The 422577-nt window shown below is 37.0% G+C and overlaps 2 protein-coding genes, 2 long non-coding RNA genes and 1 pseudogene across 11 annotated transcripts in view; 2 read left to right on the top strand and 3 right to left on the bottom strand.

The window, feature by feature from the left end:
• Positions 1–142610: 142610 nt before the first annotated feature.
• ADGB (androglobin) lies at positions 142611–377961 on the bottom strand. Of its 6 annotated transcripts, none has more exons than XM_021937748.2 (37): positions 376399–377956; positions 336250–336274; positions 334742–334904; positions 325262–325354; positions 316615–316686; positions 313861–314070; positions 306442–306581; positions 303871–303957; positions 298452–298699; positions 288195–288323; positions 278488–278582; positions 272989–273163; positions 271498–271588; positions 262756–262885; positions 247694–247727; positions 246341–246527; positions 245790–245853; positions 241114–241216; positions 238243–238384; positions 236388–236502; positions 233785–233952; positions 229322–229457; positions 228573–228710; positions 225999–226092; positions 222015–222149; positions 221336–221489; positions 214282–214469; positions 207675–207859; positions 196370–196569; positions 191408–191519; positions 176516–176688; positions 173955–174131; positions 173086–173188; positions 170419–170637; positions 147735–147831; positions 146990–147173; positions 142611–143056 (listed from the first exon to the last, which is right to left on the bottom strand). In XM_021937748.2, exons 1-37 carry the CDS (start codon positions 376727–376729, stop codon positions 142871–142873), a joined length of 5283 nt encoding a protein of 1760 aa, XP_021793440.2. In that variant the 5' UTR covers positions 376730–377956; the 3' UTR covers positions 142611–142870. The 6 variants fall into 6 exon arrangements, 5 of the variants coding, with proteins under 5 accessions (XP_021793440.2, XP_021793439.2, XP_021793441.2 ...); XM_021937747.2 differs by having other exon boundaries at positions 170419–170640; positions 376399–377954; XM_021937749.2 differs by lacking the exon at positions 316615–316686 and having other exon boundaries at positions 170419–170640; positions 376399–377954.
• LOC110743149 lies at positions 159641–174044 on the top strand. Of its 3 annotated transcripts, none has more exons than XR_002521728.2 (5): positions 159641–160326; positions 165559–165758; positions 169084–169206; positions 173104–173246; positions 173902–174044. It is a non-coding gene; the product is annotated as an uncharacterized LOC110743149 (long non-coding RNA). The 3 variants fall into 3 exon arrangements; XR_004184393.1 differs by lacking the exon at positions 159641–160326 and adding an exon at positions 164691–164848; XR_002521726.2 differs by lacking the exon at positions 165559–165758 and having other exon boundaries at positions 159705–160326.
• Positions 176676–225373, top strand: LOC103883968. Its single transcript, XR_002521730.2, has 3 exons — positions 176676–179701; positions 214337–214424; positions 224604–225373. It is a non-coding gene; the product is annotated as an uncharacterized LOC103883968 (long non-coding RNA).
• Positions 330255–330412, bottom strand: LOC116275504 (annotated as a pseudogene).
• Positions 377962–422213: 44252 nt separating the features above from the next.
• The window catches only part of RAB32 (RAB32, member RAS oncogene family), a 15480-nt gene continuing 15116 nt past the window's right edge, over positions 422214–422577 (bottom strand). Inside the window, exon 3 of the mRNA XM_003898075.5 lies at positions 422214–422577. This exon is cut by the window's right edge and continues 541 nt beyond it. The gene's annotated coding sequence lies outside the window, so the exon portion shown is untranslated.

A 422577-nucleotide genomic window follows, 5' to 3' on the forward strand; every position in this document is an offset into this window, starting at 1 on the left:
TGAGATGGGTAAATGAGAGATAAGTTTACTTATAGGGAATTTCTTTCTAGAATGTGATCATGTAGCACATGTTTGAAAGATAAGAGAGGGAGTTTTCATGGGGTTGCGTAAGATGAAGGTGAATTGTTCTCAGAATCATACCAAATGACAAGGTAGTAGTCAGGATAATGGGCCCCTACAGATGTTCACATCCTAATCCCTGGAACCTGTGAATATATTATGTTACATTGCAAATGACATTTTGCAGATGTTATTAAATTCAATATCATGAGATGGAGAGGTTATCCTGGATTATCTGGATGAGCCCAGTGTAATTATAAGGATCTTTATAAAAAGAAGAGGGAGGCAGGCCGGTTAGTGTTAGACTGTTGGAGCATAAGACTCAACTGGCCATTGCCGAGTTTGAAGATTGGTGTGAGGCTACAACGCAAGGAATGCAGGCAGCCTATAGAAGCTAAAAAAGGCAATGTATCCTGGCTGACACTTTGATTTTAGCTGAGTGAGACTCATGTCAGACTTCTGACCATCGGAACTGTCAGATAATAAATGTGTATTGTTTTAAGCCATCAAATTTGTATTTTTTTTTTTTACAGCAGGATTGGAACTAATACAGAAAATAATAAGTAACTCATACCATCACCTCTGTCTTAGTCTGTTCAGTGTTGCTGTAAAGAAATACCTGAGGCTAGATAATCTATCAAGAAAAGAAGTTTATTTGACTCATGGCTGTGCAGGCTGTATGAGAAGCATAGCAGGCTGTATGAGAAGCATAGCACTTTACAAGTGGCATCTGCTTCTGTAGAGGGCCTCAGGCTGCTTCCACATATGGCAGAAGATGAAGCGGGGCCAGTGTATGCACAGATCACATGATGAGAGAGGAAGCACCTCCACCTCTGAATGGGAGGTACCAGACTCTTAACAATCAGCTCTTTCAGAAACTACTAAAGTAAGAACTCACCCCTGGGGGAGGACATCAATCTATTCTTGAGGGATCTGCTCCCATGACCCAGTTATCTCCCCTTGAGTCCCATTTCCATCACTGAGGATCAATTTCAGCATGAGGTTTGGGAGACAAACATGTAAACTATAGCAACCACTATGAAGATGATCTGGTTGAGTTATTAAGTTACATTAAGGGATTTTTTAACTAAATGATTACTACATACCAAGCATCGTGCTTTTGCATTGGTGATACATCAGCAAATGACATATGAACATTTCTTTATTCTCAAAATAGTATTGAGTTCCTACCATTTGCAAGGTTACTGTTCCAGGGGAAACTTGGGTAAGATAAGATAAGAAAGATGAGCTTCCTGCCCTTACTTAGTTTATGCTCTTGTATAGGAGAAAACAAATAATAAGCAAGTGAATGAATAAGATAGTTACATGTTGTGTTTAGTGCTGTAGAAAAAATTACACAAGGCTAGGTGATAGAGGTTAATTGAAGGAAATCTCCCTTAGGTCAGTGGCATAGGGAAAGCCTCTATGAGAAGAAGAAGTGAAGGGCAAGAAGGAGGCAGCCCTAATAAGCTCGGATGTGGAATGTCCCAGACTTAAGGGAAAGAAAGGAAAGGCAAAAGCCTAGAGATGGGCGTGAACTTAGGGAATGAGAAGAATTGAAGGTCAGTGTGAAAGGAGAGTAGTGTGCATCATGGAGAGACTGGTAAAAGATCACTCGGGGCCATACTAAGGAATCTGGCCTACAAAGAATAAAAACTATTCTAAGAGAAATGAGAAGGCAATGGAGGCAATGAAGCAGAGTGGCATGATGCAATGGATGTTACCCTGTATTGGGTGACCTTGAAATAATTTAAAGTGCTTTTATGGTATTATTTGAACTTTGAACCTAAAGTGAATTTAGATATCATTAGCTCCATTCTTTTTTTGTTAATTGAAACTGGTGCCCACATTGTTTGATTCACTTGTGTGGGACACAAATCTCTTTGGTATGTGTCCCTAGTTGCTACTGTTTTTATTGTGCCGCCTACCCATCACGTGAGCTTGGTTTCACTAATTTTTCTTTAATATTGGTTCTTCTCTCTTTTTTCCCCCTTTTAAATCAGATCATTTGGGAACCAAGATCTGCTTTATAGGGACTAAAGAAGTTCGCAGCTACTGGAACTGGACTCAAATTAGAAAGAGCCCATGAGACATAGAATCCCTACTGTGCTCTTTGTGAACTTTTACTCATGAATGGCTTACTGTAGTTCATTCATATTGTTTTATGAAGTAAGTTATTTCTAGTAACAAGCTGCATAACCTTTTGATTTTTTTCTTTTTATTTGACAAAGTGAGAAAAGGATAGCACTGAAAATTGGAGGGTTGGCTGTTGCTAGGCACCAAACTGACATTCAGGAAGTGGAAATGAAACCCAAGAAGATTTAAAAAATAAACAAGTGTTTTAATCTTTAACTGCAACTCCAATGATTCAAATTAAGTTATCTGATTACTAGTATTTCCCAAACAGACTTTTAACAAGAGAAATGGGATGCTATTTTTGAACTATCAGTACTCTGTTGTATTTGTTAGTACAGTTATTTTTGCTCCTAGTATGTTTGTCAGAGTCACTGAAATTTATAATTTTTAGGTTTAGTGGTTAGAGGAGTAGACAGTAGTTTGCAAGACAAAGTCAAATTTATGTCATTTAAATTTCAATAGAGTTGGCTTGAATATTTCCCTAAAGAGACCTTTGAAATATAGGTAAAATTGAATAAACAATTGACTCATTCCATGATCATTGGTGTTTTTGTCTACCTCCATAAAGAGCTTCATACCTTTGACCTCTGAAATAATTGATTGAGATCCTGAGAGCTATCACCAATTGCATTTCCTTTCCTCCAAAACATTCTCTTTGCATTCATGGCTGTTCTGAAAGAAAGGCATGGCCTCTCTCCTAAGCTCTGTGGAGCCTTAGTAATCTCTGTGATAGATGATGCCAGCTTTGTGTACTGATGTATTTATAGTCATAATACCAATAATAAATGACGTAGGCCTAACTCTACCAAGAGGAGCAAAAACTGGACACTGTAACTTTGCAGAATTAGCAACATGGGCCCGGTACACATGGCAGCACTGTGTAGTGGTTGGAAGTGCAGCCTTCAAAGTCAACTGCTTGGATTGGAATCTTGTCTTCTGTTTACAAGCTGTGTGACCTTAGGTAAGTCACTTATCTTCTCTGTACCTATGTCTTCACCTTTAAGAGGGGAGAGTAACAATAGCTAGCTTATTGTTATTAAGATGCTTAAATGAGATGATATCTTTAAGGCTCTTAGAAAAATGCCTGACATGATAATTAATAAATGATTTGATAAATCAAGTAACATACAGAGACGTACATGTGAGTAATCTCTCACCAGATCATAGTATTTTCTTCCACTTTTCTCTCCTATTTTCTTAAACTACACCTAGAAAAAGGAGTGATTTAAATGTTTCCAAAAAGGCAGTCTTTATGAATAGATAAATACATACATCATTCCAATTTATAGAAAACCAGTCCTTGCTTTGCACGTTTGCATGAATTTAAGTTGCCACAGTTTGTTAAGATGGTCCTCCAACAACGTAGCTCCAATGACAGTTACCGTGGTATATTAACTGGATAATTACATAAAGTACAAACTTCCTGTTAGCTCTTCTGTCCACACCCACTGTACAAATGACAGATGTGCATCATGATCACTGACCAATCATGTTGCTTCTTTCAAAACTTGTCAGCAATTGATCACTAAAAATCTGTTTTCAGATCACATACAGATAGCATAGTGTGTAGCTGTGTTGCTGTTTACACAAATGGATAATCAACAGAGTAAACTGACCAACAAAAGTGAAAGTGTATCAAAGAAACAAAATTTGGGAGTGTATTGAATGAACATAAATGTAGCTAAGAAGAAATAGCTGTTACTGGACCCCATTTGAGACATTCTAGATCTGTAGTCAGAGGGCCTTAATGAAGGTGAATTTATCTCCATAAATGAAGAAAGAGGTCGTGGCAAAAAGAATAAAGCTGTTATAGATGACATGACATTTTTACATTAAAAGAACTCTCAGAGGTATTTCATGACATTGAGAGCACAAAGGATGACATGTTTGAAGTTGATCAAAACTTTGAAAGCAGAGTAATTCCCCCAAGCAGGAACAATGCTCCCTCTGTATCTTAAGTTACACATTGATGAGAAAGAGAAGGCAAACACTGTTCAAATGACTTTTGATGAAAGTACGAAGAAATAATTTCAACTCACTGGGACTCTAATATATTAATATAAAAATACTTCCAAATCAACATAGGTCAATAATATCAAATGATCTATCAAAGTAATATCAAAATGTAATGTCAATATGTTTCTGTTGTACTAAAAAATTAGTTTTACTATTTGTTGCATTTTCTATACATTTATAAACTATGGTAAGAGTTTTTTAATTTTTGAGAAAAAAATTTAAAGGTCATGGAATGGTTGTAGCTTTTTAAAAATAGATTATTAAGATCTCTTTGTATGGTTTCAGCTTGCAGGATCATTATAATGGCCCTGCACAACCATGAAAAGTGAGGACTACTTGTACTATTTTACAGGCAATGCTAACCCAATGGGAGGAGTGGAAAAGATCATCTGAGGAAAATAGCTGTGCTGGTTGGGGAAGTGACTGGCTGGTTCAAGGCTGTGCTGCCTTGAAAACAGTAAAGGTTTCACTTGAACAAATAGTAAATTTTCCTGTCCTTGAGATGTTTTTGATGCCACTTTTAATCACTAAATGGTGTCAGAAAACATCATTCATTTGGATTGCCCAAAATCAGAGATTCTCCACATAGATCAATTTACCTCAAGTCAGCATTCTCATTTCCTGATCCTATATTTTTCATGGGAAGAAGTAGAAAGTGTCTTTCTTTTTCCTTCATCAGTTCCAGAAAGCATATTATTAGACATAAATTATATACTCAATATGAATGTGTAAAATCTCATGGTAAAGGGCACTGAATGCCAATGTTCCTCTGAACGAACACAGAGAATATTACTGTCATTTTATCCAACTTTAGAAGGAACACACAAATTCCTGGGCAAGATGGCCAAACAGGAACAGCTCCAGTCTGAGGCTCCCAGCGAGACCAACACAAAAGGGAAGTGATTTCTGCATTTCCAACTGAGGTACCCAATTCATCTTATTGTGACTGGTTAGACACTGGGTGCAGCCCACAGAGGGCGAGCCAAAGCAGGTTGGGGTATCGCCTCACCCAGGAAGTGCAAAGTGTCAGGAAATTCCCTCCCATAGCCAAGGAAGCTGAGGGACTGTGCCATGAGGGATGGTGCTATCCAGCTCAGATACTATGCTTTTCCCACAGTCTTCACTACCCACATACTAGGGGATTCCCTCAGATGCCTGCACCACAAGGGCCCTGGGTTTCAAGCACAAAAGTGGGTGGTCATTTGGGCAGACACTGAGTTAGCTGCAGTTTTTGTTTTGTTATTGTTGTTCTCATACCCCACTGGCACCTGGAACACCAGCAAGACAGAAGAGTTCACTCCCCTGGAAAGGGGGTTGAAGTCAGGGAGCCAAGTGATCTTGCTCAGCCAATCCCACCCCCACAGAAACAAGCAAGCTAAGATCCACTGGCTTGAAATTCTTGCTGCCAGCACAGCCGTCTGAAGTCAACCTGGGATGCTCAAGTTTGGTGAGGGGAGGGGTGTCTGCCATTACTGAGGCTTGAGTAGGTGGTTTTCCCCTCACAGTGTAAAAAAAGCCACCAGGAAGTTCAGACTTGGTGTAGCCCACTGCAGGGCCACAAACCGCTGTAGCTAGACTGCCTGTCTAGATTCCTCCTCTTTGGGCAGGGCATCTCTGAAAGAAAGGCAGCAGCCCCAGTCAGGGGCTTATAGATGAAACTCCCATCTCCCTGGGACAGAACCCCTGGGGGAAAGGGCAGCTGTGGGTTCAGCTTCAGCAGACTTAAATGTTTCTGCCTGCCAGCTCTGAAGAAAGCAGCAGATCTCCAAGCACAGCGCTCGAGCTCTGCTAAGGAACAGAGTGCCTCCTCAAGTGGATCCCTGTGTATTTTGACTGGGAGACACCTCCCAGTATGGGTTGATAGACACCTCATATACATGAGGGCTCTGGCTGGCATCTAGCCCCTCTGGGATGAAGCTTCCAGAGGAAGGAGCAGGCAGCAATCTTTACTGTTCCGTAGACTCTGCTAGTGATACCCAGGCAAACAGAGTCTGGAGTGGACCCCCAGCAAACTCCAGCAGACCTGCAGAAGAGGGGCCTGACTGTTAGAAGGAAAATTAACAAACAGAAAGTAATAGCATCAATATCAACAAAAAGGACTACCATGCAAAAACTCCATCTGAAGGTCACCAACAGCACAGACCAAAGGTAGATAAATCCACAAAGATGAGGAAAAACCAGCACAAAAAGGCTGAAAATTCAAAAACCAGAATGCCTCTTTTCCTCCAAAGGATCACAACTCCTTGCCAGCAAGGGAACAAAATTGGATGGAGAATGAGTTAAGCGAACTGATAAATGTAGGCTTCAGAGGTGGATAATAACAAACTCCTCCTAGCTAAAGGAGCATGTTCTAACCCAATGCAAGGAAGCTAAGAACCTTGATAAAAGGTTAGAGGAATTGCTAACTAGAATAACCAGTTTAGAGAAGAACACAAATAACCTGATGGAGCTGAAAAACACAGCATGAGAACTTTGTGAAACATACACAAGTATCAATAGCCGAATCAATCAAGCAGAATAAGCGATATCAGAGATTGACGATCAACTTAATGAAATAAAGCATGAAGACAAGATTAGAGAAAAAAGAATGAAAAGGAATAAACATAGCCTCCAAGAAATGTGGAACTGTATGAAAAGACCAAACCTACATTTAATTGGTGTACCAGAAAGTGATGGGGAAAATGGAGTCAAGTTGGAAAACACACTTCAGAATGTTACACAGGAGAACTTCCTCAACCTAGCAAGACAGGTCAGCATTCAAGTTTAGGAAATTCAGAGAACACCACAAAAATATTCCTTGAGAAGAGCAACCTCAAGACACATAATCATCAGATTCACCAAGGTTGAAATGAAGGAAAAAATGTTAAGGGCAGCCAGAGAGAAAGGTTGGGTTACCCACAAAGGGAAGCCCATCAGACTAACAGCAGATCTCCCTGCAGAAACTCTATAAGCCAGAAGAGAGTGGGGGCCAATATTAAACATTCTTAAAAGAATTTTCAACCCAGAATTTCATATCCAGCCAAACTATACTTCATAAGTGAAGGAGACATAAAATCCTTTACAGACAAGCAAATGCTGAGGGATTTTGTCACCACCAGGCCTGCTTCACAAGAGCTCCTGAAGGAAGCACTAAACATGGAAAGGAACAACAGGTGCCAGCCACTGCAAAAAAAATACCAACTTATAAAGACCATCGACACTATGAAGAAACTGCATCAACTAATGGGCAAAATAACCTGTTAGTATCATAATGACAGAATCAAATTCACACATAACAATATTAACTTTAAATGTGAATGGGCTATATTTCCCAATTAAAAGGCACAGACTAGCAAATTGGATAGAGTCAAGACCTATTGGTGTGCTGTATTCAGGAGACCCATCTCATGTGTGAAGACACACATAGGCTCAAAATAAAGGGATGGAGGAAGATTTACCAAGCACATGGAAATCAAAAAAAGCAGGGGTGGCAATCCTAGTTACTGATAAAACAGACTTTAAACCATGAAAGATCAAAAAAGACAAAGAAGGTCATGACATAATGGTAAAAGGATCAATGCAACAAGAACAGCTAACTGTCCTAAATGTATCTGCACCCAATATAGGAGCACCCAGATTCATAAAGCAAGTCCTTAGAGACCTACAGAGAGACTTAGACTCCCACACAATAATAGTGGGGGACTTTACACCCCACTGTCAATATTAGATCAATGAGACAGAAAATTTACAAGGATATTCAGGACTTGAACTCAGCTCTGGACCAAGTGGACCTAATAGATATCTACAGAACTCTCCACCCTGAATCAAGAGATGATACATTCTTCTCAGCACCACATAATACTTATTCTAAAATCACCCACATAATTGGAAGTAAAACACTCCTCAGCAAGTGCAAAAGAATGGAAATCATAACAAACAGTCTCTCAGACCACAGTGCAATCAAATTAGAACTCAGGATTAAAAAACTCACTCAAAACTGCACAACTACATGGAAACTGAACAACCTGCTCCTGAATAACTACTGGGTAAATAAATAAAGAAATTAAGGCAGAAATAAATAAGTTCTTGGAAACCAATGAGAACACAGAAACAATGTACCAGAATCTCTGGGACATAGCTAAAGCAGTGATTAGAGAGAAATTTATAGCACTAAATGCCCACAGGAGAAAGCAGGAAAGATCTAAAATTGATACCCTAACGTCACAAGTAAAAGAACTAGAGAAGCAAGAACAAACAAATTCAAAAGCTAGCAAAAGACAAGAAATAGCTATCAGAGCAGGACTGAAGGAGATAGAGACACAAAAAAACCTTCAAAAAATCAGTGAATCCAGGAGCTGATTTTTTTAAAGATTAACAAAATAGACTGCTAGCCAGACTAATAAAGAAGAAAAGAGAGAAGAATCAAATAGACACAATAACAAATGATAAAGGGGATGTCACTGCTGATCCCACATAAATACAAACTACTACCAGAGAATATTATAAACACCTCTATGCAAATAAACTAGAAAATCTAGAAGAAATGGGTAAATTCCACATACACCTTCCCAAGACTAAACCAGGAAGATGTCAAATCCTTGAATAGACCAATAACAAGTTCTCAAATTGAGGCAGTAATTAATAGCCTACCAACCGAAAAAAGCCCAAGACCAGACAGATTCACAGCCAAATTTCTACCAGAGGTACAAAGAGGAGCTGGTACCATTCCTTCTGAAATTATTCCAACCAATAGAACTCCTCCGTAATTCATTTTATGAGGCCAGCATCATCCTGATACCAAAATCTGGCAGAAACACAACAAAAAAAGAAAATTTCAGGACAGTATCCCTGATGAACATCAATGTGAAAATCCTCAGTAAAATACTGGCAAACCAAATCCAGGAGCACATCAAAAAGCTTTTCCGCCATGATCAAGTCAGCTTCATCCCTGGGATGCAAGGCTGGTTCAACATATGCAAATGAATAAATGTAATCCATCACATAAACAGAACCAGTGACAACATATGCAAATGAATAAATGTAATCCATCACATAAACAGAACCAGTGACAAAAACCACATGGTTATCTCAATAGATGCAGAAAAGGTCTTTGATAAAATTCCACACCCTTTCATGCTAGAAACACTCAATAAACTAGGTGTTGATGGAACATATCTCAAAATCATAAGAGCTATTGATGACAGACCCACAGCCAATATCATACTGAATGGGCAAAAGGATTTTCCCTTTGAAAATCAGCACAAGACAAGGATGCCCTCACTCACCACTTCTATTCAACATAGTAGTGGACTTTCTGACCAGGGCAATCAGGCAAGAGAAAGAAATAAAGGGTATTCCCATAGGAAGATAGTAAGTCAAATTATCTCTGTTTGCAGATGACATGATTGTATATTTAGAAAACCCCATCATCTCAGCCCCCAAACTCCTTAAGCTGATAAGCAACTTCAGCAAAGTGTCAGGATACAAAATCAATGTGTAAAAATCACAAGCATTCCTATGCACCAATAATGGAAAAACAGCCAAGTCATGAGCAAACTCCCATTCACAATTGCTAAAAAGAGAATAAAATACCTAGGAATACAACTTATAAGGAATGTGAAGAACCTCTTCAAGAACTACAAACCACTTCTCAAGGAAATAAGAGAGGACACAAACAAGTGGAAAAACATTCCATGCTCATGTGAAAATGGCCATACTGCCCAAAGTAAATTATAGATGCAATACTATTTCCATCAAGCTACCATTGACTTTCTTCACAGAATTAGAAAAAACTACCTTAAATTTCAAATGGAACCAAAAAAGAACCCATATAGCCAAGACAATTCTAAGCCAAAAGAACAAAGCTGGAGGCATTACACTACCTGACTTCAAACTATACTGCAAGGCTACAGTAACCAAAACAGCATGGTACTGGTACCAAAACAGATATATAGACCAATGGAACAGAACAGAGGCCTCAGAAATAACACCACACATCTACAACCATCTGATCTTTGACAACCTGACAAAAACAAGCAGTGGGGAAAGGATTCCCTATTTATATAAATAAATGGTATTGGGAAAACTGGATAGCCATATGCAGAAAACTGAAGCTAGGCCCCTTCCTTACACCTTATAAAAAATTAACTCAAGATGGATTAAAGACTTAAATGTAAGACAAAAACCATAAAAACCCTAGAAGAAAACTTAAGCAATATCATTCAGGACATAGGCATGGGCAGACTTCATGACTAAAACACCAGTAGCAATTGCTACAAAAGCCAAAATTGACAAATGGGATCTAATTAAACTAAAAATCTTCTTCACAACAAAAGAAACTATCATCAGAGTGAACTGGCAACCTACAGAATGGGAGAAAAGTTTTGCGATGTATCCATCTGACAGAGGACTAATAACCAGAATCTACAAGAAACTTAAATTTATAAGAAAAAAGAAACCATCAGAAAGTGGGCAAAGGATATAAACAGACATTTATTGTGACCAACAAACATATTTTAAAAAGCTTGTCACTGGTCATTAGAGAAATGCAAATCAAAACCACGAGATACCATGTCACGCTAGTTACAATGGTGATTATTAAAAAGTCAGGAAACGGCCGGGTGCGATGGCTCAAGCCTGTAATCCCAGCACTTTGGGAGGCCGAGACGGGCGAATCACGAGGTCAGGAGATCGAGACCATCCTGGCTAACGCGGTGAAACCCCGTCTCTACTAAAAAAATACAAAAAAACTAGCCCAGCAAGGTGGCGGGTGCCTGTAGTCCCAGCTACTCGGGAGGCTGAGGCAGGAGAAGGGCGTAAACCTGGGAGGCGGAGCTTACAGTGACCTGAGATCCGGCCACTGCACTCCAGCCTGGGTGACAGAGCGAGATTCAGTCTCAAAAATAAAATAAAATAAAATAAAATAAAATAAAATAAAATAAAATAAAATAAAAATAAAAATAAAAAGTCAGGAAACAACAGATGCTAGAGAGGATGTGGAAAACAGGAATGCTTTTACACTGTTGGTGGGAGTGTAAATTAGTTCAAGCATTGTGGAAGACAGTGTGGTGATTCCTCAAGGATCTACATCCAGAAATGCCATTTGACCCAGCAATCCCATTACTGGGTATATATTAAAAGAATTATCAATCATTCTACTATAAAGACACATGCACACATATGTTTATTGCAGCACTATTCAAATAGCAAAAACTTGGAACCAACCCAAATGTCCATCAGTGTTAGACTGGATAAAGAAAATGTGGCACATATACACCATAGAGTACTATGAGGTCATAAAAAAAATGAGTTCATGTCCTTTGCAGAGACATGGATGAAGCTGGAAGCCATCATTCTAGCAAACTAACATAGGAACAGAAAACCAAACACCACATGTTCTCATTCATAAATGGGAGTTGATCAATAAGAATACATGGGCTTAGGGAGGGGAACATCACACACTGGGGCTTGTTGTGGGGTGAGGAGGCAAGGGAAGGGATAGCATTAGGAGAAATAACTAATGTAGATGACTAGTTGATGGGTGTAGCAAACCACCATAGCATGTGTGTACCTATGTAACAAATCTGCACGTTCTGCACATGTATCCCAGAACTTGAAGTATAATTTAAAAAAAAGAAGGAACACACAATTTAGGGTTGTCAAAGTAAGTGTCAATATTATTTCTATATTTATATTCTCAATGTTTTTACATTGAAAGTAGACCTAAATAGTTTTGTCATCTGTTTCTCACCCATTTCTAATATTTAAATAAATTTTAATTGAAAACATGTAAAAAGTTTCATCACATTGGAATGATTGGTCATTTGGGAAAAGATGATATTAACTCTGCTGTGATAAAACTGAGCTAAGACTGAGTTTTAATCCTTTGAAAATTATCTGTAAAGTCCCAGATAAAAGTTATCTTAAGAGAATATTATGCAAAGATAAAACTATCTTTCATAAATGGAACTTCTCACTAGAAGTTTAAGAGTTCAGAAAGCCAAGGCTCTGCTTTAATAACTTTTTAAAAGTTTCTTGATTTATCCATTGTAGCCTTATTGACATAAATTCAGTGGATAACTACTTGGGTTTTGGTGACTGGTCTAAGTATAAAAGATTAGGAGGAAAGAGCACTCATTCCAGAAATCTCTAATCAAAGAATGACTTCTGCTACATCTCTTGGAATGGTGCTACTGCTTCTGTATCCTCCCTTAAGAGGGAGAGAAAGAGATAGTACTAGAATCATAAGAAGGTCTTTTATGATTATTCTTCAATCTGCATATGTTCAAAACAAAATTCTAAAGAATTAGAACATTTGATAGGGCCTGGGGCTTCACAGCTCTGGTTATTGGCTCCTGTTGCCCAACTTTCTCTTTTCCTGATTTCTTTCCCTTGGGAAGATTCTCAAAATTAGTTTCAGCTGTACTTTGGCTTTGTGCTACTTTTAAGTCAGTTAAATATTACTAGAAAACATAAAAACACACAGGAAACAGCTGTAATTGCAAATTGTTCATGTTTATAAAATGTTCATTTCTACTCGGAGGAAGAGAGATGGAATGAAGTGTATATCATCACTTTAATAGGCAAAGTCAATAGGTAGATATTATGTCCTGTTAATGGTTGTGGGGGAAAACCTTCTGTTGTTTGCTTCTGGGAGTGTAATTAGGTATGTATGTCTGTATAGAGGCATGTAAACTAGTATAAACATCGATTTGACAATATCCATCAAAAATAAAAATGGGGACTTTCTATCATTAATTAATTCTACTTGATCTTATCTAACATCTTGAACATGTATGAAATAGTGTATGTATAAAAACATTCACTGCAAAATCATTTGTAATATCATGATGCAAAAATACCATGAATTGGTTGTGAAAAATAAAATTTCTAAGATGTCAATAAAGTGAATTTTCGATACTAAATAACTGTAACACAGATCTCCATGTTCAGGGGTTACCAGGGAAATGTTATGGAAATGGTTTTATGACTCTTGGACCCATCAGCCCAGATAAAGAATGATCAGGAAGGGTTAGAGATTGGAGAGAGGATCTGTAAGGGTTATTATGGTTATTTCTGAGAGGGAGAAGCAGAGAGATAACAGCACTTGAGGTTGACTGTTGCTGGAGAGGATCACTCAGAAATGTGTTCCTTGAAGTTGAGTGTTTCTGAGAACTTGATGCTGGGTCATGCTCAAGAAATCTCAAGTGCCCGTGACAGCCCATAAGGTATGTGCATTGACATCAGTGGCACTACATTTGTCAGAGCAAGCAAGGCATGGTTATTGGCTATCTGTGCATAGGTTATGAGTAACCTATGCTCAGATAACCAATGTAACAGTAACCTATGTACAGATAGACATAGGCTTCCTGTGCACATATATAACCTACTGGATACTGGGTATAGTAGACAAGATCACAACCTCCCAAAGATATCCATATCCTGATTCCTGGAGCCTGTGAATATAAGTTACATGGCAAAGGAAATTAAAGTTGCAGATAGAATTAAAGTTGGTAACCAGCCAACTTTGAGGTGGAGAGATTATCCTTGGCCCCATGTAATCACAAGGGTCCTTGTAAGTGAAATGAGGCAAGAGAGTTAGTGTCAGAAAGATGCAGCATGAGAAAGACTCAATTGGCCATTGTTGGTTTTAAAGATGGAAGGAGACATGAACCAAGGAATGCAGCCAGACTCTGGACTCTAGAAAAGTCAAGGTCATAAATTCTCTGCCAGAGCCCTCAGAAGCAACACAGCCCTGCAGACACCTTGATTTTAGCCCAGTGATACCCATGCCAGACTTCTGACTTCTAGAACTGTAAGATAATCCATTTGTGTTGTTTCAAGCCACTGAGTTTGTGGTATATTGTTAGAGCAGCAAGGAAATTAATACGGGAGTTCTGCATAGCCCCTAGACTAGGAAACATGATAGCATGGAAGGTGGACAAGGAAGGAGTCAGAAGCTGTTGCCTGTAGCTGTGCCCAGAATTCACAGCTGCCTCGGACAAAGGAAATGCAAGAGACAGTTTTCCACCAATGGTTCTCTGGGGAACTCAGGGAAGCATTCATCAAAAGAAAGAGTCTGCTTTAATCCTTCTGCAAGAATCAGTGAGGAAGAGTATCCCTGCCCCAGTGGGAAAGGAGCAGCTAGAAACACCCACCATAACCTCTGCCTCAATGCAGCCAGGCAGCCATCAAAATCATGCGTTGGTATGAGAGCCTAATCTCTGAATGCAGATGCGAGCATTCAAATAATACCTTGGACTGGGCATTCTAATTTCTTTGTTGACACTTAAGTGATCATAGGCATATAAATCAAGTCATGTGCTCTGTTCAAGTCTTACACAGGGCAGAAGATGATTATACTCACGGCATAAGTATCAAAGGATCAAAGACATCTCATGAATTGTGTGTAACATATCGATTACCCACACAATATAACACTAGGATAATGGTTACATAATGTTTGGCAGATTATGTATACTGGTGTGAACTGTCCCCAAGATTCATCAATAAGTGAAAAAAGCAAGATATATATATATATATATATACACACACACACACACACAGACACACACACACAGACACACACACACACACAGAGGACTACTATTTACATAAAACAATTACACTTGGATATGAATAGAATATCTCTGGAAAGATACGTAAGTAATGTGGGAATGGTTGCCCCTGCCAAGGAAAAAAGGAACTAGGTGACTAGGAGCAGTGGTGAGGGGGGAAATGTAAAATTCATTGAACATTCTTTTATTTATATATTGCCTGTGTAACATTCGTTAAAATACCAACAAAGAAGATAAAAATATTCTTTAAAAAATAGAACAAAACTTAGAGTGGGAATAAAAGAATAATTCCAGAACTGGAGATAAAGTTACTAGTTGAAAGATGAAAGGAAGGAAACAGTACAGAGAAGAGGGCCCCTCCCCAGTGGTTATGAGGGTTACTGTTTACCAAGTGGAAAGCGAGTTAGAGTTTCAAAGGCAAGCTGGGAGGGAGGGAGGGGATGAAGTGCCCAGTAGGAGAGCCTTTTCTCCCAGGCATGACACTCACTGAAACCCTCAAAAAGTGAGGTTATACATATAGCCAGTACATATGTAGCAGAGCCTCATTATTTCAGGATTCACAAAATTGCTTACGCACTGAATTTTGTAACCCCCAAATCAATACTCTGGTAGTTTTGTGATCCTTTTTGGGCATATGCAGGGTGATGAAAAATTTGAGTCACACAATGCATGCATCTTCCCGGCTTATATGGAACAAGTTGACTCTCTGCTCTCTGCTTTCTTGTTTCATTTCTCACAGTGTAAATAAGGATTCTTTCTCTTCATGGTATGTTCACTGGTACCTTTTTGCATGTTTGTATTTTTTGTTGGCGATTTTGCTGTTCAAATGGCCCCCAAGCATAGTGGTGAAGTGCTGTCTAGCATTCCTCAGTGCAAGAAAGCTGTGGTGTGTCTCCCAGAGAGTTTAGGCTTGAGTTATTGTGCTATTGACTGTTAGATCAATGTTAATGAATCAGTAATCTATATTAAATAAGGTGTCTTTACAGAAATGTACATAAAACAAGGTTATATATTGATCACTTGATAAAATGTCACTAGAGGCTCACGTGAAACTAACTCTGTATTTCCCCTAGGAGCAATAATTCAGTATTTGCTAATTCAGCGATCGATGTAACTTTCTAGAATATAACTACTGTAAGTAAGACTCAACTGTAACTGTGTGTGTGTGTATTCTTGTGAAAGTGTTAGGTTACCACAAATCTGAAATATTATACAATCTTCTAATTGTGTCGTAGAATTCTAGGGTCAAATATACCCAAGAAAAGTCAAAGAGGTGCTATTTGGCTATAGGGAAAATGCTTCTTTTATGAGGAACAGGAGTTTCCTGTAGAGAAGAACATATCCTAATGTAGCAAAGACACTAGGTCCAAGAGTATGCTGAAAACAACGGGTCTCTGTCAGAAGGCATGGGATATGCCTTGGTGTACTACTCAGATGATCAAAACCCTCAACTACAGAAATTTGTGTTAGAACTTGGAAAGGAGGAGAAAGTAACACTCCCACACAGCTGATCCTGGGTGAAAGGCTTTCCTCTGCTTCAGCAAAGTGACTGTTCTGTGTCAAGGAGATATAGCAGGGAAGCAGCAGGTGACATCAGAGTGGGCAGGAGCCAGAGAGACATGGAACCCTGGGTGGTGTGCCCACAACAGGGGAGTGGAGGTTTGGGGTGGGCAATCTGGGACTGTGACAACATAGATGGGAGCAGCAGAATGGAAAGCAGGATGCTAAAGCTTCAACAATAGTGTTCCTGGCCACTACAAAGGAGCACTATTGCCCACCAAGAAATGAAGGAATTCATTCATCCATACATTCAGAAGCACAAGTGTAAGGCCCATCAGGGCTTCCTTAATGAGTCTGGGGAAAGTTGGAGTGGATGGAAGACAGGTTATAGCTCTCTGAAATTCTATTGAAAGTGACTGGGTCAGAAAAATACTTTTTTCTTTTTTTCTTTTTTCTTTATTTTTTGAGACAGAGTCTTGCTCTTGTTGCTCAGACTGGAGTGCAATGGTGTGATCTTGGCTCACTGCAACTTCCACCTCCTGTGTTCAAGTGATTTTCCTGCCTCAGCCTCCCGAGTAGCTAGGATTACAGGCATCCATCACCATACCTGGTTAATTTTTGTATTGTTAGTAGAAACAGAGTTTCGCCATGTTGGCCAGACTGGTCTCGAACTCCTGACCTCAGTTGCTCCACCTGCCTTGGCCTCCCAAAGTGCTGGGATTACAGGCATAAGCCACCATCCCTGGCTGCTTTTTTTCTTAAAGTAATAACTTTGAGCATTCTTCAGCTATTATTTAGTGTGATCTCGAAAAGTATGGATTAAATTACATGAAAACCAACTCACATTTTAGAACTCCAACTGATTTTCTACTTCTGTCTTTTCTATCAAAAGAAATGATTTTCACTTTAGGAAAAGTAGGGTCACTGTGGTTACGAAAAACGTCAAATACCAGCATAAGTAAGGATGTGATTATAGTGTATTTCTCTTATAATGAAGAAGTTGCTAATACAATTGTAGAACCATTATAAATTATCTGAAAAATATGGAAAGTAGAGGAGGTCTATAAGATATTTTTTCTATGTTTTCTAAACAGAAAAGGTCATTATGGGATTATAAATATGATTTCAATGCTTAATATACTTCCAAAAAGGAATATGAGAAGTTTTTAATCACAAATAGCTAACAGGATTTTATCAAGAACATGTAATACTATTTAGATACTCTTGAGTCTCTAAATTTCATCATGAGTGAAATGGAGAAATATGACTTTGATGATGGTAATATGGCAGCAGCCGTCAAGCAAAGTATATGACCCTGTCCTTTTCAACTTTATTAATAACTTGAATGAAGACAAAGATGGCCAGTTTATCCAATTTCTGAATGATAATAGACATAGGATTCTGAAAGGTGAAAATTCTCAACAGGGTGAAATGGTGAATAAAATATTAATGAAATGCAATTCAATAGAAATGAGTATAAACAACCATATCTATGTTTAAAACATTAAATGCAAAATACAGATTTTAGACATTTTAACTTAATGAAAATTAGTATAAGGTTTTAGTTGGCCAGCACAACATACTGGATGTGAATGATGAAAGGCTTCTAAAATCTTCTTTTGCATAAATGAAAGTTTAGTGCCCAGAACGAAGAATGTAAAAGCCCATTTTTCTCTGAACAGAGCAGACCATATTGAAACCTTGTATTCAGTTTTATCAGGTTTTACCAAAGACATGGACAGAGTGGGACATAATTATTGATGAATGACCAGAATTGGAGCAATTGATTAAACTGAATAATATAAAACTTCGGTTGTATACAATAGCTGTACTCAAATATTTGAGAGATGGTCATGAGGAAGAAGTGTTAGGTTTGTTCTCTAGATTTTCAATGACAAAAAGTGCAACATGGTGGTAAATAGATTGCTGGAACCTGAGGGGTGAGAGAGGAGGCTGGAGGGTGGGACGGACCCAAGGCATGAATGGGCAAGCCATGTTAAGGAGGGTGGACAACAAAAAACCAGAAGGGCTGTGAGCAGCACAGCAGCAGGGACACACTTGAATTTTGGGAGGATCTATTGGGCTGAGCGGGGACAGGAGAGTCTACCATCCAAAGATGTTGTAAAGAGGATGCTCCCAGTGGGTGGAGGTCTGGTTGGGGTAACCTTCAAAACTGTGGATTTTAACTACAAATATGCAACTTTGGAGAAAAAATACTGCTCACTTGCTCTTTCAGTTCCTCTTATAATTAACAGAAAGTCAAGATTTACATTTTCTTGAGAACATTTCAAAATTCTAATCTGGAGATAGCTCACACAGAAATAAAGTGAATAATAAAAGGGAACACTATTATAAATTATAAACTGGAATTTAATTAGCAGGGAAAGCTAAGCATAAAACAATTCAGAATTCATTTTGTGTGAGATAGGCTTTAGTTTCTGAAGCTCTAGAAAATAACCTTACTTATACATGGAGAAAACTTGTAATTGAGACATTGTTACCACCACACCATAATCATCAACAAAAACACAAACTCCAAAACCTCCATGAATGCTGCCAATACGGTATAATTTTTTTTCTTTCAAATATATGACAATAGTCCGGGTGCGGTGGCTCACGCCTGTAATCCCAGCACTTTGGGAGGCCAAGGCGGACGGATCACGAGGTCAGGAGATCGAGACCATCCTGGCTAACATGGTGAAACCCCGTCTCTACTAAATATACAAAAAATTAGCCAGGCGAGGTGGTGGGCGCCTGTAGTCCTAGCTACTTGGGAGGCTGAGGCAGGAGAATCGCTTGAACCTGGGAAGTGGAGCTTGCAGTGAGTTGAGATCGGGCCACCTCACTCCAGCCTGGGTGACAGAATGAGACTCCATCTCAAAATAACAAAACAAACAAACAAACAAACAAACATATATATATATATAAAAGACAATAAAAATGGAAGAGATCGTGGATTCAGAATAACCAAGCTTGTGTTTTGGTAAAGGATGGGTCTGTTTATTACTTGCTGTGAGGACGACTAAGTAGCAAATGTAAGTAGGGTCTACACTTCGTTTCTTAACTGGAGTCAACTTAGTGGCTTGAACTAATTTCATTTTATTTATTAGCTTTATTAGTGCTATCAGTGAATGCCTTCATGTGTGATTTTTTTTCTAAGCTTTTCATTTTATAGCAAGAACCTGTGGTTAACCCATATTTTTATGTTCCCTTCTTTGTGCACACAAAATAAACTACTGAGCTAACAGACTGGAGATATATGATGGCTAGATTACCAGAAGCCCTAATTGAATAGAGGCATGGCTAAACATGGGTACTTTTCCACCAGTTTGAGTATATTTCAAATTTTGATTCTGCTATTTACAAAGCGATATGTTGTGGTGTGAATTACAAGTCTTTCTGTGTGACTTTCTTTCCGGTGAACTACCTCATAGAATTGTTGAAAGGGTAAATTAAGTTGAAATTAGTAGTCTTACACTGCCCCTGGTGTCTGGTAGATAGTCAAATTATGTTAGCTGTTCCTCTTAGTCCGGGCTCTGGCTCTACTAGTTATTATGCAGATGAAGATTGTCAACTTCCTTGGGATTCAATTTCTTCCTTTCTAAAATGAAGACATTAGACTAACTATTGGCAAATGATCCTTCCAGGTCTCCTTAGTCAATATAGTCATTATTCCTTTTAGTATCTTCATCTGTTAGTTATATGTTGACTGTCCATAGTGCATAAGGAATTATGCCTTGGATTAATAGTTTAAATAGGTATTTTATTGACCTTCAAGAGTTTACAAAGTATCAAGGAGATAAGAGAGAAATATAACCCGGATATAGGCTCGATGGGACAATTTTTGTGCATTCTACTCTGTGTATAAGGTTTAGAGTGGGCAAGAGAGCAGGAAATAAAGGAGAGGGGCACTGGGGCAGAGGTAATACAGAGAAAAGGCATGAAGGTAGGAAAGAACAACATTTGTTTAGGAATGGGGCATATATCAGTTTAAGATGGTGGAGGGTTCCTACAGTAGGAATAGAAGACCTGGTTGGAAAGGGAAGTTGGGCTACGTTAGAGGGCATACTGAATGCCTGCCAGAGAAGTGTGGATCATTCCCTAAATAAAAGGAAGCTGCTGATGATTTCAGAGCAGTGTCATACTCCTGGTATGAGGAGAGGGAAGGGAGTGCTGGATAAAGGAGAGTGAGAAGATCCTAGATAACAGTTAACCACAATTCACCCTTGACCTAGGGATTGTCATCCTTCCTGAGAACTTCCTTGGTATTCACCAACTCCTTGGATCTCTACTCAATACGGTTCCTGTGCACACCCTGTCTCCTACCCTCTGATGTTACAGCTGAGTAGGTCCTTTCCAAGAACATTCTACCATTCTATTTCCTTTAATGATGCTAGAAAGAATTGGGAAGACTGACTGCCTGTAACTTCGTTGCTGCAGCTCTCTCTCCTTTGGTCACATACATTAGGGAAACTTCACCTCTCTAAGACTTGTTCCTTATCCAACCACCTACATTTACGCTTAGGTGCTAATATGAATCCATCTGGACTCTTTTTCCTACCTGGGGCTTTTGCTTTAAACCTTTTCTGTTCTTCTGTCCTGGAGTACTCTACTGGGCAATGTAGGAACCCCAAGATCCTGTCTCCTTTCCTTTAAAGCCTTATTATGTATAGCCCAGTCTTGAGTATCCCTCTTTGCTTTGTCCTCTCTGGTCTTCCTGACCCTAGTCAGATCTCCAGAGCTGAAGACATATGGTAACAAAAGGAACACCTTGCTCCAAGGCAAAGAGCATGCAGGGGAAGGAACAAAGCTTTGCTAATTCTCCCAATTCTTCCTCCTCTAAGTTTCCACTAGCTAGCCTTAAACAAGGGTTTGCTGGGGCATTGCTGAAGGAGGCTTTTGTAGATCCTTGATGGAACTCTCCTATCTGTATTTCCTAAGGTGGTTAGGGTGAAAAAGGCAGGGTGAATGGAGCAAATGATACTCTAGAAAGAGCATGAACTTCAGAATCATACCTGTCTGGATTCAGATTCTAGGTCTTCCACTTACTGGTGGCAGATCCTTCTCTAGACTTCTGTTTTCTCAATTGTAAGTGGGCATAACATCAGGTAGATTTGTTTTGAAAATACAATTAAAAGATATAAGCAAAAAAAACTACCACATAGGAACTCATTAAATGCTATGTCTCCCAGCACCTCCTGTAGCGAGACTCTTCTCTCCCGTTTTTGATGACATTTAGTGCCTTCTGGTTGACTTGTTATCTACTCAAACTTGTCACAGAAAAGAATCTGTTATCAGTTATTTTGACGATTCCATTATGCTACCTCATTTTGAAATATATTATCTTTAGTAGTAAAATAAAATGTTTTGCTACTTATTTAAAATACTTCAATCATTTTGTCATTTGAACGCTCCAGAAATCAAAACATTGCAATAGCCACCTACTGTAACCCCTTTTCTGCCTGACAATCTTTTGTCCATTCCTTAGGAGCCACCTCCTCAGATATGTCTCTTCTGACCTTTCTCCCTACCCTGGTGAAGTCGATCAGGGTTTTTCCAGACCTTCTCTGAACTGTGCACACATCTTTATGAGAACACATGCTTCATTATAGTGTAATGAGGTGATGTGTCTACCTACATCCCCAGAGTGAGAACTCTGTGGGATGTCCGTTGACCATTGACTTTTTCTCTTGGACTCATTATTCCCTCTTCCTACTCAGTTTAAGCATTCCGTGTTCTCACAGCATCCCCTTTACTTCCGAGGGCACCTTTATACCAGCACACATGCAGCCCTAACCTTCTAGAAGGTTTTCTATGCTTTTGATCAATCTACATTCATTCCCTTAAAAATATTTCTATCCCATGACCCAATTCTAATAGCCAAGCTATGTAACTAGTAACTAGTTAATCCAATGAAACAATTCATGCTAAAATGTTATCAGGCAGTGGTTTGAAGTGTATGTTGTATGTACTACTGATACATGCTGATATTTGCCTTAAAATGTAACTATTGAAATATATATCAGACATTGCACCTGGCTAACGAATATCTTTTGGAGCAGAAAAATATCCTTTCTCTCTTAAAAATCATGATACATTATAGGGCTAGCTCTGGAGCCAAATTGCCTCATATAATTACATTGGTGCAAAAGTAATTGTATTTCTTGCCATTGAAAGTGATGGCAAGGACCGGGAGCAGTGGCTCACGCCTGTAATCCCAGCACTTTGGGAGGCTGAGGCAGGCGGATCACAAGTCAGGAGATCAAGGCCATCCTGACTAACACAGTGAAACCCCATCTCTACTAAAAATATAAAAAATTAGCCAGATGTGGTGGTGTGTGACTGTAGTCCCAGCTGCTGGGGAGACTGTGGCAGGAGAATGGCGTGAACCCGGGAGGTGCAGCTTGCAGTGAGCCGAGAATGCACCAATGCACTCCAGTCTGGGCAACAGAGCAAGACTCTGTCTCAAAGAAAGTAATGGCAAAACCCGCAATTACTTTTGCACCAACCTGATAAATGCCTGTCACTTTCTAGTTATATCAACTTGGGCAAGTTATTTAACTTTTGTGTCTCTTATATAACACAAGTTTCCTCATAATAATGGATATCCATTATTATGAAGATAATAACAGTAGATGACAACAGAAGGTTGTTGTCAATTATCCTGAGGATTATCCTGAGGATTAATTGATTTAATACATGTAATGTGGTAAGAAAGGACCCGCCTTGTAATTGGCCCTGTATAATTATAAAGCCTACTCTTTTCCTTGTACATCAGCCACCTGATGATAGAGTCATAATCTGATATAGTGAGATATTTCACTTAAGAAAATATAAACCAATGTTTTCACATTTGGTGTAAACCCACAATTTCATGACCATGTGTGACAGAGAACTTGAAAGGGAATACGTGTTTGTGTGTGTTGCATTTGAAAGAGCACTGAATTAGGAGTTAGATGTTTCATGTTCATTCCACCACTTACCAGCTGTGCAAACGTGAGGTCTTGGCATTCTAGCTGATCTCTAGAAAAATAGCACATTACCTGCCTCCCTAATTCACGGAATGTTAGAGTCAAATGGGTTAAAAAACAATCCCTTGGTAAATTGTAAGGTGCATGCAAATAGGAGTCCTACCATTAGACTGTGAGCTTTTTCAGCGAAGGGACAGCTCTTGTTACAGTGTCTGTCAGACAGTAAGTGCTTATTGTGTACAAATGACTTCCTAAGGAGAGTATTTTTGCATTAAATATTGCTAGTATGATATTTTAAACCTTTAAAAACTATTATACAATAAAACAATATTTTATAACTTCACAATCTTATGGAGCTGTAAGACTTGAGAAATGTGAGGGATTTTATGCATTCTTTCGTTTCCATGAATTTTGAAAATTGTTTTCAAGCCTGTGAAGTGTTTGAAGGGGAGCTTTGACTTACAATATTACGTTAGTAATTTGCTGGAGTTACATGAGTGCTGGTCCCTGTTCCCCTTGTGGAGGGCTCTGGATCTCACTCACTTCAAACCACTGCAGTGCCCAAGGGAGAGCAAAACTCAGCACATGCTGGTTGAACAAATGAATGAAGGGGTGAGTGAATATTTTCTATATTCACCCAAAAGAACAGTATTTAAAGTATTCATAATTTTCCCGCGACACTATTCATATTTTAATGGTTTTTTGTTTGTTTTGATTTTTTGCTTGGAGTAGAGTAGCATGGAAACAGTGTCTTTCTTTACAATGATTGTCATGAAAATTATCATATATCAATTGCCCTGTTAACAAATTCACAATGTTAATTTCATTGCTGTGGTTTATTTACTGCTGTGAAATCACAGCATATCATATTCTTGTCTGTCTTAGTCCCCTGACAATGTTCACTAGAGAAATGTAGAGGATTGGGTGCTACCTCAGACATATGTGCACATAGACCTTAGCTAACTGAGGAGAGAAAAATATGCATTAGTCAAGTTTCAGTTTGAAAGCAAAAGAATAAAACTATAGATGACATAAAATATATCTGATTTAATCAGCATTGATCATTTTTAAATTTGGTAGATCAGTTCATCTTCCTAAAGTCAATAGAAAATATAATATATGTACAATGTATATAGATAATTGCTTCCCATTATAAACTTACTTGAACTTAGTGTCGTGTTAAAAATTGTGGCAGAGAGCTACATGGATCTTACCTAAAAGAGATTTCATGCACAGACATTTGGGACTAAATTTAAGTATCATTTTGGATCTGATAAAATAAAAACTTTGGCCAAATTGAATTTAAAAGAGTTTAATTGATTAATGAATGATTCACGAATCAGGCAGCCCCCAGAATTACAGCAGATTCAGATATTCCAGGGATGCCTCGTGGTCAGAACAAATTTATGGACAAAAAAAAAAAAAAAAGTGACATACAGGAATCAGAAGTGAGGTACAGAAAGAGCGAGCCTGGTTATAGCTCAGGGATTGCCTTATTTGAATGCAGTTTGAACATTACACAGTTTATGAGTGGTTGAAGCAGGACCGCTGGGATTGACCAACACTCAGCTATTTTTACAAGTGCATACTACTAAGTTAGGTTTTTAATTTTGTCTATTAAGCTAGGTTACAGTTCATCCACAATGACTCAACTATAGAAGTACAGAGTCCTTTTCAGACCATATTTAGTTTGCTCTGACAACTCTCCCCTTTTGGTAATTTTCTCAATATTGAGAGATTGACCAAAACTTTAGATATTGATGTTACTATCACTATCGTAAATGTACTTATATGGTTTTGAAACCCACTGGGAAACAGTGAAACAGTGAGTTTTACAAGGAGGGAATAAGGACTGAATAGAGGGTACCTCCTTATGCTGGAACATTCTGTTAACAGGAGAAAAACAAAACCTGGTCTGTTCATGCTAGCATCTATGTGTTTTCCTAAAGGTTTAGCTTGACTATGTCGCATTTAGCATGAGTGACTCTATTTTAGTTTGGTTTGTTGGGGCCTAATGCATTAGCTCAGTGCAAAATAATGGCCTCCCATAATTTTGTTTAAAAAAAATCCCATTTTTTGGCCAGGTTCTCACTTAGGTGAGAGTATGACTAAAACTTATGATGTCAGTGCCACTCTCAGTTACGATCATCTTGGGTTTCCAGTCTCAGCATGTCATTCATGGGCTACAGTGTCCTCATGGTCCGCATTTCTTTCAGCTTTTGTCATTCCTGTTGAAGAGAGACCATTTGACATTCTAGAGATGGCTGCATGCAAACATTTAAAAACTTTGAGAAGGCTTTATTCTCAGGGAGGCTTTATTCTCAGGGAGGCTATTATTATGACTATTGGGAGGATAATACCAAGAGTTTGGAATATGCTCCATACCCAGGGTCCCCATAATCCCAACCATCAAAAATTAAGTAGATAAAAGAATAAGCTAGATGAAGAGTCTACTCGCTTGACTAAGTGTCTTTTCATTAATCCTCTATAACTGAATTTTTATAATCTACATTTGATGTATTTCTCCACAGGCCACAAGTGTCAGCAGTTGCACAAGTAATTTTATCTTTAGTGAATTCTATTTTTTAGCATAACTTTTACAAGAGAATTTAAAGTCTGTTGTGTAACAATATCCTTGAAAGTAGAATTTGCTGTAGAGCCTATTATGATAGAGACATTTCTAATTATTGCCTCTTTTATTGTAAAACATGGAAAAATGATGTGCTTCTAGGAGAGTGAAGGCCTCCTGGCAATGTTGTCTTTAATCCATGATGTGGTTAAGAGGAGTTTTGACTGAGTCTGAGGGAATATATGTACCACTAAAGTTTCTCACCTATGTTGGGCCTTCATCTTTTATCTATTAAAGGTTATTCATGTATAAGGCTGGCTGCAAAATCCTTCACAAATAAAAGGATACCTTATAAGTGCACATAATAGATCCCCTTTTCATTTGTATTGTTCATAGAGGCATAAACAAGGAAAAATATTCAAAGATAAGAATCTCGTGATAGTAGAAGTCTTGTTCCGTGATCTTGGGAAAAGCTATTCACATCAAGGACGCCATCTTCTTCTGGGGAGAAACTTTCCTTGTTAGTTTTACCTGAAGGGTTCCAATGGGTATACAGTTCCAGGAGTGTGGAGGGACCCTTCTCCATTGTGAGATTATGAACCCAAGGTTCCAGGCTTCAAAATTTGCTGTAGTGTGGATGGCAAAGACAGTCTTTCTCTGATGTTCTCAGAAGATCCAATCTTCAGGTTTTAGATTGTGAAGGGATTGTCCTCAATGAACCATAAAAAGCTTTCTTTACCTGGTGGAAATACACTGTAGCACAATAATCTACTGTTATAAGATCAGCCCTCTTACATGGGAAAGCTTTTATACAACCAGAATCCCAGCACTTTGGGAGGCTGAGGTGGGTGGAGCACTTGAGGGTCAGGAGTTTGAAACCAGCCTAGCCAACATGGTGAAACCCCCTCTCTACCAAAAATACAAAAAATTAGCTAGGAGTGGCATGTGCCTGTAATCCCACCTACTTAGGAGGCTGAGGCAGGAGAATTGCTAGAACCCAATGAGCTGCACTTCAGCCTAGGCAACAGAGCAAGACTCTGTCAGATAAAAAAAAAAAAAGCATCGAACGTGACAGTTGAGTGAAATCCCTTTATAAATGTTTAAATGGCCCATCAGGCAGCCAAATATACCTGATGCTTTGATTGTCTTCCCAGGAATATGGTACCAAACATTGGTTTTAAACTATTTCCACAATTTATAAGTCACCACATCAATATGTTCAATTTGTATTATTTTATCTTTCTTTTTCCATGATGAATTAAGGAATGCAGAACAAAAGCTTACAGACTCAGGAAGGACAAGGCGGCTAGCCTGATTCTTCATGAATCCATGCTTAGAATTGGACTTATGTCCTCTTGAATACCAGCTGTTTCTCCAATTTACATGCATAGCACTGATAACTAATAGGTTATCATAGGTAATCTGACTTAGACCATGGAGTTCATTCAAACTGTATATTTAAACAATTTTAGTGCTGGCTGATTTAGAGTGACAATCTAGAGCTTGATTTTGAAAGGTTTGTTAAATATTAATGGTTTAAAACATTGGATATTACAAAATAGTATCTTAGGTTACCATAGGATATTACAAAATAGTATCTTAGCCAAAATGATAACTCAAAAATTTTTAAAGTAAAAAACATTATTCTGATAGAGAGGAGACTCAGGTTTCCAAACAAGACCCAATGAAAATAGCATGAGGGCCAACTGACTCTGTCTCGTTTCTTTCCTTTCCTCCCCTTTTTCTTTTTTAGTTTACTGAAAAGGTAAACAAAAACCTTTCATTATCTTTATCTTTTAATAGTACATAAAAATTATTTTTAAAAGAGAAAACCAAATTTTATGTTTCCATTAGTATTTTTTAATGTTAAAGCTAGTTTTAAATAACATTTTACAAATCTATTCAGTTTTAATTAGTTTGACCATAGCTAAGATTTCTATAAACCTTTTATAACCCTTTACAATTTTTTTCTCAGAGAATAACGTTCTAAGAAAACTCTCTTATGCTGTTATTCCAATATCCAATTTATGGAAAAAACTGAATAATGCCATTTTATTTAGCCAATATGTTCATTCATAGAATCTCTTACAATTAATTTTTATAAACCTTCCACAACATGTTCAAACCTTTAGTTTTATTTAATTTAAAAGAATCCTTTAACCCTTTAACCTAGGCAAACATTTATATTCCCATACCTTCTTAAAATCTCTTACAAAAAACACATTTCATTCTCCTTACATACCTTGTATATAAACCTGTTTTTTCAGTAGTCTCAATTACATATTACAATATTAACTCTTAGTGACTTTTACTTTTGGTGAACACCTTTGTAAGTAAGAGATTTTAATTATGTACCAGGTGTGGAGCCTAGGACCCAGAGAGAAATGCAAATAACGTCTGACTCTTTCTAGCATCCAACTCCACGTGTCCCAGACTTACCTAGCTGTAAAGTAGGCAAGGCTGTACAGTTAAGAGTCATAGTGGCATTTTCATTTAGGAGGCCTATCACCGTTAAATTGTATAACATTTCTGGCATAAATTCCTTTTCATAAATTATTTCATGACTTACACTGACTGTTTGCAACATGTTTAGACTTTTTGACTTGCCCTAAACATCCCTCTTTTTAAACAACCAGTCATTTTACTTTAGGACAAGAATTTACCATACAACACTCTTTCTTATATAAAATCTCTTTTCTTTATAACCTTCTTTTCAAAGCCAGGGGACATGGCTAATTCCATATATCCCCAGGCCTTATTTATAATTTAATGTCTCCAAAATAAATTGAACAATTTTCAAAAGTCAAAGCAGTTTATGACCTTAAAGCATTTAGCAAACCTAACATTTGACCTGCATAATTTAGACAAAATGTCTTTATTTTATCAATAATCTTTGAAGCTGTTTTTATTTCCTAAAGATTACTAAAGTTACATGAACTAAAAGGCATTACAGTTTTTTTTGCCTTCAAAATATTTAAGTGCTTATTTGTGTTTAAGCAAATTAATTAGAGCTCTTTTATATAAACACTATATACAATGCATTTATAATTATGCAGCTTGATAGAAGATTACTACAATAGATGCATGATTTTTTCACTCGCAAGTTTTTAAGTTTCTTACTTGGTTATTGGCTTTACAGTGGAATCCTTGGAAGAATGGAGCCAGGAAAGGGGTTTCTGGTGCCTCTCATTTTTCCCAAGGAGTCCAGGTTGTTAGAACTTGAACATTCACTTTTAATTAAGCCGACTTTTAACTATAGCACTCTTTAATAGAATCCTTTTAAAATTTCCTATTGCCCGATTTTAGCCAGGTCAAATGGCTGAAATTTCCAGCTTTTAAAGTTTACCAAAGGTAACCTCCCAGGTACTCAGAGAGAAAAATGTAAGATAGTCCATGGAGGAGAAGACACTAAATAAGTTCATGTAGATATTAAGCCAGAAAGGACTTATTTCCTAAGCAGGAAATCGAACCTGGAAGAAAAACTTAAGGTAGTTCATGGAGAAGAAGACACTAAATAAGTTCATGCAGTTATTAAACCAGAAAGGACTTATTTCCTAAACAGGGGATTGAACCTGGATCGCTAGAATGAAAGGTCAAAACCTTAGCTATTGAGCAACAGCATAAGGCAGCCTTTATCACCTTTCCCAGAAGGCATCTAGAGTAGTTGATTTTGAGCTTGCAAAGGCTTTTAACTACTCAAGATAATTTTAGGAACTAACTATGACATAAACCCTAAAATTCCTATTCCCTGGAAGGCAGAGACCAAGAGAAAGTACTGCTACATTGCTACAGGGTCAAGCTCCCAAAGACATAAAACAAGATGGAGAGAAACAGTGATTTTTACCATTCATTTGACCGTTTGCACAGAGAGAGAGAAGCCAGGAATTGGATTGGTAAGAAACACCCTTTTTCCAGCATGCCAGGCTTCTAGGTTCCCTTTCCCTGAGTGGCCCTAGTGACCTAGCTTGCCACACCATCGTGCTGGGGGCCAAGCCACATCAAAAAGGAAAATTCTCTTTTTTCGTTCTGGGCAGAGCAAAATACGTGTGATAAAACATAGACATTAGCCACTCTGCTTAGCAAACAATATCAAACTGGCAAGGCTTAAATTTGCCCTCAAATGGGCCCCATCATTTTTAATCCAACATCTGACTAGGAGTTTCAATTCCTAGTCTCTGGGCAAAATGGTTGCCCTGAGTAATAGAAAACATAGGAAAGGAAAAGAAGAAAAAGGAAAGTATTGTCTGTGGCAGGGTACAGAAAGTGAAGAGCTCAGGGAGACCAGAGCAAGACCCATTCATTTTAACAACACTGAAAAGTTCAGGAGGCCACTTGTTAGTAGCGAAGGGATCTTTTTCAGCAGTTCCATCAGCTTTCAAGTTTCCCCTTTTTTGGTGGGGGGAGGAAAAAGCTTCCCATGTCCCACAATCCTGTACATGCCTAATCCTGTCACCCACCGCCATCAGAAAAGAGTGCAAGGCAGATTATTCCAAAGAAAATAGCAGCTGACATCCCACAGTGCCAAACCCGTTCTTAGCCAGAAGGGCTCTTTACTGAGAACCCTCCTTTTTAAACATAATTTGGTGCAGTGTTGTTCATTCAGAACGTTCCACTGTAAATTATCTTTAGTAAGATTTTGCCATTTCTGTAAGACTTTGCTGCCTCCTAGGCCTAATGTATAAGCCAGAAGGAACTCAGTTTTTCAGAAATTAAGGATCCCATTTTTATCTAAAATATTGACTTTACACTCAGGTTCTCTTGAATTACTTAGTCAATGATTTTTCCTACCTATGCATGCAAGAAAAATGAAACAAAGGGTTAAACACAAAAATCCCTGTGAATATTCAAAAACCAAATTTTATAACCCCTGCAACATTACTGCTTACTACCAGTTCCTTTCTAACCCAGTCAGATGTAAGAGGCCTCTCTAACTGGATCCAAGCCAGTTAATTCCCAGATCATATCTGTTCCTGGACCTAGTTCAGTTTCTGTCACAACTCCAAACACAGTTTAGATCAGAAATTTTCTCATAGAAACTTGGAGAGTTCAACACACAAATCCGTGGAGCTCCAAAATCCGAGAGTTTACCCATGATCCCCAGCCACTCTGAGAGATCAATGGGCACAAGTGGCAGATCCTACTTCTGACACTATCTGATAAAAGAAAAACTTCAGATGAATTAAATTTAAAGGAGTTTAATTGAGCAATGAATTATTCATGAATCAGGCAGCCCCAAGAATCACAGCAGATTCACAGACACTCCAGGGGTGCCTCAAGGTCAGAACAAATTTATAGACAAAAAAAGTAAAGCGACATATAGGAATCAGAAGTGAGGTACAGAAACAGTGAGATTGGTTACAGCTCAACATTTGCCTTATTTGAACACAGCTTGAACATTCAGCAGTCTATGAGTAGTTGAAGTATGGACATTGGGATTGGCCAACACTCAGCTATTGTTACAGGTGTATACTACTAATTTAGGTTTTTAATTTTGTCTGTTAAGCTAGTTTACAGTTAATCCACAAGGACTCAACTATAGAATTACAGAGTCCTTCTCAGGTCATATTTCGTTTGCTTTAACAGATCAAGAACACAGCATAAATTGAGGTAATATTTATTTTCTCACATGGGTAAGGTACTACTGATAAAATTTCACCCCATATGAGGTTCATTTGGGGCTTAGAAATGACAGCCTGCAGTAGCCTGTTCATTTTAAATCTTGATACTTAGAGAATGTGAATGTGATTAGTTTTGGGGCTGATGTCCTTTGAATCTACCCTGAGCCTTTCTCTGAGTACTGCATTCTCCTTTCCATTCCCAAGGAACAGCAGGCCACTGCAGGATTGTCCTGTCTTGTTTGTCCTAAACTTTCTTCTCTATAATCCAAATAGCTTTTATCAGATCAAGATTCCAAAATTTCTGTTTGACTGTGTCACTCCCATACTCAAAATCTTTTCTTGACTCTCCAACTGCTTCCAGAATAAACATCCAAACCCCTTTCCTTGGAATGCAAGGTGTTGTATGGTTATGACATTATCTATTTTTGAAGCCTAAACCTAGCCTTGAAAGTCTCTGAAATGAATCCAGTGAGATGGTCCAATTGTACCCACTTCCCCAAGCACATACACATTTTTACTTCATATTATTCCACATCATTCCTCCAAAATAGAATGAATGTATATCTGCCTAGTGAAACCCTTTACCTATAAGTTAACTCTCAGATTCTTCATAGCTCTCTTCTTGAACATAATATTCAGAAAAATATCTTTCCTCTTACAACTCTGTGAATCTTTGTTGGAATGATTTTTATTATTTTGTAATTATTGAGCAGTGTTCCCCATGCCTCTATTTTATTAAAAAATTATGTGTAATGGAATTATTTCACCTTTAAACATTTGATACAATATTGTGAAGTTATACAAACCTATTTTTGAGTTTGTGTGTCGGCGGAAGATTTTAAATCAAGGTTGAATTTCTTTAATAAACACAAGGCTATTTCAGTTTTGGCAATTTGTGTTTTTGAAGGAATTTTCCCACTTCATCTAAAGTAATGGATTTATTGGTCTAAATCTGTTAGTGTGTTTCTCTTTAAAGTCTATTTTCTACCTTTAAGTTCACTGATCATTTTTTCCGAGGCATCTAATCTGCTTGTAAGCTGATCCAGTGAATTTTTAATTTCAAATATTGCATTTTTCAGCTCTAGGCATACAATTTGGTTCTTTTTTAAGGTTTAATTTTCTTATTTCATTCATGGTTTCCTTTAAATCCTTGAACATATTTATAATAGCTTAAATACCTATTTTAATAGTTAAAAACCTATCTTGTTGATTCATTCTCTCATAATAACTGGGTCTATTTCTTTTTTTTTTTTTTTCTTGAGATGGAATCTCTTGCCCAGGTTGGAGTGCAGTGGCACAATCTCGGCTCACTACAGCCTCTGCCTCCCGGGCTCAAGGAATTCTCCTGCTTTAGCCTCCTGAGAAGCTGGGATTACAGGTGCCTGCCTTCACACCCAACTAATTTTTGTATTTTTAGCAGAGATGGAGTTTCACCATGTTGGCCAGGCTGGTCTCAAACTCCTGACCTCAAGTGATCTGCCTGCCTTGGCCTCCCAAAGTGCTGGGATTATAGGCATAAGCCACTGTGCCTGACCTATCTGGGTTTATTTTTACTGGCTGATTTTTCTTGTAATTATAGGTTATGATTTCCCACTTATTTTCATGTGAAATATATTTTTATTGGATGCTGGACGTGTTTGATGTTTCATTGGTGACTGTCTGGGATTTATTGTCTTCTTTTAAAGAGTATTAAGTTTATTTTGGTCAGAAAGCAACTTACTTGGGAATCAGCTTGATCTTTTCAGTGTTTGTTTTTAAGTTTAGTTAGGGCTGTTCTAGAGTATCTTTTATTGTTTTGTTAGGTTACGCCTTTTCCTAAGTCATGGCTATTCTCTAATTTCTACTGAATATCAGAGTGTACATCAAGTTCTCTTCACTCTGGTTGGTTGGAGCGTGAATGCAATCCAGCTCGGTGCAAGCTCCATTGGTTGTTGAATTTATAGTTCCTTGGCAGTTACCTCAGTCGTTAAGTGTCCCTCATCACGGACAGCTTTATTCCACCACTCAAGGTTAGCCCTGTGAAGATTTCTGGAGCGCTTGCTCTGTGTACTCCCTTCTCTCCATTTCTGTTCTGCTCTTCCAAATACCTTACCGTCTCCGAGCTCTAATGAGTGAGATATTTATGCTTTGCCTGTCTCTCTCAGAAAGCTTGGGGGATCACAGGGCTCATCTTTCTTTATTTCTCTTCTTCAGAGATCACTGCCTTGTGCTGCCTATTTTCCAGTGTCTGAAAACATTATTTTACATATTTTGTCTAGCTTTCTAGCTGTATACAACAGGAGCGTTAGTTCAGTATCAATTATTCCACGAAGGCCAAAAGTGGGGGCTCATATCCCCAAAATACAATTACTTTAATCAGAATTTTTTTTAACTGGAAAGAATTTTCTTCTAGAAAATATAATTTCTAAATCAATTTTCTATGTAGCATATGCAAATACTTTCTCATTCTAAAACAAACTTATTCTATTGAATAAGTTATTTCTATGTAATTTTTAGAATTGATGACATGATCATTGATAAGATTGGTGCATATTAAATTTTACTGGTCATAGCCTCTGCAATTTACCATGCTAATTTGCTCTGGCAGTTTACCAATGACATAATTATGGCCAAAGACGATGTTATCATTCAGTCCTTATCTTATTTAATTTTGAAATTGTTTTTTTTTTTTTTTTTCTCATCCCTTCTGAATCATGACTCTCTCCTGGTAGTCCTCCTTCCTGTTTAAAATTCTCCTTTGCTAATTTCTCTTCTTCTAATGATAACTTAGGTGTTTACGTTCTCCAGGAGTCTACTATTGAGACTTATTTTTTTTTCTTACAACCTGTCTCCAGGCAAGCTTATTACTCTCTGGCTTTCAACAGTCACATATGCTGATGACTTGTAAATCTGACAAATATTTTTACCCCGCTCAGGCCTCTCCCGAACTCAAGACTTATCTGTCTCAACTGTCTACTATTGAGATGCATCTCAGATGCTTCGCATGTCCTAAGCCGACACCATCTTCCACAAACCTACTTTTCCTTCTGCATTCCTCGTTTTCAGAAATTCACCAAGCTGTTCATGACACAAAACCAGGAGCCACACTGGACTTGTGTCTTTTTTTTTTCTTTCAGTTCTATTGTCTAATCATCACTAAGTCCTGAAAATTACATCACTAAGTTCTTAAACTCCACCTCTCTAGTCAGGCCCTCTTCATCTCTCATCTTGTTCTGCCGATGGTCTTGTAACGCGTGTTTGTCTACAGTTTCATACCCTCCCACAACACCCTTCACATTGCTGCCGTTGTGAGTTTCTGAGGAAGTTTGATAATAAGCGACCCTCATCTGTTCAAAATGATCAGTTTTCCCATTTGCCTATGGATAAAGGACGAAATCCATCCTCCAAAACCCATGTTCCAGAGTGTAGCAAAGAAAGCCATCCGAATCCTGCCTCCGATCTATATTAGCTGCGACCCTCTTCCTATGCTGCAGGGAAACAAGGGCAATCACCATGAATGACAAGTTGCTGACATTTTCTTAACATTTCTTTAATTTTTTTGCTTCTTACTACACTCTCACTCTCAACAAATATGCATAGTACAGGCACACAGTGGGTGTGTTGGGTGAACAAATGAGTGAATAAACACTGCAGTAGAATTACTGTGAACATTCAGAATAGGCAGTGGAAAGCTTTTATGGTTCATTTTATATGAATATGAACGTTCTCACATTCTTAAATTTTGCTTATATTTTAATAATAGTTATACATCTTTACTCTCAATCTGGCCCAATAAACTCATTTTGACAATTGAAACAAACCTAGAATATTTTCATTTACTATAAACATTATTTTGCGCATCTAGTTAGTTTTAGACCAGAATAAGAATCATTGATCATATATTGCTCCTTTGGCTCTTTATTTTATATATATTATATATAAAATATATACATTTCATTTTGCATTGCTAGCTTATTTACAGTTCTTAGGATCATTTTAGAATTCTTGCTTTTCATTATTTTATTTTTTGAAATTTTATTTTTTTTTAACAGAGTAACAAGTAAATTTGAATTTACTCAGTGAATCATTATTGTGAATTTCATAGTGATGCCTGAATTTAGTAGGCTTAGTGTCTTCAAGTGTCTATGTGTCTATGTCTTAAAATTATTGTTAATAGCTTTAGGGTTATAAGTAGCTTTTGGTTACATGGATGAATTATAAAATGGTAAAGCTTGGGCTTTGGGTGAACCCATCACCCAAATAGTTGGGCACATGTACCCAACAGGTGGTTTTTCATCCCTAACTTCCCTCCCACCTTCCTCCCTTCTGAGTTTCCAGTGTCCATTATACCACGCTGTATGCCTTTGCATATCCACAGCTTAGCTTCCACTTCTAAGTGAGAACATGGCAGTATTTGTTTTTCCATTCCTAAATTACTTTACTTATGTTAATGGTCTCCAGTTCTATCCAACTTGCTGAAAAATACATAATTTCATTATTTTTATGGCTGAGTAGTATTCCATGGTAATATATACACCAGATATTCTTTATTCACTCATATTTTGATGGACACTTAGGTTGATTTTATATATTGGCAATTGTGAATTGTGCTGTGATAAATATAAAGGTGCAGGTGTCCTTTTGATATAATGACTTATTTTCTTTTGAGTAGATACCCAGTGGTGGGATTGCTGGATCAAATGGTAGATCTACTTTTAGTTCCTTGAGAAATCTCCAAACTGTTTTCCATAGAAATTGTACTAATTTACATTCCTACCAGCAGCATATAAGCATTTGCTTTTCAGTACATGTGTGCCAACATCTATTGTTTTTTGACTTCTTAACAATGGCCATTCTGGCGCAGGTAAGTTGGTATTGCACTATGGTTTTAATCTGCATTTCTCTGATGATTAAAACTGAATAAAATGCAAAATCTGCGCTGATGGTGTGAACACTTGGTTACAGTAAGCAAACTGATATTATGTACCTTCATTCTGTACAATTTGGCAGAGAATTTGATCAGAGGTTTTAGAAGAACATTTTAAACATAACTTTCTCTTCCCCATCTTCCTTTTGTCTTCATTTATTTATAGTTATATTTTTACTTTCTCAGAAATGCTTTTAGAATAAATATCTGCAATTCTCAACATGGAGTTTAAGACCTGCATTTCAGAAGCTGAAGCATATGCTAGGAGGAAAAGCTGGCTTATATATCAAATAATTTTTTTAAAATTAAAAGCTTCCCTCCTACTTGTCCTCAGATTAAATGTAAAGAAAAATCTTAAAGAGGAAAATATACAGAGATGTATAGGGAATAGATAATATCAAGGAATATGAGTATTCATCATCAGAAAACAGGTAAAAGGAAACATTGCAATACATGGGTCAACTGCTCAGTTCTTGCTAGGTACATATTGGCTATTCTAAGATCAAATGTGAAAAGAAATGTACTCTCACGGGTTAGTTTGAGCCATCTGGAGAATCACTGATGTGCCCTTAGCACACCGGTAAATTATAATTCCAGCCGGTTCTATAAATAAAAAAGGAGTTGGAGAACAAGGGTGGAAGATAAAGAGACAGGGAAACGCTCACTTCCATTTAGTTACATAAGAAGAATATTTGAGCATTTGGTTCTAGTCTGCAGTTGTGTGAAGGATTGGAAAATGAATGAAGAGGTTTTGGCATGGGGATCATTCCACCACATTAGCTTAACTCTAAATTTAATATGAAATGACTGTTGCTAAGATATGACACTCATTAATACCGTCTGCAGGATGAAATTGGTAAAATTGTAAGAGGAAATTTTAGGGCAAATGTAGTGAACTTGGACAGAAGGCAGGAAAAGAGAACAGAGTATCGGGCCCCTTCCTTCTAAACTGCTGATTTTTTTTTCAAAGGCACACACGCAATAACAGCAGGGCACTTCCTGAAATGAACAAAAAGACAACTTTGTATGACAGGGTAGGTTACCCCTGGATGAACAATGAAATTCTATGCTAAAAATGAACAAAATTCATGATGCTAAATCAGATTTTTCGCAGCAGTGTTTTGTTTCTCAGACAGGCCTTCATGTTACCAATCACCATGTTCCTGCAGGTGGGATAATATTTTCAAAACACTCACTTTAAGAAAAATCACAAAATAAGAAAATATGAAAGTGAGGCTATAACTTTGACAAGAATCACCTTGACAAGAACCTGTGTCTGACCACACATGACCCTCCCTGGCTTCATCTTTTAAAGCAGATTCGCTGTTCAGATGTCTCAGTGGGACAGAGCCTCCAACATAAAGAATAACTGTCACACTATCTTGTTAATCATACATCCAGTGATTTATCATGATAATTATGGTCATTGTAAATCCTTTGCTATTGGGAGGAAATGAGAAAAGAAGAAAAATGAAGAGGAGACTACAAAACTAGCAGAATTTAGTACAGTCCTGGAGACATGTAAACGTTTGTAACTATAGTTAGTGGGGAGAACAAAATCTATAACTTTGTAACAGAAATAATTCATATTAATTGAATCTAGTAAGCAACTGGATTAAGTGCTTTGCATATATTGTTGCCTTTAATAAAGGTAGATATTGTTATATAGGCTTTAGGGATGAAGTAACAGGTTCAGAGAAGCAACCGAGCCAAGAGATATTAGTCAAATTCCATAAGCAAGTATTTATAATAAACAATTATATTAAATACACTTCAGCATGATTATAAAATCAAAGATAAAATTCTGAGGTCTAGCAAAACTAATGCTTTTATTAATATAGTATTTCACAGTTTCTGAAACAGTTTTTAAAAACTGATTTATATTAAAATATTTCATAATTACTGGAACATTTTTACAAACCTTAGATCATTTGATAATATTCTAGTGAGATGATGGGCAGAGCCATTATTTTCTCTGCTCTACAGATGAAGTAACTGGAACTCAGAGACATCAGATGATTTTTCTGCGGTTCCAAAACTTGCAAACCGAGATTTGGATGCAGGCCTTAGGTTCTCAATCTCACAGGCCTTCCAGTTTTTCTGCTGTCCTGGGTGGCACAGTAATCTAGTAGTGGCTACTAGTACAGATTCACTTGAAGATTTAAGTTTTACTATGAATTCTTTCAAATAGTATGAAGGTATTTAGAGTATACAGGGCCCATTCAGTATGTTTATGTTTTCTAGGTCTTAACCAATCCATTTTTCTTCAAAGCCTAAATTTCTGCCTACATAATATGATAAGTTACAGTAACCAAAATTATTCATAATTATAACTAATTGCTGACATCTAGAAAGTGTCACCTGAAAGGCATGAGTGCTTTATCTCCAACATAGAGTCATTCAAGGGCAAACTAACAATGACTCTGGTTATTTTTGAATGCCCTCAGAAGAGTTCAGGGCATCCTTATTCTGAAGGATGTTTCTCCGACATAGGTAAATGGCTAACTCAACAACAGAGTAGATTCTACCTTAGCTGGTAAAATGCAACTGCTTGGAATATTGTAGGCACTCAGCAGTGCCTGGATGTTGACAGCATTGATGAATAGATGATAAAGCATCCTGATCCATTGAAATCACTTCCTGTAATGTTCTTAGAGGTTTTTCTTTTCTGATGAAGAAATTTACTATAGTTTAAATCTGATCAGAAGTCAGTACATTAATGAAACTGTGTGTATGCATATGTACAGAGTTAAGTCAGTTAAGTAAATGGAAGATGTCAATCATTCATATTTTTGTAAGAATATTGGTTACATGTAAAATTGTGGGAGGCAGAAGTTGAAAATGAACGATCAAAATATGACAACCTAAATAATGTGAGAAAAATTATCCAGAAATTCCTTTACTTAAAATAGGATAATAAGCCAAAAAAAAAAAAGCCAAGTGTGGTGGTACACACCTGTAATCCCAGTTACTCGGGTGGCTGAGGCAGGAGAATCGCTTGAACCTGGGACATGGAGGTTGCAGTGAGCCGAGATTGTGCCACTGCACTCCAGCCTGGGCAGCAGAGCAAGATTCCGTCTCAGAAAAAAGAAAGAAAGAAAGAAACAGAAACATTCATTGGTGTGAAAATACACAAAACGAGGTTACAACATTGTTGTTGTTGTTGTTCCCCAACCCAATATTTTTATGAGTCAGACACATTCTGCTGATAACGTTAACTAACACATGTGAAGGCGATTGGGGAGGGGAGGGGAATGGGAGATGTGCTTGAACAGGTCGCTCAGGTAATCCTGATGTGCTTCTCTTCCCTGACTCCTCCCGTTGAGAGTTTCTTGTCTATATTTCACTGCACTCAAAAGTATAGATACACTAATGGAAAATTTTGTCTGTGATAACCTGTTATAATTTTATAACACATAAAGACGTTAGTTAATTGACATCCACTTGAAATACAGATGTGCATAAATTATACTCGCATCTTTATTAGTTGGAAATGATGTAAATAACATACAGGATTAAAGCCTACCTGGAACTGAATCCCAGTCTTGAGGAAGTAACAGAACTTCCTTGGTTCTCGGTGTCTAGAACAATGGGAATAGTTCCGTATCTCATATAATTCTTAAGGACATTCAGTGAGAAAACAGATAAAGAGTTCCTGGTATTATATCTGGTAGATAGTACTTGCTCAATAAAATGTTCAATAGAATACTTGCTCTTTTCCTCATCTTGGTCAGTCATCCACAGTTAAACTTGAGTAACTCTGATTGAGCAGGCTGTTTTATTTGTTAAATTTTTGCAGTTGGTTTTCCTTTTGAAATCTAGACTGAGACTGTGGGTTCCTGAACAGAGCAGGACCACAGCTCTTGTGTGGTACTCTGACAGGAATTAGAGTCTTTTGGGAACAACACATTCACTGAAGGTGGACACAGATGGTCACAGGTGAACATTGTGGAGGGCAAGGTCAGAGAGGTCAGTGCTTCCAGGACAGAGCTAGGGGCCTATCCTGTGCTTTCTTACTGCCATCTCTTCCACATGTTTCTAATCTTCACCTTTATTATCTTTTTCTTTTCACGTATTCTGACAAAAATGCTCTCAATCCATGGTAATTTTCTTGGCCTTTTTTTTTTTTTTTTTTTTTTTTTTTGCATGTGAGAAATGTGCTGCTCTTCTGACCATTTTGGTGCTAATCATTGATTGCTGCTCACCCACTTGAGATGGGGGTAAATACTTGCAATGGACTGAATTAGCTCTTTCTGTTTATTGTTGGGGAAGAACAGATAATTTCATTCCTTTGCTATCTCAGTCATTTACTAAAGGAAATATATGTTAAGGTCGACTTTTCAGAATTTTGTTCGATATGGTTACTTTGAGTCAAATACTAGTTTTTCAGTGGAACTGCTTCTTGGTTCTTCATTGGAACCCACATCTACTCTTCCATCTTCAAATAACAGGACAATGGAAATTTGTTCCTGTTGCTTTCTTCATCCTCAGAATTCATCTGTTGTGCTGGGTCATCCAATTTTCTATTCTTCCCTTCCTCAAAAGAAGTGGTGTAATCCAATGGATGTCTAACTTAACACACCAAGGCAGAGAAAAATGGGTTCTAGTTTATTCCTTGGTTGTTGGGAGGTGGAGGAGTTTGACTTGCTCTATGACTCTCTTTTCTCATCTGTGTAATTTGGATAGTCATTCTAACATAACGTCCTCCATTTCAACTTCCTGCCTGGACACTTTCCCTGGAGATTGAATGCAAGAGCCATTCTCACTGGGATGCCACAGCTCTGGAGACTTCTCATAGATGGTGTTTGGAACACTCCAGGCTTGCAGATGGGCCTTTAGACACTGCCTGTAGTACTGCTTAGTGACAGCTCTACAGACATAAAGAGATTGCAGTGGCTGCTCCCTCCTGGCTCCATCATTCAACAGAGCTCCACAGGTAATCTGATGACCATAATTGTAACAATAAGGCTCTATGGCTTAGAGTCTTGACTCTGGAGCACTTCAAAAGATAGAGTCGGAATTTAGTTGTTTGGGCTCAAATAAAATTTGACTTTCCCGAGTACTGAAAATAAAATAAAATGTTTATTCCTAGTATTTTTATTATAAAGTGGTAAAAACTGTCTCAAGATGGTTCTAGGTGCTGAAGTGATCAAGGAAGTAACTAGTTATAAGCAGATTATGAAAACCTAAACCTATGATAGCCAACCTTTGATTCTGTGTATCTCAAAGTGACCTCTCTGTCAGGACATTAATTTGAATCTTACTCTGGTGTGATGAAAAAAGAAATTCTCATTTTCATTTTGCTTTGTAAGGAATTTCTTTACCCTTTCCTATGCTTATCAGCATATCGTTTTCAAAATCAGCTTAGCAGACCAACTGTGACCTTTCCAATTGAAACGAAACATCTTCCTTTTTATCAACCAAAGGTTGTGGCTTTTGGCAAGAAATTACCCAGACGGATTTATTAATTTTAGCCTCTTAACAGAGACTCACTCAGACTCACCTAACTGATGAGTTCCCAGATAATAAAGAAAAAGACCATCTTCGAATAAAAATAACAACTCAGAATCTGAACTGAATTTGCCTGGAGAATTTTCATTGGTTCATACCAGATGACTCACTTTACAGTAAATTCCAAGTCTGTGGCCAGAAAATGTGTGAGTCTGAGTCAGATAGACAAGAACCTTAATAAAACAGGAGCCAACGGCCCTGGCATTCCTCTCAGCAGTGCCATGAAAACACAGGCACTAATAAACTGCTTTGTGAATTGTCTTTCTGGGAATATCTATATGTTGCCGAAGGCTTGTTCTTCCTGCAGAAGCCTCTGTGCTTTCCTGTGAGAGGGCCGGGAAGCAGGACTTGCTGTGCTCTTGTTCTTTAATCACTCGTGAGGCAACACAGGGTAATATGATTGTATCATCTAGCCAGCTGACAAGAAGAGATTAAAAATTATTTCAACAGCACTACATTAAAACTCCAAAGTAGTCTAGGGCACTGCGATGACCTCCATCGAACCCTTGCTATATGACTCAGAAGCAAGATGCAGCCAAGTTGGGGCCAAGATGGATTTTGAGAAAAAGCAAATTCTGACTTTTCTGCCTCACTGGATTCAGCATCTCCTGCTTACCCAGAGCTGTCTGACACAGCACGAGAAACTAGCGGAGTCTCATAAAGTGTGTTACTTAAAAAGCTTAGAGGACATTGATTTTAAACGAGAAGAATTACTGCTCATGTGGTTTAAAATCCTGGTGGTCACTGTGGGTCTCCTCTGAATACCAAATCTCCTTGTCGAGCACTTGCTGGGTGCCTTCTCGACAAAAATGGAAACCCGAGTCAAAAGGGTCGCCTTGAAGTCTCTTTCCTTCTTTGTCCCTTCCACGTGGCAGAGCGTATTTTTGTAGTTTGAGATCAAGTCTGCCAACTTGCATTAGCATATCATCTGCCTGGTTACCAAGAAAATGTGCCTGAAGAAGAAAAACAGGAGCGTGTTCACGGTCATTAGGCTCACATCATGAGCATGAATCAGCAGTTTGGAATTTGCAAGGCTAGGGCTGCAGTAGGCTGGGGAGCCAACAGAGCCAGCAGAGTGGGCAGGAAAACTCCAGGCTGCCTGACTACCCCTTGCCGCCTCCTCAAGTGCAGATCTTCCACCTCTGGCTAAGGAAAAGGCCAACAGACCCATGATGCAAGGATGTCCTAATTCCTGCATGTCTGCATTTTCCTGACTTCTTTAACAAATGTTGACCAACTGTAAAGGCAAAAAATGCCTTTGATAGTAGTTATATATGAATCTTTGTATTTGAAAGAAACAGAAATTGATGTAAAAAAATTAATTTACTCTGATTTGCTTTGGACATTTTCTATCATTGGTGTTTGAAAGCAATACTAGTATGCAGATACTAGTATGGCTGATTTATGCCATGCACAATAGATATACATGAGATGAAAGATAATTTTAAACTCCTGTAGTGCTAGCAGTAATGTAGATAATTGACAATCTGTCTTGTTTGCTCCTACAGCTCCTGTGCATAAAACAATGCCTACCTTGCAATAAACACTCAGGAAATGTTTAATAAATGACGTCTGTCTTTTTGTCTTCCCTACATCCTTGTGTTACAGAATTTCTCTGTGTGTTTGTTCCACAAAATGTCTAAGTGAAGTCATAGCTACATTTTTAAAACACCATGTTGCTTTGCATATACCTTTTCATTATCTTACCGAGTTCTCACAAAATACCCTTTAAATCTTCATTTATCAGATGAGAAAACTAAGGCACGGGCAGGTCAAGTGACTTACCCAGAGTGAGGGGAGTTACTTGACGGTAGAGGCAGGACTTTAACCCAGATATCCTGGCTTTTCAGGGCTTTCACACTCTCCCACAATGAACAAGGTTATCAGTCAGAAACTCTCTCCTAGTTATTGTGACTTTGGGTGAAGACTTTGGGCTACAGTGTTGCATCTCGCAGGAAGTCTGTGATCAGGGGCAATTGATCATTTGACCCTGTTATCAGTTATGAACCCTGCAGAAAGCTTTGTTTTATCAGACTGCGTTCTAAAGAAGCAGAAGATTTACAGCAGTTGCCTTCAGAAGCAGCACTTCCAGGAGACAGGGAGGGCTAGAGCAAAGACAGGGTGGTGTTTAAGATTGGGCACCAGGAATGTGTAGATGCAGAACCCCCAGGTGTTCACAAGAAGGGCAGCCAGGAAGGGACATGGGCAATGCTTGGGCCAGACCACACTTCCTTCTCTGTTCTGCTTGTGTCATCTTCTCTTCCTAATCTGTGTGGGTTGCCATCATTCCATGGCTCTCCCAGGTGATTTCTCTAGTGCCCATGACTTAATGCTGATAGGATTAATTTTAATGGCGCTACACAAAGTCAGAATGCTCTTTTAATAATATACTATTGATTTTCTCCATGCATTGGGTGTAAGCTTATTTCTGCATGGGGTTCTGTGGAGAAATAGGAGTTTACATTTATATTCAAATCTGGCGGCCATACGACAGGCCTCCTCTAAGGATGAGCACAGACCACTGAAGTACACCACTATGAATCTGTATAATGAAAACTGCCTTTGCTACTTTCCTTTTTCATTTCAGAAAAAAGAAATATATTTTGTATACATCAATGAAATTATTAGAATATCTTCTGATACAGAGCACAGCTCTCTTGAGAAACCAGACCTCTTATGGGCGAAGAGATAAATAAAACATTAGGAAGCTAAATCATATGTATCTTTATCTTGGCTCTTAGCAGCAAGGCAACTTTATAAAATGTGATTATAAATTATTGAAAATTCTCTTAAAGACAGAAAACTATAAATAAAAGTCATCCAAAAGAAAAACATTGCCGTGATTTATGTGCATTCTTTAAATGATTCATCAAGAGAAAATTAGAAATATTTGTTTATATGCTTGTTTGATTATGAGATGTTTTGGTCAAAAATAATTTAATAGGGAATCTGTTTTTACTCGAGTCCAAATTGAAATTTCAGAAATGGGCTACCCCTATGCAGAATTCATCATCATAAATATTAAGGATTTGGGGACTAACTATGAAGGCACCCTGTTATCGAAACTTACTTGTGAGCACATATGTGTGGCTGGGTGTGCCGGGTGGGGCAGCAACATGAGGTCGGATTGTGTCCTTGCTCTTCTCATCCTTTAGAGCTCTTCTCCCTCAGGGTACTCCAGCTAAGAAAGTATGGACACTTCCCCTAGTTTAGAATGCACTTCAGATGGATTCTATCTGGATGTGAAGTCATGTGATGTGAACTAATGGCTAGATTTCTACTGAGGAAGCTTGGGGTCCTTGTCTATAAGGTAAAACTATCAATATTATCAACCTCTTATGGTTAGTGAGGATAGAATGGCATCATGACTGTGAACATCTTTTATGAAGTAGAATGCTGGGCTGAGGTCAGCTGTCTTTTCTGTCTAGAGGATAAAGAGATCCTCCTGGCTTGGCAGACTACTCTGCTCTGATGGAAGTCCTATCCTGGTCCAAACATGAAAGAATTCCCAACATCAAGATTGACTGAAACATATTCAATGGGTATGTGTGATCTTCACATATATATCTATTGGAAGTATAACAAAATTCTCCCATTTGTGTGGTGGTGAATGTAAAATTGGTGTAGTGGTGAATGTAAAATCAGAATGTAAAATCAGAAAATCAGAACCTGGACTACTCTCCACTGTCCTCCACAAATTAGCTCTGTAAACTTGGGTAAGTCACTATACCTTTAGGCCTTATTTATATTATTTGTAAAAACATGGGATTTGGATTAGGACACACGACAAGTGTTAAAATTATGATACTAAAAGAAATGTAATAAGTAGATCTTTTAAAACGGTAGCTCCTTTAATATAGTTTAAGCTTTGATAAGAATCAGGGGAAAATAGTTCAACTCAGCTTCAACTTCTCAAAAATCATGATTTCCACATAAGAAAGATGACCCTCCAGGGGAGAGGGGGAATCAGAGAGGGACATGGTACCTTGCTCTGCAAGCTGCAGGAGGGCACACATTTTGTCTGAGAAGACACATGGTTTTAGTCAAACAAGACTCTACACCTGTGAGGAACTTACTGTGGTGAAGGTAACATGCTCTATCCCTGAGAATCAACTTGAAAAAAAAGGATCCCTGAGAATCCTTGAAAAGGAACAGAACCCCTAATCAGGAAACGCTGCATATAATTTAAACATTAGAAATGAAAGTGTGTGCTAAGAATGAAACAGCAATAATGATATGGGCCTTTTTTCTTACCATTCTGTTGCCTGAATTCAACATCTTCCTTTGGAAGTGCATCTTGTCTCCCTTAGCTGAACAGGTGTCTAGAGTCAGGGATGGGAAGCAGTAGGCAGAGGTGCGTGGACACACAGTGACATGGAGATGCAGGAGGAGCAGTTTATTAACAAACACTCCAGTTACAAGACAGGCTTGGAGACAAAGTCTTTGAGACAAAGACTTAAAGTCTCAAGGAGCTCTGGTAGTATTCATCTTGTACAGGGAAGCAGCTGTCCACACAGAACTCCATACCCATTTTGCCTTCACTCCTTGCATAATAGGAAAATATATAGTATTTTATTAGGAGCTAGTAATATTTTCCCCTTTTGTTTTGGCTTTTCAGTGGAGGGAGGAATAGTAGAGAGCAGGAAAGAAAATGCAGTAACTCAATTAGGAAGAAGGTATAGGTGCTAGAAATAGTCTTCGTGGAAAGAACATCATATTGAGAGTAAGAGGGTAAATTTTGTTGGAAGGGAAATGAGGAACAAATCGATACAAGGTAAAGTAGTTGCCAAATCATAGGAAAGAGTAGAGACAGAAACATTTTTTAGACTTGTCAAAACAACTCATTATTGTACGGCCTATGCCAAGGTCTTTAGAGTCGGTACATTTATTTATGTTTGCTCCTTAGACCACTGTAACTATTTAGTTTCTCTCCCAGCAGACAGGCATTGCTGACTTGATATTCTGGATTCTGTATCGGCCATCACACTTGGCCATTTAAATGCTTTACTTGGACCATGGCCCTGGCACACATTTATCTCCAAGTTCATACTAAACCCTTTATTGTAGTGGTTTAATGGGCATTTAGTAGATTGAAACGAGCCTGAGAAATAACCACTTAACAACTCGTTACTATTGGATGGCTTCAGAATCTACTCACTGGTGCCTCCAACAGTTGTATGTGTTGCCCAAGGATGTCCGGAGAGGTGAACGGACAGCCAACCACTTCTTTCACCAGATCACACCGTGATATGACACAAAATATCACCATGACTTGGAAATCCCATCTTTTTAATTTCTATCTCTGGTTATTCCATGAAAGGAAAATGTTTAACAATATCTTCAGAATGTAGAGCTTTAGAGCTCTGTTTCCTGCGGAGTAACTTAATTAAGCACAAGTAATTTCAGACTATGCACAGGAGGGCACGAGTAGTAACTGGTTACCATTTGATGGTAGGATGCATAGTTTAGCTCCCTCAGGACAATCTAGTGACTATATGAGACACTAAAGAAATCATAGAGGCCCACCTTTGATTTTACAGTCGGAAGAACTATGGTCAGAGTGGCTGCTGCTTGTTCGAGGTCACACATTAACTATGCAGAGGCAGAATTAAAACTGATGTCTACTGACTCTGAGGACTGTGATCTTTCTTCCTCACAGTGCTGTCTGCTACAAATTTCTAAAATATAATGGTACATAATGTGCAGATTTTAAGTGGGCATCCTTTCCTCTAAGTAACTGGCTTTTCGATTTGTTCTGTTCAAACTTGGTTCAAACATTTATTTTTCTAGCATTGACTTTGAGATTCTTCCAAATACTTGGAGACACCATGCACAAAGACACTGTATGCAGTGCACTTAATGTCAAACGCACTTGCTGCCAGAATGAACAAGAGTAAAAGGAGAATTGCTCTCAAAGACCGACATAGGAACCAGTCTCCAACTTGCTGTACTTCAGAAGTACACTGCAGATAATTGGATGATATTCCTCTATACAAGTGTAAATGGGTAAGGCACTTCATCATCAGACTGCCTTGTGATTTAGCAAGTCTGCATCCAAAGATATCTCTAAATGCACATAAATGACTCAGGCTTTGTAAGCCGGAGAGAATGACAGGACAGCAAGCGATCAGTCAATGTCTCAGAGAGTTGGTGCCAAGAAGATGGAAGTAAAAATTGAGAGGAGCAACCTATAGCCAGGTCTGGATGTAGAACGTTGGTAAGGAAATAAACACTAAAAGTTCAGCATACACATGTCCACGAAGAAGCCATCTTGACAGAAATGGTATCATAAAGGGTAAATGAGAAAAGTCCCTTCTCTCTATTTGTTCTTGGTGTTACTACATTTTTATTATAGATTATCCCGAGGGAGCTGAACTATGTATCCTAACATCAAATGGTAACCAGTTACTACTCACGTCCTCTTGTGCATAGACTGAAATTACTTGTGCGTAATTGAACTACTCTGCAGGAAACAGAATCCTCCAAATATCCTCAGCTTCCTAAAAGAGATTGCTATAAAAAAATCATAAAGTTAGTGCTCAGAATCTCAAATTTGATAAAGAGGTTTGTAGTTTTACACTATTCATATGGCACATTTTATTTTCCCTTATGTATTAGGCTTCCAGTCCCTGGGACCCTAAGACCTTCCAAGAAAATACTACCTGAATTTTTTCTTTCTGTTATCAGACTATTTCCCATAGGCCTTAGCTACATAGCTGACTGACGTTGCATTTACAAATAATATACAGGCAACGCTCTATTTGTGATGTAAGTATGATTGGCTTTTAGCTATATTTCAAAGATGAACATTGAGTAATATTTTCCCCAGGGAGCCCCAGCAGTGAAATACCCCAACAACATTGATGTTTTTCGCAACCTGACCCAGATATCTGGTTACCCTTCAAATGACTGGGAGATTGTTCTCTGATTGCCTGGTTACACTTAATACACTCAGGATATACCTCTTTGGCCCCAAAAGAAAGGAAGTCCAGTGTCTGTAATTCCAGTGCAGCCGAAGACAACAGGATTCACATCCAATGACTGGCTACAGCGCTTAGCACTACTGAATTCCGACAAAAGTGTTGTCCCTTCTCCAGACAGATAAAAATGGACTTTGCTTTCTCAAAGACTCATGAGTATCCAAAAAATTCTACTTTCCCTTCTCATATGTAAACCTCAGAATCTTCCTTGAAGAGGTGAGAGACTCGAACACTTCACTCTCTTCTTTGGTTAAGGATTCTTCCCTTTCAGGAGGCTGACGGTTGGCTATAATATTTGCTTATGTTTCATCCTTTCTCTTTGAGTCTGAGTCTCTCTGTGGAGGTCCAATTGTCTAGGGGTGAAAAGAACCCATTCTAGCTCCAGTCATTGAATGAGAACATTAGTCCTTATAAAAACAACTATATTAGGGAATATTACTGGTTTCTACAGGGAAAGTAGATTTTCTGCTAGAATAGAAATGTGAATACTTCCTCTACTTTAAAGTACCGAAAATGTTCTATTTCACCTTTCACAATGCCAAAGTCACCTCTGTATCACTCAAAAGTATGTGTTGATTGGCCAGGCATTGGTGGCCCACGCCGGTAATCCCAGCACTTTGGGAGGCTGAGGTGGGCAGATCATGAGGTCAGGAGATTGAGACCATCCTGGCTAACATGATGAAACCTCATCTCTGCTGAAAATACAAAAAATTAGCTGGGCGTGGTGGCACACGCCTGTAGTCTCAGCTACTTGGGAGGCTGAGGCAGGAGAATCACTTGAACCCGGGAGGTGGAAGTTGCAGTGAGCCGAGATTGTGCCATTGCACTCCAGCCTGGGTGACAGAGCAAGACTCTGTCTCAAAAGAAAAAAAAAAAAGTATGTGTTGATAAATAAAAATTAAACTTTAAAAAACACATTGTTTTCCCATCACTTTTATTGTCTGATTGAGGATAATTACCTCATATTTGTCTCATTCAGTTCATCTTTCAACATGGGATTCTAGCTATAGAAGTTGTCATGAAACCAACCAAAGTTATCAACAGAACCCTGGCTTTAGAAGATGCTGCCTTGGGTTAACAAAGAGGAGAAAAATAACCTGTGTTTAAGTGTTTAATTCTGTCTTCATAATGTATTTATTTCAAAGATTTTTAAGTGGAAATATAGGACTTTGTAAAATAAGTTTTTAAAAATATCCTTAATTGTTCATGGCCAGAGGAGATGAAATTGCCAGAATAAGGATGACATGGAACACTCAGGGGTAGAATAGGAAGGATGTAAATGTGAAGATACCAAGAGATGGCATCCTTGTTTCTCCATCAGTGCCTGTCATCACCAAGCTACCTTAAATAATCACATAATCTAAGGAAAATGAGTGGGCTTAGTATGCAAATGCAACTTAAAGACAATCCCCAGCTTTTCTTCCAGCATATTGCAGTCCCTGAGCCCATAGCGTAATAGAAATTCTGGAAGCTAGCATCTTCTAATCCAATAGAGCTCAATGGTAATAACAAAAACCTCTAAAAAAGTCCTGTCTCAAGCTCAGAATAAGTTGTAACCTCATCTCTTTTTCTGTGTTGTATCTGAGTAGCGGTGTTGAATTCAAGCAATTAAAAAGTGGAAAATATTTGTAATATTCATGTATCAATAACACTGGTTAAACACTTATATATATAAAATGCACTTATATGAAGTGCATAATTTAGCACTTACTATAGGCCAGATTCTTAACTTTGTGCATTGTCTCACTTGTTTCTCAAAGCAGTGCTGTGTGAAGTAGATACAATTCTTTTACCCATATTAATAGTTGAGAAAACAATCTCATAGAGCAGAAATGACTTGCTGCAAGTTATACCATGAGTGACAGAGCTGAGAGGTTAGCACAGTCTCTCTGACAGGAACACCGTAGCTTATAGCCACCAAGCAACATTGCCAAAACAGTAAGGAGGTATTTGAGTTTTGAGAGTCTGCGCACATACGCAGTTGATGGCTGTTCAGAAACTAAATATGAAAATAGCTTGGCTTGTGCAGGCCAGAAAATTGTTTATTCTATTTCCTAGGATGTAGGCTGGTGGCAGAAAGTAGACCCTGGAGAACAGGAGCACTTGGTTTCAAATAAGATACCTGCATTAAATATTCAGCTTTCCTGCAGCTTTATGTGAGTACAGTACCAGAGGAATGGGCAAACTGGCAGTGGAAGGCTTGGTATAAACAAATCTCTGCACTGGCCCCATTGAAGGCCTGATACTTCATCAACTGATGAGACCCAAAAGGGGTACCAGGAACATACAGTTTCTCCAGGGCCATTGCTGCAGTCTCCCTGGTTAGATCGTGGTGCCATTCAGGCCTCCAGGTTGATAGGAATTGATGTGGATTAGTTTCACAAAGCTACTTCTCTTTAGCCCCAGTCAAATGCAGCTGTCCAGGTAAACCTAATGCCAGCAATGATCAGATAGGCACCTTTGTGGTTGCTTGGATAATAGGTATGTTTATTTCCTCTGTGATGTCTGGGCAAGTGCCAAGTTTCAGGCCTCTGGCTAAGGAAGCAGAGGGAGTAAATGGGAAATTACCAGAGGGCTGGCTCTAGCTGAACATTTTTTCCAGCAGCTATTTGATCATTCCAAACATAAAGAGGACAAGGAAGAGCCAAATTCATTTTGCAACTGGAGTCCTCTGGGTGTTCAGTCTCTTTGTAATATACTGTTAATGTGATTAAAATGGAGGCATTTAGACTTAAATGGTTGTTGGAATAAATTAGGGACATCAAAATTGGCAGAGTTTAGATTTTGAAGAACTCCATTCTGTCAGCTCTCCATGGAAGTTAATCACTCCAATATTAAGCTGTTTTTTTCATGATGTGAAATTTGGCAGTGGACAAAATCAACAGGGTCACAGCTTCAAAGAGGAATCCACTACATTTTTGCAGAAAAATGTGCCTAAGAATGCCTCTTTTAAAAGACCTAAGAGGAAGCAGCTATTAATCAGATGGTGTAGAAGAGGTTTGTGTGTGCATACATGTAATTACGTATACACAGTATCTGAGAGCCAGTCAGTGAAACCGATTTTTTAATGCAATCTGCTGTCTTCACTTTTCCCTTGGTTGGTCTTCAAAAATAAAAATAAGCAAAAATTCAAATAGCAAAAACATCTCTCAATGTACATGTGACACAGATACACACATACATGTATATAAACACATATACACAGACAGGTAGCATATGAAGAATAAGATGGTGAGAGATGTGTATGTATTTATATGCACACATGCACATGTGCACACTGACATTTTGGTTGCCTGGGTAGCAAGCAGAAACAGAAAGCTGCTCAGAGTAGAGCTAGCCACTTCTTGAAGATCTGACATGTCTCAGACAGTCGTGGGTAGCTCAGAACAAAGTCTTTGAAGAAAGCAAATTTGAATGTTTATGATAGTATTTATACCTCAGACTTTTTTTTTTTTTTTTTTTTCAATCCTCAGACTCCTTAAGTCCATGGGGAAAGGGCTGCAAAATAGGAGGCTGGCTTTTTGGCCTATGAATTAATGACAGTTTCTGGATCAGCTATTTCCCAGAGAACAAATCTCTCAACACACACACACACACACACACACACACACACACACACACACACACACAGAGACACATACACGTATACAGAAATATACACATGCACTCAACATTATCAGTTGTTCTGTATATGTGTGTCTACCACATTGTTAATGGTTTTCATTTTCAGTGTTTTGAAGATTTTCCTGAAGGTTATCCAAATAGTAGCTTTACAAAAAAATACATAAAAGGCCACGTTTAAATTGTCTTTTGAATGATGCCTTTGCTAGTCATGAAAATAAGCTCTTTCTCATATGCCTGAGTCAGTACTAAAAAAGAACCCGGCACTAGCCCTAATGAAAATCCAGTCTGGGGACTAGGAGAAATGGAATATACTGTGCCTTTTCTCTGAAATCATGACTCCATCCTCAAGAAGGCTATAGCAAACAATATTTAGGGGTAGAAAGTGTCCCATGTAAAATATCCACTGGGAAGAGAACTTTGACTTACAATACTCCTGCATATGCTAGAGAAGAAAACAAAGCCTTTATTTCCTATGGTGTTTCAATCTTGGGCTTTTTGTGTGATCAGGTAAAAGGCAGTGTGGGCTACAGGTCTGGGGACCAGTTCTCTGTTTTAGGCGCTGATTCTACATAGTTTGTGGCCTTGGACAAATCATTAACCCCTATTCAGAACTCACCTGTAAAATTAGGATGAACATGTCAACCTCCTCCCCATTGTGGTTGAGAAGAACAAAGAAGATTCTTAGACATCACCTGTTCGAAACTAACAAAGGACTTTATGAATATGAGCTATGGGGATTTACATAGAGGGAAACTAATGCATGCAAGTAGGAAGTGCAGCGCTTCCTTCTTGAGAGGAAGAGGCCTCAAGAGGAAGGCACCCCTGCAAAGGCAGGAGGGACTGGCTGCTATTGTCTAACCCATGTTGAGTGAGTGAGTCCTCTAAGGGCCTTTTTCATCTCCGTCTTCCAAGTGCTCACTTGTTTTGAATGCCTACGTGGTCAATTTGAGTTGAATTTCCAGCCTGCTAGTGTGTGTTGATGTTGTTGCTGAGAAACTTGCATTTCCCCTATAGATGAGTTGATATACCTTTCTATAGAGTCTGAGTTCCTGAACTTTCTTCCACTTTAGTGCTAATGTAATAAAAGTGCAATTGTTGCATAATGATCCAAAGCCCTAATTGATTCTCCAGTTACTGTAATTGTGTCTCTGACCTCCAAATCCACACTGAAGTCTGTTTTTGGTGGAGCATTCTAACCAGAGCACAAGCCTGGAATGCATGGTGGGAGAACCTCAAGAAAAGGAGATCTTGTTTTAATTAAAATTAGACCTTACTAACAAAAGAAAAGAGTTATTCTCAGGCCTTGGATGCTAACAGGAGCAAGATTCCTCCTGAGGGGAGTGAACCTCAATGTTTTTTTAAAAATGTTACCAGCTTTTCAAATAAGTAGGCCGCTCAGTCCCTTAACAACCTAGATAGATAGCCTTTCTATAAATAGCTCATCCTATTACATTCCTGTTTATTCTCTGTTTATATGGTTACTGGCTTTATTCTTGCCTATTGTGGGTAGATGCCCAGGCTCCAAGGCAACTTTGTATTTTTGTCTTTTGGCAAAGCAGAGCAAGGGGTGGGAGTGAAGAAGATGAAGATGGCGACTCTCCCCCTACACCTACCAACACAGCAACCTACATACTGTCTGTCCCAATGTCCCCAAGGGCTCCAAGTAAATGATAATTTTGTCAAAAATGCAATTGAATGATTAAAAGAATATGAATGATCTAGGTAAATTGTAAAGCCTAAGATATACATACACATGTATATGCATGTGTATGTATATATACACATTTACATTGATATACTATGCACACATGTGCATATGTATATGCATGTAGGTATATTCATACTCTTAAATATGAATGCATTGAAACTTTAAATAAAAAGGGAGGAAGACAATGAGTGCCATCTCGTGGAGAGGAGACCTACCAGTAAATTTTCCAAATTGTCAGTACTTCAGACATTTTTTAAATGACTACCCAATATTCCTCGGAGTAAATATTTTCTTCCTGCCTTTCTAGATTTTTCGTGTAAATAACAATAAGTGTCCTCTACATGAATGCTGTCTTGTTCCTTTGTGCCAGGACATGCTTTAAGGAATGAACTGCGTTCATGGGAGTGGGTGTTTCGGTGAATCAGAAAATGAATTCATTACTGACCCCAGCTCTGGCAAAGGTCTCAAAAGTTGTTACAAATTTATAAGAAATATGACAACAGACTCAACGACTCACTGTGTTTTAAGGCTGTGACCAGTTGATGCCATTGCAGCTGCTACTCCCGACAATGTCATTCCATCACATTGTTCACACTCTGACTGTCCACGCACAAAAGCTCAGTTGAATCCAAGGCATGTGTTTTTACTTCAATTCAATAAATTGGCATCCCAATCTACTAGCCTATCTACGCATACAGTCCTAGAGGCTGTAGTAATGCACTATTGGCTCAGTTGCCTGAGGTGCACACATGGACAAATGCCTGCTCATACTCTGTTATGTGTAGATACGGACAAGAAGGAGAATTTACTTCTTCCTAGTGCAAACATCATCAAGGATAGAGGTTCATATCCCAGGGGGTGGTGAGAGTCTGTGGGAAAACTGAGTCCTGCTAAATGTTACATGGACACAATTCATTAATAGAAGCTCATTACTCAGCATAGGGGTAGGAGGTGTGTTAATAGCTATTACACAAATAGGATTGGAAAAGGTAATAATGTCTGAGTTTCTGAAACTGAGTAAGAAAGGGCATTACTAGTACAAGTAGCTTACATGTATCCTTGCATGTATTCATTCACCAAATATTAGGTTGGTACAAAAGTAATCATGGTTACTTTTAATGGTGAAAACCACGATTACTTTTCCACCAACTTAATATTATGGAGTGCTTATGTGGTACCCACACTAGGGATAATGCAAGAGATCAAACTGGCAAGAATGGATAAAACTCCCTGCTCTCGAAGGACTTACGTTCTAGTAGGGAAATCCAATAAATAAATATACTATTTGTTGTAGGATGACAATAATTAAGGAGAAAAATAAATAGGTAGTGGGGAGAGGCTCTTGGTTAGAGAGAATGTTGTAATTTTAGATAAGGTGGCAAGGGAAGGCCTCACAGAGAAAGGGAAACTGGAGTCAAGCCTTGGAGGAGGTAAGAGAGCAAGCTTTGGAAATATGTTGGGCAGAAGCACTTCAGGCAGAAGGATCAGTGAAGCAAAGAGCCTGTGGCAGGCCTATGCCTGGCATGTCAAGAAGCAGCAATCCGTGCACCAGGCACTGGGACAGGTTCTTCTTCACATTTAGTCTCATTATAACCTCTTCACCACAGTGAGGGAGAATCTGATTAAAATCCCATTTTATAGAGAAGAAAATCACTTTAACCAAATGTTCACAAGCGCATATAACAAGCACACCAGGGGACTGAACAATGTGCCCAACCTGGTCAGTGGTGAAGTTAACTTGGCCCCTGGCCTTGATATTTTTGTACACTAAGCCTTGTAGCTGAGGGACTGAGCAAATGGATCGCTCAGAGGTTGGAGTATGAGGAGGTGTAGTGGGCTCAGGAGGAAAGGATGTTGTTAGGGGCAGATATGGACGTACCTAGAATTTTTAGAATTATTTTATAAAGAACAGTTGGTGTTTTCCCTACAGACTATGTTCTTTTCATAAGTCCAGATATAGAATTTCAGTGTGGAATCTCTTTTGATTTACCATATTTTAATAAATTAGGCTTTATAATTTTCTCTCCTATTTTCAAAAGCTAAGGAATATAGTTTCTGAAGTTAATGCATCAACTACTTGAAAATCATTAAGTTGTGCTAAAGAATCTGATTGCACCTATCGCTATTTCACATCTATTCATTCACCAAAGATTAGGTTGGTGCAACTCATGTCAAAGTCTAGAAATCACATTTTGTGTTCTCTGTTTTAAAAACTGATAGAAGTTGACCAGGCATGGTGGCTCATGCCTGTAATTCCAGCACTTTGAGAGTCTGAGGTGGGTGGATCACCTGAGGTCAGGAGTTCAAGACCAGCCTGACCAACATGGTGAAACCCCATCTCTACTAAAAATACAAAAAATTAGCTGGATGTTGTGGGTGGGGTGGGGGTGGGGGGTGCCTGTAATCCCAGCTACATGGGAGGCTGAGGCAGGAGAATCGCCTGAACCTGGGAGGCAATGGTTGCTGTGAGCTGAGATTACACCACTGCACTCCAGCCTGGGCAACAAAGACTGAGACTCTGTCTCCCCCCCAAAAAACAAAGAAAGTGATGTTAAATGTGTCCTGTTTTTTTCTCATTGGCTCCATTCTCACTCTCTCTCTCTTCTTTTTTTTTTTTTTTTTTTGTGATGGAGTTTCACTCTTGTTGCCCAGGCTGGAGTGCATTGGTGTGATCTGGGCTCACTGAAACCTATGCCTCCCAGGTTCAAGTGATTTTCCTGCCTCAGCCTCCTGAGTAGCTGGGATTACAGGTGCCCACCACCACGCCCAGCTAATTTTTGTATTTTTAGTAGAGATCGGATTTCACCATGTTGGTCAGGCTAGTCTTGAACTCCTGACCTCAGGTTATCCACCCGCCACAGCCTCCCAAAGTGCTAGGATTATAGGCACTGCACCTGGCCCCTTCTATCTCTTATAAACGAAGCCATTATTAGTTAAAGAATCACTACTCATTTAAAGGGCTATTCAGAATTTCAGCATGAAAGATCTCTCATGAGCATAGTTATAGCCAAATGGTTTCTATGAAGAGGTGGTGATCAAAGGGAAGATGTTTGACAGGTGTGGGATGGGTGGGGAAGGGCCCATGATGATACAGGGAAAATGACGGGTGACAAGGAAGGGGCAAGGGACGGGGAAGATGAGCTGTCACAGAGCTAGGAGCTCCAAAAAGGCTATTGTCGGTCTAAGCACCAAGTTGAAGTAGCTTCTTCTCCCTACCCTCCTAGATGGCATGCCTTCCTGGCCCGCTCCCTGGGATCTGCTTTCCTCAGATCCTTTCGTTTCTACCTTCCTCAAAATGTTCAGATAAGAAATAACACCAGTCATAGCTACCATTACTTCTGTATGTGTGATACTTCAATACTTCCTATTGTTTGAGATATAAAAATCCTACATTCAACACACATGAAAGAGATGCAGAGAGATGAAGACATTTGTCCAATGTCACATACACAACTACAAAATAGCAGAGCTGGAAATTAAACCCAAATCTGATAGACACTGAACCCATCTTTTGTATACACTGTGTGACCACTTCGTGCCTGGGGATGAACTGTCCTAGAACTGTTTGCATTTTAATCATGAGCAATGCTCAAAAGGTAATGGAATGGGTTCCAAGGTTAAACTTCCAGACACTGGAGAAGGTGGGAATAAAACACTATTGGGTTTTAGGAATGTTCCCAGTGTTTGTCCCTGAGACAAGTCCCTGAGGTAGTGTCTTGTCAGTTCAGCTGGCATTTATGAAGCATCTACATCCACCACGCTTGATGCCTGGCTCTGGAAGTTACACGGTTGTTATAAGCAATGCTTCTCTTCTCTTTCCCTTGATAACCTACCCCCTCTTCTGGAAAGTTCAAGTTGTGGAACAATGTGCCCAGGATCTAGTTCTTTTCTTTTTCATTAAGGATAATTCTCTTACAACATTAGCAAAATCATATGACATCAGTTACTAGGAGTGTTTAAATTTTTTCATATCCACACCTTCGGCTATAATTTTTGAATCTAGATTTCATCTGTTTATCCGTTGAAAACAGGAAGCATTTGGGAGATGGTTTGTAGTATGCCTCATATGTAGCTTTTACTAAAATAAAGGATATTGGAGAGAGTCTAAGGTTTATCACCAAATTACACCAGTAGAAGCCTGCAAAGAGTCACCAAAAAAAATCATATTTTAAATCTGGCAAACTGAGTCTATTTTCCATGAACGCACATTCAGCTTATTGAAGGCAATTTTCTTGTCCTACAAGTTTTTAATTATTTTTAATCCTAGTGTGAAATGCTGAACTTCTTCATCTGCTCCGTGGGTGAGTGAGGTGATTTTTAGGATCCTCACCTTTTCTGTCTCTCTCTCCCACAAAGTAGTCTGTGGACATCATTTTTCTTATCATGTGGTGTCCAGGGTTAAAGATTTTATCTCAGATAGGGGCTCATGAGGCCGGAGTTCATGGTGCCTTCCTTTATCTGAAACCCACTTTTCATGCTGTCTTAGATAGGGTCCACTTGTTTATCAATTCTCTCCCAGAACTGGTTTATATTGAGCTCATTCGCTCAAGGTCTTTTCCTCACAAATTCTTTTAAAGCCAGTTCTCTGTCCTTAAAATCAACCAAATTTAATGTAAAAGGCATACATTTAAAAATGTTCAAAAGGAGACTTTTCTATTTATGCCGATGGCATGTCATCTTGTTAGTATCAGTATACCTTCCTGGCCTTTCTAGATGTTTCTGAATCTTGATGGGAGTGGAAGGAGGTGACAGTGCTGCTGAAACAAAACAAGTCATGTGAAGAGAATGGTTGAAATTAAATGACAGGTCCATAGGGGTCGTTTCTACTATCCTGTCTATTTTTATATAGGCTTGACATTTTCCAAAATAAAAAGTAAAGAAAGAAATACCTAAGCATTATCTTCTTGCGTATACTTAGCCTTAGTCATCTCATCTCACAGTTTGGCAGAAAATTTACCCAGTGTTTTCCTTAGATCAAAATACATGATTTCGAAAACATTCCTCTCAGTTAACTGGTAAATTTATCAGAATTCCTCACGTTGGAATTAAGCATTAACAAATTAAATGAATAAGAACATTTTGAATTTATCAGGATATCGATTAGTTTTGTTTCCAATCTTGGCTGTACCTGTGTTACATGTAAAATTGTTGCCTTGTATTTTTAATCCCTGACACAGTATCAAAATTGGCCATTTATATATATTTTGGGACCTTAGCAATTAGTAGAGCTGAATCAAAGGTTAGACAGCCTTTGGCATCAATCTGTGAAGGGAACTAAATGTCACTGATTACAAATACATCAATGGGAATATAACAAGTATAAGAAATCATATTTACCAGAATTCCTCTAGGGAAAAGTGGTTGGAAGAATTAGTTTGATAAGACACTACAAACAAGACTTCCCGGACTCGGGCTCAGGTGACTGTGAGGAATGTCCTACCTGATTCTGAGGATGGTGGGTCTGGAAAGGGTAGGCATATTTTGCAGAGTGTTAGGCACATCTGAGATCCTTACTAAATTGCTCAGAACAGTTCAGCACAGCCAAGAGCAGCTCTTCTTTTCTGCCACACCCTCCAGAACATACAACCTCTCTCCTTAATGCATGCTGAGAAAATATTTTTAAAACGTTAGTTTGAAGAGACAACAAATTATTAACATGCTGTCTTGTTTAGGTGAGCCCTAGGTTTTAAGACTTAATTTGCAAGAATTAAAATTATAACCAGAATATTGAAAAGTAAAGAAATACTTCCACTAAAAAGATCTAACTCTAAGATGATTTTGCCCCATTTTGCCTCAAGAATTACACTGTTCCATGACCAGGCTCAGACTGTCTTAACCATTCACTAATCAAATGAAAGCATGCATGTGTAAAATAAGTGAAATACCAAGGACAATTGACTGAGCCATAGCTCAGGAACTCCCTGACACCCCCGAAGACAAACTATCCCTTGGAAGACTTTACCAGCCCTGTATAGCCAGAGCTGCTACAAGGGCTATTTCCAACATTTCACATAAGCACTGCAGACACAGGTGCTGCAGATATAAAGAACATCAAATTCAGCCAACCAGCTTCAGGTTAAGAGAAGGGCAAATGTAGTCAGAACAGTGCTTAGAAATGTTTAATGACCTTTTTTTTTTTTTTTTTTTTTTTTTTTCCGGTACCTTGAAGAAGACAGAAATGTGAAAGGCATGGCCTTGATAGACCTCTACATCTTTCTCATCAGGCTGTGGAAATTAGAGTCTCCTCTTGTTAAATAGGAAAGGTTAGCATTTAATAGTTAATGAAGCCAAGGAGAATCTGAACAGATAAGACCTGAATCTGTACCGGCTGCATTTGGAGAATCCCAAATCCTCTTATCTTTTCAAAGAAACTCTGCTGTTTGCAAGATATTGTTTTAAGCAGAGAGGCGACAGGAACTGCAGCAGATGCAAGAACTACTCCTTTTTGAAGGCACGCTTAAACAGAATCTATGAAGACGTGCTGCTTTGCACTTCCATGGGGCACTGTGACAACACACTGTTTTTCCCCCAGATTCAAAACACAAATACCCTGGAAGCTGCCCTTTAAAATATTTACAGCATTATGGACACCTTGTGAGCTTCCTACTTTTCTTTACTTCTTGCATGGCTCTTTGATGTATTTTCTTTCACATGCAATTTGCTTACAGTACTCATGTGAGGAAATGTTCTGAGTTGAGTGAACCTCAGGAGGGAAGAGGGGAGCTAAACTTTCTCTTACAATGGAACTCAACATGCCTTTGGGCTAAAGGTTATTCGAGGTCAGACCATATATAAGGTAGGTATCTTGCCCCAGTCCAACTTTCTTTTCTCCTCTTTATGTCTCTTCTCCTCAGATAAATCTAACACCACCTCCCCAATTCCCTTCACAGTACCATCAATACAGGTCATAAATAATTCCTTTCATAGGAGCCTTTTTATTTTTATTATTATTATTATTATTTTGAGACAGAGTTTCACTCTTGTTGCCCAGGCTGGAGTGCAATGGCATGATCTCGGCTCACAGCAACCTCCGCCTCCCGGGTTCAAGTGACTCTTTCTCCTGACTCAGCCTCCCAAGTAGCTGGGATTATAGGCATGCACCACCATGCCTGGCTAATTTTGTATTTTTAGCAGAAACAGGGTTTCTCCATGTTGGTCGGGCTGGTCTCGAACTTCTGACTTCAGGTGTTCCACCTGCCTCTGCCTCCCGAAGTGCTGGGATTACAGGTGTGAGCCACCGTGCCCGGCCCCTTTCACAGGAGTTTTATCCATTGCTCCCGGACAACATTCCTTCCCCATTCACTTTCATTCACTTCCCCATGAAACCAATGCCTCCTGTCCCTCCAACTTTGGTGACAGTCCAAAAATAGGTTCTTCCTCCTCTGTCCTCTTCCATCCTTTCTTTGCAAACACTTCTTTGCTTTTTCTCCTATTGCCCAACTTTTCACTCCCTCACTCAGAACACGTTTCTTCTATGCCCTTTCCTATCCTATAAGTCTCCTATGCTCTCAGCTGCCTCACTGAACATTCCTTCCACATTCTTGCTTTAGCTGATGGTTCTCTCACTCTGACAACATTGTTTCCCCCACGTGGAGGTGGCCCAATTCCTCAGCTCCAGTAATTTAGCTCAGCACACTTTTCATCCTCAAAGGTGCTTCCAGGTCACGAGTCCTCCTCACGGAAGCAAAAATCCTTTCTCTTTTGAGGCTTGGGATAGCTCACTAAACCACCATCTCTCCATGTCTCACTCCCTTACCAGATTCCTAGATCTCCTCCTCATGCTTTGGAAACAACAAGCCTGTGTAGCCTTATTCTCCTCCCGACACCTCATCTCTTCATCTCTAACCTGGTCCACTTTTCTGTTCACATGGATCACCCATGCAACATCCTGGCTGCTTGAATTTATGATCTTCTTGGCCCCAATAACCTTGACCTTTCCCTGCTTCAGCTCATTCTCATGGTCCTGCCCTCACCAAGGCCCTTCTCTGATTACAGGGTCCTGCATTCTTAGCTTTTTCAGTCTATCAAGTCCACAGATTGCATTCATCCACCTTGTCACAAAGTTCAGTCCCTCCACTAGTCCTCCAACTCTCTGTACATCAAACTCCTCCTTCTTCTTTCTTATGGGGTTAGATCCCATGATACCTATGGTAGGTACCTCAAGCACTTCAGTCATTTTCTTTCAGTGTTCTTGCCTGCCTGTCTTCTCATTTCACCTGTCCAGCTAATCCCCAATCAATGTAGCTGTAGAGCTTCTCTGCTTCTACCTCTCACAACTGATGATTCTGGTGAATAGTAAACAACCCAGTGTATTTATGCCATTCAGATTCTGTGGTCTCCAATCCCAGTCTTGTCTTTTCAGTGTTGTCCTAAATGCGTATTCCCTTTTCTCTGATTCCATGAAAGGTCATCCCTACTTCTCACAGAGCGTTTTGAAGGTCTAGTATGAGTTCAGATCAGGTTGTTGTCTAGTGTCGAGGGCCTGGGAATCACTCTAGGTCTTTAAGCTGACTTTTATACATCTGCTATAATCTATTATGGACTGATTTGTGGTTTTATATATTCGATTGATTTGTAATTACATGTTTCTCATTTTCAATTTCACAGTGACCTCTTCTCTGTAGTTCTCATCTACTGCTTATTTTATAATGTATCAGAAATTATGTGAGCCATTGTGCATGTGCTATGATGGAACTTATCAATTAGTGTTAATATTCATATTCTTACATATCAACAAATAGTTCTACAATCCCACTTTGGTCACTTCAATGGTCTTTGACTTCTTACTGAATTTTCTGCTCTTTTTCTTTGTCTACTTTAAGTTTCCTTGAAGCCCCTGTTCCATCCTTGCAGATCTTGTTTGGTCCAATCGGCCTCAACTTTATCCTAAGGAAACACAGACTTAGTTTTAATTCTTGCTTGAGATCCCACTCATGGGATATGTGATCTTAAGTGACTTCCTTCTCTTTCTGAGTATATCTCAAAGTTAGATACTGTAGCTTCTTCAGTGTGAAGTGGAATAGTTATTACTGCAGTCAGAAATGTTGATTAAAGTCTTCTGACTCTAGAGTAAAATTTAACTTGAAAGGAATTTAAAAATTGTATTGTTAGAACCAAATTATGACTCGCATTCATTTTATAAGAATAAATCATAAAATCTACTTTCTGTGTAATTTGATATATTCCTTTCATTTGAAACATAAAAATTAAAGTGAATTAATAGTGCTATTTAAGAAGAATTCTTGCACTCCAACTCCTTGGCTAGAGTTGAGGTTTTTCTCATTTGCTAAACAAACTACACCCCATTCTTTTAAATACATGGAATAAAATACATATCACTGAATTATAAAAGAAACTCATACGTATCTTCACCATTATTAATTAACTTAATGGCAAGATTGATACTTCTTTTTAAGCTAATGGGCTTCAGTTTGCTTGTAGTAATTCAGAAATGATAATAGTTCCTGGGCTAACCATCTTAGTCTTGTCCCTCCACAAGGAGTAGACATCATTATCCCCATTTTGATGAGTGAACTGAGAGAACATGAGAAACCAAACATCACAATAAGTCGTTGGGCTGAGATTTTAAAACAGGCTGAATACTGAGCAGTTCCACTCACAGGAAGTAGTTTAAAAACTTCCAAATGCGATTGCCAACATTTTTCAGATACTATGTTCCACCCTCTCTGCCTCCTGAGTCCTACTTATCCTTCAGATCCCACTGAAGCGACAGATCCTTCAGGCTGCATCGCTTTCCCACCTGATGAATGACTTTTGGGGGTTGGGATGGGTTGGTATTTAGCAAAGCAGACACAGGGGCTTGGGCAATCTGCCTGCGGTGTGTAGAATGGGCTGCCTGGAGATGCATGTAGGCTACAAACACTAGGGAAGCTCCAAACCAGACCCACCTCACGAAGGGTGGAAGGAACTGACCAACAAGCCAGATGGGATGATAAACAGGAAGGCTGGGTCATTCTACCAGAAAAGAGGATGTTAGGCTGACTCATAAGCATGAGACCGCTAACTTGAAAGCATACTTTTGCTTAAAGTTTAGGAAGAGAAATACCATTCCGTCAAAATTTATTTTGTTTTGTAACATAAGAAAAAAACCCCAAATTCCAAGAAACATGTGTTAGTTTAATCTAGTGGTTTAGAGGTATGTCAGAATGCAATCAGAGTGCTAACATTTCTCATTTAATTGTAACATGTAATCCTTATATTAATGAGGCAGTTTTAAAACAATATTGGGGATCTTAAATTAGAACTCACAGTCACTCCTAGAAGGGGCTGTAACATCATCATCTCCCTCCAAACGCTCCTACATCAAATCCCTCATCTTGCTGCTAGAGTTATTTTTTAAAACACAGGTCAGCTTGAGTAACATTCCTCCTCAAAAACTTACACTGGCTTCACACTCCTTGGGAGTAGATTTCTAGCACAGTGTTCTAAATTCTCCATGATGGAGCACCTTTCTCACTGTCCTGGTTCATCACCCAGAGCTTCTCTGAATCAACACTTACCTTCCCTGCCAAAGCTTGGCTCAGGCTGTTCCTGAAATTTGTTCACCTTTCTTCATCTCTCTGTATGTTAAGACCCTTTTGTCCTCGGTCTGACACATTCCCTCCATGAATCCCCTACTAATAGTCCAACGCCACCAACTCTGTCCCTCCGGGGAACTCCCAGGCTCTGTCATACTCATACACCTGCAACTTGCAGCTGCAACTTACTGCAACTCCAGAGTTTCTCATTTGGTAGTTCTGGGCCGAGTCCCAAGAATGTACATTTCCAGCAGTTTCCAGGTATTGCTGATGCTACTGGTCAGAGAACCCCTGCCCTATATCGTCTAGCAAAATGCCTTAAACATAGCAGGTCCAACAAATACTGGATAATCGGGTAGGTCAAAGAGCCAGACATTTTGACTGAAAATTTAGAAGGTGTTTTATTAAGACTTTCAGCAGTGTGTTGAAGAACATAAATATGATGATTTTCATTTTAGAATAGGAAAGAAAATAGAATTTATATAATCTCTGAAAGTTGACAAATTTATGCTTAAGTATTGTCCAAGCTGTTCTAATCTGTATGGAACCCTTAAAACGGGTCAGAGGGCCCATGGTGAGTGAAGATCAAGCTATAGGGAATTGGAAGGAAAGGAAATTGAAAATTTTCCTCAAGGGATCATGTCAGTCAAAGTAGTTATTATTTAACCAACAAGGAACTGGAAACTCAGAAAAGCCACATAGCAAGGACCTGAGCTCCATCTGGGTCTGCAGTCCCCCACACTCAGTGCACCATCTGGTACCACTCTTGACTCCTCAGAAGCAGTAGCATCTCATGCGGAACTAAATAACACAGACTGTGCAAATATTAGGTTCACACCCAGGGCAACAACCCCCCAAATCCCAATTTATTTTGAATGAGTTGTAATGAGTAGGTGGCAAATTTATGACACCAAGCATGTGCTGTTCTGTCACTTGGTATTCCCCAGGCGGCATTCATTTCATGCCTCCTAAGCCATGACACGGAATGCTGGCCTTCTGTTTTTGTCTGGTCAAGACCTAGAGCTCTGTGAGAACACTTTAAAACAAAAACAAAAACAAAACAAAACAAAACAAAACAAAAACATTTACATGGCCCTTTTCTGCTCTTTGGGGAAATGGGAGAGATTAGAGCTGCTGCCACCCAGAGGGTGGAATAAGTCAATGGAATGGATGAGTTAGCAGGGAATGAGTCTATACCTACATGTAGGAAGCGAGGTTTTCTTGAATGTCTAAATGCTATTTATCTGCTTTCAGAGATAAACAAATAGATCTAAGCCTTTTCTGTGACAGTCAAATAGGTTATTCCTGAGCTCAGACGACCCTCCAGTACAGACTCAGTGCAGTGTACTGTGTGACCTAGGAACATCAGCATCGCCGGGGACCTTGGTAGAGTTGCAAGTTCTCAGGCTCTACACCAACCCACCGAGCCAGAAATTCTGGCGGTGGGGCCCAGTAACCTGTATTTTAACAAGTCCTCCAGGTGACTCTGGTGCAGACTGAAGTTTAAGAATTGCTGCTAGTATTTAGTTATCAAGAAACAGGCAATTCTAAAAACTTCGAGTCTCTTTTCAATGACTGTCACTGAATCATAAGCAATTAGTGCCAAATTCTGTAGTTATGCTAATGTGTTTCTTGACATCAAGGTCTTAATTTTTGAAGAGGTTTCAGAAGAATGCAAAAAATTGGTGCTTTTTTTTCTTTTGTTTTTTGTTATTTTTAATTTTTTTTGTATTGAATGTATATTTGAGGACAAATATTTATGTCATAGTATGGAAAAAGACCCTGCCACCGATGTTTACAGTTGAAAGGTCACCTGAAGTATCATCAGACCTAATCCTTTTGTAGAGTTGAAGAAAGAGGCTAAAAGGTTGTCATGACTCCCTGGGATCCCAGCACCTTGCCTACCACGTGGTAGCCCAGTTTCACTGGGATTATGGATGAGAAAGGAAGGCATAAATAACAGCAAGTAAGAAAAAATAAACAGTCTCTTTCATTTACTTTGGCCGTCAATTACCATACCTCTGTAAGACAATACCTAGGTAAACTACTTCCGTATTGTAATTCAGAATGTCCCTCTTTGGGTCTCTGTAAGATTACAATTTTTATTCAAGTTTATAAATGTATTGAGGTTATAAACTATACTTTGAGACTCTGATGACATTTAAGAATCTTATTTCTGAAATATTTTCTTCACCTAATACAGATATGTGTGTGTGCATGCACACATACACTCACACGTACATACTCGATGTGATTCTGCTTCCAATTGTAGAATTATCTGCCTTGGACTCTGTCCATGAACCCTCAGAGGTCCCATGGAGTTGAGATTAAGAATTTCTGTTTTAAGAATAGTCATTTACCATTAAGGAAGAAGAAGCATCTTTCCAAGATTATCCTTTCCATCTAGAGATTTTCTTTGGGAAAGTTTTTTCTCCTCCATGAATGAAATGTAAGTAATAGTCAAGCTTTGTTTTCCTTGCCCCCAGTTTAGCCCTGCATTTGCAAATGCCTAGCAGTGGTGTCCAAGGGGTAGATCCTCCAGTTTCCTCTCCATAGACCTTCTGTGTCCTTCTCCACAAGGACGCCTACCCTGCCACACTGCACTGGCATTGTGAATATTATTGGAGTAGGGAAGGAACCTCTAGAGCCAACTTTAATATGCTGCATTGTACCAGAGATGAGCAGAACACACAACTCACTGCTGCCTGCTGGCCATACAGATGCAGCAGAAATTTTATGCACATTTGGAAAGCTTGCTTATTTCAGGATTTTGTTCAGAAGTGAGTCACTGGAGCCTCTCTTTCTCACTTGCTTTCTCCTTTGTGACTGTCTCTCAGAATGATAAAATTCCCAACTAGCAGCCTCAACATGAAGAAGCTCATCCAGTGAAAATGCCAAGGGACAATCACGGCAGAGTTACAGGTTCCACAATAAATAAAGGACTGAAGAAGCCCAAAGGGAGGGTTTGGAGATGAGCATAAAGTAGGCTCTGGGGTGATGAGAGCTGAGGGAGCCACAGTCTGGAGAGACCAGGAAAACAGTTACAGTGCCTAAAATCTGTTATGTCCACAGACACAATGCTGTTAGGAGGTCCCTGGTAAAAATGCGATGATGTGGCCTGGGTGTAGGAACTCTAGAATCCAGTCACATAGATTAGTCGATGGGTCACATAAATTAGACATCAAAATTTAAATGATTCATCATGGATACAGATATTTGCAGTGGGGTGTGTCAGGGTGGTGAAGTGGGGGCTAGCCGACCAGAAGGCTGAGCTGAGAGAAGCATACCAGGTGGGCCACACTGGTGGCTGGGGTAAATGGCAGCTGCGGGAGGACTTAAGAGGTCTAATGAGTAGTTAGAGCTCCATAAATCAGATTTTAAAGTTTATTTTTTAATATTCCCAATTTTTTGAAATCTGATTCAAGAAGAAAGGGTCATTACTAGCTGGATTGGAAAAAAAAAAAAAACAACTGATTTTGTTTGAAACCCTTTTGTAGAATACTCACAACGACCCTGGCAGGCCATGAGTGACTATGTAAACAGGAAGCCTAAATAAACAGTTCAGAGTTTAAAATATTAAAATTATCTTAAAATCCTATTTAAGGCTAGTAGACCATTTTCCGAAAGGACTATCTTTCAAATTGAACCAATATGTAGTACAATGTCACAGGTTTCATGGTCTTAAGCTTTAATACATATGTTTGGAGTAAGAAAGTACTGTATGGTCAGTGTGTTCATTCTTCATGACAATTCTACATGCACCATTTTAATCTTCATTATTCTTTATAGACATTAGCTAATTTATTCAGTAGGCCCTAGAGTGTGCATTGTTATTTCTGCTATTGGGCAGGCAAAGGAATTAATGCACAAGGTGAAGGGCCTTGATTCTCCTGGGTCCCATTTCTGAACACTGATGCAGCTGAAATATTGAAGACACAATGACAACTTTCTGTTGACTGTAAGCCACAGAAAGATAAAATATTTGCCAGTTTGATTGGAAACTGTTGTCACTTACCCTGCGAGTCACTTACTCTGCAAGGCTTAAATGAAGCAGAGATTTCCAAGCAATTAAGAACCCATAAGCATTTCCACTTTAATACTGCAATTATAATGTCAGACTCTTTGCTACCTGCAATAGCACCAAGGAGTGCCTCAGGTCCTTCTCTCTGGGGGAGGAGGCAGCTTTGCTTTTCTTAGAGTTCTGTGTTCTCTTTCTGCAGCAGTTATAATGGGACCTTCTCAAAGTGAGCATTTGCTCAATCAGGCAGGTTTACAATGCTCTCTCTCCCAGGCAAACAATTTTTAGTTATTCTTTCCCTGATCTTTGCGAATTTCTTTTGGTCAAATGTATTCATTGCTGGGGAGAATCACTGGCTAGCTTCTTAATGTCCTAGGTCCAGAAAAACTCCACTACCCATTTTTTTGGCAATCATTTTGACATTATTACTTGGGTCTGTCAGAGGCGTTCAAACCATAGCAACTCCATTTTGAATGGGGGCTGGGTAAAATAAGGCTGAGACCTACAGGGCTGCATTCCTAGGAAGTTAGGTATTACAAGTCACAGAATGAGATACGAGGTCAGCACAAAATACAGGTCACAAAGACCTTCCGATAAAACAGGTTGTGGTAAAGAAACTGGCCAAAATCCACTAAAACCAACATGGCGACAAAAGTGAAACTGACCTCTGGTCGTCCTCACTGCTCATTATATTGTAATTATAATGCATTTGCATGCTAAAAGACACTCCCACCAGCACCATGACAGTTTACAGATGCCATGGCAATGTCAGGAAGTTACCTATATGGTCTAAAAAGGGGAGGAATCCTCAATTGTGGGGATAGTCCACCCCTTTCCTGGGAAACTTATGAATAATCTGCCCCATGTTTAGCATATAATCAAGAAATAACCATAAAAATAGGCAACCAGCAGCCCTTGGGGCTGCTCTTCCTATAGTGTAGCCATTCTTTTATTCCTTTACTTTCTTAATAAACTTGCTTTCACTTTATGAACTCACCCAGAATTCTTTCTTACATGAGACTCAAGAACCCTCTCTTGGGATCCGGATCAAGACCTTTTTCTGGTAACAGTCCCCCTAAAAGTAGTACTGATGAAATTAACCAGAAATTAATTTTGGAGGATCTGATTTAACTCTTGATCCCTTTTGGGTCTAAATATTTCTTTTGGCATTTTCCTGTAGGCTGTGCAGATTTGCATGGTTCCACTAATTATTATGTAAATTTGGAAATTTGGGCAAATTGTTTTGTCTCTAAGTATTAGTTTCCTCATCTATAAAATGGGGGTGATCCAAGTGAAATGCTTTAGTAATGCCTCATTCATAACAAAGTTGTAAGCAATCACTCATTATTTCATAGGAATCACAGTTTGATAATTAAATGTATTAAAAGAAGTTGTATCTTTTCATCAGGCTAATGAATTCCTTTGAGATTTTTTGGAAAAATATTTAAAATTTCTTTTAGTTTCTACTTTTACAAAGAAAGTAAAGAAAATATAACCTTTATTAAGAACAAAAAATAGCTTGTCCAAGGTTTCCTAGAACCATTTGAATTTTGTTACTAACAGCAAACCAGTATATCTCCAGCTTTGTGCTACATCTGTCTATTCTTTTTCTGAAATTCCTCTTTGAAAAACCACCAACATTTCTCTATGTCTTTCCTGCAATTTTTCGGTCATCCCTCTGGCTCAACTGGGACTTTGTCACCACTCTTTTTCTGCCATTTGCTTATTGTCCACATAATTTCTGAAAGATAGAGATAGGCAAAAAATGGAATACGTCTGTCCACAAGAGATTTTCACAATGAAGAGAAGTAGAGGGACATGGAGGGGAGAGATGATTCATTTTGATCCTGGCAGAAAACAGAAGATCCTCACAAGAACAGCACTTACATTTCTTTTGTTTCTCCTTGGCTCTTCTTACCCTCTGAGGAACAGTCATTGCTGGAGTTGTTTCTCTTGAGACAGTGTCAACAGAGAGGCTGAGCAGTAGAGAAACTTTTATTAACCCTGGCACCAGCCTGTTCACAGGGCAGGGAACTCTTTCACAGCCAGAAAGCAGTCAGTGTTGAAGAAAATAGCCATATGAGAATTAGCAGGGAGGAGAGGTGAGCAGGAGGTATGGACAGGCTGCAGGTAGCAATGATGAGGTCATCTTGGTGTAGCATCTTTCAGGTTTGTGCAGCCAAAACCAGGGACCTTATCCCTTTTCTGGAGTTTTGCTCTTTTGTGACAAGGGGATAGAGTAGTGTGACAAGGACCCAGTTTTTAGCTGAACAAAGGAGAAAGTCCTACAACAGTAGCCTACTGGAACATCTTCCATGCTTTCTTACATTTTGAAACAGAATATAGAGATTGGCATTGTGGTTCTCAATTTCAAAGCAGTGAAAGGTTGTGTGTGAAATGAAATGGATAGTCTGATGTCCAAGGTCCAGACAGTATAAAAGAGAAAGCTGAAGTAAGTGGCTGCTTTGGGAAAGTTGGTTGTTAGGAGAACAGCTCCTGTTAGGGCAACATTTTGGCAACATCACTTGAATAAAATGGATCTAATATTTAACACCCACAAACATTACGTTAGATGAGCATACAAATTTTAAGACATGCATAGATATTGCCCAAAGTTCTGCTATTTTTTCTGAATTATAGTCTTTGTGATAAAGAAAAAAATCTGCTCAAAAAATAACCAATCTTATAAACCATTTTAAAAATATTTATAATATCAAGGCAGCTATTACAAATTCTTCTATTTTTTAAAATGACTCTATTTTCTCTTATGTTAAATCAGGTTTTGGTCTGGTTTGGGAGTGTTTGTTATCCCTCTCTTCTTACAAGAACCTATATTGATTCTTACCATGGTAGAAAATAATTCATTTAGTTTGATACTGCTTCCCAAATATCTATCTTTACTCTTAAGTATCTCTATGAAAAGTTGCCCTTTCTCTTATTCTCTTTAGACATGCAAAGGTCACTTTTTCTATTAAAAGGAATAACTCCACATATAGTCCCAAACTAATGACTGTAAATCTCAAATGCAACACTTCCATCATCCTTACTGAGACGGTCAGCCTTTCATCACCCGTGATGAGCAATTCCAGTTAATGTTTTACCTCCATGAAAACTCAAAGGCAGATAAACCTAGCTCTGAACTTATTGTAGGGTCTTAGGCAAACTCATTGATTTTTCTGGGTCTGATCTAATATGTTATATAAGAATTTCCTCCCCAGTCCTCCTCAGAAGGGCTTGGAAGGAACTGGAAACTAAAGGCCTCACCAAACCTTTACCATGTATAATTTTAGAACATTGGCTGAGTCTGGAAGACACATAGGAAGGCACAGCTGAGTTATGTGTAAGGGCTGGGGAGTGTTGAATTTATTGCTATAAAAATATACACAGAAGTTAATCTTTTTGTTCATAAAAGCATGAATATGGAGGAGCCGGGATGAGTGAGTCTGGAAACATGGGGCAAGACGCATGACTTTTAACAACAAAAATGGCTAACACTCAATTCTAAATTTTTGGTGAAGAGGCACCGTAAGGTTTTTCTTTCCTTTAACATCACTGCAAGCCTTCAGTGAAGTCTGCTGCCCACATAGAGGCTCTTTTATGTATAGAAAAATCAAAGAAAAACCCCAAGCTAAGCATCTGGGTTAGTGCAGAACAGGAAACACTCATTCATCAGGGCCAGGAAGGTGGAGCCATGAGGATCTATGAAAATGTAATCCTGGAGATGTTACAGAAATCTTAAGAAAGCCAATGGATTCTCTCTGGGTTTGTTATAGGAATGAGGGCCCATCTTACCATGAGCTTAACAGGGCAGTATTGTCTCTCATCTCTCCTTAGTTCAGCTAAAGATGAGGTCCTTGCTCACCACCACAAAAAATTAGTCTCGCAGACAATTTGAAGGGTGAGATTAATGGAATTTATTTGGCAAGAAGGAGAAAAAGGGGGAAATAAGGCCTCTCTACAGAGTGAGAATCCTTCTAGTATAGATTTCCTGCCTTGCAGCTTGAATTCCAAGTTCCATTCAGGAAGAGGAGGGGCCAGGCTCCTCCCCATTACAAAAGGCAGGAACTTCTGTGGCTCCACCCCAGTATGCACCCCTCCCAGTGCACAGGTCAGTTGGAGGCTCTGCCAGGGAGCCCTTCCCACCTGACTGTCCCAGCATGATCCCAAATGGCAGCTGATGATCAGTCTGAGACCCTGACCAGTTTTGAAGCTAGACTCAGCCATGCTCTAGCTAATTAATATGGGCAAGGTACAAATTGGAGCCTAAGTTTCCTTATCAGCAAAATAGGAATAATATTTTTGTAACTGCCAATGTAATAATTGATTCAGGGTCACCAATGGATGTCAAAATAGTTAGGTAAAATGTTGTTGAAGAAAGGAATAATCTCAAAGTAACACTCCCCATATTACTTTCGAATTATAAGAGAAAATATGTCCTTCCAATTGAGAGATTAGGCAGATACTACCTTATCTGAGTGATCAAACTTAAACATCAATAATGAGACTGATGATGGTACACAGATTTTTGGGGAAGAGCATCCTTGTTTCTAAGAGATAGATACTGAAGTATTTATAGGTGATGTATCATGATGTTTAAAACTTACTTTAAAATATACTATCTATTTTTATATAGAGAGAAAGCCAAGAAGCAGCATAGTAATAATGAGTGAATATAGGTGAAGAGTATGTAAATTTTTATTGCATTATTATTTCAATTTTTAAGTAAAATATCTAGCATCACATCAGTCGAAAGTCTGTGTTAGTTGCATGTTGATTACCTCTTCCTCTTCCTTCATTTTTCCTGTGCTAGACTTTTTCACTTTTCCTCTATCATGATAAGCACTCATTAATGGTTATTTAAATATACCTTGGGTATAGTTACATTGCCCTCAAAAAGAGTAGACTCTGAAAAAAACAAAGCACCAAAAGGGCAGAGTGTTATAGAAATGCCAGGAGAGGCAATAATTGGCAGCTCTGTGAGGTTGTCCTGTTCTCCAAGGAGCATCCCATAGTGTGACATATTAGATATTTTGTAGAATTAAGAGGAAGAAATTAGTAGCTTGGAGAAAACAATGCCTAGAATATTAATTTCTTAATAAATATGGTCATAGAACAGACATTTATTTCAGAGTGCTGATTTAGTAATGAAAAACCATGATTTTCTTTTCTTAGAACATTTGCCCCCAAGGTAATAGGTTTTAATGCCTGTGGAAATGATGAGCATTTATTTGGAAGTTGCCCCAGGGGTCTGAATTATGTGCACAGCTGATAATATACCATGGAAAGATATTTCTGCCAAAGCTGCTGGTCAGTTTCACTGGTGGCCAGTGCCTATCAATTTTTAGGATAAACACTCTAGGGTTCTGGGATATTTTTTCTCTTGCTGTGCCTACTTCACATCTTTAAAGGTGAAATGGAAATAGAGAAAAGATGAAGGAATGTGCTTCCCTTTGGCTGTCTCTGGGGGTCATGATTCTCCAAAATTCTGCTACTCTCTTTGTGACCTTGTAAAATGAGGCTTTTTATAATTCTATCATTAATCCTCAAAGCTCTCCCGGTAGAGGTCAGTGAGTGGTAAATTAGTTATCTTCACAGCTTGTAAGGCAAGAAAACAGAAGCACTCACTGGGAAATTGTTTTCTAAAATCATGTATCAAAAACTGAGTTTATCAATCAATTTTTCATTCCATGTGTACAAAGCATTATGTGGCATATAGAAAGATGTGGGGAAGAAAAGAGTTTAGGACACAGTTTCTTCTAAGTAAATGATAAAAATAATATAAGGTAGTGTGTGTGTGTGCATGTGCATGTAAAATTGCCATACAAATTGTAAACTTCTGCCCAAATATAAGCTGTTCTTATTAATGTGTTCGTCCAAGTTCTCCTCCTCCTCCTCCTCCTCCTCCTCTATGTTTATAACTGTGGAGTTCTAAGGGATTGAGAAGGAAGAAAAATGATTTACTGTTTGGAAAAACTCATTGTAGGTAAATCTTGAGTGAAAGTCATTATGCTGAAGATTTTAATTGATACAGGCCAGGATCAGGGCACATGTGTTCAGATGGAAAATGTAGTATGTGTGATAAGACAGAAAGGATAACAAAACTTCCTGATTGCATCAGAATGGTAAATTAATAGGAGATAGGGCAGTTGGGTCTGAACAAAGGTGGGAGGATAGGAAATCCAGTAGCTGGAAAGCAATAAGGCCCATGGTCTTGGATTTTAGTTGTATTTAAGAAGCAATGAAGAGTAACTGTAGGATCCTAAGAAAGGAAATAACATGACAAAGTGATGCTTTCAAGTGTTTTGAATAGATTGTGAGCAACTGAAACCAGAAGAGGAAGGAGGCTTTTAAGATAGAGCAGAATCAGGGAAATAAAGACCTTGCCTTGGTTGTGATGTTAAGAGAAAGACAATGGCTATTTTGGGAGCATTCCACTGGGTCATGTGCCTGAGAAGGAAAGCTTTGCTAGGTGTTCACCATGTGGGAACCAAAGAAGGCTAAAATGACCTAAAATCAGAGAAGATTCCCACTGGGGAAAGAATGTGAGAGAGGAAACACTACTTGGAAAGAAAGACAGTTCTATTACAGCCTGAAGGGTGTTAGGTGAGACTGGAAATCAGATTAGTATTAAAAGCTGGTGTTCTTGTAAGCACTTGTCACTCTCAGTCACCTTTGGAAAACAACTGATCACTGATGTCTACTCTCCAGTTTTTCTCCTTCTTCCCAGACTTGTGGAAACATCTCTTCTCCATCTCCGAGCTGCGGGGGCTCTGGGTGCCTGTTTGTGGCCTGCCATTATGGGTTGGAAGGGAATCGGTGCCACAGTAGTGGCAGTGATTGTCAGCTTGCTGAGGCATGTATTTTAGGTATTGCTGCTGTTATTTCTTTGTTGTTGTTTTATTTTAGAGAATTTCAAATAACAAGTCAATCAAAAAATTTATCGTTGATGTAATCCCTGCATTGCTAGCTCTTGAGCTTTCCTTACAAAGAAAAAATTGCATTCCTTGCAACGTTCTCCCTCAACCCAAATATACTGTGTGGCACAGTCAAATGCATTTTTATATGGAGGAGGAGAACAGGGTTGCTGTACCTGCCTGGAACTGCTGTCCTTCCATGGGGATCCTACTTTCCACCAAAGGTTTACCCACCCATAGTTTACCCTCTCTGCTGCTCAGTGTCTTAGAAAGAAAAAACTATTCTAGTCTTTTTTTTTTTTAAATACGCAAATGAGCAGGATACTTGAACAGAACTCTTTTGCCATCAGATCATATATTAATCATGAAAATGACTGTTACATAAGTTGGTAAGGACCAGAGCTGGAAGAACAATCTGTGTATTGTACAGAACTCACTGTGCTTATATAGAATCTTCAGGAAGAAAAGATGTCAAGGGCTGTGTCCCCAAACCTTTAACCTCCCCATCTCATATGTGAACCCCTGGGACTGCTGGCTTCTTGTGGATGCAAATAAGAAAGACTCAAGATGCAATGGGGCTGGATAAGGGGCCATGTCCTATGTGGCATTCTATCAAGTTATCTCTGCTTCCCTTTGCTGTCACATGGCTGTTCTCAGACCAAACTGAGGGCCGGGTTGCTTATTCTCCTGGCCCAATAACAAGATGCAGATGAACAGGGAAGAAGGGAGTTTATTTCTACAACTTGGTACAGGGAGAACGCCTGGAAATTATTACCAGACCAACACAAAATTACAAAGATTTCCAGAGTCTTATATACCTTCTAAGCTTTATGTCTACATGTAAGTATGCGTTCATTTATAGACATAAGTGATTAACTTCTTCTTTAACTAAAATCTGAGTCCTGAAGACCTTCCTCTGGAGTCTCAGTCAGTTTCCTTAATCTAAATGGGTCCAAGTGCTGGGATGATTACCCTTATCTTGTCTTGGGCTAAATCATGGAGGTTTGGGGAGTTTCTTCAGAGCCCCAATAAACTTGTTTGTCCTGAATCGGTCCTTTTAAGAATTCCTGCGTTATCTTGTCATGCCCAGGAGAGGCCTGGGCAAAACTCTTGGTGGGCTTTTGTTACATTCCAGCCTTTGTAGAAGGGTACTGGCTCTTTCCACTTTTAATATTTAACTTACCCACTCAATCAGTGCTGAGAGAGTTGTTATGAAGGCCTGTATTAGTGAGACCTGGACTGCCACATGACCAGTCCTCAAATTCCAAAGGTAGTTGGTATAAATAATTTGCCTAACTGCTCTCACCTCGTCTGGGCAGAGACTGTCATGACTGGACAGCATAACCTTAGTCTTAATTAGTTTGGGTTCCTTCTGGATCATTTATCTCCCTGTCCCCACCCCACTCCCCATCCCCACCAAAAAAATGGCTGGGCTGGGGATTCTTTCTTTAGGAGAGGCTGTGGGCTAGACAGCTTTAGCGAGGAGAGGTCTCTAAGTTTGGCAGCCCTATGACCTACATATCCCAAACACCTCCATCCCAACCAATACATGTACTCACTGCACCCCAAACCCATTTTTGTGTTTTGCTGCTGCTTTTATTCTCTGGTGTATGCCTTTTCCACCATTGGTAGTGTTTCTTCCCTCACTTTAATTGCCCCAATCCTACCTACCCTTAAAACACAATTGAAACTGTCCAAGAAGTCTTTCATCCTTATCTCAGGGGGAAGTGAATGCTATCTGATTATGCTCTCACATGGCATTGTAATTCATGTATCATTTATTTAGCATCACTCTTTACTGCTTTCTATTACCTATGCACATGTCTACTTCTCATCTCCTCAACTGCATTACATACGATTTGAGGCTAAAGAATAGGTACTTAATAAAGGCCTATTAATTGAGAGTCAATTCTAAAATCTTGGGGAGCTCAGTGGGGTCTTGGTTATCTCTTGTAAATCAATGCTGTAAACAGCTTCCCCATTCTCTTGTGGTATTAGAGTTATGGAAGTGTACTAAGGGGAAGGAAAACAGCATATCCAAGAAAGAGACCAATCTCAGAGGAGGCGCTGACAAGGAGATACAGTAACCTTGATTACTTAATTTTAGAGTAGCAAGCATTTCAGATTCCCAGAATCTAACCTATCCCAAGTAACACCACCAAAAGACAATGGAGCCAGATTGGTGGATTATCAGAACTTTTTTCCATTAAGATTATTCCACCCTGCCAACAAATATAGAAGAGAAGATTCATGAACTGGAACATAAATTTAGAATCTAGAGGGAAGCCAAAGGCTGTGATAGTTTGACCTTTAGCACACAGTCTATTTCAGACTAAATTTTATTATGGAGGCACATTCCATAATATGCTTGTAGTAAGAAATAGAATCTAATAAGAGCTGACAGCAGCTCCTAGCCTCAGCAAAACTAATACAGTGTGAGTAAGCACCTGGTTTTGTGGGAATCTGAAAGCAAAATACATTGGTACCATAAGAGGACAGTGTGCCCAGGGTAGCCCAGGGAGTGGCTGTTGCACACCCGTAGTTACATGGATTTGATCAGTAAAGGTCAAAGTTAAATAACTCACTGCCTTAACAGCTAAATAAATGCTGTTTGTGCAGCTTGTCAACAAAAACTCAAAGAAGAGAAGTAGCTAAAATATTGTATATTGACTTAAATCAGAGAAAATACAAGAGAAAGAAATGATTTACAAAATTAGTTCTTTGAATTAAGATGATTGACATTAAGATATTCTACTCTGTTTCTAAGGCTCCCAAATAAAGAAACAATTTTTAGGATTATGAAACATGTTTGCTAAAAAACAGAAAGTACAATTCTGTGGTTTATCTTTCAGTATTACATTTGATTTGTAAAGAAGATAGAAGTCTTAAGTCACTATACAATGGAAAGATAAAAAAGTTTAAAAAGATACAATGACTTTTCCATAGTTAACAAGCAGCCAGCATGGGTCCGAATTTTGGAATTGAGTCCTAAATTCCTATAAAGATGGAGAAAATAATTACTAATAAAGGCTTACTACTGCCTTTTATATGGTAAGTGCTTTACTCGTGGTGTTGAATTGACTGTACACAGGAAATTGTTTTATGTTTTTTCATTCTTTTTCTAGAATTTTTTCTTTTTTGAATTATTTAATTATTTTTTTTTAGTCTAGATAACATCTGCACATGTTATAAATGGAAAAGTTTTCCTATTTTTATCCCTATATTAGCCACTTTTGTTGGTTTCTTATGTATCCCTTTCGGGTTATTCTATGCACCGATAAACATACATGTGTAAATAGAATTATATTTTGCACATTATTCTGAATGTGGTTTTATAATTAAGCTTGTACCATATGAACTTTCACATATTTATCTGCCTTACCATTCTTAAATACTGAGTATATTATTGTACATATTTATAAGTTAAAGACATAGATTTAAGAGCCTTCTGCTGGAACACATTAGGGCTTTTCTTTGTATTACCAGAAGTGCTTCAATCTTTGCTCAAACACATTTTGCATGAGTGTGAGTACATCAATAGAATCAATTCCTAAAAAGGAAACTTGGTGGGTTAATGGTAGGGTGCATCTGTAATTTTGATGGATATGGCCAATCGCTCTCTGTAGAGCTTCTGCCAGCTTATATTCCAGCAACAGGGGATAGGAGTAACAGTTTTTCCAAACCCTGATCAATAAACATGTTAACTTTTAAAAAAGTCATTGCCATTTTTATCCATGTGTAATGTTATCTCAATGTTTTACTTTTTCTCTCTTTTACTTTGAATGAGAATGAACATTTTATCATGTTTAAGGGTCACTGATATTTGTTTCATCGAACAGCCAGAATCAGTTTTCAAAGTATCTCTTTTTATTTTAAATTTAGTGAGTAATTAAATTAATTAAAAATTTTAAACAATGCTTTAAAATATACTAATAATTTCTATCTTAGTGACAGTTGACACATTAACATTTGACCTCCTGTAGTTTCCTTTGAGCCTCCTCATTTTTATCTAAAAGTGGAGGAATGCGTGTGTGTGTGTGTGTGCACGTGCACATGTGTGTGTGTGAAGTGGACTATCACCAACGTGGCTTTTATTCAGCATATCACTTACATGATTCCTTTGGCAAGCTTATGTATCTGTCCTTGTTAGTGTCATTAAATGTCCAAATATTCTTGAGTACATTTTGGGCACATTTGCCAATAAATGACTAGATTGACATCAATGAGGGAAAATGAATAAAGAATAAAGGTGAGGCTTATTCATTTTTTCCTTTGAAAAGAATTATTAAAAATTTTCCCTTGTGATGAACACATTCTGCGTTTTGCAAATTCTTTCCGTGACTTAAATTTGCGGTCAAACCTAGCTTCCCTATTTCATTTTAGAAATTCTTCTCTATTCACAGGATTGGGGGTGAGATAAGCTATCTAAATCATTTAGGGGGCTCTGAGGTCAGCAGAGAAAGCCTCATGCCAAAGGAGATGACTTTTACCGGAAAAAAGGACTTACTTTATCTTTGAATACACAAATAAAGTCTGCACTATCAATAAAAATGCCATATGGAAGACCTTCTGAAATGATTGATGCCATCCCTCATGTCTGTTAAAAACCTCCCTGGGCTTGCACAGGCCACATTTCTCTAACCTTATTTCCATGAAAACTCCAGGGGAGAGTGACAGCCTCTATCTGGCAAACTTAGCTGTGTCACATGACTCAACAGGGCAGATCAGAGTTGGACAAAGCAACTGTGCTGGTCTCTGTTGTCAATTTTATTGACAGAAAAATGAGTCATTAACAAAGGGCATCTGAAATTATAGACCTAATTTAGTTCCTATGTATTAACCAGCAATTCAATAAAGCCAAAGAGCAGTTTTCATGCATCTGAAATAGCTGAGTGTTACGGGTTTAAATATCTGCTTAGTTTAGTCCCCCCAAAAATCAGAGATCTGCTGATTTATCCCCCCTTCTCCAAAACATACTGTCTGCAGGCATGGAAAGTATTCAGGCTCTGCAAGATGGTGAAAGCATTTCACTACCTTCTTATCACTGCCTCTCTCTTTAGGTACACTTTTGGGAGAAAAAATAATATTTCTTCTCATTTGTGTTCCAATTTGAGGATTTGGTTTTATGCTTTAAAATGTTCCATTACAGTCTTTCATTTTTTAAAACTTTGGTACTACTGTAGGAAAAGATTTGCTTACGAGAGCCATTCATTTGACTAATCGTATCTCTTCACTGCCATCGCAAACATCATTGGTAAAATTATGATTGAATGTGGAAGTAACTAGGGGAAATTTGACAGAGGTTTATTAAAAACCAAAATGCCCGTAAATTAGAAAGTATGCTGAATATACCTTTGTTTTCAAAGACTGCATCTTAGTAAACTTTTTAGACGTGACAGCTAAAATCAAATTGAGAAAATTCAGAGAATGTTCTGTGACTCTTCCAAAAGTATTCCCTTATACAAATATATTTTTAAAAAATAAGGAGCCACTCAAATAATTAGGAATTATTCTTTCTGTTTATACTGCACATTCCAAGACAGTAACAGAGCAATATTTTCCTCCATAGTTAGTGTCTTTACAGACAGAATATGACAAACAAATTTTATGGTCTGATAGCTGTCTGGAAATGAAATATTTCATAAAAATGAAATATTTATAGTTTTTAAGCCAATAATCATATAGAAAATTGTAAATAATAATCATATAGAAAATATAATAGGAAAAATATAGCATTAAAAATAGCAACAAATATGACAAATATGTAGGAATTACCTGAAAAGAAGTATTTACCTGTATGGAGGAAACTACTAAACTTCATTGAGAGGCACATGGATGATTTGAATAAGTGCATTCCAAGTGGAAAAACAAAAATATTCTGTTGATGTCAATATTCTGTTGATGTTAAAGTGATGTTTACGTTTAATGCAATCTCTAATCTTCAAACATTTGAATTTTTGAGAAATTTTCTAAAATTTATCTGAAAGAATAAACTGGTAGGAATTAAAGTTTTTGAGCAAAAGTAAGATGACACTTGCATTATCAAAGATAAGAACATGTTAAAAATCTATAAAACATGAAACAGTGTGGTATTAGTGTCAGGATGGACATTCGGATCAATGAAACAGGGTAGAAATACTAGGAAAATACCCATGTATAGAAGTTTTAATTACATGAATAAAATTACATTTCAAATAAGTGGGGGAAGCAATAAAAGTGTTCAATAACTTAGATGGTTGGTTACTTATATTTCAAAAGGTCACGTCTTCACTTGCCTCATACCGCAGGTGCCACAGCACAGTGGCTTGCTGGGACTTGGTTACAGATGAGCTAGGATGTGATCATCTCAGTTGCCCAGGTGACTGATAAACCCTGGCTGTGAACAGCCTCGTTTGTTTACCCCAGAGTGCCATGAAAACGTGTATTTTTCTATGTGCACTGTGACGCAAAATATGCTAGGGAGTAGTCTTTTACTATACACTAAAATTAATTAGAAATTGATTTAAAAATTAAATGCAAATAAAACAATAAGAAAACTTTGAGAAAATAGGAACAACTATCTTGGGTCCAGGAAGGCTTTGGGAAAATAAAATGAAAAATAGAAATTATAAAGGTAAACAAAAGAGATTTGGTGAGCTAAAATGAGTGTTTCTGAACCTCAATAACACAAGATTCTCAGAACTAAAGGACAAGTCACAAACTGGGGAAAATGTGTCAGGCAAAGTGTCAAATGAGTGGAAGGATTCTACAAATCAACAGGGAAAAGTAGATACCTACATATTTTGAAAAGGGAAAGGCAATGAACAGGCAATTAATACAGATGATTTTTTAAACTATCTTATGAAAAATGTTAAAGATCATTAATAACAAATACATGAAAATTAAAACAGTGAGATTCTCTTACCATGTATCAAATTGATAGAGCTAAAATGATTCATAATTCCCCAGGTTGGCTGGAGTGAGATACTGAGAACTTTCTTTTTTAAATTTTTTGTGAGGTGGAGTCTTGCTCTGTTGCCCAGACTGGAGTGCAGTGGCAGGATCTCTGCTCACTGCAACCACCACCTCGCAGGTTCAAGTGATTCTCCTGTCTCAGCCTCCCAAGTATCTAGGCACATGCCACCATGCCCGGCTAACTTTTATACTTTTAGTAGAGATAATAGAGATGGGATTTCATCATGTTGACCAGGCTGGTCTCCAATTCCGGACCTCATGCTGGGATTACAGGTGTGAGATACCACACTTGGCCATTGAGAACTTTCATATGGTGCTGAGTAAATTAAACTTGTAAAGGAAAATTTGAAAACAGATGTTCCTAGGCCTTATATTCCTGTATAAAGCAGTTGTAGGGATGTATTCTAAGTAAATAAAGATGGGGCCAAAGTTCAACATAAAAGGATGCTCCTTTCAGCATAACCTATAAAAGGGACAATTCAAAGGAATCTAAATGTGATTATAAAAGTTCTTACGTATCTACTACAGCATCAGATCTAGTCACTGAAAGTGATACAGAAAATACTTATATACTGATAAGAGACAATATTCACAATATAGAGCCAAATAATAAAATGCAAGTTGTGAGAGTACAATACTATTTCTTTAAAACAGTGTACAAATAAACCAAAAACCAACAAACAAAAATAGTAGAAGGGCACATAGCAAAATATAAATGATGATTATGCATTAGTGCTGGATCATAGGTAACCCTTGCTTCTTTTGTAGTTTTTCTGTTTTAAAAATTATCTGCACTGAACATACATTCCTTTTGTAACTATTTTTAAAAGATGCTATTAAAATACAAAAATAAAAAATTACAGTTTATTCCATTTCAACTATGCTTATACAAGCATGATTGAAACTTCTGCCTCATATCAGGGCTAACGTCAGAAAATTCAGTCTTCTGATTATTGATTTGCTGCAATCATAAATGATTGCTAAGTTTTAGAAGATGACAAGACAAAATAGGATCAAAATATTCAGAGGGACTGGTACATTAGCCAAGACTTCACAATTCTAGCCTTGCCATCAACTGAAATGGCAAAACATGAATAAGAAACACCTTGTACATGGCTGATAAATACTTGATAATTTTTGATAAACTTTGATAATTTAAAAAATTTCCACTCCACTTATATTACTGAACACATTACATAATTTATTCTGAAAAAAGAAAAAAGTTAAAACTATCATTAATGTTTACGTTATGAAAATTTTTATCTCTTCAATGCTATATACTTTAATCTCATATGTTAGTAAAGGATTTGTGTTCAAGATTATAAATAAAAGAGGCATCCTTAATCTAACCTGTCTTCGTGGCATTCTCTGAAGTGGGATGTGGCCTTAAGTGTTCATAGCTTTGGAACTTTAACAAAATGTAATGATCCGCTCTGAGGTATTTATTTTTATCAGATGTAGAGTATGGAAATCTGACATTTTCATGAGCATAATTACAATGACAATGCATATTCTTATCTGAAGTTTTAAAATGTGGAGGCAAATAATTAGGTTTAAAGAAGAGGAGAGAGAGAGTGTGCTAGGGAGTGCACACTGTGTCTTAAATACTTAGGAGTATTCAAATATGCCTTATAACCTAATGGAATCATTGGATTAAAACTGATCCAGGATGATGTGCAATTTGTGATATCTTCTTATTCATTCTGGGAAAAGTCTGATGAGTTGCCTTTTATTTTGGAGAGCCCCCTCACTCTCCACCTGAGGTGTGGCTGCACTTGCACCTAGAATGCACACGTGGAAGGCCCTCTTGACAAAAGTCCAGGAAGCGCCTTAATGGATCATGGTTAGTGTTCCACAGCGTGAGTCACTGGCGTTTCGAAGCAGCATCAATTTGGCCATAATATGTTTCCATGGTTTCCACAGTTATCACTGTCTGCCTGGATAATGAGTACCGATAAAATATGACCTGACTGGATTATAGCAGGGGAAGAATCTGAAGAACACTCTTTTTATAGTTTCTTTTCTTATAAACCACTTGACTGACTCCCTTTCTAAGGCTATCCTAGAATTTACTGTACTGTGCAGTATGAGGTAATTGGCTTTCAGGATTTCGGGAGGATTCTGTGCTGCAATCAGATCAATATTGTGTGCTTTGCCTGTGTTCTCAGAAGAAAGGAGTATCTGTCTTGGAACTAGAGTAAGGGGGAGAAAACCCAGAAAACAATAACTGATTGAGAGTGGCGTAAACAAGAAAATGCCCATTGCTGCCAATGTCCATAAAATGCATAAAATATACAAAAATTTGCATCTGTTATGGATTATAACAGATGAAGCTGTTAAGTAATAGTAAAAAAAAATATATTGTAATACAAGTAATCTACATTGGAGAGACTTGGAGGGTAGACACACTGCATTCAACCCTCAGCTGCTCAGGGCAAGGGTAGGTGATAGAAGGAGAAGGGGCAGCTTTTCCTGCTGCAATAGTTTAAGAGTCACTCAGTCGGCAGGGTGCAGTGGCTCACACCTGTAATCCTGGCACTTTGGGAAGCCAAGCTGGCTGGATAACTTGAGGTCAGGAGTTTGAGACCAGCCTGACCAAGAGAGTGAAACCCCATCTCTACCCAAAATACAAAAATTAGCTGGGCAAGGTGGTGCGTGCCTGTAATCCCAGCTACTCAGGAGACTGAAGCAGGAGAATTGCTTGAATCTGGGAGGCAGTGGTTGCAGTGAGCCGAGATTGTGCCACTGTGCTCCAGCCTGGGCAACAGAGTGAGACTCCGTCTCAAAAAAAGAGTTACTCAGTCACATATTGGGCCATGTAAGTGGCTCAACAACTACTTATGTTTTCTGTGCCGCTTACATGGCCTTGTCATCGATAGGAATTCCTATTCTGAGCTTCCCTTTCACAAAAAGGGAAATTCCCCATGATTGGAAGAAGGGGCTTGTTCCCTGCAACACCTACCCAGGTGCCACCTCCTCCAATGCATCCCCCTCCAATGCATCCCCCTCCAATGCATCCCCCTCCAATGTATCCCCCTCCAATGCACGTCCCACTCCAATGCATCCCCCTCCAATGCACCCCCCTCTCATTCTCTGCTCTCCTGCACCTGGCTTGACTAGCTGCTGCCCCTTGGCTTCTCTTGTTGGGAAGGGGTTTTACCAATGGGTTTTTTGGTGCCTGTCCTGGCAGGTGAAGTGACATAATTTTGTTGTCATGAAGCACAGCGAAACCTCAAGCACTGAGAAGGGCAGAACAGCAAGCCCAGCCCCTGATCCTCCAAGGGGCAGTACAGCTTGGCGGCAGACACCCTTACTGCTTGAATTTTTACTGCTGATGAGGCCTGAGTCATGCATAGAAAGTCCCTGACAAAAAGCCACAGGGATGGGTTTTTTCTGAGTATTGGGAAAGCCTCTCTAGCAACCACTGATGACAATTGTTGGGAGCCAAGTTTATTATTTTTTTTCAAAGAGAGAGAGAGAGGGAGGCAGAGAGAGAAAAGAGAAAAGAAAAGAGGAGAGACGAGAAGAGAGAGAAAAGATATCAAGATTTAAGAACTGAGCAGAGAGTGTGATGGCTCACACCTATAATCCCAGCACTCTGGGAGGCTGAAGCAGGAGGATTGCTTGAGCCCAGGAGTTTGAGACCAGCCTGGATAACATAGTGAGGCCACATCTCCACAAATTCAAAAGTAGCTGGGCATGTTGGCACACACCTGTGGTCCCAGCTACTTGGGAGGTTGAGGTGGAAGGATCACTTGAGCCTAGGAGGTTCAGTGCAGTGAGCCATGATCATGCAACTGAACTCCAGCCTGGTCAACAGAGTCATACCCCATCTCAAAAACAAAACAAAACTCAACAGAGGTTGCACAGTGACTATGAAAACTCCTGGCTATTTGTATTCAGAAATCCTAGAGAACAAAGGTGGAGAGTCCCAGAATAGGGAAGCCATCTTGATCTGAAATTTTCCAAACGTGTTTTTCTAGGTAGAGAGCTCTGGTGATGGCCAAATTTTTTTATCACTTGCTAGTTGTGAACCTTGAGCAACTTACTTGGCACCTTTCAATTACAGTTTCTCATCTGTAAAATGCAAATAATAATGATTCCTACCACACAGTAGTGAAGCTTAAACAAGATAACACATCTGATATGTGGCATAAGATAGAAACTCAATAAATGTCATTTATCAGTACTATGATTTCAGGGAAACAGAATATTTTCTAATTACTATACATGTTCTTGCTGTTATATGGATAGGCTGCTTTTATTCAGAAAGAAATAACCTTCATGAAGTGCTTTTATTTCTCTAGGGGCCATTAAAATGTCTAATCCTATTATCAAGACTTTTGCTTTCAGCCTAACAGACCACTCAGAAATGGAAAGGACTCTCGGGCAGATAGGCTATGGATTTAATGACATCAGGTACATAATGAAGCCCACTTTGGGCAGATCGGAAAATACCCTCTGCCCTGTCTAAACCACATGGCAAGTTCAAATCAAGCAAGCTACACAGCCAAGAAATAATTTCTGGGCTCTCGGGTCTGTTTTCATTAAGTCTTTATCAATAATGTATTGAGTATTTATTGAGTTCCATATGGGAAATGTTACATGCTAGTTGCTTTGGGACTGTATAAACATATACAGTGTGCTGATCCCCAGGGGCATAGGTATAATAAGAAAAATAATACATGAGAAAATAGCCACAATAAAAGTAAATGTGAAAACTGCTACAAGAGTTATGTGAACACAGGAGCTCAAACGCTTTTACTTTTTTCCACAAAAGATGTGTGGATTTTTGCTGAATAATTATGCATTGAAGATAAAGGACCTCAAGGAGGAGCCGATGGCATAAACAAAAGTGTAAAGATGCTAAAAGTAATTTCAGTAATAATAAAAATAACAGACTTACATTTTATACTATGTGCTGGGTAAAATATGTATGCATCAGATCAAATTGGCAAAGCATAGATAAGTGCTAGGTAAAATATATGCATACAGTATATATGCAAATATAAATATATATTTATATCAACTAGATGCTAGAGAATGTGTTGTAAGGTAGGCAAGGGATTAAGCCACAAAGTAAGCTGTGGTAAAGAAAAAAGGATCTCAAAGTCTTCTGTGATGTCAGAACTCCCTACCAGGAATGAAGAGTTTTCTGGAATGGGGGTGACCTTCTGGCTGTGGCACCTGGTGACTGGTCTGGAATTAAGTACTTCACAACCATCTTCTGAGGGATGTAGTGAATGCACTGTTATGTCCACTTTGCAGGTGATCAGAATGAGGCACAGGAGTTGGGAGTGATGAAACCGGGGTGTTTAGTCCATTTCAGAGCTGGAATGAGTATACAAATCGTGCTTGGCTGACTTCCAGTGCTGTTCCATTCTCATATCCAGGTTCTTACCCTGTGGCTCTGCAATACCTCATGTGGTTGATTTTAGAATGAAACAGACAAAACTTTTATGTCCAAAGATCACTGCAACAGATTACAATAAGTGAACTGCATGTAAATTGCAGAAATGATAGCGGTTGAGATTGTCTAATATTTACTTGCAGGGAGTGATAGAGATTGCTTTAAAGGACTCGGAAGAATCCAAGAATCTGAGTGTTCATAATTAATCAGACGTATAATTCCAAAAGTGGGAGAAGATTTGAAACCATTTTATTTCTTTATTTTACTAGTGAGGAAACCAAAACTCAAAGAGATTAGATGAATTGCCAAAGCCACACAGACAGTGAGTGGGGCAGGCCCATGTCTCTTTACCCTTGGGCCAATGGGGGCTACAGGCCTGGGCAATTGGTCTTCTAGAAGAAGCATTCAAAGTCGCAACAGATGAGATGGGAACTAGACAGGTGTGTGCAGAGGGGAAGCTGGTTCTATAAACGAACTCCAGAACATTTGCTAGAATAGGGATACAAATATAAAATCATAAGGCATCCTACCTCCCCTCTAAGATACTCCCTTTAATTTTACAAAATTCCTCTCACAATGAGGAAGTAGAAAATGGTAAGTAGCCTTCAGTGTGCTTGATTTTTCAACCTGGTGTGATAGAGACATCAACAAATTTTATAAGATTTAAATGGGATTGATTGGATTAAGTTCTCTACTAAGAAAAATTGGGTGTTGTGTGTCATATGTTAAAATTTGGCTTCAGGAAGAATGAGATTATGTGCTTTACAGGAACATGGATGGAACTGAAGGCCATAGTCCTTAGCAAACTGATGCAGGAACAGAAAACTAAATACTGCATGTTCTCACTTCTAAGTGGGAGCTAAATGGTGAGAACACAGGGACACAAAGAGGGGAACAACAGACACTGGGGCCTATGTGAGGATGGGGGATGGGTGGAGGGAGAAGATCAGAAAAAAATAACTGTTGTGTACTGGGTTTAGTATGTGGGTGACAACATAATCTGTACAATAAACCTCTGTGACACAGTTTACCTATATAACAAACCTGCATATGTACCCCTGAACCTAAAATAAAATTTAAAAAATAAATAAAATTTGGTTTTAGAAAGTAAGGTTATGGCTCAGGAACACCCGAGAATATGATAGTAAAAGTTCATACTTGTAAAACTTAGGGAATAAAAAGGATTCCGAGGCTAAAGAAAATCTTTAAAAACTTCTGATCTATTAAACTGTTAAGTTAGAAAATTCCTAGTCTATTCTTAATGGAGAAAATAAAGAATTTTTCTCAGGTCACAACATAGGAACAGAGACTAGAGCAAAGACATGATCCAGAGATATTTCCACCCTTCACTGTAAGAAATGTGTGCAAAGCAAAAGAATGCCAGGTGTCACTGGGCATTGAGTGGAGCAGGATCCTTTCCAAGTGTGCTGTCTTCTATGATGAGGTTTTCCGGAGTGGGGATTCTTGACTCTGCATAGGGTGATCCAAAAGCTTGGTGATACCTAGGTAGGTTGAAGAGACACTTAACTGTTCTGGGAAAAGAGTAGACCGGGACCTTCTGCTACTTGAAGGCTTCCCTCTCTGTGCCCGGAAAAAAAAAAAAAAATTGGTGTGGAATCCTTGGGGCTTCCAGGAAGCAAGGAACTGAGGACTGAACTTTGTGTTTGAAGTTAGGATAGTTTATATCTGGATGACTTAAAGATCTCTTGGCAAGAATGGAAACCAAGTCTCCCAAGGAGAAACCTACAAGAAGGAATGGGGTCAATTGCCCTGGTGACTTTGGTGCAACCAAAAGCCTTTGAGTGTTAGCCAGGGAGGGCTGGTTCAGATTCTGCAGATCCAGTTTCTAGCAGTAGAGCCTGGTGTCAGCATCAGTAACTAGTACATTGACCAGATTTTCAAGTTTTTTCTCTCTCCAACCGGCTGTCTAGTGTTCTTGTACAGAATGAACCCTTTGGAATGAATAAGTCCATAGTGTTCTTGGACAAGGCAGTAAGAAGGAACCTGAATGAGGTTATACTGGATATTTTTCTAAAAACCGAACTGTGGGAACTGAAAAATTAATTGAGAGGGGAGGCATACAAGAGAAAGAGATGTGATTTTATTTAAACTACAAGCTGAAAAACGTGACCCATCCTGGCTGCCTATGAATATCATTAGTTCGATTAATCTGTGGATTTATTGTGAGATTCTCTAATTCAATATTTGGAGGTGCTCGTGGACTTGAAATGTGTTGGTCAATGCTGCGTTGAAATGGGCAGTCTGGGAAGAATACTATGGGAGAAATACGAGGATCTCTGGGACTCTCTAGAGAGCAGCCTCTGGAGGGGAATTCTTGCTCCTTTTCCACAGATATTGGCATATTTTAGAGGAGACTGTTTTCAAACAAAAATGGCAGAAAGGACCCCTTTGTAACATGAGCATTTCTTTCGTGCAGATAAGCCTGCCTGTGACCTAGGAGTTAACAGCTGCCTTTATGACGGTTTTCCCTGGACTTCACAAATGACACCCCTTTAGAGTGGTTCAGTTTGAGTGTTAACAGACACCTATGTGTGAGTAGCACGTATCCACAAATATCATGTTGTCCAGTTAGAAGATAAATATATAGAAGGTAATTAAGGTCACAGGGGAAATGTAATAAAAGTCCAATCATTTTGGCAAGTATGTTACATCTAAACGTGCATTTGCTTTTTCTGCTCTATGGTTTAGGCCCCATGAAGATGATTTGGGGTGTCGTCTCTTCCTTGGCTAATTTATGTGCCCAGAGAATATGCGTCTACTCTGACCTCACCTGCTAACTTGCAAAGTGGCTTTTCTATTCCCAGAAGTTCAGTGCTGTGTGCAGAATGGCCTTTGTGACTTAGAGGTGGATAAACAAGTTGGTTTTCTTCACTCCCATGTTAAGCCTCTGCTCAGCACTTTCTAGAGACTCTGCCTAAAAGTCTAAGATAACTAAAGATGTAACTGATAGGTTTTCTCTGTTCTTTCTTAAATAATCACCTTTTTGGTGGCTGTGTTTTTTCATAACTTAGAACCACTCAGTAAGTTAAGTGAGTGTGTGGGGGTAAATGAAATCTCATTCATGGAAATGAACTTGAAACATTGAAATATTAAATCGATGATACATGTAGCTAGACAAAAACACTCTGCAGACCAACTAAAGTTTTGAGCTTCTCATTGAATAGATCCATTTCATTTTAACTGTGCTTTTCATGTCAGCAATGCAACTTACTCCAAATGCCTGAATGATCCTTCCTCCTGGGTGTGTTGCAAACTGTATCAAGTTTCTGATACCCAGACCAGAATACTCAAGAATCTCCAAACACAGTTCTTTTATGCTCTCCATGACCTGTGCTATGTCATTTCATTTAATACATATATTTATATTCAGAAAATGTAGCTATATATGCTGTGACTCCTTAGAAGACCTGAAGACCTGATGACCCCTACAACCTAAACAGGCACTAAACACTGCTATGTTGTAGCGTGCAGGATCTGCAGTGACAGACAAGTCCCAGGTTATCTTTTGTGACCAAGGTCACATACATTTTGACCTTTGACCCATATATTGGCTATGCCTCATGCCAAATTTGGGGCTCTGAAGGTCAGCTCCATCCCCTGGTTAGCCTCAGGACCATATCACAGGATGATGAAGCCAAGACATACGTCAGGACCACCAGTTCTCATACTGTTGGCTCTGCACACTCATGCTACACCATTTAAATAAAACACAGAAATTCATCCCCTCTTCCCAGGAGTTGAACTTCTGCAGCTGGCAGAGTCTCCCTGCATGTTTTCTGGGAAGAGCTCATGGACATAAGAATTCATTCTGTGGAGCATAACCAGGCTTTTAGCCTCCGTCCCACACACAGCTATACATGCTGTGGTAGGGGAGAGGCCAAGGACGTTGTCTGGAAAGATGTAGGGCCAAGCACAGAGTCCCCGGGCTGCATCCTGGACCCACGCTAATCATTCCACCCCCAGGTAATTGTGGGATAATGTGTTCCCTTCTTCATAGGCAAAGCAGGTTATGGAAATTATTTTGTAAAAAGTACCTGGGAGTGTTGCCAAGCTCATTTTTGGTTCATTATACCATCTATTATTAATACATTATCACATAATGATTGTATGGTCTGATCTTTCCCTCATGCACACTATGGTGGTTTTTCTCTGCTCGTGTGTGTGTAGACAGTGTAACTGGATCATGGTTCATGCTGAGCTTAAAATTTGATCTTCTGAATAGCAGCAGAAAGACTCTTTCTGGTGAATGCAGGTCTTCTGAGCACTTATCGACTGACTGTGTCATTAGACACCCCTTTCAGAAGGTACAAAAAAAGAAAAAGAAAATTACTATTGTGAAATGAAGTCTGAGCAACTGGGAAGAAATGCCAAGATGAAATGAAATGCTAAAGGTAAATGAATGGGAAGAACCTGGGGAGATGGTAACCACGTTAATCATAGCAAACTGGGATGAAAAGACAGAGAATAACACAATATAGAGACTTTTTTTAATTGTTAGAGGAAAAGATAGGTCCAATAGCATGAGTAGAGGCTTTGAAAAGTAAAGATAGCTCAAAAGGGACGAAATTCTCAAAGCATTCTAATTGTACAATCCTAGCTCACCTTCATAAGAGGACAGTTTAAGAAATGGGCAGCAGGAAGGGGCTTGCTGTCTATTTTTAGAAAGATTTTGGCCAAAAAAAGGAAGTGTCAGTGCAAAAACAAGAGTCAGTTTTTACAGACACATGAGGGGTAGTGTTTTCCAAAAAGATCGAAAGGTGACACAATTTTATTCACTTTTGTAACTCTAGCACCCACTATAAGGGCTAGGTCCCCCAAATGTCTTCCGTCGATTCTGTTGTTTGGAGAATTTGCTCCCAGGTTCGTATGAGAAGGTATAGCTGACATTATATGGTATCTGGGATTTGCTTCGAAACAATCCAGGGAGGAGAAAGACGGGGTGAGGGTAATGATGAAATAAGATTGACCACAATTTGATATATTTACACTGGGTGATAAATACTAGGGCATTCATTACTATATTATATCTACTCTTGTATGTTTGAAATGTTCCGAAATAAAAATAAAAATAAAACCAGATCTCTCAATTTAAAATAAAATGTTGTAGTTTGCCAAAAAAAAAAAAAAAAATTCCACTTGAAATATACCAATGCAGATCTTTAAAAAAGAAACTCACAGGAACAGAAACAGTGAAACCCTTAGGAAAAGGCTAATTGAATTGAAACACAAGTGACACATTTGATTTGCAGTGGAGCGAAGGGGCAAATCTGAGACTCTGGAAAGTTATTCCGGTGCTCTATTTTATGGCTGACTTTCAGTCAAAGGGCATGGGTGTCAGAGGGAGCTCAGTGTTTTCTGGGTTGCTACATGAGAACCAATCAACCAAAGTTATACAACGGTATATGTTTACTGAAAATAAAAACACTTTTTCTTCCATTGGAGCTATGGAACTGTACAACAGGCTGTTCTCAAGGTTTTAGACAGACCAGGTGTGAATGAATACACTAGTAGAAGCTTGACGGCCACCTGACAGGGATGCTGCAAAGAGAATTTCTGTATCACTGGGAGGCTGAACTAAATGACCTTGAAACTCCCTTCCCACTGGATGATCCCCTAATTCTGCAATGAGGTGATCCTTCCTGTTTAGGCACATAACTCGTAACTCTTGCAGGAGGCATGCCATTTGTCACACATCATGAGTACTTGATTTGAAAGAAAAAGAAAACTTGATTTTCAAGTAAAAACTAATATAGTCCTTCACCAGCTAAAACTTAAAGACTCAAATTATTAATGCTAAATAACTAGTTTTAGTAAATTGGGCTTTAATCCATGTGAATCGAATTCCTAGAAAGTGTAAGGTGTTTGGATAGTAAAGGAGGCCAGGGCCTTTGCAAGTGCTGAGTGCTTGGATGGGTTTGGTGCCTCAAGCCTCTCTCCTCCCTTTCCTGGGAGCTGCCCATGATGTGCTGCTCTTGAATTGTTCTTCTGGCATGGAGAACAGCTGCAAAGGTTTGGATACTCACCTTGCAGAGCCATTTTTTAACTTAAAGCAACATGTCACCAATCCCAGTGATTTTTCCTTAAGCTTTATTTCTAACTGCAGTACAAAGATTTATTTTTCTAAAAAAAAAAAAAAAAGAAAAGAAAAAAAAGAAAAAGAATTATTATGTCAGCAAACAAATGGGCTGTGGGTTGAGGTGAGCATTCTGAAATGACACAGTATAACCAGTGCAGCTATTCTGGTGATTCCAGAGGGAAACTAAGCCCAGTTTGGTCTATATCAGGGTAGTATCTCATGGCCTCAGACTGAAGGTGCCCACTCTTCAGGACCTTAGTTAGCCTTGCTATAAATGATTGGGAAGGATATCGTGCTAGCCCTCCAAAGATCTGGAAGGGACTCCATTCTGTCCCATGATATTATTACCCTTTCTCTGTTTCTTCTCCAGTTGTCAGTGACATGAATCTTTGCTCCCTTCTTCGTGGAATATTTCTGATCTAATAGCCCCTACATTTCAAAAGATGGATATAAACATTACATGAGTATTACAGGAAAGCTGGATTGCTCTGCAGTGAGTGAAATATGGAAAGGCCTTTCCCACCAAGCAATAGGCCAAATTGTAACTAAGATGTATTTGAAATAGAATGGTTCATAGATCAGAGATGATGCTGCCTTTTTTAAAGCGTGAAAATGTTCCTTCTGCAGAATAAGACTCAAAAGAGGAACATGAATAATTTGATATTTATTTATTATGTTATGATCTGCTTTAATAATTACATATATGAATAGTGTGTGTGTGTATATATATATGTATAGATGATACAGCAATATGATTCTTTAAAAGGCTACATATTTAATATGCTTTCACCCTTAGCTCAGAGCAAAGCTGGTTTGTTCCTGCAGACAAATCATCCCCAGCTCTGGAGTTCTATAGAGTTGACTTTAAATAGTCACTTGGTCTCAGATTTTGCTGGATTTCCAGTGTGATACATGAAAGGATGTTGCACTTGTTACTCAACTACATCTCCTCTTTTCCATTTCAGGCCATACATTTCCATTAATTAATGCACACTGTCGTTAGCTCAGTCTTCCCTCTTCTTTAATCATTTCAGCACCTGATTCACAATTTTACTTCCCATACCACCTCGGACAACATCCTTGTACTGGTCAAGTTTTAGTTTTCTGGCACCTTACCATTTAACACGTAACACCCTGTGTTTGTAAACATATTTTTATCTCCCTGCACATCGAAGTACAACTTGGCATTTCCCATGCAGAAACCATAATGACACACTGCAAATAACTCAAGCTTCACACATATTTGCTCTGACCCAATGTGTGGCAGGGCAATTTTAATCCTAGATTCACCATCCTTACCATTCCCATCACCTTTAATCCTCTCTAGAGTCCAGCATCTACCAAAGCTGTGCTAGTGAAATGTAATCAGGCTGAGAAGAAAATGCACTTTTATTTTAGGAAAATTCATGAGAAATTGGCAGGAAGTTAACCTGAGTGCGACACGTCTGCTCATCCCTTTGTCTCTCCCACAGAGGCCAGGTCACTATGAGGGTTCTGCTGTTCTTGCCAGCCTTCAAGCAATCAACGGCTCCTGTCCAGCAGTGGCTCAAACTCCTGGCCATTCACCCCAGAGACAGAAGCCAGTGGAGGAAGCAGTGATTGTTATTTACTTTTCTTGGCAGGTGGTGACCAGATGGGTATAAATGGGCTGTGGAAAAAGAGAATTCATGGCCAAAAATGGTGGTGCTCTCTGTCCAAAAACTAAGGCCCTATGACCGTGAATGAAGCTGGAGGACAGGTAGGAACAGGTAATGGAAGTTATTTCCAAATCTCTATTCCCTTTTAGACTTTGAATGTTTTGAGTGTTTCATTAAATAGTGTTACAAGTCCACTAAGATTCCACATAAACGTTTAGCCAGCCAACAGTTAAGTCTGTACCTCCCAAGGCAAGTGATGAATGTTGAGATTATAATTGTGAATGGTACAATCTCAAGGTCTAGATGAAGTACAACGTTGAACCGAAAAGGACTGAAAAAGCAAAAGAAGACATTTCCAGAAGAAAGTGCCAAAGTAGGGCTCCAGGCCAATTTGTTGAAGGCCAATTTGTTAAAATTAACTTGATGAATGATCAATTTACTGACTCATTGAGGGTTTTTGCTTATGTTTTAGTTTAATTCTTACCCCTGCTTCTGAACATGACCCTGCCCCTGCAACAAAATAGTCGGGGCCAACTTCAGAGACAGGGACAGGGAAAGTATAGGGTGAAGATGAAAAGAAAACCTTCTAAATATCCTTACAATTTCACAAATTAGAAATTTGACAAATTGTTTTTCAGTCAATTGACTTACTTCCCCAAAGCACAGCTATCTTCTAATTGTCCCTGATTTCTAGCACAGGTTCCTGCTGCTTTCACATGCAGTTAAAATAAGGAGGGATGACATTCCCAAGAGCACACACATATGCACACCACAAGGTGACATGTGCACACCTGTATCCACAACGCCCTTCCTGGGTTTCTGTCCAAGGTAAAGAAAGCCTTCTCAAAAGTCATCCCCTTCCTTCATGCTACAATCTTGCCTTATGTTAGGCTACCTTGGGAAAAAAACATCACCAGAATTCTGGTGCTCAGACTTTCAGAGCATGGTAGGTCTTTTAGTCATCATAACTGAGTAATCAAATTGAAGACTAATCCAACTTGGATCTCCTCTCTAATTTTCTTGGCTATAAATCTATTCAGGCTGCTGTTAAAAAAACAAAAGCAAAAACAAAAAAACATACATTGGGTGGCTTATAAACAACAGAAAGTTATTTCTCACGGATCTGGAGACTAGGAAGTTTAAAAGGAAGGTACTGGCAGAATTGATGTCAGGTGAGGGCTCACTTCCTGGTTCATAGACAGCTGTCTTCTCACTGTGTCCTCAGCCAGTAGCTGGCAAGGGAGCACTGGGGGGCCTCTTTTAGAAGGGCACTAATCCCATGCATGGGGGCTCTACTCTTGTGATCTAATTACTTCCCAGCCTTACCTCCTGATACCATCACATTGAAGATTAGATTTCAGCATATGGATTTTCGGAGAACACAAACAGTCCACTGCTGGTTGGGAGTGCCTATAAAATCATCCGTCTATGCAAGGGACATTGTTTCATCAAGTCTTAAATATTTTCAATGCTACACTCTGCTGCTACAGTTCCCTGGTTTCTTTAGCTGTTACTTGTATTCTTTGTTGCTTGTATCAAAATTGGAGACGTTTGAAAAGATCCTTAAAGGAGTCTGAAAAATTCAAGAGAAAAAGACACAGGAATACAAATTAGAACAACAGTAAAATACTATTTGCAACCTATAACATTGTCAAAGCACATGAAAAGGAACTCTATTGGTATTGGCTCCTAACCATTGGTGAAAACGCAAATTGGCTCAGTGCTTCTGGAATAACATTTGCAAATACATGCTGAGTAGCTTTAAATATCCATTGATCTTCAATTTTTCTTCTAGGGATTTTTCCCAAGGAAATAGAAATGTATGTAAAAGTTATCCTGGCCGGGCGCGGTGGCTCAAGCCTGTAATCCCAGCACTTTGGGAGGCCGAGACGGGCGGATCACGAGGTCAGGAGATCGAGACCATGCTGGCTAACACGGTGAAACCCCGTTTCTACTAAAAAATACAAAAAATTAGCCGGGCGAGGTGGCGGGCGCCTGTAGTCCCAGCTACTGGGGAGGCTGAGGCAGGAGAATGGCGTAAACCCGGGAGGCGGAGCTTGCAGTGAGCTGAGATCCGGCCACTGCACTCCAGCCTGGGCGACAGAGTGAGACTCTGTCTCAAAAAAAAAAAAAAAAAAAGTTATCCTAGTGATGTTTACAATAGAAAAATAGAAAAAATAGTGAAAATAGCTTTAATATCCATCCTTATTAAATTAACTGAATATATTTTGTTACATTTATATGACATATAATAAATACCATGCAAATATTTAAAATTATCAAAATATTTTAAGTAAAGAAAACAATAGATTGTTAATCTATGTATAATACTATAACACTTTCTAGTATAGCATATAGCATGTTAGAAAAAGATCCTTACTTGATATACTAAATTAAATGATAACAATTATTGCTTGGCTAAGAGATTGTAAATGTTTATGCTTTTTCTTCTAGATCTATATTTTCCAGATTTTTGAGTAAATATGTCTTCAGTGAAGGGAGCCTCGTTTTGAATTCTTATAATTCTTTTAAAAATAATTTCATAATTTTTCTTGTATAATTTTGTTATACAAAATTAAGAAAGCAAAGGGATTAAAAAAGCAGCCTTATTTTCCTACCAGAAAGAATCCCATTGTACTTTTTCTCTCCCTGTTAAGCACACATCTTCTCTAGAATACAGAAATATTCTAGAGATCACTGATGCATTTGAGGGAAATTGAAAACAAAACAAAACACAACAAACAGAAGCCTTAAACAGTAAAATAACAGCAAACTGAAACTGATTTAAGACAATCAAATAACATCGTTTCCTGTTCATTCTCTAAACACAAGCTTTCTCTCGCTTTGATAGGGACAATGAATCTGGGAAGGGATTGGTGTCCTCTCCTCTTCCCTCCTTTCCTCCCTTTCTCCCTGGCTCCCTTTTAAAAGCAAGTTGCACTGAGCACAGCAGGGAGGTCTGATGGGAGGCACTGGTGGGGCTCCCTGCTGCAGGATGAGAGGATGAAACGCACAGCAGGGGAACAGACACCATGAGCATCAAACCCGTAGCACTGGGAAGGCATAGAGGGGCTGTTAAGGAAAGGGTGCCTATGATGATTATTATTATTTAGTCTTAAAAAACAACACCAAAAATCAGGGCAACCCCTTTTGGAAAACAAATAGGAACACTGAACCAGTGTCACTGGGTTCACAGGCAGCTGCCAGCGCACGCAGCGGCAAGTCAACCAGAAACTCAACTAAGCAGTTTCCAGGATTTCATGGGAAGGATGACGATTCCTGAGAGTCTGTGCTCCCCTCTAGGGAAATGGGCCACTTGGGCCCCAGATGTGCGGGTCTTTTCCGGACTCAGGCCTGCGTCAGCATCCCTGGCCCCGGAGCCTGCCCCCTCATCATTGCATAAGAGCCTGTGCGGCCTCGCAGCTGGCGCGCTTGTCATCGGCGCCCCCTGCTGGACACACACAGAAATGGCGCCTTCGCAGCCATCTCCTTGCCCCAGGCTGCCTCCACTTTTAGGACGTTATTTTCTCCCTGTGCCACCGTGAGAGGGAAATTTTCTACAGAGAAGGAAAAGAAAGGAACCTTACCATCGGAGCACAAAGCATACCCTGGAGCCCCAGCCAATATATGATTTCCATGGAAGGAAGGGCTGATTCTCAGCAGTTTGTTCACACGGGCTCCAGTCTCGCACCTGCAGGACGGAGAGGCCAGGCCTCAGTCTGACCAAGCAGAGAAGGGACCAGATAGGATTTCTCAGTGCGTGGAGGAATGTGAAGGGGCAGGACTTGCAGTCTTCTCATGCTTTTAACTCTACATCCTGTCACAGAAGCAGAAAGACCCGGAGAAGGCCGGGATGTCCTAAATTTCCTTCTCTTCTACTTACTAATTAAACATCCCAGCAAACTGCCTGTCACATCTCTAGAATTGCATCGGCCTCTCTTGAAGTGTAAGCTGTTACCCTCACCTTGCCATACAAATTTTAGAGATATTCAGACCTGCCTCAAAATCTTCTCTGCCCAAGCGTTAGGACTCCTGAACTGGGGTGGGCAGCAGCCTCACAGTTTCTCAAACCACCATGCATGCTCCCTAGACAAAGGTGGAACCATTCTTGTTCAGCTGAGAGAAAGTTAGTCATGCTACCGTCTTCTCTTTGCTCAGTTTGAGTCAGATGTGCCACATCTCTCGCCTGAGCAGCGGCTAAGTTTGTGGTCAATGAGGATGAGCAGAGATGGAAGGGCTGTTAGTCCTGTGCAGGCCAAGGGATCAGGCCTGTTGGGAGGCTCGCGTAAGAGCAGTCCCTCTGAAGTGTTCAGGAAAGCCATGACTTTAAACCTCATCTTCTCATGGTTCTCAATCTCAGCTGCACTTTTGAATCACCCAAGGAGCTTTTAAAAATCATTGATGCTGGCTGGGCGTGGTGGCTCACGCTTGTAATCCCAGCACTTTGGGAGGTCGAAGCGAGTGGATCACCTGGGGTCAGGAGTTTGAGACCAGCCTGGCCAACGTGGTGAAACGCCGTCTCTACTAAAAATACAAAAATTAGCCGAGAGTGGTGGCAGGCGCCTGTAATCCCAGTTACTCAGGAGACTGAGGCAAGAGAATCACTTCGACCTGGGTGGCGGAAGTTGCAGTGAGCCGAGATCACACCATTGCACTCCAGCCTGGGGAACAAGAGCGAGCCTTGTCTCAAAAATAAATAAATGAATGAATGAATGAATGAATAAATAAATAAATAAATAAATAAATAAAATTAAATAAAAATCACCGATGCTCAGGCACTGCGCCAGATTCATTCATTTGGAATCTCTGGAGATGGGGCCAGGGCACTGCATCTGTTTTTTGTTTTTTTTTTTAAGATTCTCAGATGACTAAAATCATCAGCCAAGATTGAGAACCACTGCCTGCATCTCTGTCTCCCCAGCTTGTAGGGTGTGACCTTAAACAAAGTAGGAGTTCATTAATGTTCGATGAACGCATGAGTGAGTGAATAGATAAATGAGTGAATGAAGACTGGGAAGGGCAAAAACAGATGAATAATCATTTATGACAAATATGGAAAAAATTGTGATAAATTAATTAATTACTAAGTAAAAGTGAGCCACACAATAATAGCAGTCACCAAACTAGAGGTGGACCACTCAGTGGATAGGCTGAAGGGGATGGGCCAGTATCTAACATTGATAGGAAAAGGCCTCAAAGGGACCTGTGTTTATTGTTGGAATTGGTCTGGTAAAATTCTCCCTTTGGAAGGCAGCAGGACAGGGAGGAGGCAGACAGTGAGGAAGTAGTTGAACTCATGTAACTGACTAAGAAGAGGATGGCAGTGTTGCCTGTGTTTCAGGGAGTCAGGCCCACAGAGGCCCCTGCTGTGCACACAGAGCATATGGAACTCAGAGTGCCCTGGGGTGACCGAAGCAGAGACCAAGATGCCATGTACTTGGAGAAGGTAGGACACAAACCCACCGAAGAGGCTCAGGAACAAGAATACATATGTGAGAAGTCTAGACAAGTCCAGTCTCTCGCCCGAACTAGAAGATGAACCCTTTGAGACCAGAAATAATATCTTTCTCAGACTTTTTCTGAAAAGTTTCTATTTCTCCAAGTATACGGGAAGGGACTGGCTTCTAAAATAAGTGTAAGCAAGAAGGGAACCAACAGAAAAATTAAGGACAGTGTATTAGTCAGGGTTCTCTAGAGGGACAGGAATAATAGGATAGATGTATATATGAAAGGGAGTTTATTAAGGAGTATTGACTCACATGATCACAAGGTGAAGTCCCACAATAGGCCATCTGCAAGCTGAGGAGCAAGGAAGCCAGTCCAAGTCCCCAAACCTCAAAAGTAGGGAAGCTGACAGTACAGCCTTCAGTCTGTGGCTGAAGGCCTGAGAGCCCCTGGCAAACCACTGGTATAAGTCCAACAGTCCAAAAGCTGAAGAACCTGGAGTCTGATGTTCGAGGGCAGAAAGCATCCAGCATGGAAGAAAGATGAAGGCCGGAAGACTCGGTAAGTCAAGTCCTTCCATGTTCCTCTGTCTACTTTTATCCTAACTGCACTGGCAGCTCATTTGACAGTGCCCACCCAGATTGAGGGTGGGTCAGCCTCTCCCAGTGCACTGACTCAAATGTTAATTTCTTTTGGCAACACCCTTACAGACACACCCAGGAACTTTGCATCCTTCAGTCCAATCAAGTTGACACTCAAATATTAACCATCACAGACAGAATGCAAATTCAATGAGTTTGCAAATTGGTATAAGATTCATACAGTGAGAGGCGGCAACCATCTGGGCCAGGATATGGCTGAAGCCAAGTGGTTAAGTCATGCCCAGAAGAAAAATCAGTCACAGGGTAGGACTAGGTTGGCTCTCAAGGAATTGTATCTCCAGGGTTTCAGCTCATCAATTTTCACAAACAACTAATATGGTTTCTTTCTTTATTGTTAGAGTCTCCATATTCAAAATAGAATTAGTAACAGAGTTTCTCTCCAAAGCTGGCACAAAGAAATGTATCTTATTGCCCACTACACAAAGGTTTGCTTTATAATTCTAAAGATTCAAATCTCTCCCTAGCTAATATTTCAAATGCAGCTGGTTTGCTTACTGCTTTGGAGTTGTCAGCTAAAAGCCAAAGTTCTGGGAGAGTTATTTTTCTACCCTGGGGGAGGCAGGAGACTTCTGGTGATACTCACACATGTCCTTTAATTTGCCAAAAATTACTAGCTTGATTCAGCCTAATTATTACATAATTCCTCCATTGTTATAATACAAATTATGAATGCTCATATGACGCGAAGCATCTTCCTTCCCCTAGCATTGGCCTAACCAGGCCCAAGAGACCCAGGGGATGTTGAAAGCACAGTTAGCTTTCTCCCTACTTCCTGGTTACACATCTTTCCTAACTTGCTGGTTACTTTTTAAAAATTCCCCTTGAATTAGGTCCAGAGTGACAGATGAATCTAGAGAAAGAGTGAAGGGTTAGAGGCTGGTACACATGTCATCCAGTACTGGTGCCCTCTAGCCAGCTAGATGGTCAAAGCTCTCCTGTGGGATGTTAGTTGTGAATCTTTGGTGGTCCTTGACCAGCAGCTCCCTGGAAGTGGGAAAGGTGTATTGCCTGTCATCTGGCAGTTGGGTGTGACGCCCAGCTCAGCCATTGGACTCACAGTACTCCACCCATCTCTTAGCAGCTGCTGTGAACTACATGTCTATGTTCCCCCAGAAACATATATGGAAGCCTAAGTCTCCCCAGTATGATGGTATTTGCAGGTAGGGCTTTTGGGAAGGAATTAGATCATGAAGGTAGAGTCCTCGTGAATGGGATTAGTGCCCTTATAAAAGAGATGGATGAATGAATCACTGAAGAAAATGTGCATGCTCCCTCTCTCTCTCTCTCTCTCTCTCTAATATGTTAAGTAAAAGATACAGAAAGACAAAAACTCTATGGTGTTGTTCATACATTGAATCTAAAAAAGTCAAACTCACAGAAACACAAAGCAGAAGGTGGTTGCCAGAAATGCTGGGGGTCTGAAGGAAATGGGGAGATGTCTGTTAATGACTACAAATTTTTTCAGTTATAAGATGAATAAGTTCTAGAGGCCTAATATATACCATGGTGACTATAGTTAAGGTAAAATTGAAATTTTCTAGGAGAGTAGATCTTAAGTATTTTCATCACAGATTTTAAAAAGGTAACCAAGAGAGGTGATGGACATGTTAATTCACTTCATTGTGACAATCACTTGGTGATGTGGTTTGGATCTGTGTCCCCACCAAATCTCATGTCGAATTGTAGTCCCCAGTGTTGGAGGTGTAGCCTGATGGGAGGTAATTGGATCATGGGGGCAGATTCTCATGAATGATTTAGCACCATCCCCTTGGTGCTGTTCTTGTGGTGATGTATTAGTTCGTTCTCATGCTGCTAATAAAGACATTTCAGAGACTGGGTAATGTATAAAGGAAAGAGGTTTAATGGACCCACAGTTCCACATGGCTGGGGAGGTCTCACAATGATGGCAGAAGATGATGAGGGAAGAGCAAAGTCATGTCTTATATGGCAGTAGGCCAGAGAGCTTGTCCTGGGGAACTTTCATTTATAAAACCATCTGATCTTATGAGATTTATTCCTCATCATGAGAATAGTATGGGGGAAACTGCCCCCATGATTCAATTAGTCTACCCAGCCCCACTCTTGACATGTGGGGATTATTACAATTCAAGGTGATATTTGGGTGGAGACACAGCCAAACCATATCAGACGTGAGTGAGTTCTCATGAGATCTGGTTGTTTAAAAGTGTGCAGCACTTCCCACCCCCATCTCTCTCTTGTTCCTGCTCCTACCATGTGAGGTGCCTTGCTCCCCCTTTGCCTTCCATCATGACTGGAAGTTTTCTGAGGCTTCCCCAGCAGCAAAAGCCGCCATGCTTCCTGTACAGCCTGCAGAATCATGAGTCAATTAAACTTCTTTTTTAATGTAAATTACCCAGTCTCAGTTATTTCTTTATAGCAATGAGAGAATGGACTAATACACTTGGCAATGTACATGTATATCATCACATTACAGTGTTTGCCAATGATAACTCAGTAAAGCTGAAAAAAATAAAATGTGAATGAAGTCAAATAAATAGAGAGGTAAAAGAAGTAGACACAAGAGAGTGTGTGTCTCCTTGCTGTCCCTCTCTGCTCTCCACTGTGTGAGGATGCAATGAAAAGATGGCCATCTGAAAACCAGAAAGCAGGTCCTCACCAGACGTCCGATCTGCTGGCACCTCTATCATCTTGATTTCTCAGCATCTAGAACTGGGAGAAATAAATTTCTGTGGTTCAAGCCACACAGTCTGTGTGGTATTTTGTTACAGCCACCCAAGCTGACTAAGACAGGGTCATATTGTGGCTCCAGGCATTTCCCATGAGTGAGTCTTTTTTCCAGATTATGTCAAGTCAACTCCTCACTGTGTTCACACTTCTGAAAATCTCAGTCCTTTTCCCTGTTGAGGTGAGAAGAACCTTGCTCTTTAATGCCTCTCATTCTGCTATGTGGGGCTTGTGCACGTGACCTCTCGCCTTTTGACTTTTCAGATATCTCTCATAATTTAGTCCATATGTTCTCCATATACCAGAACATACAGGCCAGACTCTCTCAAGAGTTTCCTTCAAACCCCTCTCACCTGGGCTTAAGCAGCGGGGTGGGGGCAAATGCACTCATCCCTTTCCCTGTGTTGTGAGGATTCAGACAACACAAAAACTAACTTCAGATACGTTCTCCAGACCTTTCTACCTTATTTCTCATACAAGTTGCAAATGAGGTCTAGCACCTCACTTTAGAATATCAAGGGTGCTTGGCACCTACTGTAATTTAAAAATATTTCTATAATTCTTTTATACTCCTCCCTTTAAGAAGTAGAGTCTAATTCCCTTAACTTTGAGTATAGACTGGTCTTGGTAAATTGCTTTTAGCAAACAGAATATAAAGGAAATGATGTATGAGACTTCTAAAATTAGCTGGTAAAAGGCCTTTTGACTTCTTGGTTGCTCTCTTTTTCTATTTTAGATCATTTGTTCCAGGAGAAGCCAGATGCCATGTCTTGAGGACAGTCAACCCTCTGGGAAGGTTCCTATGGTAAGGAACCAAGGCTCCTAGAAATAGCTTCTAAGTGAGCCACCTTGAGAATGGATTGTCCAGCCCCAGTCAAAGTTTCAGAGACGACTGTAGCCCCTGCCAATGTCTTCACCACAACCTCATGAGATCCCAAGCTACAACCACTCAGTTAAGTTATTCCAAAATTCCTGACTCACAGAAATTGAGATACAGGAGAGGTCACAGTTAAGATCTTGATGTACTATCTTCACCCATAATATAGGAGCTTCACCTTTTGAGAAGCACCAGGGAGAGCTAGCTGCCTGTGCCTGGTGGAAGCTGCCCATGTCCCACTGATACCCCACAGTACTTCCTGTTCTGCTCAGTACTCCTGCTTCTTTCTGCAAACGACTGTGATTCTCCACCTGGGAGCTTCCTCTGGCCACAGGAACCTGCTCACCTGAATGGGACACCCCAGCAGTGCTGATGAGTTACAGCTTCCAGGAGCAGCTCTCCTCCAGCAAAGGAAAGGGTTGGCAGAAAAGTACTTCAGCTGCCTTTGCTAGTGTGTGGGACAATGTTAAGACATGCTCCACACAGTAATGCAGGGGTCCCAGCAAGATGGAGCCCCAATTGTCCACAGTAGTAACTTGCCAGTAGATGCCTTCATTGACTTTCTTCCCTACTGTGCCTTTCTTCCCACTCTCCTGCCAGTGCTTCCTGGAATCATCTCCCTCATCAATCATTTGTTCCAAAATTCTGTCTGAGTCTGTTTCTGAGGAAACCCAACCTGAGTCATCATCCCTCTTCCCCCCGTCACACTTTCTTCACTGGGGGAGGATGGATTGAATTGACTGGCAAATTTTGGAGGAGTTTGCATTGGAGTGCATGACTCAGCTGAGGTTGGGCTGTGTTTTTTCAGAGAGAAGTACATTCAGATTCAATGTGTATCCTGTCTTCAGGAAGCCCCATGCTCTGTTCATCTTAGCATGATTACTAAGCTACACTGTGCCCTTTCAAGGGGAAGGCCTGAGATTTGCAGTTGGCAAGCTCAGTGGGAGTTGGATGTTTTATGTAACCTGATTGTGGATATAGATCAATCCATGCTTTTCAATTCAGTCCTCTCTCTAATAAACTGCTCTTATGAGCCCCGTTTATCTAATTCTTATCTATTTTCTTAAGTTGTTTTAGCGTTCAGTAAAGAACAGCATTTTTTTAAATTTGTGATCTAAAACTTCAAGTACATGTAAAACATAGGAGGAACAAAAACTCTAATATATAAGCCATTTCAAATGACCTACAAGATTCATTGTAGAACCTTATGCCTATCAGCAGGTTTTTGTTTGTAAAAGGAAGACTCAATAATCTTCAGTAAAGGATCATCTTAACTGTCTCAGGTAACCAAGGCCTATGAAAAACTGAAAGGGGAAAATCATTAACATGACAAGAAACAAGTGTGTAAGTCATGCACATTTGCATCTAACGTTGTTAGCATAACTCTGGTTCATAGTTCTGGAATGATGTCAGGATTTTTAGCTTCATGAAATGAAACATTTCTTTTCTTGGTGTGATTTTTTTTTTTTTTTTCCCCGCACAGAGAAAAGTCCTTAGTCACAAGTTTCTGAGTATTTTTTAGTCAAGATGGTGTTTAGCATTTACTTTTTAGCTGCATTAAGCTAAATTCTACTGCACTCCCACACATCCCCACTACCATTTCCTCCCGATCACCAAGTAATTAGAAATGATAGATAAATGGATAAGAAGTTTTTTAAAATAAAAAGAATGTTGCCCACTCAAAATTTATATTTTCTTTGAAAGAAATGGAACAGAAATGCACAGTAGAAACTACAGTGGAATCTGTGGACATATTGGCTTAGAGGAACAGAAGTAAGCATTTGAGTTCTGTGGCGTGATGGAGACCAAACACACCCTGCAGAAAGTAGAGAATATAAGCTAAAGTCATTGAGCCAAGTTGGAGGCTAGGGTGGAATTCTTCCTCCTATAAAAGATGCCTTCACCCGACATCAGGCAGAGACAGGAGCCTGCTCACTGTCAAGGGCTATGACTTGTGGAAGCTATAAGGTATGGAGGAAAAATGTGGTACAGCCAGTACCTAGGATAAGCCACTTGCCCCCTCTAAGCACAGACCTCTGATCTCTCTGATACAATTTCTGGATAGGAATACTATGCTGACAGGATAAGACCTGGGGCCAGTTAGAAGGAAACTGTAAAACTGTCATGCCACACAGGGAAGAGTGAAGGCAGAAAGAGGGGGAAAGTATTTACATTCAAGGTAAGCCTGCAAACGAAAGTTCTACTGCTATTAAGGAAAAATATTGCTAAGAAAGGCATCCAACAAAATCAACATGGAAACCCAACCATTTATTGTCAATGAGATACAAGTAATAGAACACTCTGAATAATACTAAAACATAATTGTGGGCCAGGCACAGTGGTTCACGCCTGTAATCCCAACACTTTGGGAGGCCGAGGCAAGCAGATCACCTGAGGTCAGGAGTTCAAGATCACCCTGGCCAATCTTGTGAAACCCTGTCTCTACTAAAAATATAAAAATTAGCTGGGCGTGGTGGTGCATGCCTGTAATCCTAGCTACTCAGGAGGTTGAGACAGGAGAATCACTTGAACTTGGGAGGCAGAGGTTGCAGTGAGCCGAGATTGCACCGCTGCACTCCAGTCTGGGCAACAGAGCGAGACTCTGTCTCAAGTAATAACAATACTATTAATAATTGTGTTTAATATATAAACATTGTTTTAAGAACTTTACATGTATCATATCATTTGATAAAAGCAATAACACCATAAAGTAGCTACTATTACCTTCATCTCACAAATGGGGATACAGGGCAGAGAAGTTAGGGAACTAACTCTGGGGCTCACAACTTGTCACTGTGAGTGCAGAAATAACATATGCAACAAGATCAAGAAGTTATAAACAAGAACAAGAAATAATTAAATTAAAATATGAAATTGTGAAATTAATAGAAAGACAATAATAATAATAGGTGCATATAGAAAAGAACTAATTGTAAGTCGTAAATATTTTGAAACGATGGTCAAGAAAATATCCTCAAGGGAGGATAAACTTCAACTAGACATAACTGAAGAACAATTTGGTGAAGTAGTAATGAGTAATTTACTTAGAACTTGGCATGGAAAGATAAATCAAATATATATGAAGCAGATGTTAACAATCACGGTGAATAGAAAAAGGGGCTCCAACGTGTATCTCAGAAATTCAGACACTAGACACTTGAGAGAATGCCTAAGAAATCACTATTTGAAGAGGTATCAGCTGAGAAATTTCCAGAAGCAAACAGAGATCTAATTTCTTAGATTAAAAGCACATACTGAGTGCTGATCAGGATAAACAGAAATGCTCTCTCACACCTATACATATTGGAATGAAACTGCAGAACAAGGATGAAGGTAATATCTTAAAAGCAGCCAGAGAGAGAAAAAAATCATGTTATATACAAAACAATCAAGATTAGACTGACATCAGGCGTCTTATCAGCAAAAATGGATGGCAAAAGTCAGTGAAGTAATATCCTCAAAAGGCCATAGGAATTCAACCGTCTCCCCAGAGTTCCCTTTGTGGTCAAACTCTCCTTCAAGGGTGATAAAAGGTCTGAGAAAGCCTGCAGCTGTGGACTCTCACTGAAATCATTAGTGAAGGGTGTACTTATTAAATAGTAATATAAGAAAAACGTCAGCCCAGAGGAAATGAGTAGAATTCCAGACAATGCAGTGAGCAGGGAAATTATTTAAACAAATCAGGAGAAGCTGAGCTGTATGTATTCATGAGCCTTGCTAGTCTGTTAAAATACTGATATATAACAGTCTTCAATTATACATCCCTGCAGTTTTTTCTGAGAGATGAAAGTCGGTTATTTTGGTTAAAATTTACAATAAAGACTGTATTAGGAGCAATAGTGACAGAGAAATACAAGTGTGGTTATGCTACTGTTTTTAAGGAAAAAGAGAATAGTTTTATACTAGAGTAGTGCCAATTTGTCCTAGAATGTGAAAGAGCTTAGTGAAGGAAAATCTTGGAAAACAAATTTTACTTGCCTTGTTGTATAATACCTAAGTCAAAAAGAAGTCATAATATAGTTTAAAAATTTGGCAAACTAAAATTTTGGATGAACTAAATCTAATGAAATCTCTGCGTATCAGCATTCCTACAACATACATCTAAGTGAAAAAAATGATTTTGTAGGATATATAATAAGGACACCATATATATTTAGTTTTAAAACTATGGTGGAAGGGGATTGAAAATAAATAAATAAAACTATGGTAAACATGGGTAAAGTTCATATAATCATCACTTAACTCAAAAATATATTAATACCATCATCTCTAATTTCTACTCTTATTCCCTGAGAAACTCTAATTTCTAAATGTAACTACTATTCTAATTTCTAACACTATGGTTTTGTTTTCAAATTTTATATTAATGAAATCATCCAATATGCATTCTGTGGTTTCTTCATTTTGTTCAGCATTAAATTCATGATATTAATGTTTTTGGTTTGGATTCAATTATCCTTGGAAGAAAGTGCTATCTAACTATCTGTCTGTCTGTCGATCAATCAACTGTTTATTTTGAAGTCATATTTTATTAAATTAGCCAGGATACATGAAGCCTATCTTAATAACAAAGGTTAATAAAACACCTGGAAGATCTCAGTGAATAAACACAAGTTGTTTATTTCCCATTTATACAAAATCCTTGTAGGTCAGCTGAATCTTCATAGTTATTGGCCTCCAAATGTGATTTGGAGAGCCACACTGCTTGGATCTCACAGTTCTGACATTTCAATATGTGGCCTCCACATTTGCTCCCAATGGAGAAGCAAAGTGATATGGTTTGGCTGTGTCGCCACTGAAATCTCATCTTGAATTGTAGTTCTCATAATCCCCACGTGTTGTGGGAGGGGATAATTGAACCAGTGGAGATAATTGAATCATAGGGGAGGTTTCCCTCATGTTGTTTTCATGATGGTGAGTTAGTTCTCATGAAATTTGATGGTTTCATAAGGAGCTTCCCTGTTCCCTGGGCACTTATTCTTCTCCTTTCTGCTGCCATGTGAAGAAGGACATGTTTGCTTTCCCTTTTACCATGACTGTAACTTTCTGGAGGCCTCCTAGCCATGCTGACTTGTGAGAGGTTTGAATCTCTTTCCTTTATAAATTACCCAGTCTTGCGTATGTCTGTATTAGCAGCATGAGAATGGACAAATATAGTAAATTGGCACCAGTATAGTGGGGTGCGGCTGTAAAGGTATCCTAAAATATGGAGGTGATTTGGGAACTGGGTAACAGGCAGAGGTTGGAACAGTTCGGAGGGCTCAGAGGAAGATAGGAAAATGTAGCAAAGTTTGGAACTTCTTAGAGACTTGTTGAATGACTGACCAAAATGCTGATAGTCGTATGGACAATAAAGTCCAGGCTGAAGTGGTCTTGGATGGAGATGAGGAACTTGTTGAAAACTGAAGTAAAGGTGACTCTTGTTATGCTTTAGCAAAGAGACTGACGGCATTTTGCCTCTGCCCTAGAGATCTATGGAACTTTGAACTGAGAGAGATGATTTAGGGTATCTGGCAGAAGAAATTTCTAAGCAGCAAGGCATTTAAGAGGAAGCAGAGGATAAAAGTTTGAAAAATTTGCAGGCTGACAATGCAGTAGTAAAGAAAAACCCATTTTCTGAGGAGAAATTCAAGCCAGCAGCAGAAATTTGCATAAGTAACATGAGGCCAAATGCTAATTGCCAGGACAATGGGGAAAATGTCTCCAGGGCATGCCAGAGACCTTCATGGCAGCCCTTTCGTTTACAGGCCAAAAGTCCTAGGAGGGAAAAATGGTTTCCTGGGTCAGGCCCAGGGCCCCCCTGCTATGTGCAGCCTGGGGACTTGGTGCCCTGCATCCCAGACGCTCCAGCTGTGGCTAAAATTGGACAAAGTACAGCTTGTGATGTGGCTTCAGAGGGTGCAGCCCCCAAGCCTTGGTGGCTTACATGTGATGTTGGGCCTGTGGCTGCACAGAAGTCAAGAATTAAGGTTTGGAAGCCTCCACCTAGATTTCTGAGGGTGTATGGAAACACTTGCATGTCTAGGTAGACATGTGCTGCAGGGGTTGGAGTCCCCACACAGAGTCCCCACTGGGGTACTGCCTGGTAGAGCTGTGAGAAGAGGGTCACTATCTTCCAGACCCCAGAATGGTAGATCAATTGACAGCTTACACTGTGCACCTAGAAAAGCCATAGACACTCAATGCCAGGTTGAAAAGGAAGCCAGGATGAGGGGCCATACCCTATAAAACCACAGAAGTGGAGCGGCCCATGGCTGTGGGAGCCCACCTCTTGCATCAGTGTGCCCTGGATGTAAGACACGGAGTTAAAGGAAATCATTTTGGAACCTCAAGGTTTAATGACTGCCCTATTGGATTTCAGACTTGCATGGGGCCTGTAGCCCCTTTGTTTTGGCCAATTTCTCCCATTTGGAATTTTGGTATTTACCCAATGCCTGTACCTTCACTGTAACTAGGAAGTAACTATCTTGCTTTTGATTTTACAGGCTCATAGGCGGAAGGGACTTGCCTTGCCGCTGATGAGACTTTGAACTTGGACTTTTGAGTCAATGCTGGAATGAGTTAAGATTTTGGGGGACTGTGGGAAGGGCATGATTGTGTTTTGAATTGTGAGGATATGAGATTTGGGAGTGGCTAGGGGCAGTGTCCCCACCGAAATCTCATCTTGAATTGTAGTTCCTATAATCCCCATGTTTCATGGGGTGGACCCAGTGGAGATAATTGAATCATGGGAACACTTTTCCCCATGCTGTTATTGTGATTGTGAGTTCTCACGAGATCTGATGGTTTTGTAAAGGGCTTCCCTCTTTGATGGGCACTCGTTTTTCTCCTTCCTGCCACCATGTGAAGAAGGACGTGCTTGCTTCTCCTTCTGCCATGATTGTTAAGTTTCCTGAGGCCTCCCCAGCCATGCTGAACTGTGAGTCAATTGAACTTCTTTCCTTTATAAATTACCTAGTCTTGGATATGTCTTTATTAGCGGTGTGAGACAGGACTAATACACAAAGGATTTGAAATCACAAAGGAGCTGTTTTCTGCTCCATCACGGAAGTCTCACATGCATCACATCTATTCGCATCCATTTGCCACAACTAGCCAAAAAGCCCTTTTTTTAATCTGCCTAGAGATCAGGAAGTATTATCTCTGGATGCCTAGGCAGGACAGGTGAATCAGATATTGGTGGGTACTAGTGTTTTCTATGATACAGACCTTAATAAAAATAAGTTTCAGATAAATCTAACTATACATTAGAATACTGTAACCACAGTAGAAGAAAATATTGGCTACTTTTTGTGATAAACTAATGATGGTAAGTGCACCCTATTTAAGCAAGAAAAGAAACTGATCTGCCATAAAGAGAACAATGACATATTTAACTACAAAATATGTTACAAAATATTAATATCCCTAAAGGACAAATAAGTTCCAATAAATGGATAACAAAAAAAAATAAGCCTGTAGAAAAATGAAGAAAATATATTTGCAGAATATTTATACAGGTGGTAATGAAATTGACAATGATGTTTATCCTCAGCAGTAAACAGTAAAACGTTTCACCCACCAGGACTATAGGAATTTTTCAAATGGGTAATTTTCAGAACCAGCAAAGTTATAGAAAAGTAGATATCAGTTGCACATACTATTGGAGGAAATGTAAAATATAATTACCTTGTGGAAAGTAATCTGATGTAATATATTAAAACTTTATCCATGTATGTCCTATAATTCAGCAATTCCATGTTGAGGAATCCATACAAAGAAATACTTACACACATACAGAAGGAGCTGAGTTTAAGAGAGCACATTTTTCAGTGGGGTGTGGTGTCTCATGCCTGTAATCGCAGCACATTGGGAGGCCGAGGTTGGCGGATCACCCGAGGTCAGGAGTTTGAGACCAGCCTGGCCAACATGGTGAAATCCTGTCTCTACTAAAAATACAAAAAGCTGGTGTAGTGGCGGGAGCCTCCAGCTACTCAGGAGGCTGAGGCAGGAGAATCACTTGAACCTGGGAGGTAGAGGTTGCAGTGAGCCGAGATCACATTACACCATTGCACTCCAGCCTGGGTGACAAGAGTGAAACTCCATCTCAAAAAAAAGAAAGCACACATTTCAACATCGCCTGCAATGGTATAAAATCATGCTAATTTAAAGATCCATTAATAAGGATTGGTTAAACAGTTTATAGTTTATTCACTGTATGTAATTCTATAAGCTACCAAAATCACAGACTTACCATAAAATGATTTTTCAGTTAGTAATTTTTCACCATAACTTTTTTGGGTAATTTATACTACTTTTTGGATGACTCTTCTTGTTTATGCTGAAAACATACAAAATAAATATAATCTAAAAAATATTTTTTGTTTTAGACAAGAACACAGTTAGAAATTTTCTCAACGCAGTTTCTATGCAGAGAAGAGATGTGGGACAGATTTGAATTGCCATCATATTTGTATGAACCCAAGACATTTTCCAAGACCAAGAGGGATAAAGATATAGCAATTTATATGACCCTGGCATTTTATGTACATGCACTAGTTCCAAGTGTTTTAACCTACTCTTCTGTGCCTTAAACTTTCTGTGTTGGAACTTTAAGTATGAATTGAATTAAAGATAATCCCAAGCCCCCAAGTGTCTCAAACAGTAAAAAAGTAAATGTTATAGAAAAAAAAGCAGGAAAAACTTTAAGCATGAAGTAAAAGAGGGTTGTGATAAAAGAGGACTGAAGAGGGAAAAGGAATGAAAGATTCTGCCATCCTTCATGGCAGCCCACTCCCCTTGGTATGAGATACTGCCCCCTGGCTGAAAGTTGACTGCTGCACTCCCTCCGCCTTCTATACATGACTCCTTGTGCCTTTCCTTCACCACACAACTCACACTCTCTTCCTTCCTAGTGAGTCCACTAAGCCTTCATTGCATTATTACATTTATTTCATTTATGAAAAACTGACTTTATTTTCCTCCAAATTGTATTTTATTGTTTATATGAGCTTGGTTTTATTGTCATTCTATTTTTCTCCATGAAAATAGTTTTGATGTTGGGTCGAAAGGAATTATATTTTTTCCCACTAAAATTGATACAAATATTGTTTTCAATTGAATGATTTTACACAGTGGCACAGTTTCAGGTATGTTGCTAAGCAGGAAAGTTGTTAAGCAAAGCACGAATGTATTAAGGAGATGCATGCAGAATGACATGCAAGGTGATCTATGATTGCTGAGTGAGAAGGAGCAAGTTGCTGAGTATTATATAAGTATGATCTCACTTTTGTAAAAAAAAAAAAAAAAAAAAAAAAAAAAGGCCTGGGCTGATCTGAAATGACCCTATTAATATTGATTATGTCCAGGTTTGTGTTGCATACTTGTCACTCATTACAGGATCTTGAGACACAATGCAAAGGATCATATCCCAGCTATGTAACTTGTTAACTATAAGACTTTGAGCAACATAACACCTTACTCCTTAAAATTGCTTAAAAAAAATCTGCACATGAGGAATATTCTACTTCACAGGGTCATTGTGATAATTAAATGTAGTAATCAATGACAGTAGTGCCAGATACAGTAGATAGCCTATACTTTGCAGCTATTATTTCTATCTATCATCTCTCTATTAATATATATCATCTATCTTTAATTTATCATCTATCTTGTTCAGGTTTTAAAAATGAACATGTATTAACTTTGTAAAAAGTTAAGGCTATAAGACGTGCTGAGCTTTTGCAATAGATTTTCCTGTACTATATATGACTGCCAGTGGGAGAATTTGAATAAATGTGTAAATTTGACTAAATCTGAATAAATGTTCATTTGACGGGACCATAGATTTGGGGGTCTAGCACTAGCTCTGTTTCTACACTCCTGCTGCTGCCTGGCAGAGATGCCTCTCTCGTTTTGGACTCCAAGGTAAAGTAAGCCTTTTCATTTTGTGCATCATAATTTAAAATGACAAACGGAATCTATTTTTTTGTCCATCTAAGGCATATATTGCTACCATTTATTAATTCTTGTTTCCTTCTCATGTTGCTCTTTGTTGTCATTTTTAAGGGAAGAAGAGACTGGATCACGGGAATGCTTTAATGTGGAAACCCTGAATTCATTCCACACATCTGCCTTCCGGGGACACAGGTAAATGAGGCTGAGTAGTGAAGTGGGAAGTTCCTGAAAATGTGACAGCAAGCCTCTGTCCACTGCCAGATTGAAGACAGGGAAGCGCTCATCGGTAAATTAATGGGTGTTAAAGGGAAGCAAAATAACACCAAGATAGACTTAGAAGAACTACCCAGTGGCAACACTCATTGGTAGAGTGCAGTCTAATTAAGTCTTGATAGAGTGCAGTCTAATTAAGTATTCAAAGAGGACAGAGTGAACAGACCTTCCTTCCTGGAGATATAAGCAGGTGTATGTCTTCTAGCAATTGTGAGGAGGAGATGGATAGAAGGTGAAAAGTAAAAGGAAGAATATGGGAGAACTAAGGATAGGATATTGAATCCCTGCAGATTTATACAAACAACTTTTATTTTCTGTTTTGCTAATGAAAAAATTTACGCAATGAAATTTAATTTCGCTGGGAATTGAAGTAAATTAATTTGCCACATCAAACTTTTTTCCTCCTTGGGTTTCTTTGGTTTTAAGTCTTTACAGATTATGATTATTCTGGGTGCTCCATTACTCAGCCTTGCATCTGAGGCCTGGGAATCATTTCACACCTCAACAGATCTTTAAATGTAGCATCAAGCGATTTCATAATTAACTTGTCTTCACTCTGTCTTAACACACAAAATTCCAGCCAAATTAAAGTATAACAGATGGGAAAAGTCACTTGGAAAGGAATGCTAATTAAGTAGTTTTCATTTCTCTTTGAAAGCCAGGATTAATATACTGATTTCAAATAATTGAGGATGTGTTTCAAATGCTTGGTATGTGGGTTGAGAATTCAAGGAGCAGAAAGTGCTTCTTTTGAGCCTTTAAGGAAAATCTCACCTTTCCAATCGTTTATCATCCTCATGGTTTATCATCACCGTCCTAAGCTCTTGTTTGTGCCTTGAACGTCTCATTGTGAGAGCAGCGGAGACTCCTGACATCAACCTCGTGCTTGCTATAATTCAATTCATACCAAGGGATAAAGCAAGCAAAACATAGATGGTCAGGGTAAATCTCAATAGAGCCCAAGCCCCTCAGGGGCAGAGCCAGTCAGCATTCTGCTGTAGTATGATGTCGCAACCAGGATATTGACATTGATACAATCCATCGATGATACTCAGATTTTCATAGTTTTACTTGAACTCATTAGTGTGAGTTCATTTAGTTCAATACAATTTTATCATCCATGTAGGTTTGTGTATCCACCACCACAGTCAATATACTGTGTACTTCCAACATGACGAGGGTACCTTGTGTGGACCTTTATGACTAAACCACACACCTTCTTCCAAACCCTGGCAACCACTAATCTGTCCTCCATTTCTAAAATTTTGTCATTTCAACAATGTTATATAAATTGGGTGATACAGTCTGTAACCCTTTGTAATTGACTTTTTTCACTCAAAATAATTCCTAGATTTATCCAACTTGTGGCATGTATCAATAGTTCATCCCATTTCATTGCTGAGTACTATTCCATGTTGTGTGTATGTGTCTATGTGTCCATCTCCATCCATCCATCCATCCATCCATCCATCCATCCATCCATCCATCCATCCACACTCATATGTACACTACAGTTTGTTTAGTCATCTAACTATGGAAATACATTTGAACTGATTCTTATTTTTGGCAATTACAAATAAAGCAACTATGTACATTCTTGTAAATGTTTTTGTGGGAACATAAGTTTTTATTTCTCTGGGATAAGTACCGAAATGTTCAATTACCGGGTCATATGGTAGTTGCAGGCTTAGTTTTTTTTAAGGAACTACCAAATTATTTTCCAGAGTGGTTTTACCATTTCTTTTTACCACCATCAAAACACGAATGATTCAACTTCTTTGTGTCCTCACAGCATTTGGTATTGTCGCTGTATTTTATTTTAGACTTTCTGGTAGGTACGTAGTGATATCACATTGTGATTTAAATGTACATTTCCCTAGTTGCTAATGATGATGACCATCTTTTTTGGGCTTACCATCCCATATCTTCTTCAGTAACGTCTGTTCATGTCATTTGCCAGTTTTCTGATTGTATTGATTGTTGTTGAGTTTTGAGAATTCTTTGTGTATTCTAGATACTAGTCCTTTGTCAGATATGTAGTTTGCAAATATTTTCTCCTAGTGCAGCTTGACTTTTCATCCTCTGCACATGTTTCACAGAGCAAATTTTTAATTATGATGATGCCCAATTCATCGATATTTTTCCTTTTATGAATTGTGATTTTTGGTATCAATCTAAGAATTATGTCTAATCCAAATAGTGTATTCTATGTTTTTTTCTAAAAGTTTTGTAGTTTTATAAGTTCAGTCTATGATCCGTTTTGAATTAAATATTGTCTAAATTTTGAGATTTATATTGAGGTTATTTTTTCTTTTTAATTTTTCCCATGGATGTTCACTTTTTCTGGAACCATTTACTGAAAGGCTAGTTTTCCTCCATTGAAATGGCTTTGTATCTTTGTTAAAAATTAATTGGGCATATTTGTGTGGGTATATTTCTGGATTTACTATTCTGTTCCATGATCCATTGTCTATCATTCTGCCAATAGCCCACTGTTTTGATTGTAATAGCTAGATGGTAAGTCTTAATGTTGGGTAGAGTATTTCCTCCTACTTTATTGTCCTTTATCAGTATTGCTTTAGATATTCTAGGGTTTGTGCCTTCTCACATAAATTTTAGAATAAGCTGGTGTATATCTATAAAAAAACTTAGGTGAAGTTTTAATAGTGATTATCTTAAAACTCTAGATTAGACTGGGAAGAATTGACATATTTTCTGAGTCCTCTGGTTTATAAACAGTGTGCCTTTTCATTTTGTTGGATCTTCTTTAATTTCTTTTATCATCAATTTATAAATTTCAGCATACAGGTCCTGTACATAATTTGCTAAAGGTATATCTAAGTATTTTTTTTTCTGTGGAATAGGATTAGTGAGAGCCAACATCAGTATTGTGTTCGTTATCTTGTATGGATTTCTAGTATGTTCACTGTTAGTATATGTGAAATGTCAGCTATAGGATTTTTGCATGTTACATCTTAGTCATCTTGTACCTTTTCTCAACTCATGCATTAGTTCTAGAAGGTTTGCTTGGTAGATTTCTTGAGATCTCCTACATTAGTTATCATGTCATCTTCAAATAAAGATCTTTCTTTCTTTCTTTCTCTCTCTCTATTCTGTTGATATGGTGGATTACATTGATTTTCAAATGATGAATCAGCCTTGATACCTGGAATAATTCCCATTTCATCATGGGGCTTAATTTTTAATATACATTGTTGTGTTTTGTTTGCTACTATTTTGTAGAGGACTTTTATGTCTAAGTTCATGAGAGATATTGGTCTTTAGTTTTCCTTGGTTATACTGGCTATGTCTGGTTTTGATATCATCAACGATTTCAGACCAAATGATTTGAGAAGCATTCCCTCGTCTCTATTATCTGGAGGAGATCATGTAAAATTGTTGGTTATCCTTTATTAAATATTTGGAAGATTTCATCAGTGAAACCATCTGGGCCTGGAGACCTCTTTCTTAGCAGCTTTTAAATTATAAGTTATATTTCATGTATCATCATAGGGCTATTTAGATAGTCAGTTTAATCTTGGTTGAGTTTGGTAGTTGCGGTCGTCAAGGAATCAGTTCATTTATTCTAAGTTTTAAAATAAGTGAACATAAAAATATTTTTAATATTATCTTTTTCTTTTTTTCTTTGATGATTCCAGGATCTACTTTATTCCTGATATCGGTGATTGTGTCTCGCTCTTATTTTTGTCAGTCTGGCTAGAGATTTATCAACTTATTTTTTGAAGACCAATCTTATTATTTAATTGATTTTCTTTATTATTTTTCTATTTTTAACTTTATTGATTTTTTTCTCTTATATTTATTATTTTTATTTAGTTTGTTCAGGGTTTTGTTCTTCTTATAAGCTCTCTGTATTTTTTTTTCCAGTGGAGATGTCCTCTTTGACCTATATATTATTTAATTATTTTGAAGTGTGTTTAATTTTCATGTATTTACTTTTCTGATTTTCTTTCTGTTACTGATTTATATAGTGTGACTCCATTATTGTTAGAGAACAGTCTTATAATTTCAAGTTTTTAAAATTTGTCAAGGTTTATTTTATAACCCAGAATATAATTTATCTTGGTGAATTTTCATGGGCACTCAAAAAAAATTTTGTATTCTGCTGTTGATAGGTGCAGTGTTCTACATAGGTTGTATATTTCTAATCTAAGATTCCATATCCAAAATGCTCTGTAATCCAAAACTTTTTGAGCACCAACATAATGCTCAGAAGAAATACTCATTGAAATATTTTAAATTTCAGTTTTTTTTTTTTAAATTAGAGATGCTCAATCAGTAAGTATAATGCACATATTTTAAAAATCCAGAAATATCAAAATCTGAAACAGATCTTGTCCCAAGCATTTTGGATAAAAGGTACTCAACCTGTATGTGTCACTTAGACCCTATTGATAGACAGTGTTGTTAGGATATCCTATGTCCTTGCCAATTTTCTTCCTAATTGTTCTGTCAGTTTCTGGGGGAGGTTATGGAAATCTAGTATGTTTGTGCTTATTTCTCCTTTCAGTTCTATCAATTTTTGTTTCATATGTGTTGAAACTCCGTTAGTTGGTACATATGCATTTAGGCTTGATATGTCTTCCTAGTGGGTTAATTCCTTTATTATTATGTAATATCGCTCTTTGTCTCTAGTAATTTTCTTTGCTATATTAATATAGCTATTCATGCTTTTAAAATGTTAATATTTGCATGATTTTGCCCACTTTTACCTTTCTACCCATGTTGCTAAATTTAAAATAAGTTTCTTGTAATCACTACAATTGAACTGTGCCTTTCTATCCACTTTGCCAATGTATCTGTTTTGATTGGTCTATGAGATAATTTACATTTAGTAATTATTGATACGTAAGCACTTAAGTCTGCTATTTTATTATTTGCTTACTACTGGTTTTTTTGGTTTTGTTTCTGTGTTTCTTTTGTCTTACTTTCCTGTGAGATACTTGAAGAGCTATTTTTAAGATGTTATCTTGATTTTATTTTTAGAGTTTTTGAGTGTATATCTTTGTATAATTTGTTGTGGTTGCTCTAGGTGTATATACATATATAATATAGATAGTATACATACACATACATAACATATATACTATATATTTTTTTATATATATTCTCTATCTTTCTCTCTCTCTCTCTCTCTATATATATATATAATATATATATATATAAAACATCCTACTGGTATCAACATTTTGCCACTTCGAGTGAGGTACAGAAGCCTCACTTCCATTTGAGTTCCTTTACCTTTCCAAACTTTAAATATTATCATCTTGGATACAAGACGCTGTGATAAATTTTAATTTCAATCAGTTTATAAAGTTCATGAGAAAAATGCGCTGCTATTCCTTCTTCCTTCCTGATGCTGCAAGATTACTTCTTTTATCCTTTTCTTCCTTCCTGAGCATTTCCTTTAACCACCATATCTCTGATAATGCTTTTAGTTTTCCTTCATGTGAGAATGTTTTTATTTTCCTTCCATTTATGAAGTTTCGCCAGAATTCTGGGTTGACATTTTTTTTTTTCTTTTAGCATTTGAAAATATTGTGCCACTTTCTGGCTTCTGTGGTTTCAGATGAGAAATCTATCATCCTTTAAGTGAGTGTTCCCATACAGATAATATATCATTTCTCTCTGGCTAGTTTCAAGACATTTTCCTCATTTTTACTATTCAAAACTTTAATTAGGTATTTTGACATAGGTTTCTTTGAGTTTATCCTGTTTGGGATTCACTCAGCTTCTTGGATCCATAGGTTTGTGTCTTGTGTCAGCCATTATTTCTTCAAACATTCTTTCAGCCTCACTTTTTCTCCTTTTCTTCTGGGACTCTGCTGACATGAGTGATAGATTTTTTTGTTATCATCTTATAGGTCCTGAGGCTTTGACATTTTAAAGAATCTGTTTTCTTCCTATTGTTCACAATGGTTCTTGTTATAAGAGTGAATTTGATTATTCTGCTTCAAATTCATTGATTCTATACTTTGTCATCTCCACTCTACCAATGAGTCCTTCCATCAGATTATTTCTTTTATTGTATTTTCAGTTCTATAATTTCCATTTGTCTCTTTTTAGTAACTCCTATTTTTTTCTGATATTTTCTACTTATAATTTGTTTCAAGAGAATTTATAATTGATATCTGAAGCATTTTTATGACAATGACTATAAAATCTTTGTGAGACAATTTCAACATCTGATTTATCTCAGTGTTGATATCAACTCTTTTTCTCATTCAAGTTGTGATTTTCTAGTTCTTATTATGAAAGGTTATTTTAAATTTCATTCTGGACTTTCTCCCCTATTTTGTCAGGAAACACTGAGTCTTATTTTAATCTTTTATTTTAGAAGATTGTCTCACTGCTTAGTTTTAGCATACAGGTCTTTGCTTATTTTTGTAGGTTGTGGTTATAATGGCATTTTGATTGTCAGAGATTTTGTGGTATTATTTTCATCCACCTGGTTTATCTAGTGCTTCTGGAGTTCACATTGGTTTCTACTGGTGCCGCCTACGGGACAAAATAGGGTTTCTTCAGGCCAACTGCTGGGTGTCTCTGAATGGGAATGGGGCATGGTGGGATTCCCCTACCAGTGCCTTCTGCCTTCTCTATTATCTCTGGCCAGGGGAGAAGACTCTCCTGCTGCAGGGACAAAAAGACTTCCTATATAGAGCTACTTGCTATAAACTGAGTTCTTCATTTCCCTGCAAGTATCTGTATCTGTAGGTGGGAGAGGAATCTTGAGTTCATGGGGACAAAGAGGCTTCCTTGACCAGGCACTAGCCATAGCTGGGTTCCTTCTACCAGCTCTGTTGACTTGCTCAGTACCTCTCAGTGGAAAAAGGGAGTCTCAGGACAGGCAGGGAAGGTTAATGTTTCCCTTAGCTGCCTGTTTATAGCAAGGCTCTCAATTGATCACCATTACCAGTGTGGCATCTGTTTACCTGATGTTGTCAGAAGGACTCCCATTCTAAGCAGGAGAAGACAAAACCTACCTTGGCTTCCTTCATTTGCTATTTTGCTGGTCAGAAAACAATAGGTCTGGGTGGCATTTGTCTGTTGGGTGGGTGGCAGGGGGAAGGCAAGCCTCCCTGCTGCTGTGCTGTTCATCCAATCATGAGGTCTAAAATCAGCTCACCTTCTTACCACTTTCCAGAGTTCTGCTTTGGTTTTCTGCTGCATCATGTCCAGAATTTATAATTGTGATTTGTGGGGAGGCTAAAAAATCAGATTGGAAGTCAGAGTCTATCAAACAGACTTTTGGAAAAGCAAATAGTTTAGTATAAACCAAAAATAAAATTCTAAGCCCCCCAACCAATTGAATAGACTCCCCTTGGCCAAAGGAATGCAAAAGAAACCTGAAAAAAACTAATTCAGGCTATGACAGGAAAAGGGGGGCAGTTGGACATGCCTGTTATAATCTCTCCACTTGGAGTTTAGGCACAACAGGCCAGCATTAACAATAAAATATAGATCATAAGACTAACAAAGCAGACTGTTTGTAGCAATAAGATACCAAAGTCTGACCAGACTGGTACAGCATCACAGGACAGATAGGAGATCCTATCCTATCTTTGAAGCAATTCAAAGTATTTTACCCCCAAATATATTTTCTTTTACATGTTTTGATATGGCTCTGCAAAGTCATCTCTTGTAAGGAAAATTGTAGAGAATCTTCTTCCCTTTCTAGGTCTTTTTCTAATCCAGGAGAGATTTAACTGAGAATCTAACACCTTTTATGGTCTAAGAAAAGACATTTACCATCGATTTTCTCTGAAGCCTACTACCTGAGGCTTCATCAACATAACAAAACCCTGGCTTCCACCACTCCCTTATCTTAATTCAGGCATTTGTTTCTACTGACTTCAACTCCTTAGGCAAAACTTCACTCTTTCAAACAATTGCCAATCAGAAAATCTTTGAATCCACCAACGACTTGTAAGCTCCTTCACCCTTTAGATGTCCCAATGATCCACTTTCCAAGCTGAACCAATATATACCTTTCATGAACTGACATATGTATTTGCATGTAACTTCTGTTAGCACTGTAAACCTACCACCTCTGTAATTCAACCAGTTGAGGCACATGTTCTCCAGACCTCTTGAAGCTGGGCTGTGGGCCATGGTCACTCTTATTTGACTCAAAATAAACCTTTTCAAATATTTTAGACTTTGGCTTTTTTCATCAAGATAAGAAACTTGTTATTTAAATATAAAAGGTGAACTGGTATATCAAGAGCCACACTTGACCCTTTATGCAAGATTGAACAGAAATTTTACTTGGAAAATGTGTGTTATATCCCCAATTAATCAATGTTCTTGTATTTTATTAAAATGTTTTTTTCTTTTTTCCCTTTATCAAAAACAGAGTCTGGGCTAAATTCCAATTTGAAATAAATATACTGAACTTCCAAATTCTCTTGGCAGTGTAAATCACATGCAGATTTCTTCATGTTCTGTCTTTAACTTGTGGAACAGAACATTTGCGTATGTTGAGATAGATGCTGAGTTCTACCAAAAGCTGCCTGGAGAGAAAACACCTTTCAATTAATTATTCCACCAGATTTATAAGAATACCAAAGCCTGCGAGGTTGTGTATTTGAGTAAGCACTCTATTTTTCTCCCTGATTGAAACACGCTTATTTTTCTTGCCATAGTTTTTGGATCTGTTTAACACTTTTGTAAACATAAAGAGGTTTGTTTGCTAAACAAACAAACAAAAATTCATGTTGACATTCACAAATGCAACGTTTGGGTGGTGTACTAATTCAAGCCAATGAATCTTTACTCACCTCAGTTCTCTTACCTCCCACATGACAGTCCTACTGCAGAAGGAGAGAGTCTCCACCTTTACTTCTCAATTGAAACTTTCCAGCTAAATACCTGTGGAGGACAAAGCAACTCTATTTTGGATGCTGATCTTTCATGTTGCTTTTTGTTTAATGACATTCCTGGGAAGGCCTTTAAGATTTCCAGTTTATCTATTATTCCTTATATAAGGGCGCGTACTTACCTAAATGTACTGCCCTTACGTCAAAACAACCTTGATGTTATTGTACTTCAATTGTCCTACATGTCCGTTCTGAATCACATGTTCTTTCTCTATGGCAAATAAACTCTGAGGCTGGTGGGTAATGTTGCAGGAATCCACTATCTTGTCTTGCTTCCATCTGAGACACAGACCTGGTTTCTGTTTGTAAATCCTTATTAAATGTTTTCTTCTGAGAAACTGGATATGTCAGTCTCTTTCTTCAGCTTCTCAGCTTCCTTGGACTTGGAGGTAGGTTTTCATAGACCTGCTCACTATAGAACATCTCTTTGCTCTTATTCCCTTCTTAAAACCTGCTGGACTAGAGCTCTGACATGATAAATTGTTTTGTATTTAAATATCATCCTATTTTTGTTCACAATATGAAATTTTGAAGCATAGGACTGGAAAGTATTCAAAATTCCCAAGATAACCAACTCAGTCTTTTCAAGGAGGACAAATTTAAACCAAAGAATTTACATTATATTTCAGGACCTTCAGAGAAATAAATTTCATATCTTTTGTAGATATGTAAACCAAAATGTATCTGAGACAGATCTCACTTTATTTAGAAGTTTATTTTGCCAAAGTTAAGGATGTGCCCATGACATAGACTCAGGAGGTGCTGAGAACATGTGCCCAAGGGTTGGGCTACAGCTTGGTTTTATATGTTTTAGGAAGACACAAGACATCAATCAATACATGTAAAATGTATGTTGGTTTAGTCTGAAAAGGTGGAAGGACTCAAAGAGGGACTGGTTGGCAGGCTTTCAGGTCATGGGTGAATTCAAAGATTTCCTGATTGGCCATTGGTTGAAAAGGTTTCTCTAAAAACCTGGAATCAATAGAAGGGAGTGTCTGGGTTATGATAAGAAATTGTGGAGATGGAGGCTTTTATTATGTAGATGAAGTCTCCAGGTATCCGGCCTCAGGGAGAATTGATTGCAAATATTTCATATCAGACTTAAAAAGGTGCCAGACTCTTAGTTAATTCTTTTCTGGAAAAAGACCTGGAAAGGGAAGAAGATTCACTACAGAATTTAGATTTTCCCCACAAGAGGCAGCTTTGCAGGGCCATTTCAAAATATACCAAAGAAATACATTTTGGGGTAAAATACTTTGATTTCTTTTAGGGCCTGCTATCTGTCATGTTGGCATCTTATTGCTATGCAGAGTTGACTTTGTAAGTCTTAAGGTCTCTGTTTTAATGTTAATGCTAGTCAGCTGTGCCTGAATTCCAGTGGGAGGAAAGTATAATGAGGTTTGTCTGATCCCCACATCCCCTCATGGCCTGAACTAGCTTTTCAGGTTAACTTAAGAATGCCCCTGCATGAGAGGAGGGTTCCATTTAATTGGTTGGGGAGCTTAGAATTTTATTTTTGGTTTATAGATACATTCTAATATCAAATAGCTTTAATTATTTCCAAGTGGATTTCTCCAAGTAATTAAGCCATCCTTCAAAAAAATTTTTTTCACTAGATGAAAATCTTTTATTATTGTACTTCCTTATGCAATTTGAAAACTAAAACTAAATTTCCAGAACAGTAGTATTTTATGGTTACATATTCTTTAAGAACATGATGAGGGCTGGGCACTGTGGCTCATACCTGTAATCCCAGCACTTTGAGAGACCAAGGTGTGGAGACCACTTGACCCCAGCGTGAGACCAGCCTGGGCAACATGGTGAAATCCTGTCTCTACACAAAACACAAAAATTAGCCAGGAGTGGTGGAGCACACCTGTGGTCCCAGCTACTTGGGAGGGCAAGGTGAGAGGATCACTTGAGCCTGGGAGGTTGTGGTTGCAGTGAGCTGAGATCATACCACTGCACTCCAGCCTGGGTGACAGAGTGAGGCACTGTCCCCCAACCCCTCATAAAAAATAACCTGATGAAAGCTATGAATTTCTATAAAAGAAAATACATACAATTGTGGGAGGTTTAGGTGCCACCTGAATCTCATCCCAGGTTAAGAACCCCTGCTCTGGAGTATAGATGTTTTTTCTCAGAACTCTTGAGGTGTTTCTTTAAGTTTCAAAATCTCTAATATGGACCATTTCAGGAAGTGGAATCCAAAGTTGGATTTGAGTGTGTCAGTTTTGATTCTTTGGTTTTATATAAAAGAAACAAACTCCGGTTAAACTTAAGAAAAAAAGCCATTGAAAATATATTTGAGTAAATCATAGGTTTGGAAAAAAGAAAACAAACAAACAAACAAACAAAAACACCCAAACCAGAAAGGATAGAAGTGATACTAATTTAATGGACAGTCTCCTTGAGATGCTGCTTATGACTCAGCTTTGGCTCTTTTGTTGCTCTTACAGAACAAAACTGGGGTCCACTTGCCAGGTGCAGTAAAACCAGATATCCACACAGAGGTTTTTGCAGAGACAGAAAGGAAGCCATTATTATTTGCAGGTACCAAGCAAGTAAGACCAGGCAGCTAATGCTCAAATTTTGACTTCCTTGATGGTTTGGTGGTAACGGTTTTTAAAGGCAGGGGAAAATTTCAGGAAAGTAGAAGCCACAGACCAAATCATAAATCAATATATGGAGGTTGCACATTGGTTTTGGCCTAAAAGGGTGGGATATGTTGAAGGGGGGCTTATAGGTGGTAGGTACATTTGAAAACTTTCTGACTTATAATTGTTAAGGGAGAGAGAAGCTTTGTTTAAAAATTTGGGGTCAGCAGAAAAAAAAAGTGTTAACTGGCGTGGGGGTGTGACTCCCTCCAAACTCCTCAGGAAGAAATTTAGAACAAAGTACAGTGGTCAGAGTTTAGTGTCCAATATTCCTTATCTAGGGTTTATGTGCCAGTGAATCTGTTTATGGGATCTCGGTGGGAGACTGGTTTTCTGAAAGACAACTGTGGGACATTTGTTAAAATGCTATATTTAGTTTCTATAGGAAACCAAACATCTCTGGACTCAAACCTCCTTGGCTGTTGTTTGAGGCTATTATTGCCGTTTTGCTAATCAGGCTACTTACTTACTTCTCAGGGTTAACTAGGTACCTGGAACTTCCCTTGAAGGAATTCAAGATTTTCCTTCTTTTCTATGCTGGCGTGGCCTGCAGGCCCCTAAAATGGGACTCTCTACTCCGTCTCATTTCTGCTACTAAAAAACAGTGGAAGGGATGTGAAGTAGAAGGCAACAACAACTAAAAAAGTCTGTTAAAATAGTCACAGGCTTCTGAGAAGGTGACAATGGAAACCATCACTTTCTGTTATTTTAACTGTCTTTGATATTTTTATTGTGGCCACAAGGATTCTCCTTCCTCTTATTACTTTATGTCTACATACAACAGACTCATATGAATTCTGAGAAACCAGGTTGGTCAGCCTCCAAGGACATATTTTCAAACAGCCACTTCCAATGTAACTAGTGAGTATAACAGACAAGAAGATATTCTCAGAAGGTGGATATGGGGGCATGGAGATCAACCGAATGGAGAGGAGTTATTAGAATACAGAATCAGACCTGATAAAGGACCTGTCACCACCTCTCAATGGGGCCTTCACAATGTCTACCCTGAGGGATTTCAGAACTGCTAAGTGCTGTCTCCCATTCTTCCCCTTTCTGAATGAAAGTGTTGTTTATTCCTAGGTCCAACATTCTATGTTAGATACGTGTAGGGGAAGCAGGTAAAAAACGAAGAGACACAATTCTGGCCAAAGGAACATCTCACTGTAATGGCATGACTATGAGTTTCCAGATCAGTGACTCCCTGTTTGCCTTAGTAGTGTATAAATTAGAATCTTATTTGGAAAATAAAGCTGTTTCTACTAGAATATGATCCATGACTTCTGTAAACATTGTAAAATATCATTGTTGACAACCTGCCATCTGGTGTTATCACGGTCTCTTAAGAATGTGAATCTTTTTCTAAAGCCCTGTAAACTGTGTTTTTCAATATCTTCACTTAAAGACTAATATGATGGATTTTTGAAAATGACCATAAGTTTTGATATAGCCCCTTTTAAACAACAGTCTAATAGTTAAAACAATGCAAATACGTAATATATTCATCCACATCCTATTAAAAGCCTATTTTGTGAGGTTTTGGGCTAGATTCTATGGGTGAGTAAAAATAACCTAATGATGGCTGGGTGCAGTGGCTCACACCTTTAATCCCAGAACTTTGGGAGGCCGAGGCGGGTGGATCACAAGGTCAGGAGATCGAGACCATCCTGGCTAACACAGTGAAACCCCGTCTCCAATAAAATACAAAAAATTAGCCGGGTGTGGTGGCGGGTGCCTGTAGTCCCAGCTACTCAGGAGGCTGAAGCAGGAGAATGGCATGAACCCGGGAGGCAGAGCTTGCAGTGAGCCAAGATCGCGCCACTGCACTCCAGCCTGGGTGACAGCGAGACTCCGTCTCAAAAAAAAAAAAGAAAAAAGAAAAAACCTATCAATTATCATATAGTTATTTCTTACACTCGAGATTATAGCCCATTAAAATGAAATCTTATACAAAGTATTATAAAAATGGTCTTTAGTGTGACAATCTAGTTAAACAATAATCACACAACTGAAAAAATAAAACCAATCAGCCAATATTGTGGCACCCATAGTACTGAAGACTAAAGGCTACTGAAATCTCCAAATGACTTATGAGCAGCTCATTAGGAATGTGAACTTCTTTCAAGAAAGTGTGTATCATATCTGCAAATTACAAATTCAGCCCTTTGAATTTTCCCACGTTTTCTTCATCTTTGTCTTTATGGAACCAGAAATAACTAATGAGGTGACTTAAATGTTGATACATGAAAAAGGAAAAGTAAACATAAAGAATCTGTATGATTCATTAATTGGAAATTAGTCTTTACATTCTAGTTGACTATTCTAAGAACTGTTTTCATGGTAGCTAATGTTAATAATTTAATGGCTTTAGATGATGTGCTAAAGAAATGATGATTCTTAAAAAGCTTTAATATTATTTTCCAAAGGTGGTTTTGCACACATAATATTATAAAATACGCAAACTTTGGACCCATGCTACACCAGAAGTAACTGAGCTAAAAATTAGCTAAATTAATACAGAAATATACAAATACTTCAGAGTTCCTTTAGAATAAATTCATAGCAACCATTTTGTATTATTAATGTAATGGTTATTGATCAGGTTGTATCTAATATGGTTTTCACATTTGCACAAGTCTAAACTTTCTGGTGAAAATAGCAAGTTTTTCCAAGCTCTTTCAAATGTTATAGTGATGTTAACAAAGTTAGCCCATTTTCACCATAAGCCATAGTCATGACTTAAATTATTTATTTATTTAAATATTAACTGATTAGTCTTTATTATGTGACATATTTAGAGTGTTTCCACAAAGTCAAACATTTTTTTATGAGGTTTCTTTGTATCTATCTGAATGTATCAATCACCTACAATGGAATGAAAGATGCCCAGATGCTATCTGAATTGATGATTCTGAAATCAACAGCTTGATTAACAGTGACAATAAAGAGTATCATTATGTTATATACCAGATGGAAAAGGTATTTGCAAATTAGATAAGTGAATTTTCCTAATTAGCAAAATAAATTAAAAATGCTTGGTTTATTTGAATTTAGAATTGTTTAAAGTCATGAAAATATACATATGCATAGTAGGGTTGTTTGTTACATAAGTTCACTTCAAAAATAAATCATACATGTGGTAATGCTGCCATCTGTGCCTGACCAAAAAAGTAAAAAACAAGGATGTTTAGCTTAAAGTTCTAAGCACATTCAATAGGTAATGAAGCTATTCCATAAAAACACATCTGTGGTTGGAAACTATTTTATGTAAATTAAAATGACTAAAATCTGTTTTATAATTGATTAGACTAAATACTTTATGACAATTTGAAACAAAGTTTCTTCATAATGTTACTTTCAGAGATATTCTATGAAGGTTACTGAAAGCTGTTATTAATATGGTATAAATAAACCCACCCAGGGTAGGGCCCAAACCAGGGGATGGAGGTGGTAAGATGCATGTGAAACTGCCTTTGCAAAATTATAACAGTAAGAGAAATCTAACACAACTGACTCTACCTTGCTTCTAAGCTCAAGCTACCTGCCTTTTCTCATTCCTGTATGTAGGCCAAGCCAACTACGGGAGGAATTCAGTTTATAGTTTAAAGCAAGGATGATACTAGTTCGGTCCCTGAAAGTGGCTATATCAGACAATGAAAGATCACAAGGTTACAATTATGTTGGGGGCTTGAATTCTGCTAAGATATAGGCATAGTTAAACAGTAGCTGGTCATTGTTCCCTAGCTTGCTTTTTTATAATTGCTTACTGCTCAGGAGTCTTGTACCCAATGCTCACACATTTCATAACTTCACCAATTGCTCTTACAGGAAACTTGTGAAACTTGAGACTGGTCTTTGAAATATTTTTCAGACTTTGCATTCTGGTAGACCACCTGATGCCACCCAGACCCATGACCCATACCAAAGAACTTGATTCAACTGATTCTGTGACTCCCACCCATGAAGTGACTCAGGACATGAAGACGGTTTTGACACCCCTATAATTTCATCCCTGACCAAATAAATCAGCAGTTCCCATTCCTTAGCCCCCACAAACACCAAATCTTCCTTAAAAACCCTCACCTCCAAATTCATGGGGAGGCAGATTTGAGAGATATTGCCCATCCTTCCCACTCAGCTGCCCTGCAATTATTAAATTTCTTTCTTTGCTGCAACACCTACTGTCTCAGTGTATTGGTGTTTTCCATGCAATGGGCAAGAAGAACCTCACTGGGCTGTAATATGTGTTTTGTTTTTCTGAGAAAAGTTCTATTATTATGTGGTTTCTTTTGCCAATTCTCCCTTTATTTCCCTGCTTTTCAAAGGGCAATGAATGCAAGGTTTTGTTTCGAATGAGACAGGAACAGAATATCAGTTAACAGATCAGAGTTTACACACTTATTTTTTGTGTGTGCAAACAAACTAAATATAATGAGGGGCTCTAGGACTAGAATTCAGTGTTTTGTTTGAAAACTTGATGCCTAGAATCCAGCCAGTTAAAAGTTTATTAAAGCTATCAGCAGTTTTTAGATTCATTTAAATGAAGACAGTTACATTTCCAAAAACACTTTAGTGGGCACTTTGATTGTGGAAAAGGGGAAGCTACAATCTTTTTTTTAGTGGAGTTGTTGGATGCAATGAGGAGTTAAATTACTCCATATAATGGTGCTTCTTTATCACCATAATTGTGCCTCAGGTATTATTTCTATCATCTCAAAGGCAGGCCTATGTCTGCAGAACAAGAACACTGTTTCCTCTGCCCTTATACCAGCCCAGAGAAGGGACAGCTTGATCTTAAAGTACTTGAATGGCTGAAAAAAGGTAGATGGTAGGAGACTAAAGAAAAAGAAACCAAATGGGGGGCCAGATATTTTGCCAAAGACAATGGCCTGTGGATTGTAGGAACTGTACATGCTTTATAGATGTACCCTGGTTTACTCAATATGATCACACACATGTATATTGGCAATGTATTCCAATAGTCATTTATTAACTGTGATCCATAGACATTACTATCTCAGCTTCTCAGCACTCTACTATTCTACATGGGAATAATGTTCTCCATGGAGACAGTGCCTCTTCTAGGGAATATTTAGGAAATACATGGGGACATTTTTGGTTGTCCCAATAATAAGAGAGACCTGCTATTTAGTGGTTGAAGACCAAGAATATTAGCCATCCTGTCATTTTTGAGTGAGTCACATGCAACAGAGAATTGTTTTACCTTCTATTTGATTTGAATGGCCCACCATTCATATGGTTGAAAAGTAAGTTAGTGATCAAATAATCTAATTCTGTGAGACATATAAAGTTGAAGTATTTTTTTGTACAATTTTAATGTTCATTGAATATTTCAGAAATAAAATCATTGCATTGTTGGGGCTCAGAAAATGATACCCCATAATATGGCACCTTAACATGCTGAAGTGAAGAAGCCACAAGATCTGAGCTTCACTCTCCCACTACGAAATACAAACCCCCCAACCTGCACTCATCTCTCAATCCTGTGTCTCCAATTAAATGTTAGTTAATTAATTAAATATTAAGTATTTAATTAGAATATTATTCCATTAACATTTAAATGTAATCTTATGTTTAATATACAGATTGATGTGTTTTGTCAGTTAACTACTTTTTGATGACTTTACAGCTTCATGATTGTCTCCTAAACTACTATAATCTGCTATTGAACTTAATTATTGAGTTATTAAATCCGGTAATATTTTATGTTTTAACTTTTCCATTGATCATTTTATCATGTAAACTTTTTATTGAAATATACATAAACACAGATATGTAAATAAATTTTAAGTTTACTGATCCATAAATATTTACAAAGAAGGACAGTTGCTTACACCTGTAACCCCAGCACTTTGGGAGGCTGAGGTGGGCAGATCACTTGAGGTCAGGAGTTTGAGACCAGCCTGAGCAACATGGTGAAATCTTGTCTCTACTAAAAGTACAAAAATTAGCTGGGTGTGGTGGTGAGCACCTGTAATTTCAGCTACTTGGGAGGCTGAGGCATGAGAATCACTTGAACCTGGGAGACAGAAGTTGCAGTGAGTCGAGATCACGCCATTGCACTCCAGCCTAGGAGACAGAGTAAGACTTCATCTCAAAAAATTAATTTTTTTTTTTACAAAGTAAACTACCTGTGTTACAGTCATTCATATCAATATTGAGATTATTATCAGCATCTAGAACGGCCTGTAATGATAATTCCTGATACCATTTACTCCTTAAATTTAACCATTATTATGATTTTTAACACCACAGATCAGCTTTCCTAGGTGTTGAAACATAAATGCATAAAATATTTATTAAAATCATCCATGGTATGGAGCATAGCAGTGGTTCCTTTATTCTGATTATTGCATAGTATTTAATCATATAAAAACACCATGATTTGTTGATGTGCTTATTGTACTATGAATGGAAATTTGAGTTTTCCCCAATTTTGGACTATTATAAATTGTGCTGCTATGAATATTCTTGTACACGTCTTTGCTGGAGCTGCAATAGTCATTTTGTGATGGTGAAGGAAAGGCAATATTACTACAGAGATATTTGTTCTAGATTTTGAGATGCTTTTTATTAAGTTAGATAAATATCCTTCTATTTAATTGAGCAAAGGTAAATGACTCCTTTTTCTCTTTTTGCCCAGGCTGGAGTACAATGACGTGGTCTTGGCTCACCACAACCTCTGCCTCCCAGGTTCAAGCAATTCTCCTGCCTCAGTCTCCTGAGTAGCTGGGATTACAGGCATGCGCCACCATGCCCATCTAATTTTGTATTTTTAGTAGAGACGGGGTTTCTTCATGTTGGTCAGGCTGGTCTCGAACTGTCGACCGACCACCTTGGCATCCCAAAGTGCTGAGATTACAGGCATGAGCCACCGCACCTGGATGTAACTGACCTTTTTATTACTTTTAGCTTAATATATTTTTAAATGATAGCACAGCTGAAAGCATAAAGATTATTCAAATACAAAAAAAAAAAGAAAAAATATTGTTGAATTCTACAACATACCTCTCAGAACTAGACAAATGAAGTGGATTAAAACTAAAAATAGGGAGTAATTAAATAATGAATATATTTGACTAAAATAAACTGGAAAAACATTATATATAATTTTCCATAAAACCACATCGAGGGTTAAATTTTGGAAATGAGAAGGCTTTTCTAAAATTAAAATTTGCATTGTTTTCAAGCAATTCTTTTTACACATATCTATGCAAAGTTTATGATCATCCTACACATTTATGTAATTTAAACCTCTACTTACATAGGAAGTCTTAATAAATTTTTTAGAAGTAAAGATTCTAGGGACCATGTAGTCTGATTATAAGCAAATAAAATTAGAAATAAGTAACACACTTCTAGTGGCAGGATAATGATGTATCATATTTTTGCTTTTCCTCAAAACTCCTCCTGAAAACTATAAATCCAATTGTGATGGCACAGGAAGTACACACACACACCACACAAAAAACAAAACTCAGATAAATTGCTAGCAAAATTAGATGACAAGAAATTCCCATGAACAAGAGTGGTACTGAGAGCGGCAGGAGGCAGCCAAATGCCTAGGCAGATGGGGCGGGTCCCTGGTGAAACCCTACCTCGAAGCCAAAGACAGTTTAAATCCTGAAAGCCAAGCTACAGGTTAAATCCTCGGACCTGACTGAGAATTTGTCTTCCCGTTCAGCACGCTTTCCCCACCCTTCACCTATTTTACATATACCTACCCTTTCCTAATTGGTTTTCTACACTGTCATGCCGACCTTTGAGTGATGTCTTCGCTTTAACCTTTTTTGCATACTCACAAACCAATCAGCACGCACTCCCCATTCTAGGTCCATAAGAGGCCCCAGAGCCAGCAACAGGGGAGGGATTTTCCTGCCTTTAGGTAGGGGAAATACCCCTATATCCCCTCTCCGCTAAAAGCCGTTTCATCGTTCCATAAAATTCTTTTCCACCATCCTCACCCTTCAATGCACAGTGAATCTTCATTCTTCTTGGGCGCAGTATAAGAGCTTGGGAACCCCCGAACACAAGTGCAAGCTGTAACACAGGTGAGCAGGGGCACAGTAGCATCGCAGAGAGCGGCCCCGGTAGGGCTTTGCTGGCTGGGGGTCCCTGGCTTGCAAAGTGACGGAGAAAAAAAAAATTCTGCATCTGTAGTTGTGGCCCAAATACAGACAATCAGCAGGATTGTCTCAGCATTTAGATCTGTATGATTGGCACTGGTAAAAACACAAAATCCACCAACGGACCCTAAAATCCATGAAATTCCACTTGAAACTCTCAGAAATAGCCAGAAGAACATGCCTTAATGTAAGAGAACACCGTTTGAAGAAGTAAGCAAACTGAGAAATGCTGGAGAAAGGGGAGAAAGAATGTTGAGACCAAAGGGTCAGGGATTCAGATTATTGCAGGAGAAAAAATATCTAAAGATTCGTAGAAAAATTCTGGAAGGAACACAGTAAAATATCAGGTCTTCTAAAAAAAAAAAAAAAAAAAAAAAAGAAATTATATACTCATTAAATCATCCTTAATTTCTTAATTTGAGTGTGCCATATCTTCCTGTCAGGACATTACCCACATCCCCTTTTCCTGCCTTTCAGATCCAATAAGAACAAACCGAACTTTCCTTACCCAATAGTGCAATACAGTGGAGCTATTCTGCAGAAACTGATAAATGAATATTTCAATTCTCCAGATACAAACCTTTTAAAACTCAAAGACCATAGTTCTACATCGAAGGGGTCACCCAAGAAGAACCCGGTAATTTTTTTTAAGGAACTGCACCATCCAATCTTAAAGTGGGAAGCAAAACAGAATGTGTGAGTCACAGCACGGCATCAGAGAAGGTCAGCCCATGAAGGAGTAGCCAACAGACTAGGCCATAAAGTAAATACTCAGAAACAGTGAACATGGAACAATTTCAGAGCGGGATCCCGGAAAGTTATTACTTATCCTTATTAGGTTCTTTCATGGAGACCAGGAGAAGACCCTTCATCTTTCAATATGGCCATGTCATGAACATTTGTGTTATAAGTGAGCTGAGTAATTAGAAGACACCCTCCCAAATCACTGAACTTTGTATTGGTTACCACATTCTCTCCTAATTGATCAGAGGAATTTTAGCAGACTTGATTTTAGTGATGAGTTGGTGGGGCACAGTGTGGGAAATTGATTTAATGATCTTATGTATACATCTGTCTAAATAGGGAGTACGAATCTTAGAAAACAATCTTAAGGACCTCTTCATCATTATCACACAAGTATATTTGTGAGAGTGTTTACAATCCCTTATTAAGGAATTTGGTGCAGAGTGTGTGCCATCCTTTGACATTAGCCACCTTGGATAAAAGAGAAGAGAGTGATCATTTTGCAGTATGACTACAAAAGCATCACTGGTTGCAATCATCATAGTGATTATAAAACCACCCTATTGCTAGAAAAATTGGTTTCTACATTCTTCAGTGTAGAATATGCCCGAATATTATCATGTACAAATTTACAAATAATATGAGCCTAACTTACATGTCTGATAGACTGTAATAGTCTAGTACTTCATCAGTTCAACATGGGACTTTCAGGACCATGCCAAATTATAAGAAACACGAAGACATGAAAATGTGTTTTCCCACGGCAAACATTGACAAGATTGTTAAATATTTCTTGCAGGTTTACAGGTCAGTGATACAGTGACTGTGACAACTGAATACAAAACACCTGTATTCCTGTAAATGTTCTCCCTGATAAGATAGACAAAATGTTATAAAAAACTCTTATGTTATTTTTATTGAGAAAAACATTCCAGTATTGTCTTTACTCCATTTAACAAACTTCAAAATCTTTTTCCAATTTTCTTTTTCTTTTGTCACAGAAAATGTGATCATATTAAATTGTGCACCTTTTTGAGTGAATAGAAGGTATTCATACATACAAGCTACAAGGGGTTTCTGAAAAATGTCGAGCTAATTGTTGTTAAGCCAAACAAAAACATTTCCTTCCACTGTGGTTTACTTGATACATCAAGCAAAAATATTGGGAAGTAAGATAAAGTGATGTCAGTGAGAGTGATAATGGAAGATCTGTGACACTGTGTGATGATTTTTCTCTTCATTCGTGATCATTAGCCACACCAACTGTTAATGTCTGTGGAGTCCAGTTTGAGAGCAAGTTTATTTTACAGAGGATGACACTAAACAAGTCACTGTAAGTTAAAGGGTTACAATCTAAGGACCGTGTCACATAAATCTTTGTTTTCCTCAAAGTACTTAATCATTTCCATGTTCAATAAACATGACAAATAAATTCTTACTTGGACAAAAAAAAAAAAAAAGATGAGAACTCTATCTTGAAAACCAAGGTCCACAGAAATCTAGGAAAAGAGGCTTAGAGGCAAAAAATCCCAAATCTGTCATAAAGCAGGATTTTCTCTGAGAGACAGAGAAATGGGTAATCAGGCCATATTTTGATGATTACAACTGTAAAGGAAAATGAAAATCTCAGGTCCCCCAAACTCATTATGCCAAAGGGAAAGATAAGCCTGGAGAGCCTGGAGGCTGAGTTATGCAACACTGCCATCCTTTTCCCAAATGAAGAGCTGTTCTTCACAACCTTGTGTCAAAGCATTGTACATTTGTCAGACCCCATAAAAAGGCAAAAAGCTTCACTGTCCAAGTTGTTCCTAGATAAGTTCTTTGCTGGCCTGGAAACCTTTACACAATGTGTACGTTCCCATAAAACAAGGGCATGTCAATTAAAACTTTAGATCTGCAATCCAAGTTTAGCACCGTTAGATTTCACACTGACAATGTCGATAACAAGTTTGTCTTCCCAGGTGCAGAATATACAAGAAGAGATCAATCATTCCTCCACCTAACCTGAGATGTCTGCATGGTTGATTCTTCCTTTACTACCTTTCTCTTGGAATGTTCACCTTATCTGATAGAAAATGGGCATTTAATGGGCACTGATAAAAATCTCACAAAAATGTAACCATTTGCCTCACTACCTACCTGTCTCTTTGTACATGCCTTCCCCCCGCTTTAAAGAAATGTATAAATATTGAACTTCCTGAAAACCCCGTCAGAGAGCACAAGCAAAGATGTTTCTGTGACTCACGTTTTTTTCTGGGCACCTCCTCAAGCTCTAGCTTAACAAATCTCCATTGATGAAACTCTTGCCTCAGTCTCTCATTGTGGGGCATCCTCCATCCACAAAGCTGGGAGAGTTCCCTTAGATTCTTTGTCATTTACAGGAACCTGCTTCTAATAGTTTGTAAAACTCAATATCTTTTAAATAATGGGGAAAAATCTGTTATTAAAGATAATGAGATGAAATGAAACAAATAATACTCAGGCAGAAAATGAAAACATCCCAGAGAAGTGTGCTTTGATCAGAAGAAAAACGCAACATAATGATTCAAAAGAAGCTACAAAAAAACTATCAGAGCTTTGGAAAAAGAGCAAAAATCAGAAATAGAAAAGGCTTAAAGAGTAATAGTTTAAAAAGCACAGCAGGCTGGGTGTGGTGGCTCACACCTGTAATCCCAGCACTTTGGGAGGCCATGGCCCGTGGATCACAAGGTCAGAAGTTCGAGACCAGCCTGACCAACATGGTGAAACCCTGTCTCTACTAAAAAAAAAAAAAAAAAAAAATTAGCTAAGCATGGTGGCACACACCTGTAATCCCATCTACTCAGGAGGCTGAGGCAGGAAAATCGCTTGAACCTGGGAGGTGGAGGTTGCAGTGAGCTGAGATTGTACCCATTGCACTCCAGCCTGGGTGACAGAGGGAGACTCTGTCTCAAAAAAAAAAAAAAAAAAAAAACCGCAAGAAAAGTAAAGAAGAAGAAAGCAAGTGAAAACTATCAAATAATAGCAAAAAAGATCTGAAAGTAATTGATCAAAGATACATCATTTAAATTGTAATGACAAATTATGCTTGCAGATGAATTTTTATCTAACTTAAGGAGAATATATAATATAAATATTACTACTTGAATATCCTGAATATATGCATACACACACACATACACAGACACACATATATGTATATATAAAATTCATAAATTTATATAGGAATAAATTATGGTATATTTATACCATGGAATATTACAAAGCAATTAAAAAGAATAAATTATCAGTGACTTGAAGAGATTCTGTGTTGTTTGGTGAGAAAAAGCAAGATATAGCATATTATGCACTTAAAAAATGCCATTTTGTAAAACAAACCAGGATATAATATAAAATATTGATGTGTGAACATACGAGATGAATGAAAAGTATGGAAACATCCCAAACAGGTCGTTTCTATGTATGTATTTTGGGAGCTGGGGATCATAGGGTTGTGAAGCTGAGAGTAGGCAAAGGATAATGTAAAAATTCACATTTGCATTTATTAAATTAAGTAACATTACATATACAAGTGGGCAGATGTATAAAATAAATTAACTTTTCATGTAAACCTTAAAAAATTTTTTGAAAAATATACATTGCATATTTTCAAAGTATACCACATGATGATTTGATATATGAATACACTAATGATTAAAATAATCAGTGTAATTACTACTATTGATACTGATGGCACCATCCATTCTGTACCTGAGATACCCAGAATTTGTCAGCTTATAACTAAATGTTTGTACTCTTTGACCAACATCTCCCCATTTCTCCCACCCCCAAGTCTCTGGTAACCACTGTCCTACACTCTGCTTCTATGAGTTCAACTTTTAAAATTCCACATGTAAGTGAGATTATGCATTATTTGTCTTTCTGTTTCTGGCATATTTCACTTAGCATAATGCCCTACAGTTTCATCTATGTTGCTGCAAATGGCAGGATTTCCTTCTGTTTTATGGTTAAATTACATTCCAGTATATATATTATATATATATTTATATATATTATATATATTAATATATTTATACATATATTATATATATTTATATATTAATATATTTATACATATATTATATATTTATATATATATATACACACACATACTACATTTTCTTCATTCATTCATTGATGGACACTTGGGCTGTTTCCATATCACTATTGTAAATAATGCTGCCATGAACAGAGGGTTGCAGACCTCTCATAAACATACTGATTTCATTTCCTTTAATATATACCCAGGAGTGGGATTGCTGGATCATATAATAGCTCTAGTTTTATTTTTTGAGAAATTTCCATACTGTTTTCTGTAATGGCTACTCCAATTTACATTCTCACCAACAGTGTGTACAGGGTTCCCTTTCTCCACACCCTCCCCAACGCGTATCTCTTGTCTTTATGATAAAAGCCGTCTTAATAGGTGTGAGGTGATACCTCATTATTGTTTTGATTTGCATTTCTCTGATGATTAGTGATGCTGAGTACCTTCGCATACACCTGTTGGTCATTCATGTGTCTTCTTTGGATAGGTGTTTGTTCAAGTCCTTTACCCATTTTTAAAACCAGGTTATTTGTTTTTTTGCTATTGAGTTATATGAGTTTTTTAAAAACATATTTTAAATATTAACCCCTTATGAGATTTATGGTTTACAAGTATTTTCTCCCATTCTATAGATTGTCTTTTCATTTTGTTGCTTCATTTGTTGTGCAGTAGATCTTATTTTTATGTAGTCCTACTTATGTTTGCTTTTGTTGCCTGTGCTTTTGGTGTCATATCCAAAAGAAATTACCAAGACCAATGTCAAGGAGATTTTTCTGTATGCAATCTTCTAAGAGTTTTATGAGTTCCAATCTTACATTTACATCTTTAATCCATTTACAGTTAATTTTTTTATATATAGCGTAGGACAATGGTCCTATTTTATTCTTTTGCATGTGGATATTTAGCTTTCCCAACATCATTTTTGAAAAGATTTTCTTTCATCATGTGTATTTTTGGCATCCTTGTCAAAAATTAGTTGACCACATATGGGAGTATTAAATATTTTTAAGCCGGGCATGGTGGTTTATGCCTGTAATTCCCGCATTTTGTGAAACAAGCCCACATGGGTGGATCTCTTGAGCTCAGGAGTTTGAGAACAGCCTGGGAAACATGGCGAAACCCTGTCTCTACAAAAAATACAAAAATTGGCTGGGTGCCATGGCTCCAGCCTGTAATCCCAGCATTTTGGGAGGCTGAGGTGGGTGGATCACCTGAGGTCAGGAGTTCAAGACCAGCCTGGCCAACATGATGAAACCCTTGTCTCCACTAAAAATACAAAATTAGCTGGGCATGGCAGCCGCACCACTATTTCCAGCTATTTAGGAGACTGAGGCAAGAGAATCACTTGAACTCTGGAGGCGGAGGTTGCAGTGAGCCAAAATGGTGCCATTGCAGTCCAGCCTGGGCAACAAGAGTGAAACTCCATCTCAAAAAATAAAATAAATAAATAAAAAATTAACCCGGCATAGTGACACGCACCTGTAGTCCCAGCTACTTGTGAGGCTGAGGTAGGAGGATGACTTGAGTCCAGGAGGTGGAGGTTGCACTGAGCTGAGCTTGTGCCACTGCACCCCAGCCTGGAGAGCAGAGCCATACCATGTCTCAATAAATAAATATTTTTAATAACAAGGATTAACATAAGAAAGGATAAGTAAAATCACCTGCCAAAGTGAAACCGCTTTGGTTAAAAAATACTATGAGAGTTTTTAGATAGTCATGAATTAGAAATGTGCTTTTGGAGAAAGTCAATTTCCTGCTATGTGCCTCAGTTAATCCACTCATGGCATTGTTCTAACACTAGGGTATGACAACTTCATCTGTGTCTTACAAAAAACACGACACTAGTGAGCATGATATGGGATGTTTGAGATCACCCTCTCTCTACACCCGGGTTACTATGATGCATTGCTAGGATCCAGAGTCCTAATACTTGGCTGAGCCAGGGTAGTGCTTGGTCAATGAGGGAAGTTTCTTGAAGTTCAGTTTTTAAAAACGGCATAATTCGGCTGGGCGCAGTGGCTTACACCTGTATTCCCAGCACTTTGAGAGGCTGAGGTGGGCAGATCACCTGAGGTTAGGAGTTCGTGACCAGCCTGGCCAACATGGTGAAACCCCATCTGTACTAAAAATACAAAAATTAGCAGGGCGTGGTGGCAGCTGCCTGTAATCACAGCTACTCAGGAAGCTGAGGCAGGAGAATCTCTTGAACCCAGGAGGCAGAGGTTGCAGTGAGCTGAGATCACTCCACTGCCCTCCAGCCTGGGCAACAGAGTGAGACTCAGTCTCAAAAAAAAAAAAAAAAAAAAAAAAAGCATAATTCTGAAGCATAGTTATTAGTATTTTTAAACTTTTAAAGTTTGAGACTAAATTTCTTCTAAGAACAAAAGCCACTTTTCTCATTGTTGAAATTTTAAAAGATAATCCTGTTGATTAATTTACGATCTTGTTTCACTTCTAATTAAAAATGCAGGCAGTTTAGAGTGTCAAACAAATATTTTATTACATTTTAAATATTTGGAAGCTATTTTATTGAAATTAGAGCATTTTAAACTCGAATGGCTTCAAATACTAGCTTTCTGAGGAAAACTAACAAGTTATCATGAAAATATTTCTAAGAAAGAACAATTTCTATTTTCAGTTGACCCAGAATCTTGTTTTATCAGCAGTCAGTTATAGATTATTACAAATAGATTTTTTTCTCTTCAGAAGCGGGGTAGTATTGGACATCCCCTGGTTACTTTTTCTTTCCTTTCTTTTTTTTCTGTTTGTCAGGAGCTGGGGTCTTCTTTTCTGTCTCCAGCTTCATGGCAGCTTCCTGAGCAGCCAGAGCTTCCAGCTTTAGGCGCTCGGCTTCCAGCAATTTATTTCTATACTCTTCCCGGATGTCGAAAATCTTCTGTCGGGCTTCATCTAAGGAGTCCTGTTCCAAAGCAAAACCCCAAACAAATAAGTTCCACGGGTAAAGGTTTATGTTCCCAGAAAGAAAAAATGAAATTCCTTTACCCTGTCCTTATGCCCATACATTCATAGGCAAAACGATTGAAGATGAAAATTAGTGTATGGTCTCAAAAGCTTATCAATACACAAAACATAGCAACAAAGGGTTCATGAGATTTTAACACAGTATGGCAAATAAAAACATTTGTAGAAAACATAGTCAAAGGTAAAGAAAACATACATATTTTGCCAAAGGTATTCTCTGTTTAAATTATTTCAGATACAATCTATATGAGATTTTAATAAGCCCACTATCTCTTGCAAAGTAACTGTGCTCAAGAAATTACTAGTTTCCCACATGTATGCTATCCCTGACAAAATATATCTGAGCTGTACTTGATGAAGCTCCAAATAATATGGCCAAATCCATTGGTTACTTTGTTCTTATCAGCTTGACTTTCATTCTCACCACTTTAGCAAAACTGTATTCATCAAGGATACCAAGGCCTTATATGAAGCTAAATTCAAGATCATTTATTTTTCTTATTCTTGCTTAACCACACGCTCTCCTCCTGGATCAACTGACTTCACTTAGCTCTTAAATTGTCTTCTGTCTCACCAGCTGCTCCTGTTCAGTCACCTTTGCTGATTTCTCCTTTTCTCTTTCATCTCTTAAGAGGGAAGTGGCCATATTAATTGCTTACTGTTTCAAGAATAATATAATCAAAGAAGAAGGATTAAAGCACAAATGCTAGCCTGAAAAGACTCTTCCAGAAATGACTGCTTTGTCTTCATCCTTGAATTTATCAAGACATTTTCCATGTTTTTTGCAACCAGCTTAATTTTATTGAGATGTTGGAAAAGCTGAATGTCAGAATCAGTCTTCCTGAAGTTTTTGCAAAAAATAGTACTGTATCTACCATAATAAAACTGGGTTGACTAAACCAGTTGCACAAGTACAAGATGATAGTAGTGACATATTAAAGAGAGAGAGAAAGAGACAGAGGAAGAGAATGAGCAGGAGAGAGGGACATTTTCAGGAGCATGTGTAAATAAGTTTAATATACATCAGTAATCCCTTGAGGAATGAGTGTAAAATATATTCATTCTCCTATCTGATAAGAAATATGTTATTGATCATGTTTCTCTTAAAATGGCTTCAATCAAAACTAGGGCTCTCTCTGTGCCTCACACATAAATGAATGGGTGTGAACTCGAAGCTGTCTGAGTTAGTACTTTTTCCCCATTTCCTCTCCATCTGCAGCATTTTTCTTGGTTATTACACACAAAAACCACAAACAGGAATCCTGAAATTCCCTTTTGTTTTCTAATCTAATCTAAATTATTTCCTGCAAGATAAATTAAACTTACACAGTTTTAATATCCATTCACTGATTTACTGATTCATTAATTAAACAAACTTCTGCAAAGTAGACATTCCTCTGAAGTTCTGGGGACAACAACAGTGAATCTAAACAGAGTATTTGTTCACATATAGTCTATATTCTAGCAGAGAACAATCAAAAATGAAAGCATAGTATTTATATCTACATTTTCATACACCCCTAAATAAATGCACATGCAGGGTAAATGCTTTAAAGAAAAATAAGGCTAGGCACAATCACACAAATTTTGAGGGTACTAATTTTGAAAGAGCAGCTGGTGAAGATCTCTCTAATAAGTTACCCTAGAGGAGAGAACTCATAAAAGGAAAATGTAAACCATTTTACACTTTGGGGAAAGAATATTCCAGGAAGAGGCCCAGAGGCCCAGAGGCCCAGAGGTCAAAGGCCCGGAGGTGGGAACATGCCTTGCTGTTAGTGGAAAGGCAAAGTCAACTTGGGAAAAGGTTGATAAAAAGAACAGAGAGGAAAGCTCTGGAAGTCATAATCAAGATTTTGGCTTTTTTCTTAACAAAACGTAAAGCCATTAGGGAAGTGAAACGATTCTACCTTCATTTTAAATATGCATTATGATAACCATTAGTGTAATTCACAAAATATTGCTGGTTGCTGGTTATCTTCCAGGTACCTGGTAGCATTGCCCTCCCTCTTTATTAGTTTGCTGGGGCTGCTGTAACAAAGAACCACAAACTGTGTTTAAACAACAGAAATGCATTGCCTCACAGTGCTTGATGCTACAAGTTTGATATCAAGGTCTCATCAAATTAGGTTCCTTCTTTGAAGCTGTATGTGACTATGTGACTTGATCTGATCAGTGAAATATGCGTGCAAATGAATGTGCCATTTCTGGGTAGAAATAGTCACAGCCAATGTGCAATTCCCCATGTTCTCTTCTCCTGTTGTAATAATCATGGTAGAAGTGTCTCTATGGAAGCTCCTTCAGCCTGGGGATCTTAATAAGTAAAAGAATGCTCTATTGAACCACACTGGACACATAGCTAGAATGAGAAATGCTGTTTTACTGTTTTTAGCCAGAGTTAGCGAACTTAAGCCTGTAAAGTAAATCTGGCTTATTGCGTGTTTTTCTAAGTAAAGTTTTATTTATTTTGCCATTATCCTATTTATTTAGGTATTATCTGTGATTTTGTGTAAAAATTGGTAATGTTAAGTAGATGCAACATAAATATTTACTGTTTGGCCCTTTACAGAAAATGAGTTTACCAAACACTATGTTAGGCCACTGTGATATTGGGGGTTTTGTTACCACAGGATAAGCCTAGTTTGTCGTGATTGGTACAATTGTTTTGGTGGCAAAGCAGAGACCACATTGCGGAGGGGCAAAGATGGAAGCAGTTAGATCAGTAACTGGGCTGTAGCAATCCTCTGAATAAGAAAGAATGACAGGTTAGGCTAGGATGGTGGGAACAGAGATAGTAAGAAATCATCAAATTCTCGATATATTTTCAACGTAGAGTTGAGAGGTTCCGACAACTGATTGCACGTGAGGAGTGAGAGAAGTCAAAGATGTCTCCATAGTCTCTGCTTGAGCAACTGAAAGAATGTAATTAGTATTGACCGAGATGGAGAATCTTGGTGGGGTGACATGTTTGCGCTGAGATGGGTAGGAGGGCAAGCATTCTTGAATTTGGATCTAGAAAGGTTCTGTTTGAGGTGCCTATTGGACTAACAAGAAGAGATGTCAAATGGGAGCATTCCTCACATGAGCCATTACTGGAAATGACAGTCTCACTGTAGCTAAAATATTTAGAATGTCCTATAGGCTTTAGTGACTTTGGGAATGTGTAGGGGTATGTGCGTGTGTGTTGCAGGGAGGAGGGAGAAAAAACGATTCTCATTCTCCATAGTGGGAAGTTATCCATATACATTTATTGAATTTCCCCTTTTCTAGTATGATATTCCCACTTTCAATAAAGTTGCCACTCTAACTAACGGACATCTATTCTTCTGCCGGGGTGAAGGGTTGACAATAATCTGGATGCAAAAAGTTGAAGTAGTGATCTGCAATTCCTAAATAACCTTAAGCTGAACAAACCCAACTATTTTCATTTTCCTCCTACTTCACTTTTACTTCCTAACATATCTGGTGCCACCAACTGCTGAGCCTTTGAGGGATTCTGTAGGAATTCTGAGGAGCTAATGGGCTTGTTAAGACTTTTCCCACTGCCAGTTTAGGATTCGTGTGTCTCAAGCCAGTTAATGTGATTTTAATCCAGTTATTTTCCAATTTGAACAAATAATTTTGTTGTTGTCTTCTCTCCTTTTCTTCCCATCGTTGAGCATAGATTCCCAACACTGCATTTTAGGGGGATTTTAGGGAGGGAGTGAGGCGAGATGTATAGAATCAAATTTGTGATGTTTTCCTAGAAGTTGTGAATCATAAAAACCTACGTTTTCAAGACATTTCTGTACAAATATTATTTAATTGTATAATTTTTTTTAATGTTATGAAAGAATTTGCCAACTATAATCTATGTATGTGCTCTTAGACTCACCCGCATTTCCTTATACATATCCAGGACTTCTTCTTTTAACTTCAACTGCTCTTCTTGGTCAATGTTTCGAATGCTAAGGACTCTGCTCCTGTACTGTCGAAACTGATGAATTTCTTCTGCCTTTTGCATTGCCTGCTGCTGATTCAATTCATCTGTTTGCAGCAGAGGATCTGTATCTGTTTTCCTTGATACAAAATATCATCAAAAGATACAAATTTCATTTGGGAACTCTGGAATAAGCTTCACTTTAGACGGCAAACAATTTTAAATCATATCAACAGTGTGGTGGTCTGAGTCAAATTAAACATTAGGGATAGAAAAAAATAAATGGTTATTTTCTGGATATGCTATGGTCCATTTATTGACTCACTGATATTTTAGGAAGATATTTTGGAGAATATCAGTAAATTTGGATTCACCACTTGATGAGGTGATTGTGAAACTTGTGTTCAAAACTATGAGAATATCTTGTAGGTTTTCCTTTTGAATTTATGCAGCTAAGTAATTTTGACAATGTTTCCAAACTTATAAATATGCTTAATATATTTATATTACTCCTATCATGTAGTTATTAAAAATTGAATCTAATTAAATAATGGCAGCAGGTGTGATAGACATTTTCTGTAGCTCATCTCACCTTAATCAGGCCTCAAATTAAATCTTTACAGAAAACATTTAAATATTTTAATAATTGATTTAACAAAACACACAGTTGTCTGCATCAATCATGTTTATGAAAACTTACCGAACATATTGACTTAAATCCATAAATTCTAGTGCTTTTCGAATAAGTCGTGGAGATGTTTCCAAAATTGTTGGAGATCGTGTACGAGGTCCTGTTTCTTTAAAACACACACACACACACACATAACAAAAAACCTAGGCTTTAAAAAAAAATCAGTAATGACTAACTAAATGACAATATCTCATTTTAATTGAAAATAATATTTTCTATTGTAAAACAACCATTGATTGGACTTGTCTTATTTAATACAATGTTAATAATATATAACTATATGCTTATATTTTGTTTATCCTCTAGCCGGTGTTACTATGCTTTTAGTTAAATAAAGATGACAAAAATGAAAAATTAACAAAATGCTATTCTAATCACAGTTAAATGGAGGAGGATTAGTCTCCATTAATAAGAACAAGTCTTATATTAAGTTACAAAATTTCATTATTAACAAGTTAAATGGCCTAGTATTTAATGAGATTGGGCTTTGCCTGAATGCTACGCTAAGTACTACCGGGCTTGGGATATAAATAGATTTTTTACATATTTATACTGAAATACTGAAAATAGTATTTTACCTTCAGTAAACTTACAGTCCAGTGGAGTAGGCAATATATAAAAGATAAACACTGAAAATCAAATTAGCAGCAGCTTTTTAATCCACAGACCAGTAGTGAGCCCACAAGAACAGATTTAAGAGACTTGAGTCTAGCATATTAACTTTTCAGCATTTCCAGACCACTGACGATTTTTAAAAATAACTACTGATGTGTGATTTACATACATAAAATTCAACCATTTTAAGGTTATAATTCAATACTTCTTAGTAAATTTACCAAGTTGTGTGACCATCAACAAAATCCAGTTTTAAAACATTTTCATCATTCAAATAAGATCTCTCTTTTGTCCTATAATAGTCCCTTTGTGTTCTCACCACAAACTCCGGGCAATCATTAATCTATGTATGTCTCTACAGATTTGTCTTTCCCGGACATTTTATGTAAGTAGGAGTGGATTACTGGGTCATATGGTAAAATTCTTTAACTTTTAAAGAAAGTGTCAAACCATGGTGTTTTGATCATTATTTTTAACTTTATGACCAATTTTGAAATTACATAGTAAAAATCTGCCCGCTTGGTTCATTTAAAAAAGAAAAGAGTTTATTTTTAAGAGCAGTTTTAGGGCCGGGCGCGGTGGCTCACGCCTGTAATCCCAACACTTTGGGCGGCCAAGACAGGTGGATCACGAGGTCAGGTGTTCAAGACCAGCCCGACCAAGATGGTGAAACCTCGTCTCTACTAAAAATACAAAAATTAGCTGGGCACAGTGGCAGCCACCTGTAATCCCAGCTACTCGGGAGGCTGAAGCAGGAGAATCGCTTGAACCCGGGTGGCAGAGATTGCAGTGAGCCAAGATCTTGCCATTGCACTCCAGCCTGGGTGACAGAGTGAGACTCTGTCTCAGAAAACAACAACAACAACAACAACAAAAGAAACAGTTTTACGTTTCACAGTAAAATTGACAGGAAGTACATACAGAGATATCCCACATCCCCCTTCCTCCCATGCACACATAGCCTCCCCCATTATTAACATCCCTTACCAGAGTGGTACATCTATTACACAATCACACCATGTGCAAACAAATACAGTCTTCCTTCCTTCCTTCCTTTCTTCCTTCTTTCTTTCCTTCCTTCCTTCCTTCTTTCCTTCCTTCCTTCCTTCCTTCCTTCCTTCCTTCCTTCCTTCCTTCCTTCCTTCCTTCCTTCCTTCCTTCCTTCCTCTTTCCCTCTCTCTCTTTCTTTTCTTTTTTCTTTCCCTCCCTCCCTCTCTCTCTTTCTTTTCCTTCCTTCCTTTTTTTTTTTTCTTTTCAGAGTGTCACTCTGTCACCAGACTGGAGTGCAGTGGCGCGACCTCGGCTCACGGAAACTTCCGCCTCCCTGGTTCAAGCGATTCTCCTGCCTCAGCCTCCCGAGTAGCTAGGATTACAGGCACGTGCCACCACACCCAGCTAATTTTTGTATTTTTAGTAGAGATGGGGTTTCACCACGTTGGCCAGGAGTTTTCTTTTTTTCTTCCCAATTATTATATCTATTTAGTTCATTTCCTTGTCTTATTGTATTTTCTAGGAGTTCTTGTACATGTTGAAAAAGAGTGGTAACAGAGGACATCTTTGGCTTGCTCCTGATCTTAGTGGGAAAGCTTCTAATTCCTCACCATTAATGTTAGCCATAGGTTTTTTTGTAGAAAGTCTTTATCAAGTTGAGTGAGTTCCTCTCCCACTTGGATCTTTTTTTTTTTCAAAATTATTTTGCCATTCTGGTTTTTTGTTGTTGTTGTTGTTTTGCATTTTCATATACGTTTTGGGATTAGCATATCAAATTCTGTAAAGTGTCTACTATGATTTTGATAGAGATTATACTGAATCTACATACCAATTTGAGGGGTATTACTATCTGAACATTAGGTCTTATAGTCCAAAGCATAAATGATCTCTTTATTTAGATAATTTAAAATTTCCTTTGGTGATGTTTTGTAGTCTTCAATACATAAATTCTACACTTGGTTAAATTTATTTCCGTGTATTTATTATTGATGCTGTTGTGAATAACACTTTCTTCTCAATTTCAATTTTGATTGTTCATCAATAGTACATAGAAATAAAATTGATTTATGTTTACTAATCTTTCATCATGTGACCCTGCCAAACTCACTTATTCATTGTTTTTCTTTTTCTGATTTCTTAGAATTTTAGCATATAGGAGAGTGTTGTCTGAGAATAGAGTTTTACTTTTTTGTTTCTAAGATTGACGTGTTTTATTTCTCTTTCTTGATTGAACTAGCAAGAACCTCCATTAAAATGTTGAATGTCAGTGGTTACAGTAGACATCCTGCCTTGTTCTTGACCTTAGGCTGAAATTATTCAGTGGTTCACCATTAAGTATGATGGTTACTATAGGTTTTTCATAATTATCCTTTATCAGTCTGAGGAAATCCCCCTGTATTACCAGTTTATTGTGAGTTTTCTTTGTTCCTTCTACCACTGTTTGTGCATTATTGTTATATATGCTTGTACATTATAAGCCCAACAATATAGTTTTATAAAAATTATTTGTTAAATAAGTAAAAAAAATGGAAAATCTATTTACGTTGTCTTCTAAAATTTACCTACATAATTACCTTTCTTTGTGGCTATGAGTTCCCTTTGGATGTCACCTTCTTTCAGCCTGAAGGACTTCCTTTAGTATTTGTTTTAAGGCAGATCATCTGGAAACAAATTATCAAGCAAGCACAAACAAGTGCTTGTTTATTGTGAATGTGTTTAAATTTGCCTTAATTTTGATGAATTTTCTTTATTTCCTTTGTTTTCTGTCTCATTAAAATTTTTTTATTCCTTCTTCTTTCTTTAGGCCTACTTTATTACTTTCTATCCAACTTGTTTTTTTTTTTTTTCCACTGCTGAATCTCCAACTATTTACTTATTTATTATCAATAGGTTTATTGGGAACAGGTAATGCTTGCTTATATGGATAAATTGTTTAGTGGTGATTTCTGAGATTTTGGTGCACCCATCACCTGAGCTGTGTACACTGTACCCTATGTGTACTCTTTTAGCCCTCACCTTCCCCTCACCCTTCCCCCAGTCCCCAGAGTCCATTGTGTCATTCTTATGCCTTTGTGTTCTCATAGCTTAGCTCCCACTTACAAGTGAGAACATAAAATCTTTCATTTTTCATTCCTGGGTTAGTTCACTTTGAATAATGGTCTCCAACTGCATCCAGGTTGCTTTGAATGCCATTATTTCATTTCCTTTTATGGCTGAGTAGTATTCCATGGTGTGTGCATATATGCATATATACATATATATGTGTATGTGTGTGTGTGTGTGTATACACCACACTTTACTTGTTGGTTGATGGGTTGTTTGATTGATGGGTTGGTTGATGGGCTGGTTCTGTATTTTGCAATTGCAAATTGTGCTGCCATAAACATGTGTGGGCAAGTGTCTTTTTCATATAGTGACTTCTTTTCCTTTGGGTAGATAGCCAGTAGTGGTACTGCTGGATCAAATGGTAGTTCTACTTTTAGTTCTTTAAGGAATCTCCACATTGTTTTCCATGGTGGTTGTACTAGTTTACATTCCCACCAGCAGTATAAAAGTGCTTCGATTTCAACATGTCCACATCCAGATCTATTATTTTTTGTTTTTTTGATTGTGGCCATTCTTGCAGGAATCAGGTAGTATCACATTGTGGTTTTGATTTGCATTTCCCTGATAATTAGTGATGTTGAGCATTTTTTCATGTTTGTTGGCCATCTGTGTATCTTATTTTGAGAATTGTCTATTCATGTTCTTAGCCCACTTTTTGATGGGGTTGTTATTTTTTCTTGCTGATTTGTTTGAGTTCCTTGTAGATTTTGGATATTAGTCTTTTGTTGAATGCATAGCTTGGGAAGAATTTCTCCCACTCTGTGGGTTGTCTGTTTACTCTGCTGATTATTTCTTTTGTTGTACAGAAGGTTTTTAGTTTAATTAAGTCCCATCTATTTATCTTTGTTTTTGTTGCATTTGCTTTTGGGTTCTTGGTCATGAAATCTTTGCCTAAGGGCTTTTTCTGATGTTATCTTCTGGAGTGTTTATGGTTTCTGGTCTTAGATTTAAGTCTTTGATCCATCTTGAGTTGATTTTTGTATAAAATGAGAGATGAGAGATGAGGATACAATTTCATTCTTCTACATATGGCTTGCCAATTATCCCAGCACCATTTGTTGAATAGCGTGTCCTTTCTGCACTTTCTGTTTTGTTTGCTTTTTGAAGATCAGATAGCTGTAAGTAATTGACTTTATTTCTGGGTTCTCTATTCCGTTTCATTGTCTGTTTTTATGAAAGTACCTTGCTGTTTTGGTAATTATAGCCTTGCAGTATAGTTTGAAGTTGGGCAATATGATGCCTCTAGATTTTTTCTTTTTGCTTAGTCTTGCTTTGGCTATGCAGATTGGTCATGTTTTCACTATGTAGGCTCTTTTTTGGCTCCAAATGAATTTTAGGATTCTTTTTTCTAGTTCTGTAAAGAATGATGATGGTATTTTGATGGGAATTGCATTGAATTTGTAGATTGCATTTGGCAGTATGATCATTTTGACAATATTGATTCTACTCATCCATGAGCATGGGATGTGTTTTCATTTGTTTGTGTCATGTATGATTTATTCCAGCAGTGTTTTATAGTTTTCTTTGTAGAGCTCTTTCACCTCCTTGGTTAGGTAAATCCCGAAGTGTTTTTTTTTTTTTTTCTTTGCAGCTATTATGAAAGGGATTGAGTCTTGATTTGTTTCTCAGTTTGGTTGCTACTGGTGTATAACAGTGCTGCTTATTTATGTACATTGATTTTGCATCCTGAAACTTTACTGAATTCATTTTTCAGATCCAGGAACTTTTTGGATGAGTCTTTAGGGTTTTCTCAATATACGATCATGTCATCAGCAAACAGGGACAGTTTGACTTTCATGGTGCATATGTACCACATTTTCTTTATCCTGTCTGTCACTGATGGGCGTTTAGGTTGCTTCCATATCTTTGTGAGTAGTGCTGCAGCAAACATTCACATGCATGTGTCTTTATGGTAGAATGATTTATATTCCTCTGGGTATATACCCAGTAATGGGATTGCTAGATCAAATGGTTGAACTAATTTACACTCCCACCAACAATGTATAAATGTTCCTTTTTCTCCACAGCCTGACCAGCATCTGTTATTTTTGGACTTTTTAATAATAGCCATTCTGGCTGGTGTGAGATAGTATCTCATTGTGGTTGTAATATATATTTTTCCAATGATCAGTGACATTGAGCTTTTCTTCATTTGCTTATTGGCTGCATGTATGACTTCTTTAGAAAAACGTCTGTTCATGTCCTTTGCCAACTTTTTAATGGGATTGTTTTTCTCGTGTAAATTTGTTTAAGTTCCTTATAGAGGCTGAATATTACAACCTGTCAGATGGAGAGTTGCAAAAATTTTCTCCCTTTCTGTAGGTTGTTTGTTTACTCTGTTGATAGTTTCTTTTACTGTGCAGAAGCTATTAAGTTTAATAAGATACTACTTGTTAATTTTTGCTTTTGTTGCAATTGCTTTTAGGTGTCTTTGTCATGAAATTTTTGCCTGTTCCCATGTGCAATTGATTTAATACACTATAGTTACTCTGCATTCTGATTCTCCAAGGGATTATTGTGGCTTTTCTTTGTTTAGTTGTTTATTTACTTAGTAATTTGCTTGTAGAGTCTTATTTCCCCTGCAATTTTCAGATAATGATGTTTCTAATGATTTTCTTTAATTTTTAATTTTTATTTTTAATCCTAGCTTCCTTGGAGTCACCAATCGGTCAGAATAGTGGTTATCCAATATTTTCTCGAAGATTTCTCTTAAACACCTTGATTTAGTATAGCGTCCACTCTTGACAAGGAGATCTTTATGTATTTTAGAGTACACATTCAAAGTTCTGGCAGCGTACAAAGCTGTCCCCACTTTCACTGGTTTAAAGTCTCATACTGAAACAAGGACAAGAAGATAATATGGACCCTCTGTAGTCTCTCCTGAGTGTGCACACATTCCCAACATGTATGTAGCCATTCAGGTGCCCCAAAATATTAGAGGCTTATCAAAGCCCACGATGGCTCTTACATTACTCAGATCTCTCTGTCTTATTTTTGGCTGATCTGTTGCTCCTTGGCCAGTATTACAGTCTCAGGCAGCTGTGATGTTGGCTATTCCCAGTTGTTTGCCACCAAGTTCCCCATTGCTTTCAACAATGTCAATGGGCATGGGGACTTTCCATGAAGCCTCAAATCAGATAAGCCCCCATCTAGCATTGATATCAAGACTGCTGGTCCTCATGGTTGCTGTGCTATAAACCTTGGAACTGATGAGAGAACTCCATGTTAATATGCCACAGATCCCCACTGTTCCTACCAAGTTTGGTAGAGAAACTAATACACCCCCAAAGATGCCTACATCCTAATCCCTGGAACCTGTGACTGTGTAACTTTATATGACAAAACCTTTGCAGATGTGATTAAGGATCTTAAAATGGAAAAAAAATATTCTGGATTATTCAGGTGGGCACAATATAATCACAAGAGCCCTTATAGGGAAAAGATGGAGATAGCAGAAGAGTCAAAGAAGGAGAAAAGACAATGGGCATGGAAGAAGGGGCAAGAGAGAGAGGGAGACAGAGAGAGTTGAAGATGCTGTCCTGCTGCCCTTGAATATGAGAATCAAGCCACAGCCAAGAAGTCAGGTGGCCCTAGAAGGTGGAAAAGGAAATGGATTTTTCCCTGTAGCCTGTAAGAGGAATGCAGGCCTGCCAACACATTAATTTTAACATTAGTGCCTTTCAGAAATACAAGATAAAAAAATTTGTATTACTTTAAATCATGAAATTTGTGGTTATTTGTTACAAAATCAATAGGAAATGAATAAAATTAGATTTTTTTTTGTCATTGTTCTTAGTTTTAGTAATTATTTTTTATTTAGCTTTATGCCCTCAGTTCATTTTTAGGTTTCTAAAACATTTTAGTATATATTTTTTTCTAGTTTATTTTTGCTTCCTTCTTTTTTTGGGAGAAGTTGTGTCAAGTCCTCACTCTCCAATTCCACAGGTCCCAGCCCCCTTTCCTTAACTATTTAATTTTGTATGTAAATGTGGTTGTAATAGGCTACAGTAATATGGAAAATTGATTAATTTATAATTTGTTAGAAGTTATAACTCATTCAGAAATGTAATTTACTACAAACTTTTAAAAATATAAAAAACTATAATATCCAAATTATTTTTTCATTTTTTTCAAAAATATATAAAATCATGATAAACTTGTGAGAAAATAATAATATAAATCCCAACACTGATCTATTAGTAAAATATAGAAAAAATTCATGTTTTCCATTTTATAACGTGAAATAAAACATCCCCCAAGTATTAACATTTTAATAATATGACTCTTTTAGAAACCAGTGGGCCATAACTTCTTTTTTCATCATGGTTTTATGAGATCTTGGATTTCTAAAATTCATTTGCCTTTCTTGTGAATTTACTTATGTTGGGTGTATTTTTGTCATTTCAAACTTGGATTGTTTCTGTAAGTCACCAGTTCTGCTGACTCTGACTGAAAAGAAAATATTTCCTGATTAGATGTTTGTTTTTTCTTATATCTTTCCATAGTATTTATATTTAAATAGGGAAAGAGGGAAGGAGGCAGATAAGGTTCACTTGGATACCCATCTACAAAGCTATGCTATTTCAGAATAGGTTGTGAGCCTAGTACGATGTCCTTGGGCCTCTAGAATAATATGCTCAATGTGAGTTGTGTGTGTGTGTGTGTACCATCTTCCATCTGCAAATTGGTCCTTTGTGGGATGAATTCTGAAAGTGAGAATGAGTTTTAAATATTTTATAGCAATTACACATTGCTGGGTCATTTTTATTGTATTTTACAAATGTTTCCATTTGCAACAGAGTGATAGAAAAAAACTTCATTGTGATAGTAGGAGAGTCAAAAGACATGGTGAATAATATTTGACTGGTCCTGAGGTCAGGGAAAAATATTTGAGAATAAGGACCAATATTACCTCCAACCTCTGGAAGAGGTGGATTCCAAGGCACCGAGAGGTAAAAGGGAAAGCTAACAAAATCACTGGATTCTTGATGACAACTTGTAGTTGGGGAGCAAAGCTTAGAAGTGAGATCTGTAATGGTATTGTTTATATGCCTTTTACAAGGGAAGTTGTTCTACATGATTCAACACATGAAAACAAGAAGCTGAAAAATAAGACAACTTTTGAGGAGTTATGAATATCTATAACAATGTAGGAGCCAAACCACAGAAATCTCTCAAAAGATCTATAATCTATAATCTTTCACGAGTGATGCTTCTCCAGGAGTAAGTACCAAGAGGTGACCTACCAACAACAGGCACATGTATGCCCACACATAGAGATCCTGAAAAGAGCTCAGCATCTGAACCTTGGTTCCAAAACCGGATTACTCTACAACCATAGCTCCTGGGGTACATGGCAGTGTTTCAGTGCTGGAATCCTACAATGGCACACCTCATCTTGGAGGGAGGGGAAGTCAGTTTTCCTTGATGGTGGGAGGTGAAGCCAGCTGGACTTCCTGGGCCAAGTGTGGACTTGGAGAACTTTTCTGTCTTACAAGAGGATTGTAAAACTCACCAATCAGCACTCTGTAGCTAGGATTGTAAAACACATCAATCAGTGCTCTGTAGCTAGCAAGGGGATTGTAAAATGCACCACTCAGCATTCTGTAAAAATGTACCAATCAGTGCTCTGTAGCTAGCAAGAGAATTGTAAAATGCGCCAATCAGCACTCTGTAGAATGCACCAATCAGCTCTCTGTAAAATGCACCAGTCAGCACTCTTTAAAATGTACCAATCAGTGCTCTGTAAAATGCATCAATCATCAGGAGTCTAAAAGTAGTTAATTGTGGGGAAGATTGAAAAAAGGACACTGTGATAGGACAGAAATGGAACATGGGAGGGAACAAATAAGGGAATAAAAGCTGGCCACCCCAGCCAGCAGTGGCAACCTGCTTGGGTCCCCTTCCATGCTATGGAAGCTTTTTCTTTCACTCTTCACAATAAACCTGCTACTACTCACTCTCTGGGTCCATGCCATCTTTAAGAGTTGTAACACTCACTGTGAAGGTCCACAGCTTCATTCTTGAAGTCAGCAAGATCACAAACCCACCAGAAGGAACAAACTCAGATATCATGGGGGCTCGTCTGGGATATCGCCATGCAGTGAGTACCACCGGACCCCCTTCACTTGCTATTCTGTCCTATTTTTCCTTAGAATTCGGGGACTAAACACTGGGCACCTGTTGGCCAGTTAAAAGTGACTAGTGCAGCTGCCGGACTAAAGACATGGGTGTCAGGCTTTCAGGGAAAGGGCTCTCTAACAACCCCCAACTCTTTGGAGTCAGGAGCATTGGTTTACCTGGAACAAGCGTCCACTTTTCCTGCACTTACGGGCTGAGCCAAGGGACAACAGAGAGGAAAGCCGTTCAGCTCCGGGGTCCCAAGAAAAAGTTGGTTGAGCCTGCAGCCAAGAGCAGAACTCTCAAAGTTACATCACCCAAGCCAGACTCACCCATCTATCCTATCTATCCTGGCCCTTGCCTCCTGGGTCCTAGTGCCTGTCAGACAAACTTCCTCCCACTTCTCTTATCTGAGGTTAGTCCTGATTCTAAAAACCACTCCCTGTCCTAGGTGCTCTTCTAGTTTCTCCTCTAAGGATGATTTTTTAATATAAATTTCAGGACTCTGCTCCCTTCTTTAGGCACTTGGCCTCACCAATCAGAAAGACATAATTTTTGCCCAAAGTCTGTCAGGGAGAGGCTCTCTGGAATTTTAGGATCCCTCCTTGGACTACCAGGCCTAACAAAGGCTATTCCTGAAGCTAGGGCATGAGGAGTCTCAGAAATTATATCCTTCCTATTTATGTGATGAGAAGTGAGGAAAAAAGGTGTCACTCTTTCAACCCTGTAGATCCCTTCCCTCCCTCAGGGTATGGCCCTCCACTCCATTTTGAGGCATATCATCTTTATAGGACAAGGATAAGGTCCCAATACTAACATGAAAAAATGCTTAGGACTCTAACTACCAGGTTTTTGAGAATGTGTCATTAAGGGTCACTAAATCCAATTTTTCTCGGACCTCTTTGGGGTCTAAGAGGAAAGGTAAGGGTGCATGTTTCTGAGAATGCGTCAGTAAGGGCTGCTAAATCCAACCTTCCTCGGTCCTTTTTGTGGTCTAGGAGGAAAACTAGTGTTTCTGCTGCTGCTTTGGTGAGCGCAACTATTCCGAACAGCAGGGACCAGGTATTGTTGCAGGTTCTTGGGCAGGGAAACAAGCGAACAATAAAAATGCGGGCAGTTTTTCTTTCAGATGGAAAACACTCAGGCATCAACCAATTCACCCTTGAAATGCATCTTAAGACATTGGGACCAATTTGACCTGCAAACCCTGAAAAATAAGCAGCTTTGCTTTTTTCTGCACTACGGCCTGGCCCCAATATTCTCTCTCTGATGGGGAAAAATGTCCACCTGAGGGAAGTATAAATTATAATACTATTCTGCAGCTTGACCTTTTCTGCAAGAGGGAAGGCAAATGGAGTGAAATACCTTTTGTCCAAGCTTTCTTTTCATTGAAGGATAATCCACAACTATGCATAGCTTGCAATTTACATTCCACAGGAGGACCTTTCAGCCTACCTCCGTATCCTAGCCTCCCTACAGCTCCCCTTCCTGTTAATGATAAGCCTCCTTTAATCTCCCCCACCCAGAAGGAAATAAGCAAAGAAATCTCCAAGGGACCACTAAACCCCTGGGCTAACGGTTATGTCCCTTCAAGCTGTAGGGGGAGTGGAATTTGCCCCAACGCGGGTACATGTCCCCTTCTCCTTCTCTGATTTAAAGCAGATCAAGGTAGACCTGAAGAAGTTTTCAAATAATCCTGATAGGTATATAGATGTCCTACAGGGTCTAGGGAAAACCTTCAACCTCACTTGGAGAGATGTCATGCTATTGTTAGATCAAACCCTGGCCTTTAATGAAAAGAATGTGGCTTTAGCTGCAGCCTGAGAGTTTGAAGATACCTGGTATCTTAGTCACGTAAATGATAGAATGATAGCCGAAGAAAGGGACAAATTGCCTACTGGTCAGCAAGCCATCCCCAGTAGGGATCCCCACTGGGACCTTGACTCAGATCATGGGGACTGGAGTCACAAACATCTGTTGACCTGTGTTCTAGAAGGACTAAGGAGAATTAGGAAAAAGTCCATGAATTATTCAATGATGTCCACCATAACTCAGGGAAAGGAAGAAAATCTTTCCGCCTTCCTCGAGTGGGCCTTAAGAAAATATACTCCCCTCTCACCCAACTCCCTCGAGGGACAATTGATCCTAAAAGATAAGTTTATTACCCAATCAGCCACAGATATCACGAGAAAGCTCCAAAAGTGAGCCCTGGGCCCTGAACAAAATCTGGAGGCATTATTAAACCTGGCAACCTTGGTGTTCTGTAATAAGGACCAAGAGAAACAGGCCAAAAGGAAAGGCAAGATCAGAGAAAGGCCGTAGCCTTAGTCATGGCCCTCAGACAAACAAACATTGGTGGTTCAGAGAGAACAGAAAATGGAGCAGGCCAATCACCTGGTAGGGTTTGTTATCTGTGTGGTTTGCAAGGACACTTTAAGAAAGATTGTCCAGTGAGAAACAAGCTGCCCCCTTGCCCATGTCCACTATGCCAAAGCAATCACTGGAAGGCACACTGCCCCAGAGAACAAAGATTCTCTGGTCCAGAATCCCCCAACCCGATGACCCAACAATAGGACTGAGGGTGCCCAAGGCAAGCACCAGCTCATGTCATCACCCTCACTGAGCCCCAGGTAAGTTTAACCATTGAGGGCCAGGAAATTGACTTCCTCCTGGATACTGGCGTGGACTTCTCAGTGTTAATCTCCTTTCCTGGATGGCTGTGCTCAAGGTCCATTACCATCCAAGGAATCCCGGGACAGTCCATAACCAGGTATTTCTCCCACCTCTTCAGTTGTAATTGGGAGACTTTGCTCTTTTAACATGCCTTTCTTGTTATGCCTTAAAGTCTCACATCCTTCTTAGGGAGGGACATATTAGCCAGAGCTGGAGCTATTATCTATGTGAATATGGTGAACAAGTTACCCATTTGTTGTCCCCTACTTGAAGAGGGAATCAACTCTGAAGTCTGGGCATTGGAAGGACAATTTGGAAGGGCAAAAAATGTCTGCCCAGTCCAAATCAGGCTAAAAGACCCCACCAATTTTCCTTATCAAATGTAATATCCCTTATGGCCTGAAACTCATAAAGGTTTACAGAATATTGTTAGACATTTAAAAGCTCAAGCCTTAGTAAGGAAATGCGGCAGTCCCTGCAACACCCCAATTCTAGGAGTACAAAAAACAAATGGTCATTGGAGACTAGTGCAAGATCTTAGACTCATCAATGAGGCAGTAATTCCTCTATATCCAGTTGTACCCAATCCCTATACCTTTTTCTCTGAAATACCAGAGGAAGCAGAATGGTTCACTGTTTTGGACCTCATGGGTGCCTTCTTCTGCATTCCCCTGCACTCTGACTCCCAGTTTCTCTTTGCCTTTGAGGATCCCACAGACCACACATCCCAACTCACGTGTATGGTCTTGCTCCAAGAATTTAGGGATATCCCTCATCTGTTTGGTCAGGCACTGGCCCAAGATCTAGGCCACTTTTCAAGTCCAGGCTCTTTGGTCCTTCAGTACGTGGATAATTTACTTTTGGCTACCAGTTCGGAAGCCTTATGCCAGCAGGCTACTTGAGATCTCTTGAACTTTCCAGCTAACAAAGAGTACAAGGTGTCTAAATCGAAGTCCCAGCTCTGCCTACAACCAGTCAAATATCTAGGCCTAATCTTATCCAGAGGAACCACGGCCCTCAGCAAAGAACAAATACAGCCTATCCTGGCTTGTCCTCACCCTAAGACATTAAAACAGTTGCAGGAGTTCCTTGGGATCACTGGCTTTTGCCGACTATGGATCCCTGGATACAGCAAGATGGCCAGGCTGCTCTATACTCTAATCAAGGAGACCTAGAGGGCAAATACTCATCTAGTAGAATGGGAACCAGAGGCAGAAGCAGCCTTCAAAACCTTAAAGCAGGCCCTAGTACAAGCTCCAGCCTTAAGTCTTTCCACAGGACAAAACTTCTTTTTACATGTCACAGAGAGAGAGGGAATAGCTCTGGGAGTTCTTACTCAGATTCATGGGACAACCCCACAACAGTGGCATACCTAAGTAAGGAAACTGATACAGTAGCAAAAGGCTAGCCTCACTCTTTATGGGTAGTTGCGACAGTGGCCATCTTAGTATCAGAGGCTATCAAAATAATACAAGGAAAGGATCTCACTGTCTGGACTACTCATGATGTAAATGGCACATTAGGTGCCAAAGGAAATTTATGGTTATCAGAAAACCACCTGCTTAGACACTGGGTGCTACTCTTTGAGGGATCGGTGCTTCACATACACATGTGTGCAGTCCTCAACCCTGTTACTTTTCTCCCAGAGGATGGTGAACCAATTGAGCATGACTGCCAACAAATTGTAGCCCAGATGTATGCCGCCCAAGAGGATCTCTTAGAAGTCTCCTTAGCTAATCCTGACCTTAACTTACATACTGGTGGAAGTTGATTTGTGGAGAATGGGATATGCCATTGGTTATGCCACAGTTAGTGATGTAACAGCTCTTGAAATTAAACTTCTTCCCCCAGGGACCAGCACCCAGTTAGCAGAACTAGTGGTGCTTACCCAAGCCTTAGAACTGAAATAAATGTGTATACAGATATCAAGTATGCTTATCTAATCCTACATGCCCATGCTGCAATATGGAAAGAAAGGGAGTTCCTAACCTCTGGGAGAACCCCCATTAAATACCACAAGGAAATCATGAAGTTATTGCACATAGTGCAAAAACCCAAGGAGATGGCAGTCTTACATTTCCAAAGCCATCAAAAAGGTGAAGGAGAAAAGGCAGAAGGAAACCGTCGGGCAGACACTGAGGCCAAAATTGTTTCCAGGTGGAATCTCCCATTAGAAATACCTATGGAAGGACCCTTGGCATGGAACAACCCTCTCCAAGAGATTAAGCCCCAGTATTCCCTGATTAAAACAGAATGGGGACTTTCATGGCGGCATAGTGTTCTCCCCTTGGGGTGGTTAATGACAGAAGAGGAAAAGGTACTCATATCTGAAGCCAGCCAGTGGAAAATACTTAAGGTCCTCCACCAAACCTTTCATATGGGTATTGAGAACACTCATCAAATGACCAAATCCCTATTTACAGGGCCAAATCTCCTCCAGACCATCCAACAAGTAGTCAAAGCCTGTGAGGTGTGCCAAAGGAATAATCCCTTGGTACATCATGAGGCCACTCTGGGGGAAGAAAGAATAGGTCACTATCCCAGGGAGGACTGGCAGTTAGACTTCACCCATATGCCTAAGTCAAGGGGATTTCAATACTTGTTGGTCTGTGCTGATACCTTTATAAATTGGATAGAAGCCTTCCCCTGCAAGACAGAGAAGTCTCAGGAAGTGGTTAAAGTCCTAATTCATGAAATAATTCCTAGATTTGGGCTTCCCTAAAGCTTACAAAGTGGCAATCTGGCTTTTAAAGCCACAGTAACTCAGGGTATTTCCAGGGCGCTAGGGATACATTACCTTCACTGTGTCTAGAGGCCACAATCCTCAGGGAAGGTTGAGAAGGCAAATTAAACACTCAAGGGGCACTTAAGGAAACTAACACAAGAAACTCATCTCCCATGGCCTACTCTCTTGCCCATGGCCTTGTTGGGAATCCAAAATTCTCCTCACAAAATGGAGCTCAGTCCATATGAAATGCTGTATGGATGACCTTTTCTCACAAATGACCTCTTACTTGATCAGGAAATGGCCAACTTGGTCAAGGATATAACTTCTCTGGCAAAATATCAACAAAACCCTAAAAACCTACCTGAAGGATGTCAAAGAGACAAGGGAACAGAGTTGTTCCAACTGGGAGATCTAGTGTTGGTCAAGTCCCTCTCCTCTACCTCCCCATCCATGGATTCCTTGTGGGAAGGACCATATTTGGTAATCCTCTCTACCCCCACTGCATTTAAGGTGGCAGGAGGGGAAACTTGGATTCACCACACCAGAGTTAAACTTTGGACACCCCCTGACGAACCTGCGGGACCGTCAGTTCAGGAGTCCCAAGATCAGCCAGACCAGCTTTGATACACCTGCAAACTGTTGGAGGACTCGCGTCACCTATTCTGGAAGGAAACGTCACAGACTAAAAAGGCTCCTACAGCTGATCCTGAGGAAAAACCTTTTCCTACTTAAAAAAGATAAATGAAAACCTGTATAATCTTTAACACCTCTCCTTGCCCCTTTAATGGCATTCTTTTACTGTTTCTTCACATTATTAAGCAGTATACTAACCATACTCTATGCAGTAGGACTATATACTGTAGCTTCTGCCAGGACAGAAATCCTAATCACGTCAACCTTTTTTTCTATCCTCCTTCCTTCTGACAGCAATTTACTCCTACCTTTAACTCAGACTGGATAAAATGATCTCATCTTCCAGGGCACTCTCTTTACCTTCCTACTTACTCTTTGCCTATGTATCCCTCCTGCTTCCTTGGATACCCCACATAGTCGCCCCTCCCCTTCTACTAGGTCCTAATTACCTCTACAAGACTCTCAACTTAGCCCACTCTCTGTTAAACCAGTCCAATCCTTCCTAGCCAAATGACTGTTGGCTTTGTATCTCTCTATCAGCCACTGCTTACATTGCCACTCCCGTTCCCGCAAAAAAACCCTGCGTCTTTACTAACTTAACCTGCCACCCCAATTATGAAGGAAAAGACCCTTTCCAACTTCTAAATATGCAATCATTAGCTGACTTCCCCATCTCTGATAGGACCAAGAATACCCTAACAGGATGCGCAATCCAGCTTTTACGCTCTTACATTTCTAACCTCACCTACTACATGAGCAATGAAAAGCCCATACATGGCCCTGTGACTACGAATACCATCTTAACTTTCCAAGCCCCTTTATGCATACAACACAACCTGTTATCAGGTCTGCCCATGGGGCATCTACTATCCCATCAGTGTAATTACACCTACAACTTCAAGCTCCAACTGATCATAGTAACTTCCAGCTCACCCAAAGAGCTCCATTCAGATGGCTTGTCCGCTTCTCAAGGCCTCCAAAAATAATCACCTCCTTCCTACTTAACAAACAGTCTGGGTTTTGTAATGGCAAACATACTCCCTGTATGAACATTCACCCCTGGACCCACTGCAGCGGCACCCCCACCACTAATGAATGCCTTCTCATCCCCTCTTTCAATCACTCTCTTGAATAGTTCCTAATAGATACAAAATGGTTTTTTCTCCAATGGGAAAACAGAACACAGAGAGCCACTCAGTTTGCTCCCAACACCCCTTTCCAGTCACTCACCGGAGTTGCCTTGGCAAGTACTCTACAGGTATGGGAAAATGAAAACAACAAACTCACACACCTTTTTAATGTACACAACCAGTTCTGTCTACCAAGCCAAGGCATATTCTTCTTATGTGGAACTTCAACCTATATCTGCCTCCCTACCAACTGGACAGGCACCTGTACCTTAGTCTTCCTAAGTCCCAACATTGACATTGCCCCAGTAAATCAGACCCTATCAGTGCCCCTCAAAGCTCAAGTCTGTCAGTGCAGGGTCATACAATGAATACCCCTACTTATAGGGTTAGGAATGGCCACTGCTTCAGGAACCAGAATAGCCAGTCTATCTACTTCATTATCCTACTATCACACACTCTCAAAGAATTTCTCAGGCAGTTTTCAAGAAATAATGAAATCCATGCTTACTCTACCATCCCAAATAGACTCTTTGGCAGCAGTGACTCTCCAAAACCGCTGAGGCCTAGACCTCCTGGCTGCTGAGAAAAGAGGACTTTGCATGTTCTTAGGGGAGGAGTGTTGCTTTTACACTAACCAGTCAGGGATAGTATGAAACGCTGCCTGGCATTTACAGGAAAAGGCTTCTGAAATCAGACAACATCTTTCAAACTCTTATACGAGCTTCTGGAGTTGGGCGACATGGCTTCTCCCCTTTCTAGTTCCTGCGACAGCCATCTTGCTATTACTCACCTTCAGGCCCTGTATTTTTAACCTCCTTGTCAAATTTGTTTCCTCCAGGATCAAGGCCATCAAACTACAGATGGTTTTACAAATGGAACCCCAAATAAGCTCAACTCACAACTTCTACTGAGGACCCCTGGACCTTTGACTGGCCTAGAGAGCTCCCCTCTGGAGGACACTACAACTGCAGGGCCCCTTCTTTGTCCTCATACAGCAGGAAGTAGCTAGAGCAGTCATCACCCAATTCACAAAAGCAGGTGGGGTGTCCTGTTTAGAGGGGGGATTGAGAGGTGAAGCCAGCTGGACTTCCTAGGTCAAATGGGGACTTGGAGAGCTTTTCTGTCATAGAAGAGTATTGTAAAATGCACCAATCGGCACGCTGTAAAAATGTAGCAATCAGTGCTCCGTAGCTAGCAAGAAGATTGTAAAATGCACCAATCAGTGCTTTGTAAAATGCCCCAATCAGCACTCTGTAGAATGCACCAATCAGCACTCTGTAAAATGCACCAATCATCAGGAGTCTAAAAGTAGCCAATTGCAGGGAGGATTGAAAAAAGGGCACTCTGACAGGGCAGAAAGGGAACATGGGAGGGGACAAATAAGGGAATAAAAGTTGGCCACCCCAGCCAGCAGCAGAAACCCACTTGGGTTCCCTTCCATGCTGGGGAAGCTTTGTTCTTTTGCTCTTCACAATAAACCTTACTACCACTCACTCTTTGGGTCCATGACATCTTTAAGAGCTGTAACACTCACTGCGAAGGTCCGTGGCTTCATTCTTGAAGTCAGGGAGACCACGAACCCACTGGAAGGAACCAACTCTGGACACAGTGGCATGCAAACATTAAAATGATAATAAATGTTTTCAAGTGTTTGAGAAATGTCTTGCAGACATTTTGTGCTTGGAGATAGGCTGCTTGGTCTAGCTCCTCCTTTCCTGCTGACTTTTATCTTTCCTCTCTGTTCTTATTTCTCCTCTCTGTGCAAAAGTATACCTGTTCACAACTACGTAGACTTTATTGCACATGTCCAAAGACTCTGATGGCCAAAGGTGTGAATAAATTAGGAGCAGATGAGCTGAAACTGGGGCATGAACTTCCATGCCTTACAATACTGGTCTGGGACTCTGGGTAAAAAAAAAAAAGTCCATGCTGTGACTGCCCCTGGGCTGGTGCAAACTGATGAATCATGATTACAGTCAATTTTCTTAATTTAAAAATTACCTTATTAGTTTCAGAGCACAGTGTAGACTGCGTGAGTGGAGGTTGGTGCAGCCTTGGAAAAAATATTGATGAAAGAAATTGAAAGTGACATAAATAAATAGAAAAACATCCTGTGTTCATAGACTGGAAGAATTAATGTTAAAATGTTCATACCACTCAATGCATTCCACATATTCAATGCAATCCCTACCAAAAATCTAATGTCGTTCTCCAGAGAAGTAGACAAAAACATTCCTAAAATTTGTATGGAACCCCCAAAGGCCTCATATAGTCAAAGCCATCTGGACCAAAAATAACAAAGAGGGAGGCATCACCAGACTTCAAAATACATTACAACGCTATACTAATCAAAACAACATGGTGCTGGCATAAAAACAGACACATCAACAGATGGAATAGAGGCTGAGTGTGGTGGCTCACGCCTGTCATCCTAGCACGTTGGAAGGCCAAGGTGGGAGGATAGCTTGAGCCCAGGATGTTGAGGCTGCAATGAGCTGTTACTGTGCCACTGAACTCCAGTTTGGGGGACTGAGCAAGGCACTGTCTCAAAATAAAAACTAAACTGAAAACAAATGGAACAGAACACACAATGGGAAACGGAGATCTCTTCAACAAATGGTGTTTGGAAAACCTGATATTCACATGCAAAAGAAGTAAAATGGACCTTTATGCAAGAATCAACTCAGGCCAGGGTGACTCATGCCTGTAAACCCAGAACTTTAGGAGGCTGAGGCTGGAGAATTCCTTGAGCCCAGGAATTTGAGATTAGCCTGGGCAACATAGTGAGACCTCATCTCTATAAAAAATAAAATATTCACCAGAAATAGTGGCATGTGCTTATAGTCTCAGCTACTCAGGAGGCTGAGGTGGGCAGATCAATTGAGCCTGGGAGGTTGAGGCTGCAGTGAGCCGTGATTGAGCCACTGTACTCCAACCTCTCTAAAAATAAAACAAAAACCAAAAAAGATCAATTCAAAATAGATTAAAAACTTAAACATAAGTCCAGAAACTATAAAACTACTAGAAGAAAAACAGGAGAAACAGCCCATGATATTAGTGTGGGCAATATTTTCTTTGAATATGATCCTAAGAACACAGAAACAAAAGTAAAAATAGACAAGTGGGGCTGTACCAAACTAAAAACCTTTGCTGTACAAATGAAACAATGAAAAGTGATGAGTCAACCCATGGGTTGAGTTAAAATATTCAGAAATCATGCATTGGATAAGAGGCTAATATTCAATATATACAAGGAACTTAAGCTACTCAATAATAAGAAAGCAAATAACTAGATTAAAAAATGGGTAAAGAACCTGAATAGATATTACTCAAAAGAAGAGATACAAATGACCAACACATATATAAAAAGATGATCAACATCTCCAGTCATCAGAAAAATGCACATTAAAACCACAATGAGATACTACCTCATACCTGTTACATTGGCTGTTATAAAAAAGATGAGAGATAACAAGCATTGGTGAGAGTGTGGATAAAAGGGAACTCAGGTACACTTTGGTGGTACTGGGAATAATTACAAGCCATTTGAAAAACCAGTATGGAGATTATTTGAAAAACTAAAAGTAGAATTACCGCATGATCCAGCAATCCTGCTTGTGGGTATATATCCAAAGGAATTAATACAAGTATGTGAAAGAGGTGTCTGTACTTGTATGTTCATTACATTATTCACAACAGCCAACATAGGGAAATGACCAAAGTACCCATCAATAGATGAATGGATTTTTCAAAATGTGGTATGTAGACACAATGGAATACTATTTAGTCTTTAACAAACAGAAAATTCTGTCATTTGCAACATTATGGACAAACCTGGAGGACAAGATGCTAAGTAAAAAAGCCAGCCTCAGAGAGACAAATATGGCATGGTCTCATTTATATGTGGAATCTAAAATGTTGAACATACAGATATTAGGATGGTGGTTACCAGAGGCTGGGGGGTCATAGTGTAGTGGACAAGGAAAGGGAAAATGTTTGTCAAAGGGTACAGTTAGTTTCAGTTAGCTAGCAGGAATAGGTTCTGGTGTTCTATTGCACAGCTTGGTGAACACAGTTAACAGTGTATTGGATGTTTCAAAATAGCTAACAGAGTGGATATTAAATGATCTCACCACAAGGAAATAATAAGTATTTTAGGTAATGAATACATTTATTAGCTTGATTTGATCATTCCATAACCTATACATGTATCAAAACATCCCATTGTACCCCATAAATATATATAATTATTTGCTAATTAAAAATAAAATTTCAAAAAGGATTACTTTGTTAGCACATAAGTAAGCAATTTGATATCAGAATTTAAGTTGCATTGTTTTAGCTACATTTTTCTATTTTATAGATGTTTAAATTAACTAAGGATGGGGAAAAGTTTGTGTTCAGTTAGAGATCACAATAGATGGAGACCAAAGAGCTGGGTTTAAATCCAAGTTCTACCCAAACTGCATCAGTTTCCTGCTCTCGGGTGAGTCATTTTTCCAATCCTGTCATTTTAGAAGTGGAGAGAGCAATATATGCTTTCTCTAATTTACGTAATCTCAAGTGAGATAAGAGATGGAAAGATTACTCTACAAATTAAATATTAATATTAAATGGAATGTGTTCTAATAAGTTTTACTGCTACCATCATGTGAGCTATTACGTATTGAATGGGCATATACTTTCAATATATTGCTTAAAAAATATCAGAATCTCCTGTTAGTATAGTAAAAGATTCCTTTGAATTTTGGAATTTTCCTCTTAGTATGGAAATCACTTAAGGACATGCTTTAGCTTTAAACACTTCTTAATTTTAAAATTCTCAGAATGGTTTAGCAATTTTGAGAAAAGAACCATTGTTGGCTTTTCTGAGAATACTTCTTATTAAGACTTCCTTCTTTGCTGCCTGGGTTCAAAACACGTAGAAAAATAGAGAGTAAGATTATACTATTGATCCAGGTTTAACCGGAGGATGTGGCTTGATATGAGAGACAAATGGGCCATGATCACCTGAAGCTGACTGACTGTTCCAGCACAGTCTAGGTAGTGCTCACACCTGAAGGAAGAGCCTCATTTATTCTCTCCAAATGCATTAACAGGACATTTTGTTCCCTTTAAGACAGGAGGAGTTGAGGAGTTGCTTAGGAATTCATGGAAACTAGGAGTGTGGAAAGGCATTTTCCTTTGATCAGGGATTTAGTTCAGTTTAGTGAACAGATATGAATCCACATAGAAATGAATCAAGTCAGGGTGACTTGTACACCACTGAAAATTGCTCATTTTCAACATTTAAAAAACTACATTCTTAAAATTTGTTATTAAAGGTAAAAAGGAAATCTATCATGTAGCATGCTACAGATAACACAAAAAAATCTGTGTTTAATGACAAGTGTATGTGTAAATGTTGGCATTTTATTTTTAGCATTTGTAGACACAGAAAGCCTATACACAGAAAAAAATATACCTGCAAATTTGTGTGTGGAGGGGGGCTTTTGCCAGCTTTTATCTTTTGGTTAATATTTTGTAATCAGGTCCTTGAGCAAATTCCCAACTGTTAAGTAAAATGAAAATCTACAAATTGAAAAGATATATTTTCTACTTTTATAGCCCTAGCCATCACTTATGTTTAAGTTAAAATCCTTTCCACAATTTTTATTTGAAAATACATGTTTATCTTACCAATGAGAGCAATACTTACTAATGTTTTCCTTCCGTGTGCTCTGCTCGCGCTCTTCCTTCCCCGGTGAAGATGCTCCTCCACTTTCGCTACTCGTGGATTTTGCCACATCCCTCAAGCTCTTGGTCAATTGCCACTTCTTCCACGCCACACTCCCTGATCCTGTTTGTGTCATCTCCTTGCTCTCTGAGCCTGCAGAATTCTTTGAGTTTGGCTCTTTTACACCACTTGCAGCTGTTTCTACTACAACAAGACATGTGCATTACTGAAAAAGCTTGCATTCCATGAAATCATATGCAAAGAGTAACAGGGCTTGATGATGGGAGCACAGATTTAGAGCAGATGACTCAAAAGCTCTATAACTTCTAACCAGAGCACTAGCAAAACTGTCACCCTAGAAGACTGACCCAGGCAGAAAGTGTGTCTGGAAACTGCCTCCATGTATTAAAATGTCATATAATAGAGGCTTTTAGAAGTTGGGACAACATAAACGGAAATGGGATATTTGAATTATTGGGGCTGCTGTGAAGGTGGGCCCTGCAGGAAGTACAACTAGCCCTATGCTCACAATGGTTCATAATGGATAGACCTTTATTTAAAATTGTCTTAAAATAGAGCTGAACAGAGCTCTTTCTTGTGACGTCGTAAAGCTAGGAAATTTTTTCTTGATACTCTGAGTCTATTCAGTGTTACAGATCCCTAGCCTAGGAAAAACTATGTAAAACCTACCACAATTTCCACATTATATATAGACATTGTTTTCCTATTTGTCAGTTGCGGGTGACCAAATTCATGTTATGTTTTGCATTGAATGAAAGGTGGTGATAGGAAAGTACTTAAGGGCATGAAGAAATGTTGAAATAAAAGGTAGATATGCAGTAGTCAAAGGTCGATTTCTTAAAAATATTATTAAAGTTGATGTATCCCTAGAGCAAGACTTGAGGAGATTGAGGAGGGAAAAAAAAGAGGTAAAAAGGAAACTTATTCCAGTAAGTTGAACTTACATAACATCGACAAATTTCTTATAAAATGTAGCTTACTATTCCAGGCACAGTAAGAAATAAAATAACTAAATAGTGAGACATACAGGGTACATAAGAGTCTAAATTGAAATTCAAGAATAGGCAAAATTATTTAATGGTGATGGGGGTCGAACTAGTTGTTACCTTGAGGGAGAAAATGACTTGGAAACAAATGAGCAGGACTTTCAGTATGTGGTAAGTCTAATCTTGATCTAAACAGTGGCTACTGAGTATTCACATGCAAAAATTAATCAAGCCATACAGTTACAATTGGTGGCTTTTATTGTATGTGTGTTCTATGACAGGGTCAGGCTCTCTGAGCCCTGTTCTCAAGTAGTCCTTGTCCTTGGCCTGGTGACCCCAGTTTTAGCAAAAAATCCTGCTAAGTCAGTTTATCCAGAATGCTTCCACCCTTGATACCTGATCAAGTTCCTCTTTCCTGACCCTTGACGTCTAACCAAGTTCCTCTTAGTAATTTACCAACTACTCCCTCACCTGTACCGTTGGTTTTAAATCCCCACTTGTTCCTGTTGTATCTACAGTTAAATTCAACCTTTCTCCCCTACTTCAGTAGTCTGGAATAAAGTCTTTTGGTCATTTTTAATGTATTCAGTGTAATATTTTATACACATACATTAAAACAAAATTTAAAAAGTAATAAATCTATAGCCTAAAGGACAAGAACTGAATCCTATTCACCTTTGTTTTCCTAGCATTACATTAGACTCTAGTAGAGGAGTGAGTACTTGAGGAGTTAGAAATATTTCAAATCCCAACTTCATCACTTTTGAGATGGATGACTTAGGAAGGATAAGGTAGCTCTCTGAGCTTTGGTCTCTTTATCTCTAAGATGACAAGAGTAAGTAATACATACCTCATAGTTGCTATAGGTTAAAGTGAGCTAATATATGTAAAATGCTTTGCCTATCCCAGGATAACAGAATTAGGATGGTATTTGCTATTCACACTGTTCATATGAAAAGTTAAGAGATACTATTTTTATAACAATTATTGAATTACATTCCTGAATATACACAAATGGAAAAGCATGATTTGGGATGTGAAGGCCTTCTGCCTCCATGGACACCTCAGTGTGGCGATAATGCAATCGGTCAAGTGGCTGTGAGAAGACATTGGTATTATGAAGGGCCTGTCTGCAGGCCAATTCTGTCTCTGGCTCTGAACTTAGAATATTACTGATGGTCTCTGGTGCCTGTGTGCTTATTGATAAATTGGAATAATATTATAATATATGCTTAAATGGGTTGATGTATGACTTCTTTTTGTTATTGTTTATTATTATTATTATTAGAAATGTGCCAGATTTATAGTAATAAACCTACCTTCAAGTTTTATACTGCTACTTTCTAAATAGGTTGCATCATTCTTTCTGGTTTTATCATTTGTTAAGTGGAGAAAACCACATCTCCTTGCACAGTGTGTGTGATGGGACAGATGTAGGACTTAAATGGGAAAATGTGTGAAAGTGATTTGAAAATTGAAGCACTGTTCATATAGTTATCTGAAATTGTGCAACTTTGTATGATCCTCAAGGAATGAGGTTCTGAAATGTCTCCTTTTTACCAAGCACAACCCACTGATAATTTTTTAAGAAGTGTCAGTCACAGCACTGTGCTCTGAGGCAGCTGGGGCAGGATCCACTGACCTTCTTCCTTTGGTTTAGTTTGGCTTTCAGATATAGGTGGACTCTCAGCATCAGATGTTTTCTTAATGAACCCGCTAAGGTAATGCAGACGAGCCTGAGAAGCCTAAAGAACAAACATGAGCAGCTTTTTAAAAGCTCTTCAAAAGCAACAACCAGTACAGGTAATACATATTAATGGTATTCAATCGAAAACGAAACAGGAAAATGTGAATTAAATAGGGCATTCTAAATGAAGCAGGCCAGCTCTTCTTCATTATCAGATAAACTCAAATTCTGAATCATCCATGATTTTGACAGTTATTTTTGAGAATAGATGAAGAAGCAGCCCTAAAAAGAATACGTTTCTGGGCGTACTATCTTAGATGCAGCGGTTCCTGAATCTTTTTCATCTGCCCCAATAACCCTGAATTGTGACACCAAGCCCTTACATGGTAAGTGTCACTATGGCAATCACTTTTACAGGAGATAGATCAGAGACTAGGTGTGTATATTCCACAAGGGGGCAGCGCATGGTTTTTAATCCATCTAAGGCTGTGCAAAGTGTAGTAAATCACATATTAAACATTTGAATGCTTTCTTACTTGGGGGTGTTAAGAGCAGACATGCAGATAGCCAGGGCTGTGTGAAAGAATGAGGTAACCCATAGTGTGGGCCTATAATTGGTACCACAATGTGCTTTGTTTTTGCAAGTCCTTTGGGTAATCAGGAGGGTAACATTTTACAATGTGGTTATTCAATATCTGTCTGATAAAATTTCAGATACCATTACCAAAGGACAGGCTACATGGTTTTTATCAGCATGACTATTTTTTTCAGAGCATGCCTAAGGAAGAAAAGTAAAAGATGACAGCTTTTCGAAGTCAGATGACCTTGATTGCTCTTCCTGGCTCAGCTGTCTCCCATGCCTGTTTCATGGCTCGGATTTCATCTGCCCGTTCTGTATCCTTTTTCACTTCAAATAATTCTGATTCACTGTGTTCAGTGACCAACCTCAAAATCCAGTAGGGCTTATTTGGGTCTTCTTGTTGAGGGTGAACAGTGGATATCTGATAAAATAAAATAAAAACCTGTGGGTTGCATGCTTTCCTCCTTTCAAGAGGGTCTATATTTTACCTTATGATACATAATTTCACTATTAGGTATTTACTGGAGATAAATGAAAACATATATTCACAAAAGACTTGTACAAAAATGTTCATTGCAGTCTTATTCATAATACACACAAAAAGCCAACATATATGTCTATCAATCAAGGAATGGATAAACAAATTGTAATATAGTCATATAATTGGGTTCTGCTTAATATTAAAAAGTAATAAACTACTGATATACACCACAGACAGATATTATACTTTGATAAAGAAGTTAAGCACAAAAGGGTACATCATCTTGTATGTCATTTGTATAAAATTCCAGAGCAATTTAGGCAAGACTAATCTATGGTGACTGAAAGATCAGTTGTTACCAAGAGATGAGGTGTGAGAATTAGAAAATGGAATGCAAAGAAGTTTGAGATAATTCCCGAGCTTATGGAAATAATCTATAATTTATATCTTGATAGGGGCATGGATTACATGGTGAATACATTGATCAAAACTCACTGAATGTTACAACTGTGATTAGTGCATTTCATGTATGCAAATTTTACTTAAAAGCTGTACACATTAAATTATAAATTGTAACTGTGTTCACTCATAGCATCTCTTCACAAAAATGAGAGCAGGATAGTTGATCATTTCCAGGTCTGTATATACTTGCTATATATTCATTATGAAAATTAACAACATTTTAATGTCTCATGGGATCACCTGCATGGAATGGACCTTAGGCTGGGAACAGAGGCTTGAAACTAATGTGGTTACATAGAACTTTACATAAGGTTGAGACTATGTCAATTATCACTGATAAATAATGCAGTTGGGAAGAGTGGATTGATATAACCACTGAATACAGTTTCCACCTGCAGTTTGATTTCAGTGTTACCAAAATGACCTTGTTTTCTACAATATTTCCCTAATATTCTGGTGAGAACTGACTTTCACAATCGGAAATTATTTTATTTCCTCCTTTTAACACAGGCTACATTAGCTTTTATTATTTTTTAAATTTCTTAATAGATAAATTTATCAGAGACTTTTCTGGGATCAAGATTTGATTAGGAAAGGGAGCACTGTGAAGGTACTAAGGGAGGTCTTCTTATAGGAATCTATGGATTGGGTTAATCTTATTTACTTCAGGACAGACTTCAGCTAAGAAATAAAATCTTTGAAATCTTTAGGAACCATTCCTGGAGTCTGAAGCAACAAGTCATCATCTCTTCTTATTTGCTAATTTTCTTTTATTGTCTATTTTCCTAATGGTATTGACATCTTACTTAGCTAGTCCTGCTGGAAACCTGAGAGATATACTTTATTCCTTCTTGTTCTTTAACACCCACTTTGGATTAATAACTGCACACCACTTTCTGTTTTCTAGATAGTTCTTGATCTGTCCCATCTTTCCTTTCTTTTTTCCTGTTCCTGACACACTTTGCACTCTTTTGCTTAGATTACTGAAGTATTTTCTTGAATTCTTCCTCTGCAGTCTTTTCTCCTTTAAGTCCACACCCTTAAAAGCCACGAGGGTATCTGAAATGTAAATCTGATCATGTTAATGTGTTTCTTAAGTACCTCAAGTTCCAGTCCTGCTTAACCTAGGCATAAATGGTGGGAAGATTTTGTACTCCTAAGTATTTTGTTTAGAGTGCACTGTTTTTAGATAACTTGAAAATCTTCAGGCCTGTGCTTGCACTCCTCAAGTTTGCCATCCACATCCTCTTCCTTACTCCTAATCATTGGAATTTTCTAACTGGCCCTGAAGGAGTTTAGACTCATAACCTCTGGACTGTATAGAAAGTCCCAGCCTTCCAATGAAGCTTTAATGCCCTTTTCCAGCTGACCCTTACTGACCCCTCCAGCCTCATCTCTCATACTTCAATGCTTCAAAAAACCAGATTGAGTTTTCGCCTCATCATGTCTTTACTTATTAACTCGGTTCAGAACTCAGTTCCTTCTGGAAGGGGCTGTATTAGAACCTATCCTTTCTACGACTGCACATACAATATTCAACATTATAATTCTGAGTTTACCTTCAGTCTCCTCCATTATTAGACTGTGAATTCTTTTAGGGTTGGTACTGAATCATATTTATCTTAGAAATCCAAGTGCCATGAAGGCTGTTCTACATACTAAAGTGATGGTTTTTGATACTGAACTAGAAAAGGGAGCTTGGGGAAGGTGTCCAAGGAATGTCCTCAAGGTATCTAGATGGTTTCTGGAATCAGGGAGAAAGGATGTTTCACATTTTTGTCCTCAGATGAGATAGGCAAATAAGAATCCAATGAACCTAAAATCATTAAGTAACTCAAATAAAAAAAAAATTCCACACCCACCTGAGGCTCAAAGCGAGGTGCTTGTTTTTCTTTGGCTGTCTTTTCTTTCTCAGAAGACTTTTCTTTGCCTTTCCTTGTTATTTTGGAAGTTACTGAAGATTTTTGTCCCTCACTAATAGTGTGGGAGTCTGGGCTTCCTAAGGTAATTAACTCCTCATGTCTTTCACCATAAGCTAGAGAGACATAAAAATAAAAAATGATGAGTCATAATATAACAATAAAATAGTTTCACAGGGCACAAGGAAATCAACTCAGGGAAACATGGTTAAGCTAATAGATTTGTATTTTTTTAAACACACAGATTTTTATAAAAGTCTGACTCCTTTTCATAAAATCTACATATAATTCATATACAGTACACTCACCATTGATGTGGATGAACCCGTGGGCTTTGGTACATTTATAAGACTGTGTAACCATCACCACTATACAATTTATTTCCAATATGGATGCCATTTATTTCATTTATTGCATAACTGTGTTAGCTAGTACTTGTAATACAATATGGAATTCATTTACCTCTGCTCTAATCTTTATTATTCCCTTACCTCTGATTGGTTTAGACACAGTTATCTTTTCTTTTTCTAGTTTTCTAGTTTTTTAAGATGGAAGATAAGCTGCTGATTTGTGATCTTACGTCTTTGCAATACAAGCATTTGTAGCTATATATTTCTCTCAACACTACTTTTACTGCATTCTCTGGTGTTTTTAAAAATTCGTTTCTAAGAATTTCTTAATTTCTCTTGTGATTTCTTCTCTGATCCATTGGTTAAGAGAGTATGATGTCTAATTTTCACATATTTGTGAAATTTTCCAATTTATTTCTTATTGCTTTCTACTTCCTTTCGATTGTGACCAGAAAATATATTTGTATGATTTCTATAGTTTTACTTTTACTTAGACTTGATTTATTGATTTATATATGGTCTATATTGCAGAATGTTCCATGTGCTCTTGAAAAGAATGTGTATTCTGCTGTTGTTGAGTGGAGTATTCTATAGGTATCTGTTAGGTCAAATTAGTTTACAGAGTTCTTCAAGCCTTCTATTTCCTTGCTAATTTTCTGTTTAGTTTGTCTACTTATTATTAAAATTGCAGTATTAAAGTTTCCAACTATTATTATTGAATTGTCTATTTCTTCTTTCAGTTCTGTCAGTTTTTGCTTCATGTAAATATTTTGAATTCTGTTGTTAGGTTTATGTATGTTTATAATTGCTATATTGCTTGATGAAGTACTCTTTTACTATTTTAAAGTACCCTTTTTTGTCTCTATTATCATTTTTCATTTTAGACCCTATTTTGTCTGGTATTAGTACAGCCACTCCAAGTCTCTTCTGGCTATTCTTTTTATGGTATTGTTTTTTCCATATTTTTGCTCTCAAACTATTTGCATTTTTGAAACTGAAGCATGTTGTTTACAGAGAGCATATAATTAGGTCATGTGTTTGTTGGCCATTCAGCCATTCTCTGCCTTTTAACTTGAGAGTTTATTTAACCTACATTTAAAATAATTATTAATAAGATAGGATTTATGTCTGTCTTTTTATTATTTCTTATACACTACATCTTGTCTTTTTTTATTTCTCAATTCCTCCACTACTGTTTACTGCTGTACCATTTTAATTCCCTTGTTTTTTGTTTGTTTGTATAGATTTGGGGGTTAGTTTCTTAGTGGTTGCTTGGGGATTATAATTAAAATCTTAATTTATAATAATCTAGTTTGAATTCATACCAATTTAATTTCAATAGTGTACAAAAACTTTGTTCACATATTTTTGTCTCCCTTTATGTTGTTATTACAAATTTCATCTTTACACGTATTGAGCCATCAACACAGACTTATGATCATTGCTTTAAGCTGTTGTCTTTTAAATCAGATAGGAGAATACAAAAAGTTATAAGGAAAAAAATACATTTACATCGACTTTCACATTTATCTATGTAGTTTTACTGGTGCACTTTATTTCTTCATGTAGATTCAAGTTACTGCCTAGTGTCTTTTTTTTTTTTTTTTTAGCTGGAAGACCTTCCTCTAGTACTTTTGTAGGGCAGGTTTGTTTTCTAAACAAATTGAAAAATATTTTCAGTTGTTTTCCTGGGATATCTTAATTTCTCCTTTATTTTTGAAGGACAGCTTTTCCGGATAGAAAATTCTTGGTTGATAATTTTATTTGCAGTTCTTTGAATATGTCTTCTCACTGGCTTCTAGTCTCCCTAGATGTTGATGTAAAAATTTGCTGTTAATATTATTGAGAATCCCTTGTATGTGATGAGCCACTTTTCCCCTTCTGCTTTTGAGATTCCTTGTCTTTCTCTTTAGAGAGTTTAATTATGAGGTGTCTAGTTCTGGGTCTCTTTGAATTTGTCCCATTTGGAGTTTGTTTAACTTCTTGAATGTGCCAATTAATGTTTCCCATCAAATCTGGACATTTTCAGCCATTATTAGTTCAAATAGACTTTCTGCTGCTTTCTCTTTTTCTTCTCCTTCTGGAGTTCCCATTATGTATATGCTAGTGTGTGTGATGGTGTCCCACAAGTCTCTGAAGATCTCTTCCTTTTTCTTCATTCTATATCCTCAGACTGCATAATCTCAGACTATCTACCATTTTGTGGAGAAAGCTCTGCACAATCAGTAGTTTTCATTCAGCTTTGTAAGTGCAGTCTTCCAGGAAATTATCAAACAAGTCAAATAATGATAAGTCTTTGGGAATAAGACCTTGAAATAAATCCAACTCCATTTTACTTTTTCTGGCATCTGCCAATATGTGCCAGGAATATTGGCTGTTTTTTTTTTTTTTTTTTCCCCAAAGCTACTGGTGAGCTGAGGAATGGGACAAGTTAAAATGTCATAAAGTTTCCTACTCTTACAGAAATCCAGCTGTTTTTTTCCTTGAACAAACAATCCTCAGTTGTTGCAGACTTTTGTAAGCTTCCAGAGTTCTGAAAAAGTTGACTGTCATAATTTTTTTGCCAGGTTTTTCATTGCTTTTATGGAGTTACTAATTTTTGGAGTTGTTACCCTGCCATTTTCACTGACATTCTCCAGGATTTATTTTCTATCCAAACCTTCTGAGGATCTGTGCATGCTGTTTTTCTGAGATAGGGTCCTGGAACAGTGGAAAAATTCATAGAGCCTGGAGGCCTTGTCACAAGTGCATGGAATTACAGAGCACTCCGTGGAGGAAGGTGAGATTACATTCTAAGCAGTTCGGCTCTTGTCTGTGATGGGTAGGAAAAATATTGACTGATTCAAAAGTGAGTAAAAAGTTAACAGAAAGAGAATAAGGTTATCTAAATGAGAGGAAGGATAAGGTTTAAAATTAGAGATTTAGAAACAACCTCAGGAGAAGAAGAAAAAAAGAAATAAAAACAAAGATTTTTATAAAAAGCATATAGTAAAATCAACTTTTCTCAGAAACCCAAGATAGAAAGTAGGAGAGGCTACAGAGAACACTTTTTATCCGACATTCTTTTACATCTTTTGTCAGCCATAAACTTGGGGGTGGCAGAAACACTGCCTTCACAGAAAAGCAAACTCAGTGCTGCTGCTTTTCAGTCTCCTCAGATCCTAACCCAAATATGAGGTAACCAGTCTTCAACCACCCTCACTGGCCACAGCTACCACCTCAGCTTCTGGTCCCAAGAAAATCCAGGTCCTAGAGCTCTCAATGCCAATAGAGTGCGGGATTAACAGAATTTTAGAGCTCTCTTTGTGGCCCGTTTTAGATAAGACAATCTCATAAAAACTGAGCTAGAATAACTCATTATTTTCACTTTGTGCTGCCAGACAAGTCTGTATCTAATAATGCTGTGTTTGTTGTCACAAAATATTGCTGCTAATGCTTTGCTTATTGTAACACAACAATTCACAATGTTGGTGAGTGTAGAAATCATACAGATAACCTGTCAAATGCACATCTTGAGGTCCACCCCTCAGAGATTCCAACACTGCAGTCCGGTGAGGGGCACAGAAATCTACAGTTTAAAATTTACCTCACGTGATTCTGATACAAGTGGCCCGTAGGTTGTACTTTGAGAAACACTGCTTTAAGAAGTCTGTACATTTTTCCCTTTTGTCAGAGAAGTGCTACAAAGGGATGGGCTGAAGGGAAGAATGCCAATGACAGGGTTCAAAGAAGCTGAAGGTATCCTTACAAGAACACTTCTCAAACTTTAGCCTGTGTCAGAATCACTTGAAGGGCTTACCATAGAACAGATTTCTGGGCACCAACACGAAAGTTTCTGATTTGCTAGGTCTATGATAGGGCCTCAAAATGTACATTTTTCACAAGTTTCCAGATGGTGCTGAGGCAGCTGATCTAAGGATCACACTTTGAGAACCACTGGTTTACTTTTAGAAGAGTATAATTACCTTTCCCCAACATGAAGGACATGAGCCTTATGCTTTATTAACCTTTTCTAACAATTTAATATGGAAGTGGTGAGGGGAAAATATTTAAATAATGTATTTATTTATTATTTAAATAATATTTATTCAATCTTTACTGTGTTTCTTTCTAAGTCTCAAGCGTCCCAGCAGGGTATATTCAGAGAAGTTATATAATTTACTCAAGTCTCCCAGCTGATAAGAGTTGAATGTGTATTCAAATGCAAGTTCAAAGAACCTGTCAGTCCCTTTCAAACTGGAGTCTCCTAAGTCACCCCATGAGCAGTGTAAAATAGTAATTGTAAATAGCCCATATTTATACATTGCTTGGTGCCCAGTTATTAGCTACTTTCAAATTGGGGGACAGACCACCCTACCAGACTGCAAAGGGACTGTGAGAACTCTATAAGAGTGGAAACTTGCCCTTCTGCCGACAATCCCAGCTGCTGAGAAGTCTTGCTGTGGGGAAAATCCTTTGGTCCAATAGTCAAATGACCTGGAGGTGAATTCTGGTTCAGCTGCTAAATAGGTTAACTTTTGTAGGTTTATTCCATCCTTTGAGTCTAAGTTTCCTTCTCTGTGTAATGGAGATACTAGCACCATACCCAGAGAGCTTAAAATAATCAATATAGAGCATTTAAAATAGGATCATATCTGGTATCATACACCCACTGGGTTTTTTAAATGCTTAACAAATGTCAGTTGAAATTGAATCTCAAGCTGCCCCTTGAAGCATTTCTGGGGCTTTCTTGTCTTACTACACATAATTTTTAGTGTTTGAGTAATACATTTGGGTGTATTTGATTCCACCAAAGTTAACATATATAATATTCAATTTTACATACACAAAGTATCTACTAAAGTGTCAGGCACACAGCAGGCATGTGCCATCCTTCTTCTTTACATTCTTAATATATAGAATAAAATAATTTCCAAAATTTTAATGACATTATTTAGGGTTACCTTTTCTCACATAAATTTTAAGTTCTTTGAAAGCCAGAACATCATTATATGCCTCATTTTAAATTCCTAATTTCATCTAGTATAATGTTGAACTAATAATATATACTCATTATCAGATTGTTTAACTTTAGTACATAAAGCTTTACAGGAAATATGTATGTGTTGGGAGTACATATAGCAGTAAGATGCAAGAAAAAACCATTCTACTAATCCAAGAATTATGAAACATGTTACTTCACATTACATATTTATGTAATCAGAAGACCTCTAGAGGAAATGACCATTGGAATAAATTAGTATACCCGTGGAAGAGAGGAAGTGCTCAGGGAGTACTTGTTGATGAAATAAACTCTAAAGGCCATTAACATTATGCCTTTAGGTCTCCTCTTACAGTATCCTGCATATATCCAGAACACAGTAGACAGAAATCTTCAGTGGATAACAAAACATATAAAAGTTGTAAAAATTCGGTTTTGTTTTTATGATTAAAAGTGAGTGCTTAGGTTTATATCTCAGAAATAAAATCTGGTTGGAATTTGAAAATTTACATATTTCTAAGCTAGAATACCTGTTTAGAACAAAGTATACATTTATCTAGTACAGTCATACTTGATAAATATAAATAGAAAAGTCTCTTTATATATATAAATAATATACATATAACATGTATTTAATAATGTTTGGTTTCCTCAAAGACCTTGAATTCACTGCACCATGCATTCATTGTGCCAAATTAATAACAGTACAATATTAATTACAGCTAAAGGAATAGTGTCATAATACTGCTAATAAAATTGAATGAGACTTGAAACCAAATATTTTTGAGAATGACAAGTTTATATTTGTTTTTGCAAATAGATTACAACTTCAAAGACCCAGGCCAGCAACACAAAAATGTAACATATTGGCAAAAGGAATATAAAATCACAACACCATTAGTTATACATGAAGGCAGGTGACATCACTAAGTACTATCTGCTCAAGGTTCTCTAGCCTTCTATTTTCTTAAGTGACCATGAACCATCTCAGTAAGCAATTTTTACCAAAACTTAGGTATTAAAATATACTAAAGGTGGCACTGTTGCCGCATGTTAACCAGAGACCAAGCTTTCTAAACATTTATAATAGAAATATCCTAAGTTGTACATAGCTATATTTCAGGTCTTATTCTTTCTTATCATGAGTTACAAAAACATGAAATTTTGAAAAAAAATATATATATTGTATTTTTCATATAAATTAAATGTTGAGTTTAAATAAGTAAGTGGGGCAACATTGACTTCAGGATGAATATCAGATTTAACTTAGGTCATCAGTGTACTAATAAAAAACAACAACAGAAAACTCTTAGCCAATTTCTTCTTGATACAGAGTTTTATATTTTAAAAGTAAGCTGGCTGAGCATAGTGGCTCATGCCTATAATCCCAGCAATTTGGTGAGGCCGGGGCGACTGGATTGCTTGAGACCAAGAATTTGAGATCAGCCTGGCCAACATGGTGAAACCCCATCTCTACTAAAAATACAAAAATTAGCCAGGCATGGTGGTGCACGTCTGTAATCCCAGCTACTTGGGAGCGTGAGGCATAAGAATCCCTTCAGCCCAGGAGGAGGAGGTTGCAAAAAAACCAAAGTAAGCTAAGTGGATAAATTAAAGACATTAGTAACTGAATTTTTCTATGTATGTAATTTTTCTATGTATGCAGTAACTGATGTGTGAAATATATCATACACTTCAAATTAGAGCAGGTAGATTTTGAGTTGTATATATAATTGATACATAGCAGCTGAAATATTGACATGCTTTAATCAAATTGACTAAATATTTATAAACATGACATTAAAGATTTAATTATTCTGAATTTGAAAGCTGCTTGACTTTCAAGAAGATTGCCTGACAAAATATTCTTTCAAATAGAAAATTTTCCTACTTCATTTTAAATACAATTTAACTCTGAATTTCTTTGCTGCTTTTCAGTAACAAACATACTATGTAATCCAAAGTGTAATTTGATTTTAGCAGCTGGTCATTCACACATAAAATTTTCAAATGTGATATCAGGAAATAAAATGTAATTATTTCTGAAGACTTATTTTTTCTTTGGAATACATAATAATGATAATAGCATTTTGTTGAGTGTTCATTCATATTATTAATTTTGCACCATTATCCAATTCTACAGATTTACATTTTTCTATTTCATGAATTAAACTACTATGTTCATTTCAGATATTAATGTTTTTATCTAGTTTGCCACTAGAATGTTAATAGTTACCCATTAATGTATGGAAAAACATAATATGGGTCATATATATCTGATAGATGTCTTTATATTACTTTTGTGCTCACTAAAGTAATATAGATAAAGACATCTCTCAGAGACATCATAAAGATATGAAACCAGTACTATTGTATACTGTTATTTTTCTCCATTCAAAGCCCTAGATGGAATTTAATTTCCATTAGATTCTTAGCTGTACCAGCCACTAACTGTGTGACTGGGGGCAAGTTTCTTAAACTGTTTGTACCCCAGTTCCCTCATCTGTAAAATGACAATGCTGTAGTAATAACACCTACTGCATAAGTTTATTGGGAAGATTAATTGGGTCAATAGATGTAAAGCCCTTCTTGGACATAAATGTTAGCAGTTCCTACCAGTACCATCAGTATCACCACTACCACCAGTACTATTATGACAATACAACTTGTTAGAGTATCTAAAGAGCTTACATAATACAGTGGAAGATTCTGGGCTTTGGAGTAAATCAGACTTATGTTAGAACTTTCACTCTGCTCCTTGCTAGCTATGCAAACTTAGGCAAATTATTCATAGCATCTAAGGCTCATTTCTTCATCTGTAAAACTGGGATGGTAATAACTACTTCCAAGAGATTTTGTGAGAATTGAGAAGAATGAATGAAAACTACTAAGTAGAGTAAGATGGACATAATAGCACTCAAACAATTATAATAGAATAATTAAACTTCTAGATCTCTCCAGAATTTTCTTATTTATAAAATTTAAAAGTACCATATTTTTCCTGATTAAAATTGTATGTGCTCATTTAAAACTTCCCATTTACCTATTTTTCATTAAAGCTTGTTTTTAGATATTAAAATACAAGTGATAAAGTAAAATTACAAATAATTTCAACACCCAGAACTAACTACTTTAATGCATTGGTATGTATGATCTTTATTTTTCTCTGTGTGTATGCCTTTTCTTCTTCTACCCACTTATGTATTTTTAAAGAGAGGTGGTAATTTAGGGTCACTAATGTCTAACATTATGAAGTCTTAATATTAATAATTATGAATTTCTGTAATCTAAAGTGAGAGGAAACATTTCTGAATCCTCCCCACCATTCCTGATGTAGAAGGAAATGGGAATGGCCTTGAATAGTGAGCTACGTGCAGATAGCTCTCCTTGTTGCTCTGTCCCTCGTGCTGTGTTCTCTGGCAGGAATCAGTCCCTCTTTAGGCATACGTGATGCCCAGTAAGTGCTCACTTCCTCCACACATTCCAAGGTGCCATTTCTTTTATTTTCCTAAATATCCCAAATTTACAAAATTTTACATAACACACTCAACATATAAGTACTGAAGCCAAATTTCTAATTATCACAGAAGATATACACAGATATTTAAATTATGTATATATATGTTTTATATGTAATAAATACATTTAGTCAAATATATTATATTTCATAGGATATAATAAATATAATATATTATATTTATTTATTATATAATATATTATATAATAAATATAAATATATATATAATAAATATATATATATTTATTATATATATATAATATAACAAATAAATATATATAATAAATATATTATATTTATTTATTATATAATATATTATATTTATTATATATTGTATAATTACATATTAATATAGAAAAAACATAATACTGCCTTCTATCAGAGACACGAGTAAAGATATGAAAGCAGTACTACTGCATATTATTATTTTCCCCATTCAAATGCCCTTGATGGAATTTAATTTCCATTAGAATTCCTAGCTGTGCCAACAACCAGCTGTGTGATATATATATATAATAAATATAATATATATATTTAACTAAATTTAAGAGTATTTAGAGATATTTTTCTTTTGCACCATATTAGACATCAATTTACTTTAGAGAATTGGAAGAAAGCAATTCTAGTCAATAACATTGTACTATATGATGCTATTGTTCCCTGAAAAGCTTAAAACTTTTTCACAAATACCTCCTCCTTATGATTGCACATTTTTATAAATCTCGTTTAAACATTATTCAGAAACAAGTTTTCTTTGTGAGCAAGATCTTCAATTGAACTCAGCAAGGTTGTTCTGTATTTTTCCTTTTATGATTTATGATGAGATTATTTGTTTTCTGTCATATGGATCTAGGTTTATAATTTATAATTACTCTAAACAACAGTAGCATGACTATTTTGAGCTTATTGAGACAGGTGTAACACACTATTATAATATAGAAATCAGAATTATAAAGAGTTACAGGCAACTCATGAAAAAGCCCACACTGTTCAAAACAAAAGCAAAACAAATCAAAACTGACTGTCATTCTCTGATCCATTGAAATTCTTAATTCTCAGAAATGTAATGTAAAATCTACCAGTCCTATAAATTATCCTTGAAGAACAAAGTGGAAATGAGAAGAGCTTTGGTGAACAGACAAGCACACACAAAACTGTGCTGTTTCTTTATTCTTTCATTTCTATAATTGTGAATATTTTATTTGCACTTAACTCTTTAGCATAAAATATTTAATTCCACTGGTATTAGGTATATACTCTATCTACTTCTTTGCAGCAGGGGAACACAAAATTACCACATGATTTGTACCATCCATTATTTCAAACAGGTTTCTGTTAATTGATAGAGAAAAAGGAGAGAGAGAATTTGGTGGGGGCCGGGGCCAGGGGCAGGGGCACAGTATGAGCTAACAGATTTTGCTTTGAACCACAGGGGAAGTAGGGATAAGGTAATGGTTACTTTAAGTGAGAACAAAAGTGGCAACCTGACGGGAAAAAACATATAGAGAAAGAGAACACGGTAACATGCAAAGAGAAATAAACATAAACAACTGATAGATTTTTTTTTTTTCCATTTATTTTCCATTAGAACTTGGTGGGTGTGGGTGGTCAGTTGCAAAATAATCAAAGGGCTCAAATTCAGAGCAGTAGATAATCCATAACACGGGGTTAGGCAACGTTAGGTGGGTCCAGGAAACCTTCACAGCTGAAGATCCAGAGAAGGGAATTGGGCCGGAAACACAGCCTCAGGGAGCAAGCTGCAAGGAAGTGATTGCCACAGCCAACTGCCTGTGCAACCACAACAAGGGAATCAACGGGCGTTTTCGGGCGTATTCAGCTTGAGATGTGGCCTGCAAGGAATTTTCAGCTTCCATATGACATTTACTCACAGAATAATTTTGTTCTCTTCTAGTAGGCAAGAATATGAGATCGAAGCCGTGTCTGCTATTTCAGACATTCCCAGTGTGCTAGGCTGTGGGACTGTTGGCTTTAGGAGGGGAGGTTGAAGTAGAATGGGCAGATGTTTTGGCAAAATTCATATTCCATGACTATCCAGGGATTGTGCGAAAGTGTTTTTATGTGTAACACTATGGAGCAGTAGCACAGCCACTTGTTCTAAAAACAATGTTCAAACCACCCCAGCGTCTGCTTTGGAGTTATCCACATAACACACATGAACAGCAAAGAGGCGGCCACTCTGTGGCGCCTGTGCTACCACTTTCTCTTCCTGTGTCTATGTGGAACATTGATAAAAGATCACAAAACTTTCTCGTTGAGCCTGAACACAGCCTCAGAATCTTGCCCACATAGCAGGCCAGGATGCCATTAGGATTTACACATACCTGAGGTCGCTGATGTGGCATGTTCATGCATTCATTCAATAAACACTTATTGACATCTCCCGCTGGTGCTAGAGATGCAATGATGAGATCAAGGAAGAACACATCCCTGCTCAATGAGAGAGCAACCTCAGAGGAGGCCACACAATGTGATGCTGTTTGTGATGCGTTGCTATGGAAGCAAACTCAATACATTTGAGTGGAAATGGGAACTCTTGGTATCATATATTTTTATAGCTTTTCTTTGAATTTTAAGACACATAATAGAATCTATACCTTCTAATAAAGTAAGCCTAGCAATAACAGTTTTCTCTTAACTTCTATACACACAAACTTCTTTAAGCTCTTTCTTGATCAGGTCCAGGAAGATAATAGAAGCAAGCAAACACCTGAACAGAGTTGTTGGCAATTAATAAATAGGGTAATAATAATAGGAGTAGCTTATGTGTATCCTTTCATTTACTCATTCAGCTAATATTGTGGGGTGCTTACTGTGCGTATGGGATCTAACTAGGGATAATGCAAGGGACGAAACAGGCAAAAATGGACAAAACTCAGTCTTCAGGGGCTTGCATTCCAATACAGGAATATAAATGATAGATAAAAATTACTGCTTCTTAGAGGACGAAAAGGACTAAGAGTTTATGTCTTATCCTAAGTGTGTTGTATGTACACTAGAAATTCTGAATGATGACAAAGCCTGCTTTGGTGGTGGCTACCCTCAAGTGTTTGAACTCAGGTTAATGGGGCCCAGGAAGAAATGGAGGCTTTTACATTTTATGTTATGCCCTTTTGTATTGCATGGGTTTATTTTATTTTAAAAATAACATGCATATATTATTTTTATGGTAAGGCAATCAAGCATAAATTTGAAAAAGAACATAAATAGAAAATACACATTCTTTCAGATTCAATTATTAGATTGCCCAATGGGCTATAAAGCTTACAGATACAGGCTGTTGGAGATTGCCTTTTGATTCTCTTTTTTGAAAGCAATAAGTTTCCTGGCCAGGAATATTGAGAGTAGTTTATATTTTGAAAAAATAAGTCAGAGTACTCTTTCACTAGAAAAATTATTCTTGGCTGTATGAATGTCTTCTTTTGAGAAGTGTCTGTTCATATCCTTTGCCCACTTTTTGATGGGGTTGTTTGTTTTTTTCTTGTAAATTTGATTGAGTTCTTTGTAGGTTCTGGATATTAGCCCTTTGTCAGTGAGTAGATTGCAAAAATGTTCTCCCATTCTGTAGGTTGCCTGTTCACTCTGGTGTTAGTTTCTTTTGCTGTGCAGAAGCTCTTTAGTTTAATTAGATCCCATTTGTCAAATTGTGTTTTGTTGCCATTGCTTTTAGTGTTTTAGACATGAAGTCCTTGTCCATGCGTATGTCCTTAATGGTATTACCTAGGTTTTCTTCTAGGGTTTTTATGGTTTTAGGTCTAACATTTAAGTCTCTAATCCATCTTGAATTAATTTGTGTATAAGGAGTAAGGAAAGGATCCAGTTTCAGCTTTCTACTTATGGCTAGCCAATTTTCCCAGCATAATTTATTAAATAGGGAATCCTTTCCCCATTTCTTATTTTTGTCAGGTTTGTCAAAGATCAGATGGTTGTAGATGTGTGGTATTATTTCTGAGGGCTCTGTTCTGTTCCATTGGTCTATATGTCTGTTTTGGTACCAGTACCATGCTGTTTTGGTTACTGTAGCCTTGTAGTATAGTTTGAAGTCAGGTAGCGTGATGCCTCCAGCTTTGTTCTTTTGACTTAGGATTGTCTTGGCAATGCGGGGTCCTTTTGATTCCATATGAACTTTAAAGCAGTTTTTTCCAATTCTGTGAAGAAAGTCATTGGTAGCTTAATGGGGATGGCATTGAATCTATAAATTACCTTGGGCAGTATGGCCATTTTCACAATATTGATTCTTCCTATCCATGAACATGGTATGTTCTTCCATTTGTTTGTGTCCTCTTTTATTTCACTGAGCAGTGGTTTGTAGTTCTCCTTGAAGAGGTCCTTCACATCCATTGTAAGTTGGATTCTTAGGTATTTTATTCTCTTTGAAGCTATTGTGAATGGGAGTTCATTCATGATTTGGCTCTCTGTTTGTCTGTTACTGGTGTATAAGAATGCTTGTGATTTTTGCACATTGATTTTCTATGCTGAGACTTTGCTGAAGTTGCTTATGAGCTTAAGGAGATTTTGGGCTGAGACGATGGGGTTTTCTAAATATACAATCATGTCATCTGCAAACAGGGACAATTTGACTTCTTCTTTTCCTAACTGAATACCTTTATTTCTTTCTCTTGCCTGATTTCCCTAGACAGAACTTCCAACACTATGTTGAATAGGAGTAGTGAGTGAGGGCATCCCTGTCTTGTGCCAGTTTTCAAAGAGAATGCTCCCAGTTTTTGCCCATTCAGTATGATATTGGCTGTGAGTTTGTCATAAATATACAGCCAACAGACACAAGAAAAAAATGCTCATCATCACTGGCCATCAGAGAAATGCAAATCAAAACCACAATGAGATACCATCTCACACCAGTTAGAATGGCAATCATTAAAAAATCAGGAAACAACAGGTGCTGGAGAGGATGTGGAGAAATAGGAACACTTTTACACTGTTGGTGGGATTGTAAACTGGTTCAACCATTGTGGAAGACAGTATGGCGATTTCTCAAGGATCTAGGACTAGAAATACCATATGACCCAGCCATCCCATTACTGGGTATATATCCAAAGGATTATAAGTCATGCTGCTATAAAGACCCATGCACACGTATGTTTATTGCGGCACTATTCACAATAGCAAAGACTTGGAATCAACCCAAATGTCCATCAGTGACAGACTGGATGAAGAAAATGTGACACATATACACCATGGAATACTATGCAGCCATAAAAAAGGATGAGTTTGTGTCCTTTGTAGGGACATGGACGCAGCTGGAAACCATCATTCTCAGCAAACTATCGCAAGAACAGAAAACCAAATACTGCATGTTCTCACTCATAGGTGGGAATTGAACAATGAGATCACTTGGACACAGGAAGGGGAACATCACACACTGGGTCCTATTATGGGGATGGGGTCGGGGGAGGGATAGCATTAGGAGATATACCTAATGTAAATGACGAGTTAATGGCTGCAGCACACCAACATGGCACATGTATACATATGTAACAAACCTGCACGTTGTGCACATGTACCCTAGAACTTAAAGTATAATAAAAAAAAAGAAAGAAAAATTATTCTTCTGTAATTGAAGAATTTGTGAAATATTTTAAAGCTTGTATGTAATGCTATATATTCTCAACAAATATAGGCAAATATAATTTTATAAATAGAAAAATTTCTTATACATTTTTGAAATGTTCAAAAGTGTAATCAATTAGTAATTTTTATTAACTAGACAAAATGTGCTTGCATTACATCTAACTAATCATATATTTTCCTTATAAAACAGGAGGTAAAAATATTGAAACATATAATCAATTAACACAACAGGAAATGTCACAGGATATAGAGTACAAATTATAATGTGTAATAAAACATAAAATGATGTTTTCATGACTAATCAATTTATTATTAAATATTTAAATATCAACTTATTATTCAAATGCAAAGTGCATGTTTAAACATTTAGGGTTACATACCTTTGGTATTATTTTTCTTTAAGTCTTTCAGTGCTTGAACAAATGTCAGCTGGCTTTCAGTGAGAGGCCAACTATTATACAACACCGAACACTGTATAATATACTTGTAATTCTGTGAAATAAAATGCAAAGTTTAAAAATGATAAGAACACACATGGTATGTGCCTAATGTCATTTATTATGCTAGGTATATGATAAATGCAGAATTTTCCAGATCAGACAGCCATAATTTAGTTAAATAATGCTGGATGTTCTCCAAAACTCTGTAACACTACACTTTATAAAAGTTTAATAACCTCACATTCCCACCAACACCTGCCACTACCCAACTTTATAATTTTTGCGAGTGCAGTGGGTATGAAATCTCACTGCTATTGTATTTTGGATTTTTAAGATTACTATAGAATTTGAGTATTTTTTCAAAGCTCTTGGCCTTTAGGGTTTTCTCTTCTTTGTGATCATGGCACAAAAAGTAGTCTCCTACATTATTATTATTTTTATGGATTAAAATTTTATAGTTAAATGTTCACTATATCTGGAATTCAACTTTATGTATGATGTTAGCTAGTGATCTGGTTTTATTTGTCTCCATGGAGATGTAATTTTCCTAGCACAACCTTCTCAATAGTCTATCTTTTCTTCATTGGTTTATGGTGTTGCCTCTATTCTATATGCAATTTTCATAAAAATATGAATCTGTTTCTATCTTACTTTCTCTTATTGCTCCATTTACCTATGTATGCATTAATACTGTTTTTACTGCTATATCTTTTTGTCTTTGGAAACACTAAGACACACTTTGCTCTTTTTTTCCCAAGTTTCCTTAGCTATTTGTGAATTATTATTCATTCCTATGAATTTTAAGTATCTTTAGAAAATTTCGGAAAAATACAGTGGGAATTTTTATTAGGATTGCACTGAATTTAAAGACAGATTGAGGATAACATATCTTTATACTGTTACGCCATCTCACTGAAAAGCATGAAATGCTTCTCTATTTATTCAAGCCATCTCTGTCCTTCAGTTGGTTGGACTACTTTCTGTATCCTTTATTCAAGTGTTAAGCTTTTCTATGTGGAAAACTGACATAATTTTGGTTAATTTCTGGGTATTCTGTGATTTTGTTGCTATTATTAAAGGCATCATATTCTGATGTCTAATGCATAGTGCCGGTGTAGAGGGAAGCTACCGATTTTTGTAAGTTGTAGTAGCAGCACAGTATCATGATTAAGGGCATGACCTCATGAGCTAGAGCTGTCTAGGCTGAAGACCTGCTGTAGCACAAACCAGCTGTTTGGCTTTGAGCAAGTCACTTAAGCTTCCTGTCCTCCAGGTTCCTTGACTGTGAAATACAGATAATAAGAATATTTACTTCAAGAGACTGAGGTGGGCCGGTCACCTGAGGTCAGGAGTTCAAGACCAGCCTGGCCAACATGGTAGAGAAACCGTTTGTCTAAAACAAAACAAAACAAAACAAAACAAAAAAAGATTAGCCAGGCATGGGGGCACATCCCTGTAATCCCAGCTACTCCGGAGGCTGAGACAGGAGAATCGCTTGAATCCAGGAGGTGGAGGTTGCAGTGAGCTGAGACTGCACCACTGCACTCCAGCCTGGACTATAGAGTGAGACTCTGTCTCAAAAAAAAAAAAAAAAAAAAAAAAAGGAAGAAAAGAGTTGATAAGGAGATTTAAAGATCTATGTGTGAAGCACATAGTATCAGGTGCATAGTAAGTAATAAGTAAGTCAATACATTATTAGTTATTACTATTAATGTCTTTGGCAATTTTGCTAAGTTTGTTTATTCTGTTGTTTTTTCTTGGGCATGTGATTATATTATCTGTGAATAATTCAATGATTATTTAGAATAATCTTTTAATTATTTTGTTCTTTGTATCATTGGTCTGGCTTTCCATGATCAAAATATTTCAGTATTAAATACTAACAATGATAGAAAGCATTCTTTTCTGACTCCAATTTTAATAGGAACACACTGACACTTCCCACATTAGTATAATGGTTTTATATATGAGATTTGGCCATTAAGTGTAAAAGTTTTGGCATATAACATTTTTGATGAAGAAGTTCTCTCCTATGCCTAGTTTGCTAAGAGCACATTTTAGAAATCCATAAATAGGTGTTAAACTTTGTCAGATGTTTCAGGATTATACGATCATTCTCATCTGGTCTATTACCGTAGTGACTAATACTGATAGATTTTCTAATGATAAAAGATTTCTGAATTTCTGAGAAGAATTCTGTCTGATTGTTTAATACACTGCTAGAATTGGATATCTATTATGTTATTTGTAATTTATCACCTATGTTTATAAATAAATTTTACATTAATTTCTTAAAAAGGATTGGAAAGCTATATTGTTTGTTTTCTGTAACAAATTACTTTTTAAAAGTCTGTTGGACCTATCCTGTAAAGCCAAAAGGGCCCATGGTGTTTTGGAAAGGGAAGACTTAGAGGACTTTGAATTATCATTTCAATTTAATTATTCTTTACTGTTTTATTCAGATTTTCTGTTTTCTTGTGAATCAACTCTGCAATTTCTCCTCTCCCCCACCCTCAGGAAGTCATGTGTTACCCCCTCACCCCCAGGTTTAATTTAATTTAATTTAATTTAATTTAATTTTAGACAGAGTCTTGCTCTGTTGCCTAGACTGGAGTGCAGTGGTACAATCTCGGCTCACTGCAACCTCTGCCTCCCAGGTTCAAGCTATTCTCATGCCTCAGTCTCGGGAGTAGCTGGGACTATAGGCATCTGCCACCACGCCTGGCTAATTTTTTGTATTTTTAATAAAGAAAAGGTTTCTCTACCATGTTGAACAGGCTGGTCTCAAACTCCTAGTCGCAAGTGGTCTACCAGCCTCAGCCTCCTAAAGTGCTGGAATTATAGGTGTGAGCCACTGCGCCTGCCACCCCCCTCACCCCTACCACCCTGTAGGTTTTAAATTTGCTAGCACAGAGCTGTTTCTAATACTCTTATTTTTTTAACCCATTGTCTGTTGTTACACCTCCACCCTATTTTTTGTTCTGTATTTGATTAATTTAGATCTTCTCTCTCTTTTTCTCTTTTTCTTATTTGGTTTTACTAGAAGTATGTATATTTTATTAATCTTTAAAAGTAGCTTGGGTTTTATTAATCTTTGTTTTTTATTCCACATTTCATTGATTTCTGCTCTCATCATTATTGAAATCCTTTCTTCTTTTATCTTTGAGTTACTTTTTTGTTCCTTTTTTGAATTTTGATTTCAATAGCTCAGCTCATTTGTTTTTAATCATCCCTGCTTCCTAATGAATTAATCTAAAAGCTGCATTGTATTTTTACTACTAAAAATAGTAGTAGTAAACAAATGCTATTTTAGATGTTGTTTACAAATTTTAATTGTTATTGAATCTTGTGTATTTCATAATTTATTTTCTAATATTCTTTTAAACTAAAGAATTATTTAGTATATTTAGTATATTTTATTTAGGTTTATCATTTGTAAGATTTAAAACTCCTTGTTAATTATTAGTTTCTATTTTATTGCGTTATGTTCAGATAACATACTATACGATAGGGATAGTTTGGATTTTATTGAGGCTTCCATTTATTGTCTATTACAGGATATTTAAAAAAAAATCTCGTGTGCGCTAAAAAAGTATAGTCTTTGCTTATTGGGTAAAGTGTTCCATATAGATATCTAAATGATTAAGCTTATATTTAGATTCTTTTTCAAATTCTCACAATTACATTTACTTATTTTGTTTTTCAGCTTGAACTGTCAGTTTCCATGAGGCATGGGTTAAAATCTTCAATTATTCAAAATTTACTTTTTATCTCTGTAGTTCTAATAGTTATTGCTTTTTATTTATTGTGTCTAGATAATTAGGCGCCTATATATTAGTTATGGCCACATCTACTTCATTTATTCTACCTTTTTTAAAATAATGTTTCTATATGTATTGAGATATTAAAACTATCATCAGGCCAGGCATGGTGGCTCACGCCTGTAATCCCAGCTCTTTGGGAGGCTACGACAGGTGCATCATGAGGTCAGGCGTTCAAGGCTAGCCTGGCCAACACCGTGAAATCCTGTCTCTACCAAAAATACAAAAAATTAGTCAGATGTGGAGGCAGGTACCTGTAATCTCAGTTACTTAGGGAGCTGAGGCAGGAGAATCGCTTGAACCCAGGAGGCAGAGGTTGCAGTGAGCTGAGATCACGCCATTGCACTCCAACCTGGGCAATAGTGCGAGACTCCATCTCAACAAACAAACAAACAACAACAACAAAAAAAACAACTATAATCACAGCCCTCTCTTGGTTCATATTTGTATGTTTTTCTATCATTCTATCATGAAACTTTCTGCAGCATTTTGTTTAAAATTGTCACTTTTGAACTACTTATAGTTAGATCTTGTTTTTATATAACTTTAAAATTTTAGCATTTTAGTTGATTAATTTGATCTATTTGGATTTATTGTAATTTCTGTGATATTATCATTTATTTCTGGCATTTTATTTTCTTTTTTATTCCTTTAATTTAATTTAAATTTATTTTACTTTTTGGTTTCCAATGGCTAGGTCATGCCTTTGTCTGCTGTTTTATAAATACATTAATTGTCCTTTTTCCCTTTAATTGTAAGCACACACAAATTAAGTTTTATTAATATATTACCTTTAATATGTGACATTTATTAATATGTGACCTTCAAAGCTATATAGCCTCTTATAACCCAACTATAATATTAGATAATTACAGGTACATTATAGAGTTCATGTACAGATTACATTTGCCATGTATTTAAAGATCTTGGCACAGAGAAACTGTTCAAGTCTCTCTTATTCTCCAATTCTGGCTATACATTGGGAGCACCACACATTATACACTGTTTTTGGGGAAAATATTGTTTTGTTTTATGTTAGGATTTTAGGAACAGTCCAACTGAACAATTGTTTTTAATATACCTGCGGTAGTGTGCTGGAACTGTCTTCTGTAGTGGGTGTACTGGTAGTTTCCTCCTCCAAAAGAGGTAGACCAATGTCTTGTATTGCACTTACAGCTCTACCCTTGGGGGATTTCTGAATTCCTTGAGCAGCTTTCTTCTTAACATACACTTCTTGGTCTTTCTTGGATGCAGAATGAAATGAAAGAATGTGCTTGCTAGCTGAATAGGAGAAATACTAAGTTAAAGTTAAAATATGTGATATACATAGTTATTACTAACTAAATTAGTTAGATTCCTTTATAAAACACTCAAAGGAATAGGCCAATTATTTTTGTTTTAATGAGATAAAAAACAGTATGACTGCTTTATTGATCTTAAAGAAATCTACTATAATAGTATGTGACACGCACAGAACAATGTATATTCTAAGTAACCACTTATTTATAAAAGTACATATAGCAGTTCAACAATTTCTCATTTATTTTGTACCACCTGAATGACCCTAAGCTAATGCCACACACTCTGATTTTCTCTGTGTTTAATGCCACATATATATGTTATCACACTTATAAAAGATTTTCTCTTCAATTTTCAATTTTAAATTATTTTCTAATTAACAGATAATATAAGTACTGCTGATAGATTTAAAAATGGAAATGTGTTGAACATTATTAATTAAGTCATCAAACATGTAGTTAAAAAGCATAAATGACTGACCCAGGGATATTCTAATTCCAGCCATGACATTGGGATTATTCTCCTACCACGAAAAATGATAAAAATGGACAAAATGTATAAAGCAACTGTTTTTAGCCACTGGAAAATATACAGCCCAGGATTGTGATCCTTGAGACAAGGGAAACATACAAAGTGACCTCTTGATTTCCAGAGATTTTTGCCTGCAAGTAGCTTCCCAACTGTATACAGGGAGGTACAGCCCAAAGTAGTGAACAACAGTGTTGCTAGGTTTAGGAAACAAAGTTGGGTGAGTGGGGCTCCTGCGACAACTAAAATTTGAGGTAGGATACCAGAAGGGAGTATATGAGCAGTAAAGGAGCTCAGAAATAGACATGGGGTCCACTTGAGTCTTTAGCTGAATTCTAAACTTCATTTGTACAAACACTGAACAATACCAGGCAGACAATAACTACTGGGGGGTTGTGAGCTTAATGAAGATTCTGTTAGTTGCACAGTGTTGAGAGACATTGAAATTCTGACTTGTCAAAATGCAGGGAATTCAATGAATATGCAGAGCATTCACTTGAGACCCAAGAAAGGCCAAGCTTTTTAAGAGTAGAGCTACCCTAACACTAGAGTCACGGCAACTCTAGTACTGACTTAATAAACTCAGGACCAGGATCAAGCTGCCAATACATTAACTGCCCACCAGAACAAGATTCAACACTCTTTCAATTAAAAGAGCATAATCTAGACTCTTAGCAGTGTAACACGCACAATATACAGCACACAATCAATATGATATATGAAGAAGCAGAAAATGTGACCATAACTTGAGAAAATGGTCAATAGAAATAGACACAAAGCTGATAAAAATGTTGGACTCATCAAGCAAGGACTTTTAAAAAGCTATTTAAAATGTGCTTAAGGATTTATGGAAAAAGATGAACACACTGAGTGAACAAATGGTGAGTATCACAGAAAAATGAAATATATGAAGAATCAAAATGAAATTCCAGATCTGACTATATCTTAAATAAAAAATATCTGGATAGATTTAAACAACATATCGTCAAATTCAGAAGAAAAGATTAGTAAACTTGAATACAAGCAATAGAAATGATTGAAATAGAATCACAGAGTGAAAAAAACGTGAAAAGAGGATAAGTGATTCATGGTATGATATTGTGGGAGGTGAAATAGTGACCCCCCAAAAAAGGTATGTCCACCCAATAACTTAGAATGTGACCTTATTTGACATAAGGGTGTTTGCAGTTCTAATTAAGAAAAAGATCCTAAGAAGACATCAACCTGGATTAGGATAAACCCTAAATCCAATGATGGGTATCCTTAAAGGAGACAGGAAAATGGTAAAACACAGAGACATACAAATAAGAGGGTTATGTGAAGATGTTGGCAGAGATAGTCAGAGTTAATTTGTCTCAAGACAAGGAAAATCAAGATCCACCAAAAGCTAGAAGAAAGGAGGAAAGATTCTCTCCTAGAGCTTTCAACAGCAGTGTGACCTAGATAACATGTTGATTTCAGACTTCTGCCTTCCAGAACTGTAAGGGAATGAATGTTCATTGTATTAAGCCATCCGCTTTGTGTAATTTGCCGTAGCAGTCCTGGAGAATGAATACAGATATCAAATTGCATAAAGTATGTATTTTTAGTCCTAGGTAGAGCACCACTAAAAATAGAACATTTAAATGTGAAAATAGTAAAGTATATGCACAATCTGCTGACTCACAGTATAAAAGTTGCTGACAGAAATTGAAGACTAAATTGAGGGATGTACTGTGTTCATGGACCAGAAAGCTAGTTTTGTTAAGAAGTTAGTGCTTCCCAAGTTCAATGCAATCCAATTCCAATTAAAAGCTACAATTTTGAAGAAAATGCAGTGTTGGAGGAAGAGTAGTCATTTAGATCAGTTGATCCTGAGTTCCAAAGGAGACCCATACACACATGGTTAAGTGACTTTTGACTAAAATGTCAAGATAATTCATTGGAGAAAATATCATCTTTCCATTACACAGTGCCAGAAAAACTGGATATCTACATGGGAATAAAAATAATTTTGACTGCCTACCTTAAACCATACATAAATATTATTTCAAGATGCATCATGAAAGTAAACATGCATGCTAAGATTATAAAACTTTTAGAATAAAACATGAAAGAAAATATTCATGATCCTAGATTAGGTAAAGATTTCTTAGATAAAATACAAATAGCACTAAGTTTTTTTAACAACTCCATTTTTATAAAAATTAAAAGCTTTTGCTCTTCTAAAGTTGCTGTAAAGGAAGTGAAAAGACAAAGCTTAGACTAAAAGATCATATTGGCAAAGCATACATTTGATGAAGAACTTGTATCCAGAACATACAGAATATATGAACAGGTTAATAATAATAAAGACACCTCATTAAAAATGTGGGTGTGTAATGTGTGAATAAATCCTGCAATCAATAAGTTATACACATGGTCAGTAAGCACACATAAGATGCTCAACGTCATTAGTCAGAAGGGAAATGCAAATTAAACTACAAAGAAATAGTACAATATATACACTAGAATGATGGATTAAAAACATTGACAACAATAAATGTGAGAAAAAATGTGAGAAACCAGAACTTCTATACCTTGTTGGGAACGTAACATGATACAATCCATTTGATAAACTGTTTACCATTTTAAAATAAATGTATACATATGTCAAACTGTGACATATTAATTCAACTCCTGAATATTGATCCAAGCGAAATGAAAACATGAGTCCAAAAAAGGATTTATACAAGCATTTCCTTACCAGCTTGAGTCACCATATTGAAAAACTCTAATAAACCCGTATGCCCAAAAGGAGAATGGGTAGACAAAGTGTGGTATCTCCATACAACGGAGTTAGTACTCAGAAACATAGCTAGAAATAGAACAGTGTTATATGCAATAACATGGATATAACTTAAAAAAATTATGCTGAGCAAAAGAAACCAGTGTCAAAAGATAAATACTATATGGTTCCAATTTTATGAAGTTCTAAAACAGGCAAAGCTAGTCTTGTGATGGAAATGTGACCAGTGATTGCCTCTTTGAGGGTGAGGAAATTGAATGAAAATGGCCTGAAGTATCTTCTGGGTAACAGAAATATTTTATATGTTGTTAGGGGTGTGGATCACACTAAAGTATGTACTTATCAAAACATTGATTTATAGTTTTTGCTGTATATAAATTATACTTTAATAAAAAATTAAAAATACATGACACAAAGGTCCTGTCCTTTACTTCCTTCCATCGATCTGTTAGTCATTAATTCATAAGTCATTTTTTACAAAAAAATTAGAAACACATAGGAAAAAGGGCACATTTCCCTAATGTATGAGACTCTACAAATCAACTAGAAAAAAGTAGCTAACTTCAATAAAATAATGAGAAAGCACTTAAAAATTTGCAAAGAAGGTAATACAAAGAGAGGAAATATAACACATAAAAACACGTTCAAACCTCACTAAAGAGAAATGAAACATAAATTAATACTTTTAGCATTCAAATGACAAAAGTCAAGAAATATAACTCTGTCAATCAGGGGAGTATGGATAAAGGAGGATAAATTTACACAAACTCAGTAGAGGGCAACTAGACAATGTATGAGAAAATAACAATGCATGTACCCATTCATTGACCTAGTAGTTCGACTTCTAAACATTTGTTTAGTATATATGCATGTACACATTCAGAAAATTAGATACACAGGTTATTTGTGAAAAGTCATCCTTGAATTTTAAAGATTGGGCATATCACAGATCACTCTCTGTAGGAGCCTTATATAACCATATGAAATAAAATACAGCATTATTCCTAGTCTATAGGGCTTCCCCAAATACTCAATTATCTAGAATGTAAATTTTATGAAAAATTATAAATTTCCCAAATTACAAATTTTAAAATTACAAATTTTACAAAACATTCAAAATTACAAATTTTGTATTAACTTTATAGCATAAGTGTTAATATAAGATTTTCTTCTTGAAGAATTATAAGAAATACAGATATTCTGTAAATTCCTATGATATGATACAAAACCTAAAGAAGTCTGTATTAAGTTTTGTGACTGGCTCACTTTGAACTTCTGCATCCTTGCAATGAAGTTTACTTCTCCTTTAGCACATGGTAAGAGTGTTTGTGTACAGAATACTTATCAAGGTAGTGTGTCATATCCTGTAAAAACACACACACACACATTTTTTGCATGTATTAATATTTTTGGTGGGTGTACTCCAGAAAAGGATATGTAAATGGATTTGTTTCCAAGAGAAGCCACTGAAAAATGTTTATTTTTAAATTCAGTGTCTGCTTATATCACTCATAAACACAAATTAATAGCATCAATTTTAAAACAACACCCTGTTTGAAGTCTAAATGAAGAAATTATCTAATGCACAATAATAGTTCTATCAATCTGTATGGAGAAACCTTTCAATCTTTTCTGTGAAACATAGAAGAGGTCATGAAAAAATGCAAATAGCCTTTCCTTGCATGCAAATTCGTTATTGTAACAATGTCAGTTTTCCTTAAATTAAGGTATCTATATATTCAAAGCAGCCAGAAGAAAAACAATGATTTCTGTGTGTTTTGAGAAAACTTGAAAAATTGTATTAAAGTTCATCTGGAAATACTAATGGTAAAATAGAAATATGTGTAAAATAAGAGCCATTATAGATGTTGGCTCTACTTTTGGATCAATTTCTGATCTCTGAACCAATTACCCTTCTGCTCAATTTTTCTGTATCTTTCTTGGCCAGAGGTAAACCTATAAAAATTGGTTTTAAACACTTATGTATGCTTCTCTTATAAATGGTAAATTTTGAATGAAACAATGATTAAACTAGATGACAAATTATAAACAGTGTTACCTGCAAGAATTTGAATCTAAACATTTCAGAGAAAATTGGTGGTGGTAATTAGCTAATTAAAAAAAAAGCATGAGGTCACAAATAGCATAGGAGAGCTGCACATATGTGCCCACTAAGGTTTTGGAATTGAGTTCCCTCTATGAACTAAACTATAATACCAGTGTAAAATGTACCCAAGTAAAGAAAATAGCCATTTAAAAGAGTCATAAACAACATTCCGACTGACAAAACATTATCTGATTAATGGTCTTAACACATCTAAAGAAAAAACTAGAAACGGAGTGTGGGCAAGTTTGAATGAGAAACCACAAAGGAGTGCTGAACCTAAGTGCTGAAAACAACCCAGGAGATATTCAGGGGTGAAGGACAAGTGATGGCAGAAAAGATGACATGCTCAAAAGAACTGAAAGAGTACTACAGCTTTGCCCAAGCTCAACCCTACTAATACAGTACGTGCAATTCCCACTTCCCTGTGACTTAAACACTGCACTTGTGCCCTAATTATATCATCCCAGTGTGATATTTCTTTAATTCTCTTCCAAGTCTCATTGGAAAGGCATATCCCTCGGTTATGACAACAATTCACACGTTGTTTCCATGGTTAATAGGACAGGATGAAGACAGCCCTCTTTTAAAGTCTTCTATTTTTCTTTCCAAATAAAAAGCATTCTAAGGATTCTTACTCATTTAAAAGTATTTAAAACATTAACATTTAAATTTAAAGTAAAAATAAATTTAAATTTTAAAAGTTTTAAATTTAAATAATTTAAAATTATTCTAAGGATCGGAACAGAAGGATCCTTACTTCTTTGTGCATCTTGCTGTCCAAATAAGCTTCGATTTACTATTCATGGAAGGCTGGAGTTAAACTCCCTGCTAAGACCATTTGGGGTATTGTACAGTAACTAGTAATTAAAAGAACAACAGGAACAAAAGACTTTTCTACAAATGGATATCATATAATATGCGATTTTTAAAAGAGAGATAGAGTATGTTCAAAGATCCATGCAGAATTAAACAGTTAAGGAACAGAGATAAATTCAATCTATATAAGCATTTAATAAATATATTATTAACATATTTGTTCACTATACGTATTAATTAGAGTATGTATAAAAAATTCCCACTAAAATAATTGCAAACCGAATCTATTTTAAAAAAAGAATAACACACCACAATCAACTAGGACTTATTCTAAAATAGCAAATATTATTGAATATTGAAAATATTTATATAATTTATTATAACTATAAATCAAATTGGGAAGTCCAAATTGTAAAAAACATTTGATAAAGGTAAGTATGTTTTACAAGTTAAATTTTGTAAATGATGCAACATATAATACAAAGAGTTTTATTTAACAAATTCCCTCAATCATATTTGTTGATGAATTATGGGTAAATCATTACAGGCATTCAAAACAAATCTAGGAACAGTGGCTCACACCTGTAATCCCAGCACTTGGGGAAGCTGATGCAGGTGGATCAGTTGAGGTCAGGAGTTTGAGACCAGCATGGCCAACATAATGAAATCCTGTCTCTACTAAAATACAAAAATTAGCTGGGTGTGGTGTCACGCACCTGTAATCCCAGCCACTTGGGAGGCTAAGGCATGAGAATCACTTGAATCCAGGAGGTGGAGGTTGCAGTGATCTGAAATCACTACAGCCTGGGCGAAAGAGTGAGACTTCATCTCAAAAAAAAAAAAAAAAAATCAAAAATCTAGGAACAAATAATGATGAACATGTTGATGTCGAGTGGGCAGGACTATTTATTGGGGACATTTAGAAGGGAAATATTGTGGTACAGTGGGAGGACGGAAGTTATGTTTAGTGAGCACAATTACATTGAGTTATGCAATAAAATCAGAAGAAACTTGAAAGTCAGACTAGAAATGTGGAAAGAATGAAATAGGGACAAAATAATCAGAGGTATGTGTATATAATATTTGACATTCTATAAATCATAATAATGAGATAATTAAAAAGCACACGGAGACTTCAAAGGAGTGTGAAAATCTTGATTAAAGTCACAGCCCGAACTATATTCCTTGTCTCCTTGGAGATGGGATTCTTACCCTATGTTAGTGATCAAAACCAAAAACTGATTTAGGAAACAATACTCAGAAGTAGAGCGACATGCGGCAAGGTCTATCTTGCAGAAAGCTCTGGGGAGAATGATAGGAAGGATTTGTTTTATAGACTGAGTGCCTCCAGTCAAGTTAGTGTAAATCATAAAACCTTCAGTGGTACCCTTCGTCCCACTAGCTAGGAGCAGTTCCTGGATAGAACACTGGACTGGGAAAAGACAGAGACTCACACTATTGAAGCCTGTGTAAGATGATGGGATATCAAAGCATTTGCAGTGACCTGTTGCTCAGCTCATACTCCCTAACTTGCCAGTAGTTGTTAAGGAGAGAGGGACAGGGAGTCAAAAGTCAGTGTTACCACTCAAATCTGTATTGCTCTGGAATGCCCACTTATATAACTAAAAAATAAAAATAAAAATAAAAATAAAATACAGATATTAGATAGAAAAGGGATATAAAGATTTTTACATATAGAAAAATGACAGTTATTTCTAGTAAGTTGATTGTACGTTTAATTAAAATAAACACTATTGGGAAAAAGAGTTCAGGAAGGGTGCTGATTATGAAATAGCTTAGGAAAAGTTCAACTAGAAGATGTAATCAATTAAAAAATACAATGTGATGAAAGAATTCAAAAAAAGCATATGCATCAAAATAAATGTAAATGGACTGCATTCCCCCATTTTAGTGACAAGAATCTTGCATTTTATATTAGTCTGCCCTCACACTGCTAAAAATAACTGCCCAACTAGGTAATTTATAAAAGAATGAGGTTTAATTGACACACAGTTCCGCATTCCTGAAGAGACCTCAGAGAACTCACAATCACGGCAGAAGGGGAAGGGGAAGCAAACACATCATTTTTCATATGGTGACAGGAGACAGAAGTACAGAGCAAAGGGGGAAAAAATCCCTCACAAAACCACCAGATTTTGCAATAACTCACTTACTATCACGAAAATACCACGGTCTAATCACCTCCCACGAGGTCCCTCTCCCAACATGCAGAGATTACAATTTGGATTATAAATCAAGATGAGATTTGGGCAGGGCACAAAGCCAGTCCATATATCATTGTGTAGAAAAAATATCCATTTACAGGAGAAAGACTGACAGCAAAAACATGTAGAGGATAGAAAACTAAACAAATGAACAGCATCAACAGGCAAATAATAACAAAAGGAAGAATAACAAAAGGAAGAATAACAAAAGGAAGAATCAGTGATAAGAAATCTTGTTAAAGTTAAGAGAAGGTTGCTTTATGTTTATTTTAAAAATACAATACATAAAAATTACAAAGCAAATATGAAACTTATATAACTAGCAACATGGCATATAAATATGTAAAACTAAATATATTAGAGTTAGAGATGTTATCACACTTTAAAAATAAAAATAGAAGATCTTAATACATATCACTAACAAATTTACACACCAATTAGGTAAAATATAAATGACAATCTTGACATTTTAAATATCATAATTAGCAAGTTTGACTTTTATGAAAGTGTATGTGTGCATTTAGACATCAAACGACCTCCAAAATAGAGTTCTTTGTAAACCTCAGTGGGACAGTAATCAAACTTGATTTGAATCAGGAAACAGGAAAAACACCAATCAAATCCTCAAAGTAGAAAATATATCTACACTTTGTAACTCCACAGAATTCAATTCGAAATTAACAGAAATAGGCTAAATAAAACAATTTTATTACTTAGGAATTCTAAAAATATTATAAACACTAAGGTTAAAGAAAAGGTCAAAAATAAATCATAGCTCATGACTAACATAACACTACATATAAAATTTTATAGCATTCTAAGTTATAAAGTATAATAAAATATATGTAGCCAGAGTTAGAAAAATGAATAGCATTAAGTATATTTATTTAAAAACAAGATTTAAAGTATGAACTAAATTGAAACTAGCAAAGCTAGAGGAAAAGACATTTGACTAAATTTTAAAAGTAGAGAAAGGGTTTTAAAAGATAAATATAAATATTAATGAAGTAGATTATAAATCTAAAAGAGCCATTGAGGTTTGAATAATAATAAATTCAATTCTTTCCAAGAGAAGACCAATAGTACAGAGTAAATTTTAAAAAGTCTGATTAAGAATAACTTACAAATAAATAAAAAAGAATATATTTATACAAACCTATTGAGAAGATATTTAAAAATTTTAAATCTTGTATGCAAATTTATGCAGATAAATTGGAAAAACTAAATGAATCTCTACTTTCACTAAAAATATAGTCTATAAAAACGAAAGGCAGTTAAAAAATAATCTTGGAAATTATTTTCTTAAATAGTAAAAAGAAAAAACAAGTCTCTCCCCCAGAAACATCAGATTTAGAAAGTTTTAAGGACAAAGCTAATAACTTTTTTTTTAAAGAAATGAATCCTGGACAATTTAAAAGACTCCAAAATAGAAAAACTAAAAAGCTCTCAAATTAATTTCAAGAATTCATTATAATTTCAGCTTGAGAACTGGAAAAGAATAATGTACGGGTGCACCCACAGAGAGGAAAAAATTCTCATAGAGATACAAAGTGATGATTATGATGCAGCAAACTGAGTAAAATTATATATTCTAAACATAGGAGTATATGAAATCATCATTGGCCAAATAGGTTTTATTGTAAGAATGCAAGAGTGATTCAAAATTAAAACTCAACTTATTAAACTCAAAGGAGTAAAATTTGATGATTTCTATAAACAACAACAAAAAATAACGAATAATGTTCCAAACTCATTCAATATTAAAATTTCTCGTTTCATAAAGTCTAATTATTAGAAGCCACTAACAAAGATGATAAATGTCACAAGTGTTCCTACTTAAGAAAAGGAAATACATCATCATCACTTATTTAACCTTGGTTTGGAGGTCGCAGCCAAGGCCACAAAAAGGAAAAAAGTTACGATTTAAGAAAGAAGAAATATCAATGGGCAAAATAGATAAGAACCCAGTTTTGCTTAAAATTGAAACGCAAAAATGGAGAATAAAGGCATAAAAGCCAAAATATTTACAATTTTGGCAAAAAAGCTAAAATACTAACTTTTTTTTTTTTTTTTTTTTTTTCCCTGGGTAGCATGATTGTAAGGCATTTCTTGTTCCCTTCTTTGTAATTTTCTATTTTTCCAAATATTCTACATTGGTAATGTGTGACTTTTACAGAATCAAGTTGCTAACATAACTAAGTAATACACCTCAGAGTAGCACTGCTAACCATTATTTCCAAAATTATTTTATTTATTTAATAACTCATTGAGAATAGTATATTGAAAGTAATAACTTTAGTTTTTGTTAATTTTAGTATGTGGAATATTTTCTGAAAATAATGAATTAGGAATTTTAAAAAGTAAAAATATTCTTTCAAAATAATAAAAATTTGACTTCTTAATAAGAAGGCTCATGTAATAGGAAAGTAAATTTTCTCCAAGGTGAAAAGGCTTTAAAATAAGCCTATATTGATTTTCAGAGCCTAATTTGACATGCAAATGTTATACTTGTAATACTTTACTGTACTATCAAGTTTCACAATTTAAGTGGTTACTTGCTACTTTATTTTCATTTTTAAAGTGTCATGAAAATATAAATATCCATTTATGAATCTAACTATCCTGCTCATAAAGGCACACTTACACTGGGAGCTCAAGCCTTTCTCACTCTTCAAGAAGTTAAATGCTGGGATTATAGCTTGGCCTTTTCCAACAGAGCTCACCATAGTTTCTTCATTTTCTAGGACCTGCAGCTTGATAAATGCATCTGGCTTGGATGTGCGTACCTGTATTGTAGCAGGTTGTGGTGTTAGAACTTTAACTGAATATCTGTAAAGAAAAAAAAGTTAACATTATAAGCAAGTATGTTGGTCTTTCTCTCAAGTCAGTAAGTGAGATAGTTTGGATATATGTCCCTGCCCAAATCTCCTGTCAAATTGTGATCCTCACTGTTGGAGGCAGGGCCTGGTGAGAGGTAACTGGATCTTGCAGACAGGTTTCTCACGAATAGTTTAGCACCATCTACTTGGTGCCGTTCACATGACATGAGTGAGTTGTCATGAGATCTGGTTGTTTAAACATGTGTATCCCCCTCTCCCTTTCTCTCTCTCTTACTCCTGCTCTGGCCATGTGATGTGCCTGATCCCCCTTCCCCTTCTGCCATGATTGGAAGCTTCCTGAGGCCCCCCTAGAAGCTAAGCAGATGCCAGCTTTATGCTTTCTGCACAGCCTGCAGAACTGTGAGCCAATTAAACTTCTTTTCTTCAGAAATTACCCAGTCTCAGGTATTTCTTTATAGCAATGCAAGAACAGACCAATACAGTAAGGAAAACTGTCTAATTTTCGGATATGATAACCTAAAAGTAAAACTACTTTGTAAAGTTCACTAACATCCTGAAAATACTGGAGTTACAGACTTTGGCAAGGGATCCCAATATAGTACTGTAAAACAAAAGGAAATAGAACTTCTATTATCATCAAATCCTAGATTTAAAACATATAACTTTTTGTTTAGATGTAATAAGCAGTCACTTACAAAACTTGATAGCCCTACAGAGGATATAAACAGACACTTCTCAAAAAATGACGTACATGTGGCCAAAAAACACATAAAAGATTGCTCAACATCACTGATCATTAGAGAAATGTGAATCAAAACCACAATGAGATACCCTCTCATGCCAGTCAGAATGATGATTATTAAAGTCAGGAAATGATAGATGCCGGTGAGGTTGTGGAGAAATGGAAACTCTTTTACACTGTTGGTGAGAATGTAAATTAGTTCAATCACTGTGGAAGACGGTGTGGTGATTCCTCAAAGATTTAGAACCAGAAATACCATTTGACCTAGCAATCCCATTACTGGGTATATACCCAGGTAAATATAAGTTATTCTATTATAAAGATACATGCACGCATATGTTCACTGCAGCACTATTCACAATAGCAAAGACATGGAATTAACCCAAATGCCATCAATGATAGATTGGATAAAAAAATGTGGTACATATGCACCATGAAATGCTATGCAGCCATACAAAGGAACAAGATCATGTCCTTTGCAGGGACATAGACGAAGCTGGAAGCCATTATCCTCAGCAAACTAATGCAGGAACAGAAAACCAAACACTGCATATTTTCACTTATAAGTGGGAGCTGAACAATGAGAACACATGGACACAGGGAGGGGAACAACACTTACTAGGGCCTGTTGGGGGAGGTTGAGGGTGGGAGAGCATCAGGGAAAAGAGCTAATGCATGCTGAGCTTAATACCTAGGTGTTGGGTTGACAGGTGCAGCAAACCACCATGGCACATGTTTACCTATGTAACAAACCTGCATATCTTGCACAGGTACACCGGAACTTAATAAAAATAAATAAACAAATATAAAACTTGATAGCCCTAAAAGCCACCAAACCTCTTAATAGATCTGCAAACTACTGCCACGTCTACCCTCTCTATTATACAAAAAGCACTCCTGGCAGAAGCATTTGGAGCTTCACTGATAATAGCATTTTCTGTGATTCACAAAAATACAGAGAAATTAAAATAGTAGCCACAGCCTCCACCTTCACCCCTCATCAATCGTTTGGAAACCTCTTGCAAAAAGACTGGAAACATGCAGTCTAATTCATTCTTTCCAACTCCCCTTTTAATGCAATTAAAGAGTTGGCTTTTTGTTCTCATTTTAGGTGATTCCTCACAAATGCTCAGGATTCGATCAACTTTTAATTTCTCTAGAAATTTGCTTTTTTGAGTATCATGTCTCTCATATATATGATGATACTAAAAGACGACACGTTTTTCTCTATATATATATGAAAAAGGTCGCACAGGCTGGAGTGCAGTGGTGCAATCATGGCTCACTGCACCTCGAACTCCTGGGCTTAAATGATATATCCGCCTCAGACTCCAATATAGCTGGGACTACAGGTATGCACCACCATGCTCAGCTAAATTTTTATTTTTTGTAGAGACAGGATCTATGTTACCCAGGCTGTTCTTGAACTCCTGGGCTCAAGCAATCCTCCTTCCTCAGCCTTGTAAAGTACTGGGATTACGGGCATGAGCTACTACGCCTGGCCCCTCTCCTGTATCTTAAAAAGACCCCACTCTTTATTCCTCCTTGAAATTAGCTTGTGTATAAGTACAGTTCTCTCCTATCTTTAAGACAGATTAAAACAAAGCAAAAACACAAACCAACGCAACTTTCAGCCCACCTTGCAGTCCAGCCTCTACTGCATTGCCAACTTCCCAGCGCAGCACCTAAGGAGAGTTGTCTGCCTCCACTCTTCTCATCTTACCATCTTCCACGTGCTTACTCCATCACCAACACCGGTGCTATGGTTTGGCTCTGTGTCCCCACCCAAATCTCATGTTGAATTAGGATAATCAGTGTTGGAGGAGTAGCCTGGTGGAAGGTGATTGGATCATGGGTACGGAAATCCCCCTGTCCTCATGATAGTGAGTGAGTTCTCATGAGATCTGGGTGTTTGAAAGTGTACAGCTCTCTCTTTCTCTCTCTCTCTCTCTCTCTCTCTCTCTCTCTCTCTCTCCTGCTTTGCCATGTGAAGATCGTTCCTGCTTCCTTTTTGTCTTCTGCCATGATTGTAAGATTCCTGAGGCTTCCCCAGCCATGCCTCCTGTACGTACTGTAGAACTGTGAATCAATTAAACCTCTTTTCTCCGTAAATTACCGAGTCTCAGGTATGTCTTTATAGCAGTGTGAGAATGGACTAACACACCAGGTGCTAAACCTACTCTTGCCAAGGTTTCAAGGGGTTTGTCACCATCCTATAGAAACTTTGGTTCTCTTCTTCTTTTACCTCTCAGGAGAACTTGACAGTGTTCTCTGGACCCGGATTTCCTCCTCCTTTAAAAACTCTTCTCCTACGAGCACAGCAGCTTTTATACTTTCCCTCCTATTTGGGGGCTGCTTTGCTTCCATTGACAGACATTCCCACAAACATCAGAGAGTCTTCATGTTCTGTCCTGGGTCTGATTCTCATTTTACAAACTTTCCTGGGCACTTTCAGGAACAGTAACAGAATCATGACTCCCAAATCAATGTCTACGGTGGAACTACCTATGCAGTATCACTTGGCTATTTCACTTGACCACCACATTTAAAAACTAAAAAGGAATCAGTTGTCTTCCTATGGCCCACCTTGCAAATGAGCTTCTCCCCTCTAAGTAAATGACATCATCCACACATTTCCCAAGTCAAACTCTAGAACTCCAGCAAGGCTGTCAATTTTACCTCAATATCTGAAAATCCTTTTTCTTCTCTCCAGATTCCCTGTCACTGCCTGTAATGGGTTGAATTGTGTCCCCTCCTACCACCAAAGATCTGTTGGAGTTCTAACCCCCAGTGCTTCACAATGTCACCTAGTTGGAGATCGGGTCTTTTGCAGAGAATCAAGTTAAAATTAAGTCATTAGAGTGGGCTCTACTCCAGTATGATTGGTGTCCTCATTAAAAAAGGGGAAATTTAGGACTGAGCACTGTGGCTCATGTCTGTAAACCCAGCACTTTTGGGAGACCAAGGCAGGAGGATTGCTTGAGGCCAAGAGTTTGAGACCAGCCTGGTCAACATAGCAAGACTCTGTCTCTACAAAAAATTTAAAAAATAATTAACTGGGCATGGTGGCATATGCCCATAGTACCAGCTATGATGAGGTGAGAGGATTGCCTGAGGCAGGAGTTAGAGTTTTCAGTGAGCCATGATTGTACCACTGAACTCCAGCTGGGCAACAAAGCAAGACTGTCTGTAAAAAAAAGAGGGAAATTTGGAAACAGAGGCATACAGGGGGAAAACACCACGTGAAGGTGATGGCAGAGATAGATGTGGTGCTTCTAAAAGCTAAGGATAACCAAAGATTACCAGCAAACCACAAGAAGCCAGGAGAAAGTCATGAAACAGGTTGTCTCCCACAGCCTCAGTTGTAACCAGTCCTGCTGACAATTTGATCTCACATTTCTGTTAATAGTTTCCACAGTTCTGCAACAATGCATGTCTATTGCTGAAGCCACCCACCCAGCGTGTGGACTTTTGTTACAGCAGAGTCCTCGCAGGTCAATATGCTGCCCTACTTCAGACGGCCATAATCTCACTCCTGGGTTATTGCAAAGCTTTTACCTGGTTTCCCCCTCTCCGGTTATGCTCCCCTTTCATTCATTCAACACACTGCTGCCTTGAGTGAAGTTTTTTTTTTTTTTTCATATTCCATGTCTTTTATGATTAAATATAATTTAAAAATAATAAAGTTCTAACATCTTTTCTGTTATATAATTAACGGGCTGGGAGAAGTTGCTCACATCTGTAATTCCAGGACTTTGGGAGGCCGAGGCAGGTAGATCACTTGAGGCCAGGAATTTGAGACTAGCCTGGACAACATGGTAAGACCCAATCTCTACAAAAAATACAAAAATTAACAAGGCTTGGTGGAATGCACCTGTAATCCCAGCTACTTGGGAGGCTGAGGCATGAGAATAACTTGAACCTGGGAGGCAGAAGTTGCAATGAGCCAAGATCATGCCGCTGTACTATGGCCTGGGTGACAGAGTGAGACTCTGTCTCAAAAAAACTATATATATATATATAAAATGTACTTTTTAAAATTCATGCTATGCAGACATAATTTTTAACACAAATCTGATAATGTAATCTTTCTTAAAATCCTTTAAAGAGTCCCCTTGTTCCTAATGTAAAAATCCATACTTCTTGTCCAGTGAGGCTCTTCTCAGAAAGCCTTTGCTAACGTTCTGGTCTTACTTCTTACTACAGCACGCTGAAACCCAACTCTGCAAACAAAAAACAATGTCTTGAGTTTCCAGAAAAGGCTGTATATTTATGAACTTTCATTTGTGCTACCTAAGCAGCTCCCTGTTCACCTTCCTCACCACTCAGCTTGATGACTTTAACACAGCTTCTGGGACTCATTTAGGTAGTAGGTTAAATGTCACTTTTTAGTCTATTAGTGGCCCTGCCATGTGATATGATGGTTTCCTATCATAGTAGTTAAAATATTTTATCACAATTGCTTTTTTTAGTTATTGGTATGTTTCTTTCCTTCTTGAGAATGCACATATTTTCCAAATTTTCTGTGCAGAGAAGTGTATATTAAAATGAGAAGATAAGTATTCCAACAACATGTTGAATAACAACACGTTGTTAATGGAGGCCAATTATGTATCAGACACTGTATTAGGTCCTATATTGAAAATAAATGATTCTTGCCTTCAATCAATGTTGATTCTCATAGTGGCCAACGTGAAGTTAACTAGATAGAATTTGATGTGTCACAGTCTCAGAGAGAACAAAGGACTATAGGAACATGACCAGAGCTAACTAATTATATTTGAAGGTTTAAGCACAAAGAATTTTACTACTGAAAATTATAATTAAAAGTGATGAATTTTTTTTTTAAGTGGAGAGGTGGTGACAGGACACATGAGACAAGAGGAAGGGCTTGAGCAAAATAAAATTTCTGGGCATATATACCAAGAGGTGGTCATTAGTTCTGTCAGGAGAGTGCACTGTGTTAGGCATCTGTTCAAGAATGCTAAAAACATGCTATGTGCTTCGGAGTTGATCTGTAGCCAATGGAACGTTATCAAAGGTTTTAAAGCAGGCAAATCACATGTTTAAATATATGTGGTTGAAAGGCAATTACTGTGGTAGTAAAGGATGAGTATGTGAATGGATCTGGAGAGAGAGAAAAAACTGATTAAATGCAGAAAAGGGAATAAAATAGAGTCATGGATTCCAGAAACAAAACAATTCTATAGACCGAAGGTAATAAGGGCTGAAAGTAGTGCAGGGACATTGAAGACTGATTAACGAAAGACAGTGGAATCTATGATTAGGCTATTTAAGGAGAACACTGCACACAGGTGAGCATGAAAAGAAGACTGAGTTGGCTGATAAAGAAACCCCCACAAAATACTAGCCAGAGATGGAGCAGAAGAGGAAGAAAGTAGTAAGAGGAAGCCATGTCATGAAGAATCTTTAATCAAAGTCAAGTAGAATGAAGACTAAGGAAATCTCATTACTATTATATGTAGTCATACAGGCTTAATCTTACATAACACCCACATAATTACATTACACTCAATTAATTGTTTCCAAAAAGAATATAAAATTTGAAGTTCAAAACCGACTCAGGATTTTACTGCAGAATTTATTTTTATCCTAAAATATTAATATTTTTTTAGAAATGCCTTTCCCCTTCTGTCATATACTTGTACCTGAATAAAATTTTCTTATCATTGGGTATGTAGTAATCTCGGATTTCCTTTATAGCAAAGGTATTGCATGGAGAGTCTCGAGACAGGCATGGCAGTGGAGCAGAAGAACCAATGAGACGCAGTTTCCAACGTGAGGCTGTTACGTACGTATCACCTGTAAATGCTTCTGCCACAAAAGTATATCCCTTCTATAAGAAAGATAAATTACACAGAAACGAATTACGTTATTATTCTCTCAAACGTATAATATCTAATAGTACTAAATGTCTTATTATTATGATATTATCTATAGGTCCCAAGATCTCTTAATAAATATAGAATCACTAGGATTATGTTTGGAATTTCTCCTAGAAAGCACTATCCTACAAAGTTTTCAGGAAAACAATAAACTGATATTTTCCTTTGTGTGGTTCCTTAACTATAAAATAAAGTGCTTAACCACAATAGATGATTACTATGTCCTCTTCTAATGCCTCCCACAGCAAATTCTTATCATTGCACCATCCCAGAGTAGCCCAAAAGCTTCTTACTTGATTTTCCTGTCTCCCAGATCCATCTTTCTGGAATACTGAAGTAAGAAAGGCAGAAGAGTTCAAATAAATGTATTCTGTTGATATGACACGTAAAACTATAAAATTAATAGCTGATTTGCTTCCACAGAACCCTGATGTGTGATTGAGGATGAGTTCTTTAGATAGCAGAAAAGGGGAAGCTCAAGAGCCTGGGAATGGCTTACTTTATGATGGGGAAGAGCTTAGTTTAACATAATTGGATAGCTAGCTAAGAAGTCAGTGAATCAAAAGCATGATATCATAACAGATGTAAATGTTCAAAGTAATTCTGAGATTATAATTCCAGATGCCCCTAATAAAGAATAAAAAGATAGATTTGTCTTCCCGCTGTACTCTGTCCACAGATAGCTCTCTGGTAGGTTTAGATTCCAGAAGTAAAAATTCTATCTATCTATCTATCTATCTATCTATCTATCTATCTATCTATCCACATATATAAGCCAGAATGAATTTTTAAAAAGTTTCATATGCATCTAGAAATATTAGCTGGAATTTCAATCCCCATAATGAGATGAGAATTGCAACACCAATAAGGACTTTATGACATTATGTTTGGGGCAAGTAAAAAAAAAAGTATAATAAAGCATTTTTACTTGCAAAGTGTAATGCACATATGTGTTGATATTTTTATCATTATTTGAGTTTATTGTACTAATGAATTAAAGAGGCAAAACCAAATTATTTTGTTTTTGCTTCCACTCAGAATAATTACAAAGGAAAAAGTTATTAAATGGTGGGATAGATATTGGTAAGTGAAAATCCAAAGCTAAATCAGTGATAGAATTACAAGACAGAACTTGGCTATGCTAAATGGATTCAGTAGTAAAAGAGTTATATAATTGAGTACTGAGTATTGAGGGATCCTATAGACTAGTATTCTGAATTACAGTGTATGGTCTTGAGTATTTATGAAAAAAAATAAAGTAAACAATTCTGATTTTTCAAACTTAAGAAGAATATATACTCTGCAAACCACAGACTAGTAAGTTTAATAATAGTGCTTATCAAAGTTCTGCTGTAGCTCATTTAAAAAGGATGTCTCATGTGAACCTCAAAGATAAAATCTATTCTTAAAAGCAACATGAGTTTATTGGGAACGAAAACTTATTTACTTTTTTCATAAGATTAGAAGACACAACATCAGGTAAAGGTTGCAGACATGGGGTTTATGAATTTCATGCAGGCATATGTCAAGGCCTCTGGTGAATTTCATATGAGCCAGGATGCCTCTTGAAGAGCCTGCTGGGCAGAATTAGCCACAAAATTTCCATCTGAGATTGCTAGTTATATAACTGCTCAACAGCGTTTTAGACATTATCTAATCAGCCAAAGATGTTCTCTCTTGAGGTGTCTCCTGAGTCCACCATATCAATATGCCTTGTAGGTACCAAAAGACAGACACATTCACAGGGTACAAAACAATGGAGCAATGATCCTCTTTACATTTTGTGGGTCAGAATTACTTTCAGAGGCAGCATTCAGTTCTGGGAACCACATTTTAGCAGAGACAAAGGTTGTTTGGATAAATGTTCAAAGATCAAGAATTATGAAGAGAGGAAAACTGCAGCACAAAAGGGACCACTTTTCACACAGCTTGATATTCTCCTCCACAATTTCTCCACTTTTAACTTTTTTTCTTTTTGGAGATGGAGTTTCGCTCTTGTCACCCAGGCTGGAGAGCAGTGGCATGATCACGGCTCACTGCAATCTCTGTCTTCTGGGTTCAAGTGATTCTCCTGCCTCAGCCTCCCTAGTAGCTAGGACTACAGGCACACGCCACCACACTTGGCTAATTTTTGTATTATTAGTAGAGATGGGGTTTTGCCATGTTTTCCAGGCTGGTCTCGAACTCCTGATCTCAGGTGATCCACCCGCTTTGGCCTACCAAAGTGCTGGGATTATGGGCATGAGCCACTGCGCCCAGCCTTAACTTTCTTTCTAAACAGAGCTGGCTAGAGTGAGAGGGTAGAAGAGATAAAATATGAGATAGGAAGATGTTTGCTGCAATCTCAATTTACAACTTAAAAATAAGACTTAAGTGGAGCTAGAATGTTCTTCTGATCGTTGACTCAAAATGTATCACTTAGAACTTCTGAAAAATTCAAGCTTAATCAAGAAAGGGAGGTCTACAGTGGAGTTTCTAAGACAAAAACCAAACCCACCCCAACCCAAAGAAGTATGCTAGATGTAAATAACAATCAGATTCGTACTTGGCTCAACCAAATATTCTTTAAAGATCTCTTCCAAAATGAAGTATTCAAGACTAGCATTAGTCTATTTATCGAGTAATACAGAATTCATAGATAGAATTTGATGACATCTATAACCTTGATAGAGTCTCCCTTTAAATTAAATCATCTTCTTTCTCTTAATCTTTGTGACTTTTGAATTCTAATCACAAATTAAATAAATTGTTTCTATTCAAAAGGAAGTCTAGCTCAAACTTCAAAAACATTCAAAAAATAATCCACTGGTGCTTGGACAAATTTGTTCGTGAAGAACTAGCTCTATAGTTTGGTTTAACCCAAGGCGTTCTGCTGCAGAAAGGTCAGGTTTAGAGGAGGGGTGTCCAATCTTTTGGCTTCCCTGGGCCACAATGGAAGAATTGTTTTGGGCCATGCACAAAATACACTAACACTAACGATAGCTGAGGAGCTTAAAGAAAAAGAATCACAAAAATATCTCATAGTGTTTTAAGAAAGTTTACGAATTTGTGTTGGGATATATTTAAAGTCATCCTGGGCAACATGCAGCCTATGGGCCGTGGGTTAGACGAGCTTGGTTTAGAGATATCATTTGTTAGGACATGGGGAAGAATAAATATAGTATAAAAGGAAATTGTGTGGGTCAAATAAAATTTGTAAATACATGTTTGATGTACAGAAATTGAATTTTATTAACAAAATATTCTGTTTTTAAGTGATATGTAAATGCCCTTTCAAGGTAATTGACAAGAATAATAAGTAAAAATAATATATTGATGCATTGACTTTAATCAAGTGAGTTTTTAAAAATTATGTTCAGGTGTATAATTCCAAACATAGATAACTGTATACAAAAATATTGATGTTTATCAGATTTGCTTATAAAATGTAAATGTTAAACTTGCCAAATTTAATACAAAATAAAAGTAATTTAAGCCCAAGTTACAATTTGATAATATCTTCAAATTTAATAAAATCTGATTGCAATGTAAAAAAATCTATCTTATTAAAAATTATAGAAAAACATGCTAAGGTTTTAATGAAACACATAGAACTTTTAAATTATAATAAAATTATTAAAAAATTTTCAAAACCACAGATTATATATGTATATAATATACACATATACACACACACATATGTATCAATGGGGTTAAGTAGTTTCATCAAAAATTTAATTGCCCTTATTTTTAAAATGTTTCCTAAAATCTCTAAGACAGCATGAAAGAGCTATTAGGATTTGCATGGAGTTAATACATTTTTAAATTTATCCTTCTTTTAAACGAAAGCAGTATTCATGAGATAAGTATATTCTAATTTACACAAAATAATGTATAGAATCATAGGCTGAAATGAATCTCAGAAGTCAAGTACAGACATAACTCAAAAATAAAAATGAAGAGGTTCAAAAACATAAAGCTACAGAATGGAAGATCAGAGCTAAAACCGTCCTCTTCATATCCAGCTAGGTATACATTATTATTTGTTGTGATTTTCTCTTAGAGGAAATGATTGAAAAGACAAATATGAGATTTATTTTATTTATTATTTTTTTTTTGGGGGGAGAGTGTGTGATTTATTTTTTTTCATTATTATACTTCTAGGGTACATGTGCACAATGCGCAGGTTTGTTACATGTGTATACATGTGCCATGTTGGTGTGCTGCACCCATCAACTCATCATCTACATTAGGTATATCTCCTAATGCTATCCCTCCCCTCTGTCCCCACCCCATGACAGGCCCTGGTGTGTGATGTTCCTCTTCCTGTGTCCAAGTGTTCTCATTGTTCAATTCCCACCTATGAGTGAGAACATGCAGTGTTTGGTTTTCTGTTCTTGTGATAGTTTGCTGAGAATGATGGTTTCCAGCTGCATCCATGTCCCTACAAAGGACATGAACTCATCCTTTTTCATGGCTGCATAGTATTCCATGGTGTATATGTGTCACATTTTCTTCATCCAGTCTGTCATTGATGGACATTGGGTTGGTTCCAAGTCTTTGCTATTGTGAATAGGGCCGCAATACATATACGCGTGCATGTGTCTTTATAGCAGCATGGTTTATAATCCTTTGGGTATATACCCAGTAATGGGATGGCTGGGTCAAATGGTATTTCTAGTTCTAGATCCTTGAAGATTCGCCACACTGTCTTCCACAATGGTTGAACTAGTTTACAGTCCCACCGACAGTGTAAAAGTGTTCCTATTTCTCCACATCCTCTCCAGCACCTGTTGTTTCCTGACTTTTTAATAATAAGAGCTATTTCTGACAAACTCACAGCCAATATCATACTGAATGGGCAAAAACTGGAAAAATTCCCTTTGAAAACTGGCACAAGACAGGGATACCCTCTCTCACCACTCTTATTCAACATAGAGTTGGAAGTTCTGGCCAGGGCAATCAGGCAGGAGAAATAAAGGGTATTCAATTAGGAAAAGAGGAAGTCCAATTGTCCCTGTTTGCAGATGACATGATTGTATCTTTAGAAAACCCCATCATCTCAGCCCAAAATCTCCTTAAGTTGATAAGTAACTTCAGCAAAGTCTCAGGATACAAAATCAATGTGCAAAAATCACAAGCATTCTTATACACCAATAACAGACAAATAGAGAGCCAAATCATGAGTGAACTCCCATTCACAATACCTTCAAAGAGAATAAAATACCTAGGAATCCAACTTACAAGGGATGTGAGGGACCTCTTCAAGGAGAACTACAAACCACTGCTCAATGAAATAAAAGAGGACACAAACAAATGGCAGAACATTCCATGCTCATGGATAGGAAGAACGAATATTGTGAAAATGGCCATATTGCCCAAGGTAATTTATAGATTCAGTGCCATCCCCATTAAGCTACCAATGAGTTTCTTCACAGAATTGGAAAAAACTACTTTAAAGTTCATATGAAACCAAAACAGAGCCCACAGACAATCCTAAGCCAAAAGAACAAAGCTGGAGGCATCACACTACCTGACTTCAAACTATACTACAAGGCTACAGTACCCAAAACAGCATGGTACTGGTACCAAAACAGAAATACAGACCAATGGAACAGAACAGAGCCCTCAGAAATAATACCACACATCTACAACCATCTGATCTTTGACAAACCTGACAAAAACAATAAATGGGGAAAGGATTCCCTATTTAATAAATGGTGCTGGGAAAACTGACTAGCCACATGTAGAAAGCTGAAACTGGATCCCTTCCTTACTCCTTATACAAAAATTAATTCAAGATGGATTAGAGACTTAAATGTCAGACCTAAAACCATAAAAACCCTAGAAGAAAACCTAGGCAATACCATTCAGGACATAGGCATGGGCAAGGACTTCATGTCTAAAACATCAAAAGCAATGACAACAAAAGCCAAAATTGACAAACGGGATCTAATTAAACTAAAGGGCTTCTGCACAGCAAAAGAAACTACCATCAGAGTGAACACGCAACCAACAGAATGGGAGAACATTTTTGCAATCTACTCATCTGGCAAAGGGCTAATATCTAGAACCTACAAAGAACTCAAACAAATTTTCAAGAAAAAAACAACCCCATCAAAAAGTGGGCAAAGGATATGAACAGATGCTTCTCAAAAGAAGACATTTATGCAGCCAACAGACACATGAAAAAATCTTCATCATCACTAGCCATCAGAGAAATGCAAATCAAAACCACAATGGGATACCATCTCACACTAGTTAGAATGGCAAATATGAAATTTAAATGAACAGAGAAGCAATGTGGTTTGAATGAAGGTCACAGATCAGGGTCTATCATTCAGCCACAGAAAGGTCCCCAAGTACCTCTGGCTGGTGAAGGAATTTATGCAGCCCTCAAAATGAGGTGGTGATGGTTGGTGGCTATGTGACCACAATTTTCTGAAATATACAGGAGTAGAATAAAAACCCAGTGGGAAACAAAGACAATCATCTGATTTGGTTTTGGGATAAGGCTAAAGGAGCTCTTTAGAGTCATTTCTATTTTAAGCATTTATATGCTTCTTAAATTTCAATAATTAGAATTTCCAGTGCTTTCTTTTTGCCATGTTTTCTTTGGGGAGAAGAAGAAAGAGGATTGAGAGGTGAAGAATGCTTTAGCATTTACATTAAATGCCTCCTACTGTTAAATATATGGGACTTCTATAGTGAAAGATCAGGGCCTTATTTGCCTGTTAAGTAGATTAAAAACAACTCTGCCCTCCCTTCAGGACCCTCTACAAGCTGATGACTTTTCACTGCTATTCTATCATATGTGGAGAATACAGTTTATACCTACCTTATTCTTGGTATAAAGATAAGGCACCACTTTTTGGAACACCTTGGGCACTTGCTCCATTGTGTCATTATTAACAACGTGTAGGATACAGATTGGAAGTGTAGTATATACTTTGGGAACCAAAATCATATCTTGAGGAACCAAAAATGTTTCTCTGTAATTACAAAAGCATGAACTTTCCCTTGACATGAATGTTAAAGGAAGTTTGAAATTTGCATCAATGCCAAGAAATTTTTTTTAAAACTCCAAAGTTCCAAATAACTAAAAGGCACACATATTATTTTCTTTTAAAAATTACTATTCATATGCTATTTTGTCAAGTAAATGCAAACTTTATTAAAAAATTCAATTTTATAAGTAATTTGTGACTTTTACCAGATATGCTATTGCTTAGAAATTGAAGGATCTTTTTCTATTCTAAAAGCATATTAATTTGTTATATTATTTTTATCACAAACCTAAAAGTTTCTAAGAATTAGTAAACATTCTTCATATTTTGATGAATATATAAAAATTTTATATAATATCTCATTTAAAATGCGAAGTGTGGAAGAATTTTAACAAACTTATGAAAGCAACCCAGAAGCTAATACCTTTACTACTATCATAAATAAATATTCATAAATATAGATACTGCAAGTCATTTAGAGACATATTTGTCATTCTATAATAACCTTACCTGAATACTATAAACCAAGAATTTGGTGGCTGCTCTTGATAAGTCACAGTATAATCCGCCAAAGCAATCTTAGTTTCTTCATCTTGATAGCACGGATAAGATTCCAAAGACTTGCACTTGCTTTTAAACATTAGTCTAGAAATATAAAAATAAATTAAGTATCAATGGCAAAAGCCACTTTAAAGATAAACTCTATTTACAAAAAGAAATAAAAATAGTGTAAGATATTGCAAGTCATTGTTTGCTAGATTGAGATCTTGATCAAAGGGGTTCTGTGTAGTCCCTGATACATGGTGCCAAAGGATGGGGACCCATTTTAGGTCACTCACAAAAGATATCTGTCAAAGGTGCCCAAGGTTGTCTGAGGCTCTTAAAGGAGAACATGATCCATGATTGAGGGAGTAAAGTTTATAGCTGGGAAACCAGAACCAAAGTTGAAGCTATAAGGATAGAAAAACTAGAAGCAAGCAAACCAGCAACAAAACTGGCTGAGAGTCACTGAAGGGCCTGGAATTAAAGTAGAGAATGCAGACTGAAATGGAGTTAAAGTGAGAAATATGTTTGGAAAAATAGATTTAAAAAATCTGAGGCCATGCACAAGTGGAGAGTGCTGGCTTTCCTCCTGCATGATTTCTGAGGGTATAAGGGAGTAGAGCATTCACTTCTAAACTAATTATGGAGCTGAGATTTCTCCACGTTTCCCCCCTAGAAGACTGTGACATATTCCAGAACATAATGGGAATGATGATGTGATGGATTTTCCGGGTCTTATCCTTCCCATTCTGCCAGAAACCGGATGTGCCCTTAGTAGCACTGGGAATACAAGGCCCTATATACAATGTCTCAGGTATTGGCTGGGATGGAAGTCTTATAGCCACAGCAAATGGTTCTCTTTTAGAGGTCTAGACAGAGCCAGAGGTGTTCCTGTCTTTCAGAAGGCAGAAGTTTTCATTGATTGTCAGTGGAAAGCAAAGACATGGTGGTCCTCATGGAAGACAAAACTCACATACTCCATTTCATCATTGGTTTTTGTTAGGTTTTTGTTGATCATAGGCTTTTGGTAGGAGGAAACTAACAGGATTATACTTGGAAGGGGTTTAAAAGACCTTTTAAAATGGTGACAATGACAAATAATAGGGTAACCATATATCTGGTTTGCCTGGGATAGCTGTGGTTTATACTTACAGTACTGGACTAATTACTAACAGTTCTCCATCTTTTCTTGTTAATGTCCTAGTTTGGATGATCAGTGGTATGATAATTCTAACTAGGAGCTATAAAGTGCAGATCTGTCAATGCAGGACACTCCTGTAACTCACACAGGGCTGGCCTAATCTATACAAGGATGTTGGCTCAACCAACATAGGAATTAAGCCGGTCACAGTGGGAATTGACTGGAACGGGACCTACACCATTCTAAAATGACGGTGATTTCTGGTCTTCCCAGATGTCACTGCTCCTGTGAAACATTCTACCCTTTTAATGAATGTAAGGCTTTCAAAATCCTGATGAACTATACAGAATATTTTGAATGACCTAGGGTGAAGTACTTGACTGAGTTGGAAGAGTTAGTCTTAATTAAGAATTAGTTTCAATTTAGTCAGATTTTTATCTGATACGATGCCCTCATAGGGGAGTTTGTTTTTTAGACATCATTTGCAAGAAAATTGGGTGCAAGATCTGACCCACGTATTTTCTTATGATAGGCCTCAGAATGCAGAAATAACTTGTACAAGAGGGTCTGTTCTCTCTGTGTGTGTCCACACAATTGGATTGGATTGTTAAGATGAAATGGGATTCGGCCTCGCATGGTGGCTCAGCCTGTAATCCCAGCACTTTGGGAGGCTGAGGCGGGTGGATCACGAGGTCAGGAGATCAAGACCATCCTGACTAACACGGTGAAACCATGTCTCTATTAAAAATACAAAAAATTAGCCGGGCCTGGTGGCAGGAGCCTGTAGTCCCGGCTACTCGGGAGGCTGAGGCAGGAGAATGGTGTGAACCCGGGAGGCGGAGTTCTCATTGAGCCCAGATTGTGCCACTGCACTCCAGCCTGGGCGACAGAGCGAGACTCCGTCTAAAAAAAAAAAAAAGATGAAATGGAATTCAAATGGGATTAAATCTTAAGACTAAATCATAAGTTGGTAAACTTAATCTTCCCCGTTGACTTGGGGAAAGTTCTTCCCCTTCAGAGTTGCAATTGAAAGGTTAGGCTTCAGAACCTCAAACTTCCACATGTAGTAGTAATGACAATACCAATGTTCACAATGGCTACTTTTCTGTAATGATTCAATCTGTGGCATTGTGCTAAGTCTACCTGTCTACTTTAATTTATTTTTACAGATTTATGAGGGAATAGTATTAGACAGTAGATATTATTATCCCTATGCTACATATAAAAATTAAGTTTAGAGAGGATAAGAATCTTATCTTAGATAACAATAATTAATACAGCTGGGGTTAGCTTCAGGTCTTGTGTCAAATTATGTGCTCTTAACCATAGAATTAATGCCTGCTAGGATAAGGTAGCTTTGGATGCCACTGGCATTTGAGTTTAAATAACAGACTTTTTGGTTTTATCTGTCCAAGAAATGCATATGTAGAACTCAAAGCATTGAAAGAGCATGGCTTCTGTATCATATCAGAACTCAAAGCATTGAAAGAGCATGGCCTCTGTAAGCTGAGATTCCGTGAAATGGTCTTGACTGTAGTGGAAAGATCACATGGAGAAGAACAACAACCTCCTGAAGGTATTATGCTAGTGTTTCAAATACACCTCTCTGTTGTACTGATCCTATTCCCTAATAGGGGCGCTCACTTTTTAGCACATCGTTTTCATGAAAATTAGGTGTAAGATCTGACCTACAGATCTCCTCCTGGTAGCCCCAAAATACAAAAGCAGGTTGGAAAAGAGGGTTTGTGCTCCTTATGTGCATTCAAACAATTAAAACTTTAGGCAAAAGTGTAACCCTTTTAGGAAATGGGTTCTGGAGTAAAGATTAATCAAGTAATCTGCATGGGGTCTGCAGAGTCTCCTGAAAATGCAAATTGATGTCTTTTATCAGTTTAGGAAGGTTCTCACCTGTTATCTTTGTACTTTCTGTCACTCCAATTACTTACACACTAAGCTTTCTGAGAATGCCCCACAAGTCCCTTACGCTATTTTCCACTCATTTTCTCTTAGCTTCACTTGGGATACTTTTTATTGATATATTACCCAGTTCACTAAACTCTTCTTCTACTATGCCTAATCTGTGGTTAAATTCATTAATGAGTTCCTAATTTTGGTTATTAAAATGTTCATTGATGTACTTTCCATTTGTCTGTGTTTTATTAATTAAATGCTCAAACTTTTAGTCTATTTTCTCTTTTTTATTATTTATTTTCTTGCTCATTTTCACAACAGTCATGTTTAGATGTTTTTTTCTTCTGTCACCTCTGAAATCTAAATAACCAGAGGGTATGGTTCCACATATTTTCCATAATGTACAGTGTGTATATATATAGTGGGGGAGGTGGGTGGGTGTGTAATTTTTTTCTGTTTTGTTCAGGTTAGCTTGACTGTTGGACATGAGTTATGGCTAGAATGCAGTTTTTCTAAGGTTCAATCTACCGAGGCCTTGCCCCTGTTTAGAAAGTGTTGCCCTCCAAGGATTTCATCTGACTATTTGTTAACTGGGATCCCATCCCTTACCAGGTCCTAAACTTTAATTTTTGTCTTCTCAGCACCGTAAGTTTTAAGGAAATTTTGTTCTGCTCCTAGAGGTTTTCTGCTTAGAATTTTAGTTCCGTGCAATTAAAACATAAACAAAAAGTAACAAGTACCATAGAAATGTTTCAGAGAAAATATTGTGGAAGGTCCAAAGTAATGGTGTGGTTCCAGCTGCAGTGACTGGGGAGCACTCAACAAACATGGTAGTATTCAAACTGGACTTTGACAAAAGGACAATATACTGCAATAAAAATATCATTTGACTGCTTTACCTTAAGAGAGAAACCGCATACTGTTCTAAATTCATTTCCAATATAGCCCAAACTTTTTGAAGAGTATCTGCAACACTGATATTTTCTTTTGTGTCTAAAAATAATAATAAATAATAACAATGTTAAGCTTTAAGATGCCTGAAAGATCATCTTGTTCAAAGTCTTCATCTTCACAAATGAAGTTGAAACTCACAAGTAAGGTGGTATTCAAAGTCATAGGCTTCATTAGCAGAAAAATTAGGTTTAAAATATGAGCTACAAACTTCTAGTCAAGAGCTCTGCTCATTGTATTATGCTGTTTCCCTTCATCTTTAAAGTCTTAAAATATTGCTTGACCTAATTTAAGGTAGTCATCAAAGGGTTTACATGCGGCAATCTCTGTCACACTAAAACTTTTTTTGTAACAGGTCTTATCTCAGAAAAAGTAATCCATCCAATTTTTCTAAAGAACAATGGCTAATAGGATTTTACTAGAGCTCTATCTACTGCATTATCTGCAAATGGTTTAAAAGTAGATAATTTGCCAAGAAAATGTGAATCCATATTAAGAGCCTCAAATTTACTGTATCAGAAACTAACATTATTTTTCTAATTATCCTATCTTAATATCTTCATGGTATTTACCAGCATCTAAAATTGATATCTTCATATATGTACTTGTCTATTATATGCTTACTCTCACTAGAATACAAAATTCATCAGACTAGAAATTTTGTCTGTTTTATTGACTGCTATAAGGCCAAAATATGTAACATTGCTGTGCAATCAAGAGTTATTCAATAAATATATGTTGAGTGAAAAAAATGCAAACACTATTTAGAAAAACATTTTGAATAGTTGAACACAAAACTCTATGAAGTACATTACTGAATTGCCCATATTTTCAGTCTCTAAAAAGGGAAGTAAAATCATTATATGAAAAATTTTACAACATATATGTACAATAAAAGCGTATTGTACCATATGCATGGTTTGAATGCATTTCCCAAACTTTATGTGTTAGAAACTTAATTCCCAAAGTAGCAGTATTGAGAAGTGGAATCTTCAAGAGGCGATTAGCTCATGAGGGCTATGCCCTTATGAATGAATTAATGTAATTATTGAAAGAGTGGGTTAGTTATCTCATAAGTGGCTTCCTGATAAAAGGATGAGTTCTGACTCTCTCAATCCCTCCTTTATCTCCCTCTTTCTCTCTCTCTTTCTTTCACGAACGTGCTCTCTCACCCTGCCACCTTCCTCATGGGATAAAGACTCTGTCCAGATGCAAAGCCCTTGATTTTGGATTTTCCAGCCTTCAGAACTGTAAGAAATAAATCTCTGTTCTTTATAAGTAATCTGGTCTTTGGTATTCCATTATAGCAGCACAAAATAAACCAAGACATCCTATACTGAGTTTGATGAATGCATATGTTTTGTAATGGGAGGAAAATAAAACATCAAATTAGACAACTGTCATTAAACTATGTAATTTAGGGTTTTTAAACCATTGTGTATCTGATGTTTTTATGGCTTAAACATTATCATTAAATGTTTTAAATAGATCCTTTTTTTTTTTTTTTACAAGAAAATGTTTCAATAGATGTAAAGAATTCTATTGGAGGTAAGGCTTCTCCTATCAAAATGTCAGCAAAAACTACAGAATGAAAAGAACTGAATATATGTGTTTTGTTTTTTGTTTTTTGTTTTGTTGAGACAAGATCTCACCCTGTCACCCAGGCTAGAATGCAGTGGTGTGATCTCAGCTCAGGCTCAATGCAACCACCACCTCCTGGGCTCAAGTAATCCTCCCACCTCTGCCTCCCAAGTAGCTGGGATTATAGGGAAATGTCACCATGCCTAGCTAATTTTTATATTTTTTGTAGAGACATGGTTTCCCCGTGTTGCCCAGGCTGGTCTTGAACTCCAGAGCTCAAGCGATCTGCCCACCTCAGTCTCCAAAAATGCTTGAATATAAGTTTTGCATCTGCCATGTTTTATTTTAAGCTGACAAAATAGACCTTCTGGCAAAACTATTTGATTTCATATACATAGATGTATCTGATTTAATAAATTTAAGAATACAGTTAAAATGCATTTTATGCCTTCTAGATGTATGTCACTGTGGACCTACATGGTGGCTTCTTTATTATGCATTAGTTTATTCATTCACTTAATTATTCATTCATTTGAAAAATCATCTGGAAATGTGAAAATATCATGACTTAGCTGAGGCTGACTGAGGTAGCATAGTGCTAGGTAGTTGGGATATATACAGAAAAAGATCAGTTTCCTGTTTTAAAAGAATTTGCAATAGATTGGGAAAACAAAGCTGATCATTCTTTCATTTTTTCACTCATTCTTTCAGCAAGTATTTATTGTGTGCTTATGATGCACCAGGCACTGTGCCAATCCTGGGAACAAGACACTCAGTGTATTGGACATACTTCCTGATTTCAAATAATTTCATTATTTAGAGGACTCAAATTAATTAGCTGAACCATAAAGTGGGGTGACTCTAAAATACTTTTATTAACACACATAAATACTTGTTCTTATACAAACAAGTTCATTTTATAAATGTTTGAACATACATACCTGGTATTCTGGCTTTCATAAGTAATCTAACATAAGTTCCTCTCCACATGGCTTGAATTTTAATTGCTGCTGCTACTTCCTCAGGAGAATACTCTTTATCACATGTAGGCATAGAATATTTAACGTCCAGCCATTCCACTGGAAAGGGAAAAACAAACTTTGGACTGGAAGTTATATTTAATCCCTTCCCCAAGTTTCAATGCCTTTAGCTGTTAAAGCCCTCCAACGTATAAAATTCTACATTCCAAGAGTTAGCATCATATTTAATATTGCCGGATCTAGGTGGTTCTTCTTAGAATGTAAGTATTCTGCAGGAGGGAAAACACACAAAATACGGACATCTTAGTGAACTACTATTGATTTCTGTGTGAATATAGCCGGAGATTTCTCTCAAAAATAAAAGACATGTCAAAATGATGGGAAGAAGAGGAAAGTAGAGTTACTTGGGTCAGAGGATCTTGCCAGAATTCTTCAAATCAAATCATATAGATTAGTGACTTCCACATTTTTAAGGTTAGGAGTAAATAAAACAGGGAAATTCTAGGCTCCCCTGGAAGTATATGTGGTGGGGATTAGGAGTAGGGATCCCCAGCAGGTCCTTGGAGCCCCTTGAGCTTTTAGAGCATTGCTTGAACTCCATGACAGTCCACGCAGATCTATTCCACTTACTCCACAAACACATTTCTCAAATTATTTACCTTACTTAAAACTAGGAATTCCTTGATTAAATATATACAGTTAATGGGTACCTAAAGAAACCTCTTCCAAGGAGGAATTGAGTAACTCCAAGTCCAAAACCATAGCCCGGAATGCAAATTTGAAGTTTGGAGGAGGTTTTGTTATTTGAGCTTTTTTCATTAAACGCCATAAGGAAAGATGAAAAACCTGAAACAGATAAAGTACATTAATTTTTTTATAGCAAGAAAATAATCATTTCTCAGATATACACACAACCGAACAGAAGATTCTTTGAAGTCTCATTCACCCAGTAAGATACCAAAATTATCATTTGATTATTTCTAATTTAATAAAATGTAATCACTACAACAATGTTTATAATATAGACTCAATTAAAATACAGCATTAAACTGGTAGAGGAGGTAAAGAATAAGGTAAAAAAAAAAAAAAAAAGCATTATCCTTGTGCTTAAGCAAGTTAAATAGCTTATTTTATTGATTCTAAGATGCCATCCATTGTAAGACATATTATTATTTTGTATGCTATTTAAAATGAAAATATATTTCTTAGAGTTTTTTAAATCACATAGTAGTGGTACTAATCTCATATTGAAAAAACTCTTTTAGACTTAGACAAAGTTTTTTCATCATATGTCACATAGTTGTGTAACTATCAAAGTATAAAATGGAGTTTTTTTTTTTTTTTTTTTTTTTAACCAAAATAGCTTCCTTCTGCATAAGTGATTCATTCACCAAGACCCCTTACATATTAAATCAGGGCCAGCTACATTGGGCCCATGCAGAGTCATGTTGGTAGCATGAAATGGTGAGCCAATCACATGGGCTCTCTTTCATCCAGGCTCAGTCATCTAACCTATCAGCAGTAGAAACTGACTCTGGTCTTTGATATGGTATCGTCCCCCGAGAAGTCTGGCCAGTTACTTGGTGGCAAGTTGCTTTCAGTGGACTAGACGTTCACTAGGTGGGTCACTGATTCCTTACAAGAATTGACTCCTGCCTCAGCTATGAGTTTGCTTTCTGTGTCCTTGGTACCTCGGCCAGCATCATTATCCAAGAGGTTATAGAAAATCTGGTTTGCAAACATGGGATTCAGCTAACATACCCGTGGACCAAGAGTTGCATTATAGAGTAAGGATTTAACCACTGGGAATAGTCTGGAACATGTTGGTCCTAACATATACCATACATAGAATTGATAAAATTCCTGGTAGATTGAAATGATACATAGAAGGCTCAGTTAAAAACCCAGCCTGGAGATGACACTTGAAGTACGTACATATGGAACCAAAAACCAATATCTGGTACTGTATCTGCATAGTTAAAACACACAGGCCTGAGATTCAAAAGTTGCAAGTAAGATTGGCCTCCCTCTCCATCATCTGACATGACCCATTTGCAGAATCCGTGCCCGATTCCCCCACAATAACGGGTTTGCTAGATTACAGAACACATTTCTTGAAGGAAGGAAACAAGGGATAATCCCACCAAGGAATACGGTATTATTTACGACAAACCTAAACTATGACATATGTGTGGTTGCTTTAGGCCTCTCATCTTGGTGGATAAGCAGAAAAAAAGGAGTTAATGTAACAGGATAGGAGGAGAATTCACATTGATTATCATGAGTACTAGGGTTTCTGCTACATTAAGGGAGCAGGGAGAATTTAGTCTGAAACTTGCTGGGACATTTCTTGATGCTTCCATAGTGAATGAGTAATTGCAGCAACCATGGCCTGGCTACAGTAAGGTAGCCAAGATCCTTCACCCATCACGGTGGAGAATCTGGATCACCCACCTGGTGAGCCACTAGAAGAACTGGCTGCAAAAGAAGGCAATCTAGAATGGGTGACAGAGGAGAGAGGTGTTGAATACTGATTGTGGCCTCATGGCCAGTGGTAGCTGTAGAGACTACAGCCTTTTTTGTCATATGGTGATTTAATTATTTATTTGTTTAATTTTAAACCTTGTGACCAGCTACCAACTTGAAGAATGGATGACAGAGTTTACTTAAGGGTGGGGGCACTATCAGACTTGTTCTACAGGTGAATTATGGTAAATATTTCTTGTTTATTACTCTCATAGGTGAGAAGTTCTCAACTGGAGTTGATCTGCCTCTCAGGCAGCATTGCCAAATTAAATACATTACACTGTAAGGGCAAGTACAAATCAAACAATAAGAGACTTAATCACTCCCTATGAAAAAGAAGGAGAGAGGTTGCATTCAGGACACTTGTAATGATAAGTTCTCTCTCTCTCTTCCTGTCTCTCTCTCTCTTCCTTTCTCTCTCACTCTCTCTCTTTCTTTCTCTCGGAAATGTATGTAAATCTTATTTATTTATTTATTTATTTTTGAGATGGAATTTCACTCCTGTTGCCCAGGCTGGAGTGCAATGGCGTGATCTCGGCTTGCTGCAACCTCTGCCTCCCAGGTTCAAGCGATTCTCCTGCTTCAGCCTCCCAAGTAGCTGCGATTACAGGTGCCCACCACCACATGTGGCTAATTTTTCTATTTTTAGTAGAGATGGAATTTCACCATGCTGGCCAGTAAATCTTTCTAAAAAGCTAAGTAAGCCGCTTGCCCATTTAACAGCCCAGGAATGTTTTTCTCCAGGACCTGAGAACCATTTCTTTGAAATGTTAATCATCATGGAAGATAGCACCAGTATTTCCCAGTTTCTTTGGGAGAGTAGGAGACTAGCATTGGTAGGTACCTTGCTAATACGAAGGTGTTACAAGTATTTTTCTTTTCATAAAGCTAATTACCTAACACAGATGGTCACCTCTATACCAAGTGAATTTGGGATGAACTATGTTGTGTGGCAAGAGGTACTATGGAGTCCTTTTCATTGAGGACTACATATTGTTTATCTTGACAGTTTGTGTGAAATGGGCTGTATCTGCTTGGGGTAAGATTTTTTTTGTTGTTGTTTTTTGCCTTTGTAATCTCTTAGCAGATTGCCTATGATGTGCATCATCTTCTGGCTTAAACTTTATTCAATGATAAATTGTTTTCCTTCTCTTCTGCCTTGTGAACAGGTCATCTAGGTTGGAAGATTTTATTTCTAATTATATTTCCTCAAGAACCCCAAACACCCAGTCAACTTTGAATAATGGATAAAATAAATTTTATATAAGTAATTTTATAAGTATACTGGGACAGTAGTATACTTCTGTCCTAAATATTGCACATATGGTTTGTTTGCACACAAAATACAGTTTAACTGGGTGTCCTGTATTTGTATTTGCTAAATCTGACAATGCCATCCCTCCCTGCAGGGGCATCTGGCAATGTCTGAAGTCTTTTTCAGTTGTCACAACTGGAATCTACTGGTGTTTAAACGGTGGGGACCAGAAATGCTATTAAACATCGTACAGGGCATTACAAATGAACTGCAGAAATGCAAAGAATCATAAGAATCTACTATGTAAAATGATATGCCAACAAGTTGGTTAACCCAGAAGAAAAGGACAAATTCCTTGACACATAGAGGCAATATTAAATTAGTAATAACAAGTATCCCATGTTGGCCAGGCACAATGCTCATGCCGCTAACCCCAGAACTTTGGGAGGCTAAGCCAGGAGGATTGCTTGAAGTCAGGAGTTGAAGACCAGCACAGGCAATATAGTGAGACCCCATCTCTTAAATTTTTGTTTGTTTTTAATAGCCAGGTGTGGTGGTGCATGCCTGTAGTCCTAGCCACTTGGGAGGGTAAGACAGGAGGATCGCTTGAGCCCAGGAGTTCAAGGCTGCAATGAGCTATGATCATGCTTCTGCAAGCCAGCCTGGTTGACAGAGCAAGACCTCATCTCTTGAAAAAAGAGAAAGTCTCCCATCAAATAAAAGTGCATGACCTGATGGCTTTACTGTTGAATTTTACAAAACAAAGAAGAACTAATACAAATCCTTCTAAATCTCTTCCAAAAAAAATTGAAGGAGAGAGAATAATTATTTGGTCCAAAATATTAATAGTGTGAGGGTTAAAAAGCCAGACATAAGCCCACCTGGTTTTAGTGCAACTGCAGTGGACAGGTCCGTATGTGCCTTGTGAAGGGGATACCAGAAAGTCTCTTTGCTTCACCCCCTCAAGGCTGCCCGTGAAGCCAGAATGCTACTCAGCCTGGCAGAGTCACACGTTGTAAGTGTGAGGAAGTCAAAGCCCTCAAGGGCAACCACCTAACATTGGGGAAAAGAGTTGGTGGAGAAAAACCACATCTTGCCATCCTTGAGTGGGAACTTTTAAAGGGATGTCCCACATAATTCCTCAGGACACCCTGCACGGCTGATTCCCAGTAACCACAGCAGTAATTGTCATGTCCTTTAACCGATTTCTTTCTCTTTCTCATTTCATTCTTTTTACTCCCTCATTTCTGCTTTCTGAAATCACCTCCCAAATATATTATTTTCATCCAAAGTATTTTCTCTGGCTCTGATTTGGGAGGTCACCTAATGGAAGACATACCATTTCAAAAAGAAAGTTTCCTCTTCTGAACATCGTATTCCAAAGAAGCTTACCCTGAAGTGCTGTGCAGTTAGTTCTTTATCATGGAAGGGAACAGGGTAGTGAGCTGTTTGCAGATCCTTCAAAGCTGCAGAGAGTTTACCCTTATCTTTGAAATTAGCAATCACATTTCCAATAGCTTTCATAATCAAGAGAGACTGTTCTGTAAATCGGCAGCTCTCCTGTGAAGACAAAGCACGGCAGCCACCCTCACTCATCCTTAAGTGTTATTTAGTTTATACAGATTAATTTCTGTTAAAATGTGAAACCTCTGCTATATGGCTGATTCAATAATTCTTTATAGAGGATTTGACATCAAGGCAGTTTACTAAATTCTGCAGTCTCAGAGATAAAAAACAAGGAATGCAATTCTTACCTGAGTGGGAACCCTGTAGGAGGAATATTCACCTCATATTGGGGATCACGGAAAATTTCCGCACCGTGTTAATAACCAGACATAGTTCTGAGGACATTTAGGATTAGTCTGAGAAAAAACTGTGTGGAGTTTGAGGACTGACAAAGAGAGATTTCAGGGAGAAAGCCAGAAAGATAAAAAAGACAAGAGGGTGATCTAGCATGGGCTGGTGGCTCTCTCCTGCTATCAACTCTAAAAAAAAAAAAAAAAAAAAACATAAAGGAAGAAGGAGACAGGAATTTCAGGAAGTAACCAATTTTTAAAAATCGGAGAAAACTATGAGGTGTTTGGAGCTGTTGTTGTTGGTGTATGGTGGGTGGTCCTGGAGTTGCCTGGCAGCAGCATGAAAAAAGTAAAATTGGAAAACAAACAAACAAACAAACAAAATTATTTTTTCCCCTTAGAGGGCACCATGGTGCAAACATGATTCCCGATTCTGTCCTGAAATTCTGGGGAATGGCCCAGCAAGTGTGCCTGGAGCACAGATGCCTTGCTAGGGTGAGAAACTGATGGAAGCAGATGCAACTGACTCATTATTGGAACACACTGACTTAGAACCCTGACAAAACCTACAGAAAGCTTCATCTCAGTAGTGTCTCTCCCTAAGGTGAAACCATGACCAGAAAAGTTCTCTGGTCAAATATTAGATAGGGATCAATTATGGTTCTATGTAGCTTTAGTCTCTCTGTCCTTGGGTCAGTCTATTCTCTTTTGCTTCTTGGACTTGAGCTTCAACAATCTTCTCAACATCAGGAAGTGATATCTCCAGGGAGATGTGAGCTCACAGATCAAAATAAATAAACACCTGGGGAGATAAATTATCTAAAGGGAGACAACAAACTGACAATGTATACCATATAAAGCAGACTTATTTTTTGAAAAACACAATTTGAAATAAGCAAGATAAACCTAGTTAGGGAAATAAGTGACATCTGTGTCTAAAGTGAACTTGCTGATCGGTGTGATCTTGCTGTGGCTGTTGAGCAAGAGAGAAAGAGAACTGGTGAGAGGTGGTACAGCAAATAGAGGAGGCAGCCCTGGGAACTCTTGCACAGCCACTGCTCAGACAAGGAAGAATGCATGAGTGTGACATGTGTGGGAGCCATCTGTTTGTCACAAAATTTGCTGGCTGGCTTAGAGAGTCCCATCAATACAAGGTTGTGCTATTTGGAATTGTTTTTTGTTTGCTTGTTTCTTTCTTTTTTTTTTTTTGGTGGGAAATGGTTAGAGCTGAGGAAGCATCAGGAATTATACAGTGGGCAGGTCGTCTGCAAATATTCTCCCAAATGCCCGTGCACAAAGGACATCTAAAACCAAGGGAAGATTTCAGGGGGCGTACTGGTCCCATTGACCTCATCTCTTCTTTCGGACCCCATCAGAACAGAGAAGCAAGAGAAACCAAGGAGAAGAGACCAAGAAGAGTGAGAGGAGACGAAGGTGAAGAGACTGAAGCTTCTGAGCTACCCCTTCCCTGCTAAATCCCGGAGACACGTGCTCCAAATTCCTTAGGTAAAGGAAGAAATGAAAGGAGAGAAAGAGACCAAAATTTTAAACTGTATTAAAAATGACTGCACTGATCTTTTATACCCCAAAGAACCAATGATACCACGGGATCTAACTAAGATATTAACAGAAATGAAAAGAGATTCAACAGAATAGAGGTGAGAGGAGTTGTTGGAGAAAAGTATACATATTTCACTTGTATACCTACAGGCTTCAGACTTCATTATACACTTCATGGTTGCATGTGGGGATTTCTTGCAGAGTATACTTAACAGTTTTAAAAGGTAAAAAATGAGTAAGTTGAATACAAAATAAAAATGTGTTTAGTTCAAAATCTTTGAAAATAAAGCACAGAAAAATTGCAGTTGTGGCTGGGCGCAGTGGTTCACGCCTGTGATCCCAGCACTTTGGGAGGCTGAGGCGGACAGATCATGAGGTCAGGAGTTTGAAACCAGCCTGGCCAACATAGTGAAACCCCGTCTCTACTAAAAATACACAAAAAAATTGCGGGGTATGGTGGCGTGCACCTGTAATCCTAGCTATTTGGGAGGCTGAGGCAAGGAGAATTGCTTGAATCTGGAAGGCGGAGGTTTCAGTGAGCCGAGATCATGCCACTGCACTCCAGCCCTGGCAACAGTGTGAGACTCCACCTCTAAATAAATAAATAAATAAATAAATAGCTATTGCAAAAATACTTACTGGTTCGAAGTTGGGCAGCACGACATGTTCATCCCCAATGACAAATGACACCATGCTGCAGATGTGTATGGCGTGTCCTACCGGGGAGTATGCGTTGAAGAGTAGCATGTGTCTCCTTAAAGAGAAGGGGTACTGGATGAGAACCGAGTGCTTTCTGGGTGGTAGCAGTTGACCTGTGAGTTGCTTGCTCACACTTTGGAACTCAAACAAAGTCAAACGTTAGTGAAGAGTTCAATTTTTAACACAGATGAGATAAGGATCTTTGAATTTGCACTCTATAAGAACCCTACAGGATCACGAAATCTATACTTTACTTATTATGTAGGACAAACATAGTTAGGCTAAATGCCAAACTTCTCTCCAGTACATGCTGGAGTGACCTCCCACACACTGTAGTCATGGTGTGAAGACTAGTCTTGATTTCTCCCTAACAATTAGAAGAACTCAGGTGGGTATAGAGCTGTGTAGACTTCATAGTCTTTTTCTCATGAATGCATCATTTCATGTATGTTAATTGCATCTCCTCTACCAGGTTGTTGTATCGTGAGAGCAGGGATATTCAAGTTCCTCCAGTTATTGAGCATTTAAAGCAGCAGTCCCCAATCTTTTTGGCACCAAGGATCGGTTTCACAGAAGACAATATTTCCATGGACTTGGTTTGGGGATAGTTTCAGGATGAAACTGTTCTACATCAGATCATCAGGCATTGGATTCTTATAAGGAGCGTCCAGCCTGGATTCCTTGCATGTGCAGTTCACAATAGGATTCCTGCTCCTATGAGACTCTAATGCTGCTGATCTGACAGGAGGCGGAGCACAGGCACCGTTCCTAATAGGCCTCGGACTGGCACCAGTCCATGGCCCTGGCGTTGGGGACTGCAGATTTAGAGCATGTTCAAAACATACATGCTGATGGTTTAGGTTCTGCGGGGGAAAAAGCAGATATAAGAAGATTCTTTATTAAATTCCTTGTCCTCGGTTGTCTCAATGAATGAGCACTCGGACAGAGTAATTTGATTTGCTGGAGTATAAAGGGGAGATGTGAGAAATGTTAAAGTTTCAAAATGTATTATTTTCTAGAAGTACTAGATGCCTGACACAATTATTTTAGCATTTGTTGCTGAGGCTTTGCTTTTTGCATAAGAGCCATAGTTTTTCATTGATCACATAAAATAAGCATGATGGATCTTGGGAAAAAGTAAAAGCTAGTGCAAATGTTTATTTCAAAGCCTAGTGAAAATATTTATTTCATCTGAAATTTGAGGTAATATTTTGAATTTTATTCATCAAAATAAAAAAAATTTCCATTATATGTATTTTCTTTAAAATTGAAACTAATGTGTTTAACCAGCTTTATCTGAATTAAAAATATTATTTAACAAAAATCAGCTACAGGAAAATCTAGATTGGCGGGGAAAAATGCATATTTCTCAATTTGCATTTAAATAAAATGAAGGTTTTTGCTAAGTATTATAATATTGGTGAGAAAACTTGTAAGAAATATTTATGAGAAAATTCATAATATTTAAAGTATTATCAGTGTTATGTGTATAATACTTATAAATTATTTTTAGAAAATGCTGGGTTAAACAAGCTTAAGCAGTATTGTTGACTAAATATATTCCCAGAATCTTTGACAATTATGAATCTCCCAAAGGGGTATTCATTGTACAGTATTTCTCAATGTAGTTTTTTTGGAATTATTTTTCTCAAGAATAATAATGATAGACCTATGCCTTGAGAAATTACTTTAAGAAACAATATCTTAGAGTCTATATTGTTTACTTCTTTAGTAACCAACAATTTGCAAGGCTTCAAACCATTTTTATTATGGGAAAAATGAAGTCACTTCATACCCAACAGGCAGACGAACCACTGTAGCCTTGGTAGCATATGTGTGAATCTTCAGAACAAGATTGCCTGGTTTTAGAGATTTCCAAGAAAATGTCTCAGCTGTGAGAAGCCCAGGCTCTATGGGAGGGCTGTCTTTCGTTAAGGCTTGAAGATAAGTAAAAAGGTATCAAAATTTGATTGTGAAAGTGCAGTTTGGCATTCACTAGTACTGTTTTTTTTAATTAAGTAACAACATAAATAATAATAATAAAGCATTAGAAATATTATTGAATGTTCACAAAACATTAGAAATTACTCCAGGTAAATTACTAGAAAGAAACACTTAGGTCTTCCTCCCTGCTCAATGTTCTTCCTTATAACAATCCTCTCAAGTGAAGAAACCAGGAATAGGAAAATCAGAAGCAGGAGGACATTTTTCATTGTAGTATAGCATCGCTTTTATTATCTCTATGGTAGTAACTACAATATCCTTCTAGATTCAATTTTAAAGGAAGAAAACATATTACATCTTGAAAATAAGAGATTTCTCTAAAACAGTATAAAAAATAACTCCAAAAATCTCACTGTTTATAAAAATATATATATATTTTTAAAAGATGGATTCTCACTCTGTCACCCAAGCTGAAGTGCAGTGGTGCAATCTCGGTTCACTGCAGCCTCCACCTCCTGGGTTCAAGCAATTCTCCTCCCTCAGTCTCTGGAGTACCTGGGATTACAGGCACCTGCCACCACCCCTGGCTAATTTGTGTATTTTTAGTAGAGACGGGGTTTCGTCATGTTGGCCAGGCTGGTCTCGAACTCCTGACCTCAGGTGACCCGCCCACCTTGGCCTCCCAAAGTGCTACGATTACAGGAGTGAGCCATCATGCCCAGCCTATTTATCAAAATTTTTACCTTTGATTCAGTCTTTGACATTATGTAGAAAGCAAGCAATTAACAAAGTTTGAATTTAATATCAAGTTTTTCTTTAAAAATGGATAAATAATATGGGCTAATTGTTCATCAGTGACTGAGGGCAAGATATTTTCTCCCCTATTTCCAGAAAACACTGGAATTGAGGATATAAGGTCACAAAATTACCTGAAATGCCTTCATGCCTATGGAATTTAAATGTTCTGGGATATGGTGTGGCTTCAGAGTTTTTGGTTTGGTAGACGCACTAAACTTAGATCACTAAATTTTGGAAAATTTATTATACAACAAGTATTTTCTAGCCACCTGCTGTACATTAGACACCATTCAAAACGTTGACAATACTTCCGTTTTAAAAAAAAAATCCTCGCCCTACATGTTGACAAACATTCAGTATTAAGCATTTGGGAAATACTTATTGTACATTTACAGTGCCATGTACTGTTAATTTGAGCTAAAGAAAAAAATTAACAAAACAGGCCAAAGAATAAAATAATGAAGTTTTGTGAGTATGTGCCTGTGTGTGCATGTTTATGCAAGGGTTGGCTTTGCAGAAGAGCAGAGATTTTCTATCCATTAGAACAGAAGGAAGGTGGCCTAGATTTTGAGAGAGTTCATTGTGGGAAAGGGAGATAGAAATTCTGAAAGCAGAAATCATTTCTGATTTCTTCTGTCTCTTCTGTGAGATTAGCAGCAAGTCATCAGCTGAACATGAGTGAGAGTAAGAGTAGGTGTTGAAGATTTGTAGAGAGAGAGCATGTTTGAGGGTTTGCAATAGTCATCTACAGGAATAAATAAGAGTGGGAGAATAAATGAACGAATGAAATACTGGCAGTGCTTAAGGCCTTGTTGAGATTCGCGTTCCTCAAGTTTAAGCAGGGCTAGCCAGTATGTTTGTTTTTCTCCCCTCTGATCACATTCAACTGCTGTCTTGAAACTGCGAGTTGGATATAGCATCAAGTTTAACCAATAGTGAAGTTTTTCCAGGAAAATTAGATGAGGGGGTAAAAAGAGCAAATGTGTGGAGGGTATCTCTGTGATGGACAGAAAAAAAAGTGGCAGGGTAGAGAGTAATGGAAGTCCCAGTATTTCCAAAATTGTAGGAGTGGGAGTTCTGTAGAGTGAACTAGAGAGTCAAGCAGTGAGGGGGGAAGTCAGGTGCTTGAAATTGAGATGATTGAGATGATGCACCAAAAAAAAAAAAAAAAAAAAAAGTAAACTTAAAGTCTACAGGGTAACCATGAAAGTAGGAGACCAAGGTGGGATAGAGGAAAAGATTGTTGGAATGTCAAATCGAAAACAAATAGTTTGTTTTTCAATAGATGTTGAAATAATTAAGAATGATGACATTTGCAGGTCAACAACGACAGCAACAATAGATTGACTAAGTACAACAAAAAGGTGAACAGATTAGTACAACCAGAAGAGGTGCGGGTGGCAGGAGTGAGCATAACCCCTGGTGTCTGCAGAGTAAGAGCATCAGAGGAGGTGGTGTAGGTGGTCCAGTGGGACTCTGGAGAAACTCTGGAAAGGGAGGAAGTTCCTTCATCCATTGTCTTCTAAAAATCTTTTTAATTGTTTTTAATTTTTTTTTTGAGACAGACTTTCCCTCTTGTTGCCCAGGTTGGAGTGCAATGGCATGATCTCAGCTCACTGCAACCTCTGCCTCCCGGGTTCAAGGGATTCTCCTGCCTCAGCCTCGCGAGTAGCTAGGATTACAGGTGCCTGCCATCACGCCCTGCTAAGTTTTGTTATTTTTAGTAGAGACAGGGTTTCACCATGCTGGCCAGGCTGGCCTAGAACTCCTGACTTCAGGTGATCCACCCGCCTCAGCCTCTCAAAGTGCTGGGATTACAGGTGTGAGCCACCACACCCAGCCTCTAAAAATCTTATTATTGCATGTTTCCTAGCCTGAACATGATCTGGGCTTTAAGGCTATCATTTTCTCAGAGTCCTCTTACCTCCGTACTCCCCCCAGCGTACCAATGCAGAAAAGCAAACCAGTAGTTCAATAGGTTTTAGACTATCTACAAATAGATAGTAGGACACTCGTTCTTCTGAAAACTGCAAGAAATTAGAGCAGTTGTCGTACTTAATATCAGTTGATCAATGCTATTATTTTCACTTGTAATGAAAACATAGTATAACATCTAAGATTTACGGGAAACTTAGTGTCAAAATAAACACTTTATGAATCTAATTATATGAAGAAAATTATACTGGGTGAATGTTGGCAACCATCTGTGGAAATTGCAGCGCTGTGTTGGACTAGCCACCATATCAGAGAGAGGCAGAGCTCTCCTCTATGAGGAAAGAAAAGGGATATGCTTGTTCCAGAAATAAGAAAGAGAAGAGACTGAGCCCAGGGCAGAGTAGTACTCAAGCATGGGTCTTTGATGGGCAGGAAGGCCACAGAGTAAGTAACTGTGGCAGATAATGGGAATGGCCAATTGGATGTCTTAAGTTATTTTACAGGATGGTACATGAAATAAGCTCTCTCTTCCTTCTTTCCACAGGAGCTTCAGATATACACCTGCCGTGGTTTGGCTCTGTGTTTCCACCCAAATCTCATGTCAGATTGTAATTCCCACATGTTGAAGGAGGGGCTTGGTGGGAGGTGATTGAATCAGGGGAGCAGACTCATCCCTTGCTTTTCTAGCGATGGAGTTCTCAGGAGATGTGGTTGTTTGAAAGCATGTGGCACTTCCCCCTTTGCTGTCTCTCTCTCTCTCCTGTTCTGCCATGGTAAGACATGTTTGCTTCCCCATCGCCTTCCACCATGACTGTAAATTTCCTGAGGCCTCCCAGCCATGCTTTCTGTACAGCCTGTGGAACTGTGAGGCAATTAAATCTTTTTTCTACATAAATTACCCAGTCTCAGGTAGTTCTTTACAACAGTGTGAGAACGGACTAACTCAATACCCACTGCTTGCTGACACAGTGGGCTGTGGGTTTTTGTTTTGGAGATGGAATAAAGTGCTTAGTAAAATCAAAACTTCCCTTAAAAGATAGTTGCATAAAGGTTACATGTATATAATTTCAGTTCACCCTATATGAGTACTATCAATGTATCTAATTACACATTGATAGTACTTAATAATACTTAATAATTAATATAATTATTTAGATACATTAATGTATCTTATTACACAGAAAGGGTAAGCTATTTACCAAAGGTCACAGAGTTTGTAGTAGCAAAGACACGAGATAAAAGTAGGTATAGCCATCTGCCTGACTCTAAGGCTGGCACTCTTGTCTAATACATTATTATTGCCTTTCAAGTTCTCAGTGCTTCAACATAATTGTGAGGGATGACACACGGTAAATGTGTTCAATTAACTTAATTGAAATATGCTACACTTTAAAAGTTTTTCATATTCTATCATAGTATTTAAAAAACAGTTAATATATGAAAGACAAATATGTAGCAATGCTATGAAAAAGGAAGCCTTGTTATTTAATCAAGTATAACAAAGAGTGCTAGAAATGCTTGATACAATGTAATCATGACTTAAATGATTACTCCTCTCCCTGTTTTCCATTTGTTTTCATTTGGCACTTTATTTTATTTGTTTCCTGTCAGCTGTGACATGTTGATGATATAGAGTGTTGTTTCAAATATACACTATCTGAAAATATGAAGGACCCTTGGACTTGGGAACCTGGCATGCATGCCTGAGGAGGAGTTTCTGCCCGGAGCTCATTTTCTGTCATTTTCAAGGGCCTGAGAATTGAGGGGTGGGGTGTTCCTAAAGGCCACACAGGGGCTCTGCCCTGGTGCCAGCTCATGGCACCTTTGAAATGACCCTGCTCTAACCTCTCTCTGAACACCAAGGGAACAAGTGGATTGTGCTGAGGACAGGCTTCGGGCTCTGTGTCCCCAGCTCAGCAGGCCACTAAGGTCTGGAGTGTCTGGCCTCAGACCACAGCTGATCCTTCCTTTCAGGCCATACTAAATGCCAATAAGATTATATTCCAATGCCTTCCAAGAAAGTTATTTTCTCACACCATTAATTTTAAAACAATTCAGGAAAATAAAAAGGAATGTCGTAATTTTATTTCACCAAGCTGAGACATTTAAAAGAGAAAAAAAATTCTGTGCTAATCATCACCTCATAAGAATAAGATCAGAATAAAGAATAGTTGACCAGTTTACCACATACACTTTTAAATTAGGATGGTTATGTGTACCAAAAGCTACCATGCAACTGTCTTTAGTAAATGACAGCCAACATTTATTATCACTTACCAATAGGCATTCTTCTATGTGTTTTACATGTGTTATTTCACATTTGATCTGCTTCATTTTCCTTAGATGTAAAATGATGGTAATAATATCTCTTTTTTTTTATTATTATACTTTAAGTTCTAGGGTACATGTGTACAATGTGCAGGTTTGTTGCATATGTATACATGTGCCATGTTGGTGTGCTGCACCCATTAACTCATCATTTACATTAGGTATATCTCCTAATGCTATCCCTCCCACTTACCACCTCCCCACAATAGGACCTGGTGTGTGATGCTCCCCTTCCTGTGTCCAAGTGATCTCATTGTTCAATTCCCACCTATGAGTGAGAACATGCAGTATTTGGTTTTCTGTTCTTGCAATAGTTTCCTGAGAATGATGGTTTACAGCTTCATCCATGTCCCTACAAAGGACACGAATTCATCCTTTTTTATGGCTGCATAGTATTCCATGGTGTATATGTGTCACATTTTCTTAATCCAGTCTGTCACTGATGGACATTTGGGTTGATTCCAAGTCTTTGCTATTGTGAATAGTGCTGCAATAAACATACATGTGCATGTGTCTTTATAGCAGCATGACTTATAATCCTCTGGGTATATCCCCAGTAATGGGATGGCTGGGTCAAATGGTATTTCTAGTTCTAGATCCTTGAGGAATCGCCACAGTGTTTTCCACAATGGTTGAACTAGTTTACAGTCCCACCAACAGTGTAAAAGTGTTCCTATTTCTCCACATCCTCTCCAGCACCTGTTGTTTCCTGACTTTTTAATGATTGCCATTCTCACTGGTGTGAGATGGTATCTCATTGTGGTTTTGATTTGCATTTCTCTGATGGCGAGTGATGATGAGCATTTCATGAATAATATCTCTTTCACAGGGTTTGTTATGAGGAGTAAATGCAATAAAAAGCCTAAGGGCCTACAACATGTATAAACCATTGTCATTTCATCATTGGCAATAGGTTAAATATGGAAATATGCCTAAATTTAAACTATAAACTGTACATTATGCTGATATCATACTCTGGGTTCAACTATTCCCAATTAATTGTTGTGTTATCTCTATAAAGTCAAAGTATTCCTCTAGGTGTTTTCACATACTCTAGGACTAGGTGAAGGATTTCTTTCCCCCAGTCACTATTCTTATTTTCAGAGTAGGGAGCCAGCAACAGAGCAGCTCTTGAGGTCTGACCAAAAGGTTTCTCTGCCCATTTTCATGTGTTACAAATGCAATAGAAAAGTTTCAAGGACTCCTTACTTCTCCCACCTCTGCGTACTGCTCATGGTGGTGTGGGATTATTATTAGATGCTTGGGTGGCCTTGTCCTATGACAGGACAATATGTAAATGTTAGTACAGTTTAGTTTCCCAGAATATGTGCCATAGTTTTTCTTAAAATTCTGCTCAATATGTGGTTTGTTAATTACCTTAATTGACAATTTTTAAATTCAGTTCCTACCTCATGGCAGGAATGTTCTTATAAGTGGTAAACAAAAGGATACAGCCCTTCTAATCATGCTAACAGTAAGTAGGGGGAAGGATGGGCACAGAGAAGCAATCAGAAAGTTGGGAAGGTGGGAGGCAAATGCTAGGAGAACACAGAGCATACAGAGGGCATGAAGCTGAACCTCTTTTTTTTTTTTTTTTTTTTTTGAGATAGAGTCTCACTCTGTTGCCCAGGCTGGAGTGCAGTGGCGCAATGTCAGCTCGCTGCAACCTCCGCCTGCCAGGTTCAAGCAATTCTCCTGCCTCAGCCTCCTGAGTAGCTGGGATTACAGGCACACACCAACATGCCTGGCTAATTTTTGTATTTTTAGTAGAGATGGGGTTTCACCATGTTGGTCAGGCTGGTGAAGCTGAGCCTCTTAACCCAGACTCCATGGCAAGGGAAGGGAAGCCTCACAGTGTCAAGGGCATCTATGCTATTCTGAAGGATTTCTAGGCATTAGCTGAACAAGAGCAAAGAGGATAACAGGGATGAAAAGGTAGAAACTCCAGGCAGAGGGATAATATGGGGGAAAAATGCAGGCATAATGGTGGAGTGTTCTTATGTTTTAGGAAACATAAATACTAATTGAAACCAAATCTAGTGAATTTATTTGTGCACGTCCTTCATTTTTTCATAAATCAAATTTTTCTTAATGTGTATTTGTGTAATAATCCAGGCCAGGATTCAACATGGTCAGATGGATCACATTTGTGGTTATGAGCTAGTGGAATTTTGCTTATTGTTTAGATAAGGGTTAGTGGGAGACTCTAAAAAATAATTTTTAAAAATATAATTATGTTACAAGTTTAGAAATGTTTAGAGAAATTTGAAGATGTTTCCCACTGGTGTGATTCTACCAAAAATTTAAAGAGAATAGAAGAGATTATAATATATTTACCTTAAATTCTGATTTTTGAAAGTTAAGGCAATATGAACTTGGCTTGTGGAAAATATATATATTTCTGAAAAAAAAGACATTTTTAACATGTTATTGTCATTATAGGTTAATACTACATGTTAAGTTTAAAGATTAATACTACATGTTAAGTTTCTTATAATCAAATAATTGTAGGAAGAAAGTTAAAAAATAACAACAGTATTGGGTCAGTTGCCCTAAAGGGACAAGAATTATTCCAGTGAATAAAATTTCTTCACTTTAATTAAGAAACAAGCCTTTGAGGAGAAGTGGAAACTGGCCTAAAATTGGTTTGGCTATTAATGTGTTATATGGATAATCAATATACTTATTTTCCCTTTTATAACGTTTATTTGATATTATACTAACACTAGGCTGTTATTGGCTTATTTTGAATGATGCTAAGAGTTAAGAGGTTGTATAACCACTATATTAAATATGCAACAATAAATCCTAATGTGACTTTGTATGCTAATGCAGCTCAGGGTGTAACCACTACGACATAGTCAGATTGATCCCATTGGGATACTTACTGAAAACAAACACAGAAATCTTCAAAATCTAACCATATTTCTTTAGAAACACCATTATTTGTCATTGGAAGTTCTTCCTGGGATTTTTCCTGTGTTTCTGTGGTTTGGCTGACTATATCTCTTTCCAAGTTTAATCCATCACTCTGATGGGCATCACCCAATCCAAAGTCGGTTTGTTCCTCTGTGCCTAGAAGACACACATGTCAAAAATACCTTATATTGTTAAATAACAAGTTATTGAGATACGTAAAATGATAAAGGGGAAGTTAAATATCAAAGTCTATTTTTGGGAAAATATTTACTGAGATAATCCAGGCTTCATACATTTATGGAGGTCCACAAAGAGACACATTTCATACACATAGGAGAATTTAATAATAATTTCTATGCATATTAGAGTGTTCAGAAATGCCAAATTACTTTGATAAATTTGTTCATAGATTCTTTAGAGATTGTGAAGTTACAACAGAAATTAGCTAGATTCTTTACTTAAAATCTGCTATTGATGGACATATTCTTATAGGAGGGGATGGCTTAGACAACAGAAAGGGAAATAAAAACTTGAAAGATCTAGTGCAACAAATGTGTTTCAGTAAGACATCTAATTACTCCCCACAGTCAGTGGTTCTAGAGCCTTATTTTATATTTACCAAGTAATGTGGCATACCATTCTTTTTTCTTTTTCTTTTTCTTTTTCTTTTTTTTTTTTTGTTGAGACGGAGTCTTGCTCTATTGCCAGGTTGGAGTGTAGTGTCACAATCTTAGCTCACTGCAACCTCTGACTCCCTGGTTCAAGTGATTTTCCTGCCTCAGCCTCCTGAGTAGCTGGGACTACAGGCACACACCACCATGCCCAGCTAATTTTTCTATTTTTAGTAGAGACAGGGTTTCACCATTTTGGCCAGGATGGTCTCGATCTGCCTCTTGATCTGCCCGACTCAGCCTCCCCAAGTGCTGAGATTACAGGCGTGAGCCACCGCGCCTGGCCGGCATAGCATTCCTGTAGACTTCTGGATCCAAAATTATATACATAATTTTGAATTCAAGTCTTTTATTTAGAAACTAAGGAATTTGCAGTGGTTTCAGTGTTTTGATCACAGGGTGCAGCATTAAAACAGATGAACTTTATTCATGGGTCTTTAATCAGATCCTCTTTTATTTTTATTTTTAGCTTCAATTTAACAATTGAAATTATCTCTTTTTTTAAAGCCCAGAGCAGACTAGGCTCAGCAAATCAAAGGAGACACTGAAGAAAGGCTGCTAAGAGCCAGAAGCGAAGTTGTCAAGAAGCAGAGATGCCCCTCTGTATCTTGACGTACATTGAAAAAAGTCACAGGAAAATTATTAATTTACCTTTTCCAAGTATAACTTGTGAAGCAGCATTTCCCTATGAATTAAAAGAAACACATTATGAAACCATTTTGAATTCAACAAAATATTACAGCTATCCAAAGCACCAAAGTTACTAAAAGAGCTAATATCGTTTCTTAAACCTTGAAGAAATAGGTTTTTGTGAAAATTTGCTAAAACTTACCAACAAAAAATTTGTTTTTAACTTTAAGTGTCAAAGAACATGAATTGAATTAAATAATTGACTGGGTATTTAAGCCTGTCACATTAAGACACAAAATATGTTAATTTATTAAATGACTGAATCCTGTAACAAGAGTTAAATTAAAACAGTAATATCCCTAAGTAGACATATTACTTGGCACAAGGTACCAGCCATTAATATAGAGAAATTAGTAAGATTATGACTGGCAAGTAATGTATAGAACTTAAAAAGGCTGATTTCAATTATAAAAATGGCTCCTGAAAGTTTTAACAAGGAATTTAAATTGAATTCATGTGTATATAAATTTTGTTTTAATTATTTAATATCAAATAATTGTGTTCTGGAACACAATTAAAAATAAATGTAAAAAGTAAAATGGCAAACACTCATACAGGCTAATTACAGGTAATGTCAACAATTTTTTTTTTGATTATGTAAAGTGGATGGAAGAGATAGCAAAGTAGTGACAGGTAAATACTAAGTGCAAAGCAAAGCCTATCCATGCCTTAGGACCTCAGAAGCAATGAGTAGATTAGCAGGTACCTGAGGAGGAAAAAATGAGATACGGGCTGAAAACATGGACATGGGTTGAATGTCTATACAAGGAACTCCACTTCTTCTCCCTAATCTTTCTGGTTCAGCATCCAGTCTACTGCCTAAACAGCACACTTGAAATTGCTTCAAGTGGAGAAATTAAATGAGAAATCTCTTATTCTGAATTCACAGATACTCTGGAAGTAGAAGAGTCTACTGTACAGAGGAATTAAGTGAAAGTTCACAAGCTAAGTGCTGAGACTCTCAGCTTCCCTGTGCTTGGCCTTCATGGATGGACAAGTATATACCATTCCCTGTGATCAACCTTAGAGGACCATTAACTGGAGAAACTCACCAGAGTTAGGGAAAAGAGCTCAAGCTGCAAGATGCACTTTAGCAGCCAGCCCTACCTCCATATAAAACTCACTCATCCTCAATTATCTTAAGTTAGAGCCAACAGTTGATAACTCTGGCCATGCCATTGAGCTGCTTCTAATCAGCAACTATTTGGTGCCTTAAATTTCTTAAATATATATGTACAACAAAGTATTGGCAAACAATTGAGGAGAGATTCTTATATGAAAGAAAGACGCTAACAATTATGGGTGGCAAGATTCATAGAAAACAGAAACAATATTATGTGGAGCAATTTTTAAAAGATTAGTAATAGTAGAAAGATAAGAGGATATTCATCTATCAAATAAGGAACTTCTACAAAAAATAAAAAATGAGAGAGCTCTTAGAAACTAAAAATAGAATAAGTGGAATAAACAATACAAGCTTTAGGCACTGAAGCTGATACAAACTACGAAACTCGTAGAAGAAAACATAGAAGGACGCTTCATGACACTGGATTTGGCAATTGTTTCTTACATATGACTCCAAAAGCACAGGCAACACAAATAAAAAATAGGTAAGTTGAAATAAAATAAAAAAAGAAAACTTCTGTACACTGAAGGACACAATCAACAGAGTCAGACTGCAACCTACAAATTGGGAGACAATATTTGCAAATTATATATCTGATAAGATGAAAATATAAGAATATACATAGAATTTCTAAAAAGAACAAAAACAACAAAATAACCCAAACAATGCAATTAAAAAATGGGCAAAGAATTTGAATGGACCCTTCTAAGAAGATATACAAATGGCCAAGAGCACATGAAAAGATTCTCAATATCATGAATCATTAGAGAAATACAAACCAAAATTACAATGAGACACCATTTCATGCCCATTAAGGTGGCTACCATAAACAATTCACACAGAGAATAATAAATGTTGGTAAGGATGTAGAGAAATTTGAGAGGCACTGTTGAGAATGTGACATGGTGTGGTCACTATGGAAAACAGTGTGGTGGTTCCTCAAACGATTACCATATCCAGCAATTCCACTCTTAGATATATTCCCAAAAGCACTGAAAGCAGTCTCAAGGAGATAAGTGTACGCCCAAATTCACAGTAGCATTACTCACGATATCTAAAAGGTTGGTGCAACCCAATATCAATTGAGGAATGACTGGATAAACAGAATGTGATATACACATACAATGGAATATCATTTAGTCGTAAACAGGGAAGAAATCTTGCCACGTGTACAAACATGGGTGAAGCTTGAGAACATTAACATTATGCCCAGTGAAATAAGTCAATCACAAAAGCAGAAATACTTTATTATTCCACTTATGTGAAGTACCCGGAATAGTCAAAGTTGTAGGAACAGAAAGTGGAATGGTGGTTTTCATGAGCTGTGGGGAGGGGAGAATCATAAGCTTTTAAATGCCGATAGAGTTTTACTTTTGCACAATGAAAAGAATTCTGGAGATTGGTCGTACAACAGTGAAAACGTATTCAATACTACTGAACTGCACACTTAAAGATGGTTAAGATGGCAAATGTTATGTTGTGTGTATTTTACTAAAACTAAACAGTTTTAAAATATTTAAAATAAATAAGGATAAATATATTTAAATAAATGAGAAAAAAATCAAGTACATTAGAGAGTAAATTGGGAGAAAGGTAGTGTAATAGAAGATCCACAAAGCAGAGAAAAATGAGGAGAGAAAATGATCGAGGAAGTGGTATAAAGAAATTCTCCAGAACGGAAGAATTTGACTTCAGGTTGAAGGGTTTCATGGAGTATGCAAAATAATTCCTGTTTAAAAAAACAAAGCCCCGGGGCCAGGCACGGTGGCTCACGCCTCTCAGGACTTTGGGAGGCCGAGGTGGGTGGATCACCTGAGGTCAGGAGTTTAAGACTGGCCTGGCCAACATGGCCAAACCCCATCTCTACTAAAACTACAAAAAAAATTAGCCAGGCGTGGTAGGGTGTGCCTGTAGTCACAGCTACTTGGGAGGCTGAGACAGGAGAATCACTTGAACCTGAGAGGTGGAGGTTTCAGTGAGCCGAGATCACGCCACTGCACTCCAGCCTGGGTGACAGAGTGAGACTATGTCTCAAACCAAAAAAAACACCCCATACCAAGGCCAATGAGTGAAATTTCATTATGCCAAGAATGGAAATAAGGTCCTAAAAGAGTCACATATAAAAGATTAAGAATCAGAATATCAGAATGCCTTTTTATTTTTTATTTTTTATTTTTGACAGGATCTGGCTCTGTTGCCCAAGCTGGAGTTCAGTAGCATGATCTTATTTCCCTCCAGCCTCAAACTCCTGGGCTCAAGCCATCCTGCTGCCTCAGTCTCCCACATAACTGGGACAACAGGCATGCACCACTATGCCTGGCTAATGTTTATGGGTTTTTTGTTGTTGTTATTTGTTTGTTTGTTTTTGTAGAGATGGGGTTTCACCATCTTGCACAGGTTGTCTCAAACTCCTTAGCTAAAGCAAGCCACCTGCCTCAGCTTACCAACATGCTGGGATTACAGGTGTGAGCTACCATGCCTAACCCAGAATGTCATCTTTAAATCAAGAGCAATGCTTAAAATTAGAAGACAAGAGATTAAATAAGACTTTTAAAATTTTGAGGAAATGACTTCTAAATTGGAATTTTATATCCTGCCAAAATATAAATTAGGTGGGAGAATGGAATGTAGGCATCTTCAAGCATGCAAGTTCTCATATATTTTACTTCCTGTACATCTTTTCTGAAGAAGTATTGGAAGATATGCTACACTAAAATTAGGGTTTAAACCATGAAAGAAGAGAGACCAAAAATAGGAAATTCATCAGAGAAGAGAGACAAAAGGAAGTCTAAAGGTACCAGGAGCAAAGTTCTCTCAGTTTGCACTGAAGCAAGACAGCAAAAGAGTACATGGGTGATGTTTCAAAAAAAAAAAAAAAAAAAAAAAGAACTGGCATTTATAAAATATTTGATGTATTTGACTATGTAGAAAATGATGTATAGAGATATTTTAATTTTTGTAGTGTTTGGAAAGACCTACTAATGCTTCTTTTTTTTTTTTTTTTTTGAGACGGAGTCTCGCTCTGTCGCCCCAGGCTGGAGTGCAGTGGGGCAATCTCAGCTCACTGCAAGCTCCGCCTCCCGGGTTCATGCCATTCTCCTGCCTCAGCCTCCTAAGTAGCTGGGACTATAGGCGCCCACCACCGCACCCGGCTAATATTTTGTATTTTTAGTAGAGACGAGGTTTCACCGTGGTCTCGATGTGTTGACCTTGTGATCCACCCTCCTCGGCCTCCCAGAGTGCTGAGATTACAGGCGTGAACCACCATGCCTGGCCTAATGCTTCTTATAGTAAAGTGAGCAAAGGAAAAAGTGCAGTAATTTGCTTGTATAAAACCTTGTGTAAGAAATGTTATAGTATTTGCTTCAGCAGTAATAATCCTTACAAAACAAGAATGTTGATTCAACCAAAGTTTATGAAATGACAAAATCTTGAAGACAGGGGAAAGTGTAGATATGGGACAGTAAGTGAGGTTAGGTGTGCTAAATCCTTATCTCCCATGACAGGAAGTCAAGAGATAACCTCTAAATTAACAGATCAAGATATAATAGCATGTAGTCATTCAACAAATATGTCATGGTGTTTGCTATATGCTAGGCATTTTCACAGGTGCTGAGGGAGAAACAAAATATAATAAAATCAATTTCTCTGCCCTCATGAAGCCTACTATTTAGAATTATGGAGATACATACCAGAAGAAATAGTTAAATAAAATAAAAGTGCATGACTCTTGAGAAGAAGACTGAAAAATGAGTAGGTGTAGAGCACACTGGCTATTATTTTATGATGATCTTCTGGATAATATTTACCTCTTTAAAACTAATGCAATCAATAATTTAAATTTAAAAAAACTTCAAAAAATATTGACAGATATTCATTCTCCTTAATCACCTATTAGTCTCTACTTTCTAATTAACACTAATAGATTTGTTGATCTGTATGTGATGATGTGACCTCCAGATATCTTATACCATCACATACGCTATCACATTCAACAAATAAAAGCCAAACCAATTAAAGAGGAGTTTTTCAAAGTTTCATTATGATTTGGAACATCAGTTTATGGATACCTTTCATCTCCAAGAATATATTATTATAACTTAGAATTATATTTACAAGCATTATCATATTGTAATGGCTTGAAATTTCATTATAAAGTTTAAAAGTTGCATAAGAATTCCTCTAAAAACAATTAATTGTGTATCCATATGGGAAATAATAAAATTGGATTCATCATTTTATATCATACACAAAAATCAGTTCCAAATTAATTGGATTTTATAAAAGTAAAACTATAACATTGTACAAGATGATTAGAAAAATAGCTTTATGACCTAAGAATAGGGAAAATTTCTTAAATAAGATCTAGAAATCTCAATCATATATAATCATAATATGATTATATATATGCAATATGATTATATATGATTGAGATTTCTAGATCTGGTTTAAGGAACCAGATTTGTACATGAATATATAAATAAATTCAACCACATTAAAAATACAAATAATTTGTTTATACAAAGACACAATATTCAGGAGCTCTTAGCAGTCATAGGGCAGAACAGGACTTTCTTGTATTTGCCCCCTGCAAAAACATCAATTTAAACAATAATCCACATAAGAAAATATCTTCATAAGAGCCAAAGAAACTTGGTGAAAGGTTATAGCAACTGAATGTGGCACAGAAATAAGACACATTGAAGAGGGTAGGAAGGACAGTATTGCATCACACACATCGCTCCCAATCCCAGGCAAAGGGAGATACCCTCTATTTGGGAGAAGAAAAAAAAGAAGTAAGGACTGGAGTTTGCCTTGGACCTAAACACAGGCTGGACCAGTAAAGCAGTAAAGTAGATCCCTACCAGGCCTAGGGTCCAGGCCACCCAGTAGACCCTGGTGGCTGGCTGGCCCCCATAAACTGAGGCCCCAGGCCCACCCTTGCAGAATCTGGTACTCTAGGTCTATGCAGCATAAGTCTAGCCTCTGTGGACCCAGATTTCAGGCTGGTTTCCAGCGACACACATTCTAGGCCCAATCCTGTAGACCCAAGTGCCAGGGTTGCCCACCTGCTGATCTAGGCATTAGACCAGACTGCTCAAGGAATACAGTAACAAACCTGCCTGTGGGCAACCTGTCAGAAATCTCTAGATGATCTGACTGGTGAAGGGCTTTCAAAGACAAAGCCAGTCTGCAAAAATTAGAATAATTTACTACTCTTTTAAATTTACAGACACCAACACATGGTTACAAGCATCAAGAACAATAATGGAAACATGACCCCACCAAAAGAACAAAATAAAGCACCAAAGCCAGCTCTAATGAAATAGAGAGTTATAATCTGCCTGACAAAAATGTGAAATGATTGTTTTAAGGAAACTCAGTGAACTTAAAAAAATACCAAAACACAATTAAGTGATATCTGGAAAACAATGAACAACTAAGACAAGAAACTTAACAAAGAGGTTGGAATTATTTTAATAAATTAAACAAATTCTAGAGGTGAAAATTATAATGAATGAAATGAAACAAAAAATGAAAGAGAAGGTCAACAGTGGAATCAATCAAGCAGATAAGCAAAAGAAAGAAACTGTGAAACTGAAGACAGGCTATTGGAAAATATGTACTCAAATGAGGAAAAAAGAAAAGGAATGAAAAAGGACTACACGGTTTATGGGGCAGTATCAAAAGCGCAAATATTTGAGTTCAAAAAAGAGAAGACAGAGACAAAGGAGTAGAAACTTACTTAAAGAAATAATAGCAGAAAACCTCTCAAATCTGGGGAAAGTTATATATATCCAGGTAGAGGAAGGTAGAAGGTGTTCAAAATCAGATTTAATCCAAATAAGACTATACACCAAGACATACTAAAATCAAACTGTCAGAAATCAAAGACAAAGAGAGGATTCTGAAAGTAGCAAGAGAAATGAAGCAAATAAGGAGTTCTAATTTATCAGCAAATTTCTTAGGAGAAACCTCACAGGCTTGGAGAGAATGGGACAATATATTCAAGGTACTGAAGAAAAATAATACTAAGCAAGAATACTATACTTTAAAAATATGTCCTTCAAAACTGAAGTGGAGATAAAAACTTTCCCAAACAAACAAAAGCTGAGGGAATTCATCACCACCAGACCTGTTTTACGAGAAATACTAAAGGGAATTCTTCAAGTTGAAAGAAAAGAATGGTAATCAGTAACATTAAAAAAATGAAAGTATAAAACTCACTGGTAAAAGTAAGTACATAGTCAAATTCAGAATACTTTAATACTGTAATGGTGATGTTTAAATCACTTACATCTTTAGTATGAATGTTAAAAGAAAAATTATATTTTAAATAATAATAACTGCAATAATTTGTCAAGGGATACACAATATAAAAGATTGTAAATTGTTACATCAAAAATATAAACCATAAGAGAGACAGAGTAAAAGTGTAGAGTTTTTGTATGCGATCAAAGTTAAGTTGCTATCAGCTTAGAATATGCTGTTACAACCATAAGATGTTTTATGAAAGCCTCATGGTACTCATACAGTTACAACCTATAGTAGATACCCAACATCAAAGCAAACCACTGAAAACATAACCTAATCACAAAGGAAAACAGAAGAGAAGGAACAAAGGATCTACAAAACAACCAGAAAAAAAAAAATGAAATAACAGTAGTAAGTGCTTACCTACCAATAATCACCTTGAATGTAAATGGATTAAATTCTCCAATCAAAAGGAATAGAGTGGCAGAATGGATTTAAAACACAGACTCAACTATCTACTGCTTACAGGAGACTTACTTCACCTTTAAAGACACATATAGACTGAAAATAAAAAGATGGGAAAGGATATTCCATGCAAATGTAAGGCAAAAGAGAGCAGGGATAGCGATATTTATATCAGATAAAATAGACAGTAAGCCAAAAACGGTAAAGAAGAGACAAATAAGGTTATTTCATAATGATAAAGGTGTCCATTGCTTAACAGGATTCAATAATTATAAATATTTATGCATCCAACATTAGAGCACCTAAATGTATAAAGCAATATTAATAGATCCAAAGGGAGAGAGAGACTGCAATACAATAATAGTTGGAGTCTTCAATACTCCTCTTTCAGCAAAGGATAACTCATCCAGACAAAAAATCAAAAAGAAAACATCAGACTTAAACTACACTTTAGATCAAACGGACCTAATGGATATATACAGAACATTGCATCTAGCAGCAGTGGAATACACATTCTTCTCAAGCTCACAAGGAACATTCTCCAGGATACTCATATGTTAGGCCACAAAACAAGTCTTAACAAATTAAAGAAGATTGAAATAATATAGCTACCTTTTATAACCACAATGGAATGAGTCTAAAAATCAATAACAGGAGGCATTTCAGAAAATTCACAAATACATGGAAACTAAACAATGTACTTCTGAACAAGATATTAAGAGGGAAATTTTTAGAATGTCTTGAGACAAATGAAAATTGACACAGTAATATATGAAAATTTATAGGATGCAGCAAATGAAGCTCTAAGAGGGAAATTTAAAGAAGAATTTCAAATTTAAAACCTAAGGCTACACCTCAGGGAACTAGAAGAAAAGAAAGCAAACTAAACCTAAACCTAAAATTAGTAGAAGAAAGGAAATAATAAAGCTCAGAGCAGAAATAAACAAGAAAAAAGAAAACTGAGCTGATTTTTGAAAAGATAAACGAAACTGACAAACCTTTTGCTAGACTAATTAAGAAAAAGGAGAGAAGACTCAAACAAAATCAGAAATAAAAAAGGAAGTATTACAAATGATACTGCAAAAATACGAACAATCCTAAGAATCTACTATGTATAATTATATGACAACCAATTGGATAACCTAGAAGAAACAAATTTCTAGACATGTACAACTTACCAAGACTGAATCATAAAAATATAAAATCTGAACAGAACAATATGAGCAAGGGGATTACATTAGTAATAAAAACTGTGGCTCACGTCTGTAATCCCAGCACTTTGGGAGGCTGAGGCAGGTAGATGACAAGGTCAACAGATCGAAACCATCCTGGCCAACATGGTGAAATCCCATCTCTACTAAAAATACAAAAAGTTAGCTGGGTGTGGTGGCATGCACCTGTAGCCCCAACTACTTGGGAGGCTGAGGCAGGAGAATCACTTGAACTCAGGAGGCAGAGGTTGCAGTGACCCCAGATTGCACCACTGCACTACAGCCTGGCAACAGAGCGAGACTCCATCTCAAACAAACAAACAAACAAACAAACAAAACAAAAAACTGAACCCATGTTGGCCGGGTGCAATGCTTATGCCTGTAATTCCAGAACTTTGGGAGGCCAAGCCAGGAGGATTGAAGCGAAGAGTTTGAGACTAGCCTAGGCAACACAGGAAGACCCTATTTGTAATTTTTTAAAAAATTAACCAAGTGTGGTGGTGCATGCCTGTAGTAACAGCTACTTGGGAGGGTAAGGCAGGAAGATTGCTTGAGCCCAGGAGTTCAAGGCTGCAGTAAGTTATGATCATGCCACTGCACTCCAGCCTTGGCAACAGGGAAAGACCCTATATCTTAAAATAAAAAGTCTCTTATAAAAGAAAAGTCCAGGACCTTATGGCTTCACTGCTGAATTCTACCAAATATTTAAACAACATTTGCTACCATCCTTCTAAAACTCTTCCAAAAAATCTGACAAAGAGGGAATACTTTCAAACTAATTATACAGGGCAAGCATTATCTTGATACCAAAGCTAGACAAGGACATTATAAGAAAATAAACCTTAGGTCAATATCCCTGATGAACATACATGCAAAAATCCTTAATAAAATACTAGTAAACGTAATTCAACAGCACATTAAAAAGATCATTTACCATGATTAAGTGGGATTTTCCCCAGAGATGCAAGGATGGTTTGACATATGCAAATCTACAAATATGATATACCACATTAAAAGAATAAAAGACAAGAACCATGCAATCATGTGAATAGATGTAATAACAGCATTTAACAAAATTCAACATCCTTTTATGATAAAAAAACTCTCAACTGACAACTAATATAAAGAATGTACTTAAACACAATAAAGGCCATATATGACAAACTCATAGCTAACATACTCAAAGTGAAAAGTTGTAAGCTTTACTTCCAAGATCAAGAGTAAGACAAGGAAAATAACCACTTCTATTCAACATGTCACCTAAAGTCCTAACTAGAGCAATTAGGCAAAATAAAGAAAAGGCACTCAAATTGTAAAGAAAGAAGCTGAAATTTTCCTCTTTGCAGATAATACAATCTTATATATAGAACCCCTTAAAACCCCATTAAAAATCCTGTTAGATCCATGGCTAGAAACCCCATCTCTACTAAAAACACAAAAAATTAGCCAGGCACTGTGGCAAGCACCTGTAGTCCCAGCTACTCAGGAGGCTGAGGCAGGAGAATGGCATGAACCCGGAAGGTGGAGCTTGCAGTGAGCTGAGATTGCGCCACTGCACTCCAGCCTGGGTGACAGAGCAAGACTCCATCTCAAAAAAAAAAAAAAAAAAAAAGAAAAAAAATTCTGTTAGATCTAATATATAAACTCAATAAAGTTGCAGGATACAAAATCAACATACAAAAAACAAAAATAGAAATCAGTAAAATAATTCCATTTACAATAGCTACCAAAACATATTTAGGAATAAATTGAACTAAGGAGGTGAAAACCTATATTCTGAATACTATAAAGTAAAATATTGATGAAATAAAATAAGACTTAAATAAATGGAAAGATGTCCCATGTTCATGAATTGGAAGAATTCATATTGTTAAAATGGCTGCACTAGCCAAAGCAATGTACAGATTCAATATAATCTATCAACATTCTGATGAGATTTTTCACAGATATATTAAAAACATCCTAAAATCCATGTGAAACCACAAAAATAGCCAAAGCAAAAGAACAAAGCGGGAGACATTGCACTAGCTGACTTCAAAATAAATAGACCAGTGGAACAGAGTAGAGAGTCAAAAATAAATTCAAGCTATTATGGTCAAAAAAGATTGACAAGAACACACAATGGAAGAAAGGAGAGTCTCTTCAGTAAATGATGTTAGGATATCCACTTACAAAAGAGGAAAGTCACCTCCTACCATATACAAAAATTAACTCAAAATGGATTAAGAACTTAATTGTAAGACCTGAATGTATGCTGAATGCATGAAACTACTAGAAGAAAACACAAGGGATAAGCTCCAAGATCTTGGCCTGGGCAACAAGTTTTAGTCCCTAAAGCACAGGCAACAATTGCAAACAGACAAAAGGAATTATATCAAACTAAAATGTTTCTTTTTGCATAGCAAAGGAAACAATTATAAGGAGACAATCTATAGAATGGGAGAAAATATTTGTAAATCATACATCTGATAAGAGGTTAATATTCAAAACATATAAGGAACTCAAACAACTCATCAACAAGGAAACAACCCAACTGAAAAATAAGCAAAGAATCTGAATAGGCATTTCTCAGGAGAAGACATATAAATGGCCAACATACATGTTTTTAAAAAATGTTCAACATAACTAATCATTGAGGAACATAAATTAAGACCACAATAAGCTATCACTTCACACCTGTTAAAATGGCTGTTATCGAGAAGACAAAAGGTAAGTGTTAGCAAGAATGTGGAAATAAGGGAAACCTTGTATATTGCTGGTGAGAAGGTAGAATGGTGCAGTCACTGTATAAAACAGTATGGAGGTTGAAAAAAAAAAACCTAAAAATAGGGCAATCATATGATCCAGCAATCCCACTTCTGAGTGTGTATCCAAAGGAAATGAAATTAGTGTGTCAAAAAGCAAAGAGATACCTGCCTTCCCCTCTTCATTATAGCGTTATTCACAAAGCCAAAATATGAAATCAAACAAATTGTCCATCCACGGATGAATGAATAAGGAAAATATGGTATATATAAAAAATAGAACGCTATTCAGCCTTTAAAAAGAAACTTTATCATTTGCAATAACTAGGATAAACCTGGAGGACGTTATGTGAAGTTAAATAAGCCAGACACAGAAAAATAGATACCACATAATCTCACTTACATGTGGAATCTAACACAGTTGAACTCAAAGAAGTGGAGAGTAGAATGGTAGTTACCAGGGGCTGGGTGTGGGTGATTGGGAAAATGCTGGTCAAAGGATACAAAGTTTCAGTTAGTAGAGATAAATTCAAGAGATCCAGTTTACAACATGGGGCCTATGGTTAATGTATTCTTGAAAATTGCTAAGACAGAAGATTTTAGTGTTCTCACAACAAAAAATGAGAGGAACGTGAAGTAATACATATATTAATCAGCTCAATTTAGTTATTCAGCTATATATATTTCAAAACATCATGTTTTACACTATAAATATATAAAATTTTTTATCAATTAAAAATAAATTTTAAAAAGACATAAATAAGATTGAAAATATAAACTTAGAACATACGAAATACATAGCTAATAAAGAATAAGTCTCCGTATTTCACAAAGAATATCTATGAATTGGTTAAACAGGAATACAACCCAAACGGAAATTAAGCAAAAGACATAAGCAGGCATTGCACAGTAGCACAAACAGAAATAGCAGTAAATGTATACAAAGATGTTCAGTCACAATAACAATCAATTCAATGGAAAAGCAAAATGAACTACTTTTTCTTACCAATCTGATTGGCAAAATTTTTATAAAACTTCTACACACTCCATGTGGCTATAAAGAAACATTCGTACAACCTGGGTGTAATCTTATCATGTATATTTAGCAATAATTATTTTAAAATTCTAATAGAATTTTATTTGTTGACCAAACAATCCCACTACATGTACAAATTCATTCATAGCAGTATTTTTTACAATAGCAAAAGAGTAAAATCAACCCAAGATTCCATCTATACAAATTGATAGAAATAAACTATGGTTAATTTACATAATAAAAAATTATGAAGCTTTCATAATGAAGATACTCTTTAGGTATAGACTGAAATATCTCCAGCATATATTAAGTATTGTTTTAAGATTATTGAATTTTGAGTGGAGAAAAAAAAGGAATTTGTGAAATACTGTGTGTATGTTTCTTTGCATTTACATTAAAAAATCCTCGGCCGGGCACGGAGGCGCACGCCTGTAATTCCAGCACTTTGGGAAGCTGAGGCGGGCGGATCACGAGGTCAGGAGATCGAGACCATCCTGGCTAACACGGTGAAACTCCGTCTCTACTAAAAATACAAAAAATTAGCCGGGCGTGCTGGCGGTGCCTGTAGTCCCAGCTACTCCGGAGGCTGAGGCAGGAGAATGAATGGCGTGAACCCGGGGGGCGGAGCTTGCAGTGAGCCAAGATCGCACCACTGACTCCAGCCCAGGCGACAGAGCGAAACTCCGTCTCAAAAAAAAAAAAAAAAAAAAAAAAAAATCCTGAAAGTTTCCTATGGAGGGCAGAATGGTGAAAATGGGATGGAGAGGTACATAAATGGAAGCAAGATTTCTTTACATTTGTTTTGCATTGGAAAGCTAAACATCCTGCTGCTCAAGGTCATTGCCAAGGTCTGATTTTTCAAATTCGAAAAATTGCAACTTCAGGCATATATGGGTTAATATGTCAATAAATTATGCATTTCTAATAAAAAACAAAATACCATTTTATAGCCGCCACTTTAGCAAATATCATACATTACCAAATGCTGTCATAAAGAAAACTCTTGGTACTGACAGGCATGGGTATTACTACACCCATTCGGAAAATGGTTTGGCATTTTATTGTAGGGTCAAGCCGATGAATGAATGTCCTATTAACTAGACTGCTAGATTCATATCCTAGAACAGGGTTTCCTAATCTGATCTCCAATGAAGCTCATAGTTAAATTTCATGAATCCATTAATGTGGATGGTTAGAAAGACATTACATGTTTGACTGACATTCAGCATTTGTTTTTCAATTATCAATTTGTCAATACAGGCAAGCAGTCACAATGTTGAGAGCAATAACTGTGACCCTATCCACAAAATGTCACAATATTTTACATTATATTATAGTTGTTGCAAATATCTTACAAGAATATGTAAGCTGATTAGCACTTTGAAATTACAGCAGGTATTAGACCTACTGCTGTATTTCATGTGGTCATATCTCCTCGTCTACGGATACTCCTGTGACCTATATAGATAGGCAATTAGAGCAACTATGCTTAGTAGTCATTCAACCACCAAATAGTGAAGTTGTATGTTTTCTCAGTGTTAATTATGTTCCTTATCAACAATTCTCAGTTAATTAACACGGAGAAAAAAATGAGTTGTTTTCAATGTGCTAGAGTTTTTAAAAAATTGTTAAGGGGAGTCATCGCACATAAAGGGTTATGAACACTGAAACCGAAGACACTCTTGTACCTGTTTCTAGAGGACATATCAAGGGACATTTGAGAAAAATCATGATACTATTGCTTACAATAGTAAGAAACAAGAAGCAACTAATATAGCCACTAACACTGTGATAGATTAAAAACCATCTGTAGCATAATTTTATACAATAAATGCCATTGGTTAGTGAAATGAACCAGACATAAAACAAAAGGGAGGAATCTCACAAACAAGATGTTAAGTTATAATTGGCAAAATGAGAAAAGTATGAAGTTGTTTATTAGCAAAATCTGAGTGGCAGACAGAAAATACAACCAAGAAGAAACACACAGGGGACTTCTATAGCAGATGATTATTCCATTTTCTAACCTAGGTGATGGATACATAAGATATTTATTTTAACACTATTCTTTATACTGTTCAGATCCATATTATACATTATTTTGTATGTATACTATGTTTTCACAATATAAGGAAAAAGTCTTGTATCATTAAGAGTTGGGCCAATAGTAAGAGTAACATAGTTACCTGAGATGTAGCTTTTGCTATTTGACTCAAGTCCGTCTGGCTATGCATTGCAGTTTCATCAGTTTCACTGACAGAAGGTAAATCAGATCCTGGAGGTATTCCTTTCTTAATTAAGGAGCGCACAAAATGCCTAAGAGAAAAACAAACCCCAAACTTCTATTGTTTTGATCTTCTGCTTATAGTTATTAATAAACAACTGCATTTTTGTCAACAATAGAAAGTTCTGATTGTGTTCTATTTGTCATTGTCATTCTTTTACTACCAGTAACGTTTTTTACCTCATGTTAAAACATTGAATATCTTTCTATGCTACTAAAAATATTGTATATTAGTCAACAAATTGACGTAAAAATTCTAGAACATTATTTGTTTTAAAGCTTTGGTGGTCAACTTTGGGTTTTGATGATCGAAACAGAAATTTGATATGTGGAATTGATTTAATTATCAGAGTGATGTATCAGTGAAACAGAATTAAGGGTCAGAAATTTAATTATGAGTCTTGAGCACTTAAGTTTATCACTGTGACATTCATACCAGCTACCCAAGCATATAGTCTTTCCTTTCAAGTAATTGCTGGTATGACTCCAAATTGCTGTTGCTATTGCTAGAATTTTATAGGTACGTAAGACATTTTTGTAGTATATGCATTTTTTAAGTAAGTGTGTTTCAAAGATAAAATTAAATTCCATGTATATAGACTTCATCAACTTGGATATTTTTTCCAGTTAGTGTTCTGTAAAAATTCACTTTTAACTAAACTTCTCTGATTTACACAAAACTGCCACTAGAGGGTAGCACAAACTTGGTTGTGAGTCTCCAATTCTACCAGACATGGCCAGGAGCCAAGAATGGGTAAGTCCCGGAGTGTTGCTACAAAGACAATGTTCCTAAGATAGAAAGCTGTGACAGCAGTCACCTTCAAAGGCTCATTAAAACACAGGCTTGCTCTTATGTTGACCTGCGACAGCAAAGCAGGACAAGGGGCATGTCTGCCACGCAGGATGAAATGCCATTCACATATCTCTGATTTGGCTCTGTCAGAAATGAATATGTAAATGAATTAATAACAGATTCAAGCAGTGAACAGATTAGTCGAATCCAATCAGGTGATGAAGCCACCTGTATCTGGGTATTAGAATTTCACGGACTTCAATCAAGTAATACAGCTGAAAGAAGACAAAAGGAAAACGTAAGTCACTCAGGGAATTTAGGTTATGAAACTAGCCCATTTGGGGTCCCTATTGGCGTAGAGATTCTAAAAGGCTGGCTATGACTATTCAAATTGTAAGAAAATTTGTCCTTGAGGTCTGCAGTTCTATTTCTTACAACCCACAAAATCTCTGATGCGCAAACTCAACTACCTGAAGAGATAAACAAAAATTATTTTGAATAGCAAAATCATCATCTTAGTGAGTGTGGTGAATTTTAGGTGCCATCTTGACTGGCATGAGGGCTGCCAAGGTGACTAGTAAAACATTATTTCTAGGTGTGTCTGAGAGTGCTTCCAGAAATTGGCGTATGAGTCGGTGGACTGAGAGAGGATCCACCCTCAATGTAGATGTGTGCCATCAAATTACCTGGAGGCCTGGGCAGAAGAAAATGGCAGAGGAAAGGTAAATTCACTTTCTCTTCTGGAGCTGGGATGCCCTTCTTCTGCCCTTAGACATCAAAAGCCCAGGGCTTCTGCCCTTTGGACTCTGGGACTTGTACTGACAACTCCCTGGGTTCTCGTACCTTTGTCTTCAGACTGAGAGTTACACCATAGCTTCCTGGGTTTTGAGGCCTCTAGATTTGGACTGAACCACGTGCTACTGACCTCCCTGGTTCTCCAGCTTGCAGACAACCTATCTTGAGGCTTCTCAGCTTCCATAACCAGTGAGCCAATTCCTCTAATGAACCTCCTGTCATATATTTATATTCATATCTTTATCTATATCTGTGTCGATGTCTATATTCCACATTCATTCAGTCTCTCTGGAGAACCCTGACTAAAACAGTGGGTAGCTTAAGCATAACATTAATCAGAAATCATGAAGCATTAACATTTTTATGTTAAGTTTAGAAAAATTCTGTGTGTGACTAAATGTTTGTGTTCCTCCAAAATTCAGATGTTGAAACCTAATCCCCAATGTGATGGTATTTGGAGGTGGAGCCTCTTATTAGGTCACAAGGGTAGAGCCCTCATGATTGGCATTAGAATCCTTACAAAACAGACCACAGAATAATTTTTTGCCCTTTCCACCCTGTGAGGATATAGAGGAAAAGGAAGCCATCTATGAAAGTGAGCCCACACCAGACACCAAATCTGCCAGTGCCTTGATCTGGGACTTCCAGTCTTCAGAACTGTGAGAAATAAATTTCTGTTGTTTATAAGCCATCCAGTGTATGGTATTTTTGTTATAGCAGCCAGAACAGACTAAGAAACCATGTGTGAGTTTTTATAATACATGAAAGCATTTAGCGTGTTATATAATCTAGAAATTAGGCCTTTAAATGTATAGCTTAATATTTAATTTTAGCTATATGCTTAAGTTAAAAGGTATAGGAAAATTTTGGTTTGTAAACACGAATAGTATGTATAGGAAAAATTAAATTTCTACAAATACGTGATTTTGATTATTTGACTTTGTAATGATTTAAATACTTGCGAAGACTTTTTTGCTTTCATTTTTGGCTTTTAAAATGCTTGAAGAGAAAACAACCTAGTAAAGTTGCAAATGCAATGTAAAATATTTAAATAAATTTAACTAATTTATTTTAAGTGTTTATAGAGATTACTACATTGATTTCTTAGAAATTATAACACAAATTTTATGCTGGGCATGGTGGAACGTGCCTGTAGTCTCAACTATTTGGGAGACTGAGGCAAGAGGCACCACTTGAAATCAGAAATTTGAGACCAGCTGGGTAACAGAGCAAGACCCTATCTCAAAAAACAAAACAAAACAAAAACCCAAAAGTTTGAGAATAAAACTAGATTTATTAATTTGCAACAATAACAAAATTTTAAAACCAAAGTAGCAGGAAATGTTTTATTCTGGTTATAAAACTGTGCTGCATGGCTTGACATTGACAACTGCCAATATTTGTCTAGTAGTGCTGTGTAGTGCTCCCTCCCTACCCACTTTTCAACGTTCACTTGTTGATGCATAGAACTGACAAAGTCTTAAAGGTAAAATATTTGAAGACTATCCCTAGTATTATAAACTTAAATAGAATAAATAAAAGTATAAATTAACTGCCTGTGATATAAAGAGTATCTAAAAGTAGTAAAGCACAATGAACATGCTACAGATCTAAATTTTGACTGCTTTTCTCTTATCAGTTTATATTCCTATCACAGATTGTAGTCTATCCAAGAGAAGGCTAAAAACATATTTAATGGCCATTTTATGTGTGACTGATGGTACAGACCATTCAATAATTTTAATACAGTTTTATTGAAGCTTAAAATACATGTTTAAATATTGTTAAACAATGAATATACACTTGCTGAAATATCACAAAGTAAACATCGTCATATCACCATTACTCAGATCAAGCGTTTTTCATATTACTAACAACCCACAAACCCTGCTAGAAGCATGTCCCCATCATGGCCAACTCTCCTCACCACAGACGAACACACTGGTTACTTCCAACACCATGTATTGCTTTTTAAAATTTTTCTTTTCTTACTGTATATTAATAAGATAACTGAAAACTAACCATGTACTTTGTGTACCAGACTTATTTGGTCTAAATTTTGTGAGTGTATGTGAGATTCATCCATATTGCTTTGTATAGCAGTCTTTATTTCACTTTTATTGCTTTATATTATTGCATTATATTTGTCTTTGGTTTTACTATGATATGTTTAGCTGCAGTTTTCTTTGTATTTATATTACTTAGTCTTTCTAAGACTTCCTGAATCTTGACTTAAACTTTTCCCTTTAGGGATTCTTTTGGCCATTAAGATTTGATGATTTAATTATTTCCAAATCTCTTTATCTTCTACTTCTGAGAACCACTGGCAAGTACGCTGGTCATGTTCAACGTGTCTCACAGGTCTTAACTGTACTTTTTTCCCCATTTTTTTTTTTGTCTCCATGCTTTAGTCTAGATATTATCTTCTAATCTATTTTCAATTTTGCTTATTCTCCTTTAGTCTGTATCTAATGTGTTCTTAAGCACATCTATTGAGTTCTGGGTCCTAGTCATTATATTCCTTGCTTCTAGAATTTCTATTTTATTTTTTAAATCCCTTTACATACTTTCTTTTTTATATTTTTACCACTCGATTAAAGGATAATTGAAGTACAACTAATTGCCCACGTTCAAAGTGTAAATTTGCTAGTCTTTGATATATGTGTATAACCATGTATTAGCCACCTATTGCTGCATTAAAAATTACCACAATTTTAATGGCAACCATCATACCCTGCACTAATATCATCCAATACACCAGTTATTCCTATTTGTAAAGTTCTTCTGATTCAATAAAAACTTCAGATTCAACTTCACTGTCTTTCTTTCTATCCCTATGGTCATGTTCAAATATTAGTGAATTTGGGTTCCTCTTCCTCCTCCTTCCCCCTTTCTTTTCATTGTTCTTCATTGTCTTTGCTGTTGTATTTAGTTAGTCTTTTTTTTTTTCTTTTTGGTCCCTAAGAGTGACACACCCGGTTTTCCACGTTTCTATGACAATCATTTAATCTTGTAATTTAATTAGCTGGTAATAACCGAAAATATTCATCAGTGCTAATGATTAAAGTAGATAAGATGCTTTTTGTTGTTCTAAAACAGTAGCCAAATCTGTAAAGCCAGACAGATTTTTCCTATCAGCATAATTACTTGAAACAAGAAAAAAAAAATTAGAGTACTTCTAAATATGAAATACTCCAAACCTCTCTGGCTCTCTTCTGCCTCCAGGCAATATCCCAACTTCTTGTCACTGCCTTTCATCTTTCACCAGCTTATACTCTTATATTGTCTACTCCTTTTAGGAACATAATTTGAGCAGCTGTGTCATCTCACCAAAGCAGTAAAACAGACAATGTGAAAGAGAAAAGTGAGGTCATTTTTCAATAGTATCTTTGTTTTACATATAATATTTTCATATCACTTTATTTTTTCAGTCAGAGTTTTCATTGATTAATTAATAAATTTTTCCTCACGAAAACAGTGTCCTTGCTAGTTAATCCTCGTGTCCCCTCAATCCTCTATTTAAATATCCTTGGGATAAGGGGGATCTTTTAATTTATTTTTTTTTTTAATTTTATGATACTAAAGAACATTTGAAGTAGGCCTTATTCCAACCAATTCAAAATTTATCTTAAAATAAGTATTTCTGGCTGGGCATGGTGGCTCACGCCTGTAATCCCTGCACTTTGGGAGGCCAAGGCGGATGGATCACCTGAGGTCAGGGAGACCAGCCTGGCCAACATGGTGAAATCCCACCTCTAGTAAAAGTACAAAAATTAGCCAGGTGTGGTGGCACACACCTATAATCCCAGCTACTTGGGAGGCTGATGCAGGAGAATCGCTTGAACCCGGTAGGCAGAGGTTGCAGTGAGCCAAGATTGTGCCACTGCACTCTAGCGTGGGCAACAGAGCAGACTCCATCTCGGAAAAAAAAAAAAGTATTTCTTACTATAAAAGGGAACTTAAGAAATATTGCTTTTGTATAATCACTGCAATGACACAAATTTTAGTATATTTGTCATCAAAGCATACATTTTTATTTATTAAATAAAACTGATTTAAAAGGTTGAAATGTTTTAACTATCGTATTAGGACAATTACATTCAATTGGTCTTCTTAACAGGGCAAAGAAAATGCCACTTAGTTATGTTGTATTATATAAATGGATGAGCTTTTCATTTTAATCTATGAATATAGGTTAAAATAAAAACTAAAAATGATATAATAATACTGTTATAGTAAAATGCTACAGTTATGGGCAGGTCACTTGTTCATTCCTTTTAATATTTAGAAAAAACTTATGCAATGATAAAAATGTTTACTTAGAACATTTGACCACTGAGAACTTAAAAAGTAGCTAATGCAACTAAGGAAATTAATTTGTAATTTTATATAATGTTAATTAACTTAAAAAATTTATATAGCCACATGTGCCTAGTGCCTACCATAAAGGAAAGAACATAATTTAAAATACTGAATAACTTAGGTGCTTCAAAATATTTTCAATTCAATTAATATTTACTTAATACCTATGATTTCCAAGTTACTACGTTAAATATCCAATTATTACAATGTAGATACAAAGCCCATATGCTAACCCTATACAAGCCAACGTTAGTTAACTAATTCTAAAAATCTGGTGATGTTACTCATTACACCCAGAAAATTAGAGACAAATTTGGAGACGGGAAGGCTATTGGAAGCAGACAATATTAAGAACTGATAAAGACATCATTAGTTCTATGAAAGAAAAATTAAAACGGCAACTAAGCCAATCACTGAAACAAAGCCCCAGAAAACCCAGTAGTTTCAGGTCATTGAATGTTAGGGTAATTGTTCCTCAAAGTCCTTGAGGTCCCTCTGTTAGAAGACAGTATAGTAATAATGCTAAGTATGATTCATCCAAGAAGCAAGGAAGCTCTACTTAAGAAGGAAAGACATTATTTAATATATTAATAATGTGTGTATTACAAGTGGTTAATATAGCCCAAATTTTGACTAAATTAATGATACTGTTGATAATACTGCATTGCATTTCTATTATATTGCAGTATCAGTTAGGACTGTTTGTGTCCAAGTGACAGAAGGCTAATTCATAGTAGTTTTAATAGGAATAGAAATTCCATTGGCTTTTGTAACTGAAATGTCCAGTGGGACTGGAAAACAACTTACACAGTGTTCTTTTACACATCTAGAAACCTAATAATAAGAGAATGGAGTGGTGCATATATAAATGTTGTCAAATATTTGTAGATTTTTCATGTAGATAGGCAATAAAAAAAGCTGAAATGTATTATTTTAGGAACTTTAAATATTATTCCTTTTAGGGGAAGAACTGGATTAATTTACAAAACACATCGACAGAACATACTACTTACTAGATGAAGGGGAAGGCAGGTGCTGTGATCTCTAGGTGTATGTACACTTCCCCCATCAAATTTGTAAGTTGAGATCCTAAACCCTGAAATAATGGTATTAAGAGGTGAGGCCTTTGGGTGGTGACTCAAGCCTGCATGCAGGGCATTAGTGTCCTTGTAAAAAACCCCCAGAGAGCTCATTCACCCCTTCCATTATGTGAGTACACAATGAGAAGATGCCATGCACAAGGAAGCAGATCCTTGCCAGAAATTGATTCTGCTGGCATGCAGTTCTTGGACTTTCCAGCCTCTAGAAGTATGAGAGATAAATTTTTTTGTTGTTTACAAGCCACTAGTCTATGGCATTTTGTTATAGCAGCCCAAACAGGCTAAGACAGAAAATGGATGCTTCCAAGTGGCATTGCTGCTATAGTAACTACCTAAAAGTGTGGAAGCAGTTTTGGAACTGGGTAATAAAAGCTGGAAGAGTTTTGACGTACGTGCTAAAGAAAGCCTACACTACCATAAATGGACCTTTAAAGACTATTCTGGAAAGGGCCCAAAAAGGAAAGAGGAGAGGTATAGAGAAAGCCTCAATCTTCTTAGAAAATACATAAGTGTCTGTGAATTGAATTCTGGTAGAAATATGGATAGTAAAGGCCATTTTGATGAGGTCTCCCATGGAAATGAGGAACATGTTACTGGGCCATGGAGGAAAAGCCACCCTTGTTAGGCAAAGACTTTAGCTGAATTTTCTGTGTTCCAGTGTTTTGTGGAAGGTAGAACTTGTGAGCGGTGAAATTGGTGAATATTGGATTGAGGAAATTTCTAAGCAAAGTGTTGAAAGTGCGGCGTGCCTTCTCTTGACTCCTTATAGTAAAGTGCTAGAAAAGAGAAATAGATTTGGACAATTCTCAGCCTACCCATATAGGGAAAAGTGAGAAAGCCTATTTGAAAGAGAACAAGGAAAATGTGGAAGCCACTTCCACATTTTCAGATATTTGTTACAGTCGCACCCTACTTCTCCATACCAAAGTCTGTATTTGCTTGCTCGGGCTGCCATAACAAAATACCACAGGCTAGGTGGTTTCCATAGGAGAAATCTATTTTCTCACATTTCTGGAGACTGGAAGTCTGAGACTAGTCAGGATGGGTGCCAGCAGGGTTTGTTTCTTATGAAGGAGACTCTCCTTCCTGCCTGCCAACAGCTGCCTTCTCTGTGTGCTCACATAGCTTTTCCACTGTGTGTGTGCCTGGAGAGAGAGAAAGAGACAGAGAGAGAGAGAGAGAGAGAGAGAGAGAGAGAACTCTCTGATGTCTCTCCTCACAAGTCACCAATCCTCTCAGATCTGTAACCCCCGCCTTATCACTCATTTCACCTTAATTGCCTTCTTAGAGGCCTTATCTCCAAATGCAGCCACACTGGAGCGTCAGAATTTTAACCTATGAATTTGGTGGGCATACAAACATTCAGCTCATAACACACACAAGAAATTAGCAAAAAGTATTTGTTAATTAAGTGGATTAATGTAACTACAAACTATAAAAGGTCAAGAAAATGTCCTTTTAAAGTTTTTACATCTATTTGGGCTTATTTTAAAATTACTGTTCTTCAAAATGCTCCCATTTGGTGTGATTTTTAACCAGACACATCACAAGATAACACACGACGCATTTGTGAGGAAAAATGTTATATACTTACGTTTCTGTTGGAATTGTAAACGGAGTCATTCTATAATTCAAAAATGGACTTGAAATCTCAAGGAATTGTTCAGGCTTCTTTACTATTAACTCTAAAAAGTAGTAGTTAGAAAGTATGATGTATATTTAAAAAAATCTTTCAAGATTGCATACAGAATTTAACATTTAATACAGTACTGGTTAGATTAACTATTCACTCAGCAAATTTCAACAGTGTGAAATAGGAATGTAAAACCACACATGAAGCTTTTATTGAAAGAGTTTATAGATCTTTCCAGTATTCAATTCCTTTTGTCTACTCTTCGATTTCTTTCCAGATTATGTGAAACAATTAAGTCTCAAGGGAGAAAGTTAGCAATGTCTTACAGAATTATTACTTGGCATTTGCTATTTCAAGTACAGGAATGAGTTTCTATAAAAGTATTTTACTAAAAGAAGTGTTCCCTTAGTTAACCTCTGTAACACAATTGCTTAGGATATAAGAAGGAAATGTGAACTACCATATGAATACGGCAGTGGAAGAACAAAAACTGTAGCAAAGTAATGATCATGAGGTGAAAAGAAAGCAGCAGGTCAGGAGAGGATTTGTGGATATTCCTAAAGAGTCTGAGGCTGATCTAGAAGAAAGAAATTCTCAATGAGTAAAGGACACAGCACGTGACTACCATGGTGAACAATGGGATTAAACATTAGGGGTGATTATTAGGGGGAAAAAAAGGGACAGGGACATGGAATACATAAATTTTGTTTGACTGTTCTATGCCATTTTCTGTTAATTTTCAATTTAGAAAGACAATTATGTGAAGAGCCTCTAGGTAGGATACTGACATTACAGCATCCTACCAATTGTTAGATTTGTAACCCCAGTTTATAAAAGAGTATTTGCTTACATAGAATTACACAGCAATCAGTAGCAAAATCAGAAGTTACCTACATGTTCACTATTCTTCCTTTCATTCAACTATTCCTTGATGCCCTGAATAACTGTTTTAAGAAATTATGTGAATTTAACCCAAATATAACATTTTAAAATAAAGGATTTTGTTTTCCTTTCAAGTGTCAAATGGATGCTGGTCTTTGGTTCAAGAAACAATAAAGGAGAAGATGGAAGGAAGGGAGGGAAGGAGAGAAGGAAGGAAGGAGGGACGGAGAGAGGAAGGAGGAAGGAAGGAAGGAACGAAAAAAACAAACCAAAGATTGGGAAGTTTTTGCACTTTGCTACAACGATTTTTCTATCACACTAATAATAACAATGTCATCACTCAAAGAACGACCTTGATATATGTGGTCAAGTCAGACATTAACCAAACTTTTTAGCTTCTGAGATGTGAAGAGTTCATCCTTTAAAGACATAAAATTTGGGCATACAATTAAACATAGGCTTTAGATGAAATGTTGGGTGATTTTCCTTGACATACATCTTTCACCACAAATGAAACTGTTAGACTTTCATACATTAATTAGAAGGATTTGAAAATGATGTGATACATACCTTGAGCTTCATCTGTTATAACGGTTTCCTTTTTTTGACGAATGAGTTTCCAGGGAGGTACAGGAGGTGGTTTTGGTGGTGCTACCAGAGGACAAGACCTACTTCTGGTCACCAGCACAGGATGGCTACAGATGTGGGAAAGCCCATATTCTCTAAGTTTCTCAGCAGAATCTGCCTAAAAGATGGAAAGTAGATTGAAAAGCATTCTCCTCCATTTAAAGTAGTACTTTTTCCAATATGAAAGTACTATCACCAACAGAGCAATATGGTGGTAATAAGAAAAAAATCACCCAATATCTCTACCTCTCTTAATATAAGCATTATTATCATTTGTATTTCTTTCCATCTTTTAAAGTTTCTGGAGCCCTGCTTCTTTATTTACAAAATGAGAGACTGGAACTAGTTTACACTTTTCAGTTCTAAAAGCTTAAGATTGTGTGAGATTGCACAAAAAGCACATCAGTTAGTCCAAAATTAATCAGTCATTATTTTTACAGGCTAATGCTTTAACACTAGTGCTTAATATATATTTTTAAAAAACTAACCATTGCTACCTAATTTTTTTAAAGGCTCCTTTCTTGAATGTGTTCAGGTAAATAAAGTGGTAAGTGACTGTCTTGTCTACACTTTACCCTTCCTCCCCTAACAATGTATTCCTCCACAGAAGATCCCCATGATTACACATGGCAGTGGAGGAATCCGGAGAAGTGCAGGGAGAAGAGGCTGTCCTTTGTCCTGCCAAATCAAGGAGCTGCCCAGATAGATACTTCTCATATTCTAATGTTAGACCTCCTGAAGCCAGTCTGCTTTGGAATAATTCAGAATAATACCTGAGTTCTACTTAGAACTTACGTTACTGATTTATGGCTGAACCATGCCAAAGGAAATAAAAAAGTATGTGAATGTTAAAGTGATGTATACTATAGCCAAATTCTGACTTTCACAGCTTACTTTAACATTTAAAGTAAAATAAGATGAAATATTAACTACATTAAAGTCAATTTTGATCGATTTTGTCAATAACTATTTTTCTTCCTAGTTATGTTGTCTCAATGATTTCTATGCAATAGCCACAAACCAGATTGTAAATTTACAAAACAGACACTTAAATTAGAACCAGAAACCCACTTATCAGCCTATAGCAAATTATTACTTCAGCTGGAAACTGCCTTGCTCTCATGACTCTGCTGTAGAGCTCAATCTTCCCTGAGGTAGGAGACCCATGAGACAGGAGAGTCTTTGCAAGATCAGGATAATAATTTTAAGAAGGAGTTAATCAGTGCACTCGTGTGTCCAGCAGAATGGTTTAAAGTATTGTAGACATTCAAAATACAGACAAAAGTGATGCAATAGTTTTTAAGTCACTGAAGTAATGGAGAAAACTGTCATTTTCTTTTTATCCCTTTTGTATATTTTAGCAAGCTACTAAAAAATTTCAGAAAACTCTGGAATTATGTCTTAGAGTGCCTTAAAAAACTTTTACATAGATGTTCTTAAATATAAACCTTTTTCTATAACTTGAACCCTGTCAATTTTTAAGTTTTCATGAGTCAAGCCAATACCTGAAACTAATTCTTTCAATGGAAAGAAAATGCCTTGACATAGTAGTTATAAAAGGTAAATTACTGCAAAAGTTACATTTGAATAATATCCAAAATAGAAGTCAAATTCAAAGTAGTATTTAAAAGTTGAATAAGTTCCAGATATTTTGCTAGTCATAATTTTTGGTCTACATGTGTTAATTTCTTCCTGCCATTGCAACAAATTTTAGTGTAACTCCCCGCCGCCTTTCTTTAAACTGTAGAGCATTAGAAAATAAAATGATTTAAAGTATTTGGAAATATAAAGAACTGGTCCAAATAACAAATTCCAGTATTAGCACCTATTTATAATTTGAATAATCTGCCAAAGTACTAACATTATTTTGGCACAAGGAATTTAAATGCAACAATTCTACATACTTCATTTTATTTTTAGTGTACTACACAATACTTCTGATTCATGTAAAGTAATGCTATTAATAAGAGTTATAGTTTCATGCTGAGAAAGTTTGTTCAAGGATTTCAAAGTTCCTTAGGTTACAATTAGGGAAAGAGAGAGATTTACAATAGTGCCTGAAACACTGAGTTTTTCATAGGCACTCAATATACATATGCTGCACAATTCATGCGTAAGACTTAAATTAGAAGTTTCGTTTCCTAAGACCCTTTCACTCTTTTTATTTCAGCTCATTTCAAACATTCTAAAAGATGCAAGAGTTGGATTTGGACAGGTGAAGGAGGCTTTAGTAAAACTCCCAGATCTACATAAAACTAAAACCATTAGAATACCCAAGAGGAGAAAGAAGTTGGATAATGTAATTTATAACATCTTGCTCCTTCCTCAATTTTGTTCTTGATTTTCTTGTATTTTTTTTTTTACCACTTCTTTAAATAAATGTAAGTTCTTGACTTTATTTTACCTGCTGATCTTACTGTCTTTGAGGCTGTAACTTTTAGCAATGTACTCCATTTAACAAAATTTCATTAAGACAGAAATTGTTTCCTATAGGTATATTCTTAAGACATTGTATCTCTATTACATTCTCATATTTACCAGGGAAACCAGATCACCCTCACAGGATGCTAACCTAAAAGAATCAGCAGACAAGACAGGAAGATGGTGACTCACTAGTCAGTTCATTACAGCCTTGGAAGTCACTTACTGTTCCAGACACTGGGTTAATTCCAGAACCTCTGGGCACCTTAAGCCTTAAACTTCCCCAAAGGGAGGATTTATAATAATCTTTATGCCTTGAACTTCACCCATGCCTCAAGCTGCCTTTAAGTCTTCTCCCCTTATAATTTCAATATCTAGTAGTTCCTTGAACCCAGTGGAATCTTCTTCATCTCCAAACTTTCCAACATAAGATTCCCTCTGCTTTGAACACACTTTATCCCATTTACTTGCCTAACTTCTTTAAGGTCTCAGCTTAAACAGTTCTTCCTTAGGGATGACTTCCCTGGCTACCCATTAGAAAGGATGGCATGTTTCTGTTATGTCTTTCATTCATTTTTTTTCATTCATTTAACCGTCTTTTCACTTGGTTACTCCTCCAACAAATATTAATTCACCTACACCTACTACGTGGCAGGCACCTTGTGTGCCTTCTGTTCTAATTGTATTATTGCAGTTCACTCAATTGTATGCCTTCCTCATTAGGCTCTAAGCTTTGTGGGGAGGACCTTTCTTAGCAATCTTTCTTAGCACTGTATCTTCAAAACATAGCATATTGTTTACCATATAATAGCATATAATAGGTAATTCATAAAATCTGTTGAATCAATCAATGAATAAACAGATGTGAGTTTTTAGTCTTTGTTTTTAAAATTAAAAATGATCAGCACTACCAAAAGTTCAAAAGGATTATTTTGCACCCCATTCTTTTTATGGCGTGCAGAAAGCACAGGATAATACTTTATCCTCTGCTTACATTTTGTGGTTTTAAAGGGAGTTTGAGTACTTCTCATGACAGACATGAGACTATGGCACTCCATAAAGCATTGCTGGTATTCTTTTTTCTTTATTTCTTCTAAAAAAACAAACAGTATACACGTGCAGAATGTGCAGGTTTGTTACGTAGGTATGTGTGCCACGGTGGTTTGCTGCCCCTATTGACCCATCCCTCCCCTCAACCCCATCCCACACCAGGCCCTGTTGTGTATTGTTCCCCTCTCTGTGTCCATGTGTTCCCGGTGTTCAACCCCCACTTATGAGTGAGAACATGTGATGTTTGGTTTTCTGTTTCTGCATTAGTTTGCTGAGGATAATGGCTTCCGGCTTCATCCATGTCCTTGCAAAGGACATGATGTCATTCCTTTTTATGGCTGCATAGTATTCCATGGTGCATATGTACCATACTTTCTTTATTCAGTCTACCATTGATGGGGCATTAATGGTATTCTTCAGCAGTCCAACGAGTTAGAGCATTTACTTGCTAGCATATCTGAGACAGCACATAGGCCAGTAGCACACAAAGAGGTTAAAAGAAAGGCAGGTGTGAGAAGGCCAGCCCTAATCTCAGCAAGAGTCCTGACTTGGGAGAGGCTTTAGAAGTACATTTAGATTGTTGAATGTTGCTAGTTTTTAGATTCAGTCCAAATTGCTGTTTCTGCTGTTTAACCATGTATAATGTTTTCTAACTTTGGATTAAAAATAGTGAAACTGCCACAGTCAGGATGGCACCTTATCCTCTTACAATGTGAACACTATTGCATAGTAAATTTTTGCTGGAAAAAATTATTTTTATCTAAAAAAGTGGAGAAGAAAGAATGAGAAGAAAGAGAAGGGGAAAAAATGTTAGCAACATGCCCCCCAAGCATAATCTAAAAGACAAATGTAATGCATATAGTAAAGTATAATAATCATTCAACTGGAATATTTATGTTTCAAGCTAATTTCTGTTCAAGTTTTTAAAACATAGCTCTTTCTAACTAACTAAATGAACATTCATGTGTAATCATATTGCTGCATCATGTAGTTGTATACTTTAATGTAGTGACTTCGGACTATGAAATCCTAGTAATGAAGTGTTAGATATCTAGAGTCCCCAAACAGAATTGGGATTCAAAAACCCCAAAAGCAGTAGGGCATTTGTTTAAATAAATTGTTAATCACTTGATGGACTTTGCCATCACAAGGGAAGGAGAAAAGTTTTTTTTCTGTCCAAGAACAATAGATAGCTTAAAAATTATGAAAATGCATAAATACTATGCAAGCACTAAATATACTGATTAAAATTTAGCATCATGAAAAAATGTTAACAATATCTTGTTAAGTGAAAAGCTGTTTCTAAATATAACATAAAGTGTGATTCCAGTAAAAAAGGTATACGCATACAAACACAGAATATAGAAGAAAAATCAAAGTATATATGACAAAACGTTAATAGGGCCTATGCCTTACCATTTATACTATAAATATTTAATTGCATTTCCTTTCACTACATTTTCTAAATTTTCTAAAATTTGTTAATTGTATTAAAAAATAGCATTTATTTTGTATTATTTTATGATACAAGAAAGATCATAGCAGTATCTCTCCAGCCTGAGGATGAATTCACTAATATCATCTTATTTTAAGAAAACATATGTGGCCTATTTATGGGAAGGTCATTAATTATTACCTAGGAATAATTTCTATGATTTTCACTGAAATACATAAATTCTGTATCTTTCTTTTCGCTTATAACAGAAGGATCTATAAAAATTAAGTGTAACTCTATATTTTTTCTTGTCCTTTTTTATAATTAGCCAGAGCTATTGCAATCATCTAAGATAATTTTGGATATGTCAGATCCCTTAGGTCGAGTATCTAATTTTGAAGATAAGGAAACTTACATCCACAGATAGAATTTTAATTAAATTTTCACGTGGCTTCTACCACAGAAAGTAATCACCCATACACGTGCACCCACACACACAAAATAAATAATACTGTTTCTTAAGCTTGAATGCTTACCATCTTCTCTAATGAAAAGATCTTGTTTTCAAACAAATAGAGAGGTGTGAATGTCGCATATACGACCATATGAGAGGTCTGTATTGCAGAAGAACCTGTAAAACAAACATATATTATGTCATGAAAATCCTAGTCAAAATCGATCTGTCAGTCGCTCACTCCAGATTGTCCAATTGCCTTAATGAATTTATCTTTGGGCTGGTGAAAAATACATAAAGGATGCAAAATGAATTTAACAGATGTTAAATCTTAAAGATGTATCTATTTTACAGCCTGTCTCATTCATTTTAAGTTCACATTATTACTATTTAATAATTTAAGACCTTATTATACCTCATGACCAAGAGTTATTATATAACTATACTCTAGTTATTAGTCAGTGCAACATAGAATGGTCCACAAATGAGAATGTTCAAAAGGAATTATTTTTAAGTTGAGGCATTTCTTTACTTTCATAGATAGAATCTTTATTCTGTGTTGAACTTACAGGAAGTCCAGGAGTTTCTATGTCACTTTGTCATTTCAAAAAGAAAGAAAACTTAAGTAAAATGAATTTTTCCATGAAGAAGTAAGGCATAAATAATTTAGCTTGAAGTGTTTAATGCAGGTAGAATTTACTTTTGAGCATTGCTTATTTGTTTGTTATGTTTTTCTTATCCCTGAAATTATTCTATTTGATTATTTTATTCAGTAATTTTTGGTCCTGCAAATATTTTGGACAAATAAATAGAAGTGAATTTATTTTAGCCTCTTTTTATTTTTAATTAAATTTTTTTTACAAATTTACATACTGAGATTTAACTATATTTGATACTATGTTTACAAAAGAATAATATCTTTAAGACCACAGAATATAAATTAGTTGTCAGCTCAGTATATCTCTAGAATGGAGATATGAAAATCTGCCAAACTTATAGAAACATACTTTTACATTTCAAAATTGAAATATTTACATTTCTCATACACCTTGCCAACACATATTGATTGCTTTTTCGCTACATTACTCATTTGCCTATGCTACATTTTTTTGATGATGTTAGTTATCATCTAATGTCCACGCATGCTGTCTCCTCAATTAATTTTAGGGTGTTTGTCTGCAGAGGCTTGGTTAATAATTTGGTTTACTCCTTGTGGAGTACAAGGTACACTGTATTGTGTGATAACTTGTATGAAATAATATGTTTTTAAATATGAATAATCATCTTAAGTTTAAGGATGCAGTAAAATAATTATTCCTTTTAAAAAGAATGAATGTTAATGAAAATACTTTTCATGCACTCCTATCATCAGATAAAACCATTTGAGATACCCACATTGACCAGAATGCCCTCTGCAGTGACCAGTAATTTACAGTCTAGTTACTTTTCTCACTGATCAATCTAATAGAAGCCCTCCAATAAGTCCTCTAATCAAAAGAAAGATTGTGAAATGTCTTTAGGTGTCAGCTGAGAGTTGAAGGCTAGTAATGGAGAGGAAGTTCCTGACAGTGATGACTGCTAAATATTAAAAATGGATAAAATTTTAAAAATCAGTTTTTTACTATATGCAGAACTTTCAAGGAAGAGGACAAGATTAAATGTACTTTTCAGGTTCAAGATTTAGCAGTTGACTCTCTACAGCTTAGGAAAGTATGAAGCATGAGAGCGGGAGGGAAGAAGAGTGAGGATTCCTCTCTGAGCCTGGCTACTGAGCAGGACTGGGCTTCTTTACAAAAGTCAGCTGAGTTTCCAGATGTTAAACATACATTCTGCATAATATTTGACCAAATATCTGGGCACCCCATGGCTCCTTCAAGTTGATCCATTTCATTAACTCTTTTCTAAATCTTGTTTTAAAAATCATCAAGTGTAAAAGTATTTTGGTCCAAATTATATCCCACATTTGTACATTATGCACTAGAAATTTTGATGTCTTCCCTAAAATTTTCTAGTTTAATATTTAATGTGATCACATTAAGTACTTTGCCCTTGATCTTTAATAAGTCTTTTGAACTTTTATTTTCCTTATGATATTAAAAATAAAGTTTGTGATGTAAGCATTTTGAAAAAAGTTCTCATTTACTTTATACCATTATGTAATAAAATATATGGAAACTTGGGAATTCCAGGTGGGCTCTTGGAAAAAAATAACTTTAGAAACTTGAAGTAAAGAATGTGGTCTTGACATATTATAGAAATGATGTTGATGACAAAAAATAGTTCCTCCAAATTTTAAGATAATCACACATTTTACATGAGATTATAATATTTAATGTTGAAATTTAAAAAAATAACACCAGTGTTTAGTCAAGGGTGAAGCTTTAAATATTTAATAAGTGGTATAACATGGACACAGATTAATTAGACTAGAAACTGATTATAAATATTGGTATCACTATACTAGTGCTATTAGCTAAACATCAGTCTGTAAAATCTGGATAAGAATGTGCTATTAAATAGAGATTTTCAAACTATGTTTTATATATCTTATAAATGAGATTCAAGGGCCCAGGAACTCAGTGAACTATTATGTAAAACACTGCAGATTTGTGTGCACACTAACTGCTTTAGTCTGTTTTGTACTGCTAAAACAATATATTTGAGACTGAGTAACTTATAAAGAACAGAAGTTTATTTCCCCACAGTTCTGGAGGCTGGGAAGCCCAAGATCAAGGTACTGGCATCTGGTGAGGAACTTTTTGCTGTGCCATCCCATGGCCAAATAAGCATGTCATCCCATAGGCAAACTCACTGTTTTATAACAAACCCACACGAGGATACCTAACACACCCATGATAATGGCATTACTCCATTCCCTCTGTCCTCACGGCCTAATTACCTCTCATTAGCCCCACCTCCCAACACTGGGGAGCAAACAGTGTTGGGAGGTGAGCTGTTTAATCCCCAAACAGCATTGGGGATCAAAATTCTATCACATGGACTTTAGAAGACACATTCAACCAAGAGTACGAAGAATTTGGAAAAACAGAGATGGTTCATAATTTTTATAAGATTTTCAAAGAAGTTTATTACTCAATAAAAGATGTGAATTATTTTTAAAGTGTCTAAAGGGCCTTGGATAATTCCTATTTGTTCTATTATTTCTCTGTAAATATGTTGTGTGATTCTGCAGTATTAGAACACTCATAATGCTTTCTGGTTTTACTATATACGGATAAAAGTTCTTTTAGAAGATCTTAAAGGCAAATGTTTAAATCCAGGGGCTCTATAATTTCTTTCAGTGAACTATCAATGATACAAACCATGAAATGTCTTTATCTTTCCAGTTGGAGTAACTTTGCATTGAATTAGCACAGCTGCATATAAAATCAAGTCTAATAATTGAGAAAGAAATTTAAGAAAAAAATATACTCTTGAATAATGAGATAGAATTTTACACTCCAGTCTCTAAAACTGCCTTAAAATATTTTGTACATTAATTATGAGCCTTATATGGCCTACAACTGCCATACTTATTATATTTTATTGCCTAAAAGAAGCTTTTGCTACATTTGTATGATTTCAATGTTTTATTTTACATGTGATACAGCTATTTTTGCCTTCTATAAGCATATTTCAGAAGATTGCAATAAAACATGTAAGATTACTTAAATACCACTTCTATCATTGATTTTATTTTATGTCAAATGTTTACTGTCTGAACTTATAACAATTTCAGCCTGAAATGTTGAGTCCCAGTGAGATGAACCCCAAATTACTACAAGTCCTTAAGAAGTATTTGTTAAATATTATATATGATTTTTATTTTTATTTATATGATATGATATTTAGTCAATTTAGAATAGCTAACCTTCAGTAAATGCCTACTCTGTGCTAAGGCCTAAGTATTTTCTATGAGTCAGTTCACATAAACCCTATGAATAAATTCTATTTTTAACAGCTTTTTTCAGGCAAGTAAATTGAGTTACAGATAGGTTAAGTAACATGTCAAGTACACAGTTAAGAAGTGTGAAGTATAAAGTAATCCCTGGTCTTTCTGGCAATTTTTTAGTGTCTATTTTTCTATGTGGCAATATGTAAAGAGGATAATGACGAGAGTGTCTTCCGGCCCACTTCCTACCAGAAAATATTTGCAGTTCCAATATTTGAAGCAAGGCTGAAAAGTAAAAGACTTTTATACCAGGCCCATAATTTCTTAGTTCAAGTTTTTAAAAAATATATATTAGTGGACTTCTAATCTATTTGTTTCATCAGTTCCACATATCCGTATTCTTTCTTGAGCATAATTCCCAAGGCTAATTTCTTTGCTTCATAGAGGCTACTTTGAAGATAGCTGCAACAAAGAGGTCACAGTCTTAACAATCTTTGACACAACCCGGTGTGTTGTTTAAGTTTTACTGGACTGTATTAGGCCATACTTGTGTGACTACAAAGAAATACCTGAGACTGGATAATTTATAAAGAAAAGAGGTTTAATTGGCTCATGGTTCTGCAGGGTGTACAGGAAGCCTAGAGCTGGTATCTGTTTCTGGAGAGGCCTCAGGGAGCTTTTACTCATGGCAGAAGGCAAAAGGGGGAGTAGGCGTCTCACATGGTGAGAATGGGAGCAAGCAAGAGAGTAGGGGGAGATGCTACACAGTTTCAAATGACCAGATCTTGCAAGAACTCACTGTCATGAAGACAGCACCAAGCCTTGAGGGATCTGCCCTCAGGTCCCAAGCAACTCCCACCAGGCTCCACCTTCAGCACTGGGGATTACAATTCAACATGAGGTTTGGGCGAGGACAAATATCCAAAATACATCATGGAGCTTTGTTGTTTAATACTTAGGTGTGGCCATGGAACTGAACTGTCTTCAACAGAATGAGAACAGAAATGATAAACAATACAGCTTGTTTTTACTTCAAACATCTTGCACCTGCAATCCTCCAAGCTCTTTTACTTCCCACTGGTATAGAGCTTCAGAATTCACATGCTAGAGTATAGGAGGCATAAAAAGGGAGGAGCATGGCTCTCTTCAACACCAGCCTTATCTCCAATTAATTATGGTCAAGAAATAGGCTTTTTTTTTTTTCAATGTTGTATGTTCTGTGATCTCAAAAATTTCTCTCTTTTTTCCCCATTTATTTTGGAAAAACAGACAATTCTTCCCTGAACTCATTTCTTATTTGAAATATCTTGCTAACAGTAGATATTACAAACTAACACTGCCTAGAATAGTAGATTTTCAATCACTTATTTTAGAGACTCAGGTTCACTGATTACATGGCTAACTTCTAAATTGTCACAGGTTCTGGTTTTACCAAATATTTCGCTGTGTGAGGTAGATCCCCAGGTTTCCTCAAGTTTGAAATACTATTTCTTCACTGCCTTCTACTCTACTGTTAAGCAAACACCAAATAATTTTACCTTGTTATTAGTACTCTACTTCTGGCAAGAGTTAGTTTATCATGAAGTAATTGTAGCTGCTACAGTGAACACACTAAAAAATATGACTTAAACATGATATAGTTTCTTTTCGTTCATATAAAGTACAAAATGAACCTTCTTGACCAGCAAGCAGATCTCCAGGTAGTGATTCACATATTCCTGCTCTGTCCCTCCTTGTGGCTTTGCCATCTTTAATACTGTGCTCTCAACAGCAGTGAGCTAACAGAAGGGGAATTGCAATTGAGAACATGGTACAGGTCAGTCTACAGCTCGTATGTATCACTTTGCTTCATGTCCTGTGGGCTAGAAATTAGAAGGCCACATCTCATTTAAAAGAGGCTGGGAAAATGTAGCACAACTGTGTTCCTAGGAAGAGGAGGAAATTGTGAAAAGCTAGCAGTATTTCTCATAGTCAGAAAATATCCAACTTACTATTCCACTGAGTCATATTCTAATGGTATTGACTTTTGCTTTTTTGAAACAATTTTTTTAAAGTTACTATGATACTGAACTCTATTACTATATTACTACACAAATTCTAACTTACCCTGTAGTTAATAAGTTACTGGCAAAACTCAAATCTCTAATATTTCTGGTAATCATTTTTTCTCAAATATTGGAAGGGTCTGATTACTCATTCTTACAAAACTTCGGTATTTGTAATTAATGTCATCATTTGTATCAAATTTCTTTATAAGTTACATTTTAAATTTAGCTATTTAGAGAATAAAAGTTTTCAATAAGTTTTACAGTTTAAAATATTAACATTCATAGATATTGAGAGGAGAGATAACAGAGTAGTTGTGTGAACTCTGGAGTAAGACTGTGTAGGTTCATAAACCCACTTTACACTTTGTAATTTTGAGTTCCTCCAAGAGAGCAGAATCATTGCCAAAGAACTTCCCCTCTATACTAGGAAAAAGGTCTTAACAGGAGTTTCTCAGCCGAATTTTAGAATTGCGAATGATCAGTGACTACAATGTGTCCCCTGCTATTTTGTTTTATGAGTGGAGTTTATATTGCAGTTACTGTGTTCCTCTTCATATGGGAAGGTTTTTAAATTTAGGAAATTTAGGTTTTTAAAAAGTTTATTATCAGAATTTTATTTGTGAATTTTCTATATATATTACCTTAATTCAATAAAACTGATTTTAGGAAGCAATATTTGAGTGCATGTATAATTTTCCAATAGGACTTTAAGAGCTTTCAAACTTCTATTCAGAATTTGTGACTTATATAGTTTTCTGTCATTTCATTCTCTGCATCATCTGCTGAGTTTGTAATCATCATTGGTCAGATTGGTTGTTAGTCCAAATTGGAAAGATATTAATGACATTACATGAGAGATGGGAGTGGATACATATGGGTGTATCTGTAAGCATGTGTGTGCATGTACATGACTTGGATATCCTGGATATTTTAACTAGATGCAATTACTGGATAATAATTTGGATTGGGACTCTTGGTAAGTATTGAGCATACATGTGAGAAGAAGAGTGAAATGGGTATCTGGTGATCAGGAAAGTGAAATGTGGTGAAGACTGATCATTGTTCACCAAATGGTTTCCTCTTTCTCCTGAAATGATCGATCTTTAGCACATTCCACATTCCATATTTTCCAACTCCTCTTAAAGTCAGGTGTGGCCATTGGACTGAATTATCTTCAATAGAATGAGACCAGAGTGATATACAATGCAGTTTTTTTGATTTCAGACACCTTGCTCCTGCAATCCTCAAAGCTCTTTTTCTTCACACTGGTATAGAACTTTAGAATGCTAGAGGTATAAAAGGCATAAAATGGAAGGAGCATGGGTCTCTTCAATACCATCTAGAAAATAACTTCCTGCCAAGGATTAACACTAGTCTTTTTATTTTAATTGAGAAAGAAATATATATGACATCAGAGTCATTTGTTAGGCATGCCAGCTAGTGTACCTAAATGAATACACTTATTTTGGAAATAAGAAAATGAATTCTTAATTGTCAAGTCATTATTACGGTATGCATTGGATAATATTAGATGACATATAAATATATACATAAATCTCTACATGTCTTCTGCCATTATAAAACTATATCTCCTATGGCATTTAAAACTGTGAGTGCCATTTTATTTTAATGACCATTGTGATAAATATACTACTTTGAAAAAATTAATAAAACAGGGGTTCTTTATATTAAATTTTAAGTGACTTATCAGAATTAATTATAACACATCTAATATCAAATCAAACATAAAGAATAAAGGCCGAGCGTGGTGGCACATGCCTATAGTCCCAGCACTTTGGGAGGCCAAGGTGGGTGGATCACTTGAGGTCAAGAGTTTGAGACCAGCTTAGTCAACATGGTGAAGCTCCATCTGTACTAAAAATACAAGAATTAGCCAGGTGTAATGGCATGCACCTGCAGTCCCAGCTACTTGGGAGGCTGAGGCACGAGAATCGCTTGAACCTGGGAGGTGGAAGTTGCAGTGAGCTGAGATTGCGCCACTGCACTCCAGCCTGGGTGACACAGCAAGACTCTGTGTCAAATGAATGAATAAATAAATAAATAAACAAACAAACAATATAAATGTCATGTTATTTTTTCCATATGAGTTTGAATTGTAACTCAGTTGTCTCTTGAATGCTTACTGTCTATCAATTATCTCCTTTACAAGTGAAACCAAAGCAGCTGATTGCAGGAAATGAATTGTAACACCATCAGAAATGCACTTAGATTTAACTCTGTGGGAGAAGGAAGTTCACATGGCCACCCTCTTATTTATGCCAGACAAAATACTCCTATAGAGTTCATTCTAATACTGTACCTTTAGCACAGTCAAGAATTAATAAAGGCTTTTGCAGTAAGTATGCTAAAATGTAACTCTTCCAACAAGTGCTAAGCACTTTACCTGGATTCAACACTTGATTCTCACAAGGACCCTCACCAAAACAATGATGCTGATTTATAGAGATCCTGAGTTTAAAGAGGCTCTATCACTTGCCTGATACTTATACACTCAGTGTTGAAGCAGATATTGAACTCAAGCAGCTTGACTCCACAGTCCAAACTGAACCACATTCTATGTGTTGGGATGACCCTAACTGTAAGTTCAGCAGGAGAAAGGAGGCATCATTACTTTTATTTTCACAAAGGAAGAACTCAGAGAAAGTTTTAGCCATTTTCACAAAGATGAAGAACCATCAGTAAGTCTGCTAATGTAATGTTTCTTACTGTCAAAAAATATTGCTTAAAACATCAATATAAGAAAATGATTTTTAATGTAGAATTAAAAATACAATAGTGACTTTTTCTATCCACATCACTAGGCAGGTTTCAGTAAAAGTAAAAAGCCATAATTATTAAAATGTCCTCATACAAATCATCACAGTATATTAAGAAAAATATGAAAATTTATTAATAAAGCACACTACAAGGTGTGAAAACATGTATTTTGAGTAGCTAATGAAAGACGAGGTGAAAATGATAACCTGCACTCTGGAAGCACCAAGATAGATGAGTCAAAGCTGAGACTATAAAGCCTCAAAAGAGACACTCTAGTCTTCCTCCTGAATAGGTTGAGGTATCATTTTTTATAGCATGTTTTCTTTCAACCTGATAGAATTTGTTTAAAGGCTTCTATACCTAAACTGTTTTAGCTGGTACAGAGGAAAAAAGTGTGGTAGCCCAAGGGTCTTTAGAGATAATTCGTAAGTCCAAATTGGAAAGATATTAAACGAAAAACCTCCAATGTGATTTTAAGTGATAGAGAAACCCAAGCATTTTCACAAAAATACTTGACCTTTATACAATGAGGCTATTATAAATAGATCTTGTACATCCACTCAGTCACAATGTGATACACGAAAAAGTGTGGTTGTCGGTATCGTGATATAAACAATGACTTCTACAGTCTCCAGCCTCACAGTTATTTTCTAAAACACAGTAAAAGATCTGGAGGCCCATTGTGAGCAAGGAGCCAGATGTAGACTTTTTGTTTCATTTGGTGGCTGGCATCTAACCACTCAAACAAGTAACTTTGAATTTACTTAATTTGGATGATAAATTTAACCTGAGTATTTCTTAGAGCAATACCTGAAAGCGACAGCAGAAGCCTCTCCCATATGTGGATACTTCTTCTGTGACAATTGCACTCCAATTTGGACAAGCAGGCTTCTGTCTCATTGGTAGGACTTTGGCCCAACATACCTACCCATCAGAGAACCCAGCATTTATGGCCACCTTGAATAAGTTTATTTAGTTATTTCAAAAGAAAAAATGTATTTCTATGTTTCAAGGTTTTCCAGCATTTTAAGAAACAACTAAATTAGTTATTATTCTAAGAAATTAGCTTACAATCTGATAGGGACTGCACAGAGTACTGTACTTCTGATGAGGGTCTTGAACCATGAAGTGAGAATTTGAATTTTTCTTTTTCTCCATCTTTACTTCTCTTCTTTCCAATGTCTCTTGCATCTGCTTTCTCTAATATACGAAAAAAATCACAATAAATATTTTAACTAGACAACCTCAAACTATATTTCTTATTCAGTCGTTGTCTTAAAGAAAAAAGGCCAAAATAATAGTATTATTTAAATGTAAAACTATAGCCATAATTTCTCTAAAACACGATCCCTCTAATTAGAAACACCACAATAAAGCCAGGGAGAACTTTGAAAACTGGATATATTATGAAATAAATGCAGCATTGCCTTTTATCTACTGCATATGATTTTGTTTCATGAAGATAATTATTTGAATATATTTTATTCATATAAGATTATGGTATTAAGGTAATTTTCTCATTTTAAAAATAAAAACAAAACACCAACAAAGCCTGTACTGAAAGTTAAGTCCTAAATGTAGAACCCTCTCAGATTTTCCTTATTTGGGTCCTCCACTTACAGGAAACACAGTTTTGTGACTCCAAAATATTTTATTGTGGAGCCCAGACTCCAACCAAAGTCCCAAGCCAGCATCTTATTGCCTACATGGCTTGGGTAATAAAACTCTTGTATCCAGAACTATTCCCACCATTTGAATGCTCATTCATATACTCAATCTATAAAACATATTCTTCTTCAACTTAAAATACTATTCTCAAAGATTTTTTAAATTCCCTAACAAACCTCTCTCAATTCAGAGACAGAAATTATACATTTCTGTCATTTCATTTTTTTTTTAGAGGTAAGGATTTTATTTTTTATTTTATTATTATTGTTATTATTATTATTATACTTTAAGTTCTAGGGTACATGTGCATAACATGCAGGTTTGTTACATATGTATACTTGTGCCATGTTGGTGTGCTGCACCCATCAACTCGTCAGCATCCATCAACTCATCATTTACATCAGGTGTAACTCCCAGTGAAATCCCTCCCCCCTCCTCCCCATGATAGGTCCCGGTGTGTGATGTTCCCCTTCCCGAGTCCAAGTGATCGCATTGTTCAGTTTCCACCTATGAGTGAGAACATGTGGTGTTTGGTTTTCTGTTCTTGTGATAGTTTGCTGAGAACGAGGGTTTCCCCAGGCTGCATCCATGTCCCTACAAAGACACAACTCATCCTCTTTTTTATGGCTGCATATAATTCCATAGTGTATATGTGCTTACATTTTCTTAATCCAGTCTGTCACTGATGGACATTGGGGTTGATTCCAGCCCTGCTGTGAATAGTGACAATAAAACATACATGTGCATGTGTCTTTATAGCAGCATGATTTATAATCCTTTTGGGTATATACCTGTAGCTGGGATGGCTGGGTCATATGGTACATCTAGTTCTAGATCCTTGAGGAATCACCATACTGTTTTCCATCATGGTGGAACTAGTTTACAGTCCCACCAGTAGTGTAAAGGTGTTCCTATTTCTCTACATCCTCTCCAGCACCTGTTGTTTCCTGACTTTTTAATGATTGCCATTCTAACTGGTGTGAGATGGTATCTCATTGTGGTTTTGATTTGCATTTCTCTGATGGCCAGTGATGATGAGCATTTTTTCATGTGTCTGTTGGCTATATGAATGTCTTCTTTTGCAAAATGTCTGTTCATATCCTTTGCCCACTTTTTGATGGGGTTGTTTGTTTTTTTCTTGTAAATTTGTTTGAGTTCTTTGTAGGTTCTAGATATTAGCCCTTTGTCAGATGAGTAGATTGTAAAATTTTTCTCCCATTCTATAAGTTGCCTGTTCACTCTGATGGTAGTTTCTTTTGCTGTGCAGAAGCTCTTTAGTTTAATTAGATCCCATTTGTCAATTTTGGAGTTTGTTGCCGTTGCTTTTGGTGTTTTAAACATGAAGTCCTTGCCCATGCCTATGTCCTGAACGGTATTACCTAGGTTTTCTTCTAGAGTTTTTATGGTATTAGGTTAAACATTTAAGTCTCTAACTATATCTTGGAATTAATTTTCGTATATGCAAGGAAAGGATCCAGTTTCAACTTTTCTACTTATGGCTAGCTAATTTTCTCTAGCACTTTTATTAAATAGGGAATCCTTTCCCATTTCTTGTTTTTCTCATGTTTGTCAAAGATCAGGATGGCTGTAGATGTCTGGTATTATTTCTGAGGACTCTTGTTCTGTTCCATTGGTCTATATGTCTGTTTTGGTACCATACCAAGCTGTTTTGGTTACTGTAGCCTTGTAGTATAGTTTGAAGTCAGGTAGCCGTGAATGCCTCCAGCTTTGTTCTTTTTGACTTAGGATTGTCTTGGCAATGCAGGCTCTTTTTTTGTTCCATATGAACTTTTAAAGCAGTTTTTCCAATTTGGGTGAAGAAACTCATTGGTAGCTTGATGGGGATGGTATTGAATCCATAAATTACCTTGGGCAGTATAGCCATTTTCACAATATTGGATTCTTTTCTCCTACCCATGAGCATGGAATGCTCTTTTCCATTTGTTTGTGTCTCTTTATTTCACTGAGCAGTGGTTTGTAGTTCTCCTTTAGGGAGGTCCTTTACATCCTTTGTAAGTTGATTCCTAGGTATTTTATTCTCTTTTTTTGAGCTAAATTGTGAAATTTGGAAGTTCATTCATGATTTGGCTCTCGCCTGGTTCATTGTTACTGGTATATAAGAATGCTTGTGATTTTGCACATTAATTTGTATCCTTAGACTTGCCAGTTTCTATCAGGTTAAGGAGATTTTGGGCTGACTATGGGGTTTTCTAAATATACAATCATGTCATCTGCAAACAGGGACAATTTGACTTTGTTTTCCTAACTGAATGCCCTTCTATTTCTTTCTCTTGCCTGATTGCCATAGCCAGAACTTCCAACACTATGTTGAATAGAGGGTGAGAGAGGGCATCCCTGTCTCATGCCAGTTTTCAAAGGGAATTTTTCCAGTTTTGCCTATCTGGTATGATATTGGCTGTGGGTTTGTCATAAATAGCTCTTATGATTTTGAGAGATACATTCCATCAATACCGAATTACTGAGCTGCTTCTTAGCATGAAGGGCTGTTGAATTTTGTCAGCTGGGCCTTTTCTGCATCTATTGAGATAATCATGTGGTTTTGTCTTTGGTTCTGTTTATATGCTGGATTACGTGCTTTTATTGATTTATGTGATGCTGAATCAGCCTTTGCATCCCAGGATGAAGCCCACTTGATCATGGTGGATTTTGATGTGCTGCTGATCCGGCTTGCCAGTATTTTATTGAGGATTTTTGCATCGATGTTCATCAGATATTGGTCTGGGTAATTCCTTTTTGTTGTATCTCTGGGTTGTAGCTTTGCATCAGGATGATGCTTTCACCCCATAGTACCAGCGAAGAGGATTCCTCTTTTTTCTATTGATTGGAATAGTTTCAGAAGGAATGGTACCAACTCCTCCTTGTACCTCTGGTAGAATTCAGCTGTGAATCCATCTTGGTCCTGGACTTTTTTGGTTGGTTGGCCTGGCTATTAATTATTGCCCTCACTCTCAGAGCTCAAGCATTGGTTCATTCAGAGATTCAGCTTCTTCCCTGGTTTAGTCTTGGGAGTGGGTGTCCAGGAAATTATCCATTTCCTTTCTAGATTTCTAGTTTATTTGTAGAGGTGTTTATAGTATTCCTCTGATGGTAGTTTGTATTTCTGTGGGGTCGGTGGTGATATCCCCTTTATCATTTTTATTGCATCTGTTTGATTCTCTCTTTTCTTTCTCATTAGTCTTGCTAGTGGTCTTAACAATTTTGTTGATCTTTTCAAAAACGAACTTCTGGACCATTGATTTTTGAGGGTTTTTGTGTCTCTATCTCCTCTCCAGTTCTGCTCTGATCTTAGTTATTTCTTTCTTGCTTCTGCTAGCTTTTGAATGTGTTTGTTCTTGCTTCCTCTAGTTCTTTTTAATTGTGATGTTAGAGTGTCAATTTTAGATCTTTCCAGCTTTCTCTCTTTGTGGCATTTAGTGCTATAAATTTCCCTCTACACACTGCTTTTAAATGTGTCCTAGAGATTCTGGTATGTTGGTATCTTTTGTTCTTATTGATTTCAAAGAACATCATTATTTCTGGCTCTCATTTCGCTATGTACCCAGCAGTCATTCAGGAGCAGGCCGTTCAGTTTCCATGGTGTTGAGTTGGTTTTGATTGAGTTTCTTAGTCCTGGAGTTCTAGCTTCTGATTTCCTTGCACTGTGGTCTGAGAGACAGCTCTGTTATAATTTCTGCTCTTGTACATTTGCTGAGGAGCGCTTTTACTTCCACTATGTGGTCAATTTTGGAATAAATGTGATGGGTGCTGAGAAGAAATGTATATTCTGGGTTGATTTTGGGGTGGAGAGTTCTGTAGATGTCTATTAGGTCTGCTTTTGCTGCAGAGATGAGTTCAATTCCTGGATATCCTTTTGTTAACTTTCTCTTGTCTCTAAGTTGATCTGTCTAATGTTGACAGTGGATGTTGGTCTCCCATTATTCATTGTATGGGAGTCTGTCTCTTTGTAAGTCTCTAAGGACTTGTTTTATGAATCTGGCTGCTCCTGTATTGGGTGCATATATATTTAGGATAGTTAAAATTTCTGCTGAATCGATCCCTTTACCATTATAGGAAATGCCTCTTTTGTCTCTTTTGATCTTTGATGGTTTAAAAGTCTGTTTTATCAGAGACTAGTATTGCAACCCCTGCTTTTTGTCTCCATTTGCTTGGTAGATCTTCTCTCCATCCCTTTATTTGTTTGTATGTCTCTGCATGTGAGATGGTCTCCTGAATACAGCAGACTGATGAGTCTTGACTTCTATCCAGTTTGCCAGTCTGTGTCTTTTAATTGACTATTTGTCCATTTACATTTAAGTATTAATATTGTTATGTGTGCATCCTTGATCCTGCCATTATGATATTAACTGGCTACTTGCTCGTTAGTTGGGATGCTTCTTCCTAGCCTCGATGGTCTTTAAGCATTCTTTGGCATGTTTTGCCATGGCTGGTACCGGGTTGTTTCTTTCATGTTTAGTGCTTCATCTAGCCCTTGTAAAGCAGGCCTAGTGGTGACAAAATCTCTAAGCATTTGCTTATCTTTTGTAAAGGATTTTATTTCTCCTTCACTGCTTAAGTAAACTTAGTTTGGGTGGATATGAAATTCTGGCTTAAAATTCTTTCTTTTTAAGAATGCTGGAATATTGGCCCCCCACTCTCTTCTGGCTTGTAGAGTTTCTGCCTAGAGATCTATCAGAGTCTGATGGCTTCCCTTTGTGTAACCCGACCTTTCTCTCTATTGCCCTTAAGATTTTTCCTTCATTTCAATCCTTTGTGAATCTGGTGTAATTATGTGTCTTTAGATTTGTTCTCTTCGAGTATCTTTTGTGGTGTTCTCTGTATTTCCTGAATTTGAATGTTATTCCGTTCCTAATAGGTTGTGTTCTCCTGATGTGATATCCTGAAGAATGTTTTTCCAACTCTTGGTTCCATTTTCCTCAATTTCTTGTGGCACCTCTAATCAGATTTAGGATTTTGGTCTCTTGCAGGCTTCTTTGTTCATTTCCTTTTTTTTCTCTTTCTCTTTTTTTTTCTTTTAGATTTTTCTTTTCTCACTTCTTATTTCATCTTATCGATCCTTTAACTGCTGATACTTCCAGCTGATTCCAGTTACTGAAGCTTCTGTGACGGTCACGTATTTTCGTGTCATGATTTTCATCTCTGTCAGTTCGTTTTATGGTCTTCAGAATAAATTATTCTAGTTATCATTTATTCCACTTTCGCGATTTTAGTTTCTTTGCACTGGGTACGTATCTTCTTATTCTTGAGTTTACGGCTTTCAGTTTTCTCATCTCACAGTCATTCTCCCATTCAGCTTGATCCATTGCTGGCAATGAGCTGCGTTCCTTTGCAGGAGATGCTCTTATTTTGAATTTCCAGCTTTTCTGCCCTGCTTTTCCCCCATCTTGTGGCGGTTTTATCTGGCTCTGGTCTTGATGATGGTGACGATTGATGGGATTTTGGCGTGGGTGTCCTTTCTGTTTGTAGTTTCTTTCTACAGTCAGACCTCAGCCGTAGGCTGTCTGTTGGGATTGCTTCTTTGAGGTCCACTCCAGACCCTGTTTTTCTTGCCTGATGTCAGCAGCAGAGGCTGCAGGAAGATAGAATATTGCCGGAACAGCGAGTGTACCTGTCTGACTTTTGCTTTGGAAGCTTCCTCTCAGGGGTGTATCCCACCGCGGTGAGGTGTGGGGTGTCAGTCTGCCCCTAGTGGGGACATCTCCCAGTTAGGGCTATTCAGGGGTGAAGGACCCACTTGAGCAGGCAGGTCTGTCCATTCTCAGATCTCAACCTCCATGTTGGGAGATCCACTGCCTCTTCAAAGCTTTCGTCAGATTAAGAGTCGCTCAAGGCCTGCAGAGGTTTCCTGCAGAGGTTATGCTCTGCTTTTTTGTAGTTGTTTGCTGTTTTAGGCTTTCGTGCCTCTGTCCCCAGAGGTGGAGTCTACAGAGACAGGCAGGCCTGAGCTTCTGTGAGCTCCACCCTGTTCAAGCTTCCCAGCCGATTTGTTTACCTACTTAAGCTCTCAGCAATGGTGGTGGCGCCTCCCTCTAGCTTCACAAGTTGTCTTATGCTAGGATCGCAGACTGTTGTGCTAGCACGAGGAGGATCCATGGGCGTGAGACCCCTCCCAGCCAGGTGTGGGATATAATCTCCTGTGTGCCTGTTTGCTAAGACCCTTTGTAAAGTGCAAGTAGCATTGGGGTGGAGTTACCCACCTTTTCCAGGTGTTGTGTGTCTCAGTTCCCTGGCTAGAAAAGGGACATTCCTTTCCTTGCGGCTTCCAGGTGAGGCGCATGCCCTACCTTGTGCTCAGCCTCGCTGGCCACAGCAGCTGCATCAAAGCACCGATTGTCCGCACTCCCTAGTGAGATGAACCCAGCACTCAGTTGAAAATGCAGAAATCACCTGTCTTCTGTGTCGCTCGCGCTTGAGCTGGAGACTGGAGCTGTTCCTATTCGGCCATCTTGCTCCACCCCTCTGATTTCTGTCATTTCATTCTATGCATCATCTGCTGAGTTTGTAATCATCATTGGTCAGGTTGCTCATTACTTATAATGTTTCTGAATATCCAAAATAGACATGTTTCATATCTTAGCTTTTTTTTCTTTCTTTTTGACAGGCTTTCACTCTGCTGCCCAGGCTGGAGTGCAGTGGCGCAGTCTCAGCTCACTGCAGCATTGGCCTCCCAGGCTGGAGCAATTCTCCCACCTCAGCCTCCTGAATAGCTGGGACTATAGGTGCACACTGCCACACCTTGCTAATTTTTCTTTTTATTTTCTTTTTATTTTCTTTTTTTATAGACACAGGGTTTCACCATGTTGTATAGACTGGTCTTGAACTCCTGGGCTCAAGTGATCTGCCAGCATCAGCCTCTCAAAGTGCTGGGAATACAGGCGTGAGCAACCATGCCTGGCCCATATCTTAGCTTTTTCAGTAGATTTAACACTTAAATTAGATATAAAAGTAAAGATAACTATAACTTCAACCATAGGATAAAACATTTAACCAGGAAATTTAGGTTCTTAAAAGTTTATTATCAGAATTTTATTTGTGAATTTTCTATATATATTACCTTAATTCAATAAAACTGATTTTAGGAAGCAATATTTGAGTGCATGTATAATTTTCCAATAGGACTTTAGGAGCTTTCAAACTTCTATTCAGAATTTGTGACTTAAAAATAATACATAATAAAAATTATAAATAGAAGAAAATCAAACTGTCTCACATAGAAATTTGGATAGTATACAACAGTGCTCACCGAAATGTGTTTTTGCCAATACCCTAAATAAGGATTGCTCCTCTGTCATTTCATCCCACCCATCTGGCAAAACCCCACTCTGAATAAACTTGGCAGCTGAGTCCCACTGGAAGTAATCCTCCTGTCGTTCTGCAAACTTTGCCACATCTATTTTAAATCTCTGTGAGAATCTACATCTTCCACCTCCACCTCACTTTCAGCTCATAACTAGGTTGTATATAAACAAAAAGTAGAAGTCTTTGGTCTGAAGTCCTCATCTTCTCCTACCAAACTTGTTTACCCACCTACACCTGTATCCACTCCCCCATGACCTGTGCCCACCTATGAGAACGGAGGAGCCATTGCTCTCCCTGGGTTGGCCCAATCCCCCTGGAGCTGTGGTGTGGAACTTGTTCCTTCTTCTCAGAAAATGTATACTATTGCAGTCATCTCAGTGGGATCTTCTCAGTCATGACTTTAAAAAACTCAATTCTCCTTCACGAGATTCACAAATACATATTCGTCTGCATCCCACATTCTTCCCTATCAGTTTCCACTTTGCAATTTCCTGTTCCTCAAGGCCAAGCTTCACACAATGTTGTTTATACATTATTTTACTTCCCACTTCCTTCTTACTCCCCTCCAATGTCTCTTCTACTCCCATCACTCACAAGTGCGCAATGACCTCTATATCACAAAATATAATTGAGAAATTTAAATTTTCATCATAGTTCATCTTCCCACCATATTTAATACAATCTCTGGTTCTTGGAACTTTTTCCAAGGACTTTTTCCAAAGGAACTTTTTCCTTTGGCCCCGATGCAAAAATGCTCTGCTGATGTTGTCGCTGCTCCTCTGGCCGGTCCTTACTCTTCATTCAGCAACTCGTCATTTTATATCAACCTCTTAGATGTTCTGCTTCTTCAGGACTCAGTCTCAGCCTCCCTCATCTGCTCACTCTATACTGTCTCCTTGGGAAATATCATTCTTGGTTTAATTTTGCATGCATTTATCAATGACCAAGGGTATATCACCAGCCTAGGAGTCTTGACATGAAAAATCAACTAGGTTGTCTTAAAGGCACCTCAATTTCAATATATTCGAAATCATTCTGTGATCTCTCCTAAACGGTACCACCATCTATCCTGCTTTGCAGCTCGGAGTTCTACCAGGCATCATTGTCAAGTTCTGCCACTTTTTACTTTTTAAATAGGAGAAATATGTGTTTAATGGAAATTCAGAGCTTAATGTATCTTCCTAAATTAATATTAATTTAGCAGCATCAAAGTAGAGAATTGCCTTAGATTTTCAAAGAAAGCAAAATGTGGAATAATAATTAGCATACAGTAAACACCGTTATAAGTCCTAAAGTCCTAGAAAAGAAAGATCTTAATTACATGGCAGTTGTCGCAAAACATAAGAAAGGATAACGACAACAAAGATGTATTTCTTAGGGAAGCAGGAGCCTCAGAGGCCCTGAGAAACCCCAACTTAAGTTCACCTCCATCTTAAGACTAACAAGACACATATCGTGCCAGTCATGACCCACAGTCGTTACATGTTTATAGCTGAAGATACAGCCTAACGATACCTGCAAGGGACACACTCCTACAACAGCAGAATGTCCAGATGTGCCAATACCCATAGCAATATGTCCATATGTCCCAATGCCCATAACAATGTATGCTTTCAAGATAATTATTGTTATGCTTTGATGTACTTAATGCACTAAAATGTCAAGTTTAACTTTCTTTAAATCAATAGAATACTACATTTTGTCATGCTGTCAGGACAGCTTAGCTTAGCTTGGCTTTTACATAGATAAGATTCTTAGATAAGAAAAACTGGGCTGGGTGCAGTGGCTCACACCTGTAATCCCAACACTTTGGGAGGCTGAGGCGGGTGGATCACCTGAGGTCAGGAGTTCAAGACCAGCCTGGCCAACATGGTGAAATCCCATCTCTACTAAAAACACAAAAATGAGCCGAGTGTGGTGGCGTGTGCCTGTAATCCCAGCTACTTGGGAGACTGAGACAGTAGAATTGCTTGATCCTGGGAGATGAAGGTTACAGTAAGCCGAGACTCCAGCCTGGGCAACAAAAGTGAAACTACATTGAAGGAAGGAAGGAAGGAAGGAAGGAGGAGGGGAGGGAGGAGGGAGGGAGGTGGAGGGAGGAGGGAGGGAGGGAAGGAAGGAAGGAAGGAAGGAAGGAAGGGAAGGAAGGGAAGGAAGGAAGGAAGGAAGGAGAGGAAAGAAAGAAAGAATGAAAAGAAAGGAAAAGGGATGGAATGGATGAAGAATGGATGGAATGGAAGGGATTCAAAACCTTACCTATTTCTAGCAACACATTAAATACGATTGTAAGGCATTTATACGTAATGTCCATATTGAATCACATTTTGATGTAAAATATCTTACCCTTTGGAACTTTGTCGCTTTTCTCAGAAGCCTTTAATGTTGTCAAAGAACTTTCAGGTTTGAATTCCTTCACGTCTTTTATTTCCTTTCCATCCTTTATTTCTTTTCCCTCCTTCCCTTCTTTCCCTGGTTCTTTTAATTTAGAATCTAACACTGCTAGTTTGCTTTCAGAGCTGGCCTCATCTGACAGCTTAAACTCAGGCAATATTTCCTTCAGGAGCTCCCAAACTTTGTCCATGTAGCCCGGGCTACGAGAAAAGATATCAACATTAATTTCCAAACGATGTGTTTTTTTTCTTCCTTGAACTTCGCAAGAAAGTACTGACAGCAAAATCAACTTGCTATTTAATGAATAATTTCAATTGTTACTCAGATTTTTGGTTAAAAGAACGGCATTATATATTAGACATTCAACGAGCTTTCACTGAGTGCCTACTGTGTGCTGGGCTTTGCTGAATCAAAGCTACCAAAACCACGGTGTTATCTCAGGGATCACTCACCCTGGCAGGGAAGCTCATCATGTTAACAACCACAACAGGGAAAGAACATGTCCTTGAGCACCTATTAAGTGGCAGACACTTTCGCATGCATGATTACTTATGCAGAAGGTCCTTATCTCACTAGGCTTCTCTGTGGAATGTGACTGTTGTTTCTTGCTCCTCTTTTAACTCTTCCCTGAGGCTTCCATAACATCCCTCTTTCTTGGTTTTCTTTCTGTTGTTAAAGAAATTCCTTGCAGACTCCTTTGAATACTTCCTTTCTTCTGCTCTCTGTTGACAATTTAATTCTTCTCCCATGGCTCTCCTCTTGGTGTTCTTGCCATTTTACATAATATTTCCTCATATTTTGAGTTTATCCATAAATGTGTGTAACCTCTAAATCATTAGTTCCAGCTCAAACCTCTCTCCTGATATCCAGACTCACACATACAACCACCTAATTGGTATTTGTCCCAAACAAATAATAAAAAAATAAGTAAGTAAACAAAAATGCCCTGCATCACCTTCTACTTGGTACTCAAAGCAGAAAATTGAGAATGAACAAGACTCTCTCTTTAAAATCTCCTTCAAATAAAACACAATGTCAGTTGGATTCTACCTTTTCTCAGTGCAGTGGATCACCTTTTCTCCATTCTCATCACCACTTCCTCGGGAGAAGCCCTCAGAAGACCCCCACAAGAATACTGCACAAGCCCGTGTCGCTGCTCCACTCCTGCCATTTGCTGTCCTAAGGCTCTGAGCAATCTTTCAAAATCATGAGTCTGATAAAGTCATCCTCCTGTCTACAATCCCTTAATGACATCTGATCATTTTAAGGAGTTTGTAAAAATGTCTCAGCATAGTATAAAAGGCCTCTCTATCTATCCGGCTCTTATCCACTTTTCCTGTCCCACACCCCATTTCTCCTCTAGAATTCCATAGCATGAAATTCAGTTATGCAGAACCATGTGTTTTTCTGGGACTACACCCTATATTCTTCCATTTCCTTGATATTTTTTCTTCGGTGAGTTGGATTTCCCGCCTCAATCAGCTTCATTCATTTTAACTAATCCTTTGAGATCAATTCAAATATTACCTCCCGCAGGAATTACACAGAAGGCAGTACATTGAGCAAAACAAAAGAGGGTCCCTGTTCTTATGGACAATTTTACATCCAATGGATGGATACAACAGAGAGAGAGAGAGAAAGAAAGAGAGAGAGAGAATAACAGCAGTGATAACTTCCATGAGGAAAATGAAATAAGGGAAGCTGAGATGTGGCATAACTTGGGGAAGGAATAACCTACACTGGATGCTCAACTAGGCCTGTCTAAGGAGTTGATGGTTAAGCTTGGTGGGACCCAAATGTGACATACCCAGCTAAGTGAATAATCTGATGAAAGATCATTCCAGGCAGAAAAAAAAAAAAAAAATAAGAGCAGCCCATGAAAGAACGGCAAGGTAGAGTGAGTTTCATATATTTTGGAAACAGAAAAAAGACTTGGGTGACCAGTAAACGGTTGCCAAGACATTGATGTGGTCAGAGACTGTGTGAATCAGACAGTGCAGATCTCTGAGGATCATGGTCAAGACTGTAGAACTTCATTCAAGTGTAACAGTTAAACACTGAAAGGTTTTAAGCAAGGAGAATGACATGATCTGATTTACACTCTAGAAAATTATTCTGATTACCAACTTAACTAGAAGAGGGTAAAATACACCCTAAGAGACCAGTTATAAGTCTAATAATGGAGATGTAGAGAAACAAATTGGTTCAGAGTAAGTAGAGAATGTACTATTGACAGAGCTTAGTGAGAGATTATATGTGAGAGGTGAGAAAAATGAGCATTGAAGGATGACCTCTAGTTTTTTTCTTTAGCTTGAATAAATATGTGGATGGTAGTGAAATTCACTGAGATGATGCATTCTAGGGAAGGTGCAGTTTGGGAGGTTGAGAATCAAGTGTTCCCTTCTGGATATTCTGAGTTTAAGATACACTTTTGAAAATCCTCATAGCTATGTAACTTAGGCAGTTGTAGATAAACACAGGCAATGTTGCCCAGGCATAAACTTGAAAGTCATTGTCAAACAGTTTGTTATTTAAAGTTACAGGACAGGAGCCGTGCTACATACCATCACTTAGCAGCTGTACGTTGGTTGAGGAACTATCCAAGAAGGCTGAGAAAGAGCAGAAAATAAGAAGGAGAAAAACTCAGAGAGTGTGTTGCTGTGGAAGCCAAGGGAAGCAAGTGTTGCAAAAGGAAATAACTTGTTTAAGAGGATCACATACTGGGATGCAAGTAAATGAGGCAGGAGAGGTGACCACTGGATTTGACAATGTTAAGGACTTTGTTGACCTTAAGAAGAGCCATTTCACTGGTGTGGTGGAGAGGGAAGGTCAAAGACTCAGATGAGAAGAAATGGGGAGTTGAGGAGATGAAGACAGTGTGTACAAACCACTCATTTATTTAGATTTTTTTCTGAGGAAAATAAGAGAAATGGACTGATGGCTGGAAAATAATAATTTGTTTCCCTGTGCATCTCTGATCTGCTCAACTCCCTGAACTGCCTCCTATTCATCGCTGGATCCCCACTACCCAGCAGAGTGGCCTTTAGCACATTTTATTTTTTTTTCATTTGATCCCATGACAGCTCTGGAACATAGGTTATAGAGTCTTAACTGATGTTTAAGAGGTTGTTAAGTTGTATGGCATCACACAACCAGCAAATAATTGAGTCAGGATAGAAACAGACTTTTCTGAATCCAAAATCTAGGTTGTATTTCCCATCTACCACATAAAATATACTACACTATGAAAAAGACCTCTTCAAACACCACGGAATGAGACCATATAACTTCTTGGACCATTAGGCTTAAAGACAGGGCAGCAGAGTGCTATGTTCACAGACAGACCATGCATCAGAGACACATGCCAACAAGAGTCCTTTGAAGTGGTTGGATTTCTAATTCCCACTCAGACATCTCATTGACTCTGCTTCTATTATTACACGGAAAATTAGAAGATACTCTGTTTTGATTTTCAGAGGTAAAACTTTATGAATTTTCTAGGCGTGAATTATTCTGATATCTTATTTCTTTATCATCCTCTGGTAGAATTCTGATGATTTCATGTCTCTGGTGTCTCTACTAACTATTGCACAGAGAAAATTGCACTTGCACGGGAAAAACTGTAAGCATTCCATCAACACTAAGTATAAAAATTTAGAGAGCTCCATACTTTTAAAATCTCATTCTCTCTCTAGTTCTCTCACTAACATTGTCCACATTGTGTCAGGAAGTCATTTAGATATTAGGAAAAGGTTTTCCAAAAGAAGATAAAAAAGAGTGCTATCCTGGTCGTTCCTAAGATAAAAACAAGATCAGTTCCTACTCTCCCATTTTTTTTTTCCCCTGAAAATACTTTTATTTGAACAAAGCAACCCCTAATTTATCCTGCTGGAAATATGGTTAAGATGGCAGAATCCAAGTTACTAGGGCCTGTCTTCAATCTCCTCCAATCTCTATTGACCCTGGGCAATTGCAGCTTCCTATTACCAGTCAAAGATCAGAGATGGTCCAGGTTGATAACTGTACTGTGGATTTAATCATCTTGTAAAAGTCAGTATCTGAATTAATGGTATATTCAAATCTATTGTTATAATTCTTTTCTATGCACCTTATCTTGATTATTTTCCAGCTATCAATGGTAAAATGATAAAATAGTACATCTATATTCCTTATGTATTAAATAAAACTATTGTGAAATTATAAGTCAGCATTAAATTGAACAATGTCTCTATTCTATTCTTTACCTAATAGCTATTTTTGGACATAAAGAAGCAATTTCTATATATCTAGAATCATATGAAAGAAAGACTGTGGGCTTTGGACCAGCAAGACTTACATGTTCCTAGTTTGGGGGAATTCAACCTCTCTGAGCTTTAGTTTCCTCATCTGAAATGATGCACACCTAGTTGATGGGGTCATGTGGATGATTAAAGGAGACTATCCTTTCAGGACTGTGATTTTTAAATGAGAAGTAATATACTAAATTACTTGATGCATAATAGCTGTCTTCTTATGATTATTTCCATATAGATGTGGCCAATTAAAAGTTGCTTTTATGTTTCTATATTGAAGTAAGTGTGATAGGTTTATAAGTATAAAGGGAAGTTTGCAAATGTTTTACTATAATAAATAATTACCATTGTTTTAATATTTGTACATCAGATATTTAAAGATTAAATTCATAGTATATATATATAAGTGTGGGAGACCTGCACATGCCACCCCAAAATATGAAGGATTGCTGAGCTACAGGAATTATGAAGAAACAGATACACAGAAACTCTGTTTTCCCTCAATTTGCCTAAAAGCAAGACATAGATTTACAAAAACTGAGAGGCATCCTGCCCCTCATTGCCTTGTACCAGAGGGAACAGATGTTAACCACTGAAGACAGCTTTGGACCCTTACTGGCCTGAAAATTGTACCAGAGGGATGTACATGAACAGGCTTTCTTAACTAGCCTTTATCTATCATTTATTTGCCTTCCCACAAGTTGCCACCTGTAGAGCCTCAAAGTCATTTTCTTTTGTCTTGTCACTTCTGTAAAAATTGACTGCTCTTTGTTGTATATTTCCCATGGAAATCTACATGGTAATAAGCTGCTGTGTGTTTTTCTCTTGTTAATGTGTCTTCTGTTACAAGAGTCAGTTCCAACAAAGAACCTATGGGGGTCATTCTTCTCCTACATAAGGAAATAGAATTTACCCTGAAATTCCCAAGGAACTTTATGTAATACTATAAAATGATATTTTTCCCCAAATTTTGCAAAATATGACCTTTCTTGAAATTTTCTTAAAGACTAGGAATATTTTAAAGAAATCTTGGGAAGAAAGAAAAAATTAGATATGAGCAATTTAATAGTCAAACGTACTGAAGAGAAATGACTTCTGGTAACCACCCTGTGAGCGCATGAACAACCGTGAACTCCCCCAGTTCTCTCCTGTCTGCTACATGGATGCTAAAAAAGAAAATGCATAATGTTATAGGTAGCAACATTTGAAAACACATAAAGATATATAAGAACTAGGAATTATTAATAAACAGCAATATATTCTGATTATTCATTACAATCTGTATTAAAAATACTATCCCAGAAGCCAAATCATTTGTTAAAACACTGAAGTAGGATTTATAATATAATTAATTTCATTTGTATTTGTAAAGCGTACTTATATGCTTTATTTTTTAACATCTAAAAGTAATATTAATGCTATATACATAAAATACATTCACATTGTGTATTATAAAATATATAATTAGTACATAATCTATTTTTATAGACTTCTTTTAAAAACAGAACAGTCTCTTTCATCATTCTGATTTCAGTAATTATTTTAAGATGTCTTTGAAGCTGTGTGTTAGATCAGTACCATCTATGGCAAGTCAAGATGGGCATCAGAAATCCTTAGATAACTGTGGAGAAACCAGAAACATCTCTTCTGTCCTATACAAAAGAGCGAATCTGTCAGCTTAGCATAAAGTAAAATGAGGATGTGATTAACCAACATCACTATTCTCATCAGGCCTCTTTTTTTTTCCCAGAGGTTATTAGTCTATTTACATTTACACACAAAAAAGCCATATCTCCCTTCTGCCCGGGAGTCACGGCTTCAGCTGACTATATGTCAGTGGTGGTGTTAATGGCATTACCAACACATGCGTGCTTTTCTTCAGAAAGAAATCTTACTATCTTAGTCACATGCGCCATTACTTTAAAATGTGCACTGTTTGTTGTTTACGGATTATGAATTTCTATATGTCTACCTATTTCAAAGATAATAAGTGTCTATTGGGATAGATTCCAGACTAGTCTAAACTCCTCATTGGATAAATTAATGAAGTGACTTTGCAAATCAAATAGAAATAATGCTCTTTTCTTTGCATATCTCACATTGATATTGAAGTTACTATGTGTTAATTTGGAAAATGTAGTAAGCTAAACTTCATATCACTATGTACTTCAGATCACTATATACTGTAAAAATCTGAAAAAAATTATGGAAAAATATAAATTGTTCCACATAGGGCAACTTTCCACTAGAAATCCCAAGAAATGTATTACACTTAGCTTGTTGCTTTGTTTACTAACTGGATTTTTTTAAAAAAATAATAATAACCCCAATACTTGTGTTGCTATAAAGTTCTACTGAACTGTAGCTTTAAGAAAGATAAAATACGACTCCAATTATCCAGGTCATGTATTCAATGCCTCACTGCTCTAGCAGCTCTGATTCTCAGAACTTCAAGTTATGTCTGAGAACTAGAAACATTTAGAACATATTTTTCCCCAAATAAATGAACATGCCACCAATACGAATACTTAGTGATATTCAACTACCTACAAATATCTGGGCTGAGTTTTTGTAAAAATCATTGCAATTAAGTGCTAAAAGCTGGGTGAAACTAATTTCCAAAGGAAAACTGAGGGCTGGTAAGAAAAAAACAGAAATGAAGAGGATGGGAGTAGGAATGGTTGTTTTTGTTTTTTAGCCTTGGGAGAGAAAAATGAAGCTGTGCCTAAAGAAAATCCGCACAAAGCAGACCTAGCTTCTGACTGACATTGCAATGTTTATAGAAGGGGAGGGGGCTGAGCTGTGAGCAAATGTCTAACATGTACTGTTAAAGCATGTGGGTGTGTTCTATTAAATATCAAGAATCTTTGATAAACTGCAGGAGGTGGATGTGTATAAAATCCCAGCCTGGGCAATGTATGTGAAAATTCTTCCAGTGAACAATGACGCAAAATTGCCATGCATTTCCAACTCAATCATCAAAGCTTTTTTGTATCGTTAGGGCCAGGATGATATGACTTCTTTTCTCCGGAAGTGTAAGCTGAGAGAATAGAGCATAGCAGACGTGTCTCATATGCGTTGGTGCACATGTCAGGCAGGAATATAAGACAGAAGCCAATTTTGCAAGAATATTGAAGAAAATATGAGTAGTTTTCATCATGAATGTATCAAAAGTGACCAATGTTACCAAAATCATGAAGTTCACATTGACATCTTTCAGAAAAGTTCAGGTTTTTCAAGATTATTAAATTATTGCTGCATATACAGAACATAAAACTTTAACTAGATTTCAGGATATATTATTCAGTTTTTAGATGAACCAATATTTTTCTTCACAAAACAATTTTTTCTCCTATTAAACGAAGTATCATTTTTCATGATCAACTTTGCATTCATAGTAAGTCAGCATTGAATATAGAATAATTTCTGGATATTTCTTTTCTTGGAGGAATTTTGCATTACTGTTAAGCTAATAGAACAAATCAGTGGCTTTAGCACATTTGATTTTATACTGGAACATTTACATTGTTTAGGGAAAAAAGCTCTCTTTTAACCAATTTTTAAAAAATAAACTATGCAATACGAATGTATAGTTAATGTTTTTGTTTGCTTTTTTCTATTCTTGTGAGTGACAATGTGTCATTACGTACTCATTATTTGCCAGCTTGATAATAGCTTTAGACAAAAGCATTGGCCACAGTTCAAATTCGTAAGTTGTAGCTGGAAGCAATAGATTGTTATCTTCATCAAAAGGCAGAAAGTCATCAATTGTTATCTTTCTCCAGCAACCCTAAAAATAAGATGAAAGAAATGTAATACCATGAATGACTTACAGTGTTTTCTCTCGTAAATTATTGCACATGACTGACATTATTATTTACTGTTTTCCAATTTTATTTTAGCTTCTTACACTTAAAGACTGAGATACTGGATTTCAATACAACTCTGGTTGAATATTTTAGCTTATTGCTTTATTTTACATAATCACAGCACACCCATGTCTATATCAATACTGTCCTTATTTATGAGGTCTTGTGCACAAATTCTTGGGAGCCTCTTACTGCATAATGAAGTAAATTAAGGTGTTTCAAGTAGCAGAACCAAAACATTATACAACCATGAATAAGCTTGGACATAATCAAATGACTTAATATAGTCAAAATACAAATTCTCCAAATATAATTTTAGTAATTATTGCTTGATACATCCTCACTGACCTTACACTTCCAATTCTTATATTATTTGCTACTCCTCATTAATTTCTTGATCAACAAGAAACCACAGAGAGATAAGCCAGATGCAAAAGGATACTGTATGAGTTCTAAATATATATATATAGAACATATCTTTTCTGAACATAAAAAAATACATTTGTGTGTGCGTGTGTGTGTGTGTGTGTGTATGTGTGTATACATACGGAATGTTTCTTCCCAAAATTCATGTGTTGAAATCCTAATGCCCAGTGTGATAGAACTAGATAAAAAGGAGGGTAAACCCCTCATGAATGGGATTTGTGCCCTTTTAAGAAGCCGAAGAAATCACACTTTTTCTCTTCCACCATGTAAGTTTACAGCAAGAAAATGGCCAGCCATTTATGAACCAGGGAGCAGGGCTTTGGCAGACACCAAATCTACCAGTGCCTTGATCTTGGACTTCCCAGCCTCCAGAAATATAAAAAATAAATTTCTGTTGTTTACAAGTCACCAGTCTATGGTATTCTGCCTTAGTTGTTACAAGACTAATATTATCAATGTTATATATATATATATGTATATATAAAACCTTAATATTATTTTATACATAAAAGTACATATTTATATAATTCTATATTTATTATATTTTATAATATAATTCTATATTTATTATGTTTTATAATGTAATTATATATTTACATAATTATATAAATATATGACCTTAATATTAAGATTATTATGATCTACACTATTAAGATGTATATATTATTAAGATATATTATTAAGATTAAGGTATGTAGTATATACATTATAGCATGTATATTCATATGTGCAATATATAACACTATTAAGTTATAGATATATGACATACAAGAAGATTGTGGAATGAAGTCTTATTATCTGGGTAGCAAACAAAAGTGGCAGACCAGAATAGCACATATCAGAGGCTTTATAAACTAAACTGGCATTTCAGACACAGCCTATAAATGTGAGCCAGGATATGCTTTCTCAATCTAAACACGTTGACTACTTGCTAATATATAAAACTAATTAGCAATCAGAGTTGTAAAACATAACACTACAAATATTCAGGAAACTGTATAAAATTACCTACCATAGCAAAACCCAGAAAAGTCTCAATTTCAATGGGAAAATATAATCAACAGAGCACAAAACCAAAATGACAGAGAAATTAGAATTATTAAATAAGAAATTTACAGCAATTCTCATAAAAATATTCCAACAAGCAACTATGAACACTCTTGAAACAAATTCAAAAATAGAAACTCTCAGCAAAGAAACAGAAATTTTAAACTTAAAATTAAACTAAAAAGCAACTCTTAGTTGATGAGATCAATAGCAGAATGCAGATAGCATAGAAATTAGTGAACTAGACATTTAGATCAATAGAAATTATGAATAACAGGAAAATATAGTATCAATAATCATATAAGGCTCAGGGACCTGTGTGGATATTGCAAAAAGATATAATATTCATGTCATTGTAGTCATTGAAAAAAAAAAAGAATGTGGGGCTAAAAATATATTGGAAGGAATAATGGCTGAAAACTCTCCCAAATTGTCATAAGACATAAACCTACAAATTCAAGGAAATCAGACTAAACCAAATAGGATAAACTCAAAGAATTCTACAGCCAGACACATCAAATTCAAACTTCTTAAAAATTAAGACAAAAGAAGAAAAGCTTGAAAGCCAGTAGCAAGACAAAACCCGTTACAGGGGAAGGGCAGATTGCTCTCCAGGAGCCAGGGAAGCCAGAAGAATAATTTTGGCTGGCCTGGAGGATAATTCCAGAAGGCTGGAAAATTAATGGCACACTAAGTATCAAATGGTAAAAGAAAAGTACTGCTAACTCAGAATTGTATCACAGGGGAAATATTATTTAAGATTAAGTGTAAAATAAACACATTCTCAGATAAAGGAAAGATAAGATAATTTGTCATCATCAGACTAACTCAAAAGGAATGGTGAAGTAAAATTTTTTAGAAATAAAAAGAAAGGAGAATTAAAGGACAAATGGAGCATCAAGTATGAGAAAGCATAAAGGAAAAATTTTACATGCCCGTTAAAATATTTACTTAAAATTAAAATATAAAAAAATAAATATATGACTAAATGTGGTACTCTTCAAGTTTTTTATATTGTGTTTGAATTTAAAAGCAAAATTTATGATGAGGTTTTCAATATATACACAGTAAATGTTTAAGAAAACTGTATCAGTGGTTGGGTGTGGTGGCTCACACCTGTAATCACAACACTTTGGGAGGCCGGGACAGGAGGATCACTTGAGGTCAGGAGTTCAAGACAAGCCTGCACAACATAGTGAGACCCTGTCTCTATAAAAAATAAAATTAGTCAGGCCTGATGATGGCATGCCTGTAGTTCTAGCTACTTGGGAGGCTGAGGCAAGAGGATCACTAGAGCCCAGGAGTTGGAGGCTGCAGTGAGCTATAATTGTGCTACTACACTCCAGCCTGAGTGACAGAGTCAGATCCTATTTCAAAAAAAAAAAAAAAAAAAGAAAAAGAAAAAGAAAAAAGAAAAGAAAGTTATATTAGAAAAGGAGGAATATAAAGGGGACTGAAAGTTATATTAGAAAAGGAGGAATATAAAGGGGACTAACTGGTGGTAAAGTATTTATATTCCAATTTAAGTGGTAAAATGCTGATACTAGTTGACTGTGATAAGCTATGCATATATATTTTAATTCATAGAGCAAAGAGATTTGCTTGAAAGCACTATAGGTCAATCAAAATGGAATCCTAAGGAATGCCCAAGAAACATGCAGGATTAAAGGAAATTGGATTAAGGATGCAATAAATATAAAGTAACACAAAAAAATAAGAAAGGTAACAAAGAATAAACAAATAATAGAATCACAGACTTCAATTCTAATTACATCAAATATGGATGTTCATTACAGACAAATTAAAATACAGGAGTAACTTGAATATACTTATCAAAAATTAAGAATTTGCAAATATTTTGATGAAATAATTCCATATGGTAGAAATCCTAAAAAAAAAAAAAGTCCTTACAAATGGTCAAAGACTATATACATAAAGATGAAATTTTACAGCATTGTTTGTTTTGGTAAAACACTGGTCCAAACCTAAATGTTTACCAATATGAAAAGAGCAATATATATTATATTTACATATCTCATACAATGGAGTACAAAGTAGATCAATATATATTAGCATAGAAAATGCCTATGTATAGGGAAAATAATAGTTTACAGAATAATACATTTCTATGACCTTATTGTTATGAATTATATACAATAGTTGTATGTATGTTTATAAGAATAGAAGAAAGCTTAGGAGGATATACATAAATCATTTGCTGTGATTAAATAGGGTAAACTTACAGGGAGCTTTCATTGCATACTTTTAACATTTTAATAGTATTTGAATTTCCTTTATTAAAAGCATATATAATATTATAAATAGTGATATAAAGTGTTTTCATTTTGGAACAAAGTAACCGAATGATAGAAAAATAATTTCTCATAGTTTATATCTTGAAAACATTGTTCCTCAAATTTAATGAACAAAAATGTCACTGGATGAGAGAGTTTACTTATAATGCAGGATTGCAGGTTCTACCCTGGAGAAGTAATAATGCATATTTTATAAACTCATGAGGTCTGGAGCGAGGCACGGGAAGCAGATGTTTAAGAAGTACAACAGCTAGTTTGATGTTGGGGGGTTTCTGCACCCCATAGTTAGGAAACTCTGAATTCTGCAATAACATTATGGTTAAGCAGTATAAGGCTCAATCAGAGATAAAGCAAATGCATATTTTATGTAAATATATTGATGGCAACTGGGAAAAATTATTGGTCCTAATGTGTGTGTTTTCTCTGTTTATCAGAGACAAATGAAAGCACAGAGACACTCAGAGAAAAGCTGCCAATAGCAACACATATTTCAAGTGGAGAGCAACAGCTAACCTGCTTCTTTCAGGGGCCCAAAGGAAAGCTGCCATTGGAAGGCACTTGACGAGACAATCTGTGTCCCAGCATTAGTATCATCATTCCCAGGTGAAGGAGAGGAGAGAGCTGCTCTGTGTCATAACCTTGTTCTTAATGCTACTCAATACGTTTTTACCTGGCTGAGGTCAAAGACCCTTGATGCAATTTACTTTCAATCCAAATTGGAAATAATGAAAATACTTTCATAGGAAAATTGATAAGCTGGTGTGAAAATCAGAATTTTAAAAGTCATGCAGAGAGAGTCTGAGAGGTTGGTTTTCCTCAAAGAAGTGATAAAGGTAAATGCTTTACAGGACAAAGTGAAAGAGGGAGAAGAATATTTATGATAAGGCAGAGAAGGAAAAGCAATTTCCAATAAGAAAAAGGCAAGAATGCCTCAAGAAGCTAACGAAGAAAAACAGTGAGAAGAAGACTCATCGTGTCTCACAAGATAGGAAATGGGAAAGAAAATAAATGTAGGGTATAAGATGAATCAGGAGTGTATTGTACCAAATCATGAAGTAGAAGTAATAATGCATATTTTATAAACATGTTTCCCAAATATTCACAGAGAGAAGCAAATGACAGACATGCACAAATGCTGAACTAGAATTGGAAGAGAAAACAATCAAAATCAAATTGTGTGTGTCTAGAAAGGGAAGAAAATAAAAACAACAACAACATAGTATTTTCATGTAAGAATTGACTCTAACTTCTTACTAATGTTAATATGTATGCAGATACTGACTCAGCCCTACCAGCTGGGGATCAGATAGAAAGAAATAAAAATTTCTGCCCCTAGACTAGAGAGAACAGATTCTACTAATCAGAAAACCAGGCAGCCGCCTCTCTATCACATGCCTACCAAAATAATTCACAGGGAACAAGTATGTCAGTGCTCACAGCATCCTCTACAGGCATTCCTCTGATGAGACCACTGAGGAAACAGAAGGAGCCAGTGGAGTTGAGGTCCAGTTTCTACCACACTGTTCCCTAAAGGGCTAAATATCTAGAGATGGGCTAAATGACTGGACCAGACTGAGGTTTCCAAAGTGGCCTCAATACATTTTTAAAGAAATTTCTGAACCAAGTGGAGTTGGGCTTGTGAAGAATCAGTATGATTAAGGAGAAATAAGTCATATTTTCTTTGCAAAATGGAAGGTGATGTTAATGAATGTTAACTCTTATGCAGGAGGAAATTTGAAAACCAAGGAGGGATGTCAGGAAGCAGAAAGAGAAAATGAGAAATAAATCAACAAGGTTGGTTCAATGTTTTTAAATACTTCATAGTTTTGACCTTCCTCCCACCTCAAGTTTAGACAAATGTGGGACAGGAACCCAGGCATTTTACCTCCTCACTTTTCCTCTGCATACCTTCTTTCTATACTCCCTCAACACTATCCACTAGGTTTTTCACCTTTTTAGTACTACAGCCTTCTGCTTGCTCCTCTGCACAGATTTAAAACTCTGAAGTCTAGTCTAGAAAATAGTGCTCTCAATTGGTAAATAAATAAGATAAAGTAACTTAGAAAGTTACTTTCTCTCCTAACAAAATTTCAAGGCCAATTTTCTTGCTGTGAATGTTCAAAAAACAAAAATCCAGTTTTGGATATTAGAAGCTGTATTACCTTTTTCCCTTTTCCCTTCCCATTGTAATTATAATAGTAATTCCTCATTATTGGCCCTTCAACATTCCCCATCCCAGGAAGACAGATGGCTCAGGCCTATGAAAGAAAAAGTCACATTTTCATAAATATATAATGGAATTATTAACTTTTAGTACTTTCCCATTCCTTTAAATGTTCAAGGAGAACATTCTTTTCCAGTGACAAGGGCCAAGAAAAACCCAAAGGCATTTGATATGATCTAGCATTGCTAATTTAGTGTGAGTCTGCTTTGCCATATTTATAACGGGTTTTGGATCCTGTTCATATTTCCTACTATTCCATTTGCTTTCCTTTTAGGCAGAGGTAACATCTTCCTGTCTCAGAGTAAGATCTGTTCGCATGAAAACAAATCTCAAGTTCAGGACAAATTGCTGATGGGATCAGGCCCCTCAGCTACAGCAAAAGCCAGAAGAGGGACTGGACCACAGGCTAGCACTTCCTCCTGCCCATGACCCTGACACCACATCAGAGAAGAAAGAGGAAGGGGGAAGCCCGGTGCATCCACCTGCCTGCCCCGCTTGCCTCAGCATGAGAGTGCAGAGGCAGCGGCAAGATCAGCATCTACAATGAGTGGCCATACCTCAGTGGTCTAGGCAGAACCCGTTTAAAATGCCCATAGGACTGGCATCACAGGAGAAGCAACTGTGTTTCTCATTAATCACAAATTACACATTCAGGACAGTTTCTCTCTGTAGCTACACAATTGATATCCTATAAAAACTGCATTATCTTGTACTAGCCTAAGTAATGGTATGCAAGGCAACCTTCCTTCCTTCCTTCGTTCCTTCCTTCCTTCCTTACTTACTTCCTTCTCTCTTTTTTTTTTTTTTTTTTTTTTTTTTTTTTTTTTTTTTTTTTTTTTTTTTTTTGTTTTTTTTCGAGTTTCCCTCTTGCTGCCCAGGCTGGAGTGTAATGGCATGACCTTAGCTCACTCAAACTGCCTCCCAGGTTCAAGCAATTCTCCCACCTCGGCCTCCAGAGTAGATGGGATTACAGGCACCCACCACGGTACCCAGCTAACTTTTTGTCTTTTTAGTAGCGACAGCATTTCACTATGTTGCCCAGGCTGGTTGCGAACTCCTGATCTCAGGTGATCCACCAGCCTTGGCCTCCCAAAGTGCTGTGATTACAGGCATGAGCCACCACACCAGGCCAAGTATATTTCAATATGAAAGACTCATGAGTTTTCATGCACATGAAAATGAACTTACCATCCAGTAAAGTTTCACAACATACTTTCCATAGCTATTGAACAAAGGCATATGACCCTTCACAGCCTTGCACAGAGAGTATATGTGTTCCCAGGGCTTCCAGGGGAGAAGAGGAGGTTCCCCTGAGGTCCCCTTAAAATAGTTGCTCAAAATTCCTCCATTGAAGATCTTCCACACTGCATAGATTTCACTGATAATCCACCTCATCAGCTAGAGACAAAAAACATTAGTGTTAATTGGTTATTTTTCAGTTGTAGGTACTGTAATTTAGGAAGAAATACAGTAAAAAGAAATCCACTTCCAAGAATAATATCAAATTATACATATTATGTATTCCATACTTTCATTTCTGATCTACAGAATAAAATTGTAGGTCTTGCTTTTGTTTTCGGGAAATACAGTCACAATACAAACTAAAATGTCTCATACTAAACATACTCGTAGCTAAGAAAGCTGTCTGCTGAAGTAAACTGTGGGTGATTTGGCATCGACTTCTATTTGACACTGACATTCATATCAGTGGTGTGTGTGTGTGTGAGAGAGAGAAATCTTCTGATAATTGTGACAAATGAGTGAGCTACTCTTTGGTAAATGTTGAGATATTTGAGAAGGATATTATCTCTTGTATGTCAATAGGACCAATTAGAGAAGGAATGAGATCTGAAAGAATTAAAATGGGGTAGACATGTAAATATACTGTAAATTCCATATGTCATGGGTTGATCTGTAACTGTTGAAATGCTCTAAGTAAAACGTCCCCTTGCAGTGTTTTTAACAGGCAGCAAGGCCCAGTGGGTCAATGGACTTCAGAGTGGAAACAAAGACCAAAATTTGAATCCTCTTTCAGATCTTCACAGCCTTCTGCTTTTGGGAAAGTTACTTCCACCTCGTAAGTTGCAGTTCCTCATCTGTAGAACGTAGATAATAGTAGCTATTTTTCAGCATTTTTTTGTGAGGACTAGAATCAGTATGTAAGAAATCTCTAGGTCACAGTGGCTGTTCAATAAAGCCATTGTTACCTCAGTAGTATCTGATTTTCTGAAATATTCATCTCATGTTCAACTGCCTGGTTTATAAGGAAATTAAATATTTAATATTGGCCTTATATGATTTATGTTTCTCTTAATTTGAGTTATCTAGGAAATTCTTAATGTTTGGTAAAGTAGAAAAAGACAAAGCAGGTATCCTCCTGTATATCTGGAAATTTTATTGTAGAATATTTTATACTTTCCTTCCCTTGAAAAATGAAAAGCTAAAGTCTAAGTGGGTTTAGGATTCATAAAATAGGTGTATTTTATACTAAAACATAAAACAAATTAGAGATAATTTTATACTAATATGTATAACTGCTTGAAGAAATATAACATTTTGGTTTTAATATTGGTCAAGATATTGAAGATAAGAAAAAGTATTTCAAGCAATATTGACTATGCCTCACTCCTCTGAGTCTTCGGAGAAAATAAGTTTTAAAAGTTCTTGTTTCTGATTTAATTAACTTAGAGGAGTGGAACAGGCCTGCTTGTATGGATAAAACCCGACCCAACATGGGGCGGGGAGGTGGGGAGTAGGAGGTGGGGGGATGAGTTCCCACCAGAAGTAGGACAGCTGTATTGCAATCCAAGTACACCCTAATTTCCCTTGCACTATCACATCATACAACATCACTATACCCGCCCTCTTGATGTGGCATAGGACAAGATGGGCAGCCACTTCATGTCCAATGCTGGTCATATGGATCCCAAGGGGAAAAGCCCAGAGGGAGAGAGTACAGCTACTCTGAGACCGGGGGCAGGAGAATAGAGGCTCACTAAACTCAGGTAAAGAGACTTCATTTTCCTTTTGAATGTTGGTGTGTAAAATACTGTTACCTTAAGTGAAATAAGCCAAACAAAGACAAACAACTGCATGATTTCACATATATGTGGAATCTAAAAATACAGAAGTCTGAGAAACGGACAGAGAAATGGTGGTTACCAGGGTCTGGAAGGAGGGGGATATGGGGAAGATGTTGGTAAGGGGTACAAAGTTTTAGTTCTGAAAGATAAGTTACGGAGATCTACTTGCAACAATGCAGCTGTAGTTAACAATATTGTATTTTATATCTGAAATTTGCTCAGAGAATAGATCTTCAGTGTTCTTAACACACATATATACATACATACACAATAACACACACAATAAATAATACACAATATTAACTGACACACACAATAACTGAGTTGATGTTTATATTGATTAGCTTAATTGTGATAAATATTTAACAATGTATATCAAATCATCAAGTTGTATACCTTAAATATATACAATCTTTGGCCAGAAACAGGGGCTGATGCTTGTAATCCCAGCACTTTGGGATGCCGTGTGGGAGGATTGCCTGAGCCCAGGAGTTCGAGACCAGCCTGGAAAATGTGGTGCGATCTCATCTCTACCAAAAATTTTAAAATTAGCTGGGGGTGACGGCACATCCCTGTAGTCCCAGCTACCAGGAATCTGAGGTGGGAGGATCAATTTTAGCCCAGGAGGTTGAGACTGCACTGAGCTGTGTTCACACCACTGCACTCTAGCCTGAGCAACAGAGCAAGACTTTGTCTCAAACACCAACCCCCATATAAATTTTTCAATATTATATATGTATATATAATACCAAAACTTAAAGGTGAACAAGGGAGAGTTGAAATCGACTATCTGGGAATGGTTTAAGTAGGACTGGAAGGCAATTCATGATGAGACTTTAGTTCATATTTCTGTACATACCTCACTGCAGAGTAAATGTTCATTTGCTGAAAATAAGTCAAACGTTATTTCGTTTTTCACAACTACCGGAGTCTGAAAAATATATATATATAGGTATATATTACTCCTTAAGAAAAATAATAAAAAAGTAATTTAATGAAACAGTTTTAATCCATTTATGCCTGAGGTTGCAATTTTTTGAATTTTTGCAATCAGACCTTGGCGATGACCTTGAGCGGGAGGATATAAATAACTCCTACCTGCTTAACGTTCCAATAATGGAACACTAGGCATAAATCGGTTGGTGCTGGAAATAGGCCAACCTGATTCAACCTGTTTGAAGACAATTTTTTCATGAACCAAGGAGTCAGGGATGGTTTGGGGATGATTCAAGCACATTACATTTTTTGTGTGCTTCATTTCTACTATTATTCCATTGTAATATATAATGAAATAATTATACAACTCACCATAATGTAGAATCAGTGGGAGCCCTGAGCTTGTTTTCCTGCAATTAGATAGTCCCATCTGGGGGTGACTGGAGACAGTGACAAATCATCAGGCATTAGATTTTCATAAGGAGTGCACAACCTAGATTCCTTACATGCATGCGCAGTTCACAATAAGGTTCACACTGCTATGAAAACCTAACGCTGCTGCTGATCTGACAGGAGGCGGAGCTCAGCTGATAATGCAAGTGATGTGGAGCGGCAGTGAGTACAGATGAAGCTTTGCTTGCTCGCCCGCCGCTCACCTCCTGCTGTGTGGCCCGGTTCCAAACAGGCCACAGATTGGTACTGGTCCATGGACCAGGGTTGGGGACCACTGCTTTAAAATCTAAATTAACCACTGAAGCTAAACCTGAAAACTTAGTTAACAACTGATAGCAGGGAAAATATCTTCATCTTGGATGACTAACATTAGCCTAATAGCTTTTCTCCCATTTAATTATTATTGTCTATTTTGTTAGTGTTAAATTTTTGTTTGAGATTGTGATAGCTTTTTAAAATCTAGTTCAAGTTAATATCCTGTTAGATTAAAAAATTATTTTGATGATCATTATTTAATTAGTACACATCTAAATCAGGTACCAATAAATAATAATAAAGTAAAACTAATAGGGAAATGCCAATTGTAACTTTTAAAAATTGAGCTATAATTCATATCAAGTATATATATTTAACATACCAAATTAACATGAAAATGGTTTGGATTACAGAATCAAGTTTTTAAGGAAGTTAACATCATCAATTACTTTCACTCATCTATACAAGTAGCATCTTGAAAAGTCAATAAAAAAAGCTAGAGAAAAATTTACCTAAAACTGCCTTAAAGGCGTAAATTGACTCTGCAGATCATAAATTATAAACATAGTTTCTTCTGGCTTGACTGACTGTGATGGAATGCTTCTGAAATGCCCCCATACTTCAATGATTACCAAAGTTGATAATCTATACATTAATAAGTATTAGATACCTAAAGTTTGCAGTATTAGTCTTGATAGCTTCCTGCTGACAAGTGAAAAGTAGAAATTAAGTTTGTAAAATACAACAAATGTTAAGGCAGAGGTCTCTACAATGGCATTTTCACACTTCTACTGCCTATACCTGTACCTGGGGAAGGATAAATATTCAGACATCCTAATCTATTCAATATATTCAGTGCTCAAGGGTCTGGGCCACTCGTTTCTAGTTCTTAGAAATAAACAGGTCTGGTAAATTATTCTGTGATCAGAACTTGTTAACCTTCTTGGTTGGAAGGGCTCATGTTTATTCTGCTATCCTAAATTCAGGATTTTAAGGTACTTTATGATAGCGTAATCGAGTAGCTTAGCTTCAAAATGCATTTTGAAACTTTTTTTCCTTTATTTCTGTTAGCCATAAAATACACTGTAAAATTTAGTTTCCCTCCTTTCCCACCAGGCATCCCTATGCACAGTGCTCACTTATCTAATTATGCACTTGCTTAAAAATCCCAGGGGCTACTTTTGAAACAAACCAGGCATAGAGATCCAGCTGCAGAATTCTCCTGCTTAAGTGGAGTTATGAACGATTAGTCTACCATTATCAGGCCAAAGTCAAGATGATGTCAATGATATCACCCAGACCTGCGGAAGGGCAAATATTCAAGATAGCCATTGGCAGAGACTTGCAGACCTGCATCCTCCTGGACATGTTTCGCCTACCAAGTTTTCCCTCTTAAACTCCCTCAATTAACCCCCAAAGCAAAAAATTGTCTTTTAAGGGCATAAACCTGGCCATTCCCCAACTTCTAGCATTTGAATACAGTTACTTTACTTTCACCACATCTTGTTTCTTGTGTTCTGGCCTCTGGGCAGTGAGCAGCCAAACTTGAGTCAGTTACTAATTTGGTGCCCTTTGTGAAAAACTGTGTGTTTCAAGTGACTCAACCTGTATGCCTGGTTTCCAATGAGTGGAGCAATTGCCTGCAGCAGTGTGCCAGGGATTATTTGTTAATGCTACCAGTCAGGGCAGGGGCCACTTGCAAAATGCCAGCAGCTCATGGCTAGTTGTCCCCAAACCTAGCCAGCAGTTACCAAGACTGCCTTTGTCTCAGGGAATTTCCCTTCCCTCCTTTTCATGGCATCAGGTTTTGCTATCATTCTCTGTTGGTGTAAGGAAAGCAACACCTGGGAAGTCAACAGGCTCCAAGAACTGGGTAAGTCAACTGGAGTGCACCTGAAAATCCTCTGTCTCTGCCATCTGGTTTCTCTAGCTGTTTGTCCTAGTGTAGGTCATCTGTGCTGCTGTGTTGGCCTCTGTGACGTCTGGACTTAATGCAGGACAATTAAACTGTGGTGCTGTCTGCGTTTGAGACAAGGTCTCATGATATTTCTCCAGTATCATCTTTCAGGGATCAGTTTGGGGTGCTCCATCTGTGTCAGATCCGTTCGCGTTTGTGTCTGTTTAGTCTCACCCCTACTTCTGAGGGTGCTTTGGAATGATCTCAATTGCACCAGCCAAGACCAGGTCCATCTGATTGTCAGAATGCAACAAAACAGGCTTCTCCTCACTAGGGACAAACCCTTTCCAAAATCCTGGCCCCTGATTTTTTGCGGGCACTCAGGAGTATTTATTGTATCTGTGTCAAGCTTTGTGCGGGGAAAAAAAAAACGTGAATTATTTTCTAGTCTACCTGAGACTCTAGCTGGTTACACACTGTAGCTTGCTTGTGTGAAAATTTTAAAACCGATGGGCAAATTACAGTAAAAAAGAATCAGAGCTCAAATACTTAACCTGCAACTTTAGAGTTAAGTAGAACCTTCTAAAGCTCTCTATTTATTTTTCTTTTCTGCCTGTTTTGAATCTGCTGTTATTAAGCTACTGGTGTTGATATAAAACATATGATTTCAAGGTTATTCGGACATTTTATTTTTCTTATATAGTTCATCCAGTCTCAGCTAAATCATAAACATTGGAAACTCATTTAAAACTGAAAGCAAAAGGATAAAACATGTTTTTAAAAATGAAAACGGCTTTATCCAAAATTTTGGTCCAGAGCTATTACAGGATTACTTACCAGGGCAAACAAAGTTTAGCCACGTGGACAGGTCTCAATTTTCTCAAAAATAAGATGGATCCAGTTATCTTTTATAGACCACTGAGTTTTTGATGTTCTCTCATGGCTAGAGTCCTGAGATAAAAACTACTGGATCTTTGTGTGTGTGTGCGTGTGTGTTTGTGTATACATACACACATATACATATACCTGTTTAGATATATTTATGTATATGTACATGTATTATGCTATTTGTTGTGTCTAACATACTACCAAACTGGCTTATGAATAAATGAGTATTCATAAAATAAGTCCAAATGCTTTTCAAGTTCAAATGAATCTTTGGTAAATAAAACTTGTTTTAAAATTATTAGTACAATAAAAAGCCAGGGAAGGTGGCTCACACCTGTAATCTCAACACTATGGGAGGCGATGGTGGGCAGATCACTTGAACCTAGGATTAAGAGACCAGCCTGAACAACATGGCAAAACTCTGTATCTACAAAAAATAGAAAAATTAGCTGGGCATGGTGGTGTGTGTCTATGGTCCCAGTAACTTGGGAGGCTAAGATAGAAGGACCACTTGAGCCCAGGAGGTTGAGGCTGTCATGAGCTATGATCATTCCACTGCCCTCCAGCCTGGGCAAGACTGAGATCCTGTCTCAAAAAAAAAAATTAATAAGATAAAACTAAAAATTTCTTCAGAATCATCAGCATACATTTTTGTCTAGATATGCTTTATGTTTGCCTCTGCTAGTTATTTTAAGGTGTCAGAGTTTGGCACAAAGATTGTGAGACTATCAACGAGCCAAAAACAAAACAATCTCTGTTTGTGTGACTTTTTTTTTTAAACAAATAAGACTAACTTAATATTGTTGTTTCAATAAAAATGACTAAATCTTCTGAGTTATCAGCAAAATGCCCATGTATTTCACTTTAAGATTCTTATTTAGGTGAATAACCAATGTTCACAGATTTGATAAATGGTTAGAAAAAAAACTTTAAATGATGACTACCTTTGTTTAATATCTCAGTTTTCAAGACTAACCTATTATACACTGTTAAAAATTTAAAAAGTACATAAAAATGAGATAAATGCTTGGAGGAAGATTTTTTGTGTAATTTAAAATCTTAAAATTATTTTGGATGCTCATTGGATATCTGGGTCATTTCCAACTAAAAGAGGGTTTAATATAAAAAAAATACATGTTTCTAAAATTTGTAAAATGGTTTCATTTATGAGATACTAACATCTGATAAATAGTTAAGGATTTCTTGCTGCTTAGGTTTTCATGAAAATTTAACATTACTAAAACTATAAATTTTAGTTAATATATAATTTCATAAATTGTGTTCTTATTTAAAAATAATTTTATATAATTTAGGGGTTATTTACAAGTTTTTTATTTAAAAAGGTGACTTATATGGTTTGGCTCTGTGTCTCCATCCAAATCTAATGTTGAATTGTAATTCCAAATGTTGGGGGAGGAGCACAGTGGGAGGTGATTGGATCATGGGGGCAGATTTCTTCCTTGCTGCTCTCCTGATCATGAGGGAGTTCTCATGAAATTTGATGGTTTAAAAGCTTATGCACTTCCCCCTTACTCTCCCTCTCTCCTGTCACCATGTGAAGAAGTGCTTTCTTCCCCTTCACCTTCTGCCATGATTGTAAGTTTCCTGAGGCCTCCCTAGCCATGCCTCCTATACAGCCTGTGGAACTGTGAGTCAATTAAACCTCTTTTCTCCATAAATATAAATTGCCCAGTCTCAGGTATGTCTTTATAGTAGTGTGAGAATGGACTAATACAGTGGCTGGACACAGTGGCTAATGTTTGTAATCCTAGCAGTTTGGGAGGTCAAGACAACAGGATCACTGGAGTACAGGAGTTCAAGACCAGCCTGGGCAACATAGTGAGATCCTATCTCTGAAAGTAAAATAAAGTAAAAAAAAAAGTAAATAAAAGAGAGGTATTTATATAAATATGAAAGTATATTTTTGGTTAAAAAAGGTTATAAAAAATAATTTTATGTAAAAACTTAGATGGTAAATTTTTGGCCTAAAATAAAATGACTTATTATTTAAAAAAGAAAACCACATAAAACAAGAAAGTCCAAACATGTCATATATGGTCTGTGTAAGTTGTGACAATGTACATAAATTATTTTCTAGAGTCTTTCTAAAATTGGACCCCTATGTTAAAAAAAGGTTTTCTTAAGGTATTTATTTGTGCTCAATAAAATTACTATAAGTTTTTATTTAAATTCTATTATTTATTTTAAAAACTTATCAGAATCATATCTCAAAAATTCAACTTTGTTGTTTGTTTTGCTGCTTTCAACTCTTTGTCCCTTTCAGAAGGACTGAGATGATAACTTTCTCCTTCAGCTTTTTCATCAGATCCTGTAACTTTTTTCATCTGGTTCTAGTTGTTGTTGTGGCCTGATGCTAAAATGTTTTATCTTAAAAATAAAATAAATGTAATACAATAAAGTATAAAGTAAACGCAATGTTTTCCAAAACTATAACTTGATTTTGTACTCTTGGCTTTTTAAATATGTCTAAATTTTTCAGTGAAATCACAAAACTTTTCATGCAGTTACTAACAATTGTGTATTCCCCTACTATACTCACAACCTTGAACACACTTTTCCTGTGTCTGATTCAATTCAAGTATTTTTTTCTTTCATCACGCTTGACTTCCAGGTTATCTAAATGGGTTTTCCGTAAGGAAAATCAATCACACTAAAAAAGATTTCTCTTGCCTTTTGGGCAACTGGCTTTAAAAAAATAAGATTTTATATTTTATCAAGATAATTCCTATGTTATTATTATTAGATTTTTGATTACATAAAACTCTGAGATTAAAAAGAGTTAATGTTTTTACATTCATGTAATCTTTTATATTGCCTTTAAAGTCTTTTAACTATCAGGCCCATGATTCTGTTATTGTTTGTTTGTTTGTTTGTTTTTGAGACAGGGTCTTGCTCTGTCACTTGGGCTGTAGTGCAGTGGTCCAATCTCAGTTCACTGAAAACTCTGCCTCCCAGGTTTGAGTGATTCTTGTGCCTCAGCCTCCGGGGTAGCTGGGATTACAGACATGCATTACCACACCTGGATAATTTTCGTATTTTTAGCAGAGACATAATTTCACCGTGTTGGCCAAGCTGGTCTCAATGATCCACCCACCTCAGCCTCCCAAAGTGCTCAAAGTGCTGGGATTACATGAATTAGCCACCATAGCCAGCGTGTGATTCTGTTTTGATCAAATGTTTTGAGCCCTTTAACATCTTTGACAAATGTCATCAGAAGTTAAATTCTTCTAAATTAAGTCTCAGATTTGTTGTTGAAACTTATCAAAAGTATAAAAATTAGTCACTACAAGGTTGTAAAATATTTTTACAATTTCCAGTCAAGTCATGGACTACTATCAATACCTTCACCCCACTGAAAGATTTCTTATCAGGTGCTATTAACTAATCCTTCTGCTGTTAAGTTCAGAGTCTTGCCTCCTGGGCACACAGATGCCTAAACAGCTGATAGCTCAATGCATAAAACTTAAAGACAGGTCAATTTGGTACCCTTGCTTTTTGACTTTAATTTTGGGCTCTTATATTACTTAAAAGGGTTTTAATAATTAATAAACACCTGCCCACCTCCATTTGTATCTTGCCTAAAATGGGTAATTGGCTGTAAGTCTTTAGACTCTAAGTCCCTTGGCCAGAGGGGTGCCACCAAGGAACATGATGGCCTGGCACAGGTAGTCACACCAGCCTGACATTAATATGAACCAAAATAAAACCTTGACCATTGATACTGCCTCTGGCATATCTTGCCCAAAAAGGAAAGGGGGAATATATACTAAAAAGTAAAATCCTAAGGCTTCCCCAACTTACTGGGCAGACCCACCTCCTTGACCAAGGGAACCTCAGGAAAAAGACTTTTATGTTTATCCAAATTTAAAACAGCATCATCTTGTGCAATTCATACCCGTTATTTGTATGAAATGTAAACCATGTACTTATATTGAGCAGAGACTGAATATTGTTAGTAACATATTAATATTAAGTACATTATATTAATATCACAGAATTTATATTCTTCATGTCAATGTTATCTAATACTATAAGTAACTTAAAAGCATGGTTCATATATATTTGATTTATTTTATTTCAAATATCTTATAAGTAGGCATTCAAAAAATACTCTGGCAGGTAGAATATTATTTTTGCATTTTAGTGAATCTTTGAATTTAGATTCATCTGATTTACTCAACTAGTAAGAGTACTTGAAAAATATGATGGATATATTATATTTTCTTGAATTAGTAGCAGTTCTAATGAGGCTAAAACTTTTAGGAATAAAATAAATTTTATATATATACATAATTTTAATGGATTCCACAAATGTACAGAACAATCAGGTTTATTACTATCATTTGACTACTTCTAAATCATTTCACCCACTGGTTTCCTATGAATTAGGTGAAAATAATAGCAGATTCAAGGAAGGACAAAGGCATTAGTGGTAATTTAACCCTTGGAAAATCTAAATATATTCAAACTAACATGGCTGTTATTAAGATAGACCAGTGTGTTTAAAGATTTAATCTCTACAAGTGCTATTTAAAAATGAAAGTTTACTGAGTGATATTCCAGTCAATATGATTCAAGTGGTTGGATGTGAGATCCAGAAACTAATGTGTTCTCTGGAAAATACTTCAAGAATCCCTGAAATAGAGATATCTAAGTGCAAAACTCTTGGGCCGGAAAATTAATGCTAATAAACACAGGAGAAAACAGATCTCCATCCTATGAATGTTCATGCAAAGAAGCAGAAAGAAGTGTGTCAGTCAGAAATTAAGGAATAACTTCATACACAACATTTTAAGTGATAATGTAACACTTTGGAGAGAAGAAGAAAAGTAAAGGCTCTAAACAAAAATTCAATAATATCTCAGAAGCCAGTACAAGAAATATTAAACTATATTGATAAACATTTATTTTTGATTAGTTGCCAAAAAGCAATTACTTTTTTTACTGAATACCACAGGAGAAACTTACCCTAAATCATTACAAAAATGCAATTTTTATCACTAGGATAATACATCCACATAGTAAGTATTTTATTTAATAGAAAAAACTTTCTTACCCGACTAAATAAAATATCCTGTGGACGTTTCCAGGAATAAATTTTCAACGATGGTGGTAACTCAATCTTTCCTTCAGGGTCTTCAAAAAAATGCTATATAAAAATAAATTGTGTTTTTTCTCCATATTGTTTTATTAAAATAAAAACAACTAAATTTTAATAAAAAAGAAATAAATTGATTTGGTCAATCAACAAGCCTTTACAAAGCAGTTTGCGTCCTTGTCATAAGAGCTAATTCATGGAGTATTTTAAAAATACTGAATTTAACAATAATGTATGTAATTTACATATACTCATTGATTACATGTAATATGCTCATTGATTTTTGAGCTGCATTTTGATTGTATATGAGGTAGCCCAAACAAGCATGAGATGCTTTGGAAAATAAATTAGATATGGCAGGAAAGCAATTTACGATGGGCCAGACATGGCCACATTCTCCATTGAAAAAATTTTTTTACTTGAATGGAGAAGATTTAAAAATATTTATTTAATTTTCAACTATTAGAATCATAAACAAGATTATATATAAATAAAACTTGGATGTTTGACCTGATTTTCATTTGTTAATTTTAAAAATTAATCTCTTTCCTTTGAGATAATTATAGATTCATATACAGCTGTATGAAATAATACAATGGGTTCTTGTATTCCCTTTACCCAATTTCTCCAAGTGTAACATCTTGTGAAACTGTAAGCAGTATCACAACCAGGATATTGACATAGACGGTCAAGATATAGAACAATTTTATCACCACAAGTACCATTCCTATGCTTTTTCATAGCCATACCTATGCTTCCACTCCCCATCCCATACCCCATCCCTAACACCTGGCAGAAATTCCTCTGATCTCTATTTCTATAATTTTGTCATTATATACCAAATGTCTATATAACATTCAGTAATGTTATATAGATGAAATCACGCCATATGTGGTATAATTGTAAGGAAGTATGAAATCCTTTGGATTGGTTTTGCTTCTGTCTGTATAATTCTCTGGAGATTCATCCAAGTTGTTTCAGGTATCAATAGTTTGTTTTTGTTTATTGCCGAGTAATATTTCATGTATAGACATTTGTTTTTTCACCAATTGTTTATTGAAGAACATCTGGGCTGTTTCCAGGGTTGGGCTATTACCAATAAAGCTGCTGTTAACACCTGCATAACATAAGTTTTCATTTATCTAAGATAAATGCCCAAGAAAGCAATTAATTCATTAATTTTTGAACTCTTATTATGGGTCAATTAGTGAGCTCTGGAGAAAGAGTAATATCCAAATGCATACTCTCAAATGCTAGCAATCTAGTAAGTTAGAAGTGCTTCAGGCAAGTACTATGTAAGAGTTCTTCTTATAAAACATAACATTAAAATTGCCAAGTTATAAATGAAATTGCTTCAGGAATATAAACTATCTGTACAGGATAAAGAGCAACTAAGCTTCACCTGAGTTAATAAGGACAGGGATAAATAAATACTGTTTTGTGATTTTCATAGTAATCATGTTTTTACCCTAAGTCTGGTGTGGCCTGAGAAACAGGTTATATTTGAGGGCATTGTGTATAGTCCGAACATTGTAAGTATATATGTTTATCTGAAGATGTAGTTTATTGTCACCTTTAAGATCCTGGAATAATCTGAATGAAGACAAAGCATATGTCAACATCCAGGCAAGATTCTCAAAAAGTGAATCATTGAAAAATTGACTGAATTTCCAGGAGCTGTTGCTACACTTCTTGGGTTTTCTCACATCATTTTCCCCTCCTTTATTGCAAATATTTAGTTGTTTTAAAGTTCCTTATCTAACAATGCCAAAATCTAAAGTGTTCATGGATCAATTTCTATTATTTGATTTCTCCTCTTGGTTTTCAGTCACTTGGTTCTATTTCTTTTCATATCTTGTAATTTTTTTAAAAAAACCCTTTTATTTTATAATTGGGGGTACGTGAGGAGCTTTGTTCCACAGGTAAACTCATGTCACAGGGGTTTGTTGTATAGATTATTTCATCAGCCGGTTGTTAAGCCTACTACCTAATAGTTATCTTTTCTGTGCCTCTCTTTCTTCCCAGCCTCCCTAATCAAGTAGATCCCAGTGTCTGTTGTTTCCTTCTTGGTCTTTATAAGTTCTTATGATTTAGCTCCCACTTAGAAGTGAGAATGTGTGGTATTTGGTTTTTTGTTCCTGCATTAGTTTGCTAAAGATAGTAGCCTCCAGCTCCATCCATGTTCCCACAAAAGACATGATCTTGTTCTTTCTCATGGTTTCACAGTGTATACGTACACATAGTGTATATGTATCCATGGTGTATATGTATCACATTTTCTTTATTCAATCTGTCATTGATGGTTATTTAGGTTGCTTCCATGTTTTTTGCTATTGTGAATAGTGCTGCAATGAACATTCACATGCATGTATCTCTACGGTAGAATGATTTATGTCCCTCTGGGTATATAGCCAGTAATAGGATTGCTAGGTCAAATGGTAGTTCTACTTATACCTCTTTGAGGAATTGACGTAGTGCTTCCTACAATGGTTGAACTATAAGCATTCCTTTTTCTCCATAACCTCACCAGCATCTGTTACTTTTTTTGGCTTTTTAATAATACAAATTCTGATAGGTGTGAGATGGCATCTCTAATAATAAATAATATTGAGCTTTTTTCATATGCTTGTTGGCTGCACGTATGACTTCTTTTGAGAAGTTCAGGTCTGTTCATGTCATTTGCCCACTTTTAAATGTGGTTGTTTGTTTTTCTCTTGTAAATGTGTTTAAATTCCTTATAGATACTGGATATTAGACCTTGGTCAAATGTACAGTTTGCAAATGTTTTCTCCCATTCTGTAGTTTGTCTGTTTACTCTGTTGATAGTTTATTTTGCTGTGCAGAAGTTCTTAAGTTTAATCAGATCCATTTGTCAATTTTTGCTTTTGTTGCAATTTCTTTTGGTGGCTTCGTCAAGAAATCTTTGCCCATTTCTATGTCCAGGATGCTATGGTATTGCCTAGGTTGTTTTTCAGGGTTTTTATAGTTTTGGGTTTTACATTTAAGTCTTTATTCCATCGTGAGTTGATTTTTGTGTATGGTGTAAGAACAGGGTCTAGCTTCAATCTTCTACATATGGCTAGCCAGCTATCTCAGCACCATTTATTGAATGGGGAGGCTTTTCCCCATTGCTTGTTTTTGTCAGCTTTGTCAAAGATCAGATGGTTATAGATGTGTGGCCTTACTTATGGGCTCCCTACTCTGCCTCATTCGTCTATGTGCCTGTTTTCAAATCAGTACCATGCTGTTTTGGTTACTATAGCCTTGTATAATAGTATGGTTTGAAGTCAGGTTGAGTGATTCCTCCAGCTTCTTCTTTTTTTTTTTTTTTCCCTTAGGATTGCCTTGACTATTTGGGCTCTTTTTTCGTTTCATATGAACTTTAAAATAGTTTTTTCTAGTTCTGTGAAGAATGTCATTGGTATTTTGATAGGGACAGCATTGAATCTGTAAATTACTTTGGGCAGTACAGCCTTTTCAATGATATTGATTCTTCCTATCTATGAGCATGGAATGTTTTCCTGTTTGTTTCTGTTTGAGCAGTTTTGTAGTTCTGCTTGTATAGTTGTTTCACCTCCCTGGTTAGCTGAATTCCTAGGTATTTTCTTCCTTTTGTGACAAATGTGAATGGCTTGCCTTTCTGATTTGGCTCTCATTTTGTCTATTGTTGGTGTATAGGAATACTAGTGGTTTTTATACATTGAATTTGTATCCAGCAACTTTGCTGAACGATCAGCTACTGGAGCTTTTGGGACAAGACTATGGGGTTTTCTAGATATGGAGTTATGTCATCTTCAAATAGAGATAGTTTAACTTCCTCTCTTCTTGGATGCACTTTATTTCTTTCTCCTATCTGATTGCTCTGGCTAGGACTTCCAATACTATGTTAAATAGAAGTGGTGAGCGAGGGCATCTTTGTCTTATGGTGGTTTTCAAAGGGGAATGCTTCTGGCTTTTACCCATTCAGTATAATGTTGACTGTGGGTTTGTCATAGATGGTTCTTATTATTTTGAGGTATGATCCTTCAATATCTAGTTTATTAAGAGATTTTTACATGAAGTGGTGTCAAATTTAATCAAAAGCCTTTTCTTCATCTATTTAGATATTCACGTGGTTTTTGTCTTTAGTTTTGTTTATGTGAAGAATCACGTTTATTGATTTGCATATGTTGAGCCAACCTTGCATCCTGGGTATGAAGAGTACTTAATCATGGTAGATTAGCTTTTTGATGTGCTGCTGGATTCGATTTGCAAGTATCTTGTTGAGGAATTTTGCATCGATGTTCATCAAGAATATTGAACTGACATTTTCATTTTTTGTTGTGTCTCTGCCAGGTTTTGTTATCAAGATATTGCTGGCCTCATAGAATCACTTTGGGAGGAGTCCCTCCTTCTCAATTTTTTAGAATAGTTTCAGTAGAAATGGTACCAGCTCATCTTTCTACATATGGTAGAATTCAGCTGTAATCCATCAGGTGCCAGGCTTTTGTTTAGTTGGTAGGCCCCTTATTACTGATTCCATTTCAGAGCTTGTTATTGGTTTGTTCAGGAAAACAATATCTTCCTGGCTCAGTCTTAGGAGGGTGTATGTGTCCAGCAATTTATCCATCTCTTCTAGGTTTTGTAGCTCATGTGCATAGAGGAGTTTGTAGTCGTTTCTGATAGTTGTTTTTATTTCTGTGGGGTCAGTAGTAACACTACCTTCATCATTTCTAATTGTGTTTATTTGGATTTTGTATCTTTTCTTTGTTATTAGTCTAGCTAGTGGTCTGTTTTACTAATTTTTTCAAAACAACAACAACTGGATTTGTTGATCTTTGAAATTATTTTTCCTGTCTAATTTTCCCTCAGTTCAGCTATAATTTTCATTATTTCTCATCTTCTGCTAGCATTGGGATTAATTTGTTCTAGCTTCTCTAATTATTTCAATTGCGAAGTTAGATTATTAATTAAAAATATGGACCTCTTCACGAATTTGTGTGCCATGTTTGCACAGGAGCCATGCTTGTGCAGGAGCCATGCTTGTGCAAGGGCCATGCTTGTGCAGGGGCCATGCAAATCTTTTCTGTATCATTCCAATTTTAGTATATGCACTGCTGAAGTGAGCACTGTATACTGATTTTGAATCCTGAAACTTTGCTGAAGTTGTTTACCATCTGAAGAAGCTTTTGATCTGAGACTATGGGGTTTTCTAGATATAGAATCATGTCATCTGCAAACAGGGAGAGTTTGACTTCCTCTCTACCTATTAGGGTGCCCTTTATTCCTTTTTCTTAGCTGATTTCTCTGGCTAGAACTTCCAATACTGTGTTGAATAGGAGTGGTGAGAGAGGGCATCTTTGTCATGTGCCAGTTTTCAAGAGGAATGCTTCCAGCTCTTGTCATTCAGTATAATGTTTGCTGTGGGTTTTTCATAGATAGTTCTTTTTATTTCAAGGTATGTTCCTTCAATACCTAGCTTATTGAGAGTTTTTAACCATTTCCCACTTGCCCCCGAGAATACTCACCAGCAGTGCTTGCAGTTGCAGTGTTTATTCCAAGATAAAACACGTTTGGTATAAGAAATTCTTTCACCACCTCTAAACATCAAAGCACTGAATTCCTACATCCTGTTCAAGAAGGACAATCCTGAGCACATGATTAACCAGGTAAACCTCAGACTCCTGTTGATTAAAAGAATGCTGGAAAAGCATCACACCCCAGGGCAGCAACATCTTCAAGGTCACCCATGTTCTGATGATGCCACACATCTTCATCTGTCTGGAAGACATTTTGCCCAAAAGCCTACTACCAATATCAGGGAAATGAAATGAAATACAAGTAATCACTGCAAAGTTTGAGGCTTGCACAACAGCAAGGACGGCAATAATATCTGGAGAGAAATACATTGTTTTTTGCAGAATGTGATGTTCCACTTTGTGTTATTCTGTGCTTTGAAATTTATCACATGAAGAAAAGTATTAAATACTGATCATCATATACATTTCTGTTACATTAATATTAGAGAGAAGTTCTGTTTAGAAATAACTCTAAGAACAGCTTTTTATGTTTTATTTTCACATTGAAAATTAGTCAGATTTGCTTCAGCCTCAAAGAGTATGTTTATGTAAAATTAAATGAATGCAGGAAGTGAGCTGCACTTTTTTGTAAATGGGAAAAGGCTTAACATCAAGGGGTGTTGAATTTTATCAAAAGTTGTTTCTGCATCTGTTGAGATAATCATGTGGCTTTTGTCTTTAGTTGTGTTTATGTGATGAATCACACTGATTGATTTGTGTCTGATGAAGCAACCTTGCATCCTGGGAGTGAAGCCTACTTGATCATGGTGGATTAGCTTTTTGATGTGCTGCTGGATTTGGTTGGCAAGTATTTTGCTGAGGATTTTTACATCAATGTCCAGCAAGGATACTGGCCTGAAGTTTTTTGTTGCTGTTGTGTCTCTGTCATGTTTTGTTACCAGGATGATAATGTTCTCACGGAATGAGTTGGGGAGGAGTATCTCCTTCTCAATTTTTTTGGAATAGTTTCTGTAAGAACGGTACCAGCTTGTCTTTGTACATCTGGTAGAATTCACATGCTTAATAAGTTTTGATGAATGATATACACTGAGTATAAAAATTAATATGGGCTCTAGATAATGATGTCTTCTTCTAGAGAGGAGAATTTTACTTCCTTTTGGCAGGCAGAGTACAAGATGTACCTGACCCAGTCAACACTGGGTTTCAGGATTTGGTAGGGCTGGTGTAAATTTGGTTTGCCCTTACTTCATACAGAATGCTTAGCTGGTCTGGTGCACTGTCTAAAAAAGCTGGAGTGTATATCAGGGTCCCTTTACCTTGATGTTCCTAAATTTATCTCCAAAGCACCATTAAATCATTTTTTACTTCACCTTCAAGCTGCTGCTGTTTACTCATTTGCTCCATAGCTTTTCCTTCATACATAGTTTAGGAGTTGAGTAAATATCTTGAAATAAAATTATATCCAAAATTTTCAGATCGCTTCTCTGCCATTAGCCCTGGGGTTTTGGTTCAAGTTTGGATTGCTTTAGCAGTCCTAGGCAATATCCTCTGTCTCTCCAACTCAAGAAACTGACACAGGTCCCAGGACACTACTTTGTGCTTGATCCCTAACCTTCGTGTCTTGAATTAATAAATGTACTTGAGAGAGGAATAAATAAATAAAAAAAGAACAAGGTGAATGTGGAACTGACCTTGTTGTGGTTCCCTTTTCCCCAGGATTTGGGTCTCCCTCATTAAGAAGTTAACGGTAATCTTTCCACATTATTTTTCTTTAGCTGTGTCCCTTATAATGACCTTACAGTAATGCATAATATATTCACAATTTGATTCACCCATCACATTCTTTAGTTCTCATCACTTAGCTAAAGAAGTGAGACCTTTCTCTGGACTTAGAGGGAAGAGTGAATTCATCTGAGGCTGATTTCCTGATGACTAGCCTCACATCTAGGGATATGGCCTTCTGCAAAACTCCAAGGGTACTTGCTATAGTTGAATGCTTAAGGAAATTAATCTTAGTAAAATATGGATACTGCAAATCAGGGCTAAGAGCTACCATGCAACCGTTTCACGCAGATGCAATCACAAGGCCTGGACACTGTCCACGACTCACTCCAGTGGAGGAACTACTGCTTCATGAGCCATGGGTGAGATTGTGACAGACCAGAAGTGGAAAGTAAGGTTCTATTCTAGATTTTACCACTTTACATTTTGGTTTGACCTAGTGCTCTCCTACTCTTGAAAGCTAAAGTGACAGAATAGGATATTGTTTAAGGTTCTCAATTGTCACATTCTAATGGATAGCCCCTGTTCACAGCAAGAGTTGGCCTAGTGCTTTTTTAAACCATGTAGTTTTATAAAGCTCCTTAGTACAAGGGCCACAGTATCTACTTTGGGGTCCAATGTCAGGCAGCCTCATTTGCATATGCTGCCCCGAAATGAAATGGACATCAGGTGACCAACACACTGATGTCACACTTGCTAGTGCTCCAGTATCTCTGATTTTCCTCTAATAAATGTTCATCCGATAGACTTGCCCTTGGTTTAATAACTCTGATAAATCCCAGTATTTGACCCCCAACCTTCCAGGGATTTGCAAAAACCTTTTCAGTCGTGTGATGAAGGAATGTTTGCTCTCCAAGCTCCCTAAAAAGTTATTTTTATATCCTATTTCAAAAATTTCAAGCACTTTTGCCTTTCCCTGTCTGTAGTTTCTCCAGACTTCAGAGTGACTCATCTCTAGAACTTTTCCAGAGTTCAACTGCTCAGCTGAGGATTTGCACACTCTATCCTTCTGATGTAAATTCTGAAGGCTAAACACACACACACCCGCACCCACACATACTCCCTCTCTCTCTTTCTCTCTCTCCATAAGTTTTGAATCACTGAAAAAAATACATAGAATATGCCAATTTTCATTTGAACCCAGAGAATTCAAAGCCCTCTGCATCTAGAAGTCCCATAATCATTTTAGATGTAGTGCAAAGAATTTGTTCCCTTACATGTTGCTAATTTGGAAATTGTTTAGGTGCTAACAGAGTCAGCAACACCTTTACTGAATACCTTTTGTTAACAAATTGACCAATATGAATCATGCAATTTGTGATACAGTATTTTGTGAACAAAACATACATCCTAAGATTTACTATTTCAGAACGCTTTATGCAAAATTCAACTAAACCCTTCTGGCACTTACATTTATGTCTAGAAATTTATATTGCTTTCCATAAATACTTTTAAATGAATTATTGTGCCCAATAAGTAGATCATATTTTAAATGCCAAGTCAGACCCATAGCCTCAACTTTGAAGCCTTTAGAAATAGAGTAAACATTTTTAAATAGGCAAGATAACCTAAAGTAATATAATTGGAAAATGTAGAAATTCTACATTTTAGCGCCAATCTCAGGGACATGCCATGTTTATGTGACAAAAAGTAAAAGAAGAGCAGTAAGGATCTTTATTCACATATCTTGAGGAGACAGTAGGAGGAATACAGTTTTCATCTCACAGTAACATTTCTTTTGAAAAATTATCTTTCCTATTATCTCCAGGTCACAGCTTACAAGTCCACTGTGGATTTTCATTTTCTAAACCACTCTTTATAAATGCCTGTTTCCAAACTCTGTCCAAGGTCCACTGGCTAACTTGCCTTCTCTCTTAATTTTTCCTTTATTTCATTATGATTCTTTGGTCACATCACTTTCTTCCAGTTTACCCAAATATGATTCACCGAAGCTCAGGTCTAAGGCTTGGAAAGACAGAGTGGGAGTGTTGGGAGGTGGGGCCAATAGACAAATAAAAAATTTCCCTTTTGAATGGAGATTGTGGAGAAGAATGAATACCCTCTTATGTTTACAAATCTCATTCCATTATAAAACTAAAAACCAAAATGAAACCTAGTCACATTCACATCTACTTACAAATACAGGGCTTTTTCCTGTTTTGTCCTTTTCTTTTGCACCTTTGCCTGCATCCCACTTTTCTGAATTTATGTCAGCTTCACTCCACTCTGGCCAGATTGGGAATTTGCCCTTCTTTTGTTCAATAGAACCAGGTTGTACATTACTGCCAAAAAGATAGAAACTAGACAGAGACAGAGAGTGGTAGATTAGGTTTAATTAAAATCTCTGAGGTCAAATATTGGAGTAACTGCATAACATAAATCTGTCTTCTCAGCTGAGTCATACTAACTACATTTTTAATACAATCATACTTATGGCTAGGCAGCTTCTACATGTTAAGGTTCTAAAGACTGAAATAACCCCAAAGAGTTTATCACATAAACTAAAGTGGAGTCTTAGTCCCTACTTACTAAAGCAAGAATTTTTAAAAAATGATATACAGTATTATCAAATATCATAAACACAGACAACATATAGTTGATAAATAGCTATCTTCTCACGCTGATATATAGAATCTTGTCTATATATCTATCAGTCTATATGTATTTTTTCAAAAATTAAATCACTTTGCATATACTTTGTATAAACCGGTTTGTACCACTTATCAGCATATTGTTAATATTTCTCATGTTCTAAATGTTTATCTAAATGCTAATTTAAGGATTGTACAAGATCCTCTTGTATGAATATACCTCATTTCATTTAACTAAGCTTCTATATTTGGAAATTTGGGGGGGTCAATTTTTAAAATGTTTAAATTTTTCACTTTCATAAACAAGACTATGGTGGTTGTTCTTACTGCAAAATCTTTGTGTACATTCACATTATTTTGTTAGGATAGATTTTAATGAGGAGACTTCCTGTTCCAAAGTGTATGCATATTTAAGGTTTGTGATAGATTTTGACTAATTTTCTACCGAAAAGTTGGGCTTGTTTCCGACTTTAAATATATGTGTATTACAGTTTCCATATTACTAAACCTTGAATGCTACTTTTTGTTCATTTTCATGATTTTTAAAGTGTAAAATAGGAATATTATTCAGTTTTCAAGTTTTTAACTACTTGTGAGGCTAGAACACTGCCTATAGACCATGGGATAAGCAGTTAAAAAACCAGACTAAAATATCTATACAGCTTATATTCTAGTGGGTTCTAGATACAAATTAAATATCTTAAATTAAGTAAAATATACAATATACAGTAACACATTGCTTATCAACAAGGATACATTCTAAGATATCCATTGTTAGGCAATTTTGTTATTCTTCAAACAATAGAGTGTGCTTATACAAACCTAGTAAGCATACTACACAACGGATACAGCCTGCAACACAGCTAGGCTATATGGTACAGTATATTGCTCCTAAGTTATAAACCTCTACAGCTGTTACTGTCCTGAATATTGCAGGCAGCTGTAACACAATGGTAAGCATCTGTGTATCTAAGCACATCTAAACATAGAAAAATACAGTGAAAATGTAGCATAAAAGTTAAAACAGAATGGTACACCTGTATAGCACACTTACCATGAGTGGAGCTTGCAGGAAGTTGCTGTTAATGAGTCAGTGAGTTGAGAGTGACTGTGAAGGCCTGGGACATTACTGTACACTACTGAAGAATTCATAAATATTGTGCACTTAGGCTACATTAAATTTGTTAAAAAAAAAAACTTCTTTCTTCAATAATAAATTAACCTTAGCTTACTAGATGTCCACTCTCATATATGAGGCTCATCAGTGACCAAAGTGTTGCTATGAGGTGTGTGATTGTATCCAAACATGAAACTCCTAAGGGGGAATATAACACAGTACAGGCGAACTGATAAGGTACTCAATTTTTAAAACAGTGGTTAAAGAGAATGTCTATAGTAAAGTAATATTTTAATAATGAAAGAAAGTGAGGGATCAAGCTATATGACTATCCATCAAAGAATTCTTCAGATACAGGAAGGAAGGGTATTCCAGATGCAGAGGGCATCCTGACTTAGTTTAAGAATAATATGGATGTCAGTATGCCTTAAGCTGTGTGAATGGGAAGAAAAGCAATGGAAGTTGATTGCAGACAGCTACTACGTGAGAAGATTGTCAAAGTTACCTAAGCCAGGGGAAGGATCTTTACTGAGTGAGATAAGAAGCCAAAGGATGGTTCTGAGCAGGGGTCCAAAATGGTATTATTAGAATTTGATGATCATTCTTGCTGCTATGTTGAGAAAGACTAAAGGAAGAAGGGAGACAATGTAGAAGGCTTTGAATTAAGAGGAGAGAGCTAAGGGGGGGTTGGACTGGTTTGGTAACTGAAGAGAAGGCAAGAAATAGATTCTGCTTATACTTTAAGATAGAGAAAGCAGACAGAGTTGATATTTCCTTACAGACAGAAGACCATGATATGGAGAAAAATTGAGGCAGGGGGCATAAAACAGCAGTGCACTGATAAATGAGATTGTGCTTTAGATGCCAAAAATACAGCCTTGAGGATACTGAGTAGGTAATTAGATGTCAGATTCTAAAGTTTGGGAGAAAAATTGGACAACAAGTGAAACTTTGAGAGTAATCAACATCTAGGTGGTATTTAAAGTCTTAAGACTGGATGAAATCATCAAGAAAATAACTACTTAAGGAAGGGGCACACCCAGGGATGCTAACAGCTGGTATAGATTGAGCAATAACAATTCTAAATTGACCCCGACCACAATGCTGGTTCAGTGTCTTCAAAGCCTCCAACTAAGCCAGACATTTATTCTGTATTTTATGTAGCAGGAGCAAAGATTTAAAGTCCTCAGGGCAAGTCAGGGACCTAGGGCAAAAGGCAGAAATGTCTGGAACTCAGAGTTATTGGTAATTGTTAAGACTACCTACCGAGGAATATAAAAATATTTCAATACTCTAGTAATCAACGGAGTTGTATTTCTGCCCTGGTACTCTATACGTAAGGGTCAGAGAGATAAGGAGGAAATAACTGTGAACACTGAGAAAAGAAAGCAGTCCCTGAATGTGGTAGACAGAATAACCACCAACTCCTACTTCAAATGCATACATATCTTAGTCCCTGGAAGCTGTGGGTATGTTACCCTCCATGGAAAAAGGGAGCTTGTAGATGTGATTAAGTATGTTGACATGGGGAGATTATCCTGGATTATCTGGGGGTCCCAATGTAACCTCCAAGAGTGCTCAAAAGTGGAAGAAGGAGTCAGAGGAGGTTAGAGGGAAAAGTGACTACTGAAGAAAGCAAAAAGGGAAAATTGCTGGGTTTGGAAGACAGGGAAAAGTGGCCACAAGCTGAGGAATGTGATCAAGTTCCAGAAGATGGAAAGGCAAGGAAGTGGATTTTCTCATAGAGCCTATAGAAAGGAAGGCACGCGGGGCGCGGTGGCTCAAGCCTGTAATCCCAGCACTTTGGGAGGCCGAGACGGGTGGATCACGAGGTCAGGAGATCGAGACCATCCTGGCGAACACGGTGAAACCCCGTCTCTACTAAAAAGTACAAAAAGAACTAGCCGGGCGAGGTGGCAGGTGCCTGTAGTCCCAGCTACTGGGGAGGCTGAGGCAGGAGAATGGCGTGAACCCGGGAGGCGGAGCTTGCAGTGAGCTGAGATCCGGCCACTGCACTCCAGCCTGGGCCACAGAGCGAGACTCCGTCTCAAAAAAAAAAAAAAAAAAAAGGAAGGCAGCCCTGCTGAAACATTGTTGGTAGCTCAGTAAGACCCATTTTGGACTTGTGACCTCGAGAATTCCAAATGAATTTATCAATGAATGTGTGTGGTTTGAAGCCATTAAGTTTGTGATATTTTATTCCAGCAGCCATAAGAAACTAATATACTGAGGTAGGACAAATACAGTGGAAGGTGATACCTTGGAAACCAAGTGAAGCTTTTTTTTTTTTTTTTTTTTAATGAGGACATGAGCAGGAGACCTAAATGCAGCTAACAGATCAAGCATGATAAAGTGAAAACAACTAAATGTTGAATTTAGCAACAGGGAAATGTCTCTCAAATATCACCTACTGGAGATGAGGGCTAGAGGAGGACCTTCCTGAACACCCTATTATAGCAAGGCACACTTCTCTGCATCATTTCATATTGCTCCATTTTTATACCACTCAATACTCTCACTAATCCTTTATGTGCTCACTGTGTGCCTCCATAAGTAGGATTTGTAAACTCTACTGTGGTAGGAACATGGGATTTTTTTTGTTCATTTCCTCCATCGCCAGTAACTGGGATGGTACCTGGACAAAGTAATAAATCTATCTCTGTAACATCCATTTATATGAAATGAAACAATGAATGCCTACAATTTACATTTCTGATAATATCTAATTGAAACTCTGTCAAATTTTTATATGTAGGTAGAGATTGACCAGAGGCCTACCGATCCTGTTTCCATTTCTTTTGCAATTTGGTTAGCACTAAGTTATGTTGTATTCTAGCTTTGGGTTCATAAACATTCTGTGAGATACTTCTCCTTCTCTTCCTGCTCAATGTCTGCCTGAGTCCTATGAGGACACCTTACAAAATGGTTATAACACAAAATGAAAGGAGTCAGGAACTCTTATTCAGCACATGCAAAGCCAGCACTACATACCTGGTCACACTCTGGTATGAATGAGAAATATTCTTTGTAGTATTAAGTCAATGAGATTTGTTTTTTTTGATACTATAGCATTGGCTCAAATAAAGAGTGCAATTATACTCTTAGGATTTGGATTTCCTCTTTCATATCTTTAATCATTATAAGCACTTGTATGCTATACTACAGATTATTCTTCTATTGTCCTAAACTTTCCATTTTTGGTTCTCTTGTTTGTTGTGACTTCTGCAATATTTTGTATATTCTTTAATTATGAACTTATACTTATCAGGGTTTTCTTCTCCTCCAATCCTCTTCCTCCAAAGCAATCCTGTGTTGAGAAGATGTTCTTCCAATATAACATTGAGTTTTCTTCTGTCAGAAACCCCAAATGAATAAGCCATCCAGGAACCCATAGATAATGTAAAAACAAGTCACAAACCTACACAAGTCTCAGTGAAAAGTTAGCTTTCTTAAAATCTTTCTGTGCTTAGGTGGATTTTCTCATTCGTCTCTTTAAAGAGGATTAAACTCTCGGAAAGCTATATTTTCTTTTTTTTTTTTTTTCATTTTCCATTTTTCTTTTTCTTTTCTTTTATTTTATTATGTATTATTATTATTATTATACTTTAAGTTCTAGGGTACATGTGCATAACATGCAGGTTTGTTACATATGTATACTTGTGCCATGTTGGTGTGCTGCACCCATCAACTCATCAGCACCCATCAACTCGTCATTTACATCAGGTATAACTCCCAATGCAATCCCTCCCCACTCCCCCCTCCCCATGATAGGCCCCGGTGTGTGATGTTCCCCTTCCCGAGTCCAAGTGATCTCATTGTTCAGTTCCCACCTATGAAAGCCATATTTTCATCTAAGGTTGGAATACTTCCTTTCCTCATTTGGGCACAAGACCATGTCCTGTATATATTGAAACAAAAGATTCCAATTTTTTAAGACTGATAGGACTTCCCTCAGAGCCATGGCACTCCAATCATCAATTTTTCTCTTCACTTCTGGATCCTGAAGATCCTTATTCTTCTTTTGTTTGTTTGTTTGTTTGTTAAGAAGCAGGGTCTCACTGTGTTGCCCAGGCTGGTCTGTAAGTCCTGAGCACAAATGATGCTCCCACCTCAACCTCCCAAGTAGCAGGGAGTGCCAACATGCCTGGCTTTTATTCTTTGTATACATATTTATAAGTATTTGTATTCTTTTCTTTTTTTTTATGGCCTTAGTATTTTGTCTGGCTGGCCTCTAACTCCCGGGCACAAATGATCCTTCCACCTTGGCCTCCCAAGTATATAGGACTACAAGCATGTGTGATCCTGCTCAGCTTTTCCTTTCTTTCTTTCTTTCTCTCTCTCTCTCTTTTTTTTTTTTTTTTTTTGTTTGTTTTTTAGACGGAGTTTCACTCTTGTCACCCAGGCTGGAGTGCAATAGTGTGATCTCAGCTCACTGCAACTTCTGCCTCCCGGGTTCAAGCAACTCTCCTGCTTCAGCCTCCCGAGTATCTGGGACTACAGGCACCTACCAGCATGCCCAGCTATTTTTTCTATTTTTAGTAGAGATGGAGTTTCATCATGTTGGCCAGGCTGGTCTCGAATTCCTGACCTCAGATAATCCACCTGTCTTGGCCTCCCAAAGTGCTGGGATTACAGGCATGAGCCACAGCACCTAGCCAGCTTTTTTTTCTTTATAGACACATTTATAGGTAGTGTTATTCTTTTAAAATATTAATCTACTATCATCCTAGAAACGAAAGTCTGAAAATTTATACATTGTTAAAGAGAGTTCCTAAGTAGCATGTAAGAATGTATTATAAAGGAGTAAGGGTGACTAGAATAGTTTTCAGGGAAAAATGAAGCTTTTTTCATAGTATTAATGGAAAAATCAAGGCATAAATTAGCATATTACAATATCTCCTGTTTTATAGAGTATTGATACAAGCCTACAGATAAAAAGAAATTGATGATTTTGTCCATCAAAACCAGGATAAAATTACTTCATTTGTGAAGCTCAAAATCTGAAAATCTATTTATTTAAAGGAAGATATCATTTCTTAAATATAAGGGTTTTACTAAGATTATGTTTTGCTTCTTCACTGTCAAGTGTAAGTAAATCTTCCAGCTCCCTCCTTGAAGCTATTAAGCTTTATCTCTAATTGGCCTACTTTCCTTGTAATGCATCAAATATGTGTCCGTCTATATTGAAGGTTACTTAAAAAGACTCTCATTAGAGATGTCTCATACTAGCCCAATAGATCACCTACAGTGTTATACATACAATGTAAACAAAGCCGAAATGCAGCTCAAGGTGAAGTATAGTGTGGACTTCAAATGACCATGTAAACTCTTGCTTTTGAAACTCTCAGCACCGTTGCCTTTGAAGTCCACTGGCAGAATATGCCCACTGCTCTAGCACAATTGGAATCTTTTAAGTATTCAAAGTGCATTATTCTGGTCTCATTAATTCTGAGAATAAGATGATTTTTCAACATGAAAGTAATCCAGGAAGATTTAGGAACTGGCAACACAGGGAAATAAATGTTACTGAATTTAAGAAAATTCAAACCTGAAATAACTGAAAAATCAGAGTTACTCACAAAGTTAATTTATTTACATAGCAACATGCCCAGATACTAGTAAATTATTTAATTCATTAAAATTGCAAATTGTATTAAAAAGTTCAAAAACAATATATTATAAAAGTATAAGGTTAAAGGCCCTTCCACATACAATGAGTTTAAATGTTATTGAGACACCAGGAGCTTCACTAACCCTTTCAGGAGAGACTAGAAATCTGTGTATAATACAGATTTGTGGATAGTTACCATTTTTTTCAAAACAGTAAAAGTTAGTAATTTATGTAAAATCTCTACATTCCAAATGACCAATATGGGATATTCCAAAGCAAAGTGAGATTTGAAGGGAGGAAATTTTTCAAATGGCTACCAAGAGGATCGCTTTCTAGAGTAGAAATATAAAATATGAAGGTGCTCCTGGAGAAAAGAAAGCAAGCATAAATGAAAGAAGTGATCAAGACTGAAAAGCCATTGACAAATATTAGTGGACTAATTACAGAAAGAGCCTATAGGGCAGGTTGGGGCCAGAAATAGGGTAATCCCCAAGTAGGTACTGGGAAATGGATTTGAAAAGTGGCAAGCCAAGCTTAAATGTCTCTGTCTATCCTAGAAAAGAAGCTATAATTACCCTGTAAATATTAGGAGGCCAGAAATAGGCTTCATGGAGGAACAAGTGGTTAAAGTTACTGATAAATTCCTAGCTTAGGACTAAGATTGGCATAACTCCCCCCATAGTTTATGGTATATGTATCACTTTTCTATGATTTCACAGTAAAACATACAGGCTGGCCAAAAGAGAATCACTGAGGATCAAGGAAGCCCTCTACCTCCATAAGTGGTAGATAGCACTTCCAGCATAGCAGAAAAGTGTCCAACCTCTCAATGTTAAGACTTAAGACTTAAATGGGAGAAAGGGTAATATTTTAACAAATTAAAATGTTTATGGTAAATGCACCCAGTAATCAGAAAGAACTCTGCTCTTGTATTTTAACACAGTGAAATAAGCCCTATATTATATATTACACATTATTATAACTATTAATTATAATTAACTATTATTAAATAGTTAATACTATTTAGTAGCTGAATTATGTATAGGTCCTGGTGATCCCAGAGATAGGCCAGAGTTCAGGATAGAAATATTATTTGAGAGAGTTTTAAAAAGCAACTGCTTGTAAACTGATAAGGAAGTATTTCTATACTATAACAACTAACTTGTCCTTTTCAGGAGTGCATACCAACAGCATTTCACCAATGGGTAGAAAGCTGATCATCCTAGAAGGTCATGCAAACTCATGACAGAGAACAGTATGCACAAGTTCAAAGTATCTACAAAAAAAGAACTAAAAGAATAAAATTACAAAGCAAAAGAAGAAACTCAAACTATGAAAAGACAGTAAGTATATCAAATAAATAAATCACACACAAATAAAGTTTCTAAAACATTTGAGAAAAATACTCACTCAGAATGAGAAAGAATCTCACTCAACCAACAGTTCTTTTATTTCTAACACCAGCTACTAAATACCTGTTCTGTGACAAGTATTCTGCTTGATAATGGGGTTACCAGCCCATAAATACAAATAGCTGCTTTTGAATTTTTCAGGAATGCAAACAGGTAGACAGATAATTTCAATATGAAATGATGTGTGCAGAGATGGATGTCTTCCCAGGTGATAAAGAGGGGGGCATTGTGCCCAGTGTGAGGCAATTCGGAGAAACTTCTTACAGAAAATAGCATCTGACATGCCTCAAAACATAACTACAAATTTTCCAAGTTAAAAAAGGCAGAAAGGGCATCACTAGGAGAAAAGAACAGCATACAAGACAGTGCAGAGGCAAGAAACAGCAGAAAAGGTGCAGAGTTCTATAAGCTGTTCAGTACTATGCAAACTTATAGTATAACGCAGGGAAGAGGAGATAAGGTTACAGAAAAACAAAAGGTAGGCATGCAGCTCCTCACTGAGGGCCTTGCTGAAGAGTTTGAACTTTGTTTTCTAGTCAATGTTGACTTTGCTCATTATATAGAGATAAACATTTTATTCTTAGATATATATTATTTAATATTTACTAGTGGTTTCAAATATGAAACTTGAGGAAAATAGATATTGAAATACAACTTAAAAATGAGCACAATAATGATAATAATTCAAAACAATTTAAGGTAATTTTCATCAGATCTGAAAGTTGAACTCTTCTAGCGGAAATTCTTATATGGAGATGTTTCTAATAAAAAAATAATTTTTAACAATATAATATATAATGCCACTTATATTCAATTTGAGATTCCATATTTAATAAAAAACTTCTATCCAAACCTATGATATATTAGTTGTGAATACATGCTTGTAAATACGACTTTAAAATCTCTCATCTTAATATTTAAAAACAAATATAAAATTAAAAAAATAAGCCTGAGGAATATCACTTCCATCTTAGAGTCACAAGGACTGGATTTTTGTCACCTAAGACAACACAAAATCTGGACAAAATACATGAAATTGATTCTAAAGACATGGTTATGAAATGATGCACGTCATTGGCCCCTGAAAGATGAGAAACAAATGATGTGAGCCTTTTAACGGCCACGGCATATGGCCCTGAGAGAGTTTTCAGACTGCAAGGTAACACAGGCAAATCCCAGCATATTTCTTGCATACAGAAGGAGATGAGTGTCTGGGGCATATCTAGTTAGACTTTCAAGGACAGGATCCTAAAAGAGAGAGAGTTTCACAGATACAACTCCTGAGATCTTAAGAGTCATTCACAAATATTTAGCAAAGTACTTGTTAGCACATGTGCATGAGGAAGCTGCCCAAAGCCAGGGGAAAAAAAGTACCTGAGAGACTTTGAGGACTCATGCTGAACCAGAACTGGTATTACTGTGCCCAGCCCCACAGAACACTGGGAAAAGTATCTTGCCTCACCTAGAGAGGCAGAAGTATTTTGCCTCATTCAGAGAATTATTGCCCCTACATTAAACATGATTCTGGTTCCATGTAACAAATCTTAAAAGCAAGATATGAAAGAATCAACCTGTTTCTAAGCAACTAAATGTATCCTAGCTCAAAGCTCAAGGATATTTATAGGGCTACAAAAACATCCAGCATCCAACAAGGTAAAATCATAATGTCTGTCATAAAATAAAAAATTACCAGGCATAAAAAAATAAGAACATATGACTAATGGAGAGAAAAAACAACAACAAAAACAATTGATTGACTTAAACACATAAGCGACACAGGTGTCAGAATTAACTTACAATCATACTGATATAGTTATTGTATTCGGTTGGTGCAAAAGTAATTGCTGTGGCAAAAACAGCAATTACTTTTGCACCAGACTAATATCTGTATTCCATATTTTCAAAATGCTAAGTAGAGACACGGAAGATAAAAAAATGGTTGAAATACCTTAAATAAAAACTAAAATGAGAGGAAAGAAAACACACAACAAGAGTATTAATGGATTAGACATTGTAGGTGATTAATGAACTTTAGAAGATAAAAAATAATTCAAAAGAAAAAAATTGGAAATAAGCAGAGCATCAGTATATTCTGACATAAAGTAGTCGAATGTAAGTGTAATTGTTGTCGCCAAGAAGAGATTAAAGACAAAAAACACTATTTGAGGAAATAATGGTCATTAAAAAATTTGCAAAAACCATAAAAATACAGATTTAAGAATTTCAATAAAACTCAAACTAGAGAAAGATGAAAAAAGCCATGCCAAATTACAACATAAGGAAGTAACTTAAAAACAGTGGTAAAAAGAAAATTTTAAAAACAGTTAAAGGAAAAAATAAACATTACATGCAGAGGAAAAAAGAAAAGAAGAACAGCAAAGTTCTCATTAAAACATAATGCAAATGAAAAGATAATGGGCAGCATCTTTAAATAACTGAAAGATAAGAAGAAATCTGTCATACTAAAATTCTACAGCTATTGAAAATGTCTATTAAAAGCAAAAGTGACATAAAGTGCTTTATTTTCTGACATATAAAAGCTAAAAACATTCATCAGCAGAAGATAGTTAACAGAATAAAAACATAAAAGGAGGCCTCAAGGCAGAAAAAATGATAGCAGATGGAAATATGGATCTGCCAAAAAAAGAAAGAGAATTTTATTTAGTAAATACATGGCAAAATATACAAGTTATTTTATTTAAAATTATCTTTGTAATACAATTAACTGCTTACATAAATGGATGATGTAATATGAGGTTTATAATATACATAACATCAAATATATGATGATAATACCTCAGTGCTTGGAGTTGATAAGTGTACAATTATAATGTTTTTTATATTCTATGTGAGTTGATATAATATCACAAGAGGGTAGAATGTGATAAGTTATGTACTATAAACTGTACAGAAACACCCAAAGTAACAAAACAAATAGATATAGCAAAAAGTCAATACAGGAGAAAGTAGAATTTTAAAAATATAATCTATCCAGAATATAGCAGAGGAATAAAATGATAAGAATACAAGAAAGGGAGACAAAAAGAAAATGAATAGCAAAATGATAAATTTAAACAGTTTTAGCAATATTAATAATCACATTAAATGTAATTTAACCCAATATACGGAACAGAGTGTCAAATTAATTTAAATAAACAAGATCTAACTGGATTAGTTCATTCTTGCATTGCTACCAACAAACACTGAAGACTGGGTAATTTATAAAGAAAAGAGGTTTAATTGGTTCATGGTTCTGTAGGCTGTATAGGAAGCATGGTGCTGGCATCTGTTTGGCTTCTGGAAGCTTCTACTCATGGCAGAAGGCAAAGCAGTATCAGGCATGTCAGATGGCAAGAGAGGGAGTGAGAAAGAAGGGGAGGTACCACACTTTTAAAAACAACCATATTGCATGTGAATTCAGAGCAAGAACTCACTTATTAACACAAGGAAGGCACCAAGAAACTCACGAAGGACCCACTCTCATGACCCAAACACCTCACATTTTAACATGATATTTGGAAAGGACAAATGTCCAAACCATAGCACCAACTATATGTTATCTCTAGAAAATCTACTTTATAAAGATACCAATAATAGAAGAATGAAAAAATATATGCCATACTAACGCTAAACAAAACAAACATTATAAAAAGTAGATTTCAGAAAAAAAAGAATATTACCAGTAATAAGAGAATGTGATTTCATAATGACAAAAAGGAAAATTCACTGGGTGCATAAAACAATCCTAAAACTTTTTGAATTTAATAGCAGAGCTTGTTAACACATGAAGCAATAACATAAGTACAACAATCAACAGGCAAATTTATAAACACAGTAAAGAATCACAATATGATTTTCTTAACAGTTGATAGAATAAGCCAATCAAAAATCAATAAGGCTATAGAAGATAAAGAATATAGAGCAGTATCATCAAAATTGACCTAATTAACATTTATAAAACACTCTATCACAACAGAATATGCATTCTTTTCAAGTGCACATAGCATATTTATCAAGATAAACCATAATTTAATATATAGAATGTCTCAACAAATTTTTAAATATTCAAGTCATACAAAGTACATTATCTGACCAAAGAGATTTATGCTGGAAAACACAAACAAAATGATCTGGAAAATTCCAAGATATTTGGAATATAAATAACACACTGTAAGTAATCTACGTATTAAAAAATATATCAAAAGTTAGAAAACATTTTGAATAAAATAAAAATGAAAACACATCAAATTAAAATTTGTGGAATGTCACTAAAGCAATATATAGGGTGAAATTTAGAGGACAAAATACCTAGTCAAGTCTCAAAATACAGCAGTTTCCACCTTAAGTAGGAAAAAAAAGAGCAAGTCCAAAGTAAATAAAAGTAAGTAAATAATAAGAATTAGAGCAGAAATCATTAGACTAGAAAACATAGAAACATTTTTTCTCTAAAAATAAATGTAACCAAAAATCCAGTTATTTGAGTATATAAATAATAGAGCAGATCAAAGACCACAGTTTATAACAGCTCTCATCAAATTGATCCAGAATATAGGAGAGAAAACATAACTATCAATATCAGAAATCAAAGAGAAGATATCACTACAGATCCCACAGACATCAAAGGGATAATAAAATTACAAATCATTCTTTATCCAAATATTTGATAACTTATAAAATTATCAATTCCATGAAATATAAAAACTAACAATATTCACTAAAGAAGAAATAGATTGGATTGGAGATATGAATATCTCTATATCTATTAAATAAAACAAATTGGTTATTTAAAAACCTTTCCACAAAGAAAACTCCAGACCCAGATGGCTTCACTGGTTAAGTATACTAAATAGTTAAGGAAGAAATAGCACCAATTCTCCACTAACATATCCAGAAAATTGAAGAAGGAATACTTCCTTATTCATTCTATGGGCCAGCATTACCCAAAAAACAAAACCAGATAAAACATCAAAATAAGAGAGAACTGGAACCCAATATCTCTCATAAACACAGATGCAAAAATTATCTAGGCAGATCAAATAGAGCAGATCAAACACTATAATATGTGCATTAAAATACATCATGATCATTGATCATTGATACATTGATACATTGATCATTGATACATATATCATTGATTAATATATGATAAACAATTGATGTAATTCATCCTATTAACAAACTAAAAAAAATTATGATCATCTCAATATGTGGAGAAAAAACATTTGAAAACATTCCAGCAGCCAATCCTGATCTCAAAAAACAAGGAATAGAAGGCAACTCCTTTAACCTGATAAAGGACAGCTACAGAAACCTAGAACTGACATCATACTTAGTGATATAAGACTGAAGGCTTTGCTCACCTAATTAGAAATAGGACAAGAGTATACATTCTCACTCACTCTATTTAATATCTTACTGAAGGCTGTAGACAGTGCATGCAGGCAAGACAAAGAAATAGAAGGAATGCAGATTGGAAATTAGAGGAAAAACTGTCTTTATTTGCAGATGACATGATTGTAACTATGTAGAAAATCTAATGGCATGTATTAAAACTTTTGTAAGGGATAAGTGAGTTTAGCCATCTTTCAGGATACAAGGTAATACAGGAAAATAAATCGAACTTTTACATACTGACAAGAAGAATTCAAAATTAAAAATCAATAATAATATTTCCAATAATATAAATATATGAGATCCTTGGGAATAAATGTAATATTTTTTGTTCAAGATCAGTAGACTGAAACTATACAATTTTGGTGACAGAAATTAAATAAATTACTTAAATTAAATAAATACTTAAATAAGTGAATAAATAGACCATATACATATGTTGAAAGATTCAATATAGTTAAGACATCAATTCACCCCAAATTGACCAACAGATTTAAGATAATCTCAATCAAAATCCCAGCAGGCTTTTTTAATATAAGGAATTTGACAAGTTGATTCTAAATCTCATACGGATACATAAGGAAACTAGAATAGGCAAAACAACTTTGTTACAGGGGAAACATATTCAAAGACTAACAGTTCAAGTCTCATATTAACAGGGCAAGGTAATGGCATCAAGATACATAAACAGATCAAAGGAACAGAAAATAGTAACAAAATAGACCAACATGCATATGGACAGCTGATTTTTCAACAAACTAACAAAACAATTCAATAGAGAAATATATTTTCAACAAATGGTGCTAAAACACTGAATATCTATACGTAAAATAAACATCAATTTATGCTTTGCATTATTTACAAAGACAAATTCAAACATACTGAAATGTAAAACTTAAACCATAAAACTTCTAAGAGAAAACAGGAGAGAATCTTTGTGACCTAAGATATGCCAAAGATATATTGAATATAACATTAAAGATAAAATCCGTTAAGTAAAAAATTTATTTAGATTTCATCAAAATTGAAAATTTCTGCTCTTCAAAGGACACTATTAATAGAATTAAAAGACTGCCACAAACTGAGAGAAAATATTTGCAAAGTATATACCTCGTAAAAGGTTTGTACCCCTTATAGCCCAATTAAAAATTGGCAAGAGATTTGATCAGATACTCTAACAAAGAGTACATGTGAGTTGTGTAGCATGCAGAAATTCTAAAATGGCCTCTCAAATAAAATCCAGTCTAATCATCAAAGCTAAGAATATGACATCACATTGTTGACTATGTGATGATATATGGGATAGTTGACCTTAAGATAACAGAGATTGTCTGCGTGGATCTGATCTTGTCATAAAAATGTAAATGAGCTTGAAAGTGGATTCTTCCTAAAACCTCCAGGTAAGAGCCCAGCCCAGCTGATACACTGATAAGTAGCTTTGTAAAGCCCTAAAAAGAGAAACTAACTGAGCCCACCAGAACTTCTGAGCTACAGAATTGTGAGAAAATAATGACTCATGTTTCATGTAACTAAGTTCCTGGTAATGTTTTACAGCAATAGAAAACTAATACTAATGACAAATAAACACATGAATAGGTGCTCAACATCAGTAGTATTAGGGAAATTCAAAATAAACCAAAATTAGCTACTATTGTATACCTATTACAATGGCTAAAATTAAAGAGATAAACCATGTCAAGTGTTGAAAAGGATGTGGAACAACTGGAACTTTCATATAGTGCTAGTGGCCATGTAAAATATAGAATTTTGCAAAATGGTCCAATAGTTTCTTAAAAGTTTAAACATACATAATACCATATGATATACTCATTCTACTCCTAGATAATTCAAGAAAACTGAAAGTGCATGTACAAATAAAACTCATACATGAATGTGCATAGCAGCTTTGTTTGTAATAGCAAAAAACTGGAAATAGCCCAAAAGGCCCAACAGCAGGTAAATGAAAACAAAATATATCATGGAATATCCATTCAATGGGCTTTGAATATTAAAATAATTATGAGTGACAAGATGACAGAATAGAATATCCCAAGAATCATCACTTCCCCCACAGAAATTCAACTTGAAACTATTAAAAGACAAGAATATCTCCCTAAATTCACCAGAGCAAAGAGGGAAAGTAGAGAAACCCATTAGGGTAGCAGAGACGTTGTGACCAGAAAGAGAAATAGTCATTTTAGACTGTTCCAGCCCCTCTCCCAAGCTGGCATAACCTCTCAAAGAGAATTTCTCTAGATCTGTGGTTTCCATGGTGATTGGAGGAAATGAGAGGTGGATGGTTGATCTCCTCCCTTTTGGAATCTTCATGGGAAGCCCACCCTGACTCCTTTCCAGGGGAGCAATTGGGTGTACCAAGAAAGTTGAACTACCCGTGATGAACTGGGCACTAATCACAGTAACTGATGCATGGATTTTGGCAGCTACCTTGTGCTCCAGTCAGTGGGGGTGCCACAATAAAGAGACTGGCCAGTGCCATAGCACCACAGATGGCACAATCCATGGGAATGCCTAAATCCCTAGCTGGATTTTCCTGGCCTGGAAAAAAACTAAAAGATCGAGATTAATACATAGTGCTAACTTAAGTCTTCCCAAGACTAGAAAACAATGGCAGGGATGCAATATAGTTATGGTTCTAAGTTTTAAGTTATGGTGCTCATTGTAAGTTTTTCTAAAAGAAGAAACAGTAACAGGGCAACATGTTAAGTATAGTGCAGTGTTTCAGTTCTGGTGCTCAACGTAAGCTCTTCCCAGGATGGAAAGTAGCAGTAGAGCAGTGTTTAAGAGTCAATACTAAGTTGTAAAGGTCTAAAACCACCAAAGAACATCAGCAAAAACTGGAAGTGGCTGTCTCATCAAATGCTCAGGAATCAACATAAAGATGCAATAGTTGTGAAAACTCAGGGAAATATGACACCATGAAAATAAACCAACAAAGTCCAGTAATTGACCCAGAAGAATTGAAGATCTATGACATCTGGCAGTGTATTTAGAGTAATTCTCTTAAAGTGGTTCAGACAATCACAGAAATACCTGACAGAAAACTAAATAAAATTTTGAAAACAATCCAAAAACAAAATGAGAAATATGACAAAGAAATAGAAACACTTTTTCAAAAACCAAATAGAAGTCTTAGCAATAAAGAATAAAAGAACTGACCTGAAAAAAACTCATTAGAAAACTTCAACAACAGATATTCTCAAACAGAAGAAAGAATTAGCAAGCTTGAAAATGGAACATAAAATTATCCAACCAGAGAAACAAAAAGAAAAAAAAAAGGAATAAAAGTGAGTGAAGAAAACCTACAAGAATTATGGGATAAGAGAATCAAGTGAACTAATCTCTGTGTAATAGGAATTTCTGAAGGGAACAAGAAAGAAAAATGCCTAGAAAGCATATTTAAAGAAATAATGGCTGAAAATTTCCCAAATCTAGAGAAAGATTACAACCTTCAGGTAAAAACCGGAAGTTCAGACATAACCAATCAAATTCAACCCAAAGAGGGATTCCCCAAGGCACATCATAATTAAATTATCAAAAATTAAAGACAAAGAATAATGAAAGCAGCAAGAGAAAATAAAAATATCACATTCAATGGAGTCCTGATATAACTTTCAGGGGGCTTCTCAGCAGAAATCCTGCAAGTTAGGAGAGACTGGAATGTGATATTCAAAGTGCTGAAGGAAAAATACTGCCAAACAGTAAGATTATACCCAGCAAAGCAATCTTTCAAACTCAAAGGAGAGATACTTTCCCAGACAAAGACTGAGGGAATTCACCAACACCAGACTTGTCTTACAAGAAATATTAAAAGAGAGTTTTTCAATACAGAAGAACTGGATGCTAACATATAACAAAAACATCTGCAGTTATTAAACTGACTGGTAAAATAAGAAAACAGACATCCAGAATATTCTAAAACTGTAACTGGGGTAAGTAAACCATTTATATCTTTAATATGAAGTCTAAAAGACAAAAGTATTAAAAATAATTACAGCAACAGTTAATTAGTAAATAGTAAATAGAAAAAGACACAAATTGAAATACCAAAAAGTCACAATGTTGGGATGGGGATGATATTGAAGTTTAGCGTTTTGGTTTTGCTTTCACTGTGATCAAGATTAAGTCATTAGCAGTTTAAAATCATGTGCTATAACTGTAAGTTATTTTCTGTATGCCTCATGGTAACCATAAAGCAAAAACCTATAATTGATACACTAAAAATAAATGGTGGAGAATCAAAACATACTGCTAGTGAAATTTACTTAGCTATAAAGAAATACAGTAAGAGGGTGGGAAAAGGAAGAAAGGATCTATTTTAAAATCCAAAAACAAGTATCAAAATGGCAGTAGTAAAACTTTATCTATCAATAATAACCTTGAATGTAAATTGATTAAATTATTATATTAACAGATAGAGTGGCTGAATATATTTTTTAAAAATGATCCAAATATTCTGTCTATAACAAATTCACTTTGCCCTTAACGACACATACATACTGAAAATTTAGAGATGGAAAAACATATTCCACACAAATAAAAACCAAAAAAGAGCAGAAGTAGCTGTATTTATTCAGATAAAACAGACTTTAAGTCAAGAATCTTTATATATATGGTCATTACATAATGATAAAGGGGTAAATACAGCAAGAGGATGTAACAACTGTGAAAATATATGCACCTAATACTGGAGAACTCAGATATGTAAAGCAAATATTAATAGACATAGAGAGAGAAATTGACTGCAATACAGGAGTAATGGAGGATTTCAAACCAATAGAGGATTTCAGCATTGGACAGATGATCAAGACAGAAAATCAACAACGAAACACTGGAGTTACACTGCTCTCCAGATGAAAGGGACCTAACAGACATTTACATAACATTTCATCCATCCGCTGCAGAATATACATTTTCTCAACAGAACATGAAACATTCTCCAGGGCAGACCATATGTTAGGTCACAAAACAAGTTTTATCACATTTAAAAAAATCAAAACCACATCAAGTATCTTTTCTGACTATAATGGAATAAAACAAAATGAAAGCAAAAGGAATGTTGGAAACTAAAAATTCATGGTAATTAAACAACATGCACCTGATCAACAAATGTGTAACTGAAGTAATTAAAAAGGAAATTTAAAAATGTATTGAGACAAATAAACATGGAAACACAAGAACTACAGGATATGACAAAAGCAGTTCTAAGGTGAAAGTTTACATGAATAAACACTTCTCATCAAAAAAGAAGAAAGACCACATATCTTAAAAATGCACCTCAAGGAACTAGAAAGGCAAGAACAAACCAAACACCACATTAGTGGAAGAAAAGAAATAATAAATATCAGTGCTATTTCTGATGAATAAAAATATCCAAAAGGCCACAAAATAAAAAGGTTGTTTTTTGAAAAGATAAAACAAATAGAGAAACTTTTAGCTTGACTAAGAAAAAAACAATAAGGCCCAATAAACAAAATCTGAGACAACAAAGGAAATATTATAACTACAAAAATACAAAGGATAATTAGAGACTATTATGGACAACTGTAAACCAACAAATTGGTGTTCTGATGAAGGCCTTTATGATAATCCAATTTCATTTAATAAACAGTAAATATATTTTCTCTTCTTTATGATTTTCTAAATAACATTTTCTTATCTTTAGGTTACTTTATTGTAAGAATGCAGTATATATAACATACACATATGACACACAAAATATGTGTTAATCAAGCTTTTATGTTATTGGTAAGGCTTTCACTCAGCAGCAAGCTACTAGTATTTAAGGTTTTGGGATTCAAAAGTTATACAAAAATTTCCATTGTGCAGGAGTTGGTGCCTCTAAGCCCCATGTTGTTCAAAGAAAAACTGTCCTGGCAAACCGAATTCAATGGCACATTAAAAAAATCATATATTGTGATCAAGTGGGATTCATCCCAGGGATGCTTGGATGGTTCAGCATATGCAAATCAATAAAAGAGATGCATAACATCAACAGAATCAAGAAGAAAAATCGTATAATTATTTCAATAGATAATTGAAAAAGCATTTGGTAAAATTTAATAACCCTTCATGATAAAAATTTTAAATAAACTGGGCATAGAAGGAATATGCCTGAAAACAATGAAGGCCACATATAACAAACCCACAGCTAGCATCACACTGAATAGGAAAAACTAAATTGAAAGCCTTTCCTCTAAGATCTGGAACAAGACAGTGATGCCCGCTTTTACCTTTTTCATTCACCATTGAATGGGAAGTCCTAGCCAAACAAATTAGGCAAGAGAAAGAAAGAAAGGGCATCCAAATTGGAAAGAAGGAAGCCAATTATACTTGCTCACAGGTGACATGATCTTATATTTAGAAAAACCTAATGACTCCATCAAATTACAGAACTGAAAAGTAAATTCAGGAAAGTTGCAGCACACAAATCAACATACAAAAATAGGTAGCATTTTCATACACTAACTGTGAACAATTGAAAAAGAAATCAAGAAAGCAATCTCATTTACAATAGCTAAAAGACAACAAAATACCTACAAATAAATGCAACCAAAGAAGTGAATGATCTCTACAAAGAAAACTAAAATACTGAAAACTGAAAAAATATTAAAACATTGAAAAGCACAAAAAAAGATGAAAAAAACTCTCATTCTTATAAATTGAAAGAATTATTATTGTTAAAATATCTATACTAGGAACAGTGATCTACAGACTCAATGCAATCTCTTCCAAAATATCCATGTCATTCTTCAGAAAAATAAATTTAAAAAAACTATTCTAAAATTTGTATGGAACCTCAAATGGCACAGAATAACCAAAGCAATCCTGAACAAAAAGGACAAAGCTCGAGGCATCACACTACTTTACCTCAAAATAGATTACAAAACTGTAACAACCAAAGAAGCACGGTTCTGGCAAAACAACAACAACAACAAAACCAGACACATAAACCAATGAAGCAGAATAGAGGACCCAGAAATAAATTCACACATTTTTGACAAAGGCACCATTTTTGACAAAGGCACAAAAAACATACATTGAGGGAAAGAACAGTCTTTTTAATAAATGGTACTGGGAAAATTGGATATTCACATGCATAAAAATGAAACTAGACCCCTGCCTCTCACCATGTACAATGAAACTAGACCCCTGCCTCTCACCATATACAAAAATCAAGTCGAAATGGGTTAAACATTTAAATGTAAGAATTGAAGCTATAAAACTACTAGAAAAAAAGATTGGGAAAATGCTTAAGGTCATTGGTTTGAGCAAATATATATATTTTAATAAGATTTCTAAAGAACAGGCAACACAAGCAAAAATAGACACATGAGATCATATCAAGATAAAAAGCTCCTGTACAGTACAGGAAAAAATTAACAGAGCAAAGAGACAACCTACAGAATGGGCAAAAATATTCACAAACCATCTACCTTACTATCCATTAATAACTAAATATATAGAAAACTTAAACAACTCAATAGCCAAAAAAAACCCCAAATAATACAATTTAAAAATGGGTAAATGATCTCAATAGACATTTTTCAAAAGAAGACATACAAATGGCCAACACGTATATAAAAAATATTCAACATCATTAATCATCAGAGATATACAAATCAAAACCACAGTAAGACACCATCACACCCTCAGTTAAAACGACTATTATCAAAAAGACAAAAAAATAACAAATGCTGGCAAGAACGCTGAGAAAGAGGAAGGCAAGCACACTGCTGGTGGGAATGTAAACTAGTACAGCTACTATGAAAAACAGTGAAGAGTTTCCTCAAAAAAAACAAAAATAGAGCTACCATATGATATAGCAATCCCACTAATGGATATATATCCAAAGGAAATGAAGTCAGTATATCAAAAGGATATATGCACTTCCATATTTATTACAGCACTATTCATAGTAGCCAAGATATGGAATCAACCTACATGTCCATCAACAGATGAATGGATAAAGAAAATGTCCTATTTAGCCATAAAAATGAAATCCTGTAATCTGCAGCAACAGGGATGAAACTGGAGGACATTATATAAAGTGAAACAAGTCACACACAGAAAGATAAATATTCCATATTCTCACTTATAGGTGGAAGCTAAAAAAGTTGATCTCATGGAGGTAGAGAGTAGAATTATGGTTACCAAAGGCTGAGAAGGGTAAGAATTAGGGGGAGCAAAGAGATATTGGTTAATGGGTACAAAAACACAGTTAGATAGGAGTAAGTTCTAGTGTTTGATAGCACAGTAGAGTGACTATATTTAACAATAATTTATTGTATATATCAAAATAGCAGAAAGAGAAGATTTGGAGTGTTCTCAACGCAAAGATACAATAAATGTTTGAGGTGTTGGTGATATGGTTTGGATGTCTGTCCACTCCAAATCTCATGTTGAAATGTGATTCCCAGTCATAAAGATGGGGCCTGGTGGGAAGTGATTTGACTGTGGGGGTGGATTCCTCATGAATGGATTAGCACAATCCCGTTGGTGAAGAGTGAGTTCTTACTCAGGTCACCTGAGTTCCGGTTGTTTAAAAGAGTCTGAGACCTCCCCATTTACTCTCTTGCTCCTGCTCTTGGCATGTGACATGCTGTCTCTCTGTCTCATTCTGCCATGATTATAAGCTTCCTGAGGGCCCCATCGGAAGTTGAGCAAATGTTGGCACCATGCTTCCTGTACATTCTGCAGAACTGTGAGCCAATTCAACCTCATTTCCTTATAAATTACCCAGCCATTATTCTTTTACAGCAATGCAACAATGGCCTAACTCGGATATCCTAATTACCCTGACTTGATCGTTACACATTGTATGCATTTACCAAAATATCACATGACCCTATAAATATGTACAGTTATGTATTAATAAAAACAAAATAAATAATTATGATTACAAGAAGCCATACAGAATGTGTACATAGGTTTGATTCCATTTATATAAAATTCTAGAAAATACAAACTAATAAAGTGACAGAAAACAGAAGAGTGGTTTCTGGGGACCGATATCAGTAAAGGACAGGATGAAAAGATTACTAAGGACAGAAGTAAACTTTTTAAAATGATAGATCTGTTTACGTTTTGATAGTGGTGAAGGTTTCACGTGTATAGATGCACATCGGAACTCATCAAAGTGCATCCCTTAAACATGTGCAATGCATTGTATATCGATGTATAAAACAGTTGGAAGGAAGGAAGGAAGGGAGGGAGGGAGGGAAAGAAAACAAGTCTGGGGATTTTAAAAGGCAACTTCAGGAAATTACAGACATCACTTCATGATAGCAAGAATATCTGTTACTAAACTTTTAATAAATAGTTAAATTTAAATCGACATTCTATTATATTGTTGATTACCTAGTCATATGCAATAAAATTTGTTTTATCTACATATTGTTTTTTATATATATCTATTCTTGGCATATCAAATATCCTACATAATCTGGAGTTGGGAAAGGTGAAAACTGTCTTTATACATAATAAAATTAGTATATAGTACAAAAGTATAAAGCCACTACAGACTTTGAAGCAATAGAAACACAGCTGAATCTTGCTTATATGCACATATAAACATACTGATGTATTCATATATTTGCGTTAATTAGGTTATTTCATTGAAGTAATTCACTGTAGGGATGTTAAAATTTCAATAACATTAGAGTCTGAAATTTTGCCATTGTTTCTTAAGGCATGCTGTTCAGTGTAAGGACATGATTTTATTCATAGTGGGAGGCGATTTACTCATACAATGTGCAACCAGCATGCTGACTTAAGTAGTGTCAGCTAATACCCTCACGGAATCAGAATATGAATAGAATTAGATAACTGAACTATTTTGGGTCAGGGCATTCTGAGTTTCACTTGGTTTTACAAAAATTATTTAAATGGCCTTTTAACTTTAAAAGTTCAACATTTATTTATTTTTCAATACATTGTGCTTGGGTAAATGCAAAGATTCAGTTTCTATTCTCAAATAAAATGAATGAGAATAAATAATGTAATAATTAAAATGCAAAGGCACAAATGAAGAGGCTTATAACAAAATTTAAAACAAAGTACTTTATTAGTACAGAAGAGAGAGAAAAATTGTTTTCAACTTGGAAAGTAAATGTGGGCTTTATGGCTTCATAGATAGGGATGGAATTAGGTGTAGCACAAAAGTTACTATAAACATAGAAAAGGAAATGGGCAGGGGGTAGAAGTAGAAAAGTAGAATAAAGGTAAATAGTATGGTAGCATTTAGTTGATATAGAGAATAGGTGGGAGCTGAAGCTAGTTGCAGAGCTGATTGCTAAGAGCATTTTCTCTCTCTCTTTCTCTCTTTTTTTCTCTCTCCCTCTCTCCCTATCTCCCTTCTTTCATTCTTCCTTTTTCAAAAAGAACAGGACCATTCTACCAGCAAAATGGCAGATTACAAAGATTACTGACAGCACTACATATAAAGTAATTCGGATAAGAAAAACCTTGACTAAAGAAAAGGGAACGAGAATGTTTTCTCAAGTGGTTCCACCTAGAGTTTAAAAGGGCCTCAACTAGAGGATGGCAGGGAAGAAAATGAATGTGGAGCCAAGGTGAACAACTGAAAGAACAAAGAAACCACGTGGATGTGATGGGTAAAAGAGAGAGAGAGGTCAAAGATGACTGATCTCTAGAGTTAAGATTACAGGGAAGATAGAAGTAACATTCCCTAAAAATAGCAACATGAGAAGTGTGTATACGGTTGGGAGAGAAAAGGATGACTCCCATTTAGACTGATTTAATTTGGAGTAGAGGAGCACATCCAGATACTTTCGTCCACTTGAACATGAGCTTAATCGCATGATAAGGTTCAGAGATGTTAATTTAGTAATCTTAAGTAAAGAATAATTGTTTTAATCAAAGGGGAGAGAAGAGAAACTAAGACCATCAGAGAATGACTTAATTTCATAGGTCAGAGACAGAAAACAAGGCAGGAGGCAGATGGGAGAGAGACAAAAACTCCAGGAAAAGATAAAAGAGGCCAGATAGGGCTGCAGTGCCTTATGTTCCCCTGAAGGCACCTGAATCCTTGTGAGAGACAACAACCCAGGAGAGCAGTCTGGGACACAGGCTGCTTCTGCTACTCTGTTTCCAAGCAAAGTAATGCTGGCCACTAAGATCTTAAGCTTTTGCCATTTCCCAGGATATGCCACCTTTCAGCAGCAAAGTTAACATTTGTAAGACGTATGCAAATACATGAAATGGTTTCCATAAAGACTTTAACCAAAATCCATAAAAAAAATAGATCTGTAAAACCCAAAGGCTAGTACATGTGCAGGCTCAAACTAATCCCTTTTAAAAACAATTCCCAAGGTGGCTGACTAGATGCATTAGGAAGAGGTTTGCCCAAGAGACTAGGTCATCAAGAAGACAGCCATATTATGAACAGATCTTCAGAAGGAGGGCAGTGAGAGGAGATAGGGGGAGGACACAGACCCTGCACTGAAGGAGGTGGAAGCTGGGGACCCTACATAGGGTTGCCAACACCAGGACTCATTTCTGGCCCTGAGCAGCTCCTGGGGGAAGGAGTGAGATAAATAGGCATGGAGTGGTCCACTCTTGCCATGAACTTTCAGAATCCCAGCTGCAGGGGACCCCACGATGCCCATAGACATTTGAGCTGGCATGGAGAGCTTCCTGGAGAGGTGGCAAGGACAGGACTTCAGCCTGTCAGTAGCCCAGAAAATTTGGCACAGGAATGGCTACAGTGGAGCCCAGCCCTCAAGGCTTGTCATGCTCCTCTAGGCGGTTTTGGTCTTTGTTGACAGCTGAACCTGAACAGAACGGGGTTATGTTAACCATCGAATGGGAACAGTCTAATCTGAGCATCTCCCTGTCTACCAGTCTTTCCAAGAGTCCCTGCCTGGCTTCACCTGCTTGCAGCACAGCCTCAGATGCTCAACTGGGGTGCTTTCTAGTGACCACTTTCACCAAAAAACCCTGTCTAACCATCGGAGAGCTCCTACAGATGGGCCCCCACCAGCATGTACCTGCCCACAACCCCCGCAACACAATGTTGCCAGCATGCACTCACCTGCAGCTTCTCCTGACTACCGTACCAATGTGCTGGCATATGTAGGTGTATGTGGACCTTTCTACCCTGCCACCCTACTGCCAGCACTGCATGAGCACACATGCAGACCCCATCACCCCGCCATTGGTCTGTCCAAGCCAGCATGCATGTGTGAATGGATCCTGCCACCCTGCAGCCAGCAGCGTGGGCACATGCATGTGGACCTTGACAACTTAACCACCAGCACACATTTATAGCAGACCTCACTGTGACACCACCACAATGAAATGCTTTTACTGTGAACCACTCCCCATTGGAGTGTTGTTACCAGCTGACTGGGAATATCTTGGCCCCTCCAATGCAGCAGGTACTTAACTTCAAGGAGCCAGAGAACAAAATCACAGGCCTGTTCCCAGCCACCCAGGGTTAGAGCACGCAGCCCAGGAGTGCTGATCTTGGCCATGTCCCCCTGAAATTAACCAGAAATGAAGCCAGTTGACTAAACTCAACTTATACCATGGTCAAATCCTCAAGGGCATCAAAGAATATAAAAGAAAAATGCTCCACCCAAATGACAACAACTTCAATGATTAAAGGAATACTAGCCCACACAGATGAGAAAGAACCAGCACAGGAACCGCAGCAATTATAAAAGCCAAAGTGTCTTCTTACCTTCAAATGACCATACTAGCTCCCCAGCAATGGTTCTTAACCAGACTCAAATGACTGAAATGACAGACATAAAATTCAGATTCTAGATGGTAACATAGATTACAGAGATTCAGGAGAAAGTTGAAAACCAATCCAACAAATTTAAGGAATCCAGTAAAATGATTTGAGAGCTGAAAAATGAAATAGCCATTTTAAGGAAAAGCCAAACTCATCTGACAGAGCTGAAAAACTCACTATAGGAATTTCATAACACAATTAGTAGTATTAACAGCAGAATAGACCAATATAAAGAAATGATCTCAGAATTTAAGGACATTGTCCATGAAAATTTCCTCAATCTCAATAGAGAGGTTGACACTCAAATTCAGGAAATTTAGAAAACCCCTGAGAGATGCTACACAAGGTCACCATCCCCAAGACATATAGTAATCAAATTCTCCAAGATTCATGCAAATGAAAGAAATATTAAAGGCAGCTAGAGAGAAGGGGCAGGTCACCTACACCTAAACAATAAAAAAATCTACCAACCAGAAAAAGCTCTGGCCCAGATGGATTCACTGCCAAAAGGGAATCTCATCAGTCTAACAGAAGATCTTTCAGCAGAAACCCTACAACCAGAAGAAATTGGAGGCCTATATTCAAGATCCTTAAAGAAAAGAAATTCCAACCAAGAATTTCATATCCAGCCAAACTAAGCTTCACAACTGAAGTAGAAATAAAATCCTTTTCAAACAAGCATATGCTAAGGGAATTCATTACCACCAGACCTCCTTTAAAAGAGGTCCTTAAGGGAGTGCTAAATATGGAAATGAAAGATTGTTGCTGGCCACCACAAAAAGACACTAAAGTATATTGACGCTATAAATCACCTACATTGACACTATAAGTCAACTATGGAATTGACACTATAAATAAACTACCATTGATACTATAAATCAACTACACAGACAAGTCTACATAACAACCAACTAACAAAATGATGACAGAATCAAATCCACACTTTGTTAACCCTGGATATATATGGGCTAAACATCCCACTTAAAAGGCACAGAGTGGTCAGCTGGATAAAGAAGCAGAACTTAAGATAGTTTCATGCTATCTTCAGGAGACCCATCTCACATGCAATGACAACCATATGCTCAAAGTAAAGGGATAGAGAAAGATCTATCAAGTAAATAGAAAACAAAAAGGAGCAAAAGTTGCTATTCTTATTTCAGACAAAACGGACTTTAAGCCAACAACAATCGAAAGGGACAAAGAAGACGATTAAATAATGATAAAGGGCTCAGATCAAAAAGAAGACTTAACTATCCTAAATATATGCATCCAAAACTGGGGCACCCAGATTCATCGAACAAGTTCCTAGAAAACTATGAAGAGACTTAGATAACCACACAATAATACTGGGAGACCTTAACACCCCACTGACAGTATTAGACAGATCATCAAGGCAGAAAATTAAAAAAGATATTAAGGATCTAAACTCGACACATGACCAAATGGACCTGACAGACATCTACAGAACACTCCACCCAATAAAAGCAGAATATGCATTCTTCACATTTTCACATGGCACATACTGTAAAATCAACCATGTCTTAGACAACAAAGAAATTCTCAACAAATTGAAAAAAGTTTGAATCATACCAACCACTCTTGCACCACAGCGTTATAAGAAGTAATCAAAACCAAGATCTCTAAAACTCATATAATTAAGTGGAAATTAAACAACATGTTCCTGAAATGACTTTTGGGTAAGCAATGAAATTAAGGCAGAAACCAAGAAATTCTTTGAAACTAATGAAAACAAAGATACAACATACAAGACTCTCTGGGACACTGCTAAAGCAGTGTTAAAAGGGAATTTTATATTGCTAAATGCCCACATCAAAAAGTTACATGCTTCTCACATTAACAATCTAACATCACAACAAGAGGAACTAGAAAAACAATAGCAAACAACCACAAAGCTAGAAGGGGGAAGAAATAACCAAAGTTAGAGACATACTGAAAGAAATGGAAACACACAAAAAATACAAATGATCAACAAAACCAAAAGTTATTTTGTTAGAAAAAATAAATAAGACTGACAGACTGTTAGCTACATTAATACTAATAAAAAAACACATGACCACTGCCTCCACAGAAATACAAAAAAACAAAAAACAAAACAAAACAAAAAAAAACCCCTCAGAGACTATTACAAACAGCTCTATGCAAAAAAACTAAAAATCCTAGAAGAAATGGATAAATTCCTAGAAACATACAACCTACCAAGTTTGAACCAGGAAGAAACTGAAATCCTGAAAAGACTGATGACATGTTCCAAAATTGAATCAGTAATAAAAAAAAAAAAAAAAAAACTCTACTAACCAGAGAAAACTCTGAACCAGATGGATTCACTGCAGAATTCTACCAGACATACAAAGAAGAGCTGGTACCAATCCCTCTGAAATGACTCCAACACATCAAGAAGGTGGGACCCCTCCCTACCTCATTCTATGAAGCCAGCATCATTCTGATACCAAATCCTGGTAGAGACACAATGTAAAAAATCCCAAAACAAAACCTTCAGGACAATGTTCTTGATGGACACAGATGCTAAAATCCTCAACAAAATACTAACAAACCAAATCCAGCAGCACATCAAAAAGCTAATTCACCACAATCAAGTAGGCATTATTCATGGGATGCAAGGTTGGTTCAACAAAAGCAAATCAATAAACATTATTCATCACATAAGCAGAACTGAAAACAAAAACCACATGATCATCTCAATATACTAAATAAAGGCTTTTGATAAAAATCTGTTACCCCCTTCACATTAAAAACTGAACAAACTAGGCATTTAAGGAACATACACCAAAATAATAAGAGCCATTTATGAAAAACTACAGCCAGCATTATACTGAATGGGCAAAAGATGGAAAGATTCCCCTTGAGAACCAGAACATGAAAAGGATGCCTACTCTCACCACTCCTATTCCAAATAGCTCTGGAAGTCCTAGCCAGAGCAATAAGGCAAGAAAAATACATAAAAGGCATACAAATAGGAATAGAGAAAGTCAAACTATCTCTCTTTGTAGACTGTATGATTCTATACATAGTAAACTCTAAAGTTTCAGCCCAATGGCTCTTAGACCTGATAACTTCCTCAAAGTTTCAGGATACAAAACCAATGTACCAAAATCAGTAGCATTTATATACACCAAAAACATCCAAGCTGAGATCCAATTAAAAATGCAATCCCATTCACAATAGCCACAAAAGAATAGAATACCTAGGTATACAGCTAACCAAGGAGGTGAAAGAACTTTACATGAAGGATTACAAAATATTGCTTAAAGAAATCAGAGATGACACAAATAAATGGAAAAACATTCCATGCTCATGGATAGGAAAAATCAATATTGTTAAAATGATTGTGCTGCCCAAAGCAATTTAGAGATTTAGTGCTATTCCTATCAATATACCCACGTCATTTTACACAGAATTGGAAAAAAACTATCATAAAATGCATATGGAACCAAAAAAGAACCCAAATAGCCAAGACGATCCTATGCAAAAAGAACAAAGCTGGAGGCATCATGTTTGCCAACTTCAAACTATGCTACAAGGCTACAGTGACTGAAGCAGCATGATACTGATACAAAAACAGACACACAGACCAATGGAACAGGTTACAGAACATGGAAATAAAGTTACCTACCTACAACCATCTGATCTTCAACAAAGTCAACAATAACAAGCAATGTGGAAAGGACTTTCTATTCAATAAATGGTACTGGGATAACTGACCAGCCATATATAGAAGATTGAAACTGGACCCCTTTCTTTCACCATGTACATAAAGCAACTGAAGATGGATTAAAGATTTAAATGGAAAATGTAAAACTGTTTAAAAAACACCCTAGAAGAAAAGCTAGGAGATACCATTCTGGACATATGCCCTGGAAGTATTTTATGATGAAGGCTCCAAAAGCAATTGCAACAAAAACAAAAATTGACTAGCGGGACTTAATTAAACTAAAGAGCTTCTCCAAAGTAAAAGAAACTATCAACAAAGTAAACGAACAGCCTACAGAATGGAAGAAAATATTTGCAAACTATGCATCTGACAACAGTTTAATATCTAGAATCTATAAGGAAATTAAATCAACAAGCAAAAAACATACAACCCTACTTAAAGGACATAAACAGACAGCCAACAAGCATATGAAAAAATGCTCAGCATCACTAATCATCAGAGAAATACCAATCAATCATCTCACACCATTAAGAATGGATATTACAAAAAGTCAAAAAATAACAGATGCAGGTGAAGTTTAGGGAAAAGAAGATACTTGTATATTGGTGGAAGGTATGCAAATTTGTTCAGCCATTTCCAAGAAAGCAATTTGGAGATTTCTCAAAGAATTTAAAACAGGACCATCATTTGACCCAGAAATCCCTTTCATGGGTATATACCCAAGGGAATATAAGTCATTCTACCATAAAGACACATGCATATGTATATTCATTGTAGCACTATTCACAATAGCAAAGGCATAGAATCAACCAAGGTGCCCATCAACGGTGGGATGGATAAAGGAAATGTAGTACATATACACCATGGAATACTATGCAGTCATAAAAAATGAAACTATGTCCTTTGCCACAACCTGGATGGAACTGGATGCCATTATCCTAAGCGAATTAATACAGGAACAGAAAACCAAATACTACATGTTCTCACTTATAAATAGTAGCTAAACACTGAGCACATAGAACACAAATAAGGGAACAATAGATACCAGGGCCTACTTGAGGGTGGAGGTTGGAGGATGAGGAGGATGGAAAAACTACCTATCTGATGCTGTACTGAGGACCTGGTTGGTGAAATAATTTGTAAACCAAACTCCAGCAACATGCAATTTACCCATATAAGAAACCTGCACATGTATCATTGAAACTAAATTTGGAAGGGAAAAGTAAATAAGCAAAAAAAAAAAAAAAAAAAGGAATTGCCAACCATTTTGCTCATAACCTCTTTGTGGTACAAAGTAGTTTCAAATTGATCTTAGACCCTGACTCAAGGTAGAACAAAGATGAGGCTTTGATTCAAATTTCTAATTAATTAATTTGCATTTTTCAGTATGCTGAAAGGGCCCCATTGCCAATTTGCACAGGACAGCCTTCACCCTTGACCTTAACCTAACCTGATTAAACTCGGTTTTTTCCCAGGTATTTCTGGTTCATACCTGGGACAAAAGCAAGGAAAATAGTTCTCAGTTCTTCCTACTTTCTGTCCCTTTGCCTTTATATCCATAAGGTTTTTTGTTTGTTCTGTTTTGTTTTGTTTTGAGACAGAGTCTTGCTCTGTCACCAGGCTAGAGTGTAATGGCACAATTTCCACTTACTGCAGACTTTGCCTCCCTGATTCAAGCGATTCTCCTGACTCACCCTCCCAAGTAGCTGGGACTACAGGCATGTGCCACCAAGCCCAGCTAATTTTTGTATTTTTAGTAGAGAAGTAGAGACGGGGTTTCACCATGTTGGGCAGGATGGTCTCGATCTCTTAACCTTGTGATCCGCCTGGCTCAGCCCCCCAAAGTGCTGGGATTACAGGTGTGAGCCACTGCGCCCAGCCTATCCATAAAGTTTTAATAACCTGTAGCTTTTTTATTAATTTAATAATTCACCTGGATACATATCATCCCCTTGGATTTAGTAGATAGCTCCCTTGAATATGGCTACACACACACACACACACACACACACAGACACACACACACACAAATAGTAATTTCTAAATAGTACCACTCAGAAATAAATGCTGCAGAAACTTTGATGAGAAGCTGAGCAATAGCTTTGGGTTGACCCTGGCCTCTGAGAATCTCTGGAAAGCAAGCAAGTGTGGGCAGATCGGTCCGAAAGTATGCTGAACTGGAGACGGTGAGGTGAGGAAACAGAGGTAAAATGGGCATATTAATCTTCTGAGAATCCAACTGAAGTAATATATTAAATTCTGATGTTTAATATATTAATTAATTAATATCACCAGGTCAGAAAGCTGGAAAAAAATAATTACAAAATATTTGGATTATGGCCTTCATTTTGACACCACCAACAACTAAAAAAGAGACCCCAAAAAATAAGAAAAGAAAAAACAAATATATGCTTATTTACTTTAAAAATGTACTATATGCTAATTCAGCCATACAAATTAACATAGCTATAGCCTTAAAACATGTACTTAATTAGCTTGTAGCTACCCTGGGAAGGAATGTTAAAATAAAATTTCAAAGCACCTTGTTGGCCACTTGTGTACCATGGCATGACAACATATACATATATTCATTATCAAGGTTGAAAATAAGAAAGATTAGTAATGTTTCTATCCAATCTTTCATATTATACAAATTCCTTGATTTAAATAATTTGTGGACAAAAACAAGAAATGGGGAAAGGATTCCCTATTTAATAAATGATGCTGGGAAAATTGGCTAGCCATAAGTAGAAAGCTGAAACTGGATCCTTTCCTTACTCCTTATATGAAACTTAATTCAAGATGGATTAGAGATTTAAGTGTTAGACCTAAAGCCACAAAAACCCTAGAAGAAAACCTAGGTAATACCATTCAGGACATAGGCATGGGCAAGGACTTCATGTCTAAAACACCAAAAGCAATGACAACAGAAGCCAAAATTGACAAATGGGATCTAATTAAACTAAAGAGCTTCTGCACAGCAAAAGAAAATATCATCAAAGTGAACAGGCAACCTACAGAATGGGAGACAATTTTTGCAATCTACTCATCTGACAAAGGGCTAATATCCAGAACCTATAAAGAACTCAATCAAATTTACAAGAAAAAAACCAAACAACCCCATCAAAAAGTGGGCAAAGGATATGAACAGACACTTCTCAAAAGGAGACATTTATGCAGCCAACAGACACATGAAAAAATGCTCATCATCACTCGCCATCAGAGAAATGCAAATCAAAACCATAATGAGATACCATCTCACACCAGTTAGAATGGCAATCATTAAAAAGTCAGGAAACAACAGGTGCTGGAGAGGATATGGAGAAACAGGAATACTTTTACACTGTTGGTGGGACTTTAAACTAGTTCAACCATTGTGGAAAACAGTGTGGCGATTCCTCAAGGATCTAGAACTAGAAATACCATTCGATCCAGCCATCCCATTACTGGGGATATACCCAAAGGATTATAAGTCATGCTGCTATAAAGACACATGCACACGTATGTTTATTGTGGCACTATTCACAATAGCAAAGACTTGGAATCAACCCAAATGTCCATCAGTGACAGACTGGATTAAGAAAATGTGGCACATATACCCCATGGAATACTATGCAGCCATAAAAAAGGATGAGTTCGTGTCCTTTGTAGGGACATGGATGCAGCTGGAAACCATCATTCTCAGCAAACTATCGCAAGAACAGAAAACCAAATACTGCATGTTCTCACTCATAGGTGGGAATTGAACAATGAGATCACTTGGACATAGGAAGGGGAACATCACACACTGGGTCCTGTTGTGGGGAGAGGGGAGGGGGGAGGGATAGCATTAGGAGATATACCTAATTTGTGACCTAGAAGTGTCAAAGTAATATTAAAGTCAATTAAAATCTTTACATAGCCACTTTTGATTAAGTTACTATTATTTTGCTCATCTAGAACAGGGTTCCCCAACCCCTAGGTCACTGCAGTACCAGTACAGGTCCATGGACTGTTAGGAACTGGGCTACACAGCAGGAAGTGAGCAGTAGGTGAGCATGCACTACCTCCTGAGCTCTGCCTCCTGTCAGATCAGTGAACACATTACATTCTCATAGGAGCACGAACCCTATTGTGAACTGCGCATGTGAGGGATCTAGGGTGTGCACTCGTATGAGAAGCTATTAGGTTGTGCACTCTTTATGAGAAATACTGCATTCCCCCTGCCCACCCTCATTGGTGGAAAATCGTCTTCCACAAAACCGATCCTGCTCCCTGATGCCAAAAACGTTGGGGACCACTAATCTAAAAGTATTAGCAACAGTGTTATTAGTTTCAAAGAATAAAATTGATTATGTTTTTAGGTAACAACAAAGTACTAATTCCATTAGTTTGTTAATTTATGTCTTTTCGGTCTAATTCTACCTCTATAATAATTCTACAGAGTAAACAGAATTGTTTCTCCCTCAAAACTACCAATTGGATGATTAAGAAAAGATTTCATTACCAGAGATAATTCTTAAATTGTGCCAAATTACTAAACAAATGCTCAGATTGAGACTATTTCAAAGGGAGAACTAAAGGCCCTATTAAAAATAAAGGTATCCTCATTAAACATAGAATTTTGCTGTGTTTTTTATACTTAAAAACATACAACTGACATTTGTAAAATGTCCAAATCTGTGCCAAGTGTTGTCCCGGGTGCTGCAGATGACTATGACAGGGCCTTTACCCTCTGGGCTCTCCCAGTTTCTGTCTGGTTCTGAGTCAGGGGGTTTATGGTTTAGCTCCTGCACTGAGTTTGCTGTTCAACTCAATTAAGTTACACATGCATTTATGAAATATATAATATAAAATATATATTCAGGCCCTAGAGAGAATGCAAAATAAGTAAGGCAAGGCATTCAGAAATCTGTCACTGAATTTTATTTAAATATTTTTTATTTTCTTTTTCAGACAGAATGGCATCCTGGCCTGGACATCACCATCATATATTAAAACTGCAACTGGAGACCAGAAACTTGGCTTGTATAGTCTTTAACCACAATCATCTAACAGATCTGCTGTGCACGGTGCACACTCACATCCCATTTAATATGTTCCTTACTATCGTCAGGAGGATCAAGAATCACGCATTCCCCCATTATCTCAGACCATCACTATTTCTTATAGTGATTTCTAATCCAGCATAAATTCTATGCAATTGTCAAATTGTACATCATAAATCACCATTTTGATGTTTGAAACCATGTGTATTTCCCCACTATATATAGTTTGAATTATTTAATCTATCCCTGTCATTCTGCTGGATACTCATCTTAGATGCTTTATGATTCAACTTGGATGACCTGTGCCCCACTTTCCTGTTGCCTGCACTAACCACCCCACTAACCTGTGCCTTTTGAAATGGAAGAGTGGCTATTAGACAGAGGCAATGAAAAACCAGCCCCAGTTGGAAGTGTTCTTCCTCTCCTCTAACTCATTTTAGGAGTCTCATGATTTCTCTACTTTACCCCTACACCAATGCATGATTCCTTCTATGACTTCCAACAAGTTTCTCCTGTCAAATGTGCCATTACTCTGTATCTCCTGGTTACTCCTATATGAATCTTCCCTTCCCTGGCCCCAGAGTATAAATCCCTTGACAGAAAGCATCATGTTTCAGAATTCCTTATTACCTAGGGCCTACCAGTGCCTTAGGCATGGGCAATGCTCAATAAACAATTGGGAAATAGGCATAAAGAATAAGCTATCATCTGGGAAAGTTTCTGTCACTGAAGTCGATCTTTTTTTTTTTTTTTTTTCATTTTTAAGGTGCACTTTTATTCAACTGGTCTAAAGTCAATGTACAGGTAAGCCCCGGCTGCCTCCACCCGCTCCCAGGGAGAGCAAAAGCCTTCATACATCTCAAATTGGGGGACAAAAAAGGGGGGCCAAAAAGGCTGATCATTCAAAATAAAACAAAATACAAAAGTATTAAGGTGAAGATTTTTAAAATGTTGCAGTATATTATTTACACAAAAGCAATGCTATCACCTCCCCTTTGTGGACTTGGGAGAGGACTGGGCCATTCTCATTAGAGAGAAGTGAGGTGGCTTTTAGGAGGACAAGGGACTTCCTGTAACAATGCATCTCATGATATTTGGAATGGCTACTAAAAAAAGAACAATGTACAAAGTCCTTGGCCATATTGTAGAACTTTGGGGGATGCTCACTCTAACTGACCTTTTAAATTTGTTAATTGACTATAGTTGTTGAGTTCCACACAGGTCACCTGGGGAAATTACAAGACTCAGGTGACCACTGGGTTGTTGACAGTTTCACCTCCTCTGCCTTCTGGTGTGAGCTATGCGAACTGGACCTCAGGTTACAGAGAGCACCTCCCTAATGTGTCCTGCTGACTTAGGGGAGGTTTCTTTTCTGAACGCTGCAGGTAGAGGAACATATTAGGTACCAACCTCTGTTGCATAGTTTCATTAGATTATCTCTCTCTTGGGCCTCAGACAACCAAGAAAGAATTCACTTAATCTAATACACAGCAAGATATTTATTCCTCTATTTTATGTTGGTTTTCATTGTATTAAATCTTGAATTCAGCTTTTGTAATAGTATCCTTTTCAAATTTCCTACAGAGAGACATGTTGATCATTTTTGAAAATTCTATAAAATTTAGATGTTCGTTTTAGTCATAAGTTAGATTAACTTGAAAATTATGAAATATATTTCATTCTGTTTTTGAAAGAGGCTTAATATTATTTTATAAGTACAAATCTACAAGGCCATATGGTTCTTGTTAGTTTAACAGATGACCTGTTTTTCAATCTTGGTTTGAATGTCCTTTTGGAAGTGAAAAAATTTTATGACTATAAACATCAAATTGTGTCCCTATCTCAAACTTCCCATTAAGGTTCCAAGTATTTTAGTGTATCAAGTTTATACATTAATACTGTCAATACTTAAATTGCATGACTTCTTTTGTTTCTGTTGTGTTGTCTTTGATATACACAAATTATATTTAGTACTTCCAAGAAGATCAAATTTTTGTCTTGATATCACTACAAATCAATCCAGTGGCATCTAATCGGTGAATGAATCTCTGTAGCACTATTAGTTTTCAAATCAATTAGATTGATCAATTAATTTAAATGTGTTTATAATTGCTAATTGTTATTAGTTTATATTACAGACTGCATATCAGTGACTCCCCTCCCAATATACACATCTTAAAATGTTAATTCTCAATGGAATAGTTTTAGGACATGGGGTCTTTGGAAGGTAATTAGGTTATGAGGGTGGGACCTCATGATGTGATTATTGTCCTATAAGAAAAGTAACAGAACTAACCAGCCTTCTCTATCTAGCATGTGAGGATACAAAAACATGGATATCTGTGAGTTAAGTAGAGCAGCCGTCCTCAACCTTTTTGGCACACAGGGACCAGTTTCATGGAAGACAATCTTTTCCACGGATGGAGAGGGGGATGCATTAGATTCTTGTAAAGATCATACAACCTAGATCCCTTGTATGCACAGTTTACGATAGGATTTGCACTCCTATGAGAATTTAATGGCACTGCTAATCTGACAGGAGGAAGAGCTCAGGTGGAAATGTGGAAATGTTGACTCCCCTGCCTGTCACCTCCTGCTGCGCAGCCCAGGTCCTTACCGGCCATGGACCAGACTGGTACTGATCCACAGCCCCAGTGGGTGGGGATCCCTGAAGTAGAGAGCCTTCCCCGAACCTGACCATGCTGGCACCCTGCTTGTTGACTTCTAGCCTCCAGAACTGTGGGAAACAAATGTTTGTTATTTAAGCTACCCAGTCTATGGTATTCTGTTACAGTAGCTCAAACTAAGATACTGATAATGAGAGTTAAAATCTGTGACAGTTGTGATGTTATGTTAAAGTTATATTATGTTAAAAATTGTTATGTTAAAAGATGATTAACAGGACAATTAATTAAACCGTGGTTTTAAACATTTTACTGTAACAAAATCCCCTCACTAATTATGGGTCCAGTGAAGTTAAAAAATATATCTGATAAAATCATGGAAACTTAGAACTGGAGGAAAATATAAAGTAGGGAAGGGAGAACAGGACATGCTGGGGTAAGAGTAACTTTAATTAAAGGGCTCCCCCTTTAAAGAAGAGAAAACTAAATGTCAGAATAGAAAATGATTTGTCCAATGTCAAAAATGATGCCAGAGTGAATCACCCTAGAATAGTGATTTCATACTGGCTGATACACAGAACTAGGAAATAGATAAAATAGAAATTGTTTAATGTAAAAAACTTACAGTTTAGTTACCTGGAATAGTTTTTCTTGGTGATTCAAAGTTGTATTTACTTATTAATGTGAACATAGATGATTCTACTGTAATCAGTTGTAACATCTCAGTTTTTGAACTTTGCCAATGGCAGATCAAAAAGGAAAGAGAAGGAAAATTGGGCTTCAATCAAATTCAGAAGGAATGAAAACCAAGGCGGATAACATAACTATTAGCTCATTTAATAAACACATGGTGACTTTTTTTGTGTGCTAGTTGCCATATGAGGCAAAAGCCAAACATGACACCAGTCTGACACATAATTTTAGGGCAAAAGAGAGATGCCAAAGATGCATCTCTAGGAGAATAAGATTCTATTGCATAGCCATTTTCAAGGTTCTGAAGACTTTCTTTTATTTCTGTATCCAGTACCATGTTAGAGTTGGTCGCATTTATTGGATGTGTAAACACAAGGTGTGGTAAAATGACATAAAAACTTACTCTAAATCTCCCAGTGTATTTTAAATAAAGGGCCTTGCTAGACTTTGATCTCTGTGCCTCATACTAAGTGACACTTTGTCTGTCCTACATCTAGGGGTGAGCTTTGGTTCTGTGATTAGTTCTTCAGTTAAACTTAGAAGATAGACTTGATTTATAATGAACTTAACATCCTATCATTTAATGCTACAGAAAAGTCTAATGATTTGGTGTTTGATGTTCAATAGATAGTTTCTAACAAATCTTAGCTTTTAAAAAATAACTCTTTGCCCTTCCTCTTCTATTTTCATAAATATATGCATACATTTTTATTGACATAATTCACATATTTTCTAGAAAAAACATATTAGACATTTATTACTATCTCAAAAAGAAATAAAAATTCTTAGTAAGAAGAGAGTTTGCATCTTACCAGTGGGGATCTAGTTTCTATTGTGTAATACAACCATCACAGGATCAGGGCAAGTAATGTGTTTTATGGTGTCTGGTTTGATAAGTTTCTTTATGGGAGTTAACAGTCACAGCTCTTTCAGGATATAAACTCATTAAAGTCCAAGATTTTCCCGAAGCTCCTAAAGAGTTGTGAGCCTTCAATGTGTATTACTTATAACATCAGTGACTTAGTTATTTGTGTGTGTGTATGGTGGGGGGTGTATTCAAAATTCTTTTGCAATCCTTTAATGTCTCCTAGTTAAGAGAGTCACTCATTCATTCACTAAACACTTTTGAGAGCTACTATGTATGACCTTGGAACTACTCTAAGTACTAAGAATTCAACAGTATATAAAATAGAAAAGGAAAAATCCCTGCCTTTCCTATTGGGAAGACAAATGAAAAATAAATGTAGTTTTTAAAAAGTGAAATATATAGCATGTTAAATGAGCAAAAAAAAGTCAATGAAAATAAACAAAGCAGTGAAGGAAGACAGGGAGCTTTGTTTTGTTTTGTTTTGTTTTGTTTTGTTTTGGCAGAGAAGCAGAGGTTGTAATTTTAAATCAAGTGGCCAAAGAAGCTAACGGGAGAAAATGATATTTAGGTACACTCCTGAAGGAAGGGAGAGAGAAAACCATATAGATATTTGAGCAGAAAAGCTTTCCAATATGGGAAACAGCAAGTGTAAAGGCCTGCGGTGGGAACAATCCTGAGATGACTGAGGGAGTGGAGAGGAAGCTAGTGGAACGTAACGTTAGAGAAGTAATTAGAGGCCTGATTCTGACGGGGCTCCTTGGCCTTGGACCTAGAGGAATGGAAACCCTTAGACAATGCTGAAAAGACCTGACTTTGGTACACAGAAGTAGAGCAATCCTATTAGATATGTAATATCTACATAAAATTGTATATGTAATATTACTTATATATGTTATATCTAAAATTTAAGCTAGTAAAAGGAGTGGATTATCTGCCAGGTAATTGGAAACCTGCTTATGAGAGAGGTTAGAACTAAGGGACTAGAGATTCACAGACATGCGAATGAGTCTGGGAGAAGAATTCACAAAGAGAAAGAGTTTAAATCCTAGGGATCAGTGAATCCTAGGGATCAGTCCAATGTGGAATTTTTCAGCCAGGGAAGGAAATGGAGAAACAGGCATCAAGGATGTAAAACTTCAATTTGAAATGATTGATTGCATTGCCCTTCCCATCAGGCAGAGCGTGAATAACATGAATGATCCCACTGAAGCAGGGCTGGCAGCTGGGATTCTCACAGTGGGAATGAACGTTAGAAATGGCGTAAGTTCAAACAATAGCCCCAGTCCTGTGCTGCTGATAACTGGATATCTCTAGGGAAACCGACCAAAGAAAATAATAATCGTGGGGAAGTACAACCTAAGACACACCACCTAACACCAGCCCAGGACAAAGGCACCATAAAGATTCCCTGATCGAGGGTCTACCTCTACTTTCTCAGAGTAAACGTTAGAGTAACATGAACTATACATTTATGCTGTTTGAAGGTTTTGAAGCCACTTTATGTCTGATTATATCTGATTAAAGGTCGGAGTCGTTGGACCGGGCAGACGCATACTAGCAAATCACCATTAAGGTGAAATGTGTCCATGTCTGTCTGTCCTTCTCTGTCTGTATCATTTCTGGGGCCATGCAGATGTGGCTTTAACCAGAAGTCTTTGAGATATGCCTCTTTCTTAGGAAAGCTATGGCCTTTCTAACTGTCTGAGAGGGCTATGAAGGAGAGAGGAGGGGTGGGAGATTCACCCATGGGAGCCGAGCACCCAAAGCAAGAAAATCAGGGGCTCTGGGAAAGGAAGTGAGTCAAGACAGGTAAGAGAGAATTATGAGAGCAAGCACCTCCTGGATCTGGTTTACTAGAGAAGACAAGCTGCGAGGAGGCCACTAAACTTCTGCCCTGGTAGAGTTTGCTACAGGGAGGCAGCCCCAGAACTAGTGGTGATGCCAAGGGACTAGGCCAAGGGATGGACGGGCAGGCAGAGGTCCCTTACTCTTTCGATTTATCCGATCCGTGCGCCGAGTTGATACGATGCACCTCTTTCTTTTTAGTTTGTTTGGAGGCCATGGCAGAAGCCGATCTATGCAGGACTGAGCTCTGAGCAAAGCGCCTGCGGGCGCGCTCAGGTTGAGCGTCTGCGTTGCCAGGAGACGGCGTCCGGCGTCCAGCGTCCCTGAGAGCGGGGGCGGGTCCCTGGGGGCGGGCTCTGGGGCCTCTGGCTGCAGTGAGACGCAAGCGCCTAAACTCAAATCCCACATCCCAGTGGAGGATCTTGGAGTTGGTGTCTGGAGAGAAATCGAGGTTCTGGGGCGTGGGTTTGACATTAGGATTACTGCGCAGCCCTGATTAATTGGCGTTCTTTTCTGCAGGACCCACTCTGCCTGGCTTTGCCCTTAGGAACCATAGACATTTGTCGACTCTTGAATATTCAGCTGTTTGAAGGTGGATATTATCCTAGTACCACCCCAGGTATTCTCTTGGCTAACATAACAAGTTCCTTCAGTAATCACTAAGGAGACATTATAGACACGCTGAATTTGTTAATGGCTCGAAAACCTGGGGTCCAGAAATTAACACAGTGGGTATAAGGAAGGCAGAAAAAATGACACCTTGAGCCGCTGAAGGCTAGGTGATGATGATATCTGTAATAAAACCAATAAGGTGTCTTGTTGTTCAAATGAAAGAGTGAGCCCAAGTCATGGGCTCAAGTGGTCCTTTATAGACTTTCCTAGAAAAAGTCCAGGGGCCAGATGACACAGACAGAACCAAGTAAAATGAGACTTATTAGGGCACCGGCTTAAGGCTCAGTCATCAATGGTGGTATTTATTAGTTATCTTGCCTTGGGCTAGTTTTTCCCTTTAAGCCTCAGTTTACTCATAAATAGGAGATGCTAATACCTAACTCACAGTTCTGTTTTGAGGATAAGATGTAAAGTGTATAGCACACTATGAAAGCCCAGCAAATAGGAGCCACTCTTTCAGAGATGACAGACCACCTGGTTTCAAGGAGCAGCAGACAACGTAAATGAATGAAGTTTGGCCAGCTAAATACAGAGTAGTGGATACTATGCTTAACTAAGACGTGCTTAGACTGCAAGAGCTTGCAAATTCATCAAAACAAAACAAAATATTGTGTTGATTCAATATAACCTCACTTCAGAGAGATCTGACACACAGCCCTTAGGCTTAGAACCCCTACTACTGGTTGGTGTCTTTCATGAGCCTAGAAATAGTTAAGTATCTTTAAATAAAAGAAATCCCCTCCACTCATGGGACTGGGCACATGCCCACAGTTCCACTTGTACAGGCAAGAGGCAGCTTCCTGCAAAGACAACCTTTCAACTTCTCTGACAAATGAATGCCCGGAGTCTCCACTCAGCATAGCCTACAGTTTGTCAGACTATCCCAATCTTATTACTGCTGGATTACTATTGGGGGTTACCTAGATGACAGACAGCAGCTTCTTTGTATTTCTATATGTAAAATAAATAAATTCAAAGTCAGCAGTGTTAATGTTATGACTACAAGACTGCCCCGCAAACATCTCCTATACACTTAAAGACAATGAACACATTGTAAAGGTTCCACTTTGTTTATACCATAATTCAAACTTCCAGAGAACTCTCTTGAGTTAAAGTAGAGGAATAAATAGTGAGAAGAATTATTTACTACCAAATTTCATCACAGTAATCAAATTTATAGCTAGAAGCATATACAAAGACTCTTGGCTGAAAACAGCACAACTTTAAGCAGCCAACCCCACAGACAGGTGAGTTTCATCTTGAACAAGGGCTATCCCTGCAGTCATTGTTAATGGCTGCTAGAAGCCAACACAATTAGGGAATATAAGCCTTATGGACAAATAACTCCAGGCCAAGAGAAGCAAAATGTCTTGCCAAAAGTTGCTGGGTTATTTATTGATGGAATTTGGACTAAACACATTAAAGTCAGGATTGCTATTTTAAGCCAAACATATCACTACTCCACTCAGAGCTTACTTTTTACACATCTATTAAATTAGGATAAAGTAAGGGGGTTGTCATCAGAATGGAATAAGATCATCATAAAAAATGTGATGAGTATAAGTTGCCTACTAATTCCTACTCCACTGTTCTTTCGCCTTTATTTTATTAAGAGTGCAGCATGCATAAATGGAATTTCTCTTCTTTCTGGAGCTAAGATTCTGGTCAGGCTATAATTATAAGAGCAAATCTGTTCCTCTGTAAGATAGTTCTAGCTACAAAGCTTAACATGATGTTTATTGTGCCAGTGCAGAAAGGACAACTGGTCTCACTGCTGTTTTTATTTTTCTTATATCTGTGGTCTTATAACTGTGGTCAATGTCACTTTGGAATAATAATAATAATAGCTGTGATTTATTGAGTACCTACTACATGCAAGGTTTAGGGAAGAGTGCTAGCTCCTTTAGAGATAAACTTGAATTTAAATCCTGACTCTTGTTGGGTAATTATGGGTAAGTTATTTAACTTCCATTTTCTTTATTTGTGAAAAGGGAAGAATAAAACCTCACATATGCTTGACACATCCCAAGCACTCAGAGAATTACAGCTAATGTTATTATTCCACACGTAAAGAACCGAAATGCAGAGAGGAAATGGGACTTGCCTGACATGGAGCAGGTGGTAGGTGGCAGAGGAAGATTGGCCACTCCGTAGCCTGTCCTCTCTCCAATTCTCTGGACTAACTGTCCGTGCAGATGATTGCCCTGGGACTGAGTTTAGGGATTTCCAAACTCTTGCTATTTAGCAACTTTCAAAGACTGAGAAACAGGGCTTATATTTTATTTAAGCTACCCAGAGTAGGGTCTCTCTCTAATCTATACTTCCTTTTCGGGGAAGAGATATTTGGCTTCAGGCAGCAGTAGCGCCTGCTCCCTAGGGAAGTGGTTAGAGGTACCCACTTCCCTATATCAGCAGAAACAAAACAGGCAGGAGTCTCTCTGCTTGAGGATCTGCCTAAATAGGGAAGTGAGAATTGGCAACCACTTCACCCTCCACCAATAGGAATCCTAGATGAAGGGAACTGGGTGGGAGGTGGCAGGGGTGGACTGAGTGGCAGCATTTCTGTTTCTTAAATCCATGACTCCAGGCATCTTCAGACACTTTATTCCACAGCCATAGGGAATTATATAGATGGTGCTGCTCAGCTACATCTTTGCAATTAGGTCAATTATAGAATTACTTGGAATTTAACCAGTCAAATGAGAAAGTATGCATTCTACATGTTCTGGGTAAGGTTGAATTTAACTGTCACTTCAAGTTCTGTTCTTTTCACGTTTCCATGGAAATTAACACCCTTCTCCTTTATTTCCTACAGAACTGAACTTTATTTGTTCATCTTTTAAAATTCCTATAATGAATTTTTTTATTAATATTTGCCTTGTTTTTATTAATATTTATGCCTTGTTTTTTATCCTTTACTAGACTGTAAGGTCACTCAAAGCAAAACTCTTCTTCCACTAAATTCATTCAAACTCCTGAAGCCCCTAAACCCTTAATAATAAGAGCTCACATTTGTAGATCACTTGCTATGTGCTTGACACTCTTTTAAGCTATTTTTCTGTATTAATTCACTTAATCCTTACAAACAACCTAGGAATTTGCTATTATAATCTCTCTTTTATAAATAGGAAAATAGGCAAAGAGTGGTTAAATTAAGTTAGTAAGTGGTCAGGCATGATTCAAACTCCTGACTCTAGACCCATGCTCTTTATAACCACATTATTCTGCCTCTGAAACCTTCAGTGATCACAACCCTATGAAATATAAAACTCAGCCCATTTTATAGAGAAGGAAAATGAGTTTTAGAAAGGCAAAGCAACTTGCCCAAAGTCCAAAGCACAGGGGGAGTGGAGTCAGAATGCATAGGTGAGCACTTTGGTTTCAGAGTGAAGGCTCCTACACTCTGCTACACACCGCCTACTTCAAACAGAGTTCACAACATAGTTACTTCATATCATTGAAAATGGTATTAGAAATCACAACTGACATTCAGTTGTGTCCACTAATATTCAGTCTCTACACCTGTTAAGGAGAGGTTGGATCCTGCAGATATGAAACCTGCTGGCCCTGCCAGAAAGCCCCATTATTCTGGACAAAATTGAATTTATGGTTTTAATGATCTGTGAAAGCAAATTCTGAACAGAGATTCTTTAAAAAATGGGGGATATGGAAATAAGTTTTAGTTGGAAAACAATTTCCATTTTGATAAGCTGCTTCAAGCAGCAGCAATGACTGACTGTAACTAAACGCTTCATCAGGATGCAAACAAACCTACTTTTGTACAACGCATTGCATATTGGTGCAGCAGATGGGTGGTTCTGTTTCCCCTTCTAGACAGAGGCACTCACCCTTTGCTGCGTACTTGCACTGATAGCTACCTGTGGCCCACGAGTTCTTGTAAGAAAGGGGATAGAAATGGGGCAAGTCTGAAAGGTGGTTCTCTCTCCAGAACTTCCCTTATGACCCATGAAGGCTGCTGTTACAACTGCATTGCAATTTAACTTCTCCTTCTCCCCAGTCCTGCTTCCCCTACAGATGTTATTGAGAACACTCACTAATAAACCTGATGCATGCAAATCTCAGAGTGCCAGACTCTGTTTCCTTGGAACTAACTTGGAACAGTTAATAATAGGGATGATTCTAGGAAGCGGATTCTAAAACGGGATTTGGGAAGACTTCCACTTCCAAGCAAGATGAAGTAACAGGGAATTTACCTTCTTGCATGAAAATAACTAATAAACTAAAGAAAATGTATGAAGATATTGACTGTCAGACAATGAAAGAGAGTGATCCCTGGGAGATGGAAAGCAAAAAAACTGAACCTTTTAATTGTCCCAACTTACTGCTAGGTGGTGGCACAGAGAGGGGGAACCTAGGTAGAGCCTGATGGTGACCCTGATTGGGAGAGACAGAGCTGAAGTCCAGGGAGGCTGGGCAGCCAGCATTCACAGAACGGAGTGCCAGAAAGTAGAAGTTGCACAGAGCAGAGTATGGAGAGGACAGAACTGCGCAGAGAAGAGATCTTCAGAGAGGAGGCCTCAGTATTCATGACTGCTTATCTGTTCCTTCATGTGAGGAAATTCCCTGAGGCCAGGCGAAAAAAATACCTATAAAGTTTAGAAGGCATAACCTTCTTTGAGCCTTCAGTAGGTTGGGAATGGTGCCTATTACCATCTGCCTGATTGGAAAAAACTCATAATTCACAGGGTATGGACTAGAATACTAAGAGAGTTTTGCCCTTGAGAGTGAACAATTCATTCTAGACGAAACTCTCCTCTAGTCTCAACCAACACACCTGAAAAGCAGGATCTCAAAGTATCAAACTATTTCCAAATAACAGCATCACAGAAAAAAATCTTAAGAGTGTTTTTAGGAATACAAAAATATTCAAGTAAACAAGAATTTTACCTTGTTTACTTACCAACAAGGTAAAATTCTCAATGCTTAGCATCCAATAAAAATTAGCAGGTGCAGAAAGAATAAGAAAAATATGTCTCATTAAAAGAAAAATATCAACTAATTGAAAGTAACTCAGAAAAAATAAGAAAATTATTAGACAGGACAGTAAAACATTTATTATAACTGAACTCCATATGTTCAAGAAGCTAGAAGAAAGAATATGCTAAGTTCATTTTAGGAACTTTAAAAAATGTAAAGTACAACGTCTACATTGAAAATACACTGTGGCCGGGTGCGGTGGCTCACACCTGTAATCCCAGCACTTTGGGAAGCTGAGACGGGTGGATCACCTGAGGTCAGGAGTTCGAGACCAGCCTAGTCAACATGGTGAAACCCTGTCTCTGCTTAAAAAAATAAATAAAATAAATAAATAAATAAAAAGAATAGCTGGGCATGGTGGCATGCACCTGTAATCCCAGCTACTCAGGAGGCTGAGGCAGGAGAATCACCTGGACCCAGAAGGTGGAGGTTGCAGTGAGCTGAGATCATGCCATCGCACTCCAGCTTGGGGGACAAAAGTAAGACTTCATCTCCAAAGGAAAAAAAAAAAAGAAAATAAACTGTATGGAACTAACAGCAGATTAGACATGGCAGAAAAACAGATTCTCCAGTTTGAAGACCATCAATAGCAATTGTCCAAAGTGAAATACAGAGAAAAAAGACTGTTAAACAAACAAATAGAGCGTTTGGATACTGTGGAACAACTTCAAATTGTCTAATAGAGATTAGTCGGAGTCCCTGAACGGTGAGGGCTGGGGTCAGGGATGTCACAATGAATGCAGAAAAAATTCTATGAAAAAATGATTGAAATTTTCCAAATTTTATAAAAACTATAAATCCACAGATCAAAGAAAATTAATAAACTTCAAGCAGAATAAACATGAGAAAACTACACCGGGGCATCACAATCAAATGGATTAAAACCACCGTTAAAGCGAACATTGTAAAATGGGTCAGCTTTGGAGCTGACCAACAGATCATAAGGAGTTCCTCATTAGTGCAGAATTGCAGTGCAACTGTTAAACTTTGACCTGTGGTAAATTACAACAAGATAATAATGGAAGAGAATGCACCAACAGGTACAATAACTCAGGCCTATGAGAGGTTTTGAGAAATAATTATAAGGATTAAGAAACTGGATGGCTGTTGCCACTCTAAAAATATGAGATATAGTTATAATAACTGATTTCTTGCTCTTATCTATTAACTAACATCTATATCATTTCTGGGTCAGGTTCAGTTGAATTATCTTTCCTCCTAATGGGACATGTTTTCCTCATTTGCTCTATTTTTTATTAGCTACAAGACATGTGGCATTTTACCTTCTTGGGTGCTTGTACCATCTGTTATGGCTGTTAATTTTTCTTTATTTTCATGTAATTGTGTTTTATCTGGAGGTTTAGTTTATCTGGAGGTTAATTTTTTTTTTGAAAATACAACCAAAAATATTTATTCTGAATAGCAATAAAATTTTTTCTCAAACCGGTAAAGATTTTTTTTAAGTGATAATACTCACTGTTGTTAAAAGTGCAATAATTCTGACATTTTCATACAATGTGGGTGGGAGTGTAAATTGAGCCAGACTCTTTCAATTTTCTCAGTATATTCATATCTTTTGACCTAGAAATTCTGCTTCCAGGAATCTATCCTTCCTATTGCTGGACATCTCAGGGAGCCACTTCCCCATCATTATCCCATCATTCAGTCTGGAGGTTAATTTTATGCCTGGTGTATTTCTAAAAAGATGACTAAGATTTGGTTTTTATCCCCAAAGAACTCATAATCTTGTGAGTTATGAACCTGCAAGGAACTAGGACTGATATTTACAAAATGACACAATGAATTCTATAGATTAACTGTCAATCCTGATGAAGGACATCAAAGGGGTCATATAGCACATTATGACTGGAAAGAAATCTCTAGCTGAGATTAGACACGTGGGCATAAGCACAAGACAGATACATGAAGAGAGGATTGGAGTGACATTTCAGATCTGGATCATGAAGCAGTCCTGGGTGACTTGTGGCAGCAAGAAGTTCTAGATAGTGAAAGGTGATGTTTTGAGGGTTTCAGTACGAGAACGAGAGCAGATGAAAGAACACTAGACAAACTTCCCCATTTTCTCACTTATGCAATATGTCACCAAGTTAATTTAGAAGATTCTATTTAGGCAGTATATAGGTAGATTCTAATTGTAGCAGTGAGTTTACTGGCATTTAGACTTGAGTTTCATCTTAGCTCCATTATTTGTAAGGTGTATGATAATAGGCAAGCTATTTAGACTCTCTGACTTTGGTTTTACTCATCTAAACAATGGTTGTAGCAGGGCGCGGTGGCTCACGCCTGTAATCCCAGCACTTTGGGAGGCTGAGGCGGGCAGATCACGAGGTCAGGAGATTGAGACCATCCTGGCTAACATGGTGAAACCCCGTGTCTACTAAAAATACAAAAAAATTAGCTGGGTGTGGTGGCCGGCGCCTGTAGTCCCAGCTACTTGGGAGGCTGAGGTAGGAGAATGGCGTGAACCCAGGAGGTGGAGCTTGTAGTGAGCCGAGATGGTGCCACTGCACTCCAGCCTGGGCAACAGAGAGAGACTCTGTCTCAAAAAACAAAACAAACAAACAAAAAAATGGTTGTAAACTTCATTCCTCATCTGATTATTGTAACAATTGAGATGCATATTTTAAACAAAAATGAAACAACATAAGACAACATAATCATTCTTATATGAGACACCATTAGGTAGTCTGCATAAAGATTCAAAAATAGCTTGGCATAAACCGAAGCTGCAAAGAAGAGACTAACAGAATTTTGTGTTGAGATGATCTATAAAGATTTCAAGTAATTCCAAAAACTTTAAAAGGATAGAAAGTTCATTTGAAGTATAATTTTAAAACATGAGAATTAAAAGAAAAGATAGAGCTTCATGATTATCATAAGGTATACTAGTCTCCCCAAAGAATCTTCACCTTATATAACTTGTGAAGGTTGTTAGAAGCCATTCTGTCTTTTAACTTCATTGCTAGTAATTCTTTACATTTATGAAGCTTATTCAATTTTCCACATATTTAAATCTCGTATCTTACACATACTATTTATACAAAAAGGTAGCATTTAAAAATATATTCTAGTGTTTAAAAATGCAGACAAAGTTAATCAGGAGCATGGAGTTGGAGAAAAGTTAGATTTATTATTATTATTATTATTATTATTATTATTATTATAAAAGCGTTGATTGGCCGGGCGCGGTGGCTCAAGCCTGTAATCCCAGCACTTTGGGAGGCCGAGGCGGGCGGATCATGAGGTCAGGAGATTGAGATCATCCTGGCTAACACAGTGAAACCCCGTCTCTAGTAAAAATACAAAAAATTAGCCGAGTGAGGTGGTGGGCGCCTGTAGACCCAGCTACTCGGGAGGCTGAGGCAGGAGAATGGAGTGAACCCGGGAGGCGGAGCTTGCAGTGAGCAGAGATCGCGCCACTGCACTCCAGCCTGGGTGACAGAGCGAGACTCTGTCTCAAAAAAACAAAAAAGCGTTGATTTTGGAAATATGAAAGTATAAGGGCAGGTATAAAAAAATCTCTAATCCTAACTTCCAGAAATAATCACTGACAATATTTTGATGTTACAGAGGCTTCCCATTATACACACAATTATTTTATAAATTTAGATTATATTATTTGACTTTTTTCACTTAAATAAACTGTTGTTAACATTTACTAAGGTCATTTAATTGTTTTCTACAAAATAAAAATTTTAATATCTGTGTAGTAAGCCATCACATGGATGTAATTAGCCATTGCCCTCTTACTGGACTTTTATGTTATTCCTATATTTAACTGCTGTGAATGGAAATATAGTACAGGACAGATGAACAGGAATGGAGAAGTGGAGGCCTGGACTGGCTTTGCATGAGTCATTTCATCTTTTCAAGTTCTAGTTTCCTTACTGAGAAAATTGTCAGGTAAGCTGGGTATGGTGGCTCATGCCTGTAATTTCAGCACTTTGGGAGCTGAAGCAGGAGGATCACTTGAGCCCAAGAGGTGGAGGCTGCAGTGAGCTATGGTTGTGCCATGGCACTCCAGCTTGGGTGACAGAGCCAGGCCTTGTCTCAAAAAAGAAAAAAAAAAAAAAATAGAATTGTCAGATGAACTGGATGACATTCCAGATCCTCGTTAGTGCTAGTATAGACACCAGCACTTCCAGGATTAAGGGATACTTTGGTGAGGAACATCTTGAGTAGGGCATCACTATGGGAAACTGAACAATTAGAGGGTAGTGTAAATACATATGCACGGTGGGCTGCTTGCGGAATTAAAACAGCAAGAAGTGAGCAGTGGCAGAAGCCTGGGAAACGAAGTGGAAAGAAATCATAGTATCTCTGATTCTGCCAATCCTTTCCCCTCTAAAAAGGGGAACACTAAAAACGATTGACATCCAACCTTGTCATCCCTCTTGACATGAGGCATGTGTTGGTCACTCAGAGAATGATGCTTTCACATGTGATTAGGCGTTTTACACTGTTTGCATTTGAGCATATTTTCAACTTCATACCCAAATTTAAAACATAGTTTTAAAATATGCATTAATTTAAAGGCAACACATTTAAGATAATTTGCTTTATCAAGGAGTCTGAAAAATGGAACTAAAGTTAAAGACCATAAGAGGAACAAGAGCATTGGATAACGAAAACTTCATCTAATAAACAGACTTACCCATTCTTTGGTTTAACACAAATTTGTTGAACATCTTCTCTGTTCAAAGTCCAATTCCAGGGTCTGGAAGGGTTTAAAACAGACGCCCTAGTCCTTGTGAACTTACATTCTAGTACAGGGAGAAAGATAATAAACACATAATAACTATGTTGTTATAGTATGTCAAAAGTGGGTAAATACTGGATAGGAAAGGGAAGTAGGGTAGAGAAAATAGGAAATGGAAAAACTGAGGAGGAAATTGTTATAATTGCATCAAGGGTATGGGAATGGCCACTCTGATAATGGGACATCTGAAGAGAGACTTGAAGTGTGTAAGAGAGCAAGCCACCCGTACCTCTGAAGGTAAGAGCATTCTGGGCAAGGCCAGTAGCCAGTGAAATTTTGAGATAGGAAGATACATGGTGTGTTCTGTGTCTTCATGAGAAGAACAAACAGAGCAAGGGGAAAAGTAGTAAAAGATGAATTTGGAGAGGCAGCAGGATGCAGATCCTATACCTCCCTATCAGGAACATGGCCATTATTCTGAATCAGATGAAAGCAATTAGAGAATTTGGGGCAAAGAAGTGACATGATCTGACTTAGGCTTTAAAATGATCTTTCTGGATGATTTGTTGAAAATGGACATAGGTGGCTGCTCAGGATGAGAAGGGCAGAAGCTACAGAAAGCAAGTTAAAATGCTATTGTCGTAATTCAGAGAAATGCAATGTTGGCTGCGCTAGGGTAAAAGTATAGGAGAATAAGGACTGGTCTGATTCTTGGTATATTCGAAGGTATAGCTAATAGGATTTGCTGACAGATTGAATGTGAGGTATGAGATAAAATGAGATAAAAGAGGAGTCAGGGTGACAGCAAGGATTTTGGCCTGAGCAACTGAAAGTATGCAATTGCCATCCACTGAAATGAGAGGCTTTGAGAGCATAGGCTATGGCAGAAAATGAGTTTAGATTTCAACATTTTAGTTTTGAGATGCCTGTTAGTAACCCAAGCAGAGAGCTCATGAACATAGTTGGATATATGAGTCTGGAGTTCAGGGCATAGATCTGAGCTAGAGATGGAAATTTGGGTATTATCATTGTAAATTAAATTCCCTAAATAACTTTACCCATGCTATAAAATATATTTTTAATTTTATAAGAACTTGGGGGGAAAATTCAAGTCAGAAAATCATTAATAAGGATTTCTGCTTAATTTCTTCATGCAAATAAAGTCACTGTGATTATTATTTTTAAGTCAATCCAATGCTGCTTAGATGAAATTACACTTTAGAACAATGTCTTTTATTGCTTTAGATGATTACTCTAGCTTATTAAAAACATTGCTCTAATATTCTCCCTCTACACAGAGCAACTGTTAAATGAAATTGTCCTCAAAAGGAGGAAGGTTTCACAAACAATTATTAGAGTTTAGACTTATGATCTGATTTCATCTAGGACCTCATTAAAAAGAAGGGGAAAAGAAAACAGAATTTCAAAAGGTGAAGTGACTTGCCCAAAGTGGTACAACTAGTGGACTTATTAATTATTTAATTCAGCAGTTATTTACTGAGTACTATGTGCTGGGTCACATTCTAAATGTTGGAAATAAAACAGTTCCAATAAAGACTGCCACATGGAATTTACAATCCCTTTAAAAGAGGGGAAACTAGAAATAAAAAACCATGCAAATGTATAATATGACAGTTGATTGTCATGAAGAAAAATAAATCAGGATAAAGGTAGGGTGATAGGTAATTTATTGTCTAAATAGGGACATGTTTCTAGAACAAAAGGAGCTGAAAACTAGACATGATGTCAGGTCAGCAGGCATAAGCTGGGACATTCTGTACAAACTTAAATGTAAGGTCACCCAGATAAATGGGATGGTGGGAGTGGGTACTGAGGAGATGACTTAGGTTTATTTCATATAATGTGGTCAGAAGCAAGAGGCTACAGTGACATTTGTGGAGAGACCTGAAGACAGTGATAAAGGGGACATGTATCTATTTGGGTTAGACCTTTACAGGCAAAGGAGGTAACAGTGACAAGTCTGTGTGCATGGAGGCATTAGGAGAAATGACAAGGAGGTGAGAAATAACAGGGAAAATGATAAGAGAGGAGGAAGATTAACACGGGAGTTTTTAGGTTATTAAGATGTTTTGATGTGTATGATGAGTAACAGAAGAAGCCATTTGTTGGTTATGAAATAAGCAGTGACAACATTTAATTTTTGTTTGAATCTGGCTGCCATGTTGACAATAGATTGGGGTTGGGGTGGGGGAATAAAAACAACACCATTTGCAATAACAGCAAAGCAAAGCAAAACAAAACAAGAAAATCTTAGTAATAAATTTAACAAATGAAGTACAAGACTTTTACCTGAAAATTTTATTGCTAAAATTGAAGATGTCAATAAACAGAATATGTAATATTCATAGGTTAGAAGGATCAACACTGTAAAAATGTTGATTTTCCAACTCCTATTATTCAATGTATTTCCAATCAAAATTTAAGCAGTTTTTTTTTTTTTTGGTAGAAATTGACAATCTTGTACTAATATTCATGTAAAATGCCAGTGACCTGGAATATTTTTAATTTTTAAATTGAACAAAAACATTTGCATTATTTTAAGAAATATTCTAAAGCCACCTCCAATATTGGTATTGAATCGAAAAGTAGATAAGTTCATCAAAATAAGAAGTCTAGAAGTAGATACATAATGAAATGAGGTAAGTTTACTTTAAGAGAGGAATCAATGAAATTTAATGTAGACCAAGATTATATGTTTTTCAATATCTACTACCAGGAGAACTGGATATCTCCATGGAAAAAAATGTACCTTGACCAATACCTCACTTCATATGCAAAAATTATCTCAAGATGGATTGTAGATTTATACATAGAAAGTCAATCAGGAAAAAAAATGTAGGAGAAATTAGAAAAAATTGTAGGAGAATATCTTTTCAACCTTGGGAGCATTTAAACATTTCTTAGAACACAAAATCACTAATCATAATAAGGCATTTAATAAATTGAACTTTACTAAGTTTAAAAACTTCTTTTCAAAGATAGTCATTATTAAGAAAATTACAAGACCAGTCTCCATTGGATAAAATAATTGCAATATATGCATACAACAGAGGATTTGAATTTAGAACAGATAAGGATTTTATAAAATTTCATAATAAAAAGACAACAACCTAATGAAAACTAACACAAAACTTGGCCATTCACAGAATAAGATACAAGAATGACCAGTAAGCACCGCCATTAGGGTAGTATAAATTAAAACCCAATGAAATACACTATAGAAGTACTACAATGCTGAAAATTTTAAAAACTAGCAATAATATGCTGGATTATTCTGTATCAATCCGGTTAAACTGAGAACTAGCTTTCCCAGGATTTCCTTTTCTACTTTAAATTTGGACAAAAGAGAAACCTTTTAAAGATTTAAAACACCTAAATGAAGTGGTGGCCATTACTCTTGAATGTTTGTCAGTGTCAGACAGAGTGTCAGATAGGTGAAAATGTGTTTATTGAGTTACAGCATGTTCTTATTTGCTACATGTCCCACTCATCATCTGGGCTGATGGCCCTGATGACCAACAGCAGTCACAGTTCGATCATCAGATGGTTGGCCACAGGAGCTACCCTAGGCAACACCTTCCCATAGACCTCTCCATGAACTTCCTTTTCTTAGTCCTACTACAGTCGCTGGATGTGCTTGGTTTCTCTGATTCCCCTGAAGGATCTTACTTGTCCACCTGCACCAGCATTTCAGGTAAACTCATTAGTGACTCTGATCTAACAATTCTCCTGTTTACTGCATCTACTCTCACTTGAGTATAAAATCTAATTCATATAATAAGTCCCTTATTCTAATAACACTCACAGAAGCTCTGCTTCCCTGACCAAGTCTTGATTACTATACTTACTGGCACCTCATCTCTACTTGAATCTGATTTAGAGAACTAGATCCTAGACTTTGAGTATGATACCATTATTGATATGAAACTGGAATAGGGTGATCATATTTTTCACGTGAGAATAACAAAAGCAATTTGTGGTCAAAGAGAAGACTGCAAAAAGGCTTCACATACTTCCTATCTCTGTAGCAATGTTCCTGCCCAGTGGGACTTTTCAGTTCCTCCTATTAAAAATGGAGTCTATTTCCACACCTTCTAAATATGTTCTTAGTCACATGACTTTCTTTGGCTACTGAGACACTAGCAAACATAAGCCAAGTAGAGATATAAAAAATGAAAATGTACTGGAGCTTGCCTTTTCTTGCTGATTTTGTAAGCTAGCTAGCATGTGGATGAGCCCTGCTAGCTTCTGAAATACACAAGGCCAAGTCATGACCACCATTTCACTTAACAATGAGGTGAACCATCAAATATACAAGTGAGGTTATCCTTGGCCATTCAGCTCCCATGAACTGGCTAGATAAGTGTTATTTTATGAAAGAGATTTATTATGAAGCATAATTTAACCAATATAAATATCAATGTTGGAGAGGATGCCAAGCAATTGCAACTCTTATCCTACTGGTGATGGAAAACTGTTTAGTAGTTGCTTGTAAAGTTAAGCACACACCTACTCTAAGATCCAGCAATTCCAGTCTTAGGTATTTACCTAAGAAAACTGATAACATAGGCTCATAAAAAGATTTCTACAAGTCAGTTCACAGCAGATTTATTTACAGCAAAAATTGGAAATAACCCAAATGTCAATCAACAAACAGGAGAATAAAAAAATTGTGATATATTCAGCAATACCATTCAGGAACAAAATAAATTAACTACAGATACATGCATGGATAAATTATAAAAACATTAGGTGGCATGAATGAAGCAAGACAAGAATACTTATTCTGTGTGTTGGTCAGGGTTCTCCAAAGAAACAGAATCAACAGGATACATATAGATATATAAGAGAGGATATACTATGACAATTTTCTCATGTGGTTATGGAGGCTTCAAAGTCCCACAATAAGTCATTTGTAAACTGTGGAACTAGGAAAGCTAGTAGTGTGATTCAGTCAATCTGAAGGTCTAAGAACTGGAGGGTGGGCAGGGGTATGCTGTGTAAGCCTCAGAGTCTGAAGTTCTGAGAAATAGGAACTCAAATATCTGAGGGTAGGAGAAGATGGGTGTCCCAGCTAAAGAAGATGGGTGTTCTCTGACTTTTTGTTTTCTCTAGTCAAGCCCTTAATGGAGTGGACGATGCCCACTTACACTGGGGATGGCCATCTGCCTTAGTCAGTTCAACAATTCAAATGCTAATCTTTTCCAGAAATTCCCTTACAGACACATCTAGAAATACTATTTTACCAGCTATCTGGACATCCCTTAGCCCAGCTGAGTTGACATATAAAATTAACCATAGCATTATGTAGTTACTTCATTTCCCAGGGAAGATATATAAGGAAAGAGAAGCAAGGGAGAAATGATATAAGCAAAGGTATGGCTAAAAGGATAAGCTATGGAGCCTAAGTTGGATGTGGAGAAAAACTGAGGACATGAGGGACTGATGAATGGTAAATTGGAGGTAGGATCTATACATTATAGGTTCTGGATGGATTAAAATAGAGCTAGGACAAAAAGAGGCTTCAATGCCTGAAATTGTCACCTAATTTTTTGTATCAACTGAAGAATCACAAGCTCTATAAATTTGGAGAGGAGGGCTTTATTTCTTGTGAAGAGTTGCAGCCTTCAGGGTGGCCATCCTGACAGGCTTGGAAGCATAGCCTGAAGCAGAGACAGAAAGCAGGCACTTCAGAGGAAAAAAGTGAGAGGCTGAGATTTATGCCCTATGAATTGGTACGGTATACATATTTAACAAGTTATAGGTGAAAATGAATATTCACAAAGGGGAGAAATGCATGAAAATGCAATAAGCAAATATGTGTGTTACATGTGTCCCATGTTCAATGCTTGGGGTGGAGACCTAGCATTTAAATTCATTACACGTAGGTCCTATATGTCCAAATGTGGAGCCAAAGACACAAAGGCACTGTGTTCAACCTCTGTAAAGTGGTCAGAACCAGTCCATGGCCAGTGTCTCTTATCAGGAGAAAGTTACTGAAATCAAGCTCTTGTTCAATCAAAGCTGTATTTATGGCTTATGGATCACGTGACTCAGCATATGGTGGTCAGTGAGCTGCAATTGTTTGAGTGTTGCTTATCTTGAGGTCAGTGCTTCCATGCTTGTTTAGCTGCTGGAGAAAAAGAGTAAAACAAACAAAAACCTGCTGCATTGCATACTTTATTCCTTTTTTTTTTTTTTTGAGGCAGAGTCTTGCTCTGCCACCCAGGCTGGAGTACAGTGGTGCGTCTTGGCTCACTGCAACCTCTGCCTCCCGGATTAAAGCAATTATCCTGCCTCAGCCTCCCAAGTGGCTGGGATTACAGGCATGAGCCATCATGCCCGGCTTATTTTTGTATTTTTAGTAGAGACGGGGTTTCACCATGTTGACCAGGCCAGTCTCAAACTCTGGGCCTCGTGATCCGCCCACCTAGGCCTCCCAAAGTGCTGGGATTACAGGCGTGTGCCGCCACACCCGGCCAGAACATACTTTATTAAGAGTTGGAGTGTGTGACCTAACCCTTGCCTGGTCTGGCCTTAGGTCTTGTTTATAGTTTGGTATCTTATTGCCACAAAGAGTCTGTTCTGTCCGTCTTGTGATCTCTATTTCAACATCTGTATAATTATCTTTTATCATCTCTCCCCAATTGTTCTGCCATGGTTTATGTTCCAACTAAGTATCAGTTAACTTCGGAGACCTTATAAATAAAGTAAGCAGACACCACAATTGACCAAATGATCAACTTTGGACCTCAGAAAAGTGTAATAAAATAATTTTCAAAATTGACAGAAAAAACACAAAATTACTTACAGCAAAATTATTAAGAATGACAATACAATTATTTTAGCTTAAAAAGCCTTCTCCATAAATATCCCTTGTATATATGAGCCTTTATTTTGAAGAACAATCCTTCCATGTAAACAGGACAAGAATAGTTATTTTTTTTCTTGAGTCATATATTAAGGCAAGTGTGTTGACAACTTGCTCAAAATAACATAGCCAGTAGTTTTTTCTCAAAGCTTACCCCAGAAAACAGGTTTCCTAACTCTGTTTCTCAGTAAACTTGATTGAAAAACTTGTTTAATCAACCCACAGAAGCACATGTTTACATGTAACTCAACCCTAAGATCTGAGATAAAATCCAACAAGCTAACAGTGACAAACCAATGCAATTTTATGTCACTGATTCATTGTGACCAAATATTAATAGAAATATTCAGGCACCTAATCCCAAAACTAAACATGCAGATAAAGATATTTCTATTTATAGTTTATTGAAACTAAGAAATCTTTATAGGGTGACTAGGTTTGCTGTCTTTCGGATTTTTTTTTTTTTTTTTTTTTGCTTTTGTTTTAATCTATTTTAAAAACGTATCGATGAGAACATAGAAGTTTAATGTCAAAATATTTAAATTCTTGGCATTCTTCTGTTATCACTAGAAACAGACAAACTTTACTACGGTAAGGTTCTAAATACAGTTGATCCTTCAACAAAACAGAATTGAATTGCACAGGTCAACTTAGACATGTACTGTTTTCAACCAACTACTTATCAAAAATACAGTATTTGGGAGACGTGAACCCTGCATATGGGAAGGGACGACTTTTCATATAGGTGGGCTCCAAAGGGCTGTTACAGAGCAATCAATGCCCATAGAGACTAATACAATGGCACGGACTTTTGAGAAAAGAAAAGGTTTATTCCAAGTTGATTAGCAAGGAGACAGGAGGAAATGCTCAAATCTATTTCCTTGAGCTGGAGGCTGGGGCTAATTTATAAGCCTAGGTTAATGAGGCATGATCTGACTGGATCTTCCAATGAGGTGAGGCAGGGAGGCAAGATCTCTGACTGGATCCTGTCGTGGGGGTGACACCACAGCTCAGTTTGATCGGATCCTGGATACTGCCATGTGGTGTCCACTTATTAATTCATTCAGTTCCCACTCCTCAGTCTGAGCATTTTGGTTCTCCATATGGTTGCACCTTGGTTCATCTGGGCATGCTTAGGTTATGTGACCTTCAACCTGGGGTCCATGGCAACTGAAAAACAACTAACAACTTTATTACATGAAAATTAACACAGCTTGGCCTGATGTGGTTACCAGGTCACTGTAGAACTTGAGTATGTGTGGATTTTTTTTTTTTTTTTTTTTTTTGAGACGGAATCTGGCTCTGTTGTCCAGGCTGGAGTGCAGTGGTGCCCTCTCAGCTCACTGCAAGCTCCGCCTCCCAGGTTCACGCCATTCTCCTGCCTCAGCCTCCCAAGTAGCTGGGACTACAGGAGCCCGCCACCTCGCCCGGCTAGTTTTTTCTATTTTTTTAGTAGAGACGGGGTTTCACCGTGTTAGCCAGGATGGTCTCGATCTCCTGACCTCGTTATCCACCCGTATCGGCCTCCCAAAGTGCTGGGATTACAGGCTTGAGCCACTGCGCCCGGCCGTATGTGTGGATTTTGCCATATCGGGGGTCCTGGAACCAATCTCCCATGTATACCAAGGGTCAAAAGTAAAAGTACTGTTTCCACGTTTGAAGTTTAGGAATGATAGGATTTCAATTCGTTAAATTATAGATATTTATAGGACTTTCACATACTTTTTGTACAAGACCCAATGAAATATAAATTTCATTTTAGGAAGATCGGGTCCAAAGGAAGTTTATTGAATTGTTAAAACTCCCTCAAGGAAGTTCTGAGAAGACCATTAGATTGCAGGCACAACTTGCTACAGATCAAATTTACTAATTTTTAATTCATTCTGTTATCTATAATACTTAGCTTTTAACAAAACTTAACATAAGCTTTATGTGAAATGCACATTTTGATTAGCTATTGCTATATCACAAAGCAACCAAAAGTTAATAGCTTAAAGCAATCATTTTATTATTCCCCACAGTTCTGTGTGTTGACTGGAATCACCTGGGGAGATTTAGTCCTGTGATACCACGTGGGACCACAGTAAGCATCTGGAAGTATCTGGAGGCTCTATTTGGCTGAATATCCCAGATGGCTCACTCAAATGACTTGATGCTGGACAAAGGCTGGGGGCTCTTGGTGGGGCTCGTGTCCACAGCACCTACACATGCACTCACAGCTTGACAGCAGGGTATCCAGAGGGCAGAAGCAAAGGTTGCCAGTCAGTCTTCTAAATGGCTAAACCTAGAACTGACACAGTGCCACTTTTGCTGCAATCTATTGCTTAAGCAGTCACAGGGCCAGATTAGATTGTAGCTAAAGGAAAATAAATATCACTTCCCAAAAAGGAGAGTTAAAATAAATTGTGGTCATCTTTAAGTCCACAAATGGACTTAATTGTGTCCTCACAAAATTCGTATGAAATCCTAACTCCTAATTTTATGGCATTTGGAGATGGCACCTTTGGGAGGCAGTTAGGTTTAGATGAGGTCATAGGGTGGGGCCCTCATGGTGTGATTAGTGCCTTTATAAGAAGAAACACCAGAATGGGCACTCTTTCTCTCCCTTCCATTTGAGGACAGAATGAGGACACAGCAAGAAGATAATCACCTGCAAGCCAAGAAGAGGGCTCTCACCAGAATCCTATAATGCTGGCACCCTGATATTTGACTTTCTAGCTTCCATAAATGTGAGAAATAAATGTCTAGGCCACCTAGACATTTATTTTGTTATCTTGAACTGACTAATACACCCTCCAAATTTTTTATCAATAAACAAAGCTATGGATTTCATACAAATCGCTTTTGGGAAAAATATAGTTTATGTCTTTAATTTCTTCAATGTTTACCTCAATAACAAATGATAAATGATTCCACAGGTATGATTGGATTGTAAGAAATCCACATTCCATGCTTTTCTTTAATGGTAATTATTTACTTCTTTCTGTAGGGTACAACTTTAAAAGTAAAACTTTACCAATCATATTTGTTCCTTCATGACAGGTTTTTTTTTTTTTTTTTTCCCATTTACTTATGTGAAATTAAAGTCAGAGCTGCCAGAATTTCTTTCGAATCATAAAGCAACACCTCTCTACCACCAGGTCATGTTTTTCTCTCCAATCATCAGCTACATCCCACACAGAGCATTAAATGTGAACCAGAATGACCTCTTTCATTATTTATTCCCAATTTCTAGCCTCTGCATGGTAAAATTATAACTGAGTGGGAAGCAATTTCTGCTCAGTTCAAGAATCTGTTGAAGTCATTCAAGTAACTTACCCATAGCAACAGAAAGAAGCTACATGTAATATTTGCAGTTTAATACTGAGCTCTGCAAATTGCAAAATAATAATAATAATACCTTTTTTTCCATAAAGATGAGCGGTTCAATTCTCAGAACAGGTATATTCCTAGATGAGCCAAATTTATTTTTCACATATTATGAGAGTTCATTTCACATCCTGCTCAAAGAAGATGATTTCAGAATATTTTTAGTAGAATTCTAGGAGATGTAGATTGGTGCCATTAAGTAAATGTTTATTGCTAATATTTTCTTGCATTCTCACTTCACATTATTATTTGAAAAAATTGTATCCTTAAACTATGAACCTGGAAATGGATCAATGAGTAATATGTTTTAAGATAATAAAATTTTCTCTTAATTTTTATCTGCATTTCAGTTAACATTGTTTTTTCAAAAAAATGAACATTTTCCCTGGAGTTGATCAAATAATGTTATAATAAATATCATGTAAAAAATGTATGCACTGTTAGGCATATTAGCTCAGTTACCTCATCAGTAGTTTTCAGCCAACTAATTGCATCATCTGCAAGCAATTATTGATTATTAACATATCTCGTTACTTATTAAGATTTTTTTTTGTCTTCATTCACATTCCCTTTTCACACACAGTATCTTCTTTCCTACTCTGCTTTAACATCTCTTACATGTTCAGAACCAGCAGTCCTAAATCTCTTCTAAGTCATATTTCTTTTCCACTAAAGAGAAGTGATATTATCACTTTATCACTTCTCACCGGTTTTCTGCTTCTAGCAAGTAAATATTATTTTACTCAGGATTATAATTACTTTCTGCATGTAAGAAGTGTTAACAAAATACTGAACTTTTCATAGCCTCCAACATACTTGTTTTATTGTCAACGATAATTTCATGTCACTTTTCTTTACAGTTTTCTGTTCTCTAAATATGTCTTCAAGTCCTTTCAACATGTTGATTTCTTGATGAGACCCAGAAATCTCTCTACTAGCAAGTGAAACAGAAGGATTACTGAATTTATTATTAACATGCCATGCTGTCAAACATTGTTCCTGCATGTCCAAATGCCTGAAATACGAGACTCAGAGTAGTATGCTTAATATCACAAATATATATTTTAAAGTTTTGCAAAGCAGAATATAAGTCAAGGAAAAATTACTTTTCAGTAGTGTCTTCTAAAAGGAATTTTTACAGTATTCTCTGATGGTAGTTTGCATTTCGGTGGGATCAGTGGTGATATCCCGTTTATCATTTTTTATTGTGTCTATTTGATTCTTCTCTATTTTATTCTTTATTAGTCTAGCTAGCAGTCTATCTATTTTGTCAGTTTTTTCAAAAAACCAGCTCCTGGATTCATTGATTTTTTTTGAAGGATTTTTCGTGTCTCTATCTCCTTCAGTTCTGCTCTGATCTTAGTTACTTGTTTTCTGCTAAGTTTACAATTTGTTTGCTCTTGCTTCTCTAGTTCTTTTAATTGTGATGTTAAGGTGCCGATTTTAGATCTTTCCCCCTTTCTTCTGTGGGCATTCAGAGTGAACAGGCAACCTACAGAATGGGAGAAAATTTTTGCAATCTATCCATGCATCCTGAATCTACAAAGAACTCCAACAAATTTACAAGAAAAAAACCAAACAACCCCATCAAAAAGTGGGTGAAGGATATAAACAGACACTTCTCAAAAGAAGACATTTATGTGGCCAAAAATATGAAAAACAGCTCATCATCACTGGTCATTAGAGAAATGCAAATCAAAACCACAATGAGATACCATCTCATGCCAGTTAGAATGGCAATCATTAAAAAGTCAGGAAACAGCAGATGCTGGAGAGGATGTGGAGAAATAGGAATACTTTTACACTGTTGGTGGGAGTGCAAATTCGTTCAACCACAGTGGAAGACAGTGTGGCGATTCCTCAAGGATCTAGAACCAGAAATACCATTTGACCCAGCAATCCCATTACTGGGTATATACCCAAAGGATTATAAATCATTCTACTATAAAGACACATGCACACGTAAGTTTATTGCAGTACTATTCACAATATCAAAGACTTGGAACCAACCCAAATGCCCATCAATGATAGACTGGATAAAGAAAATGTGGCACATATACACCATGGAATACTATGCAGCTATAAAAAGAATGAGTTTATGTCCTTTGCAAGGACATGGATGAAGCTGGAAACCATCATTCTCAGCAAACTAACACAGGAACAGAAAACCAAACACCGCATGTTCTCACTCATAAGTGGGAGCTGAACAATGAGAACACATGGGCACAGGGAAGGGAACATCACACACCGGGGCCTGTTGTGGAATGGGGGGCTAGTGGAGGGATACCATTAGGAGAAATGCCTAATGTAGATGATGGGTTGACGGGTGCAACAAACCACCATGGCAGGTGTATACCTATGTAAAAAACCGGTATGTTCTGCACATGTATCCCAGAACTTAAAGTATAACAATAAATAAAAGGATGTTTTGCTACAATGTATAGCTTGAAAATTTAAAAAAATTATCTTCTTGAATTACTGAAAATGGTGGAATCTCATAGCAATCTTCAGACTATCCTTTAAATTCTGTTTCCATAGACTCAAAACTAGACCAATTGTCTTGTTAGAGATGTAACATGGCATTCTAGCTAAGACTTTGGTTGAGAAGTTTAATTAATAAAAAAAGTGTTATGAATACTTAATTTTTCACCAAAACATTTTTTCTTATTATTTAGATTATTATATCTGACTTGAAGATTATCTATCACAGATGTTCTTTTATAAGATTTTAGAGTCTGTCATGTTGCCCCCTTGAGAGGCAAAATGAACATTCTCATTTTAATTTACTTAAGATTTCCCAAATGAGACTTTTTTTTTGAGATACCCTTGTACTAAATTGAATCAAACAACTAAAATTTAAATTCAGCTTTTAAAGAATAATTGGTTAATGGTATGTACATTAACTAGTTCATTAAATAAGTCTGCAATCATTAGAAATTTGAATTTGTGAAATCACCTCTACTATTAACTATGTTCTTGGGTTCAGATAGGCAAATCATGAGACAAAATAGGTTTTATTTGGCATCAAGCTTATCTAACTTTAAGAGAAGTAACAACACAGAATGTTTACAAAAGCACTGCAATTGTCTTGTAATTCCCAGGTACAGTTTTCAATACCCTCGTCACTCAGTACTCACAAGATCCTAAGAAAGGTGGCTGAGTGAGTAAGCACCATCTTGAATAAGCACCATCTTGCCTGAGACAGCCCCTTCAGTTTTGATTCACACCAAGTCATGTGGCCCCTCTTATGTACTTTACATAGGCTCTAACTCAAGCTTGAATGAGGCTGCTACATCAATGCTTGCTGTTCCTTACTTGCTGAAGAATATGGACAATGAAGTACAGTTGCTTGGTTTAGTGCATTAGTCCTCAGCCTGATTCTGAGTTATCTTGGATCTGGTATAGGCGCACTCCTAAATAATTTCCTGCATTCGTGTTTTAAGGAGTACTTGACCGGGGATGAAATGAAGTGTCACTAAGGCTGGAAAAAAAGGCTACCACAGAAGTTGTACCTTTGCTTTCAACAATCTAGTTGGTCTTATATTTAATTTTGATAAACTTCATATTAATAATTATTCTGCCTTACAAACAGAATAAATATTCTACCATTTTTACAAGTACTTATTATTTTTAAAAGAACTGCTTATATCTACTCTCTTAATGTTTGTATTAACTGTCAATCTATTTCTATATTTGACTGAAGGATATTTACTAACAACTGTTTTTGTACATAAAATTGCTTTCACAATAATTAGTTATGACATATTTTTAAAAAGATAAAATAGAAGAAAGTATATACTAAAAAAGGAAGCTGAATAAAAACCATAAACATTCTTAACTGTTATATAACCTAACTTTTGTTTATAATCAATGGTTGTTTGCAGAAAGTGTAGTTTAGCTTGACAAGTCCTACTTGTCTATTTTGGTTTTGTTGCCTGCGCTTTTGTGTCAAGTTCAAGAAATTATCGCCAACACTAATGTCAACACCCTTTCCCCTACTTTTTGAGTAGTTTTACAGTGTCAGGTCTTCTGTTTAAGTCTCTAATGGATTTTGAGTTGATTTTTTTAGAATGATGTAAGGGAAGGGTCCAATTTTATTCTTTTGCATGTGAATATACAGTTTTACCAACACCATGCATTGAAGACACTATGTTTTCTCCATTGTGTGTTCTTGACACCCTTGTCAAAGATTAGTTGACTGTATATGCATAGATTTATTTCTGGGCTATTAAATAAATTAATTTATTTATTGTTTTAATTGACATTTTGTAACTGCACATATTTATGGAGTATGTGGTGTTTTTATACATATTAATGTTATATAATAATCCATCAGGGTAGTTGGTATATCCATCACCTCCTGCATTTATCATTTCTTTGGGGTGAGAACATTCAAAAGCCTCACCTTTAACTATTTTGTAATACACACTATTTCACTGTTAACCATAGTAACGCTACTGAACACTAGAACACCAGAATTCATTTCTATCTAATTATAACTGACAGCACTCCCAATTCTCCCCTCCTCCCTCCTCTCTTCAGTCTCTGGTAACCATTGTTTTCCTCTCTGCCTCTAGTATATCAACGTATTACTTTTTAGATTCCACATGTGAGTGATATCATATGATATGTACTAGAAGTTCATTCATGTTATTGCAAATGATGAGTTTTTATTATTTGACAGCTGAATAATATTCCATTGTGTATATATACCACATTTTCTGTAACCATTAATCTGTTGTTGGACACAGGTAGATTCCATGTCTTGCTTATTGTAAATACCACTGCAATAAACATGGGAGTACAGTTATCTCTTCTATATACTGATTTCATTTCTTTTAAACACATACCAATTAGTGGGACGGCTGATACAGTAGTTCTTTAATTTCTAAAAGAACCTCAATACTGGTTTCCATAATGGTTTCACTAGCTTACAATTCCACTAGCAGTGTGTAAGGGTTCCTTTTTCTCTGCATCTTCACCAACATTGTTTCCTTTTGTCTTTTTGAAAATAGCCATTGTAATTGCGGTGAGGTTGTATCTCCTCATGGTTTTGATTTAGATCTTTCTGATAATTAGCAATGTTGAACATTTTTTCATATACCTGTTGGCCATTTATATGTCATCTCCAAAATATGTAATAATGTATTCCATCTATTTCTAAAATCAGGTTATTTTGTTGTCATTGTTGTTAAGTTCTTTATATATTCTGGATATTAATCCCTTGTTAGATATATAGTTGGCAAAGATGTAAGTTGTCTCTTCACTTGATTAATGGATTCATTTTCTATGAAAAATCTTTTCAGTTTGAGGTAATTCAATTTGTCTATTTTTTCTTTTGTTGCCTGTAAGCACAAAAAATAAGATAGCCAGAAACAACCTTAACTAAGGAGGTGAATGATATGTACACTGAAAAGTATAAAACTTTGATGCAAGAAATTGAAGAGGACACAAATAAGTGGAAAGGTACTTCATATTCATGGATTCAAAGAACTAATATTATTAAAACAGCCATAGTACACAAAGAGATCTACAGATTTAATGCAATCTCCATCAAAATACCAATGATATTCTTCACAGAAATAGAAATAAAAACAATTTTAATTCATAGAGCACCCCTAAAAACTTCAAATACCAAAGCAATACTGAGCCAAAAGAACAAAGCTGGAGGCATCGCACTACCTGATTTCAAAATATTGTACAAAGTTCTTGTAATCAAAACAGTTTGGAACTGGCATAAAAACAGACCAACGTAACAGAATACAGAGCCCAGGAATATGTATTATTTAAACATTCTTGGCTGGGCGTGGTGGCTCACACCTGTAATCCCAGAACTTTCGGGAGGCCACGGCAGGTGGATCACTTCAACAAAGGAGTTAGAGACCAGCCTGAGCAACATGACGAAACCTTGTCTCTAATAAAAATACAAAAAATTAATCAGGGGTGGTGGCATGTAACTGTAGTCTCAGATACTTGGGAGGCTGAGGCAGGAGGATCTTCTGAACCTGAGAAGTCCAGGCTGCAGCAAGCCATGATTGTTCCACTATACTCCAGCTTAAGCAACAGAAGTGAGATCCTGTCTCAAAAATAAATAAATAAAATAAATAGTGTTGACCAACCCAATATCATGAAATGTTTCACCTAGTTTTCTTCTGGTAGTTTCATATTTTCAAGTTTCTCATTTAAGTCTTTAATTCATTTTGGGTTGATTTTTGTATGTGGTGAGAGATAGAGGTCTGGTCTCATGCTTCTGTGTATGGATATCCAATTTTACCAGCAACATTTATTGAAGAGACTGCCTTTTCCCTAATGTGTGCTCTTGGCACCTTTGTGAAAAATGAGTTGGCTATAGGTGCATACATTTGTTTCCGAGGTCTCCATTCTGTTCCATTGGCCTATTTTTCTGTTCTTATTCCAGTGCCCTACTGTTTTGGTTACTATAGCTTTGACATATAGTTTGAAGTCAAGTAGTGTGATGCCTCCAGCTTCATTTTTTTTTCTCAGTATTTCTTGGATATTTGGAGTTTAATGGTTCCATATGAATTTTAGGATTGCTTTTTTCTATTTCTGTGAAGAAGGTCATTGGTATTTTGATGGAGATTACATTAAATCTGTAGATTTATTTGGCTAGTATGGGCATATTAACAATGTTAATTCTTTCAATCCATCAATTTGGGATATCTTTCCATTTATTTGTGTCCTCTTCAGTTTCTTTCATCAAAGTTTTATAGTTTTCACCTCCTTTGTTGAGTTTATTCCTAGCTATCTTATTTATAGGTATTATAAATGTAATTATCTTTTTTATTCATTTTTCAAATAGCTCACTATTAGCGTATAGAAACACTATTAATGTTTTTAAAATTCTTTTTAATTAAAAACAAATTCTGTAGGGATGGGGTATTGCTATGCTGCCCAAGCTGGTCTCAAATTCCTGGCCTCAAGTGATCCTCCCGCCTTGGCCTCACAGAGTGCTGGGATTACAGGAATAAGCCGCTGCACCTGGCTAATAATTTTTAAATGCTGATTTTGTATACTATAACTTTACTAAATTCGTTTATTAGTTTTAACAGTTTTTGGTGGATTCTTTAGAGTTTTCTGCATTTAAGGTAACGTAATCTGCAAACAAGGACAATTTGACTTCCTCATTTTCAATTTGGATGCCTTTATTTCTTTCTCTTGCCCGACTGCTCTGGCTAGAACTTCCATTAACATGTTTAATAAAAGTGGTAAAAGTGGGCATTGTTTTGTTCCTCATCCTAGAGAAAAAGCTTTCAGCTTTTTCCTGTTCAGTGTAATGTTAGTTGTGGGTTTGTCACATACGGCATTTATTGTGGTGAGTTACATACCATCTATACCTAATTTGTTAAGAGTTTTTATCATGAAGAGACGTTGAATTTTGTCAAATGCTTTTTTTTTCATGTATTGAATTGATCATATGGTTTTGGTCTTTCTGTTAATGTGGTATATCATATTTACTGATTTGTATGTATTCAAACATCCCTGCATCTCTGGAATGAATCCCATTTGATCATAGTAAACGATCTTTTTAATGTACTGTTATATTCAATTTGCTAGGTCTTATCCAGAATTTTTGCATCTATGTTCACCAGGGATATTGGCCTGTAGGTTTTCTTTTTCATTGTGTCCTTGTCCAGTTTTGAAATAAAGTTAATTCTGGCCTCATAAAATAAGTTTGGAAATATTCCCTCCTCTTAAATAATCTGGAATAGTTTGAGAAGAATGGGGATTAGTTCTCTTTTAAATGTTTGATAGAATTCAGTTGTGAAGCTATTAAGTCCTGGACTTTTCTTTGATGGAAGGCTTTTTATTAATGATTCAGTTTCCTTAAGCATTATTGCTTTGTTCAGATTTTCTACTTCTTCATAATTTAATCTTGGTAGTCTGTATGTGTCCAGGAATTTGTTCGTTTCTTCTATGTTGTCAAATTTGTTGGTGTATAGTATTATTTAAGTCTCTTATGATCCTCTGTATTTCTGTGCCATCAGTTGTAACGTCTCCTTTTTATCTCTGATTTTATTTGAGTTTCTCTCTTTTTTTTTCAGTCTAGGTAAATGTTTGTCAATTTGCTTTATCTTTTCAAAAAAAAAAAAAAGAAAAAACCTGACTATTTCATTGATTTTTGAATTGGTTTTTTGTCTCTATTTTATTTCTTCTCTGAGCTTTATTTTTTTTTTTTTTTAATTCTACCAATGTTGCATTTAGTTTGTTATTGTTTTTCTAGTTTCTTGAGGTGTACTGTTAGGTTGCTTATTAAAAGATAGATGGATAGATAGATAGATAGATAGATAGATAGATAGATGTAGGCATTTATTGCTGTAAACTTATCTCTTAAAACTGCTTTTGTTGTCTCATAGGTTTTGGTATAATTTGTTTCCATTGTTTTCTGTCTCAAATAAATTTTTAATTTCTCTTTTATTTTTTTCATCGACCCATTGGTTGTTTAGTAGCCATACTGTTTAATTTCCATGTATTTGTAAATTTTCCAAAATTGTTATTGTTGTTGATTTCTAGCTTTATGTCATTGTGGTCATAAAAGATATTTTATACAATCTCTATTTTCTTAAACTTGTAAAGATTTGCTTTGTGACCTAACATGTTATCTAACATGGAGAATGTTGAGAAAAATGTGTATTCTGCAGCGGTTGGAGGAAATGTTATATAAATGTCTGTTAGATCCATTTAATCTAGAGTGCAGTTTAACTCTGACGTTTTGTAGTCGATGTTTTGTCTAGGTGATCTGTTTGTCCATTGTTAAAGTAGGGTCTCAAAGTCCCCTGCTATTACTGTATTGCAATCTATCTCTCCTTTTAGATCTAATAATATTTGCTTTATATATCTGGATCCTCCAGTATTGAGTGCATATATGTTTTTACAATTGTTATATCCTCTTGTTGAATTGATCCCTTTATGTAAGGTCATTATCCTTATATAATGACCTTGTCTCTTTTTTTTTTAATTTTTTTATTTTTTTAATATTATTATTATTTTTGTAATAGTGTTTATTACCACAACTGAAGACACCATTGTGGACACTACAGACAAATAGCCCACAACAACAGGAATCAATCTTTAATACACATAAAGAATCTAAGATAATATATCTCACCTCTAATTTCTGGTTCAAATTGCTCAGTTCAAAGGGTAATTCTTCTTTAAAGTGTGGTAATTCTTTTTTTTTTTAAATTTATTTATTATTATTATACTTTAAGTTGTAGGGTACATGTGCATAACGTGCAGGTTTGTTACATATGTATACTTGTGCCATGTTGGTGTGCTGCACCCATCAACTCGTCATTTACATCAGGTATAACTCCCAATGCAATCCCTCCCCCCTCCCCCCTCCCCATGATAGGCCCCGGTGTGTGAAGTTCCCCTTCCTGAGTCCAAGTGATCTCATTGTTCAGTTCCCACCTATGAGTGAGAACATGCGGTGTTTGGTTTTCTGTTCTTGTGATAGTTTGCTAAGAATGATGGTTTCCAGCTGCATCCATGTCCCTACAAAGGATCTTTGACAAACCTGAGAGAAACAAGAAATGGGGAAAGGATTCCCTATTTAATAAATGGTGCTGGGAAAATTGGCTAGCCATAAGTAGAAAGCTGAAACTGGATCCTTTCCTTACTCCTTATACGAAAATTAATTCAAGATGGATTAGAGACTTAAATGTTAGACCTAATACCATAAAAATCCTAGAGGAAAACCTAGGTAGTACCATTCAGGACATAGGCATGGGCAAAGACTTCATCTCTAAAACACCAAAAGCAACAGCAGCAAAAGCCAGAATTGACAAATGGGATCTAATTAAACTAAAGAGCTTCTGCACAGCAAAAGAAACTACCGTCAGAGTGAACAGGCAACCTACAGAATGGGAGAAAATGTTTGCAATCTACTCATCTGACAAAGGGCTAATATCCAGAACCTACAAAGAACTCAAACAAATTTACAAGAAAAAAACAAACAACCCCATCAAAAAGTGGACAAAGGATATGAACAGACATTTCTCAAAAGAAGACATTCATACAGCCAACAGACACATGAAAAAATGCTCATCATCACTGGCCATCAGAGAAATGCAAATCAAAACCACAATGAGATACCATCTCACACCTGTTAGAATGGCGATCATTAAAAAGTCAGGAAACAACAGGTGCTGGAGAGGATGTGGAGAAATGGGAATACTTTTACACTGTTGGTGGGATTGTAAACTAGTTCCACCATGATGGAAAACAGTATGGCGATTCCTCAAGGATCTAGAACTAGATGTACCATATGACCCAGCCATCCCATTACTGGGTATATACCCAAAGGATTATAAATTATGCTGCTCTAAAGACACACGCACACGTATGTTTATTGCAGCACTATTCACAATAGCAAAGACTTGGAATCAACCCAAATGTCCATCAGTGACAGATTGGATGAAGAAAATGTGGCACATATACACCATGGAATACTATGCAGCCATAAAAAAGGACCTTGTCTCTTTTTACAGTTTTGACTTCAAGTCTGTTTTATCTTATGAAGGTATGGCTACCCTTTCTCACTTTTTGTTTACTTTTGCATGAAATGTCTTTTTCCATGCCTTCACTTTAAGTCTTTAATGTTTGTCTTTAATGGTGAAGTAGTCTCCTGAAGCTAGCAAGTATTTGGGTCCTGTTTGTTTTTAATCCATTCAGTCACTCTATATCTTTTAACTGTACAATTTAATTCATTTACCCCAGGTAATTTTTGACAGGTAAAGATTTACCCTGACATTTTAAAAATTGTTTCCTGGCTGTCTTATAGATCAATTATACCTTCTTTTCTTGTTTAGCTCTCAAGTTTGGTGGTTTTCTGTGCTGCTATGCTTTCTTTCCTCTGTCTGGTTTGTTGCTGTAATTTCTTTCTTTCTGATCGCCATGAGGTTAACACAAAGACTCCTGCAGTTACACTAAACTATTTGAAGCTGATCACCGCTTAATTTTTTTATCATAAAAATACTCTAGAGTTTTTACTACCCCCACAATATATATTTTTATTATCTTAATTTATTACGATTTCTTTAGCCACCAACTGTAACTTGTGTTATTTTTGATCATTTTGACTTTAAACCTTCATACTAGAGGATTGAGAGATTTACATAGCACCATTATATCACTGGTGTATTATCAATTTGATTTGTTAATTTACCTCTCATGGTGAATTTTATACTTTTACGTTTTGTTTTTATTCCTTAACCTGTAACATACTTTCACATGCTTTAATGATAGGAATTATCATTCTTTGGTTTCCATGTGTAGCACTTCCTTAAGTATTTCTTGAAAGGCCAGTCTATTAGTAATGAATTCCCTCAGATTTGCTTGTCTGGGAATGTCTATTTTTCCTCCATTTCTGAAGAATAGCTTTGTTGAATATAATATCTTCGCTGACAGTTTTTTTTTTTTAATTAAATTTTCAGCACTTTGAATATAACATCCTATACACTCTTCTGCTGGGTAATCTGCTAATAGTCTAATGAAAATTCCCTTAAAGGTAACTAGACACTTTTATCTTACAGCTTTTAAAATTCTGTCTTTGACTTTTGACAATTTTATTATAATGGACCTTAGCAGGGTTTTTTGAAATTGAATTTAATTGGGGACCCTTGAGATTTCTGAATATGAATGTTCATATATCTCTCAATACTTGGAAAGTTTTCAGCTATTATTTCATTAAAAAGGTCTTCTGTGACTTTCCCCATCTCTTCTCTCTCTGGAAATGCTATCATGCAAAATTTATTTGCATAATGATGTCTCACAAGTCCCATAGGTTTTCTTTATTATTTTTATTTCTATTTCAATTTGTTCCTCTATTTCAAAAGGTGGTTTTCAAGTTCAGAAATTCTTTATTTTGCTTGATGTAGTCTGTTAAAGCTCTCAATTGTATTTTTTTATTCCATTCATTAAATTCTTTGGCCCCAAAATTTCTGTTTGTATCTGTTTTTTAAATGTCTATCTCTGTTGAATTTCTCACTCAGATCATGTTTTCCTTATTTTATTGAATTTTTTGTGTTCTCTTGTAGCTCACTTAGCTTACTTAAAATTATTATTTAGAATTCTTTTTCGGGCATTTGGTAAATGTTCTTTTCTTTGGGGCCTGTTACTTGAGACTTATGTCTTTCTTTGGGGGTGTCATGTTTCCAAGGTTTTTTATATTTCTTATGCTCCTATGTAGATATCTGCATATCTAGTGGAATAGTCACTCTTATTAATTTTATATAGTAGTTTTCATGGTGAAAAACTTTTTTTTTTTTTGGAGATGGGACTATGAGTGTTGGTTTAATATGGTGTAATGGCTTTGTTTTTGGGTGGATAGTGTGTTTTCCATCCATTTTTCTTCTGCTGTAATCCCTGTCGGCAATGTTTGCAACTGCCTCAGTGGTCTAGGCTGTAGGAATTTTTGATGACAGTAGAGTGGTTTCGCTGGGTAGAGGCTCTGGGCCCATTGTCAGGCTGGTTGCATGTGGGCACAGAAGACTGACTGGCCTTTCATTGGGCTCTCTGAAGAGTTGGTGGCTGCTGCCAGATGCCTGTCAGGCTATGCTTGGGGGCACAAGAGTGTGGCCAACTGGGATGCTGTGTTTTTTTTTCTCCAAACAGGCAAGGCTGCAGCTAGACTGGATGTCAGGTTAGGTATGCATAGGCATGGCAGTGCTGGGAGGCTCTGTGGCAATCTGTTGGGGGGCAGGTGTTCCATAGGACCCGTTATTGGGCCAGATACAGGTGCACACATTCTTGGCAGGCCATCTGGCTGTGGGTCATGGGTGTGTATGGACAAACTAGCTGACCTGCTGTTTGGTGGCTCCCATACTGGGCAGATTTGCCTGTTCCTTCGAGACAGGCAAATGGGTTTGGATACTGGGGTCTGGATTATTCCTTCTGGCCTAGGCTCTGGACAGCTGGGGTCATGGTGCTGCAGGAACCTGTGTAAACATGGTGGAATGATGGTGAGGCCTCAGAGACAGATAAACAATCAGTTGCTAGCAGCCCCTAGAAAAGGGTGCACTTTAGTAATGAGTGCAGTTTTAGGATGGCACCAAGCTATAGAAGCTTAGGTCACAAGGGCGATGAGTGCTCAGTGTAGGCTTCTACTCTGAGACAATGTATCTGCCTGAGCTCCTGGTTAATCTGCAAAATGGATTTGGTGCCTGTGAAGATTGGGGGCCTTTACTCTAACAAGGATAGCTGGCATTTGGTGGCAACAGGGGCTGTCGGACACCCATAGCTCAGCTTATCCCAGTAAGAACTCCCTCCTGATTCTAAGTTGGTTTTGATGGGAGAGACAGTGAGGCAGGGGCAGAAGGCCTCACTCTCTTCTCTCTGGTGCTATCCTGGGCATCTGCGCTCCACAGAAATTTTGACACTCCCCTGGTGCTCTCCAGCATAATTCTTCAGCGAGTCTAGTCAAAATATAGTTATTTGTTACTTCATTTTCTTATTGTGGGAGGGTGAGTCCTGGCTAACTCTAGGTTGCCATCTTGCTGACTTCACTGAGGCTGTTGATTCTGTTCCACTGGTCTATGTGTCTGTCTTTATCCCAGTACCATGCTGTTTCAATTTTGAAATCAGAAAAGATGCTGTCTCCAGCTTTGCTCTCTGATTTCTCAAGATTCCTTTGGCTATTTGGGATGTTTCAGAGTTCCAAATGAATTTTAGGATTGTTATTTCTACCTCTGTTTAAAAAATAAAAAATAAAAAAAGCTATCGTAATTTTGATGGGGATTGCATTGAATCTGTCAATTGCTTTGTGTAGTATGAACATTTTAGCAATATTGTTTCATTCCATGAACATGAGATAGCTTTCCATTTATTGATGCCTGCTTAAATTTCTTTCATCAGTGTTTTTTTTTTAATTTTTAAAAAATTTTTATTATTCTTAAAGTTCTGGGGATACACGTGCAGAATGTGCAGGTTTGTTACATAGGTATACATGTGCCATGCTACACCCATCCACCCGTCATCTACATTAGGTATTTCTCCTATTGCTATCCCTCCCCTTACCCCCTAATCCCCAACAGGCCCCAGTATGTGATGTTCCCCTCCCTGTGCCCATATGTTCTCATTGTTCAACTCCCAATTATGAGTGACAACATGCAGTGTTTGGTTTTCTGTTCCTGTGTTAGTTTGCTGAGAATGATGGTTTCCAGTTTCATCCAGGTCCCTTCAAAGAACATGAACTCATTCTTTTTTATGGCTACATAGTATTCCATGATGTATATGTGAAGCATTTTCGTTATCCAATCTGTCATTGATGGGCATTTGGGTTGGTTCCAAGTCTTTGCTATCCTCCTTGTTTAATATCTGTGCTTTTTTTTTTTGGTTTGTTTGCATTGCGCTACTGTGTCCTTTTTCATCTGTTTTAGTTTGTTTTCTACTGCTGCAATAGAATACCACAAACTGGGTAATTTATAAACAATAGAAGTTTATTTGGATCAGAGTTTTAAAGTGTGGGAAACCTATGAGCATGGTGAGCATTATCCCATGGCCAAAGGGTGGATGACAGAAGCAAATGTGTGTGTGCATGAGAGAGACAGAGAGAGAGTGAGAGAGAGAGAGAGAGAAGAGAGAGAAGCATCATCCCATGGCCAAAGGGTAGAAGGCAGGAGTGAGTCGGGGGGGTGTGTGTGTGTGTTTGTGTCTGTGCGTGTGTGTGTGTGTGTGAGAGAGAGAGAGAAAGAGAGGGAAAGAAAGAAGGAAAGAAAGAAAATAAATAATAAATTAATTAATTAATTAAATAAATCAGGACAAACTGTTTTATAACAAATTTAGTGTTGCAATAACTAACCTATCCCATGATGATGACAAGCCATCATGAACTAATCACCTCTTAAAGGCCTCGCCTACCAATACGGTTACACTGGAAATTAAATTTCAATGTGAATGTTGGAGGAGACATTCAAACTACAGCACCATTCCATATATATTATTTACTGTGTTTTCAATAGTCTATTCTCTTTTGTATTGCTTCTAATTTAACCTTAGCTGTTGTGATGTATTTTTCCATTTCAACATTTTTCCTGATCTATAAAAGAAGCAGAGCTGGTGTTGGCGGTGTATTCATTCTCTAGGGCTACTGCAACAAAGTATAACAACAGAAATGTATTGTCTCAAAGTTCTGGAGGCTAGAAGTCCAAGACAAAGGATGTCAGCAAGACCAGCCTTCCCCAAAAATCTGTAGAAAAATTTATCCTTGCCTTTTCTTAGGTTTTGGTGGTTTGTCAGCAATCTGTGCTCATTGGTTTGTTGCTGAATCACTCTAATCCTCTGTCTTCACATGTTCTCCCTATCTGTGTCTTCAAATAGCTACCTTTCAATAAGGACATCAGTCATATTGTATTAGCAGGCCAAGCTACATGAGTATGACCTCATCTTGTCTAATTACATCTGCAACCACCCTATATTCAAAAAAGATCACATTCTGGGGTACTGGGGGTTGGGACTTTGTATTAGTCTGTTTTCATGTTGCTGAGAAAGACAAGTCCAAGACTGGGTGATTTATAAAGAAATAATGGACTCAGTTCCACGTGGCTGGGGAGGCCTCACAATCATGGTGAAAGGCAAAAGGCACCTGTTACATGGCAGCAGGCAGGACAGAATTAAAATCAAATGAAAAGGGTTTCCTCATATAAAACCATCAGATCTTGTGAGACTTATTCACTACCACAAAAACAGAATGGGGGAAGCCACTCTCATGATTCAATTATCTCCCACAGGGTACCTCCTGCAACACATGGGAATTATGGGAACTACAATTCAAGATGAGCTTTGGGTGGGGACACAGCCAAACCATATCAGACTTCAACATGTCTTTTAGGGGAACACAATTCAACCGATAACAAGGTGGATCTGCTCTGTGCTCCTGATTCTGGCAAGTATCTTTTTAAAATAATGGTTTCATTAACAAAATTCAATCTTGAGAGGTTGTAGGTTTCCAGGAATTTATCAATTTCCTCTAGGTTTTCTAGTGTGTGTGTAGATATACTTACAGTAGTCTCTAATGATCTTTTCTATTTCTGTAGTATCAGTTGTCACAGCAGTCTCTAATGATCTTTTCTATTTCTGTAGTATCAGTTGTAATGTCACCTTTATCATTTCTAATTGTGCTTATTTAAATCTTCTTTTTGTTCAGTCTAGCTAGTGATCTATCAATTTTGTTTATTATTTCAAAAAACTGAATTTTGGTTCAATCCTGTGTATTGGTTTTTGTGCTTTTGTTGGTATGCTGAACAGACCAATATTGAAGGTATATAATAATTGCTATAGTTTGAATGTTTGTCATCTCCAAAATTCATGTTGAAACTTAATCCCCAAAGTGTTAGTATTGAGAGATGGGCCTTTAAGAGGTGATTCATGGATTAATGTATTAATGAGCTATCACAGGAGTGGGACTGGTGGTTTATAAGAAGAGGAAGACAGGCCTGGACTAGCATGCTCAGCTCCCTTGCTATGTGATGTCCTTCACTACCACAGGACCCCGCAGAGAGTCCTCGCTAACAAGAAGACCCGAACCACATGCAGCCCCTTGACCCCGGACTTCCCAGACTCCAGAATTGTAAGAAATAATTTTTTTCTTGTAAATTATCCAGTTTGGGGTATTTTGTTATAAGCCAGAAGAAAATGGACTAAGATACTAATTCTGTTTTAGAAATACTGAGTTCCTACATTAAAAGTGACACTTAAAACAAAGGTTAGAGAAGAATTAACCAGCCATGACATATTGGATATTTCACTTACAACATGGGGGCTGGGAAGGGAATGAAACATTGCATCTAAGTACCTAACGGGATCTGACTAAAATTTTTTCTCTAACATAAGCAACCTGAGTGGGTGACACTTATAGACAACTTCATTTGACAGATGATGTTTCTTTTTACCTTCAAGTTCATGATTAACCTTGATTTTAAAAGAACAAGAGGGCTTTAAACATGTACTTACAAATATGTCATTTAGTAAAGGTTAAAAGACAGACTCTCATTATATGCAGTTCCAAAAATATCACTACTAGAGGTAGTCATTTGGAAGCTTGTCCAACTCATTAATGAGAAAAGAAGGTATTAACTTCTCTTATTTCTCTATTGATTTCATTTATTGCATGGTGCATTAAAGGAGAAAATAAACATTTAGTTGTCTTCTCTGAATTACAAGTACAGCATTTGGGTGCTGATATTTCAGTGGTAGTTCATGTCCATTAATGTCCACAGCTTTGAAGAGAAGTTATCACATCAGACTCTGTCTGCACTCACAAGTCAGGACAGCAATAAATAACAATGAATTAAAGGAGCTAGGCATAGTAATGGATTCCATGTACTCAGAATTCAGCTTAGCTCATTCCATCTAGAGCTATCTTAAAATATACATGAAGTAAATTCATCTTTGGGGACTTTCATTAAGCTGTGAAATACCTGAAAAGTCTGCTACAGAGTGAAGTATTTATTTCATGCTCCCTTTGTAGTAAAAATGTAGAGTGGAAAAAAATGAATGTTTTAATATATAAATGCATGAAAAGTATTTGAATATATTAAACTTAGCATTGATTCAGCAATCAGCCTTAATCTTTTTTTGGGGGAGGGGGCAGGGACAGAGTGTTGCTCTGTCGCCCAGGCCAGAGTGCAGTGGCACCATCTCTGCTCACTGCAACATCCACCTCCTAGGTTCTGGGTTCAAGCGATTCTCCTGCTTCAGCCTCCTGAGTAGCTGAGACTACAGGTGCATGCCACCATGCCCGGCTAATTTTTGTATTTTTAGTAGAGGCAGGGTTTCACCATGTTGGCCAAGATGGTCTCAATCTCCTGACCTCATGATCCACCCGCCTCGGCCTCCCAAAGTGCTGGGATTACAGGTGTAAGCCACCATGCCTGGCCCAATCAACCTTAATCTTATACTGAAATGCTTTGTTAAATGTTTGAACATAAGCTGATTTTGGGGTAGCAGTGACCATTACTTGAGTAATGGTCAAGTATAATGACATTATATTACTAAGTATATAATGTCATATACTTAGCATTGTATGTACCCGAGGAGTGACTGACATATGTATCCTGTCATCAAATTTCTATTTTAACCATAACTGCTTTCTGTATAAGGTCAATTACTGCACATATTCTACATTGTTAGCAATGTGTATTGAATTTATCATTAAATCATCATCCTGGTAAACAGGATTGGATAGAAATATTCTCAGGTGGTACCACACAAACAGTCTAGAGTATATATTCAATTTTTAAAGGTGTTACGCTATGAAAAACTAGATTCTACTCCAAGCTATTAAAATTATTCTGAGTCACCAGTACAAGAGTACTGTAGTACTTTATAGCACAAAATTTCTATAAGAGAAAAGTTTTTGGAGGTTATCTAAAAGCTTATAATCAATAAAATAAAGAAATCCGCAGATATTATTCTTTAACCCCAGAAGACAAATGAAACCGTGTGTTGAATTAAAATTGAAGCAAGAGTCCACCAACATTATTAAAAGACTTTATCTAAAACACTTGCTTTATTCCTTCAAAGTTTTGTAGGCTCCCATGTCACAATTTAACAGCATGACTAATGATATACCAAAGACTCAAAGTTTTTATAAAGGGAGGGAAATGGCAGCTATAAATTTACTGTGGTTCAAAAAATTCAGCAAAATAATTATACCATTAAAATATAGCATTATATGTTATCTTGGAGTGAATCGACTCATAATTTATTCAAATTATAATATATAAACTAATCCTCTAGGGCATATTTAGCAGTGGAAAGATTGAAAGATAATGGATTTGATTTGGAAAATGCTGATGGGCTTGTGGAAAAATACTAGGTGGTGTTCAAGTGACTTTTCAGAGGCAGCAGATTGAATAACTAATACACAAAAAGTATCAGCAATACTTTATATGTAACTCTAAACTCTATCATCCATACTTATACTTCCTTCTCCTCCTTCCACATATACACATTACTTGATGAATTAGAAACAAGAAGCATCATGCTGTTATATGCTCATTTTTCAAAACAGAAATCTATGTAGAAGAAATAGGTAGTTGATATGATTTTATATGTATATTAAGCCTGTTCTTTAAATTGCACAGTTATCTATTCTTAAACAATGACTACAGTGAGCAACAAGAAATTCAACCATGCAAATGTAGATGGACATTTTTACGGAGCTGATAATTCCAGGTATTTATCTTAAAGAAGTTAACTGATATTAAATAAACTGATATATGCAAAATTGAAAAAGCACAAAATCATTAATGTCATTAAATGTAATAAAATGTAAGATAATTCAAACCAGTTATTTTTACAAAGCATCATGTTCCAAATGGGAATTCTCCTTTTCAGTATAGTGTAGCAAACACTAGAGTGACATATATAGTTGTATATATATCAACTATAACACATTGCCATAATATGTAAACTTTATCTAAAAAGCTAAAGTTGGCCTTGACCAATATTCCCAATTCCAGTCCTCTACAATTGCCATCAGGAATTTGGTATGTATCTTTCCAAATGGCTTATAAAGCCTTTAAATTCTTATACATGTTTTTATATAAATGTTATTATACTGCTGCATAGTATCTCCTAGTATGGATATGTAATTGCTCACTTTATTTCTCCCCTATATATGAGCATTTAGTTTTCAGTTTTAGTTTTGCATGAGGTATATACGAGCAATGCTGCAGTGAACAGATTTCTCTATCCTCTTTCTTGTACACACAGACATTTATGTAGGGTTGACATAAGGGCAAATACACATAAAAAATAAGAGGCTTAAGTCTCTCTGGGGACAATAAGAAAAGAGATTCTCTTAGCTGCCCATCCCAACCCTCACTCACCCTTTTCTGAGAATATCTACATTAGAACTTTTCAAGTTATTTGTCTCTTTGAAATGCATGCACATCTTTTAAAAAACTAAATTACACTCTCTCTAGCTTTCTCTGGAATCTGGGAGTATCATCTCTTTGAAATGTAGGAAGACAGTGACCCTATCTCCCAGTTTCTGTAGGAGGTTAGGAGCCTAACTTTGCTGGGCACCTGGCACCAAGTTGCAAATCTACTACCTGGCATAAAGATATAAGAAGTTGAGTTTTCCTTTAGATAAAGCCAATTGGCTAACACAGATCATCATCTCAATTACCAAGTGAATTTAAAATGAACTCTATAGAAAAAGACTGTTATTTGATTAAGCACTAGATTAGCTTGACAACATACATGTAATGTATTGAATCTGTGTGTCATTAAAAGAGTAAGATTTCCATCTTTGCAGTGTCTTAACAGTATTCCCTGTAGTGCATATCACATTCTAGTTTAGTACTTATTCAATAATAAAACCACTTCCTTTCTATTCTGTCTTTGTAAAGAAGTTTTATGTACTGGAAAGGGATTTTATTTTTAATTCTATTTCCCCATAGTAACAGTTCCTCTTCTTGGCAAGACATGCACTAAGAGTGAAAACCGAATAGCAATTTTGCGGGGAATCTTGGTAGTAATTATTAAAATAAATTTAGTCTAATGGTAGATTATGAATACCTATTTTTCTATATATGTTCACGAATATCAGAGATATAATCAATCTTATACATTCTTTGTGAATCTAATAACATCTTACTTTATTGAGTTCTTAAAACGTTTCCTAAGACTTGCCTCTTCTATAAGGTACTTGTTTTACATGTTTTATCTCAGTTTTCTTAACACCTCTTCTTAGCCCTCACAAAATTAAGTAGGTTACAAATATTTTGTCTGTTGCTTGTTATAATTTTGTTTATATCATCTTGCTATACCAGATATTTTGTTGTAATGAAACATATCTATCTTTTCCGCCTTGCTTCCAGCATGTGATAATTTCGGATTTTCTTAGCCCAATATCAATTTTTTTCCCATCTATGCTAATTTTTTTGTAGCTTTGTTTCTTGTTTTTACATTTATGCTATTTTCCATATTGTATCATTTTGGGAAGCAGTGAGATAGAAATGTGATTTTTTTATTCCAAATGGCTAACCAGCTTTAGCAACAATATTCGTAGATTGGTCCAGCCTATCAGAACCCTTTAGCTTCTGTTTCTTCAGTGGATTGAAGCAAATTTATACTGTCTGTCCATGGTTTAAGATATGCAGGCTTTTTTTATTTTTATTTTTTTTAAGATCAAGTCTTGCACTGTCGCCCAGGCTGGAGTGCAGTGGCGTGATCTTGGCTCACTACAAGCTCCAGATATTCAGGCTTTTTAATAACAATGATTTACAAATGGGATTAAAAGTGCTATAATTTAATAGTGTTCATGTTTTGAATAATACGATAGATTTCAAACTGACTAATACTGTAACTACTGGTATTTCCTCTAGGAGGTTTTCCAAAATGAACATCAGATTTTTTTGTAAAAGCAGATTTCTGAGTCTCATCCCTACAAAATTAAGTAAGTCTGAAGTAAGGCTCAGAATTTTTCAGTAAGCAAATTGGATGCTTTTATGTACATATTTCAGGAAACCAAACAACATTTTGAAAAGTCACAAGCTTATGATAACAATCACTTTTAGAAACCTTATTGAGTTACATACATATGCATATATATGTACTTTATAAATATACATACATGTACATATGTATTTTATGTACGTATATATAGTATATATGCATACACACAAAAATGCATATACATGTATACATACATATGTACCACATGTGTATGTACATATTACACAGGTATATGTACACATTACACATACATATATGTACATATTTATACATACAAATTTATACATATATACACACATTCATATATACATATATGTACATATTTATATGTACATATGTATAAGTGAGAGGTGACAGTGCGCTGGCAGCCCTTGCTCTCCGCACCTCTTCTCAGCGCCTCCTCAGCCTCCGGCCTCTGCGTCCACTCTGGCGGCGCTTGAAGAGCCCTTCAGCCCGCCACTGCAAGCGTGGGAGCCCCTCTCTGGGCCAGCTGAGGCCGGAGCCTCCTCCCTCTGCTTGCCTGAGGTGTGGAGGGAGAGGAGCGGTCAGGAACCGGGGCTACCTGGGCAGGAACCAGGGCTGCGCGCCAGGCTCCCGGGCCAGAGTGAGTTCCAGCGGGTGCGGGCGCGGGCGGCACGGCCCCCACACACTGAGCAGCCAGCCGGCACCGCAGGCCCAGGGCAGTGAGGGGCTTAGCACCGGGACTAGCAGCTGCGGAGGTTGCCCTGGGTCCCCCAGCAGTGCCCGGCCAGCACTGCACTCAAATTCTCGCCAGGTTTAGCTGCTTCCCCGTGGGGCAGGGCTTGGGACCTGCAGCCTGCCGCCATGTCTGAGCTCCTCACCTGCAGTGGGCTCCCGCGCGGCCTGAGCCTCCGCCACCGCAGCTGCCCTCTACTCCATGACGCCCAGTCCCATCTACAGCCCAAGGGCTGAAGAGTGCAGGCGAGGCTAGGGACTGGCGGGCAGCTCCGCCTGCAGCCCTGGTGCAGCATCCACTGGGTGAAGTCACCTGGGCTCCTGAACTGGATGGGAACTTGGAGAACTTTTATACCTAGCTGGAGGATCGTATGTGCACCAATCAGCACTCTGTATCTAGCTAACCTAGTGGAGACTTGGAGGACTAGCACTTTGTGACTCTGCCTAGCTCAAGGATTGTAAATGCACCAATCAGCACTCTGTGTCTAGCTCAGGGTTTGTGAATACACCAATTGGTACTCTGTATCTAGCTAACCTAGTGGAGACTTGGAGGGCTAGCACTCTGTGACTCTGTATCTAGCTCAAGGATTGTAAATGCACCAATAAGCACTCTGTGTCTAGCTCAAGGTTTGTAAATACACCAATCAGTATTCTGTGTCTAGCTCAAGGTTTGTAAACGTACCAATTAGTACTCAGTATCTAGCTCAAGGTTGTAAATGTACCAATTGGTACTCTGTATCTAGCTAACTCTGTATCTAGCTAACTCTGAATCTAGCTAACTAGCACTCTGTGACTCTGTGTCTAGCTCAAGGATTCTAAACGTACCAATCCACACTCTGTCAAAACGGACCAATCAGCAATCTGTAAAATGGACCAATCAGCAGGATGTGGGTGGGGCCAGATAAGGGAATAAAAGCAGGCTGCCGGAGCCAACCATCAACAACCCTCTGGGGTGCCCTTCCACGCTGTGGAAGGTTAGTTTTTTTGCTCTTTGCATTATATCTTGTTTCTACTCATTTTTTGGGTCCACCCTGCGTTTATGAGCTGTAACACTCACTGGGAAGGGCTGCAGCTTCACTCCTAAAGCCAGTGAGAACCCCGGGCGAAGAAGGAACAACTCCAGACCCACTGCCTTTAAGAGCTGTAACACTCACCAGGAGGGTCTGCAGCTTCATTCTTTAAGTCAGTGAGACCAAGAACCCACCAATTCCGAACACATAAGTATACATATATGCATATAAAATATAATGTAACTCAATTTGTACATACATATATAAATTACATATATATGATTAGAATATTGGTACATTTTTGATGCCTGAGACTCATGCAAAAAAATTCCCTTTTATTAATGAAGTATTCTGTACTTCTTGTCAGTGTCTCATCCAGTGTGTGTGTTTTTATGTGTATCTGTGTGTGTATGTAATTGATTTTTCAAAGTAAGTCAGAGTATTCTTTCTTTTGGCTATTTATGCAGCTCACCCTAAATTCAAATTTTAAGTTATAAAAACAAATAGTGGCAAGACTTTAAAAGTAATGTGAAATAGTTACTCAGTTTTATTTCTAAACTGTAGGAAATGGTAAATACAATAAACTATCTCACACGAGAAAGAATCCTAAGTGTTTACAAAAAACAATTTAATTATGGTATTACCAATGTTAAAATTACCCTGAGAAGTTATTAACAATTGTAAAGATGGGCAATGAGAGTGTAATACTCCTGATTTTGAATGTACTGTTAGGGGGAATTTAAGCACAATGGATTTCTTGTAAAAATGAAAATTAATATATAAAAAAGAAAATTCCAAGCAGACTGCAATCTTTTTCAGAAACTACTTAGCATAAGCTTTATATTTCTAACATTTGAGGTTAAGTACCATTTCATACTTAATACCATTGGACTTTGAAATATAAAAAAGGTTGAAAAGTTGTACCTAGAGTAGAAAAAAACTTAGGAGTATGAAACATATTTTAGAAAGATAGATTTAATTCAACATTAAAAAAAAAAAAAACAGGTGCTATAGTCATTAAAAGATATACATTACTTAAATCAGGGTCTTTTACTTTTTCACTTCAGAAAATCTGGTGCTATGTAGATATGTAGAATACATATCCAAAGAGGTCAAAAGGGTTTTCCTTCTTTCTTAAATATGTAACATATAAACATATATGTGATTTCTAGGCAAAAGTTAGGTTTAATGAAAAGAGAGCTACATTTTATGGTTCATGACAACTATTATTTATTTCCAGAACACAGCTGTCAAAGCAAATGCACTTCTTGCTGTGTTTTTTGGTGTTTTGTTTTTGTTTTTGATTTTTGTAGAGACAAGGTCTCTCTATGTTGCTAGGGCTGGTCTTGAACTCCTGGGCTCAAGAGATTCTCCCTCCTTGACCTCACAAAGTGTTGAGATTAGATCTTGCCAAGCCTAGGCCTTTGTTTTGTTTCGTTCACAATAAATTAATGAATCTTTCCCATCCAAGTTCACTTAATGTATAAAACAAATTTGGTCAAGGTCTCATTTTGCATTAGCTTTGGATTGTGCCACAAAACTCTTAACATTTTCTTTGAAAGAAGTAAGTTTGGATCTTTCTTAAATCAGTAAGTTGGACATGATATAAGTAAGTCCCTTAAAAATAGAAGGCAAAAGTGAACAAAGTTTTCTAAGGCAGAAAAGTACATCCCATATTATCTTTCTATTATAGAACTATAGTAATTCAAAAGTAAGACTTCAGTCAAAATATTTATTATTTTCCTTAATTGGCTTAAATGGTAATGCAAATATTGTGAGTCTGCCTTAAGTTTCTTAGATATTATACTTTAAATGTCCCAACCCTTATACAAAACCATACATGACCTAGTGTCTTTCACAATTCATACTATAGAAGCTCAGATTTAATTGTATATGCTTTGAAATACATTTTCTCCTTGACCATTGCTATCACAAACTTGAGAAAGAATTGCAACCATCATATCACATAGGCCTTCAGTTATGAACATAAACAGGAAAAAGAGAAGAGAGAAAGGACTAGGGAGAGAAAAGAAGAAATGCTCATTTATATAGTTTCCAAGGGGTAGTAACCATATCCAGAGGGAAACATCCATAATACAGATGTGCTGTGAGTACTTTTTCAGTCATTAAGGTCATTTTAATGTATTTAAGAAGAGTGACCACATGCCACACCAGCTATGAATGGGTAAATTATATGTAAGGAAAATAATTTTACACAAAGTTTCAAAAGGTTTGTCTTGTTTTAAGAGGTTCTCACTCTGTTGCTCAGGCTGGAGTGCTGTGGTACAGTCATAGCTCACTGTGACCTCAAACTTCTGGGCTCAAGTGATCTTCCTGCCTCACCTTCTTAAAGTGCTGGGATTATAGGCATGAGCCACCATACCTGGCCTTTCCAAAGTTTTGAATAGAAAATTGCTAAAGAGAAACCTCAAGCCTTTGTGGCTAATAGAATCTAAAACCCCCCCTAAAAAGTGAGGAT

This window comes from Papio anubis, chromosome 6, assembly GCF_008728515.1.
Source record: "Papio anubis isolate 15944 chromosome 6, Panubis1.0, whole genome shotgun sequence".
In the NCBI taxonomy this organism is placed as follows: domain Eukaryota; kingdom Metazoa; phylum Chordata; class Mammalia; order Primates; family Cercopithecidae; genus Papio; species Papio anubis.

What these genes read in the sequence shown, in the direction of transcription:
- ADGB (XM_021937747.2), bottom strand. Translation starts at nt 376,729, where the DNA reads ATGTCAAACCCACGCCCCAGAACCTCGATTTCTCTCCAGACACCAACT. An exon ending in AGGATATTTTATTTAGTCGG is followed by an intron (nt 316,687 to 325,261) that starts GTAAGAAAGTTT and finishes TATATTTTTCAG; the next exon opens with ACTCCGGTAGTTGTGAAAAA. An exon ending in GATAAGAAAATTTTATTCAG is followed by an intron (nt 207,860 to 214,281) that starts GTACAAGTATAT and finishes TTTTCTTTACAG; the next exon opens with ATATTCAGTTAAAGTTCTAA.